This window comes from Tiliqua scincoides, chromosome 6 (genome assembly GCF_035046505.1).
Source record: "Tiliqua scincoides isolate rTilSci1 chromosome 6, rTilSci1.hap2, whole genome shotgun sequence".
Lineage (NCBI taxonomy): Eukaryota > Metazoa > Chordata > Lepidosauria > Squamata > Scincidae > Tiliqua > Tiliqua scincoides.
The window spans coordinates 38724485-39285430 of record NC_089826.1 but is presented as its reverse complement, the minus strand read 5'-3'; the positions used below and the strand labels follow the sequence as shown (position 1 = coordinate 39285430).

At 44.1% G+C, this 560946-nt stretch overlaps 4 protein-coding genes and 3 pseudogenes across 6 annotated transcripts; 4 read left to right on the top strand and 3 right to left on the bottom strand.

The window, feature by feature from the left end:
- Nucleotides 1-15736: 15736 nt before the first annotated feature.
- Nucleotides 15737-71666, top strand: MGAT4D (MGAT4 family member D). Its single transcript, XM_066632466.1, has 15 exons — nt 15737-15827; nt 37076-37246; nt 38208-38348; nt 40335-40468; nt 44327-44373; nt 46625-46738; nt 47925-48000; nt 54334-54448; nt 57863-57993; nt 62427-62534; nt 63894-64087; nt 64469-64568; nt 68003-68042; nt 69466-69578; nt 71562-71666. The coding sequence occupies exons 1-15, from the start codon at nt 15737-15739 to the stop codon at nt 71580-71582; spliced, it is 1596 nt and encodes a 531-aa protein (XP_066488563.1). The 3' UTR covers nt 71583-71666.
- Nucleotides 71667-86290: 14624 nt separating this feature from the next.
- On the top strand, nt 86291-110235 carry CLGN (calmegin). Of its 2 annotated transcripts, none has more exons than XM_066631998.1 (14): nt 86291-86416; nt 87252-87325; nt 88320-88378; nt 91055-91196; nt 91458-91539; nt 93410-93602; nt 100075-100264; nt 101237-101350; nt 102300-102456; nt 103279-103494; nt 105541-105660; nt 105885-106029; nt 107758-107861; nt 109957-110235. In XM_066631998.1, exons 1-14 carry the CDS (start codon nt 86291-86293, stop codon nt 110035-110037), a joined length of 1803 nt encoding a protein of 600 aa, XP_066488095.1. In that variant the 3' UTR covers nt 110038-110235. The 2 variants fall into 2 exon arrangements, with proteins under 2 accessions (XP_066488095.1, XP_066488094.1); XM_066631997.1 differs by having other exon boundaries at nt 107749-107861.
- A 2161-nt stretch (nt 110236-112396) lies between these two features.
- On the bottom strand, nt 112397-120573 carry SCOC (short coiled-coil protein). 2 transcript variants are annotated; one of them, XM_066632680.1, is made up of 4 exons: nt 120473-120573; nt 118289-118360; nt 118119-118202; nt 112397-115731 (listed from the first exon to the last, which is right to left on the bottom strand). In XM_066632680.1, the coding sequence occupies exons 2-4, from the start codon at nt 118308-118310 to the stop codon at nt 115589-115591; spliced, it is 249 nt and encodes an 82-aa protein (XP_066488777.1). In that variant the 5' UTR covers nt 118311-118360; nt 120473-120573; the 3' UTR covers nt 112397-115588. The 2 variants fall into 2 exon arrangements, with proteins under 2 accessions (XP_066488777.1, XP_066488778.1); XM_066632681.1 differs by having other exon boundaries at nt 120480-120565.
- A 32218-nt stretch (nt 120574-152791) lies between these two features.
- LOC136656622 (5S ribosomal RNA) lies at nt 152792-152908 on the bottom strand (annotated as a pseudogene).
- A 32720-nt stretch (nt 152909-185628) lies between these two features.
- Nucleotides 185629-540390, top strand: MAML3 (mastermind like transcriptional coactivator 3). The gene is made up of 5 exons (XM_066632226.1): nt 185629-186461; nt 412047-413546; nt 527634-527870; nt 530301-530391; nt 536319-540390. Exons 1-5 carry the CDS (start codon nt 186009-186011, stop codon nt 537308-537310), a joined length of 3273 nt encoding a protein of 1090 aa, XP_066488323.1. The 5' UTR covers nt 185629-186008; the 3' UTR covers nt 537311-540390.
- Nucleotides 202456-202575, bottom strand: LOC136656225 (5S ribosomal RNA; annotated as a pseudogene).
- LOC136656571 (5S ribosomal RNA) lies at nt 452694-452813 on the top strand (annotated as a pseudogene).
- Nucleotides 540391-560946: the final 20556 nt, after the last annotated feature.

Here is a 560946-nt window from a genome sequence, read left to right as displayed (position 1 = left end):
AGCGTGGGTGGAATTGCAGCCTGAGAGCCCAATCCTAGGCATATCTACTCAGAAGTACGTCCCAGTTTAGTCAGTGGGGCTTACTCCCAGGTAAGTCTGCCTCTTTCTGCTGGGTGGGGATACCTGCGCCTGCCTGCCCGCCAGCCCACCCATATGGCTCCACAGCCCCTCCTGGTCCTTCCACTCTGCCTTCCAAAGGGAAGAGGGGAACAGGTGAGGAAATGGGGGAGGAGGTCCAGGCCCCATTCTTCTCTCCTCCACACTTCCTCCTCCACTTCAGTTCCCCCTTCAAATTCAGGGAGCTGGAGGGCGAGGGGGACAGTGGCTGGAACATCCCCAGATAAGGGGGGAAGGACCAGTACCAAGGCTCTCAAAGTGGTCAGAAACTGCACTTCCAGTTTTCCAGAAGTGCCATTTGAGACCGCAGGGAACCCTCCGAAGACTTTCCTGGTCAGTCCTAAGACGGTTTCGAGTGCAGGGAGCAGCATCTTCCAGGGGGGCGGCTTTGCAGACCTTTGCCCCAGGAGTGGGGAGGGTGAGTCCACCATGGACCAGAAGGAAAAATAAGTGAATTGTACAGGGATATTACTTGCACACACCTTGTGGAGCTTGGTACTGGATTCTGCTTGTGGTTGTACATCTGTGCTTTCCATCCCTCCAGGATTGGCCTGGGGTCTCCAGAAACCAGCATCAAAGTTCAGGTAACTATTGAAAGAAACCCTGGGGGTTTTAACAGGGCCTTCAGGAATTCCTGAATTACATGTAATGTAATATTACAAGGGGAAGAAAATCTCCAGGAATAGCTTCAGTCAGAATTGGCAAGCCTGTGTGCACCCGGTTTCCTTCTGTGTCAAATAAGATCAGCAGTCTTGTTGTACCTTAAAGATTAACAGGTAAGCAAAGACTTTCATAAGAACATAAGAACCCCACCGGATCAGGCCAAAGTCCTGTTTAAGTCCAGCTTCCTGTATCTCACAGTGTCCCACCAAGTGCCTCAGGGAGCACACAAGACAACAAGAGATCTGCTTACAGGTGCCACTCCCTTGCACCTGGCATTCTGAGGTAGCCTACTTCTAGAACTGGGAGGTTGCACATACCCATCATGGCTTGTATCCTGTGATGGACTTTTCTTCCAGAAATTTGTCCAATCCCCTTTTAAAGGCATCTAGGCCAGAAACCATTACTACATCCTGTGGCAAGGAGTTCCACAGAATAATTACATGCTGTAAAGTAAAGAAATGCTTTCTTTTGTCTGTTCTAAGTCTCCCAACACTCAATTTTAGTGGATGTCCCCTCGTTCTGAGGGAAAAGAACATCCCCCTATCTACTCAATCCATCCCCTGCATAATTTTGTATGTCTCTATAAGGTTCCCCACTGGAGGGGCCTGGGGCAGGTTTGTTCTAGCCCCCAGAAAGGCCTCAGATTGGCTTGAGGGGAAGAGGGTTCCAGCACCCTTGTCCTCCCTATTACAGCTGCCAATTCTGGCTTACAAGCAGGCGCTGTTCACCTCACAGTTCCCTACTTCATACTGACTGCCTCTCATCCCTTACTTCCCTGTTTTATGGAGCAAACCCACCCCCTTTGGTCCCGCCCCTTCCTCCTGGTGGGGCAGAAAAGGGCCTTTCTTGGGCCTTGCTTGTTTCCCTCAGTGTTATCTGTTTGCTCTGCCAAGCTCCCCTACCTGGTCGAGATGAGCCAACCCTCTTTGCCCCCCCCCTTGCTTCTGTGGCAGTGTGGGTGGTGGTGGCCAACTCGGAAGGCCCCTCTGCCCTCCTCTTTGTCTAGGGGAGCATGGAGGCTTCCATGCCTCGTTTGCCTGCGTGTTTGCCGCAGCGTCAGTCTCCAGAGCCTTGCTCCCCACTCCATGGTACATTGGGTGCCAAGGCATCTGGGGGCCCCCGACAATCATGTCCAGGTGTCTTTTTTCTAATCTAAACTGAAGAGCCCCAAACACTCTAACCTTTCCTAATGAGGGAGGTACCCCAGCCCTGTAATCATTTTGGTCACTCTCTTCTTCACTTTCTCCAGTTCCACTATCTTCTTTTTGAGAGGTGGCAACCAGAACTGGATGCAATACTCCAGGTGTGGCCTTATCATTCATTTGTGCAATGGTACTATAATGTTGGCTGTTTTATTCTCAATCCCTTTTTTAAGCCATTTCTGCCCAACGTTGCATATGCCCAACAGGGATCAAATGTGTATTCCTGTGGGCTGGGCAGAAATGGGTTAATGATCCCAAGCATGGAATTGACTTTCTTCATGCTTGTGGTCTTCCAAATGTGCTGCTTGAGACTCTGTACATGATGTCTCTCTTCATGGTTTTCCATTGTAACAAGACAATTCGGATATGGTGCAATCATCAACCATCGGTCAAAGAACAAATCCAGAAACGCAGACTACAGAAGATGTTTGGCCACATCTACAGAATGAACACCAGTTGGCTACCACACAAGCTCCTCTGGTTTGAGTGACCTTCATACTGGAGGGTTCAATGGGCAGCAACAAAAGAAACATGGATCAAACACATTAAGGAAGACCTAAGGAACCAGCAATTGACAATTGACAAGGCTAGAAACATTGCCAACAATTGCAAAGAGCATGTCACAAATGACACATGGATCCCAATGGCACCTACAATAGCGTATTAGTTGAGAGGAGAACCTGCTCCTCAAGTGCCAGCTAAAGAAGAGCCCTTTTCACCGCCTCCACATATTGGGTCAACACTTTCATCTAGCTGTTCACTAACAGATCTCCCCCAAGATCTCTCCTAGTTAGAGACAACTCAGAACCCATTAGCTTACATGAAGTTTTGATTTTTTGCCCCAATGTGCATTACTTTACACTTACTTATATTGAAACCCAACTGCTATTTTGCCACCCATTGTCCCAGTTTGAAGAGATCCTTCTGGAGCTTTTCACAATCCCTTCTGGCCTTCACCACTCAGAAAAATTTTGTGTTGTTCACAAACTTGGCCACCCTCACTACTTACCTTGGTCATTTTTTAAAAGATCAGTGTGATATTTGCTAACCTCCCATCCTCTAGCACAGTGGCTGTTTTAAGGGATAAGTTGCATATTTTAATCAAAAGATCAGCGACTTAATTCTTCAGTACCTTAAGAACTCTTGGGAAGAGCACTTCATGTTTTACAGTCCATCAGATTCATTTCTGTTTCAATGCATGTCCTGGCCCTGTGACTCCATAAATGGTGTTTGAATAGACATGGTTTTTTCTTTTACAGAAAATATATTTCCTTGTCTGGGCCAGCCTTGCCATTAAGTAACCTGAAACTGACTTGTCACCCTTGGAGGGACAGTAAACAGACAAGCCCAGCCCATCTACCCGACACCTTCTCCAGCCTCCCTCTCCGCTGGGTGCTCTGATCCTCTTCCATCTTGGTGGGAGCAACTTCCCTCTTGTGCTGCTGAAGGGGGTGGGAAATATCCTGCTGTGGCTCCAGAGTGCCTTTCCCCACCCATGTGGTGCTTGCAAAGCACCAAGTAGGCCAGGAGAGGTAATCTGGAACCTGTCTACCCTCTTCTCTTCCTTTTTGTTTACTTACCAGGAGTGCAGTGTGCAGCCTTTCTCCTCTACTCTGCTTTGGTTTCAGATGAACAGAAGCAGTGCAGGCCACGAACCCAGACTGCATTACTTCCGTTCATTGCAAACAGAAGTGGCACAGAGCAGGGAGTCTGCATACTGTGTTCTTCTCAAGTAAAGGAAGGGGGAAATGGGGCCATGCCTCCTCGTTTGCCCAGCTCCCTCTCACCTCATCCATGGGCGAGTGTGTGCACATGAGCTTGCATTGAGAGACAGCCTTTCAGGCAATGCAGGGCAAATGCTGCATTGTGGTATTGGACTCCTACAATAGATCTCAGACGTCTTTCAAGACAAGTATTGCTTAATACGTTTACTTGGAAGCAAAGGCACTAATTGCCATCATTCTTATTCTGAGTGTGACTGCAATCTTATGTATGCTTGCTTGGAAGGCAGCTCCATTGAACACGGAGCTTAAAATAAAATTCCTTAAAATCATGCTGCTCAAGACTGAAATCCTAAACCAAGAGTGTCAAACTTCTTTCATATCGAGGGCCGAATAGCATTCATGATGCCTGCTGAGGGCTGGAAGTGATGTCATTATGCAGGAAATGATGTCATTAAACAGGTCATAACAAAAAATAAGCACTTTTTCACTTAGGAACTCATTAGCTGCAAATGACAGAAGAGAAAATACACAAATCTTGATCATATTTCAAGATATGGGAGAGCCCAATTTTCATGTGGGCTGCCCTTTCAGAACACCTCAGCACTGCTCAGCAGATGAGAGCCTGAGGGCCAGATACAAAGCTTCTGCAAACCACATCTGGCCTTATATTTGACACTCCTTTCCTAAGCACATGTAGTGTTTATCCGTATTGAGGAAGTGTTATTTGGGGGAGAGGGGAATTGCATGAACTATTCCTGATATTGTGGAGAAAAGCACAGCTCATAGTATATCCATGTTATTCCTCCAACACTCAGATAAGACAGGCCTACAAAACTGAGGGTCAGAAAAGTTTTTCCCAAACTTTGTGGTGGTTTGATATGAATTTGGGGTGCTGATTCCAAAAATGGCATCCGTTTTGCCCTATCGCGTCTAGTTTTGGAGATATAGCCTCATTAGTGAATACTTCAAGCAGCTTCCTCATGAAGAAGCCATAGGGTGGGCTTCCTCATGAGGAAGCTGCTTGAACCATTCAATAAAGAGACTATGCCGTGTCTCCAAAACTAGATGTGATAGGGCAAAAATGGATCCCATTTTTGGAATCGGCACCCCAAATATACCCAGGAATTGGTGTAACGTTTAAGGAAGCAAAATGTGTGTTGGCCTTTGTAATCAGGCTTTCATGGGAACTTACTGAAGAATTACAAGCTATTGTGCTACTGCTGGTCTCCAGGCAGATGTATTGCAGTATTTCTCTCCTCAGCATGGAATCCTTTCATACGTTATTTTAGAAGGGTTTTTCCCCTCCTTGGTGATTTCAGACTGTGCACCCATTCACCTACAGTGCTGGATCATGCATGTCTGCACAGAAATAAGTCCCATTGACTTCAGTGAGATTTACAGCCCAATCCTAAACTACCCAGTGCTGCTGAATGCAGCAGCACCAAAATGGCTACCACTGCATCCAGGAAGGTCGCCAGAGGTCTTTCATCCCCTTCCTCCAGAGAAAAGCCCCAGGACCCGCACTGGGGCTACTCATTTCTGTGCCAGTATTTTGCCACCGCAGACAAAAGAATCCCCATGTCAGGCTTTTCAGTGCCAGTCCCTCCCCCGTCCCACTCTCCCCCTGCTCTGCAATGCCCCCTGCCCTGAAAAGCCACACCCAGCAGTGCTACTCAACTGCTGGCGGCTTGTCAGCACATCTTCCCAGCGCTGAGCCCAGGCGGCATTCCCTCCTCTCCAGGTGCTGTAAATGTGCTGTACAGCATGTTTGTGACACCCAGCACCGGTGGTGCAAGTATACCTCCAGCACTAGAGCCTTTAGGATTGGGCTCTTAGGGCGCAATCCTAACCCCTTATGTCAGTGCTTTCCAGCACTGGCATAGTGGTGCCAATGGGACATGTGCTGCATCCTGCAGTTGGGTGTCACAGTTAGGGCAGGAGGTCTGGTCTAGAGGGTAGAGCCTCCATTTGCCTGAAGATAACATCCACAAGGTTGCCAGTTCAAGGCCACCGGCACCGTGCGACCTTGAAGCAGCTGACAAGCTGAGCCAAGTTATTCCATCTGCTCTGAGTGTGGGAGGATGGAGGCCAGAATGTGAAACCAGATCAGAAAGAAACATCTGAATGTTGTGGTTCTTGGAAGATAGAACCTTCTTTCAATTGTACAAATCCCTACGGGGATTTAAATAGCCTGCCTATGTAAACTGCCTTGAATAAAGTCTTGAATAAAGACCAAGAAAGTCAGTATATAAATAGCTGTGTTGTTGTTGTTGTTATTGTCACTCATGGAGCCCTCCTCAAAGTAAAGGAATGTTTGTTCCCTTACCTCAGAGCTGCATTGGCCTTACGTCAATGCTGGAAAGCACTGACATAAGGGGTTAGGATTGCACCCTTAATTCCACATAAATAGTATATATGCAGTCTTTGTTAATTTGTCTATGTGTTTTAGGGCCAAACTTGCCAAGGTGGTTCATAAATGTTCCAAGTGTCTGCCATTGCATTTAAATTTATTTAGCTTTTGTTGGCCCTGTCTTGTGCAGACTTAGCATAGCATGTGAAGTATGCCTGCTTAGGCCAATGATAGCTGGTGTGCCAACTCTTCACTCAGATATACAGTGGATCATATGTAGAACACTTATGTGGGCAAATGCTTTACCCATAGCTACCATTACCTCTCTTTTAGGTGTCAGCTGGGTTACTTCACAATCCAGTTTGAAGATTATCCTTGCATTTTTGCAAACAATTGTCTGTATTGGAGATTAGTGTATGAGTGCAACAGGGTACGTACAGGAAATACTCATTTCATTTAGGACACCACCTGATAAAAATGAAGCAAAATATAATGCAATGTGAAAAATGTACTTATCCTGACAACCTTATCCGGAAGTAAGTTCCATTGAGAAGGTGATCAGCATCTGAGTGGTGTTTTGTGATTTTTATCAGCTGAATATGACATCACCAATGCTGCCAGAAAGTACATTAGAGGGTTAAAAAAAAACAGCTAGATGTAGCCTAGCTTGTTTCACTGGGAAGGTGTTCACACCTGCAATACCCACACAGCTAAGCAAGGGAAAGGAAGGAATCCTATGCCCCAGCAAATGCTGCATATTTGCCTCAGTCTCTACCTCACCCTGCCCATATTGACTTAACAGTGTAGTCAAATGTGAGCCCAATCTTGGGCTCCACGTGCCAGCTTACCACTGGAAGCTTACAGCTGGGCTAGTGCTGGGCAGATGCTAGGGTCACATGGACCGCTGAGCTGCAGCACTGTAAGCAGGCACGGGGGGGGGCTAGGCGAGGAGGAGGTGTTCTGGGAGAGGGGAGGCAGGCGGAGAGCAGGGAAGAGGCGGGGAGAAGGGAGACGGGGAAAGGGTGGGCAGAAGGCATGTGGGGGGGAGGCGGGTCAGGTGGAGCAGAGCTCCCCCAGATTCTGCCCAATCCTGTGGGGCTCAGCGCCCTATGCAAATGCTCTACAGAAATGTGAAAGTCCCCTTCTCCCAAAGTACTGCCTGCGGTAGCCTGTGGCACGCAAGATCTGGCAGCAGCTGTTTTTGGTGCCGCCGAAGCTGTGTGCCTCAGGAGCTCAAGATTGGGCTGTGTGTCTGTTATAAACTTAGTGGCCTCTTTTTCCTTCTTTTTGCAACAGCTAATAGCAATGAACCTCTGTTCTCTCTTGGTGAATGCCAGTTACTCCAACCATTGCCGCTACTGGCCAAATGCTAATCTGGAGCCATTATAATCACAGTGATTTTCAACCTTTTTCATTTCACAGCACACCGACAAGGCTCTAAATGCTCAAGGCACACCATCAGTTTTTTGACAATTGACAAGGCATGCTGTGCTGCTGTAATGGAAGATCAGAAGATCATCAGGTGGATGATGGACAGCAATTCCATGTTTTGACAGCTGTTTGACAGCTCTGGGAAGGGCAGGGCTGGCTCCACAGCTGTAATCAATCAAGGCCAATGGAGACTCTGATGTACACCTGAGCTTCATTTGACCTTGATGGGACTTTGAATGGACATGGACTGAAGAGATGGCTCACCTGAACCTAATTTGGACTTAACAAGGGGCTAACAAGGTAGCTCACAGGTGAGCTACATTTTGGATTATGAGACATCCAAGGTTAGAAGGCAGCTTCAGAAGGAGACAGACCCTTCTGAAGCTGACCCAGACGAGACCCTGACCCAGAGGGCTAGTCCAAGAGGGCTACCTGACCCAGACCTACAGGAGAAAGGGACTACCAGGACTCTGCTGGAGGATACAGAAGAGAAGACTGCCAGGATCCTGCTGGAGGAGAGACTCTGCTGTAGAAGACTGAATTGGGAAGACTGGACTGTGCTTTGGAGACTGGATTGGACTGGAGGCTTGAGACCTTTACCCACTGAGTTAAGTGGAGTTTTGGGTAGGGAAAGCCTCTGGACAAGAGGACTTGCAGGGAGTGTATGTGTTTGTAGAAATAAATTCTTGTTAATTGCTCAACTGATAAGGAGTTCTGTTCACTTCTTTGCACACCTCAGCTGTTGATCCTAGAGATAAAGAGGGTGTTAATTAGCCAAAAAGTGGGCATTAGAAGGGAGTTGGAATATTTGGATGGGACAAATTGGTGTAGTTGGCAGGATTGCAAGATAGTTGTCAGTGGGGGGGGGGCTTAATCCCCCAATGGCCCTACTAATAAATCTTCCAATTCCCCCTGTGGACCATTTGCGGCACACGAATGTGCCACAGCACACTGGTTGAAAATGGCTGCATTGTAACTTATAGGACAGAATGCATTACTGCCTCATGAAACAGGTCAGTTCACAGAGTGGAAAAAGGTCTGGGAAAGGTCTAGTGGAAAAGGTCTGGGAAAAGTCATGCTCTGAGCTACAATGCCCCACTCTCCACAGAGTACTACTGCATGAACACAGAAAGTAAGCACCTCAGTCCCCCTAGAGCAGTGGTATTCAGACTGACCTGAGGGCCCTGGCCTCTGCCCCCTTAAGGGACAGGGGGGGAAGGCAGTGATGTGAGGGGATCATGTTGCTAACGGGGCTGCAGGAACTGGGATGTACTCACCAGTCCCTGCAGCATTGTCCTGGGGGTGCAGGAAGCCCTGCGTAAGCATCTGCAAGACTCTCCTGCCTGTGTGATCATGCGCCACTTCCAGTTTTGTGGAAAACCTGCTGCAGGGACTGGTGAGTACAGCCCAGTCCCTGCAGCCCCCCAGAGCGAGGCGATCCTAGGGATCCTGTTGCTGCCTTCTCCCCTCCCCCGCTGCCTCCCTCTCCTCCCCTGCAAGCACTTACTGTGGCTTTCAAACTCCCTGAGAGTTTGAAAACTGCAGCCCTAGAAGATGTGTGTTACTGGTGCTGCTGTCCTTGTTACCCTCTCTTTGTCTCCTTGCTCCCCAAAGGCAGCTGTCCCACAGGTGAAGACACCATTCAGACCCCAAGAGAAGCTTACTGCCTTGCCTGCCTGCCTGCAGTGATCAGTGTGAGCTCAGCTGCTGTTCAGTGAGGTTACCGACCTACTTGTTCCATACAGGTCCCTTTGGTTTTGCAAACCAACTACTGTAGCTAGAATTTTCTGACACCTGCTACTTGGCTGTCTGCTTGGATAATTTGTAATGGCACAGGAGCCCTGCTGAGAGATGATTGGCAATGCTGTGCTTTTCTTTCAGATGCTGCTCTTTGAAACTGAGTAATGGGAACTTTGACACACTTGGGATCTCTATTAGTAGATAGGGATCCCATCTTCCTGCTCATTTCAGCTGGTCTCAGGGTGGGACTCTGCAGTGGGGAGGAGGCTTCTCTGCTCTCAGGATCTATATTGTCCTCACTCCAGCTTGTTGAATTCCACTGGCAGGTGGAAGCTCTTTGTTGGTCATGAGCCCCCTGGTCTATGCTACCATGGTATATAAGGCAGACAGTTGTGGGGGGAGAGGGGGACAGCATGTGGCAGGTGCCAGCAATGAGACAAGGGCATGGTATGTGTGTGCAGGTGTGCCTAAATGAGTGGGCTACTGCAATAGGGGCCCTGTGTCACATGGAAACCTGGTTAATGGTCCATACTCTCTCTGATTGGTCCATGTGCTATAGCAACCATTTTCAACCACTGTGCCGTGGCACACTGGTGTGCCGTGAATGGTTTGCAGGTGTGCAGTGGGAGTTTGGGGGAGGGTCATTTATTTAGTAGGGCCATTGGGGGATGTCAGCCCCCCACCAACAGCATGGTGTGCTTTGTCAATTGTCAAAAAACAATGGTGTGCCTTGACAATTTTAGAACCTTGTCAGTGTGCCATGAGACGAAAAAGGTTGAAAATGACTGTGCTATAGTCTCCCAACCAGATGTGCCCATTTGTGGTGATGTTTCATAAGGTATGAACAGGCCAGTGTTGGTTCTAGAACTGCCTCCCCTTCTTCTTTTGTCCCTGCCAAGACATACAAAGCGTGAGTGCATTGCTGGTTAAGGCAAGCCCCTTGGCTGGGCTCAAACCTGTTTTGCCTGGCTCCTAGCCTACATCTCTGCAGTGGGTTACCAGCACCTTGCCCTACCTAAGTGGTGTTGAAGCTTTCCTTTCCCTGGTATGATTGTCTCTTCTAGTTAGTGAACTCTCCCATGGGGACTCAAAGCCTTGTCATAGAAAGATTGGTGTGTTTCACATGGCTGCCCTCTTCCAAGGGAGCTGTCTTCCATCCCTTGCTCCTTGGTAGTCAAAAGGTTTTTCTTGGAAGTGTGTATTTGAGTGAGGAGCATAAGAAGATGAGCCTTGAGTGCTAGAATTCCTAGCTATCCTTGCCCTTTGCCTCCTTGCATGCAGCCTCTGAGGGCCTCAGAAATGCTCCCAGATGCCACTGGAGAGCATCTCTAGTGGCATCCAGGAGCTCAGGTCCAGCCTCCACCACAGGTTTGGAACCCATGGTTAGTTAAAACCATGGGTCCCAAATCCATAGATAAAGAGGCCTGGCCTGTAAAATCAAGGCAGTTAACAGCCAAGAAACATTTAAAAACAATAAATCATAAAACCAAAATACAACACATCACATAATAACATGGTAACCTGCAGTAATAAAAGCAGCAATTGATTATGCAACTTTATGGAACTTTCTTTCCAGTAAAAAGTGGATCTAGAACGGGGTGTCAAACTCATTTCATATAGTGGGCTGAATAGCATCCATGGCATTTGCTGGGGACAGGAAGTGACAACATTAAGCAGGAAATGACATCATTAAGCAGATGATGGCTAGAAATAAGCACTTGGTTCTTGCAGAGAAACTCATTAGCTACAAAAGATAGAAGAGAAAATGAGCAAATCTTGTTCATAATTTCAAGAAATGAGAGCCCAATTATTATAGTGGGAGAGCCTAATTATAACAGGGGGTGGATAAGTAGCTTCTGGGGGCAGCATCCAGCCAGCAGGCCTTACGTTTGACACCCCTGGTCTAGAAAAAGCTCAGATCAGTAAAGCACAGACCAGCTCAGGGAGAAAAAGTCATGGGAAATGACATTCTGCCTTGCCTTTTCGTTCTGCTATACCAGCAACAAACATCACTGCTGCAATCACCACACCCCCTGTTCGCTAATCCATGCCACTGAGGAAAGGCCTGTCTAGTAAACTCAAATGCAGAGAGCTACAATTCAGTGGTGGGAACTTATCTATATATGTAAAAACGAATATCCTGACTGACTCATCAACGCCCAACCCAAACCCCTGGACCTAGAAACATGAAATTTGGGGAGTATATTCCTTCCACGACCTAAGGACCCATTAAGAAGGGATTTTTAGAAATTTGACCCCTAAGGGGGTGAAAAAGGGTAAAATGTGTTTTCACAGATTCCTCAACATCTCTTAGGTCAAATGGGAAAACGACTTGGTTTTTGCTTACAAAGGTTACCATACAAATGCTTAAAAACATAATTCAGGATTTTGCCCTAATCAACCCCTAAAGGAGCAAATCTAAATTCAGGGGTGAATTATAGAACCCTTCCTATTACTTAGGCCTGGCTGACTTTTTCCCCTGTGCTACTGCCTGAGAAAGGCCTGTGGCCTACCTGGCAACGGAGGCCAGGTCAGCCCTTTTACCCATTTTTTAGTCGGTATGGCTAAGGAGTAGTAACAGTAAAAGAACAGAATGATAGTCATTTTGGTGTTTACTCTGAACAGTAAAATGAAGTGTATTTCTGGCTCAATGCAAAGTTCTGCTACCCCAAGAGTTTGACAAGCCTTTCTCCTGAGAATTGTGCTATCACCAGCCCTTGCTCTGCTTATCCCTGTGCTCCAGTGAGAGGAGAGTTAGGGAAAGACACTGGCTCAAGAGTTGTGTGGGGCAGTCTCACTTTCCTCACAGGAAACACTGCTCTGCTTACCCCTGTGCTCCAGTGAGAGGAGAGTAAGGGAGGGGCACTAGCCTGAGAGTTCCCAGGTACTAGAGGGGTCTAAAATAGGCAAAAACATAAAGCAAGAAAAATCAAGGATTTTCATCACACAGTGAAAAGTGGCATTTAGGCCACAAAATTAACCAGATTGCTGAGAACACCAAGAATTTTAATAATTCACACCTCCTCCTTCCTTTTTTTAAAACCAATTTTCAAGCATTTTTACAAAGTGTTTACTTTGGAGGCAGGGCTGAGGTTAAGGAAGGCAAGGTGGAGCATACACAAGCTAAAAGGCAACAATTCATTGAGAGATTTGATACAATGAAATAAACCTTCACTGAAGACTTTTAGAGCCCAATCCTAGCCATGTCTACTCAGATGTAAGTCCCATTACAGTCAATGGGGCTTACTCCCAGGTAAGTGCGGAGAAGATTGCAGCCTTATGGCCCAATCCTATTCAACTTTCCAGGGCTGATGCAGCTGTGCCAATGGGGCATGCACTGCATCCTGTGGTGGGGCAGCAGTTATGGAGGCCTCAAGATAAGGAAATGTTTGTTCCCTTACCTCAGGGCTTCCTGCAGCTGCCTCGGTGCTGGAAAGTTGGATAGAATCGGGCCCTTAAGGCCTAATCCTAAGCAGTTGCAGTGCTGGTGCTAAGCTCCAGCATCCGTGCTGGGTGTTGCAAACATGAAGTAAGGCACATCTGTGGCGCCCAGAGAGGAGGGGCTATCAGCGCTGGGCCAATGCCAGTTGGCTCTGCACCTCAGCACTGCTTGGTAGACCAGCCGGCACTCCAGCAGCACTGACCAGTGGTAAGTAGTATTGGGGAGGGGGGAGGCAGGGAGTGGGCAGAATGGGGCGAATTGAGGAGGGTAGAACTGGAGGAGCTCTGCTCCACTGGACTGCTCCAGTCCTGAACTTCGTGTCAGACCGGAAGGCTGAACATGGAGTCTCACAAGTCTGCACTGGCAAAATAGCAGGTACAAACTTGAGAAGCCCCATTAAGGAGCTTGCAGCTTCCCCCGAGGAGACTTTTGGCAGCTTCCACAGGATGCAGCAGTAGTCACTTAGGCATTGCTGCACCCAGCAACACCATCACCTTTAGGATTGGGCTGCCTGTGTTACTTAAATGGTACCAGTTGTTGCTTGAAAAATACAGACATATTCATCCAATGTAGTTCTAGTTTGTTTTGAAATATTAATTTGATGCACTTATATATTGACTTTCTGCCTTCGCAAAGGTGGTCAAGGTGGCTTACAATATTAAAACAAACATGTTACATGCTGAAATTTTTAAAAAGATATTTGAGAAAGGTAAAATAAAATTTATTTTAAAATACCGTAATATAAATATATTTAATTTCAGATAAGAATTTTGGTGTTTAATGTCCATCCCTTTGTTTTAAATTATGACATGTCCAGAAAAATTGTCCAGAACTTTATTTTGAAAATGTTTCGTTTTGGTGTGAAATAAGACTAGTCAAACATTTAAATATTATAATTCGTACATATCCAAAACACGAGAGCAAATAGCTTTCTTTCATTTTGCCATGCAACTTACGTATTGTCCTAATCTGACCAACTGCCAAATTCAGTAGCAGCCTCATTCTATGTACGGTTAAGTGCATCTAAGCCCACTGATTTTCACTAGTTTAAATGTGCCCATGTCTATATTGGATTACCATTACATTTTCTTTCTAACTTCTATGATGCTTTCCATTTCACAATTTTTGTTTGTTAGTCATCTATATCCTTGCAGCTGATGCAAAACCACATATATGGTTTATATGTACGTATTCTAATCTTATGTCCAATTACTATTCAGGGTAGCTTACTTCCAAGTGTGCAAGGATGGATGCCTTTCCCTTAGCACTAAATCACGTACAAGGGAACACTATCTGTACACTCTCCTAATTATCCAAAGCAAATCAATATACGCTGGTATCAGTGGTTTGAGAGATCTCCATTTGTACTGATCAATCCTTCAGCCTGACCTTTGACTATCTTCTGCACAAGGAAGGAAAATGACACCTTTTTGCATCATGCCATCTTGTGATCCTTGAACTAATACACACCATAAGTTTATTTGTCTTCAGGCAAGCACATTCGTCTTATTCGTCTAACAGCAGCTTGATTCGTGTTGGATCAGTGAATCTTTTGTCTACATGGAAGTTGCCAGCATTTGGTCAACTGAAAAAAGAGATCCCAACTTTGTAGGACACTGTGCATTTTGAACCTTAGAATTCCTTTAAGTGGCTAGCCTCATTCTCTCTTAATTCATTAGAGTTATTCTAGAAATCACGAAGCTAGCCGAGAGGAAAGGACCGTCTTTTAATGTTGCTGTTAAGAACTACCATACTCATTACACACTCTAGTACACTCATGGGTACCATAAACAAATAATCATCATCTATGATTTATAAAGACTGTTAGGAGGAGCAGTAAACCTGTCTTTGTAAAACATAAAATACAGGAAGGTCACACCAAAGCAAGCTAAGGCGTCCAATGTATAGTTTTAAAATACCTCTGCCACCAAACAAATGTTGCCAGAAGATAGCACTTGCCCAAGCAACTTAGAGTCCAATCTATCTAACTTTCCAGTACTGATGCAGTCTCAATACAGCCTCAAGATAAGGAAATGAATATTCCTTTACCTTGAAGAGGCCTCTGTGACTGTCCCCCCACCAGAGGAAACAGCACATGCCACATTGGCATGGCTGCATCAGCACTGGAAAGTTGGATAGGCTTGGGACCTCAGGGCCCAATCCTATCCAACTTTCCTGCACCAGTGCAGCTGCAATGCAGCCCCAAGGTAAGTCTCTGTGACTGCCTCCCCACTCAGAGTGACCAGATATAATGGAGGGCAAACTGCCTATACCTTTAACCATTAGAAGTAGATTAGAAGAAGGAATTTTGCCAGGTATAGCTTTTTCAAACCCTTCCATGCTGAGCTGCACCTGGCAAAATTCCATTTTCTATACAATGGTTAAAAGTATAGGCACTCCCTCTTCCATTGTATCTGGTCACTCTGTGCCCACCACAGGATGCATGCCTGTACCAGCAGTGGAAAACCTGATAGGATTGGGCTGTAGGGCTGCAATGCTATCCACACTTACCTGGGAGTAAGCCCCACTGACTCTAATGGGGTTCGCTTCTGAGTAGAGGAGCATAGGCTTGTGCTCTAGGAGCTCTATGCATGTCTACTCAGAATTAACCCCATTATAGTCAATGGGGCTTCCTCCCAGCTCAGCGTGGCTAGCATTGCAGCCCTGGGGAACACTTTTTCTCGGTATCCTGCTGCAGCACCTGACCAAACTATCCCAGCGCGAGGACGGTCCGTTTTGAAAGGAAGACTGCTGGCGATGCCCGCCCGCGAGGGCGTGGGAGGCTCCTCCCTGTCCCGGGAGCACAAGAGGCGGCTCCCCGGGGGTCGCGTCACAGCGCGCAGGTGGCGCCTGCTGCTCCTGTTCCAGGAGTTCCACGAGGGGCTGGCGGCGTCTCCGCCGGCAGCGCTGGAGAGGGGCGCGGCATCCGCCTCCAGCACCCCTGTGCGCTCCGCGGGGCGCGCCGCCCGTTGGCCGTGGAAAGGAGCGCCGGGGCTCCCTCGTCCCGGCCGGCGGCGCTGGCAGGCGCGAGGCGGCCCCGCGTGGAGCGCCGCCGGCTGCCTGGGAGATGCGGCTGCGGCAGGGCGCGACTCTGACGCTGCTGTGCCTGAGCGCAGCGCTGTCCTTCGCCTGGTACGCGGCGTGGAGCGCCAAAGGAGGTGAGGAGGCGCTCGCGCGCTCTCCGGCGCGGGGCTGGGCTGGGCTGGGCGGGCAGGCGAGGCAGAGCCTCCCCGCCGTAGTCCTTCCAGGGGCAGCGCCGCCGCCGAGGGAGCGCAGAGCGCCTGGGTTGGCTGCGCTGGCGCACCTCCCGCGGCGGCGTTCCTCACAGGACTACGGCGGGGAGGCTCCCTCCCTGGGAGGGAGGCCCTTTTCCGCGGCTCCTCGCTCTCTTCTCCGCCGCCCTGCGTCCCTTGGGGAGAGTGGCCGGACTGCCGCGGGGACCCGGGTTCCAGGGCGGCGGCGGCGGCTGCTGCTAACTCCCACCAACTGCCACCCGCGCACGCCCGGGCGCCGCTTGTTCGCGCTCTCCCTGGCTGGCTGGCTGGCTGGCGTGGATCGAAGGTTGCTTGCTGGCCCTCCTTCTTCGACCCTTGGAGCGGAGGCACCAAGGCGCGAAGGAAGGGCGGCAGGGCGGAGCTGGCGCCGCGACTCTGGGCTTCCCTTCGCCAGCAGTGGCTGCCCCACGCCTCCCGTGGGAACAGGTGACGGCTTGAGGTCTCTGGGGTGAGCCCCTCGTGCTCTGGTTTGGAGCGAGGCCCCCGAACTGGCCCGTGGACCACATCCGGCCCTCCAACGCATTTTCACCAGCCTGCTGCCTCAGTGGCACTGGAATCCCTTGTGGTCCCCCAGCTCCTTCCTCTCCTTCCCCCAGACCTTCCTGTAGGAAACAACTCCTGGGTTGCTCTCCTCTCACTGAGAGTCCAGCTGTGCGCAGCCCCATAGCTGCAGATACTTGTCTCCCCTTGTTCAGTGCCAGGGAGTTATGTGCTAACCCTACATGCTGTCTTATAACCGGCCTGCTCCAGCCCACTGTAAGTACAGGACTGAGTGATGTGGCCCTGGCAGCTGAAAATGTGGGGATCCCAGTTTAGCATTGAAGTGAAAATGTGGAAAGCGGCACTCACAACTGGGGTCATCACAATTGCTCTGTATACTGGCACCTAGGGGTGGCGGCAGAGGAGGCAGTGCCTGAGGGTCTGTGTTCATCACTGGGCTGACCCAACTGGGTCAACCATGAACCCTCAGTATATCCTCCATTAACTGTGGGACTTGAAAGAGTTTCAGGTGGGTCCCCATTCATTTCAATGTGTTTTACTTTTAACAGTTTAGACTTGCATTTGGGGAAATGTTACAGACCTGTACTTTTAACAGACTACTATGTGTATGCTTTTAACAGTGATAGTCAGTGGGACTTACTCCTGGGTAAGTGTGGGTAGGATTGTTACAAATTTTCCTGCTTGTTGATGTCACTTTCAGTCACGAGATTAGTTCCAGTAGATTCTGATAGATGCTCATTCTAAAAAAGTGGGTCCCAGTACTAAACATCTGAGAACCACTGTGCTATACTATATCAGTTGTATACAAATGTACATATTGAATTAAAATACTTGAATGCTTTCTTCACACCAGCTGTTTACACAAACTAAACTTACAACACTGGTGTAAACCTTGTAATATTTCAATTCTGCTATTATCATTCCTGTCTTTTTTCAAGAGAAAAATTATTCTGGAAAAACAAATGAATTATGGATTTTTTAAAAGTTACAAAATGTAGATGGACATGTCTGCATTTGATAACATCGGTACTTCTTCCATTTCAGACTTGCTGTTGAAGTTTTTCTGGTTTTCAAGTGTTTATCAACATTTTCAGTTGCTTTCCTTCCCTTTTTTTAAAATGCTAACTATCCTTATAGTTTGTAGTATCTGGAGCCTATCTTCTGTTTTCATATTGTCACTTTCAGCTGGGCTGTATGTTTCACTGTATAATTATTAGAACTCTTTTTCTTTCCAATTTGCTTTTATGTTATGCCACACTCACAGAATGTTGGATTCATTTTTCATGACTTCTCTATTTTTAGTAGCAAGAGAATCTGTTTCTTTGAAACTAAATTGAAAATGTAACTCAGCTTAGATTGGTTTTTTTTAATTGCATATCCCTGAACAGGCAGTGCTGACACTGTCCTAAGACCCCTTGGCATATTGGGCTCCTGCATTCCTCCTAAGCTTACTGGAAGCAGGTAAAAGGCCCCTCCCACCTTCCCCTCTAGTTAATTACCCTTAAGTCTACCTAAAGACCCTCAATGACACTGGAATCACTAGGGGACCCTACCATTTGTCAGTGAGAGCCAAACCCAACAGCAGCTGAAATATTTTGTCCAGTTCATATTGCTGTTGTCCCTGCTACTAGGGGGCTCAGGGGTTGGCGTGATTGGATGGGCCTGCTGATGGGTTTGAGCCTTCATCCAGTGTCTGATCTCACTGACTCTTGCAAACAGAGATAAGAGGCTTTCTCTTTCTTCAGAATGCCTACCATTGATTTGTCATAGGAATTCTCAGAAAAGAGCAATTAACCCAAAGACTGTGAATGTGAAGTGGGTGGGATGAGGGAGGAGACAGTTTAGATAAAATCTAGATGAAATTTCCCCTCTTTTGCTAACATGAAGTTGGTCAGAGCAGGAGTGTAGCAGGCAATGACACTGTAGACATAAAAGGCAAATAAAAGAATATAGTACAAGTAAGCATAGGTTTATTAACCTAGTATGGTAGCTGAACCATCACCTTTGAGTGTGACATTTTATGTCAAATTGACATAAGGATTTGGATAAACAAGAATAAGACATAAAGTATGTTCTTTGTATTTTGCTATGTTTACTTTGGCCTCTTTGTTCCTGCTTGTCTTTAGAAATGTATGCCCCATCGGTATGTGGCAATCAAGCAGCTTTTTTTTGTAGTCTTTCCTACAGACATACAAGAAAGTTGAAATGGTATGGTTTCTCCACTTAATCATTTCTAGAAGTGTGGTGATATTCTCCCAGTTGGCATCCCTAATGTCAAGATCAGTAGAAAGACCAGAGTGTTTTCAAATTTCCTGTGATGTAGGTGTCCCCATAGGATGGCAGTAGCCCAATGCAGAAACCATCTGATCTGTAAGTCACCCAGATAAATCTGCAATAATTGAGAAGTGCTGTATGAAGCATTCACAACACACAGTACTTGCTTTTATTATTGCTGCTCTTCTCCTGAAAGCAGATCTCTTGAGCTAATCTTAGGGTCTTATCTGAAACTGACCAGGGTGTTTTGGAAGAAAAAGCAAATGAAATCACATGTTGAAAATCTAATTATCTAGACAGGCACTTTCCTAATATGGTATCATAGCAGGATGCCTAGTCAGAAAAGAACTACATAGTTTTTCAAATCATTTCTAAGATAAAGATAATTTTTTAACCATAGCATGAGTAAGCATTAGACATGTGTTGTGGGACTTACAGTTCAATCCTAAAAAAAAAAAAATGCAGTTGTGCCAATGAAGCGTGTGCTGCATCCTTTGGGAGAGGGCAGTCACAGAGCTCTCTTCAAGAGAAGGGAACAAATGTTCCCTTACTCTGGGGTAAACCTCCCCTGGCCCATGGGTCTTTTCAGATCTTCTCAGGTCTATTTTTCTGGCATAGATCTGAGGAGAGTAAGAGGGAAGGAATGGCTAGGATACTAGTGCAGGTCTCTGCCACCAGTTTTCACCTCCCCCATTCTTCCCACTACCCTTCCCCTGTGCTGGCTTCCGTGTAATCCTGCACATGGCCAGTTGTGGCAGTGAGTTGCAATATAACCATTTACCACAGTGGAATTACTGTTCCACCAGTGTAAAGCTTAGTTAGAATTAGGCCATAAGTTGCCTATTTAGGCTGCAATCCTACACACATTTTACTGAGAGTCAGCCCCAACTTACCCAGCTTACTTCTGAGTAGATTTGCGTAGGATAGTGCTGTTAGTTTAAATGTGGCATTAATGAATTTAGTTGAACAGCAGTGAAGTACAAGACATAGATTAGTGTGGAGATGGTGGAAGATTCTCCTGTATTTCAGTATTTCTGGCCATGTTGGGATGTTTTAATAGTATGCTGAATGTAAGGAATAGGTGTGTATTGAAGAAGTCAATCCATGATGGTGTAGACCGGGGTGCCCAAATCCCAGCCCTGCGGCCACTTGCTGCCCTTGAGGACTCCCAATCTGGCCCTCAGGGAGCCCCCAGTCTCCAATGAGCCTCTGGCCCTCTAGAGCCTTGCTGAAGCCTGCACTGGCCTGATGCAACTGCTCTCAGTCAACTATTCAACCTCTCTTGTGAGCTATGGGATGAGGGCTCCCTCTACTGCTTGCTGTTTCACATCTGTGATGCAGCAGCGGCAGCAAAGAAAAGGCTGACCTTGCTTTGTGCTAGGCCTTTTATAGGCCTTGAGCTATTGCAAGACCTTCATTCATTCATTCATATAAGTTCCATCTCTAATATATTCATTTATTTAAATTTATTCAAATTTTAAATGTAAATTAATTCTTTTTTTTCCCCTGCCCCCAACACAGTGTCAGAGAGATGATGTGGCCCTCCTGCCAAAACGTTTAGACACCCCTGGTGCAGACTGTTCAAAGTTGCAGTATCTAACTTGCATGCAAGCTTATGCGTGTTTATTCAGAAGTAAGTCCAAGTATGTTCAATAGGACTTACTCTTAGGTAAGTTTGCATAGCAATGCAGCCTTAGATAGCAGATATGCAGAAGTAGCTGTTCCCCAAGCAGAGTAGAGTTCTGGGGAAGGAGCAGAGCATCTCTGCTGCCCAGAATGGCTCTGAAGGCAAAGGAGAGGGGCTGCTTAAATGGCACATGCACTTGTAAAACTTAGTGCTATGGCTCCCTCTCCTGAACACTACTGGTCAAGTAAGTATATGTACCTGTACTGGAATTTTAAATGAAGCTAGGATCTGTATGTGTTCCTTCTTTCTCCTTTCTGGCAAAGCACAGGCAATCTTACAAGGGCCTCTGCTCCCCTCCTAATAATTTAAAAGCCAACAGAAGTTTGCACATGCCTCCTTACTAGGGGAGTAACTTGTGTGCCAATCTTCAGTCTGGGTTTTGTTCTTTGAAGTCTTTCTCCTATTGGCTGAGTGGGACCTGGTTAAGCTAAGCACGCATCAACATCTGCAGAGTTTCATGTACTCAACATTACTTCTAAATGGGTTTACTGGCTCTTTCCATGTAGTGTTAAGCATGTCAGTAACCCACTTGGGTTAGCAATACCTGGCATGCTAACCCGGCACATGGCAGGTAAGTCTAAGGGCGCAATCCTAACCCCTTATGTCGGGGCTTTCCAGCACTGACATGAAGGCAATGCAGCTCTGAGGTAAGGGAACAAACATTCCCTTCCTTTCAGGAGGTCTCCATGAGTGACACCCAACTGCAGGATGCGGCACGTGTCCCATTGACTGGAAAGTACTGACATAAGGGGTTACGATTGCACCCTAAATGTGATACTGGGATGTGACACTCTGCATTGGTCCTTTTTGTTGTGTTTAAATTAGGCCCTGAAAGGCGGGGTCCCATATGAACGTGCTGAGCAAATGAGTAGGAGAAAAATATTCACAGAGGGGAAAAAAATCCCTTTCCACCTATGTTGGCAGGATTAAAAAGTTGGCATGTTGCACACAATCATTCAGGTTAGAAAATGTGTAACTGAATACGTTGTACTGTATTGACTTTGTGCATAAGTTGTACTAGTTACTTGATAGTTTAAATTTGCAAGGTATGTAAATAAACAAAACCAGCAAAAAGTATTTTTTAATTAATATATATAATGTTATTTTTCAGTCATTGCTTCAGAAGAATACTCAGTTCCTAGAAATTCAAACTAGTTAATGCTTCAGAGTACCAAGAAATATTCTTGGTTCCAGGGCAATTTTTTTAGAATGGTCACGAATTAGTCTGATACAATTTCATAAGTAGGCAACCCAGGATCCCTATTTTACAAATGCAATATTCTCTGTATTCCTTTTTGTGTATCTAAGCTGCTCACATATAAAGAGGAAGAGAATAGCTTCCGGGGTAAAGTGCGAACAGTCTAGAAAGTTTAATCCAGAGGAAAAAATTTGCTGGTGGAGACCAAGCATTAACAGCTGCAAGGCAAAACTAAGTTCTGCATATCAATTCTTCCCCTTTGTGACCTGTATTATGATTTGAGATAAGTAATCTTTCTGCAAAGAATCCCCACGTTTATCAAGCAGTCAGTGTGCATTTGCTTGATATTTGTTACACTCAAGCACCATATCTGATACAATGCTTGTTCCTTTGTTGCAGACATATCACACAAATATTTTGTTCCCGGGAAAATGTTACTGTTTTCCCCAGAGAACATGGTCATTGCTATTGTGATTGCTGTTGGAATATGCCCATGTGGATGTTGGGCACCTATTGGATACTTGGTGATGCATTTATTTATAGTTTGACTTTTGGCTGAAATGCTCAAAGTGGTTTACAATTAATCAATAGTAAAAAAAAGTCAGATAAAATGCAATAGATACTAACAATATCAGCTGTAAGCTGTGTCCTAATGTCCTGTAATGCTCTAAATGTACTCTAAATGTGTGATGCCTGGCAGAACAGAAAAGTTTTTTTCCCTGACTTTTAGGACTGTTTGCTGTTTTGTGACTGTTTTGTGTAACAGTCACTTTAAAAAGAGAGAGGCAAAGAAGAGCCCCCCCACATCCCAAATAGTTTAACGCACCTTTTCTTACATGTGGATGGGATATTATAGAAAAGATACTTGCCAAAGCATTGTGCAAACGTTTAAATAAAATTGGAACGTGCTCTGACTGATTGTGTGGAAAAGTCATGCAAGATACTGCCAGACATTGGATAACTGGAATAGCAGGCAGTTGCATTGATATAACAGTGTGCCAGCCTCTTAAATTAGGATTCTGCTGTTGCTTCAAAGTAGGATCAGTGGAGATGGCCTGCCCAAAGCAGCAAGTAAAGCACAAAATGCAATACTTCACTGCTTAGGATGGGGAGAGTCTCCTTTTTCCCATTTCTGAGGGCCAAACTGAACGTATGTAATTGATCATTGTTTTTAATCCTTTAAAATGATGGAGGGTGCAGCAAGGCTTTGTACTTCCCTCTACCCATATGTCCCATTTACATGAAATGGAGTTACTGCTTTTTTCCTTTAAAATTTTTTATTTTATTTTCCAAAATAAAAACAAACAACAAATATGAACAAACACAAACTCAATATACAACACAAAGAAGAAGAAAAAAAAAACACGCAGAAACACACGGTTGGATGGTGCAAGCAATTATATATCAATATATCTAATCAATCAATACATATCTTCTAGTCTTGTTCCTCTTCTAGTTTAGCCTCTTAATATCATTTATCTATCATATCATATCCTGTATAATATATCATGTCTACAATATATTCAGCTAAATGCCCTATCTCATACATCTACAACTTCATTTTCAACCAAGCATAAAATAGTCTCCATTGCTGTATCTGTGTCAGTTTGTGCTATTGATCCAAAAACTCTGTAAGCCTATCCATTTCCGCCACATTCATTATTTTCTCTATTAATTCATCTTTCATTGGAATGTTAATACCTTTCCAGTATCTAACGAGTTACTGCTTTTTTCCAACTGTAAATAGCACATGTGTGTGCATGCTTGTGTTTGAGATCAAGCCATGGAAGGAGAAAAGTGTTAAAACCCCCTATATTATGACATCATTTCATGGTGTTTCTTCCCCCCATGCTGTTTTCAACCAAGAAAAACAATGGCTGAATGCATGCGTTCAGTGCAATGTGTGGTTTGGCCTTGATTTAGCCCTAAGAGCCACACTAGAAGTGCACAAGTGTTCCAGTGGGAGGAGAGTAAAGGTTTTTGTTCTTTTTAATTAACAGCATGCATGGGGCACAATGTATAGCAGAACTATGGTGGGGCTAGAATGGCCTTAGTACTTTGTGGTTTTGATCCCAATCTCATTTGCCCTCCCATGTGATATTAATGAAAAAAACATACAGATTGAGTCTCAGTATTTCCTTCCAGGAACTCATGTGGATGGCAAAAAAAACTATAGCAAATTTAAAAAACAAAGTTTCTTTGCTCTGGTGATTTTAAAAACAGCATTTCTGACCTTTGTGATGTTAAGATAGAGTCATTAAGACCACAATCCAACAATCAGTCTCTCTCAAGGTGCTTAGAAATGCTTCACTCTGACCCCTCCCTTCACCAATGCAAAGCATCTTTCTTTCACATGCTCAGGGGGAAGGGAAGGGTCTCCTGGAGAGAGAAGGATTGATGGATTGTCTGACTACTGCACACGTGTGTGGGCTCTCTCTCTCTCTCTCTCTCTCTCTCTCTCTCTCTCTCTCTCATTGTTACAGGACTGTTTTCCTTTAATTTAAAGGGTGCTTCTCATTGCATTGAGAGAGAAAAATCTATGAATGATTACGTTATACCTGTACTGAGTTGCATGCCTGTCTCTTTTTACAACAGTAAGAAAAGTGGTTTTTTTAAACTGTGATTTTAAAGGATACATTTTTCCTCTTCTCCAGGGATCAGCACATTCCCTCTCATTTGCAGTGGCAATTCATGTTGAGTCAAATCTGTGTATAAAAAAATCTGTGTATAACAGGGCTGGACCTGTATTGCCACCCATTATTGCATCACACTGCGTGTCTTATTTGGCCCCATTCAACCATGGCACCTGTTAGGTGAGGCTGTGAGGCACCTTTTAAAGTGGTGGTTTTCTTGTGCTTAGCAGGGGAACAGCAACTATTACGTTTAAGCCCAACGCAGTGTCTCTTCCAGAGTTCTTTGCTAGTGTCTAAATTTGTATCTTTCTAGATTATGATCTCTCTGGGGTATGGAGTCATCTTTCTGTTTCCCTTGCTATTTATGCTACTTTGTGAATTTTTTATTGAAAAGTGGTAAATACTTATTACTATTATAAGGAAACCTGCCACTTTCTGATAGTCAGACTCCCTTTTACATCCTCGTGGTTCAAAGCTACTGTACACACAGTCAAAATTCTAGCCAAATGCATAATTGGTAAACTGTTGCATGTTCAAGTTGAGGACTCTGTATGATTCAAATAAAGTTTTGCCTATCAAATACTGTAGGAATTCATGGGACAAAGTACACAGTTAATTGTTAAAGTGCCGTCGATTTAAAGTAATTGGATTCAGACTGGTAGAAATTTTTTTTTTCTTGCTTGTACCCTTATCTGCAATTTCAGCTTGTTCTGGCTTCCAGGACTTCTATCTCATAAAGCAGCCACTCTGGGAGCCTTCCTGATCATATGGTGCAGTATATGCACAAATAAAGAAATTCGCAGAAGTTTAATGTTCTTACAAGGTGGCACAAATTCAAGCAGCCTGGGGCTGCCCTGGGCCACCCAGGAACAGGGTCAGGATTTGGCATAACGGCCAGGTCCTGGCCCCGCCTCCTGCTCCCTGTCTGCCCCCGGGAATGCCTGCCACCCTCCCTCACCCACCCTGGAATGCCCCCCTGACCCCTGTGTTGGCAGTGCTTGACTGTCACAACTCACCTTGTCACCAGGCCCCATGGTGGCACAGGAAGGCTGACACATAACTGTGCACCAGACTACTGGGACTTTCTCTGGCCCAAGTGCAGGTCTGGCTTGGGCCCTCAATGTCTTAAATATCATCAGCAAAAGCTGTATTTAATATTGTGTGTATGGATCTTTATAATTAACCAGCTATGTTTCCAACAAACCCAAACATCCACTCTGACAATTATAGAAGCTGATTGTTGCTTCTAGGAGCCAACAGATGCCTGTGTTCCCTGCAGATGCCTCACATGGGAACGAGGAGAAGGTTCACATATCCAGCCATTTCCTCCTGACTCCTATTTGGTGATCTCTGATTTCAGGAGAAATCCATCAGCATTTATTCCTTCCTGGCATCGTCAGCTGGGTGTCCAGAATGTCTCATGAGACATCAATATTCTGCAGCGGAAGTGGTGCTGACAGTGAGGCCTGGGAGTCCAATTTTAAGAGCAAAAGAGGCACATAGGCAAGTGGTGCTAAACTCTCTCCTGCCGTCTACTTACCTTCTCACAATCTGTTCCCTGATGTTACTCTTCTCTTAGCTGGGTCCTGATATCAGGAGAATAAAGTGCTGGGAGCAGGGGGAGTCTGAGGGAGTAGGCTGCAGGCAGGAGAAAGGTTTAGCACTCTCTTCCTCTGCAGCTCTTAAAATTGGACACCCTTGCAACCTCTGCTGTATACATGATCTAGCCTGCTGCTGCTTTTGGGCCAAATTAACCTATGTTACTTTAAGAAGCAGCATAAGTCTTAAGGTTATGATATCCCTCCCCCTCTCCCATCCAATAAACATGAATTGGATCCAAAGAAGTGTGACTGAAAGGGAAAAAAACTACTAGTGCCGTTCTATAAACCGTTAGAGGAATTTGCATGGTGCTTCTTATGCTTCCATTTATTGAGGCTGTAATGCAACTTCTTGTGCAAACATCGTAGCATCTTTGGAATTTTATTTCACTTTTCTAAGACAGTGCTGTAGTAGGAGGTGTAAACCAGCTGTCTTATGAGCAGAAGGTGTCTTTCACATGTGGAAGCAGACATTTGTGTCTAAGCCAGGTTACTTACCATTCTGGGAGTTCTCTTGAGCAATCTCCTCTTGCTGATTGTCTTTGTCTCTCTGTGGGAAGGGTTTTAATTTTTATGAAGATTATATAAATGACCATGCGGAAAGATTAATTGGAAAACAAAATACTTTTTCCAAAGGAGTGAAATCAGCCTTTTTCTTAACCTTATTTCTCCAGTAGAGAAGTTACTATCAATTTGTATGTAGATCACAGATACCTTTCCTCCAGGTAGCATTGCAGGAGCAATTAACACAACAGCCATATTCCCAGAGCTGCAGCAGTTTCATTTAATGAGGTTGTTGTCCAAAGGTCTCATGTAGTGCTTTTTAGTCATAGTTTTCAGATGACAATCAAATCAAGGTTCATTTATGTGCTCTATACACACCTCCGACTTCTTTTTGAATAAAGGAGCAATTAGAGGTGCAGTCCTTCTATATTGGGCTTTGAATATGGTAATTATTTGACTCTTGCTGATAGTTTTATGCAGATGAGCAATATTATGGAAGTCAGTATCTGCTCAGCTTGGATGGATCCCTAGGGGAGCTGCAAAAACTCCCCCTCCCCCATGGACATGGTGCATTTCCTCTGAGCTTTTATAGAAAGCGCATGTATGTGGCAGGAACTAGTCAGTGAACAAGCAAAGTTCGCCATTGCTATAGTTATGAGTGGTGATGCAATGGGGGACTCATGCCTATTTATTCAAGATATTTTTATGCTGCTTAAAATACAATAAATAAACAGTAAAAATTAGCTAGCAGTACATAGAAAACAATATTAAGAACATAAGAACAGCCCCACTGGATCAGGCCATAGGCCCATCTAGTCCAGCTTGCTGTATCTCACAGCAGCCCCACCAAATGCCTGGTAACAAAAGACCTGCATCTTGGTACCCTCCCTTGCATCAGACATAGCCCATTTCTAAAATCAGGAGGTTGCACATACACATCATGGCTTGTAACCCGTAATGGATTTTTCCTCCAGAAACTTGTCCAGTCCCCTTTTAAAGGCACCCAGGCCAGATACCTTCACCACATCCTGTGGCAAGGAGTTCCACAGACCAACCACATGCTGAGAAAAGAAACTATCCCAGCATTCAATTTTAGTGATGTCCCCTGGTTCTGGTGTTATGTGAGAGTGTAAAGAGCATCTCTCTAGCCAATTTATCCTGTTCTGCTTGTTGGAAGTCAAGGGTTTTTGTTAGAGATTTGCCTGGTATTCTTCCCCCAACGTTTGTGTCAAAACGGATCGCAGCACGATCACTGTTCTCCAACGGCTCAGTAACATTGACAGCTCTAACCAGGTCCTGAGTACCGCACAATATTAAATGTAGAGTCACCTGTCCTCTGGTGGGCTCCATGACTAGCTGCTCTAAGGCACAATCATTTAGCATGTCAAGGAATCCGGTCTCCTTTTTGTGACCAGAACACAAATTGACCCAGTCAATATGAGGATAATTGAAGTCCCACATGATTACAACCCTTTCCCTCCTTGTCACCTCCCTGATCTGTTTCCTCATTTCAAGGTCCCCTTCCGGTTTCTGGTCTGGAGGACGATAGTACACCCCCAGTATTACATCACTCCTCAGCCCTGGTAATTTAACCCACAGAGATTCTATGGTGGAGTTGGACCCTGGACCCACCCTCAATCTCTACTTTGCTGAATTCTATCCCTTCCTTAACATAAACGGTCACCCCACCTCCAACACGCCCCTGCCTGTCCCTCCTATAGAGGTTATAGCCCAGGATTGCAGTATCCCACTGATTCTCCGCATTCCACCAGGCTTCCATTATGCCCACTATGTCAATGTTTTCCCTTGTCACCAGACATTCCAGTTCTCCCATCTTTGCTCGGAGACTTTGGGCATTTGCATAAAAGCATTTGTATGTGGAATGCCCCAGGTAGCTTATTAGTTCCTTTGTGCCCTCGTCCTCTCACTGTGCCAAACCGTCTGTCACATCCCATCATGCTACCATTCCCAATTTCTGCTCCTACTCTGCCTTTACCTTGTTGTTCTCTAACCTCCCCATCCTCGTCCCATAGGGATGAGGAGTCCCAAACCAAATGCCCCTCGGCTCCTGTCGGCTTTCCCCCAGAGTTCAGTTTAAAAGCTGCTCTGCCACCTTTTTAATGTTATGTGCCAGCAGTCTGGTTCCATTCTGGTTCAAGTGAAGCCCACCCCTCTTGTACAGGCCCCACTTGTCCCAAAATGTTTCCCAGTGCCTAACAAATCTAAACCCCTCCTCCCTACACCACCGTCTCATCCACACATTGAGACCCCTGATCTCCGCCTGACTAGCTGGCCCTACGCGTGGAACAGGTAGCACTTCCGAGAATGTTACCTTTGAGGTCCTGGCTTTCAGCTTCCTACCTAATAGCCTAAATTTGGCCTCCAGGACCTCCCAGCTACACTTGACCACGTTGCTACCTCCTCCCCAGCACTGTCTACCAGCCTGTCTAGACGAGAAGTTAGGCTAATGATGTACTGGGCTTTTGGACTGTCAGTGAGCCAGATAATCTAATGGACTACTCAAAGAGACTGCTGAGTGGTGGACAGCTGAGGACCAAGGTGCTGCCCTCAGCTAGCTCCTGTGCCCCAACTTACTGGACCTTAGAATCCCTCCCTCAGATTAGATTAGGTACTAACTTAAGTAAAGCTTAGGTAAAGCTAAGCTAAAGGTAAAGCTAAATTTCAATGTTGATCTAAGGTTGATTTAAAGTTAGAAGATAAAGAGTTAGAAAGAGTACACTTACCTTCTCCTCCTCTTCCTCCTCTTCTCTTCACAACTCAGGGAGTCTTCCCTCTCCTTCTCCAAAACTCATATTGATAAAAACTGGTGGCATGAAAAAACAGCACAAACCTTTAAGAAGCAGCAGCAAGAAGAGAACATACAGACCAGATCCAAAAAGAAATAAAACACATTAAGGCCACAATCCTAACCTTCCCATAAAGCATGTTAGTGCCACCTTAGGAGCAAGCTCCAGCCTCTGTAGTGGCTTGCGGAAGGTAGGTTGTGTTGGCTGAGCTCGGTTACGCCGGATCCCAACCCCGTTCCTTGAACTGCACAGAGCAGCTTCAAGCCACTCCGCTCTCCTCAGACTTAAGCCACCTCTGGAGTGGCAAGTCCAAGGAGACCCATTAAGGCTATGGTGCTTATGTGGGGGTAAGGAAAGAGTTTCCCCTTACCTCTGGCTGAACTACTTTGGGGGCCCTATCTTGCGCTGGATACAGCCTGTGGGCTGCCTGCTCCAGTGCAAGATAGGATTGCGCAGCATCTCAATGAAAAGCTAACAAAAAATTATGGCTGAAATGGGAAACAAAAGTCTTCTGCTCTTGCTAGAAGGAGAAAGGCAATCTTAAAAGGGAGAGAATGTCATTGTTGTGGCACCTCCATAGAAAAGACCCTACTGTTGTGGCATCACCCTAGAGAAGGCTTCAGTCAAAGATGGTTCACACAGGAGGGTGCCCTCAGATGATTTGAGGGGATGAGCTAGTTCATATGGATGAGGCACTTCCTCAAGTACCATGGTCCCAAGCTATGAAGAGCTTTAAAGGATAAAGCTAACACTAACACTGTGAATTATGCCTGGAAACAAACCAACAACCCGTGTAGTTGCAGAAGCAGCAGCCAAGCTCCCACAACTGCACAGGTTATCACTTTCTTCACTATTGCAATTTCCAGCAGTCTTCATGGGCAGCCCATGTACGGCACATTACTGTACTGGGCAGGAGGTCTGGTCTAGAGGGTAGACCAGACCATTATTACTGGGCAGGAGGTCTGGTCTAGAGGGTAGAGCCTCCATTTGCCTGAAGATTAACATCCACAAGGTCGCCAGTTCGAGGCCACCGGCACCGTGCGACCTTGAAGCAGCTGGCAAGCTGCAGCTGAGCTGTTCCATCTGCTCGGAGCGTGGGAGGATGGAGGCCAGAATGTTAAACCAGATCGGAGTGTAACAGCTTGAATGTGGTGGTTCTTGAAAGAGAGAACCTTCTTTCAATTTGTAAAAATCCCTGCGTGGATTTAATAAGCCTGCCTGTGTAAACCGCCTTGAATAAAGTCTTGAATAAAGACCAAGAAAGGCGGTATATAAATACTGTATATTATATTATATTATTATTACTGTAATCTGTAGGGGTGGGAATGAGTCAAGTGACTCGAGTCACCTGTACTGAAGACTTGGGCATTGACTTGAGTCTGAGGTCACTTGACCCGGCACTGATTCCTCACAGATGTTCAATGGAGTCTGTCTCTGTCCTTGCTTATTTTTTCACAGTGTGAAAGACCTCGTGGAGCCATCGTTTAGACTGGGCAAGCAGCAGGGAAGTTCCCTCCAGGAGGCAGGGAAGGGTTAATGTTTTGCTTTCACATTGGGTGGGAGTGGGCTCTCTTGTCCATCTTCAAAGGAACTGATGATCATGGCAGTCTTATTTTTTTCTTTAGATGAGGTAGGGCAGAAGAAGGAGCCCAAGGGGGTTCTTGCCTTGGGGTTGGCTGGAGAAGCCCAGGGAGGGAGGAGCAGGCAGTTCATAGTGATCATGCTTTCCAATGCAAGGCTCTGTTACTTGGAAGGAAGAAGCCTCATTGAATGACTGGTCCAAATGGAACTACTTCTGAGTAGAGCTGCAAAGGATTGGGTTGTATTAGTAAGCCTCCCACCTGCTGCATGTGATCCTCCTCCCGCTTGCTGCTTCTGTCCCCGCTCTGAAGCAGACCATCCCTTCTCGCCTTGTGACACAACTCGAGTCAAGTCATGCCTGACTTGCCCATCCCTGCTCATCAGGTCCTGATGTCACCAAGCCATGGGCCTCTGTAGGTATCACAACTTGTGCAAAGGCTCCCCTGGCTGCCACAGCAATCTGGTGATCCGGGTGAAGTGGCAAATCAAGAAGAATCCTCAGCTGTCAGCCTGCTCTTGCAGAGGGAGTGCAGTGCAATACAATTCAGAACAGGTTGATAGTTCAGTACCTGTGCTGTGTATCTCAGAACAAAGAGAACTTCTGTTTTGTCTGTTATTTTCAGCTTGTTAGCCCAGTCCCTGATCACCTCCATACAAAGCTTTAGAACCTCAACAGCCTCCCTAGCATGTGATGAAAAAGAGACCTTAGAGTTGGTGTCATCTGCATATCGATGATGCCCAGTTCTTACCCCTTGGGGGACCCATCCCAGAGGTTTTGTGAGGATGTTAAATAGCACAGAGAACATCAAACCTTGCAGCAGCTCACATGCCATAGACCAGGTTGCAGAACAGACATCCCCCCAGTACCACCTTCTGGGATCTGTCAGCCAGGATCCAGGAAAGACTAGAGCCACCCCCAAAACCATGCCCCGAAGTCCCTAACCTGTCAATTGTATCAAAAGACCACTTTGGCCAGTGGAGTTGGAAGCTGTGGAGTGGTCCAGCAGGACAATAGCAATACACTCCCCCTGACATAAGCATTAAATAAGGCTGTGTCCATCCTGAATCCCAGCCTGAAAGTCTGGGATTATCTGATTTGAAAGAAGTTCAGATAATCCATTTCTTCCAGGACCCTCTGGAGTGGAGATGCTACCACCTGCTTGATCACCTTGCCCAGAAACAGAAGGCTTGAGACTTCCTTAGGAGAGGAGAGTGAACCACAACTGGATTCAATTCTGTTGGTCATCATCAGAGAGATCTTCATCACTTTGTTTTCACAATGGAGAGAGGTGAAGAGCGGTGTGCCCCAAGGATCTGTCCTGGGACCGGTGCTTTTCAACCTCTTCATAAATGACCTGGAGACAGGGTTGAGCAGTGAAGTGGCTAAGTTTGCAGACGACACCAAACTTTTCCGAGTGGTAAAGACCAGAAGTGATTGTGAGGAGCTCCAGAAGGATCTCTCCAGACTGGCAGAATGGGCAGCAAAATGGCAGATGCGCTTCAATGTCAGTAAGTGTAAAGTCATGCACATTGGGGCAAAAAATCAAAACTTCAGATATAGGCTGATGGGTTCTGAGCTGTCTGTGACAGATCAGGAGAGAGATCTTGGGGTGGTGGTGGACAGGTCGATGAAAGTGTCGACCCAATGTGCGGCGGCAGTGAAGAAGGCCAATTCTATGCTTGGGATCATTAGGAAGGGTATTGAGAACAAAACGGTTAGTATTATAATGCCGTTGTACAAATCGATGGTAAGGCCACACCTGGAGTATTGTGTCCAGTTCTGGTCGCCGCATCTCAAAAAAGACATAGTGGAAATGGAAAAGGTGCAAAAGAGAGCGACTAAGATGATTACGGGGCTGGGGCACCTTCCTTATGAGGAAAGGCTACGGCGTTTGGGCCTCTTCAGCCTAGAAAAGAGACGCTTGAGGGGGGACATGATTGAGACATACAAAATTATGCAGGGGATGGACAGAGTGGATAGGGAGATGCTCTTTACACTCTCACATAATACCAGAACCAGGGGACATCCACTAAAATTGAGTGTTGGGCGGGTTAGGACAGACAAAAGAAAATATTTCTTTACTCAGCGCGTGGTCGGTCTGTGGAACTCTTTGCCACAGGATGTGGTGCTGGCGTCTAGCCTAGACGCCTTTAAAAGGGGATTGGACGAGTTTCTGGAGGAAAAATCCATTATGGGGTACAAGCCACGATGTGTATGTGCAACCTCCTGATTTTAGGAATGGGTTAAGTCAGAATGCCAGATGTAGGGGAGAGCACCAGGATGAGGTCTCTTGTTATCTGGTGTGCTCCCTGGGGCATTTGGTGGGCCGCTGTGAGATACAGGAAGCTGGACTAGATGGGCCTATGGCCTGATCCAGTGGGGCTGTTCTTATGTTCTTATGTTATCACAGTTGTATTAACCACTCCCCCCAGTCCATTTAATCAGACCTCCCAGGGCAGATTGAATAAGACAAACTAGGCAAGGGTCCAGTAGGCAGGCAGATAGTTTCATACTCTGAAGGATCCTGTCTGCATTCTCGGTTTGTACAAGCTGAAAAGAATCCCAGATAACACGTCCAACAGGCCTTGGGAACACTGACCAGCACTACCAATATGGAGTCCAAGTCATGATGAATGTAAGTGATTCCATCTATGAAGTGTCTGGCAAATTGCTACCAAGCAAACAAGCTTTCCTCCTCTCTCCCTTGGGGGAGATCAGATGGAGCAAGCTTTGCATAACCCAGAATAGTTCAGCTCTCTCCACAGATGCAATAGTGTTAGAAAAAAGCCTTCTTTGGAGCCATCACTGCCTTATAGTAGGCTCTAATATTAGCTCCCATACTTGGTCAGACTTGTTATGAGTTTTCCACCATTGTTGCTCATGATAGCTTTCATTGCACACAGCTTCCTGGAGAACCAATGGGCTGCTTTAGATCTACAAGGTCACTCCAGAGTGATCTGATCTACTGCCCTCGCTGTTTCCCCGTTCCAGAGGTTGACCAGGGGTACAGATGAGTTTGTCCCTGGCAATGGGGAAATTGGCCAGATCCCTTAGAAAAACCTTCGGAATCCATTTGCCTAGCAGTTCTCAAACTCTCAGGGAGAGTTTGAGCTGCTCTAAGTTCTTGCAGGGGCAGAGGGGAGGCAGTAATTTGATCACCAGGGCCCTCAGGCTGGGGTGTCACGACACCCTAGTTTGAGAAGCCCTGCATTAGCCTCTGGAGATGGACCATGCAATTCAGTCCCCTTCCTCCACAAGAAAAGTGATCCTAACCCCTTCCACATCCAGTCATCTAGCAGTAAACACCAGGTCCAACATGTGTCCCGCTATGTGTGTCAGGGCAGAAATCAACTGAGACAGATCCATGGTTGTCATGGCAGCCATGAAATCCTGAGCTGCTCCTACACCAGTTTATAGCTGAGTACAAAAGCATATGTGAGTATACGTATCACTGTGTGAATGTTGGTTGTCCAGAACCAATAGCTAAGGCAATTTGCCAGAGATGCTGCTACCTGTTCCCCACCACCTCCTGGTAAACTTCCCCCTGGCTCCCTGGGGCCCTGCCTTTGTTAGTGTGTGTGATAGTGGGGAGCAGTGGTAGCTGATTTTGGAATATTGCATGGGAGAAAGAAGAGGGCAGTGCACTGCTGCTACCTCTGCTTCTCCCGGCCTCCTGGTTGGCAAGCCAGGGTCCTTGCAATCCACAGCCCAATGAGGAGGCTTATTAGAAGGGAGTGGGGAGCAGGCAATAGCAGCAGACCATTTTCTTTCTTTCCTTGCTGCTGTTCAGCAATTATGGGTGCCCCAGCGCTTGACACAACCTCAGGGGGCTGGACATCTGGGAATTATAAAATGGCACTGGAGGAAAAAAGAAAAGAGGCCACTTCTGCAACAGCAAGCCTACAATCCCCAGTGCGTTGGAGGTGAATTGCTGAAAAAGCAGGCCTGCCACAAGCATTGGGAAATCTCGGACCAGCCCTGATCTGTGACAAGCATAACATATATTCCTTATCCTTCTCCTTGACATGAAGGATTCAGTTGTGGTAGGATGGGGGGGGGGGTAGGAAGACGTATCATCATTGCCATGGGCCAGAGAAAATGATAAAGTTGTCCAGGAAGGATTGGGGGTATGTAGTCACTGGGGCTGAAAAAGCCAGTCTGGGTGCCCTACAGGCAGTATCTTGTCACTACTTTATACTGACTTGATGAATCATGTAACCGCTGGGACACGGACAGAGCAGACTGCCTCCGTTACTACACACTTACACAGTGAGTGCATTAATTATACATTAATTTGATAAGTGCTTTACAATATTGTAAGAGCCACCCCTTAAAAAAAAAACAGTTTGTATATGTGCCCTGTCCAACCTACTGTTCTTTTGACAGAACTGAAACTCAAATCCTGAATATTCAGTTCTGCTTTCCTGGTGGAAATGAGAAAAGCTTTCACTACCAATTCGTGGATTTTCCTCAGGACAAACCATGCATGAGATTCAGCTGCATGTTGTTCAGTGATCAGTAGTGCTTAGCAAAAGCAGAGTGTTTAACTGGTTCCTCGTAAGGCACCTTAGGGAAACATAAATAAAAATAGGTTCATCAGCCTGTAGCTGGATTTAACTATGTGTTGATGGGAAAACATAATCATTGGCCTTCCTTTTTTGTGATTGAACTAAACTTTATCAAGATGAGTCATTAGGATTATGTTTGTACTTTACTTAGACGAATGAATGTATTGATCTATAAAACTATACAAGGACACAAGGCTACAAAAGAGGTGTGTGAACAGACCACAGTTTTTTTTCCTAATGAATGTTCAGTCTGAAGCATATTTAACCCCTTGTGTTCGGAAGGAAACCAACATACACTTTGGGACCAATCCTAACTAAAAGATGCCCACAGTGATGCCAGCACAGGCTCCACTGCATTCTGTGGGCAGCTAGAGGGCACGTGGGGGCAGAGGGATAAGGAAATGTTTTACTTACCTACCTTACTGCACTCCTTCATGGACATCATGAGTCTACTCAGACCAGTGGCATAGCTGACCATGGGGCCGGGTGGTACTGTGATACCAGGCAGCACTTGGGAGGTGGCAATCATCTGTGCTATGTGGTCTGCCTGCCAGGAGAACCTGCCCCATTTGCAGCCACTCTTGGAGTGGTTGCACACTACTGTGAGCAGTGCATAACCAGAAGTAATTGCAGTGATGTCATTAAGTCACCCCAGTTACTTTTGGGGCAGGGGTGGCATTTCACGGGATGGCCCTGGGGCTGCACCAGAGCCAGCTATGCCGCTGACTCAGGGCCCAGTTCTATCCAACTTTCTAACTTTGGTGTAGCCACAATGCAGCTCTGTGGTAAGGGAACACATGTTCCTGTACCTAGAGGAGGCCCCAGTGACTGCCCCTCCACCACAGGATGCAATGCACACTCCACTGGCACAACTGCACCAGCACTGGAAAATTGGATAGGATCGGGCCCTTAGACCAGGGGTGCCCAAACCCCGGCCCTGGGGCCACTTGCGGCCTTCGAGGCCTCTCAATGCGGTCCTCAGGGAGCCCCCAGTCTCCAATGAGCCTCTGGCCCTCCAGAGATTTGTTGGAGCCCACACTGGCCTGATGCAACTGCTCTCAGTTTGAGGGCAACTGTTTGACCCCTTGCGTGAGCTGTGGGATGAGGGTTCCTTCCACTGCTTGTTGTTTCACATCTGTGATGCAGTAGTGGCAGCAAAGGAAAGGCCAGCCTTGCTTTGTGCAAGGCCTTTTATAGGCCTTGAGGTATTGCAAGACCATCATTCATTCATATAAGTTCATCTTTAATATATTCATTTATGTAAACTTATGTAAATTTATTCAAATTTTAAATGCAAATTAATTCTTTTTCCCCCGGCCCCGACACAATGTCAGAGAGCTGATGTGGCCCTCCTGTCAAAAACTTTGGACACCCTGCCTTAGACCATCACCAACTCTTCAGCTGGCACAAGTCCATGTAGAGGCAAGGGGGCGTGTTGCAGCCAAAATAAAGTGGAAGATATCAGTGGAGCCATCATTGCTGATACCTGCCCTCCACCCACCCCCACCTTTACACCATGCGACCCCAATCCCCACTCTGTGCACTCACCAATGGAAGTGCTGGCTCCTTTGACAGAATATCTACCAGTGTGCTGGCACGCAGGTTGGCGAAGCTCACATTCCACCATTGGGCAACCCTGTAAGGATTGGATGGTTTATTCAGCAATTTATAAATTTTTTGTAGAGCATTTTCTTTTACATTCTGCCATTTACCTTCTGAACTCTGTGTTGCACAATTAATTCACCCCCTGAAGAAAATAATTTACATTTACAATTGCAGGACATGATTTAAATTTGTTCCAAAGTCAAGTTTTTGAACTGCACCAGAGACTCCTGTATGCTGAGAAAGAAAACAAAGAAAGATCCCATGAACTGAAAAATGTTCTGAAGGCAATCAGACAAGTCATTGATGAGCGAAACAGCACTTCAACAAATATTCCACCTTCAACAGGTTTGTGTTGAGCTTTTCATTGCCTATGTCAACATAACTTTTCTCAAAACTGTAAGGAGATCTACTGATTTTGGGGGAGTATATTTTGATGCTGGGCAGTAGGTAGCCTAGACCTGGCAGAGCAGAGAATGGGAGGCATGAGTCTCGCCTGGAAGCTTTCATATCTCTCCCAGGTCATGGAAACCAGGAACAGTCCAAAATTCTGCTGCTTCAGTTTACTACTTCATTCTGCATAATCTGTAGATGAGGTCTAAGTAACTGCACAATCCTCACTAAGTTCCCACTTGGTGATGCAGCATCACCAACATGGCCTCTGCTATATCCCACAGGGGAGTTTCAGCATGTTGAGGCTTCCTCAGGGTAAGGAAACATTTGTTCCCTTGTTCTTTTGTTCCAGGGTAAGTCCAAGTAGCCATCATGATTCTACAGCTGGTGCAAGCCCACAATAACCCATGAAGGCGGATCAGGCCTAGGAAGGGGGTAATGATTCGACAGGCGTCACTGCCATTGAATCTGCCCTCTTCCTGGGCCCGATCCACCCTCTCCCAAGCCCTATCTCCTCCCAGTTCTGACCGCCCCTCTCCCATCCCAGGCTAGCCCCCACCAACTTTGCCCCATGCTGCCTACCCCACCAACCTGACATAGTTGATGGATCTTCATCCATCCTTTGGCATGTGGAAATAAACCACCAAGGAAAAGGTAGAAGATCCCATTATAAGCCATGACCTAGATGTGGATTATACTGGAGGATGACATTCTTAAGTGTAATGTTGAGGAAAAAGAATAGCAATCTTATGTCATCAAACAAATGCTACTGAGCATGCCACTGGATCCATTGGTTTGTTATCACTTTGCCAACCATCATGTTATGTTAGACCTGTAGGAACATCATGCTGGCATTTAGCAGCTATTCACATGTAAGTATTTAGATTCAGAGTATTCATTTGTCTTTCTTTTTCAGACTTTGCAAAGTGGAAAATGTTGCATTTTCGCAACAGACTCCCCATACATCTTACAAATATCCACTACTATCTGCCACATCTCCAAGAACATGAAGATGGTATTCAACCGAATGTTGTAATTGGGCAAGGAAGGACAGGGGGTAAGAATATAATTCAAGGTTGTTGTTGTTTTTTAAAAAAGAATAACATATTGATTCTGTTCCAGACATTGAATAGTTCCCTTCCTGGAACAGCTTTCTCTGTTAATTTCAAGGGTGGAAGTTTATGCTCATGCTTTCTTCATTGCATACCTACATCAGCTCCTTCTATTGAGCTGAATGTGGATTCCTGCCGGTATAGGAGATCTGAGTGCACATGGATGGTAGAGAATGGCTTAATCCAAAGCTTTATATGTATGCCCAACATCAACACACAGACCACTCAGAAAGCTGCTGGGGTCCCTTTGCCCTCATCAGGAAGGACTGGGCTCCAATGGGTACAATTCAGCTGGAAGCTGCTTTGTTTTTCCCACAATGCCCTGGATATAGCATCAATCTGGAACAATATGAGGAAAAAGGCAGCCACCATTTGTGGTGGCCTCCATTCCCCCCCCCCCCCCCATGCCTAGATAAATGCAATGTCTGGTATATTTTGGGAGGGACAGTGGAGGCTGCAACCCAGAGGAGCTCTGCAATTTCTTACATATTTAAAAAGTTCTTAAAGGTAAGGGGCACATTCACACATACAGGCATGAGGAGGCAATGGCAGCTTGCCTCAGGTGCAGGGAATAAGTGAGTTTGGCCAACCCTGGGCTCATCCTTCCTATATTGGGGATTAATTTGTCCCCAGTACAGGGCAATCCATATAAAGGGTCCTAAGGGCACAATCCTATGGTAGGCTTGTGCCAGCAGAGCACATGCTCTGCCAGTGTGGAATGTTACAAATGTGCTGTAAAGCACGATATAACAGCACATCATCTAGGCCCACTGGCAGTCATGCTGAGACCTTGCCCTGCATACTGGCAGGAGAAGCAATGCCTTGCCAGAGAATGTAAGATTTGCACTGAGCAGCACGGGGGAGGGTCAGGCAGGGAGGGGGTGGAACAGGGTGGGGTTGGGCAGTTTGGACCAGGGAGGGGGCAGAATTGGTGGCATCAGTATGCATGGCATCTTATCCCTCTTCCCAAGCCTGATCTTCCAACATGGATCAACGTAGACTTGCACCAGAAATTTCACTAGAGCAGGTCCAAGTTGACCCATAGTGGTGCCTGGGGATTCCCCTGGGGCAAGAGGGCTAGTATCTCCTTAGGAGGCTTTCTGCCTGCTAAATTCCCCCACAGGATGCAGTGCAAGCAGAGCTGGCTCTGCTGCACTGGCATAGGGTAACTTAGGTGCAATTGAGCTGTAAATGTACTAAACCCACAGCGCTTCTCTTCTTAAGGATCCTGTTTAGAAAATTATAGCCACAATTCAACATGCTGTTAGGCCCACTGCAGTGGTTCTCACACATTTAGCACCAGGATCCACTTTTTAGAATGAGAATCTGTCAGGGCCCACCAGAAGTGATGTCATGATCGGAAGTAACATCATCAAGCTAAAAATTGTTAAGCATTTTTAACAATTCTAGGCTGCTATCCTTCCCACATTTACCCAGATGTAAGTCCCATTTACTGTCATTGTTACCAGAATATACATAGTAACCTGTTAAAAGTACAGGTCTGTAACATTTCCCCAAATGCAGTCACATATCATGGTAGCATCAAGTATAATACATTAAAAATAAAATATTGAAATGAATGGGGACCCACCTGAAATTGACTCGCAACCCACCTAGTGGGTCCCAACCCACAGTTTGAGAAACACTGGCCCATTGAATCATTTCAATGTAACATAATGTCAAATTCTGACTAACATGTGACATGGGCCAGTTTTACAATTGCTTAAAAATGATTTACACTTATTTTCTGTTCTCTGTGATTCAGCAGTAGTAGAATCGTGTTAAACACAAGAATACTGCTGTGTTATTGCCTGAACATGTCATGTATTTTAAATATGACAATAGAGGTTATTTGATTTTAACTTAATTACGAAAAGAATTTTTATTCTTCTCTGAAGTACATTTCTTTTACCAAATTTATTTGTATATAGTGTCTCTGGTAATTGGTATTCCAACAGTCCGAAGAGAAAAAGAAAATTATTTGATGAATACACTGAATTCCCTTTTCTATGACGTGTCTGAAGAACAGAAGGAGAACCTTGTGGTAGTTATCTTTGTAGCAGAGGTAAGATAATATGAAATGATTCATTCGTGTTAACAAAATGTATAGATTTGTTTGTTTATAGTATTCAGTAAGCTCTGATCTTTACCCATTTTAAGAACTTAGGGTGCAATCCAAACTGCGCCCTATGCCAGCTCAAGTCCCTTGGGCCAGCCTGGGAGGGTCGCAAACGTGCCATAAAGCACGTTTGCGCCTCCTTGGGAAGAAGCCAGGCCAGCGCTCCAAGAAACACTGGCCTGCGGAGGCTGATGGAAGCCTTTGCACCAGCTTCCCCCCAGCTCCTTGCATTGGCTCGAATGAGCCAAAACAAGGATGAAAGGTAGGCTTGGGGGGGCCAGGAGAAGGAGGGAGGGAGGCATTCCTAGGCAGCGAGAGGCGGGGCTGGGATCCGGCAGTTATGCCGGATCCCAACCCCTGTTCCCGGGGAGAACTGAGCAGCCTCAGGAGGTGACACAAGTCCAAGGAGATCCATAGGTGCCAGCAGCCCTTACCCTGGGGTAAGGGGAAAAATGCATAAGGACACAAGCCAACAACATATAAAACCTCTTATTTTGTGTCATTAAAAAAATGAACACTTGTCAGATGGGGAGCCCTGCTGCTTATGGTTGCTGTTGTCTCCCAATTGCTGGGCCGTGGGGCTACTGATGGGAGGTTTTATATGTTGTTGGCTTGTGTCCTTATGCATTTTGAGTGGAATAAAGTATGGACTGCCTTGCTGCATGCTAATTTGATACCTTAAATTCATGGATGCTGTGGAAGAGTTATTGATGCACACACATTCCTGTGGATGGTGGGCAGTGGCTATGTTGTCAGGGATGTTATGTTTGTTTGCTTGTTTATAAATTTAATTAATTAATTAATATAATTAATTAATTAATATAAATATAATTAATTGATTGATTGATTGATGTCTGAGTGTTCCACCCAGAAAAACTTATGGTTGTAGCTTTAGATTAATTAATTAATTAAACTGAAACTACGACCATAGGTTTTTCTGAGTGGAACACCTTCCTTCACTTACTAGGGATATGTTGCAGCTTCTCCTGTTGCATGGTAAGACTCTACTTGCACACAGCAATGCAAGAGCAAGACAAGTTCTGGCTCTTTACCATGTTTTTCCCATGGGCAGTAGCATAGCTACAGGGGGACGCAGCACTAAGTTCTGAAGAGTGCCTCAATGTGCCTTGCAAGCTGCCCCTCCCCCTCGCCGTTGGAGCCATTCCCAGTGGTGAGAGCAAAGTGGAGGCATCTCCTCTGCTTTGCTCATGCTGCTGGGAAAGACTCTGATGGCAAGGGGGAGGGGCAGCTTGCATGGGACATTGAGGCACCATGCAAAACTTAGTGCTGTGTCTCTGCTGTAGCTATGCTGCTTGCCCATGGTTGGGACAGACCACATGAGAAATCATAGGGAAGAAGGTCAGATGTAGACCAGACTGGAGAAATGATGTCAAGGGACTCAGTCCAACAGCAGACCAGAGGCAAGGGAGTCTGTGTAGCTGCTTCACTGAGTTGATCAGACTACCAAGTGGAAGGCTTGGAGGCAAAGGAATGGGGGCTTTGGTTCTATAATAGGTTTGTTTTGTTTATTTATACTTGTGGAATTAATTCATTTTATAGTGGTAGGGTACATTTTAATGGAAGAATGGGGTGGTAGAAGTTATTAGTATAAAAATAAAAAAGCAGTGTCATATACTAGTATTCTGTCTGCTCATTTTTCACATCTGCTGTCTGAATCAGTATACAGTCAGTCATACAGCAGCCAAAGCTGTAGGAGTGTCTACAGTAGAATATCAGACCTGCATAGATTCTTTCTTTCTTCATCCTCCAGGCAACCCTGCCCAGTAGTTCTATATTTATGGTGCAGTGAATGGGGCATGCAGGCATTTCTGGCACAGCAATTTTATGCTGATATTGACATCAGCATAAAATGCTAGTTTGGAGAGCCCAGACCTTGTTTGATCAGCTGGTACTTAATGAGGCAGCACTAAGGAGATAAGGACATGTTTTGACATACTTCTGTTATAAAATGAAATGAAATCTTTTCAGAACATCATTGGGAAATTTAGGGCCCAATCATATGCTGGCTACTGCTGGTGGAATGAGCAGGCACACACCACAAATGTGCCGTAAAGCACACTGTGACCACACGGAGGCCAGTGCTGCCACTGGCAAGGCCTCAGCCAACAAGCCTTCGTCAGCACTGGAGCATTGCCCATCAACTATGCACCATCAGGTGGTGGGGAGGCATGGGTAGGGTGGGACAGTAGTGGGGAGGGGATGTTTCTGAGCAGGGGAAGGGTGGCCCAGCAGGCATTTCAAGCCTGGGAAGCGGGTGAGGATAGCGTTTGTTCTTTCTCACTATGCTGATTGCCATTATAGGTTATCACCATTGGTCCATCTTTTAGCTATGGATTATTTGATGGGTATAGGTGTTGACATTATTGCATAATTGTCAACAGAGGTATAGTGTATTATCATAGCAAGCTTACCTCAGTGTAAGCTTGTTCTCAGTGTGTCTAGATCACAGAAATGTACCCTAAGTCAGTCCTTGCAATTTCTCATATAAATCCCACCAGTCTGTAACATGTGGAATAAATTCCCAAGTTCTCTAATGCACTCGATATACATATATATGCACTTCCTGCAAAACAGAAGTGCTTTGCATCTGCTTTCTGCGAATGTTCCAAGCCTTGAGGAGCACTGCAGAGGGCTGCGCAGGGTTCCCCGCACCTACTGCAGTCCTTTCTTCATAAAGTAAGTCACAAGCACCCCCCCTCGCTCCCCCTTAGCAGCACGATCCTGGGGGTCGCATCACTGCCCTAGCCCCTCCCCCACAAGAACTTACTGAGGGAGTAAAGCTCCCTCAGAGTTTGAGAACCACTGGTCTAACGGATATCCTTAAGGAAAGAAACCTTTGTAGCTTTCTCATTAATTGGTTTGGAAGGGGGAGGAATTTGTGACTTTTTATTATTAGATGCCATTTAATTACTCAGTAGCACTACATGTTCCAGCTTGCTGAAGGCCCTAGGGCACTGTCTTGCACGTGGCTCCCATGGCATCTCCCCCTACCACCTGACAACACATTGGATGTTACCACTGTCACCAGTTGTGGTTGTTCATAGATTGGCTTGGCCAGAATGGCCCTCTGATGGGCACGGGCTCTTTGCTGCTGTCCAGCCTGACTAACCTCTGATGCCACCCTTGACAAGAATAAATCAGGAGGATGTAGTTAGTTGCTATCAGTTTGGAGCTAAAGCTGTTATAGTCATAATGTAAAACAAAGTGAAGCAGATGATGGCCGGATCCCAAAGGATCTCCTCTATGGAGAACTCGTGCAAGGAAAGCGCCCTACAGGTAGACCACAGCTGCGATACAAGGACATCTGCAAGAGGGATCTGAAGGCCTTAGGGATGGACCTCAACAAGTGGGAAACCCTGGCCTCTGAGCGGCCCGCTTGGAGGCAGGCTGTGCAGCATGGCCTTTCCCAGTTTGAAGAGACACTTTGCCAACAGTCTGAGGCTAAGAGGCAAAGAAGGAAGGCCCATAGCCAGGGAGACAGACCAGGGACAGACTGCACTTGCTCCCGGTGTGGAAGGGATTGTCACTCCCGGATTGGGCTTTTCAGCCACACTAGACGCTGTTCCAGAACCACCTTTCAGAGCGCGATACCATAGTCTTTCGAGACTGAAGGTTGCCAATACAGAATTTGTAACAACCTTATAATGACATGGATTCTACTAGAGTTAATTGTTTGAGGGTGAAAACCAAAGAAAATGAATGAACACAGATTTCCTAAACTAGTTGTGTTGTATAACTTTCAAACTGACAAAGTAGCAGAAGTGTTGCTGTTTTCATTTTTAGGTGGATTCAGAATATGTTAACGGCATTGCAGAAAGAATTAGAACCAGGTAAGTCTTTCATAGTGATCATTGATGAGTATTTAAAAAATAAATTGTGTTATTTTTAAAATTCTTTACAAGTATGTTCTTACTGGTCTAGAACATGGATTGCACATAATAAATTAGATACTGGCATATAATCAGAAAGATTGGAAAAAAAAAAGTCTTATTAAGACTGCAATCCTAAGGAGCAAACCTCACTGAATACAGTGTGACTTACTTCTGGGTAAATCTGCATAGCTCTGTCAATTAAATTCTACTTCAGTGTGGCAGTAATCTCTGAATATCTGTAAGTGATCTTAAACTTGAGACTGCTTCCCATGTGTTCATATACGACTGCATTAATGACATTAAATACCATGAAGTAAGTGGTAATCTCTGCTGATATCGACACATTTCTAAACCCTTTTGTTTGCTAAATTAGAGCAGTAGTTCTGCTTTCTTTTAAAGACTTTATAATGTCTTGCTTTAAGGTAAGAAAGTAATTCACTTCTTTGAGATGTCAATCAGTATGGAATAAGTGGCTTTTGAAAGACGGAATTAAGTGTCACTGAAGCCCTTGTGAAGTGCAGTAAAAGTCTAGATTAGATTACATTACACGTTTAGTTGCTCTTACTTATTTTTCACAAGATGTGTCTATAAATATTATATATACATTTATTCAATTTATTCAATAATTCAAGTAAAAAGCCATTAAGCAGCACTAGAAATACTCTGACCTTTCAAAGGATACTGTCAAATGCTAAATACGTAGTACAGTCGTCCCCCCATATCTGTGGGGGATAGGTTCCTGCTGCTATCTTGAATACTCGAAACCGCAGATAGCAGTGAATCCTACTGAAATCCCTGCGCCCCAGTCACAGTCATGACTCAACTCTCTTCATTTGCAAATTCTTTGCACAAGGCAGCTTTTTCTTCCTTTCACTTTGGAATGGGAAGCAGACATTGAGAACCTAAGCTCATGGCCGCTAGAGGAATGCCACATCAGGTAACAGTGAGAATGCAAACAGGAGGTAGACAGCAAAGGACTTCCTGTTAGTGTTCTCACTGTCACCTCCTGTAGCATTCCTGTAGCACAGTGATTTTCAGCCTTTTTTGTCTCATGGCACACTGACAAGGTGCTAAAATTGTCAAGGCACACCATCAGTTTTTGGACAATTGACAAGGCACACCTTGCTATTGCTGGGGGGCTCATATCCCCAATGGTCCTATTAATAAATGATCCTCCACCAAACTCCCGCAGCACACCTGGGGACCATTCACAGCACACCAGTGTGCCATGGCACAGTGGTTGAAAATGGCTGCCTTAGCAGCTATGAGTATAGGTTCTTGCTGTTTACTTCCTGTTCTGAAGCAAAAGGAAGGAAAAGCTGCCTTTTGCAAAGCAAAAAAAGAGAGGTGAGTCTTGAATAAATTTACATAAGTTTACATAAATGGATATATTAAAGATGAACTTATATGAATGAATAAGTCTTGCAATAGCTCAAGGCCTATAAAAGGCCTTGCACAAAGCAAGGCTGGCCTTTCCTTTGCTGCTGCTACTGCATCACAGACGTGAAACAACAAGCAGTGGAGGGAACCCTCATCCCACAGCTCACGTGAGAGGTCAAACAGTCACCCTCACACTGAGAGCAGTTGCATCGGGCCAGTGTGGGCTCCAACAAATCTCCAGAGGACCAGAGCTCATTGGAGATGGGGGGCTCCCTGAGGGCTGCATTGAGAGGCCTCGAGGGCCGCAAGTGGCCCCAGGGCCGGGGTTTGGGCAACCCTGGTCTACAATAAGGCAGTTTTTGTCATGTCATTTAAAACTGCTGTAGGACAAATATTTGCTATTGTACAACGACTGTCTAGCTTGTCTTCTACTAGTATATTCCTAAGGAAATGCTCCTAATTTTTGAGTGTATTCCATCATTTAAAAAGCATGCTTGGTCATCATCCCAATCCTGGTAGCCCTGGCATTAGGATAGGACAATTCATAGTGCAAAACTATGCGTGTTTACTCAGAAGTAAGTCTACTGTATTCACTGGCATTTACTCCCAGGCCATAGGATTTCTATGGAGGGTGCATAGGATTGCAGCCTCCATAGAATACAACCATTGGTCCTCTATATTCATATATAGAAAAAGTGAACCAATTCTGTCGTCGTCCCCCACTCCTTATATATAAATACATGTGAATAGATCTTTGGTTCTGTGTGCAATATGTTCATTAAAAGAGTTTGCTTGATGAGAATATTATGCTTGGCTTTTCTTCCTCTAGCTTCACCAACGAAATAGTCTCTGGAACCCTGGAAGTTATTTCTCCTCCTTCTTCCTATTATCCCGAGTTGTCCAATCTAAAGGAAACACTTGGGGACTCAGCGGACAGAGTAAAGTATGATAGGCAGTGTGAGAGAATTCTCAGATTGCTATTTATTAAACATTTTAAAGGGTGTGTATACTTTAAAATGCATATCTCACTTTTCTAACATTTCAAAAGCCATTTATGATACAATAAAATTATCATACAATTTATCAACAAAGCATTAACAATAAAACAATCAAATATCACACCTGCAAGGGAAAAATAAATATTTTACTGCAGTGCCCAGCAGGCTATGGTCCAAAGGTCTGACTGTATAAATAAAAATACTTTCAAAGGGACCTACTCTCATGTGCTGCAATCCCATGCATACTAACTTGGAAGAAAGGTCCTTTGAAAATACTCTGGGACTTACTTCTGAATAAATATGTGAATACTCTACCCGTTTTGGATCATTGTCAACGGTTGTTTTCTTGTTCATGCCATACACTCAGAAAAGGCCTGACTATCTGAGGGGTGATGGAGACTTTGACCTAGTTACACTGTGCCATATCTCAGGACGATTGGATGGAGGGTTCAGATTTAGTGGCTGATATTATTTTCAAGACTTATGATGGTAGGAATGAGAATGGATGATGGCCGGATCCCAAAGGATCTCCTCTATGGAGAACTCGTGCATGGAAAGCGCCCTACAGGTAGACCACAGCTGCGATACAAGGACATCTGCAAGAGGGATCTGAAGGCCTTAGGAGTGGACCTCAACAGGTGGGAAACCCTGGCCTCTGAGCGGCCCACTTGGAGGCAGTTTGTGCAGCATGGCCTTTCCCAGTTTGAAGAGACACTTTGCCAACAGACTGAGGCAAAGAGGCAAAGAAGGAAGGCCCATAGCCAGGGAGACAGACCAGGGACAGACTGCACTTGCTCCCAGTGTGGAAGGGATTGTCACTCCCGAATTGGCCTTTTCAGCCACACTAGACGCTGTTCCAGAACCACCATTCAGAGCGCGATACCATAGTCTTTCCAGACTGAAGGTTGCCAAGGTTGCCAACAATGATGGTAGGATGCTGTTTGTTCCCTGTTAATTATATAAGGAACTCCAATGCCAGTATAAACAGAGCCTTCAGGGCAGCCTGTTTCTTGACTTGTACCGAGAAACAACTTTGGAATGGGTTTAGATGAAAATGTGAGTTTGTGTAGAAAGAATAGGAAGTGAAAAAATGAACTGTCTTTAACAACAGAATGTGCTGTTTATGTTTAGGTGGAGATCAAAACAGATTTTGGATTACACCTTCTTAATGCTGTATGCCCAGCCAAAAGGAACATTTTATTTACAGGTATATTAATATGCCATATACACATCTATACTGATTAAATTGCACTGCTGCGTAGGGTTTTACAGAGGAAGGTAGGTAGAGTGTGAGACGTGGAGAGGGGGTTCAGATAGCCCTGCAAGGGTAGCTTAACTGTGGGGCATAACCTTAACTCACTGTAATTCCTTTTCATGCAATGGGTCAAGGCTTGCTTGGGATTTAAATGAAGATCCTTTGAGGGCCCCTGGCTTGACTTCCAGCGGTACAACTGCTAAATTGCCCATAGGGGCAAAAGTCCAGGTGGGGGTTGGATCCTGGAATTAATAATCGTATAGGCCCTGGGGGTAAGCCTCTGAGACTCTTGGTCTTGCCCTTTCCATTTTCACTCTTTTCTGCTCTTTCTACAGCCTCCTCCCTCCATCAATCTCCACCTTTTTTCCAGTCCTGCCACTCTTCTTCCAAGACCTACTTCTCTTACATCTTGCTTATTTTCCACAGAGCTCCAGCTTTCCTTCCTGCCTTTCCTCCTGATATAACTCCTCCTGTTCCTCTCTCCAGCCTTGGCTCTCTGTTTCTCCTTTCTCTGGTTCCTTCTTGCATCCTGTGCCTCATCTCCTCCACCTGTCTCCATTTCCATCCCTGTTCTGCTTTTAAATACCCTTGTTCCCTGCTGATCTCCTAATCAGTGAAACCACAGCTGGCTGCACTGCCAACCAGATCTTGTGTGGTCTTGTCACCTGGTGGTAATGTCATGGCCAGGTCAACAAGGTGGAAGTACAAGGGAGTGCAGGAGACCACAGAAGGACATACAATGTGGTTATAGTGATGGCAGCTGGAGTGTAGAGTAACTGCATTGCATTCACTTGAGTATGGGTTCTGCATTACAAAGATTACTGGAACAGCACAGTAGAGCCAATCATGTGGAGTGCCAACCATACCATTCGGGTCATGAAAGAACTGACTATTATGACTGGGCCGACATGAGTGGGTTTTCCCACCTAAGACAAAAAGTTTCCCAGAATGTATTATGAAAGCATAAGAGGGACCTGCAATAAAATGTTGCATCTCCTCAAACGTAATGCCCATTTGCAGTATACAGGGGAATCCAATGAAAGCTCAGACTTCTCCCCCAACCTTCCAATATTCCACTGTTGTTGTTTTTCCAACTGCCACCTCAAGATACCGTGACTTCTGGGAGGCCACTGAGGAGGCTTAGTTTGCAACAGGCCTTTTCTGTTTCTTTTGATTTCCAATCTTGTCTACTTCAGTGCACTATCTTGTCTTTGGGTGGCTCCATTTTATGTACAGTTGGGCACTCAGAGTGCAATCCTAGGTATAAGAGAGGCCCCTTTTTACAGCACTTTGGGCTGTAGAGTTACAAAAAGGGTAGCAGGCTTCCTGGACCCTCCAGAGAGCCATAGCGACCCACAGATAAGTTTTAAAAACCCTTCCCCCCCCAGCTTAATTATCATTTTTCTCATTTTTCTTCTAGCATGGATAATGTAATTTTTAGTTAGTTTAGACTGTTCAAGATAATTAATTTTTTTGTATGTTTTTGTAGTAGAATAAAGAAATGTAGTTCGATCTAATGGGCCAAATAATCTATAGATAGGGGATTTGATTTTTGTTTTTTGTTTTTTTTGTGTGTTAAACAATCTACACTTATTAAAAATACATTTTCAAGAATTGATAACTAATTTTTTTGTATGATTTTATAGTAGAACAAAGAAATGTAGTTTGAGATTTCCGCATTTGCCACACAACTTGTAATATCGTTATTTTTTAATTTTTTTCTGTTTGTATTCATATTTAATATAATAAAATAAAAACATAGATTTTAAAAAAAATACCCTTCCCCCCACAGCAGCGCAATTGTGGCAATCACATTGCTGCCTTTGCCTTTCTCGTGCAAGCACTTACACTCTGGTTCCAAACTTCCTGAAAGTTTGGGAACTGCTGCCTTAGATCTACAAGATGTATCTGAGTGAGAACCTTTCCCAATATGTGTATCAGAGGAAAGAGTCAAATGAAGTAGTTGTTGCATCCTTTCCTTACAGTTCTACTATTTGCAGAATTTTCAAGGCAATACAAATTTTATGTCCTACCTTTGTCCCAATTCTAGCACCTAAGTGGTGACTTACAGAATAAATACATTACAAAATCATAAAACCGAACTTACAATACCTAACCAAATAATCAGCAGTGCATATACCCCAATATTGCTGACTTGGGTTGCGACCATAAGCACACTTTCCTGGGAATATGCCCCATTGAACACAGTGGGACTTGCTTCTTAGACATGCAAAGGATTGTGCTGTAAAAGATGTAAGAGAATAAAAAGATTAAAAGAGCAGTAACAGCATAAACCATGTTAACCTTTCTGTCTGCCTCTTCTTTATGGATAGCAAGAAATGACTCCCTCTCTGTCTTTTAATAAACAGAGCAATATCTTTGTTAATCAATAAAAGACTGAGGGAGAGAAAATTGTGTCAATATTTTCAGGGTTGTCATTCATGTTCTCTACAGTCCACAGGAGGCCCTTGAGAGACTTCTAGTCATGCCAGGGAACAGATAATGGGACTGTATGGGAGCCATAAGAGCAGGCAGTCAAATCCCTTTTCACCTGGGGTGAATTGTAATTATTCTCTGTGTCCATTTAGGCTTGCTTCATCCTGAGATAATTATGCATTTCAAGAGCTGAAAGCATCTTTGAGCAGCTCCGTTTCAGTTGTTGTTAGAAAGTGCTTTTTATCAATGCTCAAGGGAGCTGAAATGAAAACATTAAAAAACTGCAGCAGCTTTTAGCGTCTTGATGCAGAACTCATGCCAAAAAGTCAGGAACATTTATTGGGAGTACTATTTCACTTCTACTGCTATCCTGGCGCTCACACTGTCTCACAAGATGATGATCTTATCTGGCACAATTAGTATGCATTTTTTTTAAAAAAGCAACATAGTAGTAGCAGAAAGGAAGGAGAGTTATTTTAATGTCACATTCATTCAAGAAAAGTTGGGCACAGCCAGTTGTTGAAGATAGCAAAAGCATGTCCTCAACGGGAGAACAGTGTTGAAATGTTGTGTGCCTGTTTCTGAAGGAGGAAAAATACTAGTGCTCAAATCATCTTTGATTTGGAGTGTGGGCAATCCCAGTCAGGTTTGTTGCAGCCCTAGCCTGTTGCTCAGTTATGGGTGGAATTGCAACATTCTTTCCACATGGTAGGAAACATAGTGTGCTTTTTTTGACAGAGCTGGGTACTACCAGTGCCACCAGTACTGACAGTTCAGTGTTCAGCCCCTACTGGTGGGGCCTCGGATGAGCATGGGCTTTGGCCAGAGCCCTGTCTGACTCTGACATCTGGTCATCCATGCATGTGCCTCTAAAGAAAGACACAACACTAATATTTAAAATTGTCTGTACCTTCAGTTATCTTACTGCTGTACTACATACTTCATTATTATGGGATTTGCCTTGTTAACAAGTGTGATTTCAAGCACAAGGAAGATACAGGTGGTTAATGGATGGATAATGAGGTTGTATGAACCTTCCTCCCCCATACAGAGTGTGTGACAATCCTAGACTAAACACTCATCTGAAAGTTCCCCACTAAACTGGACTGAGAGCCCTATCCTAGGTATGCCTATTCAGAGTCCCATTATACAGGTCACCCCTCGTTATCCACTGGGGTTCCGTTCCAGAACCCCTAGTGCAGCCATTTTCAACCTTTTTCAGCTCATGGCACACTGTCAAGGCACTAAAATTGTCAAGGCACACTCCCAGTTTTTTACTTACATTAAATTACTACATTACAATTAATTTTTAATTAATATAATTAATGCAATTAAATCATTACATGACAAAGGGCACAATTGTAGCCAGGTCTACTCAGAAGTAAGTCATATTTTGTTCAATGGGGCTTACTCTTAGGAAAGTGTGGTTAGGATTGCAGCCAAAGACTAGGTGGGGGGGGGGGGAAGATGTGCCTGTGGGACTTACTTCTGAGTAGCCATGCCTAGGATTGGGCTTTTGGTTGCACTCTTTTTTTCTCAAATACATGAGCAGGCAATTGGCACTTCTCTCTTCTTCTCTCCCCCACCCCACCCCACCCCACCGGCACATTCCCCCATCTCATAATTGCAGTTAGCACATCTCCTACTGTCCCTCCCCTCACTCATCCAAACCTTCCAAAGGTCCAGAATCACTTGCCTCACATCCCCCCCCCATTGCCTGCTCCTGTATTTCAGAAAAAAGTGTGACCAAAAGCCCAATCCTAGGCATGTCTACTCAGAAGTAAGTAGTATTATAGTCAATGGGGCTTACTCCCAGGAAAGTGGGGCTAGGAGAGGAACTTGAGAGCCCAGCCCAGCCCAGCCCAGGCATGTCTTCTCAGAAGAAAGTTCCATTACAGTCAATGGGGTTTATTCCCAGGAAAGTGTGGACAGGATTGTGGCCCAACACCCTTCCTCTGAAAGGCAAAGGCAAGGGAGGGAGGGATGCTTTGGGGAAATGCAGGCAACTGTGGCAAGGAAAAGCAACTTTCCTGAACCCTCAGCCAGCCCATTCTTAGGCTGGTGGCCTCAGCAGACTCCCTGGCTTCCTACCTGCTTGTCTGCCCTGACTCCCTCACCCCGCCCAGACCTCCTCCAAGCTCTTCTGGCTGCCCAATCAGCATGCAGGGCAGACAAGGGATTGATATGCAATCCTAAGTGTGTCTACTCAGAAGTAAGCCCCATAATAGTCAATGGGGCTTACTTCCAGGTAAATGAGGATTGGATTGCAGCCTTCCTCTTGCTCAGCAGCAGGAGATGCAAAGCAGCTGCAGCTGCTCCTTTTTCGCTGCTGCCACCTGAGGGTCAAAGTAGCCGCTTCTCCAGCCAGCGGCTGCTGTCCACTGGGCCCGCAGCACACCTGAGGCTGCCTTGTGGCACACTAGTTGAAAACAGCTGCCCTAGTGGATACAAAAAAATTGTGGGTAAAAAAACAGTGGAAAAATAGAATTAAAGACCCAGTTCTAGGTTTCTTGCCCCTCCATTGCTCCTAATGGAATAAGGTTGTGCCTCAACATCTGGCAGGGGTTTGATTATGGGACTCTCTGCTGATACCATAAAATGTGTTAAATAAAAGCAGTTTAAAAAAATTAAAAAGTGCATCCCTTTACAATTGTGGTTTAAAAACAGCCTTTCTTACTGTTGTAGAGAGGCAGTGAGGAATTAGAAATGCAAAGGACCCCATACCTTTGCTTGGCTCAGCTGCAGAATGGAATGATCAATTGTATGACTATCTCTCTGCAGCAGTAAGAAAAGCAGTTTTTTAAAGTGTGATTTTAAAGGGTTGCATTTTTCCCCTTCTCCAGAGGTCAGCACATTCCTTCTCATTTGCAGTGGCCATTTGTGTTTCATCAAATCCATTTATAAAAAATCTGTGTATAACAAGGTTGAACCTGTAGTCAGTGGGACTTACACCCAAGTAAATGTGGCTAGGATTGCAGCCTAAGATGCATCTTTTCAAGTAGTGGTTCTTGAAAACTACTATTCAGCAGGGGGAGAGCAGCTGTCCCTATTCACCTCAGCATAGCATCCTTTTCAATGACTGTTTGCAGTTGTCTTTTTTACCTTTTTTCAAAGTAGATTTTTTAAAACCATTTTAGAACAAGGAACCTTTCTCATTTATTTTATGATTTTATGACTTAACTTTTTTATTGAAACATGGTATATATGGATTTTTAATAATTATTATTTTCATATTTGCATTTCATTTACATGTGTTGGCTTGTTCGTATCATTTTGTAAGCTGTAAAAGGTCCCTAAAGGGAGAAAGGAAGGACAGAAATCCTAATAATAATAATAATAGTTATCTCTTCATGGATATCATTCCTTCAGTTGCTTCTCAATCCAAATATGTTTTGCTGTCCATTCTGTTTTATCATTATTGCAACCCATTTATCAATTTGCTAGTATTTCCAGCTTGGATAATTTGTCTATCTTCTCACTCAATTGCCTGTGATATTTTATATGCCGCCAGCTGGGTGACTGAATGTTGCATTTGTTCTTCCAATCTATTTTCCAGTATACAGTGATGTAGTTTCTATGTGTTCATTTCTGTTAACTGCTCATGGAGAACAAAAGTGTCTTATATTTATATTGGTGCCCTCTTATCATTTTCTTTTCCTTTCCTTATTTCTTTTATTTTTCTTTTCCTGAAAGAGATCATATTGTCTTTAATGTCTCTAAAATCTTGTGAGCTTTGGCTACTGCTGAAAAAAGTTTTTTTCTTTTCCTGAAAGAGATCATATTATCTTTAATGTCTCTAAAATCTGTGAGCTTTGGCTACTGCTGAAAAACGTTTGTTTTTTTTTCCAGCTAGAAGATGATATTATAGCTAAACCATCATATACAGAGGATATTAAAAACTTTGTAACAAAACAGGAATCAAAGGACTGGATGATCCTTGAATTTTCTCAACTTGGTTTTATTGGTAAGAATAGCAGCAATATTGAAATTAGGGCATGCCAGTTTAAGCAAGAGAGATGCACTGCTTGCATTACAAAAATAAACTGTTTTTACAGCACATTCCTATATATGTTTACCAGAAGTTCAAACTTCTGTTCAATGAGGTTTACTTCCAGGTAAATGTGCACAGGAGTGCAACGTTAATTAATCATTAAAATATTCACTATTCTTCAACAAACTGTCCAAGCAGCTACAATTCTCAGTGACAACTGCTTTGTTCTCAGTCCTCAGCTGTGTGTTCTGCCATCTGGGAAAAATAAGTAACACAATGTATCTTAATGCTTTTTTTCTATCACATACAAAATATGCTTATATTGATAAGTATATAATTATTAAAATTGTCTTTGTTTCTTGGAAATATTCTGAACATAGATCAGATTATGGGGACATGGAAATGAGATTCCAATGTCAGGCATTTTGATTTGCCTCCAACTGATTTGGTAGAGAGATATTGTGGGCTGTGATGGCCCTTTGGAACTCTGTGCAGCTTAGGGGGCCGTCACAGCCCACAACATCTCTCTACCAAATCAATTGGATGTCATTAGGCAGGAAGTGATGTCATTAAACAGGTCATAACCGAAAACAAGCACTTTTTCTCATTTAGGAGCTCATTCACTGCAAATGACAGACGAGAAAATACACGAATCTTGATCATATTTCAAGAGATGAGAGAGCCCAATTTTCATGTGGGCTGCGCTTACAGCAGTAATACCTCAGCACTGCTCAGCAGTGAGAGTGTGAGGGCCAGATAAAAAGCTTCCGTGGGCTGCATCCGGCCCCTGGGCCTCATGTTTGACACCCCTGGCCTAGACCCTGCAGATCCTCTTTCATGGGAGGAGCAGCTAATCTCTTATTGCTCTCACCCTGCTGTTATCAGGACTTAACTGAGTAAAACTGCCACCTGCATGAATGACAGGCTGTCCTTTGCCTTACTTGGATATTGTTTGGAAGGTTAAGAAAGAGTCCTCATGTGTACTCTCCCCCAGTGAACTGTGTAAATAAACCTTTGTGCATCACATTCACCATACTTTGAGCCTCTTTTCCTGGCTGCTTGAGAGGTAAGATGTCACTCCCCTTAGGTTCACCTTAGATGTGGACCTCTCCCCTTGGGAGGAGGTGGCAAGGCGTGGAAACACCACAGACATGCACTCAGGTCACTGGGCCTGAGCCTGCAAAGTACTGTGTAGGTCCTGAATTCCTAACACTGTGCTTTAGGAAGAGGATGGGGCTATATCTATACTGAAGAAGGGGCAATAGTTCAGTGGTAGTCTACAGCACATGCTTCGTATGCAGGAGGACCCAAATCCAATACCCAGCATATCTAGGTAGGTCTAAGAGAGACCTATCAGAAACCATGGAGAAACTAGCCCTGGTAGATACTGAGCTCAATGTCTCAGTTGTCTGGCACAATGTAGCAGTAGGAGTGGGATATACATCTGAGCTGCAGCATGCAGGGAAGGCATATTTCCTGCTCAGAGCTATAACTAGGGCAGAGCTTGAGGAGCACCTGCCCCAGGTGCTCCACTAAGTGGGGGCACATGGCTTCCCCCAAGCTGTGCCCTAGTTGAGGAGGAGGGGCTGTGAGAGAGGAAAAGGAGTGGGGCACACAAAGCCACCAACACCGCCTCGTTTGGGGAGAACCCGGAAGAGAAAACACAGCCACTTTTGGGTTCTCCCTGGAGGAGGAGGAGGAGGTGGTGGTGCTGGCTGTGGCCACTTTGCATAGCCTGTTCTCTTGTGAAAGCTGGAAGCCTCCAGAGGAGAAGAAATAGGGTGCACAAGTGGTCACATTAAGTACCCTCTAGTTCAGGGAGAACCCGGAAGTGACATCATGACATCACATAACATCACTGCCACTGGGTGCCAGGGCAATCTATGACGGCTCTGTTCCTGCTGCACTACAGTTCAGAAAATCACACTCTTTAAAGAGTGTTGGCAATAGAAGTAGGGTTGCCAACTCTGGCTGAAGTTATTTCTGGAGATTTTTCCCCCCAATATGTTATAACATTATTTTGCCAAGAAGAGCTCATTAAAATCCCCAGTATTGTTTTTAGCAGTCTCCTGGAGATTTGATGCTGATTCCTTGAGACTCCAGGCCAGTCCAGGAAGGTTGACAATTGTATCCAGGAGGGAGCTCCAACTGTGCCAATGGAAACTTTCCTTCTTTACCTGCAGCTTCATGGATATGACTTTTATCAGCACCAGGTCTGGCCCATCTGTAAGGCCAACTGAAGCAGTTGCCTTAGGCAACAGACTTTTGGGGGGTACCCACCTGTGTCCCCCCCACTGGGAGGAGATGTAGCTGGCAAATCACCTACTATGGGGGGGGGCTGCATTTGGTATACTACCTCCAGTGGCAAGAGGTCTGAGGTTGGTCCTGGTCAGCATGGTAACAGTGAGAGAGAGCACTAAATACCCTTTCTTCCATGTCACAGGCTGATCTTGATCCATCTCCACTCCTGGCTATTATTCAGTTTATAAATATATAAAACAAATCAACCATGCCGAGCCAAACCATGCACTATTAACAGATTGGGTAGTTTGACCCTGAGGTAGCAGGTACTTTGTTCCTGTAATATGCATTTAAAACCATGTGACATACAAGTTTAACTACTAGGAATAACGTTAACTAGTTTTTTTTTTACCGTTCTTTCCAGACTTATACTGTCTAGTTAAGGCAGTATTACAGGTTGTAAATGACACTGTGAATGCAATTTGGTCAAAGTTGAACACTTACGTGTCTCATGCTGACTTCATTGGAGAGTTGAGCATTGAAATCAGTGGAGCTAGAGATGCTCAGCTTTGGTTGGGTCATGCCCTGAATTTGGCCAAAGTGAGATAGTTGAAATAAACTCTTTGGCCATGATACTGTACTACATGCTGAGCCTGTGCCACTGATACACAGAGCTAGTTACTCTGGGGGCGTGGGAGGTCTAACAATTGCAGCTAGTCACTGAACCGAGATACAAGAGCACCTCCTTTGCTGTGTCCAGTTTTAAGCATCACAGCACATCCAGAACAAGGGGGAATGACAGTGAAATAGGAAATTAGCAGCCCAGTCCTATCCCTGCTTTCCTGGGAGTAAGCACCATTTACTCTAATGGGACTTACTTCTGCGTAGACATGCATAGGATTGGGCTGTAGGTTAGGAACAGCACAAGAGAATCCAACAGCACTTTCAGCCAAACTGTTTTACTATATCAGCTTCCTGGGGATTCTTAAGGGTTCATGTACATACTTCTAGTACAGCAAGATTGTGGCCTTTGTTCCTAGTTTAAAATACCAACTGGTATTGAACAAGTAAGTTGATCATTCTTCTTTGGTTTACTCTGTATTGTAAGTCAACTTGTGACTTTTTCCTTTAAAAAATTATTTTCAGGAAAATTATTCAAAACCAGAGACATACCGCTGATAGTCGAATTTTTTTTAATGTTCTACCAAGATAAGCCGATCGACTGGCTTCTAGACCACTTACTTTGGGTTAAAGTTTGCCACCCAGAGAAAAACGCAGTAAGTACTACATTTTTTAACAGTAAGTATTTAGCATTTGGGGAAAAACTACATTTTAAAATGTAAATTACATTTCAGAAGAGACAACACTTTTTATTTTCATTTATTTATTTTTCACATTTTTATATCGCCCTTCCTCCAAAGAGCTCAGGGTGGTGTACACAGCTGCTCCTCTCCTGTTGTCCTCACAACAACCCTGTGAGGTAGGTGAGGCTGAGAGAAAGTGATTGGCCCAAGGTCACCCAGGAAGCTTTGTGGCTGAGGGGGGATTTGAACCTGGATCTTCCAGGTCTCACTCCACGTCCCAAATCACTATACCATCCTGGCTCTTTTTGACACACATTTGTGTAACATCTCTTTCTGTTTACTAGGCAGTGCCAATTTCAGGGGCAAAACTCTGCCCTAGGGCCCCTATTCCATATTTGGTCTGCTGCATCTCTCCACCTTATAAGCAGCAACAGCTCTTCCCATCAGCCAGTAGGTGTGTCTTCCAGAGGTCCCATGTAGCATTTTAGTGCTACTTGGGAAGCAGCTCGAGATGCTGCTTTGGTGTGGCAGAGAAGCCATGGCAAAGAATTAGACAACAGACAGGTTTCAGAGAGGTGCAGAATGGCTGGAAGCAGGAGCAGGAATGAAATCAAGGGAGAAGTGTGTCTCTCTCGGCTCCTGACCCAGCTTTTTATTAAGTCTCAAAACACATGATATAAGGCTACGTAATAGGGGAATTACAAAAGGATGCTGAGATTCATACTGGCTGTAACCAGCCGGCTCTAGCTTATCCACAAACACATTCCATAGATATGATTTCTCCATAACATTTTCAAGGCTAGCTCTTTCTATAACGTTCTACTATTTTCCAGAGCACTGGCTTTTCAACACTCAACATATCAACAAAGCGTTTGCGCAGTTGCAGGTGTGCCTGCCAGGTTTGCCAAATATGCAAAGACATCTCAAAGCTCAGTGCCTGTACATCGCTACAGTCCCATGACAGTGTTAGGTGTACCAGTGGCAGTGACACAATTATAATGTCACAATCCTAAGCTGCACTGGCACAGCCAGGTCACACAGCCTGCACTGCAAGTAATGCAGCTGAGGAAGCAGCAGAAAACCTCAGGATAGGTGGATATATTTCCCCTTACCCTGAGTAAAGCCTCAGCCATCCCTATGGAACTTCTCAGATCTGTGCCAGCTGTCTAACTGGTACAAATACAGGGAACCTGGTGTAATACCGGGCAGGCTGGGAGGTGGGTTAGATATGGCATGTGTCATGTTCTGCCCCCTCCTTGCCCAATCCTCACCATGTTCCGCTGTCCTCCAGCCCTCCAAGCCTCCACACCATGCAGCACAATCATACCTGCTCTGACTGGTGCTAGGTTTGGATGTGGCGCCAACAGGCCAGCGCATAACTTATGCCAACACTGCTGGCTCCTGAATAGCCACACACATGCATTATGGCTAGAAGTGTTTTTGTGTGTGCATGTGTGTGTTTTTTGTTAAAAGTCATAAAAGCTCAAAACAGCACATTTAGGTGTTTTAAGATGTTTCCCAGAAATTAAAATAGAGTGCTATTCCAGTTAGAAATAATACTGTGGCTGCATCTGCTGACACTATATCACCTACATAATATGCTTTTTAAAGTGGTTAAAATTAATAAAAATGAGAACTTGGAATAAAAATACTTTCAGCCTTTAGCACAAATCACAAAATCTGAAAAAAAACCATTCCTAAACAGCCCTACTTATGGCACGTTTTTGACACTCTGACCGGCATAGTCATGGCTGCGCTGGTTCAAGAAGATAATAGGATTGTGCTGTTAGGGTCCAATCCTGTCCTACCTCAGCACCAGTACTGAACTCCAGCACTGGCACTGGGTGTCGCAAATGTACCCTAATGTTCACGGCACCCAGAGAGGACTGAGCACTGGTGCCAGCCCAGTGCCCATTGGTGCTGAGCCCAGCGCCCGATGGACATTGCCCAGAGCACAGTAAGAGCTGCTCTAGGTGACGGGCATCAGAGGGAGGCATTCTGGGGAGGGCAGGGCAGGGCAGGGCAGGGCAGGGGGAGGAACCGGTGTGAGAGAGGGGTGAGACTGGCAGAGCCCTGCTCTGTCGCATCCTATCCTCCATGTCGGAATGCAAAGTTCAACATGGAGGATCTCAAGTCTGCCTCGGCAAAATAGCTGGTGCAGACCTGAGAAGCCCCATTGCAGGGCTTGAGGCTTTCCCCAGGGGAAGGGGTTGAAAGTCTCCTTCTTCTGAGGAGATCTTCGGGAGCCCCAGCAGTGCCACTAGATGTAGTGATAGCCATTTTGGCCTCGCTGCACCCAGCGGCTCCCCCGGGGAAAAGACTGGGCTGCCCATCTCTCCTGGCAGTTCCAGAATTAGCACAGCTGATTGAGCTCTCAGGTAGGGATGAGCCCTTGGCCAGTTCCCAACCTGACTAACCTCATCTCAGTACCTTTGTACCCAGGATCTACTATATGGGGGCTAATAAACTTTAAGAAAATTATCCATATTTGTATTATAAACTTTGATAATACTGCCTTAATCTCAAGGTGCCTTCAGATATATAGATGTACATAAAATATAAAACATGGTTTTCTTGAAATTCCAAAGTCTCACTGCTGTACTATTTATCTTCTTGAACTGCTATGCAGTAATAACACAGGCCAACACACATTTTGCTTCCTTAAATGTTACACCAATTCCTGGTTATATTTGGGGTGCCAATTCCAAAAATGGTATCCGTTTTGCCCTATCACGTCTAGTTTTGGAGACACAGCATAGTCTCTTTCGTGAATGGTTCAAGCAGCTTCCTCATGAGGAAGCCTACATCATGGCTTCCTCATGAGGAAGCTGCTTGAACCATTCACTAATGAGGCTATACTGTATCTCCAAAACTAGACGTGATAGGGCAAAACGGATGCCATTTTTGGAATTGGCACCCCAAATTCATATCAAACCACCATAAAGTTTGGGAAAAACGTTTCTGACCCCCAATTTTGTAGGCCTGTGTAATAGATACTTGCAGTATATACTTGCAGTATAAGTGCCTACCTACCTTGGGGGTTAGGGGGATAAGAATAGGCCCTCAGTTTGGCTGTACTTGTCATAAGAGGTTACTAAACAGCCACCGGGTAGATGGGACTCGTTAGCCTGGGAAGGCAGCTCATCTGAGAGAAGGAAAACTCTGATCCCAAACCTCCACTGCCTTGTGGCTACATCCAGTTAAAGAAAAGGCTTCAGAAGTCAACCTCGAGGCAAAATCCTGAGCCGGAGTCCCTGAGGCAGTTCATGGCTGAACACAGTCACGTTCTGGCAACTCCTGCGACGCCGCTGGAACCAACTGTATTGGCCTCTGCCTTTCCATTGGACCATTTCAGCGACGTGGAGAGGGGGGAGTTGCTGCATGGGAAACAGTCTATCCTCCATATCTACTTTACCCAGGCTTCACACACTGGAGAGGACACTCTATTCCAGAACCACTGTTCAGAGCACAATACCATAGTCTTCCAAGACTGAAGGATGCCAACAAGGATAAGTGCCTACTCAACAGACAGAAAAGGAGCCCTCCTTTTCCCCTTCTCTTTATCCCAGGACCACACAAACATCATTGTTATGCTACTGAGATTTGCTGATAGCTATCAGGCAAATGTACAGTATGAATTGAAAATAATTAATTGAGCCAGATTTCAGAAACTAATAATCAACAATTGTGTAATTATTGATTAGTTGATTTTAAACATATTCACAGCCCAATCCTATGCTTCCCCCCACCCTCCTGATACAGATAATTTGTTCACATGTGACTAAATGTAGTTTGTAGTACAATGTTACAAGTGAAACCTGCAACAGAATGTTGCATCTCCCCAACTCCATTGCTCAATTGGCTTATGTGGGTCAATTCCATTTCCCTTCCCTTCCCTGTTATCTTGTTGTTTTTCTGTTCCATCGGACGCCTCAACATTCTGTGACTCCCGGGACTGCTGAGCATGTCCAGCTTTTATGAGGCTGTTTTGGTCGTGTGTTGTTTTTTTCTTTTTTTCTTAATTTTCAGATTTATCTACTTCTACATATTTACAGTCTCACAAATACATAAAAACCACTACCTTGCATGTGGCCCTGTTTTGCATGCTGATAGAAACTCTTGACCCAGTCCTGTTCAGCTTTCTAGCACTGATGCAGCCTTGCTAATGGGGCACGCACTGCAACCTGCAGTGGTGAGGCAGTCATGGAGGCCTCCTTAAGGTAAGGGAATGTTTGTTCTCTTACTTCAGGGCGCCATTGCGGCTGAATCAGAGCTGGAAAGTTGAATAGGATTGTGCCCTCTGTTACCCTGCTATTAGTAGGCATGATGAAGTATTAAGAGGAGCTGAAATACATCTGTATGTGGCTATCTCTGCTATTTATAATGCAAAATTGTCTCCTTTCCAGAATCACTGTGACAAACAAAAGGCCTTTTTGCGAATCCGTTATAAGCCATCTCTCTTTCAGCATGTGGGATTGCACTCATCTTTAGCTGGAAAGATACAGCAGTTGAAAGTAAGACATCCCTTCAGATTTTTTCTTGTTCTGAATCCATGATCTTAAGTTGTACAGATGACCACAGATAGCAGAGAAATATTTTTGTTGGAATTCTTGGTCAGCCAGCAATGGGAGTCACTTACCAGGGAGTCACTTTGAGGATACAGTGAGCCGATGCCAAACTTAGACCACTGCCCTGTAAGGAACCTGCCAGCAAACAACTGAACCCTTCATTGACACTGGTACTCTGATCCTTGTCTCACTACTACTTCATGTCTCCATTTTTTTCTGTTCCCAAGTAAGATATGATCACCCCTGGCTTATACGCCCTGGCGTTAGATCCAAGAACCATGAGCAGTGTTCTGCTCCTGGAGCAGAGACTTCTCACCCCTACTCCCTGCTCCAGCCACCAATGCTTGGGAAACAGTTTAGTGCAAGATAATCTTGTATCTCCTCAACCCTAATGGCCAGTTGATTCAAGCAGACCAATTCCCTCTCCCTGACTGCCCCCCTTGTTCTGCTATTTTTTTCCCAGCTGTCACTTCAACATTCAATGACTCTGTAGGTCACTGAGGTTCCTCAGGTTCCTCAGTTCACATCATCTGTTTTGGTTGTGTGATTTTTTTTCCTTTTCTTTTTCTCTTAATATCAGACTCAACTACTTCTGTGTATCTAGGGAGTCTTCCAAGTACTTAGAAACCATTTCCTTTCCAATGGGTGGCAGCATATCACATACAAACTGATGGGCAACCACCTGAGTTTGCTTTAGGTAGGTAGAGATGGCAGAAGGATGCAGAGGGAGGGCACTCTTGGTAGAAGTCGCAGTTCCTACTTGCATGAGTGATAGTGCCCTTCCTCTTGTGCAAACCACCTCTTGATCTCTTCCCCCTCCCCCCCCCCCGTGGCTAAAATTATGGAATAGCTTATACATAGGAGATGTTGCTTTGTATGTCTGTTAAGACCTGATGCTTGCACTTGATACTTATAAGCCCTATTGATGTCTTATGCACATAGAGTGACTTGTGTAAGGGGAAGAGTGCAATTGCAGCATCAGGCCTCATTCCCAACCTACACATGTTCATTAGACTGTCTGCACAGTTCCTATGCACTCCATACCAAGTGTGTGGTCAGGTTCTGTACTTGCAATCAGGGGAGTATGCAAAAACTGTATGTGCACAGGTCACCTGAATGGAATACAGTTTACATCCCATTAGTGATTACCATGGTTTTAATTTGCAGAATGTTTAGTAACACAATGATAGCCCAAAACATGTTATGAGTATGAAAGTGACAGTTTCTCTATTCCATTTATTTTTGCAATAAAATTGTTTTTGTAACCTCCTTATTTTTGAATAACATTCATCTTATACCTGACAGGACAAAGATTTTGAGAAAAATTCATTATTTATAGCACATGCTAACCCTCCTGCAGAAGTTTCTACCAGTCTAAAAGTTTACCAGGACTTTACTCTCGAAAAGGCTTATAAAGGAGTGGAATGTTTCTGGGCTATAGCCCCTATGGCTGGAGATTATATCTTGTTTCGTTTTTGGCAGCCATTGAAAATAGCAAGGTAGGCATTAAATGATGGAAGAGCATTTCCTTAGGAAAAATGTTTGCAACAAAAATTGTCCTCCCCAAGCTGCTTATTTCCCCCACAGATGGACAAAACAGTTTGGATAAGATCTTTGATGGGAAAAATGAACTGTGAGGAAAGGGTTAAGCACCTTCCATTACTCCTCTGATCTACCAAGAGCTACCTTGGTGGAGAGCAGGAACTGCTACTAGCAACTGCTATATGTCTTGTTTTGTCTGCTTACGTTCCTTCCACCATTCCTAAGCTATGCAAAGGAATGAATGCTAGAGCTAGAGCTAGAGTTGTAGACCTGCATGCTAAGTATTATGGACAAATTTAGTCATGCATGTAAATATACTGAAATAATGTGTTTTGCAGCTACTTATTTAAAAGTGGAAATATGGCCCATCCTGGAGATCAGCTGTTTAATACTTCTGTAGAGATTTTACTTCATGATGTAAGTATCTCAACTCCCACAGTAATATACATCATTTCACAATGTATTAATAAGATTAGAGAGAGAGAAGTTACTCTTAATTTTCCTGGCCAGTTGTTCTAGATAATGGGAGGATTGCTTTCTCAAGTCAGCAGGGCAACAGTATCCAAACCATGGCCTGTAGTGCACCCAATGATTGCATCTGGGTGTGGTGCAGTGATGTCAAAGCCTTTCCGTTCTGGCACAAAGTGACCCATTTTCATGCCATGACTTTGCAGACCCTCATACCAGCCCCTGCGAACTGGGTAAGAGGCACTTTTTAAGTGGGTGTTTGTCATGAATATTTTCAGTTTAGGCCTAGTAGCATGTAGAGCCTGAATCAAAGTAAACCAGTAACAGAGAAGTGGCTTGCAGTTCCTAGCTGCAAGGATGTGAGTAACAACAGCCAACGGAATTAACAACTCAATGGAAGGTGATAATGTAGCACCTACACAGACAGAAAGGCGCCCATCAAGAAGGGAATGCAGCTGTAGATCTCCAGTAGGGAGGGGGAGAGCTGAGAGGGCTAGCATCCAGCCCCACTTCGGGAAGATTCTGTCCCCAAGAGTTTCTGATTGGACAGTTTAAATAAGTACAGAGTCACCTCCATCCTGTTAGCCTGAGAAGTATAAGAACAAAGCCCAAGGGGGGTGTCAGGAGTCTTTTTTGGTGGAAAAGGTTGTGGGTGCAACTTTCTGCAGCGAGAGCCTGGTCCACCGGGGCCATGTGGCCTTATAGGTGACTTGGGGCTGAAAGATCTACACAAGAAAGCTGACCCAGGTGAGAGTTAGAGAATAATAGAGATAGCTAGTTAGTTATTTTTATACTGATATGTTTCCTAGAAGTTTTATGCCTCTAGCACTTGCTGCCTTTTGTAACTTTATGTAACCCTATGTAATTAATAAAGTAAAAATCCTTCTACTAAGTTGTTTCATTGTCTATGGGGGACAAAGTTTCAGAATCCTTCCTAGCTGTTCAGCAAGCTACCAAATACTAATTGAGGACTAGTAACTTGAGGACTGAGGCTTTAATTAAAGAAAGTGCTCAGTGCCTGCAAGGGATAGAATTAAGCCTAGAGGGTCTTGGTGTCCCTGGACTGAGACACTGGCACATACAGGGTGGTGGCAGTACTATCGAACAGGGGTCCTTGAGGGCTCTAGGGTTCGAGAACCAAGAACTCTGAGCACCCCAAAACCCTGGGAGTGTACGACAGTGCTCTTTTTTTATTTAGCAGGAGAATAACTGGTCCTCCTCACCCCAGCATGTCTTTTCTAGTGGCTGTCTGCTGGTGTTCTTTTGCATCTTTTTAAATTGTGAGCCCTTCTGGGATAGGGAGCTGTATGATTGTAAAATCCCCTTGAGGGATTTAGAAACGCCTGCCTATGTAAACCGCCTTGAATAAAGTCAGAGGAGTAATCCGATGACCAGAAAGGCGGTATATAAATACCAAGTTATTATTATTATTACTTGTTTGTTTGTTTTTCTCTGTAAACCACTTTGTGAATTTTCTGTTGAAAAGCGGTATATAAATACTGTAATAATAATAATAAAACTGGGTAGCCACTTCTGCTGTCAATTGCCCCAGGAGGCTCTGTGCCCCAATTTTCCAGTGGAAGCATCTAACTGATGCAAGGGTCTGCAAAGTCATGGCACAAAAACAGGTTGCTTCATGCCAGAATGGCATGTCCACCATGCCTGGACATGATCATTGGATGCACCAGATCCAGCCTGTGGGTCAGAATTTGGAGGGGATATTTTTGTAAACATCCTGATAAGAAATAGACACCTCCCTTTCCTGTTTTCTCCAAATCATCATTTGGAGAAACCATTGACAGCCTAGGACCTCCCAGTCATGTCATTGAAAACCAAGGACCTCCCTCTTATGTTGCTTGAGGTGACATACAAAATGCCATCCCTGTTAACTGGGGATGTGCTAGTTTCTGCCAGTCCTCATCTTCTTTCTGCTCTTTCTGAGATGCTGTAGCCCACCATGCTTCTCTTCTCTACATTTCCTCTTCTTTTCAAACCCAGTGAATGGGAAGAGTGATAGAGGTGTTCAAACTGGGATGGTAGGAAGTGGGTGCCCTCCACCAGTTTGTGGCCTAAGGTTACTACTAGCCCAATCCTAACTGCATGTTCCACTGGCACTGACTGCCGCCCTTGAGCTGCGAAGGATACATATACAACAGAATAAAATAGTAGAATGGATTACACATTATTGCTTCCTTATATTAAAAACGTTCTGCGAATAGAAAATCAAAGGCTAAAATATTTCTCCCTGTGATCTGCTAGCTTTGTAGCTGCAGGAAGTTTCCTATATGGGGCTGTATTCTAAAATAGTGTTGCCCACCTATGCTCTGAAGTGGTACAGTCCATTATGCGCCCTCATTGCCACCTTATTCTGCTGCATGTGTAAACCCCAGTATCAGATTGACTGACAGCCATGGTAGCTTCAGGGTGACAGACTGAATTGAATCTCCTGTTCAGTCGGGGGTGGGCAGGCTTCCAAGGTAGGAAAGCCAGAGAAATTGCATTTCTTTTTTAAGGAATTAAAAAAGAAATTGGCTATACTGGTGACAATAGCCTATTTGCAGACTGGGGTCAGCTCCAGTAAGCACTCATATTTAAGAACTGCTGGCAAAAAGGAAATTCAGTCAACCAAACAGGAGAACTGGACAGAGGTGCTCCTCTTATATTTAGCAGAGGGTGAGTGAATGAGTGCAAATGTCTCTCTTCACCCCAGCATAGTGTATTTTCTAGAGGTGGTTTGCTGGTGTTTCTTCTTCATCTTTTTAGATTGTGAGCAGTATTGGGATAGGAAACTATCTGTCTATTGCTTTTCAACTTGTTTTGAAATCTCCATGCCAATTCTTTGCCACACCACCACCCCAACCTTTGCATTTACATTTACATTTGTTCCTACTACCTTTAATAAATATTTTATGTTTTGCTGTTTTATCTGCCTGGTGTTAGCTCACTAGAGTGGGTTGCCACATCTCTTAAATTGCTTAAACTTCACTAGAGTTTGGTAAAAAATTTTATTATTCTAGAAGAGGGTCTTTACTAGGGTAGCTTCTTCCATCTGGGCTCCCTAGATTTGGATGGTGGCAGCAATTAAACCTACTGGTTTCCCCAGTAAAGGTAGTGAAGTGGTGAGCACAGGCTACTTGCTGGCCTGTGACCGCTTGGTGCTGTGTCCATCCCCCCCCCCAGTCCTTCAGTGATGCTGATAATAGAAAGGGGCAGTAGTTCAGTATTGGATGGCTTGTCAGAATTTTGACATGCCTTTCTCCTACTGTACAGAGAGGAAAACATCTCAGAATAGTAGGACAGCTACAAAGAAAACTTTCCATACTAAAAACCAGTGGTGATTTTCTTCATTGTCTTGCTTTTTCTTGAAGGAGAGAGATTTACAACGTATAGAAGGCAATTCACAGATATTAAAAAACATAACTGAAGATGGATATTTACAAATAGGTAAAACATATTTCTGTGATGGATACTTCTTACATTTCTGTATAGTTGACATTTTAGTAGGTTTTTCAAAAAATGGATCCAAGCTGCTCCTTTGCTCACAGAAGGCATTTTTGCTCTGCTAACCAGGCAAAGAAGCATCTTTTAAAAGTGGTGTTCTTGTAAAAAGTGATTTTCATAAAAACCAGAAGTGCCTTTCCAACACCTCTAGAGGTCTTTCTGAGGCCGATGCAAGACCCAAAGCCTCTGAAGGCTTATTCCAGCCTACATAGGCTGGTGCGCCTCTGTGCGCCGGCCTTGCCAACTCATGAGGAGGTGCAAATGTGCTTTACAGCACGTTTGCAACCCTCCTGGGCCGGCGCAAGTGCAGCTCAGGATTGTGCTACGTGGTACAATCCTGTGGTAAGGTTACATGTAGTTAAATTTTTTTAAATGGATGCAAAATCAGCAGTGATTGTCTGTTAGCTAAACAGGGAAGAAGTCTCATGGACAGGGACCAATGCTCACTTGGGCTGCATAAATTCCTCCCAGTTAGTAGGTCAGCGATACAAATGTGTAAGTCTAATAGCTTTTTCTCTGTTGTTGTTCATAACTCATTTGGCCGTAGCAAGGACTGAAATGGTAGGCAGCATCATAATAGCAACTAGAAAGTGAGTGGCCTCATCCCACTCCTTGATTTCAGATACAAAGCTCTATGGTCAGAAAAGAGGAAAAAATATCCTAATATTTCAGACTACTACAGTAGTTGGAAGGAAAAGTCACTATAGCAGTACTATTAAGTACTATCGCAGTAGTGAAGAAAAACCTTCACTGGTTGGAAGGAAAAGTCACAGGTTTGCATTATACATTATTTATATTGCACTCTTATGCTACAGGATTCAAGTACTTAATAGAGTGCACCAGTATGCCGCTTGAATCCAGCAGCATACCCATGTGAGGGCCCAATCCTATCCAACTTTCCAGTGCTGGTGCAGGCACAATGCAGCCCTGAAGAAAGGGAACAAATGTTCCCTTACCTGGAGGATGCCTGTGTGGCTGTCTCCGTATCGCAGGATGCAACACATGCCCCGTTGGCACTGCTGCACCAGCACTGGAAAGTTGGATAGGTTTTGGCCCTAAATCATCTCAGTATTTTTGGCAGTATTCCAAAAAGTATTTGATCAATTGTTTTTCTGTGATGTATTTTCTGTTTATGGTTTACTTCTTTCAAAGTCTGCCTCAGCTGAGAATGGTTTTTGCTTTAAAAAAAAAAAAGACTGTTCTCACCAGGAATACTCTCATTATCTGAAGAATGTAATTTTCAATTCCTGTGTAATTCTTTGATTTTATCCCTTCCTGAAGTGTAATAAACTGCTCTTGTTGATTATAGTTGCAAAATAATTTCATTGCAGCATGTATCAGTACTAATATTTTCATTTACATATAGGTGCATTTGTAAAAGGAGTAGCAACTGGCAACATCAATCCAGTTTTTGGAAGAATAGAAGCTGTTCGTTTATCTATCCATTCCAGTTCTCCCATGTGGGTGTTACTAAATGAAGTAAGTATGTAGGGAGAGTGAATTTGTCAAAAGATAAGTTTCAATAAGACTTTGTTCTGGGGAAATGGTAGTTTGTTTCGATGTCATCGTTTCTTAGGTTTTATTTATTAAAATAAAATAAATGGCCTCATTTTATTATTTTATTACAGCTCAATCCCATACCTGTCTACCCAGAAGTAAGTCCCGTTGTGTTCAGTGGAGCATACTCCCAGCAAAATGTGCATACGATTGCAGCTGAAGAAATCCTTTTATCAGCTCAGGGCGCAATCCTAACCCCTTATGTCAGTGCTTTCCAGCACTGACATAAGGGCAATGCAGCTCTGAGGTAAGGAAACAAACATTCCCTTACTTTGAGGAGGCCTCCGTGAGTGACACCCAACTGCAGGATGCAGCACACGTCCCATTGACACCGCTATGCCAGTGCTGGAAAGAACTGAGAAAAGGGGTTAGGATTGCGCCCTCAGTCTTAAAGCTTTAAGACGAGAGGTCCAGTCGTAAATTGTGCTGGCGCAGCGGGGCCAAATGGCCTACACTGCATCCAATGCAGCTAGAGGTCCCCTCAGGGTAAGGGGACATATTTCCCTTTACCTTAAGTAAAGCCCCAGCTGTCCCTGCGGGGCTTCTTGGATCCATACCAGCTATATAGCTAGTACACATGTAGGACCAGGCGGGCCAGGAAGGGTGTTATGTTATGGCGGTGGAGACCTCTCCTGACCTCACCCCTCTCCTGGACCTGATCTTACCCCCATCATTCTGCCCTTCCCTGCCCAGAAACGACCCCTCCTTGCCTCCTCGCCCTCCTTCCCCACGCCCATGCTGCCCAGTGTAACCTTACTTGTGCCAGCTGGTGTTGCTCCTGGATGCGGAGCCAGCAGGCGAGCACAGGCCCTAATGCTAGCGCAGCTGGATCACAAGTCATCGCAAAAGTACCTTATGGCATGTTTGCAACACTCTGAGCCAGCACAGGGATGGCTGCGCTGGCTCAACTGGGAATTAGGATTGCACCATGAGTTGTAAATTACATTCTTGGATACAAAGTTGATTGTATGTTTCTGCATTGAATATAAAGAATATTCTGTTAAGTGGTCAGAGTTTTTATAAGTTTATGGGGGGTGTCACATGCTTCTGTCCCAAGTGGTGAGCATAGGTTGTCTGTGGGTTGAAGGTTATGACATAAAGCACATAGGCTTGAGACTGTTTTCTTGGGTTCCTTTATTCTTAAACAATGACAAAAGCACTACTGCTTCCTGGGAGATAACAAAAGCTAGGTTGCTTCACAAGACCATAGTCCATAAAGTGCCCTCTCAACAACGCACATCTCAAAGTCCAAATTCTATCCAGGATTTCCCCGGTTTCTCAGGGAAAAGGAAAGTCCAGCTGGCTCGTTAGAACAGCCTGTCCAGGGAGTCTTAGCCCTCCCCTTTCTGCTCCCCCACAGTTCCATTCCCCTCCTTTTTACATCTAGGGATCAGAAACAGGAGGGCTGGTGGAGACAGGTGGCTGGATATGGGTACTTCCTGTCAGTCCATTGATAGGAGGTGACCTCCAGAGCCAGCCTCATGGATGAGCCAGTCCTGGTGGTGCTGTTTGAGGTCTTCCTGTTCCGCCCATTCAGTAGCATTCTGTGCTTGTGCTCAGAGAGAACAAATAAGATTGTGCTCTCTTCCATTCAGTCAGTTCCGTACACAGTTAAGCACAGTAGCACGCAGCATTTTCAGAACCACTGACAATTTGTGTGACTTGGCAGGGATCTTACCATTAATTCCTCTGATGTAACATCTTCATGCAGAACCTTTTAACACTGTTTAGTCCATAAAATTCAACAATATTTTTCTGCAAATATTCCTTAGACTGCCAAAAGATTTTACAGAGAGATTGGGAGGAAGCTGTCAAAACATATGTAAAAGTATTAAAGGAGTAGTGGCTGTAAACTTTCATTTGATTTGTAAAGGTAGACAAATAATCTTTCTTCTTTTTATGCAGATATTTATAAAGCGATTGTGAGAAAAGTATCAGAGAAGAGACATCTGCAAGAATATGGAAGTCTTTTAAGGCTGAATGGAGTTGAGGCCATCTAGTGGTAGCAACAATATGATGAACAATTGAATCTCCATTCTACTACTGTGTAGTAGAGAGGAGACACATGTATATTTTGTACAAAGAACATTAATTTTATTAAATCTTAAATATTTTAAATAGTTTATAATATAGTACCAATAATTATTTTGTAGATTAAAAAAAACTTACTGTTGAAGTGTTAACTAGTCCACGCAAAAGAAAGAATGGTGGCCCCTTCAGGCAGTGGGTTGGGGGAGCTGGTGAACTGATGGGGTTCTACACACCAAATCTGCCTGCCACCCAACTGACTTTTCATCCTGCACTTCCTGTTTTGTTTAAAGAGCCACGTGGAGAAAGGGGCTGACAAGGAAACTGGCTCTGTCCACCTCAGAGAAAGAGAGAGGAGGGGAGGTGATGGGCATCTGCTCAGGCCCCAATCCATCACCTGCTGCAAATAGGCTAATGGATGGGCCAGCCCTGCCTGGTAGAATAAAATTTATTTTACTTTATCAACAAGGGTGTGAGATGCATTAGGCTGAAAGAGATAGAGAATGGCCCCAGTGAATTTCGTACCGAGGGCCCAAAGGGAGATTGTTGTTGGAGATCTGTGTTCAACTCTCCAGGTGTTTTTATTTAAAGAGCCAAGTGAAGACAATTTTATCCTCCTTTTGTCGAATGGATGATCTTCCTTCCTCAGCTGCCTGTCTGGTTTTGAACCTGCCCTTATTGCTATGCTTACTGTTTTGATTTTAAACATTATGTTAATTTTTTTTTAACATTATGGTTGTGTTTTCAACATTTTCATTAGCTGCCTTAAAAAAAAATCATTGAAACAGGTTTTCAAATAAATAAAATACATAATTAAGAAAAGGGGACGCTCCCACCTCCCCCCACCCCTTGAGCCACAAATGTCAAGAACTATATTAACTTGAGCATAAATATTGCATTAGAAAAGGGTCGCCCAGGAAGTTATTTCTGCACAATTAGAAAAGTGCATTATAAAGTGTCACCCAGTAAACTATTTCTGAGCAATGCATTCAAGTATAAATTATTCTTTCTCATTATTCTCATTGAAATAATTTCAGTGAGAAATTATGCTCATTGCAGAATTCATAGACCCAGTTTTGGAAAATTTCTCCAACTTTGCACTTTGTTTTTAATCTTTCTGTATGGCTATAGGTTTCTGAGATATGGTCATACGATTCAGTATAAATGTCCCACTGATGCCTTTCCAGGACCCTGGTTAGTACTTGGATGGGAGACCGCCTGGGAATACTGGGTGCTGTAGGCTTATACCATAGTCTTTCGAGACTGAAGGTTGCCAACCATCCACTGGGCAGGCCACTCCCTGGGTCTAGTAAGACCTGATGACATTCCTGTCTATGGATTCAGCCTACTTATGCGCCTTAACTTGTTGGGGTGGGGCATAGTTCAGTAGTAGTTCATGCACATTACTCAGTGCAGCCCGCACACCCCTAGTTCGCTAGGGGTGTGCGGGCTGCACTGAGTGATGTGCATGGGGGGGGTGATGTACACTAGTGACCAAAATTGCTAAAATCACAGTTATTAGGAATAATACCATCACGTAAGATACCATTTGATGTGTGATTTACAGCTGAATGCCGTGAAAAAAGCCGGAGTGAAATATCTCAATTCTATCAAAAGTTATGACCAAAAAACCAAAAAACAAAAATACAAGTGTCTTATGTAACAAAAAAGTACATTTCTTTAATTCAGAACAAACCAATGGGACCGATTGTTCAAAGAACCAATGAGATGTTATTTTGACACAGCATGGAACCAATAAGGTGTTAGTAAGGTGATAGGGGTGTGTGACACCACTAGTGACCAAAATCACAGTTATACCATCATGTTATAAACCATTCGGTGCGTAATTTACAGCAGAATGCAATGAAAAAAACCATGTTGAAATACCTGTGCTCTATCAAAAAGTATAATAAAAAAATCAGTGGGGTGGAGCAATGGTATATCACTGCACCCACCACCCGGGTCTATACACCACACACTGGAGGAGGTCCGTCATGGGGGTGATGCAGACCTTAGTGACACCGCTGCCCTGAAGGCATAGGTGCCTTTTAAAGTGGGTTGGACAGATGGGTGCTGGATGGGGAGGCTGCCTGCCTCTGATTGATCTGTGGAACTCCTTGCCACAAGATGTGGTGGTGATTGCATCTGACAGCCTAGATGTCTTTCTTAGGTGGTTGGACAGTGCTGGACACGGGCTGCTGACTGGTGGACTCTCTCCACCCTTGGCTCTCAGGGTCTTGGGGGGGGGGGTCTGCTTTTCATGATGTTGCACAGGTTCTGTGGGCAGACGGGCCTTCTTGTGGCCAGCTCTCTGGAGGGCTGAAATACCCCATTTGGGTCTCCCTGTGTGTCTGGAGCACAGCCCAGGTGCCATCATTTCGGGGACAGGCTGTGAAGGGGCAAAGCAGGTGGGACCAGTCCTGCTTGGGGGGGGCTTGCAGTGGGGGAAGGGGGGGTCTCTTGGCTCCCTCCCTGCGGGCGGCTCCTCTCCCAGGAGGAGAGTCACCCAACCGGAGGGGGGTCAGGAAGGGGAGAGGGGTCCGGGTGCGGAGGCAGCAGCATCACCCTGGAGGTGGGGGGCCAAGGACTGGAGCGTCCTCCCCTCCCGTCTGCTGAACTGAGGGGCTGGACAGGGGGAGGTGGGGCACCCCTCCGCCCACCGTGACGTCACAGGCGCAGCCCACCTGAAGGGGGTGCTGCGAAGAGCCTGGGCAGGGGGAGCGCAAGCAGGCGGCGGGGCTGGAGCTGAGCAGCAGTGACGCCGGGGAATCCCGTGACGCCACAGCGGAGCTAAGGGGCGGCCCGGAGCAGCCCGTCTTCTGGGGCGGTGTGTGGAGCAGCGGGCGGGGATGCAGCTCGCGGCCCGTGCCGCCCGGGGAGGCTGCGGGCATTCCCAGCTGCCTCCCGGGCAAGGGTGGCCGAGCTCCGGGACCCCGAGGCGCCCGCGCTGCCCCCCAGTCGCGGGGCTTGTGGTCCGCAGAGGCAGGCAGGAGGGGCTGGCACCAGCACGGCACTCGGGCAGGGTCCAGCCCTGGTCCCCGGGAGCCCAGCCACCCACCTCTGCAAGTTTTGGTAAGCACAGGATGCTTTCCAGTCTAGTATGATCCAAAATACAATGATGCTAATTTTGTTGTGTGTGTGTTTGTGTGTGTGTGTGTGTGTGTTTTTGCGCTGGTTTTCTATTTTTAAAAGACTTTAGAGAGACTTAGGAGTGTGTCTGATTTTCCATATTACTGTATCAAGCTGCTGTAGCCACGTGGGCAGATAGCCCTGGGCTCTGCATTGGGAAGTCCAGTAGACCTGGACTCCAAAGACTATTCCAGCTGTCGCCATCCTCCCCTCCCCACCTTTGCGAAGGGTCCCAAAAGAAACTTTGTACCCTCTGATGAAATTCTGGACGGAGCACCTATATCTTTAACCTGTGCACAGAAGAGGACATTTTGGAAGGGTTTAAAAAGCTGCAACTGCCAAATTCTATACAAAGGTTAAAGGTGTAGGCATTCTGTCCTCCATTGTATCTGGTCATCCTGGCTCTGCTCCTTATGCCATCACTGAGCAAGGCTCACTATGTACACATGGAACACCGTTTTCTCAGTGATAGTGCCCTGGATGTGAAGCCCCTGCCTCAGGAAGTACAAGAGGTCCTCTTGTACTTTTGTACAAGTCCTCTTGTGCTTGTGCTTTTAAAAAGATGCTCCAAGTGTACCTGCTGTGCCAAGTTTTTGACTTGTGAACTGCTCCTGGATCTCTGAGACATTCAAACTCCTCTTCTGCCCAGTTCTCTTACATTCAGTTATGTTTCAGAACAGTTAGGCAGGTTGGAACATCACCCCACCCTAGAGCACTTGATATTACACTGAAGATCATGAAAGTAACTCTCCTTAATTGGGATTCTTGTTATGGAGAAGTCTTACAGAGACATTCCCTTCTCCCATAGCAACTTGCTCCATAGTTACTCCATAGTGCCGCGTGGGTATGGTTGAGACTTAGCTATTTGACTGGAAAAGTGTGCTACCAAAAGAGAAAGGAAGTTCATTTGCTTCATTGTGTTTCTTGATCCCTAAAGAGGTTTCCATTCCCTCTTAGATCATTTTGGCTACATACTACTAAACTGTGAGATGTTCTGGGGCAACACTACAGGATTCAGAGCCCAATCCTATGCATGTCTACTCTGAAGTAAGCCCCATAATAGTCAATGGGGCTTATTCCCAGGTAAGTGTGGATAGGATTGCATCCTGAGGGCCAAATCCTATCCAATTCTCCAGTTCTGGTTCAGCTGTGCCATTGAGGTACACTCTGCATCCTGCAGTAGGGGAGCAGTCATGGAGGCCTCCTGTAGGTAAGGGAATATTTGTTCTCCTTCCACAGGGTTGCATGGTAGCTACACTGGCACTGGCAAGTTGGATAGGATTGGGCCCTTAGTTTCTATTCAGTGACAGAGCACTGGAGACTTATAATGTCTTGTATTATTTACTTTATTACCAATTCCAAAGCAGAGCATAAAAAAAGCAAATGCACCCCTTCAAGCAAGTAATGCAGTTTCTAACCCTGCATCAGGTCTCCAAAGAGAACAGCTGCATCCTGAGTATGTTTCACCTCCAGTCAACTCATGGCTTTCTCCAATGCTAAAAATCAAATTCTGAAATTCACTAGAGACTACTGGTGTACCTGGAGGGGTGGGTTGGGGAGCAAATGCCCCAGAACGCCACTTGGTGGGGGGGCCATTGCAGCTACCCTTCCCCTTCAGGTGATGTATCTGAAACTTTTTCAAAGGACCTGGACCCAAAAGATGCATGGGGCTCAGTAGGAGGACAAAAGGAAGGAAGGAACCATGTACACCACCATGAGCTCCTTGGAGGGTATAAAGATATGATTGCATGAATGTTCAGCTTAGAAAGAAAAGCTGAGTTATTAGAGAAATGTATACAACCATAACTGGAAAAATTATACAGGGATCAAGTTTGTTGACCTTGCCTTCAGGCATACATTGCTTAACAACCTTCTGCTTAACAACATACCGCATATACGATGGTGTTCAAAGAACAACAAAGAGGCTCTTAATGAGCCTGTCAGGACTCCCATAGCCTGCAGCAAAGTGTCTGTTTACACAGCTAAGAGGCTCTTTATGCAAAGAAGAGGCAATCTATCTCCAGTGTCCTGTATAGCCAGCTAGTGTCTGGCAGAGAATGTCTGTTTACACAACAAAGGATTGGGCTGAATGTTCACTTAATGACATAATCACATAACAATTGGGATTAGAGAACGTATACCTGTTGTTAAGTGGCGCACACTTGTATAATATCAGGGCTGGACAATATTAACATTAGTTTTGACGCGGGAATGTTTTTATTCAGAACAACGCTGACGGTGTTTAGCTCAGCAGTGTGAGAAGAAGTGACATTTCAGTGGCTCCCATGATGCCTGGATGACGTGGGGTCACTGAACTTCCATTAATAATAATAATAATAATAATAATAATAATAATAATAAATAAGGTATTTATATACCGCCTTTCTGGTCATCGGATTACTCCTCTGACTTTATTCAAGGCGGTTTACATAGGCAGGCGTTTCTAAATCCCTCAAGGGGATTTTTACAATCATAGAGGTTCTCTCTTTCAAGAACCAACAACATTTCAGAATGGATCTTCCTGGTTTGGTCTCCCTTCTGGCCTCCAGTTCTCCCACACAGGTGGCAAGCAGCTCCATCTCTCACATGGAGGGCAGCCAAGACGCTTCTTGCTTACACCAAGAGCAGGTGGAATCACTCAGATGGACTTGTCAGCTGCTTCAAGGTCTCCATTCTCAGCTGCTCAGGGAGCTGCCAGTGTCCTCAAACTGACAACCTTCTGATGTTATCTTCTGGCTAACAAAGGCTCTACCCTCTAGACCAGATGTCCTGCCCTTTCACATTAGAAGTGAAGAAACAATTCTAAAAATGCAGATGAAAACCCAGGGGGAAATAAGAGTAATGGAAGGAAGCAATGCCACGTTGCATGCCTCCATCAAGGCAGTGATATTCCATACCACACCAGGGACATGCAGTGGGTGGGAAGAGCTAATGGGTTGTGGGTGCTTGGGTGCCTCACATGGCAGTGGTGCTTTTTTGAAGGACTCCAGTGGGGAGACTCTGCCTCACCACCCACTGCAAGTCCTTGTACAACACCAAGGCTGTGTACAAAACATCAAAGTTATTGACAACTGCTCCTTCTAACATGAGGTATTTTACAGCTGGTGTAACTATCTCCCTCAAAGGGAGTGGAATGAAGGGCCCAATCTTATGCATGTCTACTCAGAAGTTAGTCCCACTGTAGTCAATGAGGCTTACTCCCAGGTAAGTGTGGATAGGAGCGCAGCCTGAGAGCCCAATCCTATGCAGGCCTACTCAGAAGTAAGCCCCATTATAGTCAATGGGGCTTACTCCCGGGTAAGTGTGGCTAGGAGTGCACCCAAAGAGAGCTGCTGAGTGCTGACTGGCGCCTGGTAGACTCAGCTTGACAGCCCCTCAAGCTGTGGCAAGTGACTGACTCTCAGCACAGGACTCCCTTTGCACGAGCCTGTCAAAGGGCTGAATCTGATTGAACGAGAGCTCTGCACGCGCTGCCGGGCTCTGTCAGAGGAGCAGACGGAGCCGGGTGGTGGGGGTCTGGAAGGCTGGGCCACACGCTAGGATTAAACCGCTCTCTTGTGATTGGCTGAGAGAGCTGAGAGAAGCCGGGCGGCGATTGGCTGCGGCGGCGTGGCGCGTGCCAAAGCACCTGCTCCTCGACGCCCGCCGTCTTGGGAATTCGGCGCATGCGCAGCGGGTCGTCTTGGTGATGCGCTTTGGGGAAAGCGGCTGGGTTTTTGCTGGCTGCCGGGACCGTGGCTCGTGGAGGGTAAGGGCTGTCACTTCCAGGGGCTGGGAGGTGGGGGGAGGAGAAAGACCTGAGGGATTGGCTGGGGGGGCACCGAGGTCGAGCCCCCCAGCCAATGAGGTGAGGGCTTCCCTCAGTTAAGCCCCTTTCCTCTCACGAAGGTCCCTTCCTTCACCCCCCCCGTCTCGCGCGACCGTTAGCTGCCGTTGATGTTTAAACCCTCGGAGGCTGTGGCGCGTGCAGGCTCTCTAGCTCTCCCCGCAGCTCAGCCGAGCGCTCCCGGAAAAGCACGAAGCATCCTTCGGCTCCTACTGATGAGCGCCAAGCTCAAGGCGCCTCATTCACTCCCCTTCCCCGTGGCAGCGCTCACTCCCTAGGGGAGGGGCTGGGGGTGTGAGCCTCGGAGAGCAACTCCAATTAGTGCCTGTATCCGAGGAGAAGGGTGCCCAGGCAGCGGCTGGCTGGCTGGCGCGGTTGCTGCGCAGGTGCCTTCAGAGCCTGGGCGATCCGAGGGCTTCCTAATTACCTGCCTGGAGCGGGCTAATTGTGGTTAATCGCCTCATTTCTGCCTCTTTGTTTGGCATCATCCAGCTGGAGGGATCCTAAGCCGGTGGGGGGACCTCCCAGACGTGTCTAATAATAGGTTGTGTGGGTTCAGAGCAGAGCTTCTCAAGTGGTGGGTCTGGACCCACTAGGTGGGTCGTGAGCTAATGCCAGATGGGTCCCCATTCATTTAATGTCTATAATACAGGTATGTGCCACTTAATGGCAGGGATATATTCTCCAATCCCTGTTGTTATGCAGTCACATTGTTAAATGAACACACAACCCAACCTAGTGCCTTAATTGTGTAAACAGATGCTCCCTGCCAGACACTTGCTGGCTGCACAGGCTGCCGGAGATTGAATGCCTCTTGATGAAGGGGAAATGTTCTCCAATCCCCATTATGTGATCATGTTGTTAAGCGAACATGCAGCCCAACCTCGTGCCTTTGTTGTGTAAACAGATGCTCCCTGCCAGACACTTGCTGGCTGCACAGGCTACTGGAGATGGATAGCCTCTTGATGACGGGGATATGTTCTCCAATCCCCATTATGCGATCACATCGTTAAGTGAACATGCAGCTCAACCTAGTGCAATTGTTGTGTAACCAGATGCTTTCCTGTTATGCGATCATGTCATTAAACGAACATGTAGCACAGGCTACTGGACATAGATTACCTCTTGACAACAGGGATATGTTTTCCGATCCCTGTTATGCGATCATGTCATTAAGTGAACACACAACCCACCCTAGTGCCTTTGTTGTTTAAACAGACACTTGCTGGCTGCACAGGCTACTGGAGATAGATGGCCTCTTCTTTGCATTAAGAGCCTCTTTGTGGGCTAAATACTCCTGCTAACTGGGTAAGAGGCACTTTTTCAAGTGGGTGCTCCTTTTTTATTTAGCAGGGGGAGAGTATCTGGCCCTCCTCATCCCAGCAGTGTCTTTTCTAGTGGCTGTCTGGTGTGTTCTTCGGTATCTTTTTAGATTGTGAGCCCTTTCGGTACAGGGAGCCATTAGATATTTGATTTTCTCTGTAAACCGCTTTGTGAACTTTTCATTGAAAAGTGGTATATAAATACTGTTAATAGATAGACACTCTGCAGGCTATGGGGAGACCTGTCTACCTCATTAAGAGCTTCTTTGTTGTGCTTTGACCACCATTGTACGTATATGCAGTCTGTCAACACATTTCTGCCCAGCCCACAGGTGTACACATTTGATCCATGTTGCATATATGTAACGTTGTGCAGAAATGGCTTAAGCAGAAAGTTGCTAAGCAGCACACACATGTATATTAGTCTTGTTGCTACCACGGTAGGTAACAGCATTTGGGGGAAATGCTACAGATCTGTACATTTCTGTATATGCCTTTAACAATTATAACAATTACTCCTGGGTAAGTGTGGCTAGGATTGTGGCCTTTGGGATGTTTGGGGATTTTTTTTTAGAACAGGTCAGCAAATGCTTAGGAGAGTTAGGAGGGTTCTCCTTTATTTTAAATAAATTTTTAAACTTATAATTATAACCTTTTAATTTACTTAATTTTATTTGATTTTGTCGTATGGGAGCATTACAGATTTTCCTGCGTGATGTGATTTCCAGCCATGACATCACTTCCAGGTTAATGACATCACTTCCAGTGGGTCCTGGGCAGTTTGTCATTCTAAAAAGTGGGTCCTGTTCTAAAAAAGTTTGAGAACTGGTTTAGAGCCCATGTGTTGGTTAGTATGTCTGGTGGACTTAAACCAGCCAAACCCAGATTTTCTATTCTGTGATTATACTCACCAGGTGACTTTGTGCCCACTATGCTGTGTCAGTCTTGCCTTCCTCTGACATGGGTGTAATATAAAATGGAGAGGGGATCAGCTGTCATGTTTAGCTGATATTTTGTACTTGTTGTATATATGGGTTGTGGTCATAGTCACTTCTAGTAAAGCTGCAGGGTAACACAATAGTTGCAGTTGTGATCAAAGACATTGGGGTTCCTTAAAAACTAGCGGTAGTGTGAAGTTTGGATTTTAATGTTTTAATGACTGGTCCAAGGCATTTTGGTACCTGGGAAGAGGCAAAACATCCAAATGGAACCTTCCATGCATGCTTCAGAATATTGGGCACATTGGGAAGCTTGCCTGTCCAAGTTCAGCTGAAAATGAACAGCCCATAGTTACATTCCTATTGGTTACAGTTGAGTTTGCTTAGGTGAGCATCTTAGTGGATTAGCTTTCATGGATCAGATGTGTCAGTCTCCCTCCAGTACCTTCTTCTGTGATGCCCCAATTTGCTGCTACTGCCATATCAGTTGACTAAAAGAAAGAGCCGTTTCTGCAGCTATTTCTGTTAGTCTCTTGTGGAACTTTTATGCAGATAATTTAGTAATGTTTGCCTTAAATTGAACTTTTTAGTTTTTACATCAGATGGAATAGTAGTCCAGCATAGGATATCTGCTTGGGGTGGTTCTGTGGGATGTTATGTGGTTCCCATTCTTTTAGCATGAAACTGCCTATACAGCGCTATGATAACCTTGCATAAATGCTTCCTAATAGTACTTTAAGCCTTGTCGACTTTATTGATTTGTTTAATTCAGCTATGTCTTTGCCAAAATAATCTTTTGATGGTTTGCTTAATTTGTTGCAGAAAATGACAAAAAATAACTAGCACTAATCTTTGGCAATATTGGGTCTCCTGACTGAATAAAGTGTTAGAATAAACAGCTACCTAAGAATGAGAGATTTCATTTGTTGCATCTAGTTCTCTGTAATATATTTTTGTTAGCCTAAGGACTATATATCTCCAAAACACTGCTATTGGGATGGACACTTCTTGTTTAGCAGAATTCAGTAGATCTTGTCTTTTCTGAAAGGAATGATCCTTCATTTCACCTGAAATTGGCTGAGTGCATCCTATAGCCACGTGAGTCCTTTGTGAGGGTAAGAGCATTGGCCCCATGGCTGTGGCACTCATTTAGAAGTGGTTAGGAATTATGTGATAGGTAGTCTTATGATGGAGAGTAAGAGGCTCAAATTCATTTCCAGTCCATCTGTTCTATCATGGTGTATGCGTGCAGGGCCATATTAATGGGGGGGGGGGCGGGAGGAGAGCTTGTCAAGAACTGCTTGACTAATAAAAATATGCATAACTGAAATAAAATGAAGCCTTACATTTGTTGAACTTTGGCATGGTCAAGAGCAGGATTGTCCCCATCTTGCCCACCAGATATCTTTGTCCTGCTGGCACATCTCCTTTTGTCTACTTGTTGGGTTGCAGGGGTGGTGTTAGGTTGGGCACTAGCCGATGACCCAACAGGTTCGGCTGAACCCTCTATACCAGTGCTATTCAAACTGGGGTGTCACAATGCCCCAGCCTGAGGGCCCTGGTCTCTGTCGCCTTAAGGGGCAGGGGCAGCCTAGAGGCGGAGGAAGGCAGTGGCGTGATCCCCAGGATTGCACCGCTCAGGGGGCTGCAGTAACTTGGGTGCACTTACCCAAGCCTCCTGCAGCCTCCCTGGGGTGCGGGGAGCCCAGCGCGACTTCTGGCAGGGCTCCCCACAGCAGGGAGAGTGGATGCGGAGCGATCACGCTCCACTTCTGCTTTAGCCCACTTCCACTATCCCCCCCCGCCGCCTCCTCCCCCTGCCCTTGCAACGACTTACTGGCTAACAAATTCTCCTAGAGAGTTTGAGAACCACTGCTCTATACCATTGTTTCTCAAACTGTGGGTTGGGACCCACTAGGTGGGTCGCAAGCCAATTTCAGGTGGGTCCCTATTTATTTCAATATTTTATTTTTAATGGATTAGACTTGATGCTACATGGTATGTGACTGCATTTGGGGAAATATTATAGACCCATACTTTTAACAAGCTACTATGTATATTCTTTTAACAGTGTTAGTAAATGGGTAAGTGAGGGTAGGATTGCAGGCTAGGGTTGTTAAAAATTTTCCTGCTTGATGATGTCACTTCTGATCATGACATCACTTCTGGTGGGTCCTGACAGATTCTCATTCAAAAAAGTGGGTCCCAGTGCTGAATGTGTGAGAACCACTGGCCTAACTATTGCCAGATACTGATTTGGAACTGTCAACATTCAAGATATGTTCTCTACCACTAAGCTATGCTTCTTTCCTTTCCTGTTCCTGCATTGTGGGTAAGCAGTACATGCTTGTAGTCTTGCCTGAACTGCCTTATGAACCTTTCACCCTGTTTATTTTATGTCTGATGCCTTGGATGGGTGAGCAGGGAATTTTTATTTTGCTGCTACTCAGACTTGGAAAACCCACTATGGATTTAATTTTTCTTCTTCCCTCAGACATTTTGAAGCTGTCATCTTTTCAGATGAGCATGAGGGAGATATTTTTGTATACAGGGAATCCCTTTATCTGCGGATTCACTTACCCGCAGATAGTCTGACCCCTCCCCTTGCCTCCGGAGGGTCCTCTGAGCCCAGCAGAGGCCATGGGCGTCCGTCCGTCTGACAGAGCCTTAAGGTAAAAAATGCAGCTTCCAGTTTTTCTGCGAATTTGGAAGTGGCGTTTTTAATGCCTTATAAGGCATTAGGAGGCCCCAGGAAGCCCTTATAAGGCTTTGGAAACGTCACTTCTGCGTTCATGGAGAAACTGAAACCTTAAGCCTCAGTCTGAGCCCAGCAGAGGCTAAGGACATCTGTCCACAGCCTCTGCTGGGCTCAGAGGACCCTCCGGAGATGAGTTTCTGGAGGTTGGAGGGAGGCATTCGCCCATACCCGCGGTTTCAATTTTGGAGCAGAACCCCTGCAGCTATGGGGGCATGCCTGTATTGATATATCCCTTCACAGCATCATTTCACATTGTTCCACAGAGAATGAGGACAGATCACTTCCTGATGGCAATGGTTTTCAAACTCTTGGGGAGAATTTGAACTTCAGTAAGTCTTGGTGAGGGTATGGGGAAGGCAATGACATGATGCCCAGGATCGTTAAGGGAGACTGCAGGGACTGGGATACACTCACCAGTTCCTGCAGCAGCCTGTTGGGGATGCAGGGAGCCTGTGCGAGCATCTGCAGGGCTCCCCAGCTTGTCAGAAGTGAAAGTGGAGCGATCGCGCTCTACCTCCACAAAATTGGAAGTGGAGTGCAATTGCTCCACTTTCACTTCTGATGAGCCGGGGAGCCCTGCAGTTGCCTGTGCAGGGCTCCCTGCACCCCTTACAGGCTACTGCAGTGACTGGTGAGTGCATCCTAGTCCCTACAGCCCTGTTAGAGACACGATCCTGGGGATTGTCTTGCTACCTCCTCCCTGCCCCTTAAGGGGGCAGAGGCCATGGCCTTCATGCTGGGTCGTTGGGACACCCCAATTTGAAAACCACTGCCTGAGGGGATTATATCTATTCCAGCTCAGTGATGGCATCTTTGGGTAAAAAAAGATGCAGCCCCCCCAATCAGTTTATCTTTAAGCACTTTCCCATCATATTTCTGATTACCTGTTCATACTTGGGTGGTTTTTGTTCTGTAATTGAATATAAAACTACAAGTTCTGTCAGTGATGTGTAGTTTTTAGGTATGTTGTGGTCCTTTAATGATTGCTGCATCAGTGTATTTTTATAAGGCAAAGAACAAGCAGTACAGGTCGTGCCTCGTTATTCACTGGGGTTTAATTCTGGAGTGGTTCTCTTAGCACCTTGGCCCACTTTTTAGAATGATAGTCTGGGACCCACCAGAAGTGATGTTATGACTGGAAGAAAATTAAAATAAATAAATAAGGGAAGCCAGCCCCGTTCCACCAAGTGAATTTTCTTTAGCCTGTCTGAAATATCACCCCCCCCCAGAAAATAAACAGTAAGCTTTTTAATCCTACCCAGTGCCCAGTTCAATTTAAGTTCCTATATTTAAACCATATCACTGTCAAGACAAGCATAGCTTTACAAGTCTAAAAAGAAATAAAAATTCACATTATCAACTCAAACCTCTGTGGTGTTCTTTTTATGGGGCAGGGGGGCTGCCTCCTGGAGCATTTATTGTGCTCCATTTTCATCAGATTGGAAGCATTCTGGTAGCCTTGCATTCCTCTTTGCCTGATCTGATTATGAGCCAAATGGGTTGTGATCCACAGTTTGAGAAACTCTGCCCTAGTGAATAAAAAAAGGATACCAAATCAGTGGAAAAATAATAGCTTTAAAGACCCACTTCCAGGTTTCTTGCTTCTCTGTTGTCGTTCCAGAATGCATTGATATGACACTATACTGCATTCAACCACTAAATGGGGGTGAATAATGGAATCTAGTAGAATGGAATTATAATTATTTTACAGCACGAAGGTAGGAAATTGGATTTTGGTAGTTCTTTTCCTTGTTACAAGGCACTTAAAGATCAGTGGTAAGTCAAATCAGTGGATACAGAGGTCTCGCCTGTAATTTTTTTTTCAAAGGCTTGTCTGTCTGTCTGTGACTGGAGTATAATTTGTATCTATGCTTGAGTACAAAGTGATGTACGTGAATTTGCCCTCACTGAGGCATGACTGACATGGGAAAAAACTCTAAATATACCTTTTGTTTGTTACACATGGACAGTGTGAGGAGGTTACATGCAACAGATCTCATACTTGTGATAGTCCTATAAACAGTCAAAGCAAAGTGTGTTTTGTGCTCCTTCTGAGTTTATCAAATGGAATGAATGGGGTTGTGAGGTCTTGCTATATAGCTAGTCATGTGGCCTCTGTTTAGAAGCATGGGAAGAAAGGGATGAAAGCAAGTAGAAGGGGTGATGTGCTGAAGTGGTGACTGTTTTCTTCTGGAAAAGAGTGTCAGGAAGCAAGTCTGTTAAAAGAAATTTGAAGCTATTTTACATACAATGTGTAGTTCTGCCCTGCAGTAGCTAATGTGATACACGTAACTTTCTAGAAAGATGATGGCAAAGCTTTCTTTACATTTGTTTTTAATACAAAGGCAACCTTTTATGTTTTGCCTTCAGACTGCTTTTCATTTAGTGATAGTGGGGTTTTTGAATAATTGACAAAATAAAGATGGAATTTGTCTGTGCAGGAAGACCAGGTTCAAATCCCCACTTGGCCATTAAACTTATTGGGTGGCTTTGAGCTAGTTTTTTTTTTCTCTCTGTCTCTGCCTAATCTATGTCACAGGTTTATGAGGAGGAAGAGCCTTTTTCTCCAATCTAAGCTACTTGGGGGAAGGATGGTATATAAATGTGATAATTTTATTTTACAGGTAATCAGGATGCAATTCCAGTGGGAATGGCTGTGCTTGAGTGTCTTGCTGTTAAGTTCAGTAACCAAAGAAAGTGAAGATTCTGAAGTTGAGGTTGAGGATTTTGATGTTGACCAAGGCAAATCCTCAATGGAAGTAAGGCTATATTTCAAAACATAGCATGTACAGACTAAGGGCCCAATCCTATCCAATTTTCCAGTGTCGGTGCTGCTGTGCCAATGGGGTGTGCACTGCTTCCTGTGATGGGGAGGCAGTCCCAGAGGCGTCCTCAAGGTATGGGAACATTTGTTCCCTTACCTTGGGGCTGCACTGCAGCTGTGCCAGTGCTGGAAAGTTGGATGGGATTGGGCCCTTAAGCATGCATTTAACCTAATTCCATTTGATATGGCTTTAAGATGTACTGTAAATTAACTGGGAAATCTTCAATGCATCATGTGCACAGTTCATAATAATGTTGGACACTCTAGTTATAGGGTTAGAGATGACACTAATTTGTCAGTGTAATTCTAAGATATAGAGCCAAAGTATACAAGCACATAAGCTGACCTGGAGTTTTTCTTTAAAAAAAAATCATTGTGGGGGTTCAGAAGAGGGGAGAAGGAGGGTTTTGACACTTTCCCCCTGCTGCATCTGTGATCTCCATGCACTGTTCATGGGGAGTTGGACTTTAATTGATTTTCAGTGGAAGCTTTTATTCTTTTGTAAATAGTGCAGCAAGTTGCAGTTAGGTTTTGAACCACAGCAGGGCAAATTGCGAAAGTCCTCCATCATGGTTTTTCCCCTTTTCACACGTGCAGCTTTATTTTTAAAAAGAGAAACCAGTGAAAACAAGTCACATGTTTCACATTTTTTTTAAACAGCTGGTGAAATAAGAACAATGATTTCAATGATCTTGCTTTTAAAAACTCAATGCATTTCTTCAGGCTGTGAGAATTCTGGTTCTAAAAGTTTTTTTGTGAATACTTGTTAGATTTTGTACAAGACACCGGTGCCTACTGGAGAAGTGCATTTCACTGAAACCTTTGATGATGGAAAGTTGTCTGGGTAAGTAGCTATAAAGAAGCATTAAAATTTTCAGTTTAATAGATAAGCAGCCAGAACTCATAAGGCCAGCCTCTTACTGGGTACATTTTACTTGTTTAACTTTTGACAAATAAGATATTTTCAGCTCAATCCTATATGCGTTTACTTTGAAGTAAGATACACTCTGTTCAATGGGCTTACCCTCTCATACTTACCCTTATAAGTATGTATAAGATCACAGCCTTGGACTAAATAGAATTGGATCAAGGACTTAAATGGTAATAGATTATGAATGGCACTTTTTGAAGGATATACAGTTCTTTGCTTTGTTTAAATCTGAAATAGAATTTTCAGATTTACAAGATGAAATGGAATGTTCTACTTTTGTCTTGACAGTAAATGTACTGTGTGCACAGATGTGGTGGCAGTGTGCATGTGTTCAGATACTTTGGAAAATGGTTGTGAGATTATTCTTTACTTGGTATATGGTTACTTTATAACCCATTAATACCTCTTTTTAACATAAAATAGTTGAAGAATATAACAAGTCATAATCCTCTTCTCAACATTTTCTGTCAGTGCCATGTAATATGAGTGATGGCAGCAGCCCTGAAGCTCCATCATGCCCTGTTGTTTCCCTTTTGAAAAGAGAACCAGCAGGAAGATAATTGTGTCAGCAGCCTTCCTTTCCACACCCCCCCCCCCGTGCAAGTCCAGCTTCTGCCAAGGCTTTTGTTCCTACTGTGCTTCCCTTTGGAAAAACCTGGGGTGGGTAAAGTGCAGAGTAGTGCTTTTTCCACTGAGAGACTTACAGTGTGGTCTAAGAGGGGCCTATGCCAGAGGGGACAACATGAGGACAGTGTTGGGAGATAGGGTGCATGCTAATGTGTACACTTTCAAAGGGATCAGGAAAAATCCATATCCTCATGCTTTGACTATATCTGATATATTTTCATTGTGCAAAACAATTTTGTGATATGGACATTGGTATTATCTAGTTATGCTCTGTCAACAGGTGGGTTCTGTCACAAACCAAACAAGAAGATTCGCATGAAGATACTGCTAAATATGAAGGCAAGGCTTTGTATTCTGATATGATAGCACCTTGTGTGTTCAGTAATTCCTGAAACTCGCTTGGGTATCCCATTTTTGCTTTGAGTTTCTTTGTGCATTATGGTTGGCAGTACTGGTGTGGTTATGCTTCTTTCCCTTACAGTTTCTCTTTAAGAAGGCAATAGCATAGTTCACTGGTTTTCTTTCTGACCCCAAGTTCTTAGATTTTATTATTGGACTGTGAACGGAAGAAGCATAACTCAGCTGCTACTCATATCACATTTCAGGTCATTGTTGGCCTCTCTGTTCTTTAGAAAAGTGACATTTTGTATCTTGTATGCTAGTGAGATCAGAATGTTTGGATTGCCCTAAGCATTTGTAATTGTCAGAGAACTGCTGTGGCTGGTCCAAAGGTAAACAAATTCCACTGCCCACCTACTAGCAGCCTTAGATCTTTGCTGAGAGTGTCTTAGTCGCTGCTCCAAAATTGGTCTTCAGACACAAGTGCTACTATTATGAAAGTTTTTATTATTAATTGTATAGAGCAGTGGTTCCCAAACTGTGGGTCAGGACTCAGCAGTGGATCCCAAACCAATTTTTGGTGGGACATGAAACTGAGAAACCGATAGCTGACAAGGCAAACGTTTTGGGCCCAATGGAAACTGAAAGAGCAGCATGTGCATGTTTAAGTATAAGTAGGCAAACATGCCTTGGTCCACTTCAAAGGGTAGGCTGAGGGGAACGCAAAACCACCAGAATGGTCCCAGTCCTATTACTGTGGAGCTCAACAAATACTCCAGAAGGTAGTTCCCCCACCATAGAAAAAAGTAAAAACAGAGGCTTGAGTGGCTGGTAAAGTGAAACTTTTTAGTCTTTGTAAAGCTAGTTGAGTTTTGATAGTGTCATTTAAAAATTGAATTCCAGTGCTGAAACATTTGGGAACCACTGGTATAAATTGTTTTGGATTGCCCAATTCTGGTGTCATTGGAACCCTCTACGTCAGTGTTCCAAACTGGTGTCAAACTTTGTTCATACAGTGGGCTGAATAGCATTCATGATGTCAGAATGCCAGATGCAAGGGAGGGCACCAGGATGCAGGTCTCTTGTTATCTGGTGTGCTCCCTGGGGCATTTGGTGGGCCGCTGTGAGATACAGGAAGCTGGACGATGGCCCTATGGCCTGATCCAGTGGGGCTGTTCTTATGTTCTTATGATGCCTACTACATGTCAGAAGTGATGTCATTAAGGAAGTCATGACCAGAAATAAGTGAGAACAAGTGCTTAGGAACTCATTAGTTGCAAATAACAGATGAGAAAATATGCAAATCTTGATGATAATTTCAAGATACAGGAGAGTCCAATTATCATGCAGGTTGTACTTTCAGCAGTGACTCCGCAGCACAGTTGAGCAGCTGATGATGGTACTGAAGGTGCCAGAGGGCCAAATACAGAGCTTCTGGGGACCACATCTGGCCTGGGGGCCTTATATTTGACACCCCTTCTCTATGTCATACTTGCACAAGCATACAGTTTAAGATGACCAACCCCAAATGTAGCTCAATTTCTGAAGGCTGGAATTCATATGTATACTGCAGTGTTTTGGGGATCTCTCTGTGTGTGCTCACTGACCTATTACATAAATCTTTTGTCTTTTACTAAATATTTCCTAGCTCTGCTTTTAATTTGGCTTTGTCATGCCCTGTTTTATTGTGTCATATCTTCTTCCTCTTGACTACCAATTATCTGCAAGTCCATAGTTGTCTGTCTTTTGCTTTGGGACCTTTCCGTGGCCTTCCAATTAACATATTAACAGGTCATGTCCTTCTCTCTAGACAAATGATGGGTACCAATTATGTCTTTTATGGTCCAGTGATGTTTTCTGATATCTTTAGTGGCCTAAAGGGTTACTGCAGTTTAGAGGAGCTGCATTCCAGGCCTCAGTCTTGCTTGGAGTTGGAGAATCTTGGACTGCCAGACCCATCAAGTAGTCTTCTTCAATCATATTGTTTGACACGCATTCATGCTTCACTTTTTAACACACTTGTATCTAACATCTGTTTAAAAATCTCACATAACTTGTGACTTAGTGAATACATATCAGAGACTTATGTGTAGAACTCGCTTGTATGTTGATTTCCATTGGGCATCATCCTCATAGGATAGTTCATAGTTTCTTTGTATGATAGAGCAGAGCTGGATTAAAAAGAAAAAAGGTAATGCATATAGAAATGCTCATCTATATTTCTTCCTTGATTTAAGCTTAGTGAACAACTTCTACAGAAGTCTCCTCTTTGGGACAGTCAGCCAGCAGTGTGAAGGCTTGTCAAACTATGTATCCATATGTGCCAGTGAGTGGGGAAAAAGGAATTCATTAAATATTCTCTGCTTCAGAAACTTTTTCTTGAGTGGTCTTGATCATGATTCCTGTAGATAAATTTGCCATTCAGTGAGTTGCATTAAGAAACCATGAATTTATCTTTATTTCTTGCTATTAAGAGCTATATTCAGTGTCTGAATATAGTGAAGAAATAATAATGATATTGGAGAGACCAAACTGCAAAATGCTTTTGCTATAAGCTGTGTGTATGTGACATTTATACATCTTTTTAGCTGGAAAGCCTTTAGACTGCAAAGTACTAAATATTTACTGCATCATTTTCTTTGTATTTGTCTTACTGTGTTATCTTTTCTGTTTTAGGAAGATGGGAAATAGAACCATTAAAGGAGAATGCAGTGCCTGGTGACAGAGGATTAGTAATGAAATCAGTAGCAAAGCATCATGCAATATCAGCTATGCTAACAAAACCATTTGTTTTTGATAGTAAGCCATTGATTATTCAGTAAGTATAATACCAATAATTACATTTGAAATGGCTTTCAAAGCAAATGTTTTTATCATGCTTTTGCTTTGTGTAAAATCTTCATAGGGTTGACTTGCATAACTTTTCCAAAACTTCCAAAGCAATTTAAAATTTAGGTCTGTCATAGAAACAAAATGGGGAAGAAACAACTAAGAATTTAAGTTACTCAGTCTAATAGCTGAGTGAACATTTAAGTAGTAATTGTCTCAAGAAAAGTATTCTTGTGTCTCTGTGGTGCAGGTATGAAGTGAATTTTCAAGATGGCATTGATTGTGGTGGTGCATATGTTAAACTTCTTTCCAAAAGTGATGACTTGAATCTGGTATGTAGTAACTGGGAGAGTGGGATATGGTTAGATGTCTTACTGTATTAGGGAAGGAAACCGCCAAACTCTTAGTATCTACACCTTCTCTTGTGACATAAATTTGCTGTAAAAAAACACAGGAAATAGGGTTGAATCCATTCTTTTTCTCTCAAGGTTCATATGGGAGTAGGTGCTCCCTAAGGAACTCGGGTCCCAATCCTATCTAAGTTTCCAGCACCTGTGCAACTGCAATGCAGACCCAGGTAAGGGAACAAATGCACTAGCACTGGAGAATTGGATGGGATTGGTCCCTAAGGCCCCAGGTAACCAATATTAGTCATATTTTAATCCTTGCATATAACTTCTCTAATATTGTGCAGTGAACTTATAGTATATTCAGTGGTAATCTGATGCCACAGTAGATAGATCTTTAATTAAAGAAACTTTTAAAATCATTGCTGTTTGCCATCATCTGATCCTTATTTTAGAAACTGATTGTTTAAAAATAACATAATTTGTTTTATAAGTAAGCTGATATGAAAAGGAAGTTCATTTCAGGTACATTTAATATTGTTATAATTGTCCAAACTGAGTCAAGATTTTTTCTTAGTTGAGTGAAAAATTTAGACTGGTGTTTTTCTAAAACTCTGCAAGTGTTCATGTTATATTAATCTAGCTCCTAGGATGAGTAGCTTTATGTAGCCAATGCTTTAAGGCTTCGCCAGTAATTTCTTTATGCATTCCATTACTTGCACTTGCTATACTGCAAGCACAGCTCTTTGCTTGTGAGATGAGTATTGATGGAGTAGGCAGCAGGAAACTCTTGTATGCAGAACGGTTAGTGGGGGTGGATTGGACAGCCTGATCTGAGTATTTAGCATCTCCATATCACACTAAAATTTAGATGCTGTATTTTCATCTGAATGAAAAAAAGTTTCATATGTACCCTTGAGTTTTCTTGCACGCTAAGCAAGGCTGTGGTTGTGGCATGCTGCAGGTTAAATTAAGATCTGTTTGCTGGGTACATTACCTCGTATCCATTTTACTTGCATGCTAAAGTCTAGTTCTTAAAGTACATGAGATGGAACTTTTTCCTGAAAAGGACTCTCTCTGTATATGATAATAGGGGTTACATTAATGGCAGTCTTTTTCTAAGCACCAATGAAATCTAGAAAATGAGGGTTGAAGCCCAGTAATTAAATGCTGAGCATTTAAAGCAGGACATCATCTTTTACCATTTGTGATATAATATAAAAACATACATACTAGTGTATGTAGATATGGGGATAATACAAATTGGGCATAAATGTGTGCAGCTGGACTCCAACTGTGGTGTTTTTCTGAAGTGAAAAGCAAGTTTGGAAGAAAGAACTTTAGTGTGCAAAAAGGATTGGAGGAGGGTGTGCCATGCTCTAGAGCAGTAGTTCTCAAACCGGGAGTTGTGACCCAAATGAGGGTCACATGTATGTTACTGAGGGTTGTGGGAAGCAGCATTCCCTGTAAAATGTGAGGCTGCACAGTTGAAATTGGTCCCTTGCTCCAGACCTTGGCATTCAAGCTCTATGGAGTGGCATTGTTAGTTATGTACCCTCCATGCATCCCTAGACTGAGAAAGAAACTGTGTTCAAGGTTGTGGCTTAAAGTCCTGGAAACTCTACTCTAGAGGAAACTGCACAAGACTGTCAAAATGGGAATCTTATTGGGAACAGTGTAGTTGGAGATCCTATTGTCAGGTTCCTGATTGAAGGGAACAGTAACTCTTTTGTGCTGCAAGTTCCCACAAAGTGGAGAGAGTAGTGCTGCAACAATTGCTGAAGTAACAGGGTGCTGTATAGCATTTCATAAAGACTTAAGTGCATAAATAACTCTGCTCACTTTGATTCTACAGGAATACTTTCATGACAAAACATCATACACAATTATGTTTGGACCAGATAAATGTGGAGAAGACTACAAACTACACTTTATCTTCAGACATAGGCATCCCAAAACAGGAGACTATGAAGAAAAACATGCCAAACGCCCTGATGTAGACTTAAAGAAAATCTATTCCGACAAGAAGACTCATTTGTATACTCTCGGTACTTGTAAATTTCAAAGTTGTATTTACAAAAATAAGTTTGCAGGGCAGATAGAAATTAAAATGCTTTATAAGGTCATAATTATAACCAGAAATTTTGGATTCTTAGAAGTGTACAAGTGGAGGTTTGCTGTTCTAGTGGGGGAGGAATGGTGTGAATTCTGTGAAGACTGAGGTGTGAGTGAAGTTAGCTCATTTTCCATAGCAGTGCTTGAGCACCAGACACAGCTATTCCCAAAACCATCCCCACCCTCAAGTTTCATCTAAATCTGGACCCAGAGCATGAGGAAGAAGTGTGAGATCAAATATAGTAGCTAATCTCATAAGTGTTATAAGCTGTACCTCTGCCACATTGTAGAGAATTGGGGAGCAAAGCCTTGCACTGGGAATCTCAATGGTATGTTGGGCGTTTATGCATCACCAGATTACAAACAAATAAGGAAGGGGGCATGGGCACACTCCCCTGGAGGCCAGCGCTTACTTCTGTAAGTACCAAAAAAAAAAACTCTCTTCTGTCTCTAGCAGTGGTGTGATCCTGGTGATTGTGTCGCTGCCATCTCCTCTGCTCTTTAAGGGGCCAGTGACAAGTGCTTCCCTGGCTGGTAGGCCATGACCCACCAGTTTGGGAACCACTGCTATAGCATGCTGACTGATGGTCTGTCTTTGGAAGACAGCTTAGTGCCCAAATGGGAGGCCAGGAGTAGGAATTTCTCCCAGCTGCCCACTTGCCCTCTTATGACACAGGTCTCTGTAAGATGCTCTCATTTACATATGGGGACATGTTAGCTGAAAAAAGCAGTGGTATATTTTTCGCAACCAATTCACAACATTGCTGCCACCACAAAGGGCTCTGCTGGGGTGGGGATGGACTTTTGGATTAGGTATACTTGACCTGTCCATTCATCATTTTAATAATAGCTTTAGTTTTGTTAAAGCAATGGGTTTTATGTTCCAGAAGATGTTTGTTCTTGTGACCAGAATGTCTGACTAGGACTGGAGTTCAGGTTCAAAACTATCTTTAGCTCACCAAATGACATTTCTCTTGTCACTATTTCACAGCCTAACCTAACTCTCACAGTTAGTATGAGAATAAATCTTGAAGTGGGAAAGGAACATTGCATGCCACAGTGAACTTTTTGGAGGAAGGTTAGGAAAGGAAAAAATAATAGCTACAAATCTTAGTTCTCACTGTTTTCTTCCTTTTTCCAAAGTGAAAGGAAGAAAAAGCTGCCTTTTTGGAAAGCATTTGCAAATGAATAGAGGCAAATCATGAGCACAACTGGGGAAGGAAGGAATTGAGAACCATGAATAAGTAAAATCATGGATATGGGACTCAGAATATTTGGGGGAGGGCACTGTACATTGCCCTGCTGTGTACAGCTATGAACTTGGGATCCAAACCACGTAAGTGGCTGGCACCTTTTTGCAAAGTGCTTAAGTGTGTATTGACTTTAGACCTAAAGGATGTTATAGTGGAAATATGGAGGTAGGGCCTCCATATTCACAGACTATCTGTGGATTTGGCTCAGTGCAGGTACACTGGACCTGTGTTGAGCCAGACTTGGCCCAACCCAAACCCTCTGAAGCTGTGCTCTGGACGGGTTTCTTAAATGCAAAGACGCTGCGCGCGTCTGCTTGTGGACTTCAGAATGGCTGTTTCGGCCCCAAATAAGCTACTTCTAGTTTCCCTTGGGAAATCAGAAATGACATTTTTATACCTTTTAAGGGATTCTGAGGCCTGGAGAAGCCCTCTGGAGCCTCAGAATGTCTTAAAAGGTATAAAACCACCACTTCCGGTTTCCCCAGGGAAACAAGAAGTAGCGTGTTTTGTCATAATGGCCATTCTGAAGCCTGTAGGCAGACATGTGCAACCTCTGTGGGTTTCAGCTCCGGTTCCACTTTTATGTATTTTTTAAACTTTTTGTAACCATTTACAGAAATATAAATCAACTAAAACAAAGTAAAGATACTTATCAAAAGAATGTAGATCGGGATTTAACAAAAATAAGGTACATCAACAATAGCATTACTGTTTTCCAGTGGAATAAACATTGTTCAAAATACAAGATTATCAAAGTACAGTGGGTTCTCAATATCCATTGGAGATCTGTTCCAGGACCCCTCATAGATACCAAAATCCATGGATAATAAAATCAGTGGGGGTCAGTGTGGCACCACAAAACAGGAGGCTATGCCTGGCCCTCCAGAGATTGCACGCAGCCTCCTCAGAAGCCACCTGGTCATGACCAGAAAATTCAGTTCGTGCCAGGAACTTCTGGTTAAGAACATAAGAACAGCCCCACTGGATCAGGCCATAGGCCCATCTAGTCCAGCTTCCTGTATCTTACAGCGGCCCACCAAATGCCCCAGGGAGCACACCAGATAACAAGAGACCTCATTCTGGCGCCCTCCCTTGCATCTGGCATTCTGACATAGCCCATTTCTAAAATCAGGAGGTTGTACATGCACATCATGGCTTGCAACCCATAATGGGTTTTTCCTCCAGAAACTTGTCCAATCCCCTTTTAAAGTCGTCCAGGGCAGACGACATCACCATATCCTGTGGCAAGGAGTTCCACAGACCAACCACACACTGAGTAAAGAAATATTTTCTTTTGTCTGTCCTAACTCTCCGAACACTCAATTTTAGTGGATATCCTCTGATTCTGGTGTTGTGTGAGAGTGTAAAGAGCATCTCTCTATCCACTCTGTCCGTCCCCTGCATAATTTTATATGTCTCAATCATGTCCCCCCTGAGGCACCTCTTTTCTAGGCTGAAGAGGCCCAAATGCCGTAGCCTTTCCTCATAAGGAAGGTGTCTCAGCCCCATAATCATCTTAATCACTCTTTTGCACCTTTTCCATTTCCACTATGTCTTTTTTGAGATGCGGCAACCAGAACTGGTCAGACATTGCAGATGCGAACCAGTAGTGGCTTTTGGTCATATACAGAAGACTCTGCAGCTTTGGCTTGGCATCAGCAGATGCTCAAATCAGTGACTGCTGAGCCCACAGATAAGAAGGGCCCACTGTAGATTGTTGCCTCCCCAAAAAATGTGCTGACTTGCTGGGCAAGGGATGCTTGGTACTAATTTATAGTCTATAATGGTTCAAGTGGCATAAAAAAGAATATAATTTCATGTGTACGTTTCTCAGATATGGGTCTGAATTCAGGTCTGCCCCAAGTATGTTTAATCCATAGCAGTGAGAATAGACAGAATTCTGTTTCAGAGATCAAAAGAGGCATGTGGGTGAGGAAGCAAAACAAACACAACCTTTGGAAAAACAAGTTAAGAAACAAGGGTGTATCTCTGAATACTGTTGTATCAGTTGTCGGCTCAGTATATTGGCTGCTGTTAGCCTAGTCCTAAACATGTTGGAAGTAAGCCTCATTAGTTCCATTGGGACAATTTAGTAAAAATGCTTCAGCTTGACAACTTAAGGTATGAGCTGTCGAAATCTTATGTACAGTAGACCATCTGCATCCATGAATTGCATATCCGTCTGCAGATACAGAGTGTCCACATGGGTGCCTCTGGAGATTCCCTGAAGTTACTTCCTGGAGACTCTACTGAGTCATGCCAGGTCAGCGACCCACTCTGTTGGCCTCAGAATGGTCTGCAGAAACCTCTGGAAGCTACTTCCAGTTTTCTGAGATAACTTCTGGTTTAACCAGAAGTAGCTTCTGGAGGGTTTTGTGGGTCATTCTGAGGCCTGTGGAGACCAATAGGACTTGTTGGCCTGGCACGACCCAGGAAAGGTCTCTAGGGGCGCCAGGTAAATTCTTCTTTGAGCTTTGGGAGTGGACCGGGGGGGGGGGGTTTTCTGGAACCAAACCCCTGCAGATAAGAAGGGCCCACTGTATCAGATATTCTTGACAGTGTGTATGTCTCTGAGAATACTTCTGAAAGTATTCTTCAGAAGCTAGCTAAAGAAAATGGTGAAGGAATGTTTTCTAGGTTTCTTCCCCTTTTCTATTGAAAGTGATGCTTTCTTTTTTGTTTATTCCCTAAAGCCAATACATTTTCCCAGTACTTCATGTGCTCCTGACTAATGAATCAATAAGTTTTGCATGTCTGATGGGAATTACAACCTCATGATGCAATCCTTTCACTATATTTATATACATAAATCCTACTGAATTCATTGGGGCTTAATTCAAACATTTGTTTGCAGCATTCTGGTCTCAAACAGCAGACATTACAAGAAGAGCTGTTGGTTGGTTAAATGTACTGTGGAGAAACAATGTTTTCTTTTAAAGTAATAGACTAATATGGTATGTGATTAATAAAGCACCAGAATAACTTTTCAGGATGTTCACCAAGTTAGACGGGCAACTGAGATTTTTATTTTAAATGAATTGAAACGTTTCGCTTGACATTAATAGTAACTACAAACCATCGGTTTTTGAATAAACTGGTACAGTGTAGTCTATTTACAGTGCACTCCTATGTATGTCTACATCAGCACACTCCAACTTCTGACAGCCTGGGGGCTGCATGACCCTGGTGTTACTCCCTGACTGCTCAGATACAGAAGTAATTGGCAGTGTCTTCATTGCATCACTGCCAATTACTTCCGGGTACTGAGTCACCGAAGTCACTCAGCAGGCTCAGTCAGGAGACACAGGTGGTGGTAGGTGTACTTGGGCTTTTCTCCTTTGGGAGAAGCTAGAATAGCACAGCGAGAAGATCGAAAAGCTAATAAAGCGGGAAGAGGCAGTGGGACTTTCAACGACCACCAAAAAGGGCCTCGCAGGCTGCATGTTGGACCAGCCTAGTCTATGCAGAAGAAAGTCTTGTTGAGTTCAGTGGGACTTACTCTTGTGTAAGCATGTATAGGATTGCGGTCTAAGGATCTTGTATTTCATATTTAAGAAACAAAATGCCTATTGTAGAATGCTAGTGAGATGAAACTAAGAAGCACTGAGGATCGTGCTGGATAGGAGACAATAGAAGCTTTTTGTGTGCAATTCTTAGGTGAAGAACTTAAGGCTCTGCTTCTGAAGAGGTAAGGAGATTTAATTAAGAAGATAGACTGCATTGGCTTAGAAATGGTATTAGTGAAGGTGACCTCTTGATTCACCTTGATAACAAAATAATTGCTTCAAACAAATTTTTGCAATTGTGGCTGTGTTTCTAACTTCAGATTAAGGACCAAACAATGTTTTGCATTAAATGGGTGGTTTGACTCCTTACATTGCCTTAAAAAAAACCAAGAAAAAAACAACACGTTAAATAGTGTTGTGAACAACTGGAACCACGATGCACAGATATAACTGTATATCAGATTCTTTACTGCTGCAGTATGGTCTCAAATCAAACTATTGTATTGAAACTGTAATTAGTCTAGGAAGGAAACTTCATAGGGTGACACCTAGAGTAATAACAGTGGTGGGAGGGCAGCACAGTCTTTGGTATTCTGGCTGGAGAGGATTAAATATCTCTTCCCCAAGATCCTGATTTTACAACTACAGTGTTTAAGATTCGTGTTTTTCAGCTTGCAGGACCTAACTATTTGTCTTAACATTATGGGTAGTTTAGCTCTAAAACTGCAATCCTATATAAACTTCCTGGAAGGAAAATTTCATTGAAATCATTGGGTCTTGCTTACAGATGTTTAGGCTACAAGTTCTGGGTTTCACTGTTATGAAATATTAATGCTCAGGTAAGTGGTATAACAGAAATAAAGGGGCCCAGTCTGGCTAAACAATGTAAACAAATTTAAAATGTTTCCTAATACAGTAAACCCATTATTTAACAGATTAAGGAGGGAGGGGTGTCAATACTGAAAATCTGAAATACAAAGACATTGAAGTCATTGGGGATGCACAAGTGCAAAACACACATGAATAGTATAAAAGCTAGTATTTAATAGAACAGAGCATGTCCATTGTTTTTGAAGTCTGTTAAGGTTGATCTAAATCAGGGGTGCCTAAACCCCGGCCCTTGAGGACTCCCAATCCGGCCCCCAGGGAGCTCCCAGTCTCCAATGAGCCTTTGACCCTCCATCTCCAATCTCTCCGGAGCCTTGCTGGAGCCTGCGCTGGCCTGATGCAACTGCTCTCAGCTCTCAGTAAACTATTCGACCTCTCATGTGAGCTGTGGGACGAGGGCTCCCTCCACTGCTTGCTATTTCACATCTGTGATGCAGTAGTGGCAGCAAAGGAAAGGCCTTTTATAGGCCTTGAGCTATTGTAAGACCTTCATTCATTCATATAAGTTCCACCTCTAATATATATTTTCTAATATAAATATATGAAAATTTATTCAAATTTGAAATGTAAGTTAATTCTTTGCTTTCCTGGCCCCTGACACAGTGTCAGAGAGATGATGTGGCCATCCTGCCAAAATGTTTGGACACCCCTGATTTAAATCAAGGGTCACTGACGATGGCTATGATGAAAACACCAAAAGCAAAAACCAGGTGGAATGAGTTTTCCTCCCATTAAAGATATGAATTTTTGTATTTTAGTGCTGAAACACGATAACACATTTGAAATGTTGATTGACCAAGCAGTAGTCAGCAAGGGAAGTCTCCTGGAAGATATGGTTCCACCTGTGAATCCCCCCAAAGAGATAGAAGATCCTAATGATAAGAAGCCTGAGGACTGGGATGAAAGAGCTAAAATTCCTGATCCCAATGCTGTCAAACCAGATGACTGGTAAAGAAAACCTCTGCTGTTTCTCTTCCATCCTACTCCTTCTCTCCCTCTACCAATTTTATAGTAAGCAGACTTTCTTTGGTTTGCATTTTCACTCTGTGGAATTGAGCTTTAGAAGAGTGCCTCAAGCTGAAAAGATTTGCCACTGAAATGCTAGTATTTTATTCTTTGAATTGTTATAACTTTATAAAGCAACATGAGGGTGTGGTATAGAGAATGCGAACCTTGAATATTTTAGTGTTGCAAATACAGGTGGATCCTGTATCTGCAGATTTTTTTATCCACAGATCTAGCTCAACATGGGTTTCCAGACCCACACTGAGCCAGACTTGGCTCCACCTGAGCCCTCTGAAGGGGACCGGAGCTGTGCTCTGGTCCCCTTCAGAGGACATTCCGATATCTGTAGAGGTAGTGTGTGTCTGCCCACTGTTTCTGCAGTCTTCAGAATGGCCTGAAGAGGTGAAAAAAGCCACTTCCAGTTTTCTTGGGAAAATCAGAAGTGACTTTTTGCCATATTAGGCATTCTGTGGCCTGGGAAGCCATCCAGGGGCTTCCCCAGGCTTCAGAATAACTTGTATGGTGAAAAAGTCACTTCTGGTTTCACCGAGAGAAACTGGAAGTGGCGTTTTTTACACTTGTTTGGGAGGTGGAATGTGTGGGCTTCAGAACCAGAGCACAGTTCTGGTCTCTTTTGGAGGGAGGGAGGGACCAAAAATTGCAGATTCTATTGTCCTTGATTTTTTATCAGTGGGGGGGGGGGGTGGTGGTCTGAGAACAGATCCCCTGAGGATATGGAGGCTCCACCTGTATGCACTAATTGCCTTAGTTATTTCTGAAATTTTTCAAAAGTACAGAAGAGTCTTTGAAAGATATGTCCTTTAGTTTTGCTGTTGAGCTGAACTTTTCTGTTTCATGCTGTTCTGCTGCTATTTTGTCCATCTTTAGTAATATGATATTGGCCTGTAATTAAAGGAATGAAGATGAGCCTCCCAAAATAGAAGATCCTGTTGCTGTTAAGCCTGAAGGTTGGCTTGATGATGAACCAAAATACATTCCAGATCCCATGGCAGAAAAACCAGAAGATTGGTAAGAATGTCTCTTGCTATGGCACTTTACATGGTCCATAGGAGTTCTGTGGAAAATTCTATTATGATTTTATTTTTCTTTTATCCTCTTTGTGATGGGTTTTAACAGCAGTCCCCAGCCAGTATGTTGACTGATTTATTATCTCAAGCGTAGGTAGTTCATCCACCTCCTTCTTAGCCTATATCTTGAAAGTATGTGTGCAACATTTGACTGTGCAGAGGCTATACATAACAGAAGGCATTAATAAATGTGTTATGAATTGTCCTGAAGCAAAAATATTTTGCAATCCACAACATCACTCTTGTATTTTGTTGTATATCTTATTCAGTGATAGTTCTTAGTTACGTTAGAAACCAAAGTTCTTGGGAAAATATCGATTTTCAGTACAGCAATACCTTGAATTTCATCCACTTGACTTTCATTGCTTTGCTCTTTCAATCATTTTCAATTATAACCACATTTCAAATTTTCCATGTGCTTTCCTCTTTTTGCTCTTTCAATCATTTTCAATTATAACCACATTTCAAATTTTCCATGTGCTTTCCTCTTTTTCAGTTTCATCCAACCTTCCATGACTCTTTTTGATATGTTTTTTCTTTTTATTTCTGTTTGTTTGATTTCACATGCATTTGCGTGTATTATATAACTATTCACATTTTTTTTCCAGCCAAAATAAATTTGCAAGCTTAAATAAGGCTATTCTTTGACATTGATCCATTTTTGACCTTCATCCATGATCTGGTCTCTTACCAGATGAAATTGCAAAGTATTGCTTGGTCCTGAAGTGATGCAACATGTAGCTGTACACGTGTATGAAGTTTCCATTTGGAAGTATAGTTCAGATTACCTGAAGAAGTTTATTTTGCTCCTTCATAATCCATCTTTCAAAAGTGTATATGTAGCAGTTTGCAAGAGGAAGTTTAAAACACTTGTTAAATTGTTTCTACAGGGATGAGGATATGGATGGTGAATGGGAAGCCCCACAAATTCCTAATCCAAAGTGTGAGACTGCACCTGGCTGTGAAACATGGGAACGCCCCATGATGAACAATCCAAACTATAAAGGAAGATGGAAGCCACCTATGATAGAGAACCCTAATTATCAGGTAAGAGAAACAGGCAATATATCTTGTCGAGATCCAGATACCTTGTTGTAACTGAACTGCTTTTACGTGCTGGTTAATATCTTATCAAATTTAACTTGTTTTGCTCTGTAAAATACAGAGAAGGTTAAAAAAATTAATTTTTATTTCATTTTCAACTCTTTTAAGGCATCCCTCAAGATGTGGGGTAGTAGTGGTGTGTTTTTTCTCCAAGGCATTTCCTAATCTGCTGTGATCTTACGACCTTTTGAACAGTTTTCCTCCATTGTCTGTTTTCTCCCCCTCTCCTATGTGCATAATTCCCCTCATGAATTAGGAAAGTCTTCTGTGTCAGCATTACTTTTATTTATTTTTTTTAAAATGCTACCTGGATTCTGCAAGCTGAGTCCTTCACTGTTGAAAGCTTACCTCTGTTCTTTTAAGTGCATGAGGTGGAATCTGTGTACACTGATTAAAAACTCCATATACTTTTTTCTGTTTGCTAAATGTATGTGTTTGAAGTTTATTTCTCAATTTGATAATCAAGTCTAATTTTTGTGGAAGGTTTGCTTTTAGCAGGGATGAAAGGGTGAAACCCCTTTCTAAACCCATATACTAGTGACTGGAGCACCATTGGGAAACTAGGGTGGAGCAGAAGTGCCTTTTGTACCTTGGGAACCTAAATAGTTCCTGCTTTTAAGCTGAAAGTAATATTTAGAATCACTTTTCTTCTGAAGGATAACTACGTAATTTGGCTTTCGTTAGTAATTTGGCTACGTAATAAGTTTCATTAGCATTGTTTTAATATCCAATGTAGTGTTTAAAACTTTTTTTCTTCTCTTATAGGGAGTTTGGAGTCCTCAAAAAATCCCTAACCCTGATTATTTTGAAGATCCTCATCCTTTTCAGATGACTCCTGTTGTTGCTATTGGCTTAGAGCTTTGGTGTATGACAGCGGATGTTTACTTTGATAACTTCATCATCTGCTCAGAAAAGGAAATAGCTGATCGATGGGCAGCAGGTGGCTGGGGGATTAAAAAATTAGTAGCGAGTGCTAATGAGGTAAAATTTTTCCATGTGATGCCATGCTCTAAGCAAATGCTATTGTAAATAAAGTTCAGGTTGTATCCAAAGGTTTCCTGAAGCTCTGCAGTCATATCTGTTCCCTTTGTCCAAGCAGAAGTAGTCCTTGCATGTGTAAAACACTGCTTCCAAGCATGGAGGAGCTTCTGAGTAGTGCTCTGTGGAACCTTGGGATGCAAGCATTTGGTTTTTAAATTCTGTAGTAACAAATGTTCGCTTGGAAATATAAACCTGGAATTTTCAAAAATGCACTATGGAACTGTAAAGATTCTGATCCTGTTCAGATGCTCTTTCTGTGCTTTGTTTGATAAATCACAGTTAGGCGTCATGATTAGAGATGGGTGAAGACAGTTTTATTCATGGATTTTGGTGTTTGAAGTGCAGAAAGCAGTGTCATGTTTTTATTCCAAGGGGATAGTTTTTAAAATTATAATCACTTTTAAAGTGTATTAGGTAGGTGATATGGGTGATATAGTGTCAGTGGATGCAGTCACATGCATGTAGAGGTGTTAAGAGAACGATTTTATTTTTTTGCAGGTTTTGGGTGTGTGTGGTCCGTCCCCCCCAAAATGAGAAGTGCCGAAAGCATAAAATATAAAACATAAACATAAAAATGTTTTTAATTCATTATCACAAAAAACCATTTCTGCTCATTCATGTTGCAGAGGAAGCCATTTTTTACTTTCTAGGCTGCATCCGATCTGTCTTTTATGAGTTGGCCATGCTATCTACGAATATAGAAAATACAGTCGTCACTTGTGACAGACACACTGCCTCCAGTGTACGCTAAAAGTTCTCTAGTGGAAGAAATATTGCATGCAGGCAGGGCTTCAGAATGCATGCAAGTGTTGGAAAGACTAACATAGTGTGGTCCTTTCCTTCTCATGGTACTATGCATGCCTTGGCCACATTGAAGTAAGATATTTGCAGTCACCCAGGGTAGTTTGTGCTGCAGTTTTCACTAAAGTGGAGAAAACTGGTTAGTTATTAGCATTTCAAATACTGAGAATCTTGGCTTGTTGAGATTTTCCTAGAATCTTTCTGATACTTACTCAGAGAATGTAGGTGAACTGTAAAGGGAAAGGAACTTTAGGTGTTATTACTGTGCTACAAATATTGAAATAGCTTTTAAATTTTATTCTTATTTCATGTGTAAAATACTTGATAGCCGTTGGTCTCTGCAGTCTTGTGAGGAAGGTAGCTGTTAGTATTATTTCCCTTCCTTGTCTGTCTGCCTTTTACCACTGGCAGAACCTTCCAGAAAGCTCAAGATGTCAGGAAATGACTGACTTCTTCAATCTACTGGTATACACTAACCTTTTGTCAGTTGATTCAGTGGTAATGTAGTATAAAGAGGACTTGGCTTGTACAGATCATAGCTGCTTTGGTACGTGGCAACCAGTTATTACACCTAAGGCCCAGTCCTATGGTGGCCTTGCACTCCCAGAATTAGTGTTCTGTCTGCACAAAGTTATTTACAGCTGTTGCAAAACATGATGCACCATTCAGTGTGGCCGGGCTGCTGCAATTGACTGTACATTGGTTGCCTGGAAAAGAGCTCTGGTAAATCCATGGGGGAGGGGGCAGAACGGGGGGGGGGGTAGTGGTATTGAGACCAGGAAGCGAGTGGTAATAGTAGTGGTGCTTCTGATATCCTGTTCCCCTTCCCAGCCTTGATTGTCTTCCTGGGTCCACTCGAATTTGTGTCAGCTTAAAGTGCTGATGTAGGTCCAAGTAGACTCCTTAAGGCAAGAGGCTTCCCCCCAGGCAGGGGAATAAATGTTCCCTTACCCAGAAGAGAAGGCTACAATGCTCTTTGGTGGGTGCAGCTACATTGGTGGGGACAGGGAGGGTAGAACTTGGCTCAAATTTATAGCATTTAGTGGGTGTATTATTGTCCTTTAAAAATACACTTGCAGATATTTTATAAAAAATAAATTTCCAAAAGAGACTTCATGTTGAAGTAAAATACTTTATAGTGACACTTGGTAACCTGTATAAATGTGTGTGTTCCTCTCTGTTTAGCCTGGTATGTTTACTCAGTTGTTGACTGCTGCAGATGAACACCCATGGCTTTGGCTTCTTTACATCTTTACCTTGGCTCTACCCGTTGGATTGGGCGTATTGTTCTGCTGGCCATCCAAGGTACATGAGAAACTTCTCAGCCTTTGTTCTAGATACCAAAATAAAATAATTTTGCTTAATACTAATATCTTTATTAGTATTAAGCAAAAATTTTTAATTAATGAATTTAAAAATTCATTGGAGGGAGAGGAAAGAAAAGCATGCCATACTTAATGCTTTGTAAATTTTTAAAATAATAATAAGGTAAAGTACAAGCTTTTTACATGGATGTCTTTCTGTTTTAGAAAATAGATGATGATGTAGACTGCCAAAAACCTGCTGCTATGCCAATCACAAAAGGAGAACTAGAGCAAGACATGGAAGGAAAAGATGAGCTAGAGCAAGACACAGAAGGAAAGGATGAACTAGGAAAAACAAGTGAAAATACTGGTAAGGGATTTACACAAACATTAACTGTGACTTTTTCTGAATAAATTAATAGTTTGTCAGACAAACCTGGGGTGTCAAATGTGCCACTGATCTGTTGATAAACCTCCCCCAGAGATCTTGAGATGGAGGCCAGGTCTACCCAAAGCTTCCTGGGCCCATCATGGGTGTCAAGTAGGGAAAACCACTTTAAGAAATAGTGCAATGTTTGTGCAGATGGGGACATTATATATATTTTAGAGAGAATGTTTCCTTTTCACGAGGTTAAATGATGGTTAAAAACATTCTGCTTTGGGGATGAAGGGTGTCTCTTCCCATAGAAAGAAAGGCAGGTGGAGCAGTAAGCAACACTAACAGGAACAGCTTAAAAGAAAATGACAACATACACATTAAAAGATGACTTACTATATTTTTATTATTAATACACACAGATTGTTTTATTGAAACTATGTTTTTTGAATGCAGTTACTATTAGCACTGGTTAGTTCATTATGTTATCAAAGAAATAGTAAAGGGCAGTTTCGTAATCTGAAAGTGTGTCATTTGCTCAGGTTGTAATGAAAACAAGACAATCTCTCAAAGCAGTGTGACATTTTTTTCAGCCACACTGTCAGTTCTCAATATCTTGTCTGGTCCCAAGATCAAGATCTTAGCCACATTGCATACTTATACTGACACCCTCATCTGTTCATACATGGAAGTGGTCTGATCAAACAGGTGAATTCATATGACTGGCTGTCCCACCTGTTTATGAAAATTGGGATGAGTTAGCAAGGAAAACTGACTTAAGCCATTTATGTCCAGTACTACATATACACAACAGGGACCAAATGTATACACCTGTAGGCTGGGCAAAAATGAGTTAATATGGATGTTTCACTAAATATTACATTAAATAAGTTGTCTTTAACAAACTCAGCTAAACTCAAAATGTGTTGGCATAACATTTAATGCATTTAATTTTATTAGTGTTATTCAAATATGCTTAGGTCCATTTTTGTTAGAAAAGTATTTTTATTATGCTGGTTATTATACAGTGGTTTTATACTGGTTAAGCATCCCTAATCCAAAATGCTCCAAAATAAAAAACTTTTTGTGCACCATTATTTTTTCTCTATATTTTTTTCTTAATAGTGTGTCATATTTACTAAATGCTTGTGTGTGAATAAGAGTAAGAAATGATTACTTTTTCAGTAGCATATAAATTCAGAGTCAGCAATGGTGGCTGAGATGGTGACACATTTCCTTTCTGATGGTTCAACATACACAAACTTTGTTTCATGCACAAAATTATTAAAGATGTTGTTTAAAATTCAAGGTATGTGTACAAGGTGTATATGAAACTTAAATGAATTTTGTGTTTAGATGGGTCCCATCCCAAAGATATCTCATCACGTATATGCAAATATTTCAAAATCTGAAACACTTCTGGTCACAGTCAGTTCTGATAAGGAATATTTAACCTATATATTGAAAATTAATTGAATTTTAAGTAAAAATCTGCTGTGCATGGCTTGTTCACACAGTAAGCAGACAGTAGTGATTTTACTGCTTGGTAGCAGTCTGTCTCAAAGTTTGTCATTTTGCTTACTGAAAGTTGCCTGTGAATTAATCCATTTTGTTTGTAGGTAGGAAGGCAGGATTGTTTGTTGCTTTCTCACCTAGATCTCAAGTGGGAGGCCTTCAGCACAACCAACTACTAATGACTGACTTGTGTTTTAGAAGATGAAGGTGAGGAAGAAGATGAGGAAGAGGAAGAAGAAGAAGAAAATGAAACTGCTGAAGGAAGTCAGGAAGAAGGAAATAAATCAAATAAATCAGCTTCAGAAGATGAGGTGAGGATTTTTTAGGAGATTTTTATCTACTGAAATGTGCCCATAGGAATGTAAAATGTTGCTGCCTTGTCAATAAGAGACATAATGGCAACTTCTCCTGTTATGAATAAAAAAGGACATACCTTGCTCTTTTCAGTGTTAGGTTTTTTTAAATCTTCATACTTGGTAGATCAACATGAGAATTGTTCTGATGTGTAGCTGCTGTTGCTATTGCCTACAAGGATATTTGCCTTTATTTAGGCTACCCTAAATTTATTTTTCTTGGATTTTATGTAATGGCCTAGTATTTTAATGAAAGCAGCTTGGTATTTGCTCTTTCTGAGAGGCCATCATCCTATTGTAAACTGATATAGCCTGTTTATCATGTCATAAACTACATTAGGTTTCAAAGTGTTCTAGGGAGCTCTAGGGTAGCATTTGGGCCAATCGGCAGTGGTAGATTAGCTTCCCTGAAGGATATTTTTCAAATTTTCCTCTGAAATAAGCAGCTGCAGAGAGATATTGGGTGTGTTCCAAGGCTCACTTTTAGTTTCACTGAGACAACAGTGAAGCTCATAATTCCTAACCAATCTCGGAAGAACTGGATGCCTTGGTATCCTCTGCAATGAGCAGCCATTCTGTGGTGGACATGCAGAAATTCCAGGGTCAGTTGTCACACTAAATCATGACTTTTTGCATTCTCTCCCCCCCCCCCAAGTGTTCAAGGGGAGGAAGTTTTCTACCTTTGCTGGTATAAAACAGGGGTATCAAATATGTTCATACAGCTGGCCAAGTAGCATTCCTGGTGCCTGCTGAAGGCTAGAAGGGACATTGTTAAGCAGGTGATATTAAGCTGATGATGGCCAGAAATAAGCACTTTGTTCTCAAGTTAGGAACTCATTAGCTGTAAATGGCCAAAGAAAATATTCAAATCTTGACCATATCTTCAAGATACCAAGTTGGAGATCATATCAACGGGCCACACTTTCAGTCACATCACTTCTGCCAAGGCCTCACTTCAAAACTCAGCTGTCTGCAAAGTTGTGCTTCAGCAGAAGTGGCACAGCTGAAAGGGCAGTGCTGGGAGAGCCCAGTGTTCATGTGGGCTATATAAAGAGCTCCCATGAGCCTTATATTTGACCCTCCCCACATTTAAAATGTACCAAGACTTGTGATGTCTGAACCTGGAAATCCTGACTTGTTCTAACCACAGTTCACAAACAAGACAGGATATGAAACTGAGATCAAAAATCCAATTTCAGTCTTTTCATATCCTGATCTAGGCATCGGTTGGGATTTGCCAGGATGTTGCAGCAAACCCTAACTAAAGCAATAGAAATACAAAACTTCAAAATATACCTTATGTGATAAAGGGAAGGAGGAAGCACGGTAGATGGAAGCTTGCATCTTCATGTTTAAATTATGGCTTAGTGTGTCTAAATCAGACAAATATGGAAAGGATTCCCCATGGCCCAGATCCAGTCCACCACTCAATCATTCAGGCCCATAATCCTAAAAAGATATATCCAGCCCACCCATAGCAGTCCTAAAAAAGTATTCCATTTATAATTCTGTCTCTGTAAGGCTTACAGTTTAAGCACAGCAAGGGCAGAAACTTCCTCTGAGCATCATTCTCTGACTGGACATGCAGTTCTTTGTGCCATGCCCATCTTTTTCTTAGCTCTATGGCCTAATTGTGAAGTTTACATGTGCATATTTAATGCACATGTATTTTTACTGTTGTCTGGCCTCTGTGCAGAAGAAGGGTGATTTCCCCGGTCATAAAGTTTATGTGGGCAGCTTCAGGGAAACAGACCTTGTATCAGCCTTTACCCTGCAACTACAGATATGGGCAAGATTCAGAGTAAAAGTCTGAACTTTATTTAGAAAAATCCATAATCTTAAAAACAAAGCAGTGGTTTGACTTTATTGATGACTGCACATATTATCAGGTTAAGAGAAAAAAATTAAGGCCAAAAAAGAATACAAAAAAGGAAAAGCAAACTGAACACTTTCGTGTAATTTAGATATTGTATAAATTTAAATATAGTTTATAAATACTGTACTTTGAAAAGCCACATTGATTAAACCTTTTTTCTTCTTCCCTCTCCCCAAGATGAAGGAAGCAGATGAAAATACAGGCTCTGGTGATGGACCAACAAAATCAGTACGCAAACGAAGAGTACGAAAGGACTAACTTATTTGCAGCGTGTATTGACAGTTCCTGGTTACAGAACATAGGCATGCCAGTTTGGCTCACCAACCAGCATGCAGGTTAAAGTCTGAAGTTAAAGACTGAAGTCAATTATTTAGCCTCCTGTTTCCATTTTCCAGCCCTGTCCCCCTTATTCTTGTCAGATTTTTCCTTAAGTGAGGAAGAACTACTTGTGAAGTTACCTGTTGCTTTTATTTCCTAGAATAAAAGATGATATTACTAATTTATTGTAAATATTCTTAGAAGTTATTTAGATGATATCATTTGGAAATGATTTTGGCTTAAAAATAGGATCATTTAAAAGCTCATGTATATGGAATTATATTTTTTGCAGCTTTAGCGCAATTGCACTGTATAAACAAACAATAGTCACAACATGCACCAGGATGACTTTAGATGATGGCCACCTTCCTATGCTGAGCTGAATGCAATAACTGTTCTGGCCATTGGAGTACAAAAACATTTTTACTGTAATATCTACCTGCAGTTAGTTTGTTACAGTTGCTGCTATTTTTTTTTTTACGGAGAACCATGTTATTTTTAATTGACAGAACAGCATGTTTTACATTTTAAATGCAACAATTCAAGTACTCCATTCAAGTAAAATGGTGCACAGGAGCCCTTTTCGCATTTTATAGTTTCATGTTTCAAGCCAGAGTGGCATAACCTGTTTACAAAATATTTGCAAAATGTATATTGCCTCCTGAATAAAAATATTTAATATACTCTGTTCTGCTTAAGTTAAAACTTATTTCTTCCTGTTTTATTGAAACAACTATTTTGTTATCTTGTGTTCAGATTCTTTAAAAAAATTGATATACTGTAAAAATTTAACTTTTCTGCAATGAGTCAGTATTCTCAGTTTTCAGTGAGAACCTCAAAGCTAATGTTTTGTTGGAATATCCAGTTAGGCTTCCAGAAATTCATTTAACTGTTTCTTCTCTTGGGTTTTAATTTCCTAAAAATTTTGTACTAGAACCTTGGCTTTGATATAATGGGACGTGGCATAGTTATGAAACATTGTGCAGCTATCTTAAGCTATATACCAGCCATTTTCAACCACTGTGCTGTGGTACACTGGTGTGCCATGAATGGTCCCCAGGTGTGCCACATGAATTTGGGAGAGGGTCATTTATCAATAGGACCATTGGGGGATGTGAGCCCCCATTGACAGCACAGTGCGTCTTATCAATTGTCAAAAATCTGATGGTGTGCCTTGACCATTTTAGTGCTGTGCCAGCATGCCACAAGATGAAAAAGGTTGAAAATCACTGCTATATACAGTTCCTTTATTCTCAACAAGCTTCTTCACCACAGTAGCTTACACTGTGCTGTCTCCTGTAATATAAGATCTTATCTAGCCAATCAGGTGTTTGTGGGCCCTGATTGCATTTTAGCCAGTGCAGGATAATCTTACTAGGCTTGATATCATGGCATTAGCACTGTATCCAGTACAGATACTGCATAGGGTGGGGTATTTTGCTAAGGTAGCATCTGGCTGAAATGAAAACAGTACTGCTGTAATGCCCTCTTTCTTTGAACTTTTTGGCCCACCTGTGCCTTCCCTCTGTTTTGCCAGACACAGCGGTCTCATCTCCCATGACACAATAAATAAGTGCAATAAAGCTCACTGTACTAGTCTTCTGTCTCCCATCATCCTTCTGTGCTGTCTCCACTCACTATGTTCTCCACTGACCCATTCACTGTCCCTCTGCCCTCTTGGGAAGATGGGAGATGTGACAGGAGTCTACGGGAAACCCCATAAAAATAGGGTATGGCTTTGTACTTCTAAAAGAAAAGCTTGCCTGGGGTCCTCCAAGGCAGTTCCCAAACTTACCATGGTCCTGGTGATACAAGAGGGTGTTAGCCAGGAGAGCTGGGAAGAGGAGGCTACCAGGGCCATACCATGGTGCACAGTTTGGGAACCACTGAGCTGCATTTCTTAAGCTGCATTCTAAGAGTCAGCATTCCATGGTAGGGAAGATTATGCCTTAACTTCAAGCACACATATAGTTCTTACACAGTTCCATATATCAGATAAAGGACTTTGATTCAGAGAAGATACTCCATATAGTATGAAGTGCAGCAGTCACTATGTAGAACCATTTCAAGTCATCCCTTGTGCCTAATACATAAAGCAGGCTTGGCAAGCTGAAGAATAAAAACATAGGTAGGGAAGGAAAAATATTTCCTTTTAACTAGAATTCCTTGTAGAACTTTGTGTTATATGTAAACATCTAGCTCCAACAAAGGGCAATGTTACCATTCTGCATTATCCTAATGTGAACTTTCTAGTTGTGAACTATCAGAACTATTAAAGATAAAGTAACAGACCAAATGAGAAATTTGAAAGCTTTTATTTAGCTTAAGTTTTGAAATACAGCACAATTGTTAATTCAACAAAGGCCACAATAGTAGAATTCAAGAATCTTTACAGTAACAACTCTACCAAGATACCAAAATTCAAATATTACATTTAACAATCTACCAATCTTATCTAGATGGTGCTATCTACATACCTGGTTGCATGATTTAGCATCAAGTTAGAAATGAAGGAAGCAAGTCCTTCCCCCCCCCCCATACTTGACCAATCTCTTGCTTAGACTACCATTCCCCTGCTATCTGAACTACCAGAGGCTAATGATAGGCAAAAACCTACCCATCTTATAGAAAACTCTGAAAGAGGGCCTGTATTTTCTCCAAGTGTTCTTCAAAGCTCTAACATCAAACCCCAATACAACCACCTGGTCATATTATTGAACGGCTTCTTACCCTGACCTGTAACTTACATGGGGAAGACATTTTTGCCAATCCACTTTTTCCACACTCAAATTTACCAAATTGTGAGAAATGAAACAGTCTGTTATTCCTATGGTTCTTCACGTTGAATTCAAAAAAATTAAAACTACAGTTCCCAGAATACCTGTTGGCAAGCTTATAGCATACATGGCCAAGGGACAAGCCATAGAACAATCCTCTGAGGAGGCATGCAAACAAGCAAAGAACCACTACAATATTTAGGAAGTGGTTGGGCTTGCTGCACTGGAATTTACAAAATTCACCTTCAGTAGCAGTTATTTCATACAGGGGCTGTGCTTTGTGTTGGTTACATGCCATCTGAAAACTTCAAGTGACTACTGTTCAGATAAATGCTAGGGTTTCTCCAGGAAATGAGGACAAGTTTCCCTTGCTCTCTAATGCACAACCACAGTGATGGATTGGGCTGCATTCTCTAGTACTCCGTTCATATAGAATATGAGACAGTAGGCTTGGCTAGTGCCCTGCATCAACCATGCATCTGCCACAAAAAGATGCTCCACGATTTCTGCATGAAACACTCAAGCATTCTTTAGTTGATATGGAAAAGATTCCCTACAGCCGGGGTCTCCAAACCCCAGTCCAGGGGCCAGATGCAGCCCATGGAGAGCTTCTATCCGGCCTGCAACCAGCCTCTTGTCTCCTGAAAGCATCTGGCCCACTTGGTCGAACATGACTGGAGCTATGCTCTGGTTGCATCTAGAGGGCGTTCTAAGGGCCAGAGAGGTTGAATGAATGAACCCATTCATTCATTTATTCACTCATCTGTTCCTTCTCTAATTTGTTTATATAAATTTTATATTTAAATTTTTTTTCCAGCTCCCAACCGTGCCAGATATTTGATGTGACCCTCTGGCCAAAAAGTTTGGAGACCCTTGCTCTACAGGAACAGAAATTGGAAAGCTGCCACTTTAGAGATAATCATTTCACTTGTCAAGTGCATCTTCCTGAAATGCCAGGGTTCACTCATTTTAAGATGATTTTTGATACAATGTACATTAACACAAAGAGGCTTTAACCCATTTCTGCCCTGCCCACAGGTGTACACATTTGATCCCTACTGTGTATATGCAATGTTGGGCAGAAATGGCTTAATGTACTCACAGCACATTCCAATGCATGTTTACTCAGAAGTAAGTCCCCTTGTGTTCAGTGGGTCTTACTCCCCACAACGTAGATAAGATTACAGGCTTAATCTAGTAAAATGTTTTCAGTGATGGAAATGTTTCAGCCAGCTCTTTGTGTCTCAGATGGTAGTTTTCTTACCTTCAAATAGGCTATACATGCATTGTAGAGTAAGGTTTCTTTACTTATAATACTGAGAGCTTTAATACATGGACACCACTGGCTTGTGCTACATAACACTAAATACTGAAGAATATAGCTAATACTGTTCAGTGGTGACCTTGCTGACTTCATCTAGACACGCAATCCTATATAAAGGAGAAGAGTGATCTCTTCCTAGGAGAAGAAATCATATCCAACCAGTACCAAGAAGAAACCTGCAAGAAAATTCTAAACAAACTGACCAAACTAGAGTTAGTTTATTTGGATGTAGTCCTGTCTCATTTGACCTTCTCTTAAGCCTAAACTGAACATTTTTTCAGAACATTTAAGCAAGCTTTCCTGCATCACATAAATTTACTCAAACACAAGACTGCATACATGCAGAGATTCTTCCTTGCTAGCCCCTTTATGGTGGCATATCCCAAAAGCCTAGTCGAGGAGATAAATAAGGGAAGGCTAAAATGACAGCCTGGATAGACTGAGAACTATCAGACCCCTCTAGTAGTTATTTACAGTGGTATGTCTCATACTTTGAAAATTCTGCCTGTAGTTTGATTGATAAAACATTATCTGAGCCAGTTAGAGACCAGGAGCCATTATTGGAAAGATGCAGAAAGAAATCTAAAGAAAATATTGGTCTTTACTAAAAATTTACTAGTTTACCAGATTACTTATGCTAAGTTTATGCTATCAATTACCAAACCAACTGGCAAATGTTGTGCAACAAAATATACATTGGGGAGGGCAGCACTGTACATATTAGCCTTATTCCCTCAGAATGAATATACTTAAAAGCAGCTTTGCTTTTTAAAAGTTAAACTCTTTGGAGTTAATGAAGTGCATGGTCAGGCTTTGCCATCATCATACCTCTTACAGTCTTACAAATAAATGTTCTATTATTAAACCTTTAACGTGCTTTAAAGTACTAACAAAAAAGATAAGGTATTTGCCTTTATCTGGAAGAATGCAGAGCAGTGTTGAGAGGCGGGGAGGGAGGGGGAGGGAGAAGGTGCTTTAAGCATTTTTGAGTCAAGGGAAAACCATGCAAATAACTCATTCCAAATAAGAGTTTTCACACCACTCTACATCACACTGTATTATTTTGCTAGTGAATAGTACCACTGTAAAAATTGAGATATTTAAAGTATTTGGCAGTGTATGTTTCAGTAATCACAAAAGCGGAGTTCTGTTTCAAAAGCACTTGTCACAGTGTCATATTTCTTCCACACAACCTTTGCACATTGCTCAAATCTAGTAATATAGACTTGTAGTGTGCATTTGTTTTTGAAATAACTTTGCCTAGAACTGCCATTAAATCTTCAAATATTCAATTATGCTACAAACTAGAGCATTAAGTTATGTAGCCTATGCAATTTAAAACAAAACAAAAGCAGCAGCAGTACAATATTATAGTCTGGTTATCAATGCCTTACTTTCGTTTGCTTTTTGTGTCAGTAGTCTGAAAAACACTAGAAGCAGACATGAGATTTTCTATATATTGTCCAAGAACTTGATTTTCTGATTTCAATTTCAGGTTTTCTTCTTTAACAGCATCTACCCTTGCAGACAGATCTGTAGACACAAATTGAGGCCTTTAGCAATTGACTTTTAGATACAAATCACTGTCTTCCTTCTATGACAGGAGCTCCCAAAGTATGTATTGCAACACCTTAGGGCAGTGGTTCTCACACATTTAGCACCAGGACCCACTTTTAGGAATGAGAATCTGTCAGGACCCACCAGATGTCATGACCAGAAGTGTCATCAGGCAGAAAAATTTTTAATCCCAGGTTACAGTACTACCCACACTTACCCAGGAGTAAGTCCCATTTACTACCATTGTTGAAAGAATATACATAGTAGCTTGTTCAAAGTACAGGTCTGTAACACTTCCCCAAATGCAGTCACAGACCATGGCAGCATCAAGACTAATAGATTAAAAATAAAATATTGAATGGGGACCCACGTGAAATGGGCCCGTGACGCACCTAGTGGGTCCCGACCCACTATTTGAGAAACACTGCCTTAGGGTATCACAGCACATGGACAGGGGTGATTTGGAATGTCCCTAGTTATCCCTCAAACCTGTACTTCCAGGTGCTGCCATCTTGGATCTCACAAGATTTCATAAGATCCTAGATGGTGGCATCCAAGTCTCACAAGACCTGAGTGCTGCCATCTTGGATCTCAACAAATCTCACAAGATTTGGGTGCTGTCATCTTGGATCTCGTAAGATCTTGTGTCCAAACATGCTTACTTAAAATGAATGATTCAGATGTGTTACATTGTGTGTATTTTAAGTTTTTTCCTGTCTCAAATTCAGGGGTCAAACTCCCCACAAGCTATGAAATACAAGGGGACCCCCTTATCAGTAGGTCCCATATCTGCAGTTTCACTTAATAACAGATGGGATCCGCAGGGCCCCCAGTGCCCTCCCCACATGCCCCTCACCTCCAGAGAGTCTTCTGAGGCCCACAGAGGCCTCTGTAGGCCTCAGCAAGCCTCTGGAGGTGAGAGCCCAGCTCTCCTCACCTCCAGAGGGCAGGGAGCTTCCCTGGTTATTCATGATTTAAATTAACCACGGAGGGTTCCAGAATGGAACCCCCATGGTTACTGGGCCATGCCTGTACATAAGCTTGTTCAAAGGTTAATAGGTGATGATATTGTAACTTTTTTCCCCTGGCAATATTCTTGTCAATACACTGAATGAAATCTTATGAAACAATGAGAACTGGTGTTTTGTAATAACCATGCTGGAAACAGCAAATTCAAGTTCAATCAAATCTCAGCTTGATCGCATAGCGTACAGGAGCCTTTGGACAGATTACTCTCTCAGCTGACCCTACTTAGTTTTGCGAATAAAATAACACCAAGAACAGTTTGGGAAAAAGGTATGATACAAACATGGTTAACTCTTGATTTTACCCAAGTTTATATTGTTTCTGCTAAACAGCACTTGAACATGCATCTTCTCAATCAACACGATTTTAGAAATGTAAAATTTTAGCCAGCAAGTATTTTTATTCTGTAGTCCAATCTTTTACATAAACCTTGCCATATAAGCTAACTTTAGTCTGCTTTATATACTAAAGCAGCATTTTTACAACATCAAAAGATACATCACTTCTCAGGTCTGCAATTGAGTAAATGAAAGAAATACATTTCAAAAACATGTAGATACTGTATCAGAGGCAGGCTAACAAGTCACAAAATCATGCAGAATTGGTTAATCTTCTAAACCTGCTGCATATGGGAAAATGTTTTAAGCAGTTGCTAGAAAAATGTGGTGGGCAAAGGACTCTAATCAATATTTTGCCCAGGGTCGCAAAATGTTCAATGCTATTCCTGATTCAATTTTTACAAAAATTGTATATAATAAACAATATCATGAGCAACGTGCAGTGACAGGGAGGCAGCCATAGCGGTTGTACTAAGAGTGCAATTCTACCTATGAATTAGGCTGGTGCGGGTCCCCTGCACTGACCCAGGGGGTTGCTAACATGCCATAAAACACCTAAAACACTGGCCAGATCCAGGCCCAGATGGGATATGTTTGCTCTGCCCAAGCACACCAATGCAAGGGGTCGGAGACGGTGATGGGAAGATGTAAAGGGAGGGAAGGGGGCGTTTTTGGGTGGGGAATGGCAGGTCAGGAGGAGGTCTATCAGGCCTGAGAGGAGGTGGAATCCGCAACAGCAGCACAGGCTAAATCCTAACCCCCACTCCTGGCCTAATCAGCCTTACATGGGCTGTGCAGATTTGTACCAGTGATTTTGAAAAATACATCCTTACCCCCAAGTTTCCCTCTAGCTGCCTCCTAATCTGTGCTGGAAACAACGCAGGCCACTTGGCCTAGCTGCTCCAGCACAGGTTATGATTGGGTTGCCCATCAGACAAACATACGCCAACATTGTTATTACTCCATATTCCTCAAAAGCAATGAGACTCGGAAACTAACCTTCAAGTGTATGCTGCAGTTCCAAAACCTGATTAATAAGTCGTGTTTTTTCTTCCAATTCCACTTGATTTTCAGCCTCAACAGCTGTTAAGAAACAAATAGCTTTAGAACAACTAAGTTATTACCATACTTCAGAATGAAAATGGAAAGGTAGTAAAAATGCCTTCTACCATCCATATCTGAATTCATCATTGTCGAATGAATGGTATCCTCTCTTGAGTACTGCACGTCAGATATGCGTTCTGTTCAAAAAAATTGAGAAAACAGTATCAATCCTATGCTTACATTTAGAAACAACATTTCGAGCTCAGTACTTTAGATGGGAGGAAGATAGACAACCCAGTTTTTGTCCAGAATAAGGAAACAAAACGTTCTCTGGAAGAGGAAGGGGGACATTACTGACCCTTTGAGAATACCCCTTCTGCTACCAGGTGAAAGTATCCCGCCTCCAGACCAGCCCTGCTTCTACTGGGGAATTGTTGCCAGCTTGCTGAACACTACGCTCAAACCTTTTCAGTGTTTTTGTCATCTCCTCTGGCTTCAAGCTGCCCTTGGTAGTCAGGCCTCAGGCCTCTCAAGAATAGGTTAGGGACAAGCAATCCACTGCCCATTTTTCCTGTAGCAATCAAATGTTGTCTGACTACACATCGTACAGGGTGCCAATACTCCCACTGATTTCTGAGAATCCCTTTGCTGAATGCTCAACTCCACTCCTCCATGAAGCTTACTAGGTGACCTTTCACCTTGCAGGGTTGTTGTGAGGACAAAAAGACAACATGTACATCATGAGCTCTTTGACAGAAGGGCAGTATACAAATGTGAAAAATCAAACATTTACGGCACAAAGAAGATAGAGACTTTGAGCATATTGTAACTGCCTCATCAGACCATTAGGCCATCTAGATCAGTATCATCAATGGACTGCAGCAAGCTTTCCAGGGTTTCTGACAGAAATTTTTCTCTGCCCAACCAGAAGATGTCAGGGATGAAATATGGGGCTTTCTTCATGCAATGTGTGTGTTACAACCCTTTCCCTAACAGCAGCAAGGTCCGGAGGATGTGAATTCAGAAACTTCAACATGCTGGCTTGCCACTAGCGTACTGTCAGAACTCACGCTTACCATCTTTGTTAATAAACAACATTTTAAACATTTATTAATGCACTAATTTCTAACCCAATTAATCTATTCACTAGCCCTGCTATTATTTCTGAGGTTTTACTGTATCAAATTACAGTAAAATTATTAATCCAGCGTCTTAAACCGCTAAGCCACACTACCCAGACTAAAATTATTATTATTGTTTGCTGGCCATGAGATATGCATTCTTAAATAAAATCAAAAGCACAAATAAATATACATCTAACAGCGGTAAATTCCAGAAATGAATCACTGTGTGAAGACATAAATCTGCACTGTCCCATTTCAAGTTTACTTCATGATTATCTCAACAGGCAACCTGGAATTTCTGTTCTACAACTATTTGAAATTGTATTTCACTGTTCGCTTCCAAATTATTCAGGATTTTAAAAAGCCATTTCTACTTTCAAGGCAGATTCCTTCTCAGCTGGGGGTGGGGGTGCAGCAGGAGAGAGTAACCTTTCCTTGGCCATACAGGGATCACAATAAGCTACAGTAGCGGTTCTCACACATTTAGCATCGGGATCCACTTTTTAGAATGAGAATCTTGTCAGGACCCACTGGAAGTGATGTCATGACCAGAAGTGACGTCATCAAGCAGGGAAATTTTTAACAATCCTAGGCTCCAATCCTACCCACACTTACCCAGGAGTAAGTCCCATTGACTATCATTGTTAAAAGCATATACATAGTAGCCTGTTAAAAGTACAAGTAACATTTCCCCAATCACCGACCAGAGCAGCATCAAGTCTAATCTATTAAAAATAAAATATTGAAATGAATGGGAAGCCACCTGAAACTGGCTCGTGACCCACCTAATGGGTCCCGACCCACCTTTTGAGAAACACTGAGCTACAGGAAACTCAAGGCAGAGATTAGTGCCAGGGAGTGTTCCAGCCCAGTCCTCGCATGTCTACTCAGAAGTCAATCCCATTGTGTCCAGTGGGGCTTACTCCCAGAAAATGCGGCTGGGACTGCAGCCTTGGCCTCTCCCATGCAAGGGCTGCTGGCTCATTGGATCCCAAGCTCCGCGCCTGGAGAGAGAGGCAGGGACACCAGGTGTTGCTTCTGGCCAGGCAAGGGGGCCACTCCTCGCCTGCCGGGCAAGAAGCCCCCCCTGCTCAGAGCCCCCCACTGAGCAGCAGCAGCGCTTCCGCGCAGAGCACCTTCCTCTCCACGCCTCCCCATTCCCCCGCCTGGCGCGCGCTGACTCACCTCCCACCTGCACAGGTGCTGAGCGCCCCCGGACCAGAACCAGGACCCTCGCCTAGTTCAAAGGCGGCCACGGAGCCTGCGCAGCCTCTGCCTTCTCCCGGCTGGCAGCGCACGCGCCCTGCGCCATGAAAACAACCGGAGGGGAGGAAGGGCGGGCGAGCCTGCCAGAGCCACCAATCGAGGCGCGGAGAAGGAGCCACTGAGCGCAGGAGGCATCAGCCGACGCTGCCCGGCCGTCCTACTGGCTCTGGGCTGCGTTGGGTTTCTTTGCCGGCTTCCTTCCGCTGCAGCAGGGCTCGGCCCTCCAGCCATTCATGCCTGTCCCGAGAGGCGCGCGCCTCATCATGCCGGGCTTGGCAGGGCGGGCTGCAAAGCAGGCTGGCAGGGAGAGTGCTGCTTCGAAAGTGCCCAGGGGTGCCAACTGTTCAGGAGGAAGAGCAGGCCTGGCATGCGCCTATGCTTTTCCCAGCAGCCTGATCTGCAGCAAGCAGCCCATCAAGTTTTTATGGCACTTGAATAGTGAAAGTGTTGCTTCCAAAGTGCCCAGGGTTGCCACCTGTTTAGGAGGAAGAGCAGGCCTGGCATGACAGTTGCTTGATCTGCAGAAAGCAGCTCATCAAGCTTTTTATGGCATTCAAGTAAATGTGAGTGTCACACATAGCTTCAGATCAAGCCTCTGTTAAAAGCACAGGAGTAAGGGCTGGGGAGGAAAAAGAAACCCTGATAGTGTATTTAGCCACAGAAAAACTGCTGCCCTTGTTCACGCCAGATTTTTAGTAGGCTGTTTGCTGCCATTTCTCTTGTGTCTTTTTTCTTTGCTTAGATTTTGAGTCCTTTTTTGGGGGTAGAACTGTGTTTTCATTCATTCTGCAGTAGCAGAGCTTGCCAGGCAGTGGTGGTGGTGGTAAGTACAACAGGTGCCACAATGTGCTCTCTCAGCTATCCCTCCCACTCGACATAAGAGCCATTCTGAGCAGAGCCAGCAACATGCAGGAGACATTGTTTGGTTCTGCAAGCACCTGCATGTTGCCATCACTTCCTGGAATGGCTCCAGCAGCAAGTGGGATGGGCTACTTACACAGCACATTGTGGCGCTTGCAGTACTTACCATTTTGCCCCCCTCTCTAGCTACACTATTGCCATTCTGCTTTGTCAACATCTTTAAACTTTTTTTTAATGAAAAGCAGTATATAGTACTGTATAATATTCTCAGTAATGATTATTGTTCTGACACACCTTGTTTGTTGAAAAAGATAAATGTATCATGTATCCGCATATTTAGTTATATGTGGCTCAGGAAAAGTGAGAAAAACATGTAGTGCTTGTCTCTGAAAAAGGTGTAATGTGTGACCAAGGTCCGGTTGCTTGGGTCCCTTTGAACTCAGTGGCACTTACTTCCAATTGTGACCTATTGTGGGGTTGCAAGAAACAAAAAAATAATAGGACTTTGACTTATCTTTTGCACTGTAAGGTACACCAAACAAGCAGTGCAAAGCACAAAATTCTTTCTACAGTGTTATGTCTTATGGAAATTCCATTCATTGAATACCATAATCACAAAACACAGTAGGTTGACAGCTGTTTACAGCAGTCCAGCTACTTGTCCATGCTCCTTTTCTTCAAGGAGAAAAGAATATAACAAATATGTAACAAATATTTCCTCTCCCTCCAAATACACTTTAAAAAATTATATCATATTACTGGTTGTCAGAAGGAATTGCTATTCTTAAAGAGGGGATCACATTACTTCACATCACCATAGGCATTGTTTCTTTTGTTGAGACCTATAACTGTGGAGACCTATAATTGTTGAAAATATACTGTACTGAGGAAGTGTGAAAAAGAAGAGAGAAAGGGAGACCTCTGCTGTCTAGCTAGGGTAGGCATCAATGCATTTTCTGGTAAATAATTTTAGTTGTAGAAGTATCCTTGATCCCAGCTAAAACTAAATCCTGTAGTAATGGGATGCCTTACACCTCAGTTTTCAGTACTTCAATTGGGATCCCAAAGAAACCATGCTAAATTAGCTCTACAGGCCCAGGAGGGCTTACAAATTGCGTTTTTCAAACAACGCTGCCTTATGCAACAAACTACACTTGCAATGGAGGTGAATTTGTGATGTGCCATGATGGCCTTCTATTCAAATATTAGATGTCTGCAATCCCATTGGGGTGTGCACAAGTTCTTTGTGTGCAATAAATATCTCTTTGATTTCCAGCCATTACTTGGTGGTAAGCTTGCACTAATTGCTGTGGTCCTTACTTTCAGATGAATGTGGCTGCAATCCTAACCACACTTTCCTGAGAGCAAGCCCCGTTGAACAAAATAGGACTTACTTCTGAGTAGACCTGGTTAGGATTGTGCCCTGTGTCTCACAATGCAGCCTTGTGCAGCTGATAGTTTAAATCAGCTTCCTTATGGGGAAGCTATTCTAGCTAATGCCTTGGGATGTATAGTGTAACTGCTGTAACTTTCTCCAAGAATTCCATTAATTGCAAGATCTGCATCTCATTTCATATTGGCTGCATCTATACTTGCCAGCATTTTCAGTCTTCTTGTCCACCTAGAAGTTCAGGTGTATCTAAGGGTCAAGTGACACATAACATTAAATTCATATTTTGGCTCGTGTGCGCTTTTTATTAAGTCCATTAAAAATCAGCTACGGGGAGTCAGTCTGGATGAGGACCATGCTGGGGTGGACGGAGGCTTTAATCCAAATTATCCCATTGGCATCAGAATTTTGTGCAATGGGAGCATCCTATTGTAATTGTATTTGTAACTACATTGTAGTTACAATGTATTTGTAACTACAGCATTGTAACTACCAGTGTACAAATTTCACATATCACACTGGTCCCACAAATGCCCCTCTTTGTCTTGTAAGCAATTTGGGGCAGGAATCTATCCTATAATCTGTAATGTGCTCTGTAAAACATATAAATAAATATGATTATTTAAATAAATAATAATTTACCTCTTGTGGCTTGAAACAGTCCTCATCCTCAGGTAGGATTATGATATGGATAGTTCACCCTGAATGGGGAAAAGTGACTAAAGAAGGCACCGTAATACTCTTGTCAAACTTTTAGGCCTTTAGCTGGTAAAAAATATATTGTCCACAGTATAATGGAATGTATTGCATTGGTGGATGTCTTTCAGAAACTATGTCCATGAAAAGTAACCTTGACTTTTTTGTCCCATGTCGAACAGTATATAAAAATGAACAAGTAACTTGGGATATAACGGGTTTATAGCTGATCCTCACCCTCTCCCTGTCATACAGATAATATAATTAGAGGCCCTGCAAGCTGTTTGCCTTCAGAAAAGGCCCTTTTAAACCCATATAATCCTTTTTAATCCCTGCACACAGGCCTCCAGTGCTGTAGCTGTGACTTTGGAACTTGTCAGTGACATTCCCCGATCAGCTAGCGAAATGTTGCCAGAATGAAGGAGAGCTATGTCTCCTCCTGCTGCAAAGCTACCCTAGCAACCAAGAGGTCATGTTAGGCCTCTGGCGTAACACTGTTTCGACAAAATTGTCAGAGCAACCCAGTTCTTCTGTTTCCAGTTGATTTGATTCTGTGCTTGGGAAAAACACAGCTAGAATGGCACATGTTGCTGCCGTTGGTAGGAGTCACACACATATATGAGGAAAAGATGTTTTCCTTGGCATTTCCTTACGCCTTTCTTCTCTTCCTCACCGAGTTGGCTCCCTATTAGTCCTGCAGTTTCCATGTCTTTCTATGGACTCCCTCCTTTGAGAAGAATTTTAAATTTCTTTGAAGTCCATAAGTGCCACAATTTAATAAACAGCTCTGTGGTTTCATTTGACAGAGGCTATTTCATGTAATAGCCTTTGATCTGCTCAAACCCCCCCCCCCTTTGCCCAGCCAAATGAAATAAAGTGTCTTTAAAACCACAAGTAGGGAAACATAACACTAGACACGACCCACAGGCAGCATGGCCTTCTTCTGTTAATACACTCCCTATCCGTGTGATTTGGTTCCTGAGGTAGACAACCTTGTCTCCCTGTCTCTCTGGAAAAATAATCCATGATGACAGTGGTATTGCTTTGTGGAATCTTGGCTTTGACTTTTCTTTCTTTTCCTTTTTGCAGTCAAACCTTATTTTGTGAAAGCACATAGAAGTATCCCTTGGAAAACCACCCTTACACACTGTTCATGTTTATGTTTATTGCTCACTAGCTTTTGTAACACTGCTGACTGCTTTTCCAAAGCATCCCATTTTCACCAAGTTTTATCCTTGATGATGGATCCTAGAAGAGTAACTGCACTAGACTGTTGTAGCAAAACAGTGAAGACCAACAGTGTAATTCTATCCTTGCAATGCACCCATCAGGCAGGGATAGAATATTAAATTTTTACACCATTGGAAGCAAATCTTGCACCAACCTACTGGACTGACACCAGTATAGTGTTACTGTTGTGCTGATGAAACTGCTATGTCAATAATACACAGCCAATGCAGAACTGAGGGCAGTTTGGATGATGCCCATCAATCATCATGTTGAGGAGGAGCATGTTTCTACCCAGAAACAGCACAAAATTCCACCCTACATAGTCATATTGGAAGCAGAATGTTCAAACTGCTTCTAATGTTAACTTAAAGTAGTATTTATTGCTACTTTATTGCTACCTTAAAGTACCAATTTGGGAAGATTTAAACCTATCATCCCCTCCAATCCACCCCATGACTATGGAAGGATGGGATTATGCTGGGTGGGGGGAAGGGACATGCATGCACATGCTTCCCCCATGCTGGTTCTGAATTGCTGGGGGCACAAGAGCAAAACTCTATACTGGATCCCATATGGTGCCCCACTTCTCCCCTGATGGTGCATTGGATACCACTGCCACCAGACCTGTGGTTCAGGCAGAACTGGTGCCAGGTTACTAGAAATCTTGGGGCAAAGTCCTGCACTGGGCCTGCCATATATTCATTCAATTTTTACTCCGCTTTTCTCCCAGATGGGCACCCAAAATAGCTTGCTAAAATATAAAATGCATGAAACAAACCAAAAACCAACAATGACTCCATAATAAAAGAGTAAAACATCAGTGCCTATAATACAACAATAAAGCATACTCATAAAACCTGCAGAACTTCTTGTACAGTACTAAAGTGACCACACTGAAATCAGAAGGCTAAACAGAAAAGTTTTTAAGCCCTGACAGGGAGTTTATAGTGAGGGAGAAGTTCATAAATCTAAACAGAGGGAATTCTATAAAAGTTGGTGCCACTACTGAGAAGACCCTGTTTCTTGCTGCCACCCCTCTCACCTACACAAGCTATGGCATGTCCTGAAGGGTCCCCTCTGATAACCAGAGAGGGTAAACCAGATTATATGGAAAAAGGCAGCCTCTCAAATACACTGGCCCCTATGGCATCCTCCTCTGCTTAATATACATTGAGGTACTATGGGCACACTGAGGTACTTCCACTCCATTAATGTACATTGCAAGTGGTACTTCTGCAACTAGTACGGTGTGTTCAGGAGTTAGCCTGGTCAGGTGGACCCTCTGATGGGCATAGGCCCTCAACCAGTGCACAACTTAGCCATCCTCTGACACCAGCTCTGATGCTCCTCTTCATGCAGTGGGTAGGCCATACTGACAGTCTCATCCACCATAAGAATGTGACCAAAGAGAAGCCAAACTCTGTGCTCTCACAGTGGTTGATCCTACAAAGGATTATAAATCCCAGGGAGAAGCACTGAATGCAAAGGAGTCCAGGAGGTATAGATAGGGAGCACTTTGGTGTGGAGAACGTGGCTAGCTGACACATTATCTTTCACTCCCCTTATGCACTGGCTTTCCCTGGAATGAATAATGCCTATGTTGGACTGCAGTATCACAACATTGTTGGGGGAAGATTATAGTAAAATAAGTGTCTATTGTTGCTCTGTTTATTTCACAGAATCATAGCTGGCCATAGGAATGCATGGGCAGAGTGGGTAGAGTGAAGACCTTCTGTGGCTGGTGAGCTGTGCCTTCAAGAGCAACCTGGCACACTGAATTTAAGGAGATTGCAGGCAAAGAGATTTCTCCATCACATTTCTCCATAAGGTTTCATCTGCTACATCATCAGTTGCACGCAGCTGGTAAGGCACAAGTGCAGGATCAGTCATAAGAGTGGCACCTCTAGCCTTTATTCTTTTGTTCTCAGAGAAAAATCAATGTAATGTAGTGCTAATCACAAGTGTTGCAAATGGATGGTAGTATTTTTAAAGCAGTCCCATGAGAGACTCAATACCTGCTCAGTGAAAATTAAGAAAATTCATTCTGTTTCTGGAAATATTTAAACATTACCCTCGGTAATTTTTCATACTGTTCTTTGTTTGGTTATTAAGACATTACAAAATTAGCTCATTTCCCTTGAGCTATATGCAGTTGACAAAGAGAACTTCGTTTTTTGGAACAAGCCACCAGTGACCCTGAAGTCAAAGCTGACTTAAATGTAACTGAGAACCGGTGCTAATCCATTTAATTTTATGATTAATTCTTTTTCTTACAGTCTCTAAGGCATTTTGCAGACCAGGTATTCATAATATCATAACCCGTATTATCTTCTACTTACAGGAGCAGCAAGTTTTCACAGTACCAAACTAATTATCCACCCTTACATATATTCCAATTAAGATTTCTTAAAAGTAGCTGTCATTGCTTTCAGTGAAATTAATGTATTCTGTTCCACTGAAAAGACCATTTCATGATGATATGAAGACTCTTACTAGTGCATGAAGCATCATTGGTACTTGTAAAGGCTGTTTCAAAGTACAAATAGATACAATTATACCACAATTGCTTTGACAGAAACTTTGCACACTTTTGGTCCTCATAGAACAGGCAACGATTAGTAACCTGTCGGTTCTTAAGGGTGCTGGTCTGAGAGCTTTTATTTTTAACATGCCGATCTGCCTAGGGGTATAGTTTTCAACTATATGCATTCTGAACTAATACATATTGCTTTTTTGGCAGTGGTGCCAATGGTGTAGCAAGTGGTGTAGGGGGGTACATTGCCCTGTGTTCCATGCTTTGAAGAGGTGTCTTAAGAGACCTCCGAAAATCAGGCCTTTTGTAGGTTTCTAAGAGGTCTTCTGAGGCCTGGGGAGTTGGCTGCAGTTCCTTGCCACTGTCACTGACCTGTCTGCTTACTCAGGGTGAAGGCATCAATATCCCAGGTTAATTGATCACAAAAGGCCTGACTGCTTACATATTTTCAAACCTTTCCTTTGCCTAACTTTTGCAGCACCCTCTGTATTTATCATAATCTTGTCTTCTGGAAAGGAAAGCATGGAAAGAAAAAGATTGTGGAGTTGTAAGGTGATATGTAGACTAAGGGACCCCCTCAAGACCTGGTACCCAGGTCCTCAAAAGTTACCCAGTCCGTCCATCCCCCAGAGCCTCAAAATGCCTTCTAGAGGCCTCTGAAAAGCACTTCCTGTTTTTGATGAAAACCAGAAGTGCCTTTTGGAGGCTTCTAAGATGTTTTATGGGGGGTTTAAATATTTGGGGGGGGGGTGTTGTTGGGGGGGTATGAGGGTGTTAAAACTTTTTTGTGCCCCAGGTGCTAATCACAAGTGGAGTCTTCTCATTGATAGCTGTAGACAGAGCCAGCCTGCCAGTGGCATGAAGTCAGGCCACACCCTCACACAGCAGATTGATGGAAGATTGGCAGGAGCACTTCTGGTAGCTGTCTCATCACACTTCTGCTCTAGGCCTCCCTCACCTGGTAGCAAGCCTGGTAGCAAGCCAGCCATCACTACTTCCACTCCATTTCTCCCCCCCCCCACTTCCTGCCTGGGATGGATGGAACTGGTGTGCAGAGGAGAATAAACTGGTGGACCAGGTGCCCACCAGTCTCTTCTCCTCCACATGTCACTTTCTTCTACTTCATTCCAGGCTGGAAATGATATGATGGAAGGGGGAGCAATAGCTCTGGCTCACCAACAGGTAAAGGGAGGGGGAAAGAGGGGGTGCATGTTCAACCACCTCAGGCACTGGACTGAGGTGGCCCTGGCTTTAGGCCAGTGGTTTCCAAACACTCAGGGAGAGTTTGGGATGCTGTGGTTGCAGGGGTGGAGTGGCAGTGATGTGATTGCCATGATTGCACCATCGCAGGGAACAAAAGGGCCTTTAAAAATTTATCTGGGGGTTGCTATGACTCTCCTGCAACCTGCAACCCCCTCTGCAATAGTCCCTCATCTCCAAACACCTGTAAATAATGAAGAAACCACAAAACCAGTTCAAAACTGGAAGCGGCTTTTTTTCTTTTTCTTTTTTTGCTATTTACAGGAGTTTGGAGATGCCAGGAGGGCTGCAGAGCAGATTGCAGGCTCCCTGGAGAGCCATAGTGACTCCCAGATAAGTTTGAAATAAAAGCCCTTTTAGGGCTATCTCTGCAGTGGTACGATCACCACTGTTGCTGTTGCCCTGCCTGTTCAGGGGGCAGTGACAGAGGTTCCCTGCTTGGGGCATTGCAGTTTGGGAACCTCTGCTTTAGACTTTTATGCCTAGTGCACTTTTTTCCAGTAAGAGTGTCTAGTTTGTTTAATGCAAAAACTTATGATGCACTGCAGTTTATACTGGTGTGTTTCCATGCCCAAGGAACTACTAATTTCCATTTTTCATCAGTTGGCCTTTGAAAAAACATTTATGCTACTTCATACCCTGAAGCAAGAAGGGTATTAGTGAATCATAAACATACCAAGCTTTTGGTCACATGACCTCAGCCCTAAAGAAGATCAGTGCCTGCACCAGGTTGCTGTGAACCCTGGGAAAAAGCCCTGCACTGGACCTCCTTTGGCATCTCCTTCTGTTCTCTGAAGGCACACTGAGTGCTACCATTGCCACAGATACTGGGGATTCAGGTCTAGCTGGCCTAGTGGATCCTCTTCTGATCATGGGCCCCACTTAGCACACCATTGCAAAATGAGATGCTGGCCTTTCAGCACTCATCTTCTTTCAGGCTGATACAGAACCCAATCCTATGCATGCCTACTCAGAAGTAAGTTCCATTAGAGTCAATGGGACTTACTCCGAGGAAAGCAAGGATAGGATTGGGCTCTCAGTCTGTTTTTTGAAACATGAGCAGATGCAAAGTGAAAGAAAAAAATTTCAGTAGCCAAAATCACATTAGGAACACACATTTGTGGCAGCCATACCAGGGAGACAGGAAGGCAAAACTAAATGTAATGCTTACAGTTTTAATGCAAAGAGATTGCGGCTGTAATTGTAAAAACACTTTAGGGATTTGTTGAAGATATAGTGACTTCCTTCTGAATAAACACACGTAGCGTTGTGCTAAAATACATTCATTTTTGTAATTTAACTAGATTCGTTAATTCATTAATAATTAACTTGTGGCACTGTATGCCAATTAGATTGCTGTCCTGAATTCATGGCCACAGAGGGTGTCGTTTTCAGTTTGACAATGACAACAATCATGGCATTTTATACAGAGCAACATAATATTCTTTGGTGCCCTCACTATTAAACTCCGTTCAAACACTGCCTCACCACGTCTCAGTATATGAAATTCCAAATGCCTGTGAAAAAACTATCAGCAAAGTTTACTCTCAAGTGTTTTGTAAAAAATAAAAATCACTCTAGCTGTTAATGAGGAATAGGAGAGCTGTATTTCCATGCAGGCATTCACATTCAGACAACAGACTGACGTTTTGTGTTGCTGATGGTATTTTTAGCCCCTTAGATCTTTTATTTTCATAACAAGCCATCACTGTCTCCTTACCTGAGTCATCAGCCAAGGAGATGTTAGTAAAGCTGTCATCCTCTTCCGGGGATCCTTCCATTTTGTTTCAGCAAGTTTTGTATTTCAGAAGTGCTTTCAACAAAAAGCAGCACATCCTATTTTCCTCTTGTTAAATCTTTCATGATTCCACCCACTCAGCAGAGGCTACTTGATACTTTCACTACAAATGATATACTTCTTGTTCCTTTCCATTAACACTGACATGTTCCTTGTTCTCACTAAGACACGCTCTTTGTTCAAAGAATGATCTCTTGAACCCTGGGCTGCCTCCCGGAAATTGTTATATTACAAAGTTAAAAAGTTACAACAGTTTGCATAGATTATACCTGCTGAGTAATCACCATTGTTTCAGTGTGGGTCTGTATTTCTGCACAAGGGAATAATGGAAGAACCTGATTGACACAGATCACAGTGCAGGAAGCAATATGCAGTAATCATAAACAGAATCTGGTATTATAAGCCCTGTCCAACATATACTTATAAAATGTGTATAGTTTTATTTGTGACACAGCAAACCTTGTGTGATGATGTTTCAAAGTCCAGTGCCTTGGGAATATGTTGTCCCATCCAAATATTTCAACTCCCTTCTAATGCCCACTTTTTGGCTAATTAATACCATCCTTTTCCAAAAACAGCTGTGGTGTGCAAAGAAATGAACAGAACTCCTTATCAGTTGAGCAATTAACAAGAATTTATTGCTACAAACACATACACTCCCTCCAAGTCCTCTTGTCCAGAGGCTTTCCCTCCCCAAAACACCACAACTCAGTGAGTAAAGGTCAAAAGCCTCCAGTCCAAGTCCAATCCAGTCTCCAAAGCACATCCAGTCTTCCCAGTTCAGTCTTCTGCAGCAGAGTCCCACCTCTCTAGCAGTGTTCTCTCCAGCAGAGTGTCTCCGCCAGCAGGGTCCTGGCAGTCCTCTCTTCTTTGTCCTCCCTGGCAGTCCCCTTCTCCCGTAGGTGTGGGTCAGGTAGCCTCTCCCTCTGGGTTAGGGTCCCTCTTGGTCAGGTAGCCCTGCTCCTTATGAAGCTGCCTTTTATCCTGCAGCCCCTTGTTAAGTCCAAATGCAGCTCAGCTGTGAGCTACCTTGTTAGGTCATTCAAAGCCCCATCAAGGTCAAATGAAGCTCCGGTGTCCATCAGAGTCTCCATTGGCCTTGATAGATTACAGCTGTGGAGCCAGCCCTGCCCTTCCCAGAGCTGTCAAACAGCTGTCAAAACATGGAATTGCTGTTAACACCACATCATCCACCTGATGATCTTCTGATCTTCCATTACATTTTTCAGAAATACTTTTATCTATGAGCGTAGGCATTTACAAGATAGGGGCCTTGAGATTTGCGTAGAATAGAATAGAATTCCAGAATAGAATAGAAAAATTGTACAAATTATTCTGCTTTATTGTTACTCTTCCTCTCCTATGTAATGATTATGACATGATAACTTGGGGCTGGTCCACACTTGCATAAGCATTCCTTAGAGCCCAATTCTATCCTCCTCCCCACACACATCTATGCAGCTGCACTAAAAAGGTGTGTGCCGTATATAGCAAGGGGGATCTGGAAGTTTGGGAGAGGTAAGGGAAAATATTTTTCCCTCCGATTGGTGAATGGGAGGCTTACCCAAAGGTAAGGGAAAATATATGTGACACAAGGGAAGCCTCCCATTCACCAATTGGACCTGTGCTAGCCCTTTAGTTGACACAGGTCTGAGAAGAGAAAGGAGGCGTGTCAGGAGGCAAGGAGGGGGATAGGATACCTGTACAGGTCACACATGCCATATACAAATGCATTTCCAGCAACTTCTAAAAAAATAATAACGCATATCTCCATTTGTAGGAGTAACAAATGTAGATTATATAGTTAAATCACAATGAATTATTTTTAGATGGTATGATGCCTGTGTTGGTTTTATGATTGTTCTACATAGATCATCACTTTTTGATACAATCATTTTTATCAGATGGCTGTAATTTGTTTTAAAGTTTATATTTTTGGGTTTGCCTGTGAAGAAGAGCTTGTTTGAAACAAATCAGGCATTCAAAATAAAATATATTTCTTTGGTTCTACACTCTTGCAGAACTACAGGATATGCACCATTTGAACTCTGTAGCTCTCACCTAAAATGCCTAATTAATGTTCCTTGTCAGTATTAATAGATTTCTGTCATTCAGATCATATGGGCTCTGTCTGGTAGATAACTGACACCAAATATATTGGCTGTTTATAAAGATTAATTTCAGCTCCATGAGCACATTTGCTACTATGTTTCTTTATTAGCAATTGGATGTTGCTAGCAGGCAAGCAAAACTTATTAATGGTCTAGCTTTCTGGTGTCATTCTCATACAATGTGTCGTCTTTTCATAACACAGAACATTCTAAACTTTTCTATTGAGCAAAATAAAGAGATAGGTAGAAATTCACAGTCTGATGCATTCCTAGCCTTCATTAACAGCCCAATCCTATCCTTTTCCCTGCCATAGCATGCAGCCACACCGAAACGGACTGTGCTGCATGCTGTGGTGGGGGTGTGGCAGATCAGGAGGTTTGGGAGGGGAAAGGGAAAATATTTTCCCTTACCGTCCATAAGTTTCCCGTTCACCAGTGGTTCTCTTTGAAACTGTGCTGGTTCTGTAGCTGGAAACAAAGGGGGTGTGTAGGCTGCTCCCTGAAAGGATAGCATCCAGCACAAATTGTCCACACTGGGTGCCACTCCTCCTGTCTCTGAAGTGACTCCCACCCTGCTCCTGTTTCTCTCCTTTCTGTCCTCTCCACCAGCATACCTGCATCAGAGGGCCTTCCTCGCCCTGCTGTCACATGTGGGGCCCTCTGGCCCTTCTGGCAGTGTTCCAAAAGTTCATGGTTTTTTCACTCTGCTGGAATGGAATTTATGACTGCGTAAAGCAGCTGCCGCTGCTGGAATACTACTGCTGGCAGTGGCAGAGCCCAATAGGATTGCGCTGCTAGTGATGCAATTAGTTTTATAATACAATAAACGTGTAAAATGCACCCAAATTCATGCACCTGTGTGCTGTTTCATTCTGCATGTTCTCACAGACATATTCACTCTGATGTCTACTGCCATGTCATTTGTTGGGCAGCTAATAAGTCACTTGTTGGGCAGTAAATAAGTCTTCATATTTGTATAGCACTTTCTAAGTGTGCAAAGTGCTTCACACTTATTATCTTGATGTAACCCTCACAACAACCAAATGAGGCAAATAAGTATCCTTATATTGCAGCCGAGGAGAGTCAGAGCAGGAGTGCCTTGCCCAAGGCCACCTTCTGAGTACATGGCAGAAGCAAAATTTGCAGGCTTCAGCAGGGAAGTCCTGATTTGTGGTTCAGTCTCTTAGGCCCAAATCCTAACCAACTTTCCAGCGCTGACACAGCTGTGCCAATGGGCTATGTGCTGCATCCTGAAGTTGGGTAGCAGTCACGAAGGCCTCCTTAAGGTAAGGGAATGTTTGTTCCCCTACCTCGGTGCCGGAAAGTTGGCTAGGATTGCACCCTTCACCATTCTGCTACGCAGTGGTGATCCTGGCGGTTTTCACGCCAGGGGCCACTATCCCAACTGCTGCCCCAACTCGGAAGTAATTGCAGTGACATCATTGTCACCGCAATTACTTCTGGCCTGCTGGCTCCTCTAGTCCCCCTTTGAAAAAAGGGGGGGGGGAAGGAGGCAGCCCAGGCTCTGATGGAGCCTTCTCAGATGTGCCACTTGTAGCGGTGTGGAAGCCTCCTTCAGAGCTTTTACGCATTGCTGGAAAGGACCCATGAGGTGAGCACCACCTGCCTCCTGGGTGCCTTCCAGCAGTATGAAAAGCTATGAAGCAGCTGCCCATGCTGCTAGGAGCGGTGCAAACAACTCCTTTGGAGCTTGAAACGGCATACACCTCCTCTGAAATCAGAGGAGACGCGTGCCACTTCCTACTGGGTGGGCTTCTTGACTGTTCTGAGGGCAGCCCCTTTCAAGGGGAGGAGAGGAGGGTGGCTCTCAGATGCAGTCAGGAATCACGCCTGGAGTGGCTGATTGGAGGGCTGCCCCCTCTCCTCCCTTCTCCTCCCTCCAAGATAGGGGAGGAGGGCAGCCCTCAGATGGGCACGGAATCGCTTTGGCAGTGACTGTGCTGGTGGCGGAGGGAGCAGGTTGCGGTGCCATTCCCCCCCCCCCGGTGCCTAAATTCTTGGTGTCTGGGGCATTTGCACCCCCTGTCCCCGTGGGCCCACCACTGCTGTTACGTCAGCTCCAGTCAATACTCACCCATTGCATCTATGAAACTGGAGTAGAACTCTGTCTCTGTGGTCTGTTTGTCCTTGTGTCTTGGCTCATAAGTGTTTGGCCAGCAATATCAAGTAGTGGAATGCAACATCTAGTATTCTCCAGCGAAGGTGCTCTTTATTAATTGGGAGCTTACAGTGAGAGTTTACCTGAGCTTAGAGATTTGTGACCAATAGGACCCCTTTCTTGCATAGTTCATACTTGAGCCCACTGTGCGGATGGCACCACCAAGAACCTGTGGGCATAATGAAGGGTTATTAAGCCACGGTGTGGCTTTCCTCCAGCTTGCCAATACAGCCCCCTACACCCTTCAGTGGAATGTACTCAGCAAATGGTAGTGGTAGCTGAAGAAAAAGGGGCAGAGGCAATAGAGCAGGGATAGATAGAGAGCTGGCACAGTAATGCTCCAGGGGGGTGACAGCACTGGCCACACACACCCTGTGTCCGCCACCTGAAGAGATCCCCCCACCTCATGGAAGCGTTGGCCCTGGGTCTGCAGAGAATAAATGTGTATCAACCCAATTAAAGTTGGCATAAAAATTAATACTGGGATGCAAATTAGGAATGGACTGTTCTTTTCATGCCACAAGTGACAAGATATAAATGCAGCCTTTCAAAAAATGTTCCACATCCCTACACCATTAATTCAAATGGAGGAAAATGTATGACTCCTCCTCCATCATTGTTACAAACGAATTAAGAGCATAGCCAGTTTGTATTTCAACATTTAATTAGTTCAATGCAGGGACGGTATTTACTTTTCTTCTTCAGAACTGAGGGAAGATTGTCTAAATTCTTGAACATATGCAGTATGCAAAGTGCAGTGTTTCTGAAGAAGACTTCTTGTGGAAAAAAAAAGAAAGAAATGACACCTGCCACTGGATTTTTCTTATAATGAACTCTGAAGTGAAAGCATCTGCTTAGCACATGCTAATAAGGCAACGATACTTCAGATAAATTTGCAGCTTGTTCAGAGCTACTCCTACGGATGTCATATGACAATAACCTACCTGTAGCTGTGCGATTTTTCAGAAAGCTGTTTAAAAAAGTACATCAGCTATGCCATTCACTGTTCAAGCCAATAACATTCAAGTCAAGGATGACCCCACCCCTTGTTCCTTCTTCCTTCTTCAACTGCCCTGCAGCAGATTCTGACCTGAGTACAATTCATCATTATGCTGATTTCATCCCATGCAAACAGTGGAGTGGTTTTCCTGGCAAACTTCAGTGATACAACAACAGTTGTGGAAAGTGTGGTGGCTTGATTTTTTTTTTTTAGCAGTTTGTGCTAAAGTGTTGCAGAAGGACAATAAAACTGGCAGCCCAATCCTAAATGTGGTGACACCGCTGGGTGCAGTGGTGCCAAAGCAGCTACTGCTGTATCCTATAGCCCCACAGCAGCCACTGGAGGTCTCCTTGGGGGAAGGGGACTTTTGTCCCCTTATCCCAGGGAAAGCCCCAAGCCCACAATGGGGCTTCTCAAGTCCGCACTGGCTAATTTGCAGGTGCAGATGTGAGAGAATTGTTTCCTCCCTGTGACCCACAACACCTGTCCCCCACCCGAGGTCCTCATCACCCAGAGCTCAACTAGCTCTGGTGGTGTCTGGCTGGGCCTGGGATCTAGGCCAGTGCTGACTCGGCACAGGGTGTTGCAGGTATGCCTTATGACATGCTTTCAACACCCAGCGCTGACAGTATGCTTGTTCTGCCGGCACTGAAGAGCTCAGGATTGGGTTCTCAGTCTCCTGATGTTTGGCCACTTGTACAAGAGCTTGCACAGGAGGAAACATGAAAACTGCTATAGAATCCACCAATTATAGTATGCACACCATTTCTTCTACACTTGCAAGTGTTTGTGGAACAATGCTTGTGGCTATTTTCCTTTTGCTTCCTCTTGGCATCCAAAGGTTTGATTTCAGGATATCCACTTTACATTGTGTTAAACTGCTTGCTCCAAGTACTGAGTTAATTATTCTTTCACTGAACAAATCTCTGGTGGAATGCAGCCATGTGACACTGTGTTTGTCCAGCCATTGTTGCCTTGCTTTTTCTTGAGCCTTGCCTACTTCAGCTTCTCTAGCAGCAGGGCTTGCTTTTGGCCAGTACAAAGACATCTGAGAAGGATTGTTGATGATAGCATCCCTATGTCCGAAGCAAGCTCTTGGTTAGAGAGAGGAATTATTCAGAATGACTTATGCTTTTTAGAGATGCTTTAGGTGATCAGTTGTGTTATCATAATACATAGTTGTTGTTGTTCAGTCGTTAAGTTGTGTCCAACTGTTTGTGACCCCATGGACCACAGCACACCAGTCCCCCTGTTTACCATGGACTTTTGGAGTGTGTCCGAGTTCATGTTCATTGCCTCTGTGACACTATCTAACCATCTCATCCTCTGCCTTCCCCTTCTCCTTTTGCCTTCCATTTTTCATAGCATCAGGGTCTTTTCTAAAGAGCCCTCCCTTCTCATGAGATGACCAAAGTATTTAAGCCTCAGCTTCATCATCTGAATTCCAATGAACAGTCAGAGTTGATTTCCTGTAGGATTGACTGATTTCATCTCCTTGGAGAAGACTCAAAAGTCTTCTCCAACACCTATACATAGTAGTGAGTGAAAAATCCTGCTTGAGATGGAATTAGGGAGTAGTTAGAAACCTGCTATCCAGCTAATGAAAATAAGTTGGAGGAGCCGTAAACACAACCTGCAGCAGTATCTTTGCATTTGGTAGAGGGAGGTATTGCCTTCATTTAATTTATCCTGGGAATTTATCAATCTGGGTGATGTTTAGTTTTCTGCTTTTAATTACAGTATGAAGTTGCATGTTATAAATGCTGCAGTTGACTTTGGTGACAACTGAATAAAGATCTTCCTTGGTGAGAATGCCAGACTGATCCATACAGTAAGGGCATTCTGATTGTACTGCACTTCTCCCAGAGAGCTTTGCAAAGAAACCACTGCCCTTACCAATGAAGTTTGATGACTCCCAATGAAAAGCAGAAGGGAACACCTTTGTCATTCCTATTCTGTCACTGTCTGAGCACTGGAAGCCAAGCCAACTGAGGGCACAATCCTAACCAGGTCTACTTAGAAGTAAGTCCTGTTTTGTTCAATGGAGCTTACTGTCAAGAAAGTGTGGTTAGGATTGCAGCCTAACAGAATAGTCATTCTCAATGTTATCATCAATGGTAGCCCTGGCAGAGCACAGGCAGAGGCTGCCCAAAGTCATATCAGTCCCTGTTGCAGCAGGTTTGGAAACCTTTTCTCTGATGCAGATGTGCCTGAAAAAATTGTGTGTGAGGATTGACTACTCCCTGAAGAACCTTTCTCCATAGGGTTCAGACAGAGGTTTTCAGACTGGGGCGTCATGAAGCCCCAGCCTGAGGGCCCTGGCCTCTTTCCCCTTAAGGGGCGGGGGCAGCAAGGAGGCAGGGAGGATGCAGCGATCCCCAGGGTCGCTCCACTCAGGGGGCTACAGGGGCTTGCGTGCACTTCCCAGAGCCTCCTGCAGCCTCCTGGGGGTGCCAGGAGCTCTGCATGAATGTCTGCAGGGCTCCCCAAAGCTTTAGAAGTGAAAGTGGGGTGATCGCGCCCTGCCTCCGCAAAACCAGAAGTGGAGCACGATCACTCCACTTTCATGTCAAATGGGGCTGCAGGGACTGGGGTGCATTCATCAGTCCCTGCAGCAACCTTCCCTGAGTGTAGGGAGCCCTGCGCGAGGGTCTGCAGGGCTCTCCAGGTCAGCAGAAGTGAAAGTGGAGCGATGGTGCTGCTCCCCACACCCGAGTCCCTGCAGTCCCCCTGAGTGCTGCGATCCTGGAGATCATTGCTGCCTTCCCCCCGCCCCTGCTGCCTCTCCCTGCCCCCAAAAGGACTTACTGTGGGTTTCAAACTCCAGGAGAGTTTGAAAACCGCAGAGTCCTGAGATGAAATCTGCAATTACAACAGATAGGAAGAACAGTATTGTTATGTCTCAGCAAGCATTTGCTTTTCCCCTTGCACTTTAAAAAAAAAAAAAGACTTCATCTGCTTATAGGAGAAGCATGTGAGTTACATTACCAAGGATCGGGAAATGAACTTGTTTTGATTGTACCACTATAGATTATGGTATGGCTGATACACTCACAGGGCAATAGTGCAGCAGTTTGTATAGTAGAGGAGAGGTGCAGCCAACACATAATGTCACATGACAGAGAGGCATTTCATGTGGATGCCTTAGGCCAGTGGTTCTCAAATTTTCTAGCACCAGAACACACTTTTTAGAATGACAATCTGTCCAGGACCCATTAGAAGTGATACCATTAACCTGGAAGTAATGCCATGGCCAGAAGTGACATCATCAAGCAGAAAATTTTTTAACACCCGTCCCATACAACAAAATCAAATCAAGTAAATAAAAAGTTCACAATTAAGTATAAGTTTAAAAATTTATTTAAAATAAAGAAGAACCCTCCTAACCCTCTCAAAAGCAGTTGCTGATCTGTTTTTAAAACAAAATTCCCCAAACATCCCAAAGGCTGCAATCCTACTCACACTTACCTGGGAGTAAGACCCATTGACTATCATTGTTAAAAGTGTATACATAGTAGCCTGTTAAAAGTGCAAACCTGTAGCATTTCCCCAAATGCAGTCACATACCATGGAAGCATCAAGTCTAATATATTAAAAATAAAATACACATTGAAATGAATGGGACCCACCTGAAATTGGCTCACGACCCACCTAGTGGGTCCTGACCCTCAGTTTGAGAAACACTGCCTTAGGCACTCCCCCGTCTAGCTGTTGACCAGATTTAGACCTGATTAGCTTCAGCAAGGTGGTTGTGTTATATGCATTCTGACCGTGATCTGGGATGGCATGATTGATTGAAACTTGCCTCACTCTTTTGGAGGAGGGAGAAACAATTGCATAAGTCAGGCCATTGCACACCCAAGCCTTTTGCATGGAGCTTCCACCACACACATGACACATGAATATGTGGCTCCTCCACAATGCAAATTTAGAGTGCCAACTCATTGTATGTGTGAACTGGGAGCCCAATCCTATGCATGCCTACTCAGAAGTAAGTTCCATTAAAGTCTATGGGTCTTACTCCCAGGAAACTGTGAATAGGATTGCAGCCTGGGTCAGTGTCAGACTCAACCCTATGCAGGAGGTATCACTGATTCAATGGTGACTAAGGGCCCAATCCTATCCAGCACCAATGCAGTTACATTGCAGCCCTGAGCCAAGGGAACAAATGTTCCCTTACCTTGACAAGGCCTCCGTGACTCCCTGCACTGCCCTATGCAGCACATGCCCTGTTAGCAGGGCTGCATCAGCACTGGAAAGGTGGATAGACTAGGCCTTTCTAAACTCTTTGGATTCCATAAAGAGCTCAAATTGTTTATTATTATTATTATTAGCTGTATCTATATACTGTTTTTCAACAAAAGTTCACAAAGTGGTTTACAGAGAAAAATCAAATAACTAATAGCTCCCTGCAGTGCTTTTTTTGTGAAAAAAAAAGGTGCAGGAACTCACAACTTGTTAATCTTTTATTTATTTATTTATTTATTTATTTATTTATTTATTTTTAAACCATTTTTTATTGGAGAAATAAAATATTTTTATGTGCTTCCCCCTAAAGATGAACTTACTTCTGAGTAGACATGCATAGAATTGGGCTGTCAATCTCCACATCCCCTTCCCCCTAGCTACTTTTTCTACACATGGGGAAAAATACTGTACAGGTGCACTTGTAGCATGTAGTGTGGGCACTACTTCGAGGAGAGGAAGCAGTGAATGGATTCTGAAAAATGGCTTACATGAGTTCCTTGTAGTAAAATTACTCTAAGCAACTGTGGGAGTAAGAACAAAAAAGGAATTCTTACATGATAGGGGTCCTTAGGTGCACATAGAAACAGCTACTTTTGCAAACAAGCGATTAAATATGGTTTAATGCAGGTATCAGAATACTCTGTGTCTTTGGGAAGGTGCTTGGCATGCAATTGTATGTTCTCTGCTGCCCTGAGCAGCTGCTTTGCATTGCTGGTGTGGAGCTGCAAACGCTGCCTGGCGGAGGGCATGCTTGTGGGGGAAGGATGAGGAAGATCTCTGGCAAGGCTGGACAGCATGTTGTACACACGTAGAATCCCTTTTCACCTGCCCTTAGCATGTGAAAATGGGTGCAGATATATATATCTAGTCAATGGAGCTTACTCCCAGGAAAGTGCCTAGGATTGCAGCCTAAGAGCCCAATCCTATGCATGTCTACTCAGAAGTCCACTTTAGTGAATGGGGCTTACTCTGGATAGGATGACAGCCTTAGATCCAATCCTGTGCCTGTCTACTCTGCCTCTGTTTTGCTCCCCCCCTCCTGCTATGCCTCTGAAGGGGAGGGGACCCTGCAAAAAGGTGCCGGAACTCCGTCCCCCCACGTTCCATTAGAAAAAAGCCCTGCCCTGTCCCAAAAATTCTCACAATCTAAAAAGATGCAAAAGAACACCAGTAGACAGCCACTAGAAAAGCCACTGCTGGGGTGAGGAGGGCCAGTTACTCTCCCCTTGCTAAATAAAAGAGGACACCCACTTGAAAAAGTGCCTCTTACCCAGTTAGCAAGGGTGTCATCATATCACATTCTACCAAGTATTAATATTAACACAATGTGGTTTACGAAAAATAAATGCCCTATTAATTTGTTTACTTCCCTTTAATTATTATAAATGCATTTGTCATTTAGAGAACATAGCTGAGCTGCATCTCATTCACTCAATGTGCATACTCCAAGTCACACAGAAATAATGTTGTTGTTGTTTTTAAAGCAAAATGGTACAACACAACAGTAATAAGGTTAATGGAAATTTCAGTTACCATTTCATTATCATCTGTCATTCTGGAAAAGGGGGAAAATCTAACTTTGTCTCAATGACTTTTTATTTTTGGCAAGCCCCAAGGTAACCATCATTCAGTGTCTTATTAATTCTACTGGCAATGGAGGAGAGCAGGTTACCCAGCCATGAGAGGCAGAATTTGACATTCCTACCTACTATAAGACAATTGCAAAGATTTACTAAGACTGCAGTCCTTTGCACTCACTTACCTGGGCGTGCATCCCGTTGAACTTGGGCCTTTGGAAGTGGGACTAACTGCCCAAACTTATGCTTGAGCTCCACTGCCAGGACTAGTATTCTGGCGGTGGAGTGTGCTTTAGGGTGTCATAAATGTCATTACAGAACTGCACATAAACCACTAAAATGAATGAGAGTTTTGCAAGAATGGTGCAATTCTTTTCAGTGGTGCTCACACAATCTCTCTGCTGGATTGTACCCTATGGATCATCTTTGTTTCCCATTCTGCCATCCTGAGTGGCGCCTCCAAAAAATCTACTTACTAATGTGACTACATCCATGGTATAGGCACCACTGGCAGAAGAGAAGTGGTCATTTCAAAATCACTGTCTTCAAAGGACTACCCTTCTGATGTGACCTTTTGATAGGTATAGGAAAGTCTTCTATATTGCATTCTATGAGTTATGGCTAAATCCTATCTAACTCCCTGTGTGGCAATGCAGTGGCATTGGCATGGATTCTGCTACATCCCATGGAGGAGTTTTGGCTGGTGGATGTCTCCTTGGGGTAAGGGGATGTTTGTCCCCTTGCTCTGGGGGTAAGCCGCAGCAGCCGCAATGGGTCAACTCAGACCTGTGCCAGCTCAATTGCTGGCCCAAGTCCTCAGTCACCCAGGAATGCAGATCAGGCCTGGAAAAGGGGTTGGGATTTGGCATGTACTTCCACCATTGTTCCTACCCTCCCCAGGCTTGTTCCACCCTCCTCTCTGCCCCATCACTACTACATTCTACCTACCCCCTCCTCACCCCACCCTCCCCCTGTCTGCTGATGCTCCAGCAGTGCATGCTGCCAGAGCATGCTTTATGGTTGCTTTGCAACAGCTGACACCAGCAGAACACACATTCTGCCAGCAGGACAGCCCATCAGGATTAAGCTGCCAGTGAGGACAATATTGAGTTAAGTGGACTGATGTTCTGCCTCAAAGTCATTTTCTTAAGCATTGACTGATGTAGTTCCCATCTGCTGATGTAGTTCTGTAGAACTGAGGTAGTTCCCACTGAGACATCAGGGTCCAGAATGATGCTGAAAACATCTCTCTCTCTCTCTCTCTCTCTCTCTCTCTCTCTCTCTCTCTCTCTCTGTGTGTGTGTGTGTGTGTGTGTGTTTATGTGACGGATTTTGTAAAAGCATTTTACTGTTAAAATCAATGGTGGCTGTGGTTCTATGATGGTGAAACTGTTTGGTGTGGCTTCATTTTTGGGAGGAAGGGAAGAGGCAGAGACAGCTTCTGCTTTGCCATGGACAACCTCTTAGTCGTTAATAACAGAACACAAGTGAGTTTGGAAGGAGCAAACCCAGCCTAAGGCTGCCAGTGCTGAAAATGCGAATGCATATTACCTGTGGTGAAATACCCTGTAATAGACAAGGCAGAATACATATATTCCTATGAAACCACCCAACAGGTTTTAGTGTACTTGCAAGCTACTTTGTATTTAGTAATTGAAAAGAATGGAAAGCAAGCTTGTACTTACAAGCTACATTGTCAGAAAATATTCTGCTTCAGTCTAACTTATGTGTATTTGAGATATCAGACTTTCTACAACAGGAGGCCTTTGTCACATTTGTACTCCACTCTTCCTCTAATGAGCTCAGAGCAGACTACATGCTTTTGTCCAGGGTTCGCCCAACCATGAGGTAGATTTAAAATTGGTGGGAAGGGGGAGGAGGTTGTAACTGCTGCTCACATCTGCTGCCTCCATTGTCCTCCAGTGGTACACCCCCTCCTGCGCTCCCTGGATTTGGAAAGGAAGAGGGGAGTGGTGAGCTACAGTGTCTCCCAGGAGATGCTCTCCAGACCACTACCCTCATCTCCTTTTCTCCACATTTCCTTTTCTGCTCTTTATTTCCCTCAAATGTAGCAGCTTAATGAAGCAATGGGATTAGGTGGCTCTTGCTAAAGAGGAGGGCAAGGTGGTGGACAAAGGCAGCAGGGAGTGGCATTTGGCGCTCAACCTCATGTGTCCAAAGGTCTTAGGCAGTTGCTGTTGCCCCCCCCCCCATTGTCCTGTGAGGTAGGTTAGACAGAGAGATGGTGACTAGCCCAAAATCACTCAGTGAGCTACTCAACTTAGTAGGGATATGACCACAAGTCACCCCAATCCAGTTCTTGCAGTCTAGCCACAATAACACACTGACAGTGCAATCCTATTCATGTCTACTCAGAAGTAAATCCTATTGCGTTCAACGGGGCTTACACCCAGCAAACTGTGTATGAGATTGCAGCCTGAATCTCCTCCAATATCCACAAAGGCACTACATTACAATTCCTGTTGTCTTGTGCTCATTTTTTAAAAGTTCAACATGTTTTCCCCCCCCAACCTATTTGCAGATGTCACGTTAAATATTTTTTCCCAAAAATTTATTTCCCATAGAAAACAGATGTCTGTAATTATCTCTACTTTGACCTCTGAGACTTATCAAAGTCAAATAGGCAATCATCCAATCAGATGAGCTATCATTACCAGAAGAAAAATAATTATAATCTGAATACATTTGAACATGATTATTATAAGCCTAAACTGTTGTACTTCTGATTGGGATTGAACTGAAGAAATTATCATTTTATAATTCAAATGATATAACTTCATTTGTTTTTGTAATTTTGAAGAGAGAGTGGAGAGCAAAATGATTTAAATAATGTAATCCTTGAAGCAGGAACAAAGCATGCCATGATATCTCTAAAGCTACAGAAAGATGTCTTAATTAAAGAAAAGAGCCTAAAATCAGACAAACATCAAAAGGAGTGAATGAGATTTTTGGCAACAAGAACGGTCCATTCTCTATGCAAATAATTCATGGGCATCCAAAATCACAGCTATAGGCAGAGATTTGGGAAAACAGAAGGGTTACCTTAATACGTTTCCACTAGCAACAAAAGTTGATCTTTGTAGAATCTATTCTGTAATTTATAAACAGGTCGGATTCAGAATGTAAACTGAGACACTAAAGACCCCCAGTAGGTGACATCAGTGGTTTGCCAGACTGGGCACTTCTCAAAAGTCCATGCCCATCAGACAGCCCATACATCCAAGCCTACCCCTGAACACCCCAGTGCTGGTGGCAGGAGTGGATGTGAGTCAGCCAAGTGACTCCTGGTGCGGTTGCACTCAGCTTTCCAAAGTACAACTGAGAGTGCCCTCTGGGGACCCTGCATGATTGCATGGCTTCCCATTGGGAGAGAAGGAAGGAGGCACTGCTTCCATCAAAGACTTCCTTCACTGGTTGACGTGGAGGATGGGAGGGAGGCCCATCTGCTGCCACTTCTAATTGGGGGTAGGGGTGCAGCTGCAATTGGAAATTCAGTGCATGGCTTTGCTGTACTGCCCTCAACAATCTGGCCACCCCAAGCCCAGGTCATGCTATCCCAAGCCCAGGTGTAAATCTCTTGCTGCCCTGAGGCTCTTTGGGTAGGATCATCGTTTGTTCAGGTTTCCCAGTCTCATCCTTTAGAGAAGTGATTTTCAAACATAGTGCCATGGCACATTGTGTACCATGAAGGATCCTCAGGTGTGCCACAAGAGTTTGGGGAAGGGTCATATATTATTAGGGCCATTGGGGAATGAGTCCCTGGTCGGCAGTGCAATGTGCCTTTTCAATTATTAAAAAAAATTAATGATGTGCCTTGACAATTTTAGTGCCTTCTCACCGCCACGCATGGGGCCACTGTGGTGGTGTTACACAAGCATATAATTTTGCAAGCTTCTGGAGCACCATTTGCAACAGCTGTAAAGCAGCTACTGCTGTCAAAACACTAGTTCTGACAATGGTAGAGCCCAGTACCACTGCCAATATCACTGGGCTGTGACTCAGCTCCCATTAACTTCAATGGGACTTAGTCATGATTAACTTTCTCTAGGCACACCCCTATATCTTCAGTCTAATTTTATTCATGCATGTGTTAATTTAAAACTTCATAGGTATATATATATCCTGCTTTTTCAAATACATCATCAAAACACCTCACAAGTCACAACATAATACAAGTACAAAAGACACAATGCAGCATTTTTAAGGTACCGTAAAATAAGCCAAGCCCCTTACAAGCCAAGCCTGCTTGTACCTTGTCATTACAATCTGAAACTGAAATGATTTGGCCCAAGACCTCTAAGGGCACAATCCTAACTAGGAGTTAGGCTGGTGCAAGTTCCTTGTGCCTGCCCAGGGATGACCTGACAGTTCCATAAAGCACTCTGGAGATAGTTAGGCTGACCTTGTGCTGGCCTAACTGTGCTGTTGTGGGCCCTGGGGATGGTGAGTTTGCGGAGTCTGTGGAGGGTGGAGAGAAGGTGGGGGGAGGCGTTTCAGAGCAGGGCAAGGGCGGGCGAGGGAGGCGGGGCTGGGACTCGGCAGTTATGCTGAATCCCAGCCCTGTTCCTTGAGCAGTGCAGAGTGGCTCCAAGCCATTCTGTTCTCCTTGGACTTGTGTCACCTCCTGAGGTGGTGCAGGTCTGAGGGAACCCATTGGGCTTGTGGTGGCTTAACTGGGGGTAGGGGAAGGGTTTCTCCATGCCTCCAGTTGAGGCGCTTCTGGCCCCAGTCTTGCCCTGGATACAGCACAGTTCTCCTGGCCTGCCTGTTTCCAGCACACGTTAGGATTGCTCTGTAAGTCTCCTGGGAATAAGTACCATTGAACAAAATGGGACTTACTTCTGTTTAGACCTGCATAGGATTGTGCTGTTTGACATTAAAAGTCCAAAACATGTATAATTTCATATTTCTTTTGTGCTATTTCGTAACTGCATGATGAAACTTATGGTGCAAACTTATGGTAGAATTCCAGTATGACAAAGGCTAACTGGAAAACATTGAATGAACATCCTCTGATGTCTCCTGGAGCCACAACTGTCTGAAAGAACTGTTAAGGTGACAGGGTCAGAAGTGGAGTATGTCAGTTGTGCAAAAATAGATTTCCATTTATCTGCAAGCTGCCATTAGTCTCCCCACTTCCTTTAAGTCCTGTCCAGTGGAGGAAGTAGATAGAATGCTTGTTGTAAATTAAGAACTTTTGAGACAGGGCCTCAAGTACTCAAAGTACATCAGCAGCTGTTAGGATATTTTTGTTGCTTGGCCATCTTACTCTTTCAGCAAAATATCAAGAGCTGAAGGGTGATTTTGTATTGATTTATTAATGATCCTGAAGCAATTGCTCAAAGCATTTCTTATCAAGGTCTGTTTTATATTTACAGTTACTTTTTTCCAACCTAGACTACTTCAGTCCTTAAACTCTGTACCCCAGGGGAGCAGGCATCCCTCTGGCTCAGTCCTCCTTGAACCTGATGCAGGCCACCAAACCCAGCCTCTCCTTCCAGAGTGGTGGGCCACTCCACATCACCTCCACTGCTCCTTCTCCTCTCATTCCCTAGATCAGGGGTGTCCAAAGTTTTTGGTAGGAGGGCCACATCATCTCTCTGACACTGTGTCGGGGGCAGAGTAAAAAAAGAATCAATTTACATTTAAAATTTGAATAAATTTACATAAGTTTACATAAATGACTATATTAAAGATAAACTTATATGAATGAATGAAGGTCTTGAAATAGCTTAAGGCCTGTAAAAAGCCTTGCACAAAGCAAGACTGGCCTTTCCTTTGCTGCTGGTACTGCATCACAGAGTGAAACAGCAATCAGTGGAGGAAGCCCTCATCCCACAGCTCATGCAAGAGGTCAAACAGTCACCCTCATGCTGTAGGGTGTAGCCAGTGTAGACTCCAACAAATCTCCGGAGGGCCAGAGGCTCATTGAAGATTGGGGGCTCCCTGAGGGCTGCATTGAGAGGCCTCAAGGGCTGCAAGTGGCCCCAGGGCCAGGGTTTGGGCACCCCTGCCCTAGATTCAAAAAGGAAGAGGGAATGGAGGGGGAAGTGTGAAGAGGTGAGCTAAAGCATCTCTACTACTCTTCTCCACACTTCCTCTTCTGACCTGTTCCCCTCTTCTTTCTTGAATTCACAAAGCAGAAGGAGAAGCAGAGGCAGATGAATCCATCACTTAAGGTGACTGCTTCAGGTGGCCTCATGGGCAGGCAGTCCTGAACAGGTGGGCTTTAGACATTGCTGTAGATGGGGAAGGCATAGCTAACTGGCAGAGCACATGCTTTTCAGGTGCAGTTCCTGGCATCTTCAGCTAAAGGGTCTCAAATAGCATGTCTGGAAATGGCCACAGACTCTATTTGTCACCTTGGAGAATTGAAGTCAGAGTGGACAGTACTGGGCTAGATCGACCAATGGACCGAGATATAAAGTATGTTGTGACCAGATTCTGGTCACAGTGAAGATATTTTTCCTAGGCTGAAGTGTTTAATTGAATGACTTCCACCTTCTCTTAACATGAGTAGCATCAGAGGTCAGCCAGATGACTGAGGGACCATGCCCATCAGAGGTCTACCTGGCCAAGTTGATCCCTGAATCTTCTCTATGTGTAGCAATGTTAGCACCCAAAACACCAACAGGAAGTGCATGGGTAGCCCCACAACCTGGCACCAGCACAGCTTGGAAGCAGCAGATAGCATCTTCCCTTCCTGGAAATATTTTGTCACATCAAAACTTCATTCTCTGGATTGGTGAGTGTGTTATAGTGAGGCACAGTGAATTTACAGTGAGCTGCCCTCCTAAAGTCAACCCTCCTCCACTCCCCCTGGATTGGAAGAAATGCTGCTGCAGACCTGTGTTTGGAACCTTGCCAATGGCCTGCACATAAACTCTTGTTTAAAAAACCAATTATACCTGTGCGAAGCCCAGTGTTCAAGGTACAAGGGATTCTGCTGTAGTATCTCACAAATTAATTTTTCTCCGATAGCTCAAGACAATTCTCAAAAACCCTTACTTATGGCACTATATAAAGTTTTACTTTACTCTGAAGTTGAAATGACACTTCAGTTGTTGTCTCCTGCAGCCAAACAAAAGCAAAATGGTTGCTGGTACATTTCTTTAAATAACTTGCTGGCAAAATGCAAGTCCTGAAGAAAGTCCTTACTATGCAGTCCTGAAGAAATCCTTGAGTGCACAGTCATGATTCCTGCTGGTTCATGCTCATCAGATCACGGCAGAGTTTTCCATGCTCATCTGACAACTGCTGGTAATAACAACATCAGATCCAAAAGAAGCTTGCAGAAATTGCCATTAATTCAGTGGATGAGCTCCCAAAATCTGATGTAGGATTGGCTCATAGCCTTTTCTTAATCTACTCAAACCTGAAGTGCAACAGCACATGTTTCAAGCTGTTTCTTAAGACCTATTTAGAGAAAGACAGAATCACCACAGTTGCACAATGTTGAGATCATGCCAACTAGCCCTTCTGCAGTTAGTGGGGAGAGTGGGGGCGGAGCATGCCAACCAGCTCTGTCCCCACTCTCCCCATAGATAGCGTTTGTATGCAGAGAAAAATACTAAGGGGAGCCCACCCTGTGGAACATCCCAGGGTGGCAATCACAGGGAGAAATTCCCATGTTCAGTGCTTGTCTCTGCAGACAAATGCTGAATGTGCTGAGGATGGTGCCAGAATTAGTGTGTGCATAATCAAATGGGGCAGTGGCAGTGCGCATTTAGAAGTCTGTTGTGTGCTTGCTCTCCATGGGAGAACAGATAAGTGAACAGGACTTACCAAATGGAGGGATAGAAATGTGTGTATAAATGTGGTCATGAAGATGGGTTGTAGGCCAAGAAGCAGGCAAGTGCCAACGCAACAACTCCCTGTTCTAAGCTAGGCCTGCCACTTTCCTTTCTTTTCCACCTGCTTTTTCCATGTTCCCTTTCCTAGACCATCTGCTTTGCTGCATACATTTCCTATTCACTTTCTGGGTAAAGCAGGTTCTAGTTCAAGATGTTGGTGTGCTTCAACTATTCACCAGGGATTTAGGTCAAGTGGTTTCTTAACTGCTGATAACTGATCTCAGGTTATGGGCCTGACTTAGCAACAAATGCCAGTCAGTGTGGAATTTCCGAATGTGAAGACAGGTGTTGGCAGAAAGAGAGAACTGGTGATTGCTGATGTCACAAAGGCATACTGAGAGCCAAATAAAATGTGCACAAATAGCACATAGGCAGTACTTCTTTCCACAGGACTTATTCATAGACTGATGACCCCATTCAAATAGCTGTCTCACCCAATCATGTCCTAGAATGCTTCTCACTGTACCCAGTCCTCCTCATCCCATTTAGCTACATTGTGCCCATGTTCTGTTGGTTGAAGGCCAGTGTCTTCCAATTCTTTCCCCAATGCATACCAAATTTTCCCTCTCTCACTCCACATCTTGATAGCAAGACTGCTTGGTTTACTATTGCTCCAGTTGCAACCAGAGTGGGTGAATACAACAGGGAGACTGAAGTCCCACTCCCCCCCCCATCACAGCCTCTTGCTTCCCACCTTTCCCCCCTACATGGCTGCTGTTTCACTAGCATGAGTGCTTGTTAGTGTAGGATCCTGCTGTATCTGGGGAATCACTTTACTAGTGAAAAAGAAGTCTGCCAACTGAAGGCCCAATCCTATCCAACTTTCCAACACTGGTGCAGCTGCAATGCAGGCCTAATGTAAGGGAATAAATGTTCCCTTACCTTGAGGAGGCCTCTGTGACTGTCTCCCCACCAAAGGATGCAGTGCACGCCTTATTGACACAGCTGCACCGGCACTGGAAAATTGGATAGGATTAGGCCCAAAGGCCCAAATCCTAACCAACTTTCCAGCACTGTCATAGGCTTTCCAGTAGGGCATGTGCTGCATCCTGCAGTTAGGTGGCACTCATGGAGGCCTCCTCAAAGGGTATGTTTGTTTCCTTACCTTGGACCTGCACTGCCCTTATGTTAGTGCTGGAAAGTGGGTTGGGATTGTGCCCTAAGTGCTGTACTCTTCTGAAATAGGGGGTTTTGGCAGTCATCCCACAGAAGTCAATTGTGGATAGCATTGTGTTGTTCTGTGAGAAGAAGGGGTCTTCCCTTTTATATTTTTTGTAGAGAGCATCAGAAATGATGACAAAGACCACTGAGAACAACCACTGTCCTCACTCGTTCCCTTTCAGTGGTTGCACAGATGCTTAATAGCTGCTGTACCAAACAGCAGTTGCATTCCAGATCAGAGGAGGATGACAAAAAAGAAATACCTCTGGGTAACAATTCAAGCCAGGTGTCAATAGAAAAAGGTATTTCATTAATAGGGGGCGGGCGGGAATTGGAACGCCTCAAGAAGCAGAACTCTGAAAAGGAAATTGCTGAGATGCTTTGCGGGTCAGCAGCATTTTTCTTTTCTTCAGAATCGAAAGCCAATATTTGTAATCTGTAAGATGCCAAGAGAGAGAAAGGCAAAAACCTTTTGTCCACTGGAGACCATGATTCACTGACAATGCGCCTCAGCCCACCAGCCTGGCTCGCTTTTGAAGCATGTAATGATCGCAGCTAGCCAGTAGATGGAGCGGCTGCAGCAGGTAGCAATGTTTCCTGTAGGGCCAAGGCGGAGTTGATCAAGGCAGCCTGAGCAGCCCTGCTCCCTTGACTCCCCCTTTGCTTGTCAGCAGCTGGACGCCTGACAGGGACTGGGGAAAAGAGCAGCATGGGAAGAAGGAAGAGGAATGGCGCTGAGCCAGCCTTCGACACAAAGAACCAGTGGCAGGTTGAGCCTTCAGGATTCTCCCTGCAGATGACAGCTTCAGCCCACAGCAGAGAGCAGGGCAGCCTCAACTTCTCTCAGGGAATAGTTTCTGCGTCCCAAATGTACAGCAGTCAGAAGAAGAAGGGTGTCAATAAGATAAAATGGGTGCATGCATGGAGGAAGAACAAAGAAGGAGGGACAGCGCAGGAGCCTCTTCCATCATATGCCACAGGGCGTAATTTGTAGCAGGGCACAGACCTAAGTTCCTCCGGGTTCATGGAGAAACATGAAAGATAAGAGTGCATTTAAGCATGCACAGAGTATTCTGACTGTAACCACAGCCACCTCTGTAATGGGAAGAGGGTTTGGCAGAGTTTTTTGGGAAAGCATTTCAGAAATTAAGCCCTACCCATCCTGCTTCTAGGTTCTTCCTTTTGCAGAGCAACTCATATGGAGAGATGCCAACTTTATTTCTGGCAGGGTTCCTCTGGTTTTAACAGTTGTGTGACCGTTCTTTTCAGGCTCAGAGAAGCTTCGCTTTGGGCGTCACACAGCACAGGACAAGCTGCCTGCCAGAAAAGAAGAAGTTGGTAACCCCAAATGCTTTGGGACAAAAGTATTCTTAAAAACATGTTCAAAACATGCATATTGAAGGCTCTTTATGATATAGGAAACACTAAGCAGGGACTGGAAACATGAGAGCTGAGTGCCCAGTGACATGTAGCATGGCAAAGAGATGCAGCCACAGTCATAGCAAAAACACAGCATTCTTGTTGCATGAATGACAAATCTGCCAATCCTACTTTCTGTTCTTAGCCTAATTCCCACTAGTGGCAAGGTTGCAAATGTTCAGTGTTGGTCTGGGTCACATTGCAAACCAGCGACTTTCAACCAGTTTTGGGAATGATCCACAGTGCGCCGCAGGAAGTTTGGGGGAGGGTCATTTATTAGTAGGGCCCTTAGCAGATGTGAGCCCCCCCCACCAGCATGTGGTGTGCCTTGTCAATTGTCAAAAAACTGATGGTGTGCCTTGATAAATTTCATGCCTTGACAGTGTGCCGTGAGATGAAAAAGGTTGAAAATCATTGTCAAAAACATTAAAAAGAAACGGGAAAACTTGTTTTGAGCAGAAAAAGCCATAAAACTTGGGAAATGATGGGGGGAGACACACATAGAGTTATTATTGAACTAAAATTATATTTCGCATTCAGTTGAGCAAAATTTTATTTTTTATTTTCCTTTTTAAAAAGGGAGTGCAGTATTGTACCAGAAAAAAGTGCTATTGCTTGTAAGTTCCTGACACTATTACTATCAGTTATACTTCCAAAAAGGAAGGATTCAATTTGGCCTAGATCCCCACCATGCTACTAACCCTGAGTATCTCAGTTAGTTACCATGCTACTAACTCTCAGTGTCTTCAGTGTGATTAATATTTTACACCATCAAACAGAAAGGTATATACAAGCATCAGAGAACCATCAGTTAATAGTATTTAGTAGTTACTGTCTTATAAAGGTACTGAGTGAATTCTATAATGGTTGGCAACCTTCAGTCTTGAAAGGCTATGGTATAAGCCTACAGCACCCGGTATTCCCAAGTGGTCTCCCATCCAAGTACTAACCAGGCTTGACCCTGCTTAGCTTCCAAGATCAGACGAGATCAGGAATGTGCAGGGTAACAGTTGCTGCTCTGTTTACTAGCGAATTCTATAATATAGCAAGAAGAATTTAACATTGCCTATGTTGATATTCTCCGCCCTCCATGCAGTGATTTTATTTTCTCTCTGCAGATGTTTGGATAGAGCAGATGACTTACCAGAGTTTCGTAAGCTTGCCCTACTTCTGGGCCAATTTCTTGTTCATTAGTGATCAACATGTGTCCACCTTTTGTACTACCTGACTGGAGTACCTTGACATACTTGAGTTTGCACATGCACAAATTTTCAACAGCAATTAAAAGGGCTACTGACACACTACTGGGAAAAGTTTTTGACTAAAATAATATGTACGTATGAAAACATTTTAAGGATGACTCAGAAATACTAGCCATTTCAGGGAAATCAGTTTCCTCTGTTCAAAAGCTGTCCTTCTTCCATTTTAAATATCATTACAGTCTCTCTACCTAGTGCAGAAAAGTCAAGCTCTCATTTTTCTGCCTAGGGCTGACTGACACCATGGTCTCAGGTAGCCATTTGGTGGGGTGGGGTGCCAGTGGCGTCACTAGGGTTTTCGGCACCCGTTGCAGGAGGCCAGCACGTGACCCCCCCCCCCATGATGGACCTCGTCCCATGCAGTTGATGAGGAAGGTGGGCATGGTGATGCAGCCTTGGGCAGTGGGCATGGTGATGTACCATTGCTGCTCCCCCTGCTGGTTTTTTGGCTTTAACTTTTGGTAAAATAGAGATATTTAAACATGGTTTGTTTCATTGCATTCTGCATGAAATTACACATCGATTGATATATAACATGATGGTATTATTCAAAGATACCAAGATTTAAAAAATTGTATTCTGTAGTTGTGTCATCCCCCTTGCACATCACCTGGTGCTGCCCACACACCCCTAGCGATGCCACAGGTGGTGCCCACTTCTACCCACCCACCTCAACAGTTCTTCCTCCTTCCATGCATGGATTCAAAATTGATGAGGGGAACAGAACAAAAGTATAGAGAAGAAGAGAGGGAACAGTAGGCTAGGATGTCAGATATGCTCTAGCCCACTACACTTTTCACTACACTTTCTCAGGGGAAAAAAAAAAGCTGCTGGAGGAAAGTGATTTTGAGAGGACATACAGCAGAAAGGTTAAGTGTTAAGCAGTCTCTCCCTGCCCTCCTCTGCTCAGATTAGTTGCCTGCTGAGGCTGCTTTTCGTGAGACAAACAAGCAGAGGAATGTAAGACAGAACTCCTTATAATGTCTAGTTTAGCCCGAAGTCAGTGGCAGCAAAGGCTCAGTTCATGAGCCCTGAGCCCTTTCTGTTCCAGTCGTGGAATTGTCCTTATGGCCACAATCGACATGACATGTTCAAGCTTATTTTCTGCTTCTCCTCACATCCAGAGGATGGGAAGAAGTCGCAAGGAAAAACCTCTACATGCTGAGGTTAATGGATTTCGTTGTCAAATTAGCCATTTCTGGCACCAGTGATGGTCACTGAGAACTCCTGAAACTGCCAGATGTCTAAAGAAAGAATTCACTTCTCTGGGCAAAGATCACTGACCCACAGAAAATTCCTTGGGCAGAAATGCCCTCTGCTCCCTTCCAGTTCAGAGATTGTTTTCTAAATGTTAACCATGTTCTTGGATATAGATATATACAGTATATGATCTGAAAAATGACCAGACAGTGCTGTATTTGAGTAAGCTTTGGATCTTACCAGGGCAAAATCAGTCACTATATCTGTATCTATATCTCTCTGTATAAGTGACTGCCAAATCAGAGATAAGCTAAACATTATTTAGGGCCCAATCCTGAGTGTTCCACTGGTGGAATATGCATTCTACCACTGGAAGTACCACTGCAATGGCTTACGCAATGAGGCTACTAGCATGTATGGCTGGTCGCTGCATATGTGCGCCAACAGAGGAGCACCCACTGCCAGCACTGGTAAGTTTGCAGCAGGGGTGGACAGTGGGAAGAATGGACAGGGAGAGGGTAGGTGGGAGGTGGAGTGGAGGAGGGAGGGCCTTCTCCTATTCTTTTCCTTACTGTCCTTGGTTCTGCACCAGCAAAATGGCTGGTGCAGATCTTAGGAGACCCACTGAGGCAGCAAAGCCTTGCTCCAGGGCAAGGGAAAAAATGTTTCCTTACCTCTGGGTGACCTCTGTGACTGCTACTCTATTGATGCAGCTGCACAAAGGTTAACTTTTCTCTTAGTTAGGATTGTGCTGTTAGTTATGTCAGCTTCTGCCTTGATCAGTAACCTTCTTAATAGTTATCTTGGCCATATGAGAGCCGCTTTTACAGGAGGTGTTCCCATGAGGCTGGGATGATGTCAGCCCATCAATCCATGTGGGCATAGATCCTTCCCATGGATCTGGCACCTCAGCAAATCTGTGGGAAAAATCCACATGATCAGCTCCTATGCATGTGAATGGATCATGGAAATATCACCTCAGTTGCATGATAGGTGTGCATTGAAAAGCAGCACCTACACAGCTAGAATAATGTTTGGGAAGCACAGTTGAATTTCAAAACTGACCCATGCAAACACTTCATTAGACTCCCCCCCCCCCCGGGGGGAAGGAGAAGCAACTTAGCAAGGAAGAATTGTAGCAGAAAAATAAAAAAAAAATAGGAGGAAGCAGTAAGCAGCTCCTTCTCCCTACTTGCTTGTCCATGCAAACAGGCCCCTCTGCTCACAGCTTTTGTTTATAAAAAGTGGTTGTCCGGGCTTTGCTATGAGAATCTGCATATAGCCTTACATTTGTCCCAGCTCCCATTGACTCAATAATAATAATCCTTGTGCTTTCTGAGTGCACTTCACATGGTGGGCTGGTGGAGGAAGCATACTTGCAAGGGGTTGTCCCACACCCCCTGCCCACCTGCTGACTGTCCCGGCCTGCCTGCCACTGCTTCAACCTCTTCTTGGCAACCTTGGCAACTTCTCCTTGGCAATCTTCTGCTGCAACCTTGGCAGGAGGTCTGGTTTAGAGGGTTAGCACCCTCTTCTAAAAACCTTCAGATGTTTAGAAGATAACATCTGAAGGTTGCCAGTTCGAGGCCACCATTCAGCTCCGTGAATGGTGAGACCTTGAAGCAGCTGAGAGCTGAGTTATTCCACCTGCTCTTTGGTGTGAGTGAAGAAGCATCTTGGCTGCCCTTCAAGTGAGAGATGAAGGAGCTGCTTGTCAGCCAGTGTGCGAGGCAACTGGGGGCCAGAAGTGATACCAGACCTTGAAAGAAATGTTGTGCGGTTCTTGAAAGATAGAACCTTTCTGTTATTGTAAAAATCCCTACCCGGGGGGGGAGGGGTTTAGAGATAGCCTGCCTATGTGAACCACCTTGAATAAAGTCAGAGGAGTCATCCAATGACCAGAAAAGTGGTATATAAATACCAGTATTATTATTATTATTATTATTATTATTATTATTATTATTGCTTCCATTCTTCCTTGAGGGAGCAGGAGGAGGAAAGGGGAGCTGACCTTTTCTTCCCTCTCTGCTCTATCCTCCCTGTATATTCTTAAGATGCGTCCTGTCCAATCCGCTTTGGAGCAGGTGGTAGCAGAGGCAGCTGTGGCACATAGGTGCTGCTTCCACTTCAGCCAGGTCTGGTCTTGCCTAAGGCCACCTAGTGATCTCATCACAGCAATTTAAACTGTGAAACAGCTCAGTATCTTAACCACTGTGCTACACTAGCTCTTGATTAGGATGTTGGTGCTAATCTATGAAGCCACAGATGGTTGTGCTCTGAGAAGGAGGATATCTTTTCCCTTTGCCCTCACGATTCATATGCAGAAAGTCCCCAACTTCAGAAATCTTGGGGATACAAACATGCCTGCCATATTTCCATAGGTGGCATCGGTGCTCATTCCCAGCATTCCAGAACATTCTATCTTATTCTAGCAAGACTCAGCAAGCCTTGTTAGGCTGCTTTTCAAGGTAAGACCACACAGTATAGTGCACTGTACTGTAGGTGTACCATAAATACTTTTCTTTCACACTTCAGAACATGCTCACTACTGATAACAATAGTGTTGGACTTAAGAACAAAACAACTTACAAATGAACCCCTGCAACCTAACCTGTTCTTAAGCCTGGGAGCCTTTAGGAAGGCTTCCACTCTCTCACAGGCTGGTCACCAGGATTTCCTTGCTGAGTCAGGCCTCTGGTCCATCTAGCTCAGCATTCTGCTTCCTGATTAATGGCCAGCCAGATACCATAGGCAGACTGACAAGCAGGACATCATGGCAATAGCTACCACCTGCTGGTATTCCCCAGTCCCTTTTAGTCAGAAATTGCATGCTGTGAAGCGTGCAGAAAAGAGTGCCAGCAGGCTGCCTGCTTGTGGCTTAAAAGAGAGTCAACCCAACTTGGCATCGAGTGCCACCAAAAGAGCTGGTCTTACATTCATTTCTACGACTGGGCAGGGGTAGTTTCCAGAAAGGCAGCAGAACTGTCTTGTCCACTTAACACCTCTGTTGGTGCAGCAAATACAGGGAGTCACTGCTTTTGTTTACTGAAGCTTCCTGCAGCTTATCCCCTGTAGCCAAGGCGGAGGGGGGAGGGAGGGAAAAGGCAGGAGATGACTTTCAGACTCTGGGCATGAAGATGCTGTTTAGATGGCTCTCAGACAACCCGTAGCAGCTGGTTATAATTATGTGCTGCAGCTTCAGAGGAAGTTGCTGGCTGTGGGGAGTGCGCGGAGCTTGGCTACAGATCAGCTGTTCTTAAGGGTACAGTGGAGATGTGGAGAATGAGAGCAGTGGCACTGAGCAAAGGGGAGGGTCAAGGCCTAATTAGCCTCCATTTGAACAGGCTTCCTTGTTGAGGCACTTCGTGTTTGTCAGGGTCCCACAGCACACACATGCTACTGAGATGAAAGAAAAGCAGGTTCTTAAACCCTAAACAAAATTAAAGCATCTGCCTCCATCTCTTTTCCCTTTTGCTCCAGGGTCCCTTACCTGCCCCCCCCCCATGTAGGTTGATGAAAAGCTTTTGGAAAGGGGGGGAAAAACCATCATATGATGTTGACTTTTGGCCTTAACATTTTAAATTGCACAGGGACAAAAGTAAGTTCATGAAAATGGCTGCAACTATTTAAATTCTCTGCAGTATTTCGACAAATGTCTCTTCTAAACGTTTACCATGTGAACCTGGCATAATTTTTTTTTTAACTTGGTAATAACATTTGAATGGAGGGGTGCTTTGTTTGGATTTGGATGGAAATTAAAACACAGCTTCAGTTATAAAACCTCTTCTGCACAGTATGTCCAATGTCACTGGTCAATGGATCAATTCACGTCGTTCTTAAGCTAAATAGCAGCAGCGTGAATTGCTATTAATAAGAATCTATTTAGAGAGAGAAACTGATCTAAAGTGTAACAGGGAGGTTTCTCTCTATTTTAAATGCCTGTCTTATGTAAAAGACCAGCTGGTAACATTCATTGTAACAATAATGAAGCTGGTTTTTGCCTGTGAAAGGTCACAGTGCAAGAAACAAAGGTGCAACACCCATGACCCTTTGCCATTGATGTTTACAGCCCAATCCTGAGTGGTGCAGGGGGCTGCAGCAGTGTCAAAAATGGCTGCTGCTACATCCTGTGCACTCAACAGGCAGCACCGGCAGCTCCTCGGGAGAAGGGAACTTTTGTCCCCTTCCCCTGGGTAAGGTGAGTAACTCGATTCTATGGTGCCCCAAGGGTTGGCATAGAATTAAGAGCATCCATGTCAGGTGGGCAACTGGACACAGAGGTTCAGGATCTGGTAGAGCAAAGTTCCATTGGTTCCTGTCCGATCCCTCCCCCCGGCATGCCTCTTCCTGCCCTCTCCCTGCCTTCCTTCTGCCTCAGAACACCTCCTCCCTGCCTCTCCCCACACCCTCACCTGCCTCTCCGCTGCCTGGTGGGTGGTCTATGTGACAGCAGAGTGGCGCACCAGTGCTCCACCGGCGCTAGCCCAGCACCGGCCAGTGCTGAACTAGCACTGGGTGCTCCACCAGTGCTGAGGGCTGCAATTGGGTCCTTAATCTCTAGTGGTATTCCAGGTGTAACAATATTTTAAAACATTTATCCCTGAGGTATTCAATCTGTGCATCCCGGCTCCCTGGGCAGGCATGACTAGCTGCCAAGGGCGTTGTGAGGCATCTCCAGGAGAGAGGTGGCCGTAGCTGCAGGACCTAGTAGGAGTCGAGTGGCATAGAGTAGCTGCGCAGCTCTGCTCAGCTGCACCTGCCGCCTCCCTACTTGCTGCTTTTCTTTGGCTGTGAACAAGGTGGGTGGGGCAGTGTGAAACATGGTTGGGGAGGTGGGAGAGAAGGCTGGCTGGGCATAGGTGGAGTTGCTGCATCTCATCAGCACAGGGCAAGCTCCTGGCAGACTTCAAACAGAGAGGGAAGCAGCACTTTCCTCCACTTGGGAAGGAGGGAGCCCAGCCTGCTGGGGGGGGGTGTCCAAATGCCCCAGCCAGCATTCCTCCATCTGGCCTGGGGAGAAACAGGGGTAGCATCTGCATGTTGGGGTGTATGTGTGTGAGCAGCCCCCGTCTGCTTTGGGGGTGAGTTGTACTCTTGCTCTGTGTGGCTGCAATCCTTTCCACACTTTTCTGGGAGTAAGCCCCATTGACTCAAATGGGGCTTACTTCTGAGTAGACCTACATAGGCGGTGTCAGCTTAACCAAGGATCCTCACTTTTCTCTTTTTCCTCCTTCAAAAAAGAGGAAAAAAGCCTCTCTTGATGGCTTTGTCTCCAAAAATTGATTAAAAAATAAAAATACCCATCCATTTTCAGCCACCCCCTTTTTCCTCCTGCCTCCTGGGGGGTAGGTACTTCCCATGTTGTATTATTATTATTAACAGTATTTATATACCACTTTTCAACAAAAGTTCACAAAGCTGTTTACAGAGAAAAATTGAATAACTAATGGCTCCCTGTCCCAGAAGGGCTCACAATCTAAAAAGATGCCAAAGAACACCAGCAGAGAGCCACTAGAAAAGACACTGCTGGGGAGAGATGGGCCAGTTATTCTCTCCCTGCTAAATAAAAGAGGAGCACCCACTTGAAAAAATGCCTCTTACCAGTTAGCAGGGGTTAACTGTTGTTGGCTGCTAAAGTAAGACAAAAGGCACAATCCTAGCGAGGTCTACTCAGAAGTAAGTCCTATTGTGTTCAATGGGACTTACTCCCAGGAAAGTGATGGTAGGATTGCAGCCAAACAGTCTCTGGGTCTCAGTTTGCATCAGTTTGTAATTAGCAGATATACACAACACAGAGTCTTCCCCTCCCCCAGCAAATTCATCACTTTTTCCCCCCCACTTTCCAAAACCCTCCAGGTGTGCTGCTGTCAAACTCAGGGCACAATCCTAACCAGGTCTACTCAGAAGTAAGTCCTATTTTGTTCAATAGGACTTATTGTCAGGTAAGTGTCTTTAGGATTGCAGCCTCAGAGTGCTGGCACCTGTTTTTTTTGTTTCTATTGTATAATTATAACACCTTTGGGAGTATAACAATTTGGGAGTTATAATTATAACTCCCAAATTCCCATTTGGGAGGTAACTGAGGTGAGGTGATGTAATGGGGAGCCATGGCCAATGGCCACAAGGGTCAGGGGAGCCACGGTCTGGAAAAGTTCAAGAACCATTGATTTATGCCTTTTGTAGAATGCAAAATAAACTTTCCTGTGGGTGCACTCTAAACTTCAGGGGTTTTCTTCATCATGGCAAACAGTGCACATCCTGTATACCAGACCTGAACAACTTGTGATCCTCCAAGTCAAATATAGCCCACCCGCTATGTATAGCGGCTCACCCAAGAAGACTCAGACTTGATCCCTGCCTGGGACTGCAAAACAGAGAATAGGAAGTCAAGCACCAGGCAGGCCACATTATATAATTGATAGATCACATTCAGCTTATTGGGTCAAAAGTGTTGCTGGCATGCTATAAATGTTCCATTCTATCATTGGTGCATCACGGACTATGTGCATTGCTGTAATGTGATCTAGGCACATGCACTTGTTTTTTAAACAATGGAAAGGGATCTGCATGGACCTCATGTGCATTCATTTTTTGGAACACATGGAAATGGATACAAATGGACCTCAGTTGTATCCCTTTCCATTTGTTCCCAAACATGGAATGAATGGACAAATGGCAAAAAATAGATACTTCATTTTTGGAACCCCCATCTGTTTTCATTACACAAGCCAACACACATTTTGCTTCCTTAAACATTATACCAATTCCTGGGTATATTTGGGGTGCCGATTCCAAAAATGGCATCCGTTTTGCCCTATCACATCTAGTTTTGGAGACACGGCATAGCCTCTTTAGTGAATGGTTCGAGCAGCTTCCTCATGAGGAAGCCTACACCATGGCTTCTTCATGAGGAAGCTGCTTGAACCATTCACTAATGACGCTATACTATATATCCAAAACTAGATGTGATAGGGCAAAATAGATGCCATTTTTGGAATCGGCACCCCAAATTCATATCAAACCACCATAAAGTTTGGGAAAACTTTTCTGACCCTCAATTTTGTAGGCCTGTTTCATTATTTTAAAAACATAAATAGTATTTCTCATTTGCAGCAGGCAGCTTCTGGCCAGAGCTCCAATACACAGCTGCCTCTGGCCAGTGGCTACTTTAATTACTCAAATTTCTCTTGATACAGTGCTGTTGCAGGACCAGAAGGGTGAAAATAAATGGCCACCATCCTGAAAATGAATGACATAAAATGAAATGAAGTAAAATTTACATTTTAAAAAACAAATTTACATTTTTTTTTCTTGCACATGCACTCTGCATGGAACTGCTCCTGAAAGTTGTTCACAAACTGCAGTTATTTCAGAATGTATTTTAGATTAATTTGTGGCATGAGTCACGGGGCGCTTATACCACTGATTCTGTACAAGTGTCACTAGCTTCTAGTCTATTTACAGGCTACATCTAAGGTGCTGATCCTTAACTTTGAAGCCCTTTATAGTCTGAGTCTGGGACATCTGAGAAAGTTTGGTTTCCCATACATACCTCCCGACCAGGGCTGGTCTTAGGTCATTTTGATCAATTTGGCCACACACTGGGAGGGGCCCCACACTGGGGTGATGAGTGGTACGCCTGCAGCTGACACCTTGCTCTGTAACTAATGCTCTGGCATGGAATCTTCCATGTTGAGGTTTTGCAAGAAGAGCATGGGGAGCAGAGAATTGCTGCTGGATGGTTCTTCCTCCTGCTCCTGGATCCGATTGGCTTGAAAACGCCCTCTGAAGCAGTTGGCAGTGATGACGACAGGTGCCTCCACACTGCTGTTTGCCCTGGTGAGTAGGGGGCCGGCAGGGATGCTCCCCCACACAAATGCTTTGCATTGGGGCCCCGCAGCTCATAAGGCCAGCCCTGCTCCCAACCCCTCCTCCCTTGTTCAGTTTCTGTGAACCTTTAGGTTCCTGATTATTACTGGATGAACTTTGCTTTGGAAGCAGCTTTTTGTTGAAGTGTGCCAAGGTCAGGAGCTTGCCCCTTTTAAGAATGCCGTTAAGACTGTTTCATCTGCACAAGTTTTTTTGTGCCCTAGTCATTATGATTCATTCCTTTGTCTCTTGTTTGGTTTTACTGATCTATTGTATCTTATTTTTAAGTGTCCGCTCATTGCTTTGAGAAGTTCAGACTGAAAAGCAAGTTACACATTTATGAAATAAATCACTGGTTTTAGCAAGTGCCTTAAAAAAACATTCTTATCTGCCTGGAAAGACTGTTCACTTCACTGTTCTTTCAGGCTGTTGCTTCTTTCTCATAGTCTCCATCGCAACCACTTACATATCCAGATAGAATTTAATCTGTTTCGTAACCTACTAAGCACACAGTCTTTCAAAACACACACATTTCTCAGAGTACATGAGATTGTTAACATACGCAATTAAAAAATAAAATAAAACCTGTGATCTTTGAAAGCTCTCCAGGGTTTGAAACAAATCTCTTTGCTCGTTGGGAAAGTACAGCACCACAAAAAGCTCAGCTGGATGAATGGCTAAGCCAAAGCATTACAAGCCATCTGTTAAGTACACAAGTTTGCAAGGAATGATGGTACTTGTCATGTCATTCTTGTTAGTGTCCTTCAGCACAATTCTTTTCAGTGTCACCCAAGGCCCCACTGCTAGAGTATGTGTAGTGGTCAATAAATGCATTGTGGATCTCTCTGTAAAGGTTTTCTCAACAAACAGGAACAGAACTGTTATATTACACTAACAATTCACTTCGCGCTGCTTTGAAGTTGGTTCTAGGTGAACAGCTGGAAGCATCTTCCAGTCTTTAACACAAAAGATTAAAGCAGCTACTAGGCTATAAACAAGACATTCAGGGGCTGTGTTCTGGTGCACTTGGATATGTGGAATAAACAAGACTAAAAGCCCCAAATCTGCAAAGTTTGTGGGCTTGCCAGCACAGAAATAAGACTGCATTTCTGGAATGTTTTGAGAGGACTGCTATGGGTTTTTGCTGCAAGTGGAGAAGAAAAAAAGCTTGGCAGATTCTGAAACAGTGTTCATTTTATGTCTCACATTTATATTCCACTTGTCCTCTAAAGTTGCTCAGGATGGCATGCAGGAGGAAAAACTCCATTTCTCAGGCAAAAAAAGGTTAGCCTGAGTTTGTAATTAACCCCAAGGTCATCCTGTGAGCTTGATAGCAACTGGGGATTCAAACCTAGGTTTCCTTAAGCCTATGTTCATCACTCTAACAACCACTATACCACACTGCCAGTCTGACATAAACAGACCAATCCTGTTTACTTCCTATTTACTTGAAGTACCATTGATTTCACTGATACCCATCTTGTGCAAACTGACCTGGGGACTATGGTAGAAGCTGCCCGCCTCCTGAACTGGAAAATTGGTTGACATTATGATATTTGGTGCAAAAGGAATGCACAGTAATAGCTTGGACTGGAATTATTAGGACTTATAGTGCCTTAAACTGGCTTTTTTGTATTCTGTAAACTGGGTCCCTTTAGGGAGAAGGGCGGGATATAAATAAAGTTTATTATTATTATTATTTATTCTAAAAACTAGCCTTTTGTGCTTCCAGCTGATAGCCTTAGTTAAAATGTATCTCCACTAGTTATTTATTTTGGTTTTATTTTCTTTTTAATGCACAAATGTAGTAGTTTGATGAAATGAGAGAAACATGATGGAAGATGTGCTAATGGCAGAGAAGTGGCTCAATGTAATGTCTATCAAAGACATCTGGTGAAACAATGTAATACTGATTTAATGGAGAGAAAGGAAAACATTCCTCAGAAGTCATGACTTCAGGTTAACATTATGGGCTGTTAAGACAGGGTTTATGTGAACATAATTATCACTGAAATTCTACCTTAACTGAATTCAAGTCCACAGCCATAGCCTACTACAGTAAAATAAATGTTAACTGGATAAGAAAACTAGAACAATTTTATAATTTTACATTTATTGGAATTTCCAGAACTTTAACTAACTTAAATTTTCTAAATAAAGTACTTCTCCTCTTGCACAGTGCAACACAGAACTATGCTCTCCCAGTCATCATGCAAAATGACAGTGATAGTTTAATAATCCTTTGCTCATTAACCTGGGAGTAAGTTTCACTGAACTCAGTGGATGTTACTTATGAGTAGACATGTCTAGGACTGCACTATTGACAGCCCAATCCTAATGATGATAATGAATCCTAATGTGACCCTGAAGGATCGCATGTTTTGCTGGTGTAAACTCCTTTGCAGACATTGCAAATGCACCAGCACAAGTCTATATGGCCATGCAGAGGGTGGGACTGGGCAGGGTAGAAAGGGGAACTAGCAGGATGGAAAGGAGAGAGGGTGGGCAGGATAGGGTGGTGACAAGGGCCAGGAGGAGAGTGATCAGGCCTGGGAAGAGGGCAGGATCAAGAGTGGCAGTGCATACCAAATCCTAACCCCCTTCCTTGGCCTGTTCTGCCTTCACAGATCACCTTGGACTTGCACAAGCTTTTGAGCTAGCACAAGTCCAAGTTGATCCATGGCAGCTGCTATTTTGCCAAACTCCCTTTTCAAACTTGGTCTAGAGAACCTATGCCCACTTTAAGCTAATTAGTTCCCCTGGTTCAAACACAGCTAGCTCTGGCAGCGTACAAAACTACTACTGAACCCCAGCACCAACAGGAAGGTAACCAGTAGGTGACTTGCCTGGGGGACTACAGGGTCCCTCTTCCCAGTTCTCAAAGCAGCAGCTCTTCTAGGTACAGAAACACTCCCTCAGCAATCTCCAGCCATCACCATCCTAGCAGTCTCCATCCATTGAGTTGGTTGGTTGGTCAGTCAGTTAGCCCTCCTGTCCTCTTTCCTCCAAGCTCCTCCTTTCTGCTCTCTCAGGGCCCAATCCTATCAAATTTTCCAGTGCTGGTGCAATTGTGCCAGTGGAGTGGGCACAGCATCCTGTGGTGGAGGGGGAATCACTGTGGCCTTCTCAAGGTATGGGAACATGTGTTTACATGTGGTTACACTGGAGTTGAAAATTTGGATAGGATTGGGCCCTCAGTCTCTCCAACCTCCTTCCATCCACCCACAAACTCCCTCTCCTCCAGGTGCTGCTTTTATCCCTGAGGGACTTGTTGCCTCTAAGTGTCTGCAGCTGTGCAGCACACTCACTGCAGTCTAAGTCCCTGGTGTTAACTCCATGCTTCCAAGACCTGTCAGAGCAAGGGGCCACTGTTGACACCACACCCTGTCTCCTCCAGGGATGTTGTGTGTTTCCAATACAGCTGCTGGGAGTTATCACAGAGCAAGATGACTAATGTTCCCTTATCTTGAGAAGGCCTCCAGTGACCAAAAATCCCACACAGCTGAAGCAGAGTTGGCACCACTACATTACTGCATGGGGAATTTTTTATTATACAATTCATATCCTGCCTTTCTATCCCGCAAAGGGCATTCAAGGCAGCTTACAAAAACAATTTAAAACAACAAAACACAATAAAACTTGAATCCTGATTAAAATCCGTTCATTTAAAAAGTACCATGCACCCCGGTGTCAGCATAAAAAGGTTTCCCTGAATAAAAAGGTCTTAAGACTCCACCGAAAGGACTATAAGGATGAAGCTGTTGTTAATTCCAGGGGTAGGAAATTCCGTGGATGGGGCACCACCACTGAGAAGGCCCTATTTCTTAGTTAGGGTGAGTTAGGGCTAAATTAGTTAGTGCTAAATCCATATATATATGGATATATTGGTTGGTTTATATAAGAATTATTAAGAATATTCTTAAGAATATATCACTTCTTAAGAATATAATATCAAACTGCTGCACGTACTGTGAAATGCCTGTTGTTCTTACTCCTTTAGGTGGCCCTGTCAAACTGCCATTTTCTTTCTGTTCTCTTAATTGACCAAGAAATATGGAGATTTAGAAATATAGATATGCAGAGCTCTCCTGGTGTGTTGATTCTCCCTTCGAAGGTTTTTGAAGGCATAACTAAAGTTGTGGCACTCACACACTTTCTAATGGTCTGCTCATTTAATAATAGCATTCTGCACAAGATTCAGGGAAAATAATTAACTCTGACAGTTCAATATTTTTGTTGTTGTTGTTATTAAGGGATGACACACTCTCACTTTCTCCACTGCTGCCTTGCTTTTCTCTTACACATGGTGTTTAGATGTATATTCATAAGATGCATGCTTACACAGGGCTAACCAGTGACAGATGATATGATGCCTTTGTGCCCAAATGCTTATGCTTCCCCTCGTATTGCCTGAAAATTATGAGAGAAAATACTGCAGCAGGATTTGAGGCACAGCAAGCCCCCTAGGAAAGTCTGTTTTATTTGCATTTGCTGGTGCACATTGATCACATAATGAGCGCAGTGACCATAGAGGCAAAAAAAAATAAAAAGACTAAAGTGACACACTGCCTGTATTCTTTGTCAAAATATAACATCACCAATGGCTGCACATCTCAAAGCATGATCCAAACACATTTCCACTGGTGTAGCCACTGCTCTGCTGGCCTAGAGTGTTGCAAACATGCCATGACGCACATTTGCAACTACTCAGGAGTCAACTGAGGCAGCAGGTCAGCCTGTACCAGCCCACCAATGTCACATCCTGCCCTAGGGCTGCCAGTGGAGGCAAGTAAGCTGCTGAGTGGCACCGGGGCTGGGAGAGAGTGTGGGAGGGAGTTATGGAGGTGGGAAGGGGGCATTTCTGGGCAGGAGAAGGCTGAACAAGGGTCAGATTGGGCCCAGGAGGGGGCAGAATTGGCAGAGTTCACCATATCCTAACCCCCCTCCCTGAACAGCTGGCATTACACTGGGTTGCTTGGATTTCCACCAGCTTTATAGCTGGTGGAGATTTGAGTAGCCCCATAGAACTGGCATGGAGTGTTACATGGGGTAAGGGAGGGACTGACCTCCAGTCAGCTCCCAACTAGTGCTGGATGAAGTGCAAGCCTGGCATGTGGCCTGGCAATGCCAACTCTAGTTAGGACTGGCCTGCCAGAGTGATATCCTTCTATCCTTTGGCATCCTTATATGAAAATCTTAAATATTTTGTATGAGAAGTTAAAGGGAAAACCAATGTTAGTTTGGAAGTTCTAATAAGAACTGCAAAGGGGTGTGATTCTAGTCTTTTCCTATATGATGGTGACTTCTGTGTGTGAATGAGACATTATAGATGACACACCGCAGAAGGCACTACCTTATCATTTCATGTTGCCGCAAGCATGGCGTTTTTTCCATGCAAGGGCTTTGATATAATCAGGTGTGACTCATCAAGTGTTTGATAAAGCGATAAAAGGTAATGGACTAATGGAACTTGAGTGGGGCTGTCAGGAGTGTGCCCTGGTTTTTCTTTGCACTGCATTGTCTTGGTTAATTGTTTTATATTTTATTGTTCTCCTTTAAATTTTGTTTTTGACTTTATTGTGCATTTATTATGAATTTTGTCAGCTGCCTTGAGCTTTCAACAGAAAGGCGAGATATAAACCATTTCAATGAAGTAAAGAAATGTGCGCAAGCAGGTACAAACCTGCTAGATAGATCTAAAATACAGAAGTGTGGAAAATAAGGCATTTCAACTAAACTGTAAAAGTGCCACTAGAAAAAGTTTTTCTTCCTTCTCCCTCCAAACAGAAAGCAAACTTTATTCAGTGTTCACTCTTTCTCACAGGTAAGACTGCCTGGAGCATCCAGTGCCTTCTCTGTCATGGCACTCACCTGTTGTAATGCCTAAGAAGATCCATTGAGCTACTGCCCTGCTTGTTCTTCGCCAGTAGCTGAAGAAACTTTTGCCTGAAAGAGCTTTTTTTAAAAAAAAAAATTAATACATTTATAAAATAAAAAGTATGTGAACTAGGCAAATAATAATAATACTACAGGTATTTCTATATCACCTTTCTTGGTCCTCAGATTTCTCCTTAGACTTTATTCAAGGCGGTTTAAATAGGCAGGCAATTTAAATCCCCGTAGGGATTTTTACAATTTGAAAGAAGGTTTCTATCTTTCAAGAAACCACAACATTCAGATGTTTCTTTCTTGATCTGGTCGCACATTCTGGCCTCCATCCTCCCACACTCAGAGCAGATGGAATAGCTCGGCTCAGCTTGTCAGCTGCTTCAAGGTCGCACGGTGCCGGTGGCCTCAAACTGGCAACCAGTTTAAAGACAACTTTAAAAAAATCTAGCCACTCTATTTGCAGCTTTTATCATTTGTCTTGAGAAATGCACATTCACACGTCTTTCTGAAACAGGATCAAATCATTGTGTATGCTTGTGTATTAAGTGATGATCAACAGTACCCAAACTGTACTTTTGGGTGCACTGAAGTTCTCATTAGGAGATACTTGAGAAAAATCAAGAAATTGCTGCTATTATATCTCCAGTTCCATCTGCAGAAATATGAAATGTGCATGCATAGCTCTGATGACTCATTACCTAAGAAGTCACCAGGTTCTCCAGGTTTTGTGTGTATTTGTCACACAGTTGTGTGTTTGGTTTTAAGAGGAAGCAGTAAGGCAAGGGAACTGAAGATGCTTTCCCAAAGGAAAGAAGGGGTGTGATGGGCACTCAGTGGGTACTGAGTTGCAACTTGTCCTGTTCAAGGGAGGAGACATGGCCAGAGGGAAGGGAAAGAAAGGGAACTGGAAGAGGAACCCAGAAGCTGGTCACCTGTCCTGGGTGCCTGGGATAGATAATCCCAGTTTGCCAACACAGCATAAGTGAATAATTCTCAGGCACACCACATTAGGCAGAAGGAGAATGCACACTTTGGGAGCCTAGAGTCGGATCTTGGATAGTAGTTTTGGTCACAGACTAACATAGAGTCTCTGTGGAATATCTCAGACAATCCTCTCATCATCAGGGAAGATGGTTGTTTCCTGTTGTGCCACAGCTTGTAAAAGGTGTAACTAGGTGCATATGCGTGAGACTTGTACCTTGGTAAGTATAAGGCTCTGACTGAGTTGTCAGTGAAGTTGGTGAAGGGAAGCCCAGCCAGAACTACTTTCTTGTGTGACCCCAGATGGTCTGGTTTATCTTACAACCAAGAAGCTCCCACAGGACTTGTGGCATTGTTTGCAGGTCTGACTCAGATGGCAGGGTGGAATGTGGCTGCAAATGGAATTTTCCAGGAGACTTCTTCCAAGGTAGAGAGGAGGGGGTGTTGCCCCAAAGAACCTTTTACTGGAGGTTCCCTTGCAATGACAGTATGAGTCAAGCCTGAGTCACATACTCTCTTTGAAGACACCCAAAACCATGCACATACATAAGCATACATGCTGGTTAATAGACCGCTGCTTGGGGATGGAAATTAGCATCAGATGTGCTTGGGTAGCATGTGGTGGGAATCAAATGCAATGGATCCGTGCATTAAAAAAAATGATTGGATTGCTTGCAGGGCTTGAACCTGTGAGTCCTGGATTCATAACTCAACTCGGCCTTGACATATGGCCCAATCCTCTGGGCCAGATACAAGCATTCTGGTGGCATAATGCACTTTCTGGCAGATGCAAACACAACACATTGGAAATGAATGGTTAGCTCCATGTGGCAATGGAATGGTATAGCTTGTTGCCCCAGGTAGGACCCATACAGGGGGTTGGAGGGAGGTGGAGAAGGAACTGAAATAGGATGGGAGTAGATGAACAGGAAAGTAATGGGTGGGGAGGAGGCAGATCAGATCAGGGCAGATCAGGCTCGGGAGGGGGGTGGGTTCTGCCACAGCTGTTGAATTCTAACTCCTTTTGGGTCTAATTTGCCTTCATGGGTACATACAGACTTGTGCCAGTGATATCACTGGCACAGATCCGAGTAGACCAACTGCATGGGAAGGACTTATCCTGGGACAAGGGAACAAATGTAACCTTGCTCTGAGGAAGCCTCCAAAGGCCAAAACTCCCCCTCAGGATGCAGTGCACATGATCTTGGCCAGCTCTACCATGTTGGTGCTGTTGCATCACCACACGGATTGGGCTGCCCATTTCCTAATATCATACTTGGCATTTATATAATATTGTTGTGTTTTCAAAGTGCTTAGAACCCTGTAAGTTAGGTTAATATTATTCCAGTCAGAGCCAGTGCAGTATAGTGGATGATGTGTTAGACTTGAAGAAGAGAGATCTGGATTCAAAGTCTCATTAATTTTCATTGATAAATTTGGCGGAACAACAACACATAATCCACCACCACTTTTGTTGATGAATCAACAGTGGATCCCTGTAAGTGGCTATGTGTTGTTCTATGTTGCATTCTGAGGCTATTTTGGTGTTACTGTGACAGGGACAGAAAAATCTCTGTTGGGGGGAAGGGTTGTAGCTCATTGCCTTGCATGCCAAGGTCCCAGGTTTCTGGCATCTCCGGGTAGGGCTAGAAACTCTTTTTACATTGCTGCAATTCACTGTTGAAAATGCTGAGCTGGATGGGCCAATGGTCTTACTTGCTGTAAGACAGCAAAGTATTTAAAATGACATTTCCTTCTAACAATGAGTTAAATTATGTTATTACGCTTCATTTACACTTCAACATCACAAAACACATCTATATTGAACTTTTGGTGATATGCAAATATATTAAATGTAATCAATGACCTAATTGATCACTTCAAAGGCAGGTAATTAATCACATAAGCACTCTTTAATTATGGGACAGCTCAGTAATTATAACAATCCATTTTGCGGGTTTATTGCGAGGACAAAGGATTGTAAGACCCTATATAAATATTATTGCTAATGACGATTCATGGTCTGCTCCAGGTCTTTTTAGCCCTATGATTCGATGAATTCTGGCTTAAAGGAATGAACATAAAACAGATTTTTGTGGTTACTGAACTGATCCTTATCAATTCAATTACACAGGCCAGAGGCCAAAGAAGGGAGTCTTTATAGGGCACCCTTTACAGGGTATTTCTGGGTATATAGTAAAGTGACTTTCATTTGTCTCCATATAGCTGTTTTTGCTTTAGCATGCAGGATAATTACTATGGGATTTTAGGTGCCATGTTTGCCTCCTAGGCTGTATCATCTATTTCCTGAGCCATGGTTAATTACAGCAGCCTTCTACACAAACAACACTCAAACAGTTAAATCTGTTTGATGTGGACTGAAACTGTCTTAACAATAGATATTTTCAGCCTGTCCTACAGCATCTGAATCTTAGGCATCCAGTAAGTGGCACAGGTTATCCACAAAGGGACCCTGTGAATGCTGTCGAGTAAACTGAGTAAACCCAGGGCGGTTTATAACAACATCATAAAAACACAACAACTTTCAATTAGTAACCAAAAAAATTAAAAAAAAAAACCAGCACAAAAAAAAATTATGCAAAGTGAGTCCCAACATCAGCCAGCACCAAAGAACCACATTTTGGCCAGATGCTTAAAAGCATACAATGTCAGCACTTGCTTTGCCTGTAGGAAAAAGCATCCCAAATAGCTAATGCCACCACTGAGAAGGCCATGCAGCTTATGGCTGCCCATCAAATTTCTAGAAATATGGGCACCCAAGGATTCTGCTCTGCATGCATCAGGAGGCACATAAAAGTCCTTCAAGTAGTGCAATTACACAGGACAAAGTTCCCTTAAACAATTTACTCCTCAGTAGACTTGCTTAGGATGATGGATCTAGTTGGAAGACTGCTGTTGGATGTGTGAGAAGGCTAGCGCACACTGGGCATCTCCTCATAATGACATTATTTATTGCTTACAATTCACTGGGAAGGCCAAGCACAGAAGCACATGGATTGAGGAAGTAAAACAAGTATGTTCCATCCTCAGACAACTGAACAATAACTGTAGTCTCTTCCTATTCCTGTGGGCCACATTTGTGAAAAGGAAAGTACATTCTCACTGCATCCTTTACATGTCAACCCTAGTTCTTCCTTTCCTCATTGGTTAGAAGAAAAGAAGATAGGAGCAGGTAGGAGCAGGAGCAGGAGAAGAAGGAGCAGGTAAAAGAAAAGAAGGTAGTATTGATTTTAGAAATGGGCTATGTCAGATGCAAGGGAGGGCACCAGGATGATGTCTCTTGTTATCTGGTGTGCTCCCTGGGGCATTTGGTGGGCCGCTGTGAAATACAGGGAGCTGGACTAGATGGGCCTATGCCCTGATCCAGTGGGGCTGTCCTTACGTTCTTAAACAGTTTCTTCTCACAAAACAATAACGCAGAATCAAAACTTCCTGAACATTTTGGCTTCTGTTTCAATTCCAAAGAAGATAGAAACTTACTTTTTTTCAAAAACAAAATGAAGGCTTGCAATCTGGGTCAGACAATGGGCAAAACTGGCACTGGGCAGGATGCCTAAAATCCATGAAAAACCCAGTAACGCTTGGTAATATGGCAACCCTGTTGGCCCCTCTTCCAATGCTGGCAAAATTATATTCCAGCAAAAGAGGCGATGTACTATGTTCTCAGTTCCATGGTAGATAGTGGGAACAGTTTCATGGCATAGTTAGTATGAGGGCAATAATAATACCCTACAGGTATTTATATACCGCCTTTCTTGGTCATCAGATTTCAACTCAGACTTTAATTCAAGGCAGTTTACATAGGGTTCTATCTTTCAAGAACTGCACAACATTTCAGATGGATCTTTTCTGGTTTGGTATCACATTCTGGCCTCCAGTTTCCTCCCACGCAGGCAGAGACCATTCATGGTGCCGGTAGCCTCGAACTGGTGACCTTTGGATGTTATCTTCAGGCAAACGGAGGCTCTACCCTCTAGACCAGCCCTCCTGCTCTGTAGTTCATATGACTACTCCTTGATTCTGCCTCCTCACCCCTCCCAACAACCATAGTGGAGGATGGGGTTCCAACTAATTCTGCACCCAATTATGGCACACCAGTGCTCTAGGCAGGGTACACATCATATATCAAGGCACAAGGCATGGGGATACATTATTCTGTTTAGAGAACTTAAGAGTCCACAAGTGAGCACTTTTAACATACACCTGCAATCAGGCGCTATTTTAATAATTAAAAAAAAACCAATCAAAAGCCAATGCAAGTTCTTTATTCTCATTAAAATAATGTGGGGGGAGGGGTTGGAACCATGGTGGGGGGAAGCCTTCTTCACCCCACTACATTTTCACTCCATTTTTCAATCACACAAACCCCAGCACTATTTGTTAAAAAGGAACACACCAGCACACACATTAAATGTAATTAGGTACTTTGGCCTTTAGACTTTAACATTTTTGAAGATACAGGTAGTCTCTGAGTTATAGATATCCAACGTATGGACATCCTGATTTATGGACAGCCACACTGATGCTTTTGCGTCAGTACAGTCCATCTGGCCTTCTGTTTTTGCGCTTGCATGATAGCTCTGTTCAGACTTACCTCTGTTCCAACTTCTGGATAAATGTCTGAAACAGGAACCAGGAAGTAAGTCGTGGACTTGTGGTATTTTGTGACTGTTGATAAATGTAGCCTTTACACCATCTCATATATTTGTGCATAGTCTTGTTTTAGATTTAGATCATTCTACCTTCTTGACAGTGAAAAGCTAACAAATTAACTTGCAAACAAGCGATTAAATGCTGGTTCATTATTTCTGTGACTTTTTTGCCTCAGAGACTGTCACTGGAAAGTACTTACGGGCGGCATGTGCTGTCAGAGAAGGGTGGTGATGCCTTTTGGTGAACTTCTTCTAGTTGCCATTCCCAGCTGAACACTTGCATATTTCAACATTAAAACAAAACCTTCTTAATCAGGTAGATTTCTATCATGACAATCATACTGAGAGCTTTTGGTGGCTATTTTTACACCATATATCTTTCTCCAGTGTGGCTGGGTCTACCTGTACTTGCTAATGTTTCAAAGTTAGAACATATCCTTGAACAGGCAGTCACCTACCACAACTAGTAATTAGTGCTCTGATTATTTAATTAATTTATTATTGATTTAATGTATTAGTAGCACCATCAGTTTCACTGCTGATGTTGGCAAGTTCATTGCATAATGTACACATAACTGAAATTTGTCTACACTTAAATATAGGGCATCTCAAGAAAACATACATATTTTTAAAATTTTAAAATACATTAAAATGTCAACTTTATTATGCTATATTCACACATATATTATATACTGCCTATGGTATATACAGATACAGTTACCTGACTGAGGGCCCAATCCTATCCAATTTTCTGGGGCCAGTGCAGCTGTGCCAATGTGGTGTGGAGGCAGGCACACAGGCCTTCTTAAGATATGGGAACATTTCTTCCCTTACCTGGAGGCTGCATTGGGGCTGCACTGGTGCTGGAAAATTGGATAGGATTGGGCTGGATTGGCCCTACGCTCTAATCCAGGGGTGTCCAAACTTTTTGGCAGGAGGGCCACATCATCTCTCTGACATTGTGTCCCGGGGTGGGAAAAAAGAATTAATTTACATTTCAAATTTGAATAAATTTACATAAATGAATATATTAGAGATGGAACTTATATGAATGAAAGAAGGTCATTCAATGGCTCAAGGCCTTGCTTGCACTAAGCAAGGCCAGCTTTTCCTTCACTGCTGCTGCTGCATCACAGACATGAAACAGCAAACAGTGGAGGGAGCCCTCATTCCACTGCTCACACAGTTGAACTGTTGCCCTCATGCTGAGAGTAGTTGCGTTGGGCCAGCATGGGCTCCAGCAAGCCTCCAGAGGACCAGAGGCTCATTGGAGACTGGGGCTTCCCTGCAGGCCAGATTGGGAGTCCCCAAAATTTGGAGTCTCCCAATCTGGCCTGCAGGGAGCTCCCGAGGGCCGCAAGTGGCCCCTTGGCCAGGGTTTGGGCACCACTGCTCTAATCCTATGCACGTCTACTCAGAAGTCCCAATACAGTCAATGGAGCTTACTCCTATGTAAGTGTGGATAGGATTGCTGTGTCAGTTGATTAATTAGTTAATGAGTTAGACCAAGTACTTGAAATGTTCCGCACAGGCATCTATTCACCACTGACATTGTTGGCACACAGCCCAATCTTATCACCACCACCCCAGCAGTGGGGAGCACTCAGAGAGGTCTTCTCTCTGACATTGGGGAACATTTGTTCCCTTGCCCTGGGGTAAGCCTCTACTCTCTGAATGAGTCTGTCCCAGCACAATGGCTGGAGGCTGTGCCACCATCGGCCAGCGCCAGTGAGTTGGCGGTGAGGATGGGCAGTTAGAGGAATGGGGGCATTTCTGAGGGGGGAGGAACTGGGCTGGGGAGGAGGCAGGGTGGAGGCAGGGAGGATTGGATCCAGTGGCAATGGGACATGCTGAATATTAACCCCTCTTTTGCAAACCTCCCTGCCCCTTTTCCCTCCTTGGATGTATACCACCAAAACAGGTGGTGTATGTTCAAGGTGACCCATAGGTGGACATAGAGCATACATGGAGGTAAGTTAAAATTACTTTACTTACCTCCAATTTGCCTCCAGTCACCCCCCCCCCACAAGAGAGGGAGAAAGAGAGAGAGAGAGAGAGAGAGAGAGAGAGAGATTAAAAAAAGGGGGGGGGAAATCACCTTTCCTAGTCTGCTGGTTTGCTTGAGTGTGAAGTCTTTCTTGAACAGGCAGGCAGGGCTGCAAAGTTCCCAGGTTCTTCCAAAGTGAAATGCCAGGCTGAGTCTGGTCCAACAAGAAGCTGATGGAACATACCAAGATCCAGGTCTACAGAGGTCCTGAGTACACTTCTGTACTGCAGTGAGTCATGGACTCTTCGCTCACAACAGGAGAGGAAACTGAACACTTTCCACATGCGCTGGCTCCGACGCATCCTCGGCATCACATGGCAGGACAAAGTTCCAAACAACACAGTCCTGGAAAGAGCTGGAATCCCTAGCATGTATGCACTGCTGAAACAGAGATGCCTGCGTTGGCTCGGTCATGTCGTGAGAATGGATGATGGCCGAATCCCAAAGGATCTCCTCTATGGAGAACTCATGCAAGGAAAGCGCCCTACAGGTAGACCACAGCTGTGATACAAGGACATCTGCAAGAAGGATCTGAAGGTCTTAGGAGTGGACCTCAACAGGTGGGAAACCCTGGCCTCTGAGTGGCCCGCTTGGAGGTAGGCTGTGCAGCATGGCCTTTCCCAGTTTGAAGAGGCACTTGGCCAACAGTCTGAGGCAAAGAGGCAAAGAAGGAAGGCCCATAGCCAGGGAGACAGACCAGGGACAGACTGCACTTGCTCACAGTGTGGAAGGGATTTTCACTCCCGAATTGGCCTTTTCAGCCACACTAGACGCTGTTCCAGAACCACCATTCAGAGCGTGATACCATAGTCTTTCGAGACTGAAGGTTGCCAACAACAACTCCCCTACTGCCTCTGGAGTGAAGGAACTCTCCCCTTCTCTGTGTCTTCTGTCTTGTGTCTTGTTCTGGTGTCTTGCCTGTCTAATCTGCTTCTAGAGCAGGGAAGTTATAGGACTTTTCACAAAGGAAACAAAGGAATATCTGCAGGACAAAGGAGTTTGGACAGCTTCTTGAGTGATGCATTTTCGGCTTCCTGGCCTTGATTGAGTTTCTTGATGGCCCATCCAGGAAGTTTCTACTGAACAATGGTGTGGCAGGGTGTGTTATCTCAGGTGGAAGGACTTCTTGGCCTAGAGCCTGAAAAGGAGCTACCCAGTTGGGCAATTGTAGTTCAATTTAACATTCAGGCATGACTTATTCTTGCTATCTTATCCTTCCTCAGACCTCAAGCACACAGATTTAATCAACCATAGAGGGGCCTTTCTTTGGGATCCAGCCCTTTTCACTTCAGGGAGGCCTGCCCGACTCTGAAACCAAGATGGAATCAGTTTAAACTGCATACATGTTTGGGGAAAGAGGGTGTTTGTAACACTAGGGGAGGCACTACCTGACAAATGGTAGACCTGGATTAAAGATAAGCCTTTCTTCTATCATCAGCATTTATGCACACAGCAGTTTACAAGCTATAGGAGGATTGATCCCTGCCCTGAGAGGTTTCTAATGTATAATTGAACTGAGGGGAGACAGAGGTAGATGGCAGAAGAATGTGATCGTATTTTTGCAGCCCCAGTAGAAGAGGGACTGACAATATTCATAAGCGGGGCCAACTACTGATGAGGCATGGTGAAGTAGATGTTTCAGATGGTTGACTAGTGTAGGTGACATCCTGTCCTTATCTCCTGCCTCTGCAGGATCAGTTTCACTGGATCAGTTATTTCCCTGTGCATCCACTGGGGTAGGGTCCAGGCATGCTTTGCATGCGGGGGTGGGGGGTGGGAGAAAGCTGCAAGGGCTGGGGCATGTTTTGTGTGACCCAGGCATTGGGGGGTGACCCATTATCATGCAGCCTCAGTCACCACAAAGGCTTGAGCCATAGCTGTCCTCTAGTATGACCCATTTATTCTCCACTTGTTGGTAATAGCTCACAGGCTGGGCCAGTGACTTCTGGGTCTCAATAAAGTGTGCCTATTCCTCATGCCCAGGACTAACCCAGCTACAAGGCCAAATGAACCCCTCACAGGCTTAGGCAATGGGCTCGGTGAGTGAGCAAGCAAATGGAATGTTTCCTATATCTGCCCTTTCTGGTTATTCCACTGGGTTGCTTATCCAAAGAGCTTACCTATTCCTGTGGGTCTGCCACTTGATTGTGTCAAGTGGTTGGCAGAAAGTTGGGAGTGAAGAGGTTCTGCTCCCAGGATTCTCCCAGCTAAACCACCTTATAAAAAGAGAGGTGAAGTGAGAGCAGAACAGCAAACATGGTGAGGTGTTTGCTGGGATGCTGGTTGTGCATGCATGATGGTGTACAATGGGGTGGTGTAAGTGATGGTGTATACCAGGGTGCCCAAACCCCGGCCCTGGGGCCACTTGCGGCCCTTGTGGCCTCTCAATGCGGCCCTCAGGGAGCCCCCAGTCTCCAATGAGCCTCTGGCCCGGAGATTTGTTGAAGCCCGCACTGGCCCAATGCAACTTCTCTCAGCCTGAGGGCAACTGTTTGACCTCTCATGTGAGCTGTGGGATGAGAGCTCCCTCCACTGCTTGTTCTTTCACATCTGTGATGCAGTAGCGGCAGCAAAGGAAAGGCCAGCCTTACTTTGTGCAAGGCCTTTTATAGGCCTTGAGCTATTGCAAGACCTTTGTTCATTCATATAAGTTCATCTTTAATATATTCATTTATGAAAACTTATGTAAATTTATTCAAATTTTCAATGTAAATTCTTTTTTTCCCCCAGCCCCTGACACAGTGTCAGAGAGCTGAAGTGGTCCTCCTGTCAAAAACTTTGGACACCCCTGGTGTATACTGAAGGGAGTAGGTTGTGGGTGGCAGAATTTAGTGGGAATTTGGGAATGGGTTCAGGCAGTGGATCACCTTGTGCCACCCACACCCATACTTAGATCTGGCACCATTTTGGCACCTCCTATGGTCAGTGCAAGGGTGACCCTTACCCTAATTTTGCAGGGTTGTTATTATTTTTATTATTAGAATTACCCAAGTTCCTGCTGGGCTTGCATTTCCTGCAAATTTGGGTGGAGATCGAGGATGGATTGGACAACTATCTGAACTTAGCCATGATATCTTCTCAACCTTGCCACTAAGCTGTGAATCCTCATTCTTCTACTAATTACCCAATGCAATGCATGGTTACTCAGAAGTAAATTCCACTAAACTTGTGAACTTACCATCCTAGTGAATTGACATTTGACTGCTGCCTGAATCTCTGTTGAGAGGCTGAGCTACAAAGATGACTACAGTCTGTTTTTTGTTGCTGTCACTCCGTGTCCTACATTTTAAGGCCATTGCTTCTTTTGTTTGAACTCCCACTCATTGCTACTGAGGTTGGTCTTTCACTAATTGCAGTGCAGCCCAATTATAGCTGCAACTATCAAGCAAATGACATTGCTACATTATGGCACAATTCTGCCCAGGAACAGACCAGATTTGTGTGCTCCTCTGTTACTTGCCCAGAGTGGCAGTGCCCCAGTATAGCCCCCATAAAGTTACGAAGGGCATAATTCTAACCAACTTTCCAGCAGTGATGTAAGGGCAATGCAGTTCCAAGGTAAGGGAACAGACATTCCCTTACCTTGAGGAGGTCTCCGTGACTGCCCCCCAACTGCAGGATGCAGCACACACCCCATTGGCACCACTATGTCAGTGCCAGAAAGTTGGGTAGGATTTGAACCTAAATAAGTTTGACTACGGGCACAATCCTAACCAGGTCTACTCAGAAGTAAGTCTTATTTTGTTCAATGAGGCTTACTCTCAGGAAAGTGTGGTTAGGATTGCAGCCTACATTCAATGCCTATCAGTAGGTCCATCCTTTCAAGAGCTCAGTTTAAACATGGATCCGTGTGCCAACAGTGTAGTCACTGCATTTTAAACAGGGTGTAGGTGATTCTCACATCTGTGAACCCCTCTATGAAAGTAATATAGGAACTGATCCACAGACATTGGACCATTTTCAGATGAGACCTATTAAAACAAATGAAAATGCCATTGTAAAGTGATTCTGAATTTAACTTACAGCATCAATGAGGAGAAAAGAAAAGGAGATGACTAATATCTACTTTTACATATTTGTACATTATTTTCATTTATTCGAATGTGCAAACCAACAATAATTTTTGGCCTCAAAATTCTGCCACTGTGTCCCTTCTATAGAACTTGCCTCTCTCTACGCCTGAATTATGGAAATAAAGACTATCAGATTACACCAGGAGCAAATTTGGTGTCATATACTGACTCATGCAGATATAGTCTTCTCTTCCCCACATATAAAAGCAACCACTATTGCTTTTCCAGGCATTATGACAGTGAGGTGTAATCAATATTAATTTCTCCAGCATTTTCCATAAACTGACTAGTCAGCTCTAGGGGGCACTGCAGTTGAAGTGCACAAAAATATTTGTCAAAGGCTAAGTGAAGCCCATTCACACCTGGTCACTGGCCTACTTAACTGTAATTTTGCTACCAGTCTTATTAAATTAATGTCATCCAATTAGCTCTGCAATAAAAACATTCACACCAGACCTCAGTTTCTCTCCTGAAATCCTTTGTGCCCTGGAATCAATAGGATTATGGAGGGAAGGAATAGAATGAGGCACCCAAACAAATCTCTTCATAAACACCTGAGGTCACATAAACTGTCTTCAGGCAGTTGGAAGTCTGAAATGGAGCAACAATTAAGAATGCTGCTAAAGTATTTTAATGTGATGTGATACAGAAGATTTAGAAATCATCTTTTTCTATATGCTATACTAAATACCTATAGCTTGCCATTTGTGGTTGGTGGCTTTCAAATTGTAATCGGACAAACAACATATGTTGTGTAACTGACTGATACAGAGAAAAAGCTCAATGGCAGGTTCATGTTAAATATCACATCTTGTTTTGCAAAAGGCATACAGAAATTGCTGGTCTTAAAAAGAGAAAGGAATCTAGATGCTTGACCAATTCCTGACCCTGAGACAAGGATGATAATGATGATTATAGCACCATCCATGTACAAAATGCTTTATACAGAACGAAAGGGACAGATCCCTGCTCCAAGTGTCTTACAGTCTAGACAGACACAAGGTAAACAACAAAAGAAGGGTCAAGAATATATAGTAATTGTCAAGATCTTTCATACAGGCAAAACGTCACTGCTGATCATGACCATTATTAATCACAGCCCTGATTGTCAGCATAACACTGTATTTCAAAGTGCAGGTTCACTCATATGCATAAAATGTTTAAAACAATATTTCATAATATTGCAATTGTTAAGGAAGAATGTCCGTTTTCAGCATGGAAAATGGATTCCAAAATTTGTACTGTCATCCTCCCGCTACTTACCTGGAGATGGTTACAGTGGATTTCATGACAACATAATATATGAAAAAATAAATATTTGCTTTGAACTACATTTTAGATTTGAAGCATTTTCTTTAACCCTGAATTAACCATACTTTATTAATAGAAAGATATGGTTTCAGACATTATTTTAACTATGCAATTGAAAGTAAGATTTCAAGATACCTGAAGCACCACTTCTTCTTGCATATCCCTGCTTCCACATGCTCACATCAACAGCAGAGATCCTGCTCTGTGTTATCTCACTATCTAAAGTTTGTTGGATGAGTACAAGAGACAGGACCTTTTCAGTGATAATACCTTTGTTGTGAACTTCTATCCCAAGGGTGGACCTACATGGTTTCATCACTGTTTAATTTTTGCCATATAGATTCATTAGAAGAGGCTACGTCAGTCTTCTGGGTACTCTGGTGGTTGGAAGATTCTTTTGTTTTATTAAACCCTTGTCCACTTTCACCACAAGTGGAGGGAAGGGAAGTCACAAGCAGCAGGAAACACAAAACTTTGTTCCTAGCATAGAATTAGCAGCAGAGCTGGAATCAGGTTAAGCGAGAACTGAACTTTCAGAACTGTTGCACCAGCACTGAGGAAACTGGGACTGATAGTCTTCATAGAGAGTGTGATGGCCACACAACTTCCTGCATCTACTCCGAACCTGGATATGGAGTATGCATAGGCTTCTATCCACCTCCCAAGAAGACCAGATAGATGGGAAGCTTCTGTCTGCCCCAATGGACACTGTGTCCCTGGACCAAGGCTTCGGTGTGGGTCCCCAATCAACACAAATCATGAAGTTTCATGAATTATGATGGAGAGACCAGAGTTGGAATGTACATAAATGTACATATAACCTATAGGAAGAAAAACTAGAGTTTGAACACATCTTGGGATCTAAGCTGCTTGCAGTGGAGGTTTATAAGAATTTGGAATAAGTAATACTATCAAAGGTGACAGGAGCACACAAAGTTGATTCATAATTATTATTATATTTTATAGAACCAGTTCCTTGAACTCTAAGCACACATATGAACTTTGGGCTAGTAGATAGAAAAATACATATCAGTGCAGACCCTTCTGGAGCAGATCAACTAAGGGCACAATCCTAACCCCTTATGTCAGTGCTAGAAAGCACTGACATAAGGGCAATACAGCTCTGAGGTAAGGGAACAAACATTCCCTTACTTTGAGGAGGCCTCTGTAAGTGACACCCAACTGCAGGATGCAGCACATGTCCCATTGGCACCACTATGCCAGTGCTGGAAAGCACTGACATAAGGGGTTAGGATTGCACCCTAACATGAATAGAACTACAGACTGCCACAACTCAACACACAATGGCAGTGCAGCATGAGCTGAAACATATTTACTCATGTGTATGTCTCAGTGAGGTGAATAGGAATTACACAGCAGTGTGTGCTTAGCACTGTAGCCATGATCAGAACACAGTGTTACCATGTTGCATTCAGTGCAGGCCATGAAACTATGAAATGGGCTAACTACTAGGTTCTTTGGATGTACAGTCATTTTCATTCCAGCAGTCCTCAGTAGCTATGAAAATTCCTACCGTTTGCCTAGCAAAATGCTCAGCCTCTCATTGTTTTTCAGTGTTCTATTTAAAAAAAAATAAATAGAAAGTTTGAGCTCTGTTTTTGGATGCCACCTACCAGCCCTTGTTTGAAGTGTCCTCCTTTTGCTGTAATTTAAGTAACTGATAAGTATTAATGGAAAAGGTGAGCAAGCTATGCATTTTATTTTTTTTATCTGTGAAAAAGCCATGCACTGCACTGCTTCAGTTCCTAGGAGATCAAATTAACATGTTCTTCACTACTTCTAATTACTGGTTCCACCACCAACTAAGAAGCCTACCATCTAACATCACAGGCTATGGATATCATAGCAATACTTCCAGGAAGGGGGTGGGCTAGGGAGCAGTTCCATTTCCTCTTTCAGAGTTAAAAATAGGTTATAGCTGCTTCTCTTTTTTAGACTGTAGAATCCTTGGGAATGGTTGGACCTCTCTCTTTTTTTGTAGGGATCTTGGGCCAGTCACATTCTCTCAACCTAGCCTGGCTCATAAGATTGCTGTGTGAGGATATTATGACAAGGCTGGAACATGCCCCCCCCCCCCAATCATCAGAGAAAGAGTGAGATGACAATAACAATAATAAAACTACAGAAAGCAGCCTTACTTGGGACATTATATATATATATATATGATGAAAATATCTGTGAATACTATCAAAGGTGACAGGAGCACACAAAGTTGATTCATAATTATTATTATATTTTATAGTTCCTTGAACAAGCACACACATGAAATTTGGGCTAGTAGATAGAAAAATATCAGTGCAGACCCTTCCGGAGCAGATCAGCTAAGGGCGCAATCCTAACCCTTTATGTCAGTGCTGGAATGGGGGCTGGGGACAAGAATAGGCCCTCAGTTTGGCTGTTGTAAGAGGCGACTAAACAGCCACTGGGGTAGATGGGACTCCTTAGCCTGGGAAGGCAGCTCATCTGAGAGAAGGAAAACTCTGATCCCAAACCTCCACTGCCTTGTGGCTACATCCAGTTATGGAAGAGGCTTCAGGAGTCGACCTCGAGGCAAAATCCGGAGCCGGAGTCCCTGAGGCAGTTTATGAGGTAACTCCTGCCACCTATTGGCTTCTGCCTTTCCATTGGATCATTTCAGCGACGTGGAGAGGGGGGATTTGCTGCATGGGAAACAGTCTATCCTCCATATCTACTTTACCCAGGCTTCGCGCACTGGAGAGGACACTCTGTTCCAGAACCACCATTCAGAGCGTGACACCGATCTTCCAAGACTGAAGGATGCCAACAATCTGAATATCCTAGGTCTTTGGAAAGGACCAGATAAACAACAGACCAAATCCAGCCACCAAAATTTGGTGGGCTGTGCCTATTTTTTTTTTCATAATTAATGCCCAATGCACATTGACATATTAATACTGTAATTATTAATAACGTCAGCAGTAGTTTCATGTCACTGGACCACAGTGGACCTGATACTCAAGCCGATATTCAACAGGCCAAATCTAGCCTCCACCATTTGGTGGGCTGTGCCTATTAATAATAATAATAATGATGATGAGTACCCTATGCATCTTGATGCAGTAATAATTATTAATAATGCTTTCCATGTCAGTGGCAATTTCATGGCAGTGGAGGGCAGATCACCTAAAGTTTTGCAAAGGCTGCGATTGTTGAGAAGCAAACTTGCAAGTAAGTTTGGCCCAAGCCAGATGGATGAAGGCTGAGCCAAGTGAGAGAGGGCTAAGGGGCACCTGCTCATTCACACTGGATCGTTTGAGACTGGAGGCTGGGGGAAGGTCATCAGGGTGAACTTCCAAACCAGTCCCTTCTTCCTTTCTGCCCCCTTTTCCACCAGGCTGCCAGCCCAGGCAGTGCTGGGGAAGCCTCCTCTCCGGTGCGATCGCGCCCTGCTTGCACAAAATAATACGTAACCACCGAGGCTTGCATGACACACAGCCTCAGCTTGCACTGAATCAGGAAGCCGGACACAAACAGGCGTGCGCTGCACACACACAGAGCGAGGAGCGCGCGCGACCAGGTCAAAAGTTGAGTGCCTGGCCAGCTTCCCCCGCGGATCTCTCCCCCCAAGGTAACCACGAGTGGCGCGGAGAAGGCGCTGCAGGGCGAACGAGGCAGGGCATCGCGGTGTCCGTTCCTGCTGGCGAGAGGTCCGGGCCGGATTTTGCACCTTGTCCCCGGGTCTGCCTCTCGGCCTGGAGGAGCAGGAGCTGGAGCTGCTGCTGCTGTGTCTGTCGAGCGCTCTTGTCCTGGTATCACTCCGCTGGCATGGAGGAGGAGGAGGTGGAGGAGGAGAGGACTGGATCATTGTGATGGTGGCAGGAGGAGAGGCAGCAGGCAGAGCAGAGCAGAGCAGAGCCCGAGTCTCCTGGCTGCGTGTGTGTGTGGAGCAGCTGGGCGCCCGCTTTGCCAACACTTCAGCGAGCCACTTTCGCAGCTCGCCCCGGATTGTTCACGTGTTGACTTGCCCCTGCTTGGAGGATTGGCTTTTTTGAGGTTCCTGTTGCAATACCACCGAGCAGCCCAAGTACTCCGAGAACAACACGGGGCGGCATTAACACCCAAACTTTTTTTTCCTTCCTTCCTCCTCCTCCTCTCTCCCCCTGGAAAGAAAACACACTAAGCGGAGTTGCTTGCCTTGCGAGGCTGCGTGGAGCAGGAGTAGGGCTGGGGGTGTGTGTGTGTGCGTTGCCTGCCCGGTGTGTGCCTGTCCTAGGTGCCTGTGTGTGTGTGTGTGAGCAGGGGCTAGATCTCTCCATGCACGCGTGCGGTGGGTGCGTGCGCCTCTCTCGCTCTCCACTTTCATACATGGGGAAGCCCAGGAAGGTTTCTGCGTCCGGGATCCGTTTTGGAAATCATGGATGACTGCCGAAGGGGCTGATCTGATCTCTCCTCCCTGAAGTTGGCTACCGAACTGCCGCGGATCCGTTTGTGGGAATTCCTTCTGTGTTTGTTGATTGTGTCTGGCGATAACCTCACAGCACCACCTCCTGGGGTTTCTGCTCCCCCCCACCTTTGGCCCCCTCCTCCCTGGAGTAGGATCGACAAGAGGGGGCGAGCAAAGGGCTTGGTGTTTTCTTTGGCTAACCCAAACAACCCCAAACATTTTGCCCGGGGCTGGCTGGCTGGCTGGCTGCTCCCCCTTTCCATGGTCCCTTAAAGAGTATCCCATCAGGAGGAGGAGGAAGACTCCAGTGTTTGTGTCTGGCGCCCGCGTGTAAGCGGGGAGGGGGCGCAAAACCCAAAGTTCTTCCAAAATAGTGTGCCGGGGAAAGGGATGGGGGATTTTGCAGCCCCCGCTGCTCCCGCGAACGGCAGCAGCATTTGCCTCAACAATAACCTGAGCGGCGGCTTCGGCGGGGCCGGGATCGGCGTGAACAACGCTCCCCACGGCCCTCCTCCCGGTAGCAGCGCTCCTCACAGCGGCGGCGGCACTAACGGGAGCGGCGTTCCCAAGCACAGCACGGTGGTGGAGCGGCTGAGGCAGCGCATCGAGGGCTGCAGGAGGCACCACGTCAACTGCGAGAACAGGTACCAGCAAGCCCAGGCCGAGCAGCTGGAGCTGGAGCGCAGGGAGACGGCCAGCCTGTACCAGCGGACCCAGGAGCAGCGGGCCAAGAAAGCGGGCGCCGGGGGCGGCCACAAGCAGCAGCAGCAGCAGCTCCAGGGCAGCAAGCAGCAGGATGCCGAGCCCGCCGCGGCCGAGCAGAGGAACCACACGCTGATCATGGTAAGGGGGCGGGCGAGGGGGGCTGGGGGGCGGCTGCGGAGCCCTGGTGGGCTGGCGCTCGTTCCTCGCTGCCTGGACGGATGGAGGAGTTTGGGGAGGGGAGGGATGCTTGGCCAGAGCCCGAGAAGGGGCGGAGATAAGAAACTTTGGTCCTATAACTAAAAAGGGAAACCAGGAAGCAGAGTGTTTGCAGGGGAGGGGGCGCCTCTGCAGTCGGGGGGAGGCTGGTGCGTCCCACCACCCACCCCCTGCAAGCAGAGGCAGGGAAGCTTCCTCGCTCACGGATCAGGCTCCAGTATCCATCAGTGTACCGTCCTGGTTCTCCACCTACCGTCCCCGCCTCCAGCTGCTCCCAAGATCCACCATAGGGAAACAAGCTGTGTGTGTGTGTGGGGGGGATGTTTCATAGGCTGGAAGGGAGCAGCATTAAAGGTCTTGGAGCATATGGGGGGGCAAAGCACGTGCGCGTGGGTGGGCGCCTCCCTGGAAAGAGGCTCGCTGCCTCTTTAAATCCTGCCCAGGGAGAACTGGGGGGGCCGAGCCCGACTGACAGCGCTCGGGAGGAGAAAAGTTGGCCAGGCGGTTTCCTCCTCCCCCTCCTCCCCCCAGTGTGTGTCTGGGTAGTGCGTGGAGCAGCCCAATCAAGTCCCTTTAAACTCCCAGCAGCCAGTCAGCGGCCGCCTGGGCTGGATCTCTCCTTTTTTTCAAAGTCTAAAGTTTCCTTGGCCTTTTAAGAGGCTTAGAAGAGAACAGCGGAGGGGCGGGAGCTAATCTGCCGGTGGAGTAGGGACTACTAGTAGGAAGTGGCGTTTCACACACACACACACACAGGCTGCGCTGATAAAAGGACAGGGACTGGCAGCGCCTAGTAGTGGCTCAGGACCTGCTTGGGGACCAAATGGGGCGATGCCTGAAGCGCCTTGAGAGCCCCTGGAAGGAGGGATGCTCGGGGCAAGCAGTTGAGGACTCGCCCTGCCTGCCTCTTTAATGCTTAACCTCAATCTGCTTTCCGGGCTGCCTGGGGGGGGGGGGGAGTCGTGCAGCCGAGGTTAGGCTGCGGTCTGCATGCGTGCTGTCAGCTGGGCTTCTCTGGCCTGGCTCCCTCCCAGGAGGTGTCGCTGAGCGTAGGGAGGAGCTGGTGAAATCTTGACCAGGGTGACTGTGCTGGGGGTTGCTGCTGAGAGGGCGGGCATGTCTTCCGCGGTTGATTCTCCCCGCACAGGCCAAGGGCTCCATGCACTGAACCTTTATCGGCACGCATTAAACTGCAGGCGGATTGCAGCCTGGAGAATACAGACCTGTCTTCTTCCCCCAGCAAAAAAAAAAATTAAAAAAAACACACAAAAAAACCAATGATAGATATGCACAGTGCGATCCTCTTCAGGTTCACTCCGAAGTGTGGCTGCAATCCTAGCCACGCTTACCAGAGAGTAAGCCCCACTGACTGTAATGGGGCTTACTTCTGAGTAGAAATGCAGAGGATTGGACTCTCTCACTTTCAGGAGAGTAAGCCCCACTGACTGTAATGGGACTTAGTTTTGAGTAGACATGCAGAGGATTGGGCACTGAGCCCTTATGCATTGAGTGGGATTTACGTGTCCGGGGGTCATATGATTGCTGCCTGGGGTTGCAATCCTATCCACATTTACATGTGAGTAAGCTTTAGCGACTATAATGGGACTTACTAGACATGCAGAGATTGGGTTCTAAAACACGCTCTCAAGACATTTTTGCTTTCAGCTAAGTCCTTTCCTCACTCCTGGCCACTCAGGCTGCAATCCGATTCACCCTTACCTTGGAGTAAACCTCGTTGACTCTAATGGGACTTACTTCTGAGTAGACATGCCTAAGATTGGGCTGAATGTTTGTCCGAGTGCTTGTCCTATGCAATCCTATGCTTGTCTTCTCAGAAGTCCCATTGTCTTCAATGGGGCTTACTCCCAGGAAAGTGTGGATAGGATTGCAGCCTCACAGCCCAATCCTAGGCATGCCTACTCAGAAGTAAGTCCCATTAGAGTCATGGGGCTTACTCCCAGGAAAGCGTGGAGGGGATTGGGTCGTGAGCCCGGCACCGCTTCCCGAAGGCAGCCGCTCCTACAAGGCTCCAGGACTGTGTGTAGAGAGAGGCGCTTCGTAGCGCACTGGCTTCCCCAGCCTGCGGCTGCTGCCAGGCGGGAGCCGCCTGGTTGGTAGGTGGAGCAGCTCGCCCTGGGAGAGCCACACCAGCTGGCGTCTGCCTGACAAAGCCGCGCGTCCCTCCCCTGGAAGGTGGGAGGCCTGGAGGGCGCGGACTGACTGCGGGGTCAGCCGCAGAGGCAGCTCCGGGGCTGGGTGTCGCGGCGACAAAGAGCAGGGGAGGGCGGCGGCGGGACTGGCGCTCCGCTGCTGCCTCCGCCGCCTCCTCCCTCGGCAAGAGGGACCGTTTGCGCGTGTGGGTCTCTCCCCGGCGCGCCGCCTCTGCGCCTCCCACCCTCCGCGAAAGGCAGGTCCGTCGTGACCGCAGGCGGAGCCCGCTGCACCTTCCTCCGCCTCCCGAGAGAGCCCAGACGCTTTGTCTGCCCTCTCACCGCTCAGCGAGGGGGGCGGCTTCACACAACCCGGTAGCGCCGTCCGCGCTGCTCAGCCGTGGGAACCGCCTCCCGCTGGCTGAGAAAAGAGTCTGCCAGCCCAAGCCTATGCATGTCTACTCAGAAGTAAGTCCCATTGTGTCCAGTGGGATTTACTCCCAGGAAAGTGCATAGGATTGCAGCCTAAGGACCCAATCCTAGACGTGTCTACTCAGAAGTAAGTCCCATTGTGTTCAATGAGATTTACTCCCAGGAAAGTGGAAAGGCTTGCTGCCTGCCTGCCTTCCTCCTCCTCCAGCTCCAAAGGAGAGCGCACGGCCCGGCAGGAGGCAGCGGGCATCTCTCCCGTGCAGCGCTGAGAGCGAGGAGGAGGGGATGAGACAGGCAGATAACACACGCTCCGCTCCCCCCCTTTGCTTCTGCGGAGAAAGAAGGCTCCGAGGCGGGAGGGAGAGGCGGGAAGGCAGGCAGGCAGGCAGGGAACAGCTGCAGCAGCAGCACAAAGGGAGGGAGGCACCTGACTGGCCAGCAGGAAACAAGCAGGGCAGAAGCTTCCCTGCTGGCCCTGCCAGACCAGGACGAATCCAACAGCTCTCGTTCTCTAAGTAGGATATGGGTTCAGGCTGCAATCCTATACACACTGTGACACTAAACTCCATGGAACAGACTGTGACTTACTTCTGAGTAGTCATGCATAGGAGCTGCCTCAAGGGGCTTGGCACTTGCACCACAGTGGAGCGCACTGAGGACTGGACAAGTGGTTGGCACAAAGGCCTCTACAGCCCCCCACCCCCACCCCCGTTTAAACTTTGATGTTTAGGAAACAGCCTTCATTTCTAGTCCACACAGTTGCCTTTGCTAAGTCTCTTCCTCACAAACAGGGTGGTTTTAAGGTGCTGGGCAGAGGTCTTCATTTCCCCCTTTGGAGTGGCTGACTGCTCCAGAAGTAATAAAGCAGATGTTGCAACATCTGGTTTGATCAGAATGTTTGATTTGCCTTGATATGCCCCATATTGAATAACACTCTTGAGTTATGGTTATCTTCTTCACTTTAAATTTAATTGCCTCTGCGTGCTTTGTCTGAAGGCCCCAGATACCTTTAAAGAAGTTTTGTTTCTATGTCAAGTTATGACAAGTAGCAAAATCCAAAGGGATCAGCTCCTTTTCCTTTTTAAATTTTTTTTTCTATTTATGGCTGCCATTCTGTGCAGGCTTAGAGCCCAATCCTATCCACACTTTCCTGGGAGTAATACCCATTTACCAGAAACGGATTTACTTCTGAGTAGACATGCATAGGATTGGGTTGTTAGTTGGGAATAAGCACCACTGAAGTCTGCTGGACTTAACTTTTGATTAAATATGCTTTGTCTATGTTTATAGGTTTTCATGGCCAGCAATAATCTTAACAATTTAACATATCTTTGTTCGGGTGACAAGTCCAAGAACTTTTTAACAACATGGATTTTAATTCTTTGACACAACCATGGTCTTCTCACCTGAATAAAGATATGTTAAATTGTTGAAATATGCCTTGGACCAGCGATTTTCAACCTTTTTCATCTCACAGCACACTGACAAGGTGTTAAAATTGACAAGGCGCACCATGCTACTGGTTGGGGGCTAAAATCCCCCAATTGCCCTACTAATAAATGACCTTCCCCCAAACTCCCACAGCACATCTGTGAACCATCTGTGGTACATCAGTGTGCCACAGCACAGTGGTTGAAAATCACTGCCTTGGACTGTGTGGCACATCTTGAAAGAGTGTAGAGTAGTCCATGAAATTCATCACTAGAACTATTTCTACTGGACTGTTAGTGTGGTTTTGAGGTTGCTACACCAAAATGCATTTTCCCATTTAAATATTAAGAAAATGGGAATCGGTAGCATTGCTCTGAATAGAGGGAGAATTTCACTGATGAGGCTGCTGCTGAGGGCAGTTGCAAAGAGACTGAGAGTTAGGTTGGGAATCTTTGCAAGCGTATAGCAGAGCTGCATAAGGAAAACTAGGAGGTTGCTCAGAGAGTGTAAGGCCATTTCCAGTGTGCCTTTGAATCCTGTTTCTATGAGACTTTGAGACTAAGAAGGAAAGAAGCATGTCTTCTTTTCTTCTAATCACTGAACCATGAATGATGGTGTGAATACACATCTCTATTGTTGTATTGCTTGACAAAGCTGGGACAAACGCCTCCTTCATTTCCTTTGCAGGTTTCACTGTATGCCACAGGGCCCTAACTCCTTGTTTTTGCTTTGACTTGACTCTGAATAAAGAATACCCATTGCCTTAGCTCAGGGGTGCTCAAAGCTCTGTGGGATGACAAGCTGCACCTGCTGCAATTCTCTCTTCTATACACTTGTTAAAGGTCCAGCATCCCTAAAGTTCAAAGTTTGAGCACCCCTGCCTTAGCTGAACTGCTTCCCCCCTCCCTAATTATATTTGAAGAAGTTCAAACTATTCTTGCTCTTGATTTAGGGAAGTTTCCTGCAGCATACTTTGAAAAACACTGTAATATAGGCTTCCTCAACACCTGATCATTTTTTTTAAAAACCAGACCTTGTGGCATTTTTCTTCTGTATGTTTTTAGAAATGTAGAAGTCATTCAGCTACAACTGTGACTGAATTAGTTGGACTGGAATCTTGCGCCCTGCATGAGTGATGAGGGGTGCAGAATAATTTCTCTTTCAAAGCCAGTACATGCTCCCCTCCTTCACTGGGGCAGTTACACCCTTGGTAACACCATTATTACACCCATTAACATTGTAGAACACATTTGGAATATTTTGTACAGCTCTTGTTTCCGCTGCTCAGGAAGAATATTGTAGAACTGGAAAAGCTGTAAAAGAGGGCAACCAAAATGGTCTAACTGGGTCACCCTCCTTATGAAGGTGGGCTACAACATTTGAGGCTTTTAAGTTTGGAAATAAGGCTATTAAGGGGAACAGGCAGAACTGAGACTGATAAAATTATGCATGTTGTGGAGAGAGTGAATAGACAGAAGTATTCGTTACTTATTGGAAGGTCACTGTGGGAGGGTGCTGGACTAGATGGTCCTTTGGCCTGATCCAGCAGAATTTGTCATACATAAGAAACATAAGTACGTCCAGTCTTCAGCTAGCTAATGTGCTTTCTCATTTCTCCTTGTGTTGAGGGTATAATTCTTCTTGCTGTAATGCGTCCAAGTTATTTGGCAAACATGGTTCAGTATTACAAGTCCTCTGGAGAGTTCAGTTTGCTAAGCCATCTCTGTGTTTGATTCCATTATACTTCAGGTTTTCAGTACTGAGCTTCCAAAAGGGTAGCTGTGTTAGTGAGTTGCTGCAAAAACAATGAAGCTGTGTTAAACACTAATCAATTTATTTCCACATAAGCTTTTATGAACTACAGGCCACTGTAACAGATACAAGAAGCACAGGGCTTATACTTCATGTTGCTCTGAAATACTTCTGTAATACTGAGGTCCAAATGAGATACAACTGTGATGGATCTGTATGGTTAAGCCCACATCTGCTGCAGTCATGTGCATTGATAGGGTCCAATAAAGGGGTCCAGGGAACAGGAGGTCAAGGGATACAGGGAACTTCTCCCTGCCCATTGTTTGTCTCTCCACAGTGGCTCCCATGACACTTTCCCCTCAAATAGGTTTCAATACCAGAAGTAAGAATAATTGGGAGAAAAGTGTTGGAATTAAGAGACTGCAAGGAGATAAGCTGTGAATAGGGGGGTCTCCCTGCTTTGCTGTTAAAACTGGACCTTACGTATATCTTCTACCTGGTTGAAGGATATCTGGATTTAAATGCATATGTCTCCTTTTGTTGCATCTGGTTTGGGCTTGATTTTAGTCAAACCCACTCTCAAATCACTGTGCATTGGATTGTAGACATAAAGCTTGTAAACTTGGTGTGGAAGTGCTCATAGATACAATGTGGGCTGTGGGGCTTATTTCTGGGTAACTGTGCATAGGATTGCATCCTTGGGTGTTAAAATCTCTTTTGATCTTGTTCTTGCTTGAATTACTGCTGTAATTGCCTGAAGCAACAGTACAGAGATTTTGGGTCTGTCTTAAGAATATGTATGTATAAGACATGCAGTGACCAGGGCAGCACAAATAAGGTAACTATACTAGTTTAGACCTAAGGATAGCAGTGAACCTTCATTTCATTTGCAGTTCTGATACTGGAAATGAGCCAGACTGGGAAAGAAATTGCTTGCAGCAACAAAATACAATGAGATAAGGTAAGGCAGGAGGGATAATTTTTTCTTCCTTCCTTCACAGGCTCCTTTTCATGTGAAAAAGATCTGCCTCCCTTACCCTCTATACCAGGGGTGCCCAAACCCAGGCCCTGGGGCCACTTGTGGCCCTCAAGACCTCTCTATGCGGCCCTCAGGGAGCCCCTAGTCTCCAATGAGCCTCTGGCCCTCTGAAGATTTGTTGGAGCCCACACTGGCCTGACGCAACTGTTCTCAGAGTGAGGGCAACTGTTTGACCTCTCGAGTGAGCTGTGGGATGAGGGCTCCCTCCACTGCTTGTTGTTTCATGTCTGTGATGCAGTAGCAGCAGCAAAGGAAAGGCCAGCCTTGCTTTGTGCAAGGCCTTTTATAGACCTTGAGTTATTGCAAGACCTTCATTCATTCATATAAGTTTATATTTAATATATTAATTTATGTAAATTTATTCAAATTTGAAATGTAAATGAATTCGGCCCCCGACGCAGTGTCAGACAGACGATGTGGCCCTCCTGCCAAAAACTTTGGACACTCCTGCTCTATACAGTACTTCCTTGTTTGTAAATGGGGAAGAGTCACAATAGACACATCATGTCTAACTTGGTCCTTGCTTACAAGGAGCAGGAGTGTTGCAAATTGTATTCCATGTGTGAAGGTTTCCAAACCAAAAGGTTTCCATGTGTAAAACCTTGAGGCATTAAGGGTGCAACCCTATGCATATTTATTTGAGAATAAGCCTCACATAAACACAACTGAAGTACAGTGTTAAAAGTATTCCTCAAGAACAAAGGTCTGGGGTGAAGGACTGAATAGATTCCAAAAACAGTCCCCAGATACATACCAGTTCCATTCTGGAGATTTGTCTGGAAGTTGGAACGTGCACATGAATTGAATGGTTGGCTCAGCGCTTTCATGCCTCCACAAAAGCACCATAAAAGCACCATAAAAGCATGAAAGTACCAACCTATATTCCCACACACCAATGTGGAACCCTTTCAGCACGATGTCGCCATGTAGCCATGGTGCCATCTTTGGGCACTTGGAGATGACCTCACATTGCCAGAGTCCTGGGTTGCCAAGCTCTGTGCTATACAGAGCTCGGCTGCACGACTGTGCATCTTAGGGGGAACACTGGCGCCAATGTGGCTGTCCAAAACTTAGACTTCCGTAACTCAGATGTCTATAACTTAGGGGCCCAGTATAAGTGGGCTTTAAAACTGAAACAATTAACATATAACTGAGATTTGGAGAACTTTATTTTCTATTTCTCAGATGTTGTTGAGGTCTGCCATTATTATACCAAGTTTTAAGTAGGATTGAAAGAAAGGAGCCCTGAGTTGTGTTCCATGGAATGTTAATTAGCATTGGCCTGATTTCAAATATCTCGCAACAGACCAGAACCTGCTTGCAGGCTTATGTCTGAGATCTTTTAAGGTCCACTATTGCAAAGAGTGTTGTACAATCAGTGAGAATATCAGTCATGTCTATTTTAAGAGTTCTTATAAGGGTAACATATAAGAGAGACCTCAACTTGGTATTTTTGTGGGCTGTATTTTTCCGTTTCATTTATCAGAGTGGGATAAATACTTCTCCTTGGCACAGAGTTGGCCTACACAGCCTTTTAAGATACCTTCAACCCTAACATTCTGGGTTTCTTGTCCACCCTCATCTACTGATGCAAGTGAGGCAACTAAAGACCAAACTGCATATCATATCAAGTACATTGTTAAAGTTGATATGTTTAACTTTTATGTACTAAATAGGAGCTGTGGGCTGCCCAATTCAGATTGGGTCTGCAGCATGGGGGGAGGGACTTTAACTTTTTGCCCCCACTATAGTCCTCATCTGGATCAGGGCCATCTCGGGTGTGGTTTGCTCTGAAAGTTTAATGAAGGAAGCATTTATTAGGAATGCTTGCGACTAGAAATCTCTCTCCTGTTCCATAATTCAGGTTTACAACTAAACATGAGTTGATGAAACAGGTTGGCTGAAACTTGGAAAGCATCTATGCAGTGAAGCATGTAGAAGGTAAATCTGTAAAAATTATAGTTTTCCTGATTACTTGTATAAAAATTGCTACTGCTCCAAAGAGTTGCTACTATGCTTTTATAGCAAATAAACAGCTGAAAGTCATGAGGAAAACCATGTTCATGCATGGCTGCTTCAAACTGTATAAAATGCCTACCCAGAAACCATATAGAAGATGAAGATGCAGCTATGCTAGGACTTGGCTAGACTGGATTTCCCTATGACAGCATTTCTCAAAGTGCTCTCTGAAGAGCTCTGGGGTTCCCTGAGACCCCTTCAGGGGCTCCATGAGCACTCCATAAGTGGCTACCATCTCCCCCCTGCCTGGTTTGCTCATCTGTTCCTCTTGCCTCCCCTGTTTGTGGCTTTTCTTCCTCATTCCTTTCCTGTTCCAGATCTTCACCAGTATTCAGCATTGGGTTTGGCATTGCATCACTACTCGTACATGCAAGTAGTGGCACTCTGAGCCTCCCTGAAACTCTGTACAGGCACTGATGGGGCTCCCCGAGACTCCTTTTTAGGAGTGTAAAGTACTGTGGAGACCAAAATGTTTGAAAACTGCTGCCCTATGGGATGAGAATATAGCTAAGCTCACCTCCAAAGTACTTTCCCTGGTAACCACAGTCAATGTTAAGTGGTTGATCTAAGCATACTGAAGGCAATGGGGAGAAATTGTTTCAGGGTTACAAAATGATTCTTGGGTCTCTGCACGTGTTAAGCTTAACATTATGTATACAAGAAATCAATTTTTGCAGTTTTGTTTCTATTGCTTGCATGATGTACGTGTCACAGTTATCTTAATACTTCAGAAATGTGGTCAGTGTTGATGTTCATAGATGAATGCCAGAAATTTCAGGTTAATTCTGTAAATGTTGAATGATATATTTTTTTTTTTCACATTTCAGGCATAGATCAATGAATATTAGCATTGTCAAATCAGGGGGTAGAATGATGACTCTTACCGATGGCTAATGTTTTCAGACATTTGGGATTGTCAGTGTTCACATATGGGAGTTTGACATTCACCAAATATGAGACTATCACTGTAGTAAGTACATTGAAACCTCATGCTAGTGAAATGCATTGATTCTATAAAAATGTGTGCTAAATTGCCTTTCAGTAGGAGAATCCTGGAACACAACTTTCTATTCAAATAAATATAGTACTTCTCTATACCCAGAAGTGCTTGCTTGTCATGTAGCTGGAAGGAGGAGATCACACAAGACCTCCATGCTACTGTCTTGCCTCTGGATCATCTCAGGTTATTTCTTTCAACTTGAAATGAAGAAATTTTGTACTCTTACCAATTTTTTATAGGAAAAATGGGCCAGTTCAAAAGACATGGATGAGTTACAAGTTATTTGTGTTTGATGTAAATTTTTTATTCTTGTGTGCATTTTGTATCTAGTTACTTGTTCATTAGTAAATCTTGTCAGATATGCAGTCGTTCAACTATGTAGGGATTATTTCTTCTGTCTTTTATGATGGATTCTTGCTTTCCCTATTCAACCCCTCCCCCCACACATACACACACATTCAGAGCACATTCTGACGTTACTGGAACAGTCTAACAATCTAAATCTAACAGATTTAGATTTAAGATCATGTGCTTATAAATGTTCCCTGGTCTGCTTCCATTTTACTCATACAATCTACATGTCAAGTACACATGATTCATTTACTAGGCTCATCACTACAAAAGCATCCTTTGTTGTTATAGAAAAATAAAAACTCAATCTAGCAATCTCTGAAATAGAACAAATGTGTTCTTTCTGTTTGGGGCAAGGGACAGTTGTAGTAGCTTGTTCAAAGAAATGCCCACAGAGAATAAAATTATTAGGGCTGCAATGCTGTGCACACTTGCTCCCGTGTAAGTCTAATTGACTTCAGTGCAGCTTACTTCTGAGTAGATGTGCACAAGATTGCACTATGGCAGAGGTTCTCAAACTGAGGCATCACAATGCCCCAGCCGGAGTCCCTTTGCCTCCAGCCCCTTTAAGGGGCGGGGAAGGGGTAAGTTAGCAAAATGATCCTCAGGATTGCGCTGCTGTTGGGGGGGGGGTAGGGGCTGTTCTTTACTCATACAATGAAGCAGCAGTGTCCTGGAGGTGCGGGAAGCTCTGCAAATGCCTCCACAGGGCTCTCCAAGGCAAAACTGGAAGTGGGTCGCAAAATCGAAAGTGGGTTGTAATCGTTCTATTTTCATTTTCAACGCCTTAGGGAGCCCTGCAGAGCACCCCTGGGACACTGCTGCTTCATTGTGTGAGTAAAGAACAGCCCCTGGCCCCCCTCCTGAGTGGCACAATTCTGGGGATCACATTGCTAACTTCCCCCCTCCCTGCAAGAACTTACCTTGGGAGTTTTACTCCCAAGAAGTTTGAGAACCCCTGCACTATGGGACTGCATTGTGCAATTAACAACAAAACTTTAGCGCAACAAAACTCTTCTTTAGAGGAGTAAGCCTTTGTAAATTGACAAAGGAAAAAGGAATAATTTGGACAACAAGCTCTCAGTGGTGAATGAAAGAATATTGGATAGTCTTTTTGATGTGGGCATCAGAGACAGGCATATACATAATGATATATAGTTTCATTTCTTGGCAGAAATTGGAATGGTCAAAATTCCATTGGTGGTACTTTCTGTTGCAAACTTTATTTGTTTATATTATTTATTCTGCACAGTTATAGAGTATCTTTCCTTCAAGGAACTCAGTCTGGAAAAATGACTGAAAAAATGGGAATACATTTTTAGAGGGAAATGATTTGCTTTTGTTTTTCTGAAAGCAGGTTTCTTCATTGCACTAAAAAGGAAAAGTTTTAAATTGTGCCCTGTTCCATAAAATCAGAATATTGTACTTTATATTGTATGATATTTCTTTCCTATTACACTTGATTTGGGACAGCTGTTTTGAGGTTGGGTGCTGAACTTGATAACCTCTTCTTTTCCAGCATGTAATCTAAGTGCTGTGTAATACCGGTTCAGAAATCAAAGAGTAAGTCCCAAACTACTTCTTATGCACAAATGCATGTAACAGTAGCCTGCCAAGCCATTTTGATGAGAAAAAGCTGCTTCTGGAGAGAGCAATCTGGGGTTAAGGAGTGTAGTTAACTTTCCCACTGGGGGCTGGGGAGGAGTGTTTAACCTCTTTGTACCAGATTTTTCTTTTCCCTCACAAGAGACTTTCTCTCTATGAAGTTTTAAATAGTTTGATATTTGCACTTTCTGGGATCGGGGAAACAGTGTGGGACTGCAGTTTGGAGCAAGTAGGTAAGGGTCAAAGAAAAGGTTGCATATGCTACCATTGCCCTGATCTCAGTTGTCCTTTCTAGAGAAAATTTTATTGCTCTAAACAGGCTATTGGTCTACCATTTCACAAATTTGGGCATAATGTGTGGTTTGGGCCTTAGAAATAACACATTGCCTATAGACCATCTTCATTGTTTTTACTCAGAACTAATCCAATTTTCTTCTGTGTGGTTACATCCAGAGTAAGTGGCAGCTAATCCAGAAAGGTATCACATGCCTTTGACCGAGCATAACACTGTGTTCTAAGGTTATGCAACACAAAGCACCAAATCAAATAGCAGTTCAGTGGATAATGCAAATGAAAGTTTCTGTTGAGCATAATGGAAAAACAGTCTATCTTGCTGCCTCTGCCAGTTCAGCTTTCCATTGAAAACTGCTAACACCAAGGTAGATGTTGTTTACTCTGAATGGAGAGCAATCTGCATCTGTTGAAGTGCAAACTAGTGTATATAGTTTTCAAGTTAAGCTGGCAATAGCTTAGCACCTACAGGGTACTCTGAAGAGAGATGTTCTGATTATATCAGAGAGTGTTTTGTTAGGTGCTTTTGGTTAAGAAACCAGGATGTCAGTTTTGTGTTTTGTTACATTTTTCATATGAGTGGCGTTAAAGATGCCTGTGAGGACTGAGGCAGGTGACCGCACTCATTTACCTGGGAAGTCTGCAAACAGCACAAGTCTTACTCTCTGTGCATTTATACATAAGGCCAGACTGTGGCTTGGTGTTAATGCGTATGAGCAAACCTTAGGCTCACATGCAGCCTTCGCTTTTTGCCTGTTACTCTTCTGTGCCTTGATTTCTCTTCTTTTTAAAAATTTTTAATTTATGATTTTATATTTTATAATCTTACAAGAAGCAAAAAAATAAAAAACAACTCTGCAGCTTACACAGAGTAATTTATAACTGAAACTAAGTCCATAGAGAAAGCAGAGCCTTGTACTTGGGAATGTTAAATCCTGCTTCCCCCCCCCCCCAATCTGGAGACATACTTTCCAGAACAACTTCTGAATTATCAGAAGACTATGGTATGCCATCTCATTACATTGCTGCAAAATATAGTCTGCACAAATCACTGTCTTGTATCTGTCTGATATAAAAAATTCCTCTTCCCCTAGACAGGGCTGGCCCATCCATGAAACCAATTGAAGCGGTTGCCTCAGGTACACTCACAGAGAGCTGCCTATCCCTGTCTCCTACTTGTTTCTACTGCTCCTCCTTCTCCTTTTTCTCCCTGGATTGCAAAGGAAGAGGAGGACAGAGTGGAAGAGACAATGTGGAGGGGAGGAGAGTGCTGACTGAAAACAGTGGAGAGTGGGAAGAGCAAATACTGACACATCAATGGGTATGGGGGGCAGCATTTGGATTTGTAGACAGGGAGAAGGAATTTTCCAATTAAATGTTCCAAAGTAATATACTTTCACTTTTCTTTTTGAACCTCGCTGGTAAAGTTAGCTGATTTATGTCTAGTCTTGATCAGCCCACTGTTTCTGAACATGGAAAAATTATATATATGCTGAAAATACTGTTCCTACAGTTGGAATGAACAGTGGGAAAATATGAATGGAAACACAAAACATAACACACAAATATAGTAACAATTGTACAATGAAGTTCCATCCAAACTTTCTTTAGAGAGCATCTTAGCTTGACATGAGGGATGTTTTGAATCTCTGGAAAGAAATACTGTACACAGTGAAAATGCAAGAGCAGGTAACAACACAACAATTTTCAAGAAAGTTCCACCACGTGTTCTTAACACTTAAGAAATCTTAAGTTTTTGATTTTTAGTATCTGACTCTGGGCTAGTTCTGAAGACACCCCTCCCCATAGGAGAATATCTATGGTCAGTAGGAATGTAAATCTGTATGGATTATTCTAGAGAGATACACAACCAGGAAATTGCATCCCTTTATGTGTTGGTTTGTGCATCTTACCTGCAAAATTCATGTTAATTGTACATTCTGATGGAACATTTTCTTACATTTTAAATTTTAGGTTAAATCTGTTTGATTACAGCTGCTTCGTTAGTTAATTTTAGTGAATTAAATTCTGAGATGTAGCCTGTTTCCATGCAGTGTGATGGGTCATTGCCTGGAACTATTTAATCCCACACAAATCATCCCAGACTGTGAATGTGGGCACTAAAGGGAAAGCTAAACGACTCCTTGCTCAATAATATATTGGAGCTGTTTACATTATAGCCTGGCAGCACAATCCTAGGCATGTCTACTCAGAAGTAAGTCCCAATGAATGTTCCAATGAAACTAACTCCGAGAAAAGTGTGTATAGGATTGTAAGGGGCAGTATGTGGGTCTTACTATTGGAATTCCTTCTGATATAACATGCTGGAGTTTAGCTAGCTTTAAACTTGCATATACAATTTTAAATTGCGAGTAGATTCTGTTATTCATGAATGAAGCAGAATGATTCAGGTCATGAGAGGCCAGCTGTATGCATTCCAGATGTCACTGGCTTCAGAGGGACCATTTATGTGCATGAAATTAATGTGCATGTTTAAACTGTTACACAACCAAGCTGCAGTTAAAGGCACTCCAACATAACTAAAATACTAGAGGATGTTGTGAATGGAAAATATAAACTATGTAGCCCTGATAAAGAGATTGCAATAACTTCTCATGGTAATTTCAAGTATCTTCCTTCTCAAGTGTCTAACAAGCTATATGGATCTTGTACTATGTAATATGCAACTCTGTAACAGCAGAGGAGAGGAGGAGAGCATATGCGATGGGATGCAATGCTTTCCCCTATGAGAAAGTGGCAACCCTGGTTGAAGCCATTTCTCCCTGAGCACTCCACAGTATCTCAACTGTGTGTGAGGAGGAATATGTTAGAACCAAAAGATTTTGTTGGTGTATCCTCCATCTTGTTCTGAGGAAGCTCTTTCTCACATGAGAACCTTCATATTACACCTTGTAATGTAAAAATAATAAACTCATCTTTCTCAAAAAGCTAGTCCAGAAATAGAGATTCAATATTTGAATATGATTTGCTCATTCTATCTAGTCTAATCCAGTGTTTCCCAAACTGTGGGTCAGGACAAACCAGTAGGTTGCAACCTGATTTTTAGTGGGTCACGGAACTGACATGCTGATAAGGAAAATGTATTGAGTCTTATGGAAACCAATATGTGTGCTATTACTCTTGAATGTAGCTCAGTGCGCTTTGAAGGACAGGTCAAGAGGAACGCATTGCCAGCAGAATGGTTTCATTCTGATGAAGGCAGACCCCAACAAATTCTTGGGAAGGAAGTCTTCCCCCACCAAGCTGACAAGGAAAATGTATTGAGCCCTCTGGAAAGTGAAACTGAGCCACATCACACAAGCATGTTTATTCACAAGTAGGCAAATGTGCCTTAGCTCTTATAGAAGGCAAGGTGAAGGGGCACCACAATTGTCCCAATTCATTGAACATGAATCTCAATATATACATCAAAAGGCATTCTCCCCACCATAGTAAAAAGGATAAAAACAGACTTGAGCAGCTGGTAAAGTGAAACTTTTTTAAAAGTCTCATGAAACTAGGTGGGTCCCTATTGAGCAGCAATTTTCAACCTTTATCATATCACGGCACACTGACAAGGAGCTAAAATTGTCAAAAGTACACCATCAGTTTTTGGACAATTTACAAGGCACACCATATGGCTGAAGGGGGTTCACATCCCCCAGTGGCCCAACTAATAAATGACTGTTGCTCTTGAACCCACAAAGGCAGTGTGAGGTTCGTAGCTCTTGGCTCACAGCATCATGACCCTCCCCCAAATTCCCATGGCACACCTGCGGCTGTTTGCGGCACACCGGTGTGCCGAAAATGGTTGGTTGGCAACCTTCAGTCTCGAAAGGCTATGGTATAAGCCTACAGCACCCGGTATTCCAAGGTGGTCTCCCATCCAAGTACTAACCAGGCCTGACCCTGCTTAGCTTCCAAGATCAGATGAGATCAGACACATGCAGGGTAACAGTTGCTGCACAGTTGAAAATAGAGTGTTCTTTTAAAAAGTGGGCCCTGGTACTAAAAGGTTTGAGAACCATTGGTCTTAATCTATTTGGTGGATGCTGAAAATGTTCGTTCTTGTCAGATATTGACGAGGAATTTTTTTTATTTTATTTGGAATGCAGCTTCTTATGTGATGATTTCATTATGTTTGCTTGCATTGAATTCTGGTTTATTTCAAATGAAAAGCCACAAAATCATTGTAAATGATTTAGGCCCAAATCCTAACCAACTTTCCAGCACTGGCATAGCTGTGCCAATGGGACATGTGCTGCATCCTGCAGTTGGGTGGCAGTCATGGGGGCCTCCTCAAAGCAAGGGAATGTTTTTTTCCCTTGGAACTGCATTGACCTTATGTCAGTGCTGGAAAGTGGGTTAGGATTGCACTCTTAGCAAGTCTTTATTATTAAAAATAATAAACTTCACATTTATATAGTGCTTTCTGAGCCTGCGAAGCACTTGTATTATCTTGATGTAGTCCTTTCAAAAACCTATCTAACGTATCAGTGCCCTGGGCAGTTAAGTCCAGGTTCTCAGCTTAGCCTCTTAGCCGCTATGCAACACTAGTTCTATCTCATAAGGATTTTAGAGACAACAAATGGTTGATTAATTTTTTCTCTCTCCCTTTTCTATGCTATTTTGAAATTCAATCTTGGCTGAGAGGGCTCAAGTTGTGATTAAGGGAGAACACAGTGTGTCTCCTTTTTGTAGGGTATAGTAGCAGTAGTTTGGTTCTCTGCAGGAAGATTACACTTTGATTTAAAGTTATGAGTCACAGCATCTGAGGCCTGGAGACAAAAACACTCTCTGTAAACAGCAGCCAAAGGGCACACACTTCTGCTTTTGCAATTAGCAAAGGCTCCTCATTACTCCTTCAGAAAGGAAGAGGAAAAAGAAAAAAGTTGCAAGACCTTCCAATGTCTCTTCTACGATTTTTGAAAACTCCTTCATGGTTAAGTTTCCTAAAAATTACTAAACACAACCATGTGTTTAGCCATGTCCTTTGTCATCTGGCTAAAACAAACACTGTCTCTCCATATTGAAGCTTCCAATCACATAGGTTGGTCAGTGTACTGCCATTTGTCTCTCTTGTTTTAAGAGTCCAAAAAAAAAGAAAAAGCCCCACATAGATCAGTGATGATTTACATTGCCCATATATAAACTAAAATAAATTTAAGCTCGAATGAGTCCACTGCTTTGGGATGAAAACTAAGACATACACCCCCCCCCCCCCTCAAAACAAAAAGCCTGGTCATGTTGAATTCTTTTTTTTTTTTCTTTACAACAATTTCCTCCAGGAAAGTACACCAGATTTGTGCAGTGTCAATAAACCGGTTGCTGCTTTGCTACACTGTCCTTTGGAGTTACCTTCTGCCCAAGGGCACATTTCTACTGTGTCCGACTCATCACCTTTTCTCCTCCTTTTTGTGCTGGTGTTTTTTTTTCTTTTTCTTTTTCTGAATATGCTCCTGTCCTGTGGTATTTAGACATGCTTTTAGGTATGCTTCCAGATGTGCAAACAAACTGAACTTTTAGATCGTTGTGCAATGAGGATTGGGACTGCTATAAAGCGAAAGGGTTCACAAATGAGAATTGTTTTCCTTATTTACTCTTTCATGTACTGGGTGATCCAGCTCTATGTTCTTATGTCAAAAGTTCATAGGACTGCTTCCAGAATTTGTTCTGCAGTTATTCCTTTCCAGCTGACCTTTAGCCAGTAAACTATCATGCAGAGTCATTAGCAACCTTGTACATGTGCCTGTCTCTCAGATCTGTTGCAGATTTGCTCCAATACAGTATTTACAGTGAAGAATTTCATGTTAGGTAGTAGTTTGGATCATAGCTCTGTGGGATGAGCAAAAAGTTAAGAGAACAAAATGCAACTTCTCTCAGTCTCAAGGCCAGGCATGCTGGTTTTATTTTCCTGAAACAGCAAATATTTTGGTGAGAATGACTCACTCAAATTATTTACCATGAAGTTTAATAGTCATGAAGTTTAATATACAAACCTGATACCTGGTGCTTTTTATAATGACACTTAGTCCTTTTTTGTTCTTTTCCCAACTTTAATCTTTTTGAATTTCAGAAATAATTTGTTTTTAGCTAAGGATTCAGTGCCAGATGAAATTAGAATATGCCCTGAAGGGAGACTATTCAGTTTCCAAATAAATGTGGTGTTATGATTGGTAGGTCAGTAAGATTAAGGAAGTTGCAGGTTGTCACATTATTATAAATAATCTATTTCAAAATTATTTGCCAATTAGAGCAATCTTCCTTTTGCTAACTTTATATTTAGTTTCCTTTCCTTTATCAAAGTTTTCTGTCTTTCTTCCATTTTTCTGTTACCTTAAATACATACTGTTACTTGGAAGTAAGAGCTGATCTACATATTTAGGAAAATGGTGTAGTCTAGCCTTGGAGAACTGTATTATTTCAGGATGCAGCTGTCTAGAGCCTAGGGGAGAAGGGTAAAGGGGGTAATTTGTACCCAGGTCCAGGGTCAAAAAGGGGACCCAGGAGTGAAAGGAGGGGGCCAAGAAATTTCCTGGGATCTTTTATTTTCCTATCTACTCAGACTTGTTGCCCTCAGTGGATGTTGGAGACACTACCACGAGCTTGTGGCTGCAGCTACTGGCAAGCCGTATGTGCTGCATCAAGGAATGCATACATGACACTCCTCAACACAGTTGAGGAGGAACAAATCCAGGAGGAAACTGGAGTTCTACAGTAACTCTTTGGCTTGTGGATCTGTTTACCATGAAGGAGTGTATAGGAAGGAGCTCAGGGACACAGCTGCAAGAGTACAGCTGCTGCCAAAGTAAGTTGTGGTACACACAGGACACATTCCATTCTAGTGTGAGCCTAAATATGATGATGCTCATTTTCTGCAGTAATTTTCTATATTGAAAAGATTTTAGAGAGACATAGGAGTGTGTTTGGTTTTCCATTTTATTGTATCTAGCTGCTGGTGCCATATGGGTAGGTAGATCTGGCTCCAAAGACTTTTCCAGCTGTCTCCACCCTCCTCCCACCCTGTTTTGCCCCTCCCTGCTCCCATTCAGCTCGCTCATCACCACCCTACCCCACCCTGTTTCACCCTTCCTGCTTTGCAAAGGGCCCCCCCTGAAAGAAACTTTATAACCCCTGATAAAATTCCTCTCAGAGGCCCTGCAGGTGTCATATCTGTATGCTTTTAACTTACTGCATGGAGGAAGTAGTACAGCTGGGAGAAGCACAAGTCGGAATCTTCTCCTTGGCCAGCTAGCTTTCCACATGCCAATTATTTGGTGATATTTTTCAAAACTTGGAGAAACAGTCTTTCACCTCCATTCTGAATAACACAAGCCATGGAAGACTGTGCCATGTGATATTTTTCAGTGTGCAGGTTGACCTGAAATCCTGTTGAAGTGAGGGCTACAGTGTGAATACACAGTCACCCTTGCCAATAAAAACTGAATTACTGCGTGGAGTTCATGATGGGCTGGATCAGGGTTAACAAGATGAAGTTAAATTAAAAAAAGACAGAGGTTCTATTCGTTAAGAGATTTGTTAAGAGTCCTAAGAGACTCAGGATTTAGATTGTCAGCTCATTTGACATGAGGTTACACTTTCTCTTAGGAGTCTGGGGATGTTCCTGGACCTGACATGGAACTTTGGTATCTGAGTGTGAGCTGTGGCTCTGTGTGCCTTTCATCAGCTTAGACACTGTCTTGTCAGACTTGGCTGTGGTTATCCACACTCTGGTGACATCAGGACTGGGCTCTCTCCATATGAACTTTGTTGCCAAGTCTTCCGTTTTTCTGCTCTGTGTGTTGCGGTGGCTCTTGATAGTTATGTCAGCTGTTGTTAGGTTGTGTTATTTTTGCTGGTCTGGTTTGCTGTTTGTTCTGTTTTGGTTGCTTTATTATTATTTATCTGTATTAACACAATCGGTGAACATGGCACTGTACACACACAGAGAGAGAGAGAGAGAGAGAGAGAGAGAGCAGGTCCCTACCTTGAGGGACTTGCAATCTAAAATAGATACAACAGAATAAATGGAGAGAATTTGCCACGGCAAGTGTGGAAAAAATTGATTGTTTCATGTATACAAAGGCTACAATTCTATACACACTTCTGTGGGAGTAGTTTTCATTTAACACAGTGGGCCTTGCTTCCAAGTAGACTTTTATAGGATTGCACTGTTGGTTGCAGTAGGGTAGAAGAGCTAGGAACAGTGCCAGTGGCTTCAGGGAAAAGATTGATTTCGAGGAGGGATTGCCAGGGGATAAGGAAGGCAGCGTTCTTCAGATGATCAGGGAAGGAGTTTCAGGTATAAGAGGCAGCAAGGGGGAAGGTGCGGAGGCCTTTGAAGGTTTTATTGGTTTGTACTGATTTACTGTTATTATGTAAGTCACTTTGAGCTTTTCCACTGGGTTAGGAAATGTGTTTAAATAAGTAAAACCATCTCTCCTCTTTGGAATGGTGCAACCTTCCTCAGAAACTGGTTTTTCAGGTTATTTCACTTGTCTCTGTGGTTTACCAAGTGTGGGCATTCCCTTGCCACTCAGGGAATAGTTCCCTAGTAGTTCATTACCTAACTCTTTCACTTCCTCTAGTTCACAGCTACCACTTTCAACGTTTGTTGTGATTTTTGAATTTTTAAAAACAATTTTTGGCAGGCTTTAGCAGCCTGATGATTTATAAGAAAGCTGCACGATTGCATATTGAAGCGGACATGCACCCTATTTCTGTTCCACTGATGCTTTCATCATTTTTCTTAATGGCCACTGATGGAGGGAAACAGAAGGAGTAAGAGATCCTGGCTCTTACTGGGTTTTGTTGCATGTCCCAGACAGAGCAGGAGGGTGGTCCGCTATGCATCAAACACAGAAAGCATTCCATCTGACCCCCACCCACATGTATTCCATTTATCTATCCATACATTGAAAAGCGGTATATACATATTTATTAATTACTAATTACTAGTCTGTTTCTGCTGATGGGATTGTAGCAAAAACCGGACCACCCACAGAGGTGGAAGTTTCTGGGTACTCATGTAATGTCAGAGCTTTGGGGAGGTTTGAAACTTTAAAAAGGTACAACTTTAAAAAGGTACAACCAAAGGGAGCAAAAAATGTGCTGCTTCTGTGGAGTTTCAAGGGGGTCTGGCACTCTCTATTGGGGTGGCAGGACTGGGAGAGGAAAATAACTGAAATAACTGCAGTTGTGTGAATGAGAAAGAAAACTGATTGCAAACACTCAAAGAAAGACAACAAGCTGGGAAGAAATGAACCGGGGAGAAAGAAAAAGAGTGAGAGAAAGTTAAGGCTGACTGTTCCATGCAGAAGACTCCCACTCAGCTGAGTAACTTAACAGTCAGATCCAAGGCATGCATGCTCTGAAGTCTGGTCCACTGTGTGGAGTTGAATTCACTCCCACAAAGATAAGTGTATTGAGAGAACTCCCTTTTCTAGAAAGAGATGCATTCCACCTACAACCAGTCTTATAGTAAACAATGTGCAGCTTGTATCCCTACTCACGGAATCTACCTTCTTGTCTCTCCCCACTTTGTCTGCATGTAAGAAGACAGCCAGAGAAATACAACCCTCACATTTCAGTGCATGATTTCATGTTGCTTTGTATGATCAGTAATGCAAGCATCTGATCTCTAGTTGGAAACCTTCTTTCTCTTTGTGCCCAGCAAGATTTGTTTCTTGTGATTTTTGAGGTTGGCTTGTGGGTGTTTTGGTTTATTGTGTTAAAAAAATGAACAAAGAAGGAATGTATGGAATAATAGATGGGTTAATGTACCAATAATAGGTAAGTGTACATACTACATGAATTCAAAAGAGAACTACTTGATTGGATACTGAATATTGGGACAAGAATAGCAAGAATCATCTTTCATAGACATTTAGAAATTGCTTATTAATCTATTCCTTTGAAAAATACATCTGGTTGGGCTTGGTGGAGTACACCAAGTGTGGATGATAAAAATGGGTGGGAAGCAGGTACACACATTACACAGTCTGCAGTGTTGGATGGGGAAAATCACTCTTAACTTTCTTAAAAAATGCAAATTTGTATGCATCCAAATGGATCTTATTTACCTGCATGTGCTTAAGACTCTTGGGTTTTACAGTACTTCCTTCAGTGCCAAATAAACAGCAGCAGTGCTCAGTTTTGGAAGAAACCTATAAAAAAGAAATAATGCAAAAGAAATAGAATAGTTTATGGGGAAAGGAATTTCCTTTTGCATGGTCATTTGAAATGAATTCATGTTTAGATACTGCATGCTTCAGTAGAGCTGTTGCCCTTCAAATATTTCATTGGTTTAAGGAATGGGATTTTGACAGGTGTTGCTTTCATAACCATTGTCACATTACACCAAAATAACATCAAAGTTTATAAAATTGAAAGTAGAAAATTGCTGAAGGACAGGCAGCCCAGTCCTGAGCTGCCTGGCATGCAGGGCTGCAGCGGCGCAAAAAAATGGCTTCCGCTGCATCCAGCACACTCCAAGCAGCCCTGCCTCCTCCTCGGGAGAAGGGGATTTTTGCTTCATCAAAAATGGTGCTGCTGAAAGGGCAGCCACACAATAATTAGGCTCTCTCAAGTTGATAATTGGGCTCTTCCATATCTTGATAATATGATCAGGATTTGCATATTTTCTCTTCTGTCATTTGCAGCTAATGACTTCCTACATGAGAACAAAGTACTTATTTGTGGTCATCATCTGCTTAATCTCATCTCTTTCAGCCCACATCAGGCACCGTGAAGGGGACTTTTGTCCCCTTCCTCTGGGTAAACTGAATAGCCCTGCAATGAGGCTACTCAATTCTATGCTGACCCAGAGGTTGGCGTAGAATCAAGATCCTCCTTGTCGGGTGGCCAGCCCAACATGGAGGCTCTAGATTCGGTGGAGCAAAGTTCCACTGGTCCCGCCTCCCTCTCGCCCTGTTCCTTCCCCTGGAACTCCTCTGCCCTCCCTCCGTCTCCCCGCACCCCAAAACGCCTCCTCCCTGCCTCTCCCCACACCCCACCTACCTCTCTGCTGTCGGCAGTCCCTATGACCACAGCGTTGTGGAACTCTGGTGCTTCACTGGCACTAGCCCATCACTGGGCTAGCACTGGCACTAGGGTCTACAAACGTGCCTTACGGCTGAGCCAGCACATGAAGCTTAGGATTGGGCCCTGAGCCTGTGGACGTGCCACCCTACACCTGTAGATCCAGTTGCTTGACCTTTCAGGTTGTTGAGGCACCTTCAATCAGGGCCAGCTTTAGGGCAGTTTGGCCAAATTGGGTCCTGTGCCTGGAGAGGCTTCTGCACTGGGGTGGTGAGCATACCATCCGTAGCCAGCACCTCACTCTATAGCTGATGCTCTGGCATGGAATCTTCCATGTCAAGGCATCGCATGGCAAGTGGAACATCCTGTCCACCCATGAGTCCAATTGCCTTGAAATTGCAAGTTTATGTTGCACAGTGGCCACATTTCCCAGATGGTTGAGGTTAAATTTGCACTTGTTACCCCGCAGAGCTTATTTGTACAGTTGGACCTATCCCAGATTGTTTCAGACTTGCAGTTCATGTTTTTAGCCCAAATCTACAACTTCATCTCCAGCTTGTTTATATGAACAAGAAATCTGGCTGTTCTAGCCCCATACCCTGTGCTGTATTTTCTTGGGCTACATTGAGGTGAATGTGTCCCTGCAGTGAATTATGAACTCTTCCCAGCTGTTTTATACTATGTGAAGCAAGGGCCCCATATTATTTGGAGGCTGTCTTTACTCATCAAAGCATTTTGTATTAACCTCATGACTGTGCAAGTCAACAACAAACTGGGCCATGCAAACAGCTTTCATCCTATGCCACATGGCTAGTTATCTGTGAGGCTTGCAACATTTTGCATGAGTAAGTCCATGTTTTACGAAACCTTCTGCCATCGTTTGTCAGAATGTAACATCCTTTGTCCAATTCCAGTGTACTGTAGTTTATTTCATATATCGTCCTGCCATTATATTGTAGTTTTGTGGCCACAGTGCAACCTCATTCTCTTTTGAATGCTTGTACAAGTTTGTACATTCAGTGGGATAATTAAAAAAAAAAAAATCAGTGAGCAGCACCCTAGTGAAAATTGTTATCATTGTATTCCAAATGGTTATAAATTTCACAATTCTATAGTGTGATGATTACCATTAATTTTGATTATCATTAATTATTACAATTATTATTGTTGCTATTATTATTTGAAGCATTACTATTTAATTATTAAAAACTATCCTCGGAGATTCTTACACTGTCACTCCAGGTTTATCATTTTTAACTTCCAGTTCTAAAAGCTGTTCTTGATATTTTGTTCTCGGCCTTATCATTGTGTGTCCTTGAGAAAATAACTACAGGAGAAACCTGTGAAAAGAAGGTGCAGAATAATTCTGCATGATTTTGGAGGGGAAGGGTGGTGTCCTGAGGTTGCTTCGCTGTCTGCACAATGAGAATGCTTTCTCATTTTTGCACTCCTTTAGTATCGTATGTAAAGGAGATGTCTTCTGGATTCAAGTCACGTAGCTGACTGTGGATGAAGGAATTTGAGCATGGGAATTTTGACAGATAAATGATGTTGTGCTGTTTGGCACAGGAGGAGGGAAGGGGGAAGTAATACTGTTAACAGCAGAGCAATCTCTCCTCGCTTATGCTGATTGAGGCCCCAGGTGGATCTTTGTTTCTGATACATTACAGGCCTGGCCATTAGTTGCACCATATCCTAACTTAACAATTAATTTGCTTTAGAGCACCTTTTGTTGGCACAAGTGTTTCAGTTTTTAGTCTCTTTAAGCATTGTCAGTTGCTTGAGATGGTTTGCTGCTCTGCAAGCACACTGTCGGTGCTCTTCCATAAAAGATTTTGGCTATCCTATACTCCTGAGTTTTCCCCAATTTTTTTTGTCCTTGCTGGATGCTTGGATTGGATCTTTTTCCATCAAGCAACCCAACTCCCTTTCACGCTGGATATTTCTTTTTATTTTGACTTGCTGTATTTTGGTCCTTTCAGTTGGTTAGGGAGGGTGGGAGAGGGAAGGTCCGTGTGTTTCTGTGTTCCAGACACAGAAATACATTGTACTATTCCCTGTAGAGTCTTCCAGGGAGGCTGGGACACTTTAGTCAAGGGTTTTGTTTTCCAAGTGCAGCACTTCATTTTTCTCAAAGGAGTGAATGGCAGCTGTTCACTTCTGTGGGAGAAAATAAACCCATCACACTGGTTGTCTAACCTTTGTTGGCTGGACCCTTATGGGATGATATAATGTGCGTACATTGTGCATGTTCATGTACACGCATACAAATAGGGGCCCTGAAATATATGTTTCCTTTCTGTGTCAGCTGATATGATAGATCACTGGTTCCTAAACTTCTACAGGGAACTTGGGAACCACGAAAGTTGTTGTGGGGTAGGGGTAAAGGCAGTGATGCCACAATTGTGCTGCTACCAGGGATGGAAAGGGGTGCTTTCAGCTTACCAGGGACAGTGCAAGCCCCCTGAGGGGCGTGGGGAGCCTGTGGATGCTTCTGCAGGGCTCCCCAAGTCTCACAATGCTTTTAAAAAAGCAATAATAACCCACTTCCGGTTTGTGATTGCGGGCTTCCCACACTCCCCAGAACGCCGGTACTGCCCCTGGTAAGTTGAAAACACCCCCTTCCTTCCCTGGCAGTGGCCCAATTCTGGCTATCATGTTGCTGCCTTCTCTGCTCCCTGCCCCTTAAAAGGGAAGACACAAGGCTTTTCCCTAGCTGGTGGGTCACAACCCACCAGTTTGGGAACCACAGCCATAGGTAATCCTGTGGTGCCTGCAGTAAGAGACCTTGGCTGAAGTTTTGCTCCCACAAATCTTGCTCCTTGAGGTTTCTTGATCTTGTCTTAGTGGAACTCTTTAAGGTCTAATTCAGATGGTATTACTTCACTTGGACTGCCCCATGTGATGTAGAATGAACTATTCACTGATGTGATAATGAAAAGTGTGGGGCTGATTCAGGCAAAGTAGCATAGTCTGAACCCGCCCTTATTTGCCAATAAGTGAATGGCAACTGTTCACTTCTGTGGAAGAAAATAAACCCCTTACACTGATGGGTTGAGCGAAAGTGAGCAGGATGTAGTCAGTGATAGTGACTGGTTGGGAAACACCTGTCCTGTTACCAGGGTTGTCCTAATCCCAACCTAGGGCAAGTTTTCCCTTTTCCTCAACCGATACTGCAGACTGTTTACTATACTCCATAGGCCTTAGGATTCATTGAGAACCAAGCCAAACTTCATTTGCATTATGTCCTACCCTTTATCTGTATCACTATTCACCCATTCACTTGTGTTCCTTGATTACAGTAGAGTGCATTAAAGGGGCAGAAATGAGGGAATGAGTGAGTGTCTATAATTAGTTTTAAGTCCTATCAATAAAGTTTTGCACAGGTTGTAATTTATCCTTCTGTAATTTTCTATTCTAAGCATCTTTGTGAAATAGGAGCACCTCTCTACCCTCCACCCAACGTTTATGCAAAGTGGAATGGCATGTTAGTAGAGGAGGTGAGACATGTGCATTCATGTCTTAACATAAGAACAGCCCCACTGGATCAGGCCATAGGCCCATCTAGTCCAGCTTCCTGTATCTCACAGCGGCCCACCAAATGCCCCAGGGAGCACACCTGATAACAAGAGAACTGCATCCTGGTGCCCTTCCTTGCATCTGACATAGCCCATTTCTAAAATCAGGAGGTTGCACATACGCATCATGGCTTGTAGCCCGTAATGGATTTTTCCTCCAGAAACTTGTCCAATCCCCTTTTAAAGGCATCCAGGCCAGATGCTGTCACCACAAAAATCCTATCTCCTCTCACGCATGCCCTACATCACATGTGTGTTGTTTTGTCTGGCAAACTATGGTTTTCACTTTTATGGCAAACCAGGATTAGAGACTAGGATCAAACAACAACTTCCATTTCTAGTGTGCAGCACCAGAGCAAACCAGAATTGACCATTTCACACACAAAAAACCAGAAAGAGAGGGATACAGCAGGGTAGGAATGGAAGGTAGGAGGGAGTATGTAAGCATGGAGATCCTTTAAGGCTCAGTTCTGTTTTGGTGTCAGTACCTGAACTAGTCCAATGACTTGCCTTAGGCCATCCAGTGAATTTCTAGCAGTGAATTCTCAATCCTATCTAAATCCCTGCATGGTGATGCAGTGGCACCAGTGTGTCCACCGCTGTATCTCATGGAACATTTTTGGCTACTGGTGGTCTCCTTGGGATAAGGGGACATTTGTGGATGGGTTGCGTGCATCAGTGGAGGCTGCTTTTCAACTGCCGTAAAGCAGTCTGCCAACACGATGCTAGTTATGCTGGTAAGGGAGGAGATAGGATTGGGCCGAAAGTGGAAATTTGAACCTGGGTCTTCTACGTTCCGAGGCGATTAATTGCACCAGATCGCAACAATCTTGGAAACAGATAATTCTGTAAAATGGAATTTTAGAATTCACAGCAGAATTTTGATGTTGGCAACCTTCAGTCTCGAAAGACTATGTTATCGTGCTCTGAATGGTGGTTCTGGAACAGCGTCTAGTGTGGCTGAAAAGGCCGATTCGGGAGTGACAATCCCTTCCACACCGCGAGCAAGTGCAGTCTGTCCCTGGTCTGTCTCCCTGGCTATGGGCCTTCCTTCTTTGCCTCTTTGCCTCAGACTGTTGGCCAAGTGTCTCTTCAAACTGGGAACACAGCCTGCCTCCAAGCGGGCTGCATAATTTCTAGATGTGACTGCTGATGGTGATATACCGTACTGTACTGGGTGTACATGTTCACCTGTGTGGTATTGCTGAGCCTTCTGGTACTGTGGCTGCTCAGTCTGAGAGAGCAAGAGGTTATTCAGGGAAAGGAAGCCACTGAGACCCTATCCCTTCTGAGTGAAAGGGCTACCAAGGAGTGACAAAAGAATAAGGAATGGGGAAATGGGTGATGTCTCCTTTCAGTGTCATATTTTTCTGCTTCTGCTTAGTTCTTTGCCACAGTATAGGAGAGTGTGCTTTTAGTCTGCTTCAATTTATACCTGCCCGTCTCCCTTTTCTCTCTCCTCCCTTACTTCTTACCACTCCCACTGGAGATTTCTTTTAGGTAGGGGTGTGTGTGTGTTCATGCACAGATTCATGCATGTGTAAAGCAGGCATGGGAGAGGAATAAAATAATTTTGAAGAGAATTATTTGGTGAGAATTTTGACAATGAGTGGAAGATTGTAATTACTCTCTTCCATTAGACTCAGTGGCTTTGGACAGATAAGCTGTATTGAAATGTGTGACCAGGGCATGGGATCATGGATTGTCTTTCACTGTTGTCATGGCGACAGTGATGCAGGTGGCCTATAACTGCCTGGCTGTCAGATCTTATACATCAAACTGGTGCTAAGTGAAAATATGTTAGAGGCATTGGGAGGAAAAAAAATTGCCAGCAGTGTTTGTAAGATCAGGGAGAAGAAAGCTAGCCTCTTAAGGAGAGAGAGAGAGAGAGAGAGCTTTAGATGGCTTAGAAATGGTTCTTTAGAAATAACTTTCATATGAACAAAAATTGATTTTAAAAAGGAGGAAAAAAAACTCTGCCAAATACATTCGTTTTGTGTGTTTATAATTATTAGGCCCTTTCCCAAAAGTTGAGATGATAGTATTATATGAGGATGGATGAGGGAAAATATGTTTCAGCTGCCAAACTGTATTCCAGCCATTTTCAACCATTGTGCTGTGGCGGATGGTCCCCAGGTGTGCCATGGGAGTTTAGGGGAAGGTCATTTATTAGTAGAGCTATTGGGGGGATGTGAGGCCCCCACCAACAGCATGGTGTGCCTTGTCAATGATCCAAAAACTGATGGTGCACCGTGACAATTTTAGTGCCTTGTCAGTGTGCCATGAGATGGAAAGGGTAGAAAATCCACTGTATCCACTTAGAGAATTCCAAGGACGCACTGCCAGGATTTTTTCCCCTTTTAGCCCAGCACTACTTGATTGCTAGCAAGGACCAGAAACAGTGGTGGCGTTAATCATATTTTTATCCCACCTGTCCTCAAATCAGTTCAAGATAGTGTACCTGGGTTACCCCATTGCATCCTTATTTTGACCCTCGTAGGTAGGTTAGACCTACCCAGAGTGACTGGGTCAAGGTCATCCAGGGAGTTCCATGGCTGAATGAGGGTTATGAACTTGGGGTTCCTAAGCCAATGTCTAAACTGTCACCACGATGCCATTGTAACTCTTTAAATGTTCAGATATAGCAGTGAGGGTAGAAGGTTGAAGAACATTGCATAGACCTGTACAAAGAGTGTTTCCTCAGTGAATGGAAATGCTTCAGGAATGCTTGAAGGAATTGAAATGCTTGAAATGAAATGCTTGAAATTGAAGCTTGAAATGCTTCAGGAATGCTTGAAGCAGCGTTTTCCAACTTTTTTCATCTCATGGCACACTGACAAGGTGCTAAAATTGTCAAGGTGCGCTGTCAGTTTTAGACAATTGACAAGGCACACTGCACTGCCAGTGGGGGGCTCACATCTTCCAATAGCAGTAGTAATAAATGACCCTTCCCTGAACTCTTGGGCCTTAATTTATCCAAGGGAGACAGGGGCAGAGTCATGCAAAAAGTCTATTCCTTGCACTCCCAGATCCAAGCAGAAAATTTTGTTACTATTCTGTTTTCTGTTTGAATAGCTAGGATATGAAGTTTTGTTATTAAATAATTACTGGGATGGTCTATTCTACAGACATAGAGAGGTTAGTTTTCACAGTCAAGTAATATCCTCTTTTGACTCTCAGCCCAGCTGTTTGGAACAGCCCTCACAGGCTAATTTCAGTTAGATCATATCTATTAACATATTACCAATCAGCAGAAGTACTCTTTCACTTGAAAACTACCTCCTCAAGTAATCATACAAACTGACCACATTTTCTGATTCTGATCAACATTCCAGCACTGGTGCAGCCTTGCCAGTGGGGCATGTGCTGCATCCTGTGGTGGTGGGGGAGGCAGTCACTGAAACCTTATCAAGGCTTACCTTGAGGCTGAATTGTAGCTGCATTGGTTCTGGAACAGTGGATAGGATTGGGCTCTCAAACACTGTCAGTTTCTTAAGGGGTGTGATCTCTTCTCTGACACCTTAAATTTGAGCTGCAGATCTCCCTAACTGTTAAGAATGCTGGTATATTGTGGTTGCTCCTTTATTTTTTTTGTTGAAGATTGGTGTCTCTTTGCATTCTCTTTCTTGGCCTTAAAGCATACTTTGGATACAATCTGTTTGCTTAATTTGATCTACTGATGCTTAGATCAAGGACATGTATAAAACTGCCACTTGAACAGGACGTTCTATTTTATACCACCCTTTTAATCCTATGCAAATACTACCCTGATTCGCAAAAAAAGTTAACATACATTCACCCACAAGTGTGCATTGAAAGGATGAGAAAATAAACCATCTATGTACTGCTCCTGAAGCAGTATTAGAGGGTAGTTGAGGATACCAAATGGACCCCGATTAATACCTCTGAATCTCCTGCATAGGTTTTTGCTTTTTCTTGGAAAGGCACATTTCGATACCATCTGAGAATCCACTTCAATTTCAATTTCAACTTCAATTCAAAAAAATCAATTTTTTTATTCCTTCTTCAACAAACATCATCTTCTTGCTTTCTGGAATTTTAATTAACAAATAATCTCCTAAAGATCTGCCCATACATTTGAATTTGTTGGGAAAGGCCCTTCTCAGTGTTCCCTCAGCATCTGATAGAGCAGGGGTGTCCAAAGTTTTTGGCAGGAGGTCCACATCATCTCTCTGACACTGTGTCGGGGGCGAGGGGAAAAAAAGAATTAATTTACATTTAAAATTTGAATAAATTTACATAAATTTACATAAATGAACATATTAAAGATGAACTTATATGAATGAATGAAGGTCTTGCAATAGCTCAAGGCCTATAAAAGGCCTTGCACAAAGCAAGGCTGGCCTTTCCTTTGCTGCCTCTGCTGCATCATAGATGTGAAACTGCAAGCAGTGGCAGGAGCCCACATGCCACAGCTCATGCGAGAGGTCAAACAGTTGCCCTCATGCTAAGAGCAGTTGCGTTGGGCCAGTGTGGGCTCCAACAAATCTCTGGATGGCCAGAGGCTCATTGGAGACTGGGGGCTCCCTGAGGGCTGCACTGAGAGTCCTCGAAGGCCGCAAGTGGCTCCAGGTCCGGGGTTTGGGCACCCCTATGACAGATGTTTGGTTACAGCCCAGAAGAGGCCTTCTCGGTGCCTGAGCCCTGGCTCTGAAACTCCCTTTTCAGGAAGGTTTATTTTGTTCCTTCCCTACTTACATTTCATGAATGTGTCAAAATTATTTTTTTTCTCCCTGATTAATTGATGTTTTTTGCTGCTGAATCTTCTTTTAGTGAATTTGCTTAAATAGTTTGATTAAAGCTATTTTTGTGTTGTGTTGTTTTGAAAACCACCTTGAGTGTTATTTTAATGAAAAAGTGGGGTAGAAATATTTGTGATAAATAATTTGTAATAAATAATAAGTTGGTATCCTTCTGTAATTATATTAAAACTGAGCCTTTTTGACAACCTAGTTTCACACTTATGATTTGTAAGCTATTACCAATAATTATAATTAATTAAAAATAACAGTGGAGGTAGAAACATTTAACTATACTTATAGCCAAGTCAAGTGTTTCAAACAGCAAAGAAGAGGTATATACCGTAAGGCTTTCTTCTGGGGACACCCTTCTTAATGTGTTAGGTCAATACTGTAAATTCCAAAGTGAAACAAAAGGCACCTTTGCCTCAATCCATCAGAGCTAAAGCAAGCATTTCCTAAGCCTAGGTGAACTTTCCAACATGGGAAGAGGATCTGCTGATGTCATGCTTTGCTTGTTAGGAATCTGTGAAAGTTGTGCTTTTTCTCCTATGAGAAGAAAGTGTAGGGTCACTGCCAGCCTACACAAATGCAAAAAGGCATGTTCTAAATTCACCTCTTCATCTTTTCTATATTCCCTATTTCACTAGCAGCACATTCTCAATTCTGTGTCAGGTTCCTTTCCAGGAACATTATGTGACATCATAGAGGCTTAGGGCCGAATCCTATCCAACTTTCAAGCACTGATGCAGACATGCCAAGGGGGTATGTGCTCCATCTTGCAGTGGGCAGGCAATCACGGAGGCCTCCTTGAGGTAAGGTAACATTTGTTCCCTTAACTTGGGGCTGCACTGCGGCTTTATCAGCACTGGAAAAGTTGGATAGGATTCGGCCCTTAGCCACTATTCAACTTGTTTTCAATCCCTTCTTTCCCCAGCACTCTAATTTCACCACCAGCTAGTCTCCTCTTGGTTTCTCGCTTTTTTAACCTCTGCCTTTCCTAAGTCAACTACTTATTGCATCCCTCTACTCAGCTGCCTTCATAACCAAGGCATTTTTGGTTTAGATGTATCTTTTTGTGATACAAATCAGCAATCACAATATTCCTTGCATTTCTAGCCCACTCTAGTCTGTGGTGTTCTATATTTATGTGTCAGTCCATAGGTATGTGGCATGTTTATTTTTGAAAGGGGCATTGGTTTGTTGCATTGTAGTGCGGTAATCCTCCACATAACGCCCAAGGGTTAAAAATACTGCAGGAATGACCAACAAGATGGTCTGGCCAATGAAGACAATTTTGTTTCTGGTATGTGGCAGTTGGATGCTCTTGGGATGTTAGTGGCTGTAGGAACTGGAGAGGCTGTAGTGTGAGCAAAGTTATTACCTCATTATCCATGGCACAGGGTTAGCTATAAGGTTTGGCCATCTGCACTCATGCAGAGCACAGAAGCTAGTGAGGAGAATGGACAACGTCAATAACGTCTTTCAAAGTGTTATGGCTTTCCAGCTCGAGTCTGCAATTCCAAGCAAAATCACAGATCTCCCTGTTTATTTGTATTTGCGTTGGAAGGGGCTGCACAGACTGCCATCCCTTACCATTGCAGATCATGCTTCTAGAATAACCTTTTGTTAGTTTTCTCATGTAGTGCTTTGTAAGGTAAGAGCTATTTTGCAATTGTAAATTGCCAGGAAAGCATAGGGTTGGTGTGCTTCGCATAAACATTTTAACCATGCAACAAAAAAGCTACCAAGAATTAAAAAGGATGCTAAATTTGCACAGTCCTTTGATTTATAAAAAATGTAAAATGTTCGCTTTGTAGGTGCTAATTAATTACCAAGCATTCAAAAAAAAAATTAACTCTAATAAAAGGCTATTGTAATGACAGCTACAATTGCAATGAAACGGTTACAAGTTATGTTTTTGAAAAAGCAAGTGTGGAATTATTTTGTTGAAAAACTGCATTGTAGGCTCAACACAAACGCACACGCTTTTGTAACTCAGGTAAGATCTTGGTGCTTTTTCAATCATTTTAATGAAAATATTTGTGCATTTGCTAAAGGTTGATGCGTCCTCCACTTTTCTCATTTCATCATCTGTATATATTGTGTTGCTGAAATTGGCAGCCTGTAGCTCCTTGCAGGAGAGCAAAAGCTGATGTTAGTGCCTGCCTCAGACAATCCAATAGTGCCTAATGGGAAGGGGGGGGGGCCTTCCTGTTGTTACAATGAAGCTAGCTACCATCAGGATGCATGTCTGCCAAGAGTTGTCAGTGTTTGCTTGTGAGCTGTTTCCTGCACAATGTAGAGTGAAGTAAACCTTCTTTTCAGCTTCGCCTTGCCCTCTTTGTCTAGCCTTTTTCCAAATATTTGATTGATAACTATTTTCAAGCAATAATTTTTTTTGAAGAATTTTTATCTATAATAGATTAAGGGCTCAATCCTATCCAACTTTCCAGCTCTGGTGTAACCACAATGCAGCCCCGTGGTAAGGGAACATGTGTTCCCATACCTTGAGAAGGCCCCAGTGACTGCCTCTCCACCACAGGATGCAGCGCACAGTCCACTGGCACAACTGCAAAAGCACTGGAAAATTGGATAGGATTGGGCCCTAAGGCAGCAATCCTATACACACTTACCCAAGACTAAGCCCCACTGAACATGGTAGGACTTTGTAAACATTTATAGAATTCCACTATAAATGTCTTTCACCCATGAGTCCTCCAGAGCCAACAGCTTTTCTATTGTATTCTCACAGAAACATCTTAATTACTGAGAAGCAGGGATAGAATGGAGGAAGCAAGGAAGCAGGAGCATCACCAGGAGCAAGGTGATAGCCTCATGTTTGAAATTCAGCAGGCTATCTTTAGCTGTATGAGACCACACTTGTAACAGACATACACTTGCAGTGTATTACGATATTTAATGAAATCATAAGGGACACGACTTGCTACCAGATTGCCAAATGTACCATAAAATGAATTGAGCTGGGGATCGAGCAAGTTTTGTTCTCAAGACTGCAAAAATATTTGCATACTAGCTTGAGTGGAAGAATGCCATAAAACAAACATCGTAGTAATCTCTTCCCCACTGATGCAACACTTCACTATTGGTGGAGGACTCTGATGCTTTGCCAGTCTTTCAGATGAGTTAAAGAATATTCTGTGAAGAATATTCTATCTCTGTGAAATAGTGACATCTCTTCAGCTGGAAGCTTTAGCAAGAGGCATGCCACTCTAACCAGATGTGTCTGGGTTTAGCTTCAAGAGCCTCAAATCCATTTGTGCTTACTGTACTTCCATGCATACCCTGCCTAGTGCAGGCTAGCCTGCTTGTGGTGTGATGAACTGGTTGTATACTTAGAAGGCTGTACTGGCAAATTAGCTAGTTCTGATTAGCAAGTCCACATCCTCGAAGAACAACAAGGCAGGGTTGGGCCAGTGAAATGTGAGCTTCTAGTTTCAAAGGAAGACTCATCTTTCACTTGTTTCATTGCCTTGGAAGCACAGCAGAGCTTTGTATAACCCTGTTAAACTTCATTTTGTACCCCTACTATCACTGCCGTTTTCTGCTAAAGATACACTCCACTATCATTGCACCATTGAGAGTGTCCTAACCCATGGTATCTTGGTGTGGTATGGAAATTGCTCTGCAGGGGACAAAAAAGCTCTGCAGAGAATTATTAAGATTGCGCAGCACATTGTCAGTCTTCATCTACCAGCTTTGGAGGACATCTATACATCTCGCTATCTGCAGAAGTCACATAGTATTCTGAGAGACCCCTTCCATCCGGCTCATAAGTTCTTTGAACTGTTGCCTTCGGGTAGACGATACAGAACTATTAGAGCAGCACCACATGATTCCTGAACAGTTTTTATCCCACAGCCATAATTATGTTGAATAAGGCAATATAGTTGTTACCATGCTCCTGGGCATTATGGTCTGTTATACTGTTTTTATATTATGATGCATGTTGTATAGAATTTGTGGGTGAGTGTGTAGAGTGTGATTGTTGGAATTGTAGTATATATTTATGCTTGTATCTCTAAGGTGCATAAATTTCATTGTGCTGTAGCACAATGACAATAAAGTTAATACTACTACTCTTGTGATAGTACCCATTTCTGATCAGTCGTCATTATGCAGCTTTCTGTGGTTGGCATGGCACTTCTTGATAAGAGGTGCCTTAGATCTTTAGGGGTCCTATCTTCACCCAACACAGTTAGAAATAAGATTATTGTGTCAAAGCAGGCTGGAAGGTGGTGAAGACCCATGCACCATTTGGTATACTTGTTTACACTTACATACATTGGTTGGGTTAAAGATCTATTTTGTAGGAGACCCATGCGATTGTCTCCATTATCTCTCTTGTTCTGTGACAGACTTGACAGGCTTGTTGCAAACATCTGAATATGAATTTAGTATTAATTTTATTTAGAACTTGCCTCAAATGTTTTTTCCCTATAACAACACAATACTTACAATACAGAGTGATACAGAGTATTGTAAGAATACTTACAATACAAAGAGCAAACCTGCTATTGTCCACCACAGTATGTTTGTCTGTCTACATATATAGCACAGTATCACATGCCACATGCACAAAGCTATACCTTTGCTCTCAAATGCAGAGCCCATAAGCATCCCATATACTTGCAGAGTTCCACAAATCCACTTTTTGCTGCTTTATAACCACCCCAGTTCAGGGTGCTTGAACATCGGAAGCTGCCTTATACTGTGTCAGCTCACTGGTCCACCTAGCTAGGTATAGTCTATCCAGACTTTGAGACAGGTCTTTTCCACACTCAGCCTGGAAATACCAGGCTGAGTGAATATGAGTTCACTTTCTGCCACTGAGCTACAACATCAACCCCTGACTGCAGTGCATGTCACCTCTAAGTACATCTGATAATGTTGAGTATCCACCATTTCAGTGGGGAAAGTTTGAAAGACCATCTTTTGCTCCTAATGTTATTTAAAGAATTGGTGGCGTCACCAGGGTTTGCATCATCTGTTGTGGGAGGCCAGTGCATTCGCCCTTATGATAGACTTCCTCGCATGCAGTGGGTGGGGCAATGCCCTGAGTGGTAATATATAATAATAATAATATACAGTATTTATATACCGCCTTTCTTGGTCTTTATTCAAGACTTTATTCAAGGCGGTTTACACAGGCAGGCTTATTAAATCCACGCAGGGATTTTTACAAATTGAAATAAGGTTCTCTCTTTCAAGAACCACCACATTCAAGCTGTTACACTCCGATCTGGTTTAACATTCTGGCCTCCATCCTCCCACGCTCCGAGCAGATGGAACAGCTCAGCTGCAGCTTGCCAGCTGCTTCAAGGTCGCACGGTGCCGGTGGCCTCGAACTGGCGACCTTGTGGATGTTAATCTTCAGGCAAATGGAGGCTCTACCCTCTAGACCAGACCTCCTGCCTCCTGGTGTGTGTGTGGATGTACTATTGCCCCTCCACACTAGTTTTTGGGCTATAACTTTTGATAGAATAGATATATTTCAATGCAGTTTGTTTGATTGCATTCTGAATGAAATTATACATTGATTGATATATAACAGGATGGTATTATTTGAAAATACCAAGATTTCAAAGATTTTGGTAAGAAGTGGTGTCACCCTTCTGTGCACATAACCTGGTGTGGCCCGCACCCCCACACCTCTTAGCAATGCCACTGTTAAGAATGTTTATAGACCTCTTTTCAACAAAAAGTAGATCACAGAGCAGTTTATGTAAGTAAGTGGTTCTCTGTCCCCAAAGGGATTACAGTCTGAAAAAAAACAACACCAACACTCTGGTGAAGTAATCTCATAGATACATAGTTTCTGACTGTGGTAGTGATGATTTGCATTGTCATAAAGTAAAACATTCCATCTTGGTGCTTGTTCTGCATAATGAGACAAAGGTGGGATGGTGCAATTAAGTGCCTGAAAATACTAGCAGTGTCCCAATCTTTCTTTGCAACAACACAGATGGAGCGCTCTCATTTTATTTTTTTCACAAGAATCCTGTTAGGTGGGTTAGTCTGAGAGACAGGGATGCCCAGGGAGTACCAAACAGTGCAGTGAGTAAGGCAGGGGAGAGGAGGTCAGTTTCACTTCCCTCTCTTTTGGCTCCTCTTTGGGTAAACAGAGGACTTATATGAGAACAAGGTAGATGTATGCATAAAATGCACATGGCTCTCCCATCATAGTGTAGTTTGATCTGGAGTATCATGGCTGAATGAGGATTTAAACCTACATTTCTCATATCCTGCAAATGTAATACTGTCCACAGCACTGTGCTGGTTCTGCCAGTCCCGCCCCATGCTGCAAAGCAGGAAGTCCTCACACCAACTCCTCACACAATCAAAATCACAGCATACCACAATCAAGAGCCAAGTTGCCATAGAGCAACGCCAGGAAAGCAAATAATTCCAAAGGATGTCGGCAGATTTAGCAGGGCTGTCAGGTGCTGGCTGCCATTTTCTGTTTGGTTGTGTTTGGAGGTCAGCAGCCTGACCTGACCGAGTGGATCTAAATCTGCAATGATTGCTGTGGCTGGTGACATGATTTTTTTTTTTTTTGAGCTGCAGAGGGAAGGAAGTGTGATCCATGCTACTCTGTGTGTGTGTGTGTGTGTGTGTGAGAGAGAGAGAGAGAGAGAGAGAGAGAGAGAGAGGCGGTCTTCGCCTGGTGCACTTTGTACTGTCTCTGTGCCATGCCAGTTTGGGTTGTTCTGAGAATAGAGTAGCAGTGCAGCTGGCTTGGACTGAGCCGTATCAACAAAAGCAGTGTGCTTGCTCAGCTCACGGCTGCCTGTGCTGTTTTTGGCCATTGCCTGTATTATGTCACTTGGTTACTTTCACAACTTCTGAAGGTCAGCAAATTCACCTTGCTGGATTCCGGCTCTTTTTTCTTCTACCTTTTGGGCTATCGTTCAAGTCGCTTAGGCATTTTCTACTATAGAGTTTTTTCCTGCATTTAGTAGATCAGATTTCTCAGCTAGCTCTGTTTTTATTATTATTATTATTATTGTAGTGGAAGTCAGGTTAGAAGTAGAATTGGGACATTCATTTTTTCAGGTTTCTGGGTGTGCATGTGTGTGTTTAAAGAAGACTGGGCAAACTGGGAAACAACTTGGTATTGGCTTTTAATGCATTATTAAGTTACAGTTATGAAGATCATGGAAGCAACCTAAGCATTTTTGGATCTTTCCATTCCCCTTTAGTCTTGCAAATGCTGAAACTTGATGGTGGGAATAGGCAGGACAACACTGTAAAGCTCTAATTTAGAGGGTTGGAGGTCCAGGAGCAATTTCTAAGCGTGGGGGAGGTGCTCATATTTTACCTTTGAATAATACTAGGTATTCAGGCAATTAATAACTTTCCAGTTTTCCATTCTATTGGTGTGTGTGTGTAAATACACACTCTTGTGTTTTGCACCACACCACCAACAAACACCTGATGCTTGTACTATCAATCCAACAGATTTTTACACTTCCAGCAACACATGCCCTGTACCTTGTTTTGCCTTTGTACCTGGTATTGGCACCTGTGTTCTGTAGGCAGGGCAGAGGATGGCCATTCATTGTGTCGATATAAGCATTGTGGAAGAAGCTGCTTCTGAAATGCAGATTATTAGTATAGGTGACATCGGAGTCCAACTTATTCCCAGAAAACGTTTTTGATTCTGATAGGCTACAAAGAGACAGCCACTCAAATTGTGATTAGCTGCTATGGAGGCATTCAGTACTCTGTGGTGACACGCTGGAGGCTCTGATTGGTGCAGTTAGAGGCAAGAATTTTTGTTCTGTTAAAAAGAGCAAACCAGACAGGGCTTCCATTTCCGCACAGATGTTGCATGCCTGACCATTCCTAGTAGAGGCTGTCCAGCAGGGATGCTGCTTTGGGGTGGGAGCCCACACCAACTCACGGGTTCTGTGCTTAAACTCCTCTTAATTTCTGTATTCTAAGAAGTTGGAATACAATAACAAACCCATTGCTTGAAGAGCTGTGAGTCATTTCACAGCCACCTCCTGTGGGCAGGCTTGAGTTCTGCCTGTATCTGGAGACTGCAACACTCAAAGCTCTTTGCTTGCAGAACTAAAAAAAAAAAAAAAAAAAAGATTGCTTGGATTTATTACATACTGCACAATCTTAATAAGAAACCAGTAAGGAAGATTATTTTGTACCGGCCTTAAGTAAGCCAATATTCATGTATTAGCTGCTTTTTAAAAAGGCAGTATTGTTTTTGTATGCTTTTTGACAAAGGGATGTCATGGTGACAACATCAAATGTCTGGTGTGTATTTTTCATGATGTATGTTTTTCTTAATGAAGATGGGTGGACTTCTTGCCAGGGACTGGATTGAAACTCCTGGTTTTCTATCTTCTATTTAGAAAGAACCACCAGTAATCATTTTGTGTGTGTGCTTTTTTTGCCCTGGGTTTTTTCCTGCTTTTTCTGCACAATCATATGAGCACAGTTCTTTTAAGAGGTTGTTAACAATGAAGTTGGTGACAGAGCCACCTTCCTTTCATGTAGAGAATTGTAACATTTGTTTTGCCCTTTACCGGTTGTTTGCAGGTACTCCCCCAGGTTTGGCCCATCCATGAGGTATACTCAGGCAGTTGCCTTAAGCAGCAGATTGGTAGAGGCATGGCCAACTACACCCTCCACTTGTTTCCACTGCTTCTCCACTTGTTTCCACTGCTTCTCCTTCCACTCCCTAGATTGGAAAAGGAAGAGGAAATAGAGAGGAAGCATGAAGGAGAGTGGTAGACTAGTGCATCAAAGACACTCTAGACCACCTGTCTTCTCCATCTTCTGCTCTGTCTCCTTCCTTTTTAAAAACAGAGAGCATGAAGAACAGGGACTAGCATATCACAAGGTAAGGGGATGCAGCATTTGGCAGGCTGTCTTAAGTGCTAAGAGGTTTTGGGCTGTCACTCCACTTGCATAGTAGTTAAACAAAGCTCAACCACCTCCTGAATTTTTCTTCTCATTCATGGATACTGCTAAAGAAATGGAGGTCGTGCAAATAAATTGAATGGTTTGGTATGTTGTTTTGTTGTTGCTGGCTGCAGCTGCAGAAATTGGATATCTAAATATTTTTTAAGTTACAGAGAAGTCTGCACTGAAATAGATGCAGCTAGTGTTTGTGTCTCCCATCCATTTAGTTAGCTGCTGTTAGACTACATGGTGACAGAGTGCCATTGTGAGCTTGCTGATAGATGCCTGCAGAGATTAACGTTCCTTCTGTCAACAAGGTAAAAGAAGAATCTGGTCCCTAAGCACTAAATATTGTGAATCATCTGGACTGTTTGCAGAGATGTCTGGAATTTGGCAGTAAATTTTGCTGGTGCTACCTTGTGAATGCAGAAGCTGTAAGACATGAGATCAGGAGAGAATTTTGCAGTGGGCAAGCATGAACTTCAGCCTGAGTGTTTAAAAGAACAAAACATTAGATGCAGGATCTTATGCTATTGGAATAAAGTGAACAGCAAATGGCTTCAGGAGGCTTGGAAGCAGGCTATTGATATGATCCCCATGACTACTATGTGGTGGGAACTACAATAAACCTGGAGTATTTTTCTTGTGTGTTTATGCGTGTGAAGATATATTTTGGTACAGGAACTCAACTTCTCATTCCTTTTTTTATGTAAACTGTATTGAGGCTTTAAAAAAAATTCAAAAGCAGTATATTGTTGTTATAATATATTTATTTTATTTATTTATAGAATTTATATTCTATCCTTTCTATCCCAACAAAGGGCACTCAAGGCGGCTTGACAAAATTATATATATATATATATATATATATATCTCATTTTGTTTGTTTTTTCAGTCTCTGAAGATATTTTCAAAAGCCAAATCCTAAGCATACGTTCAGACCAACCCAGCCAAAAACGATACAATTCTTATTCAAGCATTCACATTTTCTGGAATTTTTCATTTGGCTTCATGTTATGAAAAGCAAAAAATTGGGCAGGGGAGGGGGAAGAGAGGCCTGATGAAATGGCCTCCCTGAGATCTGCATGCTATAAAAGTCTTCAGATGGAGTCAGGACGATTTATGCAGACTTTGGTCGTTGATCAACCTCACTAGATGCTTGACATGAGCTTGGGATGCATTCAAGGCTTCTGGGCTGAATACAGTTCAGTATTGGCCATATCCCCATTTTTAGAAAATATAAAACCTGGCAGTTTTATTCTGTTCTGTCTCTGGCCCCAATCGAAGCCCACATTCTTTTGTAAGACAAAATTTGCCACTGAGTTTTAGATGATTTACATTTAAAGTTCACCAACAGTGCTTCAAATCCAAAGCCAGATTTCTCTTTTATTCCAGCATGTGGAACCTGCCCAAAAGCAAGCTAGTGGTACAGCCACTGTTAGTTCACATTTAGAGAGCACCCCCCTGTCACCCATCACAGACTGTTTTATGAGTCAAACCCAAATAACCAGTTACTGTGCTTCCATTTCCTGTTTGACTGTTGCCTCTGCCCTGGCTCTTGATGGTACACATTGAAATGCAAATGACAGCAGTAATTGGCTGAGAGATAAACCACAATGGGTGACTGAGCCATGCAGCAGGGAGTTAAGTGGCTAAGTGACAATTATTGCACTGCACCCTCCTGTATCATGAGCACCAGTGTCGTTTGTTCTTGAATTTAAAGACACCATAGCATGTTAATTGGAGGGCTCTGTGTGTGTGAGAGTGTGTGTGTGTGTGTGTGTGTGTGAGAGAGAGAGAGAGAGCCTGGCTTGCATAGCTTCTCTCAGGTTCAGTTTTAGCTTAAACGTAGGTGTGTGAAAATATTGTTTTGAGCTTCTTTTATTAGTAAATCTTATTGTTGCTCATCAGATCTGTCTGAGTTCCTTCCTCTTTCATATTAGTATGTCAAACTGTTACTTGTTGGAACAAAACTTTAAAGGACTTGGAGAAGACTTGATGTGCAAAAATGAAGAGTATGCAATTTGGAATGATGGTTAAGTCTTCATCCTAAGAAACCCTGGCAGAAGCAGGTAAAAAAAAAATCTTGATGTGGCTGTGATGATTAAACTTTCTTTGCTTTTCGTATACCCATATGTTTCCCTTAAGGAAAACTTCAGTGTACAGGTCAGTAGGAAAAAGGCTTCCCTGAAACATCTGGAAATGGATGCTGTTACAGAAAGATCATATGGCTAAGCACTAGATTATGTTATATGATGTACTCTGTGTCTTCTTCATCTGGGTCCAGCCAGAGTCAATCGACTCTAGCTAGCCCACCTTCTGGGATTGGCATGCACTAGTTGATTGGGCATCCATCTCCCCAACACATACTGTGGTTGGCCAGGTGATTGTAAAAGTCCAATCAGGTGGAACAATGACATAACTGAACCTAGGATTGTTGAAGTCCATTCCAAGAATACTTGTGTGTGTTCTCATCAGGCTCACTCAGAGTGAATCTGTGCATGGCCAGTTTTATCCATCACACTGGAGAGGGATAATGGCATCAAGAAAATGAAGGCCCAAGTAAATGCAGAGAGAGACCAGTGAGCTAAGATGCATTAGAGAATTGCTTTGTTTTTAGGTTTGTCATTACAAAATATATTATTCACCAATAAAGGAGAGAAAGGAAAATAAAAGTTTGCCTGCTATTGCTTGCTTATATTTTTGCTAAGGCCTACACCTGGTCGCTTCTAACACTGAAGTCATTTTCCAAACCTGTTTACTCTGTCCCTTCCTCCTTTGTCTTATTTGAACCCCCTTTGGCAGCGATGTGCCGGAGCCACAGTGCCAAGTCCTGAGTCTCCATCCCCCTTGACTCGGGTCACCCACCAGTCATAATGGGGGGCCATCATGCCTCCAATGGCCATCCAGAGCCTTTTTTTAGTCACTGTGACTTGACTCCAAGTTATTTTGAGAAACGAGTTGAGTCGCAGAAGCAGTAAAAAAAAAGGCAAGCAAGCACACACAGAAGTGAGTCTTGACTCAAGTGTGTTTGATTCTTTTCATCTTTAGGGTAAAACTCCCAAGTGAGTTCCCACGTCTGTACGAGTCATGAAAAACACATGTTTTCACAACTCGAGTCTGAGTCACAGCCCATCCCTGCCTGTGGTTTGTTAAACTTGGCCAGAGTTTTACTCCTCCTGGACACTTGGTTACTTTCATACATAGGTATTTATATGCCACCTTTCTTTGTATTTTAGTCAGCATTCAAAGCAGTTTACATGGGCAGGCTAGTCTAAACCACCATTTTTCAAAGGGAATTTGACAAAATGATCTGTTAAGATTCACAAACCCCTTAGTCACCAGATGTTGCCTTCACGTGGTTATATTTTCTGGCTGCTTGCCATCAAGTTTCAGCAGGAATCAGAAATCATAAGCCTGCATAGGTCCTCAAAAGGTTGTTTCTGTTTTTGCCGGCTGGCCTTTGCACACTCTCCTGCACTCTCACTGTAGTAATTAGCTCATTAGTGACTCCATCCTGCCACAATGGGTACAGCAGCTTGTAACAGCCTGGTATTCTGTTTCCCATTCAGAAACATGACCGTGGATTCTCCTGCTTAACTCTTCTGGCAGTACTAACAGCTCAACCATCAGACCATGTCTCATCAGTGTAACGCATTAGAGTTACACACCAATGAACAGGTTTCTGGGCAATTTTCCATGTGATTGGGAAGATGTCTTTTGAAGACTCTCTCTTTCTCTCTCTCTGCCCTTATGATGGCAACAGAGCTTAACAATTTTCGCCTTGGCATCGGGACAAATAAGGGGAAAGAAAGGAGGCACCAACACTTGGGTTCCCCCCCAGTCCCCCAATCACCACAAAGGTGCTTGTGGGTCATTATCTGTATACTTTACTGTGTGTTTTTTTTAATTTCATGAATTTGTTAGACCTTTGTTCGACAGAAAGGCCGATAAGCCAAGACAACTTTTGTTATTCATCAATATAGTTGTATCTTGACTTATTTTGTTGTGTTTATTTAAAAAAATTATAGCCTATCAACCAATGGTCTAAGACTGCTTATATACAAAAATTAAAATAAAATACAGTAAACTAACATTGGCAGCAGGACAGCATCAGTTTGGAGATGGAAGTAATGAACAGTTCAATAATTATATCCTACTCCTAGGCTGGGAGAACAGGGGAGAACCTGATACCCACAGACTAGTAGATAACAGATATACTTGTAGAAGTTATTCTATAATCTGCAAACCTAGTAGATAAAAATGGTCCACCAGTGTAGGGATTAAAAAACAAGAAACAATGGAACTCAAAAATATACCAAGCTGAGCCTGTAAATTCTTGGCATTTATTGAAAGTGTAAATGTAAATTTGGATTTCTGAGTTAGTGTCTTAAAAATGTGTGAACAATGTTAGCATATACAAACCATAAACCCTGTTGACAACACTGAAGAGTGTTCCCGGTACACACAAGGTGAAACATGAAGTAATACTTGCAATCTTTCATTTCAGGTTATATGAATAGTAGTAAAATAAAGAGAAAGCATCTAGCGGGGCTGTAATGATCTAATCTAATTACAGAATAATTAGATGGGTTAGCAAGGCAACAGAACCACAGAATAATGGGTAAATTTAATTATTTAAATATAACATGGAGGGTATCACTCTGAGGATGAAAAATCTCCAATTCGGCCAATTCGGACGACAGAAAAAAATTCCTACCTGGCCCTCATGATGAGTGGCCAGCTAATCTCAGACTGTGCATACCCATCATGGGTTGTAAACTGTGATGGAATATTTCTCCAGAAATCCTGATCAATTCCCTTTTAAAGGCATCGAAGCCAGATGCCATCTCCATGTCCTACGGCAAGGAGTTCCACAGACTAATTACACGTTGGGTAAAGAAATATCTTCTTTTGTCTGTTCTGAGCCTCCCAACACTTAATTTTAGTGGATGTACCCTAGTTCTGGACGTGTGAGAAAGAAAAGTGCATCCACCTATCCATCCCCTGCATAATTTTGTATATCTCAATCATGTCCATCCTCAGGCAACTCTTTTCTAGACTGAAGAGCCTCAAGCGCTGCAACCTTTCTTCATAAGGGAGATGCCCCAGCCTAGTAACCTTTTTGGTTGGTCTCTGATGCACCTTTTCTAGTTCCACTGTGTCCTTTTTAAGATGTGGGGAACAGAACTGAACACAATACTCTAGGTGTGGCTGTATCATCGATTTGTACAATGGCTTTATAATATTAGCTGTTTTATTCTCAATACCTTTTCTAATGATCCCAAACATGGAATTGACCTTTTGTACTGTTGCCGCACATTGGGTCAACACTTTCATTGAGCTGTCCACCAGCACCTCAAGATTTCTCTTCTGAGCTGTCACAGGTAGTGCCAGCTGTGCCAAAATGGCTACTGATGTATCCAGCAGCATCGCCAAGGCCGTTGGAGGTCTTGGGGGGGCTGTTGGAGGTCTCGGGGGGGAAGGGACTTTCATCCTCTTTCCCTGGGGAAAGTCCCAGGTCCCACAATGGGGCTTCAGAGGGTAGAGCCTCTGTTAGCCCGAAGGTCGCCAGTTTGAGGCCACCAGCAGCTCTGTGAATGGCAAGACCTTGAAGCAGCTGACAAGTTCAGCTGAGTTATTCCACCTGCTCTTTGGTTAGCCTATATGTGAAGTTTTGATTTTTATGACTCAATATGCATTACTTTATAATTACTTACATTGAAATGCACCTACCATTTTGCTGCCCATTCTCCCAGTTTGGAGAGATCCCTCTGGAGCTCCTCACAATCTCCTCTGGTCTCCGCCACCTGGAAAAGTGTAGTGTCATCTGCAAACTTGGCCACCTTACTGCTTATCCCTGTCTCCAGATCATTTATGAACACACTTCCGCTAGGCCTCTACTACTGTTGTTTTAAACAGCCACCATGCATTCTGGAGGGATTGGACTCTTTCAACCTTTCCCTTCAACTTCTTTCTAACTAGCCTCCTCATTTGAGGGAAGTCTTCCCTTTGGAAATCAAGGGTTTTTGTTTCAGATTTGCTTGGCACTCTTCCCCTGACATACATGGTGAAACAGATTGCAACATGGTCATTGTTCCCTAATGGCTTAGTAACATTCACATCCCTAACCAGGCCTTGAGTACTGCACAGTATTAAATCCAGAATCACTTGTTCTCTGGTGGACTTCATGACTAGCTGTTCTGCAGCACAGTCATTTAGCATGTCAAGAAATCCAATCTTTCTTTCATGACCAGAGCATGAATTGACCAAGTCGATATGAGGATAATTAAAGTCCCCCATTATTACAACCTTAGCCTTTTTTGATGCCTCCCTGATTTGTTTCCTCATTTTGAGGTCCCCTTCAGCGTTTTGGCCCTGAGGACAATAGCATACCCTCACTATTACATTGCTTCATGGACTTGGTAGTTTAATTCACAGTGATTCTATGGTGGAGGCAGTCCTGCCTTCAGTCTCAGCTCTACTAGATTCTACCCCTTCTTTGACCTCCCACACACCCCTCCCTGTCCGTCCTATAGATAGCCTGGGATTGCAGTGTCCTTCTGGTTCTCCGCATTCCACCAAGTTTCCGTTATGCCCACTATATCAATATTTTTCCTAGTAACCAAACATTCCAGTACTCCCATCTTCACTCAGAGACTTCAGGCATTTACATAAAAGCACCTGTTTACTGGGTCCCCCAAGAAGGGCTGCTTATTTGCGCTTTTATCCCCACAGCCTCTCATTTTGCTGGACAGGTTGTCACGTCCCATCATGTTTCCAGTCATAATTCCTGCTCTGTCATCTTTTTGTTGTTCTCTAACTTCTCCATCCTCATTCCCTGAGGATGAGCAGTCCCAAAACGGAGGCCATTCTGTCAGCTTTCCCCCAGGGTTCAGTTTAAAAGGTGCTCTGCCACCTTTTTAATGTTATGCGCCAGCTGTCTGGTTCTGTTTTGGTTCAAAGTGAAGCCTGTCCCTCTAGTACAGGCCCGGCTTGTCCCAAAACGTTCCCCAGTGCCTAATGAATATAAACCTCTCCTCCCGACACCACTACCCCATCCACACATTGAGACCCCTGAGCTCCACCTGTCTAGCTGGCCCTGTGCATGGGACAAGTAGCACTTCCGAGAACACTAACTTTAGGATTCGGACTTTGAGCTTCCTACCTAACAGCCTGAATTTGGCCTGCAGGACCTCCTCGCTACATTTCCCCATGCTGTTGGTGCTGACATGCAACGCAATCGCTACCTTCTCCCCAGCACTGTCTACCAGCCTATCTAAATGAGATATGATGTCTGCAACCTTCACACCAGGCAGGCCAGTCACCATGCAGTCCACACATCCATCACAGATCCCATCTCTATATTCCTGACAATCGAATCACCTACTACAAGAAGCCCCTGGTCCCCTTCTGCCAAGGAGTGACCTTAGTACGACTGGATATGGGCCCATCCCCTGAAGAAGGGATTGTTTCTCAGGGATTGTCCCCTGAGGAATTGTTTCTCACTTCTCCAGAATTATGTCCTCTGACCCTGAGACTTCCTACCCAGGCAGCTGTGGAGCTGCCTGCCTGAGGGTGGAATGATGCCTGCGCATCCCTGGAAGTCGCACCTTAGTCCCCATCAGTCTGCTTCTGCTTTTCCAGATCAGCAACCAAGGCTTCAAGGGAGCAGACCCATTCCCTGAGTCCCTGGAGCTGCTTGCGCTGAGGGCACACCCATGAATTATGCCCCAAAGGCATATAGTCATACATGTGACACTTGGTGCAAAACCCCCACCCTGCTGCTGGCTGTCGAACTGCATAGCTATGTTTATTTGGTATTTGGTGCCCTTCTTCTCAAGAGAAGTGAATCGCAGTGTTTGGGGTCCTGGCTTCCTTGCTGTGCTGCACAGCTGCAAGTTAACTTCTTAAGGCTGCAATCCTAACCACACTTTCCTGAGAGTAAGCCCCACTGAACAAAATAAGACTTACTTCTGAGTAGACCTGGTTAGGATTGTGCCCAAACTCGCTTACCTTGGCACTTTGTCCCAATGAGGCACTTGATGGTACTTTCTCATTTGATCATGTTGTCAATCCTCGATAGACGTGGACTGCACTTCTTGGAGTTGTGGGAAGTGCTTTACAATTATCACCTTGCTAGTGGCATAGATAATGCCAATGGTTGCAGACAAAGTGTATTTACAAGAACTAAACAACAGAAAAATGTTATTCCAACACCATGGATGTTGTTTCAGGCATGCATGATGTTGGAAGAATGCTCAAAACAGATTGCTTTGCAATCCAGCATCTGAAGAATGCTGTTTGTCTTGTGGAGCAGGGGCACCAAACCCTGGCCCGGGGGCCAGATGTGGCCCACGGCGAACCTCTATCTGGCCCGTTGAACCTCTGTTCCCTTGCAAGCCTCTGGCCCACTTGACTGAATGTGACCAGAGCTGTGTTCCAGTTGTGTCTGGAGAGAGTTCTGAGGGCTGGGGAGGCCACACCTCAGAAAGTCTTCTGAAGGCCTAAAAACATCACTTCTTGGTTTTCTCCCCAAATTGGAAGTGACATTTTGGGCCCTTTGAAGGCCTTAGGCTTTCTGAGGGTCAGGGAGGCCTCTACGACCCTCAAAACATGCTTCAGGTGTTTTCTATGATGTGCTGGTTCTGAATTATTTACTCCTGTACATATAAGTAAGCTGCTTGTGGGTGGGGGAATGGGAGTCCATATGAATATGTGCTTTATTTCTGTGGTGCTGTGTTGATGCTTGGAGAAATCTTGGAACCTAAAGCCCATTCATTCATCTAAGTTATCTCTCTAATGTATTTATTTAAATTTTATATTTAAAATTTGTTTCACCGTGTCAGATACTTGATGCAGATACTCCTCTGTCCAAAATGTTTGGAGACCCCTGTTCTGGAGGAATGGCCTGACTAGCAATACTCATGTCTAGTAGAATCTGTGAAAATAGGATGGAAAATCAGTGATGGGTCAGACTATCTGCCTCTCTCTAGTTGTTGCAGGTGTTTGGGATGCTCCTAAAAGCCATGCTTGAATGCTTATAAGGAGGATCAAAGTGAGCACTGGGTCGTTTCAAGTGCCTTGAACTTACAAGCTCTTGTGCCCTCCCCCCAGTAATTTGGGAATGAGAAGGGAAAGTCCGAAGAAGTGGTTGGCAGTGCTAATGCCAAATTGCTGGGGGTCCTGAGACGAAGACCTGCACTGGGACTGCCATTGTGCCCTCCATATATTGGCACTTTGGTCACTGATGGCATATTGGGCATTATCACTGCATTGGTACTGAAGGTTCAAGGGCTGACCTGACTGAGTGGGTCCTCAGCCACCAACTTCTAACATCACTCCTTTGGTTGAGCATCTCTTCCTTCTTAGAAAGGGACCACCAATCTCCAGAGCCTAATATACTCTGCTCAATTACTGTTTTGCATGCTAGTGCTGTTGTGTAGCTTTGTGCTAATTTTTAAATGAAGTCAAGCCTGCTTGTATTTCTTGTCTTGGGGGTGGCTACAGGAAATGAGGATAACTGAGGTGGTGAGTGGTGTCCACAACAGGATTCAGAAGGCCACATGTTTTATTGCTCTTCCATGTGGAGAGGAGAGAGGTTCTATCCTAGCCACCTTCTTGATTCGTCACTTTTCTCTGCACAGACCATGTTATGTTAGTGAGGACTTAGAGATGCTAGGAGGTCTATGCAATGTGATTTTTCTGACTATATAGATCAAGCCCTTTGTGGGTGGGTCAACTGTGCTCATTCGTATATTGGAGTTAGGGGCCACTGTACTTTTGTACCCCATGCTTTTAAAGGAAACATAGGCCCAAGATTCTGGCTGTATATTTAATGTCACAATAGTGGGAACCTGAAGAGAAAAGCCTTTTAGAAATCAGCAAGATCAGAAGGCCAGAACTGCTGTGTGGCACAGAGCACTGAGAAAATTGATTGGAAGCAGCATGGAGCAAACCATTAGGGCGTGATAATTTGTACAATTTGCACAGAGATAAGGAGTTTATCTAGTTGATCCAGTAACTTGAATGGAAGAATTCCATTCACTTTTCATGCACTGAAAGTGAGGGGCTGTTTGATTTGTGGGACCCATCCCACAGATTCAAATGGATGTGGCAAAATCTTACACAATTTAAGCAGAATAAGAAAAAGCATTGTAAAGGGAGCTGTGAGGCCTGCCCTGTTTCATTAGAAAATGAAAGGGGAAAAAATCAGCACAGGGGAAAAAAATTAGGAATTGTTTCCTAAAACTGTCTAACAATAGTTTGCAAGACTCACTGTTTTAAATTGTTCTGTGCTGCATGAGAATATATGGGTGGACAGTTTCTTATATTCCTTTATTATTTATTTATGTTGGGAATCTTTAGGCTGCCTTTCAACCAAAGGGAGTTTAAAAAACTATTTAAGACAAATCCTACTTCTCATAAAAGTAAAATGTTAAGTAACAATGTTTGGTACTATTTGACATTGTTTGATGCAATTACAATAACAAAAAGTTCAGCACTAAAATAGCATGAAGATGGGCAGTCAGTATGTTTTGGAATAATAATAATAATAATAATAATAATAATAATAATAATAATAATAATAATAATAATAATAACAGGTATTTATATACCGCCTTTCTTGGTCTTTATTCAAGACTTTATTCAAGGCGGTTTACATAGGCAGGCTTTTATTTAAATCCCTTATTAAATCGGGATTTTTACAATTTGAAAGAAGGTTCGTTCTTTCACGAACCACTACATTCAAGGTGTTTCGTTCCGATCTGGCTTCACATTACAATACCATTGTAAGGGGACAGTGATGGCAGAGTTACATCTTCATCTCCTGCTTATGGACCCAACCAGAGAGAACTGGTGGGTCAGGAAACAGGATGCTGAACTAGCTGGCAGGATCCAGCAAGACTCTTCTTATATTACCAAACAGTGCAAAAGCCACAGTAAAACATCAAAATAAAAGGAGAGTGGTAAAATAACATCATGCATTTAAAAACTTGGGAGAATAGAAATGCCTTCATTGGGCACCATGTTTCTGAGGACAGCAATTCACAAGTAGCGTAGCGCCATTGAAAAATTCCTGCCTTCAGTTGTCACCCTCCTCACTTCAGCAGGTGGTGACATTCTGAACATGGCCTCTTTTTCAGGTCTTTGTTCAACATGTTCATATGTAGGGCAGGCAGTTGTAGTGATTCCCGCTCTGTAGGTTGTTACCAGCACCTTAAATTTGAGAACCCAGAGATAATCTTTTATTACTGGTGAGATATGTTCAGAGCAACCTGTACTATTTATCCAAATCAGGAAATAAGGGGATAGCATCAATAAAGAAAATGAACAACAAAATAACTTTACTGGAAATGCACAGATCTCCCAAATGTGTTTCAAGCTCAAAGTCTCTTTATCAGATGAACATTAATAACACGGAAGCATAATATCTTCAAATGAGCATGGATCTGCAGGAGGGACATCTTTTCCCTTTTGGATGCAAGACATATTCATATGATGAAGGTGTGATGAAGACTTCGTGAGGTTGAAACATGTTGGGATTTATGGGAAACTCTGCCTGACTCTTGAGAACCACTGTTTGCAGTTTACACAAACACATATGTACATTTCCTAGTACAGTATTTGCAGCAGTTTTTCTGGATAGTGCTGAAACCAGAAATTGATTTAGGCTGTAGATCTAAGGACATTTCTAAAGGTGAATGTTTCACTGAAACCCAGTGGAATTACTTCTATGTAATGTGTTGAGAATCTGAAGTATTAGGCAGGTGGGTTGGTTAACTCCAAGGTACATCTGTGTTAAGGAAACAGAAAGCTTGAGCAGACCATGGACAAAATTCATGGGCAAGATTTTTGCAGTGGGAATAAGGGTGATCCTTCTGAGGATTGCTGTCATTTAGGCTGCTACTTTGCTTGGGTATTTTTAAACTGGCTTCCCTTCATTCTAGGGCAGGAGTCTCAAACTGTGTTAGCATTCTTGAAAATGGGGTCTTCTCAGCAAAGCTTTCTGTCCAGCCTGAATGGCCTTGTGTTGTGATTGTGCTGCCTATGAAAATCCTCATAAACAGGAGGATCAGCAGGAGCTTATGGAGGGATGTCATGTCTGTACATCTACACACACTCACCCAGGGTTGGAGGACTTAAGCGATGAGGATCTTCTCAGCCAAAGCCTAAAATGGTCTTCACTGTTAAAATGGTAGAAAGATAACAGCATTATAACAATTTCAAATTGCTTTGTCTTCCTGCTAGGATAAAGCTTTGGAATAGTTCATGTCCAATACTGAGACGCTTCCTATGCTGGAATATTCCAAAACAACTCAGGTTGTTGGATTCCACTTCTTAATCCTGAATCCCACCTTCATCCTGTTTGTGTGTGTGTGTTTAAAAAAACAGGGAAACGCTAATTTCTATAGGCTGCTCTTTTTCCCCTTCAGTGAAGAAGAACATCCACTTGGTCTGTGAATTCTCAGTCCACTGCTTTCCATCTTCCTTGAAGGAAGAATAGTATAAGAAAATAAGACTGTACAATTCTTTGTCTGTCTTTGGTGTGGTATGTGTTAGTGTCCAAATTGCAAGTTTAGATAAATGGTACAATCCTAAATCTATTGAACCTTAGATTTTAGGTTAGTGACATAACAAAAGGTTTAGGAGGATCACTTGACCAATTGAAGCTGGATTGTGATGTTCTGTAGGAATAAGACACAATTGCACACACTTGCTTCAGAGCTTTGCTGTGTCCTTCTGGTCATTTGCTTTCCTCCCTGTCTTTCCTTGTTTCTCCCAGTTGTGTCAGCCTCTGCGCTTGAAGCACAGAGGGGATTATCTTTCTTAGCCTGACTTATGCCCCTCCCAGAGGTGCTTTCAGGTATCAGTTCAGGCACTGGCTGAAGGCCCCCACCCTTTAAAGGACCCATCTGGCTAGGCCAAGCCTGCCTGACCTTCAATAATGGTAGCAGTGGCAGCACCCAAGGTATCACCAGAGGGAAGTCAGGTATAGGGTGCCATAATGGGACAAAGTTCAATGCTTTGTCCCAGGGTCTCTGGCAACCTGATACCATCGCTACCCACTGTGTATAGATTCAGTTCAGATGATCCTCAAACTGTGGTTTGGAGGTTCAGATGTTGCCAGTAAGTTTGTATGCTCCTTCCTCTTCTCCTGTGCACTGTTTCTCTCCTCCATTTTCAGGTTTTCTGTAACCAGATCAAGCAAATGATAGTTAGCACTAACCAGAGTGTCATGGTTTGCAGATGCTTTAAACCTCTAATAGCATGATTTGAAGTTACACCTTTACCATTTGCCACATGATTCTGATGTAAGAGCAAGCTATGGTTAGAGGGAAGCTGATAATGGAAGAGGGAACCTGTGTGTGAGAGGTAGGGTGGAGGGAACATGCAAAGTTTATTTATAGTATTTAAATAAATTTATATCCTGCCTTTCCCTCCTGGGTGCCCAAGGAAGCTGACAAAACTATATAATTGTCATCATCATCAAATCACATTAATGGCCCAATAACGAAAGCCTGAGCTAGCAAAATGTGTGTTCTGCTGGCACAGGCTCCTACAAGAACACCATAAAGCAGTGGTGGTGCAGAGAGCCTGGTGCTGGTAGGAAGACTGGAGCCTTCCTGAGTGTGTGGCAGAACAACAGAGGTCCACTGCAGCAGTGACTAGATGTCATAACTGCAAAAGAGCACTAGGCACCCCAAAATGTATAGCATCCAAGAAATATGTAGGCTAGTAAATAATAAATAAAAGCTAAAAACACTCATATATTTATTTTAAGTGGTTAAACACTACATTATTATTAAATTTAAAATTATAATTTATTACGTAGAATTTATTAAGCACAAGAAGGGTGTGCACTGCCTGCAGGACCCTGCTCACAGGGAAAAGGAGGAATTTTAAGCTTTTCCAGGACATGAGGCTAAAAAAGAGGACATGTCCTGGGAAAAGAGGATGTCTGGTCACCCTGGGTAAGTCATTCACAGGGAGTAGATCAGGGCGGGGGTTGAATGGGCGGAGGGCAGAATGGAAAGGATGGGGCAGGGTGGGTGGGTCGGGCCTGGGAGAGGGCAGTGGCGATGGTGGAAGCATGTGCCAAACCCCTTTCTAGGACTGTCTGCAAGGATCAGTGCAGACTTGCATCACTGATATTGCTGGTGCCAAGTTGGTCCAAGTTGACCTGTTGACCTGTCCAAGTTGACCTGTTGACCTGTCCAAGTTGACCTGTCGCAGTTGCTGGGGCTTACCCCAGGGCAGAGGGACAAATGTCCTCTTAGCCTGAGGAGACCTCCAGCAGCCAAAACTCCCCTGTGGGATGTAGCGTAGCCTACACCAGTGTCACAGCATTGCCATGTGGGAATTTAAGTTGGATTTGTCTGTAAAACTTTTGTTTTTTAAAACCCATAGCAAAAAACAAGCTACAGCACACATAAAATCACAACAGGGAAAAGGCAGCCCATTGAAGATTAAGAACCATCACCACAGCATGATACCTTGGAGGAATTGAATGGGATATCTGTGGGCCACAGTCACTACTGCAATATCTACTGCTGTTCATGCTTTCACTTCCATGCCTTGCTGTGTGTGTGTGTCAGTGTGAGTCTTTTGTGGGGGAGACAGATGTGATCATTGGAAGTAGTTTTTTCCCCACCTTCTCCTAAATCCACTAGAGGTTTTGGTGTTGCTCCATAGAGTGAATTCTAGAAGGTTTACAATCCTATCATGACTGAAAGGTCCACAAAGTCTTTATCAGGAATGTAGAAATTTGACTCACCAGCAGTTTCACTAATGATTGCTATGAATGTATCCACCAGGTTTTAGCTCAAACATGCCTGCCAGCTCGCTTCTTCTGGTCACTACCACATTTTTGGCAAGAGATGCTGTTCTGAATAAGCAAGGAATGTGCAATCCTTAGCTGCGTCTACTGAGAAACTTAAAATATTGCTTGCTGTTGTGGTTTCCTCTCCATCCCCTGTTGTGTTTTTTCCCCCCCTGAAATCAACTCCTCCACACTGTACCCTTCGGCTGTACAGAGTGAAAACAGAGGCCGGCTGCTGTTGCTTTGATACATTGCTGCAACTCTCTTGCTCCCCACCCCTCCACAAGCTGCAACACTGCCCAAAACTTGTTCCATCCAGTTTCCTCACTCAGCTCTTGTCTTCCTAGAGATGCATTCCTTTGGCTTCCTGAAACCTAAAATTAAAAAAAGAAAGCAAGAAAACGCAACACAAGGAATGCAAGAAAGCAAGGAACCTTCAGCTTCCTAATTTTACAACTCTTAGCATGAAAATACGTTCTTTCCATGCCTTTGTGTTTCTCCCCCTGCACATCCTCTCTTTCCCAGCTTGTTTTAAGAGTGGCAGGCCAGAGTTTGCATAGACTCCGATGCACAAAATTGGCCTAAGTCAACACATCCCCTTGCTAAATACTGAACTGCCCTGGGCAGAATTTTGAGCTTCTTCATTCGGTCTCATACTAACTGGCTGTGTGACCTTCAGAGTGAAGTACATGTATACTTTAGTGGTGCTGTGCTCTGTGTGTGTATATAAATTTTTTGTTGGAATTTGGGGTATATCGGTGATATAACTTGCTGCTCCTTAGTTGACTCCAAGTAGGTTTTGATACCTATTTTTAGCTTTGTGCAAGCTTGGGGAACCCTGCAGAGGTGTCCGTGGGGCTCCCTACATGCCTCAGAGACCAGCGCTGGCTGAGATAAGTTAAAAGGGCACTTTTGGCCCTGGCAGTGATGTGATCGTGTTGCCACCTCCCACCCAGTCCTGTAAGGGGCAGAGATGGGGGTTTCCCTGGCTGGTGGGTTGAGACCCACCAGTTTGAGAACCCCCCTGCACTAGTGGATGATACAGAGTGGAAAATTTTTGGAGTGCAATTGACTGGCCTTCACCCTTTTACCATGCCTCTCAAAAAAAGACAGAATGGTAGTGCTCAGAACTATGCCCACATCCAGTTATTGCACTGTTGCACTACTATTCTCAGGGAAGATTTTTTACATTAATAAATGCAACAATTTAAATATGTGGCAAATACAGGTGGACAATGATAGCACTGTGTGAACATTGTGTGTTTATTTAATTCTGCAAACAAAATTTTGCATGCAGTAGAGCATGATATTCTACTTCAAGTGAGTTTCAGTAGTTTTAGGTTTCAGCTAACTACTTTTTAGTTTTATTTTATTCCCTTGAGAAGGCTCTACAGAGTTAGGTTGAAACGTTGGGATATGATCTAGAGTTCATGATTGAAGCCAGAGCCTGAAAATGAATCTTTTCTTAGCTAGTAACTCTGGCTACAGAAGCCTTAGTGATTACATTGTGTGAACTATTTGCAGGGATGGGCAAGTCCAGCGCAGCTTGAGTCGAGCCATGAGTCTCCACCCTCTGCGACTTGACTTGAAAACAAATCCTAACAGGGGCACTTTTTGAGTCACCCAGAGCATTTTCACAACTCGAAAAGTCTCGAGTCTTTCCCTTTAAAAAACCCAGTCATGGAAAAAAAACAGGGCTGCTACTGGGGTGTGTGTGTATCAGAGTGCTCTTTAATCATTCCCCTGCTGTCCCATCTGTAAACAAGGCAGAAGGGGGGGTGGGAGGGACTGTGTGAGAGTGGGGACAGAGGTGGCAAGAGGGAGGTGGGTCATGTGCAGCAGCTGCAAGGTTTACCAGAATGACCCAATCCTTTGCAGCACTACTTATAAGTACAGGTTCAGTCTCATTATTCAAGAGGGTTCCGTTCCAAAACTCATGTGGATGGTAAAAAACGCACTATAGCAAATCAGTTTAAAAAAACAAAGTCTCTGCTCTGGTGATTGAAAAACAGCCTTGCTGACCTTTGTAATGCACATAGAAACAATCAGTCTCTCTCCAGGCGCTTAGGCTTCACTAGGAGACAGCAATCCCTCCCTTCACCAGGAGCCCCAGCAAGGGGGAAAGAATGGAGAAGATGATAATCACTGCCATTTAGCCTTCTTTCAGGTGCTCAGGGGGCAGGGAGGAGTGAAGGCTGCAGAGAGAATGATTGATGGATTGTCAGCCGGCTGCCCTTTCTGGCATTATTAAACTACTGTTTTCCTTTAATTTAAAGGGTCCTTCTTATCAGCTTTGAGACAGAAAAATCTGTGGATAATTAGGTTATACCTGTAATCACTTGTATGACTGTCTCTCTGCAACAGTAAAAAAGTTTTTTAAACTGCGATTTTAAAGGGGTGCATTTTTCCCCTTCTCCAGGGATCAGCACATTCCTTCTCATTTGCAGGGGCCATTCGTGTTGTGTCAAATCCATGTATAAAAAATCAGTGTATAACAAGGCTGGACCTGTAGTTCCATTTGCACCAGTTGTTCAATGAGGCTTCCCCCACTAAGTAACAATGGAACACACCGAAAGTGTAGCTAGGGGGGATGCAAAGGACTTAAGTTTTGCAGGGAGCCTCATCTGCAGCTTGCAAAGCACTACATGTTGCGCAGAGCCTCAGCGCAGGTGTTCAGGTGCCTCCCCCTTTAGAGCAGAGATATGCAATGCTGGTGCAACAGATGAGGCAGAACTGCCCCCTCATTGTCCATGAAGAACTCTGCAGCTGCCTTGTCTGCTTACACCAGGAGGCTGGTAAAACCTTGTTATACCAGCTTTTCTCCAGTTCTACTTGAGCCATGCGGTTGGAAAGCGTGACTGCTACAAACCACCTCCTCACCCTCCCTGGGCTTCTCCAGCCAATTCTAAAGCAAGAATCCACTTGGGCTGCCCTGCCTCAGCCAAAGTAAAAAATCAGACTGCCCATCCTTTGTCCAGTGATCATCCTCCTGGTTGGAAATTTCCCTGCTGCTCATCCGGTCTGAATGATGGCTCCACTAGCTCTTTCACACCACAAAAAAGGTCAGCAAGCATACCCAGACACAGACAGGCTCCAATGCACATACATGGGGAATCAGTGCCAAGTCAAGTGGCCTCAAACTCAATCAGTGCCCAGCTTATCAGTGCAAGCAACTCAACAAGTCAATAAAAAACACTGATTTTCACAACTCTGACTCAAGTCACCTGACTCAAGTTCCCATCCCCGAGCATTTGTAAAAGACAAACTGAACAAGGTGTGACATTTCTTATTAAACACCCTGCTTGGAAGTAACTCAGGACTCTTGGATCTCTCAGAGAGCAAGTACAAAGTTTCTGATTTGAGATAGTGCTGTGTACTTAGTCCTAGCTTTTGGTTCATGTGCTATGATAAATACACTTTGGGGAGTATGTAGCAGTTGTGTCTAGAGTTCACCACATTTGTGAGGGCTTTCATAATTAACAGGAAATAGGGATCTTGCTGCTGTTATTTGCATTATTTTATTTAGGAGAGAGGCCAAACCTGTACCCTACTTATCATGTTTCTGGTTTTATAGCATGAAAAATGAGTGAAGTTCAGCTTTTTAACAGGGATCTATTTGTGATATCAACCATAAGGAATTTACAATATAACTCCTAAAAGCACAAAATGTCATCTTGCTATTTACCGCTGGGTGAAAGTTACTTTTTCAACATCCAGTTTGACTACACTTTCCCATCAAGGTATAGTGATACAAAATGACTTCATCTTTTTAACTGCATGTTTGCAGGGAAATCAGTGGATTAACATGTCTCTCCTGCGGCAATATTATAACAATTTTCCTTTAATCAGCTGTGGAAGTTTTCTACAGAAATAAAGGGGAGTCCACATCACCATTCCCCCCCCCCCCAGAAGATGTCCTAGGACACATTAGAACAATTGACTGCAGACCACATCTGTGCCCTGATCGGATTATCTGGTTTGAGAGTCCTACTTCTGTTTTTTTGTAACATGAAAGTTTTGTAACATGAAAGTTAGTGTATCTTTAAAATAGTACTAACTTGCCTGTAATATTGCTCACATCTCAGGGCAGGCATAATAAGGGACAGTTCCTCCTGCAACTCTTGCCTTTGAAAAATGGCAGGCTGGGGTGCTTATTCATAAATCAGTCCTCAGGCAAGGAGGTGCTTTGCCTGCCATTTGAAAGGGCAGACTGGAGTACCTACCTGTGAGCAGGCTTACCTGCAAGTATATGCCCTCTTCTCTTTTTTTCAAGTGTGTCTGCTTGCGTGTAGTCCTGTACTGATCTTTTCCATAGGCTTGGTTGCAAGTGTGCAATAGGGGGCACAAGAATGTACCAGTACAACAAAGCATGAACAGAAAGGAAATGAGACAAGGAGCAAAGATGTGAGCATAGCAGAAGATCAACTGCAGCTTCAGCTCTGATTATTTCCAAGGTAGGAATTCAGACATAACAGGTGTAATCTATGGCTGCCTTCTCCTGTGCGTAGAAGGAGACAGCCAGCAAAAGGCATAATGCAAAGAGGGGTTAACCACTGGCAATCATGAAAATTACAAATGGAGCAGAAGACATTCTCAACTGGAGGAAGGAGAATACTGGAGAAACAGGATTTTTATTACATAATTATGCCTCCTACGTAAAGCTTGGAATAAATGATAGAGCTGTGTGGATTGTTCAAAAGCCACTTAACGTGCTGCTACGATCAGAGAGTAGTGCACATGTTTAGGACAGTACAAAATGAACTCATTGGTTGCGCCCTTGCAACATTCATGCATTTCAACTCTGAGTACGAGGGAGACGACCTGATCAGAATGTGCAGCAGTACACTCTTTGTCCTGGAACCTCAGATACTCGTTTGGGGGTGGGGGGAAAAAACTGCACACATCCACAACTTTTTGTTTTTGTTTCCCCGAAGATTTAATTAAAAGATTGAAAGGAAGGGCAATGAAAATGCAATTCTGGCTTAAATAAATAAAATACTGAGTCATGTGTACTCCATCACTATCAAGTGGGTAGAGCTAAGGAGTCCTGAAAAGGCCACGTGTACAGACTGACAAGAATAAAAGTCTGTTCTGCACTGCTCAGACTACCCATTGCCTGTGTTGTTTTGACCAACATCTTAGTAAGAGCCAAGTTTCTTCAAAAGCTAGATGTGGCTGCAGCAGGTGCGATTCCACTGCCACCCCTCGTCCCTTAAGGAGCGGGGGTGCCAGTGAGATTGCCGCAACCACTGCAAAATGTTTCTTCAGCTTCTTTGTGTTTGAAGCTGCTCAAACTGACCACTTTTTCACTGTGCTCCAATAGCAGACCACAGCAAAAAAGCAGCTGAGTCAGCAGCTGCTTACTTGGAAGTAACTGGCAGTGAAGAAGTGACATCATCATGTCACCACCAATTACGTTCATGTCTGCACAGTGGGGTGATGTCAGAAGTCACCACCTGGGCAGAGGGCAAGACAACTACACTACCGGCAGGGAGGGTTGGATATATCATCTGTACTGTCTCTAAAAAAGCACTGCATGGTGGTGCCAAATGGTCAAAGGGGTAGAATTATGCAAATAGGAGCAGACGTGACTGGCTGGGCAGTCTAGACTGGCAGATCTAACCAGCCATGCTGGGCACGGATCCAGCAGGCAGGCGGATGGCCTCACACTCCAAAGGATCCTGTCCACATCCTCAGGTTCTACAAGCTGAAAAGAATCCCACAAAACAGAATTGACAGGTGCCGCAGGGACATCACTAGACATTGTCAACATGAAGTTCAAGTCGTGGCGAATCTGAGTGATTTTATTCACAAAGTCCTGGCGAACATGTCACAGCAGACTTCTGTGTGTTCCTCCTGATTCGTTGGTGGGGTCCCCATACAACCATACAACACGGAACAGTTCGGCTGGTCGGCTCTGTGCGGATGCGATGGTGGCAGAGAAGAAGGAATGCTTTGCTGCCATCATCGCCACAGAATCGGCTCTATAATGGGCCCTAGTCTGTGTTCAGTCGGACTTGTCACAAGTCTTTCTCCACCGTCACTCAAGATGTCTACCCTGCCACTTCATCATCCACAGCTCCTCGGTAAACCAAGGAGCTAGGCTGATTCTGCTATGTGTCAGGTGCTGCTTAGGAGCAATCTCATCCACAGCCCTGGCCAGCTCCCTATTCCAGAGGTCAACCAGACTCTCAGATGAGTCACTGGCCTTAGCAGCAGGAGAATCCCCCAAAGCCCTCAGGAAACCATTTGGATTAATTAGTCTTTGAGGGCGGACCATACAATAAGGTCCTTCGCCTCTGTGGAGACAGGAGGCCACAACAAGTCTAAACCTTACCAGGAAGTGATCTGTCCATTACAATGGAGTGATCTTGATCTCCTCCACATCCAGATCAGCATCCCTTTGTCCCGACAAAAACACCAGGTCTAGCATGTGTGCAGCCTCATGGGTTGGGGTTGAGATCTTCTGTGACAGCCCATGGTCTCAGCGTGCACACTGAAGTCCCCCAACACCAATAGGCGGGAGGCCTCCAATGCAACGTCCAAGATCAACCCAGTCAGCTCAGGCAGGGAAACTGTTGGGCAGCAAGGTAGACGGTACACCAACAGAATCCCAATCCTGTCCCGCCCTTCCAACGAGATACACAGACACTCAAACTCAGTGAATTGCCAGACAGGGCTCCTGGTTAGGGAGATGGAATCCCGATAGACTATCACGACCCCCCCTCCCCGTCCCTGCAGTCTGGCTGCTGCACTACCAGGAAACATGGAGGACAAAGCTGGGAAAGATTCACTCCTCCCGCTTCATCCAACCAGGTCTCTGTAATACAAGCCAGATCAGCACCCTCACCCAGGATTAAATCCTGGATGAGACAGGTTTTATTGTTGACTGATCTGGCATTTAAGAGCAGCAGTTTCAGACCCAGGGCACTACTGCCAAGGCCCCCAGTCGTCAGAGAGCTGGGGGGGCGGAAGGCTGGAAAGAGGGACGATCTTACCCTGGAACGGCCAGCCCTCGCCCCACCACCATATCTTCACTCTGTTGATGGTGGCACTACTCCCCTCCCCATAGCTCCCCTCTGAAGATAAACACATAACTTACCGGCGAGGCCCACCCTAAAAGCCACTATAACAATACACCTGCTCAGATTAAAAATTTAACACTAGAAAAGTCCACACCCACAGTTAAAAGCCAGAGATATGGAGGGGGGGGGGAAGGGAGGAAAGACCCTAATCTGCAAGGTCCAACAACCCACTCCCAAACCGCCTCCCCTGTCCAATCCAGTCCTGATAGCAGTACACCAAATCATTCCCCACCCCTCTCTCACAGAGGTGCAACCTCACCTCCTTCTGGCTCCCCTCTCTCACAGGGGCAGCACTACTCATCTCTTACTCCTGGATCAGGACTTGAGTATAAGACAAAAGGGGAGGGGCCACTAACCCATAACATTCCCCAAAAGGTGCAGACCAGGCCAAGAACAGGGCAATGTTGGACACAAGTAATAGACTGCTAGCTGCACCCTCTGTGGTTCTTCAGTTTACATCTGGGAGAACTGAGTTCAGATTGGACTATTAGCAATAACTCACAGAGAAGCTGTGTACTATTCTGCTTTGCATGGTGGATGCAGGATGAATGAAGCAAGGATTTTGAAGCACGTAGCAAATTAAAAGTGCTACATGAATTATGATTTTTTTTTATTTAAATCCTCTTAATCAGAAGAATTAGGCAACTATTGTCAGGTTGATGTGCCTAAGGATACTCAAGTGTTTCTGTGAAAGGGCCTGATGAAAGTACTTCATCATGATTCTGGTCTTTCCCATCTTCTACAGTGCTTGATTCCAAGTTGGTCTACTCTACCTGGATGCCTGCAACATGGAAAACCTTGTTACATTAGGGCAAGAATGACGGGTAATTGTAGATTCTGCTGTGTTGTTTTAAACCTCATTGAACATTTGCTTAGCAAGTTCAAAGAATCAGCATACTTCAGTTTCAGCCCTACTTAAAACTAACAATTGATTTGCAGATACTCAATTTTAACAACACCCTCCCCCCCCCCACACACACATTGTACTGTATTTTGTTTGATTCTGGAATAGTCTTGCAAAAGTCTTTACGCCCAGATTGGTATAGTGAGTAGCAGCTTGGATAAGTGATCTCATTGAAACAGTGTAAGTGGTAGGTGTGGTTACCAGGAGGCTGAAGTAAAGTGTCCTGATGACAGTCCACTTGGAAACATCAGAAGCTTTAAAATGTGAAGTGTAAGTACTGGTGCTTTCGTTTCTGTCTTTACTTCCTGCCTTGTAGAAGATAAGGACTGAAGCAAGCAATAATGTTTAAAAACATTAAGCAAGGCTGGGAAAGGCTTATTTGGGGCTTGTGCAAGCTGCTGACAGAACAGCCAATACATTGGCTGGATCAGAGGTTCTCAAACCGTGGGATGTGACCCACCAGAGGGTTGAGACTTGGTTTTCGGTGGGTTGTGTGCTGGTGCCACCTGGAAGCCGCAGGACATTCTGGGGTGTGACGCAGCTGCCACAACTGACAACATGGATCACAATGGTAAAGAGATTGAGAGCACTGGACTATATGGACAATTGGTCTGACTGTTTAAAATTGCAATGTGTATACCAATGTTAGGCACCACTACTAGGGGAGGGGTCATAGTTCAGTGGTTGTAAAAATTCTTTCTATGCAGAATGTCTCAAGTAGAACAGAGAATGATCCTATCTGGAAATGTGGAGAGTCACTGGCAGTGGTGTCAACAGCTGTGAGCTAGGTGGTCCAATTTTTTGAGTTACTGTAAGGCTGCTTCCTGCTTGTCTCCTTGAAAGGACGTCGACAGCCATTTGTCTTATGAGCACAGCAGCATACCAAAAAACCCACCCACAATTCAATGATAAGGCAGCTCTATAAGTCAAGAGAATAGGGCCAACAGAAGAACCAGACTAAGCAAAATGGGAGAGATATATTTTGTACCTGCTTCAGAAATCCAGCAGAGAGAAGGAATTGCAGACCTCAGCAGGAAGGTCAATCCTATCTCAGTACCTGTGTGATGATGCAGTGGTGCTGTCACAGCTAGTGCTGTATCCTGCAGGGATTTTCAACTGATGGAGGTCCTCTCAGGGTAAGTGGACATAAGCCCCAGCAGCTGCTATAAGTCAGCTTGGGCCTGTGCCAGCTCAATTGCTAACAAGACATCCACATTGACCCCAGAACCCAGATCAAGCCTGGGAAGGGGACTGGGATGCAGCTTGCCCCTCTGCCAATCCCACTGCATCCTGGCCTGATCCACACTCCTCCTTGCCTCATTACTGCCCAATTCCACTCCCGCTCCCATTCTGCCCAAACCCCCCTTCAGCTTTCCCCAAGTCCCTTGAGCAGGCTTACCTGCTCTGATGGGTCTCTGTGGATCCACTGGTACGCAGGAGGCTACCCTGGCCTCCCTGCCGATGTGCCTGTAATGTGTATTAGCAAAGGCTACTTTCCAATCACTGGAGAACAATCTTTGCTGGTACAATGCTAATTATGCCAGTGGGGGAGAAGGGTAGGATTTGGCTGTAAGTCTGCTTATGCTGCCTCATAGCCATCAAAATGTCATCATTCTACACTAGCTGAAGTTTCTGAGTTGCATTTATGGGAAACCTGCATGAAGTCTGTTATACTTAGTTATCTGCTCTGGAAAACATGGGTAAGTGTTGCAAGATCCTTGCTATTCTGGAAGAGCAGCTACACGGCAAAAGGAGCTGATAAACGTGTTCTTTGCTACTGCAGCCACTAATACAAAATCACAGCTGCATCAAATTCAGCTGTGGACCCAGACTGTGAATCTGGTCCAATGAGGCAGTTGCAACCCTGTCACTCGTATTATGGACCAATTATGAGTACAGCTGTATGTAGGCAAAAGGTTTGAAGAGGAACTTATGTACACCTGATGTCCTCCTGGTCTGCAACTACCAGTTATTCTGTTTTTTCTGCCATTAGTTTCTTGCCTCTCTTTGTTCATCCACATCAGTGCAAATTGCACTGTTCCAGCTTCAGTTTTTGAAGCTACCTGCTTTGTTGTGGCATAGCTAGATGGGATGCAAAGCACTAAATTTTGCAGGGAGCCTCACTGCAGCATGCAAGAAGCCCCTCCCCCTCACTTCAAAGCCATTCTAAGAGGTGGAAGGTCACTTCCGTTTTGCTCCCACAGCCCAGAATGGCTCTGAATGGGAGGGGCCACTTGCATGCCATGGTGAGGCTCCCTGAAAAACTTAATGCTTTGCACCCCTATTAGCTATGCCACTGCTGCTTTGTCAGCTTTTTGACACTTCTGGCTGTAATAGAAATGCGCAAGATCCCTCGAGGAGATAGGGTGTGGTGTCAACAGTGGCCCCTTGCTCTGGCAGGCAAGCATGGGGTTAACACCAGGGCCTTAGATTGCAGTGAGTGTGCTGCACAGCTGCAGACACTAGAGGCAACCAGGTCATTAAGGGATAAAAGCAGCACCTGATGGGTAGTAAGAGGAGAAAAGCTTGGAGGGAGGAAGAGTGGACTGGAGGATTAATGGGTTACTTGACCTACTAATGGACAGATGGGTGAATGGATTTCTGAGGATTGGTAGAACAGAGACTCCTGGAAACACTGGAGATTGGTGTGTGGCTACCATGCCTAAGACCTGCTGAGGACCAAGTTGTTGCTGTGGTGGCTGAAGAAGCTGCTAGCAGGGGAGGGGAGGAAGAAGGAGCCATGCAGATTGAACAGGCAAGCTATCCTGGTGGTGGGGTCCAGCAGTGAAGAACTGGGGCCATTGTTGGGGGACTGAAGGGGAGCTAATTAGCTTAAAGTGGGTATAATTCTAAAGTTTGGACTGGGAATCTGGCAAAACACTGACTTGGTGTGATCATGATGAACAGAAGTTGCTATTATGCCCCCTTAGTGGTATTACTACATCTAATGATCACAGCTGGAGATAATAAGGGCCTTCACTGTATGTAGTGTGGCTGCTGCTTTAAATACCCATTAGGGAGATAAAGTGAACATAAGAACAGCCCCACTGGATCAGGCTATAGGCCCATCTAGTCCAGCTTCCTGTATCTCACAGCAGCCCACCAAATACCCTAGGGAGCACACCAGATAACAAGAGACTGCATCCTGGTGCCCTCCCTTGGGGTATAAATTTGTAAATAAACAAGTAAAATAAATATAGTGGAACTTCTCATGTGGTTCTCCTCAGCCACCGATTCTCTCCCATGCATGTAGGAAGGCTTGCTAGGTTTGGTGATGGCTGCCTTTTAAAATAGCAGTCTGTGTACTTCATTATGGGAAAGTGAAGTTTCCCTCTATTAGGTCTGCAGCAGGTTTTTTCCTTGACTCTGGTCAGTGTTGGGAAGCTCACATATTCAGCCCATTCATGAGATGAACTGAGATGGTCTCCATGTAAAGGATTGGTGGAAGTACCTGCCACTCATTCCTGCTGTTTTTATTTCTACTCTGTGGATTTGGAAAGGAAGAGGAGAATGGGACAGGAAGTATGCAGGTGGGGGGGAGGAGAGTGAGAGAGAAGAATGACAGGCAAGAACACCTCCAATGATCTCTTCTCTCCTTCTCTCATTCTATTTTCCTCTATGTTCCTCTAATTTAGGGAGGAAGATGGCTGGTGTGCACTTCTGGGTAAGGCTGTGTGTGTGGCATTTTGTGCCCCATGTCAACTGCTAAGAAAACTGTGGGCCAGTCCTGTATGTGTTAGCTGGCTCTTGGTGAAGAAGTTGGTTGGCAACCTTCAGTCTCGAAAGACTATGGTATAAGCCTACAGCACCAGGTATTCCCAGGCAGTCTCCCATCCAAGTACTAACCAGGCCTGACCCTGCTTAGCTTCCAAGATCAGACAAGATCTTCACCAAGTCTTCTTGGTGAAGAAGACTTACTTGACTAAGCAGTGCATGCTAAAGAATGATTGCTCTACCTAATCATGACATTGGTATTGAATGAAACTTCTCATTTAGCTCGCTTAACTTAGCTCACTTAACGCTAAAATAACGCTCTAATAGTACCATCCATCAGTGCCATAGCTAAGGGGGTGCAGGGGGTAGCAATTGCACTGAGCAACAAGCTTTAAGGACGCAACAAGCTGAGTTTGACGCTAGTGACCAAAATTGTGAAAACCTTGGTATGTACAAATAATACCATTGTATTATATGTCATTGGAAAGGTAATTTAATGCTGAGTGAAGTGAAACAAACCTCACTGAAATATCTACAGTCTATCAAAAGTTAAGGCCAATTAACCAGAAAACTTTTTATTTAATCAAATTTGATTTTTGGCATGGGGGGCTATAAAATCTTCTTTGACCCTGGGTAGCAAATGCCTTAGCTATGCCACTGCCCTATTTTTCACTTTTTAAAAGTCTGGGTGTGATATCACTTCTGGAAGTGACATCACTTCCAGGGCATCATTTTGCCCTTGGCGCCGGGCTACACCACTGCTACGCCACTGCTATCCATCCTTGTTGTGCAGCAGCCGTTCCTTCCCCTTTGGGTTGTGTGTAGTTCAGTGCTTGTGTAAGGCTGATTGAAATGCATAGAGGTTTAATTGCTATCCTTGGTGAAGTGTGCCATTGATCAGGTTTACGCACCAAACTGTAGAACATTTTCTATAGTCGGAGAATCTATAATGTCTATAATTATAATGACCCGACATGGTGATCCCACCGAAGAATTAACATCTTTAAAGCCATGAAGTCCCTGTTAAAACCTCCAGGGCTGTTATAACCAATTTTTGTAGCCACATGGAGATCAGTGTTGATTTGTGGAGACTACAGGCCAATCCTCCAGGATTGGCCTGTAGTCTATAATTGTCTATAATTTTCTGTAGTAGGAGAAAATGTCAAAATAGCTTAGAGTTGGAAACCCAGATATCTTGCCATCATTTGGTCTAACCAGTAGGTCATGCAGATTTTTCTTGCCGAAGTATGGCTAGCTTTGCTGTATACAATCACCCTAAAATTTTACACTTACAAGGGACTGGGATTTGAGAGCTGCTGCACCTTTATACAATATTCATCACATTTTTCTCTGCATTTTGAAATAGTGACATTGTTAATAGTTTAATTCTTCAATGTGGAGAAATGCAGCTGTCGTTGTGGGCTTTCTAGCGGTTTGAGGAATTGAGCTGTATTCTCATCGTTTCATTCCATTTCTGTCTTTCGGCGGAAACAGATGCAGTGCACTTTTTGTAACTACAATCTGAGAATGACATTTCTCTGATGGGAAGACAGAAGGAAGAAATCAGAGAGAACATGACAAAAACTGTTTACTGGGTAGCAATGTGACAGACCAAAATGCAATTGTCCTGCCTTAATGAATTGATTACTGCTGTGCTACATAAACATAGTGGCATTTTTAAACACTTTGAACATGCTGCTGTGTGACTTACAACCTTTGTCCTTATAGTAACAGTTTTCTGTGATAGTAGGTCATAGTTGTGCCCATTTTGTAGAAGGAGTGCTGAGGTCTAAAATAGTGACTTTCCCAAACAACTTGTCAAGTCATATTGCATAGCATGCTGTTCCCTGAATCAAACCAATGTAGTCAATATAACTTGTGTTCTATTATGTCAGCATCAATATGTTTGCAGCTACTGCTGGAAATCCCATTTCTCCCATGCCAGGATTGTTAAAGCCCAAGAAGAAGAAATTCCAGTTAAGGCTTGCTTGGTCATCTAGTTTTTAAACTGCACCCTGATTTATATATGCAGTTGGGTTGGCATTGCACTGGTGGAGAAATTCTTCCCCACCAAACATGGAAATGGTTGGTGAAGCTAAAGAATCAGGTTCACAGTCTGGGAGTGCCCTAGATACAAAGATTGTGTGTGATAGCCAACCCTCCAGGATTGGCCTGTAGTCTCCACGAATCAACACTGATCTCCATGTGGCTACAAAAATTGGTTATAACAGCCCTGGAGGTTTTAACAGGGACTCCATGGCTTTAAAGATGTTAATTCTTCGGTGGGATCTCCATGTCGGGTCAGTGGTAGCATCTGGGTAGCTCCTCCTTTCAGGTAGGGAGGTCAATTGAAAGTCTTCCTGAGGGGAGGGGCAGCCAGGATTTCCCAGAATTGACCTTGCCTTTCGGGTAAGCAGGTCGAGTTGGGGTCAGCTCCTACTGACCCTCGCATAGAGACTCAGGGGAACCCTTCCTCTGCACCCCCTTACCTTCTTAGCAAGGGCCCAGCAGCACCTGCAAGCTGCCTCTGCGGGGCTTGCAGACACCCCATTTTTGCTGCAGACCAGCTGGGTTCAGGAATCGCTTCAGTTAGCAAACCTAGCTGACACAGCCATAGGCAGGACAACCTTTTCCCTGCTTCAGCTGGTGCTCTGGAGAAAAGGGTGGTGCCATTGTTTTGTGTGTCTGGCAACTTCTTGACTTGACTACTACAGTTTAGATGGGGCTACCCTTGATGAGCGTTCTGAAACTTCAGCTAGTCTGGAATGAGGAGGAATGACTGCTGTTCAGGCCTGTTCACAGGGAGCATGTTACATCAGTATTAAGACAACCACTCCGGTTACATTACAGGCTAAATTAAAGATCACGGTTTTTACCTTAAAACTCTTCATGGTCTGGATTGCTTGAAGAAGTATTTTTCCAAATACATGTGCGCCATGAATTGAAAATTGAAATGAGGGCCTTCAGGGGTTCCCATGATGCAGAGTATTGTCTGAGGGCACATGGTACAGCTGCCTTATTGAAGCTAAGCAAACCAATATCTGGATAGTGTCTAGATGGGAGACTCCCAGGAAACCTCATGGATGTCACCTTGAGGTTCAAATCAAAACAAACTGGTTACTGCTAGAACAAGGATCTTTTTCATGCTAACTTCCCATTTGTGGAATTATTTTCCAAAGGAATTTTGCCAGATCTTCATCACTGACTCATTTAGAAGAACATTAAAAAATTTTTTCAATTTGCCCGGCTTCTGAATTCCTCGAATGTAGTTTGCTTCCTATGTTGTATTTCATTATGTCTTAACCTAAATTTAAAATGTTTATTTATTTAGCCACCTTGAGAACTCTTGTCAAATAATGGGATATAAATAAGTAACAATGCCTATGTGAGAGCCTTGGTGCATGACTTTCCTTTTGTGCACGGGATTCAGATTTCTCTCCTTGAGACAGCACTTTTGTTGTGAGAAACCTGCATTATCGCAGCAGTTTTGTTTCAGGAGCACTTTGGTACCTCACCAGCTTCTCGAGGTCGATGCTTTTCTCACACTGCCAGCCTGGCCCAAGACCCACACATCTTTGTTTTCCCCTTTCCTCTGCTCAGGTCAAGGAGAGAGAAAACAGAAGATTTGCGGTTTAGATTTTTGAGCCATCTTTCCAATCTTTTCCAAGGTCGTCTAGTAATACTTGGGGACTTGGAATCCCCAATCAGTCCAGTGATGAAATTTCCTTTACCTAAATATTGTGTTCAGACACTTGCAGAGATGAGCAGGTTGTGACCCTTGGTGCTATTTAACAAGAGGTCCTGTTCCTTTCCTGTGCTTTATTACATTTTTAGAGTGCATTTAGATCTATGAGGAACCTCAGGCTGCGGTGGCGTAGCTGGAGGAGGGCAGAGCACTCAGCCTGCCAGGGGGGTGGGCAAGCGGCCCCTCCCTTCGGAGCCATTCCTGGCAGGGGTGGGGGGGGAAACAGCTGTATGGCTCTGTTTTGCCCCTCCTGCTGGGAATGGCTCCAAAAGGAGGAGCCACTTGCCCACCCCCCTACCAGGCTGAGTGCTCCGCCCCCCCAGCTATGCCACCATCAGGCTGTAATCCTATGATGCTTTCCTGGGAGTAAGTTCCATTGAGTATAATGAGTCTTACTTTTGAGTAGAAAAGCATAGGATTGCACTGTCAACTGTGGAGGTTCTATTGCAGTGCATTGGAGCTGCACAAGCCTGCAGTGTCCAATCGTGAAGAAACTCCGACATGTTTTGTGGTTTAGACAAGAGGTAGAACAGGCCTTCCTTTGGATGGGCATGCTGGACAGAAACAGATTTGCTCAGAAATAGCCATGAACACTTCAGTATGTGTTTGTATCAAGCCCCTTTGCTTCGGTTTTGTATTTTACAACATGTTACTCTTCTGCAGTGATTTTCAACCTTTTTTGTCTCGCGACACACTGATAGGGCACTAAAATTGTCAAGGCGCACCACACTGACAGCAGGGGCTCTCATCTCCCAGTGGCCCTACTAATGAATTATCTTCCTCCGAACTCCTGTGGCAAACCTGTAGACTATCTGTGGCACACCAGTGTGTTGAAAATGGCTGCTCTACTGGATCACAAAACTGGTAAAGAATTGATTGAAGTTTGGTCCTTGATCTCTGAGATTGTTTTTAGCTTAAAAATAAGTAAAACTGGAGGTTGCTTTCTGGTGAGTTGGTCCATCTAGCTTACTTTCTGTGCTGATTCTCCTGAATTTGAGGCAGTGTTTTTCCTCTAGCTCTATCTGAAAATATTGCTGATTGAACCCAGGACTTTCTGCATGCAAAGTGTGTTTTATCACAGAACTTTGGGGCCCTTTTCTAAGGGATCCGATAGCAAGACAAAGCATAATGCATATGCTTCATGTTGCTTGTTCTGAATGGTGCATTTGCAAGCATTCTGTTCAAATGGTTCCAGCTGCTCAAACTTCACCTTTCCTTGCCCCAATGTGATTACCACCATGGAGCAGCTCAGTGATTCTCACTACTTTAGCACTGGCACCCACTTTTTAGAATGAGAATCTGTCACGACCCACCGGAAGTGATTCAGGACCGCAAGTGACATCATCAAGCAGGAAAATGTTTAAGAATCCTAGGCTGCAGTCCTACCCACCCTTACCCAGGAGTAAGTCTCATTTACTGTCAATGTTAAAAGCATCTTCACAGTTGTTGTTGTTGGCAACCTTCAGTCGCGAAAGACTATGGTATTGTGCTCTGAATGGTGGTTCTGGAACAGTGTCTAGTGTGGCTGAAAAGACAATCCCTTCTACACTGGGAGCAAGTGCAGTCTGTCCCTGGTCTGTCTCCTTGGCTATGGGCCTTTCTTCTTTGCCTCTTAGCCTCAGACTGTTGGCCAAGTGTCTCTTCAAACTGGGAAAGGCCATGCTGCACAGCCTGCCTCCAAGCAGGCCGCTCAGAGGCCAGGGTTTCCCACTTGTTGAGGTCCACTCCTAAGGCCTTCAGATCCCTCTTACAGATGTATCGAAGCTGTGGTCTACCTGTAGGGCGCTTTCCTTGCACGAGTTCTCCATAGAGGAGATCCTTTGGGATCCGGCCATCATCCATTCTCACGACATGACCGAGCCAACGCAGGCATCTCTGTTTCAGCAGTGCATACATGTTAGGGATTCCAGCTCATTCCAGGACTGTGTTGTTTGGAACTTTGTCCTGCCAGGTGATGCCGAGAATGCGTTGGAGGCAGCGCATGTGGAAAGCGTTCAGTTTTGTCTCCTGTTTTGAGCGAAGAGTCCATGACTCACTGCAGTACAGAAGTATACTCAGGACACAAGCTCTGTAGACCTGGATCTTGGTATGTTCCTTCTGCTTCTTGTTGGACTAGGCTCTCTTTGTGAGTCTGGAAAACATGGTAGTTGCTTTACCGATGCGTTTGTTTAGCTCAGTATAGAGAGAAAGCATGTCGGAGATCGTTGAGCCAAGGTACACAAAGTCATGGACAACCTCCAGTTCATGCGCAGAGATTGCAATGCAGGGAGGTAAAAAAGTACAAATCTGTAACATTTCCCCAAATGCAATCGCATACCATGGTAGCATCAAGTCTAATATATTAAAAATAAAATATTGAAATGAATGTGAACCCACCTGAAATTGGCTTGTGACCCACCTAGTGGGTCCCAACCCACAGTTTTGAGTAACACTCAAGTAGCTAGATAAGACAGGGATGTGCAAAGGTGAGCCAGCCCAATATCTCCTGACATCTGAGGCATGACAAATGCTGTCCCATCTGATCTGATGATGTGCCAACCTCTGCTCCTCCTACTCTCCAATGCTCTAGCTCAGCAGTGCTACATAGCATCCCCTCCTCTCTGCATTTTCTCTTTTTTCTATCTCCCTCTTTCTTTTCCAATCCAGGGAGTGGAAGGAGGAGGAGGAGAGGTGGAGGCAAGTAGACAGACAGAAATAAGTGCCCTGCACCAAACTGCTACCTGAAGTGAAGTTCTTTTGGCCTCATTGATGGGCCAGCCCTGGTGCTAAGTAATTCAAACAAAAGGTATCTGGCATGCTAAAGCTGATCTTGATCGAAAGAGTTGTCCATTTCTGTGTGTGGCATTCACCTCCAGCTTGGTAAAGACTGTTTACAGTTCTCTGATTGCATCCCCACTGCAGTGGCTATACAAACAGATAAATCTCCTTTATAAATGCATGCATATGAAGGCATGTTTGCATATAATTCTCAGTGGCAAGATACATACAAATGCCCACCTATAAATTGCTCTCTGGGTGTATGAATTCAAGGTCTGATTCTTGCTGCATTCTAGTTCCAGTGTTAGGTGGGTGTAACTTTCATAACTTTATTGCTTTTTTTTGGGGGGGGGGGAATGCACCTAATACTGTACAGAAGCTGGGCCAGTGTGCAAGAACACTTGCATATTCATCTACTTCTGCAAATGTATGTCACAATTCCCATTTAGTTATTAGCATTTTCAACAGAGAAACACAGGTAGGTCCATTCAATCTTTGGTTTAAAATTATAGTCTTGACTGGCAACTGAAATGAAGTGAAAGGCTGCAGCCCTTTGCACACTCACCTGGGAGTAAGCCCTACTGAATGAAATAGGACATATTTCTTGGTAGAAGAGCACTTTCCTTTGCATACAGAAGGTCCAAGTTTGATCCTCACACCTCCAAGTAGGGCTAGGAAAGAAGTCCTGGAGAGACAACACTGTCCTGGAAGAATCCAGTAGTCAGTATAAGGTAGGCTCATAGATGAATAAGCATGCACAAGGCTGTACTGTAATAGTGATTACAGTGCAAGCCTATGCATGTGTGTTTACTCAGAAGCATGTTTACCAACTGTGTTCATTCGGTCTTGTTATCAAGTAAATGCAAATAGCAAACCATGAGGTGCAGCATCTTAGGCACCATGGCAAACTCACAGGGATGCTGTGAGATTCTCTGGTGGCCCATCCTACTGGATCTCCCAAATGCCTCCTTCTTGGATTGCACAAGATTTTGAAAGATTTGAGCGCCACCATCTCGAATTGTGTGAAACCTTGCCAGAATTGGCGCCACCATCTTCGATCGCACGAGATTTCACATGATCCAGAATGGTGGTGCCCAGCTGAGCCAGGAAGAAGAGGTTGTGGGGGCACCATGACCCCAGTAAGTTTGGGAACCACAGGCATATAGGATTGTAGTCTCAATCACATCTGTCCTTGTCTTTCTCTCCTCTCCAGTGTTAAATTTTAGATTGTATATATGGGTTAATGACCTATACTTTTTGTTCAAGAAGATCTGTAAAGGTCCATGTACACTGAAGGTGCAAAATAATGATAATAAGGTTAATAACTACCTTTGACAAAGTGATTTGAGAGCAGCAGTCTGCCATGTACTGTCTAATCGTCTAGACTTCTCACAGAGTTACCAAAAATAACCTGTACAATCAAACTTTGCCTCAACAGAAGGTAGAGTTACATCCTTTTTATGTGCAGGAAATCTGAGGTAGGCAGAAATCAACAGGTGAAGTTTTTCTTGGTATATGGATGCTTGTTCAACTGTTGAGTTCCTCCTGTTATGTAGCTGGCACAGAACATCTGTCCTTAATGGCTTTTAGAGAAGTAATTATCTCAAATTGTGTGAAATCTTGCAAGATTTGAGCGCTGACATCTTGGATTGCACATGATTTCATGTGATCCAGGATGGTGGTGCGCTGTCCAATCCTAACCAACTTTCCAGTGCCAATGCAGCCCCAAGATAAGGGAACAAATGTCCCCTTATCTTGAGGAGGCCTTCGTGATTGCCCCACCACCACCACCACAGAATGCAGAGCATGCCCTATTGGCATGGCTGCATCAATGCTGGAAAGTTGGTTAGGATTGGGCTGTTTGTTGGATGCAGCAAAAACAAAGAGTCTTGTAGCACCTCAAAGACCAACTGAGAGCCCAATCCTATGCATGTTTACTTGGAAGTAAGTCCCATTATCGTCAATGGAACTTACTCCCAGGAAAGTGGGGATAGGATTGCAGCCTGAGTCTTTATTATATATGCTGAAACAAATTGATTTGTTTTTAAGATGTTACAAGTCTTTGCCCTTCACAGGAGAATTTATCTTTACCTTGGGAAGGAAATATAAAAAAATTTGCGTAATTTACATCAAGCTCTTTTATGTTTTTAATTAATATTTTAGGGAAGGGGTGTTTGTAATCTGTACTGCTTTTATCATTTTTTTTTTTTTTGCAAGTGTGCACTTTGACCTCATAGATAGATAGTGCAAAATAATTAACAGTGTATTTGGGGTCCTCTTTGGGAGGGCAAATTTCAAACTGACAGCTCAACTGCCTTCTGGCTGCCTCTCAGCCACCTAATGGATGAGTCATTCTTCAGGATAGGGAAGCTTTTTCCATTGGCCTGTCTTGCCCAAACATATTCCTTGGCTGTTGGACCCCATCAGTGCAGTAACATAGCTGGGTGTGTGTGTGCAAAATTGTAATTACTGCAGGTGCTGCAATTTGCCATGTAAGTGGCCCCTCCTACTTGCCATTTGAGTCATTCCATGCCCCTGTACATGTACAGGCAGTGATGGCAGCATGCAGGAGATGCCATTTGGTTCAGCGAGCACCTGCAAGTTGCCATCTCTGGCCTGATTGGCTCTAATGGTGAGTGGGAGGGGCACTTACACAGTGCATTGCCATCGGGGGAGTATGGTACAGAAGGAATGCCGAAGAGGCCTTCTCAGCTGTGGTCCTGGCAGTAGGAAATTGAGGCACAAGTACATAAACTTGAGCAACTATCTCTTGATGTTGGCATAACCCATGGGCTGTTAACTTTTAAGGAAGCTGCTCAGAGCATTTTTATTCTGAAATGCTCTGAAAGGTTCAGGTAGGAATCGTAGATCAGTGGTAGAAGACATATACTGCTTGCAGGAAATACCAGTTGGGCAGTTCAATCGTGAGCTGCCCGATGCCTTGGACTGCCGTGGCACCAAAATGGCTGTCGCTGCATCCTGAGTGCGTCAGGCAGTCGCTGGCGACTCCTGATGCCTCCTCAGGGGAAGAGGGGGTTGCCCTCTTCCCCCAAGTAAGATAAGCAGACCTGCAATGGAACCTCTTGACTCTGTGCCAGCTATTTAACCGGGGCTAAGTAAAGATGCCTGGTGTTAGGCAGCGAGGCCCTACACAGGGCTATGGATCTGGTGGAGCTGATCCACGGGGCTTAGCACTTCCTTCATCATTTTTAATAGGAAGGCAGGATATAAATCTCACAAACAAAATGAATTGTCATTGTAGTTGCTGCCTTGGGAGACCTCAAAATAAGCGTTATGTAAAAGCAAAAAGACATTGCACCAGCCAGTGTAGAGGTAATGTTCCTCTGAACTACCCCTCTATACATGCTGCTCAACCTATTTTAAGAGTAGATTTGGACAAACAACACCTTCAGTTAGCAAAATTAACATGGAAGCAAAGGACCCTTTTTGCCTGCACGTTGCTAATTGTGTTGGGCTGGTTTGAGAGGATTTTTATCGGGATACAAAGTTTCTTTTGGGCCCCTTCCCAAAAAGGGGTGGTGGCAGTGGCAGAATGAGGACAAAACAGGCAAGGGGAAAGTGGCAATAGCTAGAATAGTCTTTAGAGCCCAGGTCTACCAGTCTCCCCAATGCGGAGCAGGCAAGTCTACCTGTCTGCCTGGTGTTGGCAGCTAGATACGGAAAACAAAACATACTCCTAAGTCTCTCTAAAAGATTCCAAATATAGAAAATCATTGCAAGAGATTAGTATCATTGTATTTAGGCTCACACTAGAGTGGACAGTGTACACCAAAACCGACTTCTGCAACAGCTGCAGTCCTACAGCTACGTTCTCGAGCTCCTTTACACTCCTTCATAGTTAGCAGATCCACAAGCCAAAGCACTACTGTAGCAGGTTGGTTTTCTCCCAGATGTGACAATGTTATATATGCATTCCTGGCCCTGGTGTGTATGGCTTGTGGCAGTAGTTGCTGCCATGTGCCCACAGTAATGCCCTCAGTATCCCACATGGGCAGTGAGTTAGGGTGAGATTGGAAAATGTGAGATCTCAGAAAATTTCTGGGCCCACTTCTTTGGCTCTTGGGCCCGGGTACAAATTATCCCCTTTACCCCCCTCTCCTAGGCCCTGGGTTTGGGGGCTGAATGATCATCTGAACCAGACTGCTGTGTCATATGTACAAAAAATGCATTAACTATGGGTAGTTTGAAACCATATTTCACAACCTATGGGATTGTGCTGTTAAAAGTCTTTATTGCCACTATATTATAAATTTTAAAGACTCATTTGCAGACTATTATGATACTGTACACACGACTGTATAATGCACAAGAGAGATTTATAATTGTCCCATTCTGTAGTCACCCAGGTCCAGGACAGGCCAATGGTGAAATAATGGCAAAAGATGAGAAATTGGCCTGATGCTTGCTGCACTCCAGGCATAAGATCCAGTTGTGCAAGATCAGGAGTCACCTTCTGAAAAAAGAAAAAACCCAGCATTATTATGACTGTAGATCATCTTGAGGCTTAGTGCAAAAGAGCAGTAATCTGTGTTTTTAACAATTCCGGAGAATCCTATTTGGATTGGGATAAATCTTCAGTGTGAGTTATTGAAAATTCACCATTATGAAAAAGAGGATGGGGGAAAAATCACACTCAAGGAAAGGAATAAATTCTTATATTAAACATATAATAAAACTATGTCTAGTGTCAGTATATTCAATAAGGCCACATATGTGTTATCAAACACAATTACAGGCTGAGCAGGTCAAAGATGTTATAGCCCAGAAGCAAGCACAAGACAAAATGAATGCTTACATAATTCAAAAGATAAATATAACACTGAAACAACTCTGAAGTGACAGTCAGACATGTTTCAACTAGACCCTTCCAGGTGGTGGTATTTCTGACCTTACCGAGGAGGATGTTCAGGACCCCTTCAATCATTAAATGTTTACGTGTTCACTTAGAATGTTCTAATGCAGGGGTGTCCAAAGTTTTTGGTAGTAGGGCCACATCATCTGTCTGACACTATGTTGGGGGCCAGGGGAAAATTAATTTAAATTTAAACTTTGAATAAATTTACAGAAGTTTACATAAATGAATATATTAAAGATGAACTTATATGAATGAATGAAGGTCTTTCAATAGCTTCAGCAAAGCAAGGCTGGCCTTTTCTTTACTGTCGCTGCTGCATCACAGATGTGAAACAGCAAGCAGTGGAGGAAGCCCTCATCCCACAGCTCACACAAGAGGTCAAACAGTCGCCCTCACGCTGAGAGCAGTTGCATTGGGCCAGTGCAGGCTCCAACAAATCCCCAAAGGGCCAGAAGCTCATTGGAGACTGGGGGTATCCTGAGGGCCGCATTGAGAGAACTTGAGGGCCGCAAGTGGCCCCAGGGCCGGGGTTTGGGCACCCAATTCTAATGTATAGATAAAAATGTAAATGTACATGCGACACACTGATTTTTGCAAAACAAGCAAGTTACAGAGGTACACTGGTCAGCTGGTTTCAACCTCTTGTTGAATATGATCAGTGACTAATCTGGATTTCTATCTGCATACTGTATGAATTAGTACTCAAAACAGGAGGATTTCACTTTGGGGGAATAGGAAGCATTAACTCAATAATATGGAGGAGACTTTAATAACACAGTTGGGTTTAGTGATGTCCTGTTAAAAAAACCCCTAAAAATAGGGTTGTCAAGTTGAAATCATCTGGATTTCAAAATATAAGGTGGGGTCTTGTGATGTCACAAGGGGGGACCCAGTCAGCTCATAAGACAGTCAACTATTGAAACATGGGGGAAAATTTTGGAACTGGGGAAAACCCAGTGAGGAAGAGATGGTGGTTTCAGAATGGTCTTAGATGCCCATCTGCCTGAGAATAAAGCAAAAAATTGGAAGACGACAGTCATTTGGGACAAACTGGCAGGCTTACTAAGGAAATGGACAATGAACCCAACAAATTTCATTAGATCTTGAACCAGTCCCTAAACTGGGTCTCAAACCATATGCTGTAGACAGAAAAAAGAGCCTAGTCTTTAAATAAACAAACAAATCACCTCGCTTTGACAGATATGAAAAACGTAGACAAAATTCTGATGTGTTTGAAAGAAAATTGACTTGCCCTGTCCCTTTTGCGCTGTGTTATGTTTTACATTGTAAATTCAATTTCTGGGAAAACTATTTGATGTGATTTTTAACAATTAATTAAGGTGCTAATAAAACCTTGCTAGAAGTTCTGGCTGACCCTGGATTACAGCCTTCTGTTATGAATTAAGATGTCATCACCTACTTTACTGCTTTTTGGATCCCAGAAAATCCCATTTCACTATGGTTGCATTTATGAAACTTGGATCTATGTGGCCAGATTTAATCCATGTCCGCACAGCAAAATTAAGCACTTCTGGGCATGCCTGTACTTCGTATTTTCCTTGAGATGATAGATGCACAAATGTTTCATAAGGTATTTTGTGTGCAAATGTCAGTTCTTAAGTATCAAGGTATAATATACAAAGCAGCCTGGGCAGCCCAATCCTAACCTACCCTGGAGTAGGCAAGCTGGTGGGCCTGCCCCACATCCAGAGCAGAGTTGGGGCAAAAGCAGCTCAGCCCGGGGCAAGGGGAATAACTTCCCCTTACCTTGGGTGAAGCTGCAGCAGCCCCAATGGGGCTATTCAGATCTGCGCCTCCTCAGTACGTGAATACCTGAAGCTGCCCTGGGCTGTCCGGAACCAGGGATAGGATCTGGCATAAGTGTTGGATCCTGGCCCTGCTCCCTGCTTACCCACTGCCTGCCCGTAGGCTCACCCACCCTCCCCTGGTCTGAAAGTCTTCCCTCCCACCCTCCCCGATCCCTGTGTTGGCCAAGCTCAGCTTGTGTGGGCTTTCCATTGCACTGGCCAACAGGGCTTGGGCTGGAGGCCAGCACACATCAGTACACCGGCCTCCCTCCTCTTAGGTAATCAGAAAAGTGCTTTATGGCACTTTCATGATAGTCATTGGCCAGCGCAAGGGATTGCGCCAGCCCAGCACAAAACTTTCTGGATTGTGCCCAAATTTAGCAAAGTTTCATTGGTAAAATCACAGCGCCTTGCTGTAAGCTCAGGATGCATCTCAAAGTGTGTTGCAGTTCACTCTGAAATCCACAATTCTTTGCTGGTCGAGAGGCAGTGATTTATAGTAACTGGGGCACGCTTTCCCTGATGTCGGTGCCACCCATAAATTTTGACTTTCTAGGTGTGACTTCAGTTATGTCTCTCTGTTCCTTAAATTGTTCCATTTGGCACACCGTTTGCCATAATTCTTTGGAACACATTACAATTTCTTGTGACACCATTAATCTTCTTTTAATTTTGGTCATTTGTTGCCCTCTTGCTCTTGGTTCAAATTCTCTTCCTGATTCCCCCCCCCCCCCCAATACACACTTCATTGCAGATTTGTGGCTGCAGAGTCTTTTGTTTTTTGACCTTTTGTGATTAGTGCATTCAGATGGGCATCTCTCATGATTCACTTTCATGCTATCCAAGGGATCTGTTACTGGAACAGTTACCTTTTAATGTTTGACCATCTAAGGGGCCCCTGCTTTTGAGTCATGCAAGATGATTTTTTCTCTTAACTCTTGCATTCTTTCCTTATTGGCACCATTCCACGCAGGTTATTGTAAAGAGCTGTGTCCTTTATGTCAACTGCTTGATTCAGCTGTGTTTCCATACTAGTCAGATTGGATAAATAATGTCAGTCTGCAAGGCTTCTGGGTTATTCTGTGCAGCAATCTCACTGTAAGCGTATTCTTTTTTAATCTTGCCAAGTCTCAGTGCCTTATCCTGATTCTAAGTGAAGTGTAAAGGACCAGGCAAAGACTTTCCTAAGGATATGACTGCTTTGGCTTCTTCATACGTTGTTGGGAGGAATTAGAATTTCTGAATCATATATTATCATAAAAATTGCTTTTCCACATATTATTATTAGATAAATGGCATAGGGCAAAAATAGACTGCCAGCAGTGGCTGCAGGGAAATAATTTGAATCTTCCAGAGGCTGGAGACTATTTAATAGCTGCTCTTGTTGTATCTTCTGTAGCAGCATGCTATGTATAATCCTTATAGTCCCTAAGCATTCTAGTTCTTTGGCCAATGGAAGTAGTCAATCAGCCACATTGACTGTTGGCCATGATCTGGACACTCAGTGTACACAGTCTCTTCTGGGATAAGGAATGTTATAAGTGTGTGTTCCAGTTGCAAGCCCAGAGCATCCCCCCGTATCAAAGGAAATGGTGTATTGCCTACACAGGCAAAGTTCTGTTTGAACTTTATGGTCCCTCCCTATGCACCAGGGTTAGAGTTGCCACCTGACAGAGGCATTGTATCTTAAACAGATACATAGTGGGCAGAAATTCAACAGGTGAGGGTTTTCCCAATCATTGAATCTTCACACTGCACTTGTCAATTTTTTTACATGTCACATGAAATCAAAGTGTTAGAATATGAGAGACTGTAACACTTTTAAATATTTCTTTATTTAAAACACTTCTATCCTACTCTAACAGGCAAAAGTCTGCCTGAGAGCAAGCGCATCCAAATAAGCCCATCGAGAATGCTCCGAAACCAGCCTGCCATCACCACTGGTGAACCTGAAAGGCCTTTCCCTGCTGCTCACTGGCTGCCCCATCTCTGCTGCTTGTGCACCAGAATATGCTGGCTGCTTTGCTGGCTGGATATCACCCCAGCAGGCATTGTGTGGAACCAGATGATGGGCTGGAAACAATCCTGATCCACCTACCCCGGTTGCTGCCCTTCTCTATCCCATTCTACCCCCCCATCCTGCCCTGTGCTGACCAGCAGGAACTTGCCTGCTCTGGCACACACTGTTGGTGGGGGGAAGGTGCTGTGGGTGCTGCTGTCACCTTGCTCTCTCTGCCCAGATGTCTGCAGCTGCAGGGGAACATAGAGAGGATGGTACTTCCCTTTCCTTCCATGCCATTTCCTCACTTGTTGAAAAACTAATGAGAGGAGTGGAAAATGCTGAGCTAATACTGTTTAAAAAAACAACCCATGCAAAGATGAATGGGGAGACAGCATGGAAGCAGAGACAAGAGGTGAGATCACCATCCTTGCCTCTCTCTTCCCACTCAGCTGCAGTCAAGTGAGCAGAGAGAATGAGGAGACAGTGGTAGTAGCAATGGTGCCATTTCTTTTCCACCCTTCTCCATCCAGCACTATGGGAAGAGGATCAAAGTATCAAGCGGAGTGGCTGTGTTGGTGGCAGGTTGAGTGAGGGTGCCTCTCATCAGTTTGTCATCCAGTCCAAGATGCCATTTGATAAGGCATTTTCATTAAATGGCTTCTCCATGTAACACACCCAGCACATTTAATTCAGGTCAGATTTTTCCTTATTTATTTTCCTTTGCTTTTGGTGATCCAGCTAAACACTAGCACATGCAGAAAGATTTCATGGAGCCACAAAAAAAAGCCTACTTTGCAGAACAGGTGAAGCCTCCGTCTTCTGTGACTGTGAACTCTTCTTTCTGATTTATAAAACTTAGCATGGCCTTCTTCAGTTGCAACAGTCTGATAATCTGCAACTGGCACTTTCTAATGGACTGCCCGGAGGACTGGATTTCACTCGGCCAGTCTGGGAACATTTTGCCACTCTTCATCTACCTGGTGGAAATCTATTGTCAAGGTGATAAGCATGATGCAGTTGAAGATTCAAAAAAGAAACTGAAGCATTTGGAGTCTCTGTTTTTCTCCACTTGACACTAGCAGTCAACGCATTCTCAGCTTCCATTCTGTTACCATTGATGTGACATGAAACAGCTATAATAATAATAATAATAATAATAATAATAATAATAAAACTTTATTTTTACCCCGCCCTTCTCCCTAACGGGACCCAGGGCGGCTAACAACATATTAAAAAAAACAACAGATTTTAAAAACATTAATACATAGCAGATAAAAACATTTAAAAACACATTACAGAGGCCATAAAAACAGTAGTCAGATTAAAAGACAGAATAAAAGAGCAAGTCACCGAGGAATCAAGCCTGTAAAAAACTAAAAGATGTATAAAAAATGTTAAGAAGGCCAGAAATCAGAAGGCTTGTTTAAACAACAGTGTTTTCAGGCCTCGCCGAAAACTCTCAAGAGAGGGAGCCATTCTCAAATCAAGGGGAAGGGAGTTCCATAACGTTGGTGCCACTACCGAGAAGGCCCTATTTCTTGCAGTCGCCCCCCGGACCTCCTTGGGTGGCGGCACTTGCAAAAAGGCCTTCTCTGATGACCTGAGATGGCGAGCTGGATTGTACGGGAGTAGGCGGTACGGGAGTAGGCGGGAGTAGGCCAGTAAGATATCCTGGCCCAGAGCAGTATAGGGCTTTAAAGGTCAAAACCAGCACCTTGAATTGGGCCCGGAAACGAATGGGCAGCCAATGTAGCCCCCGGAGAAGCAGACTGACAGAGTCAAACCACCTGGCTCCGGTGACCACACGGGCCGCCGCATTCTGTACTAATTGTAGTTTCCGAACCGTCTTCAGGGGCAGCCCCACATAGAGCGCGTTACAGTAATCTAACCTTGATGTCACCGTGGCCAGGTCTGCACGATCCAGGTACGGTCGCAGCTGGCGCACCAGCCGAAGCTGAGCAAAGGCCCCCCTAGCCACAGCCGCCACCTGGGAATCCAGGAGCAGCTGCGAGTCCAGGTGGACCCCCAAGCTGCAAACCTGCTCCTTCAGAGGGAGTGCAACCCCATTCAGAGCAAGCCGATAATCCAGCACCTGCATCGAGGATTTCCGAACCAGGAGAGCCTCTGTCTTATCCGGATTTAATTTCAGCTTGTTAGCCCCCATCCGGATTCTCACTGCTTCTAGACAGCGCTCCAGGCCCTTAACCGCCACCCTGGAGTCTGGAGGAAAGGAGAGATAGAGCTGGGTGTCATCAGCATATTGATGACACCTCACTCCAAACCCCCGGATGACCTCTCCCAGCAGTTTCATGTAGATATTAAATAGCATGGGGGACAAAATTGAACCCTGCGGCACCCCGCACCTCAAGGGCCAGGGTGTCGAACAGGCATCCCCCAGCACCACCATCTGGGACCGACCCTCCAAGTAGGAGCGGAACCACTGCAAAACAGTGCCCCCAACTCGACCAATCGGCCCAGAAGGATATCATGGTCGATGGTATCGAAAGCCGCCGAGAGGTCCAGCAGGACCAACAGGAACACACTCCCCTTATCCAGTCCCCGGCGTAGGTCATCCACCAAGGCAGTTTCCGTCCCAAAGCCCGGTCTGAAACCAGATTGAAAAGGATCCAGATAATCCGCTTCATCCAAGACCCCCTGGAGTTGGGCCGCCACCACCCGCTCAATTACCTTGCCCAGAAACAGGATGTTGGAGACTGGCCGATAGTTATTCAACACAGTGGAATCCAGGGAGGGCTTCTTCAGGAGGGGGCGAACCACCGCCCGCTTCAAGGCGAGCGGCAACGTCCCCTCCATCAAAGAAGAGTTGACCACCCTCCCCGTCCACTCAGCCAGCCCCCCCCCCCGGCCGCTCTAATCAGCCAAGCTGGGCAAGGGTCAAACAGGCAGGCAGACGGCCTCACACTCCAAAGGAGTCTGTCCACATCCTCAGGCTGCACAAGCTGAAAAGAATCCCACAATACTGGACAAGCAGTTGCCAAGGGGACATCATCAGACATTGTCAATGTGGCATCCAAGTCGCGACGAATACGATGGATTTTATCTGCAAAGTGTTGGGCAAACACATCACAGCAGCTGACCGTGTATTCCTCCTAGACTATCGAAGGGGCTTGATGAAGGAGGCCCCGCACCACGTGGAACAGCTCTGCCAGACGGCTATCAGCAAACGCAATGGTAGCAGAGAAGAACGATCTCTTCGCTGCTACCACCGCCACGGAGTAGGCTCTATAATGGGCTCTACTCCGTGTCCGATCGGATTCATCATGAGTTTTCTGCCACCGTCGCTCTAGACGCCTGCCCTGACGCTTCATCATTCGCAGCTCCTCAGTAAACCAAGGAGCCGCTCTGAGTCTGCGGTGTGGCAGAGGTCGCTCTGGAGCAATCTCATCCACAGCCCTGGACATTTCCCCATTCCAGAGGTCGACCAGGGTCACAGATGAGGCGCCAGTCTTGGCAGTGGGAAAGTCCCCCAGGGCCCTCAGGAAGCCTTCAGGATCCATTAGCCTCCGGGGGCGGACCATAGAAAACGGTCCCCCACCTCTGCGGAGGTAGGAAGTCGCAACAAGCCTAAACCCTACCAGGAAGTGATCTGTCCATGACAACGGAGTGATGTTGATCTCCTCTACCTCCAGATCATTGCCCCCATGCCCAGCTGTAAACACCAGGTCCAACACGTGTCCTGCTGTATGTGTCGAGGCCCAGATCTTCTGGGACAGGCCCATGGTTGTCATGGTAGCCATGAAATCCTGAGCTGCACCTGCCACAGGGGCCTCGGCATGAAATTGAAGTCCCCCAGCACTAACAGGCGGGGGGCCTTCAATGCCACCCCCGAGATCACCCCAGTCAGCTCAGGCAGGGAGACTGTTGGGCAGCAGGGCGGGCGGTACACCAACAGAATCCCAGTCCTGTCCGGCCCTCTCAACACCACATGCAAGCACTCGAACCCAGGAGACTGCTGGACAAGGCATCTGGTAAGGGAGATGGACTCACGATAGACCATTGCAACTCCCCCTCCCCGTCCCTGCAATCTTGGCTGTTGCAACACCTGGAAACCTGGCCGACACAGTTCAGAGAGACTAACACCTCCCTCCCCGTTCAACCAGGTCTCCGTAATGCATACCAGGTCGGCTTTCTCATCCAGGATCACATCCCGGATGATACAGGTCTTGTTATTCACTGACCTGGCATTCAAAAGCAGCAGCTTCAGATCCAGGGACTCACCGCCAGGACCACCAAGTATCCGAGAATTGGGGGAAGGACCAGAAGGGGAGATGATCTGCCTACAATGAACTCTCCTTCTCCTGTAACGGCCTGTCCGAACCCCACCACCATATCTCCCCTGGCCCCTCACACTCTTGATAGTGGCACCCTTCCCTTCCCCTGAGCTCCCTCCCGAGAGAACAGACATGTGGCGAGGCCCACCTTCTGATACTGGCCTGCAGGCAGATCCTCGGCTGTTAAAATAACTATTGCTCCACTCTCCCCAGCCTCAAATAAAAGGGGAGAATCTCTGACGACTGTTGATTGGACCACTGTTCAAGATGGCAGCAGATCTTCCGGGCACGAGCCCCAGGCTAAGAGCCACGGGCCAAGAGCCCCTTTGGCTCTTGTCCTTCGGCTCGTGCCTCTGGCAAGCCCAGCAGTGATGTAAATACCTGCCAGGGAAGGGAGGAGGAAAGCAATCAGGCAAGCAGGTGGACAAGCTTGCAGACTCCTCCCCTCAGCCAGCCAGTCCCCCAGCTGGGCCTGATGGGCCCTTCCAAATGCTATTACACCAAATGCTTCCTAACTGCTTTTAATAGATCTGAATAGTGATTCTGAGAGCCTTTCCAGATGCTGCTAAAAAAAACCCTTCATATGTTAGTGATAGATTTGTGCTGCCTCCAATCCAGTGCCTTTAGCATGATTTCCAGTGCACACACAGTGGGCAAAAAGCCTTGCTGTAGGGAGGGATAGGCTTGTTGCAAATGAAGATATATGCGTTCTGCACTGGAAAAGGGGATAATGCAGCCTGCAAAGATTGTAACAAACAGTAATAGATAGTAGCATTCCGAGAGGGGGAGTGTCACAGGGCAAGTGCCACGGAAGCAGCCCCCTCCCTTACTTTTGTAGCCATTCTGGGCAGCGAGCAAAGTGGACGCGTCTCGTCCACTTTGCTCTTGCCACCTGAAATGGTTCTGAAAATGAGGGAGGAGGGGCCACTTCCATGGCACATCGAGGCACCTGCAAAATTTAGTGCTGTGCCCCCCCACCCCAGGAATGTTACTGATCATGGAAATGGTGGGGCATCATTACAGGCTTGGGAGGAAAAGAGATGCTAACCTTGCTGGTGTTGGCTTTTCGGTTTGCTCTTAACGTGCTAACATGACCTGATGCAAACATGTTCCGCAATGCACGCAAAACTGCAATTGTGGCTCTCCCTGACCAAGCTGGTGGTGGACCTGCATCTTCTTAGTGACAAAATACCACAGCTTTTGTAATGGGAAAAAATAATTTCTGCACAACTGAAGTGCTGACAAGTCTTTTTCCCCCAACTCTCCTCCAAAATGCTTTATGTGAACTAAACTACAAGGCTTCTGTTCCGGGCTGTCTGGGACCATGGCCCAGAGCACTCTTCTCAGGGGTTGGGGATACGCTGCCCCGTTTTGTTGTTTTTCCCCATTTGTCACCGTAAAAGAAGTGTCGTTCTCTTTGATGTGTGAGAGAAAGAGGAATGCATCTTCAAAGATGAAGTTTGCCACCTGCAGTTTTCATATGTGCTTGTGTTATAAAGAATATATTTTAAACAACCTACTAGATGACTTGGGAAAGAAGCAACCATGAAGTAAATCCAAAAGTTCTGAACTCTTTAATCTGGCCAATTCATCAAGTAAACGTTGCACAATCCCCAGTCCTAATTTTTGCTCTACCCATTTTTTTTTAGTCCTGGGCACTTCACATCTCTTCCTTGGTTTCTCTCCCAACACTCATCAGCTGTTCCTTGTGAAAAAAAAAGGCTGTTGAAGGTATTTATTTGCAGCAAATCCTAAAACGACAAAGTCACACTATGGTGCTTTCCTTACAATTATATGCCTCATAGCAGAAGATTACTCTCTGGTATTTTATGGATCTGAACCAAAAAAAAAAAAAATCCAATTAGGCAAAACATGTGACTGCTTTTTACCAGGAGAAACAAATTACAACAACACAACATAGAGCCCTATATTTAGAAGCAGATGCAGTTGCTCAGAACTCTGGTTATTTTTGATTTTGATGGGAGGATCTACTGAGCTCTTTTCCTTTGGAGCTTCTGAGCAAGGGTGTGAAATTGTGTGCTACAGAAAAAGACTGTAGCCTGGGGCAGGCTGGCTTACTAAGCACATGCAGATGGGAGTGACATACTACTAACATTGCAGGGGCATGTACTGAGCTGTCATTTGCAAAGAACCTTACAGAAAGGGAGAGACTTATATCATCTTGTTTGGAGTACAGCTTCCTGTTGCTGGATGTGTTGCTTGGTTGCCGTTCAGATACAGCGCTCCAGGGATGGGAGAGACCCAAGGTGCATAGATGTCTTGTTCGGTTGTGTTTTACTTTCTTAAAGCTGGCAACATAACATTCTACTTTCCTTCATGCTAGTTCAATGCAATTTCATCTTACCTGGGAAACCGCTGCATTTGGTTTGCTTTGTCTGTACCTTAACTGCAAAATTGTGCTACCAAATAAAAAAGAAGTTTTGGTTTTTCATTCATTTGTAATGAATGTGGCTTAAGCTAAGAACATGTCCCAAGACAGTTTTCTGAATCAACAGCTCATGTACTTAATGTGTTGCTTTAAAAATGGTCAAAGAGCCTTGCATCAACTTAAAAGACGGATAGATGTATTGTAGTACAATGGGTCCTCAATGTCCGCAGGGGATCCATTCCAGGACCCTACGCTGATACCCAAATCCATGAATGATTAAATCTGCCTGGTGTGGTGTCACAATAACTTATCTGGGGGCCATGCCTGACCCTCTGGAAGTTGCACACTGCCTCCTGACCTACTCAGAAGCCTCTTGGATGCTACTGCAAATAAATTCAGGTTCACGATGGCAACTTCTGGTTGTGTCCAGGAGGTGTTCTGAGGCTCTCCAGCCATGGGCTTGCCATCTGCAGATGCTGAGTGCATGGATAAGGAGGGCCCTTTGTATAAGCTTTACTGGATTACAGTCCACCTTATCAGATGTATGGAGTCAAATCCTCAGTAGGCAGGTACTGTATATAGTGTATACATATATGGACGCAGAGAAAACACTTGAAAACAGCAGTCAGTTGCAAGAGGAGAGCCAAAATGCCTGGTCTTGTAACAAGCTTTAAAAAATACAAGTTTAGCATAGTGCCAGTTTACAATTGGTGTTAACAACCTCCTAGCGATTCAAAGTTAATTAAGTCTGGAATGCAATCAAACCCCTTGTCTCAATTGAGACCTGCAGACATTGTTCTGAGCATCATTATAATTCAATTCCAATGTAATCTCATTCTGTCCTCCCTTTGAAGTTTTTCTGTTGGTGTCACTTTCTGGTGTACAGTAGAATTTGCTTGTGTATTAAAATGTTTTCCCCCCTGGTTTCTGAATGTTGCCTGTATACAAGGGGTAGGCAACCTATGGCCTACGGGCCACAGCAAGCCCATCACCCAAAACCATCTGGCTCATAGTCCCAAAAGGATATATCCATCCTGACCATGGTGGTCCTAAAAAAGAATTTTATAATTGTATAGCCGTAAGACTTACAGTGTAAGCAGACCAAGGGCAGAAGCTTCCTCCGAGTGTCATTCTCTGCCTGGGCATGCGTCTCTTTGTGCAGTGCTTATCCATCCCTTTTTTTCTTAACTCTATGGCCTAATCAGGAGGCCTCTATGGCACATGCATGTTGAACACACGTGCACTCTTACTGTTGATGGGACCTGAAGCCTGGCCCCTATGTGGAGGAAGGTTGGTAACCCCTCCTGTAAACCATGGACAGTCATGTTTGTTGGACCTACTTGAAGAAGACAATAAGGAGTGTCACATTAATCAACCAAGTAATTTGGCTATAAGAGAATTCTTGAGTACTGAATTGTTTCTTTTTCAAAAATAGTTGTTCTAGTATTTTCACCTTTTTATGACTTATATGTCAGTCAGTGAATTTCTGCCCTGCCTTTCCATTCAACAAGAATGTTCAAGGTGACTTGCATTAAAAAAAGGGGCGACACAATTAACACTAATTAATTAAACCAAGAAAGTGATTTTTTTTAAGCAGTGTAACACAATTCAAAAGCAACTGAATGCCAAAACAAGACTTCAGTAGCAGCTAACTGATAGTCTGCTGGAAACAGCCAAGTCTTCAAAAGACAGTGAAAAGCAGGCTTCCTTGGTAGGATGACACAACAGAGAAGGCCCTCTCATATTTTCCCTCCAGTTGCACTATGGGTGGCAGGACATGAAAAAGGCTCTTTCCTTCTGAACTTAATTTGTATGAGAGGCTACCCTTTAGGACAATGATCAGCTATAACCAGCACTTAATTGTGCTCTGACAGGGACAACAAGCCCATGTAGTCGATACAGTAATTGAGGAACACGCTCCCCAAAAGTAGCCTCGGTCAAACTTTTGCAGCAGGATTTTGCACCAACTGGATTTTCCAAACAATCTTCAAAATTTACTTACTCATGCATGTTCTTAATGGACATGAGGTTGGGGACACGTCACTCTTAATGGACATGGGGGTCAGAGAGATTGGTCAGATAAGACAAACATCATCCAAACCGGTCCAGAGTATTGTTACTCCATTTTGTCACCCCTTGCTCTGTTTGAGGTAGGAGGACACAGTCTTGAGAGTGAAGCAAGAATGGGAGCAGTGAGGCCAAGGCTGCATGTTGTTTAAACCAGAAGGCTGCTGGTTAACAGTGACCACATCCTATGAATGACTGCAAGCCAAGGGAGTAGTTTTTCTCCGGGATACCACAGAAAGTGTATTTGCATTTACTAAGGCAGTGCTTCTCAAACTTTTTAGAGGTCCTAAAGGTTACTGCCTGATGTTTAAATGCCAAGGGAAGTGACTATAATAGTGATTGGGCAGCAGTACTCCCCTTCAAGTTGCAGCTTGTTTAACCCTTGACGCACATAGTCTAATCTGCCCTGTCGGTTTCTTGGACCACCAAAAATGGGGTCACAACTGACTGGTGGGTCCCAGACCCATAGTTTGAGAATCATGAAGAAACTCCATGAAGAAACTCAGCACAGTTGTGATATAATTCAAAGACTGCACTATTATGGAAGCCATTGCTGATCCAGAAGAAAAGACCAGCATCTCTCCCCCCCCCCCCATTGCATCTCTGTCTTGGGAAAATTACAGGCTTTACTTTTACTACTGTATATATAATTGTATATGATTTATCTGAAGAAGTATGGTTTCCTCTCCTTTGTAGTATGTCTGATTGTATTTTTGAATATGAGGAAAATCTAACAAAATACTTCCACAAAGAGATAAAATAACATGGTGTACGGTTTACTTTGGGAAAAGACTTCCGCGTTGCTAACAGCCATGTAGATGCTTTCTCTTTTCTGTGCTTAAAGACTTGTTGGAAGCAGTCAAACCCTGTGTAGCATGATGTCATCAATCTACTTAATTGTGATTGTGGCTTACATGTCCAAATGTTTGTTGTATGTATAAGCTGAACCAGAAAGGATACAATAGTCCTATGTTAGCCCAGTGCCTGACGCTGAAATCAGTGGCATAGCTAGGTCATTGGACTCCTGGGATCCATAAATTTTTGTCACCCCCCCCCCATATGACAAAATTAATTTGTTAGCCGGTAAGTGCCCACCAGGATTATCTTAGGTATTGTTACCATTTTGTTTTGAGACTTGAAGTTGCACAGTCAAGGGTAGGAGTCCTACATGATCCAAATCCCACTGGAGACTTTAACTTTGGATAGGTTGCTTTGGTCAAGTCTTCTCCCCCCCATTCACTGGGTCTCCCACTCATCTACCTGCTCTCTCCAGTCACTGCACTTTCATTGTTCTCTCCCTTACTTTGGCCCACTTCCTCTTCCTCTTTCTCTGTGTATACTTTTCAAAACAGAGCACACATTGTTGGCATGTCACCCTGTGCTCCCCACCCACTCCTTCCCATTCACCAGGATGAAAATAAGGAGCAAAATGACACAGTAGCAGCACAAGCATATTGGCTACCATGGTGCAAGAAAATTAAATGAGCAGTGGTCACCCATTTGTCTTGTTAATTAAGCTCTTAAAAGTAGGTTCCCATGTTGCAGGTTGGAGGTGGGTCAAGGTGGGGCCTAGATGGACTGACTCTAGAGCAGTGGTTTTGAAAATTTTTACAGTTGGGATCCACCTGCAAAAGTTTCACCAGCTACTCAAGCCTCTGTTGGCTATAATGGTGATTAGAGACCAGTGGTCACCTCAAGTAGCAGGCTGTTTAACCCTTGATGCACATAGCCTAATCTGCCTTATCCATTTCATGACCCACCAAAAATTGGATCATGATCCACTGGTAGGCCACGGACCTACAGTTTGCGAACTGCTGCTCTAGAGAGCATGGTATGTTCATGTATGACTAGGAAGAAAGTGTTTCAGTGGTAGGGCCCAATCTGTGGAATACTGTCCCAGGCAGACCTATGGGGCAACAGCCTTGCTCTCTTTAAGATGATAGGACAAGATCATGTTTAAGCGCCCAATCCTATCCACCTTTCCAGCGCTAGTGCAGCTGTGCCAATGAGGTGTGTGATGCATCCTGTGGTGGTGGGGCAGTCACAGAGGGCCTCCTCAGGGTCAGGGAATGTTTGTTCCCTTACCTCAGGGCTGCATTGCAGATGCATCTGGGCTGGAAAGCTGGATAGGGTTGGGCCCTAAGACTTTTAATGAGTGACCTGTGCTTTCACTGCTTTTATCTGATTGAGTTGCATGCATCTGATTCTGCTGTCCCATAGATTCTGGTCAGTTTTATTTGTCTGTTTTTCTTGTTTTTATTGGATTACTTTTATTGTGAGAGCTACTTTGTATATAGTGGTAGTAGGAAAAAAAAACTACTTTTAAAATAATAATGAAATAAATAAAACACATCAGGGTAATACAAGTCTTTTTCTTGTGAGCACACATTCCAAGAGGTAAGTAGTATGTGGTCATTTCTTAAATCAAGGTGATATAAGCCATGATATGGTCAAAATGGGGAAGGAAAAAAAGACTGATTTAAATCATTGGGTTGTAAGTTCTCAGAACTTCACAAAAGCAAGGCAAAATTCCTAAGCAGTGTCTATGTAAGGGAAAGTCCATCTAAGGGAAAGTCAATGTTCATGTTGTTCAACTGGCAATCACAGGTTGACGTGCACAGCCTCTGTGAGCTTCAGAAAGCACTCCAAAGGTTACTGGAGCTCAGCTCCACTCACCTTCTGAGGGTTCAGATTGGGCCAAGTCTGGGTCAATGCGAGTCTGGGAAACAAGCGTTGCACCAGATCCATGGAAAGAAATTCTGTTGATACTGAGGCCCCACCTGCAATTGATATAGAATCATGACTTTGGTTTTAAGAGGGAGGGGAATTTTGGTCTGGGTGTCAACTATATGCAGATAATTCCAGCTTTATTCCATTGAATGCTGGGGATGCTGTAGAAGTCATGAACCACTCTCTGGAGTTGGTAAAGAGCCAGATGGTTATGTTGAAGTGAAATCCAGACAAAATAGAGCAGCTGTGCTCAGGAGACCTGTGATACAGAGATGGTAGATCTATCTTGGATGGGGTGGCACTTCCCTTGAAGGAGCAGGTCTGGCATTTAGGGATGCTTCTGAATCTAGTACTACTTCTGGATCTCCAGGGTGTGGCAGATGCCCAAGGGGCTCAGCTTAGGTTGGTGTACCAACTGTGTCTGTTCCTGAGTCAGTCAGATGTTACTACAGCTATCCTTGCATTGGTGACATCCAGATGGATTTCTGTAACATGTTATAAGTGGGACTGCCCTTGAAGACCATTTAGCATCTGCAACTGGTGCAGAATGCAACTGCACATGTTATGACTGGGGCAGGTGGATGTGGTTTAATTCAGTCATGTCACTGTTATACCCAGGAGCACATTTCCAGGTATAATTCAAAGTGGTGGTGTTTACCATTTGAAGCCCTCTGAGGCTTAGAGCAGCGATTTTTAACCTTTTTCATCTCACGGCATATTGAAAAGGCACTAAAATTGTCAAGGCACACATCAGTTTTTGATCCCCTAATAGCCCTACTCATAAATTACCCTCTCCCAAACTCCCACGGCACAACTGCAGACCATATAGCACAATAGTTGAAAATTGCTGGCTTAGAGCCAAGTTGCCTGAAGGACCACTTACCCCTGCAGAAGTTTGGTTGGCATCAGTGCGGGGGAATGCCTTCTTTGCGGTGGCCACCCTACATTTGGAATTACCTCCTGCCTGAATTTAGGTTGGCTCCTTCTCTGCAGGTTTCAGCAGCACTTGAAAATCTTTCTTTTTTTTCTGTACTTTCTCTGATTAGGGGCTACTCCCCTTTTGTTGTGTTGATTATTTTGTTAGTTTCTGACTGGTTTGCTGCTCTGTTATTATTGGTTTATTGTAAACTATTATACATGAGTTAAAAACTCATGATGTAAGTTGATTTGATCACTTCCATTGGATAGGGAAGGGTAGGGTATAAATGTTTAAAAGAAATAATAAATATGTTTGGATTGTATTCAGATTACATTTTAACCAATTTTTTTTGTCTTAAGAGCAACACTAAATATAATTTAGACAAATTTAAAAGCTTGATTGAAAATAAAACTAATTTAAATTTAAAAATCCAATTGTTAGCAAAAAATAATTGATTTTTATTCAGCCTAATATTTGTTCCTCAAAATACAGCAACTACGTGAAACAGGAAACATATCAGCTGGGGTGTGACTAGGGGCCCAATCCTATCTGAGTTTCCAGTGCTGATGCAGCTGATGCCAATGGGGTATGTGCTGCGGTTTGTGGTGGGGGGACAGTCATGGAGGCCTCCTCAAGGTATGGGAACATTTGTTTGCTTCCCTCAGGGCTGCATTGCGGCTGCATCAGCAATGGAAAGTTGGTTAGGATTGGGTTGTAACATCTGTGTGGCAAAGCAGGTATTTCTTCTTTTAGGCTATACCTTGTGATGAATAAGTCACAAAGCAAGTCACACAGACATGGTCCAAACTAGTCTCTGCAAGTCAGCTCTCAGAGACTCTGGATATATCCGTATCTGTGTGCTTCTGTTGTACTTTAGGTTTGTTCTGCTGCAATTGTTCCTCTTCTTCTCTTTGTACATTTTGTGTCCATATGTTGTTTTCTCCTGCTGAGCTCCTGTCAAATAAATTACTTGAATCACAGCTTCAAGGGGGTGCTACACCTTACCATATCTGTTCAGACATCACAAGTGGCACTGTGGGAAAGTTAGTACCTCTTTAATGAGGTACAAACTTTAGCTTAAAGACAGCTTGTCATGAAGTGCTAATCAGGGACCAAGGCAGATCAGGACTTTTTGCAGCAAGTTCATGCCATATGGAAAAACAGCAGGTGCAATGTATTCTGAGTAACATTTTGTACTATACTGTGAGGATGGCCCTTAAAGTAGAGTCATCTGGACAAGCCCTCATGGAGGTTCACAGGCATCCAATTGGGTAAACAGATGACCCAATGATAAGAAGGGACGGAGATGATGGTAGTGGGCTTGATGCCATTTTGAAATTTGGATTTAATGCAACCAATCAGTTTGTGATGGGGCTGGTTCTTTCTAGCCTATTCACCTTCCTCTGGTGCAGCAAAATGCTGCAAAAAAATGATTATTTTAAAATATATGTGCAATAATAAGAGATTGTAGCTTGCAATTGAATCACTGAGCCCATTTGTGGTTAAATTTCTATATTGTTGCCTGGAGAAAAAATGTTTTGGAAAAGTAACATGTTAAAGGAACTCGTAAACTGCTGGTGGGCAATTAGTGAGGTAAATCTTAGCTATAGTTTCATTCACATTTTTATTTCCCTTATACATTCAATCCTCCTCCTTGTGAGAGATCATGCTTTTACAGTCCATGTTAAATACATGGCCTAGCCACCACCAGTCACTTTCATTAAGCTTTGATTAAGGCTTTCTATTAACAGTGCATTGTGCTGGAAGGTTACTTTCTCCAGGCATGATAATGAAAGGTGCTAGACCGCCACATCCTTCACTGAAGTCCCAGGAGATGTTGAGCATTTCTCAGAACGGAGCTCTTTCTGTGTGGTAGAAGAACAAATCTTTTAAGCCACTCAGACACTCGCTGAACCAGGTGGCGTGGCTGTCGGCTTCTTCTGCATGCTGTTGCTAAGTGAACAGCTCCAGATCGTGCACAAAGCTGAACCAATAGCATCCTGACCTCCAAAGCTGTTAAAAGCGGAGGAAAGAGGAGCTGTCTCTTTTTCCGCTCCCCTCTGAAGGAGGTTGGTTAGGCAGATTAGAGAAAATGGGTGCAGTAACTCCTAATAGCCGTTGATCCTTTGGAGATGGATGGGGCTTTTTCAGGTGAAGAGGGGTGACAGTAGAGCTTCTTTGCATATACCAAAAGGAAAAGCATTACTTTCTCTTGTAGTCTGTTCTCCATCTTTTGATTAATAAAACAATATTACTGCTTTGCTTTGCTTAGTGTAAGATTCAACCTCTTACCAGTTACTGTTGCAAGCTGGCAGGGGTGTGCCCGAGCCACAGCACTGAGACTTGAGTCTAATGCTGAGTCTCTGTCCCCCCTTGACTTAAGTGGCCCACGAGCCATAACAGTGGCTGTCACGACTCCCCCAGAGCTGTTTTTCAAGTCATTTTGACTTGAGTCCAGGTCTGCTTGAAAAGCGAGTCAACCCCAGAAACAGTGAAAAAAAAAGCAAGCAAGCACACACAAAAGTGAATCTTGACTCGAGTCTATTCAAGTCTTTTCATTTTGGGGGTCAAACCCCTGAGTCAGTGCCCAAGTTTTTGACAGGCATGACTTGTGTCCACAGAAGTCATGAAAAATGCATGTTTTCACAACTCGAGTCAGAGTCATCCAAGACTCGGCCCATCCCTGCAAGCTACTTCTGTGTGAAAAGAATTCAAACTTTTATTCTGACATGCCTTGAATTAGCATGGATCCTTATACCTGTAAAAAGTGAGTTTGTACTGTAAAATAATCAACTAATGAATGAGCTACATTAGACTTTGTTGGCAGGTGTTGCAAACTACATACATATTCCTAGAAAAGTTCTTTGCTACAAAGAGATTACTGAGTAAAAACAAAAAGCTAAAATAAGTCAGCAAGGTCTCTGAAGTTACGAAACAAACTTTGACTCTCCACATTAGCAAATCTACATGAGAAGTTTCACCTGCTGCATGAAACGGCCTTTGCCCAAGCCCATCCTGTTTCTGAGATGGTGCAGTGAGGGAGTGGCTGGCATAGCTAAGGGAGGGTGAGGGGTACATTGCCCTGGTACCACACTTTGAGGGCTTCTAATCCGTATCCCTGATGGCAGACCTGAGGCAAAAAAATGGCTTTCTGAAGTTTGGGGAAGCTGCACGGAGGAGGGGGAGGTGTTAAAAAATGTTGTGACCCCAGGAGCCAGATGCCTTAGCTACACTACTGCAATGAGCTGCCACCCCAGCTTTACCTCAACATGCAAAGCATGCTGCACCTATTCCCCAATCTTCCTTTCTTCCTCTTGGTGCATGAAGCATGCAGCAGATCAAGGCCCCTCCATCCATCTGCTTCCCAAGTATATTCCACCTCTAAAGCAAGCAAGGCTGGAATTCTGTGCACATTTCCCTGGGAGTAGGACCCTTTAGACTTACTTCTGAGCAAATGTGCATAGGATTGTGCTGTTACTGTAGTAGAGAAGGATGACAGCTTGTCGCTGAAAGAGGATAAGGCACAGAGCGTATCTCCAAGTGAAACATGGAGAACCATTTATGGGCTGTGGGTTGCATTACTTAACTTGGGCCAAAGAAGCAGTCATTTGTTGTGTATCTTGGATCCACAGGTGCTCATGCACTCTTCCTAATGCTCTCTTCTCCTTAAAACTAGTTCCTGTGTTATGTTGGTTACATAATCAGGAAAATAAGTGTGGATGACTTGAATTTCCACTTCTTTCTGCATGTCTGTTGATTGACTCCTGGGGTTCTCACTGCAAGGAAGATCTGTGTGTCGTGTTTATTGGGTGATGAAGAAGTGGTGAGAAAAGTGTATATTTGTGCATACAGTATTCTTTCCCTGTGTTGATGCATATGTTTACCTATTTTTTTATTAAAATACTTAGTTTTTCCTGCACTCAAGCAGTGTAAAAAATATAGTATAGTAAGGGAGAGGAAAATAAAGACTTCTTTAAAAGTGGACTAGAGCAGACTTTTTAAAGTCTGGTAAACCTAGGTGGGTCCCAACGGAGTGTCATTTAAAAAGTGGATCCCAGTGCTAAAATGTTTGGGAACCACTGGCTCTCAGACAGTGTCAAAGTTAGACAACCCCAATGCCATCTCTTGGAGGAAAAACATGGGTTATATTGTAATTAATAAATATAAAACGTTTGCAGTAGAGCAGCTTGTTTGATTTTGTCTGCAAACCACTTTGAGATTTTTTTTGTTGAAAAGTGGTATAATAATTATTATTTTTAATAGTTGCACAGTCTCTGGTTTAACTGTTTTGACCCCAGAATTTTGTATGCATGTGTATGATTTTAGGTGTACAGGGGAGGGCCATACCCTCAGATCCTGTATCCACAGATTCACTTATCTGTGGATCTGGTCCAACCCCCTCAGTACACCCCCCCCCCACGTAACCCTCTCCGGAGGTGACAGGAGTTCTGCTCCCCTCGCCTCCAGAGGGACCTCTGAGCTCAGAAGAGGCCAAGGACGTCCATCCCTGGCCTCTGCCGAGCTCGGACTGAGCTCTGAGGCAAAAAAATTTAAAAGAGCAACTTCTGGTTTCATGGAGAAACCAGAAGTGACTTCTTAATGCCTGTTTCTCCATGAAACCCGAAGTTGTTTTTTTTCATCTGTTGTTGTTCTTCTTGCCCCAGAGCTCAGTTTGAGTTCAGCAGAGTTCAGGGACAGACGTCCTCAGCTTCTGCTGAGCTCAGAAGCCCCTCCAAAGGCAAGGGGAGCTCTGCTCCCCTTCCCTCTGGGGGGCAGCCCCCTGGGATCACGGGACAGGTGTGACAGGTGTGACAGGTGGGATCACGGGACAGGACATCAGTGGTTTCAGCTATCTGTGGGTGGGTTCCTGAACAGAACCCGGATGGATAAGGGGGCATGCCTGTTCTGAGAGAGAGAGAGAGAGAGAGAGAGATTTCTTTTTCTGCCAGGTTGTAAGATGCTCCCTATTTCTATTTAATTCTTTTTTTTCTTACAGGCTCTCAGGGGATGCTCTGGTGTGCAATACCTTCCTCTCCTTCTGCCTGTTCTTTGCTTTCAGCAGCAAACATGGTGCATTGTAAAAAAGGCCAAGGGAGAGTTAGAAGAACACACCAAGCCTGAACCATTATTTCCCCACTTGCAAGTGTGCTCATTTGTGTAGGGAGAAGCACCAGGCAACAATACAAATACAAGGGAGAGGCAGACTTCAGTACAGAACTCTGAAATCAGAGCAGCTGGACACAATGACATGATAACTTCAGCAAAGGCCATTGTCGTTTAATAAACGTTTTCCTCAACCTCAGCTGATTCTCTTTGCAGTTGGGGCACCATGTGAACCTTTTGTATTGTTTTGTATCAGTGTTTCATGGCTGCTAGTGTGCCACTAAGAAGGGGCATTACACTAACCTTTTGGAGCATACAATCCTTCTGTTGGGAAACAGCAGAAAATGTGCTTTAACGCATCACAAAATTAGCATTGGACTTCCTCAAAGACCATTATGAAAAAAATACCAATCTAAGGGAAGCTAGACTTTTTCAGGAATATGTTGTTATGCAGTGGATTTCATTTTAGCTTACATCACCTCTCTGTCATGTGCCATGGAAGAAGCTGAATCTGTGATGGGCTCAGACTTGGTGGGTACTGGTTCTGGGGGCTCCTGACTAGCAGGCCTAGGCACCAGCCTGATGTTGGGCCCTCTTCTTCCTTCCTCAGGGTTGGCATCTGAGCTACTACTCAGGGCAGTAGTTCCTTAGTTACGGTTTTCCTGTAGAAATAGGGAAGGGAATGAGGAAAATAATATCTATCTCCAGTCTGTGGCTGGTGTGTGAGGTGCTTATATGCAGCTCTGCATACTAACGGATGAACTTGTGATCAGTTAGTATGGAAAGTACTTTATTATATTCATTTCATTCATCCTGACAATAATACACTCTCATTTTTACAGATGAGGAACAAAACAAGCTGAGAAATTGATTAGCCCAGTGGTACTCAAACTTTTCCGGCCAGTGGCTCCCTTGACCTTGTGGCTGTTGGCCATGACTCCCCATCATGTTCCTGAGGGCTGGAAGTGACATCATTAAACAGGAAGAGGCCAGAAATATTAACTATATTAAATATAATATTATAATATTATATTTATTATAATATAATATTAAATATATATTAACTATATTAATATTAATTATATTAATCATATCATTAATTAAATGCAGATCTTAAAAATACACTATTAATACACAGCAATATACATGCTTTATAAATGATCAGCTGCTGATCACTGTTGGAGACAGGATGCTGGAGTAGGTAGATTTTGTCTGGTTCAGGAGGATTCATTTTTTTAAACTTTGTAAGCATACCAATAGAATTGTTTTATCGAACTTTGTGAACAACCAGTCTGACCAATATTACACACACACACCCTGTGGACCCCAATCCAACTAGTCATTTCTTCCATTCTCCTTGGATAGGATTGAACCCTTTATTAATTAAATTACATTAAATTTTTCCAGCAGCTGGTGGGGAAAATAAAAATAGACCATGAAAATATATCAGAGCTGATAAGGGTTTGGTTAGGAGGCGGATTTGTCTCCTATACTAGGAGATGCACAGCTCAAGCCTATGCATGTCTACTCAGAAGTAAGTCCCATTAGAGTCAATGGGGCTTACTCCCAGGAAAGTGTGGATAGGATTGGGCTGGCAATCACTTCATCAATGGCTGATAAGTATTCCCTTCAAACAGCAAGATTCATCACTTTAAAAATACAGCCTCTCCCCTTCAGTCAAACAACTAGATTAATAAATCATTTTTAAAACAGTACCCTTTTTCTGCTCCTTGCCAAGTAAAGTGTGTGCTTGTCTCTCGCCTCCCTCTTTGCCAACTGCATGGAAACAACTTTAAGAGTCCTGATGACTGGTAAAATAGGAAGTGTTTTATTTGGGGAGGGGGAGGAAAGTGGGAAGGTTTGGAGATTGAAAGGGGGGAGTGGAAGAGGGAGGGGGTTTGAAAGGGGGGAGTGGAAAAGAGAGATTTCACTTTGATGAGAAGCGATCCCAGGTTGGGAACTAGGAACCAACCAGACAAGGATCAGCCAGGGTTAAGGACTGCAAGCTGAGCAGGCTTGGTACTTGCCAGATGGGGGTCGGAGTCCAAGAGCTTTGGAAACAACATGCAGCAAACACAGAAGGCGGCAGCCTTGGAGTGGAGGGAGAAGAGGGTGGCAAACAGCAGCCACTCTCGCAGCTGAGCAACTCCCGTTTCTTCTGCTTTTAAAAAAAAAGCGAAGATGACGGGCAGAAGACAGGCTCATATTCTGCCCAGGGGTGTGACTGTATCGCTGCGAGTGGACATCCCGCGCCTCCCCTTTGAGTTCCTGGCACCTCGCTAAAGAGCCGCGCCACACAGTTTGAATTACCATGGACTAGCCTGAGGCCTATTTGTGGGTACATAGCTAAGCCTGGATTTAGAAAATCACAGTGTGCAGACTCCACTATATGGTATCTCTGTTTTCTCCCTTACAGTGACCACTTACAAGTAGTCCTCATAGGTGTATCTGTTAACCTGGCACATTTCTGTCAGCATATTCCAAACCTGATGTCACCAAACATTGCTACAGTAGTAACGTGTCCGCCAATCCCATCAGTATCAGTGGGTGGGAGGTCTGAAATGAAAAATGTCCCCTGTAATCATCACTGTGTGCTTCAAAAGACTATGAACTTCCACTTTTGAATTAAATAGTATGAACTTCTCCTTTTGTATTAGGAGTTTTGATCCATTGTTTCTTTGCCTGACTCCAGTGAATTCACTGGAAGTGGTGCATGTGGAGTGACTGCGGAGGCCGGCCCAGAGATGTTGAGCTAAACTCACTGGCAAGAGCCTTGCATTGTTCTCTGTGGAACCAGTGTTTTTAGTCAAAGCCTTTGTATATTGCAAAGTACTCCTATAAATGGATTTTTTTCTTTTTACATTTTATTTTATTTTAATATCTTCCATGTGGAATTCACTGTGGACTTAAATCTGTCTCTCTCATCTCCCCTATTCTATGGTATTTATAATGTGCCTATCACCATGGTATCTAAGCACTTTTTAATATGTTCCATCTGAAATTCATTGTATGTATCAAGTACAGTATAAGAAGGGCTGAATGAGAGGTGGGATGGAGAAATGGAATAATATTTTTAAAGGTCAACTCAAGAAGAAAAACGGATTTTAATCATGTGATTGGTGGCATTCCTACTTTCCCATCTTACCAAAGGGTTTGTGCCAATGGATTTTCGTATTCAGATTAAGGCTGAATTTTGTCAATTCACGTTTACCCTCTGAAGAACCAGGACCTATTGATTACACTGCCACTCCCCATCATCACTCCACTCACTAATCCCTTCTGCCTTGCCTCTCTCTTCCCGCGCGAGATCACATAGAACCTGTCTCTATTAAGAAAATTGGACCTTGTGTAAAGTACACAAGGATTTGAGACAGCATTTGAAATACTGAAATCTGTATGAATTCAAAACAGGACTAAAAATATGTTCATCTGAATTTGGAATAAAGTCCCTTTTCACTTATTATTATGAATTTATTTAGTGTCATTACTGTACGTAGTGCTTTACAGCAGATGAGAGAATAGGTCCCTGCTTGAGGGCTCTCAGTTTAAAAATAGACACAAGGGAGACAGAAGGAGTGGTAGTAAATTGCAGGAGACTATGCAGTTATTTCATGTACATGTACTTAAGCTTAGTTGAACTATGATAAGGAATAGGGGTAACATCAGAGGCTAACCAGATTGGGCACTGGCCGAGGGGCATACCTATTAGAGTGTCCACCTAACCAGGCTGACCTCTGAACTCTCAGTGCTGGTGGTAGTGGTAGTAGCATCCAGTATACCATCAAAGAGCAGGCTGGAATGCCATGGAAGCTTCAGTGCAGGGCTTTGTCCAGGGCCCCTGGTAATCTGGCATCAATGGCACTAGTAAAGGGACTAAGGAGCCATTCCAGAGACTTTGTGGAAACAATATGTTTCCAGAAGGAATTTGAAGGCAGTCAAAGAGGAGACATCATGCTGGTGATCTGGGAGGAAGTTTGAGTCATAAGGGGCAGCACGGCAAAAAGGGCAGAGTCATTTCAGTGCATGTCAGGTCCTCTGTATTTCAGGAGCATCATTCAAAATGTTTGAGTACATTAGAGTAGATTTCTTCCGACATACAAGGCTTTGTATTGCTCAGCAATATTGGTCTGTACCACCAAAGCCATGCTTGTTTATTCTTGTGTGTATCTCATTCTTGAGAGAAGAAAGATGGGAGGTATGATTTGTACAATGAAAGGGGTTGTGCAGGTGAAGGGATCTCAATTTTTTCACCCATGTTACCTCTCTCTAAGCTCTGTTGTCTCAGCCACTTTTCTACCAGAGGCCAATCCTACCTAATTCCCTGTGCAATAATGCAGGACTGCCAACATGGCATTTGCTTCATCCCATGGGAGAGTTTTGGCCTCCAGAAGCCTCTTCAGGGAAGGGAACAAATGAATACATTTGTACAAATGCTCCCACTGTAAGTCCCTGCCAGACTGGTGGGTCATCCTGGACCCTGGGAATGGGGTGAGGATTTGGTGGCACTGCAGCCACCAAACCTGTCCCTAGGCCCAATCTGTCCTCCTCCTTGCCCCTGTCAGCTCCCCATTCTGCCCACCCTCCATCCTGTTCCACCCTGTTATCACTTCTTATATCAACACTATCTGCTCCCCCCCCCCCAGTGAAAAAGTACACCTTTCTCAGAAAGCCTTGGCATGTAGACCTGCCTCCCTGTGGTTTCTTACCAACAGCGACCTCACCTCTGTGTGCATCTTACAGGTTGGGCCTCCACTAGCATTGCTCTTCTTAGGAAAATAACTGTTAACAAAAGAGACAATAATACAATATTATGCATTTACTCCAGTGCAGGAAAATTCTAAAATCTGGTACAAAGAACAGCAACCTCCAGACATAGAACTAAGGAAAGATGGACATAAGCTCATTGATGGCTTTTAAAATATTTAAGGAGATCATTCCTCTTAGTTTTTTATATAACAGTGTAGAAATCCTGTAGTATCATATGATCGCTATTAATCACACAGATAGAACTGTCATCTTCGTGGGTTCTGCTAGAATTGCTAAGGTGCCCTCTGCTGAAGATATTGTGGCTAATGTTCTCATTACCAACTAATTGGCTAAAGAGACTTCTCTCACATTGCATTTAGCCTGATTGATAGTTTTCTATCACCTGATGGGTGGAATGGACGGCCAAACCAATTATCAGAGCCGAGTGTGCTATATACTCAGAGACTGCAGGCAGAGACAAAGGACCCTTATCACATTATATCTAGTGACAGTGCCAGCTGAGATTTTGTTAAACTGCAGCAGGATTCTCTGAAAGCTAAATATTAGAATTGTGTGAATTTCACTAAATTGTGCAAATCCCTAAATAAGCTGATTTTTGCACTGGCTTTTCAAAAGCAATTCCCTTTTTAAAAAAACCCAAACAGCTGCTCACCTGATGAAGACATTCCATGTGAAATTATTTAGCCATTAACAGAAGGTGCTACTGAGATTCCATTTGATCGTTTTCCTTTTATGTTCCACAAATTCAGGTCACATATGCAGTAATGTAACCTGCAAAGAATTCTTTTGCAGCCAATAAATTAGCCTATATCAGTGTGTGCTCGAAAAGTCAAGGAACTATTTGATAGGGAAAAAATGACATGTGCCCCCCCCACGTTATTCCAAGAGCATCTGGAATATTTCTTGCTACTTGTTTTCCAAAAAGTAGAACCAGAGTTTGAAATGGTTCATACTTTCAGAGCACTGCAGTGGCACTTTCAGTAGTTTACTGAATTGTGTCAAAGAATGAGTGGTGCAATTTATGTTAACTTCAGTCTAGGCCAGCCATTTTCAACCACTGTGCCGTGGCACATTGGTGTGCCGCAAGCGGCCCACAAGTGTGCTACAGGAATTTGGGGGAAGGTCATTTATTATGGGGGATGTGAGCCCCACACTGGTAGCAAGGTGTGCCTTGTCAATTGTCAAAAACCTGATGGTGTGCCTTGACAATTTTATTGCCTTGTCAGTATGCCATGAAAAAGGTTGACAATCACTGGTCTAGGCTGTCATTTGGAATAAATTTACTAGTGAGTAAGCCCTATTGACTAAACTCCTCTGTTCCCTTCCATAGGTTGTGTTGCATGTGCGACATGACAGGTTTGCAAAGTTATGCATGAGAAAGTACATAGAAGTTTCTCTCTTTCTGATAATACTAGAACTCAGGGTCATCCACTGAAATGGACAGGAGATTCAGGATAAACAAGGGAAGATTCTTCTTCTTACAGCACATCATTTGTTTACAGAATGCTCTGCCACAGAATGTATTGATGGTCAGTGGCTAAGAGAGCTTTAAAAGAGGATTGGACATGTTTATAGAGGATAGATCTATCAATTAGGATGACCTTATGGAGCCACCTGGTTGAACAGGATGTTACCAGTTGCTGGGCAGAGCAACAGCAGGGAACAGCTTGTGGCTTTCTAGGGGCATGTAGTTTTTTTCACTGTGGAAAGCAGAATGCTGAAATGGTCCAATCCAGTGGGCTCTTCTTATGTTCAAAATCAGTAATTCGCTGAGGTTTTAGCTAGTACGCACTCATCACACAGTAAGTGAAGTAAATGGGATATGTCATGATTCTGGCTATCTGCATGCCATGGTAGGAAAGCTTGGCATATCCTCAGGAGGCAGGCAGTTTTGCATAGTTGATTAATGGTCTTAATCAGCCTAAAAAGAGACAAAGCTCAAGGATTCTCAGCATATGACCTTGCTAGGACCACTGAAACGAAGATCAATGGCCCAATCCTATCCTTTCCCTCCTTCTGCCAGTGCACAAAAAGGCATGCGCTGTATCCAGCAGCAGCAAGGGGAGCAGGAGGCTTTGGAAGGGAAAGGGGAATTAAATTCCCTTTTCTTCTGCAAGCCTCCTGCCGTGCAATGGGTCTTCTTGGACCTGTGCCATCTCTTTAGCTGGCCCAAGTCCAAGGAGAGAAATGGGGTCAGGAGGCTGCAGAAATGGAGCATAGGATCTGGCATACACCTTTGCCACTGGATCCACTCCTTCCTGCAGCCTCCCTGCCCTGTTTCCCCCCCCCCCCCCGTCTAGTTTTGCTCCCCACCCCCTCCTGCTCAGTCTTACCTGCTCTGGCAGGCGGTCAGTGCTGGAACAACATGTGCAAGAAGGCTCTGGCCTTCCTGCCAGTGCTCCAGCAGCATGTGCTGCTGGAGCATGCTTTACAGCAGCCTGTGCTAATGGAACACTAGCCAGCAGGGCAGCCCATTAGGACTGGGCAGCAAGTGTAACAAGGCCTCCATTGCTATGGGACTGATTGAGGAATCCACAGATATCTTCATGGAAGTTTCTCATGGCCCCTGTCCAGAGGTCTGGAACTAACTTGGAAGTATGGTCCAAAGGAGAAGATGGAAATGAAGGCAGCGGGATACAATGGGAGAGTTCCATGTGAGCATTACACCTGGAGTAATATAGATTGCATAAGCCACTCCTTTTCGCAGATAGGCCAGGAGTAGAGATGAGATTGTCATAAGCTTTGCCAGATCAGCTATGCTGAATATTGGCATGTTACTCTTATTGTTGTTGTTGTTGTTGTTGTTGTACTGCTTTTCAACTAAAAGTTCACAAAGTGGTTTACAGAGAAAATCAAATAACTGTTGGCTCCCTGTCTCAAAAGGGCTCACAATCATACACCCCAACAAAGCCCTTTGTTTATATTGGTTTGTATATTAAATTTTCCCCAATACTCACACATAGTAGGCTAATACATACCTACCTATAGGAAAGCCCCAAGAGTGCTTTCCTTACACCCTTCCCAATACCCTTTTCTTCTCTCTTTTTCCCAAGTCTTGGCAAGAACAGGGTGAATTTTACTGGGTTTTTTTTCTGCTCTGAAGGCAGAGAGTTGGAGACAAAGGGTGCAATCCTAACCCCTTATGTCAGTGCTTTCCAGCACCGGCATAGTGGTGCCAATGGGAAGTGTGCTGCATCCTGCAGTTGGGTATCACTCACAGAGGTCTCCTCAAAGGAAGGGAATGTTTGTTCCCTTACCTCAGAGCTGCATTGCCCTTATGTCAGTGCTGGAAAGCACTGACATAAGGGGTTAGGATTGTGCCCAAAATGTGGTGTCTCTGTAACAATTGTTTTATTTGCAAGCAATAGCTGAAAAGCCATTACAGCAGTGATTTTCAACCTTTTTCATCTCGCAGCACACTGGCAAGGCACTAAAATGGTCAAGGCACACCATCAGCTTTTTGACAATTGTCAAGGTACACTGTGCTGTCAGTGGGGGCTCACATTCCCCAATGGTCCTATTGATAAATGGCCCTCTCTTAAATTCCCGCAGCACACCTGGGGACCATTCACGGCACACCAGTGTGCCACGGCACAGTGGTTGAAAATGGCTGCATTACAGGAACAAGCGCGCAGACTGACAAACCCAGCTCTCCTCTCTAAACCACAATGACTCCCACTGAATCAGCCAGCACTGAATCAAGGAAGTGAATAAAGTTAGAAGCATCAAGAGCACCAAAATGCTCTAGTATTACATTGGCACATGATTTAGGAAAATAATAAGTCCCATCCCTTAATTTCGTATGTTGTTCATCCCTTTGCACAATCCGGCTTTGTTTCATGTTTCAGAGTTCACTTCAGTTCATTCTTGAATATTTCACTGTTATTCATCGTTTGTTGCGAAAGGAGCTGGACCAAAGCTCTGCCTTTCACTTCAGTGGGGGAAATGCAAGGTGCTAAACTTTACTGCTCCATTATCATTTTAATGAAAACATTTTCCTTGCACTCCCAGTCATGGCCTGACTTTTTATAAGAGCCATTTTATTAAAAGATGTTATCTGCAATGCCATAATTTTGCTGAGAGGGGAAGTTTGAGTGGAAAGCTAAAAACGTTGTCCCATAAATGTTTTGGTAATTTCCCCACCAAGTAAAAATTGTACAAGATTTTCAAGATAATGTGATTAATATGGGATTGGGGGGGGGGGAACAATAATGCTGTATGGAGATTAGCTTCTAATTACATAGATACCCACTTTGTATGTGCTCTCTTTTAATTTTGCTCTAATTGTCTCGTCCAGATTTATTTTCTTTCCAAACATGTACTTTGCATTAGAATCTGCTTTCTTAAAAAAAGCGTTTGCAGCTCGGGATTTTACTTACCATTGTTGTTGCAAGGCTTACAAGAAGATAATACATTTGAAGCACTTGAAAGTGATGTACAAAGTGTTATTATTGTTATGGCATAGAATGATGTTACCTTAAGGACTGCCTTCTCCCATCCGAAGTTGCCTGAGCCTTAGACTGACCTTGGAGATCTCACCTGTGCCCTGTCACTGTTAGAGATACAATGAGCACGCATGAGAGAAGGGGCATTTTCCGTAGCAGTGCTTGGATTATTTTTTTATTTTTTTTTATCTTTCTGATTGTTATACTGCCCTTCCTCCAAGGAAGGCTCAGGGTGGTATACATGGTTCTCTCCCTCCATTTTGTCTTCACAAGATCCCTGTGAGGTAGGTGAAGCCAAGGTCACATAGGAAACTCCATGGCTGAGCGGGGATGTCAACTTGGATCTTCCAGGTCTAAGTCCAACTCCCGAACTGTTGCACCATCCTGATGTTTTGGAATTGTGTGGAATGTCTTCCTGGGAATACCATTCCAGGCTTCTCTGCTGGCTACCCGTTTCAGCGGGTCTTTGGTGTTTACTGTGTGGAGTTTTGAATAGATTTGTTGATGATCCTTGTTGGTGTGTTATATGAGTTTTATCCATGTTTTTAATTGTGTGCTTTTACTGGGTTTTTTTTTAAGAACTCTTTTATCTATGGGTTCAATGTCCACAGATGTAACTCTTCACGGGTTCCAAACTCGCAGATTAGCCCACTGAAGATCTCCCAGATGCAACCTGAGCCTCTTTCAGGTCATGTCTGCGAGGTTTTCTGAGCCTTTCAGAGGCTGTGCGCAGTGGCATGCGGCCTCTCTGAGGCTCAGAATGCCATCCAGAGTCTTTCCTCAACAACTTCCAGTTTTCGCCAAAAACCAGAAGTTGCTGGAAAGACTCCTGCAGCATTCTGAGCCTTTGAGAGGCTGTGCACAGCTTCTCCGAGGCTCAGAACAGCTCCAGTCATGTTTGGAGTTCCAGTGTGCCTGGAAACCATGGATTTCATTATTTGGTCTGAGAATGGAACCTCACAGATAACAAGGTTCCACCTGTGTTTATAGGAGATAGATATATCCACTGGAGATTCATGAAATAAATATATTCACATAAACAAACTAACCAAATTAACAAACAAACAAGAACCAAAGGGAAGTAAAATGTGCATGGGATAAGTTTGTTTTCATTCCTCCACAGCAGATGTGGAGATTTTAGCTATATTTTCCTTCTCTGAGCCTGGTTAGTCTAGTTTTTGGCAAGAGGGCCACATCAGCTCTCTGACACTGTGTCGGGGGCCAGGAAAAAAAGAATTAATTTACATTTAAAATTTGAATAAATTTACATAAGTACATAAATGAATATATTAAAGATGAACTTAAATGAATGAATGAAGGTCTTGTGATAGCTCAAGGCCTATAAAAGGCCTTGCACAAAGCAAGGCTAGCCTTTCCTTTGCGGTCACTGCTGAATCACAGATGTGAAACAGCAAACAGTGGAGGGAGCCCTCATCCCACAGCTCACGCGAGAGGTCAAACAGTTGCCCTCACACCGAGATCAGTTGCGTCAGGCCAGAGTGGGCTCCAACAAATCTCAGGAGGGCCAGAGGCTCATTGGAGGCTGGGGGCTCCCTGAGGGCTGCATTGAGAGGCCTCAAGGGCCGCAAGTAGCCCCAGGGCCGGGATTTGGGCACCCCTGGTCTAGGAGATTGTAGTCAATATAGATATTGTGAGTGAGCAGACAGAAATTAATTCAGGGCCTTGTATCATGCTATGTTATCAAAAGAAACACAGATTCTGGGTTACAATCCAATTGGTGACAAAGGAAGTAGTTAGATTGATTAATCTGTCTGCAATTTACAGAAAATAATAAATTGCTGGCTTGCTTATTGCATTTTGTAAAGCAAAGTGCACACAATTGCTTCGCTAATGTAAAAAATGGTATTTCAGTAATAATTATGGATATTTTGCTTCAGTCTTGTTTACAAACATAATTGAAGTGATAGATGGATCCAGTGTTTATAAATGGTTTACGTTGACTAATCTAATAAAGGCTAGTTGGGTCTCCCACACTCAGTTCCGTTGATGTGTAGATTTTAATTTTGATGTTAACAAAAGAATGATCCATGAGGACCTGTTTAAGGTACTGTGCATCTGTACCGTATGCCTGGTGGACGGCTGCTGTTGGGTATTGTAAACCCTGCAAATACTGTCATGAACAGGAAGCTGAAATACTAAATTCGTACTTAAAGTATTAATAGTAGGACTCCGTGCAGACACGAGTAGAGGCTCATTTTTCAGCACCTGGAATGGCATCAAAAGCAGTGGTGGCCAGTGGCTGTGCAACTATCCCACGCACTAGCATGCCTTTGCCTCAGTGGTGTAGCTGGAGGGGGGGTGGAGCACCCAGGGTGGGCAAGTGGCCCCTCCCTTCAGAGCCATTCCCATATGGCTCCGTTTTGCTCCCCCCCCCCCGCTGGGAATGGCTCTGAAAGGAGGGGCCACTTGCCCGCCCTGGGTGCTCTACCCCCCTCCAGCTACGCCACCGCTTTGCCCCAAAGTTTTTGCAATCCTTAATGTGTATCAAATTCCTTCCTTCTCTGTCTCCATCCATTTCCTGCTTATGCTCTAAGAGGACCTGTATAAAACATTGCATAAATTGTTTGGAACAGCTGCAGCATGCATGCTCTTAAGAGCACTGGCAGAACAGTTCAGATGCTCTTCATTGATCTGTAGTTTCCCCAGTTTTTGAGCTTATAACATTTATTGCCATAATTTTTTTTTTGAACTTATCTCTGTAGCCATGAGAACTAGAGCCACTTTTTAAAAAAATGAAGCCAGGATTTCCAGTATTCCAATAACTTTCAATATGCAGAAACGTTCTGTGGGAATGGTGTAAAGTGAGAGGATGCATTTCCCTGTGTTGCCCTGGTAAATTCAAGAGCACCACTGGGAAAAATACTTCCCTAAAAATTGCAAATCCAACATCTCTAAGGATGTAAAATTGCATAAAATGTAAACTAACCTGAGGACCATTTTTCAGGACTGTCACCTGATTATAAAGGAATCTTAGCTGGGTAATTATATGGGTTTTAGGTAGCAAGTCAGATTTATTCAGTTGATTCAATCAGTGCTTGAATTAGAAGAACATGGGGGAAGGGGGCATTTAATGAAATGTCCAAGCCCCAGCCCTTGACTCTCTGCAACTGAGACAGATTGTGCTTCCCCCTGTAGCCTTCACAGAACAGTTGCTAAGGGGGTTGAAACACACCACACCCTGTAATTTGAGCTGTAGATTCAATTTGCATATGAGTAAAAACAATTATTCCGAAGGAAGAAACCTCCTTGCTTTGTTTTTGTATGATGTGCACTGCACATGCCACAGCAGACATTGTCTCTTCCGCCTCTTTCTCACACACAAGAGGGAATACCTTTCCTATGATAATACTTGCCAGGTATAATTGTCATACTTACTTGTGTGTGTGTGTGTGTAAAAATCATAAGATTATTTATATATAATCCACCTTGGGTCTCCTGGGAAAAAAGGTGGGTTGAAAATACTGTTAATAAATAAATAATAAATAAATATAATCTGCTGTCCAGTTAATCGGAGCATCCGTCAGTTAAAAACTTTAAAAATAGATGAAATGATTAAGCATCGCTACTCTTTTTTTTTTCTCTTCAAAATTTTTCTGCCATTTAGGATTGGAAAACTTGTGAGCTGTTAGTGAAATTGATGTTCAGAAGTCAGCATATATAGCCACTCCACTTCTCAGCTATTTGTACTGTCAGTTGTGTCTTCAGACACGCAACTTCTCAATCACCTGGTTCAAGAGCAAGGCTTTCTAAAATGTAATGACAGAGATGCTTTCTGTGTTATGTTATACTTTCTCATTTTGTTGGAATACCTAGTAATTGCTTTACTGGTCACTGAAATTGAATTCCCAAACGCAGTTAAAACAAAACTCATTACTGTGTGTATAAGATATGGTATGTTTAAAATCCTGGCAATGCACTCTAATATACTTTCTGCAGTTTTTTTCCCCCCTCTCTCTACATTAAGAGATAACAGAATTTACATTTCTGTGCTATAGAAGAAACTGAGGAGGGGAAAAAAAATCCACCAAAGACTGGATCATCAAGAGAAGACTGTTCATCTGCCTATTAAAAAGGCTTCATTTATGAGAAATCTGGTAATCACTGGAATATAAGACGTTATCCTGGCATATATTTTACATAGAAGTATTGTGATGGCAACTAAGTTTGTATTTTCTGTGCTTAGACAATAACAATTTATTTCATAATGAGTCCTTTTCAAGAGGCTGGAACATATATCTTTAAAAGAGAGCCTCACTTCAGTGGATGAATTTTTTCTTTCTCTGATACAGAGGCTTTGTTAGCATAAGGCCACTCATGTACATGCTCTTCTTGCCAGGCGACAATATGATGGCAGATGAAAGAACAGGGCCTTCTTAATACTTAACACTGAATAAACAAGGGAGGCTGTTTCCATTCTGATTGCCTACATCCAAATGCACTGATGTGATGAACAGGTGAAAGCATCTTTGTATATGCATAGGGAGAAGTCTTTTTAAATTCAAAGGTGTAGTTTAAATACCTCCTCTACTGTTTTCATCTCCATGAAGGGGGTATTGTTTGTGAGAGGGAGAGAGGGACTGCCTGTGCTTTTAACATATATAGGCAGACTTGTTAATGCAAACACTGTATGGAGTCTTTGGCTTCATCTGTGTTTTCTAGAGGAAGGGCTGTGGCTCAGGGTCAAAGCATCTGCTTCGCACCCAAAAGATACCAGATTCTATCCCTTGCATCTCCAGGTAGCACAGAGAAAAATTCCTGCTAAAAAACGTAGAGAACCTGCTGCCAAGTCTGTGATGACTTACAGACCAATCCTAACTTGTCTGAATTTTTCTTTACTGAAGTACCTATGAAACTGCCGTATATTGAGTCAGGCCACTGTTTCATCTAGCACAGGGTTGTCAAACATAAGGTCTGTTGGCTGAATGCAGCCCCCAGAAGCTATTTTTCTGCCCCCGTGATAATTGGGCTCTCTCACATCTTGAAATTATGAACAAGTTTTGCACATTTTCTCTTCAGTCATTTGCAGCTGAGTAGTTTCTATGTGAGAACAAAATGCTTATTTCTGTCCATCATCTGCTTAATGATGTCACTTCCGGCCCTCAGCAAGCACCATGAATGCTATTTGGCTTATTATATGAAACATGTTTGACATCCCTGATGTAGCATAGTAGTGTCTATAGGAATTGCCAGAGGTTTTCAAAGGTCTCAGTGAGAACTTGTTCCCAGCTCTTCTGTCTTTTAAAGAGGAATGTGCTGGAACCACAGCACCAAGTCTCGAGTCAAGGCCTGAGCCTCTACCCCCCCTTGACTCAAGTTGCCCATGAATCATAATGGTGGCCATCACAACTTGTCCAGAGCCAGGTTTTGAGTCATTTTGATATTATTCTGAGTCTTTTCTAGAGAAACAAGTCGAGTCGTGGAAGTGGCAAAAAAAAAAAGCAAGCACACACACAAAACAGAGTCACAAGCACACACAAAAGCAAGATTTGACACAAATCTATTTAAATCTGTTCATTTTTAGGTTAAAATCCCTAGTCTGAGTCAGTGCCCAAATTTTTGGCATGCATGACTCAAGTTTGTCTGAATCGCGAAAACTGTTTTCATGACTCAAGTCCAAGTCATCCGAGCCATCTAAGTCATGGCTCCGGCTTTTAACTAGAGATACCTAGTTAATTGATTGAGCTCTCAGTATGCAAAAGACATCTTCTTTTTTACTAACTATAGGAGGAACCTCTTCTCCAAAAACTTTGACCGTGGAGGAGGTCACTCATTTGGTTGAAGATAAGCTGAACTATAATTATGTTATATTAAGGGAATGATTTGAGCCTGCTTTCCCTTTTACTGTTCCCAATGTATCAGCATGATTTTTATTACAAAATTGCAAAGTTCCATTTCTCATGTCTATTGTTCTCCTGATTTCTAAAACATAAAGTGATGCCATGATGCCTGTCAGAGCCTGCAGACAACTTCAAAATTCAGACAAAGAACAGAAGTTATTTCTGAGAGAATGTGATCTTCTGATTCTGAACTTAAATTATGATAATGATTAAAATGTCAGTATTGATAATGATGGATAAAATCTTGACTCCCTCTACCATAGACGTCAATGAGAAACATCATTCTAGTCATTGGATTTTGACCCAAAGAATAATAATGATTCAGTGTATTGCCATTCATAAAAGTAATGTGTTGGATTTCTGGGTCATTTTGTAGTCCAATTTTTGATCATCAGAAGGAAAATAATATTATGAGACTCATAATCAGTACATAATCACCCATGTGCCATATGACTGGTTGCCAGAGTTCCTGAAATGATATTGTTTCACCAGCCTTTTATTTATTTTGCCTCAAGGTATCAAAGGTTATTCTCAGCCCTGAACCATCACTAGGTGACATCACTATGCTCTGCCTTGTGAAATCACCAGGCCTTGCCTCAGAATCTCACGCTTTTAGAGGCATCCGACCTCACAAACCTATTCAATGAAACGGTTAGTGATACAGTCTCTAAAAATATATACAACTTTCTAGCCGGTTTGTGTCCCAAGCATTGAACAAGCAGGGAACAAGGGGGGGGGGCAGAAACTGTGCCTTCCCCAATCCACTCCTACAGGCTCTGCTGGATCACTGTAGGTGAAAAAGTGTGAGAGGAAAGTCCCACTGTGTTTAGTGGAGATTTGTTCCATGTATGTGAGCTTAGAATTGCAGTCCGTACCTGTTTTTTATCACTCCTTCTCTGACCGACTTTGCACCGTAGGAACCCATCTCAATAGTGTCTGCAGTGTGTGGAACCATCTGCATGAACTGCAAGGAGTTAACTATATCGTTGGGAAAAGAAACATTGATGAGTGCATACATGAGTAATTATCCCTAGTATTTATTTAAGAACCCCCCCCCCCCCAACAAGCATGCTGAGCAAGTTTGTGTGTCAGATTTTGGAAAACCTGCTGTATAATTTGGGTGGTTTATATGCGGTATTTCTATAACCTAGCAACAAAATAATGTGCTCTGTTTTCCTTGCTTCCTTTTTTCGTCTTCCCTGCCCCGAGGTGAATATAAGGGCTCTCACGAGGGCCTTGATTCTTCACATTATTTAAACTTTTAATTAAGAGGGGGAAAGATTCACATCCCAACGAGTCATTTGGATCCTGTTAGTTGCATTGATTGGATTGGCGGAAAAGTATTGAACAGAGCAGCAGGGATCAGACTTTGAGATATAATTTTGGCTGTGTCTCCATAGTCTTTGGAGAGCACGTGGAGTCCCTCCAATCTCATCAGGCAGGAAGAGAGGCCTGGTGCTTCTTGCATACACTAGTTATCTCAGCACTCTGGGTACTTCATCAGTGCAGGAAAAAGTCCATCAGTCATACTGCAGGCAGCAGAAGATAGTTGAAACAGGTTGTCATGTCACAGTGCAGGACAAACCCAAGCGTACTTCACAAACTGGTGCAAGAAATGACATCAGCTGGAAGTTTGTGGGGGAGAGTCTCCTGGGCGATTGTGTTTCTGATTGTGTTTGAAGAGAATAGGGCTCTCAAAATTACAGCCCAATCCTAAATTGACATTGTGCCAGCAAAGTCCCCTTGCGCTGGGCAATTCGTGAACCAGCTGCACTGGCACAACATGCCCCAGCCTACTGGCACTAGCTCAGAACCCACAGATGATCAGCACAGGGGGTGGGAGAGGATGGTAAGAAGGCATGCCAAGGGTGTAGAGGACACTTGGCCTGCTGATCCAGTGCAAGGTATGTTTGCACCCTTAGTGAGTCAGGATGCTCAAGGGAAACTGGACTGAATCTGCAAATGTGGTTGCATGTGAAGATAAGCAGAGGCCATTTCACACATTGCTGTTTTAAGTGTATGCTTCTGTGATGAGCAAATACAACAAACTTGTGTACTGTGTCCTCATCAGGGAGCCATGTTTGGCTGCAGGTTCCTGTTGAGTGCATGCTCAACACAGGTTTGTCTTGGCATCGTGCGTGAAATGGTGCCAGCTATCTGCATTCTCAGGAGGGACCTACTTAGCACTCACATGATCACATTGTTGAGGAACTATAGTAGTCTGTTTGAATGCCTCTTGCTTGTCTGTATGTTCTGCTGAGGCTGTTCTTTGCTTTGCTTTTAATTTATGCTGGCTATGGACGTTTGTGCATTAATCACAGAGTCAGTGAAGAAGCGCATGGGACCCAGGAATTTATCTGGAAAAAGATCCAGTGAAATAAGAAGAAAAGAAAAGGAACTTAAGTGGAAAGCTGGTTTGCTCCCATCAGTGTCCATATTGCAAAGCAGAACATTCATTGAATAGAACAAATTTTTCCTTTGTCTTGTGGCCAGTTCTGCTTTGTTTGTTCAAAAGCTATGCACAGGGAGATTGTAGCTAAGAGTGTGCCAGTGTTTATTTGCTGGTTGGTTGGATATTTATGTCATGCTGCCAGACAAATGCACATTCTGCCTGTTGTAAGCAAAGTCTTGGGGGTGGGGTGGGGAAGTGGGTTAAGTGTCTTGAAAACATCTAAGCCATGTAGGAAGAAATTGGGAAGAAATGATGGACAAGTCAAGCTGTATCTGGGGACTGAAAAGCTTGCTTTCATACTGTTATGTTGAACTGAGAAAGGGATATGGGAGAGGAAGCAGAGAGTGCATGAACTGTCTTGTATACAGATATGTACCATATTTGTGCATGACATCCATGACAGTGGGAGCTTCTAAAACAGGAAAGTGGTCTATTTGGACCCCAGAAACTAATCCCTTCCCAGCTTCCTCAAAATCTGAAATGTAGACTGCAAGGCCACAATATTAGGCAAATCTTGTAAACTGGCTTTGGGGTAAACACTGAATTTCAGCAAAGAGTTGCAAGTATCTGTGCACTATACACACTTTTCTGAGACTGTGTATAGGATTGCAGCCTTGGGACAATCCCCCTGGCTCTTCTCAGTCTTGTGCTTGCAAAATGACTGACACAGTTCTGAGGAGACCCATAGACCTGAATAAGATATGTAAAAAATACCACCTGCAGGCTGTCCAATCCGCCCTTCCCACTGTAGCATGCAGCACATGCTCTGTTGGCAGAGTTGCATGCTATAATGTGGGGGGATAGGATTGGACTGTACATTTCTGTATTTACAGAAATATTTTCTGTCAGTTTTTTTTACAGAAAAAATTGTATGTGGGCTGCTGCTATAGGCATTAGAGCAAGGCCAGTAAAAAGAAAGAAGTTGGCACCCTGGTTGATGTCATTATGGCTCACTCCGTTAGGATTGTTGCTTTACTCTTCCATTTTAAAGCTGGTAAGTGCTTTGCTCCTTAAAGCAGCTTGCAACCACCATAGCTGCATGTGGAATATGAAAGGGTCATAAAATTAAAAGTATAGTTGCTGTGTGCTGTTGTCTGGCATGATTATGTGGAAATACTTCAAAGCCCACAGAAAAGTTCTTATAAAGTTTGAGTGAGTCTGAGTTCCTCAGCCTATGTCAGGACCTTTCCCCTGTTTTCCTGCAATGGCAAAGAGAATCAGCATAGTAAGAAGCGATATGAAAGTGCAAAGCTACTTGGGTGGCTCCCCCAGGCAACCAGGACAGGTGTGGTGTTAGTTCCCTTTCAACACAGATGAAAGGAGGAGAGCCGCACTGCAGGGGACTGCTAGAGGGACAGGCAGGAGGTCTCCCCGGGAAAACCAGGCACTGCCAGAAAGAGTTGGAAGTTTATTTCAGGATTTTTTTTAATATGGCCCTGCTGCAGGACTTTGTTATTTTTGAATTAAATCACCAGGGGTTTAGATAAAAGAAATCCGAATTGGAGCTCTGCTGTATTAGGACCTGTCTGGTGACAGTGAATTTCATACAACTGTTTTCCTTCACATTAGAAAAGAGAACCCATTTCATATCCAGAGTGCCCTTAATTCCTTTCCATTTCATCTTGGAGCAACTCCATAGACCACAGTAAAATTGAAATTAATCCATTTCTCCCCCCCCCCCCAAAAAAAAAACTGTCTCTAGGTAAATTTAGGACTGGCTCATCCATGATGCCATCTGAAGTGATTGCCTCAGACAGTGGAGTGGTAGGAGGCATCTTCTTCCCACCTCTGTCTACCCACCTCTGCTGCTTCTCCTGCTCCCTAGATTTGAAAATCAAGAGGAGAATGAAGTGGAAGAGGAAATATGAAGAGAGGAGAAGGGTGGGCTAGAGCAGGGGTGTCCAAAGTTTTTGGAGGGAGGGCCACATCATCTCTCTGCCACTGTGTCGGGGGCCAGGGAAAAAAAGAATTAATTTACATTTTGAATTTGAATAAATTTACATACGTTTAGATAAATGAATATATTAAAGATGAACTTATATGAATGAATGAAGGTCTTGCGATAGCTTAAGGCCTATAAAAGGCCTTGCACAAAGCAAGGCTGGCCTTTCCTTTGCTGCCGCTACTGCATCACAGATGTGAAACAGCAAGCAGTGGAGGGAGCCCTCATCCCACAGCTCACTGAGAGGTGAAACAGTTGCCCTCACACTGAGAGCAGTTGCATTGGGCCAGTGTGGGCTCCAACAAATCACCTGAGGGCCAGAGGCTCATTGAAGACTAGGAGCTCCCTGAGGGCCGCATTGAGAGGCCTTGAGGGCCGCAAGTGGCCCCAGGGCCGGGGTTTGGGCACCCCTGGGCTAGAGCATCAGAGACACTCTACTCTGCCACTATTCTGTTCTCAACATGTCCTCTTCTACACCGTTCTTTTCATGGTTTTTTAATCTAGGGGGCTGCATCAGGAGTAGCAGTGATGGCAATTTATTTATTTAAATTATATCCTGCCTTTCCCATGCTGAAGCAAGTGCCCAAGGCAGCTCACAAAGTTCCTCAGTAAAATGGCAATGTATAAAAACAATAAATAAAACAATTTAAAAAAAAACAATAAAACGATGGGGGAGTGAACTATTTGTACCGGAAAAAAAGCAGCAGAACCAAAACACTATTAGAGAGGCACAGAAGGTAGAAAACAATCTGTCACCCAAATGCCAGGTGAAACAGAAATATTTGGAACCTCACCAAAAAGCCGTAAGGGAGGCGTAATTGTGGTGCCACTGCAGAAAAGTCTTGTCCTCACACCACCATCCCTCTAACCTGGGATAAAGGTGGCACTTGAAGGAGAGCCCCCTCAGCCCCACGTAGAGTGAGTTACAGTAATCTATTCTTGAAGGCACTAATGTGTGGACCACCATGGTCAGGTTCAGTCAATTAAGTATGGCCACAGTTGGCACACTAGCTACTGCCAAGATCACCTTGGTCAGCTGAGGTAGCTGACCATTGCAATTGGCTTGCTACCAGGTTAGGAGCACTGGCATAGCTAGAGAGGGGGCAGGGCACTAAGTTTTGCAGGGAGCCTCTCCGCAGCATGCAAGAGGCTCCTCCCCTCCCCTTTGGAGCCATTTGGGTGGGTGGGTGGGGGGCCAAAACGGAGGCAAATGGCTCCTCAGATGCTGGGAAGCCTTGGGTCAACCCAGGGTACATTCGATCCTTTTTCAAGCTTGGTGCATATATAATGGTCTCAAATTCCTCTTATAGTTAATGTTAAAATTGCTGCAATTAGTGTTCACCATAGTTAGCTCTGAAAAGGGAAGGGAATTCACTTGTGAGAGGGAAGGTGGAAGGGAGTGTGTAGCATGCCCTGTACTGTTTAACCCATGGTTAGGAGATTAGCAGCATGCCACAATCTAAAAACAGTTGGTCATATGTTGGTTAATGTGAACCATGATTAGTGTTAACATTGGAGTAGATGTAATGTTATACTGTAGTTGACTCTGGGCCCAATCCTATCCAATTTTTCAGTGCCAGTGCAGCCATACCAATGGGGTGTGTACTGCATCCAGTGGTGAAGAGGTAGTCACAGAGGCCTCTTCAAGATAAGGGAATGTTTGTTCCCTTATATCAGGACTGTATCGCGGGCGGCTGCATTGGTGCTGGAAAGTTGGATAGGATTTGGCCCTCTGATAAGGGAAGGAAGTAAGTCACTTGTGAGGGGGAGGAGGGAAGGAGAGGGAGTCTGTGAGCATGTGGTGTGCCCCCAATAACTGTTAGGAGATAAGGAATAGTTTGACTGCACCAGCCTCACTTGTTGTCTCTAAGCAGAAAAGAGGAAAGATAAGCTTTTCATTGCTTCTTGAAGGCCCAATAAAAGAGTGCCGTAACAATTGAAGGAGTTCCAAAGGAGCCATGATGTAACAGATGCCAAAGCGAATGTCTTCCATTCTTTACAGTGGTGTTTGAAACCCTTTGCTGACTGTAGCTAGAGCTCACTGAATGCTGCATGAAACAAATAGCAAATTTACATATTTGTTTAGAATTGTTTTGCAGGGGGCCGTGCCATTTTTGAGCTGTGTGGCAAACATTGGAGCAAACATTAGTGCAGGAGCTCTGCCAGTGGACCAAAAGAATGTTGAGACAGGTTATATACCATGCATTTGTCCAATGCATAACTTACGTATTTTTTTGCGTTGTTAACCCATTTTTGACACCTAAATTTGTACTGGAATGTTTCTGATTTGATTGGTAGGATGCCAACTTCTTGTTTTTGGCATGTTATCACTTCTTTGCTAGACTATATTGTGCTTGGAAATTCTGAACATATGGAAGTTAAATTTGTATACTGTAAAACAGGCAGGTTTATGGCATCTGGACATACGAGTATGTGTGTTTTGAGTATCACACAGAAAGTTAAGGTTTCCAAAATTCTTAAATACCATGCCACCCAACAGATGCTAGTGTCTTTTTTTGTTTGTTTGCTGAATTCTTCACTTTGATGATAAAGTACATTGCAGATATGCAGAATTTTATGAACAGAAACAATATATGTAATTCGATTTTCAGAATCATTGGAAAAATTATGAAGTATTTAAAACAGTGTTTTAAATTCACAAGATCCTGGGCATAAAACAAATGCTGCATTCCTCTACTGCAGTCCTCTACTGCGTACTTATTTGGAAGGGAGTCATAAAACTTCCAGGTAAATTCCAGGGCAGGAGGTCTGGAGGGTAGAGCCTCTGTTAGCCTGAAGATAACATCAGAAGGTCGCCAGTTCGAGGATACCATTCAGCTCCCTGAATGGCTGAGAATGGCGAGACCTTGAAGCAGCTGACAAGTCCAGCTGAGTGATTCCACCTGCTCTTGGTGTGAGCAAGAAGCGTCTTGGCTGTCCTCCATTTGACATCACATCACGTTAGTAATTCCCTATCATCATTACTGGCAGCCAAGGAAGCAGAGCGGGTGAAGAAATGCTAATATAATGACATGATCTCATACCGGTTTTTCAGCTGCATGTTATGGAGGATTCAGAAATTGAGGGATACATGAGATAGTATCCATAGGTTTCTTACCACTGGAGAAAGGACTCTTTTTTGCATAGCAGGGAGTTCTTGCACCGGAATAAGAGTCCTTGAACCAGAGGTAGAGAAACTGTGGCTACTACCCTTGGGTTGGTAGCATCTATGCATCTCCCCATTGCACGGCTTTGGGTGTCAGCCACACAAGGAGGGCTGTAACCCAGGTGGTGTGGTCTTTACCAGAAATACTCCAGCCCTGCTTGCTAACTTAGGGGTTTATATAGACCAGACTAAATATGTTTAAAACCAGTAAGTATTTAGAAAATATCATATTGTAATGAAAATTGTCTATTGAAAATAAACATGATTTAATATGTTCCTGGGAGATAACATCATTTTCGACACTTGAGATGCTGAACTTGCTGAACCTCCTGGCCACATGAGGGTGGCCTGCAGGTGATCCTTGTGCTGTGACCATCTGTAACAAACCCTACTGCCTACTTCTGTTTAAAATAAAAAACTGAGAGGAAGGCAATATAGCAAATTGCATAGAACTGCATAAGCAACTGTGGTGTCCTAATATTACTGTTTCTGAAATTAATAGGACCTGAATATACATGTAATTTTTGTGGGAATACACATTCATAGTGGAACATATGTTCTAAGCTAATCAGGACATGGGTGATTAGCTAAAAACTCCCCACATTTTGAAGTCCCTTCTGCTGATCATGCCAAACGCTGGTCACCAACAATGCAAAATCCTTTCTTGTCACATATTATAACCCCCAGTCCATGTATTCTGCCAACAGATCTGGCCCCCAACAGTGATTTCTTCACTAGTCAGGGCTTGATTATCTTTGGAGTCCATAGTCCAAGATTTTCAAAAAGTTTATACAGTAGTAATACTGATAACCCAATTTCCATTTGTCCTGTTTCAAACAGCTGACAACACAACATTTCAAGTATTTCATACAAAAAATAAAGACATTGAACAACATCATTATTTTTAAATAATTATCATACATTCCATCACTGAAGATGCTCTAATACGGCAGTTCTCAAACTGTGAGTTGCAACCCACCAATGGATTGCAAGCTGATTTTGGATGGGTAGCAAAAAGGACCACTGAGCCAGAAGGACAATCTCAGAGGGGTAGTGTCCAACCCTCGCACCTGGGCCAGGGACGCCATGCTGTCACGCCCCAGCACTCTAGGGCAGTGATGTCACTACATCTCATGACATTCACATTACTTGTGGTGCGAAAGCAGTCACCTCTGGGCTCTCCCTGGGGAATGAGGCACTAGACTTATATGCTTGCACGGCTACTCCTCCTTCAGGGAGAGCCCAGAGGCCTTTGCAAAGGCAGTCTCTTCTGGGCTCATTCTGGACGAGAGAGCAAGCACTGCAGCTGCTTCATGTGCCCCATTGCTTCTCCTCTGGAGGCTGGGAGTTCTGGGAGCTGGAGGCTGGAACCCTCCAGAGGAAATCAAATGTGACACAAGAAGTGACTACAACATCCTCTGCAACTAGTGTGTAGCCTGAGACCAGTCTTGTGCCCCCTTCTTGGCGGAGCGCTCAGGTCAAATGTGGTGTTGTATGGGAACCACGGAAGATCTGGCGAGGAGATAGAGTGTGGTGTCTGCAGTGGCCCCTTTAAAGGTTAAGGCCTGGCCTTTCTGCAAGAGATGTGCTGCACAGCTGCAGCCACTAGAGGCAAGGAGCTCCCTCAGGATATAAGGAGCACCTGAGATAGAAAGGATTGTGGGTTGTAGAAGGACCTACCTACAACTGTGACCTGGCATATCATTTCTGGACTCTGATGTGGCACCTTGCATTGACTAACTGGCTTAGCTGGACTTTGACCTTGGACTGTGACCTGGCATATTGACTTTGGACTGTGGTTTGGCAATCTGCATTTATTGGACTGGGACCTGACTCTGATGTGTGCTTACTGCCCTGGTGAGTTAACAAAGGGAAACTAACCAGCCTTAAGCAGGCACTATACCCAGTGGGGAGGTGCTGTGACACAACAGGTGTTAACTGGCTACTTTTAGGAAGGTGTTCCACAGTTTTGGAGCCAGCACTCTGCTGACAAAAAAGAGTGTACTCAGCCCAGTGACCTGAGTTATATATACAGGTCATGTCTTGTTATCTGCTAAGGTTCCATTCCAGAACCCCTAATAGATAAAAAAAAATCCGTGGGGGAAAAAGGTGGAAAACAGATTTAAAAACCCACTTCCAGGTTTCTTGCCCCTCCATTGCTCCTAATAAGGTCATGTCTTGACATTCACAGGGGTTTGAATCTGGGACTCCCTGCTGATACCATAAAGTGTGTTAAATAAAAGCAATTTTAAAAAAATTAAAAAGTGTGTCTCTTTACAATAGTGGTTTATAAACAGCTTTTCTTAATGTTTTAGAAGGCAGTCAGTAACAAGAAATGCAAAAGACCCTTTGCCTAGTTCAGCTAAAGAATGGAATGATCATTTGCATCACTCTCTCTACAACAGTGAGAAAAGCAGTTTTTTAAACTGTTATTTTAAAGAGATGCATTTTCCCCTTCTCCAGGGATCAGCATATTCCTTCTCATTTGCAGGGGCCATTCGTGTTGAGTCAAATCCTTGTATAAAAAATCAGTGTATAACAAGGTTGGACCTGTATCTCAGTACAAGCAATTGAAGTAGAGATTCTGTGGTTGATTATAAAGAATGGTTGAGCTTGCTCACACCTATGGTGTGAGCATGGAGGCATTCCATAAGGTATGTGGGAACCCAAGTATACATCTTTTTAGTAGGTATACATGTGAATCAACTGTATGGATGAGAACTGGAACTAGAGAAGTCTACAGTAGGAGGCACCTGTTTTGTCCATTCCTCCAAGATTTTGGGATGGGATATTACCTCTTCCCTGATGCCTCCCTTCTTTGTTGTTCTCCTGATATATGCCAATTCTGGATTGACTAGATTGCACCAAAGTATACAAGCAAGGCCTTTCGTTGTTTTGCTTGCTCAGATAAAGAAATTGAGCCCAATCCTATGCATGTCTACTCAATAGTAAGTCCCGATATAGTCAATGACTTACTCCCAGAAAAAGTGTGGATAGGATTATAGCCTAAGCCAACCAGGGCCCAATCCTATAGTGCTGAGCCCTAACTGTAAACATATTTACAGCACTTGGAGAGTAGGGAGCTCTGGTACTGATCTGGCGCTACTTAGGCATTGGGCCCAGCACTGGCAGGAGGATGTGTTGCTGCCAGGGGTAAGTGAAACTGCCCAAGCAATGGTGTGGCCTCTGGGAGTGGGGAAGGGTGGGGGAGGAAACAGGGGTGGGAGGGGGTTGGACAGGTGGAGCCGTGCTCCATCACATCCTGAACTTTTTGTCAGGCTAAAAGGCCTGACACGGAAGCTTTTGCATCTGCTTCTGCAAAGACACAGACACAAAGAGACCCATTGCCAGGCCTGGTGCTTTCCTCAGGGGAAGGGGACAAAAGTCCCCTCTTCCTGAGGAGACTTCCAGAGGTTTCCCAGTGCCCACTGGATACAGCAGTAGCTGCTTTGGTGCCACTGCTCCAGCTGGTGCTGGAAAGCAGAGGACTGGGCTGCCTGTCAGCTGTTACTTTTTTTGCCAGGTCTGCTAGAGGAAATGGGAAGCCTGTTGGATATCTAGAAGGAACTTTGGTGCTTATGTTCATTAATGACCAGGGCTGAAGAAGAGATTAAAAAACCTATAACTGGGAAATAAAGTGGTTCCTTTCTTTGGTACATATCAATACCAGGGATTCGTGTATCAAAAAGGTAACGATTTATATGACAGCAATGAAGTTGTTGCTGGAAGAATAGGTGTTGAATTTCTTAGAATGAAAAATAAGCTTCCAAAGGCTTTGTACAGTAGTTCATGGATCCTTGGGTTATATACTCACAAGCTGTAGTTGGGAATTGCTTGAAACTAGACCTGGAATCAAAATTCTGTAGCAATAGAGAATAGGATTGCCAGGTTAAAACACCCCAAGTCAGACACGCTAGTTCCCTATGGCCATGAGCAGCACCTCATGTCCTCCTGATTGTGTGTTTCAGTTCACTATGCGTGTCTGAAGTGCACTATAAGTGTCAAAAATTTCTGGTTCCTCCCAGAACTGTCTGAAAAAAGTCTCGTTCTCCAGAGATTCCACAGGGAATGTTGCCATCAATCATCCTGCAAATGTATTTAATATTGCCTTCCCATATTTCCCAGAGATGCATCAGGGCATGTTGTCACTATGCATTTTGGTTCATGCCAACATTCCTCAGTGTGTTTTTGGAAAACATAGGAAGTACTCTAGGTTTTTTTTGAACATTTCATGCTGTTGACTTTGGCTGCTAAATCAAATGTCAGTGTAAAAGAAAATGAGTTATGTCCATAGAAAGTTAGTCATGACTAATGATTAGCTAGTTATGACTAACTTAAAACCAATTGATTTCAATGGGACTAACCTTGAGGGACTACCCTAATATCTAACCTTTTTTTTTTTGGGGGGGTGGGGAACAATCCTATGTTAGCAATCCCCACCAATACATTTAAATAAAAATACTTAGCATTTGTGCAGTGCTTTCTGAGTGTGCAAAGTGCCTCACGTGTGTTATGCCAACGTAATCCTTACAACAACTCTGTAAGGAAAGTATTATCATCTCCATATTGCTGCCGAGGCTGAAAGGGTTGCATAAAGCCACCCAGTGTGTTCATGACAGAGATGAGATTCAAACTAGGGAAATCCTGCTTCACAACCCAATCCTAACTAACTTCCTGTACTGTGATGCCAGAACGACCTCCGCTGTATCCTATAAGGGAAGAGAGGCTGCTGGAGATCTTACTGAGAAAAGGAGACATTTGTTACCTCGTCCTGGGGTAAGCCTCAGCAGTCATTTAATGGGGCTACTCAGGCCTGCACCATCAAAATTGTGCAGCAAAATCCTTGACCTGAACTGCCCCCTGCTCTTCCCCTGTCCCATTACCCACCGCCCCACCCTTGTTCTGCCCTCCCCTGCATCTCTGCTGGTCCACATGGAGCTTACCTGCTCCGGCACTTTGTGCCATGTCTCTTAACTGCTACAGGTAATCTCTACCACAGCAACAGTGACAGAAAATTTAGTATTTGCCAGAAGAGCTGGCAAATGTACCTGTGATTCATCAACCATTGCAGCTCTTTGAATTTTCACTACAACTTTTTATGTTTTCAATGTGTAGCACACCAAAAGTTACTTGCTTTGTTCCTTTGCACTGTTTTAAAGTTGATGCAGGCAAATGATTAACTTGGTATTCCTTGATATCTATTCCACATCTAGGCATTTGGACAAAGCACTTCCCTGTGCAGATAGCGTCCACGTAAATAAAGTGGTGGATATTCTGAGTGTTTGTAATTTTTTCTGCCACATGGCCTGTAGCCTAGATGTCATCAAGGAATCCATTCCAATGTATGGAATAGATAGCCTGCATTTGTCCTGCCATTCTACTCCCATAGGCAGAGTGTGGAGAGGGTCAGGTGGTTGGAAACAGAATCTTAATTTAGATGATGTTTACACCCCAAAGCAATTTTTCTGGCACAATACAGGGGCTGAAGCATCTGTGCATCTGATGTACTTATTATTGTGTATGGCTGAGGCTGCTTCCACTTTCTCCACAATTGCCATTTTTGGGTGACTAATTTTCCTTAAGGAAAACCAAGGCGATGTCAAATTGGTGTAGTCCAGTGTTTTCTCCATTGTTCTTTTATGTGATTCAGACCTGATTTTTTAAAATTATTTAACTACAAAAGGTAATTTCAATGCCATTCTTTCCAGTGAGGATGGGCAAGGCTCTGTTGGGTCTTTTTAGAGTTCTAGTACCTTTAAATGTTTTCTGGACCACAGATTTTATTTATTTGTTTTTCACATTTTATACTACCCTTCTTCCAAGGAGATCAGTGTGGTGTACATGGTTCCTTTCCTCCTTTTGTCCTCACAACAACCATGTGAGGTAGGTAAGGCTGAGAGACAGTGACTGGCCCAAGGTCACCTAGGAAAAGTCTACTTCCAATTGTTCTTCGATGGGGGTATAAATGATTGATTGCCCCTTAATTGCCCCAGCGCCAATTTCTGGTTTCATGGGAGGAGGGGAACTTTAACTACTGATCATTTCCCCCCATTTGTTAATGGAGGATTTCTTTGCATGTTGCTCAGCCAGAGTGCCTGGAATGCCTCAACAATGGGAGTCACAGGGGAAAACAGTGCCTCCCTTTCCTGTGGTGTGCCTTGCCTGCACAGCCGCCAAACCAACAAGCTCCCACAACCTCTCTATGTAAAAGGGAGATGGGAATTCCTTAGCACATGCTTGGCTGAGGGGATTGAACCCCACTATTTGGCTTGGTAACCAATGCCATCTGCAGATTGTGAGTTCTTGTCAGACAGAGTGTCCCAAACATATATGGTTCCAGGACAGTTTTGTTTTCAAGTCATTGCAATGGATTTCAAAATGGAGTCAGCCACATGTTGCTTAGGGGAACCATGTACTTCACTGAGGCATCAGCGAGAAAGACTCACTGGGTAGAAGGGATTGAATGGGGGTGGGAGATTTGAGACTTCTTTTTTTCAGAGAAAACCCTCTATTGGCAGATGTTAACTTCCCCAGGAACAGGGGCCAGTGGATAATGGAGGAGTCCTCAGAGTACATGGAATGGCTTATAAAAAGCCAGTCAGGAAAGGGTGACACATGAATGAGGCCATGGATACAGAATGGTAACTCCTGCCCAGTATCAGAATTCACATTTCAAGTGGAGGTGAGGGGGAACTTCAAGACAAGAAGGCAGTTAGTCAGAATACTCTACTCCACTTGACAAGACCTAATTAAGAGAAAAGGTTTAACCTTTACCTTTAAATGTAACAGATCAAAAGGGCTGTGCTGTTTCCCTTTTTAAATTTAGGCAGATAAATGGTTCACCAGCTTCAGCTTGCTTCACTTTTTGCCCCATATGCTAGGAAAAAATAATCATTTGCACACCCACCAAAGAGGAGCACCCAAGGAAGTTAATTGTACTTTCATATCAGCAATCAGGCTGATTTGGGAAGGGAGATGTCCAGAAAAGATGGAGCTTGTTTGGTTAAGTTGACTGTACTTTTGAAGTTTTGTTTGTCACCGGAGTCCCCACCCACCAAGACAGCACCAGCATATATCTCTCTCTCTCTCTCTGCAAGTAACCTAGAATGGAGGAAAGAGGGAAATGGGTGGTTTTAGGGTTTTAATAGTGGGGGGGGGGGGGCGTGACTAGGTAACTTTTTGTTCTGTTCCAGTTCTACCACAAACATTCCTCCCAGCCTGCCTTTCATCCCACACTTGACTCCAAAGAGTGCCTCAGAACTGGCATGGCACAAGAGATGAGGATCAGCATCTATAATGAACTAGTTCTGAATGCTCCTGTTTTAGTCTATGTTTTTATGCTTGTTAGGTTCTCATCTTACGTGACCCAAGCTGACAGGCTGCTGCCATAAACAAATGTTTTGCTAACAATTTTTGCTGCTTCCTAGGGAAAGCCAGCTGTTGCCTGTGAAAGTTCTACCACAATTAACCAGCTGGCACTGCTCTGCCTTTTGACAGACCTGTAGTGACTTAAACCAATTTCTTGGAGAGTTCTCACAAAGGCAGCAAATGTTTTGAGGAAGGCCATCCCATTTCCTGACTCCCATTGGTTCCAATGCTGCATATAGATGCTTGTATTTCAAAGTGAAGAATGCTGGGGCTCTTATCTATCTGAAGAACATAGCGTCTCATAGGTTCCCTTCATCCCAGATTTGTAAGGGCTGCTGGGATGATCTATAAGAGAAATGCACTCTGCACGCGCTAGGAGGTATTTTCTGAATACTTCACATGTTGAGAAGTTGGACTCTCAACATGGAAAAGACATTCTGGGGCTAAGAACCCTTCTTTAAATTCAGTAGCCTTTGAATGTGCATTTTAGAGAATACCTCTGTTATTCCATTTTGATGTTCTTGTTTTATGAAATGTTTTATTCCCTCATCTTCTTCTTTTGGTATTTATATACTGCCTTTCTGGTCATCGGATTACTCCTCTGACTTTATTCAAGGCAGTTTACATAGGCAGGCGTTTCTAAATCCCTCAATGGGATTTTTACAAACATAGAGGTTCTCTCTTTCAAGAACCAACAACATTTCAGAATGGATCTTCCTGGTTTGGTCTCACTTCTGGCCTCCAGTTTCCCCACGCAGGCTGACAAGCAGCTCCATCTCTCCCATGGAGGGCAGCCAAGATGCTTCTTGCTCACACCAAGAGCAGGTGGAATCACTAAGCTCGGCTTGTCAGCTGCTTCAAGCTCTCGCCATTCTCAGCTGTTCAGAGAGCTGCCGGTATCCTCGAACTGGCAACCTTCTGATGTTATCTTTGGGCCAACGGAGGCTCTACCCTCTAGACCAGACCTCCTGCCCTCTCAAAGATTCTCATTGCTCTCTCAAAGACCCAGGCCCACCAAAAAGGAAAGTGGATGAAATAAATTGCTACCTAATCTCTTTCAATTCTATTATTAAATGCTAGTTATGAACAAAGCATTGGTTCAAATGCCTCACAATTAAGTGTAACTAAAAGCTCATTATTACTGAATATAGTTGAACAGATTTTTTAAACAACAACAAGAGCAAAATTGGAGTTGGGTTTTTGTTATTGTCACTGAAGCAGCAGTTCTTGTGGCTCAAAAGAATGAGTCCATAGTAGTTGTATGAAACAAATAGGATTGCCACGATCATGAATGGAGAACCTTGGGGTTCCATGCCAGCACCTAGATAACCTGACTTGCCACTAAATATCCACTCTCACTTAGTTTCCAGAATGAAACAAACTGTCAAAGTCATTTCCTTTGTCAAAATTTATCACTGACTGAAATAATCCCCCATGGGATATCAGGAAACCTGCAAAGACAAGGAAAGTCTAACAAGACCAACTAAAGTTAAAGCAGTTGCATCAATATGATTTTTCAAGGTTTTTAGACTATAGAATCATAGAATATTAAGAGTTGGAAGGGACCTTGGAGGTCATCTGGTCCCATCACCTACTCAGTGCCAACAACTACAGCATCTCTGGCAGGTAGGCAACAAGCCTCTGCTTGAAAACCTCCAATGATGAGAGCCCACAACTACATCGGCAGACCATTTCAGTGCTGGACAGCTCTTGCAACAGTATAAGCCTCTGCTTACTCAGAATCACCTTTACTGACATATATTCCAAAAACAATCCAGTGAGAAATATTGCTGGTAAGGTAATAGTTTCTTACAGCTATGTCAGGTGACAAAGTTAAATAAAGCTGAAAAAGTTGTCCTTTGTAACAGCAAAGCATAAAATAGAAGAAAAAAAGGTGAATTAAACCAAAAACCTAAAATATCCATCGTGCATTATCTAACACTGGTTGGCAACCTTCAGTCTCGAAAGACTATGGTATAAGCCTACAGCACCCGGAATTCCCAGGTGGTCTCCCATCCAAGTACTAACTAAGTCTGACCTTGCTTAGCTTCTGCGATCAGACAAGATCAGGCATCTGCAAGGTAACAGTTGCTGTTTATTATCTAACAATTTACATTAAATTTAGCTAACTATTTCAATACCACCAAGGAGCTTTAAAACACTATCCTATACCATAATTTGTTTGTTTATCGCCTCCAACACAAACTTTGAGGTCTCCTTCATTTTCTCATGTGAGCAGTCATTTAAGAGAAACTTTGTTTTCGCCATGTCTGAAAGTCCATCCCTGTTAACCAGAATAGGTATCAAATAGGTAGAGCGAGCACTGTCATGCTGTGGGCAATAGAAAAATATATGCAGAAGAGATCCATCAGACCCCTGATTATAGGGGCAGCAATGGTCTTGGTAGGGGATCATACAATATCTCCCAGCCGTATCCCTTGAGGGGATAACATTAAACCTTGCCACAGTTATAATGCGCTGCTCACTAGGGTCTATCATCAAATAAAGGTAGGTTGCCATTTTCCCAAACTGATATGGGATGGAATTATTTAAGGGAGAGCAGACCTTCATGGCCAGTTCACAAAGACTTTGGAATTTGATATCCAGCAATCTGTCTACAATTCTCTGATAAGCCTCAGAATATGTTCTGATAGTCCAGGGAGAATCCAATTGACTCAATTTTCTCCCTTATGAAACTCGACCATTTAGAAAGGCCAAGCTTGCCAAGCATCAGATAAACTAGACTTCCTGGCATAGAATTATAATGTATATACAACCAATATCGAATGGTCATTAGCCAGGTTCCAGTTTGCAAGAGTTCCTGCCCTGTTTCAAAACATGTAGTGGCATAGAGTAACCTAGGCAACTCCAAAATTGCCCTAAGAACTCGCTTCAAGACATAATGTGCTGCTCTAATCCAAATTAGGATACCATATAAGAGTTGTATGATTATCTTAGCATTAAAGATCGTGACTGTCACGGGTATAAAACAGTTGCCCTGCCTGTGGAAAAATCTATTGATAGCTTGAGATGGGCTAAATTAACTGCCAATCTGTGATGAATAGACCAAGATAGATTATGTTGAAAATGTATCCCAATATATTTAAAACTCTTTACCTGTTTAATTTTATCACTTTTAATATTTCAAGTAAGCAGGCTCAAGGATATAGAGAACACCAATATCTTAGTCTTCTGGGTATTTAACTCCAGTTTATTGTTGGACAGATATCAGAGCTTCTATTTAATAATTGTTTGAGGCCAATTCACGTTTGAGAGATCAACACAGTATCGTCCACATAAAATAGGATGGGGATGTGGATTAAACCCAGCTTGGGGCACTGCCCATCTGTTTTAAGAAGGAAGGGGGCCATATCATTTAAAAAAAGAATAAAGAGTGTAGGTGCCAAAAAGCATCCCAGGTGACTGGAATTCTAGGTGTCAACTTCCCAGTCGATGTACGGTTAACCTACCAGGTCGTCCCCTGGAGGCTCTGCTCATTCTGCATTTTGGGTTCCTGATATCATCCCTAAAAATGAGCACTGTACTTGTTTACTGTCACCTTGTTAATCTTTCATCCATTTCTCATACTAATGCCTCTTGTTACTCAACTTAGAAAACTCTCTGTGCAGCCATACATCTCCTAATGTTAGACATCTCGCAACTTTTCTTCTCAAGGGAACACAGGTCATTCCTTGTTATCCACTCCGGGGTTGTGTTCCAGAACCCCCCATGGATTAAAAAAATCAGTGGATACCAAATCAATGAAAAAATAGCTTCCAGGTTTTTTGTCTCTTCACTGTCATCCCAGAATGCATTGTTATAGACCAGGGGTGTCCAGACTTTTTGGCAGGAGGGTCACACCATCTCTCTGACACTGTGTCAGGGGCTGGGGAAAAAAAAGAATTAATTTACAATTCAAATTTGAATAAATTAACATAAATTTACTTAAATGACTATATTAGAGATGGAACTTATATGAATGAATGAAGGTCTTGCAATAGCTTAGGGCCTACAAAAGGCCTTGCACAAAGCAAGGCTGGCCTCTCCTTCGCTGCTGCTACAGGATCATAGACGTGAAACAGCAAGCAGTGGAGGGAGCCCTCGTCCCACAGCTCTACCACAGCCCTCGTCTCTCGTCCACCACAGCTCACGCAAGAGGTAGAACAGTTGCCCTCATGCTGAGAGCAGTTGTGTTGGGCTAGTGTGGGCTCCAGCAAGTCTCCAAAGATGCTTTTGATGTTTTTTTTCCATGTTACAGGGCATTTAAAGGTGGACCTGAGTATCAGTGGTAAGTCAAATCAGTGGATACCGAGGTCCCACCTGTAGTAGTAATAATAATAATGTTCATGCTTGTGCAGTTATCCTGCTTTAAAAAAAAATCTCATCCCACCTAGACTGTTCTTGCCACTGCTGTCTAAGCCTATTAAAATCAGTGAAAACTAGAGTATATATATCACTACTCTTAGCTTTCCTTTCCCTTATCAAGAATTCCAAGATAATGTGGTCACTTTTGCCCAGAGTCCCTTTTTCTTTCACTTCCTCAACCATTTCTTCCTTGTCGGGTAATGACTAAGTTCAAAATAGGATCCCCTCTTGTTCCTTCTGAATGCTGTATACAACATAATTCAAGAATGTATTGGACCTCCCACACTTAGCCTAGTTAGAGCCCAATCCTAACCTTTCCTTCCTGAGCTATGCAGCAATGCCAGCGTAGCGACACTGACACTGGATCTTGCAGGGGGGGGGGCAGTCATAGAGGTCTCATCTGGGTAAGCCTCTACAGCAAAGTGGGGTCTACTTGGACCTGTGTGGACCAGGTTGCAGGATTGGGTCTGGGAAGGGGGTCTAGGATGTGGCAGACATCCCTTCCACTGAATCTGCTCCCTCCCCAGAGCTGATCAGCCACCCCCCTGCTCCTATTGCCACCTTGTTCTGCCCATCCCACCTTCCTACCAGCTTGCCTGCATTGGCAGGACCTCAATGATCCTCTGGCGCATGGGAGAAGGCTCCAGCGTTCCTGTTGGTGCTCCTGCAGCATGCACCTTTGTGCGTTTTTGAAGTGCTTTTTGTGACTTCCAGTTAATGCTGGCAGAACATTCATTCTGCCAGCATTAAAGGATTGAGCTGTTCGGTGTCAGGGCAGTTGAAATCTCCCATTACCACTATAACTTGCCTCTTGGAGAACTTGGTAATCTCTCATCATCTGTGATTTCTGCTTGGTCAGATGGTCTGCAGTAGATTCCCATGATGATACCATTCTTATTCCTCTCTCATCTTATTTTTATCCAGGCACTTTCTATCTGGTTTCCATGCTCAGATTCCTGGATTTTCTGTGCAGCTGTATAAATTCTTTACATATCCCTGCCCCCCTTTTCTGTTGGGTCTATTCCTTTTGAACAAGTTATTACATTGCAGTCCTATATTCCACGTATGGGTCTCATCCCATCAATTTTCTATATCAGATCTTATAGTATTTGCCTTTCCAAATTAGGATTTCAATTTGTTTTGTTTATTTCTCATACTCTGTGCATCAATACATAGACACTGGAGACTATGGGTAATACCTATGGGTAATAGCTCATGAAGAAAGAGACTAGTAACTTGCCTCGTGTAGTGTCTTGTGAGTCTCTGGTTACCCTCTTAGCAAACTTTCTTTGTCTCTCATTTCTTGCCTCCAGTGCTTCCCTTTATATTTGGTTCTGTGTTTTTTCCCCTGCCCCCTTTGCATTTAGTTTTAAGCTTTCTGATGAGGCTTGCAAGGTTTTTGCTAAACACATTCCTCCTGGTCCTTGTGAGGTGCAGCCCATCTCTTGCCATGAGTTCCTCCTAGTGTAGGTTGTGGTCCAAGAAACCAAACTGTTCCTGGCAATGCCATATTTTCAGCCACCTGTTCACTGCCAGGATTCTGCTTTCCCTTGCTGTGTCTTGACCTTCAACAGGAAGGATAGCTGAAAACACCACTTGGTATCCCCAGCTTCTTCACATCCCTTCTCAGGGCCTTGTAGCCTCCCGAGATCTTTCTGAGACTACTTCTGGCAGTATCATTTGTTCCTTTCCTGGAACAGCAAGAAAGGATAAGCAGTCATCAGTTTTGATAAGACAACCTACTTCCTGAGTTGACCTATCTGATCTGCACTCCTCTGCCTCTGTCTCTCTTGTTAAGGAGTCCCCTACGATCATCATATTTTCTCCTCCTTGGGATGGAGTCTGGGTTCCCTTTCTATCCATGGGTAACTGAGAATCCCCCTTCCTGGTCTGTGTGGCCAACAAATGCAACTTCCTCAGGCAACAGATTCCTAGCGGGTGTCCATTTCTGTTCACTTTCTTGCCTACACTGTATCTCCTTTCACTTCCTGGATTGGAAAAGAGGACAGGAAGGAAGAGAACTTGTGAAGGGGAAAATAGTGCTAACCTAGAAAATTGGAGAGTGGCAGTGGCTGATCAGGTAAATGGGCAGCATTTAGCATGCTGCCTCAGGCAACAGGAGCTCTTAGGCTGGTCCTGAGCAGGGAGACTAATATGCATTTGAAACAGAAGTAATTCATACCCTCTTCAGGTAGGACAACAAACTTGGCCCATATCCTGCAGGTCACCACTTTGCTTCTCTTGTTCTCCCTGTTCACCTTGTTGCTTGGATCTACAGACATACCAGCAGCAACCTCTGGGGTCTCCTGTGCGCTTCCCTGCTAAATTCCTACATAATTCTCCCATGTTTTCTGTTAACTTGCCCTGTGTGTGAGCTCTGTTTACAAGCTCACAGCTATAGATGTGACTCCTAGGTAAGCCGGTTCCTTTGAGAGTTGCGTTTGTTTAGTTCCACTGACCATGTCCTGCATCTCTGAGCTGATAGCTTCATACCTCGTAGGCAAACATCTCCTAATTTGTGAGAGGGAACCTTGAAAAGAACCTGTGCAAATAAATGCCTATTAAACATGAAGTATTTGCACTCTATTTCAGCACTAGAATAAGTGTCTCCATGAATAGGTGTAAATGTTTGCTATAGTTTTACCACTTCCTGAGACTTCATTTGTGAGTTGAAACCTGTGTTCTTTCTGAAAGTAAGGCTGTAGCCCTGAACTTGAATTCCTATTTGTTTCTAATTAGGGAAGCACAAGCATCTCACTGATTGTCTTAAAAGAAGTAAAGGGATTGCAGCTGGGCAATGTGAGTCCTTGCAAAGTATCTGCAGTGCCTCCCCTATCTCCTGCCTTGAACTTCCTTCAAGGCAGGGGAAAGGCAGAAGTGGTGTAGGTAACTATGAGTGTGCTGTGTCATCCCTGCTTCCTATCTTTTCCACTGTCCCATAACCTCATCAGGAAGTTAACTAGGTGAAAGGACCTGATTGAGAGTCTTTTCCCACAAAGGATGCTAGGTTTTTTAATTCCAGTCCAGGCCCTGGCAGGAAAATACACTTCAATGGGGTCTGGAGTGTCTGATGCTGCCACTTCTGCCTTCTTCATGTCTAAGACAAGTTTCCAGGGGTTCTTGGGACAGGACAAAGGGGAGGTAGCAGAGACAGAACAAGGGCAAGGAGAAGCCTGCTTGCCCAGATCACAGCGGGCTGTGATATAAACTGTTTGGACCCTGATCCTGCTCATGCACCTTCAAGCAAGGGCATTTGCATTTGTGAGGCCCCAACTCAAATACCCACTGCATTCCTTTCTGCAGTACATAAATCCAATTTCTGGATTTGTTGCTTGTTTTGCCATTTGGTAATATGGAGCAGGCCATGGAACACAAGACAAGTTGAAAGGAGCAGGATTGTATTTTATTGAAGAGATTTGAATGTTGTAACATTAACTAAAGAGATAAATCACAAAGGCTCTCCTTAATTACCTCAAAACCATCCAAAGATGAAGCCAGCTCAGAAAAATTGTAATTGTAAGAGAGCAGCAGCAGTGGTAAGTGCCCCTGGAAGCAAGCAGTATTTTCTGGAGCACTTTCTCCAAAGAGCTGGCTAACATATGGGCAAAAGCTCCCTCGGGAAGCACAGTGACTTGCTCAGAGCATATGCTGTCACTTCACTGTGTAAGAAAAGTACCTTTCAGGATTCCATTTTTTGCCTTGAAGCGCAAGCTATGGTAATTGCTTTCCTTGATTTTTGTTTTAATTTTTGGGCATTTAAAAAGTTTGGATTTCTTTAAGCTAAGCTTAAACTAAAAGTTTGGAAGCCTTTAAGCTATCAAATGTGAACTGAAGATGAAGTTCTATTCTCTGAACATGTTAACCCTGCTTCAGTCCTGAATTGGTATAACTGGATAGTCAAGTCTAGATTTCCACGCTGGCCCAGAAAGTCAGCCATTCAGCAGTTCAAATTACAGAGACCCAGTGGTGAGACCCTTCCCAGTAGGCATTTCAACTCTGGTATGCTGCAAATAAATAGAGTGTTTGGCTTGGATATAAGAAGCGCAGGTTCAGAGGTTTGCTGAGTCACAGCCAGTAGAGGGCCAATATGGGCGAGATAACTTTATAGGTTTATTGTGAGCTTTAAAAGCTTATGGGTGCTTCTATAAAATGTATGCAGCCAACTATCCAGTTGGAGGGGCATCTACTTGCTTCCCTTCCACCTGCTCAGTTCCAGGGAGTGAGGGCTTCCTATTGTTCTTCTTGTTTCTGTTGTCAAACTTGGCAATTTTAGAGGTGAGAAGTAGGACCTTTTTTTAAAACCATGATTTTTTCCTGCATCCCTCAGGAGTCCCTCACTTCTGCAAGAAATGCTTCCAGCCCTGCCTCTCTGTCCAGTTTTGGTGCCCAGTGCCCCTGCAGGCAAGACACCCATTTTAGAGATAGGGACAATAGTGTCATAGCCTGATTTGCAAGCCAGAGAAATCCTGGTAAGGAGACCTAAAGTGGGTAAATTGCAGAGCAGACAGAAATACAGGTTGATAAGCAGGTGCTGAAGATTAATTGTGCTGCTTCTTGGTGCTCAATTGGTTAGTATACTCCCTACATATTTTCTCCTATTTCTTCACAATTAAAAAAATGAAGGACACATTTTTAATGAAAGCTAAACATTCAGAGAGGGACAGGGCATCACTTTAAGAAGAGCCAGCCAGAGCAAGGCAAAATGGTCTAGTCTCATTATTCTCCTTGTGTTTAGCAGCTGCAGTCATTTACTTAATATGAGTCAAAGATGAATCAGAGATCCAGTTTATTCCTTAGTTGAGGAATTAATCTTCACAAACAAGCAAAGCCAGGCTATTGTCCTTCTAAACAGCTCTAGCAGAAATGCTAAATGCACTTGCTTAGTAACATTACTTGTCTCTGGTCATTGCTTATTGTACATAGCAAAGTATTTTGGGTGAGCTCACAGATAATGTCATGTAATTTCGCAAACTTGCCTATTCTTGTATTTATCTGTCAGCTAGCCAGTATCTAATTCCACAGGCAGATCACAAATGGCTACTTTGTGTTTAGAGACAAGAGTTTGGCCACTGGATGTCATGTGTTCACCAGAGGACCAATCCGCTTGTAGAAATGAAAAGTTGGTCTCTCACAGAGCAACTCTAGGCCATTTCACAATTTTATTCTTTTTGTTTTTAAGGAGAGTCTTGGGTATCGTTTCATTTTTTTTTTAAAGTAACACTATGCTCCAATATTTTGATCCCATTGGTATTAATTACAATATTCAAGGTGTGTTGATTAGAAGAAACTATTGCCAAGTTGTTTGTAATTCAGATTTGTGTGATGTGACTAATGAATAACACTCACAGCTAATCAGTTTTCAAAAAATAATGGTGATGAACAGAAAGAGGAAGAAAACAACCAAGGGGCTCTGCTAATCCATTTTCTAAGCATCTCAATAAACAGTTGCCAGGTTGTGTTCCAGTCAAAATGAATATGTGTATGCAAAAAAATGTCTTTGCAAAGTCATTTGTAAAGGAGACATTGCCATTGACCAGATGCCACTTGTGCCTTTTGAATTTAAGAAAGTGCCCTAATTATTGCCCCATCTACCACCTCTGTGAGCCCATTGGGTTTGGATTGGCAGTACAGTGGACCTCAGTTGTCTGAGGGCTGATCTTAAGCCCCCAAACTGATAGTGGGCTTTGATTGGACTGGAAAAAAACACTTGCTTTGTCTGGCTGCAACTTACACATCCGACCTCCCTGTCTTCACCTCCTGTAGTTAGTACATATTTATTAATTCCAGGGTCTAAGAGACTTTGCCTGGCAGATTACAACCTGACTGATTGTTGGAAGTGGTTGGAAGTTTTTTGGGGGGAAAATTGTCCCCTGAAATATTTCAACAAAGTTTAGGAAGGCATCTGTACTTTCTCCTCTTCTGATCTCCTTGATCCTTATCCTTGCTTCCTATTCTAGGCTGTCTATATGCAACTAGATGAAAATTACATATAGTGTGTACTTAAATGCTGAACACAGCAATTTTCAACTTTTTCATGTCATGGCTTACTGACAAGGCACTAAGGGCCCAAGCCTATGCTTCCCTAGTGCCCAGGGCTACAGTGGTGCTGAAATGGCTACCGCTGTATCTTATGGGGCCAGGGAAGCAGCCACAGGTCTTCTTGGGAACAAATGTTCCCTTACCCTGACCTCAGTGCCAGCCCCAGTGCTGGAGTGCTTTATGGAGCCAGCGGTAAGTATAGAGCTCACAGGGGTAACCCGATAGGATCAGGCTGTAAAATTGTCAGGGCACACCATCAGTTTTTGACAATTGAAAAGGCACACCAAATTGCTAGTGGGGGGGGGGGGGCTCCCATCCTTCAGTGCCACTCCTTATAAATTAACCTTCCCCAAACGCACATGGCACACCTGCGGACCATTTCGTGGCACACCAGTGTGCCAGGGCAGAGTGGTTGAAAATCACTGGGAGAAGTGGAGTTACCATTCATTGAATAGATATTAATTAATCTTAGTAATTTTAGTTGATTGATTAGTCAGTTGATTGATTAGTTGATTGATTGATTAGTCAGTTTTGTGCATGAATAAAAACAAAGCAATCAAGCATGCTTTGTCCTTAGGTGATGCCTTGCAGGCAGCATTGCCTCAGAAGAGAGTTACCCCCCTGAGAATGAGTGTAAAGGAGAAATGCCTCTTCTTAAATTGGTGCCAACTGATAAAAACCACGTTCCATATGGATAGAAAAAATGGTCTCAGGTGGCCAGTCTTCATGCAAGGTGGTCTGAGACCATCATTGTGAGCATTTTATTGGTCTTGAATAGAACTGAAAGCCTGTGCTACTCAGCTGGGTTGAGGCTGCAATCCTAACCACACTTTCTGAGAGTAAGCCCCATTGAAAATAGGACTTACTTCTGAGTAGACCTGGTTAGGATTGTGCCCTTAGTGTACTAATTGGCAATCTTGGGCATTTTCATTGATTTCATTTTGTAACTCCATCTTGGAAAGTGAAGGCATCGCAAATATCTTGATTGTGTTAAATATTCCAGGACAGCTGTTGTATCGTCATTTGTCACAGAACCGAATCAGTGATCTCCATAAATTTTTGACTGAAAATGATAGTAGGTGAAAGAGGTTGGTGCAGACATGTTCCAGCCTAACTGCATTTTTCTTTCTGTGGTGAGCAATGGGGTTTCTAAAAATGGTTCAGAGGGGAACTGAAACGTCCGTGAATGCCAGGACACAGAGTACACTAAGAGGCTGAACTGCTCAACTGTAACATATGTCTTATAGAAACCACCTAGAGAATGTCATGGAAAAATATGACCTCTGTGTTGCACCTGCTTAGTGCCAAAGAAGATGTTGGGTGCAACTGCAATTTTGTTAAAGCCTCCTTGCTTCATTTGCATAATAAAGATGGAATCTGGTCTGTTATTTATACCATAAGGAGTGTAGAGGGAAAGGAAGCCCTTTGAGCAGTTTTCCTCCTGCCTAACTCACTTCTGGTATTAAAATTGGAGTGGGGGACTGCTCAGAAGTAGTTGTGGTGAGGTGGAACAGGGGAAAAATGTTGTTCCATAAGAGGTTCCATAAGAGGTAGTCTTCCCCACCTTCTGCTTGATCAGTGAATGAGGCAAACAAGTGTTTAATAAACATGCCCCCTTACCCCAAAGTGACCTCCAGCAGCCAAAAATTCCCTGCAAGATGCAGTGGAAGCTGTGCCAGTGCAGCTGCATTGCCATGTGGAGATTTAGGTAAGATTGGACTGTTAGTTTCATGTAAGTGTGTATAGGATTGCAGCCTTAGGGCGCAATCCTAACCCACTTTCCAGCACCGACATAAGGGCAATGCAAGTCTGAGGTAAAGGAACAAACATTGCCTAACCTTGAGGAAGCCTCCATGACTGTCCCTCAACTGCAGGTTGCAGCACATGCCCCACTGGCACAGCTATGCCAGTGCTGGAAAGTTGGTTAGGAATGCGCTCTTAGTTAGCTAGGATCAGCATAGCTAACTAAAAGTGTATCCACGTTTTCAAATTGACCCAGACTGGTGCTGTTTTGTGTGTATGTCCATTGTGCCCATTTGACCTGACCTGTACCCTCATACCTTGCAATTTTCTGCACCATTGGTGTGATTTCAGCCCAGCAGAAAGCAGTACAGAGTCCACACTTGACTTTACTACTTATTAAAAAGGAAGAGTTTGTTTTATTGGTGGGAGAGCTACTCACTTCCAGCAGGTTTTCATAACCTCTATTCAACTTGGTGACTAAAAGCACAATCCAGAAGGGGCCCTCAGCTGGCACAAGTTCCTTGCACCAGTCAAAGAGTGTAGCAAAAGTGCTGTAAGGCAATGACTCTGGAGGAGTTGGGCCAGTGCAAAGGTAAGTCTGTGCAGGCCAAGTCAGGCTGCCATGGTGGTCAGGGGGACATGAGGAGGATGGAAAGGAGGAGTTCAGTGTGGGGGAGGGTGGACCATGGGCCCATGGGTGGACGAGGGTTAAGTGGGGAATGGAGCCAAGATCTGGCACTTGTGCCGGATCCTAACCCCTGTCCCGGGTTGTCCAGAGCAGCTCTTTAGGTGGCACAGATCCGAGTAGCCCCATTGGGACTGCTGCGGCGTTACCCAGGGTAAGGGGAATGAATTCCCCTTTCCCTGGGCTGAGCCACAGCCAGCACCCAACCCCGCTCTTGATACAGGGCAGGTCAACCGGCCTCCCAGGGCCAGTGTGTGTTAGGATTGGGCTGTTAGACTGTTGTTTCTTTTGGATCCTAGCATCCAGGAACACCTTTAGGGAAACACTAGGTCCCCCTCTCTGAATTTAATTAACAGTATTGAACATCTCATTTGTTATGTAGTTGTCCAATCTCAAGATCAAATGGTCATGCAACAAAGCCCTAATTATTAAAGGCTATCTAACACTGCAAGTAAAAGCATTTTACTCTCCTATTGAGCTGATGCCTGAAATGGCAACTGTTGCCCAAGGAATTTCAGCAGAGCCTCCTGTTCCCACCATGTCCAAAACTGAGGAAATCCTCCAACAAAAAGTGATCCAAGAGAACATTAAACAGAAATCACTGCTTAACTCACAGAAAGAGCATCTTTCCTCTGTTTTGGTCCAGATGAGGGCTGTTGAACAAGTGACATGTACAGCTTTGAATACTGTAACACATGGTTTTCAAACTCTCAGGGAGTTTGAAAACTGCTGTAAGTCCTTGCAGGGGCAGGGGGGCAGGGAGAAAGCAATGGAGTGATTGTGCCCTGCCTCTGCTAAATGGGAAGTGGAGCATGATTGCTGCACTTTCACTTTTGCAGCTTCAGGGAGCCCTGCAGACAGTCGCGCAGGGCTCCCCGCACACCTGGGAGGCTGCAGGAGGCTCTGGTAAGTACAGAGCCTGCAGCCCCCTGAGTGGCACGATCCTGGGGATCTGCCCCTTAAGGGGGCAGAGGCCAGGGCCCACAGGCTGTAATGTAAAGCTGGCTGGAAAAAAACCTGCTGTAATGTATCAGCAAGAAAAAATAAAAACTCCTGTTCTGATTTGATGATCTTGAAAATTGCTCATGAAAGAATAATCTTAGCTACAGTGACTTCCCTAAGGAGGGGAAGTCATTATGCAGACTTTGACGGCAAAAAATGAGAGCCTGTTTTGTGCTGTGATACTATTGATGAAGGGTCTGGGAATGAACAGCTTGTCCATCCTTCTGCCACGAACTGGATGAACCGCCATGAGAAGCTGATCCATTTGACTCCCTAGAAAAGTAAATAGGGAGTGCTGAAGGGTGGCACACATGAGTGAAATGGCACTCCTCTCTCATTTTGATTTGTGGGTGCATATGATCTAAACCAGTAGTTCCCAACCATTAGGAGCCCACGAACAACTGAGGCTAACATTGGAAGTGTTGTGCACCACATGCAACCCCTTCCATACCCACCACTCAAAAAAATACAATGGGGACATGCTCAGCGAGACACTGGAAGTGCCAGTTACAGGGGGTTCATTCTCCTCCCTCTCTGGTGGTCCATTGGTAAGCATCCCGCTGAGTGAGTGCTTCTCCACAAACTACCAGAAAGGGTGGAAAGTGGACCCTCCTGCAGATGGCACTTCAGCAAGCATTGGACCACCAGAGAGGGCAGAGAACGGACTACCTACAGCCACAGCGGACACTTCTGTCATCCATGAGGGAGCACTCACTTGGCAAGACACTGGAAGTGATCAAAGGTGATCACCTTTTTTTCCTGATACCTCGGGGACCACTTCTCAGGGTCTCATGGACCACCTGTGGTCGCCGGACCACAAGTTGGGAACCAGTGAAAAAACACTCATTTTATTGGAATTTACTATATAAGGTTTTATTTATTGAAATTTATAAAGTGGAGCCATTTTATTGTTCAGAGATACAGGTTTATATTGCCAGTGATTCCAGTATTCTGCAATACTTATTTGTGTGACTTCCACAGCACTGCTGATCCTCATGGATTATGGGAACCCAGAATGCCCCTTTTGTAATGTCAAAGTTTAATCATCCCAGATTCAAGGCAATAATGTGACTGATCAAATATTTATTTTTAAAGGACAGCTGGCATAGTAAGTAGCATAGCTTAGTTCTTTATTCTTCAAATACTGGCCAAACTAAATTATCATTTTTTTCCTGAATTGAAGCAATTCAGGGGATCTTACTCTAAGAGCTTCAGAGATCTGCTGGATGATTTCTTAGGTAAATCCTCCCAATGCTATGGTGTGGTTAGTCAGGCACTAGTTTCTTCTTTGATTCAAGCAGATTTAGTTCCTTTATGGCAGTGCTGATTAGACTGTACTTTCAGTTCTGCCTCTCAGAGGTCATATCACCACAGTGATATAATTTTGTTCTTTGCTCCATTATATCACTTCTGCAGGAGTCCACTAATCTACTGATCGCATGGTCAGAACATGCCTGAATTTCTTCCTTTGAATATTAGAAAAGTCATTTTACTATAGTTCAAAATTACCTTTCACTATGCTAAAATATACGTATGAGTAGGAGTAGGAACCCCAAACTGTGCCTTATTAGAAGGGATTATGTGCGTATGTGGTTTGTGTGGTATCACTGAACTCATGTTGAGATGGTTTGTAGTCACACACAAAATCATACTTGTGTGTGATTGGGCCTCATGACAAGCCATTCATGTCACACACTCAGTTCTATGGAGGATGAAGGGCAGTAAGTGGTTCACAACAAGTGGAGTGATTGTTGAAGTGGGTGATAGAAGATGCAAGTAGCACACTGAAGAACTTTTAGCAAGTCCCTTTTTTCCACCCTAAGTTCCCATCTGTTAAAATAGAAACAATGCCATTTTTCTCAGAGTGTTGCTGTGAGGCTGAATGAGGGCTGAATTTTCAGCCACCCACAGTTTCCACCAAAAACTGCTTACCCAAGCTCCATGGTGATCCATAGATGAGCATTTGCAATTGAGCTTGCTTTTGATACACCATATCTTTGGGTTGGAATTGTTTGTCTCCTTTCTCTTTGTTGTTGTGATACTATGTTGCTGCTGTGTTTCATGTTTTTTCTATTCAGGTTTCTTTGTCCAGTATTTCTTTTTTAATCTGTTTATTGTTTACTGCTTAATTGTGATTACTTGATTTTATTTTCACTCTCTGCTGTATATCACTTTTAATGCCTTTGGTGGAAAAGCAACCCATTGCTGGCAAATCGGTGTGGGGTACCTTCCCATTGCACATCCACCTCTGCAGCTACTCCCCCTCCTTGACTTAGAAAAGGAGGAGAGGAATGAAGTGAAAGAGGAACTGTGGAGTAGAGGGGCGAGTTAGACCATTGGAGATTGATGCAGTTCAGTGTAGGGGGGGGGGTGACATATGATGTGCTATTCCAGATACTGGGATACCTGGGGCTGGCCCTGTCTATAAATATAAATAAATTCTAAGCACTCCCCATGTGCTGGTCTGATGTGCTGGTCTCACTTGGAGTTTTAGCACACCAGCAACACATATGGGGAGTGTCAGATAATTTATGCTCACCCTAACTGATCCTTGTAAAGCCTGCCAGTTAAGTCTTGTGTTGATCTGAGGACTCAATCCTTAAATATTCATGATAATAATACTGATGATGTCGAGCCCCTCTATTATTGGGTACAGAGGCAGTCCTTCCTTAATACATAATATTTGCAGCAAAGAATGTAGGATTTTTCTTTTTATTTCTGAATATAAGCTTCAGATGCTGGAAAAAGGGAAGCCACAGTAACAACGAATATTAAAGCAGCTTCTTTCCGTCCTCTGGCCTGCAGTATGGCCCAGAAACCTCTCAACCCAAGATCTTCCTGTTACTAGTTGCCCATCTTGGCAGAACTTGGGAGGCCCCAAGGATCACATCAAGAGCCAGCTGCCCAACAGGGCCTGTTGAGTGTGTGTTTTTCTTGTGCAAAGCATAGCCATGGATGCTGGGGGGGGGCAGGTTTAATCCTCAGGGAGCAGCCGGTCTTTAAACAACCAGCTTTTTCAACTCATGGTGGTGGCATGGATGTGTAAAACAGTCTCAAGCGGAGGGAGGCCGAGCAGCCAGCATTGTCCTGAATAGAGGGAGAGGGGAGAGGGCTTCTTTGCAGATCATTACTCATTTATTCGCCCAGCAAGCTTCTTCCTCTGCTCATTCAGGCAGCTATTACTAGCTAGTGAAAAGTCAAAAAGCCCTGTCATTAGTGGAATCAATCATGCCAGGGCCCAGGGAGAACCCTCCCGCAGCCTCTCATTTACTCAGCTAAAGAGCTCAGAGCCTGCTGTCTGCGGCTGACTCAGCTCCTGGGTCTGCAGCTTCAGCCTCTCCCTTTTTTTTTTTTTTCTTTCACCAGTTTACTGGGTTTGCCTTCTCCCCTCCTCTGCTTTGTACTGTTTATTGGGAGATGCACTTTGTAGATTCTGTGCCAAAAAGGCTTTTGCCTGGTGTGCATTCTTGGGCTCTTTAGCATATTGCCATAGAGACATCACTGTTTTGAATGATCTCTCTCACTTTCTTCCTCCCCTCCCCTTTCCTCTCCCCTAGTTTCCCAACAAAGTCCCTTTGGCTTTGGGTCGCTTGCTGACTTTGTTTTGCTCTGCCTTTTCTTCCTTCCTTCCAGACACATTTTGCTACCCAGGTGCCAGTTGGTTAACATCTGATTGCATCTTGTAAAATAGATGCAATCTGGGAATGGGTGGGAACAGGGCTTTGTAAGAAGGCAGTAGAGAAACCCGAAATTGGATGGGCTTTAGCCAAGAAATTAGGAAAAGATAAAATCCAGACTAGAATTGGTACTCTCAGAAGGGTCACTGTGTCAGTATGTTGCAAGAGTCTTGCTGAATCTTAAAGACTAATTATTTCAGCCTAAATTTATGCTGACATAAATGGGTTAATCTTTAAAGTGTTACAAAACTAGGATTGGGAAACTAATTACTGTTCTTCCTCCCCCCTCCCCCGCCCAACAAGCTATTAATTCATTGTAGAACCATGCTTTTGTTTTTTTCATGCTGTTCACAACCACAAAGTTTGCACATGTGAAATTCTCCCAGATAAAACTGTTATGCATAAAATGTGATAAGTTTGAATCAGATAAGACAGGCAGGTAGGAAAGAACTTAAGTGTAGTGCAAACCCAAAAACTGTGATCTGAATAATTGTTTCAATAGAGATCAAACAAGCCAATAACAGCATCTATGAAATCTTTCCGTAGGTAAACTTTCACCTTGGCCACAGATTTAACAGTGAAATGAGGTGCTGGTGTTGGAAGCACCTTTGAAATCCTTGCAGGCAATATTAAGGGACTGCTGCAATATTTTGCAGAACTGCTCTCTTCCAAAACCTGGTCACATAGGCCACAACCGGGAACAGAGGGGGTGAAGCAACATTGCCTTAGTAACATGTATAATTTCCAACACAAGGCATTCAGAGCTATTTAGTTCTCTCACTCTTGTTGCTACTCTAATATATTGAGAAGGCAGGGTCTGTCCAAGCAATTTATAGCTCTTGACTTTCTCTACCTTAAGCAGACAATTTGAAGATGTACACTGTCTGAAAAAAAACATGTTTTCAGGCGGGACCTAGACTGAACTTGTTTGGAATGTTTTCCTCTTTCAGGAGTAATTAAAAATTGGTCTTTGTGTTTTAAAATACAGGTTAGAGTCTTCTTTAGTCTACAAAGTGGCTGAATTAATTAATAATTTAATTAATATTGCAATGTCAGAAGTTGAGTTTTGCTCCAAGTATCATTTTGTAGAAAGGTTGCTAGGAAGTGCCCTGATACAGCTCCGCTCAGTGGGGTGGCTTGAGCCAGAGGGCTGCTAATAATGAATTGGGATTATCAGACCCCCCTCCCTCACTTTGGCAATTTTATTTGCCTGGTGTTGTCACATTTTCAGTAGCTTTGCTCCAGAATGTAAAATACATATAACCTAACAGTAGCCTTTCCGCTACAAGCTGAAATAGTAATTGGGATGGGGAAGGCAATCTAGATCAGGGGTGTCCAAAGTTTATGGCACGAGGGCCACATCATCTCTCTGACACTGTGTCGGGGGCCGAGGAAAGAAATAATTAATTTACATTTAAAATTTGAATAAATTTACATACGTTTACATAAATGAATATATTAAAGGTGAACTTGTATGAATGAATGAAGGTCTTGCAATAGCTCAAGGCCTATAAAAGGCCTTGCACAAAGCAAGGCTGGCCTTTCCTTTGCTGCCGCTACTGCATCACAGACATGAAACAGCAAGCAGTGGAGGAAGCCCTCATCCCACAGCTCACACAAAGAGGTCAAACAGTTGGTTTCACGCTGAGAGCAGTTGTGTCAGGCCAGTGCAGGCTGCAACAAATCTCTGGAGGCCCAGAGGCTCATTGGAGACTGGGGGGCTCCCTAAGGGCCACATTGAGAGGCCTCGAGGGCTGCATGTGGCCCCAGGCCCGGGGTTTAGGCACCCCTGATCTAGATGGATTTATAAAGAAAAACCTGTCAAGAGCATCCCCTCCAAATCCTCACATTTCTCACACCTGCACTGTGCCTTCTACCCCCTGGCAGTTCAGATTAGAAAACCCTCAGAAGCATGAGCCTGTTTGGGATATGGAGTTGAATTAAGAACAGTGAAGAAAAGGAATGGGTTAGGCTGACTGAGAAAAAGAGAACAGAGGTAGGTATAGTAAGTCTAAAAATAGTAAAAACAGGGTCCGTGTGGCAGACTGGGATTAAAGTAGGTCCCAGTTTTGGACATGTTGATGGCAACTGCAATATTACACCAAAAACACATTTTTAAACAACAGTATGATACTGTATTTGTCTTAGTGTTTTTACTGAATATAGGGAGGGAGGAACTCCAGTGGAGTAACATGGCATCTGCCAGAATATGTCATTGTCATCAGCATCATACACTCCCTTGTTTACTTCCCTTTTAAAGTTTTTGATGTGTGTTTTGTGGATGTGTTAATATGCTCTAAAATATATCACGACTGTAGTCATGCAAGAGGAGTTAAGAATTACTATATTTTTAAATTTTTTCTCCTATTCCTTCAGTGCACGTTTTAAAAATATGTGGTTGAAATTAAACATTTGAATATGAAATGCATCTTGCCCTAGAACTGAGAATATATGCTGTAGTATATAATCTTAGGTGCCCAATCTTATACATATTTACTCAGAAATAAGTATGGGTGGGTCTTCCATATCCACAGATTATTTATCCGTGGGTCTGGCTCCACAGATCCCCGTCCTGACCCACATGGCCGAAAAGGCCATTCTGAAGCCCACAGAGGCAATGGGTGGACGCGCACTGCCTCTGCAGAAAGCCCTCTGGAGGTAACTGGAGCACAGCTTAGGTGGGCTGATTGTGGATTTAATTATCCATGAAATTCGGCATCTGTGGAGGGTTTGAGAATGGATCTCCCATGGATACAGAGGCCACATCTGTACTACTAAGTTCAATGATAAGTTCTTAACCTCAGGAGCAGGAAAGAGATGGGGCAGGGAGGTGGGTGAGTCAAGGAGGTGGGTTTGGTGGCAGTGGTGCTAGCTGATTCCTAACCCCATTTCTGGGCCTGATTCACCTTCACTGATATTGCTGGTGCAGGTCTGAGTTGACCCACCAGGAGCTTACCCAAGGGGAGGGAAACAAATGTTCCCTTACCCTGAGGAGGCCACCCGAGGCCGAACCTCCCCTGCCAGATTCAGTGAGTGCCTGTTGGTGCCTCTGCATTGCCAAGCGGGGAGTTAGGTAGGATTGGGCTGCCTGTCACCTTTCAACAAGAGCTTGAGAGTAACTGTAATGGAAAGGGAAAAAATGCAGTTTGTATTATTGGGGTGGTGGTATTGTGGTGGTTGTGGTGTTGGAAAATTCTTTTTGAGTGGGAGGATGCAGTTTTGCCAGACTATATTGAAAGTAATATATCCCAGCCCTCTACCACTGCCTTAGCTTAGTCAATGACTATAATTTGTGGAGAAGGCGTGGGGAGGAGGATAGTCTTGTTTGTGCTTTGCTGTATTGTTTTTCGTTGATATTAAGGGCAGAAAGACTCTGGCATTGTCGTGATTCAGCTGGCATTGCTCAGGCTGATTGCATTACTTTGCCAGACATATTTCACACATTGCTTCACCTCCCACCCTTTGAGCTGTAACTTTTCTAGCTATGAGTCACATTTACTGTGCTGTAATAAGCAGGTGTGGTGGCTGCTAAAAATCTGCTAACTGGCCCTAATGGCACCATCTTGGTTAAATTAACAAAGAAAGAAGGCTTGTTTATGAGAATGTGATTTTCCAGAATGTAAATCTTGCTTCCTTTGTACCATCCCTTCCCCTTGCCTCTCATCCGATTTTCAGAACAAAAGTCATATCTCTAGTCTTTAGCTAAATGAGAGAGGGAACTGTAGCAGGCATCATGGTTCTTAGCTGCTGGAAGTCCTGTTCTGCATGCATGATGTTCAGTTAGCTCCAGAGGAATTTTGGAGAGCAGGAAAAACAATTCTCAAAGCAGTAAACCCCTTAGGATTCATCAGTGTGTTCTGTGAATTTTCCTTTGGAATAGATTACTTCTGTTCCTTACCTGTATCACAGATTTAACTGCTGTATGATTCACAGTTGCAGTGGAATTCTAGATAGATATGTATATGTTTTTCTGCATAAAAGGTGTAGAATGTGGCTACCCAGATCTGACAACAGTTTGAAAATATGACAGTGTCACTTCACTTCTCTATAAACTCGGTGGGTGCCAGTTTATTTCTGCGCCTAGTTGGGTTCCAGTTTATTTCTGAGTGGGTTGTTACCTTTAAAGCATTACACAATCTCAGTCTGGCTGGCCTTCACCCATGTGAGCTTGCTTAGGCTTTACAATCTGGATCACATGCTCTGCTGTCCCACCTGCCATGAATTAGTAATTATTTAAACTATTAATAAATAGATTAATTATATAACAAATATAAATTATTGTTGACTTAAATAGCCACCATCTGTGTGCATGGCACTTTACAACAGAAGGCAGGTTTTTTCCCAGTCAGGCTCACAATCTAAAATGACACGTATTCATTTGGCAGAGACCAAGGACACTGCTTTTTCTGTGGTGGCACCATGATTCCTTGCTTGGGGAAGAAGATATTGATCTTTGTCACTCTTTGGCATGTCAATGGACTAATAAGACTTTTTTATTCTGCAAGATGTTTTCTGGCTTCAGATTTAATTATCGTTTTGTGTTGGCTGTTTGTAACATAGCATTGTATTTTTGTTGTTTTTGTGGTATCTTAAATCATATTGTAAGCCACTCTGTGAAATGTTTGATCTTGAAAAGGATGGACTATACCTCTCTTAAATAAATCAAGAAAGATGTTGGGCCTTACTGAGGACTAGAAAATACAGATTGTTTGAGGCCTGAATATATGTTTTTTCATAAATAGCAGTTGCATGTGGATCACACCTGAATCAGGACTGCAGAGGAGGGGGGAATGTCTTTAACCCATCTCCCCTACTATTGCTCTAATTTAGCTTACATAAGAACATAAGAACAGCCCCACTGGATCAGGCCACAGGCCCATCTAGTCCAGCTTCCTGTATCTCACAGCAGCCCACCAAATGCCCCAGGGAGCACACCAGATAACAAGAGACCTCATCCTGGTGCCCTCCCCTGCATCTGGCATTCTGACATAACCCATTTCTAAAATCAGGAGGTTGCGCATACACATCATGGCTTGTACCCCATAATGGATTTTTTCTCCAGAAACTTGTCCAATCCCCTTTTAAAGGCGTCTAGGGTAGACGCCAGCACCACATCCTGTGGCAAGGAGTTCCACAGACCGACCACACGCTGAGTAAAGAAATATTTTCTTTTGTCTGTCCTAACCCGCCCAACACTCAATTTTAGTGGATGTCCCCTGGTTCTGGTATTATGTGAGAGTGTAAAGAGCATCTCCCTATCCACTCTGTCCATTCCCTGCATAATTTTGTATGTCTCAATCATGTCCCCCCTCAGGCGTCTCTTTTCTAGGCTGAAGAGGCCCAAACGCCGTAGCCTTTCCTCATAAGGAAGGTGCCCCAGCCCCGTAATCATCTTAGTCGCTCTCTTTTGCACCTTTTCCATTTCCACTATGTCTTTTTTGAGATACGGCGACCAGAACTGGACACAATACTCCAGGTGTGGCCTTACCATAGATTTGTACAACGGCATTATAATACTAGCCGTTTTGTTCTCAATACCCTTCCTAATGATCCCAAGCATAGAATTGGCCTTCTTCACTGCCGCCGCACATTGGGTTGACACTTTCATCGACCTGTCCACCACCACCCCAAGATCTCTCTCCTGATCTGTCACAGACAGCTCAGAACCCATCAGCCTATATCTAAAGTTTTGATTTTTTGCCCCAATGTGCATGACTTTACACTTACTGACATTGAAGCGCATCTGCCATTTTGCTGCCTATTCTGCCAGTCTGGAGAGATCCTTCTGGAGCTCCTCACAATCACTTCTAGTCTTTACCACTCGGAAAAGTTTGGTGTCGTCTGCAAACTTAGCCACTTCACTGCTCAACCCTGTCTCCAGGTCATTTATGAAGAGGTTGAAAAGCACCGGTCCCAGGACAGATCCTTGGGGCACACCACTTTTCACCTCTCTCCATTGTGAAAATTGCCCATTGACACCCACTCTCTGTTTCCTGGCCTCCAACCAGTTCTCAATCCACGAGAGGACCTGTCCTCTAATTCCCTGACTGTGGAGTTTTTTCAGTAGCCTTTGGTGAGGGACCGTGTCAAACGCCTTCTGAAAGTCCAGATATATAATGTCCACGGGTTCTCCTGCATCCACATGCCTGTTGACCTTTTCAAAGAATTCTATAAGGTTTGTGAGGCAAGACTTACCCTTACAGAAGCCATGCTGACTCTCCCTCAGCAAGGCCTGTTCATCTATGTGTCTTGCCTGCCCTTGTTGCTGCTGTTTGTTCCAGGAAGAAGGCTCCTATTGACTCTGTATTATTATCATTGCTATGGTGCTTCTACTACAGATAGAAGAGGAAATTTGGTGCAGGTGTAGCCCAACACATCTTGATTACTGTCTAGAAAAGGCTGAAAGTCTGACATTTTAAAGTCTCTCTCAATGCATGAAGTCTGCATTGTAACAATGTCAGAACCAACTAAGGTACAGATTGGATGAAATATTTGTCGGTGGGGCTTTCACTTTCAGGCACTTGAAACAGCATCAGACTCTGTAAGAGACTATCTATAAGGGATGTCATGCCTAAAGGATGGGGGGGGAGCAAACAGTTAACTTGTGACAAAAAGGAATTTAGTATTGATTAAAATGTGGTGAAGCATGGGAATGGGGAAGGTTAAAATGCAGTCACTCTATGACTGATATATACAGCATGTGTGCAGTCTTTTCTTTAAAAAGGAGGTGGAATCCTGTTAATTCACTATCTGATAGGGAAGAGAAGTGGTGATCGAATTCAGCACCCCTCCCCCATCTCTCTGATCTGAACAGCTGATTTGTAGGATTTCATATTTTTAAACAGGGCTCTGTGTGCATCTCCAGCTGTGGAATCAGACTGGAAAATCACAGTGTTATACTCTGTACTCGTGATTTGGTACAGACAGTAGAGATATTTTCAAGCTAGGGGTAAGTGTTATGTATGTGTCTACGTGTGTGCATACCCAGAACTAGGAACTAGGTATAACCTTTGTTGCTAAAACAAAATATTTTGGGTGTGTATGTTTTGGTCTCAAAATCCCTTCTGTACTTGTATGCATTATGAAAGTTGAGGGGTTCTGTTAATGAAAATACACAGACAAATCACACCTGCTAGGCTGTTTGATGGTTTTGTGGCTAATTCATGTTGTAGTTATAAACTCAGATCGAAGCAGTTCGTCTACATTCATTTTCCATGCAGTGGTATCATTTCTGATATGATCACATTGTAAACACTGCTAATTGTAAACAATATTTTGGTGTGCATGCCCCCTTCCTACTACCTAAAGCAGTGATTTTCAGCCTTTTTCAGCTCATGGCACACTGACACGGTACTAAAATTGTCAAGGCACACCACCAGTTTATTGATAGTTGACAAGGCACAGCATGCTGTTGGTGGAGGCTCACATCCACTAGTGGCCCTACTAATAAATGACCTTCCCCCAAACTCCTGTGGCACACTTGCAGACCATTCACAGCACAGCAGTGTGCCATGACACAGTAGTTGAAATGGCTGGTCTAAAGTCTCTTAAAAATGAGATAAGATAAACAAAATGGTCGTAACTAAATGCAGAGTTTATTGTTGATGTTCTTTCTCTGCAGATTGCAACAAACAGACTGCTGTCCACTCCTTTTTAGAATCCTCCCTGGCCCAATATAAGTCCTGGAATGGACTGCTAGTCTGTTACCAGCACTGGGCGCTCCAAACTCTGGCCTGGATCAAGGAATGGGTCAACTACAAACAAAACACCACTGTGACTGACACTCTATGATGAGAAGATGTTCTTATTCAGCTTTCTATTCTGGCACCTTAGCATTTTTTCTTGGGTGGTTCTCCTACAGTTAATTCAGAGAGCATAACTATATATAAATAAATGGTTTCTTTCTGTTACCTTGTACAGTACTTGCCTGTTTTATCCAGTTAGCATCCTTGGAAAGGAGAGGCTCCTGGAATGCAAGGGAGATAAAAGTTGCAAATTGAATGCATCCATTTAATACCATTCATGGAATTGTGCTAGAATGTGAAAGTGTAGGGGCAGGCATAGCTGTAGCGGCATGAGCAGTTGCTAGTTTTTTCATTCTTCCCCTCCCCCTTCCCTGCTTATTTTTGTTTCTCATATGCCTTGCTTGGGCTAGGAGTTAGATTTGATATGCTATGCTTCTACCAGTGTAATGGAACCAACCTTCTCTACTGAGTGGTGGTCATAAAGTGATGTACCAAGTTTTTCATTTTTGTAAGAATTTTGCTTCTCTGATGGCATTCCACTGGGCATTTCCAAGTGCGTCCATGGACCCATATGGCTTTCAGTTTTCCTTTTTCCATTTATATGGAGCAGGGGGATAACAATACTTACCTTGCAGGTCAGTTGGCATCCTTCAGTCCCGGAAGACTATGGTATTGCACACTGTTCCGCAACAGTGTCTTCTCCAGTGCTCGAAGCCTGGGTAAGGTAGATATGGAGGGTAGACTGTTTTCCATGCAGCAAATCCCCCCTCTCCACGTCGCTGAAATGGTCCAATGGAAAGGCAGAAGCCAGTACGGTTGGTTCCAGCGGCGTCGCAGGAGTTGCCTGAACGTGACTATTTGCAGCCATGAACTTTCTCAGGGACTCCAGCTCCGGATTTTGCCTCGAGGTTGACTCCTGAAGCCTTTTCCATAACTGGATGTAGCCACAAGGCAGTGGAGGTTTGGGATCAGAGTTTTCCTTCTCTCAGATGAGCTGCATTCCCAGGCTAAGGAGTCCCATCTACCCAGTGGCTGTTTAGTCGCCTCTTATGACAAGTACAGCCAAACTGAGGGCCTATTCTTATCCCCAGCCCCGAGGAGATTGTTTACCTTGCAGGATTGTTGTAATATTAGCAAAATAATACATGTGAAGTGTTCTGCATGTTCAGAAAGCACATACACACTATAGCAGTGTTTCTCAGCCAGTGGTACAGGTAACACCAATGGTACTTGAAGTGATATCTGGTGGTACTCATGGAACTCCTGGACCCCTACCGCCTGGCAGTGAGACCAGGACGCAATGCAGCAAAAAGCATTAGGAGGCTTGGCTCAGTTGGCAGAGCTCCAAAGCATGCTTTTTTACACTTGGAAAAGCCCTCCTGTCCACCCTAAGCCTCTTACTGGTGTTTGTCACATTGCATGTGGCCTTGTCGCCCAGAAGTAACTGGTGATGATGTCATCAAGAATTACTTCTGGTAGTACTTCAAATAGATGGGCCATGTGAAGTGGTATAGCGGAGGACAAACCTTGAGAAACACTGAACTATAGCACTAGTTTTGGAAAGTCCCTGTGATAAGACTCAACACACTGAGATGATCTCCTACAGTTCTAATTCTTGCAGTAATTCCAGTTTCTTTGTACAATGTAGTATATATGGGGAGAGAGGAAAGTTGGATCATTTTGTCCAGGGAAGCATTCTGGTGTGGAATGGTCAGATCTAAAATGCTGACTGTTGCAGCGATTTCATTCATTTAGGTGAAATAATTTAATTCAAAGCTGACATTATGTGCAACTTGAGTCGATGCAGAGATGCTGATGGGATGACTCATCTAAACATGCTTGTGCTAATTACTGCTTGGCCTTTATGGTGGCAACGACACAATGGTAGCCTTTTCAGTCTGCAGGAAATACTTCAGACAACACTCGGCAATGTTGAAGAAGTCAACTTGAATTAGCTTTGGTTTGTAAACTTTAAAGGAATAGCTGTTTTAGTTTTAGCTGACTCTCCCCCAAAGCATCCAAAATTGAATTCAGAGGGAAATTGCTGCTTTTACTGAAAAGGGAACAGGAGACTGGTCTCCTTCTTCACTTGTTCCTCCTTCTAATACTATAGCTCAGTGGTTCTCACACTTTTCGCACTGGGACTCACTTTTTAGAACAAAAATCTGTCAGGGGCCACTGGAAGTGATGTCATGACTGGAAGTGACATCATCAGCAGGAAAATTTTTCATAATCTTAGGCTGTAATCTTACCCACATTTACCCAGGAATAAGTCCCATTTACTATCATATACACAATAGCCTTTTAAAAGAACAGATCTGTAACATTTCCTCAAATGCAGTCACATACCATGGTAGCATCAAGTCTAATATATTAAAAATTAAAATATTAAAATGAGTGGGGACCCAGCTGAAATTGGCTCGCGAGCCACCTAGTGGGTCCCGACCCACAGTTTGAGAAACACTGCTATAGCTACTTTATATGTTACAAAATACTATTCTTTTATCATATAGAGCGGCAGCCATAGTGATGCTCACAGATTTGAGCTGCAGTGGTGCTCTGCAATGTTGCACAACCAGGGAACATTCACTAAAATTGAGTGTTGGGAGGACAAAAGAAAATATTTCTTTACTCAGCGTGTGCTTGGTCTGTGGAACTCCTTGCCACAGGATGTGGTGACGGCATCTGGCCTGGACGCCTATAAAAGGGGACTGGACAAGTTTCTGGAGGAAAAATCGATTACGGGTTACAAGCCATGATGTGTATGTGCAACCTCCTGATTTTAGAAATTGGCTATGTATGTCAGATGCAAGGGAGGGCACCAGGATGCAGGTCTCTTGTTATCAGGTGTGTTCCCTAGGGCGTTTGGTGAGGCCACTGTGAGATACAGGAAGCTGGACTAGATGGGCCTATGGTCTGATCCAGTGGGGCTGTTCTTATGTTCTTAACCATTTGCGGAAGAGATACATACAAGGGGACCCTTATCCGCAGATCCTGTATCCGCAGATTCACTTATCTGTGGATTGGGTCCACTGGAGAGTCCTCTGAGCCCAGATAAGGCTGCAGATGTCTGTTCAGACTGAGCCCAGCAGTTAAAAAAAAAGCGCTACTTCCAGTTTCTCCGTGAAACCGGAAGCGATGTTTTTAATGCCTTATGAGGCACTGGGAGGCCTGGGGAAACCCTGGAGGACTTCTCTGGGTGTCATAATACCTTTATAAGGCATTAAAAACATCACTTCTGGTTTTACGGAGAAATGGGTGTCTATGACCTCTACTGGACTTATAGGACCATCCGGAGGGTGGGGGAATGTTTCCTGGTATCTGTGGTTTTGTTAATCACAGGGTTTCAGGAACTGAACCCGCGTGGATACCGGAGTATGCCTGTATATGAGCATGGACAAGAGATAGTGCAATATATTGCACATGTTATGTGCAATGTTTTCTGACTTTTGACTAGCGGTAACCTTATGTGTACCAATCATGTGCAACACCCTTCCACTTGTACAAAATGCCTGCTCATGAAAGACCATCCTGGTGTCTTAACTTGCTATATATTTTTCCACATAAAATTATGGCAGGCCCAATAAATTCCTGTTGAAATAGTCTGGTGCAACCAAAAGAAATTTTGACCCTCAGGTCTAAAGTCTTTACTTGTTACGTTTTGACTAATATGTATGACAAGTATGATGTCAAGTTCCAACATGAAAGCTACATGTCTTGGTTTTCCTCCAGGTTTCTTTTGTGTGTTCTTCATTATGGGTACCTTTTTGAAACAGGAAAGCACATTCCTCACGTATTACCTGGCTGTACTTTGTATTCCTTTAGCCTTATACATTGGGCTGCCCAACCCTAACTTGCGCTGGAGTAGGCAGGCCAGTGGGCCTGCGCTGAATCCAGCACAAGTTTGGGGCCAGGAGCGGTGCAACCCAAGGCAAGTGAAAAACTTTCCCCTTACCCCATGTCACGCTGCAGTGACCCTAATTTGACGAGGTTGCACAGATCCGAGCAGAACAGAGAGGCCAGGGGCTGTGCCGTGCTACCCAGGAACGGGGTCAGGATCTGGTATTGCCACTGGATTTGGACCCCACCAACTGCTCCTCACCCACCCACTCCTGAGAATGCCAACTGCCCGTCCTCCTCCGCCCCAAAATGCCTCCTTCCTGGCCTCGCTGATGCGAACTTACCCCACCGGGCCCGGGTCCGGTGCAGGAAGGCCAGCGCAACTCCTTGTGCTTGCCTCCCCAACTCCTAAGTTGGCGCAGATGTGTCTTATGGCACTTTTGCGACACTCCGGGGTTGGCGTAAATGACTTGTGCCGGCCTAACCTGGGGGTTAGGATTGTGCCCTTAATGTATGTTTTGTTTGGTATGGGACATGAGGCCAGTGTCAGAGTTTGGCTAGCTTGGGCACTGGTCAATGAACCTTGAACCCCAGATGGCCAACTAACAAACTTCTAAAGCCTACCAATGCGGCCATCCTGTCGCTACCTTCTCCTACTCTCTTCAATTGCAATTGGGTTTCTTCAGAGGCAATAATGCAGGGACCTCTGAGGGAGTCTATAGTGGAGGGTGGGACAGGCAGTTGCTTGAGTGCCTGTCTTGTTCAGCGTTGCTGGGATTCTGAAGCATGAGCATCCATGATGTGATCTTGTAGGGTGTACCTCCTTCAACACTGCCAGGGTGCTGAGCCAGGGTGTCAGATTAAATAAATATTAGAAATAAATCTAAATAAATCTAATCTAAATAAAGATTAGAAAGAGTTATTGGGTCAATTTGGACAAATTCACTTTGGTTAACCACTACCTGATACATAAGTAAGATTTCCACAGTTTTTTCACTGGGGAGTCACTGTGAAGTCCCACACTGATTCCCACACTGTCCCCTAAACAGTCCAGAAAATACGGCAAAATATGGTGCCTTTCTGAGCAGACTAGAGAGAAAGATGCCAGCTGGCAGCACTGCTGCTAATTGTCAAAGTAAGCCTATGGTGACCCAGGGTACTCTTTGCCAACTGCACTGTTGACTGTCACCTCTCTTTACTGTAATGTCATGCCCTCACCGTTGCATCCAGAGATGAAGCAATTGCAATATAAGTAAACAGAATGGCTGCTGAAGAACATTCTGAGCTACTGTCCTATCACTGCTAAGGAAGTTAACAAAAATACCTGGTTGAGGACCCCCATGAATCTCGGCCCCAGCACTCTTCTTGGGGGACCCCCCCCCCAGTCAACCTGTTTCCATTCTCAATATTGCCCGAATCAATGCTTCTTAGGGGGGCCTGCCAAGATTTTGGACTGACAATCAGCCTGAAGAAAACACAGGTCATGGTTCAGGATGTGGACTCACCTCCCTGCATTACAATCTCTGAGCATGAACTGGAGGTTGTCCATGACTTTGTGTACCTTGGCTCAACGATCTCCGACACTCATTCTCTCGATACCGAGCTAAACAAGCGCATCGGTAAAGCAGCTACCACGTTTTCCAGACTCACAAAGAGAGTCTGGTCCAACAAGAAGCTGACGGAACATACCAAGATCCAGGTCTACAGAGCTTGCGTCCTGAGTACACTTCTGTACTGCAGCGAGTCATGGACTCTTCGCTCACAACAGGAGAGGAAACTGAGCGCTTTCCACATGCGCTGCCTCCGACACATCCTCGGCATCACCTGGCAGGACAAAGTTCCAAACAACACAGTCCTGGAACGTGCTGGAATCCCTAGCATGTATTCACTGCTGAAACAGAGACGCCTGCGTTGGCTTGGTCATGTCGTGAGAATGGATGATGGCCGGATCCCAAAGGATCTCCTCTATGGAGAACTCGTGCAAGGAAAGCGCCCTACAGGTAGACCACAGCTGCGATACAAGGACATCTGCAAGAGGGATCTGAAGGCCTTAGGGATGGACCTCAACAAGTGGGAAACCCTGGCCTCTGAGCGGCCCGCTTGGAGGCAGGCTGTGCAGCATGGCCTTTCCCAGTTTGAAGAGACACTTTGCCAACAGTCTGAGGCTAAGAGGCAAAGAAGGAAGGCCCATAGCCAGGGAGACAGACCAGGGACAGACTGCACTTGCTCCCGGTGTGGAAGGGATTGTCACTCCCGGATTGGCCTTTTCAGCCACACTAGACGCTGTGCCAGAACCACCTTTCAGAGCGCGATACCATAGTCTTTCGAGACTGAAGGTTGCCAATACAAAGGGGGGAAAAACAGTCTTCTGAATTCATCTTTTAATGCCAGGGCAACAGATTGTGAAGATCAAAAGGTTATCAAATACTGAGAGTTGCTGTGGTCCATAAGTGTTTGGAAAGGATATGTGAATTGCAAGAACATTGTAAATGAGGATACTTTCCTTCCTTCCCTTTTGTTTAGGTTGCCACTTGACTGGTTAGCAGACATTGACAGTTCAGATTGCCAGGGTCTAATTTCACTCTTCCAAATGTTTTGTTTTCCTAAATCTGCTTGTCTGCCTGCTTGTCTGCCTTCTTCGAGTGGAATATCCAGATGATTAGCAGGTGGAATCAAGGCGTAAGAGGATGAGTTACTCTACACTGGTTGCTCACTATTTAGAATGTTTTTCTATTATTCTTTAATTTGTACTTGTAGCTTCAGCAGGAGTTGAATTTTCTTGAATTGTAGCTTCAGTGGAATTATGGCATCATAAAGGCAAAATATTTCAAATAAATAGTCTTATCCTAATGCTTGAGTTTAGCCACAAAACTGTTACTGAATATTGATGATACTGTATAACCTGCTTTTAATATGCTTGCATAATAAAAGGGAGTCAAACTTACATTCACATGTCATGGGCATCTTCTAGAAAAATGGTTGACTGCAAATGAATGTGGACTACAAAATATTCTTTTGATGGCAGAGTGGTAGTTCTTCCAGTAATTATTTTGCCATGACACCAGAACATTATGAATGCAGTTTGCTAAACCTACTTGCTGCTGTTGATGTCTTTTTCATGTGGAAAATTTTGTGTTTGACTTCAAATACTGACCTTCCTGGTTACAATCCTGAACTCATGTCAAACAGTGAAGCTGCTTGAGTGGTTGCCTCAATGGTTGCCTTGAGATAATGACAGAACAAGATTTCTCTTTTGTTCATGTATATTGTTTTTTGTGGCAACAGGCTTGGGCTAACTTTACAGACAACATTTTAGTTAAGTTGGACTCTGCATCTTCTGCTTTATTTAGCCTTGTTTATTTGTGGCCCAAATCCAATGGGCCATTTGTGCCACAGGAATGATATCACAGCGATATCACTGGTGCAGGTCCAGATTGACCCATGGGGGCAGCTGGGGCTTACCCCAGGGGAAGGGAACAAATGTTTCCTTCCACTGAGAAGGCCTCCAGATGTCAAAACTCTGAATGCCACATTGGCATTGCTGAGCAGGACGTTACGTAGGATTGCCCAGCTGGCAAAGAGTATGCAAAGCTGGCAAAAAGTATGCAAAGGGTTTCAATGGCCAAGACAGGCAACTTTTGATTTTTGCATTCAACTTGGCTCTCAGAGCTGGCCCAAGACATCCTGACACTGGAAGCAGCATCCTTACCCAGTGGCATGTCTGCTTCCACTTCGGCTACCCCTCTTCTTGCCTCTTGGACCTGAAAAGATTAACAGAGCAAAGGACGGATTGGAGAGGAGTGGAGAATATTGGGCTAGAATGTCTCCAACACTGTAGTTTATCACTCTCTTCTATGTGTTCATTTACCTTCATCTTCTCCACTTCTCCACTATATGTTCTCTTATGATTCATTTTCTCTTCCTTTCTGATCTAGAAAGCAGCAAGAGTAGGAGTGGCAGAAGTGGGCAAATGGAAACAGATGCCCCTGCCAATCTGGTGCTTGAGGTGACCACCCAGTCAGCCTCATGGCCAGGGCAGCCCTGTCAGCTCCCAGGGTTGTTGTCTTTTGGCTTGTGAAACACAACACACTTGTAGACTCGGTGAATTCCTGGTTGTTGTTAAAAGACACATTTCTGATGCTGCCTGGCAGCCAGGTTTATACAGATATGTTCGTATATTTCCTCCCCACCTACCATGCAGCATGGTTATGAGAACTAATTAGTTAATGTTTGTACAGCACTTTGAAGCTGTAATGCCCTATTAGGTTCTAGTCTGTGCCTGATGCGTGAGCAGAGCTCCCATTAATGTTAATGGAGGTTATAGATGCTTCTCAAGCGGAGAATATGTGTGCTAAGAATAATTATACTTATTAGCGCATTTCACAATATTACTTGATCAGCCTTTTGTAATTTAACTTAATTGTTTTTCTTTAAATATAACTTATTGAAATTAAACTTATGGTTATCTCTGGGTATTCTTTTAAGGGGAGAGGCTGTAGCTTAGTGGTATTGCACGTGCTTTACAGGCAGGTGGTCCCAGGTTCAGTCTCCAGGAAGAGCAGCAAAAAGTTCCTGTCTGAAACCCTGAAGAGCAGCTGCCAGCCAGTGCTGACAATACTGAGTTGGATGGACCAGTGGCCTGACTCTGTAGACAGCAGCTTTCTATGGTCCTTCCTATCAGTTGATTGTAATCTGACGTGGTTCCGAAACTTTTTAGTGGCTCAAGAAGCTACTACCTGATTTATAAATGCCAAGGGGTGTGGCTATAATGATGACTAGGCAGGGCCTAGGAGAGGGGGGTAAAGGGGGTAATTTGTACCCAGGCCTGGGGTCAGAAAGGGGGCCCAGGAACCAAAGGAGGGGACCCAGAAATTTCCTGGGATCTTCCATTTTTCAATCTCACCCAGACTTACTATCCACATGGTATGCTGGGGGCATTACCGTGGGCACATGGCAGCAACTACTGCCACAAGCCATACACACTAGGCCCAGGAATAATAATAATAATAAACTTTATTTTTATCCTGCCCTTCTCCCCAAAGGGACCCAGGGCGGCTTACAACATATTAAAAAAACAAATTAAAACATAATTTAACAGATAAAAACATATTAAAAACACATTAAGAGAAACCATAAAAACAGTAATCAGATAAAAGTCAGAATAAAAAGAGCATAAAACAGCAGTTCAAGGAGGAATCACACCTGTAAAAAACTAAAAGATGTATAAAAGACGTTAAAAAGGCCATAGAGTCAGAAGGCTTGTGTAAACAACAAGGTCTTCAAGCCTCGCCGAAAGGTCTCGAGGGAGGGAGCCATTCTCAAGTCAAGAGGAAGGGAGTTCCATAACATTGGTGCCACTACTGAGAAGGCCCTATTTCTTGCCGCCACCCCACGTACCTTCCTAGATGGCGACACTTGTAAAAAGGCCTTCTCTGATGACCTGAGAGGACGAGCCGGATTGTACGGGAGTAGGCGATCTCTAAGATAGCCTGGCCCAGAGCAGTATAGGGCTTTAAAGGTCAAGACCAGCACCTTGAATTGGGCCTGGAAACGAATGGGCAGCCAATGTAGCTCCCGGAGAAGCGGACTAGTCAAACCGCCTAGCTCCAGTGACCACACGGGCCGTCGCATTCTGCACTAATTGCAGTTTCCGAACCATCTTCAGGGGCAGCCCCACATAAAGCGCGTTACAATAATCTAACCTCGATGTCACTGTAGCATGGATCACCGTGGCCAGGTCTGCACGATCCAAGTACGGCCGCAGCTGGCACACCAGCCGAAGCTGCGCGAAGGCCCCCCTAGCCACAGCCGCCACCTGGGAGTCCAGGAGCAGCTGCGAGTCCAGGTGGACCCCCAAGCTGCGGACCTGCTCCTTCAGAGGGAGTGCAACCCCATTCAGAGCAAACCGATAATCCAACACCTGCATTGAAGATTTCCGAACCAGGAGAGCCTCTGTCTTATCCGGATTTAATTTCAGCTTGTTAGCCCCCATCCAGATCCTCACTGCTTGCAGACAGCGTTCCAGGCCCTCAACCGCTACCCTGGAGTCTGAAGGAAAGGAGAGATAGAGCTGGGTGTCATCAGCATATTGATGACACCCCACTCCATACCCCCGGATGACCTCTCCCAGCGGTTTCATGTAGATATTAAATAGCATGGGGGACAGAATTGAACCCTGTGGCACCCCGCACTTCAAGGGCCAGGGTGTCGAACAGGTATCCCCCAGCACCACCATCTGGGACCGACCCTCCAAGTAGGAGCGGAACCACCGCAAAACGGTGCCCCCAACTCGGCCAATCGGCCCAGAAGGATACCATGGTCGATGGTATCGAAAGCCGCCGAGAGGTCCAGCAGGACCAACAGAGACGCACTCCCCCTGTCCAGTCCCCGGCATAGGTCATCCACCAAGGCGACCAAGGCAGTTTCCGTCCCGAAGCCCGGCCTGAAACCAGATTGAAAAGGGTCCAGATAATCCGCTTCATCCTAGACCCTCTGGAGTTGGGCCGCCACCACCCGCTCGATTACCTTGCCCAGAAACGGAAGGCATACATTCCTTAACAGTGTCACATCTGGGAGAAAACCGATCTGCTGTAGTCGCTCTTTGGCTTGTGGGTCCGCTTACCATGACACACAAGGCACTTTCCATTCTAGGGTGAGCCTAAATACAATGCTACTAATCTCCTGCAATCATTTTCTATATTTGAAAGATTTTAGGGAGACTTAGAAGTGTGTTGGGTTTTCTGTATTACTGTATGTAGCTGCCAACGCCAGGCAGGCAGGTAGACCTGACTTCTGCATTGGGAAGACTGGTAGACCTTGACTCCAAAGACTATTCCAGCTATTGCCGTCCCCCCTGCCTGTTTTGCCCCCATTCCGCCCACCATTATTGCCACCCTCCCACTCTGTTTCACCCCTTCCCTCTTTGGGAAGGAGCCCAAAAGAAAGTTTGTACCCCCTGATAAAGTTCATCTCAGAGGCCCTGTGACTGGGTAGCAGTGCCTCTCCATGTAGCAGCTTGTTTAACCCTTGATGCACATAGCCTAATCTGCTCTGTCAGTTTCTCAAAACCACCAAAATTGGGTCATGACCCACTGGTGGGTCCCAAATCCACAATTTGAAAATGGCTGATCCAACTTAATTTTTCTTCTTTAAATATTAGTAGCTGATATTAAACGTATGGTTAATTCTGAACCGTCTTCTAACACGCAGAGATGCAACCTGCATGGTACCTCAGCAGTAAGGAAAGAGGCTCTTTCCCTCCCCCACCTCACTTCATAATATTTATATTGTTTCTTTTCCATCCCCTCTTCTGTCCAGAGAATAGTGTGTTTCTACATTAAGCAATTGGCAGGATACCTTTCTGGCTAGGAAAGCAGGCATGCAACACCTAGCCCAAATCATATTTGATTACCGCTAATTACAGTGCTGTCATTTAGAAGGGGAGAGCAAGACAGCTGGCTTTGTCAAATCACAAAGAAATAACCTGCTGTCTGTCTGCTGACTTAATAGCTTTAATTGCCAGTGAATAATCAAGAACTGGTGGATGTGTTTGAACATATCAGAAGGCACTAAATATTTCAATGAAGACCGGGTTGTGCAACTGCTTTTTCTGTGGCTAGAGCAGTTCCGGAGAAGCGCTGAGAAACTTCTGAAAGAGAGTCCATAGAGGCAAAGTGGAACTCTGGGTGTTTCTCTTCGAACCCTGATCAGGCTGTATGCAGTGGGCACACATTTCTTGCAAGTCCTTCCGGACGCAGCTATCCATGTGACAGTCTGGAATTACACTGCAGTGCTTCCCGTGCTGTGTCAACCAGACGTGCCTCATTCCAGACGTGTGGGGGAGGCAAGTATTTTTTGCAGACTGTGGAAGCTGCCGCAACCACCAAATAAAGCAGGGGGAAAGGAGGAGGAAGACAGAGTGCAGAAGCCACGACTTGACAGGCACTTTAGGATCCAGCTATTGTGAGGCACGAATACTGTCTTGAGGAATTCCTAATAGACACCTACCAACATGCACAACTTCCTTAGGAAACTTGTTCTGTTGTTACTGGCACTTAATTCCATCACTGGAACACCCATTTCGCTATCCTGTATGCACAGTAATGTACTACCTGTACAGACAAAGTGCCAGCCCTTTCCTACAGCATCCAGTGCAGGTTACCTCAACGGCAGATTGCGAGGGGTAGTGTATTCGGGGTGCCTTTCATGTTGAGTCTGCTGCTACCACCTCCCTCCAGCCTGCTGCCAGTGCAACCCACACTGATCTGCTTCCCACTCTCTCAGGTGATAAGTATATCATTCCCTACCTACCATACTCCTTACACATTGCCATGAAACCTGGAAGTGTGGAACTTCCAGTTTGATTTGCAGGGAGAGTGCAAATGCCCTGTCCCACACTTCCAGGTTTCACAGCAGCTCATGAGGAGCATGGTAAGGGTTTGGGGAGATTTTTGTAGAGTGTCAAGGTGGCAGACCCGAAGTGGCACTGGACAGTGTTCTAGGTTGAGTTGCCTTGTGTATGGGAATAGTAGAAATGGCATGATACAACAAAGGACCAATTGATCTCTACAAGGTGGAAGAATTGCAGATCTCTGCAGTTCACTGTACTGTGCTGCAAAAAGGCATAAGGACATGTCCATCAAATCTGACCCTTATTGACCCATTATCTTCATCTAATCATCTCCTTAGTTCTAATCTAAGCCCAACCAACATCTAACCACTATGGTATACTGGTTCACAAAATCAACCCCGTTAGTCTCCATGAAACAACATGCAAAAGGATGTGGCACAGTTGCTAAATTGAACACAGAAAGTGAATTTGGGCTCAGTCTTGCATAGTGCACACTCTGCTGGCATACTAAATGTATAGAATATAATATAGGTCTGGAAGGAGTATGTGACCAGATATAAATGCCTGATTAGAAACAGATGCCCAAAAAAGTAGCATCCCAACTCTGCGCTAGGTAAAAGTGAATTAACTTCTAGGCTAGTGTCAAGCATTTTGTTCATGACAGACCTGGTGGAGCAGTGTGGAAGGACTTACAAATTAGACTCCCACACCACTATTAAAAGCAGAATGTGCCCCTAAATATCTAAATTCACTTTATCCTGATCAAAGCTTCTATCAAAGAACTTTATTCCGTCTTTGAAGACATTTTTCTCAGGTATTTAATGCTTATTTGATCAAATCATTACCAGTGAAAGAAGACATTGAGCATATCCTTCTGACAAGGTCTGCAGTGCCATAAAACTCTGACCTCCTGTGCTTTCTCTCTCCCTCATCTTTATAGGATGGATGTAGCGACTTTCTCAGGTGCTCCTTCCCCCCATTAGATTTTACAGAACAACCTCCTTGAGGAATTCTTTTATATTATAATTACATTTTAAAAAATACACCCTTTCCTTTGCAGAACTTTCACAAAGGTTTTTTTTTTCTTCTTCCCCTGCTGGGACATATTGGTTCCCCATTAACCTTGCTTGTTAAATCCCAATAGTGAAACCACATAATGGTGCCTTTTCACACTTTTTATAGCAAACTACTCCAAATAGATGTTCTTGAGCAGGGGTGTCAAATATAAGGCACAGGGGCCAGATGCGGCCCTCAGAAGCTTTTTATCTGGCCCTCAGGCTCTCAGCTGCTGAGCAATGCTGAAGTGACACTGCTGAAAGGGTGGCCCACATGATAGTTGGGCTCTCCCATATCTTGAAATATGATCAAGCTTTGCATATTTTCTCTCCTGTCATTAGCAGTTAATGAGTTCCTACATGAGAACAGAGTGTTTATGTCTGGTTTTGACCTGTTTAATGACATCCCTTCCTATGTAATGACATCACCTCCGGCCCTCAGCAGGCATCATGAATGCTCTTTGGCCCTCTGTATGACATGAGATTGACACCCCTGTTCTTGAGAGTGAGCTCCACTGAAATCGATGACACTGTCAGCTGATGCGTTCAACCACTTTAGCTTCTACAGCATAACAGAATTGACTGAAGGCCTCCTGGTACCTGGTACCACATGATGTCCTTTGACCTAGTGCCATGCAACCCCCCTCCCACTCTGTTTCCTGCTTCTTGGATTTGCAAAGGAACAGGGGAACAGAGCTGAAGAGAAGTGTGGAGGAGAGGAGGGACATGGTATTGCCCACTGCTCTTCTCCACATTTCCTCTTCTACTTCTTTTTAAAATCCATGGAATGGCAGCTGAGGTAGGTGGTGAGTACCCACCACCACATGAGCCTCATGGATGAGCCATCCCTGGGCATAAGCAAGAGCACGGGTGGTCCTGGGCCTCCCAGTGCCTGAGGCAGTATCCCTGCATGCCACCTCAGTCCCTCCAATGCTGTCTCTGTGCATGCGTGCACAACCCATGGATATGGGGAAGGGTGTGCATACACTCACTCCCATTCCTTTCTTACCAGCAGCACAATCTGTTGGTCCACACCACTTTATTTGAAAGGAGAGTTGTGAAGTCTGGGTTATTTAAAAACGCTGGTGAAAAACAGGCCAATCCTGCGCAAATACCCAGGCAATGATACAGAGCGGCCATTGCAGGCTGTGGAATTTTGCAGGCTGGATATCTCTTCAAGGTAAGAGGACATTCATCCCCTTTCCCTGGGGAAAGCCCAAATCCTCACAGTGGATCCACTCAGATCTGCGCCGTATGGTATGTTAACAGTAAAGAAAGCCACTGCCCAGTATATTTTGTATACAGAAGGCAGTTCTCAACAATCTGTTAAATGACAATCAAAACTGGACAAGTATTTTATCAGCTGGTTTTCTGAACTGTCATGCTCTCAGTCATGCACACCACCACCGAAGCACAGGAAGTTGCTGGAGTTACTCTTCCCCCAGGATACTCCTGTGTTCTCAGGTGTTCTTTCAATATTTGGTTGTGAGAAGCCAAAAGTACAGTATTCAAATGTTAGATTAGAATCCACTTTACCTTTTCTCCTGTGAACATTGTCTTATGTTCTTGGAATTGGTTGCTATAAGAGTTGCCTTTCGGTGCCCCATTGATCTGGTCCTGTCTGATCAACTGATAGCTAGTTCTGTTTTCTAGGTACCTGATATAGTTGCTGTTTGACAGTTAAATTACCAAGAATGGATTTCAAGGGCTGAAAAGAGTTCCATATGGTCCTCATACTGGTTTGCTGACAAGTTGTCTTTACAAGTCTCCCTGCCTATATTTATTTTCTAGAGTTGTCTTTTCAGTAATCTCTGAATTATTTTGAAAGCAAATATGTAAGCACCTGAGACTTACAGCCCAATTTTAACCAATTTCTCAGCTTAATGCAGCCCCAAGGTAAAGGAATAAATGTTAGCTTGAAGAGGCCTCTGTGACTGCCCCACTTTTCAAGAGATTCAAGAAAAAAAGAAAAGATCTCTTCCAATAAGGCTGTAGCAAATGATATTAAATGATGGGGTTATGCCAGTTGCTTCGGTATGATACATTAGCATTTAGATTTTTAAATTTCCCCTTTACTTTTGCTGCTACAGTTGTCTGATGCCTTCATCCAGAAACCTTAGTAATCTCTCCACATAGTTAACATTCAGATATGAAAAATCTATTGCAGCTTCAATGATGAATAGATGCTAATTTATACATATATGCTTACACTCTGAATGCTTAATTAATGATGTTCAGTGCCACTCACAGAGATGCAAATAATCTTTCCTGACTCTATCATTATTGCATTGCCCCTATTTGTCTTAAATTTGGGAGGAATTTAAAGTAAGGTAGTTTTTTTAAAAACATATTTAAAAACAACAATCCTGCCTCCTTGACAATATAGGAGTGACTAACTTTGAAACAAGTAAAGTTGTATAAACTTACTAGAAACTCCAGTAGTAAGAGCTGGAAAATCCATGTTGGTTAGAAGAGGCTACTCTACCTCTCTCTCAAATGTTCATGCATTCAGTATTTTTTTTAATGTAGCCTTAACTGTCCTTTGAATTCAGTAACAAACATCTCATCAAATTTCTTCAGATGCTCAATCACTGGCATCTTTCAGGGAAAGGGGTACCATCTTTCAGGGAAAGGGAATGCCAAAATTGTGAGCCAACTACTGAGAACCTCTCTCTGTATGCATGTGATATTCTAGCTTGGTTCATTGATGAGTATGCCTATCGGACATGGTATTGATACCCCACCTTATTGCCCAATAGCCCTGAGGTTGTTTACAATACAACTAAAATCAGAAAGAAGCAGCCTGCATACACCAGTGTTATGGAAAGGTCATAAAAGCAGCAGGTAAAAACAGATAAAACCAAGTGATAAAAGTCCAGATCAAATATTACATAGGCAGCAAAATAGGCAAGTAAAAGAATCAACCGTAATTTAGATGCCATTGGTTCAAGTAAACAAGATGGACTTCTACTGGCAAGGAAAACATCAATTAGGCACACATGTCTAGGAGAGGAGTTTCTACAAAAAAGGCCCCATTGCCAGTACTTCTGAAGTCACTTTCCTTTCCACCTTTTAGGCACCAGGTGAAATCTGTCCTCCTGTGCAGTTATTGACTTTAAAAGTGTATCTCAGTGGTACTCAAACTTTTCCGGCCAGTGGCTCCCTTGACCCCCGTAGCTGTTGGCCATGACTCCCCATCATGTTCCTGAGGGCTGGAAGTGACATCATTAAACAGGAAGTGGCCAGAAATATTAACTATATTAACTATATTAACTATTATATTATATTTATTATAATATAATATTAAATATATAAACTATATTAATATTAATTATATTAATCATATTAATTAAATGCAGATCTTAAAAATATATTATTAATACACAGCAATATATATGCTTTATAAATGATCAGCTGCTGATCACTGTTGGAGACAGGATGCTCGAATAGGTAGATTTTGTCTGGTCCAGGAGGACTAATTTTTTAAAACTTTGTAAGCATACCAATAGAATTGTTTTATCAAATGAACTTTGTGAATAACCATTCTGACCAACACTACACACACACACACACACCCCTGTGGACCCCAATTCAACTAGTCATTTCTCCCATTCTCCTTGGATAGGATTGAACCCTTTATTAATTTAATGAAATTAAATTTTTCCAGCAGCTGGTGAGGAAAACAAAAATAGACCATGAAAATATATCAGAGCTGATAAGGGTTTGGTTAGGAAGCTGATTTGTCTCTTATACCAGGAGATGTGCATACTAGGAGATGCATAGCTTAAGCCTAGAGTCAATGGGGCTTACTCCCAGGAAAGTGTGGATAGGATTGGGCTGGCAATCACTTCATCAATGGCTGATAAGTATTCCTTTCAAATAGCAAGATTCATCACTTTAAAAATACAGCCTTTCCTCTTCAGTCAAACAATAAGATTAATAAATCACTTTAAAAACAGTACCCTTTTTCAGCTCCTGGCCAAGTAAAGTGTGTGCCTCTCTCCCCACCCCCTTTTCCAACTGCATGGAAACAACTTTAAGACCCTGGTGACTGGTAAAATAGGAAGTGTTTTATTTGGGGAGGGGGAGGAAAGTGGGAAGGTTTGGATATCGAAAGGGGGGAGTGGAAGAGGGAGGGGGTTGAAAAGAGAGATTTCACTTTGATGAGAAGCGATCCCAGGCTGGGAACTAGGAACCAACCAGACAAGGATCAGCGAGGGTTAAGGACTGCAAACTGAGCAGGCTTGGTACTTGCCAGATGGGGGTCAGAGTCCAAGAGCTTTGGAAACAACATGCAGCTAACACAGAAGGCAGCAGCCTCGGAGTGGAGGGAGAAGAGGGCGGGCAGCAGTAGCCACTCTTGCAGCTGAGCAACTCCCGTTTCTTCTGCTTTAAAAAAACGCGCAGACGACGGGCAGAAGACGGGCTCATATTCTGCCCAGGGGTGTGACTGTATCGCTGCGAGTGGACATCCCGCGCCTCCCCTTTGAGTTCCTGGCGCCTGCCTAAAGAGCCATGCTGCACAGTTTGAATAACACTGGTGTATCTTTTTGTTCCTATCTTACGCACACAGTATCATTCTTCCCATCATCACTCCACTTCCAAAAGAGTGGCAAGGATCTGAAAAAAATCAGTGACTTCTGTTCATGTACTTAGTCAATACCCTATTTTTTCAAGGCAGTAGACACTTAGCATATCTGAGCTTTGTTGAAGCATCAACATGAAATCCTCTGGCTTGTTCAGTGTTGTTCTGCTTTCCCTCTATATAATTTTGATTCCTTTTTGTAATAAGAATGAATGGGAGCAGAATTTATTTGTTTTTTGTTTGTTTTTCAGAACACATGCTTCATGTTGTGGTTGTTTGTGACTGCACATTGCACTTAAAATGATTTCCCTCAGTACATTTCCCTGTTTGCAGGAAAATGAACCACACAGACCACAATGATGCAACAGTTGAGGCTGGACTGCTAAGGCTTTTCTGTTGTAATGATGGTGATGATGCTGTAAGTTGGGCTAGCCAAAGACAGTTTGCAATCTAAGGAAAATGACACCTTCCTTTGCCCTCCCACTGCATGTTGCAGATTTCTGTCAGATTTCCACAGTAAACACTGATGCACATGAAATAATAATGTGATGATGGGTGAAGTAGAAAGTCTTCCCTGCAATAATGGCCACGAATACAGGGAGGTGCTGTAGCCCAGTGTCTGAGTACCTGCTCTGCATGTAGAAGGTCTGGGTTTGATCCCTGGCATCTCTAAGTAAGGCTAGAAAAGATCTGCAACTCGGCAGCACTGTTGCCAGTCAGTGAGGACAGTACTACCAGTGGTCTGATTTGGTGTTAGGCAACTTTCTGTGTTCGTATGAAGGAGTTGGAGAAGAAATATAAAGAATATTGGATATATAAAACTCTGTAATTGAAGGTGTTGTCTAGGGCCTAATCCCAGAGTCAGGTAGGGCTGAGAGGAGGACTTATTGGTTGACCATGTGATTTTCAGGCAGGCTCAAGACCCTGGCAATATAGAGGAAAAAGATTCAACTTGGACAGTAAGGGAAAGGAACCCATGGAAGAATGTTCTGTGTAAAGGAGGTCCCCTTACTTAACCAATGGAAACAGCAGTCCGCTGCCTCTTCTCATCCATGCACATGCTTAATAGATTGTGGGGCATAGAATTTCTGTAGCAAGATAACTGTGCCATTGTTGGTGTCTTGTTAAAAAAAAAAAAAGTGCCTGTATTCTAGCACAACAGAGAAGGGTATCACAGCCACCAGAGTACGAAAATTAGCATAAAGTAAAACTTAACAACAGCTTTATAAAATTCCTGGTATTGGTGTGTGGGGGTGGGTGGATGAGGAGAAGTGGGATAAGAAGAATAGCCTTGCCAGTATCTTTCACTTGGCAGGTGAAAACAGTGTTCCACAGTGAGGAACTACACAGCCTCCAAGGAATTTGGATAATTCCAAATTTTGTGGAAAAAGTGGTTAACAAAAAATTGTGTCAGCACAAGGATAGGGATTTAAGTGGTACAAAAAAAATTAAATTAAAATCTAGGAGGTGTTCATTTTGTAAAATTGTTTTAATGTTTCATATCATCAAGTGGTATGCTACTCTGGTGCAAATAAAAATAAGAACAATGAGAATAATCTAAATTGTTAGGAATGTAGATCAGTAAAAGGTGGTGTTTTTTCACCATGTGGTGGCTGTGGATCTGAGCAAACAAGAACTGGAGAACAAAAACTAAACTTATTTTCAAAAAAATATCCAGGTATCCCGGATCCATTGTTGTTACTGTTTAATTATATTGATGATATAATTAAATTCATGCATTCAAAATTCATGCATTCAAAAGAATTTTTTAATAAATTTTATTAATACTCAACAAGTGGTAAAAATCCCCAGTGATATATAGGGAAAAGAAAATCAACAAAAAAATAACGTATGTAATAGAAAATGGTCCCCATTTACACATGTCTACAGCAACAATTGTTGAATTTTGATTCACAAATTTGCATTCATTTATTACACTGCAAAACAAAATTCAAACAATTTCGTGTTTATCTGAATCTTTTGTTTCTTCATTAATTCTGGTGGGAGGATTTCAAAGTGCCATTATTTTTGGTATATCATCAATAGTTACACTACTCTAGAATCTATGCAATTGTAGGGATGTGCTAGTCACAGCACCACGTCTCGAGTCCCGAGTCAGTGACCCGGTGAATAAAATTGAGTCATGACTCATTGCGCATGCCATTGTGACTTGACTTGCAGAAAATTTCGAGTCATTTTGTGTTCCGAGTTCCGAGTCGAGTTCCGAGTCATTTCAAGAAATGAATCAAGTCCTCAAGCAAAAAAACAAACAAAAAGCTTTAAGCTTTCCTCCTCCCCCATCAGCCCTCCCCAGCCCTGCCTCTTGGAACCACCTTCCCTCCTCCCACCATGTCTGCTGCTGTTGTTCTGAAATATAGCTTCCAGATCACCCACGAGGTCTTTTGAGGTGACATGGAAGCCACAAAAAAAAGGTTAGCAAGCAAGCTCACACAGACTAAAGAGAGTCAGGATTTAAGTCTAATTCGAGTCATGACTCTTTTCGTATAAAAATCCTGAGAAGCTAGTCAGTTCCTGTGTCATTGAAGCACATGACTGGAGTCCCCACGAGTCATGGAAAATATGTGTTTTCATGACTCAAGTCAAGACTGTGAGTCTCAAGTCCCCATCCTTGTGCAATTATATGATGTCTACTACAAAGCATTAGGCAATAGGATAAATAAAAGCACAAAATTTAAGATAATTAAACAAGTTTTGATGATATAGAAAAACTAAAATCACAGTTGGAATCAGTGCCTCTGAATTCTATAAGCAACATTAAAAATTCAATATAAGCAATTTTTGTGTTAGTACTACAAATACACTGCAATTTGTAACAAAATAAAAAATAATAATAATCCTGGTGGAATGGAGCTTATAATAGGCTTCCAGGACATTTCCAGCCTAGCCCTCTCTAAATCCCTGCGTGGCAATGCAGTGACACCAGTGCAGCTTTCACTGCATCCTATGGGGGACTTTGGCTGCTGGAGGTCTCCTTGGGGTATGGGGACATTTGCCCCTTGCCCCGGGGGTAAGCCCCAGCAGCCACTATGAGGCAAGTCAGACCTGCGCCAGCTCAATCAGTAGTGCAAGTCTGTGTTGCACTACTTGCACTACTTGGGCAGGAGGTCTGGTCTAGAGGGTAGAGCCTCTGTTTGCCTGAAGATAACATCCACAGGTCGCCAGTTCGAGGCCACCGGTACCGTGCGACCTTGAAGCAGTTGACAAGCTGAGCCGAGTTATTCCATCTGCTCTGAGCGTGGGAGGATGGAGGCCAGAATGTGCGGCCAGATCAGAAAGAAACATCTGAATGTTGTGGTTTCTTGAAAGATAGTAACCTTCTTTCAAATTGTAAAAATCCCTACGGGGATTTAAATTGCCTGCCTATGTAAACCGCCTTGAAGAAAGTCCAAGGAGAAATCTGAGCACCAAGAAAGGCGGTATAGAAATACCTGTATTATTATTATTATTATTATTGTTGCTCCATGCAGGTGGATCAGGTCCAGGAAGGGGCCCAGGATTTGGAATGCAGTGTCCCGATCCTGCCCTCTGCCAGGCCTGATCTGCCCTCCTCTGCCCCCACCACCACCCTGTTCCACCCATTCCCTCATTCTGCCCACCCTTACCTCCTCTAGCGGGTGCCCAGCATCTGCTGCTGTGCAGAACAGACCTCTCACCACTCACAGCAGTGGCCAGCCCGCACGTACTGACCTAGTTATATCTGTGTTGGCTGTCAAGGAGGTTATGCTGGCGGAACACATGTTCTGCCAGTTTATTCCTTCAATTGGACTGGGCCATTAAACATAACAAGAATATATTAATTATATCAACATTTTGCTCCAACATTTCAAATATAATGTTGCTTCTCTGTTTACAAGCACTCTTTACACGACATTGCAATACTGTTTTGAACAACATAGTAAAACAGTGTCAGACTGCAAGCGCTCTATGTAGAACCAGAGAAGGTAGATTGTTGGGGAAACAGCAGAGAAAGGAACAGAACCTTTGTGGTGGGAAGGGCTCCCTCCTCTACAGCTTTGCATGTGTCAGCCACAAAAATAGCAACATCAGGAACAAAGCTCTGTTGGTTAATGAAAAAGCAGGGGGAGACAGAATCTACTCCAAGTTGCACTAATCGAATTGTCTCCCATGATAACCAGGCTACCTTGTTAGTTGTTACTGAAACAGGGCAAAGTTTGAGCCTAAAGATCATAGCACTTCCTTCCGTTTATGTTTCTCCTTCTTGCCTGCTTGTGTCGGCTCTGTGGTCATTTTTAGCCATGTCAGCATGTAGAAAATTGCTGATGGTAAACACCAGAGGTATGTATGCACAGTACTGGAGAAGCCACAAAGAAAATAGCCGTGGGAGGAAAATGGCAGACTTGCTCATTGTGACATCCGCATCCCATCCTGGCTTTACGCGAAGGCTGCTGCAGCAATGTATGAAATGTTTGGATTTTGAGGCAGTGTAATTTATAAGAGAGGCATCCAGTTTGCTTTCCTTTGCTAAAGACAGTAACTGAAATATAAGAAATTGCAGCACATGGATTTGGAAAACGGAGGAGCAGCATTCTGAGATACTTATGTAGTTATTACATGTCATGAAAATCCCTGATTTCCCTCTCTTTCTTTTGCCAATTATTTCAGCTAATTTGAATCCCTCTAGCTAGCGCCTTGGCAACTTCTGTGATGCCTCATTTCTTAAGGAGGCTACTGAATCATCCAGACGCAGTAGCCTTTTTCCTTTGCCATTGGTTATTTGAGCATCTACTTCACCAAATGACCAGTAAACAAAGAACTTGGCTTTGAGTCAGTGAACTGGACTAGTGTGAAACCCACCTGTTTTCCAAGATTCAGGGATTGAAATGGCACTCCCCCCAGTGCCCAGTCTCCTAGTGGTAAAATTTCTCCCTTGTGCATTTGTCCAGGACCGATGTTGGAAGTCCAGTGTAATGCTTTTGAAGGGTTGCCTATCCACCCTGTTGGACTCAACAAAATGATTAAGGGCCCAATCTTATCCTGCCCCCTCCCCACTGGTGCAGCCACACCAAAAAGGAGCATACTTTATCCAGCTTGGGGTGGGGGTTGGGAGTCTTCAAAGGGAAAAGACTTAAATTCCCTTACGCCTCTGTAAGCCTCCTGCTTTGTTTTGTTCACTTTAAAAAAATCTTTCCTGGCAACCATGAGGCCTAGAAGCTTACATTCTTAAATTGAAATACTCAGGAATCTTAAACAGACTCACTGAACTATATAAAAATGCTCTATTATGAATGTGATTGTTACAGCAATGAAATTGGCAGCTTTGCAATGCCTTCTGAAGTATGTTTGTTGCTTTCATGGGTGGGTTACGTTTTTCCAAGGATAACTCAATCTCTGGAGAAAATAAATGAAAGACATTTACTGCTTTCTCTTAACTCTTGCATCCTCTGTTGTTCAGGAGTGGCATTCAGAATTTGGGAACCTTTGTTGAAGCTGTGTAAAATCTGGGATATGTTAGTTTTGACCCAGATTGACTGTGGCAGAAAATTATTTCAGAACATGAGTTGCAGTAACCAGCCAAATTACATTAGCTAGTTTGTTATTGATTCATGTTTATTAAAATGTGAAAAACAAACAAATAATGCATTTATTTCTGTTAGAGCATTTCATCTTGGTTTTCTATATTAAAAAAAAAACCCACACCTGAATGGCTAACAAAAATAACAATATACAGGGTCTCCTGCATTATCTGTGGGGGTTCTGTTCCAGGAGAACAGAAAAAAAACTCATGAATAATGAAATCAGTGAGTGCTCCTCTCACCCCCGGAGGATAATTTGAGGGCTGGGGAGGCCACACACTGCCTCCTTGGCCCTCAGAACACCTTGTAAGGCCTCTGGGAGGCCTTAGAAGTCACTTCCAGTTTTACTGAAAAACCAGAAATGATCTTTTAAGGCCTTCAGAGGGCCAGGGAAGGTTTGAAGTCCCGTGGATAATGAAAACCATAGGTCCCAAATCTGCGGATACAGTGGGCCCACTGTACATCTAATCAAAACACCACTGAAATAGACTATGAATTATTAAAACATAAGGATAATTCCAAACATCCTCTTAACCAATACAGAGTAATTCAGCTAGCTACTTAGAAGAACTCTATTAGATCAACAAACCTGCATTCTGTTGGCCATGCTGGAGCAAATGTATTGCCTGCTGAACAGCAAGCAAAGGTAGAGCCAGGTAGACATTCCATAGGAAGGTGTTCCATATCCTCAGCACCCTGACTGAGAAGGCCCCATCAGGTGTGTCTGGTCACTCAACCTCTAGTGGTGGAGAGATACAGAACAGGGCTTCCAGAGTTGATGCTCAGAAAGAGTTCACGTGGAAAGATGAGTTTTTGTTTTAGGCTGTTTAGGGCTGTGACAGTCAGAACCAGAACTGAGCCCTGACAATCTGGCAATGCATGTGGTTTGTGGTGTTGCAATATGTGATGTGTTGTCACACACTACCTGGCTACTGTCACAAAAAGTGGTAAGTTGGCATGGATGTGAAGGGCAATGAAGTGGAGTAACAGGATAAAGATGGAGTGGATCAGGCTGCCAGGAGGTATGTTGGGGACATGCAGGGGACAGTTATTGTTAGCAAAAGTTAGTATGACCATGTAACCTAAGCTCCCTTGGGTCCACTTAGACTTGCACCAGCCAAAGACCTGATACAGATCCAAGAAGACCCATAGGGCAACATAAGCTTACCTGGAAGTCAGGAAACAAAAGTTTTCTTACTTTGAGACCTCCTGATTGTCTCACCACCTTTGGATGCAGTGGGCACCTCCATGGCATGGCTGTATTGGTGTAAGTAGCAGGAGGTAGCACTGTGACATTAGTATGTATAACTGAAACTATTGCATTTGTTTCTGTTGCTTACCCTGGCCTCCATGTCCATCGTTCTCCCCCTTGGGTCAAGATCTAGATCAACTGTTCACAAACCAGTGGGTCACAACCCACTAGGGCAGTGGTTCTCGAACTTTTCTGGCCCACGGCTCCCCTGATCCTTGTGGCCATTGGCCACGGCTCCCCATTATAACACCTCACCTCAATTACCCCCAAAATGGGGGTGAAGGGGTTATAATTATACACTAGAAACAAAAAAACAAGAGAAGTCAAATCTTCAGCAGAGCTGCAAGCACTCTGAAGCTGCAGTCCTAACCACACTTACCTGAGAGTAAGTCGCATTGAACAAAATAGAACTTGCATCTGAGTAGACCTGGTTAGGATTGTGCCCTGCGTTTGTTAGCAGCACACCTGGAGGGTTATGGAAAGGGACATTTTTTCTTTCTTGTAAGGGGGAAGTGATGAAATTTGCTGGAGGAGGGGAAGACTTTGTTTCGTATGTATCTGCTCATTGCAAACTGATATGAAACTGAGACCCAGAGGCTGTTTGGCTGCAATCCTAACCTCACTTTCCTGGGAGTAAGTTCCATTGAACACAATAGGAATTACTTTTGAGTAGACCTAGCTAGGATTGTGCCTTTTGTCTTATAGCCAACATGGGAAATACACACACACACACACACACACACACACACACACCCCAAAAGGAGGCAGGAGGAAAAAGGGGGATGTCTGAAAAGGAATGGGTATTTTTATTTTTTAATCAATTTTTGGAGACAAAGCTTGACTGATCAAGAGCGGGTTTTTTTTTTCTTTTTTGAAGGGGGAGGAAAAGAGAAAGGTGAAGATCCTTGGTTAAGCTGACACAGACCCCAAGCTTATGTAGGTCTACTCAGAAGTAAGCCCCATTTGAGTCAATGGGGCTTACTCCCAGGAAAGTGTGGATAGGATTGCATCCACACTGAGCAAGATTACAACTCACCCCCAAAGTAGATGGAGGCATGCTCACACACATACACCCCAACATGCAATTGCCACCCCTATTCCCCCCAGGCAAGACAGAGGAATGCTGGCTGTGGCATTTGGACACCCCCCCTAAGAACAGGCTGGGCTCCCTCCTTCACAAGCGGAGGAAAGTGCTGTACAGTTGCCTGTACTTACTGGTGGAGCTCTCTCTGTGTCAGGCTTCCCTCCCAGATTGAAGCCTGCCAGGAGCATGCCCTGTGCTGATGAGATGCAGCACTTCCTCCGATGCCCAGCCAGCCTTCTCGCGGTTTGGTGGGGAGGTTCCACCACCTCCCCCGACCATGTTTCACACACCCTCCCCAGCTCAGACTGCCCCACCCACCTCGTTCACAGTCGCATAAAAGCAGCAAGTAGGGGGGCAGCACGTGCAGCTTTGCTGAGCAGCTACAGCCACCTTTCTCACCAAGATGCCTCATGATGCCCCTGGGGGCTAGCCCGCCTCCCTAGGGAGCTGGAATACAGATTGAATACCTCAGCACTAGGGGAACCAGAAGAGAGCCATTCCCCATTAAGGGTGGCGGCTCAGAAACAGCTGATCATAAGAACAGCCCCACTGGATCAGGCCATAGGCCCATCTAGTCCAGCTTCCTGTATCTCACAGCGGCCCACCAAATGCCCCAGGGAGCACACCAGATAACAAGAGACCTCATCCTGGTGCCCTCCCTTGCATCTGACGTAGCCCATTTCTAAAATCAGGAGGTTGCACATATGCATCATGGCTTGTATCCCATAATGGATTTTTCCTCCAGAAACTTGTCCAATCCCCTTTTAAAGGCGTCCAGGCAAGATGCCATCACCACATCCTGTGGCAAGGAGTTCCACAGACCAACCACACGCTGAGTAAAGAAATATTTTCTCTTGTCTGTTCTAACTCTCCCAGCACTCAATTTTAGCGGAAGTCCCCTGGTTCTGGTATTATGTGAGAGTGTAAAGAGCATCTCTCTATCCACTCTGTCCATCCCCTGCATAATTTTGTATGTCTCAATCATGTCCCCCTTCAGGCGTCTCTTTTCTAGGCTGAAGAGGCCCAAACGCCGTAGCCTTTCCTCATAAGGAAGATGCCCCAGCCCAGTAATCATCTTAGTCGCTCTCTTTTGCACCTTTTCCATTTCCACTATGTCTTTTTTGAGATACGGCGACCAGAACTGAACACAATACTCCAGGTGTGGCCTTACCATCGATTTGTACAGTGGCATTATAATATTAGCCGTTGTCTTCTCAATACCTTTTCTAATGATCCCAAGCATAGAATTGGCCTTCTTTACTGCCGCCTGCCACTTTCATCGACCTGTCCACCACCACCCCAAGATCTCTCTCCTGATCTGTCACAGACAGCTCAGAACCCATCAGCCTATATGTGAAGTTTTGATTTTTTGCCCCAATGTGCATGACTTTACACTTACTGACATTTAAAGATAGGCGTAACATTTGCTATCCTCCAATCTTCTGGCACCGTGGCCGTTTTGAGGGACAAGTTGCATATCTTAGTCAAGAGGTCTGCAACTTCATTCTTCAATTCCTTAATAACTCTTGGGTGGATGCCATAAGGGCCCGGTGACTTACTGATCTTTAATTGATCAATGAGCTCTGAAACATCTTCTCTTTTAACCTCTATCTGACTTAATTCTTCAGTCAGGAGGGGCCGATTGGGCAGTGGTATCTGTCCGAGGTCTTCTGCTGTGAAGACAGATGCAAATAACTCATTTAATTTTTCTGCCATCTCTAAGTCTCCTTTTATCTCCCCTTTCCCTCCCTCACCATCCAGAGGGCCAACTGGTTCTCTGGCGATCAAAGCTATATGCAGCAGCAGGAGCCTGCAAAGGGGGCCATGGGCTCTCCACATCCTGCCAGAGGCCAGCACAACCCCCAGGTAAGTTTAAAACCTCTTGCTCCTGCTGTCCAGGATTGCTGTGGTGCTGTCGCTGGTCCCCTGCCCCTGTAAACACTTACCAGGTCCCCAGCTAACCTGTAGGAGTTGGAAACCACTGATTTAGATTGAAATTCCCTTGGCACAGATGTCTCTTTCAGTCTTGTGTGAAGTGCCATGCGCATTAATGGCACTATATAATAAACAATAAGAATCAGAGTAAATTGGCAGCCAGTGACAATGACTTAATGCTTAATATCAGTTCTGACTCCCAAAAGCTGGGCTCCAATCCTATGTACGCTATACTGAACCCAAAGGGACTTATTTCTGAGTACGCATGGATAGGATTGCGCAGCTAAGGAGCAGCAGTGCCCCTACATTAAAAAACATTTTGCCTTTTTCTATAGAAATGAACCATGTTTTAGAATTCCTGACTCAGTTTAAACTTTTCCCATTTGATTGGAAATTTTAGATTTCTAAATCTGTAAAACTTTCCCAAAAACTTGGTACAACAACATGCACCACTGTCTTTTCTTCTGTAAGAACATTTTTGAAGGCTTTTGCCTTGAAGCTATGTTTTTGATGACATGCTTACACTATTGCAACAAGCAAAATACCTCCCCTTAGCCCACTTTCTCCCATTCTTTGCTTTGATCCTCCTATTTATTATTATTCATTTCATTTTAATCTGGCCGTTCTTCCAGAGAGCTCAAGGCAGTGCCCGTGGGCTTCCCCTTTTATCTTCCCAACAACCTTGAGAGATAAGTTTGTGTTAGTGAAAGGGATTGGCCCAAGCCACAGGTCACCAAGCAAGCTTTGAAGCTAGGCAGTGATTTGAACCTGGTTTTGTTGGGCCACTTTTCCCACATTAAATTTCCCTGGTAATACTCATCAGCCTGGTAGTGAATGAGGTTTAAACTTTTGCAATGTATGCACACCTTTTGACAAATATCCACCTATGAAATCCACAGTGCTCACAGTTGATTTCTCCTCTAGTGTTGGATGGAGAGCACCTTGCTTAGTACTGGCAGTTTCATTGAAAACAGAAGCTAGTGTGTTCTCTGCATGTACAGTCTGTGTGTGTTATGTTCAATGTCTTCTTTACACAATGCATAATAAATCTGTGAAATTGGTTGCCACAAGCTGTGGCAATGGTTACAAGTTTAAAGGACTTTAACAGGTGGTGAGACAGGTTCGTGGAGGACAGTCTTTCAATGGCTGCTAGCAGGGATGTGCTGAAGCCACAGCACTGAGTCGCGAGTCAAGTCCTGAGTCTCCATCCGTTGAGTTGCCCGTGAGTCATAATGGCGGCCATCGTGACTCATCTAGCGCTGTTTTTCAAGACTTGAATCCAAATCTTTTTGAAAAGTGAATCAAGCCCCAGAAGCGGCAAAAAAAACCTAGCAAGTCCTGAGTCAGTGCTCAGGTTTTTGACATGTGTGACTCAATTCCATACAAGTTGCAATAAACTCCCATTTTCACAAGTCAAGTCTAAATCATCTGGGTTTCAGCCATAAGAACATAAGAACAGCCCCACTGGATCAGGCCATAGGCCCATCTAGTCCAGCTTCCTGTATCTCACAGCGGCCCACCAAATGCCCCAAGGAGCACACCAGATAACAAGAGACCTGCATCCTGGTGCCCTCCCTTGCATCTGGCATTCTGACACAACCCATTTCTAAAATCAGGAGATTCATGGCTTGTACCCCATAATGGATTTTTCCTCCAGAAACTTGTGCAATCCCCTTTTAAAGGCAGCCAGGCCAGTTGCCATCACCACATCCTGTGGCAAAGAGTTCCACAGACCAACCACACGCTGAGTATAAGAACATAAGAACAGCCCCACTAACACTAGCCCATCCCTAGCTGCTAGTCATGATGGCTTTGTGCTACCACTATGTTCAGTGGCACTATGCAGTTGCAGGAGAGCAGTGATGGCAGAGGGATATGCCTTCATGTCCTGTCTGTGGGCTTCCTAGAAGCAACTAGGAAGCATTCGAGCATTCCTGGGCATTATCAGCAGGGCTGGTGCAAAGATCCACCATGTACTGGGGCATCAGCAAATGTGGGATACCTGTGAATGCACACAGCCCCCTCTCACTCACCTTGCACTACTTCTTGCCCTTTCTGCCTGTTCTGTCCCTCACTTCCTCTTCCCAGCTTCTCTTTCCCTTGGTAAACTGGTGGGTAGACAGGCAGCCTTGGCAGTAGTGAGGAGGGAGGTGAAATCATCAAGGCAGGTGATTGTTTCCTTCTCCTCCCACTCTTCCCACCTTGGCATATTCTTCACAGTAGTGACTCTGGGAACATCCCAGCTACATTCATCTCTGGGGAAGAGACAGATTCTTTCTCAACTCCATTCGCTGCCCAGAGGAAACTGGAATGGAACAGCATATATAACAGGTGTTGCGCACTGACTTCAGTACGCACCTGTTAGTCCATATTGTTTGTGTCTCTGTCTTGGAGGGCATGGGTTCTGAACCCATAAAAGCCCTGCAAAATCTGCCGCAAAATCTGTGTCTGTCTTTTCCTGTACAGAACTCCAAGCAACACTAGGCTAAAAAGAAAGTAAACACCAGCCTTTTCCGTGATTTGTTTTGTAAATCTTCAAAGTAAGGAGGCCACTGACAACATCAGTGACTCATTTTTTACATTTCACTTTAAACGGGGGAGGAGGGAAGACTTGCGCAATAAAGAGGACTTAGGCTATATTTAGAATAAAACTTCATGCTCCCTCTATCAGGATGTGAGCTTAATTATAGCATGCTCTAAACTTTGCTTTTGTAAAGGTTTTATTTTTTTTTCCCTTCCCCCTCTGAAGCTTACTTTGGTTAGTAGAATTTTGCTTCTATTTTTATGATGGTTTTGTAACAGGAGCAAGAGTTGACACGCATGGATTTGGTGCCATTTGAAAAGAATTCCTTCAGGAACCAATGATAGCAGCCTGGTGGTTTTACAATCCCCTTTCAGCCTTCTACTTGCTGCAGTAAATGCAATGTGGGTGGGAGGCAACTGGGACGACTGGTTTGAGGAAGCCTTTGATGTTTACGTCTTGGTCAGTGCTGTATGGTTCATGTTGGTTATCTGTCCTGAATTAATTTGCAAGCCTTTAAGAGACAGGAAGTCTCCTTCAAGTCCATTGAGTGTGGAAAACTAGCTACTGTAGTAAGCCTGTCCTTCTTTGGCTCCCTTGTGGTTTGGCTCAGAACTGTTCTTTAAATCACACCAGGTCTTCCTGGTCTGAAACCTACTCTGGTTTGTATGTGTCTGCTGCCTGGGGCATTTTGTAGTACAGTGGATGTATTTTAATCTGTAAGGAGGAAGGATAATATGTGAAAAACCTTGCTGGAGTTGGAAGATTATCAGAATTTACCCTATGATGCCAAAACAGGCCCAAGATCACCCAGCATCTCAGGAGACACAAATACTATACTGATGTGACACCCTAATCCTAGAGAGCATTGGGAAGTAAATCTGATGTACTGTATTTCAGGCACATATCATGAAATGAGCACAGTTAAGGGAAAAAGAATCACATTTTAAAGGTAATTCTTATGTCCATTTTACTGGTGGTTTAGCTTTCTTTCTTTCTTTCTTTCTTTCTTTCTTTCTTTCTTTCTTTCTTTCTTTCTTTCTTTCTTTCTTTCTTTCTTTCTTTCTTTCTTTCTTTTTAATTTTGGTTGGCAAGAGAGTTTCTCCTGCAGCCTTAGATCAGGACCTGCCATGCCATTGAGGTTGGGAATGGAAGAAGTAAAGCTCTTTATTCAAAAGGCGGCCTGGGGTTCTCCTTTATTTTGTTATTTATTATTTTGAAAAACTTGAGTACAGAAAACATAAGAACAGCCCCACTGGATCAGGCCATAGGCCCATCTAGTCCAGCTTCCTGTATCTCACAGTGGCCCACCAAATGCTCCAGGGAGCACACCAGATAACAAGAGACCTCATCCTGGTGCCCTCCCCTGCATCTGGCATTCTGACATAACCCATTTCTAAAATCAGGAGGTTGCGCATACACATCATGGCTTGTACCCCATAATGGATTTTTCCTCCAGAAACATGTCCAGTCCCCTTTTAAAGGCGTCTAGGGTAGATGCCAGCACCACATCCTGTGGCAAGGAGTTCCACAGACCGGCCACACGCTGAGTAAAGAAATATTTTCTTTTGTCTGTCCTAACCCACCCAACACTCAATTTTAGTGGATGTCCCCTGGTTCTGGTATTATGTGAGAGTGTAAAGAGCATCTCCCTATCCACTCTGTCCATTCCCTGCATAATTTTGTATGTCTCAATCATGTCCCCCCTCAGGCGTCTCTTTTCTAGGCTGAAGAGGCCCAAACGCCGTAGCCTTTCCTCATAAGGAAGGTGCCCCAGCCCCGTAATCATCTTAGTCGCTCTCTTTTGCACCTTTTCCATTTCCACTATGTCTTTTTTGAGATGCGGCGACCAGAACTGGACACAATACTCCAGGTGTGGCCTTACCATAGATTTGTACAACGGCATTATAATACTAGCCGTTTTGTTCTCAATACCCTTCCTAATGATCCCAAGCATAGAATTGGCCTTCTTCACTGCCGCCGCACATTGGGTCGACACTTTCATCGACCTGTCCACCACCACCCCAAGATCTCTCTCCTGATCTGTCACAGACAGCTCAGAACCCATCAGCCTATATCTAAAGTTTTGATTTTTTGCCCCAATGTGCATGACTTTACACTTACTGACATTGAAGCGCATCTGCCATTTTGCTGCCCATTCTGCCAGTCTGGAGAGATCCTTCTGGAGCTCCTCACAATCACTTCTGGTCTTTACCACTCGGAAAAGTTTGGTGTCGTCTGCAAACTTAGCCACTTCACTGCTCAACCCTGTCTCCAGGTCATTTATGAAGAGGTTGAAAAGCACCGGTCCCAGGACAGATCCTTGGGGCACACCACTTTTCACCTCTCTCCATTGTGAAAATTGCCCATTGACACCCACTCTCTGCTTCCTGGCCTCCAACCAGTTCTCAATCCATGAGAGGACCTGTCCTCTAATTCCCTGACTGTGGAGTTTTTTCAGTAGCCTTTGGTGAGGGACCGTGTCAAACGCCTTCTGAAAGTCCAGATATATAATGTCCACGGGTTCTCCCGCATCCACATGCCTGTTGACCTCCACATGCCTGTTGACATGTCTGTTTCATGAGATGTGAAGTGGTCTGGGGCAGGGGTGCTCACACTTTTTTGGCTCGAGAGCTACTTTGAAACCCAGCAAGGCCCGGAGATCTACCAGAGTTTTTTTTACAATGTTCGCGCCATCATAACATATAACATTTATGTGTACAATGTATGTTGGTGTACCTTGAGCCCCACTGAGTAGAACAGGACTTACTCCTGAGTAGACATGCCTAGGATTAGGCTGTGAGGCTGCAATCCTAGCCACACTTACCTGGGAGTAAGCCCCATTGAGTACAGTGGGCCTTACTCCCAGCGTTTCCTCCCAAAGGCACCTGAAGGGGGGGGTCGGCACTCCGCGATCTACTCATTTTGCCTCGCGATCTACAGGTAGATCGCGATCTACCTATTGAGCACCCCTGGTCTGGGGCAAAGGTCTGCGATGGTGCTCCCCATGGGATTCCACCATGCTCTCCCCACTTACCTGGAGCACACGGAGCCTCGCATGACCCCTGGAGCTTCCCCAACACTTTAATCTGTGCTTCTAGCAAACCGGAAGCACAGTTTCCAACCGCGTTGAGAGCTCAGAGAGGCTTCCATGCAGTCCTAGAAGTGCGTGAAGTTCCACACCTGGGACATTTGTCCCTTTCATTTAATAGCAGGTCCACCACTGCCATTACTGCCATATAGCAGCTAAGAGGTTGAGCTACACAAGAAGAAAACCTTGGTTTGAATTGTGCCTTAGCCGAAAGTTCACAAGGTGGTCTTAGGCAAACTTCTCAACCTCAGCCCCTGCTCAGGACCGACCTGTCCATGAGGCCAAATGAAGCTGTCCCCTCAGGAAAGACTGACAGTGGGCACCTGTTCATCTTCATCACTCCTGCTCTCAAATTTTGGACAGGAAGAAGGGAATAAAACAAGAGGAACCAAGGAGGAGAGGAGAGTGGTGGGCTCACCTCAAAACATCACCTTCCATTTCCTTTTCAGTCCAGAGAGTGGGAGGAGGTATTCTGGGAATTGATGTGCCATTGGGTAAGTGGGGATAGCATCTGATAACACCATCTGAAGTGATGAAAAGTCTTGTGTCACCCTTACATCTGAATATGAAAAATATGAAATACTGTATGTTATACATAAATATGAATATGAAAATAATATTACCTACTTGCCTTACTGGGTTGTTGTCATGCTTGCAATGTAATGTATGTGAAGCATTTTGGAAATGACAAAGCTCTATATAAATGCAAAGTGATTATCATTAAGTGTGCACATGTTAATTTTTTGAGCACTGTCCCCTTTAAGAGACAAGTAAATGTATGCAACCCATTCCATTCCCAGCCACCATTCACGCAGCAGGACTGATTTGGATGACCAATGATGTATTGCTTTTGTGCTGATTATTTAATTGTATTATTTTTTATTTTAATTTTGCACACTGCCCTGATATCTTTTTGCCAAAAGGCAGTGTATAAACTCATTAAACAAATTATGAAAATTAAATAACAACCTGGCATTTGTGCAATTACATACTTTCTACTTCATGCAACACACATGAAAAGTCAGAGTCATTCCTATGTTGGTAACATTTGAGAATACTGTAAAGCACTAGTGTCAATTTTCCCAGCAAGTATTCTGGGTCTTTATTATTTACCTCTAGTTTTATTTCTATAGAAGGCAATATTCAGGGTGGGTGGTGGGTGGGGAATCTAACTTAATTATTAGGTCTTTTTTTTTAACCACGGTTTATTAAAAAATATGACAAGTATTAATGAACGGCAAAATTCAGTGTGAGGTTAAATTTGTCAGGACATGTGAGAATTAAGCAGGATATTTAAAAAGAGCAATATTATTTTCCATAGCATACTGTATTTTTAAAAACTTGTTTTCACACTAATTTCTCCTGGTTATTGGAATTTTTTAAAAATGACCAGATGTTTTCTTATTTAATGATAGATTATATGGTAGAGCGGTCTGACACCTGGTGAAAACTCCCCTCTCCCCCAAAGCTCTCATAATAGAACAACATAAATTCACATGTCTAAGGTAAACCATTTAAACTGGCCCGATGGGACTGGAAGATTACACCCATTAGCATGGTGCGGAGATCTCAGGCAGGCTGTTTACCTTATGGGCAGAAGAGTCACATAAGTGGCATTTGCCACAGTCCCAGCAGAATAAGATCTGTGCTGCAAACAATAATTTATAATGTGTTCTAAATGTGGAGAGGACCTTAAAAATGGCTGAAAGCAGTGCCATAGTCTTGACAATAAAATGGCCATCTTGGCTTGGGGGTGGGGGGAATGCAAAGCAATATCCATGATGGCCTCTTGGTAGAGAACACCTGCATATCCTGGGGCTATTCTCCTATTTGATATGTACATTTTCTGTTTGGGTTATTGTTGATATTATGAAACAGAATATGAAAAGAGTATTTTTCAACCCTACCTATTTGGTTGACACAATGATCCTTGTGAAATAAACCACATAATTTTGCTACTACAGGTGTGTGCCACTTAAGGAGTTCCCCAATCCCCATTGTTATGTGATTAGATTGTTAAGCAAACATTCAGCCCAATCTAGTGCCTTTGCTATGTAAATAGACACTCCCTGCCAGACATTCACTGGCTGCACAGGCTACTGGAGATAGATTGCCAATTCTTTGTATTAAGAGTCTCTTTGTTGTATAAACAGACACTCTGGGGGAGACTTGACTGCTTTATTAAGAGCCTCTTTGTTGTGCTTTGACCACCGTCATATATGTGGTCCATCATTAAGTGGAAGGTTATTAAGCAGCGTACGCCTGCATATACAGTACATTGAGCTTGGAAATTTTGACTGTTCATGGTAGGGAATGAGAGCTCTGTGGCATGAAGAATATGCAGACTTTTTGTCATCTGGACATGAAAATCCTCTTCTATGGCTTGTTGGAGAATGCATACAAGGAAGTTGATATTTAATTTGTTATAGAGGCAGTTTTGCCTTGATCATTTATTAGATTTGCTCTCTACTGTATGATGAACCCTGTGTTTACTTAATATACAACTAGAGCGCCATTTACCTTTGTCACATGTAGGAAGCTTCATTTTGAATCACTGACATGTTGTCATCAGCTTATTTGACTACGCCACGCTTGGAAAAATAGTTCTTGATTAAAGGATGGCTTCATGTACAAGCTTTATCACTGTGAAGCAATCAAAATAAAGGGCTGTGCTCAACTAATAACATGCCTAAAGGATATATGGACTGCATATTTACTGCAGGTCAGGATTGATTCCAGACATTTGTGACTCACATATAACATGTCATTTCTTTACAAAGGCACATACATTCCCTGTATCTTCCTGGTTTTATCTGCAGGCTTGTTGTGTGGGAATCAGTCCTCAGAAAATGTGATCCAGCAGTTCCAAGCATGCATTTCTGTACTTTCTTCCCTACCAAAAGAAAAGATGTTGAACAAAGGTCTTTCAAAGCTGGTGACAGTCTGGTCTTGTCACCACTGTCCTAAAGACATATGGTCCAATCCTATCCAACTTTCCAGCACCAGTGCTGCTGCAATGCAGTCCCAAGGTAAGGGAACAAGTATTCCCATACTTTGAGGAGGCTTCTGTGACTGCCTTCCCACCACAGGATGCAGTGCATGCCCCATTGGCAAAGGTGCACTGGCACTGGAAAACTGAATAGGATTTGGCCCATAGTCTCTTACACTGGGAAATGTTTAAATACAAGAAAAGCAGCACAGACATAGTTCTCCCTATGTCCTCCCTCTCCCCACCCCTGGCCTTGATTTGTGTCATTTTACAAATGCCGCACCTACACTTTCAGTATGGAGAAATAAAATGCTAACAGAGCCTTGGGTCTCTGACCAGGGACTCCCAGAAAAAGGTTGTAAGCCAGCTACTCAGCTGTTCAAGATGCAATTTCAGTTCTATGCAGCAGTTGGCCAAATTAATGCCGTCAAGGAAAGAAAGGGAGAGGGAACCAATGCAGAAACATTGAAAGAGAGAGCCTCAAAGTGCGCTGAAGATGTATCTTACTGAACTCAAGAAATTGTTTAATCAGTGACCCTGAAGAGCAGATGATGTGGCCTTACACTGTGTTGGCCCATTGATCCCCATAGCTCAGTATTGTGTGACCTGACTGACAGTGCCTCTCCAAGGTTTCAAACTGGCATCTTTCCCTGATGCCAGGAATTGAACATGAACTCTCTGCAAAGCAGGTGCTCTACCACTGACTGCAAACACAATGACTTAAAAAAAAAAAAAGAGAAACAGCTCAGAAATACATTGCTTAAAATAATAAACAGATTGTTTCTCCAATTACGTAGTTATCCTTGTGTTGATGAAATAGAGTTGCACTGCTTGCGAATGAATTTTGAGTTCTTCTGCCAGAAATGCTTCCAGCTGCTGCCAAACCAGTTCAAAGTGTCTTAGACTGCAATCCTATGAACACTTCCCTGAGACAACGCACCACTGGAGACAATTTCTTTTGAGTAGACAAGCATAGGATTGTGCTCTTAATCAGTTACCAAATCACATTTTAAACACAGTGTCAGAACCAGAGTGTTCAAAAATACAAATCAGCCCAAATTTGTATTTGTGATTTGTAAGTACATCTGAATCACTCATTAGATTCTGAACCATCATTACACCTGAACAATTTGGCAAGGTGTGAAGCACCATCCCTCAAAAAGCTACCTGCATTGTTTCTTTCACCATCCTTTCCTCATCACTGTTTTGAGAATTGTGCAGAGAGAGAGAGAGAGAGAGAGAGAGAGAGAGAGAGAGATTTATTTTGTTCACCTTAATATAACAAGGATCTGATCCCTTTTTTAAAAAGTATTTTTCGCCCCTGGGGAAACCCCTTTATATTCCTGATGGCAACACAACTCCTTGTTTCAGAAAGTAGCACTTCAGTTTTGTTCTGAAGGTATTTTTTCCTTGGTCCATTACACTTGACTTGCTATTTTGGCTCTGCAGAACTACTATGGTCTGTGGATGATAAGAAAAGAAGGGTATCCTGAAGTATGTGATGCTTCTCGAGGGACATGCAAATCTCTGGAGGAAAAACAGAGAGCTGAAGAATTGTTGACTGTTGTGCTGTCTGCTGTGAGAAGGAGCTCTGGGAACCTGATGTTTGTTTATTTTCTTGTGAAAGTATTTCCAGCAGGGACAGGAATTGTATGCCTCTATAGAGTGAGAGACTGCAATGATCCATCTCCCTCTCTCCCTCCTTCCCTTCCTCCCTCTTTCTCTGCACATCCTACAGCACATGCCTGGGCCTCTTGTTTCCAAACAAAATTCAAAGCTGACCTCAGGAAGCAGAACAGCACTCGGTTTCAAGAGCTGCCTATTATAATAATATGTTTATAAAACCTGAATTTGACTGGCCAAATTGGATTAGGTAAATATTTAGCAGGCATGGGTTGTCCTGATGGGATCATCAAAGAGTGTATGACAGATTCAACCACTATGAATTGGCAAAAAGCCCATGCTACAGAGCACACTGTAGAGTCGGGTTATTCCCTCTTTGGCAGAGTCCCAGGCTCAATGGAGACTATGTATGTGTGCACTCTATGTGTGTGAGAGAGGGAGAAAGACAGACAGACAGACATGGGACAGAGAGAAAGAGAGCATTAGTTTAGAGCTTCATCACTACTGTAAGCAACCCGAGATGCAAACTATAAGTGCCAGAATCTAGAAGCTGGGACATAAGCCAGCAATTTTCAGCAAAAAACCAGCAAATAAGCCAGCACAGTGGTGTGCTGCGAATGGTCAACAAATGTGCTGTGGGAGTTTGGGGTGGGTCATTAATTAAAAGGACCAATGGGGCCACCAGCAGCATGGTGTGCATTGTCAATTGTCAAAAAACCGATGGTGTGCCTTGACTGTTTTAGTGTCCTGTCAGTGTGCTGTGTGATGAAAAATGTTGAAAATCACTGGTCTTAAGTGCTCTCCTTAGGTGGTCTAGTTTATAGTAATCCAGTCTCTTGCTCATGTAGAACAGCAACTCTGTTGATGTTTTTCAGCCCTGGGTGTTTATTGATTAGCTGACCCACAAGATTTTGGACTGGCTTCTCAAATGAGTGAGGTGCCTTCGATTAGCCTAGTACCATCACACCTTTTTCAATTGGGCAATTACATCTCCTTGTCTCATTTCTGGCCTCTGCTGGTCCAGACATTAAACCTAAATGTTCTTAACTTTTAATTGGACTATTGATAGGCTCTGATTTTTGTTCTTGTATTTATACCTTTTCTGGAAAGTCTTTGACTGAAGTGACATGGTTATACGGAATGTTGTGAGTAAGGTGTGAGATCTGGATTAAGAGCATATTAAAAGCTAAGGAAGCAAAAACACTAAGGTGTCTAGCTCCATCTGCCCACATCCACTGCTCCCTCTTCTCTTGCACTAAGTGCCTAAGACAGTGGTTCTCTAACTTTTCAGCACCAGGACTCACTTTTTAGAATGACAGTCTGTCCAGACCCACAGGAAGCAATGTCATGGCCAGAAGTGACATCATCAAGCAGGGAAATTTTTAACCACTCATATGACAAAATCAAATCTATTACAGTAATTAAGGACACAATCCTAACCACAAGTTAGGCAGGCACAAGTCCCTTGCACCAACCTAGGAGGGTCACAGATGTGCAGTTTGCGCCTCCTTGGGAATGGGAGGTGGGGCTGGGATCCAGCAGTTATGCCGAATCCCAATCCTTGTTCCTAAGCAGCATGGAGCAGCTTCAAGCCGCTCCACTCTCCTTGGACTTCTGCCACCTCAGGAGGTGACACAAGTCCAAGGAGACCTATAGAGGCTGCAGTGGCTTACCTGGGGATAAGGGGAAGAGTTTCTCCTTACCTCTGGCTGAGCCACTTTGGCACTCTATCTCGTGCTGGATACAGCGCAAGCCTCCTGGCTTGCCTGTTCCAGCGCAAAATAAGATTGCACTGCATGCAAATTTAAATTTACAATAAGTTTAAAAATTTATTTAAAATAGAGTGGTTGTTTTCCCAAGTGGTTGCTGATCTGTTTAAAAAAATTCCCTAAGCATCCCAAATCCTGTCCACAATTCTATCCACACTTACCCAGGAAGAAGCCCCATTGACTATCATTGTTAAAAACATAAGAACATAAGAAGAGCCCTGCTGGATCAGGCCAAAGGCCCATCTAGTCCAGCTTCCTGTATCTCACAGTGGCCCACCAAATGCCCTAGGGAGCACACAAGACAACAGACACAATCTATGTCCCAGTGCCCTCCCCTGCATCTGGTAATCAGAGGCAGCCTGCCTCTAAAACCAAGAGCTTGCACATACCTAGTATGACTTGTAACCTGTAATGAACTTTTCCTACAGAAATTTGTCCAGTTCCCTCTTAAAGGCATCTAAGCCGGATGCCATCACTACTTCCTGTGGCAGAGTTCCACAAAAATTACACACTGGGTAAAGAAATATTTTCTTCTGTCTGTCCAAACTCTCCCAACACTCAACTTTCGTGGATGTCCCCAGGTTCTGGTGATATGTGAGCGTGAAAAGAGCGTCTCTCTATCTACTCTGTCCATCCCCTGCATGATTTTATATGTCTCAATCATGTCCCCCCTCAGGCGCCTCTTTTCTAGACTGAGGCCCAAATACTGTAGCCTTTCATCATGGGGAAGGTGCCCAAGCACAGTAATCATTTTGGTTGCTCGCTTTTGCACCTTTTCCATCTCCACAATATCCTTTTTGAGATGTGGCGACCAGAACTGGACACAGTACTCCAGGTGTGGCCTTACCACTGATTTGTACAACAGCATTTGGTTCCGGGGTTTGGTTGGGCCCGAGATCTCGGGCCATCCGGCTGTCCAGCTGCCCACTCCTGCAGCATTGTGTGGGAGCGGCGCGGCCGGGCGGCTGCTTCTGCAGCCGGCTCCCCTCCCTCTGGGAGGATGAACCACCTCTGCCCATGGTGCGGGGGCTGGCTGGGCTTGTGGGCTCCTGTTTCCCCATACCACAGGTTGCCCTGCCGGTCGTCCCGCGACTCCCTTGGGCAGCCGCGCCACCTCTGTCTGCGGCTTGGGGGCTGGCTTGTGGGCTCCTGCTCCTCTGCCCCCCGGGTTGCCCTGCTGGCCACCCCACAACTCTGCCAGTCCAGGGGTGCGGAGCTTCCCTGCTAACTTCCACCTCCTCTCAGGTCCTTCTCATCGCTGGGTAAGTCCCCGAGCAACAAGGGTTCTGACCCACTGTTTGAAAAACGCTGGTCTAAGAGAAAGTGTGGAGGATAGAACAGTGGCTGGTCATTCTCCTATCCTCTACATTTCCTCTTCTACTCTGTTCTGCTCTTTTTTTCAAATCCAAGGAATGCAGGAAGATGAGGAGTTGGGTAAGGCAAGTACTATTTGTATGCTGCCCCCATGATTGGACATCTCAAGCTGGTTCTGTTTCTACACCATTCTATTTTACTCTTTAAATTGTACCCTCAGCCACCATTTTCTACGTAATTGGTTGCTTGCCCATATTTTAAAAGGGACCAAGCAATCCACAGCACCCGTTGGGCTGGCACAGGCCCTGTGTGCCAGCCCAAGAGTGTTGCAGTGTGTCGTAAAGCATGTTTGCGGGTACTGAAGTACCAGGCGTGGAGGCCCACACTGGCTCCCAGAGGCTGGATCTGGGCCCAGACAGGGTAAGGGTGGCGGAAGGGCAGCACGGAGGTAGGAAGGGGGCATGTTTTGGGCAAGGGGGAGTGGACAGGACCGGGAGGGGGGCAGGATTGGCTGCAGCAGTACAAGCCTAATCCTAAACCCCATTCCCAGCCTGATCAGCCTTACATGGGCTGCTCGGATTTGTGCCAGTGCCTGCTACAGATCTGAGTGGCTGGGGCTCGACATGAGGTCAGGAGAAAAATATCCCCTTACTCCAAGGTGACTTCCAGCTGGCACCTAACCTATGCTACTCAGTCTGGCTATTCCAGAGCAAGTTAGGATTGCACTCTGAGTCTGTCCAGTGTGTCCAGTGTCCCATTTTGTTCTCAAAGTGGAAGCATGGCCATTTTTGTATTTCCTGTTATTTTACTATTTGAACAACATACATACACTTTCCTCCATTATATGCAAGCAACTGGGACTGCAATACTGAAACCATTTCCTTGTGGAGAACTAGTCCAGTACATCTGTACATTAATTTTTTTTAAATGAGGGACAAAAGAAACATCAAATATAAATCAAGATACTCTGTAATTCATCAAAATGCAAGTTTCCATCAAAGTGCCAGGAGAAGTAACATTTCCATCCTTTTTCTCACTTATTCTGCTTACTTGAGACAAGCAGACATTAATAAAAAAATCCTCTGATCCAAAACTGAAATGAATGCGAATCCAAATTATAATGCCTATCAGATACTTTGCATTGTTTTTCCCCATTGTTTTTTCACCCTTTTACAGGGAGTAAGGGAAGCAGAGAAGGTTCTCTAACGGGAAAGGCTAATTACACAAAAATGCCCTACCTGCAGAGTTAAACTAGTGTCAAAGCATCATGTGCCATCTTTATTTCAGTTGTTCACATGTGGATTCCACTCAGCTTCCTTTTGCATGTGTGTATATTTTGCAACATGTCCATGTTGGAGCATAGACAAAGGTGCATGTGTCACATGTGACTCTCTTCTGCAGATCACAACTCATGTGAAGTTCTGTTGCCCCTCTTAAAACTAATGGGAGTTACAGTAGTGCCTGTGCATGTGTGTGTTCATTTATTATATGGCTTGATTAAGTGATGGTGACTTATTTAGATAGGATAAACAAATTGATGGAAGGGCAGTATATCAAATGGCTATTGATAATGATAGCTAATGGAACTCCTTGAAAGGCGTACGGCTCTGAATCCCAATTATTGGTGGAGGGGTACTTACTGGGGGACAGGTTGTTGCGTTCATGTCCTGCTTATGAGCTTTCTGGAGGAATCTGCTTGATCACTCTGGGAAGGTTACCTCTTTCTTAATTCAGCAGGGTTCCTTTCATTCATTTAAATGGGACACGCAAGAAAATATGCCTGTGGATTTTATGCTCACAGTACCCTGCACAAAAAGTATCTCCATGTAGGAGACAGTTATGTGTAGAGAGGCCTCCCTTTTTTTAAAGGATGTATCTTCCAGATCATGCAGGGATTTGGACAGTGTAGACCGGAGCCTACATTCACTCTTTCATCACACTCCTGTCCTCCATACTTCCTCCTCTGCTCCATTCCCCTCTCCTTTTTCAAACCCAAGGAGTGGGAGGTGGAATGATAGCAGTTGGCATGCTGACAAGGGTAAGAGGGGTCTGCATTTGGTGTGGCATCTCAGGCACCAGAAAGCCTTGGGCCAGTTTGGACACAGAAATGTTTGGCTCTCTCGATCCTTTCCCCAAGAAATAGCAGTTCTCCTTCTGCTTTATATCTGTTTTAAAAGTCCGTCTTGTCAAAAGCTAAAGGTTTGAGCTGGATGCAGAGGTATGAATTCACTATGCCACCAGCCCTGCCAGCTGCTTGCATGAATCTCAGGTGGGCTTTTTGTCATAGTACTGCTGTGGAATTATTCACAGATTCTGCAGATCTCATTGCTGCGGCGAGCGTCAAATATTCTTTTGCTGGCAATATTTCTCAGAAAGGGCTTAGTTAATTCTAGAAAGTGATTTGGGCTGCAGCCCTATGCATGTTCACCTGGGAGTAGACCCCACTGAATATATTGAGACTTACTTCTGAGTAAACATGCACAGGACTGCACTGTTGCCATCTTTCAGGAGGCTGCTAGAGGTGCAGTCTTCTGTTCTTCAGCTCACTACTGGGTCTGGCAACATTTCTGACTTGTGAGAACTTTGCTCAAGATACTTTGGCACATGTCAGACTGTGAATTCACTGGCTGCAGTGCTGTTGGTTAGCACTGAAGTGGCCAGTCACAGCTTTGATCCCAGTCACACATCTCTTCCCCTTCCCTGCTACAATTGGCTTTCAGCTGAAGCCTTTTCTCATTAAAAATAGCACAGGGGCGCGACTGGGAATGAAACAGCAGCAGGGTTAAAGTATCAATTCCTCCGATGCCCTGCTTTGTCCATTTATTTCTCCCCATCCATTTACCCTCTTCCCTGTGCTGTATTTACTTAAAGAAACTCCAGAAGGACAACTTTGGTGTTCAGGATTGCGTGTTGTTTAACCCTAATATCTCCATAAACTGCAGTTCTTACATGAAAGCTTATGCTTTCATGAAATAAATGGCTTTGTCTTTAAGGTCACTACAAGGCTCTTTGTTGCTTTGTAAAATAAAGAGGCACTGCCAGGTTAAACCTATCAACACATCACTGCTGCTCTCCCAAAAAGCATGTTCCACTTAATTGTTGTCATTGTGAAACCAGTCAGTTGTATTAGAGACAGTGAGGCAGCGTTGGTACCAGGTATAGTGGTACCAGGAGGTCTATATTGTTGGATGGGGTCTATATGTTGGATGCTCCCCAATGCCCGCACCCCAACAGGAGTCCTACTGGTTGGCAACCTTCAGTGCTCCCAGAAACCCCTGGCCCTACTGCTTGTCCTTTCTGCTACCATTGCCTCCTTGCTCCCATTGCCTGCCCTTTCTGAGTGAACTGACCAGGACTAGATCAAGTAGAAGGAGCCCTTTCCTCTGATTGTCTTGTTCTCTCCCTCTGGGCATCTTTGGACCTAGGGGATAAGGCACATGGATGAATGGAAGCAAGGAGGTGTAACGCTTACTCCAGGAGGAGGACCCATGAGGCATCTTGTTCAGGATCCCCCAAAAGCCAACATTAAGGCAAGGGGAGGTGGACAGGACCAGGAGGGGGGCAGGATTGGCTGCAGCAGTACAAGCCTAATCCTAAACCCCATCTTTGACTACCAGTATTAGTTCTGGGCCTTGCTGGAGGCAGGAAGCCAGTTTGGATGGATGCCTAGTTTGGTCCTCTGAGACAAACAATACCCTAAATCCTTCTTAATGAACGTAGCCATAGCAAGTACACCGGAAACTTTCCATTTAATTTGTACCCTTTTGAGCAAGCCTGGGTTTATGAAGCTATTAAAAAAGGAATGGATAGGGGAAAGACATCCTTTCTGCACCTTTCTGTCCTTATTTAAAAACAGAGGAAGTGGAATGTTTCACAGAAATCTTTGTTTCTCTGGCTAAAACACATTGATATTCAGCTGCTACTTTTCCCGATTTCCTGCCCTGCAAAGGTAGAGCACTGATGTCTTCAAATATTGACTATCATTAGGGTAAGAGCTGGGCTCTTTTTTCATAGTGTCTGAAAGATTGGCCTCTGGTGGGTTTAGGAAAAAAAATCCAGGGGTCCTTTGTCACTCCGATTTTCATCTGTGTGCCTTATCTCTTTGATATTACAATGATTTCATGCTGGAAAAGGACCTGTTATCAGAAGAGAATTGTTTCAGAGATTGATTGTTTCACAGATTGCCTAGGGAAAATAATGGACTGTATAAAATTTTTTAAAAATGAAAGCTGGTACACCCGATAGGTTGTGAAAGAAAAGGCAGAGAAGAGGAATTGGTCTAGGCAGCAGACAGCATTCCTAACAGGCAAATGCTTAAAGCCCTCTTAACAATGTGTGTTTGCTCTCACTAGCTCTCCCATTGATTTCCTCCTGCCCTCCACAGACCTGGCTGCAGTTAAGCCTTGCGTCTTCCACGTGATGCTGAGCCGAATCAGATTTTCCTTTTAGTTGTTCGATCAAATTTTCCTTCCTAGAGCTTAGGAGGCTCGCTTGGGACCTTATAGTGATTGCCTCCCCATGCTGTACTGCTGATACCTTTATTGGATTGGCGTTGGGTTTCAGAGGACTGTGTTTAACATGCAGTGAGCTGCAGCAATGCAAACAGCCCCAGTGTTTAAACAAGCATCCATTAGGTCAGGAAACAAGGCAGTGCCGGCCCATTTGGTGCTGTTTAGTCAGTGCTTAAGGCAAACTGCGCAGCAGTGCTGGGAGGGGGTGAAATGGGAGGGGAGTGGGATGGGATGGGGGAGAGTGAAGCTCAACTGCAGTGTCAGGAAAACAAGAGGAGAATCTTTGTAGTTTTGTGGGAAAGAGGAGGGGGAAGGCGGTTGTGGGTAGGGACATGTGCAAGCTCATTAATATCTCATTATGTTAGAATTGCAATCTCCCTGCAGATCGGCCTTACATGCACTGAATAGAGGGCTCTAAAAGAGCAACACGGCGGTCTTTAAGTGAGATCTTTTCTATCTCCCTTTGCCACCAAGTGGAGAGAGAGGAGGTGCTGCTTTCCTAAGCAGCAGCAACAATTGTTTGTACAGGCAAGAAGTCAAAAAGCCATGATGGTTTGTATAGCAGCTGCATGCAGCCCATTAAATGAAGGGTGAATGCTGCTATCTTGGGTTCATCATTGCAGTACCGATGTGCACTTTCAGCATTTCTCATAAACTTTGTGTTTAGGAAGGCTATAAAATTTGGTTCAGCACGAAATGATGGTCCCAGCCCAAGATGATGATGTTGGTCATTGTTATTATTAATGTTTTCTGTCTGGAAAAAAACAAAGGCTGCTTTAAAGCTGCAGAGCAGCAAAATGTTGAAATCTGCGACAGCATCAAAAGTCAAGAAGCAAGTGAGGCATGATTCTTTGTATGCTTCTCTGTCATTTAAAATAGTTCACGTAGGGAGCTGCCTTATGCTGAGTCAGACCACTGTCCATCTAGCTCTGCATTGATTATGTGGGTGGCTTTTCCAGGGTGGGGCAACCCAATCCTGAACTGCCCAGCGCGCTGGGCAGCCGCGGCACCAAAATAGCTGCTGCGGCATCCTGACCGCATTGGGCAGCTGCCGGCAGCTCATCAGGGGAAGGAGACATTTGTCCCCTTTCTCCGCGTAAGAAAAGTAACCCCGCAATGGGGCTGCTCAGCTCTGCGTGGTGGTTGCCTGTCCTCCATCCGGTGCTGGCTCAGCATCTGCTTGCGCTGAACCAGCACCCACATTGGCTGGGCGGTATGTGTCACAGGCTTGCCTTATGGCACATTTGCAACACTGCGTGCCGGTACTGAGCCGGCACACACGGGTCAGGTTCAGGCCCTCAGAGTGGGATTTTTGTCTGGGGATAGAGCTTGGGATCTTCTAGGTTTGTTCCAGTTCTGAGCTATACTCCTCCCTGAAGCACAAGCACAATATTTGTTTTTCATGTTGTAAGAGTCACCAGTAATGTGATCCTGAACACTGCCTGACCCTGCCTTGGGTGCCTGAAGTGCCTTGGGCCACCTCTACACAATTAAAAAAAAGAGCAGCCACTTACCACACTCCTTGCATGACTTCTTTGCTGGTGGAAATGCAGGACTTCCATATTCAATTTAAAGAGACTGTGTGAATTAAAGAGCTTCTTCTTCGCACAATGCTTATTAATCAAATAAGATGTCCTGCACTTCTGTGTTTCAAGAAAGCACACGAGGAGCGTGAGGGTGATCCAAATTCTGCTCACTTTCATGAAGCAGAAAGTAGATCAGCATGGGTTGCATCCATAGTAGGCTGGAGGGGAGGCAGTGGCACTGCAGACTCAGTGAAGGTGACTCCCAATCTTCCGCCCTTTTGCCCCTCCCCCTGCAATCTGCTGCGGATGCACCTCACCTCAGCTAATGGATGGACCACCCCAGTAACGGTTTATACTGATAATATATTTTCAGAATCACGGATGCAGTTTCATTCTCCTCTCACAGCCAGTAGCTCATATGGTATGTATTTGCTGCTTACTGTGATCGTGGTCAAACGTCTTTGTTTCTTAACAACGCAACTATAATTTGCCACCTGCCAAGTTGTTCCTAAGTTAACAATTTAGTAAAATACTAAAACGTACAAAAAAATAAAGCTTACAAAAGGCAGGCAGTAAAACAACAGAGTCGTCTCTTGGTCTCTTCAGAAGCTGATGATGTGAATTCCTTGGCTTAGGTTTTTCCTATTCTGTCTTCCCCACAGGTCCCTCACATCTTTCAAACTTGGTTTTCAGGTTTTTGTTGTGCCATGCATGCATCCTCAGCCTCAATAAGAACACAGGAAAAGCCTGCTGGATCAGACCAAATTGGGCCCATCTAGTCCAGCTTTGTGTTTCCCACAGCTGCCCACTCGCTGCCTCTTGGAAGCCAACAAGCAGGAGAGGAAGGCACACAACTCCTGCCATTGCTATCCTGCAAGTGGTATTCAGAGAGCATACTCTGAATGACTGGCATACTGCTACTGACCCAGAGGTGATGCATAGTCATCATGACTAATAGCCATTAATAGATCTGTCCTTCATGAATTTGTCCTAACCCCCAGCCATCTCCCTACAAGCACAACAAGCACGATTAAATAGAAGTGTGTATTGTTGTCATGGAACTATCACAGACACCTATTAGATCAGAGGTTTGGGAAGCCCAGTCCTATTGTCTGGCAGTGCTTGGTGGTGCAGTGGTGCCAAAATGGCCACCGCTGCATCCAGTGAGTTTAGGCCAGCTGCCAGAGTCTCCTTAGAGTAGGGGAACTAGGGGAACAACAGTCGAGCGCTATGGTCAGCAATGAGTCTCCTCAGAAATGCACCCACTATTTAGTGGGTACAGAACAACAGAGGCCCTTGTTGGCCTACATGCTTAGGAAGGGGCACAGAATTTGGCGCCAGCCTCTGCCACTGTCCCCGCCTTCTCCTGGGCCCAATCTTCCTTCTAATCTGCCCTCACTCTGTTCAGTTCCGCCCTCCCTCCTGGCTACAGTAGCACATACCATTGGCCGCTCCATTGTCTGGAGGAGTGCCTTACGGCACTTTGGTGACAGCACTTTCCAGGGCAGCGTGCCATCCGTCAGCATTGCCACAACTTAGGATTGGGCCTTAACCTTTTTATGATTACAGACCCTCAATGTATTGCCCAATATGTCCCCATACCCCCTTCATCAGACTATCAAAATCATCATCACCAGTTCTGTTGCTACCAGTACAACTTCAAAAGATGTCAATAGCTTGGTTTTACTTTACCTACAGACAGCTAGGAACAGAACACCTCAATCCATATTGATAATGTGATAGTTAATCTAATCTAACAACAATTTTGTCCCATGCCCCCATCATTTGGTTGCCATATCCCCCAAGGGGTATGGATACCTGTGATTAAGAATCCCTATATTAGATGGTGCTTGAGACAAGACTGGTGATCAGTAATACACTACGCAGTATGCTCCATGTTGATTTGGAACTATGTTGAGTGTTAAGAAAAAAATGTCCTATATACCACACAATTGCTTGTGTAATGCAAACAAGGCTGTCCAATTCTCTGCAGCAATGCCCTGCCATTTCACAGTCCCATGTTAATGTCAATATCTTTGAAGAATATTCACTCCACCTCTCCAGTACTAGCATCTTTCATTCTCTTCCCTTTCCACTTGCCCCAGCCCCCGCTCCTTTCTCCTCTTGGCAAAGCTTTTTCTTCCACAGCAAGTATTTCATCCTCCTCTATTCCATGCGTACAGTTATCAAGGTAATGATGCAGGAGTCAGGGCGGGCATAGTACTTCTGGGAGTAAAGATCAGTTCTGTTCCTCCAAAGAAAATAAGTATTTGTACAAAGGAATATAATGATATCTAAACAATATTCTATTTAGAGCAGAAGTCCCCAACTAGGGGGCCTCTGAGAGGTGCCAAAACACTCCCATAGGTGATGAAAAATACTTAGCCTTTGTATCACACTTTTTAAGTGCTCACAGCAGCTTGCCTATTCCTCCTTGAGTTCTAAAAGTGCAGAACACAACTAGGTTGCTTTTGAACTTCATCAGAATGTGCACATATCCATAGATCTGGGTGTATTGCTCATGTTGAGTTTGAATGCTCTGTGGCCATACATTGAAATAATTTCCATTTCAACATTTTGATGTATTTCTATGGCAGTTGAAACAATATTAGAGCCCTCCAGTGGGCAAACTCATTTTTCTAGGTTATGGAAATTCTGCTAGGGTTGTGTTTTTAGTAACATTCCTTTTGCATTTCCCCCTGTCAGCAAAATGTGTTTTTGGCTTTGTTCTAAAGGGAAAAAGTACGGATATTAGACTTTGGAATAGTTGATAAGAGGTGCACATCCCCAATGCCAATACAAAAGAGGTCAAATGTTTAAATAAGGAAAAATTAAAATTTACATTAAAATGCTAACAGTGTTTCATATTCCAGATGCTGAATTCCTGCATTACTGTTTATGGTCTGGTGATGCTCCGTATATCATGGATGGCGTAATTTGGATTCTGTATACCTAGGACTATACTAAGTATGAAAGAAAGACTCACAGCTCAATCCTATTGGGCTGTATTGCAGGCGGGATGAGAATCCTGGCAGCGCTAACTGCTGTGAAATTGCCATAAAGCACTTTTCGGCAGCATGCTGTTTAGTGTGCTGCTGGGATGCTGGCAGAAAGGCCAGCACCTTCCCACCTGCGTTGTCACCTTGCCCACTGGTGCAGCTAAGTCAGCAGGAGAGGCAGTGGATGGGGGAACATACAACGGATAGGGACGGAAGAGAGAATCCAGAGACAATGGTGTACACTGAATCCTATCCACCTTTCCTGCAGCTTCCCTGCCTCCTTTTTCTCCTTGAACTTGTGCTAGCGAAATCACTCAGGTGCAAGGAGATCCACTGTGGAGCAGGAGGCTTGCAGAGATGTAAGGGGATTTAAATCCTCTTTCACCTCTGAAGCCTACTTATCTGTCCCCCCTCCTCCCACTGGATATAGCGTGTCCATTTTTGTCACAGCTGCACCAGTGGAGGGGGGAAGGATAGGCTTGGGCTCTTAGTAGGGTGCGGGGAATAAAAGTCATTGCCTTCTGTTAATCTGTAAATGTAACCATCTGTGGTTGGTATCTGCAGAGCAGAGCCACACAGCTCTGTCCTGCTTGTTATTCAGATATCTTTCTACCCCTTTCAACATCCAGAAGTGTTTGTGTTTATTACATTATTACCCCACCCTTCCTCCAAAGAGGTCAGGGAAGTGTATGCGATTCTTTCCCTCCCCTGCTATATCCTCACAATGACCTTGTGAGGTAGGTTAGGCTGAGAGAAAGTGACTGTCCTAAGATTACCCAGTAAGCAGAATGACTAAGCAGGGATTGAGAATGGATGATGGCCGGATCCCAAAGGGTCTCCTCTATGGAGAACTCGTGCAGGGAAAGCGCCCTACAGGTAGACAACAGCTGCAATACAAGGACATCTGCAAGAGGGATCTGAAGGCCTTAGGAATGGACCTCAACAGGTGGGAAACCCTGGCCTCTGAGCGGCCCGCTTGGAGGTAGGCTGTGCAGCATGGCCTTTCCCAGTTTGAAGAGACACTTGGCCAACAGTCTGAGGCAAAGAGGCAAAGAAGGAAGGCCCATAGCCAGGGAGACAGACCAGGGACAGACTGCACTTGCTCCCGGTGTGGAAGGGATTGTCACTCCCGAATTGGCCTTTTCAGCCACACTAGATGCTGTGCCAGAACCACCATTCAGAGCGCGATACCATAGTCTTTCGAGACTGAAGGTTGCTAGCTAACTAAGCAGCGATTCAAACCTGTGTCTGAGGCCCTAGTCTGAAAGGTGTTATTGGTTGTGGCTTCTGCTAAATTCCCATTTTAGGACTTTCCAATGCTATGTAAATAGGTTTTTTGACCAGGTACCAAGCAGTGACATGGCAGTATCCAGTGCTGGTACCATGTTGCTCGCGCCCTGGGACAATGCCCTGCACTGGGTCCTTAAGGCAGCCTCTGCCCACCCCTGGTTGTACACTCGGTGCTACTGCTACCACCGAAACTGAGTGTTCAGGGGTTGTTCTGTCTGGCTGGGCCTGACCTGGTCAACCCCTGACTATACCCCGGCACACCTATTACCCTGTCCCAGAGCTGCTGCTATCATCATCATCATCATCATCATCATCATCATCATCATCATCATTTTATATCTTTATTTACCCATAGAAGTTCACAAAGCACATTGCAGAAAGAATAGTCATCAGCAGTGAACCTAACACTGGGCAAACGGGGCAAATGCCCCGGGTGCTGATCCCGCACAACTCCAGGACCACGTGGGAAGTTTTCTAGAAGTACTGCTTAAGACCACAGGGAAGCCTCAGAACACTTCCCCAGTTGGTCCTGGAGTTGTGTGAGGCTTCATTCCCTTGGTGGGGGTGGCGGCATTGCAGACCTTTGTCCCAGGGCGCCTTGAAGACAGGTCTGTTACTGACAGCCATGACAGTGTAGTCAACTATTAAGAGGTTCAAGCACTAAGCACCAAAATAATCAACAAAGCTGATAGTTCTTTGGCATTTGCAATGTGTGTTTAGATATATTTCATGGTGCTTCCGTCAAACTGCTCTGCTTCCACTTGGTATGATTGCACATTCTGAAGGCTTGGGCCCCAATCTACTGTGATGTGGTGCGGCAGTATGCAGATGAGATGAACCATATGCCTGTCTCTTCTGCTCTTGTATTTATGTCTTTTTTCTCTGGTGCAGTTTGACCTTTTGGTTCATGTTCTTGAAGCTATCCTCCTTGGTCTGCACAGCTTCTGTTATACCCTCAGGAAAAAATGTCAGACATGGACCCATCCTCCTGGCATCCCCATCTCTTTCAGAGTCTGTGATCTTCGACATGCTTTGTCAGCTTATTTGCTTTACTGGGGCTCGCTCTCAAATAGCACTTGGAAGACCAAGCCATGAGTGGCCTTTGTCACACAAAATAAGTTTGCACTCAACAGACACCCCCCCTCCCCCATGTAGATATTAGCAACTACAGGCTCTGCTTTCATTGTCCTGATTTGGGGAGTAGTGTGCATGAATATAAATCCCTTTCCACAGATGCGACCTACTGCTAAAATAAATTAGCACATTGAGGTGATTTTTCGTGTAGCTGCCAGAAGTATCCCACAAATGAAATACTGTGAAATCTTGGAAATAAGTTTCAGATTTCTAGTAGTGTGCAAGAGTGTAAATCTTTATTTATCTGGTTCCAATATGTACAGGCCTCCTTTCCAACAGCATGATCCACAGGGTAGTGTGGGAAGTGAGCTGTAGCTTTAGTGGCAGGGCACCTGCTTTCATGCCAGGTTCCAGGTTTTAATGCCAGCATTTGCAAGGAGATCTGGGAAAGGACAGCTCTCTGAAACACTGAGGAGTTGCTACCACACAGTGCAGAGTAGACAAGATGAACGAATGGTCTGAATCAGTCTAAGGCAGTTTTCTGTGCACATTATATAAAAATAGAGTACAGGTGGGGCCTCTTTGTTCATGGATTCAGTATCCACAGATTGCCTCACCGCAGATGCAGAACGCTTCCCCCCAGATAGCCCAACTGAAGATCTCCCAGATGCCACCGGAATCTTGTTCTGGTCGCATCTGGGGTGTTTTCTGAGACTTGGAGACGCATGCAACCTCTCTGAAAAGTCTTGTCTGAACCTGTCCACTGTGTTTTCAGTCCCCCTAGCTCTATTTTCTCTCCCTGTTTCCAATCTCGTCCCTCCCTCTGCTTCCCACAGCATTCCAGGGCACTTTATATGCATCGATAAAGTCCTTCTCCTGCCTCAGCCCACCCTGTTTCTGGGCAGAAAATGATTATGTTTGAATACATGATAAAGCCTCTCTAGGAATCCAGCCCCCCTCATTTGGGTGCTTCCCAGCAAGCGAAGCAATGGAGGGGGGCTTTTTGCCCCTTTTGGCTTTTGTTTTCTGGAAGGTCTTAACTGCTGTGAGCTTCTGGAGTTCAGTAAGTACACAGACACCTTCATGGGTGGTCCCATGTTAGTTCCAATCCTACCAACATGGGGGTGAGGACTTCAGAAGTAGAGGGAGAGATCTCTATGTTGCTGACAATGCAGTTTGCTTCAAAGGAAAACACAAATGGTTTAGGAAATGTGTGGTTCAGAATTTACCTGTAATTCCATGTAGATGTGTAATTTGATTTGCTTTTCATGTAATTATCTGCCACCTAGCTAACAATGTTAATTATCAATTGATGGTGATGATAATTATTTATTTTAATGTTTGAGGCACTTATTGGAAAAAATAACATGTTTTTTCCTTCCCATACTATTTAGAATCTAAGTATCCAACAGTAATTTATGGTCTTGAAAATTAAAGTCTGGTACCATGCAGTTTAGACTTTCAGGAAGATAAGTGTTTCCAGAATGGCAGACGTCGTGGTCATAATTGTAGGCTAAACCAGAAGACCCTACTTAGTCCATATACACACCTCCTTGCATAATTATTCAGGCAAAACATCCTGAATAAAGACACAATTGCATGCAATCCTGACACAATCCTGGGTGAAGACACAATTCTATGACCTCTTGGGGAAAGGAACTCTTTAGTCCATAGAATTGCATCCTGGGTAAGAGGATCATGGTTTGGCTCCACATGGCTACCATTTTCAGGACTGTAAGAAAGAAAGAAAGCTCTTGTTAAGCACACATGTCTTGCTGCTCTGCACAGGCTGATCCTGTAATAACCACTGATCTTACAGCAGTGGATAAAAGATCATTCCTGTTTGCCTTGTCAGGTATGTGCTTCCCTCCCCCAACCATTGAGGCAAAGAAGAAGGAGAAAAATTCTGATAGTCAACAAACTACAATAATACATCTGCAAAAATGAGTTCAGAATTGCTCCACTGTAGTTTGAAAGCTTGACAGATATGAGCCAAGGAAGTGATGTCGCAGGCACTAACCAATAGGTACTTGTAATAGTTGTACAGAAACATACAAACTTCTGTTACAGGATTCTTCATTGCACTTCAGTAGGTTGATTTTGACTTTTAGCAGGTATGTTTTGAGCTGCTATGAAAGCCCTGGAAACTCCATTTGCTAGTGATGGAAATGCAACAGGGGAAACTATTACAGACCACAAGAGAAGGACAAGAATGCTTTCATGTCCCTGAAAACATTTCACCTGAAGAAGTCTTTTAAGTGCAAGTATAAATCTAATCCTAGGACCTTTTGGCTTGGGACAGACAAAAGTTGTTCAGGGCTGTTTGTATCATTTTTACCACTACAGGATGAAAAGATACAAATGAACATCTATTAACGAGGACAATAAAATCAACAGAAGTTGGCTCATTTCTACAATACAGCACAACGTACAAAGCAGCACAGTACTCTGATTTTAAGGGGTTTTAGTAAAGAGCTGCAGAGATCTCACAGTGACTTGCCTTGAATCCTGTTTACATGTTGAAAAGTGAGCAGTAGGAAAATGTTTTTTGTCTCTGACATTTTTAAAAAGCGCAAGCCCATTGTGACATATACCGGTAGATTTGATTAGGCACAGAGAGCAGGATGTATCGCCACTGAATGCATCTGAAAAGTCTTGCAATGTGCATTTAAGGTGTACAGTCTGCTGCATCATAGATGTAAACACTTCCAATGTAAAATCTTTTCTTCCCAAAGTATGGGCTGCTACAGACAATATACCAGACGGATCCCCTCGATTGTGTGGTAGAAGAGCATCAATTTGCACACAGAGGAGCTGTAGCTCAGTGACAGAGCATGTGCTGGATGTTCAGAAGGTCCTATGTTCAATTCCTGGAATTTCCAGGAAGGACAGAGAAAAGCTATTGTCTGATACCCTGAACTGTTGCCAGCCTGTACTGACAATTCTGAGGGCACTAGCCTAACCAGGTCTACTCAGAAGTAAGTCATATTATGTTCAGTGGGGCTTACTCTCAGGAAAGTGTGGTTAGGATTGCAGCCTGAGTTAGCTAGATCAAAGGTCCAACTCTTTATGGAGCAGTTTCCTATGATTCCCCTGCTTGTGCCATAATGCCAGTGCCTAATTATGGGAGTGTCTGTACCACCCCTCTAAAATGCTGAAATAGTTTTAGGTGCTAGTGCACCAGCATGCTTATTTGGGGCATAGTGTTTGGCCACATTCCTCCTCTTCTTAATAGAGGGGGTGGTTCAGAATTTTATCTGACTCAGCCCAAAGTATCTCAGAAGTCAGTACCAAACTGGATGTAACATCAGAGTTGCTTGAACAGATCTCTGACATTTTTGGGTTTTCTGAAGGAAACTGTGTGTGTGTGTTGGGGGGGGGTCCATTTGGACTGAAGTCACAGGATGAGAGTTTTAACGCTTTCCTTTCCCTGTATAGTATTCACAAATTGCACACATGCACACACACAGTTGGTGATTTGGATTGGCTGTGGTGGTGGTGGAGCGGGGTATAAGAGATTTATAAAGAAAACCACTTCCCAATCCAAATTCCTCCAACTATTTTTACCAGAAAAAAACCAAATAATTTGAAGATTTATTCACCTATCTTCAGCTACATTTTTAGTTTGGTCCTCAAATGGTTTAGTTTATCGGAGGTGTGTCCCAGCTGGGTGCAATATATTAGTCTCTGCTGAAATTTGGAGACATCTGCACTGCAGAGCACTAGCTATCCCTCTCCTAATTACCGTACTTTGGATTTGTTCACTGCAAGAAGGTAACCTGACATCTTGCATGCACCAGGCTTTGTGAGTTCTTAATGTTGGTTCAGGTTTTGTTGCTGTTGCTAACCTTGAGTGAGCACTGGGCCTTGTCTGTCTGTTGTGCAAACTAAGTGCAAACTCCAGTCCTACAGTCCTCATCACGTGAGCCTCTCCAGGCCTTTATGCACTGTCACTTTTTGTGAGCTGTAAGCATCATTTATTACTTCCTTTCCTCTGCATTGTCCACATGTCTTCTCCCAAGATTGCTCTTCTGACAGGGGGATGTGGCACTTCCTCAACATTCAAAACACACTGCCATACTTTTTAGTTGTGAAAAGGTGATAACTTACTTAGATGGCACATAATGCTGCCGCTGAATGTGTGAAGGGCCTGCAGGTACACCTACCAGCTGTGATCAGTTTACTTCCCATCTCTCTTCTGTGGAACTCAAGAAGGCAGTGTGTGTAGAGGTCCCCTATCCAGGCAAAGGCTAAACCAAAACTGCTGAAGCTTCAGGAAGAATGACACATCATGTGCAGTCAGACCATGCCCTGGACACCTGATATCAATCATGATGAATTAACCAGCACAGTCTCATGAACTTTCAGGTCTCTCTCTCTCTCTCTCTCTCTTTTAAAAAAGCAATTGCTTAGTGACAGCTGTCATTGCCATGCACATCAGTATTGTCACTCACTGGCATAAGGAGGTTTTAGACAGGGGTCTCTCCTGGCCCACTCTATAGACACCAGGGACTGAGCTCCTATACAGAGCATGGGCTCAGCCACTCCACTGCAGCTTCTCTCTCACTCTACCTAGGCATACTTTTTGGGAAGGGTAAAGGGCATCCAGGATACTACGCAGGATCCCATTATTTGGGTTGTGTGAGCCCATTGAACTTCACACTGGAATTTTTTGGCAAGTAGCTTGTTTTAAAAAAGGAGGTAAACATTACCCTTTAGCAAGGTTGACTTCTATGCAGCAAGGCTATCCCCTCACATATGCTGCACAGAGAAGATATTATTTCTTTTATGGCACTGAAAGGAGTATTGCAGGTGTTTTGCTGATAGGTGAAAATGTGGGTGCCGTGGCCTTTCACTGAGGGTTCTAGAAAGGTTCTAATAAAGCACAAGCCTCTTCTAAGCCCTCTGGGTAAATTGCTTTCTCCTAGAAAGGGGACTTTGCCCTGCTGCTGCTGCCGTCCCTGCTGCTTGTACATGGAGAGGTATTCATTCTGCCCTCTTGATGTATTGCTGAGTGTACTTCCCTTGGTAACTTCCCTGCTGGTGGTGAAGAGGAGAAGGAACTTAGTAACTGGGCAGAGCATATGTACTTGCAACACAACCATAGGAGAAGCAATGGACCATCTCGTTGCTGCATGTTCCTTTGCTCCTCTGATGATGGGGAAAGGGAAGGGAGCCACAAAACACTGGATGTTCAGTCAATGTTGTGTTATCAAGTTGTTCGGGTCATGTGAAATGGAATTGTGTTTGAGGGAAGGGCTAAATCTCAGTGGTAGTCCCAGTTCCATTTCTGGTGTCTCCAGGTAGAGCTGGGGAAGGTATTTGCCTAAAATCCTAGAAAACCAACATTTGACTGTTGTGAAATAGAAGGACCATTATATAAGTCTCTGCCCCATCACCCAGTGTTGCCAATCATGGCGGCAAAGCAGTTTTTCAGTGCAAACAAATGATATACATGTGAGAGGATGGGGTTTAAAAGCACATCAGCCTGAGAGGAAGCTTACTGACATGTACTTGTCTCCCTCCATCGCGTGGACATTGTCCATGCAATTGTAATTTGTGAGACAGGGCTCTAGTCTTCAAGGCAAGCATAATTATAAACATACAAATGATTTTCTGAGATTTGTTTTTGCCTTTTGGTGCACTTTCTCTGCTCAGCAATGGCAACATTCCCAAAATCCTTTCCTTGAACTCTCACACAGTTTTGAAGGGAGTGAATCTCGGCTATGAGTATATATTTGTGATAAGTGTTTTCTTACTGCTGAGACCAGCAGTTAAGCAAAGTCAGTTCCATGCTTAAGTTATTGAAATTAAGTATGTCTCCATAGTAAATAAATCTGTTTCTTTTTTATCTGTCTTATATTCAAACATAAAACAAACCAAGGCAGATTATTAAAGGGTAAAAGTTGGGCTACACGATTTGCCCTGAAGTCATCAGGGAGTTGTGAATGACCAGGTTCTCATCTCATGAACCAGACAACACTTTGAAAGGTAGCACACACTTGAGACATGTCCAGAGATTAATATTTTTAGAGTCACCATACTATTTTATGTCTTATCCGATCAATTGCCACATCTGTGATGTCCTTCCAGATGTTTCAGAGTTTTGACACCCTGTTAGCTCGGCCCATTATATATGTGGCATTCTGAGATGTAGTTTCCTCCTCTGGAAATGGTATGAGTTGTTTGCATATATGCATACATATATGCATAATTGTAGCAGCTGTGTGCAGATTGGAGCTCCAACCAAGAAGTCTTTGGGCGCAATCCTGGTCTTTGGGCGCAATCTTTGGGCACAATCTTCGGGCAGGAGGTCTGGTCTAGAGGGTAGAGCCTCCATTTGCCTGAAGATAACATACACAAGGTCGCCAGTTCGAGGCCACTGGCACCGTGCGAACTTGAAGCAGCTGACAAGCTGAAGCCGAGCTATTCCATCTGCTCTGAGCGTGGGAGGATGGAGGCCAGAATGTGAAACCAGATCAGATAGAAACACCTGAATGTAGTAGTTCTTGAAAGAAAGAACCTTCTTTCATTTGTAAAAATCCCTATGGGAATTTAAATAAGCCTGCCTATGTAAACCGCCTTGAATAAAGTCTTGAATAAAGACCAAGAAAGGCGGTATATAAATACCTGTATTATTATTATTATTATTATTATTATTATTATTATTATTATTATTATTATTATTATTATTATTATTATTAATCCTACCCTGCGGTGGAACAAGCAAGCCAAGAGACTTGCGCTGTATCCAGTGCAGAATAGGGGCCCAAGGTGGCTCAGCCAGAGGTAAGGGGAAACTTTTCCCCTTACCCTTAGGTAAGACACCCTGGCCCCAATGGGTCTCTTCGGACTTGCGCCACCTCCTGAGGTTGCACAAGTCTGAGGAGAGCAGAGTGGCTTCAAGCTACTCCGATCTCCCTGGGAATGGGGGTTGGGATCCCAGCCCCGCCTTCCGCTCCCCACCCACCTGTCTCCCGGGCCACCCATGGGAATTATAGGAAGGATCACAATTTTGTTTAGCCAGTGAACGTATCATTTTTGCTTCTCTGTCTTTGTAAAAGAGATAACCATTGCTATCTAAGCAGTCTAGATCTCTGCATTCAGCATTAATGAATAAAGACATTTGTACGAACTGCAATATACTGTACTTTGACAACCAGGAGAACAAAATTTATTCTTTAAGGCTGCAATTCTATGTACACTTTCTTGGAGATAAATCCTATTGAACTCAGTAGGATCCTCTTTTTAGGAAACATGCATAGGATTGCACTGTAAGTTATGGATTACAGTGAAGTTAAGTAAAGAGAGAGACTGCAGCAGTAGACGACACAGTGACAGGAAGTGGACAAGGCTATTTGACGCTAATAAGAAAGTTTCATCCCCTGGCATACTCATTATGCTGAGGTCCAGCTGAGCTTATAGATAATTTAGTATTGAGAAAATTAATTGCACCTGTGCCTATAATTGCCGCGTATATTCCCAAGGGATTCTATATTATTGTTCTACATTTCAGGACCTATTATTTTGTGTGTTTGCTTCTTTTCTGTCTGTGAAGCAGACTGAAACTGGAGATATGAAAATACGAAGTATCAATCTTTAAGAGGAAAAAAAATGGCATTATAGGATGCCTAGCCATCTCTAGTCAAATATTGTCCATACATGGATTATAATCAGTCCCAGCAGCAGTTCCCAACTTCTTTGCTTAATCTGTGTCTGAAATAGGGAATAAAGCAACCTAATTATATCATGTTAGCTTAATGGAGCTTGGATAGCATAATGGCTAAGAGGTTGAGCTGTGACTCTGGGACTTCCCCAGTTTGAATCTGACCTGTGCCATGACCTTGCTTGCTGCCCAATCCTACCTAATTCCCCATGTGGTGATACAGCAATGTCCACTGCATCCTGCGTGGAAGTTTTGACCTCCAGAGGCCTCCTTGGGGAAAGGGAACAGGGCCCATAAGAGAAGGGTACAGGGGTAATTTGTACCCCAGCCCAGGGTCAAAAAGAGGGCCCGGGAGCCAAAGAAGGAGGCTCAGAAATTTCTGGGATCTTATATTGTCCTTTCTCACCTGGACTCACTGCCCACATGGAATGCTGGGTGCACCACTGCTACTGAAGGCCATTTGTGTTGTGCCAAGGAATGCATACATGACACTCCTTAACACAGTGTCAAATATGGGAGGAAACTGGCCTGCTACAGTAGCTCTTGGCGTGTAGATCTGCTGCCATGAAGGAGTGTATAGGACCTCAGGGGCACAGCTGCAGAGTTACAGCTGCTGCAGATATATGTTTTGGTGCAAACAGGACACTTTCCATTCTAGTGTAAGGCTAAATATGATGTTGCTAATTTTCTGCAGTGATTTTTCTATTTTTAAAAAATGTTAGAGATAATTAGGAGTGCATTTGGTTTTCCATATTACTGTATCTATGCTGCATGGGCAGGTAGACTTGGGCTCTGCATTGGGAAGCCCAATAGACCAGGGCTCCAAAGACTTTTCCAGCAGTTACCATCCTTCCCCTGCCCTATTTTGCCCTCCCACCCTTGTTCTGTCCACCTCGTCACCATCCTCTTCTGCTCTGTTTCATCCCCCCCCCTTGGGACAGGGCCCAAAATAAACTTTGTACACCCTGATAAAATTCCTCTTGGAGGTCCTGTAAGTGAACATTTCCCTGGGGTTCTGTGCTGGCCTGGTGGTCAACTTGAACTTGCACCAGCAATATTGCTGGTGCAAATCCATGTGGATCCATGAAGGTGGATTGAGCCAAGGAGCGGGTTCAGATTTGGTGCGTACTGCTGCCACCAAACCAGCTCCCTCCCCCAGACATCATCCACCTCCTCTCCTCTCCATTCTGCCCACCCAGTTTCATCTCAACTCCTTCCCACCCCGGCTATCTGTTTTCCAGCCTCCCCGTGATGTGTGGAGGGGTTCAGGGCATAGCATTGTTCCATGTGACAAGTGCTATGATTGGAGGAGGGCAAGTGGGAAGAAGTCTGGGAGACTGCCTTAGTGCAAGGGGATAGCCATACTGTCTTTAAAAAGACAGTCTTTAAAAAGGGAAAGAGGGGCGACCCGGGAAACTATAGGCCGGTCAGCTTAACATACTGTCATACTGTTTAAAGACATACTGTTTAAAGACATACTGTCTTTAAAAAGGGAAAGAGGGGGGACCCGGGAAACTATAGGCCGGTCAGCCTAACATCCATACCGGGTAAGATGGTGGAATGCCTCATCAAAGATAGGATCTCAAAACACATAGATGAACAGGCCTTGCTGAGGGAGAGTCAGCATGGCTTCTGTAAGGGTAAGTCTTGCCTCACGAACCTTATAGAATTCTTTGAAAAGGCCAATAGGCATGTGGATTTGGGAGAACCCATGGACATTATATATCTGGACTTTCAGAAGGCGTTTGACACTGTCCCTCACCAAAGGCTACTGAAAAAACTCCACAGTCAGGGAATTAGAGGACAGGTCCTCTCATGGATTGAGAACTGGTTGGAGGCCAGGAAGCAGAGAGCGGGTGTCAATGGGCAGTTTTCACAATGGAGAGAGGTGAAAAGCGTGTGCCCCAAGGATCTGTCCTGGGACCGGTGCTTTTCAGCATCTTCATAAATGACCTAGAGACAGGGTTGAGCAGTGAAGTGGCTAAGTTTGCAGACGACACCAAACTTTTCCGAGTGGTAAAGACCAGAAGTGATTGTGAGGAGCTCCAGAAGAATCTCTCCAGACTGGCAGAATGGGCTTCAAAATGGCAGATGCGCTTCAATGTCAGTAAGTGTAAAGTCATGCACATTGGGGCAAAAAATCAAAACTTTAGATATAGGCTGATGGGTTCTGAGCTGTCTGTGACAGATCAGGAGAGAGATCTTGGGGTGGTGGTGGACAGGTCGATGAAAGTGTCGACCCAATGTGCGGCGGCAGTGAAGAAGGCCAATTCTATGCTTGGGATCATTAGGAAGGGTATTGAGAACAAAACGGCTAGTATTATAATGCCGTTGTACAAATCTATGGTAAGGCCACACCTGGAGTACTGTGTCCAGTTCTGGTCGCCGCATCTCAAAAAAGACATAGTGGAAATGGAAAAGGTGCAAAAGAGAGCGACTAAGATGATTACGAGGCTGGGGCACCTTCCTTATGAGGAAAGGCTACGGCGTTTGGGCCTCTTCAGCCTAGAAAAGAGATGCCTGAGGGGGGACATGATTTAGACATACAAAATTATGCAGGGGATGGACAGAGTGGATAGGGAGATGCTCTTTACACTCTCACATAATACCAGAACCAGGGGACATCCACTAAAATTGAGTGTTGGGCAGGTTAGGACAAACAAAAGAAAATATTTATTTACTCAGCGTGTGGTCGGTCTGTGGAACTCCTTGCCTCAGGATGTGGTGCTGGCGTCTACCCTAGACGCCTTTAAAAGGGGATTGGACATGTTTCTGGAGGAAAAATCCATTATGGGGTACAAGCCATGATGTGTATGCGCAACCTCCTGATTTTAGAAATGGGTTATGTCAGAATGCCAGATGCAAGGGAGGGCACCAGGATGAGGTCTCTTGTTATCTGGTGTGCTCTCTGGGGCATTTGGTGGGCCGCTGTGAGATACAGGAAGCTGGACTAGATGGGCCTATGGCCTGATCCAGTGGGGCTGTTCCTATGTTCTTATGTCATCTTGTCCTCCATAATGAATGTGGGCTGTATTGACCCATTGTGGAATGAGTGCTTTCCTTCAGCTATGTAGTGGGAGAATCCTCATCAATCAAATGCTAAAAATAAAATGCTGAAGTGGGCTTGCAAGCCACGGTTTGTGCTTATGTGTGAATTGTTGACAAACCATAGTTATGGGCTGTTGCTATGAGGCTACTTCAGGAATGTTAAGCAGATTGAAAATGAAACAGAAATGAACCTGGAAAACTATGGTTTGCCTGATTTTAACTATGCACAACCTGATTAGCACAAACCATGGTTTAGCATGATGCCTGAACTGAGAGGCTGCATAGTTTGATAGGCAAAAGGTATAGCTTGTTTCCAATAGTTCGTGTAGAGTGCTTTGTTTAGTCATTTTAAATATCCAACATATTTACACAGCAGATTGATCCACAGTGGTGAAGTGCACATGTGCGATGTGCAAAGGTGCTTAAGGGCGCAATCCTAACCCCTTATGTCAGTGCTTTCTAGCACTGGCATAGCGGTGCCAATGGGACATGTGCTGCATCCTGCAGTTGGGTGTCACTCACGGAAGCCTCCTCAAAGTAAGGGAATGTTTGTTCCCTTATCTCGGAGCTGCATTGCCCTTATGTCAGTGCTGGAAAGCACTGACATAAGGGGTTAGGATTGTGCCCTAAATGTGCTTAATCCTGAGGGCCTTATATTATGTTGTTTCAGCTTTCTAACCACTGCACTTTAGTAGCGGGAATGGAGAAGAAGCCTATGGAATAGTCTTCTTCTAGTACTTGCTGACTCCACTCTGACTCCACTCTGCGCATCCACTGGTCCTACCTCACTAATGCCATGCATTTAGCATATGGTGAGAACAGGCCCTTCATGCACATACAACCAAGATATGCAGTCAAGATCACAGGCTTCAGATCAGAATTTTCAAGTGGATCACCTTATACTAAACACATGAGGGAGTAGGCCCAGCCAACATGATTCTGCTTGCACCTCACTTGACAAGTGGACAGATAGTTAGAAGACGGCTAAGTTATAATTTGTTAGCGGTTGCCTTTATACAGCTAATTTCCGCTTTACTGAAGCATTAGAAAATGATACCAGAAACATTTAGCATTTGAATAGGTTATTTCATTCCCCACCCTTTATCTCACATTCATGTGATTATGACTAAGAGTTGTGAAACATTGGCCCAATAATCAGAGATCGACATTTAGCAGTTATTTCTCATCCTTCCTTAAAAGCAAGAAGCATTTCACTGGCTAATTGAAATGTGGAGTTGCTTGAGACAATCCAAGATCTACCCAGGCACTTTGCATGCTTTTCATTTCTGCTTGTGGAAGTGTCGTAGGGCCCAGTCCTATCCAACTTTCCTGTACTGGTGCAGCTGCAATGCAGCCCCGAGGCAAGGGAACAAATGTTCCCTTACCTTGTGGAGGTCTCCATAACCACTCTCATACCACAGATGCAGCGCACACCCTATTGGCACGGCTGCACCATTGCTGGAAAGTTGGATAGTATTTGATCCTTAACCTGTATGGTGCTGCCTGCTAATCTGTTCGGAGTGTGTTATACGTAGGCTCAAGTCTTTGACCTCAATACACATGCCAGCCTCACAGTTCTGGGATCCTAATATTCAATCACTGCTGCAGGAGTGTAAGTTCATTTGAGCACAAATGACAGTGCTGCTCATCTGAAATGGCACAGGGAATAAGAAGGATACATTTTTATAGAGATTTCAGTCATGGGATGATGAGAGGAGCATTGCACCCTGTCTTGATACCTGAGTCTTCTACAGGCACATTTAGAGATGTGTTTATTTAGTAAAGGATGCATACAAGCCAAAGGAGGAGGGACTGCAACTCAGTGTTTGAGCACATGTGTTGCACGTAGAAGGTGCCAGGTTCAGTCCCTGGTATCCCCAGATAGACCGCTGTCTGAAACATTGGAGAGTCACTGCCAATCAGTGCTGATGATGCTGAGATACAGAGACCAATGGTTTAAAGCAGTTTTGTATGTTTCCTGCCCCATGACACAATCTCAGTCATTCCCACACTGAGGTTCAAGTCATCAACCCCCAGATTCCTACAGTATACGAAAGATTCCTGGGAGCACCAGTTCTGCAGAGTTCTTTGGTACTGAGAAATCATGGATGTACTCTTGCATTAGCGGTCTTCTGTCAAACCCTACTTGGTTTGTACTGAAAGCACCTGAACCTGTCTGGGTTACAGACAGAAAAGTCAGTGGAAGCGAGCACACGATGTAGATCAAAACCTCTGTGATAGCCACTGGAGCCTCCCTGTCTATGGGCTCCCTGACCACTAGCTCTGTGTATGTGTGGTGGTGATGGTGGGGGGAACAGTGTAAAATGCTGTGAAGTGCATTTGACTTTTATGACCAGAGTTGAAGCTGAAAGAGAATTCAGTCTCGGAGCTTGTTTTGAAGGAGCAATAAAAGTGCTAAACAGCAGCAGTCCTGGTCACTCCCTATACATAATTGAAATTGCTGCCCACTGAAGTTGGAATGAGATGGGGGGGATGGGCTGTGTAAGTGGCTCTGACTGTTGCTATAACAACAGCACCTTGGTCTAATTTCTTCTGAAAAATGACTTGCTGCTGGTGGGATGAAGTGGAGCAGCTTTCCTGCAGCAGATGAAAGCTCTGTCGACAGCCTTAAGTGCTCCCTTGTTTGTGTAGTTGATACACTGAGCTGTGCCCACTGCAGCCCTGCTGAACACGTCAAGATGAATGATTCTGTGTGCGTATGTGTGGGTGGGTGGCATGCACTCTGCACATGCTCTTTCACCTCTTAATTAAAAAAAATTCCTATAAAGTTGCACTCTCTCCTGTCCCACAAACAACTTCCTTCTCCTGCAGCATATAAATAATCTCCACTAGGGCTCTTCACACATTGTGCTGTTCCCTGGTACACATTTTCACATGGATGACTATACCTGGGTTCATTTTCACACTTCCGCAATCCATGTGTGCTGTACATGGATTGTATCCGCACTGAACAGAATGCGTGAATAACTTCACCCAGGTACAAACAAGCAATGGGCTGGTTTGGATGGTATTACCAGAGATGGGAACTTGAGTCAGGTGACTCAACTCTGAGTCACAAAAATCAGTGTTTTTCGCTGACTCATTTACAGTCGAGTCACATGTGTGGAAGACTCAGCAAAACACTTGAGTCAAGGGCCCCTTGACCTTTCACTCATCCCCATGCATGCAGACTCTGTCTGTGTCTGGGTCTGCTTGCTTACTAGTTCTGAATAGAGCTGCAAAGGATTTTGTCATCCTGGTAAGCCTTGCAGCTGCTGCGCATGACCCTCCTCTCTCTTGCCGCTTCTGTCCCCACTCTCACACAGTCCACCCCACCCCCTCATGCCGTTTCCAGATTGGATGGGGCAGCAAGGGAGTGGTTAAAGAGAACTCCCACCCACCCACACACACACCCACACACCCACACACCAGCAACAGTTCCCTTTTTTTTTCTGCGCCTGACACGTGTATCAAAAAGACTCATGCTTCTTTTCAGTTGCGAAAAGGTGACTTGGTGACTCAGAAAGGATCCCCGCTAGGACTCATTTTTTATTCAAATCGTAGGGGTGGAGATTTGTGACTCGACTCAAGTCAAGCTGTGTCTGACTTGCCTGTCTCTGATACTTACTTCATTCAACCTATCCCTACACATTTAATAACATGTGCACATCCTGGACGCTTCCTTCATTTTCCCTGCTTCTCCTGTAATTCGCCCAATGCATGAGGGGGGGAGGTTCAGCAAAATCACACACACTGCTAAAACTACTTGTAGGGGGGTAGTTTGGACAAACCTTTCCAAGCAATTAGAAACTCCCCCATGCAATTAGAATGAGCACACGTCATTCAGTGCATGAGACCAGTAGGATAGGGTAAGTATTGCCTGAACTAATTCAGTGATTGAACTTGCATGCATAAATGTGCCCAGGTACAATTTAAACATGTGAACAACCTGTGCATGCACATATGGCCATCCATGCCTTCTGCTTTGGGGTAAACATAAGTTGCCAGAAGACATTCTTTGTATAGTTTTTGTAACATTATTTATGACATCACCATTCCTTAGGTTACAATGGATGCCGCATACAGTAGTTACAAGCTTCACATATGAGGTTTAACAGGCCCTGTTTCTCTGTCATGTGTAGATACCACGTGTTCATGATGGGGAAAATGATGTGTATCTTCCTTGCCTGTAATGGGGTACACCACAGATACATAGGTGAACCCCAACTTATGTAAAATGATGTATGTATGTATGTAATGTGAAACAGCCCTCAGAGGGTCAAGTTGCGCTCCAGCTGGGTTGTTCCCAGAGTAAGGGATGTGTAGGTGAAAATGAAACTGCCTATCCTAAGAACATAAGTCATCCTAAGTCAGACCATTGGCCATCTGGGTCTGTCTGCATTGACTGTCACTAGTTCACCAGGGGTCCAGATAGGGGTCTTTCACATCCTGGCGGGAGTTGCCAGGAATTGGATCTGGAACCTTCTGCATGCAAAGCTGTGCGTTACTGCATTTCATCCATGATTCATCCCTGGTATAGTTGGACTGTAGTGCCTTAGGAGTGTCTTAGGAGCTTGGTCAATATTCAGAATTGTTAGAGGCCTTTGAAAGTGGAGTCTACAGGCATCGGGAGTGGGGTGTTCTTTATTTAAACTGAACTAACTTGCTATTGTTAATCACTGCTGTCATAATCACTTGTTCAGATGAGAGTTTATCACGGCCTATTAAGCCCTGATTCTTTTTAAGTGTTCAGGTGTTCCCAAGGAGTAAGTAAGTGTCAGGGAACTTGCTGGGTTAGCCCAACATAACCAAATCAGCAGTCCCAAAAAAGAAAGCTTATCAGTGCATCAGATCTTATTATGCACCATCCATTTGACAAGGCAAGACACAATAAGCGTAAACCATGCCTGAAGGATGCATCTTTCCCTTGGGGGAATGCAGCAATGTGATTGACCTCATTCCACTTGCATTTCAGTGCTACAGAACTGGTCCAGATCAGATTTCAACTGGGTTTTTCTGTGCCTCATTTACCTATAAGGAGGCTAGCTGTGCACTTTATCCAGTGTAGCAAATGACTGCCTCACAATGGCAAGATGAATTGCCTCTGAAAATGTCCCACTATTTTTGCATATCCAAACTGATGAACAGTGTGTCTGAAGTAGCAAGGGAAGGAAGGAAGGAGTCAGGTGGCTGGAATGCAGTAGATTTTCATGCATCTGGTTCACTCTGTCTGTGACAAGAAATAAAAATACTACAGGTACACTTTTTTTGTCTGTGCACATGGGGAATACATGGGCAAATATTTAGAGCTGAGGAATGTGTGTTTAACTTTTTTTATTGATTTTCCATAACAACCTATTACACAAATTGCAAACTACATTTAAAAAGACAGTAGGAATTTGTAATATGCAAGCATAGTTCAATGTATTGTGCTGAATGAGGTAACAGAATGGAATAGAAGAATTCTGGACAATACCACTTCAGGTTGTGGAGGAGGGTCAATCGTTTTGAACACTTCTCTGTACAGAAAGTTTCCTGCATATACTAAATTAGCACTTCCAGGGTTTGGCAAGGCTTATTTTCCTGATATGCTAAAGGAAAGGTTGTTTTTTAATTTTTTAAAACATGGATGGGCATTTAGAAATATGAACCTGCTCCAGACTGGAGTGGAATGTCCATAATTTTGCTGCCTTGGTCTACCATTTCATTTTGTACACTGTGCACAATGGCTCATCACCAGCTATAATCTTTGGCATATTTTAGTGCTAAAGGATTCTACTAATCCTGTGCAGGGAAATTAACAAGCACAAAATATAAAATCGGGAAGGGAAAACCCCACTTGTATCTGGCAGATCAGAAAGGGAACCAAAGAGTGGGGGAAGCAGGTCTTATGGAGCTTCAATTTAGATACCAAACCTGGAGTTTTGTTCTTGTAGCCTATTAGTCTACCTTGTAAAACTAGCACCGTCTAAGGCATGACTGGTAATAAGGAAGGTAATGTGGAAGAGATGGAAGAGATTGTTTAAATAATATTCCAATTGTTTCCTCGGTTCATTTGTCTAAAACTGTGTCTTGCTACAATACGTTCAAAAAGAGTTAAAGCCTGGAGAGACGCCATTGCAGAGTTTCTTTCCCTCCTTGGCAGAGTCTTGTTCATCCCAGAGCTATCACTTCAGTGATATTTAGAGGGCTTAAGTGGGATTTAAGTGGTGCCTAAGCCTTGTCTTGTGCATTTAACGCTGACACTAAAGTAAGACCAATTGGTTGAGATAGTGGTGTCCCTCAGTCGGAGCAACAATAAATGTCCTGGGCAAGGGAAGAAAGGCAGAATAGAAGGCCTTAGTTCAAAATAGCTAGATAGCTGAGAAGAGGAATGAGCAAAAAACAGTTGGCATCCATGCTCTGGGTGCCACTTCCTAGTAGAGTTGAACAAAATCTGGCATTTGCTTCGCCTTTAAGGACCTGAAAGGCTGATAAGGTATGACTCTGGGATAACAAATGAGGACAGGAAAACTGAACCAGATTTATGATAGGGAGAATAACAATGTTAAAAATGGTGCAAATGGAAAGTCCATGGCATAGAGCAGCTAAAAAAATTATTTAAATCACCAACATTTTGTCCTCTATTGTTTTAATACCAAGAGTCCAAATTAAGTTCACTGAAGTGATGACCTCTGTTTCCTCCCCTCCCTACTATTGTTTCTACCTTTAATAAAAGGCCTTAAAAAAAGCTCCCACAACCCATAAAGCAACATAATGATATTGCAAAATTTCTTGCAGCATACAATTGTTACATCTGCAGTATATAAGAGCCAAACTGTGCATGTTAAATACAAACAATAGGACATGACATGCATCATCATCATCTATTTGGGGGCTTATTCTTACTCAAAAAGAGCACCTAGGTGGCAAGCTGATCTGAATCAGAACTGCCATGTGGATGTAAAGGGATAATCTCTCCCACTTTCCTGCAAAATACCCTTTCCCCAAAGCTGCTATGAGCTCCTGAAGGTGTCATTTTCTACAATGATATTTTTGAGAATCTATTGCAGCTTCAGAGAATTCAGCAGTTCTAGATTTGAACTCTACTTACTTGTTTCTTTAGAGTAAAAATAAGCTCCTCAATCTATATAGTTAACATTACATTTGCTGGTAGTTTACCTGTAACTAACAAGTACAAAGCTAATTAATCCATGTGGGATGGAAGTTCTCATTCATCACTCTGGCACATCAAGCTGTTAGCTTATATTTTATATTAATTTGGAGAGACATGGAGGCATGGCTCCAGCACCCACTCAGGGCTACTATAGGCACTAGAGCATCCCAGTTTCTCTCACAGTCCAGTTCACCAAAATGGGAACAACAGAATCAGAAGATCAACATTAATAAATTGGGCTGTGTGTGAATGGGCTGCTTGATGCAATGGTTCTGTCTCTCCGAGATCTCAAAATACACGATTACTGAATCATAAGCCTACTGTTAGTAAAATGTATTACATAGGGGTTTTTAAGTAGTGAAGGGTAGAAATACGTGCAAGGGAGTAAATTTTCCTTTGTTCTGTTTCTTTAAGCTACACGAGACAGTGAAGAGGAAGTTGGAAGGTGCACGCTCACCACTCAATGGGGAACAGCAAAATGGTGTCTGTGACAGTAGCTTCTCGTCAGCTAGCAAGCGGATACGAAAGGAGGTTCCTGGGATTGATGGAATCAACAACTTGCCCAATAATTTGCCTTTACCTTCTATGTCCCCTCTTCACCAGCTTGATATGAAGCCATCTTTGCCCCTGCAAAATAGTGGAACTCATGCCAGTGGTTTGGATGACTTGGGTAAAAATGGCGGACTTTCGGAGATAAAACTCCCCATCAATGGATGCAGTGACCTGGAAGATAGTTTCAACATTCTTCACAACAACAAGGAACTAAAACAAGAGCCCTTAGATGATTCTAGTTGCATTGACAATTCAGACACATCCCCTTCAAATCAGAATAAGCTCTTTTCAGACATTAATCTGAATGATCAAGAGTGGCAAGAGCTAATAGATGAGCTGGCTAACACTGTTCCAGAGGATGACATACAAGATTTGTTCAATGAGGACTTCGAAGAAAAAAAAGAGCCTGAATTTCCCAGACCAGCCACTGAGACCCAGGAAAGTGCAAGTGTTAAAAGTGATCCATCTCACTCTCCATTTGCCCATGTACCAATAGGGTCTCCCCAGGTAAGACCTTCTTCATCAGGTCCTCCATTTTCAAATGTCCCTCTGGCTTCTAGCATACCTTCTGTTTCTAGTGCACCTCCAGCTTCACTCCCTGACAGCTCACCAGCAAACTGTGTTGTTCAGTCACCTCCAACTCCCAACCAAGCACATACCCCAAGCCAAACTCAGTCACGACCTGGCAATGGTTATCTCATCAATCCAACAACAGTGGCAACAGCAGGCCCAGGGTCTGGCCCTGTAGCTGTGCCCAGCGCCGACTTGTCTCCTGCCGAGCAGCTTAAACAGATGGCAGCCCAGCAGCAGCAACGAGCTAAACTCATGCAACAAAAGCAGCAGCAGCAGCAGCAACATCCAAATCAAGCATCTAGCTGGTCCCCGGTGGGGCCTCCATCTAGTCCTTATGGAGGACCCTTCAGTACAGATAAACCAAATAGCCCAATGATGTATCCCCAAGCCTTTAACAACCAAAATCCTGTAGTGCCTCCTACGGCAAACAACCCACAAAAGACTACAATGAATAACTACCTCCCTCAAAACCACATGAACATGATTGGTCAGCAGCCAAATAATCTGGGTACAAATTCCTTGAGCAAACAAACCAATATGCTTTCTTATGGCAACACAAAACCTCTGACTCATTTTAATGCTGACTTGAGTCAAAGAATGACTCCGCCAATGGCCAATCCCAGCAAGAATCCCATGATGCCATACATGCCGCAGCCGCAGCCCCAACAGCCACAAATGCAAGCGCAGATGGCTCACTTAAGTGAGGAGCAGAAACGCATGCTTGTTATGAAACAGAAAGGAATGATGAATCAGCAGATGGCGTATGGAACGCTCCCCTCCCTTGGTCAGGTAAGTGTAAACGGAGAAATCTCTTTGCATGGCTTGTTTTATTTTGTTGTTTGGGTTTGCAGAAAAATCTTGGAAAGGCGACTGCAGTGCTTTAGCTACTGCAGGCTCCTCCTCTTAGGGCCCAGTCCTATCTGAGGGCTATGCTGGTGGACCATGACATCTGCCAGCACATCCCATGATGCACCATTCAGACATCTCCCTGATGGTCTGCGGAGTATGGCCCCAGTAAGGCTGGGAAGCATTAGCTTGTTTTTTTCAGGATGACATCAATCACATACACCTCTCCCCAGGAGACCTAACATGACCTAATAAGGCGATATAGTTGTTACCATGCTTCTGGGCATTATGGTCTGTTATACTGTTTTTATATTATGATGCATGTTGTATAGAATGTGTGGGTGAGTGTGTAGAGTGTGATTGTTGGAATTGTAGTATATATTTAGGCTTGTATCTCAAAGGTGCATACATTTTGTTGTGCTGTAGCACAATGACAATAAAGTTACTACTACTACTACGACTACGACTACGACTACGACTGACATTTATTGCCAAGGCCTAGATTTGCAACAGTAGTTAATCCAATGCTAGGCTGCATTAACAGTGGCATAATCACAAGTAGTAATAGTTCTACTCAACTCTGCATTAGTCATATCTCACTTGGTATACTATGTCCAGTTATGGGCAACACATTTTGAGAAGGATATTAACAAGCTGGAACAGAGGAGGGCAACAAAGATGATGAAGGATCTGGATACCAAGTCCTGTGAGGAGTGATTGAAAGAGCTTTGTATGTTTAGTCTAGAGAAGAGGAGACAAAGGGAAGCTATCTCAGCCTGGTCAAAATATCTAAAGGATTGTCACACAGAAGAAGGATTGATTCTGTGGCTCCTGAAAGCAAGATCAGAACTAATGGTTGAAACTACAGGGAAGTAGATTCAGACTAGATATTAGGAAGAATTTTCTAACTGTAATTGCTTCCTTTCCAGCATGGGGACAGTGCCTTGTTCATTAGTGAGATTTCTCCGGTTGAAAGGTTTCAGGCAGAGGCTGGATGTTCATCTGTGAGGGATGCTGTAGCGGTCACCTGCATTGAGCAAGGGCTTGGATTCGATGACCTCCAAGGTCACTTGCATCTCTAATATTCTGTGATCTATGGTAGTAATAGTTTGGAACATTCTTTTCCAGAGTCTAGACTGTTCATCCTGAACAAGTGATTGACATTTCTCATACTGCATCCTTTCAATTTTATTTGATTGATTGATTGATTGTAAATGGGGCAATTAGCATCCTATGCTAATAGCCACTTGAAAAACAACCAAGTGTCTTCTAGCACCCTAAAAACTAACCAACTTATTTCAAGATGTTTATGAACGAGAGTCCACTCCATCAGATACATGAAATCAGACTACTTGCCTTCCTTACAGAGTGACATTGAGGAAGATTTAAAGCACCGTGAGATGGAGTATATGTAAAAAATGTGTCTCAGTAGCTACAAATGAAAATTAGCCAAACATTGGGAGGATTCAATGTGTAAAATTATTGTGTTATAAGGCTAGTGCAGGAACCTTTCACTTCCTGCTGATAGATGCAAGTAAGTGCCACCAATTAACTAATTTTGACATAACAGGGTGGAAATATTTGATACATGTTACTCTGTTCTGATAGTGTTGCTTGCTGGCTGCATTCACAATTCAGAATGTGCAGTTTGCTACACTGTCAGGAAACTCCGCATCATCAATGTCTTGTTACTGAGAAGTCTGTGTATATGAACAAGCACTCTTGAAGGCAAGTCCAGGTCACCCAGAAGATCTCTTAAGGGGGGGGAGGAGAGAGAGAGAGAGAGAGATGTGAAGTGATTTGCAGTTGACCTTATATAAAATTCTCAGTAGTAGTAGCAGCTGCTGCAGCAGCCACAATGTGATTTTGTTCCACACTGCAGCAAATGGCATGTTGAAATATGCTTCTGTAAACTTGCTTGCCAGGGGTTTTAGATCAAGGTCCCAAAGAAGCCTGACACCCTTGGCTTCACTCTGACCAAAGCACATTCTTTTTTCACCCATGGGACTGAGTGTGGTCTTGTTTCTCAAGCAGGAGTGCGTATGCTCTTAATGTGGAAAGGGAACTGGCCTATAAAAATCAGTCAGCCTGCCTGTTGACCTGTTGGCTGGGGGAATGAGTGATGTTTGCCTTTTCTTTTGAAGAAAATGTGGGTTCTGAGAGTGTCGTGGTCCCTGAGAAGTGGGAAGCTGTTCTCAGCAGGTGAACTGAATGTCCTTTTGTTAATCTTAGTAAAAACAGAGTGTACTAAATCAGCTCTTTCCAGAGCAGTAAGTACTGCTCCTGAGCACAATGTGATGCTTCTGACTCATGTGTTTGCTTGATGTGGAGGATTTTCCAGGTATGTATAATGAGGAGTGCATTGTTTGGCCCATGTGGGGCACAGAATAGACCATTGGGCTGTCCAGCTAGCTAATTTCTTCTGTTTTCATACCATAGAAGACAAGTGCCATAACCAGGGTAGGGCCATTCACTGTTCATAATGAACTCCAGGGATGGAGGAAACTAGTTGTGGGCTATTCACAGGTGATTTGTGAGGCCACTACTGCTAAACACCAATTTGATGAGGGGGTGTTTGAACACATTAACAATAGCTGAAGCTGAGTGTTGCTGAAGCTGGAGGAATCATAGCTCAACAGCAGAGCACCTAATTTGCATGTAGAAAGTCCCATGTTCAATACCCCATATGTCCACAATGGGCTAGAAAAGGCTCCTGCCTGAAACACTGAAGAGTTCCTGTCAGTCAATGTAGACAGTACAGTATAGAACTCAATGGGCTCATTGGTATAAGGCACACATTCCTATGTGTGGGGCTATGCCAGGTATATGCAGTACCTGTGGAGTGGCCTGCAGTGACCAGTGCAAGCGGGAAACCAGTTGGGCCATAAATATAGCTGGAGGCTGTTGTTCAGTGCATTGTCCAAGGGTCTGCCCTGTCCATTGCGACCTCTGAATATTTATGAAATATGTATAAATCCTCTTCACCATCCCACAGAAGTGGTGGCCTAATAGTGTGATTCATCCTATCACAGGTCGCAACAAAAATAATTGCTTCTTTGTAGAAAAGTCTTACTTATATTATTTAGCTACTGTGCTCTGTCAAACTTAAAAAAAAAAAAAATTAGGTACACTCAAAAGGATGCACTTTATGTTCCTAACAAGTTAAAGGCATTCTCAAAAAAACAAAACAATAACAAAAAACCTTTTATTTCCAGGCAAAGTAAGTGTTGATACTAACTCTAGAAAGAAGCCATGCCTTTCCTTCATAAGCCACTTCTAGTTCACCTTCAAATGACCTCCACAGAAATAGAAGCCTAAGGTTTCCATATTGAAAGGTCTTTCTAGTCCCAGCAGACCAATTTAGAGGCACACAGAGAAAAGGTTGGCTTAGGTGGGAAAGGTAAAACAGTAGCCTTCCATCTGGAATGTATTTCCCTTTCTTTTCTCTTGCTGCTTTCCTGAAAAAAAAAAAAAATGTTTGTTGATTGACCTCCCTATGTAGTCAGGAATAATTGTTCCTCACAATGATGGGAAAAGATCTTCTGATAACATAGAGCTCGTAGTCTCATAACATAGTCTCATAGATGTTGCCCCCCTCTTCTCCCTGCCTCAGGAAACAAAGGCAATCCAGGATGGCTAGAACAACTTACCTCTATTCAGCTTCATGGAAACAATAACAGGAAAAAACCTCCCGTCTTCTTTTTGACGCTGTCTCCAGAATGGGGACATATCACTGCATGCTTAAGATAGTTATTATGTGCTTCACTTTTTTCTTAACCTGAACTCACACAATAATTGTCTTGCTATGTGTGTTTTAGAGCTGCCAGATTAAAGGCTGTGTGGAGACTATTATTCCTGTAAAGCTGTGGGGAAAAAAGTTCCCTCTTAACTCTACGGTGGCAACACCAGTAGCTGGACAGCTATAGAAATGTATTGGAGGAAGGGAAAGGAGCCCTGTAGTGTGGGGAGAAAGTCCATGCACTTCATTTGGCTTCCTAATTGCATTTGATCTTACAAACAACACAGCCTGTGCTTTGTGTTGGCATCCTTCAGTCTCGGAAGACTATGGTGTCACGCTCTGAATGGTGGTTCTGGAACAGAGTGTCCTCTCCAGTGCGCGAAGCCTGGGTAAAGTAGGTATGGAGGATAGGCTGTTACCCATGCAGCAAATCCCCCCTCTCCACGTCGCTGAAATGGTCCAATGGAAAGGCAGAGGCCAATACGGTTGGTTCCAGCGGCGTCGCAGGAGTTGCCAGAAACATGGTTGACATGTTACTACTCCTGTGCTCCTGTGCTACTCCTGTGGTATTCCACACAAGGCTCTGGGACAGTGATGGGGCAGGCATGAATTGCACAGTCCAGACTGAAAAGGAATGCACAAACACAGCGTAATATGATTTTGGAAACTTCTCTTCTACGTTCTGTTTTGCTTTATAAGACTGAAGTGGAAGCATGAGGAGAAAAATGCCACTTGGACTTGCCGTCAAGGAGATACAGCAATTGTATTGGGATTACTGGAAAAGTGATGAGCCCCTGTAAAAACTGAGTGCAGAGAGAACAAGGTAAAGCTCAAACAAAGCTTTGCAGTAAAGAAGAAACAAATGCTGCAATTAAGTCCTGGGCTTTTTTTTATTAGCAATCTTATATGACAACAAGTGAGAGTCCCCAGCCCATCTGTTTTAAGGCTTTCCTGTTGTTGCTTAGAAAGATTGTCCAGATGTGTGCTGCTTGTCCACCATTTTGCATGTCATGTTGTCTCCATGAACATCCTGCAGAGAGATCCATAGCACATGACCTTCATGTTAATGTGTCAGTGAGTTGTTGATGCTCCTGGCTTGTTTTCCAGGCTTTGATGAGCTTTGTTAATTATACTAAAAAAAGAAAGGTGTGTGGCTGGAAAGGAAGCCATTTAGCTCAATGTGAACAGGAGTAATTGGACAGTTGGCAGACTGTTAAATTGGTAGTCTAGTGAGAAAAACTAGCCAATCTGCATTATTCCTGCATGCATAAAGCCAGTGAAATGTATCTACTCCCCTACTGGGTATAGTTCCCGTGGAGTACGGTGGTCATGATTTGCTTCTCTATGGAAAGCCTGCAATAGATATTATAGGAACTACCAAAGCTCTGCCACCAATGCTGTAAGGGACATAAATCCATAGAATATAGAGACTCTGATGTGTCCAAGTGCTACATGTTATGCTATTCCTTCTCCTATTATAATCAACACTATGTAGTTCTTGTGCCTGTGGGTTTTTTTCTCATTTGAAAGTGAAGCTGGGTAGCAAGAATTCAAGCTCCTTTCAACTGCTTCACCAATACCCTTGAAAAAAGGCAAGCTGAAATGACTTCCTCATGTGGATGAGACCTGGTTTGCTCTGCAGAGTGGTGGATTTGCGGGAGGTACCTCAATCTGCTCGCTCACACATACCCCACAGTCCTAGGCCTCATCTGCAGAGGGTTCCAGAAGTAGAGTATATCTCCATGGATATCTCCTTTTTTCCTTTGGGAGACAAGTACAATAATGGGAAGAGAGGGTGTGCATACCCTATCTTCTCTACTACCCCACCATGGTCTCCACTGTTTCTGCTGCCTCTTGCAGAGGCACATTCACATCACATTTCATTACACTTACTTTGGAGGCAAAGCTGAAGCAATATTATTAAAAGGTATTTATATACTGCTTTTCAATAAAAAAATTCACAAAGCAGTTTACATTGCGGGATAGTGGAAAATTTTAAAGTGCACGAGCCTGTCATGACACCTCCCCCCCTTCGCCACACTCCACTAAGATTATACACTCCACTAAGATTATACAACAAAACATCAACTTCTGTCTTCTCTTGACACTTGTTCCTACTTTGAAACTTATTATATCATTTAAAGATATGGCTCATTGAATCACAAAGTCTTGGTGGGCTGCAATAGTTTAAAGCAAAGGTATAAGAACTGAAAAAATCAAATTAAAAAAATATCACGGATAAATATAAAAAGTATGTTCAAGTGCTAGCCTCTACATGCTTACTGAGAGATGTGGCCACTGTGTTCACCCTTGCTCCCAGGTAAATTTGCATAGAATTGTAGCCCTAATGTAATGTGAACTACATATTGTTTTCCAGATTACCCTTGAAAAAGACAATGGTCTAGATATGCCCCCTCGGCAAGTGTCACAATTAGCCTCCTGTTGAGCCTGATGGAAAATGTTTCAAAAGTAGCACCTGAGCACTTAATGCTGGTGACATCTCTGCTCTTGCTGTAGGAGAAGTCCCAACTCTCCATTCCTCCCTGCTTCCCCTCTGCTACGCTCCTGGGTTTACATAGCAAAATAAATGAAACAATGGAGTCCTGTCCCAGAGGGACACACATTTTAAAAAGACACAAAAGAGATACCAGTAAACAACTACTGGTGTTCATGCATTTTCTATACATTCACACTTTTTCTTGTGGCTCAAGAGTTTTCATTTTTTATCTGTAATATTTTTCATAATTGTACCCCTGCCGTGATAAACATCCCCAGTGAATTTAATATGATGTGCAAAAAACAGGGAAGTGTGAAGTTGTTTAATTTTCGTTTTTAAAGGTATGTGATTATGGACTCAGCGTATGGTGAATAGGTGTAACAGGAGAGCCAGGATGGTGTAGTGCTTTGGGAGGTGGACTTAGACCTGGAAGATCCAGGTTCAAATGCTCCCTCAGCCATGAAGCTTCTTGGGTGACCTTGGGCCAGTCACTTTCTCTCAGCCTCACCTACTTCTCAGGGTTGTTGTGAGGACAAAAGAAGGGGAGCAGCTGTGTACACCACCGTGAGCTCTTTGGAGGAAGGGGGGTATAAAAAAATGTGAAAAACAGAACAAATTCAGTGTTTAATGGGGGGGGGCGTTAAAGAGGAAAAGAGATGGGGTGGGCAGGGACAGTAGGAGCACCCTGTCCACTTAACTGATGGGTCTGCACTCTTTTGCCCAGATTAGACTACTACTCCTTGTTGGCAACCTTCAGTCTCAAAAGACTATGGTATCGCGCTCTGATAGGTGGTTCTAGACTACTACAGAGAAACAATAATGTATCTAAGGATGCAGTGCAGTTGTGCTACATCCTCACACAAGTTACATTTAGACCAAACATACCTCTAAGATCATGAATACTTGTGAGCAAATACTTTCTCTCTGGTTGTACAGCAGAGCAGACCAGTGACGTCCACCATAGATACTGCCTAACAGCTAGACCTAGCCCCTTCTTATGCCCATGACAATGAATCCAAAGGGTTGTAATAACGGTTGTTTCCCTTTGTGGGTCTCTTGATGACCTTGAGACATAGGACAGAGCTGAGAAACAAGCACTATTGTAGCAGTGATTTGTATAAGAGAGATCTTATTCATGCAGGCAAAATGTTTACATTTCACAGCAGCCTGATTTGTGTACTCAGTCTAGAGAACAGCGGCAAAGTTGTTGGCTATAAATACTGACGGGTTTTCTGTGTGACTGTACGTTAGATTATTTTAAATCCTAAAATAACTGCAAGAAGGATGTCTACTTAGAAGACGTTAAGCTTACCTCTTTGTGAGGGAGGGGGGAATAGTAAAACGTTTGATTTCTTCTATATAAATGTATAATTGTGGAAGCAAACTCGGTGTAGAAGAAGAGAGTGTGTGTGTCTATGAGAAAATCAAACATCTGGAATTGAGAATTCTGTTAGGAGTCAGGGAGTATAAGCAGAAGAAGAGAGGCAGAAGCAAAATAGAATTCCCTGTTGGTGAAGACAAATGCAATAAAACTGTGACTATGAGGTAAAACTGTGGTTATGAGCAGCTGCCACTATAAAGGCCACAGAAAATGCAGTTGCCTGGTTGGAAACTGGAGGTATGTGGGAGTGCACAAGAGTGAAATCCTCCTGAGATTCCATTTTTGTAGTGTTGTGGCTGTTTTACATCTCAAATATTTGTAGGTGATTCAGTGTCTTTGTTCTGCGTATTTGGAGAAGACATGGAGATTTGTACACAGATATTTTCTAAAATATCTGCACCTCTATTTCAAACTGATAAGATGCATTCATTTTATTCCCCAGAACTAAAAGGAAATTTATTTTCTTTATTCTTTTGAAAATGGAAATTTTGTGATGCCTAACCTCCAATATGTTCAAGTATTGGCTTGTTGTTTCCATAAAAGGATATGAGAATGTCCTTTTTTGTTGCTCTCAGTATTGAGTATTCAGAGGTATACTGCCCTGAACAGAGAGGTTCCGTTTTGCTAACCACCGCTTATTTCATTCTGCATTAAGCTCACATGGAAATCCCTGATAGGCACCCATCCAGGCACTTCCCAGATGTAGCCCTACTCAGCTTCAACAAGGAGGTAGTATCATGTGCCCTCAGACCATGACCTCACTTGGACCACTTAGCTACCTTTTAGCAAGAGTTATTGGAATGACTTTTCAAACAACTTAGAAGGATTGCCATACAAATGTTTTATGTTCCCCCACTGTCAGAGGTTCTCCTGGGGGTAATACCAAAGGACAGGCTTTGTTGATTGGAGCCCACAGTTGTGGTATTTCCTGCTCTTGTAGGCTTGTTTAGCCCCCTCACTCTTAGTGTTTTGCTGTCCGGAGAAAACTTTTTCGTTTCACCAGGCATTGATTGTGCACTGCTGAGTTTGTTTCCCTGCTGCTCTTTATCTTGCTTTATCTTGTTATTAAGACACTTTAGTTGTGTATTTAACTATTTGCATTTTTTTTATACTGAGATGGAAACATTGTTTTACTCTGTGTTCATGAACTGAATTGGAAGCCCTTCTGGGTAATGATGGGTGGGATAACAATCCCCAAACAGAGAAATAAATTATTATTATTATTATTATTATTATTATTATTATTATTATTATTATTATTATTATTATTATTATTATTATTATTATTATTATTAACAACAGAATTTATATACCGCTTTTCAACTAGAAGTTCACAAAGCGGTTTACAGAGAAAAATCAAATAACTAAATGGCTCCCAAGATGCAAATGAATACCAGCAGACAGCCACTAGAACGGACACTGCTGGGGTGAGGTGGGCCAGTTACTCTCCCCCTGCTAAAAAAAAGGAGCACCCACTTGAAAAAGTGCCTCTTACCCAATTAGCAGGGGTAAATGAGTAGTTAAGGCATTTCAACTACTTTGTTAAAACAACTTCTCCCCCCTTTCATATGGAAAATTAAACATTAAAAACAAATTGAATAGGTCAATAAAACAGTTTACTGAAATTATGAATTTATGTATTTCCTTTACGCAAGTAACCTATGCAAATTGTATTACATGAATTGGACTTGAAAAACAAAATCCAGGTAGCATTTCTAAGCAGAGCAGCTGCACTCAGAATATTCTGCCAATTCAGCTTTGTCCAGAAAGAGTTTACTTAAACTAAAGAGCAAATCTGTAAACGGCAAGCTCCATGTAGGTCTTCCTACCCCTTCTGGTTCAACTGCTCTTTTCCTGGCCAGACTGAACAGCTAGGATTTTCCAAGTATATTCTTTAGAAATGCAATACTGTGCACAAAGTTTGATGGGCTGGAGTTGGTCTTGGAAGATTTTTGGTGGGTCAGAAGATCAAGGTGGAATCAACAGACAAAAAATTGACAATCCCATTCTTGAAGTATCTCATTTCCTTCAAAAGACATTTTGCCCAGTTTTTGTGTGTGAATGTTTGTGTTTTGCCTGGCATGATAGGGAGAGAGTTTCCTCTGCCTCTGATAGATAATCAAAGAATGATATAGGCAACGCACAAGGATCCATTCTGAGGGGTCCTGAGTTTCCCTAGGTCTGCTGTTCCCTAGGGTTTTCTTGTGGGTGAAGTGTTGACACACCAGTACTGTATGAATTCCTTTCCTGTTTGCATACTAATCAGAGCTCTGATTGTGCCTTATGGAGGCAGAGCTGTGTCTGAGCTTACAAAGTAGATAGCCAGGTAGTGGAGTGTGGAGGAAGCCTTGAAAGAGGCATAGTGGTGAAGAGACTGACTGAGGGTGGAAGGGCCTGACATCCTGGCTGTCTTGTGAAAGTTGGAGTCATCGAAAAAAGGGTAAAGTGTTTAAAAGGAAGGCTTGATTGGTCACTTATTAAATTGCCCAACTGTCCCAGGTAGTGTTATGGCCCTGTTGCCATGGACACTGGAGAAAAACATCTGGACAAGTGTGCACTATTTGCTTGTTTGTCATGGGTCAGTGTGTTAATTTGAGTCACATCCTACCCAACACGTCTGCTTTGATAAGGCAAGCAGCTGCTTGCACTGTGCACACAAACAGTGCATGATAGTCAGTGCAGGTTGTTGCATAGTGCTGTGTGACTGTATCCCTTTTGTGATCAGCACTTCAAAAGACAGAGTTTTAGGGTACAATGCTAACCAACTTTCCAGCACTGACATAGCGGTGCCAATGTGGCATGCACTGCATCCTGCAGTGGGGAGGTAGTCAAGGGGGCCTCCTCAAGGTAAGGGCATGCTTGTTACCTTACCTTGGGGCTGCATTGCGGCTAGGTCAGCGCTGGAAAGTTGGTTAGGACTGAGCCCTTAATTTCATTGAAATTAACAGTTGTCCTTGTTTCTTCCTGTAAATGAAATCCCTACCATCGCAATGGCCTTGTTTCTTCCTGCATTCCAGCCCCGCCACTGCAATGTTCCCTAGATATGCTTTCCCTCAGTATGAAGTCATCAGAATACCATGATCACTGTTATGTGAGGGGTCCCATCTCATATGTCTTTGGTGAATTGCATCAAATCCCACAGTTCTTCATGAGCGTTGTGGCCCAGACATATTTGGAAAGTATGCTGTAATTTAGATAGTTCAGTAGCAACCTGAAAAAATGTACATAAATGAAGAATTTATGTCCTTTGTTGGCCTTTCTTTGTTGTCATTTCAGTGATACCAACCAGAAACCTCATGCAGGGTTGTGATGGGCTTGTTGTGGTCCATTTTGAGGCAGTTTAGGCAATTCCTTTATGAGCTTTGTGGTATCCAGACTGAATTTGGAGATGATTTAGCATCTGTTATGAGCCTGCTCTCAGCACAGGGCTTGACCCAGAAGGATGCAAGTGATCCTTCTAAAGAGTTTACAATGCCATGTTGAATTAAGATCTGAGTCCTTGATAAGATGCTCAGGCAACCATTATACACCTTCAGCATCTGTGGTTACAGAAAAATTGCAGTGGAAAATGTTCTTCCTAGCCAAAGCCCTTGGTCAGTAATTTATCCATAATGATTGCAAAGTAACATGGTAGACCTGAATTTGGAAACTCTTTAGAAATGAAAGGTTCTGTCTTTGTATGGGTGGTTGGTGTTGCCCCTGCCTCTGCATTGCTGCAGTTGTATGAATCACCCCTTTTAAGGGTCAATGAAAATGTGAATCAACTGCCCTTTTATTCAAAGTTACTAACAAACCTCGTCTGGAAGCTTGGATTTGCGCATTTTTCTTGTGCCAACGGGAGTCATTCATTTCCTGTGGATATAATTTACCATCCTCTTGTTACACACGAATAGCACATGTGCAATATCTAACAGCCCAATCCTGAGCTGCCCAGTGTGTAAGGCTGCTGCAATGTCAAAATGGCTACCACAGCTTCCAACGTGCACTCGGGAGAAAGGGACGTTCATCCCCTTCTCTTGGGTAAGGGAAGTAGCCCCACAATGAGGCTACTCAATTCTGCAGTAGAGGCGACGCAGAATTGAGGAGTCCCATGTTAGTCCGCAAAGCCCAACATGGGGCTCAGGAGCCAGTGGAGCTGAGCTGCTCTGCTCCAGCTCCCTCCCGCCCTGCACCCTGCCTTCCACACCTCCACCAAGCCTCCTCCCTGCCCTCCCCCCACCCTGGAACGCCTCCCCCATCTCCCCCTCACCACCACTCACCTCTCCGCTGCCCAGTAGTCCAGGCAAGTGCCGGGCAGTGGAACATGGGTCCAGTGCTGGAGCTATTATGGGCTAGCTCCAGTGCTGGGCCCACAGTAAGGCTCACAAATGTTTGCAACATTGCTTGCCGGTGGTAAGTCAGTGCGCCAGGCTCTGGATCAGGCCCTTAGACTCTTGCAATCCTTGCATTTCTTGTTGTGCAGTGCTTGTGTGTCTTGTTCTGTCCTTTAGACTTACAAATATTGTCCCTGTTCAAAATTTTTGAGACTGTCCAGTTTTTACATAGAACAGAAAAAGAAGCACAGAACTGGAAACCCCACATGAAGTGTTTGCCTTGGTGAAGAGCTACTTTATCTTGCAGCGATTCAGAGCTGTTCTGGCACTGTAATAGCTATGGTAGCTGCACCACCTGTACTGACCCTCTATTACTTGTGGGCTAGCAGCAGGTGACACAAGAATCAGTACTGGAAATTGATAGATTGCAAGTGAAATGTGCCCTGATTTAAAGAAACAGCCACTTGCAAATATGTGGTTCCCAATGTGTGTCATTATGCCCTGGGGCATCACGAGGCACTCCCCAGGGCAGAGACTCTGTGGCATGAGCCTAAAAATAGCAGTAAGGGGGCTCAGCGCAGCAGGCAGAGCTGCTGTGTGCAAAAATTGTGAGCTTGAAAAGAAAAAAACCCACCTTCCTTGGCCTCCTCACCACTATTTTTCACCCTCCATATCTGGAAGTGGCTGGTGACATCAATCCATGATGCATTTCGTGTCATCATGACTTACTTCCAGTTTCAAGCAAGCCCAGTTTCAAGCAAGCAATTTTGGGAAGCACTGCTCTGTGGCCAGAATCTGGAGCAGTGGTTCCCAAATTGGTGGGTTCACGACCTACCATGGGAATCGGAAGAAGGCCACAAGGGGAATGGCCACAAAATGACTGGAGTGATGGTACTGCATTGCTCCAGTACCATCACCGCTGCCCCCACAAAGATGTACAAGGCACCCACCTCCCCTGTAGGAATTTAGTAACCACTATTCTAGAGAAAGTTAGTCATGCTTAAGTGCCACTGAAATGAAAGGGGCTTGTGTTAGTCACACATAGCTGTTCCCATTGACTTCAGTGGGACTTGAGAACTAACTAATTTGCTTTGGATTGGGACCTCATGCAACAGTGTCTTTAGCGAAAACACTCTGGTTTTAGTTTATAGTTTTCTTCTGCTCTGGAAAGTTTTGGAAGGAATTTGATATTCTTATTTTAAAATTATCTTTTTGTGACATTCTACTGCCTGCGGGCATAATGGGAAACTTCCTTGAAGGAATCTGTGCTCTTAATTAATTTTGTATATACAGATTTGCCCAGAGAGTGGAAAAAAAATTTTTTTTTTAAACTCATGAACCTACTATATATTCTTCTGAGGATTATAGCTGTATGTTCATTCAGATGAACTATTTTTCCTTACAAGATAACTTCTTGCTGCCATAAGGACTGTAAATTTTTTGCCTTCATTGCATCCTAGTCTCAATCTCTCACTCTGTTCTTCTCTGTCTTTTCCAATTCTTCATCTACCTCTTTATTCTTTTCTCTTCTTCTCTGTTTTTCTTAAACATGCACTTCTGCTTCCCAAGGATGCCTGTGGACAGTCTACAGATCGAATACTCGCTATGCACCGTTTACTTCTGTCCTTTAGCGTGTTCCAGTTCTTTTTTGCAAAGATGGTGAACCTCAATTCCATTTGTTTTCTACTTGTCTCTACTCAGTATTAGAAAGCTAAACTTAGAACTTGCATCACTGGTAGTATAAGGCAAGTATGGCAAGCTGTTGCAGTGGCATCAGCATGGGATAGGCTGCATCCCTCAGGGGAATTTTGGCTGATGGAGAACTCCTTGGGGTAAGGGGACATTTGTCTCTTTGCCCCAGGGAAAGCCCCAGAAGCTGCAATGGGTCAGTTCAGACCTGTAGCAGCTATATCACTAATTAACACTAATTTACAGGTTTAGGTTTTCAGTTCTAAATGTAGTGTAATAAAGGGAAACACAATGGCCCACTCCCCAGCAATAAGACCCCTAGCCTTTTATTTAACATTTTACCTTTTGAGCTTTTCTGTGTATATTGGCCGATGGTCTCAGGGTATAAGGCAGCTTCATGTGTTCATATACACGCTTATAAAAGCTGCAGGTGGCCAACACCACATTAAAAGAGACACTTCCCCTTCTCTTGCATCCATCAAAGAGCGCCTGTTCTGAGATGGTGCCTGCCACAGCATTTGTGTACATCATTCTAGTCTCATTCAGGAACATACCCTGAATTCCAAAGTTCTGTGTGTTTAGCAGCATTATTTTAAGATCAGGAGGGCTGTTGCCAAGACAACAAGAACATTGTTAGCTGGAAGAAGAACCGGAAGGGGGAACAATACTCAAATGTCTCAGCTCCCTTCCCCTGTGTTGGTTTGTTTTACTTCCACCACCATATTTCCCCTGCCAACCACATGAGGAACAGTAGCTCCCAACCTGTCCCTTAGTCCACTCCAGACAGACCCTCAAAATGCATATCAATCAATCAGTTAATCAGTTAATCAATCAGTGAATGAATCAATTAATTATCAAACAGTGCTATCCTAACTTGCGATGGAACAGGCAGGCCAGCAGGCCTGCACTGAATCCAGTGCAAGTTTGGGGCTGGCTGTGGCTCAGCCCAAGGCAAGGGAAAATAATTCCGCTTACCCTGGGTAGAGCCACAGTGCCCCAATGGGTCTACTCAGATCTTCACCACCTAAAGAGGTGGCGCAGATCTGAGCAGAACAGAGCAACCTGGAGCTGCTCTGCGCTGCCTGGGAATGGGGTCAGGATCTGGCATAACTGCTGGGTCCTTGCCCCACACCCCACCTCCCGTCTCCAGCCACCCACCCATGGGCCCGCCTATCCATCCTCCCCCCACTCTGAAACACCTCCTTCCTGCCCTCCCCACACTCTCCAGACCCTCTTGCTGGCCACGCTTAGCCAGTGTGGACCTACTGATCCCCATTGGCATGGAGGCTGGACACAGCCTCGGCGGGCTGGCGTGTATCCCTACACTGGCCTAGCTGACACTGAGGAGGTGCAAACGTGCTTTATGGCACGTTTGTGACTCTCCCAGACTGGCACAAGGGACTTCTGCCAACCAAACACTCCGTTAGGATTGTGTTCTAAGAGTGCAAGTCTGTGCATGTCTACTCAGAAGTAAGGCCCTCTTGGTTCAGTGGGGCTTCTAACCAGTTGAGTGTGCATAGGATTGTAGCATAAAACTCATACTGAAATGTCTTTAATTGGGTGACGTTCCTGATAAGTACATTTGCCAATGTACTTTTTTATTGTATTGATTGGTCAGCAAACCATTTGGCAAAATGTATCACTGGTTTTCCCATTTTACACATTTGGACCTGAAGATCAAAGCAGACATGACAGAGGTGATCTGTGAATAGGGCCTCTACTTTTTAGAAAACAATGAGAGAGCAGCCATTAATGGCTTAACCCTTCCAGCATTTGTCCCAATCTGAATCCTGTCCCACCTGCTGCTTTTAAATTTCTACAAAGGCACACACAAAAGGAGAGCTGACAGGAAAGCTGCCCAAGGCAACGCAATGAATCAGTGGCAAAAGAAGAACTTGAAGCATTTCTTTCCGGTCTGTCCACCTTCTCCATCCTCTGAGCCACACTGGCTCTTGCTCATCTGGTGTTGTATCTCTTTTTCAAAGTCCTCTCTAGAGCTAGACTCTTGCCCTAGTGATTGAAAAGTATCCATTGTGCATGCTCAGTTACTAACCCCGTCTACAGAGAGTATAGGGATTACATTTCCTGGTATTTAGATAAACACTAAATCCTTCACCTTAAAAAGATTGCGATGATTACATAAAGCGCTGGATTTATTTCCCCCCAAGGTTGCTTTCAAAAGGGACACAGGTGTCACCTACAGATGCAGTCACAGCTTGAGCGAGGTTGTTTTGGCTAGAAAGGGTCTGCCTGGCAGATGCACTGTAAGCATATGATTTTCATGCTAATGAAGCAGTGAAAAGGCTCAAGAGGAGCCACAACACAGCCCTGGCTCTGGCTGCTGCAAGGGAGACAAGGAAGGAACACAGTCACTCAGGGTGAGATTGTCAAGATATGCTACTAATAGAAAGCAGCCTGTGGAAACAGTGGGGCCCTCTCTGCTCTTTTTCTTCTGGAAACAAAAACAGCACTCCATACATTCTCCCTCCCCCTTCCCTGTGTACATGCTTCTTCAACCAGAATGTTTCCTATGACATTTGGGTGAGAGAAATCAGATGAAATCCCAGTGACCAAGAGCCTGGAGCACTGCGTAGATTTTTAATTTGTGGGTAGACAAACTAATTGGGTTGGGTGGTGTGTGATTGCACCTACTGACCTTGTCCCTCTGTGCATTTGAGATCCCAGCTGTGCACAGGAGCCTATACCCCAATGATGACACACACAATCTGTTCCCTCTTTTTTTGCAGGGCAGTGAACATGTAGTTAGAGGCAATGTGTGTTGGGATGAATGTGTGTAAACCACCTGTTCAGCTGGGATCTTAAAGGTAGGGATGGTAGCAGTTGGTCCAGCAGTTGTGATCTCAGATCCGACCCTTCCGATGCATTCATCCCACATAAGTGAGAACTAGTTAAGATGCTGTGCTTAACATCCATACACTGATGAAAGCTGTAATCTTATGGATGCTTACCTGGGAGGATGTCTCACTGAACACAGAAAAGCCTGACAGTATATGCTGTTTTGATCATTCTTTTGCATGAGACCTACCCAGCTCTGCCATGGCTTGGATCACGGCTGTAGCACAGAGGCAGAGGGTTCGTAACACTTTATCTCCATACCATTTTCCCACTGAAAATGATGGGACCCCCCTCTCCCTCCCCCCCCCCATCAGCTAGTCAATCCTTAAAGTGCCATTTACAACTAGCTAGCTGTTTTGGAGATGCAATTTTTCTGTGGGGAAAAAAAGACATGGAGGTAAAGGGTTAAATACCTCTGCTCTTCAGCCCCCCCCCCCCACAGCTGTGACATGAGAGTTAAAGAATGATGTAAATGGCACTGTTACATGGTCAGTGTAATGTGTAGTTCAGGTCTGACTTCTGTGTAAATGTGTATTGAATTGCACTGTAAATGTCTCAAAGGGATTCTTCTTGTTGATTATGGATAAATATGCCACTAGAATATTGTTTACACCACTCCCCTCCTCAGATCTCCATAGTCCTCCTCTGGCTATTTAACATCAGAGGTATTTGCATGACCTTGTTTGCTTTAGCTCCTTTTCCAGTACAGGACTTCTGTTCCACTGGCAGTTCTCAGACTGGCTGTGTTGCCTGATTCTCCTTCCTGCTAACCACACACACCCTTTTCCTTCCCTTTTTTGCCTTAGTTTTGAGTTTAATTTCACCCCTTTTAATAAGTGCAGAGCAATGGCAGCATCTGCAGTGTCACAGATTTGACTTTGTTTAGACCTTTATTTTGTTTTTCAATTTACAATCATCCTGGCAGCGGCTCCCCGGAATGCTTCATTTTATCTTTGCAGCTCTGCATTTCCTGTAAAAGCACCAGGGACAGAGGCATATCTAGGGTGGAACGTGAGATGCACTTGGAACCTGAGATGCACTTGGGGGGGGGGGGTTCATGACTGCCCCCAGGCTCCACCCAGCCATCTTGAAGATAGGGTGCTGCAGGCTTCACAGCAGCTGCTCCTGGCTTCAGGAAAGGTTCTGAGCCTTCCCCGAAGCCAGGAGGAAGTGCACAAAGCCCTGCTCTTGGGGAGAATGTTGTGACATCATGACATTGCGTGACATCATGACGTTGCATGACATCATGACATCATTGCCCTGGGTGCTGGGGAGAAGTGTTATGCCTCTGCCCAGGGACATATTGCAAATATGGAGGAAACATGCCAGGTGCATACAGTCTAAAATGTCTCTTGATTAGACATAGAAAGAGGAAAGCATATTACGAATTTGCTTTGTCAAACCAAAGCAACTGTTCACATGGGGATCTAGGCCCTGCTCTGACAATGCATCCAGATTTATTTATTTTCAGTGATTTATAGCTCACTTCCCCCCCCCCAAGATCCCCAAGGCAATGAACAGTAAGCTTGCAAGCGCTATTTGCATATCAAATGATAAATCAATAACACTCTATAACAAAACTAATTAGTTATCACTCAATTAGGCTGAGAGAACACATGTATGGGGAGTAGGATCATAGCAACAGGCCCCTCCTCTTCCAACTGATGCACATGAAAATGAAGGTCTCCATGTTCATGTGTACAATAACCATGCGTGAGGTCACACACAAAATACTGCCTTGAAAGCCAGAGAATACCCTGTAATCTATATTCCTCCACTCTTAAGCTGGTAATGGCACAGCAATGAAGGAATTAATGTGAAACATTCCTGGTTTGAGCCACACCTCTGCCATGTGCTCACTAGGTGGACTTAGATAAGCCATTCCCCAGCATGGGGACAGAAATATTTCTCCGCTTTGCAGGCTTGTTATAAAGAACAACATCAAGACAATATATGCAAAGCACTTTGCACACTCCAAAAGTGCCATGCATATGGTAAATATTATTATCTTCACATTGCTGACTGTACTTTTTAGCAGACACTGCAGTGCTCCATGTAGTTCCTCATGCCTGCACATTCATCATAAGGTTATAAACAAGCAACTGCATGGAATTCAATTGTGTGTAGCAACTACACCAACACATCAAGTTTGTCATATGCCCAAGAAATCATTTGGTTACTGCCATAATGTGGATGTGGATGTTGTAAACAGTGAATGCAACTGGTAAGCCTTCAGACACACATGCACTCAATGGGTAGCCTAGTAGCCTAGGATTGGCATTTCTTCCCAGTGCTTCTAATTTTATTTATGAATTGATTATATTTGTATCCCACATTTGCTTCAGGGAAATCCTAGGTGGTCTCTCATCCTAGAACTAACCAGGTCAAGCCCTGCTTAGATTTAGACATGGCGACATGAGGGAAGGGGTGCTGCCGCCATCTACTCCCCCATGCTACTGTCCCCTCACTGTCCCCTGTACAGAGGCCTGTATGGAGGCCTTCGGAGGGCCTTTAAACCCCACTTGTGGCTTTCATCCAAAAACCAGAAGTGATGTTTTAACTTTCCAGAGGCCTCAGAAGGCCATAGGAAGGCCCTCAGACATGATTGTGGGTGGGTAGCATTCTCTGGGGGACGGGGTGCATTCTGTGGTTCAGGCCCAGGCAGCGCAGGGGTCAGGATTACAAGTGACATGGAATTCCAACCACCATCTTCTAACCAGCTTTGTGTATGGTAGTGGGAGTGGAGTTTAGTCTTTCAAACATAAAGAGAGCTCTAATAGATCTTTTAGGGCAGTGTTTCTCAAACTGTGGGTTGGGACCCACTAAGTGGGTTGCGAGCCAATTTCAAGTGGGTCCCCATTCATTTCAATATTTTATTTGTAATATATTAGACTTGATGCTACCATGGTATGTGAGTGCTTTTGGGGAAATGTTACAGACCTGTACTTTTAACAAGCTACTATGTATATTCTTTTAACAATGATAGTAAATGAGACTTAATCCTGGGTAAGTGTGGGTAGGATTGCAGCCTATGAACAATTTTCCTGCTTGATGATGTCACTTCTGGTCATGACATCACTTCCAGTGCGTCCTGACAGATTCTCATCCTACAAAGTGGGTCCTGGTGCTAAATGTGTAAGAACCACTGTTTTAGGGTCTTTGTGGCTCCTACACTGGTTAGATTATAATATTCACCATTTTTCAAATGTGAAGACAGCACTGCTGTCAATAGTTCCCTTGGCACTATGAGTATGAGCGTAATTGTTAATTGTTTTATAAGATGTTGTAACATATGGAAACTTTGCAATCTGATCTATCCTCACCCAGTCCTGGGCAGTCAGGTCACAGCTTTGCATTTCTGGGGCTTATTTCCTCTTTGAGTGGAGTTCATGTAAGGTGAGCACACTTTATCTTTTTGTTTTGTTTTTGGTAGGTTCTCACACTTTCCATTCACAGTGCTGCAGCTGTTTTTCACCAGTGCAGTATGTTGAGGCCCTGCTAAAACCAGGAAGTGTCTTTCGGAGCACTGGCCTATTCATTAAACAGGGCCTGGAGCAGCTCCCTCAAGCTGTCTGGGGAACCCAGTGCTCTCACCTCTGTTCCTCCTCCCGCTCCCTCTGCCATTTCCAGCATGCTGGTCCACCACCCTTCTCTCCCCATCACCACTTTCTCTCCTGCTCTGTCCTCCTCTTTTTCTTTTTGGAATCAAGGGAGTGAGAGCAGGAAAGGAGGCCACAAGTGGTAAGAGGATGTGTGGCATTTGGGGTGGTAAGACACTGCATGGGTGGTGGCGGTGGCATTTGGTGAGCTTCCCATGGCAGCAAAAGGTCCTGGGTCAGCCCAAGTTCTTCCCTTCAACTTTCCACAGAACACATGGAGAACATATCTGAGCTACCTCTGCCCTCTTCCTGAGACTTCACCCAACCAGTGAAGCTAGTAATTACCCCTGACTTACAGCTCAATCCCGAGTTTCCCAGTGCCCAAGTCTGCTGCATTGCCAAAATTGCTATTGCTGCATTCCACGGGGCTAGGAAGCAGCACCAGGGCTCCTTGGGTTAAGGGAGTCTCAGCATGCCCCTTTATTCTCACAGCTTCCTGCACGTCTAAAGTGATTGCTCTGCCCCCCTTTCAGTACTGTAAAACAAAACTCATGCAAACTGTCAACCACAGACCAAGGCAGGACAGATACATAGCAATATAAGTAGGAAGAAGGGGTGAGGAAATGGATTTAAGGGCTGTAAAGTGAGCACTATTAATTTTCAAAACAACTCTAAAAAATACACCAAATACTTATCCTTCCTGATGCAACTGTTGTAAACGATTTTCTCATTAGCAGCATGGTCCAACACATCTTCTGTCAACTTCTAAATGAGTGGTACCAATGATTATATCAGCTGTCTTGCATTGCTTATTAATTTCAGTAGGGTTTGCACAGTCCTAGTGATTTTTGCCCAGAACTGCGCTTGCTTTAAGTGGCCTGCTATCACTTATTTATCACTCTTGTATTTTATGAGTGAAATGGTGGAGGTGATCTTAAAGCATTGCTGTGTGCATGATGTGAAGTTCCCCATCATTTACTTGCTTCTTTTCTACCATCTGAGATGCATTCTGGTAATAATTTCACACAAGGCTGTGGTCACTTAAAATAGTGGTTCCCAAACGTTTTAGCACCAGGACCCACTTTTTAAAATGACACTCTATTGGGGCCCACCCAGGTTTACCAGCCTTTAAAAAGGGGGATCTAAAAAGAAATAATTGTTTGTTTACAAGTACTAAGAACTAGAAAAGATCCTCAAACTTTTATTTCCCTATATTTTCACATGCTTGGAAACTGCAGGACCTCAGGTCTTTGCAGGGTAATTAGCAGTATCTGATTTTTGAATTGCCCCAGGGCTTGAGGCAATTAGTTATCTGACCTTTCCATCACCCACTGGCAACCCATCAAAAATCAGGCTGTGACTCAACAATAGATCCCGACCCACAGTTTGGGAACCACTGATTTAAAAGTTGATTTAAACCAGCAAATAGCCCATTTGCACAATCCACCTCACCTTTCTCCGGGTCTAGTGAGAAGCAGCAATAGATGCTGTCATCTCTATACACAAAGCCATCCATTCATCATTAATATTTAAAATTCAATCATTAAGCAGGACAGCAGCCGTGTATTTGTTGGATGTAATCAGCGACTAATGGCTTAAAAATTTAGCAACTCGGGGCTCCTTTTGGATTATTCCATGCTGTGGAGCGCCCCGTCAAAATGCAAGAAAACGTATTAACTAAGATGGGTCTGTGCACCCCGGAGTTGCTTACAATATGTAATTTACTAGGCACACATGCTTGGAGAAATACAGATCAAACAGCTAAGATCTGAGCCGTCTGAAGCCTCTTTCAGAGTAAGCAAATGAACAAAACAGGCATAGAAAACTGTTCCTGCCCGAGCTTTTTGCCTTATGAAATATATTCTGGTTTAGTGTACAATTCATTTACAGCAATGATGAATAGCAGCTTACAATTTGGTGTTACTGGAGACTTACTCTTTTTCTTCTTTTCGCCTTCTTTTATCACACTTCTCTTTTGAGTTTCTTCCATATATTTGTCTCCATTATGTCTTAGGCAAAGATAGTACAGTAAATCTGAGCTGGACTCCTCCAGTCCATGCCACCTGCTGAGGCACTGTGTCTCTGCACATTTTCTGGGCCTGATTGTTTACAAAAGGAACAGACAAAAGATCCTGGATTTTCATTATAACCATATGGGAGTTGGACATCTAATAAGCCACTGATGTTGTTGATAATCTGTATGCTGCTAAGTTCAGAAAAGGTCACAGTGTCCTTACAGCATTCACAATTTTTTTTTTTTTATAATCACAGAGGTAAAAAATAGATGGAATAATCTCTTTTAGAGCAATTAAGCAGAGTTGGCCCATCCAATCCACTAAATCTGTGGAATGCAGGACACCTGCCCACCTCCACTGCTCCTTGGGCTCAAAGTGTGGAGAAGAGTGGTAAGCTAGAGTGGCATCAGTCTAGTTCACCACTCTCCTCCACACTTCCACCTTTGTTCTTTTTGAATCCAGGGTGTGAGAATAGGAAGGAGGGCACCAGGATGGAGGTCTCCTGTTGTCTTGTGTGCTCCCTCGGACATTTGGTGGGCCACTGTGAGTTACAGGAAGCTGGACTAAATGGGCCTATGGCCTGATCCAGTGGGGCTGTTCTTATGTTCTTATGAGGATAGGAGGCAGTGGGTGGTGACTGTGGCGCCAGGAGTACACGAGCTGCCCCTCCAACTGACTTGAATGGTGCAGTGCTATCACAGTGGCTCCTTGGAGCAAATACCAAGGGCTGTTCTTGGAACACAATCCTTTTTACAAAGGCACAACTGGTGCTGTGGTTTTACAGTGATGTGTAGTTGGGCCCTCAGTTTCACAAAGGTTTGGAAGGTGGAGAATAGAACTGAAGAATCCTATAGCTGGAAGGTTCCTGAAAGGGCAGTTCACAAGTGGTGGCCAAAACGTTTTTGAGGCTTGATCTACACAGGCAGCAGATTGCATGGCTAGAATGAACTGTGCCATGTCAGGCTCCAAGAGAGATTTACCTTTTTTGAATGCTTCCTTCCACTGCAAGTAGTAATCTAGCATAGCAAGGAGTAAGCTAGGCTAGAACATTTCTCCTGCTTGCAGGGAATTTTTAATTCAAACAATAATTAGAAATTGTACCTCTAATCTGCAATTTGAAGTGATGCTATCCATCTCAGGATCCAACACCTCAGGATCCATCTCAGGATTCCAACACATCATTCTCCCTCGTGTATGTACTTCTGTACTGTGTAGCTTCTAAATGTTGAGGTATGAATAGTGGATCATTTTAAAACTGAATGTATGTTCTAATCAGCATGGCTGTATGATTACAAACTTGGGAAATGCATAGTTCATAGCCTCAGTTTTAAAAATGACTACTTCTAGGAAGAATTCCTTGCTCATGTCTGCAGAACATATCCACCATTTGTTTATCCTAAGATCCAGAGTGATATTCTCCTAAGCAACTTATTCATTGCCTGGCTGCATTAGAATTAAATTCCATCTTCTTGCAACTGAGACTGCATCCTGTCCTCCAGTTGTGGCATTTGAGAACCATCTTCTTCTTTGGATTTCAGTCATGCAACCAGGGATTTTGTGCAAGCTAAGGTAGATGATCTGGAAGATTTAGGGTTCCATTCCAGAGGAAATTCCAAATGAGTAAACTGATTCAGAGGAACTGGCCCAGGAGCTGAAAAAAAGAGGAGGGTCAACAGGACAGGGAGAAAAGTCCTTCCATCAAGACAACTTTTTCTACAGCTTAGGTCAGTGTTATTCAAACTGTGCGGTGCAGCTTTTTAGGGAGGCGCCAAGAACTCAAAAGGGGAGGCGTGGGATGTCCTCTCGCAGCGATACAGTCACACCCCTGGGCAGAATACGAGCCAGTCTTCTGCCCGTCTTCTGCGCTTTTTTTTTAAAGCAGAAGAAATGGGAGTTGCTCGGCTGCTAGAATGGCTGCTGCCACCCCGCCCTCTTCTCCCTCCACTCTGAGGCTGTTCGCTGCATGTTGTTTCCAAAGTTCTTTGACTCCAACCTCCATCTGGCAAGTACCAAGCATGCTCAGTTTGCAGTCCTTAACCCTCACTGATCATTGTCTGGTTGGTTCCTAGTTCCAAACTTGGGATCACTTCTCATCAAAGTGAAATCTCTTTTTTCAACCCTCTCCCTCTTCCACTCCCCCCTTTCGATCTCTAAACCTTCCCGCTTTCCTCCCCCTCCCCAAATAAAACACTTCCTATTTTACCAGTCACCAGGGGTCTTAAAGTTGTTTCCATGCAGTTGGCAAAGGGGGGGGGGAGAGCAGAAAAAGGGTACTGTTTTTAAAGTGATTTATTAATCTTGTTGTTTGACTGAAGAGGAAAGGCTGTATTTTTAAAATGATGAATCTTGCTATTTGAAGGGAATACTTATCAGCCATTGATGAAGTGACTGCCAGCCCAATCCTATCCACACTTTCCTGGGAGTAAGCCCCATTGACTCTAATAGGACTTGCTTCTGAGTAGACATGCATAGGCTTGAGCTGTGCATCTCCTAGTATAGGAGACAAATCAGCTTTCTAACCAAACCCTTATCAGCTCTGATATATTTTCATGGTCTATTTTTGTTTTCCCCACCAGCCGCTGGAAAAGTTTAATTTCATTAAATCAGTAAAGGGTTCAATTCTATTCAAGGAGAATGGGAGAAATGACTAGTTGGACTGGGGTCCACAGGGGTGTGTGTGTGTGTGTAATGTTGGTCAGACTGGGTGTTCACAAAGTTCATTTGGTAAAACAATTCTATTGGTATGCTTACAAAGTTTAAAAAAATGAGTCCTCCTGGACCAGACAAAATCTACCTACTCCAGCATCCTATCTCCAACAGTGAACAGCAGCTGATCATTTATAAAGCATGTATATTGCTGTGTATTAATAATATATTTTTAAGATCTGCATTTAATTAATGATATGATTAACATAATTAATATTAATATAGTTAATATATATTTAATATTTGATATTATATTATAATAAATATAATATTATAATATTATATTTAATGTAGTTACTATTTCTGGCCACTTCCTGTTTAATGATGTCACTTCCAGCCCTCAGGAACATGATGGGGAGTCATGGCCAACAGCCATGGGGGTCAAGGGAGCCACTGGCCAGAAAAGTTTGAGTACCACTGGCTTAGGTGACAAGCAATACAGTGACACTATATCCTGTAGAAGTGCTGGATGGATGGAAGTGCTGTCCAACTGGGTAAAGTCTATACATATATAGATGTTCTGCACCATAATTTTGCACAATAATCTCACATAATTTTCTGGGCATATTCTGTCCCATTCTGAGACAGAAGGATATTATTCTTTTTACTTGTGTAACAGCTAGTTTGCAAATAGCACCCAATGATCAGATATGGCCATCAGCTCTGAATGCGCCCAGAGTAAATTCTATGCACTTAACCTATTCATCACTTTTACTAAGTTCTGCAGAAATCTAAAGGCTGGAAAATGAGGAGAGGAAGCTAATAAAAGCGAATAGTCTTAACAATAAAAATATGGCCCTGTGTATCTAAACTATGGGAGCAGCTTTGAGTCCCATGAAACCACTTTGATAATGGGAGAGATTGAACAGATTGATCCACTCATAATCAGATCTCATAAAGAGCTGCTACCTTTCTGCAGTTCAGTTCTCAGAAACTGACATGCCGTTTCAGTAGCTCCTCCTGCATAAATTAATAACTGTCACTTTCCCATCATTCTAGCCCATTAATACACATCCTCCAGCTTTCACGAAGTGCATTTTAAAACAACAAAGAACTGTTCACCACTTGGCAGTATTAGAGCCAGTGTTTGCTCATCCTTTAGGAAAAATGCTTCCTCTGTATAGTGGAGAGACCAGCACTGATGCAGGAGTGGCAGAACATGCACAACCCTTCCCATTTTTGTTTTTCCAAGCCAAATGTATCTGGAAGACTACTAAAGGAAAAGTGTGTGTGAGCAGATCTCTTATGGCAGAACTCCAGCAAGATACTTACCCTGGGTCCTTCCCGTCCTGGGTCCCCTCAAAGAGATTCACACACTGGAGGCAGCTTGACAGGCCAACTAGGGCTTACCCTTCTCCCCTTGGTGCCAACCAGCTGCTGTTTCTCCTGTTCCTCAGTTCTGCCACTGCCTCTCCTGTCTCCTGACATCTTCTGCTTTGAGCTAAATCTGGCAGTGTTGAAGAGGGGGGACAAGAGGAACAGGCATTTGCTCACTCTCCTCTTGGTCCAGTGGGATGGTGGACCAGTGCAAACAGTGGTGAGCAGAAGAAACAGTGGTGAGCAAACAGCAAACAGTGGTGAGCAGAAGAAATAGCAGAAAGCATTGCTTTCACTGCCATTCCATTGGATCAAGAAGGAAAGAGTGAATGGGCAAATGAGGACGTGCACAGCTGTGGCTCCTGCTGCTTCTCCTTGCTGCTGCTGGATGGAGCAGAAGAAAACCTAATGGGAGAAGGAGAGGATGCCAGGGATGGTGGCAATGGTGAGGAGGAGAAGTTGATGTCAGCAGTACTGTGCCAAGGGCACCCATGACACATTGGGTCCTTGTGCACCTCTAACGGTACCAGCAGTGGGAATGAGTTGCAGTGGAAAACAGATGGTGGTGGCAGGTAACAGCTCCTCTCAGCAGTGAATGGGAGGAACCTTCAGCAGCAGATACTCCGCCCTCTTCACTGGTATATGGGAGTGTCTGTAAAGATCCTGAAATGTTTCAGGGGTCTCTGGGAGACACTCCCATGTGTAGGTTGTGATGCTGGCACAGCAGCAGTGTAAATCTCTGAGTTGACTCTTGACACCAATGCCACCAGTATTGGAGGGGGAGGCATTAGGGTTTGACCCAACTTAGAGGTCTTCTGATGGGTGTGGGCCAACCCCTAAAAACAGCAGCAGTTTTTGGGAAGCCCTACTGAGCAGCAGAGGTGGTCTTCAGCAGGTACTAAACAATACCAACCCATAATGTTGGGGTTTCCTCATGGAGGAAAAGAGACAATAAGAAAGCGAGACATTCTGGTGTTTCCAAAAGTATATGCACAGCAGGGCTTTTTGCCGGCTCTACCAGTCACAACCTGTTAGCTCTCCTTAGCAGGAGTGGAATTGACAGTTGCTTATACTGAACAGCTGTGAGGCATGAAGAAGCAACAGATCAACTCTAGGCTACTCCCGGTGCCTAACCAGCTTTGCCAAGCATCAGCTCTGGCTTTGAGACCACTCATGTGACTTGGGCCCTTTTTGCATTGAGCTCATGAGTGTTTAATGGGAATGCTGTCTTTCCAAGAATGTGCAGTTATAGTGGAGTACATTCATATGAAGTTACTTAATACTGGGGGGGGGGGGAAGAGTGTTGGTCCAACATGTGCACTGTTGTCTACTCTGAATGGCAACAGCTCTGCAAAGACTCAAGCAGAGGTTTTTCCCAGGATCTACCACCTGAAGTCCTTGAACAGTTTGAAGGACTGGACCCGAGGCCTTGTACATGCAAAGCGTGTGCTCCACTACTGAGCTACAGCCCCTCCTCCTGCAACAACTCAGCCATAGAACACATGCTTCGCATGGCAACACAGAAACAGCAAACAAGCCCGTCCTTCTGACCTTTTCAAGAATGTGTCCATCTTTTGAAAGGAATGAGAATGTGGCTAGCTAAGGGAAGAGATGAGGCAGGCCCCATCTCTTGCTGACTGCAAAGCCATACAGAGGCCTTCTTTGCTCAAGGTTTCCAAATCTTCCTCCTCGTCCTTTGTCCTACAACTGAAACTTTTTTTTCACACTTGATACTAGAATCTGTCCATGTGCCCAAATGTGGAGTAGAAAACAAAAGAGAGCTTGTAGCTCATCTGTAGGCAGACCAGGGGTGGGGGGCTATACTCCCCTAGATGGGGACATGATGGCAACAAGACCCCTGAATTCACTTGCTGTCAGGAGGGCAGTAGCAGCCGTAGCTTTGAGGGACCCTGGGGTAAAGGACCTATGAGGGCTCACAATTTTTCAGAAAGCTCATGTACATGCCAGTGATCTCATCTGTGGTGTCTGAAAACCAGGCAGCAGTTGGATGTAGGGCCCCCTTTATGCTGCCACCTGCAATGATGGCAGTGAAGAGGGGTTTTCACGTATCTCAGTGATGATGAACAGCAGCAGAAGACCACTTTATCTTCCCCCAGTACCAATTTACAAGTTCTAGATGCCGTAGCCCCTGATACTCTGTCAGGGGAGATCTAGAAATTATAAAATGGCACTGGAGGAAGAAGAAGATGGGCCCTTACAACAGCAGATTATGAGATCCACTGTCATAAAGTCCCCATAGGATTGGGCCGCTAGTTTAGGCCATTGTTAGTTTTTCCACACAAATAGTCTTGTCACTTTGTAGAAGAGGCGTGACAGTCCCTTTGTATGGCTGTAAGCGCTGGGGCTTCTCTCCCGTTTATCTAATTTGTAAACATGCCCTTCCTCGAGCCTACTTCACATGTTCTTTTTCTCCCACATCCTGATATTAAAACACAGTGTGAGAAGAGCCAGTCAGTTATTTGTTTTGCTCCTGATGCAAGCAAACAGAAGCTGATAATTTCAGCATTTTCCAACAAGCCTCACAGCAGCAGGAACAAAGGCTCATATTCCTCTGTCTCCACAGAGATCATTTCAGAATTTCTCCTTGCTAAATGGCTATTTGAAATTGTGCATGATTAATGGCTGAGGGGGAAATAAGATTAGGTGTCATGACTCTTCCTGCAATTTTCATCTTTCCTGGTATATTTCATTTAAGGACAGACCTGTGTCAAAAGCTCACATCTGGATATCTTGAAAAATGTAGTGAGGCTGGTAAAGGATTTTTAAAGCAAAATTCTCATGATGTACTGAATAGAAAGCCTAGCTCATACTTGATCATTATTCAGACATCAAAACTAGTGCCAGGTTGTTTGTTTCATTTCCTATGTAATCATGTACAGAAACCATAATGTCCAAATTCAAGATGTTGGGGGCAAACACAAAAGGGCTGTTGCTTTTATTGGCCCCAGGGGGCCCTGGGTCTCATCAGCAGAGCTCTTTTCATGTTCTTATGTATTACCTCTGAATAAACAAAATTTCCAGGCCCAAAGTAAAGGTCAGTTCTGGGATCAACAAGGGGTAGGCGCTGGGCTAAACTGGGCTCAAAATGACCTTCTTAGGCAATTGAAAACGTTGGGATGAAGAAAAGGAAAGCAATGACTATCAGTGGAACTCACTGGCATACTCCCTTTGTGCAAGGGTAGCTTCGGTTTGCTTACTCTCTCCTCAACAGTGTCGGTGCCAGGTTGCTGGGTGCATTGGGGAAAGACCTACCCTGAACCCCCCCCCCCCATGGTGCCTTGTACCCCCACACATCTCCAACCTTACTGGTGGTGGGCAATGGACAGGGTGACAGGTTACAAATCCTCCCTCCTCCCCATTGGTGAATAGGGGTGGAAGAATCTCTGGTGGCAGCAGTTCTTCTCTTCCCACCGCCAATGGGACAGTTCCCTTGAAGCTGTGGTATAGATAAGGAATCTGGCACCTGGGCCCCAGATGCCCAGAACACCCCCCCTCAGGGCATCCAGGAGTGGTCTGAGGTATGGGGCGGCCTCCCAGGGCCTCCAAAGTCCTCTGAAGGGTACCCTGTGACACTCCTAAGGTGTGGCACCTGGGACAGTTGACCCTCGCACCACCCTTAATTATGCCACTGCCCTATAGGCCCAATTATTTATTAGATTTGTATTCCGCCTTTCTCCCTGAAGGGTACCCAAGGTGGCAATCATTATTTTGGGTGGCTTATGTGAGACATTCCCATTTTTAGATGGGAGTATCAGAAGCAGCAGTGACACACACTTCTTAGCTGACTCATGGCATGATTAGCTCTGGTTTCAGTAAGTTCAGGGGCTGGTCATGTCAGGTAGATCTACTGACGAACATGGACCCTTGGCCAGTGGGCAATCTGGGCAACTCCTGTTCCTTGAAATGATCCTCCTGGAACACTACCTGCTGTGGCTACAGGCCATTGGAGGGGCAGGTTGGGGTTCAAAAGAAATGAACAGAGATCTCTATGTGTGTGTGTAGTATAGCATAATGAAAAATATTCTATAGCATTATATTGTGTTATGAAAGTTCACCATTATTCCCAGATTCAGCCTGCAATTACCACATCATGCTTAGGTATGTTTTAAAACAGGGGTGCTCAATAAGTCGATCCCGATCTACCAGTTGATCGCCAGGCAAAATGAGTAGATCGAAGGCTTCTCTCCTGTCCACGCATTCTTGGGAGTGAGCCCCACCCTGGGAGTGAAGCATCCCTGGGAGTGAGTAGTCCTGGAGTGAGTAGTCTACTGGGGCTGACTCTTGAGTAGTCCTGGAGAGGAGCCGCTGGCAGGCTTCTCTCCCGTCCATGCATCCCTGGGAATGAGCCCCGTTGACTCTCCTGGGGATGACTTACCTTTCCCCTGTTTTTGCACTGGTATGTATGGAGATCTGCCCCCCCCCCCCAACTTCCATCTGTTGGTTCTGTGTGCAAGGGGTTTTGCACTGGTCTTGCTGTGATGCCTATATAGAGATCTTCTCTCCCCCACACCCTTCCCTTGTTTTTGCACTGGTCTGTATAGAGATCTGCTCCCCCCCCCCACTTGTATTGGAATCGAGGAAGATCTGGTGAGGAGGTAGATGTGGTGTCAGCAGTGGCCCCTTTAAGGGTAAGGCCTTTTCCTGCATGAAGGTCTTTAAGTCCAAGTACCTTTCCACCATGACTGATGAACATTTGGAAGTGTGCTTGAAGCTGGCAGTCAGCAGCTACTGTCCGGGCTATGCATCCTTGGCTGATTCACTTCAGTGCAAGTCATCAAAGTAAACTCAAGTAAGTACAAAAAATGTTTATAGTTAATTATGTTGTGTTGTGCAATATTGGCTCATGCGGTTATGCAAGGTACACCAAAATACATTGTACACATAAATGTTATATGTTATGATGGCGTGAACATTGTAAAAAAACTCTGGTAGATCTCCGGACCTTGCTGGGTTTCAAAGTAGCTCTCAAACCAAAAAAGTGTGAGCACCCCTGTTTTAAAAGATAAACCATTAACCTAGTCTTTTCTTTATTTCTTGTGCAAAGCCATATTTGGATGATTGCTGTTAAGATAAGACGAAAGAAGGTGTCATCTGTGTGCCTAATTGGACACACCTTTTGCACATGAATTTTTAACCAAATTGGCCAATAATGGCTCCAAATAGGCTAACCTGCTCTTTTATATCAGATAAAGTGTCACTCAGAGATGCTTAACAGGGTATATGCAGCTCTTTATGCATGCATGTAATTGTTATTAATGCTAATGGGAGTTACTTGATGAGGTGAACATGCCCCACAGTGTCCATACTAAGCAGGTGGGTGGGGGAATTTACTCCTCCTATTGTGTAGCTGCATTAAAAATATTGAAACTTGTGTGTTTTTAATAAAGGAGAGGCTTATCATATTAATTGGACATCTGTCTAACACTGAGCTTGGAGATCACAGTGAGCTGTGTTCATTGTGATGGAACCTCAGCAGCGCATTGGAGGTTCAACCAGCCGGACTCATGCATGCACATGTGCTTCCTGTTTTCAGGGTTCTCTGTAACATCCAGTCGGTGGCTATGGAGCATTTCTTCCATGGGGAAATGAATGAAATCCAGATGCATTGAGAACATGCTTTTCCCATGGGGAGATAGGCAAATTACCACTTTGTACATAGCACAGAAGCACAAAAATAGGAAGTATCAGCTCCCCTGCATTGCCTGTTAATTCCCCACTTATTAAACATAGAAGGGTAAGTTGACATAATCTTACAGGGCTCCAGAAAGGTATATCTCATTGACTTCCAGATTTTCTTGCATTTGAGTGTTTTGCACCCTATGCAAATGAATCCTGAATTTCTTTGCCTAAAAGTGTCTAAAAGTGCACTTTTCTATGCTTTAATAATCATTTCTGCAGAGAGATTTCTTTGACTATTGGGAATTACATGCTGGAGACTTGAGATTTCCCATGCTTGGTGGCTTAAGGCAACACACCCTAGTGCAGATTTGCATTGTATTTATTAGGGGCAAAAGGTGCTGTTTCAAGAACCAAGTGCATAGTATCTATAGAGTACTTGGCTCTTACTGGAACTAAAATTCACGCAGCTGGTGGGGTGATTGTGAGATTGATGAGGGCCGTGCAGCCTGTGGCTTTGCATTTGCAGCTAGTGTTTTCCAAGCCAACTCAAGCTTCCCTGCTGCTGTGCTGTGTCACCCATTCAAGAGTTCAGGGAGTTGCTGTGTGTAAGTGACAGCTGATCTGTCTGTCCTTTTGTATCCTGGTAGGATATAGATTATATTGATCCCTGAGCGGTGTAAAATGGGATCTTGCCAGACTAATTATGTGATGAGTTTTGTGTTGAACCCTCAAAGGCCACCCATCCACTAGTCTGCACCGTTTCCTTCTCCAATGTTGCCTACCCCACCCTGTCATTTCCTTTCCAGTGATCTTTGCCTTACTTTTTGGTGATGATATATATGTCATTTCACTTCTGTTTCATCTCCTAGCTGACCATTTTGATGGTATCGGGAGAAGAAAACGAAATCACATATATATTGCATGTGATAAACAAATCAGTGGTGGAGTGGTCCAGGCAGAAGTTGTTAAAGCTAATAAAGTAGGGACTTTGTTATTCTGGCCTAGCTGGGAATCCAGTGCAAGCTGTTCTGAGTTTTCTGAAGGAAGAGTAGGGACATACATACATAACAAAATAACATCCTGTCCTTTCTTAAAGAATTTAGGTCAATGAAATTGTCTCATTTCATAACAACCCCATGAATTAGGTTAGCCTGCAAGACAGTGACCAATTCAAAGCCATCCTGTGAGCTTTGCGGCTGAAGGGAGATATTCTTGTCCTGCCCTGCCCTGCCTTGCCCTGCCCCATATGTTCTGATCTCCACTGTCAATACCTAAGTCAAATGTAAATACAAGAGGCATGACTGAGATGCTAGAAGCTGGTAGGGCAGTGGTTCTCGAACTTTTTTTAGCACTAGGACCCACTTTTTAGAATTACAATCAGCTGAGACCCACCAGAAGTGATATCATTAACCTGGAAGAAATGTCATGACCGGAAGTCACATCATCAAGCAAGAGAATTTTTATCACTCCCCATATGACAAAATCAAATCAAATTAATTGAGTAAATAAAAAGTTTACAATAAGTATAAGTTTAAAAATTTATTTAAAACGAAGAAAAATTCTCCTAACTCTCCGAAGCAGTTGCTGACCTGTTTTTTTTAAAAATCCCCCAAACACCTCTAAGGCTGCAATCCTCTGCACACTTACCCAGGAGTAAGCCCCATTTACTCTCATTGTTAAAAGCATATATATAATAGTCTGTTAAAAGTACGAGCTGTAACATTTCCCCAAATGTAGTCACATATCATGGTAGTATCTAGTTAAATATATTAAAAATAAAATACACATTGAAATGAATGGGGACCCACTTGAAGTTGGCTCATGACCCACTTAGTGGGTCCCGACCCATAGTTTGAGAAACCCTGTGCTAAAGGATAAATAGCTAGCTGTGCTCCTGGTTTTTATAGGAACAAATACAGCTGCCTTTGGCTAAGGCACAGTGCTTCCCAAACTGATGTTCTGCAATGCCTCTGCACACAGCAAGCTCAGCACATGGCTTCAAGAAGTGACTGATGATGACATCATCACCAGTGACTTCTGGCACGGGCCACTGCTGCAGCCTTTTAGAAGCCTTTTAGAAGGCTGCAGCAGACCTTCTGAATTGTGGGGAGGTTGCACAAAGTCCCCCATGCTTCAGAAGGCCTGCCTGAGCCTTCTGAAATAAATTTCTGGTTAAGTACTAAACCAGAAGTTCCCTTCAGAAGGCTCTGGCCAGACCTTTGAGGCTTGGGGGGCCACGTGCAACCTCCCCATGCTTCAGAAAGCTGGGTGGAGCCTTCTCAATGGCCTTCAGCTGGCCATCAGCCCACAACTCCTTAGGGAGTACCTTGCAATGCCCCAAGGTGTCACAGTGCACAGTTGGGGAACCGCAGGCTCAGCCTATTACCATCTGATCCAGGGTTTCAGACAGAGAGGTCTTTCCCATTACCTGCTACTTAAGATTCAGATGAACCTGCTGCATTGTGCCTGCAAGCATGCACTCTACCACTGAGCTATGGCTGCTTCCCCAGAAAGAGTACAGGTGACAACAAGCATCATGGTGTCATGGCACCATGTCTACTGCTTTTAGTATCTGAGAACACACACACACACACACACACACACACACACACACACACACAGACTCTCTCACTCTCCTTCATCACTGGCAATGGCTGAGATTTCAACTCTCCTGGGCCTTATGAGCATGTGTAGTTCCATCCTTTCCTTGCTCAGATTCTGGGCCTGTTCCCATTGCCCTGGCAACCCAGGGAGGTATATTAGAGGTCCCAATAGACGCAGGGTTTTCCAAGTCTCTAGCTGGCCTCCTAAAGGTGGTTCTTGCAGTAATGACTCTGGAGGTTCTGGGGGTCACACCTGGTGTGCAAAAGGGTCCAGGAAGGCAACTGCTGAACAGATGTCATTGGCACAAATGTTCTAGCCAGAAAATTCTGGCCAGAGTATACAGCTCTCATTGGCTGAAAGCACTGTACAGACAGCTGTACTTTTCTGCACCATAGTTCTGAATGGTTTATTGGTTCTTAACCTTTTTCTTTTTTATGACACTGTAAACATTACACCCAGGATGAAGAATTCCAATGAAACAACAAAACAGTGTTATAGGAAGCACTTTACAGGAGACATTACTGAGTTTGAAAAACTTATGCCCAGTCTTTCCACCCTTTGGGGAACAGTGTACACAAATAGATAAAACAGATGATTAAAGACTACAATAAAACCTGTGTTTCCCAAAATGTAGGTCATGATCACCAGTAGGTCACAACCTGATTGCTGGTGAGTTGTGAACCTGAAATTGACAAGCTGATAGCTGACTAGGAAAATGTATTAAACCTGATGGAAAGTGAAATGAGCCACATGTGTATATTTACTCATGAGTAGGCAAGCAGGCCTTGGCTCCTATCAAAAGCCAGGCAAAGGGGAATAAAAAGGCCACAGAATGGTCCTGATCCAATGAAGGTAGAGTTCAACAAATGCTCCAGAAAGTACCCCCCACCATAATAAAAAGGATAAAAACAGAGGCTTGCTCAGCTAGTAAGGTGAAACTTTTCTTAAAAGTTTCGCAAATCTAGCTGGGTCCCGACAGAATGTCATTTTAAAAAGTGTGTCCCAGTGATTAAAAGTTTGGGAACCACTGCAGTAAAACCAATGAAGCAATCAGCAAAATAGATACAATACAGTGACGAAAAAACAGCCATAAAATAAGTTCCAACGCCCCAATTATAAGCAAGGCAAAATAAAAAGTTTTAAGACCCCTACAGAAGGCCAGCAAGGAGGGAGCTACCCTAAGTTCAAGGGGGAGAGAATTCCGTAGTCCATGGGCCACAGCCTAAAAATTTCTGTTGAACTGATCAAATGATGTTGAACACCATCAAATGGTGATGGTTCCTGCAACAGGGCCACCTGAAATGAACTGTCAGTGTGGGCAGATTCATGTGAATTTTTAATTGCACCCAGAAATGTATGGGCAGCCAAAACAGGTAAAAAGAGAGGTGTGACATGGTCATAACCTCTGGCTACCATAAGGAGCCTAGCTGCCACTTTCTATACTAGTTGGAGTTTCTGGACAAAGGCAGCCCCATACAGAGTGGGCTACAGTGGTTCAATATAGATGTTACCAAACACAGGGGTATTATTTGAATATTACTGATGAAGTATTGCCATTTAAGGGAGAGCAAAGAGCAAAACAGCAACTGTAACTATAAAACAATGTTTTTAAATTAACAAATCACAATGCAAGTACATCATGGGTAATACTGTACAAAGGACAGTGCAATACACTACAAATCTAGTACAAGTTGAGCACAAATCCACCATTCTGGAGGTTGGATCCCAAGTTTCCTGTCCTCCAGAGGAAAGAGCCTTTTGATTGGGAAAAACTCTTTCCATCTACAAGTCTAATCCAATGTGCCTTTTCAGGCTGCTGTGTTTGGTGTCTGCCTTCATATAGTGTGCTCATACTCTGCCATGCAAATTTTTTCTGCCAGGTTGTTTGCAGTGCTACCCAGATGCTATGACAGAGAGGATGAAAAAGCTCTACCTGCCATCAGATTCAGCACCTAGCAAATAAATATAAAAATGTGAAAAATAAATAAATAAAAATAAATGTATTTGGGGGGGGCACAACTTTGCTGTGCCCGTCCCGCACTGCATGGAGACAATTAGTTTTATTTAAAAGAGAACCAGAAAGCCTTTAGCAGTTGCTGCAGAACAACAGCGGGAAGAGAATAGATAATCCCACACATAGTGGTTATTAATCTCTTTATTAAACTAATAGGCAAGTGTAAGAAATATGACTTTGTCTCTCTGTGCCCAAGTAACAGTGATTATACAAGCTGTTGTTTCTTCTTGTTGATAAGTGGAAGCTTGCAGAGAGCAGCAATGGATTGGTTTTTATCTGCGGAGTGCACAATGCTTGTAAAAATGGCCGTGGCCTTGTTACCACTTGACACGACACTGGTTCTCGCTGTTTACATTGACACGCCACTGTACTCTTTCGAGCTACTGCCTGGGGTCAGATTCATTAGACTTCTTCAAAAATGATACTGTTGGCGCATGTGGCCTTTATGCTCACTGCTCCAAGCACGTGGGAGGGGGAAATTGACACAGTTCAGTGCACCTATTTCAACCACAGACCCCCCACCCCACCCCATCATTTTTCTTTTCCTGCCTCTGAAAGCCACTGAGGCAGACCCAAGGTGTTGGAATGAGTCAGCAAGGTACTTTTCTTACCTAGTTATGTTGCTATAACATTTCCATTGTAGCACTGGAGAAGGCAATAAAAGTTACATTCAACAGTGGTGCAGTTGAATAACAAAGGATGACAAACTTAAAAAAAATAATTTCTGCTTTCTTTTTCAGTTATAATTGTATGCTAATACTATGGCCACAATAGCAGGTTCTCATGGCTCACTGTTCTTCCTTGTCTGGGCTGGATGTAGGTTTACAGGCTTCAGTTCGTTTTTATTCACTAATACTGTTGGCAAAAGAAAGTGGATGATGATGCACTTTCACTTCTCCATTGTAAGACAGAACTACATAGCCCAGTGGTTCCCAAACTGTGGGTCGTGACATGATTTTTGGTGGGTTGCATAGCATTGAGCAGAGCCTCCAGTGAAAGCATGGTTGAGGGAAAGATCAGATAACTAATTGCCTCGAATCCTGATGCTATTCAAAAATCAGATAGCTAATAATTGCACTGCAAAGAGCTTGGCTCCTACAGTTTGCAAGATAGCTGCTAATCGCCTGCAAAGAGCTCAGCTTCTGCAGTTTGCAAGCATGTGTAAATTTAGGGAGATAAATAAATAAAAAACTACTTCTTAATCAATATATAAAATATTATTTCTTTCTAGATCCTTTTTTCAGTCTCGTAAACCTAAGTAGGTACAATAGAGTGCTGTTAAAAAAGTAGGTCCCAGCGCTAAAACGTTTGAGAACAACTGACACACAGCCCAATCCTGAGCTGCCCAGCGTGCGGAGCTGCAGCAGCGCAAAAAATGGCTGCTGCCGCATCCTACACACTCCGGGTAGCTACTGGCAGCTCCTCAAGAGAAGGGGATTTTTGCAATGGGCCTACTCAATTCACCACCAATTCAAAGGTCGGCAGTGAATCAAGAACACTGCCTCTGTGTTGGGCAGTGAGCAAAGCTCCACCAGTCCTGCCTCCCTCTCTCCCCGCTCCCTCCCCCCCGGCATGTCTGCTCCCCACCTTCTCCCTGCCTCCCCCTTCCCCAGAACACCTCCTCCCCACCCTCTCTCTGCCCTCCACCCACCTCCCCTCTCCCCGAAATGCCTCCTCTCTGCCTCCCCCACGCCTCCACTTACCTCTCCGCTACTTGGCGGTCCATGTGACCACCAAATGGCAGACCTCCAGCAGCCGCCCAGTGGTAGCTGGTAAGCTGGCATGCATTGTTCAGGATTCAGCCCAAAACCTATTACACATCCTGCACTCCAAATAAGAACTGCATCAGATGTCTCATCTCCTGATGTGTATTTTCACCTATTGGCCTATCTGGTACTCAGTCATGTATCTGCTTCCACATTCTGATCATGCTTACTGAATCAGGGCACTAGTTTCTACCAGAAACCATCCTTGTTGGGACTGTACTCGTTAGCACTAACTAAGTATTGTTCAGAGATATAATTTCTTCAGTAATTATATGCAGGAGCAGATCTAAGTATCTGAACACTTAGTGGCACATGTTTTGTCTTGTCCTGGGTATAACCAGCCTAAATACATTCATGTGTGCACGCATCTATAACTCTCTGGTTCACCACAATTCAAGCAACACCCAGTGTCTCTCATACAGATTTTATGCAACTGCCTGGAAGATGTACATATGACATCATTACTAATGGAGCATTTATTCTCTTGTATTCAGAATGAACAAATACATCCCATCACAGATCTTTTTCTCATTTTTAGATTAAGGTAGCATCAGAGGTCTGTGTCTATCAGAGAGCCCACCTGGCCAGGCCAAACCCTAAACCAGCAATTTTCAACCTTTTTTTAATCTTATAGCACACTGACAAGGCATTAAAATTGTCAAGGCACACCATCAGGTTTTTGACAATTGATAAGGCACACCATGCTGTCAGTGGGGGGCTCACATCCCCCATTGGCCCTACTAATAAATGACCTTCCCAGAAGTCCTATGGCTATGGCACAGTGGTTGAAAATGGCTACCCTAAATCTCAGCACTGGTGACAGTACCCATCATAGTATATGCATGTTCTCCAGGGCCCTAGCACCTGACACCAGTACTGTAAGTATTGTAAGTACTGTAACTTTTCTTTCTTGACCATGTATCAATAAATACATGGCATTCAGCCTGTAAGCAAGGATGCAGCAACTGTTACCCTGCACATGCCTGATCTCGTCTGATCTCAGAAGCTAAGCAGGGTCAGGCCTGGTTAGTACTTGGATGGGAGACCACTTGGGAATACCGGGTGCTGTAGGCTTCTACCATTGTCTTTCGAGACTGAAGGTTGCCAACCATTCAGCCTGTATCTTTGTGTTTTGGATGTAGAAATAGCATGCTTAACTGCAATAGAATCATAGAGTGTAATGACTAAACTGCACAGGGCATGTAATCTAACCACAGCTAAGCACATTAAAGTTTCATGGGTGTTGAGTAAATTCTCAGCTTTCTCACTGACATCAGTGGGCCTTAGCTGGTTAGATCAAAAACCAAAACATTTTGTTAATTTCATCTTCAAAGTTTTGGCTGAATATAGCTTGTGCAAAATTCCATTGATCAGTCTGAGAATTGCAGAGAAATGAAAGCACTTGTACCTTTTGCCAAAGTTTAAAGACATCAGGGGTATGCTTCTACTATATAGCAGGATAAAACAAGTTCTGCAATTTGAACATTTTACTACAAATGAGTATTTCTTTCCTGCAAATATAGTGAAGGAGACACTTCCATACTCCTCTAGCAATTATCAACTGTTTTTGCAGTTGATTTTTAAAACTATTTTGTAATGATGAATAGTAAAGCATGTCCTAACTATTAAGTAGTGTAACTTTCCCTATCAAAGCGTTAACATGCTTTTGACTGTATATATTTTTGCCTAAAAAGACTTTTTAAAAGGAAGAAACCAGCTTTTCTAATAAACCTGTCTGTCTTTTCTAATACAGGTATGGCTTGGTATCCATGGGGGGTTCTGTTCTGGACCCCCAGCTCTGTGCAGGTACCCAAAACCATGGATATGCAGGACGCCCTTGTGCCTTTGGACCTCACAGTTGACAAAAAAACTTGTCACTTCCCATTTTTCTATAAAACCAGAAGTGACATTTTTATGGCTTTAAATGGGATTATAAGGGGTGGGAAGCTTGGCCCTCATAATGCCGTGTAAAGGCATTGAAATGTCAGTTCCGGTTTTATGAAAAAAGGAAGTTGTTTTTTGTTTGTTTGTTTTTGCCTAAATAGCTTCTCTGAGACCCGCAGAGGCTGATGCAGCCTTTGTGGGACTCAGATGAGCCTCTGGAGGTGAGAGGAGCATAATTTCCCTCACCTCTGGAGGCTGCGCAGGGGGCCCCACATCCACAGAACCGCAGATAAGTGAAACTGCACATACAGGATCCACGGATAAGCCCCCCCCCCCCCGTTTCAGACCTTTAAAATAATGCAGTGTCTCACAATGACTAACAGCACAATCCTATCCCTGTGGTATGCAGTTGTGGCAGCCTGTCTGCCCATCTGTGGAGTTGCTGCCGCCGGTGTGAGGGCCAGAAGGTGTCATGCCACCAACTGCGTGGACCTGTCACTTTTGCTGCTGGTGAGGGTATATTGGGTTAGGGATTGAGCCAGGAAGGGGGTGGGACGACGGTGGTTCTCAACAGTACTAGTGACTACCAAATCCTATACCCCCATCCCAGGCCTCCATGGCCAGATAATTGTTACATCTTTCTTTACTTACTTTTCCCATCCAGCCTGTTTCCCTGCTGGCATGTAGGATACAGCAGCCGCTGCACCAATGGTCCTGCATCCTGTGCAACATCGGGGAATAGGATTGGGCTGTCATTGTTGGTATCACTACGTTTGACATTGTAGTTACATGTGGGGCCTCAGTATCAGCAAATTTTCTTTCCATGGATCTGGCTCAATGTGGGTCTCCTGGACCCATGTGGAGCCAGACTTGGCCCAACCTGAACCCTCTAAAGGTAACCAGAGCTGCCTTTCTGAAGCGCACAGAGGTCACAGGCAGATGCATGCTCCTCTGCGGGCTTCAGAAAGCCCTCCGGAGGCGACCAGAGCTGTGCTTTGGTCTCCTTTGAGGGCTTTAAGGGGCTGAAACAGCAGATTTTCAGTATCCTCGGGAGGGGGTGTCTGAGAATGGATTCCCCACAGATATTGAGGCCCCACCTGTATTGGAATGTACAGGGAAGCACCACACCAGCAGTTAGCTCTCTAGTGATGGGTGAAAATAATCCAGAACCTGTAATTGAGATTTCAGTAACCATTTTGATTAGCAGCAGTTCAGCCTGATAAACTGAAATTGCACATGTAAACTGAAAGACAGCATAGACTGAATTAAGAGCCCTGACATGGAATATTAGGTCTTTTTCTATACCAGTCTGTGATCATAAATCAGATGCCAAGCAGCAACAGTTTTGACAGACAAGGTACGGCCTTTTTGGCGTCCCAAGAGGTTGTTTAGAGAGGACATTTCTGGATTCAAAAGGGCAAAGAAAGGGGATAGTCTTCAGTGAGCATTAGGGAACCACTTGCATCGATGCATGACTGTAATCCATCTAAAATGTGTCACAGAGCCTTTGTCTGCTTCAGTACAAGCCAGCTTTGACACCCCCGCCTTTAAAGCACACAACAGCATGCCTCATTCTGAGATACCAAATAAAAACCCATATTTAACTCAACACTCGAAAAGCGACTCAAAGAATGAAATTCTTTTCATGACTGTTCCTTCCTTGTAGTTAGGGCCGTCAACCATTCTATGGTATGGCTGTCAACCAAACCTATGGTAAGGCCACACCTGGAGTATTGTATCCAGTTCTGGTCGCTGCATCTCAAAAAGGATATCGTGGAAATGGAAAAGGTGCAAGAGAGGGCAACTAAGATTATTACTGGACTGGGGCACCTTGAGGAAAGGCTATGGCGTTTGGGCCTCTTCAGCCTAGAAAAGAGAGGCCTGAGGGGGGACATGATTGAGACATACAAAATTATGCATGGGAAGGATAAAGTGGATAGAGAGATGCTCTTTACACTCTCACATAACACCAGAACCAGGGGACATCCACTAAAATTGAATGTTGGGAGAGTTAGAACAAAGAAAATATTTCTTTACTCAGCATGTGGTTGGTCTGTGGAACTCCTTGCCACAGGATGTGGTGACGGCATCTGGCCTGGATGCCTTTAAAGGGGGATTGGACAAGTTTCTGGAGGAAAAATCCATTACGGGTTACAAGCCATGATGTGTATGTGCAACCTCCTGATTTTAGAAATGGGCTATGTCAGATGCAAGGGAGGGCACCAGGATGCAGGTCTCTTGTTATCAGGTGTGTTCCCTGGGGCATTTGGTGGGGCCGCTGTGAGATACAGGAAGCTGGACTAGATGGGCCTATGACCAGATCCACTGGGGCTGTTCTTATGTTCTAACTATTCCGAATGGAACAAGGGGGGTCGCTGTACCCAAACCAAGTCCTTTGGTTCTACATTTTTATTTTTAAATGAATTGCCCAACTTTCCTCATCATACAGAGACCTCCAAGGCAGCTTCCTATGAAATTAAAAACATCAATAAAACCAAACGAGAAGCAAAACACATGTTGCTGTGACTCACATACACACACATTCACGCAATAAGGAATAATAAATATTGCTGTGATTTTCGTGTTGCAGCTTTTTCATCCTGATTAATATAATGCCTGTTAACGTCAAGTCTTCTATTGTTCATCTGTAAGAACAACGTTGAGTTTGTTGGATCGAATAGGCTCCTTTAGACAGGAACTATATTGCATTAAATGTGTTGCTGATTGAAAATGGTGGCTACATGTTTAAGGGCCCAATCCTATCCAACTTTCCAGCACTGGTGCAACCAAAATGCAGCCCTGAGGTAAGGGAACAAGTGTCCCCATACCTTGAGGAGGCCTCTGTGACTGCCTCCCCACCACAGGATGCAGTGCATGCCCCACTGGCATGGTTACACAGGTCCTGGAAAATTGGATATGATTGGGCCCTCAGTCCCTCATAAGTTCATAGAAATGTCATAGAAACATAATTTCTAATGTGTAGGACAACTTTACATGAGTTTTGATGTCATTGTGTTGCCATGTTTCTGCCCCTCCTTTCAAATGTCAAGTGTTATAGAGCAGGCTGAAGGGATTAAATGCATAGTTGCTGTTTTTTGGTGGCAGCCACACACTTAGTGTAATTCACTAAGGCCCCAAGGCCTTGCTCTGCCAGAATAGTGTTCCAGCAACACAAGGTCATTTACAGCAGTGTGCAATCTGGTTGCTGCTGCACGCTGTCAGGCCACTACTGCAAATGGTGTGGCACACAATGGTAGCTCTGGGAGACTGCTGGTACCAGTAAGTTGATGGTGGTGCAGGCTGTGAACAGGGAGCACAGGGCACGTTGGGGAGGAACCAGGAATTTGTGCCAGGGGAGGAAGGGGTTGAATGTGGTGGAAGTCATATACGCCGGATCTTATCCCCCATTGTTTGCCTGCCTCACCTCCTAGCTCTCCATGGACTTGAGTCAGCTATATAGCTTTACTTACCTCCTGCAGGCTGTCCAGTCTCCCTCACACACCATAGCATGCAGCACAGTCTCCAATGGGGTGGGGCTCCATGGTGGGGGATAAGATTGGCCATCAATTCCCCCACATACTGGTTCACTTCTGGAAGTCTGTATGGAAGTTAAAACATATGTAGCTGAAGACATCTGGCTCTCGCCAGCCCAGTGCTATTGCGCCTGCATGAAATCACCACCAAAGGTCATATTGCACCTGCATGAAAGCACTGATGCACCCATCTGTAACTTGGGGAGCAGTTCTGGCTTATACAAGGAGTTACTGTTGGAAGGAAACTCCATGCAGAAACAGAAACCATTTCCACAAGCAGTGCACATAGCAGTTTGTTGACCAAGGGATATCTTGCAGTGATTCTGAAAGCTAGCATAGTGGCAAGCCAATGGCCTCTGGAGCCCCTGCCAGAGCAGGTAAGTCAATCGAGGGGCCCTTCCAGGGTAGATTCAGGGTTGGGGATTGGGACTGGCCAGGGGTGTGTTGAGGGCAGGCTTGGGCTGGGTATCAGTGATGGCATTGGCAACAATATCCTATACTCCTGGCTCGGGGTCGACACTCCACCTTGGACCCACTCAGATTTACACCAGCCAAAGAGCTGGTGCAGATACATGTAGACCGACTGGGTACCAGGCAGAAGTGGAGTAGGTAAGTAAAAAAGGGTTTTACTTATCTCTGTCATTGCCTGGTTCCCTGCTGGCTCATAGCATGTTGCTCAGTTCTCACCAGCACTGCTGCACACTCTGTACCAGCCCAGGATAGGAATGGGCTGTAAGTCATATGTGAAAACACTGACATGTAAGTGATTGAAGATAGTTCTCTTTGTGTTGTTAGCTGCCTGTTCTATAATTGTTTGCTGGTCTTATATCATAGACACAGCAGCTTGTTGTTGCTTATGTTTTTTTTTTTCTTTTTAAGTAGATACTGTCTCATTCAAATAGGACATCAGAAGTAAACTGATCTGTACCATGTAGCTTGAAGTGAACAGTGTGAGGAATTGGTGGTTAAGATTTTTTTTACGAGCAGAGTTTAGTAATTTGAAGTGGATTTCTGTTTCCATGGGAATTTGTGAGTGAAGGAAGATGCAGGAAGGGTCTTTATTCATAATGGTGACCTCCCTGCTGTCCCAACCCTCTTCTTCTCTCCCTCTCCCATTGATTTTAGTTGCAGCTCTCATGCAGCTTTTAATGCCCATGCCGGAGAATGAATTTTCCTATCTGTAGTACAGAGCAACTCCCAAATTACGTCTCTTCTTGAGTATTGACGCTGCTGCTGTGGTTTGTTTTCTTTCCTCGCCGGAGAGTGCACAGTGATTGCTCAGACTCTGTCCTCTGGTTTTGCTCAGTATCTGTGGTGAACCACAGTTGCCCTCATCCTGCTGAGGAATCAGGCAGGATCTTTCTAGATCATTGGGATGAACAATTGGTTCTTCTCCCTCCCCCTCCACCCCTAGTTATCCACACACATGCACCTCTTCCCACCCCCCCTTCTCTGTCTCTTTTTAGGTCATTTATAATCAGCAGTCATGGAGCACTGGCCTCATTAGTGATACAGCCATTCCTTCAGTGCTTCAGAAATAATCATTTAGGGGGAAAAAATGCACGGTTTTCTTCCCTTGAGAGCCTGTGAGTGATGAATTTATTTCAGTCTAGCTGTCTTGCTCAGCCTTATTTCCATATTTATTTCAACAAATAATATACTATGGGAACAACAAAATGTACTCTGCTGCAGAGCAAGGTTACTGTTTGGCCACAGAGGGGTTAATAGGAACAATGGCAGAAGGCAATCCATTTCAGACCTGATGTTTGGGAGGGAGAAGGGTTTTTAAAGATAAAAATGCCTGGAGTATTTATGTTGCCTAAGGTTTACAAGCCCCAGATTTGGTGATGGATTTATTCATTGGCTAGCACTTAGAGCACAGAGACTCTCCAGAGTGATCTCTTCCACCGACCCTTCCTCCTGCCGGGATCATCCCTTTTGTATGGGTGGACAGGCGATTAACTCTCTATGTTAGCTAATGACTTTGGCTTCTCCAGAGCAAGCTGTGCTAATTGCAGCCAGTTGGGAGGGCTGATGTGAAGGGATTGGTGTGCTTATTGAAGGCCTCAATGAATATGGCCCAGTGGTTTCTGAAAAACCAACTGGTAATGTGTTTGGTTTTCCGAGACTGCATGGTTTAACCTTGTGTGTAGGCATCGGCCTCCATCACAGAAGCATGTAGATAAGATAAGATAAGCGAAGGCCACTTTGTATGTGACTCTTTCCTAAATAGAAATTTAGGAATAAATGAGGAGGAATAAGTATTCGAATTATACTGAAGTAAAGGTGAAGTGAATGTTTAATATGCTGATTAGGCAAGGCAGTACTCACACAGAACACCCTGCATTGTTCCCTTCTAACTGGGTAATGAGGCACCTTTTAAAGTGGTGGCTCTCTTGCATATAGCAGGAGGGAAAGTGCCTGCCCCTACTTTTGTTGGAAAGTTTATACAGTGGACCCTCCTTATTCGAAGGCTTGGCATTTGTGGATTTGAGTATCCACAGTTGCCGAACCACCAGCTGGAGGGCCTCAGAAAAACCTCCTGGACACAACCGGAAGGTACTTCCAATTTACACCATTCACTTCCAGTTGCATCTGGAGTATTCTGAGGCACTGGGAGGCCTTCTGAGGACTCCTGAAGTTGTCATTGTAAGGAAGTGGGACAGATCATTAAGCTGGAGCCCCATTAAGCTGGAGCACACAGATCATACTAACCCTGCTGTTTCAGCTGGTGGCTTGGAAATTATCTTTTCCTACTACCTCCTGTAGTGTCCACTGTGTCTTTTTAGTGCAATTTGCCAACTAGGATTTGGTTCCAGTACAGTACGCCTCCTTATTTGCAGATTCAGAACCTGTGGTTTTAACTAACCATTTGTTCCAAACCCATGGTGAAGACCAGACCTTAGCTCCCAGATGACACTGGAGAGATTGGATGCACATGGCCTCTGTGGGCCTCAGAACACCTTTGGATGGTAACTAAAGAACATTTCCGGTCATGTCCTGAGGTCCTATGGACTGGACCCATAGATTTCACTATCCACAGGTTTCGATACCCACAGGGGTTGATTTGGTCTGTGAACTGATCCCCCATGGATACCCAGGTCCAACTGTATATGCAACCTCATGCAAAGTACCAACCCTGCCCCCTAAATGCTTCTCAGCAGTGCCTTAAAACTTGACAATCTCGCTGCCTTTAACAAGTTACTCAGGCTGTTTGGTTGGCATTTGGGGGCACAGAAGCTTGGCACACATTCACCAGTACTGCTTTCATGACATATCTGTGCTAGTAGTTCACAGCAATCCAACTTTTTTTTTCTCCCAGCAGTTACGCCTTATGAATATGAAGTAGCCTTTAAACTGTAAGTTCTTTCTTGCTGAAAGTTACATATTTCTTTGGGCAGCTTGCAAGAACTAGGACTCGAACCCTGGGCTGTGCTGTGGAGCAAACTGTGGTAGCCATTTTCACCCATTTTTGCCCAGCCCACAGGTGTACACATTTGGTCACTGTTGCGTATATGCAACATTGGGCAGAAACGGCTTTTATTTATTTATTTATTTATTTATTTATTTATTTATGAAGTTTAGTGCCCACCATACCAATCCCTTCCAAAAGAAGCTCACTGACTTTAAGTTGGTTGCTGAGTTTTTGTATTTTGCTACTGTGCTGCCTATTTGTCTTTTTTTGTTGTTTTAGTGTGTGTGTTTCCATAATTTTTAATTGATTTTTATTATTGTACTGTATATGTACTTTACCCCCTACAGTAGCAATCCTATACACGCTTTCCTGGGAGTAAGCCCCATTGAACACAATGGGATTTAACATCTGAGTAGACATGCAGAGGATTGTGCTGTAACTCAGCAAACACCACTCTTTCAAAGTGGTGGCTCCCTTGCATTCATGGAGGGGGAAAGCAGCAGTCTCCTTTCATCCCAGCCCACATCCCTCCCAGTGTCATTCGGAGTTGCCCTTCTGTTTCTTATTAGATTGTGGGCCCATTTGGGCTGGGAATCATCATCTCTTCTTTTACTGTGTAAATTCTTTTGAGAACAGATTTGTTGAAAAATGATATATCAATGTTCTGAATATACAGTAATCAGAATTGGAATTTTTATTTGTTACCACCTTGGATCATCTTGATGAGGAAGATAGGATATAAACCTTTAAAACAAATGTAGAATATTCTCAGCAAACACCATGAAAAAACAGAATAGGTTTAGGGTGCACAACTCAGCATCCTGAACAACACTGAAGCCAGAAAAAAGCAGGTTAGGATTTCCAGCAATGCTCTGATTCACTGTTTGCCCCCTTGGCATGGCTAATGGAAGGAGCGTAAACTATGCAAAAATAGCCTACATATGATAATGTCTTTTATTTCCATATTTACATCCAGGGTGCAGAATTTGCATTACATTGGCACAGAGTTTTCCTTTTTTTTTTTAGTGCCAAACGCATGCAGCCCTGATTACAATGACATTGTGTTATTAGGGTTGCCGGTTCAAAATGTCCAAACAGAGAAATGTTTTGCTTGTTACCAACAAAAAGGAAACAGTAAGTTCTACAGGAGTTTGGAAAACATTATCTTGTGTGGTCCATGGAACACCTAATGACCTTACCCATCATTCCCCCAAGTCTTTCCCTATGGAGCATTGGAAATCAATGGGCATGTTGACCCAGTTGCCATGAGCAGGGATGTAGTGATTTTGTTGTTGTTGTAGTTGTATAGTTTTAGTGGGGCATGGCTTTGGGGGGGGGGGTGTCAGGGCAAGTTCCTAACATCAACATTTGCTGTTACACCAGTGGCCATGAGGCTTACAAAGATCAGATGTTCTGTGTCAGCTTGGGCAAAAACAAAAAAAGCAGTAAGTAACCAGGGCACACTCCCTATGGATTGTGGAGTACACACAGCAAAACATGACTCCAAGTGCTCAGGTTTTGTGAAAGAAAAGTCCACCAAATACAGACACATCACACATCAACTTCCTTAACTGTGCTTTTTTTCCCCTCTCCCCAAAGAGGTCCATCAAGCAAAATGACTCCTTTAAAACAAGTAATAAGGAGAGAGGTATTTTGTTTTGTTTTTTGCCAAAACAGCAGTGGAAGCACTCCTGTTGCAGATCAATGCATGTTTGGGGTAGCTTCTGCTTCTCGATGTAAAGGTATCTGTTTCTCGATGTAAAGAAGAACAACAGAGTCTCCGGCCAGAATAGCTAACACCAGAGGCTTGCTTCAAAATGGCAGCCCTTTGTCAGGGCTTTTCTGCAGAGAGGTGGCTTCCTTTCTTTTACCAGCTGCTGCTTCTTTGGCACCGAACTGGTAGGAAAAGCATCAGATGTTTTCTTGGAGTGTCTCTTTTCCTTTTCCTTCCCTTTCTCTTCTCCCCAGTCCCCCTGCTACCCTCTGCTCTTTTGGCTCCCCACTCCCCAAATTGAACATGTACAGATTTTATGGTTCACTGGAGAATAAGTGGCTGTCATTTCACAGAAGGGCCAGGATGTAATTAGCCACAATGCATCGAAGTAATGGAACAGATGTCTCTTTGTAAATGGAGTTTGCTGTTGCACACTCTGTGTGTGTGACCTGCCGACTGCTTGAAGCGATTCTTCCCAACCCCCACTCCCTTTGCCTCTTTCTTCTGTTTCTCAGCCAAGGGCTTAACTCTAACATGAAGTGTTTGCTGTTATTTTTTTCTCACTTCCTGTGGTTCCCTCTCCTGTGGCAAGGCTACCGATGATATAAGTGTGCTGGCCAGCAGAACCTGCATTTATCAATGGAGTAATTTGGCAAAGGAAAAGATGACACTTACCCTTTAAGAAATAATTTGCACTTTCAAGTGCTACTTGCTACTGGATAATATGAGGGTAAAATCATGCATTAGTATTGTGATGTATAGACTAATTTTTTCAGACTGATAATGAAACACTATATAATCCTCTTCCACCATCAAAGTAGCATTTACAGTCTAAGTTTGAGTCAGAAGGATTGCAAAGCAGCAGCACAGAGACAATACGTTGGATCAAGTGGAAACCTCTTTCTGGGCTGGTTTGCATGTGATGACTGTGGTGTTGAGCCTTTGTGGTTTTGAGAACATTGAAGGTGGAACAGTTGTCGATCTGGGAAGCTAGTGGGAGTCTCACAGGTTGGTCTGAGCCAGGAAGAAGAGGCTGAGGGGTAAGTGCCATCACCGCAGTATGTTGGGAAACCACTGGGCTGGTGCATCATGGATATTTGAGCTCCACTATTCCCCTCTACTCTTCTTCTATTGCTGTCTTCTCTATTTTTGAATCTAGAGAACAGAATGAAGAGGAGCAGTGGAGGGGCAGCAGATGCACTACCAGTTAAGGAGGATAGTATTTAATATACCACTTCAGGCTCCATGAGATCTTGGGCCAGCTCTGGCCTCTCTTATAGGCCACATCTAACAAAATTTTTCATCGCTGGGGTTTTGTTTAAAGTTTTAATAGTATTTAAAGAACTTCTGCATGTATGTGATAGTTTGGATGTGAAATTTGGACTAGGAAGATCTGGATTCAAATCCTGACACAGCCATGAAGCTCTCAGGATGACCTGAATCCCATCACCTTTGCTTATCCCCACCTACTTCACAGGGATGTTGTGAGAATAAATAAGTTGAGAACAATGTTGCCAATGGGGCCATAGCTAAGTGATAAAGCGTATCCCTAAACCTATCATAAAGCAATAGTTAAATGATAAAATCTGGGAAGGATCCAGCCTCAGTCCCTGGCATCTTTGAGTCAAGCTCAGAAAGACCCCTGTCTGACATCCTAGAGAGCTGCTGCCAATCACTGTTGACCATCTCAAGTGAAATGGACCAAGGATCAAGGATCAAATAGACCTCAAGATCAGGCAATATCCTATGTAACCATGTAAAATTCCCTGAGCTTTTTGGAGAAAGGGGTGAGATATATTTGTAATAAACACAATTTATCACAAGTAGTGATATCCATTTAAAAGGAATGAAAATTCAGTTTGGAGGCAATAAGATGCAATGTTCTATCCTGGATAGGCTGTGAAACAGAGAACACCTAGGAACAAAGAACATGTTTTGGAAATGCCTATTGCACCTGCCTTAGTTATGATACTTGTTTTTTAAGCCAAGTAAACAGGGTGTAAAAGCCTCTATTAGTGACCAGAGTGGCCTCCCTTTCTTGGGTAGTGTTTTTCTTCTCATAGACAGGTTGCCATGTCTGAAAGTCCCCTGGTTGCATCCAGCTATCCCTAACCTGCAGTCCATCCCTTCTGTGCTATTTGTAGTTAAGACAGAAGGGGGAAGAGAAGAGAGGCTCCCCAGCATCATCAAACAATGCAGGAAGCAAGATATGACAGCTCTGAAGAGTTTCAAGGGGGAAATTTCTTATATAAATACTGAACAGACTTGTGGCTGAGGGCCCAGCTCTCTCCAGAGGCAAGAGCGTGAAGATTGCTTTGTTATCAAATCTCCGAACACCACCTGTTGTACCAGTATCTCTGTAGGCCTTTCTGGGGAAAGAAATTAAAATGGTAAGTCTCAGGTAGGGACAGCAGCAGCATCGCTTGATCATTATGAGTGCAAAGAGGAGTCATTCTTTCGTATGTTGCAAGAGTAGAGAATATTGTTGTTAATTATAAGACATCAGGATTTTGTACCACTCTAACATGTCGCAGATGAAAAATAGGAGCACACTTGTTACACTCCTGTTCTCTTGAATCAAGGATCCCTACCAGAGGCCACACACATGCGTGTGCACCGCACACATCCCCACCAGTTACACATTGCTGAAGGCTCTGCTTTGTACGCCGTATCAATTTACATTGCCATAATCTTTCCTGCATTGTGTTCAAAAAAGCTGCTGCTCATTCTTTCTGTTCAAGATACGCTAGAAAAACATAATTGTCCTACACCTTGTTATCAGTAAGTTCAAATGAGTCTGACTGGTATGTGAAAAGGCAGGCTGTGCACTATGCCTTAATGTTGTTGCACTTCTGGGTATGTGTAGTAGAGAAAAATTGCACGCACGCACACCGGTAATATGTATAGATATAAGAGGCTGAAACTTGAAGAGTGGTTCTCTAGCAGTTCACATTTCAGTATTTTATAGAGGTATCCCAAAGGGACAGTTGTTTGCCAGAGCACACAGAGGAAATGGACTGGCCTTGGTAAGCAGGATAGAGACCAGAGCTCATTCATCTTCATTCACTACACAAGAGTGAGAAACTAATGCTGACCCAAGGATCTTGGGTTCCTCAGAAATTTATGGGGAATTCTTCAGTGTAAAGGTCAGTAATGGCGCATAAGTTTTCCATGAAGACAGCCAGCCCACCATCACCAGTCTTGTCCTATTATGTATTCTGAGGGACATTCCCCATTGGCACAGAGTAAGGATGAGTCCCAAGATGGTGTGGCCAGGTCTGACATTTGTGACCCAGAACACTTCCCAGAATCCTTTGTAGAGGTTCTTCAAGAAACAAGTTCATGCAAAAAAGTGTTCCCTGAGGATGAACAGTTTGACAACTGCTGACCTTGGTGGTTGGAATCAGAGGCCACAAACCACTATAGCGACATCAGTGTGCCTTTGCCTTAAGTGTGTCAAAGGAATGAGGATTGTCATGACTGCTTGCTTTCCTCAGCATTATCAAGCCAAAGAGCAGAGCTAAATTTAGGGTCACAGCTAAATTCAGGGTCAGAACCAAGTAGAGTTTAGAGTGGCAGAGTCAGGTTATGGAAGAAATAGAGTTGAGTTCAGATGCCAAAGAATGAAAAAAAGATCAAATGCAGTGGGGGTGGGTGGGAGGACTGAAAAATATAGGAAACAGATGCAGAAGTCTGGTGATACATGAAATCCCCCCCCCCATTTTGTGAACATGCATGCCTCAACCCACCACCACCACCTTGCCCACCCAGCCTGTCTCGATGTGGACATTTTTTTTAATCGACTGCCAGTGCTGAACATCCGCTAGCCATATTGTGAAATGCCTGTTGAGGAGGGCATTGGCTTTCCAAGCTTTTTGTTTCAGGTGCTTCATCGCAACTCAGATCTGTCTGAGAAATTCAAATACTGATTTTTAGAAATCACTTGTGCGAGATTCCCAAATGACCACTGATATTGTTTGCTTCCTTTCCCCTGCGGTCCAACCTGAAACTGAACATTAGTCTCTGGAGCTTTAGAGCCCAATCCTATGCATGTCTACTCAGAAGTAAGTCCCATTAGAGTCAATGGGGCTAAGTCCTAGGAAAGTGTGGATAGGACTAGGCTGTCAGGCACTTTGTGGTGTGCCATTTCTCCTGCATTCCTCCATTGTACTTTGAGATGTTTCTTTATTTCCTATTATTTTAGCTTACAGCTTATTTTTCTTTAAAGAAAAACAGAAACCACCTGAAAATTAAAAAAAGTTTGAACGTGGCATGGCTCCTCCATCTTCCATCCTTTCCACATTTGCTATTTGACTGATCTGCTAGGAAGATGCAGTGCATGGGAGAGTCATTACAGAGCTAGTGATGTATATAGGCAGTGTTCCATCAGGAGCAGCCTGGAATGGCTCACTCCGAGACTTAATCAGGAGTTGAAATTTTACTTGGTGTCATATCTTTCAGATTCTTTTTTGTTCAGAATCACTTCCAGAATCAGCAATGTGAGAGATCTGAAGGTATGCATCCCAAGAACATAAAACAAGGAAAGAGCAAACCCCTATGGCTCATAAAGGAATATTGCCTCCATCTTTCAGCTTGCCTAACACTTGAGAATCTGTGCCGTGCTTTGCTGTCTGGGTTCTTTGGCACCTTGAAGGCACATGTACTGTATACGGAGTCCTTCGTCTCTTTGCAGCTAAAAGGATAGCAGAAGGTGGGGGAATAGGGCAAACATCCTCCAAGTCCTCCTCCTCCCCCAAGAATACTTTTAACCTGCAAGGGGAACTGCCCCTTTGCACTTGAGGGATCACGTGGTGAAAGGGTCTCAGAGAATGTCCCTCTTCTGAGCCCAGTTCTGTCCCTGCTCTTTAACCGTGAAATGTTCACAGCTTCCTACTTGCCTTTTCCTATTTGCGATCCATTCCAGTGTTTCTCATTTCATATGTACTCATTACATGCTCTGGTTCTTACACATTGGGCAAAGCCTCTATATTGCCACACTTTGCCATCATTAATGCACTGGTGAACCAACCTCTCTCTGTTGCTCTACTGCAGTGCTGCCCAAATGGGGCGCCTTTAATCCAGAGCCATCAACTGATTCATTATTATCAGGGACTATCTGCAAAGACATCATATCTAATGTCCGAGGATCTTCATGGGCAGCCAAATTGTTTATGGGCTCAATTTAAGGTGCCAGTTTTAAAGCAGGAAATGGTTTGGACATTGTACACCTGAGGACAAACCTTCTCCTTTATGAAGTTTCCTTGCTTCAGGTCTTCCTGCCCTTGAGGTCCTGCTGGGTGTATCACCATCCATTCACGGTGGGTCTATTGATTGTGAAGATCAGCTGTGGAATCACTCAGGAATTCTGTTTGACTGAATTGTGATAAGCTTCGTGGCATCTGTGTGTCTAAATTTTCATTTAATGAAAGACATTTGGGCAACAAAAAGTGATTTTAGTCTCTAGTGATTACGCACACACGTGTGTTTATGTATGTGTGTTTTGTGAGCATATTATTTTAAAATATATGTGTACAATTTTAATGTTTTACGCACCACTTTACTATCCTTTGTTGCGAATTATACATTTTTATATGAAGTTGTAAGTGGGTGAGATGTAAGTGGGTGAAGTTGCCAGGTGAGATGCATCCTGGGATTTCTGAGGTGAGCCTCTAATGTTACAAGATTACCAAAGTTCGGAAAATGGGCGTGGGACAGAAAACTGGACAGAGGCAGAGTGCAGTACTCAGCAGCAGTCTTCCCCACTTAAACCTGAAATTTGCCATATGGCCCCCTGAGGAGAAAGAAAAGAAACGGGCTCTTTTTCTGCAGTCATAGGTATAACCTACCTTTAGTCAATTGTATGGAGAAAAGAATACAAATGGAATAAAGAAGTTTGCAGCACATCACCATGGTTTTCTGGGATCATTTCAGATTAACATATAGCCAAGATTTGGAAGCCACTTACAGCACAATCCTATCTTGCGCTGGGACAGGCAGGCCAAGAGGCCTGCACTGTATCCATCGCAAGATTGGGGCCAGAAGTGACTCAGCCGGAGGCAAGGGAAAACTCTTCTCCTTACCCCTGGGTAAGCCACCACAGCTCCAATGGGTCTCCTTGGACTTGCACCTCCTCAGGAGGTGGCATAAGTCTGAGGAGAATGGAGCGGCTTCAAGCCGCTCTGCACTGCTCAGAGAACGGGGTTGGGATCCAGCATAAGAGCCGGGTCCCAGCTACACCTCCCGCTCCCTGCCTGCCCGCCTCCAGGACCACCCTCTGCCCACCCTGCCCCTGCTCCAGAACGCCTCCCTCCCACCTCCTTCCCATCTCCTCCCTGCCCTCCCCATGCATCAGCCGAGGGCGATCAACACAACCCTCCTTCCCCAAGTCAGCATGGAGGCTGGATGTAGCCTGTGCAAGCTGATGCACATCCCTGCACCAGCCCAGCTGACTCTCGAGGAGGTGCAGATGTGCTTTATGGGACGTTTGTGACCCTCCTGGGCCGGTGCAAGGGGCTTGCGCTGGCCTAAACAAATGTTAGGTTTGCACCCTTAGTTACTAGGTTTCTGAGGGCATTTTTTTCTTTAATCAACCAACAAACCACGTATTGAAATGTTCTTTTTGAACTTGTATGTTGTCCGCATTTCTTATACAGATGCCTCCTGTGTTGTTGCATTCCTTACTATTGAGGTGTGAGCTCTGTTAACCAAATCCTTTTTGGTGGGGTTCGAATTTGTAGACAGGTGCTAATGAAAGAGATCACCTTGTCTTTGATACAAGTTGCCTCTCTTTTCTCAGAGCAGCCAAGAAAACAATGCTGTAAAAAAGAGGGGGGGATTAGTCCTTGTGTTAGGAAACACAAGGGAATTTGTATTTTAGTAAACGTTCCCTGGCACATTAAGTCAGAAGTGGTTTGTTGTTCCCTTAACAGCAGGCAATTACATGGCATTCTAGAAGGCAGTACAACTGACAATTTTCATGACGTACCAAGTATATTCAGTCAGCTTCATTTAAAGACAAGTCTGTCTACTGGTGTGTACTGGAAATGCTTAGCATGGGCTACTTCAAGTTACTGAAAAGACTGTTGCCCGCAGTGACTATGAGACTAGCTATGAATGAGGGCTGCTTGAGTGCAAATCTTGCCTCTGTCATTCACACATTTGGTGGCCTTAGAAACCACTTCCTCCTGATCCCAGCTCCCCAGTTTTGATATGGGGATAGCCATGCTTATTTTAGAAGTGTTTCTCAAATTGTGAGTCAAGACCCCTAGGTGGATCACAAGTCAATTTCAGGTGGGTCCCTATTCATTTCAATGTGTATTCTATTTTTAATATATTAGACCTGATGCTACCATTGTATGTTACTGCATTTGGGGAAATATTACAGATCTGTACTTTTAACAGGCTACTATGTATACGCTATTAAAAATAATAGCCAATGGTTTAAGACTGTGAACTGCTAATGATGTTGAAGAAGTACCTGTTGGGGCTGTAAGCTTCTCCAGGAAGCCTTTCTGGTCACTTTGCACTAATTGTGGTTTTGTTGATTAGATGCTCGAAGAGGTATTAGATTGGTTTGAATAATTATATAGTGTATATTTCCACTGTGGAGAGCTGGGATGGTGTAGTGGTTCGGTGGTTCAGTAGCTGGACTTAGACCTGAAAGATTCGCTTTCAAATCCCTGCTCAGGAAGCATTACATTTCCTGGATGACCTTGGGGCAGTCACTATTTCTCAGCCTCATCTACCTCATAGGATTGTTGTGAGGACAATAGGAGGGGAGGAACCATGTGCACCACCCTGAAGGAGGAAGGGTGGTATAAAAATGTGCCTGGTTGAGTTGAACCAATGAGCGGTGACGGTCCTGGACTTTTCTCCACCTGGGGCCACCTCTCAGTTTGCTGCCTCTTGTGCCCACTTGACCCAGAAGTAATTGCGGTGATGTCCTCATGTCACTGTAATTACTTCCAGAATTGCGCCAGGACTTTAACCCTATCCCAGCACAATTCTGTGCTAATCTAGGCTGCCCTCTTCCTCTCCTTCAAGGATGCCGTGCAGAGAGATGCGACATCAGAATGGTTGCGAGTTGCATCCGCTGCGGCCACAATTCAGTGCCGTTCTGGGCTACCCCCTCCTCTCTTCCTTTATAGGAGGAGAGGAAAGAAGTGGCCTTGAGCAACAGCAAGCTGGGAGTTATGACGCCTGGCATGCTGTAGCTCTAGGCCACCCCCCTCCTCTCATCCTATAAAGGAGAATTGTGAATTGTGGCCACTCTGGCCATGATTAAGCGCTGTTCTGGGCCACCCCCTCCTCCTTTATAAAGGAGGAAAAGGGGTAAGTCTAGAGAGACAGCACACTGGGAGTTGCAAATCCCAGCACACTGTTGCTCTAGGTCGCCCCCCCTCCTATAAAGGAGGAGAGGAGGGGGTGGCCGGAGTAGCTGCAACTCACAGCCACTCTGGGCACGATTGTGCAGCACCCCCTCCTTCATCAAGAGGAGGGGTTTTTTTTTAAAGCCAAAGAAGCTGGTGGAGCTGCCGGCTTCTTTCTCTTTTTTTCTTTTTTTAAAAAAGTTAGCAGGTGGTGGGGGTGAGGGTAGCAGCGCCACCCCTCAAGGTGCGGCGTCCAGGGCATTTGCCTCCGTTGCCCCCCAGTACACCACTGCTGATGAACTCCCGCAACCACATGGGCAGCCAGCCACATTCTGCACTAATTACAGTTTCCAAACATTCTTCAAAGGCAGCTCACACAGAGTGTGTCTAATCTAAACCCATGCCATGTGAAGGCATGGGTCACCATGGTCAGGTATGAATGATTCTTGCATGGTTGCAGCTGTTGGATCAGCTGAAGCTGAGCAAAGGCTCCCTCCGCCACAGCCACTACCTGGGAATCCAGGACATCATAAATTAAGACATTTATGTTAACCAGTTCCAGTGTTGCCACAAAACCAGTTGTGTTTGTCTGTTGAAGTAAAGACAACAAAATACCTTATGGTACATATCCTAAAGACTTGCAACTTTATTGTAGCATAAGCTTTCATGGCCTATAGTCTTCTCCATCAGATATGTGAGATATTATCCTCAATTGTGAGGTCGATAGAGATAGATACAGTGACAGAGAAAGTAAAGAGTGAGGCCAAATGGTAATGAAACCATAATTTGCTTTTAAACCAAAACCAGAAACTACAGTTCAAAATGGGAAATCCAACAGTAAGATTTTCTGTAGTGTTTTGTACTGGAATATTGAAAAGTTGCTGTTTGAAGAATTGTAGCATCAAAAATCGCATCAAAATATAAGTGTATCCTATCTTGCTTTCCAAGGAGCTCAAATCACTTAAAGCCCAATCCTATCCTCCCCACCACCACTCATTCCACCAGCATTGGAGCTATCAGTCAACAGATAAATAAACATAAATGCACAAGGAAACAAAAAATGCATTTCTGCATTTCCACAGAATATGGTCTCAGCTGCCCTGGATTCTTTCATTGTTGCATCTCTTGACTAACAGGCACAACTAGCATTGATTTTGGTCTCTCTTCTTGGGTCTCCTAATACTGTCTCCTAATAGCTACATACTCCTTGGTCACTGACATTATTAACAGAAGCAGCAAGAGGGGGGAGGGTCACATACAGGAGCAGGGAGGCTTACCAGAACAACCCAATTCTTGGCAGCTCTACTCAGAAGTGGTCCCACTGCAGCCGGTCATTCAGTGGGGCTTCCTCTGCCCAAGTAACAACAGAGCCAAAAGGAGCCATGTGTTCGGAAAGCATGGTTGCTCTGAACTGCCTCTGCCCCGCTTCCCTGTCACTTCCCCCTTCCTAGGCTTCTCCAGCCAATCATAAGGCGAGAACCCCCTTGGGCTTCTTCTCCTGCCCTACTCTAGCCAAAGAAAATATCAGACGCCCAACCTTTGTCCAGCGATCATTGGTTCCTTCCTCCCTATCAGAGACAGGCAAAAGAGCTTGCTCCTTTCTCCCCCCTCCTGCTCAGATGTATTAACCCTTCCCTGCCACATGGCTGGAACCTCCCTACTGCTTGCCCAGTCTGAGTGGTGGCCCCATGAGGTTTTTCATGCCATGAAAACAGTAAGCAATCACACCCAGACACAGGCAGTCTGCATGCGTGGGGCTGAGTTCTGAGTCAGGGGGCCCCTGACTAGAGTGTTTTTCCGAGTCTTCCATGCATGCAACTCACAAGTCCACAAGTCAATTAAAAACATGCATCTTTGTGACTCAAGTTTGAGTCACTTGACTCGTGTTCCCATCTCTGGTTTTCAGCCAATCAGAGCTCTGCACAGTCAGCGTCTGCTGCGAATATACAGAACTATTCTGAGCATATTCCTGAAGACAGGTTTTGTATGTGTGAACAAAAAGAAGTGAGTCAGTCACTCAAATTATAAGTATATCTTTGTATGATCAAAATCTTTCCTGGTTGTAGTCACACCTTTTTCATCTGAAGATTTTGAGTGAATGAACTGGCCCTGTGGGCTGCCTTTGAAACAGTTTTCTCCAGAATTCGGTTCCTGTCAAGTTAATTGTTGTTTGTGTGTTGGCATGTCTAATAACTTACCTTATTGATTTTTCTACTAGCCTAAAACTTGAGCATCTTTTGGTTTCTGATGTTTGTTTTGTGGCTTGGCTAGAGGGTTGTGAGACTCAGGTTGTGACACTACACAAAATAGGTTTCTAGTTATGTTAAATCTTGTCACTCAGCTGCTCCTATATAGCTAGAGAACCAATCTTGTGAGTTGCAGCACAGATCCCATCTCTGATTCTGGTTGAGGATTCTGTTGTCTTCCTCAGAGTTTTTCTAACTCTCTGGCAACTCTGGAGGCCTGCTAAACTGTGCAGGAAGTAAGGCTTACCAGGGCTGGCTTTCTTGATGCTCAGGATTGTACTGATAAGACACATTTGGAAATATTTGTCTGGGTGGTTAAACAGCGTTTCCTTGCTTGCTTTTTTTTGATAAAGCCCCCTGGGCCTGTGCATTGTATTTAATCAAAACACAATTTTGTGGTTTTGCTTTCCAAACCTTGCTCTCGAAGTGGAGGCGCTTCTTGCAGATTGCCTTTTTGTGTCTTCAAGTATAATTGTGGAGGGTCGCAGGGGTGCTGTGCACACACATCCTCCACTGATTTCCGTAATTACCTTTCTCACCCCTTTACAGGTTATGATTATATTTCCTCGAATTCATGCTTAACAGGCATGTTAAGCATGACTGTTGCTAGAATGCTTTATCATTGATTTTCAGAGTGTCTGTGGTGGAAGGAGGGCTGCTGTTCTTCCAGCGTCAGAGGGGTCTCCTACACTCTCTCCTTTGGCTGTGAACGTTACTGACACAGGATTTTAATGTTGGCTTCCCCCCTCCCCCATCTCCAGGCTTAATGGGGTTGGTTGCTGGTTATGTGTTGTAGCCTCTTGTTTTCAGTGCCCTCTTGTCATTGCTGTTGACTCATCAAGCTGGTGCGTCTGAGTTTAATTGAGGCAGTAACAAAGCAATCAACATGTCTCTCTATTTTTATCTAGATCTCCTCCTCCCCCAGCCCAATTCTCCTGCTGTGTGACTCATTCTTTCTAAGATCTCAGCTCCCTTTTAAGGATTAGAAAGAAGGGGTGAAAGAGTCACAAATATAACAAAGCCCCCCCAAAAGGATGAGTTCTTTTAAAAGTATGTGTAATAAGGAATGTGTTTTGCTTGTTGCTATTCCTTCTTTTCCTGAATTCTTTGTAAGTGAATTCAGACTCTCGGTAAGTGGCTGTCACCCATCCTCAGTTTGTCACCATACAATGGGAATAATAGTACCTTTTGAACCTAATCATATTTCCAGGATTGGAAAAATCTCAGCTGCCTTGGTCTGTTCATAGTATCTAATTTTTTTTCCAGATCTGTGCAAGGTGAATGTCTTAAAAATGTGATGCTGGCTTCTAAATACTACCAGTCAGGAAGTTAAAATGCTTACCATGATTTGAATATTCTAATGCTTACAACAAACAGTTGTGACTTGTTGGAACTTACTTTGAAGTAATAAATGGGTATTGATGATGTTACCAGTGAACCTGTTTCTTTAAGCTTTAAGAGCTGCCATCCTAGCAGGGTCTTGCGCACTGTGATTTGTCTGTCCTCATACACTGGGATTGTGACAGAGCATAATCAGTCTCCTGCTCTTATGACAAACAGCGTGGTCCACAAGACGTAGTGGTGGACATGAACCCTCCTGAGCTATGAATACCTTGACAAAGGTGCTGTCCTATCACTTCCGTCCCATCACTTCTGTTCCTTATTTGTAACACTGGAAAAATATATAGCCTGCTAACAGAGGATATTGCGAAGAATGAATGAGGGGTGGTTCGTAAGCATTTTGTGCAATAAATTGCCATGAAAATTGTGAGTACAGTACGTAATTCTGAAATCAGGTTGACAACAGTAATCCCAAATTAATCAAAAGTTTGGATAGTTCTCTGAAGCGAGAAACAAAGCATTTCCACTGGCTCCTTGGATGTCACCCCTGCCTGCACTCCCCCTTTGGTGTGAAACTTGTTTTTTTTCCAGTTGGTGCCCATGACCAAAGGATTTGGAATCCTAATAATCTTAGGATTTGGAATCCTACGTACCAACCCACCTAGGGTTTGGTAGTAGTTCCTAGGATTTGGCCTAAGACACCATGATTTACTTTAAGAATTCTTTACAAAAATTTAAATTGTATTTCTAATTATTAACTGGTTGTGACTACACCACTTTGTATATCCTAAGCAAGCCCAACAGAGCTAGCAGTGGTGACTCCACTTAAGCAGTTAAGCATATATTTAACTCCTATAGTCTGCTCTTATATCACTAGGAGGAGGTCATGCCAATCAAGGAATTGCTTCACATTCAAAAAGTCCCAGGTTCAATCCCCTGGCAGTACAGAAAAAAAATTCCTATTTAAGACCTTGGAGAGCTGCTTGCAGTCAGTGTCATCAGTACTAACCTTGGTGGACCATTAACCTGTGTGGTAGCTTCCCATGTTCCTAATTGAACCCTTGCACATCAGTCCCTACTACGCAATTCCAATTATCTTCTCCATCAATCACAAGAAGAGATAAAGTTACCCCTTGGCACCCAAGATGCCACCTACTATTGATTTTGTGTGCCCCTAAGCATACATGCATGCACTCCTTATTTCTAACATTCATTACCTCAGCTTCCTTTCTAGTCAGCTAAATAAAAAAACTGAAAGACAAAAGTAGCATGGGTGGGAAGGAAGAGCAATGTCCTGGAGCATTTCCAAGGAGATGCTGTAGGCCAGGGGTGCTCAAAGTTTTTGGCAGGAGGGCCACAATACCTCTCTGACACTGTGTCGGGGCCAGGAAAAAAAAGAATTAATTTACATTTCAAATTTGAATAAATTTACATAAATGAATATGTTAGAGAAGGAAAATGAATGAATGAATTCAATCCAGTTTATGATTCCATTCACCCTAATAAGGGGGGAATCTTCATGCCAGTTTATGATCTCATTCATACACACAAACGGGGGGGGGGATCTTCCACACTTTCACACACATACACCTGCCTGCTCACCTGCCCCCTCCCCCTCCCTCCTTACCTCCCTCGTTTGCTTGGGCTGCCTGCCTGCTCGCCCAGCTGCCTGCCCACCAAACCGCCCTTCCTCGTTAGCTAAGGTGGCATGTGCTGCTGCTGCTGCCTGCCTGCCTTCCTGGTCAGCTAGCCAGCCAACCAGCCCTCCCTCCCTCCCTTGGAGACGTGCTGCGGGCTGGACTGGGCTCCCCTCCCTCGTGCTGGATCTCTCTCTCTCTCTCTCTCTCTCTCTCTCTCCTGCACTCCCCTGGCTCAGGTTGCAGGAGGGGAGGGGAGCTGAGCCCAGCCCAGCCCATGGGCAAGGCCGTGAGAGACCTCCCCCCCATCTCTCTGTCTCCTGCACTCCCCTGGCTCAGGTTGCAAGAGGGGAGGGAAGCCAAGCGGAGCCCAGCCCAGCCCATGGGCAAGGGAGAGACCTCTCCCCCCCACCCGCAGGGATCTCTCTCTCCTGCAGCCCCCTGGCTCAGGTTGCAGGAGGGGAGGGGAAGGGAGTGGAGCCCAGCAGAGCGGAGCCCAGTCATGGGCAAGGCAGGAAGAAACCAGCCGGCAAGCATGCAGGGTCTTTTAGTAACGCGAGACCTGCAAGTCTCACGTTACCTTCCCACTATAAAAGGCCCTGCGCATGCTCTGGGCTTGTCTTTCCTTTGCTGCCACTGAGCTCAGTGGTAGCGAGGGAAAGCAAGGCACGGAGCTCGCACGGCGGGCCAGCACGGGGTGGGGTGAGGGCCAAGTGCCCATTGGAGGTGGGGGGACCCCCTGGGGGCTGGATGGGGACCCACAGTGGGCCGCAAGTGGCCCGCGGGCCGGGGTTTGGGCACCCCTGCTCTAGGCCACCATTCTTTCCCCTGCCACACACATTCATGTTCTCTTCAAATTTTTTAAATTAGCTGACTAGTAAGGAAATAGAGGAGGCGGTGCAAGGGGAGCAGGCAGGAGACAACTGAGGCAGCAGGTGGCTCACTGGCTCTCTCTCTCACAATGTCAGTCTCAAACTCAAGGCAACAGCTTCACACAGCCTCATTAATGGACTTTCTCTGAGAAGATATACTAACAGCAAATCCTGGCCATATCTACCCAAAAGTAAGCTTCATTGAGTTCAATGGGACTTACTCCTTAGGTAAGTGTGTATAGGATTACAGCCCAAGGCTGCAATCCTGTACACCCTTACCTTGAAAGTAAGCTTTTCTTTTGCACAGTGGAACTTTCTTCTCAGTAATCATGCATAGAATTCCTCTGTCAGAAGGATTAGAGAGTGGCCCAATGTGTCCACTAATCAAGTCTCTCTCTCTCTCTCTCTCTCTCTCTCTCTCTCTCTCTCTCTCTCTCTCTCTCTCTCACACACACACACACACACACACACACACACACACACACAGAGAGAGCACCATTGCCCCTCTGGGATGGCAGGGGCTCAAAGTAGAAAATGGAACTGTTGTCAAATGAGTGTTTACCCCACTACTTCTTAGGCTCTATTTACATGGGTAAAGGCCACTGGTGATAAGTGAACAGCCCTGGTGTTAATTTATTTTTCCTTCAGTGGCTACAAGGAGTTAGCCAAATTAGAGGAGTTATACCGAATCTACCACCTAAGAGAATCAGAACTTTGAAGGCGTAAGCACTGCCCAGCCACAAGAGCTGTTACTGTAATGCCTGTGGGGTTCAGTTATGTCAAATGGGTGCAGATGGATGTAAGGAGGGTTGATGGTGAATCCTGTAGATATGTACTGTATTTGCATACAACCTACTAGCATGTTTCAGGTGATCACACCCAGAACGTCCCTCTCACTCTGCCTGTGTGTGTTTGTGTATCCTCCTAGTTGTTTTTGCCTTTGTGTGTCTCTGTAGCAGAATTTTGAGTGTCTCAAAGCAAGACTGTGTGTGTATTCAGCCTATCTGTCTCCCTGCATTTTTGCCCCTGCCTATTTTGTCTTTGTGGTACAGTCTGGCAGTGCTCTCTGTGTGTGCTGGTCCGTGTTTGCATTTTCAAACTGAATTTGGGGATTGTTCTCTTGTCCAGACAGACGAGGCTGCATCATCCCCCCCCCCAATCTAACAGATGCTGGTACCAGAGAGTCAGAGCCGTTGCCTTGACGGTTTCAGTCGAGTGAAATAAAATGTTTTTGTGAGCTGATGGGATCCAGGATCAGTCTCAAATGCCAGCTTCTTAAAATCAGCTTTTCTTTAAAAAGTATGTATGAAAAAGCAAGGAAGAAAGGCAGATTCCCCCCCCAAGTTTATTTTAAGTTAACTCCTTGTTCTTTTCCCATTTCTAAACAGACTGCAGAGCTCCAAAAGAGAAGGTCTTCCAAGAACAAAACAAAAGGCAGCTGTCAATTTAATCTGAGCTCCCTGATAAAATTCCAGCAGAGTTCTTTCTTTTTTTCTTTTTTTTTCCATAGATGAAATAAGAACCCTGGCAGGCCCTCTTGACTGGCCACATAAATCATTTGTAGTAATTGCTCTGTGAGAGAAAACTGCTTCTTAGGCACAGGGAGAAAACAAACCCCATTCTGACTGTGCACCACTTCAGGTAGCGCAGCTGGTGGAGGTCATTAGCCCCCTTCTCCTGCAAGAAAGGGGAGGGGTACCTGCGCAGAGGTGGGCCCCATGAACCCAAAGAGCAAGCATAGCCCAGAGCAGAAATAATAGGTTTTCCCGATACCTTTTCTTTATAGTTGGGCCAGCTTTAATGGTTCTGGAGGGGTTAGAAACCAGACAGTGCTTTTTGACAAGAGACAAATATGGATTTGGGAGCTCCCCCCCCCCCATCCGCTACCCAAGACCAGCCAGAGAAAAGAGAGAGATGTCAGAAGAGGGAATAGAGGGAGTGAGAGCAATTGAAACGCCGTTTGGGAGCTCAGGTGGCACCATTTCAATTAGCTAATATCTCTTTAGCTCACTGCATGACTCAACACGCTTCTTATTTCTCAGGTTAGATGTGGAATTGCTGCAAAAAGCCTAGCACCTAGGGCTGATGTTGGTTTGCTGACTGCAGGGGCACAGTAGGACAGCTGCACGTGAAAGCTTCAAAGCTGTGATAGCACTTTGCCTGGGTAGTCATGAAGATGGTGATAATAAAATAACAGGGTTCCCACCACAGCGGCATTATAGTACTACCAGCTACAGGGCTGCTAAGAACAAAACCTTTTGCTCTCTTCTTTCCTCTTCCAGCGGCCAATGAAGGGTGAGATAGATAGATAGAAAATGTCAGCTCTCAGAATGTCCCCTTCCAAAGATGCATAGATGCTGCGCTAATGCTTTGACTCTAAGCGAGCGCAAGCATGAACAGTTGACGATAATTCAAAGCACCAACACGTAATGGAAACCAGCAAAGTCTGAACGTCATCTGTGCAGGGCTGCAGGCGTCTGCCTAAGTTCTTGCAGAGGAACAAGGACTACAATATACATTAACAGTACGTGCGTAAGCATCTGATTGGATGTAACAGTAGCATGACAAGTACAAGACAGAGTGCAAGGCAAGGGGATTTAAAGGGGGGGGGAAGCAGTGGACAGGGTGGGAAACTTCTCCCTTCTTCTCTTCTTCACAGAGGAGAGACTGTGCAACAAATCAGGATTTCCCCAGTTCAGATCTTATCTCTGCCATGTACTCACTATATGGCCTTAGGCAAGTCACTTCTCAGCCTCAGCTGTAATATGGGGATAATCGTGCTATAGGGTACTGGTCAGGAACACATCATTAATATGTATGAAGCATTTTGCACACTCAAAAAACTCTATACAACTGTAGTAGTAGTAGTATTCCAGTGTCAGAACCCAGCCAGACAAAAGGAGATGGGGGAAGAGATTTTAAAGAGACAGCACAAGTGGAGGAAGAATCAGCAGCCCCCTCTTGTCCCTTATTCACATGAAATCACCCCCACCTCTGTTTTGTAGCTGTGCTGTGGTGACCTGCATTTCACAGCTCTACTGCCCCAAATCTCATTCACTTGAGTGACTTAGTAGAACTGTTGTGTACAAGAAGTGCTGTGCCAGATCAGTCCGGCAATCTAGCTCTGTTTCGTAAGATCTGCTTTGAGCAAGCCATGTGTAAAATTCATTAGGATAAAAAATTTCTTGAAGGCCCTGCATGAGCTGACTGCATATCCTGGGTTTCAGAAAATGGGCACCTATGTGAAAATATGGCAAGCCTAGCCAGTCCTTTTTGCCTGATCAAACCTTCGAATCCTTTGGTTTTGGACTTTTGCATTCCAGTTTGTTCACCTCTAGTTTAATACACAAACCAGAAGATGGGATGTGGTCGGGCCAGTCATTCAAAATCTTGTACCTCTTTAATGAAACACAAATTTTTGAGTGAAAAAAGTTTGTCAAGTAGATCATGACCAGTGCCATTATGGCTGTCATGTGGACCATATTAGTTCCTGCACAAACTTCTCAGCAAATGCATCTTTATGCCTGTTTTCTGTGCTTTCAAGGAAATATACATGTATTATTGCTGTTATCCATGTAGTTTCCTCTGTTCTCTAAACACTGATCCACACTCGGTTCATTTTTTCTTATCACTTCTGGGAGCCAAGCCAGCCATGGCATTAAATGTGGTATCATCAGTTACTTAGGGGCTTATTTTTTAACCTTTTACCTCTGTACTGTTGTCTCTCATTTGCAGCAAATAGCGCTTTTGGGATTAAGTACAGGTGGGATCTTGGTATCCACTGATTTGACTCACCATTGATACTGAGGTCCACCTTTAAATGCCTTGTAACAAGGGAAAAAGCACCAAAATCCAATTTCCTACCTTTGGGCTGTTAAATAATTATAATTTCATTCCACTAGATTCCATTATTCACCCCATCTAGTGGCTGAATATGGTATAACATCTATACCATTGCATTCTGGGGCAACAATGGAGTAGCGAGAAACCTGGAAGTGGGTAGTTTTCCACTGATTTGGTATCCACTAATTTTTTTTTTAATCCACTGGGGGGTTCCAAGACAGAACTCCAGTGAATAACAAGGCACAACCTGGAGCTACTTCAGGGAGATTTTCAGCAGCAAAATAAGGAAATAAAAGACTGAACATTTTCCATGGTAGAATCCTGATCCAGATTGGGTCCCTCCATGGCTAATTTCAAGTGAAAATAAGCTCTTAACTAGACAATGCTACATTTAACCATATCTAGTATGGCCCTGAGCGCAAGGCCTAAAAAGGAACTTGATTTTGCAACAAACTTGCTGCAAACTTTACAACATAAATCTTGTGTTTCTAGCTCCATATATAGAGTTTCATATACTAGCAGAACAATTGTGTTGAAAGTTTCCAGTTCCCATGTGGAACAAGAGGAGGTTGAGAGTGTTCTTCACACTCTAGTGCTTGCTCAGGAAGCTGGCAAGAGAGACCCTTTGTTTTGAGTAGAGATTGACACTGCAGAGACCTCTGGTGATACCTTGTCCCCCTTGTTGGTACAATCCCTCAATAACTTTGTTCTCCTTAGATGGAAAGTAATAGCAATCGGGTCACTTTTAGACATGAAGAATACCAAAGAGGTAAATGAGTGGGGAATTAGGGAGCAGAGGAAATAAGTCTGAAATATCTGGTGTTGCCTTCACATAAAAATGTTGCATTCCTTTCAATATATTGATTTAGAATTGTGACTGATGTTTATTTGTGCTATTTGCTGGGTCACAATTTAGCTGGCTTCCCATAGAAAGCAAGACCATATATTTTTAAGTTGGTAACACAGAGGGAGTTTCTTTTCTCAGAATTCTTGTCTACCCATCATGTTAGTTCCTTGTTTCCAATTTCTTCAATATCCATCAGTGGGTCATAATTCTGCCCATTACCTTGTTAACAAAAGTGGTGTTTCAGTGTTTCTTTATCAGATTTTCAAATGCGAACTAATGATATTCACATGAGTTTATGATGAGTCATAGAAAATAGAATAAATCCCCATGTTAGCTGAGAGATGTCATGTGTTTTGGTAGCTTGCTGAGGAAAAATGGCCTCCTAACAAGTGGCAATGAGACAGATTGGTAATTGCAACTTGATCACGTTCTGAGCCTCTTCTGGAAAACTGTAGTGATATTAATCCAGCTCTTGACCCTAGTTTAACCCTGACCATATGAAATGCATAATCCAAGGTTATCTTTTACTTAACTGTAAGCAGTTGCTGAGCTTGGTTTCCAACTGTGAAGGCAATGTGCTCCCGTGACTGCAGTGCTTGTGGTATTGACAGATATGTCTGTTACTGGCTGACACCGAGAGAGCTGAATTGATTGGATCAAATAGGAATCTAGAGCTTTATCTGAAGGGTCATGTAGGTTCTCCACAGCATCTCCTCAGCTCAAGCTGTCATTTCTTCCTTATGCTCACAGGTGTTGAAAGGTGAATGTACTTCCACAGGCACATCTTTGGTAGTAGCCCAGGCATTACGATCTGTATTGCCTGATTCCAGAAGTTTAAGATGCTCTGGCAAGAGGTTACGCGCAATCCAGAGCGTGCCCTTGACTGGCGCAAATCCTTTGCGCTGGCCAAAGAATGTCACGAAAGTGCTGTAAAGCACTTTTGCACCATCTTCTGAAGAGAGGGACCAGCGCACAGGCATGCATGACCTCCAGATGCTGGCCCAAGTCCCATTGGGCTGGCGGATCAGGAAAGCCTGTACCAGCTGAGTCAGGCTGGCACAGGGATCTGGAGGTTGTAGGAAGGGTGGGGAGAAGGACTTTCGCGGCAGGTGGAGGGTGGGCGGTGGGTAGGCATGGGGGCGGGCACTGGATGAGTAGGGGCAAAGCCAGGATCCAGCACTTGTGCCAGATTCTAACCCCGGTCCCGGGCAGCCTGGGGCAGCTCTAGGCTGTTTGGAACTGTGCCACCTCTTGAGGTGGTGCAGATCTGAGTAGCCCCATTGGGGCTGCTGCGGCTTTACCCAGGGTAAGGGGAAGCTAGTTCTTCCTTCATCTTCCAAATGCTTTTCCCATTACTCTTCTTGAATTGTGTGCATGGCATGTCCATTCACCTCAGCCATATGAACTATCACATCAGTGCTGTCAGAGCTTTCTGGAATTAGATGGTTCTGCTCTACTTTGCCAAACTAGATTGCATACTGTATTCAATCCAGCTCTCCAAAATTCACAGCTTGCACACCCAGACATCGGAGGAACACTGAGTGTGTTCTGAGTGTGTGCACCGGAGAAACACTGAGTGTGTGCAAGATTCCAACAGTTACGTCCTGGCATCTTTTCTTGATCTTGTGGAAAGGAAACTAGAGGGGAATACTTTTTAAAAACTACTTTTTAAAGTAGTCTTTAAAAAAGAGATCTATAAAGAAATATTTTAATTTATGTATGAATAATAATAACCAAACAAAAGACCCTCAAACATTTATCTTCCTATATTTACACATGCTTCCAACCTACAGGAGCTGAACTCTTTGGGGACATTTACCAGCTACAATATCTGATTTTTTAATAGCCTCAGGACTTGAGGCAATTAGTTATCTGATCTTTTCATCACCCTTTAGTGGCCCACAAAAAATCAGGTTGCGACCCACCAGTGGGTCCCAACCCACAGTTTGTGAACCACTGCCCAGGCTGTACTCTTTGCCCCTCCTCTCACACATACACACCCGTAGGGAGTCCCCCAAATACGTCGAAACCAGTATCTTATTTTTGAGTGGCAGTCAAAAACCTCTATTAGAGGGAATGAGGAGGAGGATGGTGGAGATGATGACAAAAGAAAGGTCAGCTTTGGACCCAATGTAGTCCAGTAGTTAGTCCTATGTAATTAACATCTAAAAGATAGAGAAGTATATTTGAGGGGACGGGGACAAAAAACACCAGTGCAAACATGAAATAAGGAAACACCCAAGCAGTTGTTCGGGGGTGCTTGTTGTACAGGTAGGTAGGCAGGCAGTGAAACAAGAGAACAAGAATGCAAGTATTGATTTCCCTCTCCCTGCATGTCCCTGACTTGGCTTCCCTCTGTCAGAGCTTTGGACTTACAAACTGGAGCTTGATTTTGTTCAGAGGAAGTCACGAGTCCGCTCACCAATGGAATTTGTTAAAGGTCAAGAGATGAAGTATTCTTAGTAAGTGGAAGTAAATTGCAGTGGTGGGGGGGTGAGGCAAAGAAGGAAGGGAAGGATCCTCTGCTCAATTTTAATACTGAACGCTTAATTGGGCAGCCACCTAAGGGAAGCCTGAAGAACCACAACACACACTCTCTCTCGCTCTCGCTCTTTCTCTGTCTCTGTCTCTGCTTGTCTTGTCACCATTCAGGCCTTTTTGGAATGCTGCCGGCATGTTTCATTAGACAGTTTTAGAAACTGGAAATTGAACAAGTCCCACTCAAAATAATCTGCTGGAAATTGTGTACGTGATGAGGGATGGGGAATAAATATATTCACATTACAGAATTAAGCTTTGCCTTTTTTTCAGGAGCAAAAACTTAAAGAGTTTGCCCACTTTGTCACTGGCAGTCTGATGATGTAGCCAAAAGAAAATGCAGTGCCATTTAACCATTTCCTGTGTGCAAAAAGGGCCCTGGGATACAACTGTGCCTCAGAAACCAGTGGACTTCCCTTCAAGATAGCATTGTACCCCAGCGAAGTTTCATTAGTTAGCCCTCCTGACCTTCATTTCTTCATCTGGTTTCTCCATATCAGCCACACCACTACTTTGTGTGATAAAACATACCCTAAATGGCTTCTGACCACCCTTCTTTTTAACACAGTGGATGTAAATGTGTTGGTGACCCAAAGCAATTAATGTAAAGTGATGAGGGGAGTAGGTCTGGTTTTTAGATCTTGCTGACCTTAGATGTTGAATTCTATACATCATTACCTGTGAGTTAGTCCTGTTGATCTCAGTTGGACATATTTCCAAGTAGACATATATAGAATTGCACTGTGAATGCGTGTATGGAATACAAAACACAATTGTTGGCACTTGTTTGTATATGCTTTTGTTGGTGCTTACAGTGTATATTATATTGTGACACAAACTGACTTCTGCTGTCAAATACAATTAAGCACTCTTGAGATTCATTTGTAAACATCACAAAATCTATCTAAAGTAACCAGTTTCCTTTCCAAACAAACAAAAATATTTTCTTCTGTTTCCAAATGAGATTTAAACAATTATTCCTTCTTCTCAAAGAATTGTAGTTCTGATATGGATGACTAGGAATCTCCATGAGAGGAATCTCAATGTCTTTATTTAGCAAATCTATGTACTCCTCCAAAGAACTCAGGTTGGTGTGCATGGCTCCCCCCTCTCCGTTAGTCCTTACAATAACCTTTGAGGTAGATTAGTCTGAGAGATGGTGACTGGCCCAGGGTCCTCTAGGCAGCATAATGACGGAGCAGGGATTTGAATGCAGGTCTTTCTGGTCGCTTTTCCAGCACTCTAACAATCAGGGATGGGAACTCGAGTCAGGTAACCTGAGTCTCCAAGTTGTGAAAATGCACTTTTTTTTGCTTACTCATGTACTCTCAAGTCATGCGCATGGAAGACTCAGCAAAACACTCGAGTCAAGGGCCCCTTGACTTGCCACTCATCCCCACGCACACAGATGTGAGTCTGCCTGTGTCTGGGTATGCTTGCTTACTTTTTTCACAGTGTGAAAGGCCTTGTGGAGCCATCATTTAGACCATGCAAGCAGCAGAGAAGATCCAGCCAGGAGGCAGGGAACGGTTAATGTTTTGCTTTTGCAACAAATAGGAGGAGGGAGGTAGGAGTAGAGGTTGTTACCCTTATCTGAAAGAACAGATAATCATTGGATGAAGGATGGGCTGTCTGATATTTTCTTTGGCTGAAAAAGGGCAGAAGAAGGAGCCCAAAGGGGTTCTTGCCTTAGAATTGGCTGGAGAAGCCCAGGGAAGGGAGAAGAGCTGATTTGTAGCGATTACGCTTTCCAAACACATGGCTTCGTTGTTACTTGGAAAGAGGGAGCCTCATTGAACAACCAGCGCAATTGGGACTACTTCTGAGTAGAGCTACAAAAGATTGGGTCATCCTGGTAAGGCTCGTAGCTACTGTGCGTGACCGTCCTCCCTCTTGCTGCGTCTGTCCCTGCTTTCTTGTAGTCCATCACAGTCCCTCCTGCCTTGTTTACAGATGGGATGGGACAGCAGAGGACTGTTTAAAGAGAACTCTGACACATACACACACACCCTGGCAGCAGCCCTGTTTTTTTTCCATGGCTGGCTTTTTTAAAAGGGAACGACTCGTGACTTGAGTCTTTTCAAGTCACAAAAACGCTCCAGGTGACTCAGAAAGTGCCCTCGTTAGGACTCATTTTCTACCCAAGTCGTGGGGGGAGCAGAGACTCATGGCTCAACTCGAGTCAAGCCATGCTAGATTTGTCCATCCCTGCTAACAACTACACTACACTTCCCAGGCTTCTTTGCAAGATAGTCAAAGCAGTATAAACTGGATATACGTCTGCAGAGTCAGACAGAATATTTTGTAGAAACCGGCAAAAGGAAGAATGAGCATCAATGCAAATTTTAAGTACAGGATGGAAGAGAATATAGGCCTGCATGAGATGGAGACTCACTTCATTTATCTTTTAGGCTCAATGGAAAGATAGAGGATTCTTCCAGGGGATAGCATTTTCTGCTCTCCTTGCAGAGAAATTGCACATTCCTTTATTAGGGCTGCATTTACAGCAGTCTTAGATTGTGCCGTTCCATTTCCTGCTACCAGGAAGTCAACATGTGGGCATTAATGCAAATGAATTCCCCCCCCCCCCCAAGGAGGGGTGATACAGTTTCCTCAACCCAGGTGAGAAGTAAGGGATGCAGCTCCTGGTCTCCGTGATGCACTGTTTAGGCTGAAAAAAACCTCCCTCCATGAATAATGAAAAGCTTCCCAAGGAGTCACTCTGCATGTTAAGATGGAATTCAAGTGCCTGTATTGTCATAGAATGTAATTTGAAGATGAATGTGCACCTGGCCAGAGGACCAGGAGCTGCCTGTCATCATGGGGTCGGTGGCAGACAACCAACAGACAAGCTACAAAGAGAAAGAGAGTGAAATCCATGGAATGTCTCTTTCCCAATAAGCAGGCCTGCTTCATCTACATGGTTGTGCCTGTAATGGGGAACAATATTTGTAGAAAGTTGTACATGAACAAGCACCCATACTTAGGATTTGAGCATGCAACTCTTCTGGGTAAGAGCAGGCACTGTTTCATCGACCTGTTGCCCTCCCCTTCCTCATGACCACTTAAAAATACATACACATACTTGCTGACATTCATCCTAGGTTACCCTGCTCCCATTTCTTTCCCTCTCTTCTATTTTGTTGTGCTTTTTAAAAAAACAGAATTAAAACCCGATGCACATTTTAATCAGTTAAAAGTTTTTCATGGATTAAGAAATTGATGGAGGATGCAGCCCTGTGCAGCCTTTCTTGGGAGTAAGCTTAATTGTACATAGTGAGGCTTACTTCTGAGTAGAGGTATAGGCTTGTACTGTATGTGATGCAGCCTTAATAATAATATCTTGTTCTCTTTAGGAGGAACTAGACCTAAATTCTTAACGCCGCCTGACACATTACTATTGGTGTCATTATAATTATAATTATTAAGAATATTTATACACCGCTTTTCAACAAAAATGTTCACACAGTGGCTTACATTGTATAAATAAATAAAGGGTACATCCCATGTTCCACAGAGTTATCAGTCTGCTTTTGCCTCCTTCTGAATATTTTCAGATATGTCTTTCCCTTAAACTAGTTGCTGAAGTTTACTCAATTTGGGGGATTACAGTATTGACATGCAGTCTTGCTATGCGAACTAAGTTCTCACATTTGCTGTGGTCCTGGAAGCTTCCCCTAGCAAAAAAGAAAATTATACGTGTGGAAGAAAGTTGTGGTGAGATTTCTCATCCATTTCAGTTTTTGAATGCCAGTGAATCTTTTTCTTAAAAAAAAAAAAAAAAAAGCCAGGGTGGTGTAGTGGTTTGGGAGATAGGCTTAGACCTGGAAGATCCAGGTTCAAATCCCCCCTCAGCCATGAAGCTTCCTGGGTGACCTTGGGCCAGTTACTTTCTCTCAGCCTCACCTACCTCACCGGGTTGTTGTGAGGACAAAAGGAGGGGAGCAGCTGTGTAGACTGCCCTGAGCTCTTTGGAGGAAGGGCAGTCTATAAATAATTAAATAATAAATAAATAAATAAAAATGTTGGCAGATGGAACCTCCTTCATACCAGTGAGATGCATACCTGAATATCTAGAGAAGATGCAGGCATTTGCTATTTGGGTGCAAAAGGTGGTGTCTTATTTACATCTGTGGTGAAAATGTCACAATGCTGGAATCCTGATTTGCCATGATACGAGCAATATTGTTTTTGCTCTTCTTGAACGTATTGCAGGCTGATGGCCTGTCCAGAGAATTTAATGCTCATTTTTCTCACAGTTAAAACAGTTGAACTCTGAAATTGTCTAAAACTCTTTGCAATTGTTTTATTTTAGTTTTAATTTTTAAAAAATGAGATATGGAGACCTCAGGTGGTGATGGTTGTGGTTATTACTAAGAATATTTATATATCAGTTTCCAACAAAAAAAAATGCCCACACGTTGCATAATTCATGTTGCATAAATCAATGAAGCTTATGCCTTCCTCAAAGCAACAGGTCTGGAGAAGGCAGAGTCTGGAACAGCCCTTTGGCTTGGAGCCTTGCATTTCTTCTCCTCCCAGCTCCTTCCTGGCTTGGTGCCGATGAGCAAGTACATGGGGGGCTCTGGGAACAGATAAGGCTGGTTCTTCAGGGAAGTTGGGCTTGGGGTATCTTGCCGTTGGAGCCATTCCAGGCAGCGATGGCAGTGGTCCTGCATGTTGCCATTGCTGCCTGAAATTGATCCGATAGTGAGTGGGAGGGAATGTTTACACAGAGCATTTTGGTGCCTGCAGTACTTATTCCCCCTTCCCGGTAGCTATGCCACTGGTGTGTGTGGACTCTGGTGACTTTTGTTCCTGCAGCCACTGGCTGATGAGCTCCATCTGTAGGCTGGTGTTAGAAGCTGCCTCTGGGTACAGGCTCAGCATCACTGTCGTTGGAGCTTTCTCTTCCAGCACCAGATGTGTGCTGGGCAAGGGATGTCATGATTTGCTGGAGATATCTTACCTACCTGGGTGCTCTTTTTGTCCTGTGCAAGATTATGATGATCTCTTTGCAATGAGCGTTGTAAATGTAAAACGTCTCACTCTCAAGCTCTGCTAGTGATGTGTTCTGTTTTTCTTTACTTTGCTTCCCCTTCCCTCTATCCTTTTCCAATAGATCCGTCTCTTAACTTTTCAAAAGATGCATCCATAATATGCTGTTAACCTTGCTTACCTTTTGTGATCTAACTTGGTGATCAGCTCATCATCCGTTTCCTCTCCAAAACAGGTAGAAACCAAAACATTAAAAGTGCAAAAATAAAAGAGATAAAATGCAGTGCAAAAGCCAAAGATTTCCTAAAAATCATAGCAATTGGGAGTGGCAGAGATTATGTATAGGGTTTATTTACTCAGGTGTCATGCCTTCTGACATTTTCCACTGAAGACTTATTCATTGTCTATCCATTTTTGTGAATTCCTTTGTCAGTTTTGGGGTGGGGGGGGGCTGCTCAAAATCTCAGGGAAAACAATTTCAGTCTGAGCCTCCAGAGAAAGGCAGAAAAGACAGTATTTAAGAATATTTTAAGGACATCCAAACTGATGTCTTGCTTTTTCACTCTGTTGAACCTGACATGATACTGCACACATGCTCACATACAAGATTTTTTTTTTAATTGAAATTTTAAAATTTTTAATTAACATTGAAGGCAAATTAAGTATGAATTTTTACTGAATTGTTTGAATTGTTACTGGGAGAACTGCCTGTAGATCTTTTGCAAATAATGCCAGGAAATGAATAAAAATTACATAAAGGTATGAATATTTGGATCTGCAGGTTTTATGATTTTTAGATTTTGTTTTTAGTTTCGACTGTCAAAAGTTATTGTTTTGCATGGAAGCTGAGAACTCTTTGTTTATTGTGAATTGAATAGCTTGAGTACACAATCCTAACCCCTTATGTCAGTGCTTTCCAGCCAATGGGACATGTGCTGCATCCTGCAGTTGGGTGTCACTCATGGCGGTCTCCTCAAAGTAAGGGAATGTTTGTTACCTTACCTCAGAGCTGCATTGTCCTTCTGTCAGTGTTGGAAAGCACTAACATAAGGGGTTAGGATTGGGCCCTAACAGCACTAGGAGGGACATTTTGTCTTCTAGATGGTCAGGGGATTTGCAAAAGGCAGGGGGTCTGTAAGATTTTTCACATGTGAAGGATGCAAATGAAGTATTATTTGTCTTGACTTATTTTCCTTCTGAAATAGGAAGGAAGGAAGGAGGGAGGGAGGGATTCAGTTCAGTTCAAAGCCAGTTCAGGCCAAAGCAAAGGGGAAGGATGTTGCAGATGGAAACTATAGTCAGTAGGAGTGTTAAACAACGCAATGTACTGAGGGATATGTTGACGTGTGGCTTTCAATGGGGTGAGTGGCACTCCTGCTCCATTCACAAGTCAGCAGTGCTATTTGTATGAATGACCTACTGATGCTTCTCTTGGCTTGTGACTGGGGGTGCAGCCATAGCTCAGCAGATGAGCACCTGCTTCCCATGAAGAAGGTCCCAGGTTAAATCCCTAGTTTGACATTGGGCTGCTAGATAAAACCCCAGTCTGAAATCTGAGACATTGTAAATAAACCTGAGCTATATGGCCCAATGGTCTGATTCAGGGTAAGGAAACTTCCTATGTACGAATGTTTGACAAGATTTGACTCTGGACTGAGGTTTGAAGAATGCCAACACAGGGCATGATGGAAGATGGTGCTAGAGAAGTTCACAGTCTGCCTGGTGATAACCACGCTCCCAAATGTGTATGTCAACAGAGGATTGTTGTGCTGAGACACATGATGAAAAGTGGAAAAGGGCTTACAGCTTTCCTTGACCTTATTTTCAAAGCATCTGTATGTACCAGCCCTCCACACACTGCTCTCTGCCTCCTCCTGAGAGAGTCATCCTAGCACTAGATAATGCAAATCTCTACTGGGCAAGATGAATGGGCTTGCTGAGATCTTCCCAGGAGAGCCTTCGTACCTTTCTCTCTATGAGGAAAATTGAGACAACGTGTAGAGAAAGAGCTTTCTTTGTGGTCACTGGCCTAAAGATGTTGTAATACACTTCCTGCTGCTGTTCACCCATGTTCTTCCTTGCCTCCCTCTCTGGCAGGTTCACACATGTGTGAACATTTTTCATCACTTGATTACTCAACCTGTAAGAAGAATTCACAGAAAAAATGGTGTTTTGAGATGATATGATCATTCTGTTTGTGGTTGTTGCCTGTTTTATTAGCTATCTGCTAGTTGTGGCTATCTTTGGCAGCCCCACTGACACGTTCAAATCACTGTGTGCCATCGCCATCATCGAGGAATGATTGTGCATGTGCAGAGATTTCAGCATAATGTTGATTTGCTTGTACAGCTTTTCTTTACTGCTTTTTGGGCCGTTGCAGTGTCTTATATGAGTTGTTTTCTATTGCAATATATTGGATGTTCAATTTTATTGTTTGCCACCTTGGAGTTACTCCAAAGAAAGGGAGGATATAAATACTTAGATGAGAAATAAATTAACAAAAAAGCAGCGACTGTCTGGAGCTGCTGGGAAAGCTGAGATTTGAACAGGGTGCATCAGGCATGCTGGGACCAGCTGCAGTATCTCTTTCCGCTCAACACTGGAATTAAGGTACTTTCTCTGAAATGACTGAAATTCATGTTTATGTAGAAATCTGTGGTTTGGGGATACAGTGAATGGAGATGGCCACTTAGCTGCTGTTTCTTGATTAGCTAAAGAGGTCTTTTAATATGAGTTAATGAGCCTTTTCCCTTTAAGGATTGAGCATTCGGTGCATATTAGCCTCTCTGTGGCAGCTATTTAAAGAAGTAAAGAAGGAGAATCAGAGATAGGGTCCACTAACTCCATCCAAGCCACCATCCAAGCCCAGGGCCAGCCCAAGAAATCATAGCACTTGGGGCAACCTACCCTTACCCAGTGGTGGATCATTCTTTCTCCTGCTCTCTCTGTTGGAAAAGGAAGAGAGGAATAGGGTGGAAGTGTGAGGGAGACAAGAATGGTGTGGTAGAGCATCTCTGCAACTCTATCCCCTCCTTGCAGTACTTCATTTTCTTATTCCTTTCCTGATCCAGGAAGTGAGGGGAGGAGGAATAGTGAAGGTAGATGGGTGGACAGGGATGGACTTCATCTGTCAATCCATCTCCGGAAGCAGGTGTCTCACAGCCCAATCCTTTCCACACTTTCATGGGAGTAAGCCCCATTGATTCTAATGGGACTTACTTCTGAGTAGACATGCATAGGATTGGGCTCTAAGTCAGTTTTGTGGAGGGGCCAGCCCTATCCAAGCCATGTTTACACTGAAAAATTCAAACTCTACTTCAGATTTTTAAAAAAACCTTTTCTGACTTGTTGATAGACTCTTGCAACATTGCTTCTTGAAAACCAAACACAGCACAAAGCGCCTCTTGTGAGAGACGCCAAGTGCAATTATTTCTCATACAAAACTTGCACCCAAAGCCATCCTTTTGAAATTCATTTAAGAAGTCAGGTTTGGGAGGCTGTAAACAAGGAACCAATTATTTTTCAGTGACTCAGTAAATCTGGAGCCAAACAAAGAGGCTCTTTCCTTGTACTTTATTTTCTAGCCATCCTCGCTCCCTATTTTTGATCATTTAAATGTCATCTGATCCCTAAGTATTCAAATACTTTTGGGAAACTTTTGATTTATATGTATGTGTTAAATAAGAAGTTGGGGTTTTGAGCTCTCTCTCTCTCTCTCTCTCTCTCTCTCTCTCTCTCTCCTTGTGCATGTGTGTGTATTTACTGATTTGGCAATTTGTCATTAGGATCTGTCATTTTGTGAAGCATGAATTGCTCTGGGTGAATCTGAAGGTAACCTTTCCAGCTTATTGAAAAGGAGCCCCAGAAAAGTCACTTAGCAGCAGCAGCTGACCTGTTCCGGAACACAAGTTTTGATGCTCTGTAGAGGTGGAGTTAAGTCAGGCAGTGAAATGGAAGGACTCTCTATTTAGGCCATTTCTGAGCTTTGCTTTGCATCCCAATTTAGGTAGGCAGGAATGGGTAAAAGATGAAACAGACTGCTGCGGATAAAGATCTGTGGGGTGGATCTGAGTAGGCCAAAAGATCGAATGAGAACAGGATGGCCACTGCCTGCTTTCTGCCTACCCAAATTACAAACAGCCGGATGAGGCCAAGGAAGCTATAAATAAACTCTTATATCAACTAGTGTCCAAAGCAGATGGAGGAGCTGCATGCCCTGCCACCCTGCATGTTCACCTCCCACCATCCTGTTGTAGGATAAGCCATAGAAATGCGAAAGGAGGGGGGGGGGCAAACAGAATGCCAAATAAGAAATGGGGCAAAGAAATTACAAGTGGAGACAGAACAACCAATCGATATGTTTAATTTTATGATAAATTTCCATTTTGTTCAGCTGATACAATTATCAGTGATTGGTTACTCCTAATTAATGCCATTAAGGAGACCAGTATCCCAATTCATTTGAATTCTGTCTCCTAAAATAATACATCACTTGCCCATTCATGGGGGAAAAGGGAGCAGATCCCATTGTAAGTAAGGATGTAATTAAAACAACATATATAAACAAATGCTGACACTTTTTTAAAAGTTCATTTTGGCTGCTGAACACGGCAGCGTTCTTAACCTGATAGCACTGCAGGGTTTGCCACCTGTAAGTATTTATTTAAAGACCTTAAAGCATAATAACCAATGATGAGGACAAACATGGCATGGAATGGGTAGGCCTTTGATAATGTAGTGTCTGGATCAGAGAAGTTCCTGGTTTTGTAAATATCATTTTCAATTTCTTGTCCTGTTCATGAATACCAAATATCCAAGTCCTTTCAAGTTGCTCAACGGCCCTAGCTTGCTCAGTGCTGGAGATCTCACCATTATGTTCCAAGTCTGCCCCATCACCTTGACTTGATGATGAATGGGGTGGTGACGGACGGGGAGAGGGGAGATCAGGCCTGGGAGGGGGTAGTATCAGTGGCTACGGCTTCCTGGGGCCTGATCTGTCTTCATAGAGCAATGTGGACTTGCACAAGCGATTGAGCTGGCACAGGTTCAAGTTGCCACATAGTGGTTGCTGGGGCTTACCCCAGGACAAGGGGTCACATGACCCCTAACCCAGAGGAGACTTCCATCAGCCAGAATTTCCCTATGGGATACAGCAGTAGCTGCACTGGCACTGCTTCATTGAGTGCAGGGACTTGGGACTGGGTGTTTTTATTATATCTGCTGTTCCAAGAAAAAGTCTACAAGTTTCCTCCTTTGCAAGTAATAGAGGTGTTTTGGGTTATGTGTGTAGCAGAACTGAAAAGAGAAGGAGCTGAACCAAAACAGCACCTTTGCATTCTGACCATCCAGTGTGTGCTGTGTTTTGACTCCCTTGATCAGTCAATGAGGTCATGACTTGACAGAAAGAATTGCAGAACACTGCTCTAAACTTCTGCTTAGAATACCAGCCCCTGGGGGCAAGAGATAAAAGGTTACAGAGCAGCTTCTAAGAACTAGGTTAGGTTTCTGGAACGAGATCTGACAAAGAAGGTCAGACCTCTGTCTTGACTCTCTATTAAATTTAAGTATTTAGTTAGGTATCTGTGGCTGTACCAGGCAGAACCAGGCAGTGGGCAGCCAATCCAGGACAGCCATGGAGACTGACATGGTTGGCTGAGTCATTGGGCTTCCCAAGCTCTTGGGAGAGCTCTCGCTGCCAGGAGATTATGGCAGTAGCCCGGAAGGAGTGGGGCCAGGAGCTGCAGTTGCTGGTTTCAAATGGAGGCAGCCAGCCACAGGGGAAGGTTGGAAGGAGCAGGCGGCTGCCTCGGGAATGGAGGAGCTGCCCCTTGCTTCTGCAGCTTGGACCCAGGCAACCTGAGGGGAGAAGGGAGCCAACTGGGGAAGTCCTGCCCAGCTAAGGAAGCCACTCCCTGGCAATCACCCAACCTATCAGGGCTGTGGAAGTGGGGCCAAACCAAGTGGCTCCACGTCTGGAGACAGACATACAACACCCTCCCATCTCCTGTTGAGGGGAACCAGGCATGCGTGGCCTCTCCCTCACAAACCCTACCAGAACCCACTGAAACCTACCTGGAGTGTACCCATCCAGTGTAGCATCTGATGGCTTTGCCAGACATGACCTGAAAGAGAGAACCCATGACCCCAGCCCAGTGACAGAAACTTGGAACTGCTTATGAGTGTTAAAGCACTCACAGGATTAAACAGCCCCAAAGCATCACCAAGTGAGTCTGTTTATGCCAAAGGAGAGTTGGCCAAAGGTGAGAACTTGCCTTGTCCCAGCAATCCCCACAAAGATACCCCCTGCCCCTGAACCTGGGGAACAGGGAGGCATGAATCCTGTCTCAGAGGCAAGACTAACACTAAGAGAGCTGAGAATCAAGTTGGAAGTGAGGCAAGAAGCAAGGAGGGGGAAAGCAGATCATGTTCTCTTCCAGCACAGTTGTTCCAGTTCACAGATAAAGAGAGAGGTTCCATAAGGGTCAGGCTGGCCACCAATAAATAGTGCCTCCTAATTGTTCCTCAACCCAGCCATTTCATAGGGCATGTTATTCAGGTCTCTAGCTCTTGAACCAGTTGCTCCTTTAAAAACAGTTTGATGATTTAACTCAGTTCCTTGAAAATCTTCACCACATCTGTTGGCAACCTTCTATGTCATCTCTAATTTGGATTGTGCATGGCAAAGCCTCCAGTTTCCAGATCCCAGCAGCCCCCAGCCTCAGATTTCCAACTTGTTTTTAACTAAAAGAAGTATATACATATTTAAGATAAACCAATGGCTGGCTCACAACAGTTTTAGACCTGACAATGAATAACCCCTTAGTGTTTTCTTTGATCACTCAGTCCATGTAAATTGGTTGGATGTTCATATACAGAGAGGGGCTCTAGCTCAGTGGTAGGTGCTATGTATGTAGAAGGTTCCAGATTCAATCCCTGGTAGCTCCAGAGGGGCTGGGAAAGCCTCTTTTCTCAAACCCTGAAGAGCAACTGCCAGCCAGTGCACAGACAATACTGACCTAGCTGGAGCAATGATCTGACTCCATGTAAAGCAGCCTCTTATGTACTCTGCAGTCACTTGAAGCAGTGATCCTGTCCCACTGCTTCCTTTAATTTAGGCCAGTAGGATTGGTTTAGGCCAGTAGAGTTTCTAGCTAAGCAGCTTCTCTCTGGTCTTGACCTGGTGTAGGAAAAAGCAGAGAGGATGCTGGTACTATTTGCATGTGTTTGAGACCTGACTCATGCGTGTGTCACATCAGACTATGAGAGCTCTTATTTTGAAACTGAATTTTTAAAGACCTGTGTGTGTGTGTGTGTGTGTGTGTGTGTGTGTGAGAGAGAGAGAGAGAGAGAGAGAGAGAGAATTGATTCATTCTTCCAGTCGGACTGTCCCAAGGAAAGTGTTCTTTTTTTCAGAAATGATTAAAAAAATATCAATCATACATTAATTGATTACAAAGCTGTTGATGATGCTGTTGGTGAACTCCTTGTCCTTTGTACCTATCAGCCCAGGATTTCTATAGCAGTCAGAGAGATGGGGAGGAAACAGAGAGAGTGACTTCTGAAACCTCTCCAACAGATCACCGGTCTGGCTCGCCAAGGCTCAGAAAGGGCTGCTTCCCAACCTCTCTGCAAAATTTCTCATGTAGATATTTGATAAAGCCTAAAATACATGCTGTCATCATGGGGATTTGCCACAATGACCTGCAGAGTCCTATTGCAGCCAGATGGAAAGCTGTAACATCACCCATAGTTTACAGCTCCAGCTGAAAGAGGAACTAGTCGTCTGTGTTTGGGTGGGAGGGAGGTTGGGTGGTACTGCTTCAGACCTGTGGCACTGAATGAGCGACACTGTGGCACTGCACTGCCATCTGCACCAAAGGAGCTGAATGTGCCCGTTGGTGTGTAACACTCAAATTACACCTGCCAAAAGAGAAACAGATTGTCAGAGAGCAAACATACAGCTGTCAGCTCCCAACAGCCGGCTCAAGCCTCCCTTTCCGTCGCTCCGTCGCTTCACCATGTGTGAACCCTGGAAGTAAACAAAGGCAGCCTCAGAACAGATCCAGCGACCCTGGTCATTGTCAGGCCAGATCACCATATTTCCCAGCTTCCTAGAAAAATAACTCTGCTGGCCATTCTGCGGGCAGGTCAAAAAAGACATTTCCTTGCAAATGCCACAGCAAAAGAAGAAAGTGAGGTGGGAAACTGGGCCAGTTCAGTTATTTATTTCCTAATAACCGGTTTTGTTTGGAGTGAAATGTGCGATCACCTCCAGAACCAGCAAAGCAGAGCACTATTTAAAGCCACTTTTCTTACCATTTACTAATACAAGAGCACTTTGCAGCAATTTCTTCATGATGGCCCTGCAAGGAGGGAGTCAAATTTGAATTTGGTTTTGGTTCAGTATCACCAGCATTTTTTAAGCTTTCTGGTTCAGATGCCAACTTGAAAAAAAGTGTTTTGATAACCAGTTCAGATGCTTTGAACCAGTTTTGAACCAGTTTAGAGAACTTTCATGCAGAATAGTATCAGATTATTTTCTATAAAATGTGTATATGCACTTTGAATAAAATGAATATAATACCTATTTAGCTTGAACAAAATATTTGTTATTCTTAAATGTTTTTTGAATTTTTGTAATGGTTTCTACAGTCCAAAGACAAACAGGATAAAAAACAGGAACCTGAAATAAGGTTTACAAATGATTGAAAACTGAGTGCTGCCTTATTGACCCACATATTTTGAACCAGTTATCATGTTTTGTATTTAGGAGTTTGACTCTGGTTCAGGACAGCCAAGATATTTCAGATCAGTCCCTGTTCACAGGAAGAAAAACTCTCCAAACTGATTCAGGTTTGACTTGATTCCCTGCTTACAAGACTGGGGGGACTGTCATGACCTCATTTTGTGTCGTATTACACAGTTTCCCCAAGTTCATGTAGCCAGTTTGTAGCAGACAGACAGCAGTGCCCTACACCTGTATTCCAAGCTTTACCAAATTTCCTGTCCTCTGGTGTCTGCTGCCTGTGTACCCAGTTGTACTGGATCCACCTGTTCACTTTTGCTTCTTGAGCTCATGAGATGATTCCAGGCTAGGAATTTATTTATGAGAACCATCAGGTTGTTGCAAAAGGCTGTGTACTTAAATTTGTTTAGGATTGTTTGGTTAACCCTTTCCTTTCAAACATACATTGTTTTGTATGTGCAGGGCCCATGTATAAGTTACCAGAATGGTGTGGGAGTTGCTTCCTCATAGTCCAGTACAGTGTCTATGACTGACCCTAACCTGAATCCCAGAATCTCTAGACCTGTTCTATGGACATCAGAGCATGGAAAGAGTTGATGGTAGCAGACCAGGCAGCTATGCTTTGGCACACTTCCAGGCCACATCACCGGATATCCCCATGGTCAGTTGTGCAGAGAGGACAGAGTGAACATGGGGAAAGTTCTCCCATGGCTAAGATTCTTACAGCCCAATCCTGAGCCAGCTGCCATCAGCAGGACAGGTGTGTGCACACCATAAGGCACATTGAGGCAGTACAGAGGATTGTCACACCAGCAATATGGCTGCTGTCGGCCTGCCTGCCACAACCAGTCAGATGCCTGCGCCTGCTGGAACAGGTGGGCACTCCACTGCCGGGCAGGGGGAAGTCGGAACGGGGGCAGGGGAGGTGATACGGGGAGGGCGAGGAGGGGGTGGATCGTGCCCAGGAGGGGCAGGAGTGGCAGCCGCGGCTACCACTGTATCCTCTCTCCCTTCCTGAGCTTGGAAGCCTGACATGGAGCAGCTCAGGTTTGCACCAGCAATATCACTGCTGCACATCCCAGTAGCCCTATTGCAACTGCTGGAGCTTTACCTGAGGTAAGGAGACAATGTCCCTTTATGCCAAGAGACCTTCAGCAACCACAACTCCTCCGCTGGAGGTGGCAGAGGCTGCACTGGCGCCCCTGCATTGCAGTGCAGGACTTTTGTTTAGGATTGGACTGCTCATCATTCTTCCCACATTGATTCCCTGCTGTTTGTGGACGAGCAGTGAATGTGGAGATGTCTGCGGGCGTGGCCATTAAGTCCATCAGCAGGCTCACATTTTTCCTCTCCTTGCATGTTTATCATGTATATCATGTCTTTTTTTTTTTTTAGTCCATTTGATCTCTTTCAATCCACCAAACAATTTCTTTTTAATGTTGAGTCTCTTGAAGAGAGGTCTACTAACATGTAAGAAAAATACAGTAAGCCTCTCTGGAGACCAGGGAATAGAGTGGGATATAAACCATCATCATCATCACTGTCGCTGTTCTGAGCCACCCTGATGTCCCCTGTAAAAAAAATCCTTAAATAAATAAGCTCACTGGGCAGTCTCAGAAAAAACACTATTTTCTCCACCTCAGGCCCTCCACCTTTCCACCTGCAGTATGGCAATGATAATACTGTAGTTATATTCCTTACAAGGTGTTCTAAGGATTTTGGCATGTGAAGCATATTGAGAACTCAAATGCAAGATTAGTGTCAGCTTTGGGAGGTGTTTGAATAGTGGCACAGGCCCAGGAGTCAGTCACTTAAAAATTCCCGGTTGCCCCAACTCCCAGTGCTGCATTGGGGGGGAGAGGGGAACAGGAAGACATCCAGGAGTTTTTAAATGGCCAGTACCAAGAAGCAAGCGGTCCTTGGGATGCTTACCAAGTGATGGAGAGAAGACAATGAAGTGGGCCCCATCAGGGGTGTAGGCCCTTGGTCTCTGCCCAACCAAACTCCACCTGTGATTCCAGCCCCAAATAAAAGTGGTATGTAAAAGCTGGATACATATGAAGCTGTCTGCTACTGATCCAGGGTCTCTCTGCTTATTGGTAGCAACTCTTCAAGGTTTCCAGCAAGGGTTTTTCCCAGCCGTGTTTGGAGATGCCAGGGAATGCATTTGGGGCTTTCTCTGTGCAAAGGCATTGCATTATCACTGAGCTATGGCCTTATTCCCAAAGTAAAATTAATGTTGCTGTTGTTCTTTGCAGAGATGACTCATGATTTTTATTCCTTGAGTTTTTTTCCTGCTTTAGTATCTTCTGATACCCTGTGCTAGAAATGTAAGGATGTATTTCAAGGACACCCCAGCATATTTCAGGGTTCACATGGGCTGAGATTTCAACCAAGCTTGACAAGAGGTGTCATGGAGAACAGGGCCTTTTATTTTATTTGCGCAAACAGAACTGCGGTTGCTATTTTATTTGTGTGTTCAGCCAGAAGCCTTCACATGGCTTAAGCTGCTATTAACTGAACATCCTGTACTCTCTTTGAAGAAGAGAGAATAAATATTTGAAGTTTATTTTATTAGGAAACAAAACATAAAATAACCCTAAAACCCGCAAGTCTGCCCCTTTGTAAACCACAAAATGAGGGACATTCTGTGACATCTCCGTGTTGCCAAAATGAGCAGAAGAGAAGCTTGGTTTGCCAGGGCAGGTCACTGCAGGATACGCAATTAGAATCTCTGGTGCTAGGAAGCTCAAAACAGCAGGTCGGAGCCCTGGACATAATGCATTGCCACTGCCCCAGTGAAAATGTTGTGCAGAATCAGTCTTGAGGATGTGACAGCCTAATGCTTGTCATTAACTAGCAGACCTTAAACCAGCAGTGTCCAACTCATTTCATACAGTGGCCCAAATAAAGTTCATGGTGCATGCGGAGAGCCAGAAGTAACGTCTTTAAACAGGAAGTGATTGGCCAGGAATAAGCATTTTGTTCTCAAGTAGGAACACATCAGTTACAAATGATGTCAGAAAAAATATGCAAATCTTGATCACATTTTCAAGTTATGGGAGAGCCCAATCATCACACGGGCTGGCTGCCTTTTTAGCAGCGCTGCTTCTGCTGAGGTGTCACTTTGCAGCTCAGCAGCTTCGGTGCTCTGCAAAGTGATGCCCTTGGCAGAAGTGGCACTGTTGATAATCGGGTCCTTGTGAGGCCTCCCAAGGCCTCAGCAGCATCTCCCTCTCACACCCCTTTTGGTGTGTCCCTTCCCCCATATAATTCCTTGCCTTCTGAGGCCTTCTTCCACCTCTCCCTCCTAGAACCTTGGCAGAAGCGGCAGTGCTGAAAGGGCAGCTCTGGGAGAGCCCAATTATAATGGGGGTTGGATAAAGAGCTTCTGGGGGCTGCATCTGGCCAGTGGGATGTTTGACACTCCTGTCTTAAACCTTCCTCCCCTAATTGGTCATATGCACTTTCAGTTTGGTGGTGCAGTGCTCTGTTTTCAGTGGATGTTGATTCTCAGGCAATGTGGCTTAGTAGTTAGAGTAAGATATTAGTGCCCTTGGCAACCTGGTTCAAACCTGCATTCAGCCATGAAGTTATCTGAGTGACCTTAGACCATCACTATCCTTCAGTCTTAGTTGTCATAGTGGTGTAGTGGAAATATTGCACATCAAATTGGTGGCTGGTTAGTACCGGTGAAGGAAACTTGGATGGAACACATCTGGTACATTTGAACTTTTCCAAGCTGCACTGAATGAATCCAGGACCGTTATCAACAAGTCAATAATTGATTTCATTAATAATGAACCTGTTTGATATTTCTGTTGATGAACTGCAGACTGTATGTGGAGATTGGTTTGTTCTGCACTGTTAGGACGGCTTCACACATGACACAGCATGAACTATGTGTGTCACTGTGTACACATTCAGCAGGAGACTGTAATCGGTCTTGCAGAAGACTGCAGGGCTGGCGCTATGCAGAGGTTACAGTTGTACAAGTGCCCGTTAGCGGTTTTGCATAGTCTCATGTGAAGTCTCATGTCTTTGCCACAGGATTAAGTGGAACAAGACATAAACCTGGATTCTGGTCCTCTCTGATAGTTATTTCTCTCTCTGTGGTACTGGTGCAGCTCCAACACCCAGTTATTCTGCAGAAATAAAAAATATATCTTTCCCTGTCAGTGGAGCAAGTCAGATAGGTGCAAGCTCCATTATGTTGGTAGTACAGCACAACTACATTGCCACACATGCAATGGTACATGCCTATTCTCCTGGGCTAGGTAAGTCTCAGGCTCACTTGTCACAGAAGGGGCTGCTTGGAGACATTGATGGAAGTGTGTTACTTGTGTCAGGGAGCAAATGGGGAAGGGCTGCCCTCCATCTTTAGTGAAAAGTTTCCTTGCCTGCACTGGAGGAGGGCTCCTCTTGCCTTAATGCTCCCTTTTTTTCAAATAGAGAAAATGGAATTCTAGTCAGGTCAGAGAGGAAAAAAACATGACCAGGCAAATCAGCTTCTCTTTTCCTGCACTAAGCAGCTGTATCTCCTGATAGGGGGCAGGGAAAGAGAGAGGACAGTGAAGGGTTGTTACATTCTGCCATGTCAAGGAACAATTATAACTAAGGGCCAGTAACATCCTCAATGTTTCATGTGGTGATGAGTACAGACCAAGGTGATCTTAGCCCGATGAAGCCGTTTTCATTGGTGCATGGAGAGATCACAACCTTGGAAATCTTTGAAACATGGGAATAGTCAGAGTGTAGCCAGCTGCATGAGAGCGCATTCTGCAAAGTGAACCAGGCTGCCGGAACGAAACGCCTTTGCGATCTGCAAGAGAACACTCAAGAGTGTATAGCAGGGGTGGCCCAACCTTTCCACTTTAGGGCTCCTGGACCTTTAACAATTGTGTAGAAGAGGGAATTTCAACAGATGCAGCTTGTCCTCTCACAAAGTCAAAAGGTTGGCCACCCCTGGGGCAGAGGATCCAAAGCAAAAACATAGTCAGGACCGTGCTGGGATTTAGTACCAAGTAATCAGTCCAACAGCAAATCCAGTGCACAGGAGTCTATTTTGCTACTTGGACAAATGTTTCAGGCTGCTGGACTAGCTTAGAGGCAAGGGTTTTATAAGGTGTATTGGGTCAACTGACCTCATCCAGGCTGTGTGAGCTAATTCTATCCAGCCTAATGTTGCCCCAAAGATATCGTTTCTTCAGGGTGTTTTGATGAAGACCTTGCTTAACTGGGTTTGGTTGGGGCAGGAAGTTAGGTGCCAGGGACTGACTGCAGGGAGAAACGGTTGAAGACCCTTCCTCTGCGCACTAATTCTGGGAAAGAAAGGTAGTGCTAGGGTACTACCAGTACTAGAGTATTTACAGTAGGATATTACTAGGGTACTACCAGTACTAGGGTATTTGCATCCTGGTTGATTTTGTCCCGGTTAAATGCATCCTGGTTATTGGCATCTCTGGCCATGACTCACATCCAGTTTTTTTGTATCGCACTATAACTGGGTTACAAACCCCATGTTATATATGCTAAGCCTCTTATCCCAGCCCTGAACCTACCTTTGTGTTTTACAGATAAAAAAAGTATATGTAATATAAATGTACATATATTGGGTCACAAATGTCTGGGGTACCAAAAAAAAAAAAAAAAGGCAGAAATATCCAGTGACACCAATGACCAGGACATATTTGGCTGGGAACACAGTTGTCCGTCACAATAGTCCGGTTACCCAAAAAGGCATCTCGGATGGAAGTGTTTGGTTCTGTTCCCAGTGGCATCACTAGGATTCGCGTCACCCGGTGCAGGAGACCTGTACGTCACCCCATGTAGTGGGCGGGGCAATGCCCCAGGTGGGCATGGTGATGTGACATCGCCCAACCCCCACCGGTTTTTTGGCTGTACCTTTTGTTAGAACACAGATATTTCAATGTGGTTTGTTTCATTGCATTCTGCATGAAAGTACGCTTTGATTGATATATAACATGATGGTCTTATTCCTCCAAATTCTGATTTTAGTGATTTTGAAAACTTGTAAAGTCACACTCACACTCACACCTGTGTCAACTTACTAACACCTTAATGCAGCAGTTCTCAAACTTTTAGCACTGGGACCCACTTTTTAGAATGACAATCTGTCCAGGACCCATTTGAAGTGATGTCATGGCCAGAAGTGACATCATCAAGCAAATTAAAATAATTATAAATAAATAAAAATAAAATAATTAAATAAGGGGGAGCCAGTCCTGTTCTACCAAGTCAATCTACTCTGAAGTAAGTCCTATTGTGGTCAATGGGGCTTACTCTCAGGAAAGTGTGGGTAGGATTGCAGCCTGTGAGCCCAATCCTATGCATGTCTACTCTGAAGTAAGTCCCATAGTGGTCAGTGGGGTTTACTCTGTAGTTTGCCTGCAATAACAACCCCCCCCCCAAAAGAATCTGTAAGCTCTTCAGCCCTCGCAGTGCCCAGTTTAAAGTTCTTCTATTTCAGGCACATCAGAATAAAGACCCACCTGGCTTCACAAGTGCAAAATAGAAAACTTTCCCCTTATCATTCAAGCCTCTTTTTTGTTGTTTTTAGGGGGGAGGCTTCCTTCTGGAGCAGCTCCATCGGATCAGGACCCTTCTGGTGTCCTCACATTCCCCTTTCCCTGACTTGAACACCAGCCAAGGCACGTTACTCATGAGTAAACTTGACTGTGAGGCTGCTTTACTTTCCATAGGGCTCCATAGACTGGGAGGGAGGCAGCTGGGAGGGAGGAACTTCCTTCTCCGGTGTTTTTGTGGGCTATACTCATTGTATGAGGACCATTCTGACATCTTTGGAGCCTCTCAGCCTGTCTCGACTAAGGCAAGTCCACCTACTTGCAAGTAAACGCGGCAACGTGGCTTCATTTCAGGTTCAGACTCGCAGCTGGGAGGGACATCTTTGGAGCCTCTCAGCCTGTCTCGACTAAGGCAAGTCCACCTACTCGCAAGTAAACGTGGCCACGTGGCTTCATTTCAGGTTCAGACTCGCAGCTGGGAGGGAGGGAACTTCTTGGGTGTTTTGGGGGGGGCTGCATTCTTTGGATCCGGACCATTCCAGTGTCATTGGATTCCTCTCAGCCTGCCCTTTCCAATGGACTATGGCAAATATGCCTACTCACGAGTAAATGTGTGATGTGGCTCACTTTCACTTTCCATAGGGCTCCGTGCATTTTTTCCTTCTGGTTTTTTGGCCATAACATTTGAACGAAAGGAGTTATTTCAATTCTGTTTTTTTGCACTGCACTCTGCTGGCCATTCCACATCCAACAGTGTATGGCATGACATGGTAGCTTCTAAAGCTGTGAAGTTAGCACATCCTTCCCAGGGCGCGTCACCCCCCCGGCGCGTCACCCAGTGCGGCCTGCACTCCCCGCACCCACTTAGCGACACCAGTGTCTGTTCCACTCTTGCCTCACTGTACCTTGGGATGTCCCCAGAGCCAGTGGCTCTGTCAATTGCAGTTTTGTCTCCCCTTCCTTGCCAGACCTGGCCCAGCCCCACACTGGACATGATAGCTGCCCTTTCTTTCAAAGAGATGGGCTGCCTGCTCCTGCTGGACCCCAGGCTCTGCCAGCCTGGGCAACAAGTGGTGGCTTGAGAACTGGCCAGTTCTTGAACCAGCCAGTCCTGGGTGGTGCCCAGGTTCAGCCAGCTGGGGACCCAGTAGGAACAGGCACTGACAGCCACCATTCTCAGGCTGAAAGTCAAGCAGGAAACCAACTTGATGGGCTTGTGGTCACCACCCCATCACGTGAAGCCACCATTTCATCTTGCCAGATGGACAGGCCAACTCTGCTTCCCCCTCCCCCCAGCACACACTTTCCTCCCAGATACTTGAAGTTCATTCCTTTCTGTTCCCTGTTTGTAGGTGTCTGTGTAGCACTTCAGGCCCTTTCAGCACTGCTATTTTTAACTTGGTCAAGTGTCCCTTCTCTGCCACAAAGTCAGGACGCTGGAGAGCTGAAGTCTGCCTCCTCTCTCTTCTGAAAGGGAGACTGCTCCCAATTTCTGACCACCGCAGCACCACTTTTTACAGCTAGTCATAAATTTCCAGGCATGCTGTGATATCTTTAGCTTTGACTCCAGAGATTTCCTGTTGAGCTGCAAGATGCAGTCCTGCAAAGCACACTGTAGCTAAATATACCCTCTTAGTCCTTCACATGGCCAAATAAACAAGGGGAGCATCCACAGGAGTTTTGGGTTTTTTTACAGTGCAAATCAAGTTTTCCTTTTTTTAAAAAAAAGGCAGATTAAATAGGCAACTTGTAGCACAATCCTAGGCATGTCTACTCAGAAGTAATTCCCCTGACATTCAACAGGGCTTACTCCTAGATAAGTGCATATACTAGGATTGCAATCTTATCTTGTTTTGGAAGTGAAGTTCTCTTTCTGGCTATGGCAGAACTTGTACATACAACATTGTTTTGCTTCAAATGTTGATGAACCTGCTAAAAGGCTGTTCATGGTTGGTATCCCTGCAGTCTGTACAGTCACCCCATAAGTAGTGAAAGGAAAAAAAGATTGAGCAAATAGAGACATTCCTTGGCGAGTCTCCTCCATTTCAAAAGGGGTTGCCAGTTGCCATGGATTGGCTGCTGTTTGAGGTATACTGGCTCAAAGCCCCTTTGGGCACATAGAACTAGCTACTTGGTTAGGAGCAGTTTGATCCCAGCCTGTTAAATCTAGGGCAAAACTATAATGTGCATCTACTTTACAGTTTGTTTGTGCTTTGGCTAGGTATGGTTGCCAGTATGTCCTATCGTACAAGCTGCACAAGTGTGTATATCCTTCAAGCTTGGCAATTTGCTTTCTATAAGTTGCCTCTGATGGAGGCTGATTTAGAAATCTGGCCGAAAAATAGTATTTTCAACTGAATATTATTTGTGCCAGAAATGGACAAGTGGATTGCTGGGGGGGGGGATGGTTCCCAGGGCAATTTGATTTTGTCTCTGGTGTCCCTTCCAGAAATGTTTTCAAGTTGTCAGCAATAGAAATTCCACACTGACTGTTCCACCTCTTTTCCTCTTGTTTGCATGGTTTATGTGTATGGTGATGCCCATGTTTGTATGTTGTACTGTGGATAAGCCCATGTGCTTTTCAGCTTTGGAGACCTTATTTTTAGATTACGCCAGTTCTAGGGAGCTAACTACTGCTGGGCCTCCGTCTGAAAACAGAGTGGCCCTTGGGAGTAAAGTTGTCATTCTACTGGACAACAGAACGTCCTCCAAGGAGACACACACTCCTTGAATTATCACAATTAATACAGCGCCATCAGTGTGCTTTACATCACTCTCTTTTGTCTCCATATCATGATTGTAAGCCTCCTGCCCCAAGACGCTTACAATCATGATGTTGAGACAACAGAGGGGGGAAGGAAAGTTGTGGCAGAAATGTGGAAAGCACGTGCAATCATTTCAGTTATATGTACTTGGCTTAGTTGGTTGGCAACCTTCAGTCTCAAAAGACTATGGTATAAGCCCATAGCACCTGGTATTCACAGGCGGTCTCCCATCCAAGTACTAACCAGGCCTGACCCTGCTTAGCTTCCAAGATCAGATGAGATCGGGCATGTAAGCAGAAATATGTAGGCATACTTGGCTTAGTTGCAGCAGGGAATAGGACAAGTAAATAGGTGAATCATGGGTGGGGAGAGGTATGGTTCTTGCATAGATACAAAAGCAAGTATCCTCTCAGATGAATTCAACTATACTGTATTCCCATTCTAGTGGCAGCAGCAGTTTCAGTTTCATGATGAAAACCCAGGACATTTCCGTAAGATTAGCCAAATGGCCCTCTGGAGGACCAGCAGCAACAGCAGCTGTAGCCCGAGTGTTTTTCAGGAGTGGTATTATGGAAGATATGTAATTTTCTCTGTGAGGGAAGAGTGATGGATAAGAAATCTTTCTTGTGTTAAGTTAAAGAGCTTCTAATGCATTCCAGGAAGGAGATGGTGAGAGTCGATCAAATCTGTCAACAGCTGAGATACATGCAAAGAGCGACATCATCCTGGTGACTAGGATTGTAAGGGAGTCCTTGTCAGCGTGCCAGTCGCTGCTATCTTATCAAAGTGGATCTTGGCACCCTCTTGGCACTGTAGGGTACCATCACATTGGCTGTCATGGCAGAACTGTTCCTTATTCCATACTAATGAAAGCATTCGTCTTTATTCTACCAATACTGTCTACGTGAGCTGTTCGGAGGTTTGCCATTTTTTGTGGAAGGGTCTTTCAAGGTGCGAAGATAATGAAATTATATAGATGGGAAGGGGGAGGGCTGGAATCCAAGCCCCTTTGAAATAGCTCCAATACATGTGAAGCCTCCTTGGTATTAGGCATTCATGTTAGTGAGTACTCAAAAGAGGAGCCACAACTGAGTGGCAACTGTGCCAATTAGTGTTGCTGCTGCCGGTCTGTGGATTGCATGCAAAATGCAGAATTTTGTCCTGAAATGCTCATGCAAATTGCTCAACAGAAAAGATGCCCTCTTTGTCATGCCTTTTCACTTCCACTGACATGATGATGTCTGCCCAGATTTCTCAGATGGGCAGATTCTCTGTTTGCTTGACAGCTACCAAACGGGAAATCTTTCTTAGCACTGGTAGTGTTTCTCGGAATATAGTCCACAACAAGGACTAGTTACTTGCTATGCAGCACAGTATTGATTCCTGTTTGGGGAGGGGATCTGTCTGACTGATCTTGATATTGCAAATTAAATCATGGCAATTTCTCTGCTTGATCTGGGCTTGCACATTCAAAGATACAGCTCCTCTGCTGAAAGCTACACAAATCCCTTTACACAGGTTTGGCACCTTTCTGACATGTTGCTCTTGGAATATTTTTTTTCCCCCCGCTGTGGAACACAGAGCTCAGAAGCAGTGGTGCTGTGAGCCATACACATGAAAAGTTCCAAAGACTGGCCCAGAATCACTATCTTTGAAAAGATGCAGAATACAAATCGCTTGCTTAAAATTACATCTGCGATTCTCTGGGATGTGTTCTTGGATGCATACATCATAAATGCATCCTGGGTGCTAGTCATCCTGTTGATGAAAAACATCCACAATGAGTAAGGTATTTCTGCAGTGTACGATTTGCATTAAGGCAAGGAAGAGACAATGTCAGAGAAAAGGTGACTTGTGGGGGAGGGAACCTTGCAGACATTTGTCTAGATCAGTGGTTCTCACACATTTAGCATCAGGACCCACTTTTTAGAATATGAATCTTGTTGGGACCCACCAGAAGTGATGTCATGACCGGAAGTGACATCATCAAGCAGGGAAATTTTTAACAATCCTAGGCTGCAATCCTACCTACACTTACCCAGGAGTAAGTCCCATTTACTATCATTGTTAAAAGCACACAAATAAGTAGCCTGTTAAAAGTATAGGTCTGTAACATTTTCCCAAATGCCACATACTATGGTAGCATCAAGTCTAATATATTAAAAATAAAATATCGAAATGAATAGGGACCCATCTGAAATTGGCTCGCGACCTACCTAGTGGGTCCTGACCCACAGTTTGAGAAACACTGGTCTAGATGGCTTCATCAACGAGGACTCATTCAAACCTGCAGACATATATTTAATACTGTATTGTATATGTATATTTGTATGTGATCAGATAGCATTTTAGCCAGAAAACTAGGGGAAATGTTGTGTCTTTCATAAACCATTTTTGCATATGCAAGTTTTTGTTTTACAATAAAACATGAGAAGCCTCCTCAACTGCAATCTACTCATAAGTGCTTTGATCCAAGTAGGACTGTACCATGTGTCACTTCTGCATTTTTGAATCACCCGTAAGCTATCTCGTTCATTATCATTACCCTTAGCACTTGCACAGTGCTTTTTGAATGTGCAAACATTTTATGGGTGCAATCCGAACCCCTCATGTCAGTGCTTTCCAGCCAATGGGACATGTGCTGCATCCTGCAGTTGGGTGTCACTCACTGAGACCTCTTCAAAGTAAGGGAATGTTTGTTCCCTCACCTCAGAGCTGCATTGCCCTTATGTCAGTGCTGGAAAGTGCTGGAAAGCACTGACCTAAGGGGTTAGGATTGCACCCTATTTGTATTATCTTGGATGCAGTCCTTCCAACAACTGTGCAAAATGGATAAGTATTATCACCCTCATATTGCAGCTGGGAGGCTGAGGCTGAGAAGGAGCAACTTGCTTAAGGCCACCTAGTGAGTTCTTGACAGAGCTGAGACTCAAAACAGGGAAATCCTGATTCACAGCACCTCACTGTCTTATGCTTGCACTGTAGTGTATGCTAATTCTTGTAGTGCCCTGTCCACACATACAAGCGGTACAACAGAAGGGTGTGGTGAATGTCTGATAGTCTCCTTCCCCTCTGAACACCATCCTCATTCCGACTAAATGTTTGCAGTTTATTGAACACCTCAATGTGTTCAATGTGTTTTCCACTTTTTCTCTGTGTTCATGACGATCCGAAAGTTATTTTTTGAAAGAGAGAAGGCTGGAATGTTTTCCAAGTTAGAGCAGTATTCTGCATAGTAGTATAGTGTGATCGCAACTACGTAGATTTCCAGAGCCCTTAAATCCCTAGCCCTTTACAATCAGAGTTGTTTCATAACTGGCAAATGGCTCGTCTCTGACTGAGATTAACATAAGTGCCAAGGCTAAACTATTAGAGCAAAGGGGATTTGGACAGCAAGAGCAGGGGGGAGGGGAAAACAGACATCTGAGATGTATCTTTAAGGAAGAAAACATGCTCTGCAGCGAACAAAGCAATACTTGTCTAGTATTTTACTAGACAAGAATTTGCAGCAGTTTTAAAACAATTGGGTTGCAGCCATCCCTAAAATATTTTAGCCTTGCTCAAAAGCTTGCTGATGCAAAGTGCAAGATGCCTTCAAAGACCCAGACAACTGGGTGCAGCCTCCCCCATCCTGCCAAGTGGGGTGGCAAATGGTGATCATTTCCCAGGATCTGGTGTCAATGAACGAAGACTTGCTGACCAGGATGGTGGCATTACTTGAACTGCAACCCAGAAGCTTTCCTTGAATTTTGCCTTACTTTGGGGTTAGAGACTACTTGCTAAGAATATTACAAACTTTTGTTTCTAGAGTCCCTCTCCCTTTTAACTGTGCCTCTTGCCCTTTGTTTCCAATTGAGTTTATTTTAAAATTTTTTTGACTGCATTCAGTTTATTTCCCTCTTTTTATTGTGATCTTCTTAGTGTTGATTTTCGCTTCTGTCCAGAATACTCTTTTGCTTGTTTTTGTACTAGTAAGAAGGCATAACTGGCCTTAAAAATCTGCTTCTCAATTATATAGAATTTAGGACCTTTTCACATTATCTTTGTGTGTGTCTGTGTGTCTGTGTACTCATCATCCACACACCTTTCCACAAACTTGTGCTTCTTTTGCAAGAATCCGGGTATACCAATACCAAACTCAGGTACTTGAGTACCTATCGATTTGTACACTTGATTTTGACATACTTAGGACACAGTCCTGCCTTTCACTTGGGCTGGCTCAAGTCTCTTGCGCAGCCCAAGAGCATTGCAAATGTGCTGTAAAGCATGTTTGTGCCTGCTCGGGAGTAAGCCAGGCCGGCATACAGAGGTACGCTGGCCTGCGGAGGCTGACGCAAGCCTCCACGCCAGCTTCCTCAGCAAGCCTTGTGTCGGCCTGGCTGGGCCAACGCAAGGCTCTGGGGTGGGCAAGGAGGAGGCGGGAGAGAGGTGTTCCTGGATGGGCGGTGGGTGGCCCTGGGAGCGGACAGGTGGGGAGCGGGAGGCGGGGCTGGGATGCAGCAGTTATGCTGGATCCCAACCCTCGTTCCTGGGAAGTTCAGAGCGGCTTCAAGCCTCTCCGCTCTCCTCAGACATGCGCCACCTCAGGAGATGGTGCAAGTCTGAGGAGACCCACAGGGGCAAAGGCGCCTTACCCAGAGGTAAGGGGAAAAGTTTCCCCTTGCCTCTGGCTGAGCCGCTTTGGGCCCCTGCCCTGCACTGGATACAGCACAAGCCTCTTGACTTTCCTGTTCCAGCGCAGGGTAGGATTGCGTCCTTAGGGAACTAACAAATATATTTGCAAACAAAAGTGTTAAAACAAAAAGGGGGGCCAAAACAGCTTGATGTGCATAGAGCATGCTGTGTGTCTCCCTCTCCCAGACCACAAGACATGATGTTGAGGTATCTTTTGGCAAAAATCACAGCAGAATATGGGGATGGGGAAATGGCTTGCTTGAGTCTTTTGACAGTTATAGAATATCCTAGGGTGGATATGATGGAATGTCTTTTTGCATGTCCGACTTGTATTACATATTTGTAGAATTCAATGCAAATAATTTTGTGGTTGTGTTGTCTTGGAGAAGGAACAAGTATTTCAAGTACAAAGTGTCATCTGATCTTCATAAAAGTGACCCTCGTGTAGCAAGACTGAGATACAACTACCAGAAATGTAACATTACTAGGATTGTATTGTAATTACCAGTTAACCTGATCTCCAGTGCTGACAGGCCCCACAGATCCAACAGCCCACCTTCCCCATGAACAGTACAGCACTTGCAGGGGTATATGCTATACTTGGGGAGATATTCCTTTTGTGGTCTGAATTCAGGTTGTCCAGCATTCCAGGTCATGAGGACACTCTCTCCTTGGGTGACAGCATTTGCCTTTGCAGACAACGTTGTACCTGGGGATAGTAAAGGTGCTGAGGGGGGCTTGCTTTCTCACTCCCATTGGCTTTGTAACTGTGGATTCTGTTATATAACTTTTGAATAGGACTCATGTGAGGGCATATTTATAAGACCCAGGGCTGGCTCATCCATGAGAACAACTGAGACAGTTTCCTCGGGTGCACTCCACCACCCTCTTGGGTGATGCTCTACCCATCACTCTACTCTCCTCCACCTTCTCCTCTCCTTCTTCCTCTCTGTTCCCTGTTTCCTTTTTGTATCCAGGAGCAGGAGGAGTGGAGGTGGCAGCAACTGCTGTACTTTGGAGTAACAAGGGATGATATTTGGGGCACAGCCTCAGGCTCCAGGAGGTCTTGGAACCTGATAAGAACAAAAGACTGTGAAAGAATAAGAGAAGCTATAACCTTATGATGGCATTTCCCTATGAACATGGGTGGCATGCATTCAGTCAATATATTCTGAATGTCTGCAGCAAGCAGACAGAAAGTTGGATAGATGATTTAAATGGGCTCTTCGTCTTGTTGATTTAAATGAGTCCACTCTGTTACTCCCCTGTGTGAATAGGCCCAGAATTCATAGGTTTCCCCTGTTGCATTAGTTCAGTACAGTGAGAAAGTCCTGTCTGATTCACACTTGCATGCTAGACCTCTCTCCCCTAAGGGCACAAGCCACCAAAAGTTGGGCATCTCCGATCCTATCATCCCCGGGGCCGCCAGGTGCAGTGGTGCCAAAATGGCTACCGCTGTATCCAGCTGCCCCGCAGAGGCCACCAGAGGTCTTCTTGGACCTTCTTCTTGTTTAGGGGCACAAGTCTGCACCAGCTATTTTGCTGGCACAAATTTGAGAACATCCATGTCAAACTTTTCAACCCAACATGGAGGATAGGATGCAGTATAGGAGGTCTCTGCCAGTCCTACGCCCCCTCCTGCCCCAGCCCCCTGTCCCAGAACACCTCTCCCCATACAGCTGCACTGCTGGCTGGCAGTGCCACTTATTGCTGGCCAGCGTCCTTCTGGAGCTGGCCTGGCACCAGCACTCCCCACAGTGCTGTAAATGTGCTTTATGGCAATTTACAACACCTAGTGCCAGCACTGAAGCTCAGCACTATGGGCTCATAGATTGGGCCTTAAGTCCCATTGATTTTCAAGTGCCTCATTTGCTCCCATTGAAATCAATGAGATGTTAGTTTTGGTTGGATCATGGTCTCAATGACCTGTCACTCAGAGACTCACAGCCAAATGTGTGTGATACTTCCTAAAAAATGGTTGGGTTCAGAATAAATCAGTAAATACACAAAGCTTTGTGTGTCATTTTGATTTGAAATGGCAGTTTCACACATCCATGCAACAGTGGATTGTCACAGTCATCACACGAGGAGCATGTGTGTTTAGCTCAGCCTAGTTCTGTAAGTTACAAATGAAGAGAAATGAAGAGGTAAAATGAAGAGCCGCCTGAATCTGCATTTCTTGAGATGCCCTTCCTGGCACTTTCTACTTGGGACTGCCATCTGGAGAACTGTTTTGTTTTGGGGTTTTGTTTTTTTTAAAAGAGCTCTTATGTTTTATTAAAGATTTGTTAAGATTTATTTTATTTACATTCATTTTGATCATTTTACTTGGAAGCTGATTGATTTCCAAGTGTGGAGGAAAGTGTGGGGTATATTAGGTTGCAGCCTTATTCCTTGATGCTGACCATTTGTGCTGGCCTGTGCTGTTGGTGGGATGTCACTGCGGTGCCAGCATAAAATGACGTTTTATGATTTTGAACTAATGCATCCCATTCTAAGCATCATATATGCTAGTGTTGCAAAGACTCTGAATCAGGCTTCAAGGATCTTCCGTAAACAATGGCATACCTAGAAAATAGTTTTCTTGCAAGTTCTATTTGTGGTGGTGGGGGGGGGGGAGTAGCATTGAAAATATTAGATGAGATGCAGGGAGGTTAAAGCAAAACAAATTGGCTGCGTGCAGAGGTCTTGTGTCAAACGTCAGAGGAATCTTGTTTCCTGAGATGCAGCCTGGCAAGACCATAGCAACCAGGGGCCCGCAGAAAGTGAGCACAGCAGATTTAAGGCTCCTCCCTTGCACTGGAAGGCAGAGCAAATAGGTGAAACACTGAGCAGAGCCTGTTTGTGTTCTCAGCACTGCTAAGTAGTGAAGCCGCTGACCCTGGATTTCGCCTCTTTAGAAAAATGGGGAGGAAGCAAAGAGAGCTGTTGTAATTCAACAAGCAGGGGAAATGGAGGCGCCTGCTGTATGGGTCCCTGCAATAAGAAATGGGTGCCAACATTAGGAAGTAATTAGTAGGGATGTTTTCAGGGGCACAGTTGGAGCAGATGGCTTTTTAGTGCCACTGAATTTGGCGATATTAATAATGTTTTGCTTAAACATACATTAGAAACGATTCCTTCTAAGCAAAAGGGCTGGAATTCAAAGCAGGTCACAGGAGCTTATGGCAATTGCATTAGTGGCTGCAGGGCTAGAATAACACATCCCAGTGCCTAAGACAATACATCAAATGCATCTCTTCCCCCCTTACCCAGCAGTGCATCAGCTCCTGCTGCCACTCCTCTTCCTCCTCCTGCTCCCTGGATTTAAAAGGAAGAGGGGAGAGGGAATGGAGGAGAAAAGGAAGTGTGGAGGAAAGGAGTGTGATGGGCTGAAGCACACTTCCGCTCCTGCTCCATTTCCCTCTTTCTTTTTGAATCCAGGGAGCAAGAGAAGGAGGAGAAGTGAAGGTGAGGCAGTTGACAGAAGTAAGTGCCTCCCCACAAATCCATCACCTTCCTCAGCCAGCTTTGTGAGTGAGCTGGTTCTTTGGGACTAAATATAGTCTTCAGCTATATGAGGCCTTTCCTCTTCTGTAGCTTTCAGTCTGACTGAGGCCCATGGCCCTCTTGAAAGGTCTGATGAAGGAAGGTTGGGATCTTATTTAACGGAACAACGGACAAAACAATCAAACTTCTCAAGGAGGTGTGAATATGGAGGAGGCCAGTAGTTCCTACTGTTGTTGATTTTTGATGAGGCACAATTAGACTGCAATGCAATTGGAAACGTTGACTCAGGTCTGTGCCATGATAAACCCTTATCCCAGATGTGATCATTCACAAAGCACTTGGTAAAACTGAGAAAATGTCAACTTTAAAGAAGAGAGTCGCCACACTCAACATTTTTTAAATGTAAAATATTACTTTATAGTCCTAGAAAAATGTCATTCTGAAAAATATTCCATGGCCCTGAAGTTCATGGTTTAGAGCTGTGGTCATTATCCAAAGGCTCTATATAGATAATAGTTTTCTTAATGGGAATTCCTTCCCCTGTAATTGCAACCATAGTACTACCCTGATCCAGCACTGATGGTGTGATAACTATACAAGTCTCATGGAGAAGAGAGGGGGCTCTCTTGCATGGGGAGTGGGGTGGGGGGAAGCCCTATATCCTCATTCTAAAATGAAGCCACTTCCTATAGTTCTGTACAGTTCCATCAATGGCAAAGTGACACTTGTCCAGTATGGACAACAAGCAACTTCTGATATAATCAAGTGCACTTCTAAGGGGAACTTTAATTGGGGGCATTGCTGAGAGGGGAGGGTTGCCTGGCACCACATTATTTTCTCAAAAGCTACCTGTGCACACAGATGCATGAGCATGTTTTCTTTTATGCCTGGAAAACAGAATTTCACAAAAGAACACAATTCCAAAACATTATTGGTATTATCCAATAGGCTCCAACAACACTGAGATTACAATGTATTTCCGTCCGTTGCTGCTGTTTTGGTCACATTTCTCGGGTACATCTTTGAAGCCTTACCCAGTCTTGCAAATCCAGAGGTGGAGGTGAAACACCAAAAATGATCCTGTCTATTCCGGGCAATGGTAACTCTGCAAGACTGCCCCCACACTTCAGGATAGCCACTGTCTGTACATAGTGAAGATGACATCTTTATAATAGGAATGATCCGGCAATAGCTAAGACAGATGGCAATGCTATGCTAAGGATTAGTTCTGAGTGGCGTAAGCAAGGCCAGGCTGGCATGTCGGAAAGGTAGGCAGCAGGAGTGAACATCATCCCTGCTGCTGGTGGTGGCAGCAGCAGCAGCAACAATCCCTATGCCTGCCAGTTTTTTTAAAACTAGGTCAATTGTGATCTGGTTATCCTTGTAAGAACTCTTCTCTGCCCATCCTAATCTCATCCGATGCATAACTACAGCTGAGACTCTTTGGCCAAGCCAAGCCCCTCGACCTCTTAAACATTTTTAAGCTACATTTCTAACCTGCCTTTTCTACAAGGAGCTCAGAGTAGCACATCAAGTTCTCCCCTGCCCTTTTACCCTCACAAAAACCCTGTGAGGTAGTTTAAGCTGCAAGATGGTGACTGGCCCAGAGTCATTTCATTAGCTGTTGTGGCTGAATGGGAATTTGAATCCAAGCCTCCACCAGTCCCAGTCCTGTACCACAGTGGCATGCAAACTTTTTTGCATGAATTCCAGGAAGTGGTCCAGGCTAACAGCCCAATCCATATAGGGCTGTTGGGAGCAAGGCATTATGACAGAGAGCCTTGCCCCAACAGTGGGAGAGTCTTCCACTGTAGTAAAATGGCTGCTGATGGAGCGCACAGTGCTATGTCGGCAGCCATTTTGGGATTACTGTCGCTAGAGGCAGCAGCATTCTATAGCTGTCGCCAGAACTTGCTGCACTTGCCGGAGAAGGTAAGGCAGTGGCAGAGTGGGGAGGAATGGGGGTGGGGAGGCTGTGGGAGAGGATGGATCCAGTGTAATGATGCACACTGAATCCTATTCCCTCTTTTTGCAGCCTCCCATCCCCTTTGTCTCCTCAGACTTGCGTCAACTACAGAGCTGACATGGGTTCATGGAGACCCATTGCAGAGCAGGAAGCTTATGGAAGGGTAAGGGGAAGTCCTCTTTCCCCTCCAAAGCCTCCAGATCCACTCTCCCCCTCCAATGGATACAGTGTGCTCCTTTTTGATGATGCTGCAGGGAGGGAGGGTGGATAGGATTAGCCTCTTTGTTCCTGAACCATCTGGCCCAGGGTGGGAAATCACCCATTCAGAAACATGCTGGCCTTCTCCAATGGCTTTAAAACATTCTTATATCAGGATAGTATTATATTTAGATCTAAGGGCAGTGCAGTGTAATGGTTAGAGTGATGGATGAAGACTGGGGAGACCTGGTTCTCAAAGACCAATTTTGAAACTCAGTGGGAGATCTTGGACTGGCCACTATCTCGCAGCCTGACCTACCCCACAGAATTGCTGTGTGAAGAAATTGGAGAGGGGGGAGTATCTTGTATGTGACCCTGTGCTCTTGGAGACAGGGCAGAATAAAAATGTAACAATTACGTGGGTTTCACACACATGCTCTTTGTGGCTGTGATGTTGAGCATGGAACAGCCATCACCTGTTGAACACCGCAGTCATTTTCTGCACCTGAAACACAATCATTTTAAATGGATAGGATTCTTCTTTTTCTACTTTGATACATCAACCAATATGCATGTATGTGTGAATCAGCCAGAAGTGAACCCTCCACGAAGCTAACCCCCTGTGCAACATGCTCGCTTTGAAGCCTGTGTACGTAGAAATGGCATTGCTTTTCAGGGGCTTGCAGTGTGATTTATTTCAAATCTTTAGAGTTGTAAGAGCAAAGGATGGAAAGCACTAGAGAGAATATATTCTTGGTATTGATCTGATTAGCATTAGCTTGATTGATGATATAATATGATAGAGGACTATGTGACTTCAGTGAAGTTCAAGGCGCAGAGAGGGAAGGGAGGGGGCTGAGTGAGGGCAGCCACAATGGGAGTTCGATAAGAGAATGTCTTTGTGAACTATATTTAGTTTGGTTTCAGGCCTCTACCACAGAAGGCTTTTGCGCACTTGGGACTGGTGGAAAATAAAGCTTTTGGTGATGTCACAACACAGCATGTCTCTGATCCTTTTCCTTTTGCCTCACTGTCTTTTTTCCCCTCTCTATGCCGTCTTCCCCCCCCCCCTTCATAGTGGCTGCCACAAAGGGTTTCATTTGGCTGACTGATGGCACTTTTGTCTATAAATGGAGGCAGTTGGCGCATCTCCCAGTATAACACCAGCTAGGCCTGTGCATCAGTTATGCAATCTTTAGCTTGATGACTTCATTGGGCTAGGAAGAGGGGAGTGTGTGGGGAATTTTGGGTAGCAAGAGGCAGCCTTTGCAAGTAGCTTTACCAGAGGCAGCGGATGCTGTTCCCCCCCCCCCTCCTTAGAGCAAGGAAAGAGAAGGCAGCATACAGAGGGGGGGGGAGCGAATGGGCAAATGGGCTTAATTCATAATACAGCTAAGGGATCATTAGCAGGCTGCATTTGACCAAAACAGGCCGTTTGGAATCCGAAGCAGCTGCTTTGTGGTGCTGTGCAGGTGATGCATCCCTGGTGGTTCTACTGGTCTTTGAGGGCACTCGGCCAGTTGAAAAACCCAGCACAAGAAAGACACAGAAGCACTGGGCCAGGGAAGGACATATTTAAAAAACAGAGTGGTGGTTCAAAGACACAAAACCAGACTGTGAAGCATCTTAAGAGCTCTGTTTCAGCTGTGAAGGCTTCAGGGATTAACTGTGGAATGCAGTGATGTAGACAGTATCACTTACAATTTATATTAGTGTTTTAAACACACAATGCTTACAGCAGCCCTGTTAGGTAGGCCACTAAGATGTTGACCATGTATGGGGAAGACAGAGGATGAGAAAAAGTTGCTAGCCTAAGGCCACTGTGTAAATTTGTCAGAGTTTGCAAAAGCTAGCATCTCTTAGCCTCTATGGCTTGCCAGCTCCTGTGCTGTCATAAATAGGAAGAACAGCACTGATCTTGTGGCTTTTCCATTCCACCACCTAAATTCCTTTTTCTTTAAAGTCATGTTGACATGTGGGTTTTCCCCACATGAATAATCCTTCAGCTCTCAGTGCCCCTTAGTTCTTGCAGACAAGCAAAGGTCTAAACTGGAGTTATATGAGCAGAGCCTCATTCCCTCCCCCATGAAGATCATTAGCTTGGATAAAGTGTTTTTGATTGCCCATGAGGATGGAGAACCCACATTGATCCCTCTCTGGCTAAAGTCATCTGGTGCCCCCTTGTTTTCTTCAGTGATTGATTTCTGCATGCTCTGCCATGCAATACTTAGACCTCCTCTAAAAGCATCATGGCTACTCTCTTGTTCCTGTCTGATGGGTCACCATTATGTGAGATTTTATTCTTAAAAAAATAAAGTTATTTGGAGATGTGTGCATCACCTCCTTTCTCTAACTGCAATGTTTGAAACTAGGAGGGTGTGAAGAGGAGCAGTATGTCTTTTCTCCCATCCCCCACATATGGATAAAAACATCAGCATTCAGTTTATGGAGAAGACGTAGAGGGCACTTAATGCAATCCAGAAGCTCCATTTTAGACCAGTTAAATTATTCCCATAACTTCCTAAAAATGAGTCATCACAAGGGGGGGGTCATCAGAAAAGCTAAAGTAGTATGCCCCCTCCCATAATTTCTTCACTGCAGAAAATAATGCTGCTATTTCTGGATTGGATCTTGTGCAGATTGTCCTTCAAAGGATGAAATGGAGGGGTGTGTTCACAGTCCAAGACCCCAGGTTCACTCCCATCTCTTCTCCACCATTTTTCCTGCTTCCTCAGGCATTGTGCTTCTTACACAGATGGTTTGCTCTCTTCCCTCCTGTGTACCAAGACAAGGTGCAGAGAATTATACAGCTTGTGAGTTCAATGGTGCAGGAATGCTTAGGCACTGTGTTGAAAGGGGATTAAACTCTTTCCCTTTTGAAACTGAAGAGAGGGTGAAAAGGGGCTGAGGGAAGTGCTGTGTGCTGGAGATGCCACAGCGAAGACTAGAAATTAATTTTCAAGACAAGGCAAAACAACCTGTCATAAGACGGCTCCATCCCTGACACCTGAGCCAGTTTCAAAGGGAGGCTCTAAACGTGTTCCCTCTAGTGTTTAAATGGTCTCATTTTATAACCTTTTGTAAAGGTGCCAGCATGGGTGACGCGAACTCTCCCTGTTCGTGACAGCAAAGAGCTTACAAGGCAGGCTTCTGCTTTTTCAAGACCCTGCTTTGATCTTTGGTGGGCTTTCCACTTTAATATTCCTTGCATGCTCTGACAGCTTGAGTGTCTTTAGCAGCTGTGTGTCTCTAGGTAGCCATATTACTTCCTAACCATCATAATTATATCTGAGCAATGTCTAGAATTACCTTATCTGCTGAATGGAGAGTCTTAGTATTGACTCCCTGAGAATGGTGCTAGGGCTCCATCTGAGTACTTGCTGGTAGGATGTGCTTTCTGCCATCAGGCATTATGGCCTTGCTTGAGTCATTTCTGGTTTTCTTCAAGGCAATTATTGTTTGTTGTTGTTACAGTTTTGTAGTCCAACATCTGTCTCCAAAAGGCTGTGAGTTGGCCCAAGGCAGTCATTGGAATGAAATGATACATGGCGTGTGGGAAGAGACTGCCCTGTTCATGTGGCCTTGGCGACAGCATTGAGGCAGCTGGGCCCCAGCCATGGAGGATGCTTCCATATATGTTTCAGGAAACAGGTGTTTATCTTTTAACTGTGGTAGAACGTTCCCTATTTTTATATGCTTTGTGGAGTGTCCTTTTCCTAGGCAGCTGCTCACTGCATGTCTCTGCAAATGGTTGTATGTTGGGGACTTCCATCATCCCAGGGCCCATTTGGATAATGCTTTTCATCCAGAGGCCCCAAAGTGTATGTGCTCATGGCATTTGCATGCATTGGTCCTTCTGAAGAGTTTCCTTACTCACATGGGGGGGGGGGTGTGTGAACTAAACACCACACACAATTAAGGAAACTGGCCTGGAGAAGAGGGGCCAGGACATGTAATGATACATGTCTTTAATCAGTAGATCCAGTTGGACAAGAATGTATCGTCCAAACCAGCTCCTCGGTTTCAGTAGTCTATCTGCTGCACTTGCTAACTGGGTAATAAAGTGCCTTTTCATTGGGGTTGGTTGGTTGGCAACCTTCAGTCTCAAAAGACTATGGTATAAGCCTACAGCATCCAGTATTCCCAGGCGGTCTCCCATCCAAGTACTAAGCAGGCCTGACACTGCTTAGCTTCTAAGAAGAAACAAGATCAAGCATGTGCAGGGTAACAGTGTTCTCTTATAATTAGCAGAGGAGACAGCACCTGTCCATGGGACAGTATAGTACTTCTCCCAGTGGCTGTTGGCAGGTGTATCTTTTTCTTTCAGTTTCTGAACTCCTTTGGGACAGAATCCTCCTTTTTCATTTCTTTTACTGTGTAAATTGGTGTGAATTGTTTTTTAAGCAGTAGTATATAAATATTCTCAATGAATATAAAATGCAATGCCTTCTCTTCAGAGTTGGTGAGAGAGGCTGCTTTATTTTCTCTGATAGTGTGGAGAGTGTGCCTTCCTGCACACTCTCCTTCAGAGTAGGTTTGTGGTGGTGCCATTGAAGGGTTTGTCTACAGTACACTATCAGTCTGCCATGGGTCAGTGCTCAGTTAAAGCTGGCTTACCCCACAGCATCTGCACTGAAAAAAAAAACTCTGCAAATTGCATTTTCACAGTTCCGTCTGTACTGCTCTGGAAAGGAGCAAATGTTCCCACTAAATGTTGTTATGATAAGAATTATGAGCAAACTCAGAAATAGCTGCTGCTTAGTGTGGCCCAGACTGGTCTGTTCTGATTATCTTCCTCCCTTCACTTCCATTCTGTGCCATTCATCTGGGCACAACAGGTCACCACTCTACCAGGGGAATTTAGATTTCTTCATTTGGTGTTTCTTTGCAAAAGCCTATAGTTGATTTTGTGTGTTACATTTTTATCCTACCTTTCCTCCAAGGAGCACAGCATGACACCCATCCTTCTCCCTCTATGCTCACAACAACCCTGTGAGTTGTAAATAAAAGAAAAAGGTAGTGACTAACCCAAGGTTATCCACTAAGCTATGCAGCTGAGTGTGGATTTAAACTTTGATCTTCCCATTCTTAAGTCCACCGCTTCGGCTGCTACACCACAACGGCTCAGTTGTTCAAACCCAGTGAATCCACAGCTAAACTGAGACCTGAACTCAGATCTGTGGAGACCAACAATATACATTACAATTCCCCCCCCCCCCCCAAAAAAAAATCAGCAGGGCGATTTGCTGAAGCTGTTACTAGGGGTCCACTGACGACTTCTGATTGTCAGTGCAAAATGCAGTGTTGCTTAGATTTTGCACCTCAAGTACTAGTAGGCTATCAAAAGCAATGAAATCTGAATGTCCCCTACAGAACAAGGTATTTTTTTAGTGAAGCTGTGGTGTACTGTACTGCCACGTGTCACTCTTTCTGATCCCCAGGCTAGCCTTGCAGGAACTCTGGAAGCTTGCCTAAGGTTTTCCATGCAGTGGGGGGGGGGGGGGTTATGTCTGAAGTCCAGTTCTGACCTTAGTACTGGAAATCCTATTTCCTCACCCATAAATCATGGCTCACGGGGGACCCTGGGAATAGAACTGGAGGAAAGGGAGGACGTGAGCCCTCCAAAAAGGTTAAATAATTCCACTGTTTATTCAGTAAGACTCCGACTCACCTTTTTTGAGGGTGCGCTTGCATGTCTGAGAATATAAATGGTTTTTGCTTCTTTTTTTCCCTGAGAAACCTATTGTGATGGCATTTGTAGCCCTTCCCTCCACCTTGCTCCTCAGGAAAAAAAATCTCTTTCTCGAGCTGTGCTGCTCCCTCTCCCTCCCTGGCCTCGGCACAGACACAGATTATGCATTGTTCAGTGTTTGGAAATTTGACAGCCTGGGTATGTCTCCCCTTCCTGAGCTCATTAGTAAAGAGCAGCATGCTCTCTGGAAGAAGTGTCAGGAGTCCCCTCCGTGTTGCATTGAATTTGGAGGTTGAGCCAGTGCACTGCAGTGCTGCCTGCAGCTCTCCCCAGTGGGGGGAGAGTTGTTTGTTTCTTTGTTTTGGAAAAGTGGGTGAGGGGCAGGAATCAGGAACGGGCCTCTTTTTCCTTTCACTGCCCAAGGATTTGTGTGCAGCGCTCTGTGTGCGTGTGTTTCAAAACACCTCCGTTGTCGTCAAATGGGAGACAAGTAATCAGGATTGTCACCTGGGCACTGCCCATAAATGTCTCCCATATGTTTTGATCATTACCTGTTGCTTGATCTGAAACTGAAGCAGCCCTTTGCTCCATCTGGTCTAGTGCTACCCACTTGAACCGATGGCTGTCCAGGCCCTCTGGCAGTGGGGCCTTTTCCAGCCTTGTTACTGGAGCCCAGAAATGCCAGGGACTGAACCTGGAATCATCCGCATGCAAGGCTTGTGCTTTCTCCCCCCCTCCCAATGGCCTTTCCCCTTCACCACCACATGGCCAGACCACTGGGGAAAGACATTGTTGTCACCAGGGAGAGGATCTGGCCTTCTGAGTGTCATTTTGTCAGGCGGCCTTCTCCTCCTTGCAGTCATGTTTTATGAATTCAGGCTACCCTGAACATAACCCTCTATTTGTCGCCTCCCACGCCACATGGCCGCTGCTGTCCCTTTAGCACTGTTAGCAAAACAGGAGTAACAAGAAATCAGTTTAGTGGTTTGGTGTCAGATTGGGAGAGGGCGGAAAATATCCCCAAAGCATCCAACAAGCTTGTTTCTGCTTAAAGAGGGCCTCAAACCACCCGGGAATTCCTGGATTGTCTCAGGCTGTCGTATGTGATGTCCATCATGCTGTAGAAACACCATCTGTTCGGTATTATACTCTCAGTTGCCAGGCTACCTGCTCTGTGCTGTAACACTTGACTGCCTAGCTCTACGTTAGCAGCATTATCCCAGAAGTACTGAGGGGGGAGAGAAGGAGGAGGAGGAGGAGGGAACAGTAGTCATGATTAAGCCATCTGCAAGTATGGGGGAGGGTGGAAGGAAAGGAGGGAGAGAGCCCAGGGCAGCAGTCACTGAGCCAGGCTGATGGAGCAGGGAAGAATCAGGCTCGGGGCGCCACCTGCTGGCACAACGCATGACCTGCACCCGAGCCGTCTTCACGCACCTGCCACTTAATCTGGAGGCTGCCTGGAGTATTAAGACGTGGGTGGATTCATAAAGAGAGGTAAGCTGTACCACCCGGGCATCCAATGCCACATATGAAACCCCTACTCAGAGCTTAAGACTTCTTGGGGTGCTCAGGGCCTTATTAGCTCCGGTGACAATTGCCTCTCAAGTTCTCACTTGGTAGCGGGAGAAGCAAGTAGCAGAAAAGTGTTGTTTTTTTCCCCCTAAAAAGCACAGCTCCCCCTTTCCAGTCCTGCTTCTTATTAAGTTCTAACCTTCAGGGAGAATTCCTGCTTCATCACTCCTGCATAACAATCGCCATCAGTTACACCAATGAGAGGGAATGTCAAGGTTGATCAGCATTATGTTCACAGATCTTCTAACAAGATGACTTCTATTCCTTTGACCTAGGCCTGCAACGGGAAGCAGTGGTGTCACTAGGGTTTGCGTCACCCGGTACGGGATGCCAGCATGTCACCCCCCATGCAGTGGGCGGGACAACACTCCAGGTGGTGGGTGTGGTGATGTACCATCACTCCACCCCCACTGGTTTTTTGGCTGTACCTTTTGATAGAACAAAGATAGAACACATTCTGCATGAAATTACGCATTGATTGATATGTAACATGATAGTATTATTCCTCCAAACTGTGATTTTAGTGATTTTGGTCACTAGTGGTGTCACACACACACACACACACACACACACACACACACCAGGGTGTCAACTTACTAACACCTTATTGCAGCGGTTCTCAAACTTTTAGCACTGGGACCCACTTTTTAGAATGACAATCTGTCCAAGACCCACCAGAAGTGATGTCATGGTGGAAATGACATCATCAGGCAAATTAAAATAAATAAGTATAAGTAATTAAAGTAAAACAAATAATTGGTTGGTTGGCAACCTTCAGTCTCGAAAGACTATGGTATAAGCCTACAGCATCCGGTATTCCCAGGCGGTCTCCCATCCAAGCACTAACCAGGCCTGACCCTGCTTAGCTTCCAAGATCAGATGAGATCAGGCATGTACAGGGTAACAGTTGCTGCCAATTAAATAAGCAGAAGCCAGCCCTGGACCACCAAGTGAATTTCCTCTGTAGCCTGCCGGCAATAACACCCTCTTTTCCAAAATCAGTAAGGTTTTCAGTCCCACCCAGTGCCCAGTTCAATTTAAGAACTTCTTTTTAAACCAGATCACTGTCAGGATCCACCTGGCTTTGCAAGTCTCAAAAAGTTCACCTTATCAGCTGAAGCCTCTGTTTTGATCCTTTTTAGTGGGGGGGAGGCTGCCTTCTGGAGCACTTGTTTAGCTGCAGGTGCATAGGATCAGGACCATTCTGGTAGCCTTGCACTCTCCTTCACCTGATCTTCCACACAGCCAAGGCACGTTTGCTTACTTGCAAGTAAGCAACGACATTCTGGTGTCGTTGGATACCTCTCAGCCTGCCCTTTCCAACGGACTAAGGCAAGTTCGCCTATTCGCAAGTAAACACATGATATGGCTCACTTTCACTTTCCATAGAGATCCATGCATTTTTGTTCTCCAGTTTTTTGGCCATAACTTTCGATAGAAAGGAGATATTTCACTTTGGTTTTTTGCATTGCATTCTACTCGAAATTCCACATCCAATGGTATATAATATGATGGGGTTACTCCTAACCACCGCAAATTTAGTGTGTCACCCCCCCAGTGCGCATCACCCCCCATGCGCATCATCCGGTGCAGCCCGCACCCCCCTAGCAATGCCACTGACAGAAAGGCATCCCTGGGAAGGGCACCGGGAAGCTTGGTGGAGGAGAAGAGAAGCGTTCACAAGAGCCTTGATGTGCCCCAAATGCCCCCTCCTTCCTCCGATCTTATATTCACTTACATGGATTAAAGTGTGCACTTTTAAAATGCTCTTGGGGAGTTTAAAAATAATCAGCTTTCTGCCGTTCTCCGTTAATCATCACAATCACAAAAGGAATAAAGCATGTTAAGGGGGAAACCAGCTGGCATGAAAGGACTTTACTACCATCCTTTTAACCTGGGCAGGTTCATGATGACCATGCTGCAGAATCCCTTGTCATCAGCCACACTTTGACCAGAGATTATTAAGAGGCTCAAGTTTGGTTTTGGGCACAGAGTAATTGGAATAACCTTCTGTTGCCCTGTCACCTTGACTGAAATGACTAAAATTTTCTTCCACGTAAGTGACGTGTGAGCTCTAGGGAGTCTCTGGGGCAGTGCGTACCTGGGTCTTCTACTGCCAGGGGCTGTGCCTTTAAATGCCGCTCCCTGCTTGACCTGGGATTGTGGTGACACGATGACGTCACCACAATTACTTCTGGGACGCTCAGAGCAGTAGCAGATCGCTCTGGACATTTGTGTCCCAATCTATGTATATTTAATGTACTTCTTTATTTTTTTAAAACGCAAACGTGGAATTGAGATTTGGGCTGGGATAAGTGGTTTAGGATATATTACATGGGGTTTGCTGCCCAGTTATAGAGGGGTGCAATGATCAGGATGCAAAAAAAAAAAAAAAGACACTAATGACAGGGACACATTTGACCAGGACACAGTCATCCAGGATGCAAATACCCAAATATCCCAGTCCATTTCCAAGTCCAGTTCAAAGTGCCAGCTATTATTAACTTTGAACATCTAAATGGACACTTAAAGAACCATCTGCTCCCACACGATCCTTCCTACACACTCAGATCATTGTGGGAGGCCTGACGTCCCATCCACGGCAGAGGCATTGCTGGCATTTGCAGGAGCAGGCCTTCTTAATAAATCTCCAAACTTTGGAACTCCTTGTCCAGGGAGGCCTAGTTGGCCCCCTTCCTACTGGTGCTTAGATACCAAGTGAAAATTATTTTGTTCTGTGGGTAGGTCCATGGAATGCTTGATTTGTTTAAATCTTATTGGGCTTTTGAGAATTGCTGGTTTTTTTCCTGCTAGTTTTCTTTTTCTGCTTTAACCTTGCTTTGTTTTTCAGTGGCGTTAATTGTAAATCATCTTTGCTGTCATGTGGCATGTAACAGAAAAGCAGGATAGAGATTGTTTAAATAATGCCTGATCACACCCAGCAACATCACATAACCATCTCATCACATAACCAACATCACATAACATCAATGTTTGTTTTGCTTTCCAGGAACAGCACACTGTGGGATTGTCGCGGTCCACAGTCCCCATGCAGTCTTCTGTGCCACCAGGATCCAGTAATATGGGTGCAAGTCCAGCCAATGCCAGCTTCTTGACCAACCAGCCTCAAGCGGCCATCATGAAGCAGTTGCTGATTGAGCAAAGAGCCCAGCTTCATATGATGGAGCAGCAGAAGCAACAGTTCCTAAGGGAGCAACGGCAACAGCAGCAGATCTTGGCAGAACAGGTATTGTGCCTTCTGCTCTGCAACTTCAGTGAGACTCTCCAGCACTGACAGAGAAACATGCACAGGGGAGGCAATCAGTGCTGGCCCAAGACCTGCTTTTGGCAGTGTGCCACTACCACTACTGCCTCCACCTTACTCACTTACTCTCCCACTCCTGGTCCTGCTCCCTGAATTCAAAAAGAGGCAAATGGAGCAGAAGAGGCATTGTGGAGGAGAGAAGAGTGGTGAGCTAGAATGTCCAAGATGCTGTGGCCCACTATTCTTCTCTCTTCCGCACCTCCTCTTCTGCCCCATCCCCCTCTTCGTTTTTCAATTTAGGCAGTGAGTGCAGGAGGAGCAGTGGAGGTGAGCAGATGCCCCCAGCCAGTTCAATATCTGAGGTGACTGTCTCAATCAGCCTCATGGATGGGCCAGCCTTGGAAACTACAAAGGCACAGCTTGACTTTCCTACACTAGCTGAGGCTAAACTGAAATCTGAATGTTCTTTATTTGGACCCCTGTTTTCAGGCTGCTTTCATTATCATGGCTGTAGAAGTCATTAGCAAACAACAGCCACTGTAGTGTAAGGACTTGCATGTTGGGCTGGAACCCAGAGGCTCTGGCTTCAAAGCCCCACACCATCCATTGATTGGTTGTCTATTTGCAGTCTGGGACAAGCTATTTATCCTTTGGTTTGCTCTCCATTCACCCTTATCGCAAGGCTGTTGTGAGGATGAACAAGATAAGGATGGCAAAACAGGTTGCATAGTGCAGCATGAATGATAGTACTAATTACTGGTACAATTGGGATCACAGTCAGTGGCTTCCACCCTTAAAGGGATCCAGCAGAAGAAAATAGAATGTGCACCTCAGAGAAATTACCAGTCCTCTCCTTTATTTATGGCTGCCTAGAAGATGGTATTCCTGTAATGAAAACTGATGTTTGATTCATTTCTAAAGCCCAGAAGCTGCTATGTGCAAGACAAGAACTGGGGGCTGCTTTTTATGTAATGGGACAAGGAAAGTTGCCACTTCTGCTATGCCATTTCCCCCACAGCTCCAGTACAGTTACGAACCACACAGCATCTAAAGGAAAAAACCACACCAGTACCATTCCCCTGCCTCCAATAATGTTGGTGTGCTCCTTTCCACATAATCTCATGTCTCTCACAAGGTCTTCCATTCCTGAGTTGTTGGAATGTTGATATCAGTCATGGAGAAACAGCAACTAGTTTCTTCCCATGATGTACGAACCAGGTTTTTTAATCAAAGTCAGATTCAGGTTACTGGCATGAACAGGTAGTGCTATAATCTATGCAAGGAGATGGAAAATTTTCCAGAGAATGAGATTTCAAGAAACACTCTTTTCCACCCCAGCTTGGAATAACAGCAGAACAGATGAGTGACAGCAAAACACTTCAAGCCACTCCCCAAAAATGGTTTATTTGCATTTGGTTCTGTATGTTCTTGATAAAATCAAACATTGTCTTACACTTCTGGGGGACACTGCTGTTGAATGAATGAATGAATGGCATGATATGAAAATTCCCCCAGAATGTCTGAGCATTAACTATGCAAGCTATATGCATAAGGATGACTGCAGTTTTTAAGCCACTATCTGTTGGCAGTTCAACCCAGGTGCATTATGAAGCATGCCAGGGCCTTGCCGCATGATGGCTGAAAATGTGCCATACAAGTTCAGTTTAAGTACTGTGAGGTACTTTTCAGTGGTGATGCTATCTCGTTTTTAATAGATGGGTTAGACAACCTTCCTGCAAGGCATGGAGGATTAGTTGCACTGTTTCAACATCAATCTGGTTGTATGCTCATGTGAAAGTTGTACAGTAGAAAGTGCGTGCTATGTGAACCATTCTGAGATAAAGTTTTTGTTGAAAAGTGGTATATAAATAGTTTAATAATAACAGCGGCCACCAGGGTGCTGAACATTAGTGAATAAATGCCCTGCTACAGTTGCAGTCACAGGTAACAACATTGTGATCTGCCTCTGGCAGACGTCAAAGCTACAGTCTTAAATCCAAGAATCTGGCTTCTGCCTGTTGGAAGTGGTTGACCTGCTGATAGCCAGACCCAGGTGCTCTCAGAGTTTGGCTCTCAAGGTTATCTTCAAGCTCTCCCTCTTTCTCTCTCCCATTGTCCATCATTCTTTTGCCACACCTGAGTGAGGTCCTGAAGGTCCTTGGGAAGTCAAGAGGGAGAGCTGTTGTGGAAACGCTGATGATGCTTGGAATGAGAAGGACTCTGTGTGCCGAGTGCTCTTGATTGGACTCTTTAAACACAGCTACTTACTGTTCACTCTGCCTGCCACTTCCAGGCGGCACTTGTCCTTCAAGAACACCTTGCTTCAAGAAGGAACAATGCCAGTACAGTCATTGCTCTTTCTCGCAATCCGCTGGGCAGGCTCACTCCTTTCCTTTTTCCTTTTGTTTCTAGCAGTTGCAGCAGCAGTCACACTTGCCTCGGCAGCACCTCCAGCAACAGCAGCGGAATCCGTATCCCGTGCAACAGGTCAATCAGTTCCAAGGTAAGAAGGGTGCCACGCTCCTCAGGCTGGTAGCTGCCTACCTGGAACAATTTTACATGTTTAGGCGACGCTTTCTTTAGGTTTTATTAACCAGGCTCTTGATCTACATAGCTGTTATTGGCTGGTTCTTATGTTCACCATCTTCAAGATGAGCAGACAAGTGTAACTACCTAAGAGAAACTGTATGAATCTTAAACTCCACATGATATCAACAGACAGGTCTTTAAATGCAGGCCTGCCCCTTACACATGTAAAACAGCAAGTGGGGAGTGATGGAAAGAGCCAAAGGGTGGGTGTATGCAGGAACTGAACCATCTCTTCGCCTGCAGGCTGACCCTCCAGGTGCTTTTCTCTGGTCCTCTTGACACCAGAAATGAGCAGGGCTGAGAGAAGGATCCAGCAGCACATTACCCTTGTTTCTTGCCATTTAAGGCTGCAAGTCTGCCACCATTATATATAGTTTGGGCTCAAGAACTTTAGCCCAAGCACCACTTAGAAGGCAATGAGATGGGAGTATTCAATAAGGGCTGACAACTTGCTCCCTTCCATGAATGCACAAGGGGCAAATCAGACTGCATTGGCTAGTCATTCCCTTGACATCAAACGCATCCACTGGTCACACACCTCAAAATCCACATCTGTTACATTATTGAGAGGAGCTCTACACATATACAACTGTTTGCACATAAGGCTCCTCATGCAGATGGGAACCCTGGAGAAATCCACAAAATTGGAAATCCTATGTGCATACAGTTGTACACATGTAAGCTCTCCATGTGATTGGCAATTCCCATAATTCAGGTTTCTTAGTCGGTAAGAGTCTATATGCAGTGAGCTGTACACATGCTGGCTTTCCTTTTAGACATCATGCAGAATGTTGGGACACCAAGGCAAAACTGACAGGTCCAGTGTATATACTCAATGAATGACAGAATCACAGAGATACAATCAGTTCCCATTTTTTAGTTAATTTATGTTATGTCATGCAGAAGCACTATGCATTTTATAGTGTAACCTGGGGGTCTTTTTATGTTGGTGAAAGCTGTAGAGAAAGAAAAGGGCTTTCTTTCTTTTCTGCCAAGCCGGGGGGGGGGGGGATCTCTGCTTTCCTCAGCATTGTATTGAACTGAAACCACAATGAACTCGTGGCATAATCAGAATTCCTGTAATTATTTTTAAATAAAGGTGCTAAACACAGGAGCATATTTGCTTTCTAGAAATCAATAATCCACCCACCACTCCCTCTCCATCCCTCCTCATCAGGAAGACACCTAGTTCAGTTATCTTCCAGGCTGTAGAATTTAACTAGCCCAGGGTTTCCTGGCTTCTCATCACTGTTCCAAAGTGGAGTAAAATGTGCTTACAATATTGATTTGTTAATACACCGTCTCTGTTTTAAATGTCCAGAAAAAAACCCACATTTTTCTTCTTTTCATAGACATAATCAGTAACAACACTATAGAAAATCCATTCACTTATGCCTTCTAAGCTATAAAGAAATTGATTAGCCTCTCTTGAGTCTGACATTTCTATTTTCATGGCTTAGTTTTGAAAGATAATGGAAATATTTAAAAGATACGGTTAATGGTCAGGTCATCGTTTGCCTTTCAATTTTGTATGACAAAAGAGATTTCTAACTAATACTTGCATTAGTATGGGCCTGACTAATTTTTTTGTGTGACACTCAGGGCCAAACTGGCCACTAACTTTGGACAAAACTGATCCAAATCTAATGTGCACATAGTCTTTCAACTCCAGCACTTTGGAATGGCAGCTGACAAAGTCCCTGGATTGGATTCTGAACAGTATCTTGCAGTGCAATCTTATACATGTCTACTTAGAAAAAATTCCCTTGTTGCTTATTCCCAGGTACATGTGCATAGGATTGTAGCCTTAGGTTACAATTCTCTACACCAGGGGTGTCCAAAGTTTTTGGCAGGAGGGCCACATCATCTCTCTGGCACTGTGTCGGGGGGGAAAAAGAATTAATTTACATTTCAAATTTGAATAAATTTACATAAGTTTACATAAATGAATATATTAAAGATGAACTTATATGAATGAATGAAGGTCTTGCAATAGCTCAAGACCTATAAAAGGCCTTGCAGAAAGCAAGGCTAGCCTTTCCTTTGCTGCCGCTACTACATCACAGACGTGAAACAGCAAGCTGTGCAGGAAATCCTCATCGCACAGCTCACGTGAGAAGTCAAACAGTCACTCTCACACTGAAAGCAGTTGCGTGGGGCCAGTGTGGGCTCCAACAAATCTCCAGAGGGCCAGTGGCTCATTGGAGACTGGGGGCTCCCTGAGGGCCGCAAGTGGCCCCAGGGCCAGGGTTTGGGCACCCCTGCTCTACATTCTTACTGGGAATAAATCCTGCTTAACTCTGGTTTAGAGACTTTGGGAGCTGGTGTAGCATAATGGTTAGGAGACTAAGGTGCAAATCATGACTCCCCTGGTTTGAATCTAGACATTGCCGCAAACCCACTAGATGGCTTTAGATAAATCACTCAGCCTCAGCTGCAATGTGGAGATAACAACACTAAGAACCCAATTATATCACCCACCAGCCCAGAGCATGCAGCACTGCCAACAAAGCACATGCTGCATGCTACAGGCAAGAGGGCACCAGACTGTCCAGAAGAGGTAAGCAAAAAACTCTTTTCCTTACTTCTCCATAGGTTGGCTGATCTACAGTGGGTCTCCCATGGCTGGCATAAGTCCAAGGAGAATCCTAAGGACAAGGCAAGGTCAGGAAAGGGGGAAAGGATCTTGGTGTATGCAGCTGCCATCAAGAACCAGCCTGATCCACCCCTGGCTTAGACTGCTCCTTGCCCTGATCTGCCCATGTTCCTCCCATGCCACCGAACTACCAGCAACAACAGGGGACAGAAGAGGTTCAGTGGGCCACTGTCACCTGTGCACAGCCTCCTGCCTTCTGCCCTGGTGACCACAGTCTACCTAATGGCGGAGTGGCTTTTCTACCATCAGCCTGGGGCTTACGCTGATGGATCATGAGATCTGTATAAGTGCAGGATCCTGATAGGATTGGGCTGTAAGTTACCCTATTGTAAGGAAAACATCAAGATCTGCAAAGTGTTTTGTGCTATGCAAATGTTAAGATAGAAGTGACTTCTGAAAATGGTGACTATTACTGACAGAGAGGGCTTTGTAAACATAGCTTTGGTAGCTATATGGTGACCATATTGAGCTCTGTTTGCCCAGCTATTCTAGCTGTTTTCTTTGCCCAGGTTAGTGGGGTGTCTGGTTATCCCATTCTCTACCTCATTGGTTGTGATGGCCATTTCTCTGTGAGCTTTGTGCAAATGACAACATCTGAGGATAGCAAGCAAGCACAACACTTATACATCAGCAATTGTTGTCAGTACAAGCATCCCCCAGTAACCATGGGTCCCATATCCATGGTTTTACTTACCCACAGCTCACAAATTTCCTCCATCATGCAAATGACTTATCTGTCTCTGACTGCAGCCCTCCTGTTGGTGTCTTCTGTGTTTCACTGTCTCTTTGCTGTCTGCAGGCACTCACAGGAAGAGGGTTAAGGGCTAAAAAGATGATAGTGTCACATTGTTTCAGCCATCCAACCTGCTTCCTGTTAGTGCTTCCTGCCTCCTGATAGCATTGGTAGAGAGCACAGAAACAGCAAGACAGGAGACAGCGGGCAGGAGCGCTAAACTCAGACCAGTAAGTCATTTTTACAGTGGGGATTAATTTCTGAACCGCTTCTTGTAGGATTTGCTGCTATCTGCAGATTCTGATATCCATGGTACCAGTTGGAACCTATCCCCTGCAGATAAGGGGAGACACCTGTATTTATTTCTGTGTATTCAGATTCATACCCTGCATTTCAGTTGAATGATCCTCAAGGTGCAGGGCCTAGGAGAGGGGGGTAAAGGGGATAATTTGTACCTGGACCCAGGGTCAGAAAGAAGGCCCAGGAGTCAAAGGAGGGGCCCAGAAAGTTCCTGGGATCTTACATTCTCCTATCTCACCTGAACTTGCTGCCTGCACATGATGCTGGAGGCATAACCATGGGCATGCAGCGGCAACTGCAGCTGCAAGCCATACACACCGGGCCCAGGAATGCATCCATGACCCTCCTTGACACCGTGTCAAATCTGGAACAGAACTGGCCTGCTACAGGAGCTCTTTGGCTTGTGAATTTGATAGCCATGAAGGAGTGAATAGTTGCTCAGAGACCCAGCTGTGGGGCTACAGCTGCTGCAGAAGTTCATTTCGGTGCACACAGCACACTGTCCATTCTAGTGTGAACCCAAATACGAAGATGCTAATTTTATGCAATGGATTTTCTATATTTTAAAGATTTTAGAGTGTTTGGTTTCTAGCTGCCAGTGCCGCATGGTCATGTAGACCTGGGATGCACATCAAGAAGAATGGTAGACCTGGGCTCCAAAGATTATTCTGGCTGTCAGCACCTGCCCTATTTTGCTCTCCCATTTTGCCTGCCCCCATTGCCCCCTTCCCTTTTGGGAAGAGGCCCCAAAGAAACTTTGTACCCCCTGATAAAATTCCTCACAGAGGCCCTGTCAAGGTGATCCATAACAAATTATACCACTTGCATTAAACACAAAACATTTTATCATACTTCACACAATAGTAGAGACAATTAGTAGTTAGGTACAAAAGATAGCACAAACTAATGCAATGCACATTTGTGTCCCATTCGACTGCAGCTGTATTTAAGCTTTAAGACTCATCTTTGACCAAAGTAAGAGGACTGAGGACCGTAACTTTTATAATATGATACTGATACTCAGGAGACTAGCGCTACAATTATAAATGCATTTACCAACTCCCATTGAAGTCAGTGAACCTTTCTTGCAAGTGAGTCTGACTGAGTTATTATCTTTAGGATGCAACCTACAAACTACTTACTCTGGAGAAGTTCCACTGAAATCATTTATGACTCCAGAGACTCTTAATTTGTTCTGGAGCAACTGACCTAATGTCTGGTGAGGGCTGGTGCACATTTGTGGAACTCAACTCAGCTGAATGAAAGCAAAGTCAAAATGGATTGCCTTTGGTCAACTTTGTTTTGAAACCATTTCCTTGTGCTGTGCATATATTTGCGTGTGCCCTTGTCTGGTTTCATTCCTTACAAACAGCCTGCCAAATGTGGGCATTTCTGGGTCTGAGTTCACAGCAAGCAGATTGCCATGCTCTGATTCAACCCATGCAGTGGGTTGAAAAGGACAATGCAGTTGGAACTAGGCACACGTAAAGGTTGTGTGACTCAGCCCCTAAGAATGCCACCTGGAGTGAGAGCAAACCAAGGGATGTCAGAAAGAGAAAGATCAAGTTAGCATAGCCACCACCAGCCGGTTAGTACTTAGTACTTCTGAGTCGCTTGTGTTGTGATGATATGCTGCTTTGAATTTTTCCAGGATGAAGATAGCTGGGTTGGATTAGACTGGCCTTAATTTGATTTGGAAGATCAACTGAACTCCTTTGTTGCTCTGCAAGCACATATTCCAAAATTATTATTGATGAGTATTGCTTACAGGGTAAATTATTAGCTTTTTATTCTTTCCTGACACTTTTGAGGTCTTGGGTTAGATTAGTCTAATGGCTGTATTGATGGCATTCTCTACCATGCAAGTGTTTCACTTCACAAGCTGAATACAGTTTCTGTCTCGGGTAGGTAGTACTAGAGCCCAGTTGCTTCTTACCTGTACAAAGAATGAAGTCTGCGTGTCAATGCTAAGATCGCAAAGAAATACAACTACTCTGAAGCTTAATATAAATGACTAGATTATTTATTGCAGGGTCGATGCTGTCATGCAAAAAAAAATTTTCTAAAGGGTTCCTGCTACCTGAATTATTTCTGTGAATTTCTGAACTAAGCAGATGTTCATTCTTAATCTGTGTTGCTTCTCCCACTGTAGGTTCACCACAGGATATAGCAGCAGTGAGGAACCAAGCAGCCCTTCAGAGTATGAGGACTTCCCGGATGATGTCCCAGAACACTGGCATGATGGCTATGGGGGCTTCGCAGAACACAGGGACAATGTCTGCCTCTGCTGGCCAGTCTGAGATGGGAATGGCTCCCTACAGTAGCACAGCAGCCAGCCAACCGGGAATGTACAATATGAACACAGGAATGAGCCAAATGTTGCAGCACCCAAACCAAAGTAGCATGAGTCTGGCGCATAACCCAAGCCAGGGGCCAAGGCAGCCCCCCTCAACACAAGGGGTTGGCATGGTCAGTGGCTTTGGTCCAAACATGCTGGTGAACTCCCCCATATCGCAACAACACCAGCAGATGAAAGGACCCATGGGCCAGGTTCTGCCCAGACCTCAAGCTCCCAGACTCCAAAACATGATGGGGCCTGTCCCACAAGGAGCACCCAGCTGGCAGGCACGAGGCCTACAAGGCATCCCTGGAAGGACTAGCAGCGATATGGGACCTTTTAATAATGGGGCAGCTTACCCCATGCAATCTGGTCAGCCAAGGCTGCCTAAGCAACACTTTCCACAAGGCATTAGTCAATCGGTCATGGATACAACTGGAACAGTAAGACCCCTCAATCCAGCAATGGGAAGGCCAGTGTTGCAATCACTCCCTGGACAACAAGGAGCCAACAACCAAGCCAGACCGATGGTTATGCCGACAATAAGCCAGGCAGTTTCCACTATGACTGGTTTTAACCAGCCCTCTGCACAACAGATTCCTGGAGGTAATTTCGCTCAGAGCAACCAAGGACAGGTCTATGAGAGGAATCCTACTCAGGACATACCTTATAGTTATAGCAATGAGGGTGCAGGAAGTTCTTTTCCAAGTATAGCAGAGGGCACAGACCTTGTGGACTCCATCATTAAAGGTGGACCAGGAGATGAGTGGATGCAGGAACTTGATGAGTTGTTTGGAACTCCATAGCACGTGGGTGTGTGTCAAGTTACAAACCTTTGTAGGGGTTCAAAAAGAAAAGGAAAGCAGGATGTCATCCATCCTTGTTTCTTCGTTTTGTTTTGAAAAGCTGTGCAATGTAAGCTGATCCAAGGTTGATTGTGAACAGCTTAGAGAAGAGTCTACAGCATCAACAGTTAGGCCACAGCAGTCTCTGCTCCATAGCTCATTTGCTGCAAATGGGAATGAGACAGAGAGAGTGTGTAAGGGAGAGACGCTACAAGAAATAGCTCATCTCTATCCAAAGGTCACTTGTGGCAAGGTAGAAGCCACCCCATAGCAGTGCAGTTTCCCACCCAGTTTTACTGGAACTGTTGTTGCTTTCAGGACACAGGAAGAGACAGCCACTAAAAAGCAGGGAAGTTGGCAGGTGATTGTACAGGCCACACACACAGGTCAGATTGTGCTAAACTCTGGGTTTAAAAGGATGCCAAGATTCTCTGTGTTCTTAATTTGATAGGTAGTTGAGCCTGGGCTGCTTGATTACGGGACTGTCACTGGTTATGACTGAACAGGCCCACAATTGAATGGAGTTGTTTGGTGTGCAATCAAGTCTTCTTTAGGTGCAGAGAAACCCCATATTTGGGGAATTTGTCTTTTTTCCTGTTTTCCAGTTCCTCTATATAACCAAGTGATTTTTTTAAAAAATCACTTTGTCTTTAATGATGAGGAAAACTAGTGCAGGCCAAGGATGTGGTCCTGGTTTTGCTTATTATGGTGGCAGCCACCGAAGACAAGGATGGAAAAGAAAACAGCATTAAAAAAGGAAGATACAGATGAAACTGAGTGTATCTGGCTTGATCTTTTCCTGGAAAGACAACCTAAATGGTTGTTACTTGTGCAAAGTTGGGACACACAGGCTGGTTACTTGAAGTTTCAAGCAGTTTCTGCTTCCAGCTGTATTCGATATTTTTTTTCTGATGTCATGGAAAGTTAGGAAGAAACTGGTATAATGGTCCAGAGGGGGCCAGTGACCATTTTGGCTGTCATGCTGTCAATGACTCAGGCACTGGTGCCTGTAAAGTTCTGTTAACTCCAGTGCTATAAACGCACCTCGTGACAGGTTGGAAGCAAGTATATGGTAAGCAGTATCCCAGACAGAGTCCTTTCTTTAACCCTTCACAGTTGACAAGACATTTCTTTCAGATGACTAAATGACCTGTCCTATCCAACTTTCCAGCACCGGTACAGCTGCAATACAGCCCCAAGTTAAGGGAGCCAATGTTACCTTGAGGAACCCTCTGTGACTGCCTCCCACCACAGGATGCTGAGCATGCCTAATTGGCGTGCTTCATACAGCACCGGCACTGTAAAATTGGATAGGATCAGGCCCTTAATCAGTCCAGAAGAAATGAAGTGAGGGAGGCAAGATCTTCCATTAAGGAAGCTTCTGGTGGCAAGCCGCACATAAGCTTGTCAGTATTCCAAGGCCATTTTCAAAGAAAATTGTGTCAACCACAAGTTTGTGTGGCTGGGGAGAAACTAGTGAATGGAGGGATCTTTGATCTCAGTGGGATTTAAAAGTGCCACATCCCTGGTAGACTCAGCCATTTGACAGCTCATGCGCATAGTATTAAATGAATCTCCTGCCTGCTTTGAACTCTGGGTATAAGTACACAGTGCATGCAAACATGAGAAACTGAACTCCAATAGTACCTCTTTTTTTTCCTCCAGAAAAAACACACTTATGAAGAAAGCCATTCTCTGCAAAGAAGCAGCAGGGGAAGGAGATGCTTAGCCCTTTCCCCATCCACTGCTTTACTATTTCAAGCAGCCCCAGCTGCTTTTTGCAAAGGTCAGGGCAAATGCATGTACGGAATTCAGGGGGTAGGGTGGAAACAGCTTGGAGGGAAGATTTCAAGTGCAGAAATGATCATCCTACACACACACTGGAAAAAGTGGAGCATTGGAGTTTGGTCACATGTTTCATGTGTTGTTAGACCGTGAGTGGCATTATCTGGATCGGGATACAGTATTTCCAATGTCTACAAACAATCTGATGCATCCTACTGAAATCAGCAGGAGGCATTTTGTTGTCTCTTGTGAGAGTTAGACTGGATCTTGGTGTAATTTGATAGAAGGCCACTTCGCACACTCTTCTGCTTGCCTTACAATGTGGATTAACTAGTGTGCTTGCAGATTAGCAGATAAGGCATATGGAGAAATGATTATCTACTTACTAATATCACTACAAACACAGCTCATCATTCAAAATGTCATGAATTCTGTGAAGAGGTGTACTCAACTTGTCCCAGGTAGAACCAATCTCTGGATAAACAAGAAGGCAAGCAGAGAGTGGCTTTATCGCGTGCCAGAAGCAGACCCTCTTCTTACAGCTCTCCAGCAGTCCTGTTCAGCAGCCCTGAGCATCACAAGAAGGGTTCAGTCCACAAATAATCTGAGCATGCTTTGCTGTAATTATACCACATGGCAACGGTTTCCAAACTTACCCTGGTCATGGTGCCCCTAGTGTCGCAGGAATTCTCTCCACAGCACTCTGTCACGGCAGCATCATACTATGGGAGGACAATGCAGCCGCCAGCACTCCCTTGAGATCTTGCACAATATTTCAGCCCAGCCAAGATGGCAGTGCCTGCGAGAGCCATGGGATGCCTGGGTTGCCATGGCACACAGTTTGGGAACCACTGCTATATGGTGAATCAGGGATGGAGATACAGGGATTGTTTGTACTGCAGGAGCCAGCTGAAGGTGAGAAAGGCATACTCACTAAAACTTCCTAGGTATGCAAAAGCATAGAACCAATGGTTCCATCATCTCTCTAAAACAGTATCACTCTTTCATGAAAAGCATGTCAATAGAAAGAGGAGGACACTGGCATTCAGAACTGCCACAAAATCTAATAACACTTCACATTCACATTGATCAGAGAGGTACAGGAATTAGCATTGGATTTGATGACGAGGCCTCAAAATCCATTATCTTTGTAAAGCTTCCTCCAAATATTTTAGACTGGGACCAAGTAATAAAGAGTCAGATTTTAATATCTTGGTTTGTGGTGTTATTTTTGTTTTTGTTTTTTTTACTATGGTGCTGATGTATATTAAATGTTTAAAAAAAGAATTATTTGTAAATATGTTTTTACAATCCTGCAGATATCACTGGGTCTACTCTGTAAAATATATACATATAAACAAATATAAATATTATATAAATATAAATATATATATAATGTTTGTTTAAAATAGAATATTTTTATTTCATTCTTTAACTCATCCTCACTGCAGTGGTATTGCACTTCAGATGTCTAATTACTAATTTGTACTGTATCCTTGCCAGCTCCATTTTATCCAGATTTTTCTAGTTAACTGTTTTTTACTTTGTACATTGAACATTGCTTATTTCCTTTTGAGGACTGTACAGAGCTCTGGGAAAAAATGTAGAAAGGAACTAATAACATACCAATTTTAAAGAAAAAAGAATAAAAGATTGTTATCTGAATGGGTTAAACTCTGATTTTTAGGACTCTGTTTTTCAAAGCATACTTTACCTGCTGATAAGGCTGGATCTGCTACCCTCTAGGCAGAAAGTAGGTGACTTTACTCACGTAGACAGCTAGAATCAATACATACAGAACAAGAACCAATTCAAACAAAAAGGTAAGCCACTCCATACAACTTCCCAATGCAGGGGTTCTCAAACTTTACGTTATTGTGATCTCTCCCAAAAATATATATAAATGTATGTGATCACTCCATCACACTGCCTCACAGTAGACTGGCCAACACAAACCAGTTCTCGCCTATGTGCCTTACTCAAAAGGGTGGTAGAATTGGAGTGGACAACATGGTGTGGGAGAGGAGGGGACAAAGGCACAGCCATTGGCTGGTCAGGCAATTCACTTGTGTAACAATGTTTAATTTTTAGTTCTTAAGAGAGTTTTGCACCTTCAAAGCTGCATGTGATTCGCCCCTCACCCCGGGTTGCAGCCTACATTTTTGAGAACCTCTGCTCTAATGGTCCTGTATAGCTTCAGAATGTATTTATTATTTCCAATATTTATCTCCTGCATCATCCACGTATATCATTTTACAAGAGAAAAGTGGAGTCTAACCGCCCAATCTTAACTGATTTTCCAGCGCTGATGCAGAGGTACCACAAGGGCTCATGCTGCATTCTGTGGAGGGGGGGCAGTCACGGAGGCCTCCACAAGATGCGATTCCCTTGCTTCGAGGCTGCATTGCAGCTGCATCAGCACTGGAAAGTTGGTTAGGATTGGGCTGTGTCTTAAACACATGCATAAAGCAGCTTACAAAATAAAAGACTATTCCTCTGTTTCTGAACGCTGGTCTTGCATGCCAAGGTGAATGTAGCAAATATGTAACCCACGGACAAATGACAGGTTTCTGGCAGGGTTGGGAATTCAACTCAGATGACTCGGGCTCAAGTCGTAAAAATGCACATTTTTCATTGATGCAGCGACTCGTGAGCCGCACGCGTGAAAGACTCTGAAAAACCCCGACTCGGTGCTTGTCCCCGCATGTGTTGACTCAAGTCTGCCTGTGTTTGTTCATGCTTGCTTACTGTTTTCACAGCGTGAAAAACCTCATGGGGCCAGCATTCTGATCAAGCAAGCAGCAGGGAATTCCAGACACAAAGCAGGGAAGGGTTAATGCTTCCTTTCCCAGCTGAATGGGGGAGGGGAGGCAGGAGCAGCCTTTTTACCAAAGGAGTGGATGATCATTGCATCATCCATTGGCTGAGGGAGGGCAGGAGGAGGGGCCCTAGGGGGTTCTTGCCTTAATATTGGCTGCAGAAGCCCAGGGAGGAGGAGGCTGTTCGTAGCGGTCATGCTTTCCTCCACATGGCTGCTGTAAGCTCTGTTGTTACTTGGGCAGAGGAATCCTCACTGAATGATTGGCTACAGTGGGACTACTTCTGAGTAGGGCTGCTAAGGATTGGGTCGTCCTGGTAAGCCTCATAGCTGTTGCTTGTGACCTTCTTCCCTCTTGCCGCTTCTGTCCCTGGTCTCTCACAGTCCCTCCCACCCTTCCTGCCCTGTTTACAGATGGGTGGGGACTCAAGGGCGTGAGTAAAGAGAACTCCAACACACACACACACACACAGGCAGCAGCCCCAATTTTGCTATGGAGCCATGACAAGCTTTTTAAAGGGGGGGTTCTCAATTTGAGTCTTGTAGAGTCACTAAAGGGTGACTTGGTGACTTGAAAAGTGCCCCCATTAGGACTCTTTTTCATGTTGAGTCACAGGTGGTGGTGACTTGGCTACTCAAGTCAAACTGCGCTGGTTTTCCCATCCCTGATTTCTGGACTCGCAAATTTTCACAAAAACAGATTTAAAAATAAGCCATACAAGGTTCCCCCCCCCAAAAAAAAACAATTAAAGCAAACTGTGTGTGCATCACTCACTCTCTTCTGTTACTGTAAAGATTCGTTTTGCTGCATCAATAATCAAAGTGTTAAAAAAAACATGGTTCTGGATTTTTAGAGAGGTTCTACAAAAAAAATAATTAGGGAAACAACAGTTGGGAAGAAGGAAGCTGAGTCACTCATCTTACCCCCCCAAAGCCCCCCTAAGACTAACACCTCTAACATCTCCTTTTTAAAACAAAAAACAAACCAGACAGAATAAGACTGCAGGGGAGATCTGTCTCAATGGCTGCCAAAGGACTGTTCCCAGAATGCATTCTGGCTTCTAAGGAAAGGAAGACTTGCCCTGCTTGTATTGCAGGAAGGGAAGGGAAACTAGGGAAAGTGGGGGGGGGGCATACTAAAGAACACAGAGAATGGCCTTTGAAATGCATTGGTTCCTTCCCAGGGTCAGAGGAATGCAACAGCCAATTGGAAAGTCAATGCATTTCTACCACTGGAAACTATGCCTTTTCCTGTCTATTCTCTGTCATTCATTTCCGTATGCTGGGGGGGGGGGAGAGGGGAGAAGTGTGAAGTTGTAAAATAAAAGCAAGGAACAATGGCTAAGGGCAGGGAGGGGTGGAAGATATTTTTCACCATGCAAGTCCACTTCATGCAAGGAACTGTAAAGGTCTTTCTCTTGTAGTTTACATACTACACAGATCTAATAGAGTTGGGCAAGACTGGGAATGAGGAGGGAAAGGAAAACAGATCTGCTCACTGGAAGCAGACTGAGACAAAAAAAAATCATCCAAAAGACAAAAGAGGTACAACTAGCAACTTGACTCTAAAGCCATTCTTGCTGCCTGATGTCAAAACCCAGACATACACCTCATGCAGTCCAGTGGACTTATGTCCATACTGGAATATGTCCATACAGCAACACCATGTTGCAGGATTCCTTTCATAACCAACACCAATACCAGATTGGGCACCAGCACTGAGATTTTAGGGGTCAGTCTAGCCAGGTGAGACCTCTGATGACTGTGAGCCCTTGGCCAGTGCTCTCCACGGCCAAGCCCTGATGCCATCCTACTTTTAATCCTATACTCAGAGGTCTTTAACAGTAATGTACTGAGGGTCCCCTGAAAGTCCTTGCCGACTATGACTGCTTGTCTTCTAAACAGAAGCATTTACCTAATGTGGTGAGAAGCCATTATAGGTGGCCACTGTTTGCTGTTTCAACATATGCAGTTGATCACTCACAGTTAAGTGTGAAATGCGACTCGTTCCAACACAGCCTAGTCCCTCTACACCTGAATGTAGGACATTGTCTCCTGCTCAATCAGACCATTGCTCCATTTTAGCTCAATACTGTCTACTCCGGGATTTCAGGAAGGAGTCCTTCCCAGCCCAACCTGCAGACTGAACCTGAGACTTTCTGCATGAAAAACACGTGCTCTATCACTGAGCTGTGGTTCTGTTGACAAGTACTCAGAGTCTAGAAAAGCAGCTATGCAATGCCCACCGCTGTGACTGCCTCATTCCTATGCAGCAATACATCACACACACAAGTCTTTGCGAGAGCCTCTCTGGGGAACAAAGATGTCTGTTCCCCAGCCTCTCTGGGGAACAAAGATGTCTGCAGGCAGTTCTCATTATATATTTACAGACTCAAAAGCCTCTAGCCCTCACTGTGGCTGCAGAGGAACCTGCTAGCTTTGCCTCTGCTATAGACCATTTTATTTTATCTGTCCAGCTTAGAAGGATAGAATTTTATAGTCTTCAAGTTCAGTGAGAGTTCAGACTACTCAATAGTTCACAGAGCTGGACGTTGCTTTACTATCAGGCATATATTGAAGGTTGAGTGATTAACTGCAGGGCTGCCTAGGCACCCTCCCCCAGTATTGGCTCCCTCACCCAATATTTCCTAAAGCAGATGCTAGTTTTCAAATTGTGAGCCATTACTTGAAAATCAGATTATTATTGAGGAAAAAGAAACTTAAATGTGCCTTTTGGGGGAAGGGGGGAATTGTCGTTAAAGCTCTCCTGAAATATATGCATGCTCTCTGCCGTGACAGTCTTGTCAGATTTCAGCTGGCTGCATTGTAGGGCAGCATGCATAGTTTTCCTGCTTCCCATTTCATTCACAGTGATGTCAATGAGACTGAGAAATAGACATAGCTCAAGGTCATAACTGAGTGCAGAGACCTGGTCCTGGCTCAACCACCACCACACTCTAACCCTGTTAAGCTTTTGCATGTTTCTGTGTGCATGAAGGCTCCCTGGTTGAGTGCCTTGGTTAGCCCCACCCTGCTGGCAATGCATATGAAGCCTCCCCTCCCTGTGATCAGTGTGCATTCTCAGTGACAGATGCTAAACACAGGGAGAGATCCTCCCTGTGACTGTCACCCAGGTAGCCAGCAAAGGAGAATCACTCCATGTGTTCAGCATTTGCCACTGCAGACAAACACTGACCACCAGGAGGACAGGAAGGGACGAGAATTCTGTACATCCTTCAACTGCACTACAAGCTTAACAGTTTGCTTCAGGCATGCAGTCTGGTCCATCCCACCTGCCCACTTGCTTACTCTCTCACTTGCCTGTCCTAGTGCCTGCTCCATTAGCTAAGAAACATTAAGAAGCCCTCAGCCAGGGTGTCCAAGATGGAAGCAGCACAGATTCCTTCTCTCTCAGGCACCTGCTGGAAGGAAAATTTTCCCAGTTGGAACAGGGGGGTGCAGTAGCAGGTGAAGGTGAGTTTATAGGCAAGTAGGGGCAAGACTGCTAGCCTGACTGGCAACTTTGCTGTGACAGCAGGCTCTAAGCACTGCGAACATGAGCTGTTTTATATTACAGCTGTCTTCAGCCTCATAATTAATTCACTCCTCTTACCCATCTATGCTATAAACCAGGGATCTCCAAACCCCGGCCCAGGGGCCATATGCGGCCCGCAGCCAGCCTCTTGTCCCCTGAAAGAGGACTGAACACTCGACTGAACGTGACCAGAGCTGTGCTCTGATTCCATCTGGAGGATGTTCTGAGGGCTGGAGAGGCTGAGTGAATGAGCCCACTCATTCATTTATTCATTCATCTAAGTTACATCTCTAATTTATTTATTTAAATTTTTTTCCTGTCCTCAGCACTGTGCCAGATATTTCATGCGGCCCTCTGGCCATAATGTTTGGAGACCTCTGCTATAAACAAGGAATTTCATCAAGAATCCCTTGCAAAACCTATGACCAATCAGCATGCCCATTCTCCTCTTTGCTACCACATAGTCAAATCACTTTAAACCAGTGGTGGGATTCAGCAGGTTCTCACCTATTCTACAGAACCCCTACCTAATCCAGCTGTTGGTTCTAAGAACCGTTTGCTGGCCAGGGAGCTCGCGCCTTGAAATGTCAGGGCTAACCCTCCTGGGGGCATTGGCTGTGTGGGGCCAAGCTGCCCCGGGGGAAATGGGGTCGCTCCCAGCGGGTGCCGAGGCTGCTGGGTCTGAAGGGGAGAGCCAGACGCGGCCAACTGGAGTCTCCCGCGACGCGGCTGCCGCTCACCAGCCCTTGCGAGCTCGCTTTCGCCACTCCTGCAAAAGGCCGCAAATGGCCGGTGCACCCGCAGATGCAGCCTGCTGACGAGGGCGAGAGAAGCAGCCCAGCTGCCCGCCCCGCGCCTCCCCTCCCCAGCCAAGCTGGCCAACTGGCAAGTAGACTCTTCCTGAGCCTGGAGGCTCCTTGGGCTCAGCTCTCCTGGTGGGTCGGGGGCGTGGGCGGGATGAAGAGGAGGGCGCCGGAGCAGCTACTGCCCAAAGAGCCCCCGCCACCCCCGAGGGCGAGTCCCCCGCCGCATGTCCATGGACACACAATGGAACTTACCTCTGGGTAGGCACTGAGCACAATTCTAACCAGGTTTACTCAGAAGTAACTCCTATTTTGTTCAATGGGGCTTACTCTCAGGAAAGTGTGGTTAGGATTGCAGCCACTGTCAATCAGGAAGGAAGCATCTCATCTCTGAGTCTTTGAGTTTGCCACACTTTCCTGGGATTAAGCCCCATTGAATACAGTGGGACTTACCTCTGAGTAGACACTGTCAATCAGAAGGTGAAGAAGGAAGCATCTCATCCTAGTCACTGAGGCTGTGATCCTATCCACACTTTCCTGGTAGTAAGCCCCTTTGTCTATAATGACTTACTCCTGAGTAGACATGCAGAGGATTGTGCTCAAAGGCTGCAGTCCTAGCCACACTTTCCTGCGAGTAAGCCCCTTTGGCTATAATGAAAGTCTATAGGCTTGGGCTCTCATGCTGCAGTAAGCTCTGTTGACTATAATGGGACTTACTTCTGAGTAAAGGGGCATAGGGACTGAAGGTTGCCAATACAAGTATGTGGGTGCTTGGGCACCTATACAGCTGCAACACTTTCAAAGGACTGTGGCGGGGAGGTTCTGCCTCCCCTGCCTCCCCACCCACTGCAGGCCCCTGCTTTGCACTCCCTGGTCAGTAGCAGCCCTCAAACTTGTGGGGGAATCGCCACTAGAGTAGTCCAAAGTGATGGGTATCTGCTGTTGCCTGTCGGAAAGCAACCTAGAAGAACAGTCCCCTCATAGTACTTTTTTGCTCATTAGTGAAACTGTCCTTCAAGGCTGCCATTCTCTCTCAAACCCTGGAAGTCAACAACTCCCCGTGAACTTGTTGGACTTCTGAGTAGACGTGCATTGGATTGCAGAGTTGGAAGTTGGAGGGGGAAGCTTTAGAGTTCACTGGAATTCTTTTTGGGGCTGGGTGGTCAAAGCAATAGAGCAGCATTTCTCAACCAGTAGTACTCATACCACCAGTGGCACTTGAGGTGGTGCCCAGTGGTACTCATGGCAGGACCCCCCCCCCTCAGTTCTGCTTTCCTTGCACTCAAAAAAGCCCTCCCATCTACCCTGGGAGCCCAATCCTAAGCATGTCTATTCAGAAGTAAGTTCCATTATAGTCAATGGAACTTACTACCAGGAAAAAGTGGATAGGATTGTAGCCTGAGCCTCTTACCGTGGTTTGTTGCATCATGTCTGGCCTCTTAGTATGGAAATAACTGGTGATAAAGTCATTCCATGTAAAACTTTACCCTGCACATGGCTAATCTTGTCTGATCTTGGAAGCTAAGCAGGGTCAGGCCTGGTTAGTACTTGGATGGGAGACCGCCTGGGAATACTGGGTGCTGTAGGCTTATACCATAGTCTTTCGAGACTGAAGGTTGCCAACCAAAGTCATTCCAGTTACTTCCAGTTGTACTTCCCAGAGGTGGGCCATGCAAAATGGCGAGAGGCAGATGCTGAGGAATGCTGTAATAGAACAAAAAAGAAGGGGAGATGTAAAGATGTTACTATGCTGTTGTTGCTTTAGGTTGATGATGAGGTGTCAGACTATGTGCTCAGTGCTCTTTTGCTGACCAGATGTTCACCACTAAAAGGGGACCAGATCCTTGAGAGGATTGACTGCTCTGGTAAAAATCACCAAGTTCCCACTGAGAAGGAAGGTGGCCCAGCTCAAAGCCCAGTGCAGCAAGTTGGTTTGTGCAGATGTGAAGGTGCTATGCTGCTGTGGTGTCTCCAGAGGTTGGTAACCTGGAGCCCTGGCAGTTTCCACCTCCTCTTCTTGGTGCCTTCCTGATTTCATTATACAACTGCCTTGAGAATTCAAGAAAAATGTCCATTTGAAGTGTGCATTTCAGCCGCATGTTTATCCTCCTTGGAAACTAGTGGCCAGAGGCCTGTAAGTATGACTATAGAGGACAGAATTGCAGCCTTGCAATTTGGATTTAGACATTGGGTTAAAGTTACAGTGCAGTGTCTACTCAGAAGTAAGTCCAATTATGTTCAATGGGACTTACTCCCAGGAAAGTGTGTACTGTACAGTATAGGAGTGCAGCCGTAGTCTTTCAACTTCCTTTGCAGCAGACAATTGAAGCTGAGTTGCTCATTGCTCATTAGGACATAGAACCTGTTGTTAATGTATTTGAATCCCACCACTGCTTTAAACCAGCTTAAAAGTTAAAATAGGGCTTATCCAACAACAGCAGCAAACTAGGCAATGCCCTGGCATTTGAAACTTCCAGGGATGTCTTCCTTAGCTATGTCAGTGTCTTGGAGTGAGAGCTGCTACCTGGTGGATATACCCGTTTTGTGACAGTGTTCAGAAGTGTACAGGTACTATTAAGTCCAGATTAGTTAACGTGGAACACAACAGTGTCATGGTTAAGCTACTGAAATTAAATACAATTCAACAGGAAGACAGCATTGGTCAATTTTTGATAATATAACGATTGTTTTGGTGTTCAATATTCAAGCATAATTTGAATTTACAGCAAAAAAATAGCAGTGCAATAAGGGTGACATGTTTCACCCATATTGCTCCCATGGCCCTCAAAATGACACCACCTCTTCTGCAGCTATTCTTTTCTCCCTCAGTTTTTTTCCTGAGCTCTGAAGCAAAGTATCCAGTATTCCAGAGATCACTGCAAAATAAAAAGATGAAGGATCCAGGAATATCAGCCAAGTTTAATGACAGTAAATATGGTGAGAGCTAGGTATGTTGCATTTCATATTTTACCTCCTTAATTCCTATATTTTAATACAGGCTGATGTGCAGCACCACAAATATGAAACCAGAGCACTAAAAAGGAAACTGAAAATATAAATGCATTTCAAATAGTCTGTCAAACTGACAGAATCTTTCTGCATGGATGAAACGAAATTTCAGGGAAGTCATACATTTTGCATTGCAAGGGAATACTAGGGGGAAAAATCTGTCTGCTTGCAATTTACCCCACATGGTTTATCTTCATTTAATGTTCAGGAAAAACTTATGATTTATTTACACACCAGAATAATTTTTATATCATTTAAATCCATTATATATCAATTTGGCCAAGTATTGCCAAAAATTGTATTCATAAACCCAGTTGCATCTATTAAATATATCAGATTCATCGAATTCAACCCTAAAAACCTGTTGAGCCTAATGCATAGAAATAGAACAAATGATGGAGAGTTCTGGTCTTCACACTATTCAGTGATGAAATCTATAAAACAAGTAACTTGAGAAATTTATTTCAAAAACCATTTTTCTTTCATTTAAATTTTTTTCATCTGCAATTCAGAATGATAAGATTTCCTGCCTTATAAAAGAGTAGCTCATAGAAAGCCTTATACTGAGTCAGACCTTCGGTCAATTTAGCTCAGTACTGTCTACATTGAGTAGTAGCAGATAAGGGTCCAGGGTAGTAGTGTAGCTAAGGAGGTGCAGGGGGTAGCAGTTGCACAGGGCATCAAGCTTTAGGGGGGCAACAAGCTGAACTTGACACTAGTGGCCAAAATTGTGAAAAGCTTGGTATGTTTGAATAATACCATCATGTTATAGATCATTGGAAAGGTAATTTAATTCTGAATGCAATGAAACAAACCACAGTGGAATATCTGTGTTCTACCAAAAGTTATGACCAATTAACCAGAAAATGCAAACACAAAGCCTTATGAAACAAAAAGTGGATTTGCTTAACTCAAAACTGACCTATGAGACTGATTGTTCTGAGAGCCAATGACATATTATTATGTTATTGACATGTTGCAATGACATGTTACCATGATACAGCATGAAACCAATAAGGTGTTAATATGACTCAGCTCTCCTTTCCATGTATCATAATACAGATACCCCTGCAAACTGGGTAAAAAGGCACTTTTTCAAGTGGTGCCCCTCTTATATTTAGCAGGGGGAGAATAGCCATCCCTCTTCACCCCAGCGCAGTGTCTCAAACTGATCAGGGGCACACTTTTTTTTATTTACTTAATTAAATTTGATTTTGTGGGGGGGGGGGGCTACAAATCTTCTTTGACCCTAGGTAGCAGATAGATGCCTTAGCTATGCCACTGACTGGGGGGAGGCATAGAGCAAATCTGTAGTGAGCTGCTGGGTGGAGGGGGGTGGGTTCCTCCCAATTTTCACTTTTTTAAAAGCCCGGGCATGACATCACTTCCAGCTGTGACATCACACCCAGGGCAACATTTTGAGCTTGGCACCAGGCTACACCATCATTCGCTACGTCAGGGACTGAACCCAGGAGATTTAGCATGGAAAGACTGTGCTTTGCCATTGAGTGATGGCCCTTTCCTACCTTTGGATAACAATCCTGGAGGTCACTTATCAAGCTGAAAATAAAAACATATCACTAACAAAACTTATCTGGGTGCTGTCCCTGCCATATGTACTCACACTGGTCCAAGCTTTCAGTCCTTACACCCACAGCTAAATGAGTGCTGAGTGACCCTCAATGGCACATCAGATACTCCAGCTGCTGAATTGGGGTTAACACACAGTGTGACCCCACTTCTTATAACCTATTGGTGTTACCCAGACTTTACCTGTGTGGTTGGATACTGCAGGAGGTCACCTGAGCTCTTGACTCTCCCAATCTAAAAAAAGCAGACAGGAAAGTAATCCAAGAAACTGGAGCTGTTTGTTTACCAATCTGAAGGAGGTCAACAAACAACAAAAGAACAATGGTGACTGGATCCAAATGCCTCTGCAATCCTTGGAAGATTCTGACACACTACAGAAGCCTCCCCAGGTAATATGAATGTCCAAGCCAGGAGGAAAAAAAAAAACAGAAAAAAAGAGGGTGGCAATTTTCAGCAGAGGTTTTTGTGCAGTGGACAAAACAGCACAATTCTAGGCATGTCTACTCAGAAGTAAGTCTTTTTGTATTCAATGATGCTTACTCACAGGAAAGTGTGCATAGGAGTGCAGCCACAGTCACCCATTTTCTTAACTGAGCTCACTTACTGAAAAGGCACCTACTGCTGTGATTCTTCATTTCTTTGCATTTTCTGCCTGGTTTAATCCCTTCCTGTAATGCTTCCTGCCTGCATGCAGATGGTTCTGGGAGGCCGACAGCTTGTCTTGCTGTACCTTTGTACTGTAGTTTGTGTTGCTAGGCATTCCAGAGGTCATATTACCCAACTATTCATTCCCAGCACATATGCTGAGTGAAGAAGTACATTATAGGTGCTTCATAGCTATGTGTCTAATGGGAGTAGCCCAGTAAATAGATCATGGGTTGTAGGTAGTCTCTAACACATTTGCAGCCAGTGATACTGACTGCATGCTTCAGAATAGTCCTATTAGAACCAAAGGGAACTGATCCATATTAAAATAGTAAGAGGACAGAAGCCTTTCAGTGCTGCTTTGACAAAAGCCACATGCGGCTGAAAGTTTAAGACAATTATTTCCCTATTTACCCCCAACATTTTAATGCAGTTGTTCGCTTCAATCTCAAAATACTTTTTGCTTTGGCGAATAGGGAAGGCCAGACTGACTGAATCAGATTCAAAGAGCAGCACACCTTTCTGTGAAATTGTTTCATTCAGTTGGTGTAATTTGTTTGAAAAGTTAGCTTAAATGGAAAGAAGCCCACAGCAACAGTTTGGTTCACAAACTCAGACTCAGTGGATTACACAAAGCTTATTCTTTATTATCATTGGTTACATAGCTTCATCAGTGGGCATGGCAGTTTCTAGAATTAAGCAATAGATTCAAAAAAACTTGATTTCCAGTTTTCCAAAAAAACTGGAAGTGACTTTTTAAGGCCTCTTGGAGGTCTTAGAAAGTCTTTTGAGGTCTGGGGAGGCTGCATGTGGTCACATGTGGGGAGGTTGCACCCAGGGAGGCTGCATATGGCTGATCAGATCACCCTCCAGATGCAACCAGAGCACAGTTCTTGTCACATCCAGAAAGGGTAGGGGACGATCAATGGGGGGGCAGGACTCCCCTGTGACCCTCCCTCAGCTATACTACTGCATACTAGTTCACACTTTAATGGGGGCAAAGTGCAGATATACCTGCTAGGAGCTGAAAGTTCCTCCTTTACCATCAGGGAAGTGCCACTGAAAACTTGCCTTGATTCCCATGCAGATGGCTTTTTAAAAACATATTGGTCACTAGATAATGGAGAAAAATGAAAATTCTTAGCTGTGAATTCCTGTTCTTCAGAGTCAAAAGGAGGTAATCTTTGCACTGTGGAAATGCCCTTCCTAACACCAGGAGGACCTCCTGATCATGCAATCTCCTTCTCTCCTGGAGGGCATCCCACTCCTATTCCCCAGACCAGACTTGGAGAGCTGGAAAAATGCTTGTTCCCCATATGCACCATGGACATGATGCCTGAGGCAAATCTGTAGTACCTAAAAAACTGCATTAAGGAGGAACATTTAACATGTAACATGAGAAAGCATGAGTTGAGATTTAATAGATGTAAGTCCCCACCATAGGTGTGAACGACAAGGAGGGAACAACAAGAAAAACTGGCTACCACCCCACATGTAACCCTTCTGCCAAAGCTGGCATCTGTCAAGGATGTGATGTCCCCTTATTATGCTTTGCAAATATGTGTACTGATTATCTGGTGGCTGCCCTACAGATAAGAGAACCTGCAACGATCTGGAGACTACAGTTCTAGGCATTAAGCAACCTAGCTACAAAAAAAGCTCTTTGCAACTCGAACGCCTGCACAGACTCACTAGCAGAAGTGGGGCCAAAAAAAATCATCACTTTATCTATTTTGTCTTTGTTACCAATATTGCAGTGGTATGCCAATGACTGCAAATCACTTGATTGTCACCTGGCAGCCACTCCTTGTGCCCTTTGCTTATCCAATAGTTCAGAACAGTTCCCTGATGTTCCCTTTCCTCCAACCATCTGCTTGCCACAGCCATTCCTTGCCTGCAATTTTACATTTGTCTCTTTTCTAGAAAAGGGCAATCTTTTGTCATGCCTTGGGCACATCATCATACACTGATATCCTTGCCAAGTGTGGTGACATCTCTCCAAGACTGAATTTTGCCATCTACCTCCCTCGAGTCCCAGGAAGGGGGCAAGATCGGTGGTGAGTTCCCTGGCCTGTCTCATTGTTTGTTTTGGAGGGTTGTGACACAAAACAGGTTGAAGACCACTGCCTTGGCTAGAATGTTCTTCTGTTAAACACTGCCAGCGCCTTTGAGAAAGGCAAATATAGCTGCAGCTCCTCCCCTGTACATTTGTCCACAGGAGAACAGGGAATGAAGAAAAGGCCAAAAAAAAAAAAAAAAAGGAGTGGGGCGAAAAAAGGAGAAAAGACCTGTAACTGAGTCTGGGGGTGAAGAACCATCTTTTGGTATTTAGCTCTTGCTTGCTGCATCTTAGAGACCAGTCACCAAAAAGGGGGGTTATTATACTCTTCCTCCCACCCTATGCTTTTTTAAAGTGGGAAAACATAAACGGCTCTGTGCTAAGTTTTGCTTCCTGACCTTGTGAAGTGCCAGGGGGGAATGAGTTCAACAAAGAAAATTGGCTCAGCCCTTCTTCTCTCTCTCCCCAAACTTAAAATGAAAGTGATGTGGTCTTTAAAAAATACATGAACCATAATAGGCGAAACTGTCTCCAGTTAGGAAGCGACAATGTTAACAATTCCCAGAGCTTGCAACTCTGAATAATTAGCTCCCACCGTGAAAAGGAAACAGTCCTCTTTGTACTGACGTCCTTTTGGTTAAAGAGAAGGCAGATCAGGCCAGATGTGATCATTTTCAACCCCCTCTGAATTTTACCTTGCCAAATTGTTACACTTGAAAAGAAAGATCATTATTTCTGCTTCGGTGCTTCCTCCCCCCTAATCTTAACATTGCTAGCAAGGAGAGAGATCACAGTGTGCCAGAACATATCACCCTGCCTGGCAGCATCCCTTCCTTCCACAGTTTGCAAAATATGCTGCGCAAGAAGCAGTTGGGCAGGCCAAAGAGAAAGGGCTGCGCCCGAGTAAGAAAAATACAGTATTTTTCTTAAAGACAACTGTACCATCTTCTCCCAAGCCCAAAGGAATGGTTTATTCATCATCCAGCATCTTTTTAACCAGTTTGAAATTATATTTATTCTTGAAAATCAGAAGGAAGGAGGCTGGCATCAGGATCGAATAAGGCAGTGATTTTCAACCTTTTTCATCTCGTGGCACACTGGCAAGGCACTTCAGGTATTTCGGGCCCCCTCCATCATTTCAATCTTTTAGTCCACTACAGCTGACAGCCTGACCCTAATATGGTAGGTACATAGTCCTGAATCCATTTTAATGGATAAATGATATGGACAAAAAAGGAACTGGTAAGCAATACGGCATTAAAGTAATGCATATAAATATATAGTATAGTCTACTTATGAGAGTGTATATATGGATAAATATATATGTACATGTATTGCTATGGTGCAGAGTGAAAAGTGCCTTTAACAATTGGAACCCTAGGGCACAAGTAATAGTGCCTCAGCAAAAAATAAAAAATAAAAGACAGGCCCCCTAGTCCCTGTGGTGTTCCTAGGCTTCAGCCTAGTCAGCCTTATAAATAATACGGCCCTGCTCACAGCAGCATTGCAAATGCATTGCTGCTGGAAAGTTGGATAGGATTGGACCCTCATAGCTTGTATGATAAATTATACATATAAAACCAGAACAGCTTCTGGACAGGAATGGAGGACACTTTCAGTCACATCCTGAAGGTAGTGGTTGGACCTCAACATAGATTGGGGGATCCAAAACTGCAGATGACAGGGTCCAACATGTATACCAGCGGTACTCAAACTCTCTGGGAGAGTTTGAGCTGCAGTAAGTCCTTGAGGTGGGTGGGGAGAAGGCAGCAACACGATCTCCATGTTCACATTGCTAAGGGGGCTGCAGGGACTGGCATGCACTTACCAGTCCCTGCAGCAGCCTCCAGAGGGTGCAGGAGCCCTGTGCGACCCTCCGCAGTGCTCCCCGAAGCTTAGAAAATGAAATCATAGCAATTGCGCTCTGCCTCCGGAAAACCAGAAGTGGAGCGCAATTGCTCCACTTTCACTTTCTAAGCATTGGGGAGCCCTGCAAAGGGTCTGTAGCAGCCCAACACGCTGGTGACTATACTATCTATACTTGAAATCAAAGCCAAACATCAATTACAGTACTAAAATAAGTTCTATCAAACATTAAGCCAGTTATCAACACAAAACCGCAAAAATTGGAATATTAAGAGCAAGGTTCACAAAGGCATCTTAGAAGTGAATTGCTTCTAGCTGTGTGGGTATGTTTTTTTAAACTTGCTGTTTATTAATTTCATTGAGAACCCTGATTAAGATTAAACAACCTCACTGGTTTACTTTCTCTAATCTGCTTCTTTGTATTTTATATACTTCCACAATACTTGGACTCCTGTATTTTTTATACAGGAAAAATCTTAAACTTCTAAATGTTTTACACATAAGTTATAACGCCGAATCCCACCCCACACTAACTCCGGCACCTGCAATAGAGGGGAAATGACTCAAAGAAAATGACCACATCAACAGTAAAAAAGGAAAAACCTGACAGAGATCAATCCTATATGAAGAGTGGAGGGGGCTGGGGGTAGAGCCCATCACATGCTTCCAGAGTTATAATGTTACCATTCTTATACTGATTGAGAAAATACTGTCACATTTGAATGAATGTTTAGGGAGACTCCTTCCTCTGTTAGGATATTGTCTCCTCAGTTGCAAATCCCTCATCACATTATAGCCAATTCCCAGAGCTGAATGAGGATACCTTGCAGAGGAGATTTGTCAGTTCCACTGCACTATTAAAAAAAAAAGAGAAAATGAAATTGACAAGTATCCTTTGTTGTGTTCAGATGAAAATAGGGTAAATGCTGCAGTGCTAGAGAAGAGGAGTGCAAATGTTCAAATAGAAATATTCATAAAATGGGTGCATTCATAAAATGGGGTGTATTGCTGCAGAGAGAGAAGATAGCTTTGTAGTGCCCCTTCTTTTTTGTTCAAATAACTAGATGAGGTCTCCTGGTCTTGACTGACACAGCAAGGGCAAGTCCAAACTCTAAGAGTTAAAAAAGAAAATAGAATTTTAAAAAGATTCACAAATTGATGTGCATTACATAAGAAGAGTCCTGCTGGATCAGGCCAGAGGCCCATCTAGTCTAACTTCCTGTATCTCACAGAGGCCCACCAAATAAGTGGGCCAATTATCCAATAGGTGCCAGTGGCAGACATGCAGCCACAGTACACATGATGTGGGCCTAAGGGGGGGGGCGGCTCTTATAGAAGATTATAGATCATGAAGATTGATAAAGCCATATATTACCAGGGTCTTCAGGAAAGCATGAAAGCAGCCATGCTGTTGGCAAAAGGAAGACTCTCTATGCTATAAACCTTTCTCGGCTTATTAGATGGTCACAATGACCTTTTCTAACACTACTAAATAGTTGCTTAGAATGCAAGACTGCAAGATGTATCCTAGACAAAGTTGAACGAAGCTAAGAAGACCCTGACAGTCCAGAGATAGCTAGATGGCTTCTGCACAATGTATGTTATGGTTAATAAGGAACGCAGCCTGTGGCCTTTCTGAACTCAAATATCAAAGCATGGAACATCTCGAAGGCCAAGGATTGTTTAGAGTATAGACAACATAAAACTGTAGAATATAATCATGCATAGGGGAAACTTGTTTAGTGTAAGAATAGTCGAGAATAATCTATATGTAATGTATGCCTAGATAAAACAAGTATGCACGGAAGATAGACAAGGATGTACCATATCATCAGTAGAGGAGTGTATGACGTAGATGGCTGAAATGTATAAAAGCTGCAACTCTGAAGCTTATTGTTGCGCTTGATTTTGGTTTCTGGCCCCAAGCATCCTCTGGTGCACAATAAAATAACTCTCCATTTTCTGGAGTTTGGGCATGCACCCAGCTGAATCTGCAACTAACCCTACCCTTTGAATCCACCAGGAGAACATGTAAAGTTACTCTTCCCATCCATCACCACCACCCTTGTGTGGCCAATGTAAAAAGAGACTGCAGTTTCTGGTGATTTCTGAAGTTGTCAGAAATTTGGGAATGGAAGCGAAGAGAGAAAGCGAAAGCTGAGACCTAGCAACACCTCATAGTGTGCAGGAGTATCTCTGATGCAACTTCTTGTTAATTGTAAGAGAGCTCTGCTTTCTACTGCCATTCAGTGCTCAGCCTCTAGATTTGTAAATAAAGCAAAATGGTCCAAAGGCACCACAAGCTTCCAGTGAGTTCCAAAGGAAGCCAGAATCTGCCTAGTCCTGAGTCTGTGAAACTTCTCACTGCTCCGGGAAGTGGGGAGCATGTATATAAGCTGCTGATTTTACAGCAGACCTCTCCTCAGTTAATCCTTGGCTTTGCTCAATGGTTCTCTCACTGCTCCATCTGACAAAGCTCTAGCAACTCTTTACTGACCCCACCAAGGAGGCAAATCTCAGCAGGGTGCTGAACTCTTGCTACTGGAGAACAGATGGCTGAGCAAGTGAAGCCAAAAGAGATTTAAGTGTATACTCTGTTGAATCAAATGATCACTTTTAAGGGTGTTATTCTGACAAAGCTGGAAGGGTTTACCTCTGTAAAAAAAAAATAATTAAAATAAAATACTAGTGTGGAACTTTGAATAAGAAGTCTGCTACAAGAGGCTCTCTTTTTAAAGATGCTAAAATGGAAGAGAAATTCCAAAGTGGTGCCTGTGTTAGTCTATTACCCCCCCCCCCAAAAAAAACACTAGTTCCATGGCACTTTCAGAGCTAATAGATTTATGAAGAAAACAGGCAAGTTCTTTTATTTAACAGCCATAGGATGAACTGTGTGCACTAACATTTTTTAAGAATACTTTGCTAGGGTGGTTTAAGTTAACTTCCCCCTTTTCAACGTTAATTTTTTTAGGACCATGCTAAAGATTCACAGGTTTTCACATCTCTCTGCCCATGAAGAGAATCTGACTATTTTTAAGTAACAAAATTTTGCTTGCTCCTGACAGAGGCCAGGAAAGGTTCACCTTATCAGGACAAAAGCATACAGAATATTTCAGTTTCATCGTGGATATAAAATGAGAACAGTGATATATTTACTGCATATAATTTGGTTGGAGAATGAGGCTTCTTGCTCTTTGTGTTAACAAATCTGGACAGCTTCAGGAAAGGCTGCGTCTTGGTGGCAGAACTGTAGTAAAAACTGGAAAGAGGAAGGGATGGTTTCTGCAAAGCTATTTCACTTATAACCCAATCGTATCCAGGATTGGGCTGCCAGCCGGCAAGCATTTCAACAGCAGAAGACACTTCTGCTGTCACAAAATGGCCACCAGAGTGCCATTTCAGTGCAGAGCGCTCCTTCAGCAGCAATTTTGGGAGCACTGCTGGAAGAGGCGGCAGCGCTCCAACTCCACCAACAGACACCACCGCATCTGCCAGAGCAGGTAAGGCAGCAGCAGGGGCCAGGAGAGGGCAAAACTGGTCAGGGAGGAACAGGGGCCAGGAGGCTCCAGGAGGGGGTGGATTTGGTGGTAATGGCATGCATCTGATCCTATCCCCCCTTTCAGCAGCCTCACTGCCGCTTTCTTCTCCTCGGACATACACCTTGGACTTATGCCAGCTACAGATTCTTTGCGGAGCAGGAAGCTTATAGAGTCATATGGGGAAATAATTCCCCTTTCCCCTCCAAAGCCTCCTGATCTGCACCCTTCCCCCATGAATATGTTGGGTTTTTGTTTTGTTTTGCAGCTGCATTGGTGGGGGGAAGAATAAGATTGGACCCTTAATCACATTGAGAAAACGAATGCATTATTTTCTTTGTTTCCATCCCTTTGCCATTTTAACTGTATAAGGAAACATTTTTCTATCATGAGAAACATATAACTATCTAACCTGGTAAACATTAATACTGCGAAGGAAAACAGTACTGGGGAATAATTTCAGAGAAGAAGGGGATTGGCCAGGACAGGGCTAAGGAAAAGCCAGAATGGTGAACAGTATAAGTTGGATAGGGTGAAGCAGTTGGATGATCCATAGCTCCGTGGAACTATTCTGGGAGCTCTGAAGATTTTGAATGGTTGTTGCTTCATACTGAAGTTCTTCAGCTAACAAAAGTTAACTGCATGAGACACTTTTATGACCTTTTGAAAGTGTTGTGGGTTTGTTTTTTTTAAAGACACAAATACCTTGCTCAGTGATGAACTCAAAGAGATCAGGCATGATATTGCTTATTTATCAGAACTATTTGCAAAGTTCAATGAAAGGAAAACTTGCAGTTGCAAGAAAATGAGGTCAATCTTATTAAGGACAAATCTCTACATTTATTTCAGTTAACTCTATTCAAGCGCAATATCACCCATAATCTTTATACCAATTTCTGAGCCTGTCTGAGCTCAAAGAGAAAGGTGGGATGCAAGATGATTATCTGTGACCATTTAGTCACATGTAGTCAATTTAGTCACAAAATCTAGTTTTTTGTGTCCGTTCATATGCTACATGAAGGTGTGTATTTGAGGATCTTAATTTTGATGGAAATTCCAGAGAAAGCTTGGGGTCGTGGAGGAAAAACCAACCGAGCTACAAAATGACATTGAATTGAAGACAAAATGTAAGAAACTGTACAAAGAGTTTTGGTTACAGAAGGTAGTTTTTGATCATTATCCTGCACTATGACCATATTTAGTGGAGTGTGTTTTTAGTGTGGTCATCCAACTTCCCTCCAAGCAAAGAACTTGACTTCGGATAACTAAACATGGTGATTTAAGATTCCTGCTAAGTGACTTTAAACCAGATGTTTGGAAACTGGTATTACTTCATCAAATCCATCCATTGCTTTAAGAATCTACTGAACAGTGAAGTAGTTCGTAATGGCATAATCCTAAGCCTCGGCAATGTTGGTGCAGGGACCACAGTGTGAGGGAAGCCCCTAGAATTTAGAGTGCTTGAACCCATTCAGAGCCCTGTTTGGGCCTTGCTGTGGGCTTAAGCAGGGTGCTTGGCCAAAGTAGGCCCTATATTCAGCAGCTTGGGTCAGCAAGATATTTTAGAAGATGCCCCTTGAATGCCTTTTGTGTCTGTGCAAACAGGGGAAAGGGTGTCGCTGACTAAGCTTGACTGCAGAAGTTGTTTGCAGAGCTAAAAACAAGTTGTTTTGCAGTTAGTACCTCAATAATAGGAAACTGCTAGCTTAACCGTAACTGGGCAGGAGGTCGGAGGAGAACAGGGGCTTTTGCAAGCGTGCTGTTAGCCAATGCAGGGAGGGAGAGAAGGGACTTTTGGAGTTAGAAAGATTTCGCATATTTTAAAGTGCCATGTTTAGTAAGGCATGCTAGGCAAAATTTGAGTAAAGGGATGTGTAGGCAGGGACAAAAGCTTCACGTGATATGCTGTTTGCCAATCAGGAATGTATCCAATGCTTTGCAATTTGCATTT

Bases quoted from the DNA above. Each gene is read 5' to 3' on its own strand.
- MGAT4D (XM_066632466.1), top strand. From the start codon at position 15,737: ATGCGGCTGCGGCAGGGCGCGACTCTGACGCTGCTGTGCCTGAGCGCA. The intron at 37,247-38,207 runs GTTTGTGTTGAG...TTTCTTTTTCAG, and splicing joins AAATATTCCACCTTCAACAG to ACTTTGCAAAGTGGAAAATG. The intron at 44,374-46,624 runs GTAAGTCTTTCA...TTCTTCCTCTAG, and splicing joins GCAGAAAGAATTAGAACCAG to CTTCACCAACGAAATAGTCT.
- CLGN (XM_066631997.1), top strand. From the start codon at position 86,291: ATGCAATTCCAGTGGGAATGGCTGTGCTTGAGTGTCTTGCTGTTAAGT. The intron at 87,326-88,319 runs GTAAGTAGCTAT...CTCTGTCAACAG, and splicing joins GATGATGGAAAGTTGTCTGG to GTGGGTTCTGTCACAAACCA. The intron at 91,197-91,457 runs GTAAGTATAATA...TCTGTGGTGCAG, and splicing joins AGTAAGCCATTGATTATTCA to GTATGAAGTGAATTTTCAAG.
- SCOC (XM_066632680.1), bottom strand. From the start codon at position 118,310: ATGATGAATTCAGATATGGATG. The intron at 118,203-118,288 runs GTAGAAGGCATT...GTTTCTTAACAG, and splicing joins GATGAATTCAGATATGGATG to CTGTTGAGGCTGAAAATCAA. The intron at 115,732-118,118 runs GTTAGTTTCCGA...TTGTGTCTACAG, and splicing joins ACTGCAGCATACACTTGAAG to ATCTGTCTGCAAGGGTAGAT.
- MAML3 (XM_066632226.1), top strand. From the start codon at position 186,009: ATGGGGGATTTTGCAGCCCCCGCTGCTCCCGCGAACGGCAGCAGCATT. The intron at 186,462-412,046 runs GTAAGGGGGCGG...TGTTTCTTTAAG, and splicing joins GGAACCACACGCTGATCATG to CTACACGAGACAGTGAAGAG. The intron at 413,547-527,633 runs GTAAGTGTAAAC...TTTGCTTTCCAG, and splicing joins CGCTCCCCTCCCTTGGTCAG to GAACAGCACACTGTGGGATT.